This window comes from Equus przewalskii, chromosome 31 (genome assembly GCF_037783145.1).
Source record: "Equus przewalskii isolate Varuska chromosome 31, EquPr2, whole genome shotgun sequence".
In the NCBI taxonomy this organism is placed as follows: Eukaryota; Metazoa; Chordata; class Mammalia; order Perissodactyla; family Equidae; genus Equus; species Equus przewalskii.
In genome coordinates, this window is record NC_091861.1 from 4,158,549 (window position 1) to 4,726,343 (window position 567,795).

At 41.7% G+C, this 567,795-nt stretch overlaps 2 protein-coding genes and 5 long non-coding RNA genes across 9 annotated transcripts; 4 read left to right on the top strand and 3 right to left on the bottom strand.

Moving 5' to 3' along the window:
- Nucleotides 1-4,087: 4,087 nt before the first annotated feature.
- On the bottom strand, nt 4,088-346,543 carry FMN2 (formin 2). Of its 2 annotated transcripts, XM_070602584.1 has the most exons (18): nt 344,756-346,543; nt 311,156-311,322; nt 267,426-267,573; nt 259,444-259,499; nt 240,476-242,205; nt 238,700-238,844; nt 202,193-202,280; nt 173,780-173,841; nt 142,360-142,451; nt 142,065-142,194; nt 140,885-141,031; nt 138,122-138,181; nt 137,852-137,972; nt 110,924-111,016; nt 81,590-81,641; nt 35,785-35,934; nt 7,228-7,309; nt 4,088-5,641 (listed from the first exon to the last, which is right to left on the bottom strand). In XM_070602584.1, exons 1-18 carry the CDS (start codon nt 346,338-346,340, stop codon nt 5,615-5,617), a joined length of 4,935 nt encoding a protein of 1,644 aa, XP_070458685.1. In that variant the 5' UTR covers nt 346,341-346,543; the 3' UTR covers nt 4,088-5,614. The 2 variants fall into 2 exon arrangements, with proteins under 2 accessions (XP_070458685.1, XP_070458686.1); XM_070602585.1 differs by lacking the exons at nt 4,088-5,641; nt 7,228-7,309; nt 35,785-35,934; ... (7 more) ...; nt 173,780-173,841; nt 202,193-202,280 and adding an exon at nt 225,241-225,580 and having other exon boundaries at nt 344,756-346,486.
- On the top strand, nt 250,635-267,607 carry LOC139080686 (uncharacterized). 2 transcript variants are annotated; one of them, XR_011535390.1, is made up of 5 exons: nt 250,635-250,817; nt 251,854-252,174; nt 253,174-253,322; nt 260,225-260,434; nt 265,974-267,607. It is a non-coding gene; the product is annotated as an uncharacterized lncRNA (long non-coding RNA). The 2 variants fall into 2 exon arrangements; XR_011535391.1 differs by lacking the exons at nt 260,225-260,434; nt 265,974-267,607 and adding an exon at nt 254,719-254,900.
- A 27,938-nt stretch (nt 346,544-374,481) lies between the features above and the next one.
- Nucleotides 374,482-376,919, top strand: LOC139080649 (uncharacterized). The gene is made up of 2 exons (XR_011535322.1): nt 374,482-374,664; nt 375,798-376,919. It is a non-coding gene; the product is annotated as an uncharacterized lncRNA (long non-coding RNA).
- Nucleotides 376,920-439,991: 63,072 nt separating this feature from the next.
- LOC139080673 (uncharacterized) lies at nt 439,992-447,400 on the bottom strand. Its single transcript, XR_011535372.1, has 4 exons — nt 446,421-447,400; nt 445,720-445,900; nt 445,207-445,430; nt 439,992-442,274 (listed from the first exon to the last, which is right to left on the bottom strand). It is a non-coding gene; the product is annotated as an uncharacterized lncRNA (long non-coding RNA).
- A 48-nt stretch (nt 447,401-447,448) lies between these two features.
- On the bottom strand, nt 447,449-479,544 carry LOC103542684 (uncharacterized). Its single transcript, XM_070601999.1, has 6 exons — nt 479,412-479,544; nt 477,279-477,885; nt 462,049-462,195; nt 456,814-457,014; nt 449,586-449,707; nt 447,449-448,400 (listed from the first exon to the last, which is right to left on the bottom strand). Exons 1-3 carry the CDS (start codon nt 479,542-479,544, stop codon nt 462,102-462,104), a joined length of 834 nt encoding a protein of 277 aa, XP_070458100.1. The 3' UTR covers nt 447,449-448,400; nt 449,586-449,707; nt 456,814-457,014; nt 462,049-462,101.
- A 6,643-nt stretch (nt 479,545-486,187) lies between these two features.
- Nucleotides 486,188-495,852, top strand: LOC139080672 (uncharacterized). Its single transcript, XR_011535371.1, has 3 exons — nt 486,188-486,323; nt 486,848-487,028; nt 494,267-495,852. It is a non-coding gene; the product is annotated as an uncharacterized lncRNA (long non-coding RNA).
- A 34,309-nt stretch (nt 495,853-530,161) lies between these two features.
- Nucleotides 530,162-545,001, top strand: LOC139080674 (uncharacterized). The gene is made up of 4 exons (XR_011535373.1): nt 530,162-530,299; nt 539,455-539,529; nt 540,299-540,361; nt 544,619-545,001. It is a non-coding gene; the product is annotated as an uncharacterized lncRNA (long non-coding RNA).
- The last annotated feature ends 22,794 nt before the right edge of the window (nt 545,002-567,795 follow it).

Consider the following 567,795-nt stretch of genomic DNA (forward strand, 5'->3'; position numbering starts at 1 on the left):
GCTTGTCCACTACTCCCCAAGCCTACAACAGTTTCTGGCACATATTAACCACTCTATACACATTTTGTGAATTAAATGAGTGCGTAGACTAAGGCAAGGTCCTTAGCATGCTTGAATTATCCCCTGAATTTCTCCCAGCCATCTTGTTATTACCTAACATTTTAGCTCCCTTTGTAAACACAAACATTAGGCATAGTTGTCATTGTTCACCATCTTGAGTTGGTTTGTCTCACCAATTTCTGTGCTCTCTGTGATTTCTTATATCCGAACCCTTCACTGTCTCCAGGTTTTTCCCTTGCTGAAATATGCCCTTTAGCAGACCTTTGTGTAAGGTGTTTATGTAGCAAACTCTTAGTTTTTATATGTCTGAAAATATTCATCTCCCCTTCCATGTGAATGATGCTTCAGCTGGGTATAGTGGTCTCGATTCACTGCTTTTCCTTACACAATCTGAAGATAAGACTTACTATTTGCTCACATACTTGTTGCTGAAGACAAATCTGCACTCAGTATTATCATCATTCCATTGTAGGTGATGTGACCTTATGTTACAGAAACCAAAGTGGGTTCCCTCCACCAGAAGTAGTTGTCACACAGTACGGTGTATTTACAGCAAATGGGAGACCATGCAGAATCATTTCCAGAGTCATGGTGTCCCCAAACAAAGGGAAACAGGGACATTTATTTTGGATGGGGAATGAATAGTCAAACGGGAGAAGCAGGCATTCTCTTGCGCAGGCTCAGGTGGAACCATGCTTCCGTATATGCTGCAGGTTACGGTAACAAGGCCTAAGCTCCTCCTGGAGAGATCTTAGCATTCAAAATAAGACAAAGGAGATAGGTGCAGCTCCTGTGGAGGCCTGGTCTGGTGATTGCATCTCCTCAACATAAGGGAAAAAAATTTGGAAAAATAGTTAAATTCTTCTGAACCCACCCTTAAGTTCCTCAGGGCAATTAGTTGGTGACACTTTCTTTCTGCGGGTTTTGAAAATTTCTCTTTATCTGGCTAGAGATTCACTTTGACTTTTCTAGGTTCAAATTTATTGGTATTTATCCTGCCTGGCACTTATTTTGCATTTTTAAGCAGATGATTCATGTCTTTCTGATTTTAGAAATTCTCAGCCACTGTTTCTTCAATCCACTGTCTCTGCCGTTTCCTTTAGTTTCTCCCTATGGGATGCTTCTCAAGTTGGAGTCTCTCAGCCTATCCTGTATCTCTTGTAATTTCTCTTACACATTTAAAAATACTTTCTCTGTGATATGACGTCAGTGAATTCCTTAGCACTACCTTCCAAATCACTAATTGTCTCTTAATTTGTGTCTATCTAGAATTATGCACTTACATAATTTTTTCTATTTCAATGATTATATATTTCAAATTCTTTGCAGGTGCTAAAGATAATTATTATTACGTCATTTAAATTTTGCCCTCTGGTTGCATCTTTGAAGGTGAGTTCACTTCTGTTTATTGGGTCCATTTATTCTTTCTTATTGCCAATTTTCCTCGTGCTTTAGGAAAGCTGGTTTGCAGACCCACCTCGGGAGGGTGCTCACACTTTCTCCTCTTACCTCTTTATATCTAGTCATTTTCTGCCCTTTCCATCCATTCCCAGTCCAGAACCAGGCTTTTTTGGTGGCACCGGGCTCCTGTGTGGCAGTGGCATTGGAGACATTGCAGATGTAGACTTGGGCCATCAAGTTAGCTGGCCTGTTTGCCCCACTGGGCTTTCTCCTGCCACCACATGCTGCTTTGTTAGCATCTCCACTGGCAGCCACTGAAGCTGTTTTCAGTTGACTTTCCCTGGTAGGTAAGCCCCACATCCGTGGTAGTGAGCTTGGTTTGGTTTCCCTCCCAAAATGGAGCATGATTAGTTCGCATTACCCTCTAGGGAGATTCCTCTCTCCCTCCCTCATTACTGGTTTGTTCTCTATTGTTCTCTTAGTAGGTAGGAAAGGAGTGTTAAAACCTCCAACTATGATTATGGAATTATTTCTTCCTTAATTCGATCAAATTTCACTTCATTAATTTCAAAGCTGTTATCAACACACATGCATTTATGACTACTTGTGTCTTTCTAACTAAAGTGTTTTTAGCAGACACCATAATCTGCCTTTTACAGTGTTTAGCCCATTTATATGTAATTATTGAAAAGGTTTTGTTTACGACTACCATCTTGCTGTTTGTCCTTTGTCCCTTCTAATTTTGTTGTCCCTGATCCTCCTTTCCTGTCCTCTTTTGAACTATTCGAGTACACTTTGAATTCCATGTTAATGCATCTACTGGCTTTTTAGTTATACTTCTTTCCATCGCTTTTTAGTGGCTGCACTCATGGTTCTAACATGCACTGTCAGAGTTTACATCCTTCACTTTGCACAGCCTGTTGGAGTTAATATTGTCCCACTTCATGTAAAATGCAGAAATCTTGCAAGTTCTTCCCCCCCCCGTGCCATCCTTTATAATTGCCTTATGTATTAATTTACATATGTTATAAACTCTTCAAGACAAATGCTGTATATTTTTTGCTTTAAACTGTGAGCGTTTAAAAGAAATTAAAAGCAAAATCACTAGTTTTTTATATTCTCCTAGGCATTTACTACTTCCGGTACTTAGTATTCCTTCCTGAAGATACACGTTTTCCTTTGCTTTCATGTCCCTTCAACGTGAAGCACTTTCTTTAACACTCCTGCAGTACAGGTGTGCTGGTGCCAAATATCGTCGTTTTCTTATACATGCAAATGTCTTTATTTCACCTTCACTCTTGAAGTATCTTTTCATAGGATACAGAATTCTAGTTGACAGGGTCTCTCCCCTGCCAGGACTTTAAAGATATTGTCCCCCTGTCTTCTGGCTGGTCTGGCAGATGCTGGCTGTCTCGTGCAGCACCATCACTGAAGCCAGGCCACTCTTGTCTTACAAGTTCAACTCCCCCCACCGCAGAATCTGCCTCCTTTGTTCATTGTCCAGAGCCTCCAACTGGTTGCTTTCATATTTTCTTTAGAGTTTATAGTTACCTCTTTTCTACATTGCTCCCCAGAGTTTTAAATAGAAAACTGAATAAATCACTCCATTCCATATAGTGTATTCCATTTATTATTTACACGTATTATGTTTGAAGGGCAATAGGGAGGTGTCAGTGGGGAGAGTCTCTTCTTGAAGTGCTGTTTACTTTGACTTCTGCAATTTTACTTCTCTGTGGTTCTCAGCTTTTAATTCCTTGGCTAATCTTCCTGAGGTTTCTTTTATGACCTATTTCTTTTTCTCTTTTAAACACTGGTTTAACCTGACCTCAATTAGTTTTCTTTTTTTAATCTATTCCTGATTTCCTAGGCAATTCCAACAATCTACTTGATTTCAACTACCTCCTGAATGCAGATGGTTCTTACATCAAAATGTCCAGAATTGAAGCTCTCTCATGAGTTCCTGATCAATATCCTCCATCTAATAGAAACATCCAACTGGGCGTCCAGCACACATTATGGATCCTTCATTCCCCTTCTCTCTGGAACTTCTCCTTTCTCTTCCTCTCATTTATTTAGTCACTACATCAATCAATCTTTATTGAGTACCACATACTGCATTTAATGTTACAGATTTAGAACTGAGGGAAAAAAGCCTTTATCTTTCTGGATTTAAATTTGAGTGGGTGGCAGACCATACACTAAAACCACGTAACTATACGCTAGCAACAGGCAGTGATAAGTGCTAGGAAGAAAATGAAGCCCCAAGCCCTCCCCCACTTAATCTGTATCAAATGAATTTTTGCACCTAATTTCTAACTTTTGGAAAAAGGATTTCTCAAATATTAATATATTGGTGTTCATAAGTGGAAAATACTTCTTCCTTCAAATTGCATAAGGAAAATTTCAACCTTTATCCAAAATGTTTTGATGTAGCAGAATGATTACCTCTAAAAATAAGCATTCCTCAAATAGTTAAGTATTTACTGTTAACAACTGTTAAGTCTGAAATAAGAACTTTTAAAAATCTTCAAATGCGGAGAATCTAACTTATTTCCCCCCAGTGTAAAGTATGATGGCTGCATTTTGCAAGTATCCTTAGGCAATATGCAAACAATAGGCATAAAACTCTTTTATTATTCATTTTATTTTCATATAAATTAACATCCTAGAAAAATTGAAATAGAAACACTAAATACAGTATTGCACATAGCGATCTTTGTTAAATGCCCTATTATTTCATTGAAGGATGGTAATATACACATTGAAGAGCCTGAAGGGGACAGGAAAACTACAAAACAACAACTAAAAAACCACTACTGTTCCTTTGCACTTAAACTACAAACTAAAAGGTAAGAGACCATATTTTACATAAATACAAACAAAGTTATGATTCAGAACATGTTCTAAAATTTTAAGTTGCTTTCCATAATTGGTTTTCAATAGCAATAAATTCTCCTCTGTGTCCACAACCATAACTCCCAACAAATATCATTAAAAGAATCAAAAAAACAAGCCATTAATGTTAGACAGAACCATCGCAATGCATCATGAGCTGACTTTAAAGAACTCTCAGAAAGAGTGAGAGATACACTTTTCCTCCCTCAAAGTAAAGTAAAATAAAATGCTTTCCTAGCCTCCTTGAGACACTGAATCACGACATACTCATTTTACAGCTTTGAATCACCTGCCGTAACACATCAAGCCAACCCCAGCCATGTCACAACACTCAGGCAGGTATGTTTAATGAAGAGGTTCCAGAGAGATTCCAATCCATCCAAAACCTTATTATTATCATTTTTTGCCAATAATTAGTCATGTTTGGCAATTTTATGAGCATCATTTATTTAAATTCCTTCAAAATATTGAGTCATGTTTTCTTTGTGAAGGGCAATGGTAAATGCTATAGAGTGGAAAATCTTTAGTTCAATTTACTTTTGCTGCAATTCTGTTCTCAAAGAACGAAGTCTGATGAAAGCCTTCATTAAACTTAAAACTCTGGCTCCTGCCTATATGAAATGATTTATAGGGAAGGGTTTTCCTTCTGCTGTATTTTTTTCTATTGATTATCTGACTTGAGTAAAAAAATGATTATCTTCTTTCACAAATATATAGTTATGGAGAGCAACCCAACAGTTGGGAAAGCCTTGATTATGAGATATAAATGGTACTTAAATTTTAAAATAGAAAATTTATATTGTAGACATGAAACTGATACAAACAATTCACTAGAAATAACATTGTAACCATAAGTCTAAACGCAGTGATGGGGAGCACTGGTTGTCAGTGGAATGGGAGGTGTTCTGCTGTGAGAGGGAATATCCCACAAAAGTAAATTTCAGGTTAATGTTTAGCATGTTCAGAATGAATGCAGATACTGCCTCTTACAACATGCTGTTTTGGTCTATTGGTATAATACCATAAACTTGACAAAAAAGAAAAGGTGTTAAATTCTCCACTGGTCTACTGCTTTTGCATTTTTATATGAATGTACAATAAAATTCAACCATCAGTGAACTGTCCAGAAAACACAAAGATTATGCAAGAGGTCAAGAAGAAAGACGATCAAAACGGTGCAGGTTCCTCCCCGCCCTCAGGTCAGCTGAATGTTGTGGAAGTGGCTGCAGGGACTCGTTTTCGCTCTGCTTTTCATTGTTCAGGTTTTCATGCTTATTTTTGCTTTCTAAAATAAAAGTACCAGATAAAAGTTACAGTTAGAAAGAAGAACTTTTAAAAAGGGATGGAATTTAGAATAGCCCACACAAGATCTTTCCCTTGTTTGGATCCAATTCTTTGGGAAAATGTTAAAGATCTACCAGCTTGTAAAGGAAAAAAAAAAATAAGTAGAATCTGCTCTATCTTTTAGAATTTTCTCCAAGACAAATCATCAAATATTTTTTAAGAAAAAAAAAAGCTTTTTAAAAGTTAGCTTCTAATCGATGTGAAAGGGTGCCAACTCACTTTTCTCGTTTCCAGTGCTGAGCACAAATATATAAATATGAAAACTGAACTGGCTGCTTCATTTCGTGGTTAATGTGATTCAACTCTCTTCCATCCTTAAAATAGCATGATTGAGGTTAACTAATAAATAATTATTTCTCCTCATTCAATACTCCTTTAAGATCGTACTTTAATCAAAAAGACAGAAAATAAACTAAACCATAATAGAATACTTGTCATTTGATAGGATTAATTTTGATACAGAGAAACTGAAGGGAAAAATATCCCTTTTTTTTTTTTTGGTGAGGAAGATTGGCCCTGAGTTAACATCTATGCCAATCTTCCTCTACTTTACATACGTGATGCTGCCACAGCATGTCTTAATGAGCAGTGTGTAAGTCCATGCCTGGGATCCAAATCTGCAAACCCCAGGCGCAGAAGTGGAGTGCATGAACTTAACTACTATGCACTGGGCCAGCCCCAAAAATATCTTTTAACTGGAGATGTAATGCCTAACTTTTTCTAAATAGGGCTGTTTAATCATATCCCCATTTGGGTTATTTTAATATCTTTTCCATTTAGATAATATTAGACATTGAATTCAAAATGCTCCTATTTGAAGGCAGAACTCAACTTTTCATTTAAAACAGCAGCATGTACTTACTCTGTGGCACCAAGCCATAATCTCTCAAATCATTGATCAAAACATTGACAGTATCACAAGGGAAAACCTGTTATCTTCACCAAGCCCTTCCCTCCCAAGGTGCACGACTTGGGCCTTTTATTTTAAAGGACGAAGTGGGCAAAGAAGAAACTTAGATTAGCTTGTTAAACTCAGTCTATTGGCTGACAGCTGTAACAGCCACCTCTGTAGAAACATCTGTGGGTACAAAGCAGGTCTGAGCCCCCTGGTCTGAGCAAAGGCCAGCACCACGCTTGGCATTTCCCATTGTGTTTTAGATCCCGGTGGGCTAATCCAGCTGTCACGGCCCCTCCGGGCTCACAGGCAGCCCAGTGCTGTGATTGCGTGCAGCGAAGAAAGTGAAGGTGGCCCCAGCTCCCCCCACACACCGTCCACATATGCATTTCCTTTGTAGATTTATCTTGATTCTTAAGCTTCAAATGCTGAATACTGAGACTCTCTTAGCCTTTGGGGCTTGATTAAAGGCATAAGGACGAGGAGATTCTTTAAGTCAGAGCTCATTATTTATTCAAACTTAAGAGGAAATTTATTAACTTATTATTATATGAGTTTCTATATATAGTGAAAACAGTGTTTAAAAGCCAAAGAAAATCACAAGTTAAAAAAAGCAAAAGTTAAATACTCACAATTCCGGAGTCATGCCTTGGTTTTATTTTATAAAGTGATTTTCCCTTCTTCTGCCTACACACCTCTTCGGCTTCTCTTACTCTGGGGGAGAGAAGACATGTATATTTAAACAAAGTCTTACTAGATCACTGCAATCCACTTTGCAGTCAACTCAAGGATCTGCATTCTTGGAGAAAATAAGATGACATACACAGCAATGTTATCCGACATTGGATTTAAAACACAGAGGCTACAGGCTAATTCATCCAGGGGTTCCTAACTTGGGAGCAAAGGATGTCGAATGGAATTGGATACAAACACATTAATATTTTTGTGTACACATTGCATCCTATATTAAAGGAGTCTTACAGACAATAAAGTAAAGAAATAGCTCTCATTTTCAGGCGAGGGTACTAGATTGGCTCCATTACATAAATCAAAAGCATTAAAATAATTAAACAAACGGTATCAGATAAAAACTCATATGCTTACTTAAAATAACTTCAGATGCACTTGTCCCCATCATACTTGCCCATGCGCGAGAGTCATTTACAATGAGCATTGGGGCAGCTTTTACAAAACTGAGCCTCATCAAGCATGGGAACCAATCATTTAATTGAAATGGAAAACAGAGAGTGAGCCATGATAACGTTTCAACACTTCTAGGATTTCGTTTTAAACTCATACTCCAAGGAGCAGACTGCAGTCACCAGAGGGGCGGTTCAAAGAGCAGGGTATTCGGGCAGAAGCTCTGCTGTAAGTCCTGGCTCTGCCCTTTGACACCGAGTGAAGCCCTCACATCACTGACCCGTATAGTCCCGCGAATTATAAAAAGGCTCAACATTATCTAATAGCATTACTACACAGTTACTGTAAAAATAAAAAAAATTCATTTAAAAAGTTCTTTATAAACTGTAAAATACTATAAAAAGTTACATATAAGTGTTTTCATTAAACAAACAGTAAGAAATCTGTAAACTGGGATCTATTAAAAAGGGGTGCCATAAGAAGGAAAATAACCTAGCAGGTTAATTTATTTTTCAGTATCGTGATTTTCCTTGGGAATTAAAAACGGACTATTTCAGGAGAAACTAAAAAGGCCATGACGTCTCAATGAAAGACTTTCTCTGTAGATCTTGAAGCCTGTTTCCTGAAAGAAATGAATTACAAACATATTTGTTCAGCCCAGTGGCAAAAGCTCTAATGATAGAATTCATCGTCTATGTGGCTGAATGAATCCCTGTTTTTAAACAATAGAATCAAACAAATAATCCAGAACTGCAGGTACAAGATTGATGTGACACTTTACCTTAAAGCAGGACAAATCAAAGTAATTCCTTCTGGACATAAAGGCCTGCTGGGTTGATATTGTTATTAATTCCAGAAAATGATGACAATTTAGAAGACGCTCCATTGTTTCCACTCTTACTACTTTCCACCCAAGCCATAAATTGCCTTTAATCCTTCTTCCAAACATTTGAAGACAAAAACATTTTCTCTATAACAAACCGAGGACTGCAGAGTTCCCATCTTCCTCTGAAATAGCTGCCAGTAAATTTAAGTTGAAGTATTTGGACAGGGAATTAAGGAAATTTTTTTTAGCACTTAGCCAAAATCCAGTAGATCCCCTGTTCAATTTCCTTGGAGCTCTGTAAAGCATTTCATGACATTTAAAAAAATGTACTTCACAACTATTTAGATCACCAGAGCATCTTAATTTTCTCACTCTCCTATTTATTTTGCTCTGAAAACACATTTTTATAAGCATCCTAGGAAGCTGAGTCTAATACTCACATATTTAATTTTACACAAAAACAAAGTCAGCCATTCCTTATGGCAGAGATGACGAAAACCGAGGAGCGTGTGCGTCAAAGATGCCGCCCAGGATCTTTCAGCTCATCCATTCACTTGACAATCATTTATGGAGCAGTAAGTCCCAGTCGGGCGCTGGGCTTGGCTCAATTTTATAAGGACAATTAAACTCAATGTCTAACAGGAGAGAGACACACGCAAGCAAGTAAATTACAAGGGTGCGTCAAGCACAGCCACCTAGGCTTGCAGAGGGCCAGCTGTGCCCCACAGGAGGCTCCTGGGGTTGGGGGGTACGGGTTGTAGAAACCTTTCTGGAGCAGGTGGATGGCTGAACCTCGTTTCAAAGAGAAATCTTAATTTTCCAGACTTTTCTTGTAAGGGGAAAGGGGACTGAGGGTGAAAGAAGAGAGCTATACACAGAGTACCACATGCACAGGCCCAGCTAAAGTCAAAGACACCACAGCGAGCTGAAGGGGCTGTGAACATATCTCCCTTCACTGCCACTGGACCCACGCTACTCAGGGGCAAAGTTCAAACTGGCCTTCTGGTTTATGCTTCAGTTTCTTCTGCACCTGACTCAAGTGGGGTAGTCACTGCGTCTTAAGCACCTCCAGCTATGCACCAGAATCTTGAGCACTCGCTCTTCAAAGAATCATGGGGGATCTCTTCAGATGCAGCTCTCCAGGCCCTTGCTTCTGTATTCTGTATTCTGCTCTGGGATGCATTGATAAGCGGCACCCAGAAGAATCGGCTGCAGGCAGCTGGTGGGCCACGCTCTGAGAAACTGTGCCTGGAGCCGAGGCATTCTCCCCAAAGCCCAGCCTGGGCAGCCACGCTGCGCCCCTGGACCACCACTTCCTCACCCCTCTCTGTCCATGGCCACAGCCCCAGAGAGCGAAAACGTGCTCCCTTCAGCACTTGGTGAATCCCACCCCTCCCAGCTTCCTAGCAAATGCTGCTTCTTCCAAAAGCCAATTTCATTTCAACAAAACCCTGACAAGAAATTTTTTCAACACTTTAGGGAGGAAAAAAGAATGTGTCCCTGGAGGTGAGATACACTGCCAGAGTTGGCAGAAATAAGAAAGATAATGAGGGAGAAGCCGGGATGGCGGGGCCGAGGCAGCTGTCTGTCCGAGCGTCATCCCTCGGGCCCTCCATCGTGGCAGCGCTGTCAGCTCCGAGTTCAGGCCTCTTGAGTAACTACTCATACATGTTCCACCCCCTTCCCCTCCTGCCTCACCCTTCCTCCAGTGATGCCTAAAATTTCCCAAACTGAGTAAGAAAACGATGTTCATCTCATAACATCAAAGGCTGTAAGTGAAAGGCATGGTGGCAACAACATTTCAAACAATAAATAACAATGAGCAATACACCCTGCTGTAAGAGGAGGAGGGGAATAAAATGAGAGACAATTCTTCGTTTACAAAGAGAGACAGCAGTCACCACGAGGAGAGAGGACACCACAGCTGGGCTGCAGGACTCGGTCCTTGGCGTCCAGCTCTCGGCAGGTTGGCAGGTCTGCGCCCGGCAGACACGCCCGGGTGCTCCCTGAAGCTGCGCTCTTCCTCGGGGGCTCCAGGCGCCCGAGGCCACCGCCAGGGCATTTGTCAATAAGACCGAGCACTAGGAGAGAACTAACAAGGCAGGGGAAAATTTGCGGATGACATCTTTGATAAGTTTATTCTAACAGTCGAGACTTCTAGTCAGCCACCTCGACGACAGACGGAAAATATGGTCAAAACCAAAGCATATAATAATGAAAAGAAAGTTCTTCACTCATCACTTTTAGTGGTTTTGGAAAACAACACAGAAAGCAGAGACTAGAAAACAGGAAATGTCACATTATTTTTTAGACAGAAGAGGAGGATACTAAACAGTATACAGTGGCTGTGAGAGTTGTTTATGTGCCTATTTTGCAGTAATGTGAAACTTTAGAAACAAAACTATGTTGAACAAATTCCGAAAGTATATGCTTATCCATTAAATGGAGGACCAAAGGTAATCAAAGAATACGAGGGCTTCTTTATCTTTCAAGGGAGAGTTTAGTTATAGGAAATGACCAGAAGGCACGTGGAAGCGGTTTGTCAACAGAGCAGGGGACCAATGTGAGCAACACGGCTTTTGTCACAAGCAAAGTTTCGCTCTGGCAGTAGTCACCGAGAGTGAATGACGGACACCCAGAGAATGGGACCTTGTGCCATTCAAGGGCCAACCTTCTTATCACCAATTGTGAATGAAGTCTTTTTGAAAAAACTAACCTTGAAATTTTTTAACTGTCTGAATTTCCCTGGCGGCCTCGCCCTCGCGCCCCCGCCCTGCTGTAATGGCTGATGCAGGCCTCCTCAGGCCACCACGGCCGGGCCACCCTGCACCCAATTTACATCCCATCCCCTTCCTAAGTTTTGCTTCTGTCTAGGACGGCAGGTTGTGATCACTTCTCGCCAGCGCCAGCATGCCTGCCTTAAGCAGAGCCTCTGCCTTCTTTTAATAATTTCTGTCTTCTCGAGAGAGGAAAGCCAGCGAAGTAAGTAATTTCGGTGGGCCTCCAATTACAGCAATAACTCCGAGTTGAGCTTGAGCTAAAGAAGAAGGTTCCTGGACTTGGAGGCAGTAATTTCAGCTGTCACGGGGCTTCCCCTCCCGCTGCACCTCCCACATACCTCAGGTTTCGCAGCTGTGTCTGCAAGGTTAGGCAGGCCAGAAGTCTGACTTACAGATAGGTAGTGTAAGAGTCTAAGGTGTTGCAAAGGTCGCTATATTGCACCACCCAACCTGCTTTATTCAGCAAGTTGCCCATGAGGACAGAAAGTAATACTGGAAAGAACGTAAAACCTGAAACTCAAGCTTATCAAGGTAAAGAAGTGTGACACCATTAACCGGTACTGGCAGATTCTGCGATGCTACAACCACCCACAGGATAAGAAGAGAGGGATTTAGTGAGGAATATGACTACGAGATCATCCCTCGGGTGAATCGTTTTCTAGGGCCTGCGCAAAAATGACCAGAGGAAAACAAAACATCTCTAAGTACTAAAGTTTAAATTTATTTAAAAAAAAACTCGTATTACATTTATGTACTAAAGTGTAACCTAAAAAACTAGTTAAATTTCAATACGTCTCTACAGATTTTTTATTCCTTACATGCCAAACACTGGAAGTTGTAACAACTTCATTTAGTTTTAAGATATTAAGCTTAGAAGTAAATTATAAGCATAGAAAATGTGAGTCTAGGAGATTGAGAATATATTATAGAGAAGACAATGGTAAGTGATAGAATGAAAAATACTTTTTATCACAGAATTTGTTGAAACTAGGTTAAATTCCAAATATTATATTTATTTTGGTATTTTTAAAACAAATGGAAAGTTTTTCAAATTTTGTCCTTAGAAGAACTGGGCTCATCTACACCAGCGTTATTCTAAACAAAGAGAGTGTTTTCTTATTTCTCTCCTAATAAAGATGTATTTTCTCTGCACTTTCCCTCCCTCACCCCAGACCCATTTATTGTCAGGCAAACATATACAGAAAGTTCAGTGTGATTAAGTTTAAAGACAGTGTGCGAGATGAATAAGGGAGATAGCCTCTGGCACAGATACAGAGAAAGGAAACCAGACATCCCTGCAGCCCGCAGGCAGAATAATTTTTATCTACCTTCTAGACCAAACGCCGGGCTGGCCACAGTCTTATCAAGAAAACAGATAGGCTCCCGTCATTCAGTCGAATGAGAAAGGGGGCCATTCGTCTGCCACTAAGCATTAATAATTTGGTCTAAACAAATAGCTGTGGCAGACGGATTCATTTCCTGCTGGCTCCAACCCGGCTTGCTGGGAGCAGCCTGATTCCTTACTGGAGTCTACAGCCGTGAGGGACTTAAGTGCAGCCTGGCGCTGGGATGTCACATGTCTGAGGTCCTGAGACGGCGGACATGGACCTTCTAACAACAAGCTAAGAGTTGGCGTGATTATCATTATGACCAGTTCACAATGTACTTCACTGAAACACAACACCACCCTCAAGAGAAAGGGAAAAAAAGACAAACACACACACACACATAGTTGTGGGTCTCTCGCCAGGTAAAGACGGATGTATTAGAGGCCATGTGGAATTAAAGATGATTTGAGGAGGGGGTTGTTCCTGGCTTTGTCCTCTCTCCTTTATAATCTCAGTGATTTAAAATACACACACACAAACCCACAAAACCCCTGAAAATATAATGAGAACAATCGACCAAAATGTCCCTCACCATTACCTCAAGTGGAAAGAACTTAAGTTTCCTCAGGCACATATTTCAGACTTTGAGATGAATTTCTGAATTTCAGTCCTGACAACCTCCGACTTTTTCAGAGAAAACCTCAAATGCTTACGGAGAGCAATCAGAATGAGCGCAAAGGAGCTCCTGACTCAAGGAAAACAAGCTTTAAAAAAACCTTCGAGTTGCTTGACGTGACAGGAATGTGGCTCAGTGACGGACACCAAGAGCTGAAGGAGGACGTGCTGTACAGTCCAGAGGGCCCGGCCCCACTCACTGGGGCTGTGGGGCCAACAGAGATGACTTATACACCTCGTAGTCCCCTCACTTCACTGTAATCCACGAGGGAAGCCTGCCACTTTTATCAAAAATATGAGCTGAATTTTGAGGAATATTCGTAGTCCAAAATCTAGGATTCCACGACAATTAGACACACATGTTCTATGTTCTAAAAACCACAAATACATTCTTCTCATGAACATAAAGCCAATAAGCAGAGATGGTGTACATCAGTGTTTCTTGAAACTATTTTTGTGGAGTATACATGGGTGAAAAAAGATGTCATTTATTCGAAGGAAACACATTTCAACCAATCCACTCAATTTCTTATAGTCTGAATCTCTTTGATGACTGTCTGAGAGTCTATAAATGCAGAATATTATAACTCATGAATGAGCTACCTCAGAAGAAAGCTTTTCCCCATAGTCTTGGAATGGTTATCGGTGAGGAAAGATGAGGAGCATTTCAGAGCAAACAAAACAAAAAATTCACACACACACACACACACACACACACACACACAACACATCATTATTCACATCAGCCTCTCCACTGAGTCAAAAAGCTGTCAATTCTTTCCTAAGTGGCAAATCCACCTCCACCAGTGTTTTCTAGTCCTTACTCTCGTCCACCATGCTAATGACTGATAGGGTTAGTTCACTAGTCACTAATTCTTTAAGTTCTCTTATCCTTTGGTCCTCAGAGAACTTGTGAGTTTTCCAGCTATCTTTCTTTACATGCTTCCTTAATCTCTTTTGCTGCTTATTTGTTAACCCTCACCCCAATGCTATTTCCCCCCCAGGGCTCTAATCTTGACTCTAGTATCCACAGGAAAGCTCCCCTTTATAATCCCAACTATCGCTGCTGTGCTGAAGACGCTCGGATGCATACCTCTAGCTCTGACCTTTCCCCCAAGCTCCAGCTCCTAGTGGACATTCTTCTCCTCTCCCCACCTGGGCCTTGGTTAAGAACATAGCCCTTCACTCTCCAAACTCTGTCTCCCCGTCTTCACCACCCCCTCCAAGCATATGCAAATGGTTAACAAGTTCTGTTATTAATTATTCCTTAGTAACGATTTTAAAATCTGTCCCAACCTCTCTAATTCCATCGTCCCTGATTACTTTTCAAGCCCCCTCCTTGTGTCACCTGAACCACTGGCATCCCCTGCAGACAGGCTTCCACGTGGGTCTAATCCATCCTTCACAAATGTCCTAAACGTGGGAATCACCTGAACCAATTACCCGTTTGTCAAGAAAAAACTGTTCAAGTTCCTGAGTGAGGTATTCAAGGCCATTTACAACTAACCTATTTTCTCTTCAGTCTCTACAACGTTCCATGGGCTCCAGCCATCCGGAACCATTCCCCACTCCTACGGAGGTCTTTGCTAAATCTGTTCCTCTGGGACGGCCCATTCTTTTTTCTCTTCCTCCCATGGGTCCTTCAAATTCAGCTCAAAACTGGCTTCCTATGGGAAGTACTCCTGACGTGCAGGCAGGCTTATGCATGCAGTCCCCTCTGCTTTCATGACTTTCATTTTAAAGAAGACCCGTGGCTATTCATTTATCGGTCTCTGCCTTATTGAACAGGAAGCCCCTTGAGATTAGGGATCACGTGTATCACTTTGACATTGCCAGGGATAATAAAAAAGCTCACACAGGTAAGTACTCACTAGATACTAGAAAAAGAACTGACTCAGTGAGTGAATGATGACGAACAGGGACACTAAAATTAAGCTAAGAAAATCACAGAGAGAGATTTTGGCAAATAACTAGGCCTTGGATGGACATCTCTTGTTTTTGCGCCCTTCCTCTGGCAAACTCTTCAGCAGTGAGTCTGGATGTCCAATCACATTGAGTAAACTATGCAGAGTTTTATCTGACTTGACCTTTGAGTTTACTGACTTACTGTTATAATTCCATCCATAAATAACAATTTAGCTTGAATGAATGTACATAAAATTTAAAGTTATGAAATAGTAATAGTTGTTCCATCGTATAGAAAAACTAATTTTGTACACACTACATGAATCATTAGGAGCCTGCAAGGATTCAACATGAAATTGTATCAAACTAGTCTCACTAACTCTTATTAACTCGTAGGTTAGTGGAAAAGATAAATGACAGATGTAACATATCTTCATTTCAACAAAGTATTTAAAGAATCTTGAATGGGATGTCTGAGGACTAGATAGAGAGATGATGGCTAGATGAGAGGATACTTAGACGAATTTACAATGATCAAATATGCTCGACGAAGATAACAGGGTGACTTTATGTGTGGTTATGTTCTTGTTTTAAAAAGCATCACAGTTGACGGGGGTCTAAGCACAATCAACTGGTAAAATTTATATAGAGACAAATCTTTTAACCTGAGAACGAAGAAAACTGCCCTAGCAATCACAGATGTCCAAAAGTGAGTTGCTTTCTTATTTGAAGAAAATTAACATTTGCAGTGAGCCAGAGGTGTGCTACACACAGTGGGTACTCATGTGCACCACCACATTTAACCATCCGGCGACGAAGCATGAGAGATGCTGTTAGGGTATTTTAGAGACAAGGAACCTGGGACTCAGAGAGGTTCTTGAGGTCACACAATGGAAGAATGAAGAAGAAAACCCAGATATGGTTGACTTTGGAGTCTGTACTCCTTCCCTATCACGCCCACTAACAAGGGTACAAAATCACAGCTCAATGTCTAGCTATTAGTACTGTAAAAATGGTATTCCTGCGATGGGAAGTAAATTGGGATACAAGATCTTCAATTATTTCCCAAGTTCAATATCCCTTCCCCTTTAGAAAGCTTCCACAGAAAAAGCATCTTCAAAGACACTATAATGTAAGCTCTTGGAAGGCAGAGAGCGGAATGTCTTTCCTCTCCACGTGCCACACCCAGCACAGTGCCTGGCTCAGCACAATAGCAGCTGACACTTACTGAGAACTTACAGGCACTGGGCTGAGGGTTTACAGATACTATTTCCTTTAAATCTGGTAGTAACCCCAAGAGGTGGAGTCTGTTGTTACCCAGCTTTACAATGAGGAAATTGAAACTTAAAATGGTCAAATTACTTCCTTGGAGTCACACGTCAATCTGTGGCAGATCTGCAGTTCAAATGCAGACAAAGACCGATACAGACAACTGACCCCTACAGCTCTCTATCCTGCCTCTCATAATGCAAACGCACGGGAAAGACGAAACAGAGGACCATGGGGATCCTCCCTTTTCTGTTTCTTTCTATTTATATATTTACATTTATCATATATTTATATATTTACATTCATTATATTAATTTATATTTATTTTTATTTCTATTCATTCAGAAGCATTTGATTCAAAAGACTGAATCTTTTAAACTCTGATCATATAAAATGGGGCAGTTTAAAATGATTTTTGAAAAGAGAAATTATTTAGAAAAATGGGCCCATGTGTTTTATCAGATGCCAGGGAGAAGTATAACGGTTGGACAAATTTTGAACTCCGTTCAAGGAAAAGTAGCAATGGAAACACAACGGGCTATAGCGTTCATCTCTGAAAAAGGAAAATATGTAGGATGGTTTGGAGAAAACAACACTACCACCAATTTTCTTGATTCTAATTTCTAGGAGGAATTTTTACCTGGTTCTCCAAATGAGAGATGTAAACCGTAGTCAGTACAAATCTAAAAACACAGAAGATAGGTTGTCTTTCCATTTCGATGACAGTTTCCTTTGCTGTGCAGAAGCTTTTCAGTTTGATGCAGTCCCATTTGTTCATTTTTCCTTTTGTTTCCCTTGGTTGAGGAGACATTTCCAAGAAGATAGTTCTAAGACTGATGTCAAAGAGTGCACTGCCTGTATTTTGTCCTAGGAGTTTTATGGTTTTAGTTCTTACATTCAAGTCTTTAATCCATTTTGAGTTAATTTTTGGGTACGATGTAAGACAACGGTTTACTTTCATTCTTTTGCATGTGGCTGTCCAGTTTCCCCAACACCATTCATTAAAGAGACTTTTCTTTCTCCATTGTATGTTCTTGGCTCCTTTGTCAAAAATTAACTGTGTGGGTTTACTTCCAGGCTCTCAATTCTGTTCCATTGATCTATCTGTCTGTTTTTGTGTCAGTACCATACTGTTTTGATAACTATAGCTTTGCAGTATACTTTGAAATCAGTGAGTGTGATGCCTCCACCTTTGTTTTTTTTCTCAGGATTGCTTTGGCTATTTGGGGTCTTTTGTGGTTCCAGATAAATTGTAGGATTCTTTTATCTACTTCATGAAGAATACCTTTGGGCTTTGAGAGCGACTGCACTGAATCTGTAGATTGCTTTAGGTAATACGGACATTTAAAAATTCTTCTAATTCATAAGCACAGAATATTTTTCCATTTCTTTGTGTCTTCTTTGATTTTTATCAACGTCTTATAGTTTTCAGTGTAAAGGTCTTTCACCTCTGGGGTTAAATTTATTCCTAAGTATCTTATTCTTTTTGCTGTGATTGAAAATGAGATTGTTTTCTTGATTTTTCTTTCTGCTATTCATTGTTAGTGTATAGAAACACAACTAACTTTTGTATGTTGATTTTGTACCCTGCAACCCTACCATAGTCATTTATTATTTCTAATATAGTTTTTGGTGGATTCTGCAGGCAAATAGTGACAGTTTTACTTCTTCCCTTCCAATTTGGATCCCTTTTATTTCTTTGTCTTGTCTAATTGCTCTGGCTAGGACTTCCAATACTATGTTGAATTAGAGTGCTGAGAGTAGGCATCCTTTCTTGTTCCTGTTCTCAGAAGGATAGCTTTCACTTCTTCACCATTGAGTATAATGTTAGCAGCCTTTATTATGTTGAGGTATTTTTCTTCTATATCCATTTTATTCAACATCACTAATTATTAGGGAAATGCAAATCAAAAACACAATGAGATGTCACCTCATGCCCATCAGAAAGGCCATTATTAAAAAGACAAAAATTACAAGTGTCAGAGCGAATGTGGAGAAAAGGGAACCCTCATATACTGCTGGTGGGAATGAAAATTGGTGCAGCCACTATGGAAAACAGTATGGAGATTCCTCAAAAAATTAAAAATAGAACTACCATATGATCCAGCCATTCCACTCCTGGGTATTCATCCAAAGAACATGTAAACACTAATTTGAAAAAATACATGCATTCCTATGTTCATTGCAGCATTATTTATAATAGCTAAGACTTGGAAACAACCTAAGTGCCCACAGACAGATGAATGGATAAAGAAGATTATACCTATACAATGGAATACTACTCAGCCATAAAAAGATGAAATCTTGCTATTTGCAACAACATGGATGGACCTTGAGGGTATTATGCTAAGCAAAATAAGTCAAGTGGAAAAAAGACACATAACATATGATTTCACTCATATATAGAAGATAAAAAACAACAAACAAACAAACAAATGTATAGATATGGAGAACAGATTGGTGGTTACCAGCGGGGAAGTAGGAAAGGGGGATATTGGTATGGTGATGGATGAAGACCAGACTTTTGGTGGTGAACATGATGTAGTGCATACAGAAATTGAACTATAATGATGTATATCTAAATAAAATAAATAAAAGTAAAAATACAGAAGATAGAGAAATTTTTCCAATGGCCTCTTTACACAAATCCTCAATATAAACTGAGACTAAATTTTAAACTTTAACTCAGTGAAGGCATTTCTGAGGAGAGGGGAGGTGAACATACTCCTCGAGCATGTCCCTTGGTTCTTTGGTGATCTAATCTGATACTGGGATACAGCTCTGAAAAATCCAGGACAGTTAGCATATTTCCTTGATTATCTCAAATTGCAACAGTCTCAACTGAATAGGAGTCAGAAGATGGGTAGGGTCTTGGACACAAGCTGGAAATGCCAAGATTCTGTGCTGCTGAAGAAGGAAAATACATCTGCTTTAGGGACTAGAGAGTAAACAGTAAGGCTCACATTCCATTGTGTAAATAAAGAGCCTGAATTATATTCTGTCAAACCAAAAATATCCTTTTCTCATCTTCTTCCAAAAGGAATTTAACATGGTATCAGAAAAAGTTGAGAAATCTGGAAGGTGCTTTTTATAACTTTTTAAAATGCCTAGATGAGAAGCTTTTAATAGTCAGTGAAAATGGGAATATTTGTATTCATGTACATTTTAGGATTCTTAAGCTTCTGATCACATGTTCATTGCTAATTTAAAATCTCTAATTTAGAAAAAAAGGGTTCGTTTTTCTCACGGAGCTTACAGTAGAGACTATTTTAATTCTATATTAGATGTGGATTTACATGGAATTTACAAAAGTAACTCAAGCGATGTGCCTTTTATCTAAGTCCCCTAGGAAGGAACACGTGCTCTCTGTACTTATTGAGGATATTTTAGATTTTTTCAATAAAATGGTAAAATGACACTCCCTGGTTCCACAAATTTATGATAGGAAATAAAACAAATTTTTGTCATATATCTTGGCCAAAACTATTATCAAATCACATTGGACAGCAAAGTTCACCTTTTATTACAGGAGAATAGTGTTGTTTACTACATTTAAGATTTTTCATGCAAATGTCCTTTTACTATTTCCACTTGTGTTAAGACATTTTCTTAATCTCAGTGATTTTTTTTTTGCATACAGTTCAGAAAAGTTTTTGATTATGGCTAGTGAGATATAAAGTTAAGCTCTGTTGGTACTTACGCCATGGTTTCTGTTTTGACGCTTCTCGAGCAAGGATAACGTGGATGAGTAACTTGGATCCTATTTTTTTATAAAGACTTTCTTTGGGCAGGGGGGAGGGACTCAAGGGCTATTAGACACAGAAATTAGTTTATAGGGAGTTTATCACATTTCCTCCCTGGAAAACTCATAAAAGAGCACAACAAAGCTATTTATATCATAAAGGGTTAGAATTATGGAGGAGAAAGAATGGCTTAATTAAGGAGTAAGATATGGGAGATACAAGGCAGGAATGGCATCAAGGAAACACACATACTAAGGGAGAATAAGGGTCACAATTTTTCCTCTACTAGATTATTCCCATCCGGTCAGAAATACGCTGTTTATCCCACCACGAAAAAAAAAATCCCTAATTGACCTCCTCCTCCGGCTAGACCTTCTTTTCTCTGCAACCCTTTATATGTACAAACACCTCAAGAGAGTTGCGCATAGTCACCGTCTCCGCTGCCTCTGCTCCCATCTGATCAGCCTCTGTCCCTAACCGCTCGACAGAGACTGCACTTGCGGATGTCACCAATTCCTCCCAATTCCCAAATCCAAAGGTCACCTCTCAGTCCTCATCTTCCTCCTGTGAGCATGAGCAGCATTTATACGCTTCTCCCTTTCTGCCCTGCTTCTTGAAGCCCTTTCTTCACCCGGCCCACAGGCTACACGATCTGCCCCTAACAGCCCCTCTCTGCTCACATATTCTACTGCCCTCTTCTTGCTCACTCTGTTCCAGCCACTTTGGTCTCCTCCCTAAACACACTCCTTCCTCAGGCTTCACTCTCGCTGCCCCCTCCACCTGGAATGTTCTGTCTCCAGATATCCACCAGTTTGTTCCCTCACTTTCTTCAAGCCCCTCCCTACACATCACTTCTCAGAGACATTGCCTGGCTAGTTTTTATACACCACCACTACCTCCTACAACTCTCTCTTCCCTTTGCCCTATTTTATTTTTCGTCAGACCTGTAACAGCACCCAGCGCATATAATGTAAGCTCCAGAGGGCAAGGATTTGGTTTTGTTCACAACTCCAGTGCCTGGCATATAGTAGCCACTTAACAAATACTTGCTGAATGACCTCAGTAAAGCACGTGGACAGGTCATAAGTTCAGAGCGAAGAATGCAGAAACTGCTTTCGGGGCTGGAAGAAAGTGCAAGAAGGCACTGTGGGGAGCAATTACAAAGAGAAATTAAACGTGGGATAAAAGCATTCTTGACTTCCCATCCCCTTCTTGGTTCCCAGGACTTGTCTCAGGATATCCATTCCTTAGAGAATCTGCTTTAGGTTGGGGAACACTGATTTTGAAATAGTCCAGCTTGGAAAATTTCTCCCAGAGCAAGAAAGGTGAAGGGTATGGCCTTGCTGATATTAGGAGTATTAAGAAGTGTAATCTGTTGTGAAACCATGGCGCCAGTAAGAACATAGCTGAAATAACAGAGGACGTGGCCCAGGCTGAGCGGGAAGCTACATGAAACAGAACAAGTCCGAAGAGTTTCCAGAACAATTAAAAGAACTGGGAATACTATGTCAGGACAATGGAAAACCTGACAGCATCTTCACAGCTAACCTTGAATATCTGAAGACCCATTACATGAACAGGGGATTGAATTTCTTTGTGTGGTTCTAGAGAGGGAATTAGGGTCAGTGAGCACAGGCTTCAGTCAGCCAGATATCTGTTCATTCTATAATCCTTTACCCAAAACCCCTGGGGCTAGATGGATTACAGAATTGAGAACGTTTCTAATTTCAGACAGAAATATGGTATATAACACTAGCATGACACAGCATGGAGTAACCGAACACATTAATATTTCTGCAGTAAGGTATGAACACTCACTCTACGTGGGATGGTAATGACTGTAGACAGCTTCATGTAGGTTGAGTTTGCCACAAACTTATAAAGAAACTTCTGGCTTCAGAGGTTTTGGGATCTCCAAATTGTAGACAAGGGGTTATGACTCTGGACTATACAATTACGAATAAACTGTATGTATTATAATAATTGATCCCAAAGTCTGTGAACTCCACTATTCCTGTTAGGGAACTCATTAAACCCTCAGGCAGAAAATAGAAAATGGCCACTAATAATTAAGAATTTGGATGTGAACCTTAATTCTTAGTTTTTCTCAGATCAGCATCATTCTGAAACTTGTTTTTAATAACTACCCATGAATGGTAAAATGTGTATGGAAGTTGACATAATTTTTTCCTTTTCACCACAACCCACCAGCTTTCTGAGGGTCATGTTCTCGCCTCCCTTAAGTCAAGAGGTTGTGTGTGGTCCCTGAATCTCATCTGAATGTTTGAGACACACGAGTAGATCATAATCTGGCGTAAAGTGTGTTGTGAGTCCTCTGCCTTTTTCCTTATCAATAACAGATGAAGTAGAGAGCTTGCAGAAGAGGAGCCAATTTAAGCTTTCCTCATAGTAACAACACTTTCACATACGTGGATTGTATTTTTCCCTCAATGGTTATGTATGATTTCCAATAACTCTCCATCCATCCATCCAACTGTCTGTCTGTCCATATTAAAGAAAAAAAGTGCTTTTCTACCTTTTTCTCTAATTTGCCATTAACACCATCTAGCCTCAAGTTCATGCTCCAGTACTCTGTGCTTTTATTGCACACTTGTAAAATGAAAACATTAAGAAAATTAATCAGAGGCACAGAATTATGAGTTGCTTCTGTCCTAAAAACAGCACGAGTTTAAGAATACATTAATATCCACATCTAGACTGATTTTAAAATGAAAGCTTTGCGTTATCTGTGAGCATCTGAAATTCTCCTAACTGATGAAATAGACTTTTTCCCAATTATTCCTCATCTTATTTACCTCCCCCACACACTTGGAAAACTTTAAAGTGGCCAAATGGAATTTTATCAAACTTTCCAAAAATATTCACCCCTAAGGCACAGGAATTTGAACTAAAGAGGTTAACTTTAAAAAATATTTCCATCTCATAAAATTAAGATCTACCACGAATATGCTTTTATTTCTGTTGTGCTTTATTTTGGGAAAATACGTTTTCTCTAAATATTTAGCGATAATTAGAATATCTTAAAGATTAATACTTCCACCTCCTCCCCTTTTCCTCCCCCAATAAATGTTAGAGGCTGACCTGTGACACGCTCTCCTGATAAATGAAAGCTTAGAGGGTTAGGGATTCTCACAGGCAAACTCTCACTTCTAGATTCCAATGTGTGTGTTTTCCGCATCACCAAGCTACCCACTCTTTCGAAAAAGAGTGAATGTCTCTACAATCTGATCTAATTTAAAGTTTTATCATTTTTCAAAGTGACGGTAAATGCAGCCCACTTCAGATGCTCATGTTATAAAATAACAGAAGACTATTAATAGCACTTAAATATATAGATAAAACACTAAGTCATTAATATAACTTTAGATTATTGGCTGTTTATTTACAAAAACAAACCACAGCACTGTATCGTGCCTCGTTATGGGTTCTGTACACGCTACCACGAAGCCGACCCTGATGGAATCTAAATTAAGCACACGGTCCTCTTCCGGGGCCCCACTGCTCCTAATTTGGTGGAGACGAGGGTCACCTTGGGGTTAATGGGACTCAGGGGATCAGGCCCTGCTGAGGGAGCAAGCAGGTGGCCCTTAATGCTGACTGCTGGCCTGCCCCCAGAGCACCCTGCAATCAGCCCCCGTCCCAGCTCACCTCCAGAACCACTCCAGGGGCACAAGAACATCGAAGCCCGAGAAAAGAGGGTGGTGACCTTACCACCCTGGTCTATTCTGCTCATAGCAAAACAGCTACAGTCTCCACCAACACAGCCAGAATTCTGTTCTCCTCGAGGCCAGTACTTTCTGAAAATGAGTATTTCCTTACAAAAAGCCAGAAAGCTTGAATCTGCATGTCTCCAAACACTCGGGCAGGCCCACCTCCTGACTGTGCGCTCATACAAGGGCCCCTTCCTCCTCGTCTGCCTTTTAGTTTTACGTTGCCAGGTCTAACCATCAGCTAACCATGTACAATGCAATGGTGGATGCAGCTTACGCAAGGAGAGGACTGTGTGCCCTTTTTGTAAATGCAGAAGTGGCCCCACCCTCCGCATGACCCTCCCTCGGTGAGGCACAGCTATCCGAATAGGACTTTATATAGCTCAGCATCAAGTTTTAAATCATTCAAGGAAGGAGTCTGTAAGGAGACATACCAGCCTTTCTCCAGAGAAAGATCAATGAGCTGTGGAGACATGTTGGCCAGGAACACTTTCTTTCACCTAGACAGAGCGTGTGACTTGCGGGTGCCAGCGCAACCGCTCTTCCTAAAGGCAGGGGCAACCTTTATAATCAATCGGAGGTGGAACATGGCCAGGGCCGTGTGGGAGAGGATGGAGACAAAGCTGATGGATTATTCAGAGAATGTTTAACATCACTCTACAAGATAAAGTGACAGATGAAGTTGATTAAATAAATTTTTCAAACTTAGAAAGACATTCAAAGTATCAGTGATCTCAAGTGTTTTATTACAGATCTTACTCAGGAAACAAAAGCAAAATAAATCAAAATGGAAGGAAATAAAATAAAATGAAAATGCTCACAGGCTTTATATAAGACAACACGCAAAAAGACCGAGCAGACAGACCACTGGGAGTATCTATAATCTATATGTTAATAATATTATAGTTAGAAAGTCTAAATTGCAAAAAACAAAGTCACACCATTTTAGGAATTATTATAGGTATAATGCGATTTTCTTTTTTTTGGCTCTGCAATATAATTATTCTTAAAAATTGCAAAATCATAGCTCCTAAAACTCCAAGAGTATTAGAATTTGAATTTGATAAGAAATTATAATATACATATAAGAAATATTATGTAGGGGCTGGCCCAGTGGTGCAGTGGTTAAGTTCGCATGTTCTGCTTCTCAGCGGCCCAGGGTTCACCCATCCCGATCCTGCGTGCGGAATGGCACCGCTTGGCAAAAGCCATGCTGTGGTAGGCATTCCACATACAAAGTAGAGGAAGATGGGCATGGATGTTAGCTCAGGGCCAGTCTTCCTCAACAAGAAGAGGAGGATTGACAGCAGATGTTAGCTCAGGGCTAATCTTCCTCAAAAAAAAAAAAAAGGCAAAAAAATATTATGTATATATAATAGTAGTTTAAATAAAGATGATGACAGCGATGACGACGACAATTTAAAGATCCTTTAAAGGAGGAACAAACTGTAAATAACAGCTTTCTACATAAACCAACGAACCCAAGCTACAGGATACAAATTTGCCATGATGGTCATTCAAGTGATGGACACTGGAATTGATTAGAAATGCCAATATCCAAGACCACACTGTGATTCCTTAACCAGTTCTTCAGCATCAACATGGTGAATCTCCACTGAGTGCCCACTCACTGGGAAGCACCGTATATAAAGTCTGTCTCTATACTGTCTGCCTCAAGCGCGTCTCCTTTCCATGGGCTCAAAATTCCTCTTGTGACCTAGCAGCCGCCCAAGGGTCAAGTTTCTAGGCCCAACCGTTTACGATAAGCAGAAGGAAAAACCCCGAGCAGCAACTTGGTCAGGAGGCCCGTGGAGGGCGGTGCTGACTGAGCACCCGAAAAGCCAAGGAAGAGCCGGGGCCAGCAAACCCAGGTGGAGACGTTGCGGGGAGATGGCAGAGGGTGAACTCCACAGAAAGGAAAGACACGAGGCTCTACCCCAAAGCACCTGCAGACGCGTTTCTTTCCCTTTTATTTTTATTTATTTTAACCATGATTGTATCCACTCTTTTTTTCTGAAGGATTTATCTCTTCCCCCATTAGAAATACAGATTAAGAAAACTTGGACAATCTGACTCCTCCTATGGAGATTGGATTGGAAAAAAGTTTATTTGCAATAGATGAATAATTTCAGAATACACACAAGACCTATTATGTGTGTGTATATTTTTAACATGACTTATGATTTCCTGAAATAGGTTTACATAGGGAAAGCACTGGCTCATTTCATCACTACAGGGCCAAGCTAATAAATTACCAATTATCTAAATCGATGGAGACTGAATTTTGGAATGAGTTGTGCGATTTTTTTTACAGTTTTTGCCAGCAGATTTATCTCCCAAATTTTGACTTAGCTAATAGTCACATTAGTAGTTAAAAGATTTTCTTTCCTTGAGTCCATACAGAACTCTCTGGGCACAGGGGAAATGGCCAGGAGTGTATCAGGAAGGAAGACGAGGGGACAAATGGAGGATTTCAAAACCGTGAACAATCGAAAGAGATCACTGAAGGGGGTGAGTGCATTCAATTGTGGTCCACCGTTATGCTTAGAACTCTGATGTGAGAATTCAGCTTTCTTTTTTTACAAACAGCTTTACTGAGATAGCATTCACATACTATAAAATTCACTCATTTCAAGTGGACAATTCAATGTTTTTTAGTATTTTCACAGGGTTGTGCAACCATCTAATTTTAGGACATTCCCTATCCCTGAAAAGAAATGTCATGAGCAGTCACTCCCCATTCCTCTCTCCCTCCAACTGCTGACAAGGGGTGATCCACTATCAGAGCCTATATTTTTTTGCCAATTCTGGAAATTTCACATAAATCACATCATGCAATATGTATTTTTTGGTGACTGTCTTCATTCACTTAGCATAATATTTTCAAGGTTCATGCACATTACAGCATATATCAATGCCTCATTTCTTTTTATTGCCAAATAACATTCCATTGTATGGATACACCACATTTTATTTATCCACTTATCAGTGGATGGACATTTGGGTTGTTAGAACTTTTTGGATAGTATGGAGAATGCTGCTATGAACATACATGTACAAGTGTGTGTGTGGGTGCACGTGCTCACTTCAGTACACACTCAGGAGGGAGCTGCTTGAGTTCCATGGTAACTCTAGGTTTACCCCTTTGAGGAAATGCCTGTTTTTCAAAGTGGCCGCACTATTTTACATTCCCGCCAGCAGTGTGTGAGGGCTCCACACAGTCTCCTCATTTCCCCCCACTGCACTTGGTCTTGTCTGTTTCTTGGATTACAGCCATCCTAGCAGGCACATAGTGTATCTCACTGTGGTTTTGATTGGCGTTTTCGTGAAGGCTAATGATGGCGCATCTTTTCATGTGCTGATTAGCCATTCTACTTTCTTTCTTAAAACCATTCCCCGGCAGCCTCACCAGACATATGAATATTCCCTTATTTTCTTTTTATGTCCTATATTGAAATATACATTCTTAAAATGCCTCCATACTGATCTCTATTCTTGGTTCCCTCCGCACCCCGTCCTCCAGTACCCATACACACTCAGCAGGTGCTTTCACAAATTGAGTTTGATGCCTTACCACGGTTGCTTCTAAATCTTAATCAGACTTCAGCAGGCAAAACCAAGTGAGCTAACTGCTCTTTGTCAAATAAAATAACCAGCATTGGTCTAGCATTTGCCACCGGCTCCAAACCTGTTGTAAAGACCAACACCTAAAACACTGCAGAGACCATCTCTTCCCTCCTTCTCTCCGTGACTAGTCTCTGATTAGCCATTATTTACCCTGAGATCCCAAACTTTTAAGTGCAGAAGAAACATTTTGCATTTCTCTAAAGCTTCACTCCCGCTAAGGGGAACACGGGTGGTGTCTGCGAGTGGAATCCTGCATCAGAGCTGGAGGAAGCATTCCCTGCTGTGGGACGCCTCAGAGTCAGCATGGAGGATATCACAGTGGGACGAACTGTGGGGAGCCCCTGACAGCTCACATTTTCCACTCTCTGAAAAATCCAGGCTCCAGCCGAAGTCCACACAAACCTAAGAATTTGTTAATTTGACATTATACAAATTGAACGGATCTGGTCCTCCTCCTCGAGCAGATTACAACCATTACACGGTTTGAGAGAACCGCAAAGAAACTTAAAATGACCCCTTAAAAATAACATCTTGCTTGCGAAGGAACAGCTTTTATAGGAACTTGTTTTCAGCCCATAGAAGCTACATGATGTTATTTTTAGTGGCTAATTTTAAATATCCTTACTCCATGAAGCGTATTTTGATCCAAGATGGTTTTACTACAAACTTTGCTAAGACATCAAAAAATATTTTTAGCAAATGCTCAAGGGACATTAATAATTGCTCAGATACCTTTATAAGGCTCTATCAACTCACCAGAAGGTGTAAGAATGTTTAAATTCTTTTCAAAGCAAAAATATCTTTGGACAAGCTATTTTCTTGGCTCTTGGTCTTGATTCTCTGTTGGGGGGCTCAAACTGGAACCTCTAAGGGTGAGTTTCTTCCATTTTTGAACATAAGGCTTTTGAGGAAGGATTTTCCAAAGTTTAAAAAACATCTCTTAGAACACAGCAAGATAAAGAAGGAGATGCAAAGATCTTTCCCATCTGGTCTTCTCTTCAGGATTTTACATCATTTTTGGACAACTAAGTTGTAGAAAGTGAATTTCCTAATATCCAGGGTTTCAGATCTTTCTCTAACCCTGACTTTTTGTAATCATTTTAGGAGAAGAAAGGGGAATTTTGCTTTCCTGATCTCTAACATCTTGGTTAACCTAAGCTTGTCAGTATCTGAACTGAGACAGAATTTTCTGTCCTCCAAAACTGGTCCAGCGAGGAACCTGTGGATGGCAAGTTTGTGTAGGTATCCAACGAAAGTTTATATCCAACACCTCATCTCTCTTGCCTTCACCCCAGTCCAGAGCATCACATCTTTCACCTGGGCCACTACAGCAACTTCCTAACTTGTTTCTCAGTACCATTGTCTAATTTACTACCCACCGACTCAGTGATCTTTTCGTTTCATGAATCATATCAGGTTATTCCCTTTTTAAAAACCCCTCGGATGACTTCCTATTGCATGCACAATAAAAGTCAACCTCTCACCATGACCTACAAGGGCCTGAATGGCCAGGCCCCTGCCTATTTCGTCAAATTCATCTCATGATCTTCATCTTTCTTGGAGTATAGTCGGTCTTTTCTGCCTTGTTGTCTTGAACTTCCTACATCTCTGCCTGGCAGGCTCACATACCATGTTGCCCCCCACCACCCTTGCCCCTTCACATGGCTGCTCCCTCACATTATTTAGGTGTCAACATCAATGGTGCCTTTTCAGAAAGGCATCCTCTGACTACACTTTCTATATGAAGCTCTTCTGCTTTTTATTCTGCAAAAACGGTTCACTGTTTATTTTCCTTGTAGTACTAATTTCAACCTATAATTTAAAAATGTGTTGACTTTGTTATTGTCTGCTTCTCTCGCTAGAGGGTAACATTCACATGGCAGGAAATTTGCCTAGCACACAGCAGGGCATAAATAATTGTTGACTGAACTAATAAATAAATGAATTACTTATTATGCCTTAATGCATATTAATTACTTCTTTAATGACTGCAGATATTTCCTACATATTCTCAGGCTCCATTAGCCATTATTCTGACTATCTTGTCTGTCAACTGTCTTGCCAAAGCTTCAGCCTTAGGAGGTCAGAACTAGGATTTCTTTATGGGTTGTTTCTCTAAACATTGATGCCTGAATCAAAGGGGGAAATGGTTGGCCAAATTCATTTATTGTTGCAATGCAACACTGCTAAATAGCAGCCCAAGAGGCAATTTCACTTAGGTATTCAACAAACATATTATTAGATAATAGTAAACTTTCTTTCCTTAGCTCTATTCTTTAGATTTGTTTTCAATTGCTTTGAAAGTGGTTGCTTCCTTCTACTCCAATAACATCATACTTAAACCTGAACATACAGGTCACTTGGATACAAATTATGGAAACGAGAATGTTAACATGGCATGAGGTGCTCTCCAATTTAATGCATAGCCTTCTAAGGCCAAGCATTCAAGTCCTTTTCCTCTAATTACAGATTCAGCTGGGCTGAAACCAGACTTGACTGCCACATGCTTGTGCAATTAGAGGAGCAGCTATCCCTTCTCCTGGTTCATCAAAGACTACCTGTCTAAGAGTAAAATACACCAGTAAATTAAGTTAGACAACAGTTTAAACATAACCCTTACTAACGTCACAACTGATTTATTAAGTTAAAATGTCTTACACCAACTCAAACTGAAATCACGATAGGCTATGGCTACACACTATGGTGTTTAAGGCCTGGATGCCAGAGGCACATTTTCTTGTCGAGAAGGCCCTTACCTCCCGGGATTCCCTGTGAAAATCCTACTCCCACTGCAGGCTCCCTGTCAAAGTGCTCTGGACAGCACTCATCCCCCTCCCACCCCTGGTTTCTCCTGCCACACCAGTGCTACACTGTTAGCTCAAGGAAGACAGAACCTTCAGCAAATGGGCCTTAACGTGTCCTGTGCCCAGTAAAATCTCAAAATGGAATCGGAGAACAATCACAGATAACTGCACATAGTTATACAGCTGAAGACTCTGCCTGAAAACCGAGTTCAGCTTGCAGCAGAGCGAAAGTGAGAAGTGAAGTTGCTGCAGGCACATGGCTCTCCCTTCCCAGGACCACGGTCTCTCCATCAGGGTATGTTCTCTCAATTAATCCGTACTTCTTTCCTCTAATTAACACAGCTCTTGCTGTCCTAGCTCCACAGGGCCTCATTAGCAGTGAGGAGACACTGATGCTAATGTCTTCCTGAAAAACAAGAGATGAGGATTGCCCATTTCCTTACATATTAAAACTGTGTTCTGTGAGACCTTGTCAGAAATGCTTGGCAAGAGAAATGTTAGTTTATCTCCCCTCTTCTGGATATAATCAAGCTAAATTTTTTTAAAAATTCTTTTTCATATGTTTTGTGTTGCTCAGTGATGACAAGCCTAAACTTTGTTTTAGAGAACGATTTCTTATTTACAATCGTATATGCCTAGTTGCAAATATAAAAAAAAAACATTTTTTCTGACTTGTCACAAAACCAATGGGTTGGTTGTTTAAAGCATTAAAACAGGGGCTGGCCCCGTGGCCGAGTGGTTAAGTTCGCGTGCTCCGCTGCAGGCGGCCCAGTGTTTCGTTAGTTCGAATCCTGGGCGCGGACATGGCACTGCTCATCAGACCACGCTGAGGCAGCGTCCCACATGCCACAACTAGAAGAACCCACAACGAGGAATACACAACTATGTACCGGGGGGCTTTGGGGAGAAAAAGGAAAAAATAAAATCTTTAAAAAAAAAAAAAAAAAAAGCATTAAAACAGGAGTTCCTTTGTATAGTATAATGTAAATTTGTCGAGAAGGCCCTTCTCAAACAAAAGTTCATCCTCAGACTCAGAACCAAGAAATTTCACTTAACCAAGTAAGTAACTGAGTCACAATAATGCCTTGTATCTACATACTATGTTCTTAAGATGCTTAATATGCCTTAGCAATATGTTTTATCACCTGACAGATAGTCATGATCAGGATATCATTTATATCAAAAGATGGAGAAACGGCCACTGAGCATGTAGCATGTAGACACTGTACTTCATACTCTAGTCTCAATATCTCCTTTAGTCTGCACAGGTATTACCACTTCCACTCTGCAGGTTAGGAAACTGTGGCTCTTGAAGGACACGTGACTTTCTATGACCCGAGAGCTAGTAAGCGGCAGAGCCAACTCAAAAATCCTCACGTTTTCCAAACCACACTGGTTAGAAAGACAGCAGATCTATTCCACACAGATGTGTAGAAATCCAGCATTTCAGGAAAAACATCTACTAAATCATATGAGTCCTCAGAACAAAGCCAAAAAATACAAAGTTACTACCACTCTATAATCAGATACCAGTTAGAAATAATGGGATAAGGATAAATTCCAAATTAGAGCAAGGAAAACTTCATCAGAAAGGAAAAATTCATCTGCACCATTAAACCATCTTTTGGGTTATTTCTACCATGCTAAGACATTCTGCTAATCATACAGGCTATTTTTAAAGGCTTAATAAATTGGGGGTGGTATGTTTCTGTTTGCTTTTTGGGGAACGTGCTCTCTCTTAACTCCAACACTACTGTTCTGAAGGGAAATGTCAGTCATGGGAGTCCTCCTCTCTGACTGCAGGCTTCGGGGCGTGAACACTGAGCAAACCAGGGCACCCCATGCCTCTGACCACAGTGGCTGATCCAGAGACGGACATGACTCATCTGGAATTCTTCATTGGGATTTTTCTAAATGGTGGAGAGTACTCTCTCCTCCTGGATGTGAGAATGTAAATCATGATTGTGACTGATGGCCATGGGTCCAACCTTAAAGAAAAAGCCTGGCTTGGAAATTAGGTTAAACCACAAGGTGGGTGGGAGTGGGAGGGAGACGAAAGAGGGAGAGAGAGGGAGAGAGGGAAAGAGAATGAGAGACTGAGGATGAGAGAGAGAGAAGAGCAAGAAGGAGGAGGAGGAGGAGGAGAGAGGACATTTAAAAAGACAGACAGTGGGGGAGAGAGGTACAGACACACCTAACTAACCCCTCATGGCCTGTGGTTAGAATTTCTGCATTCAGGCAGAAAGCCACAGGCAAGTCCCATCCCTGCCCTTTTGTGTTTTGACTTGTCTAAACAAACAAAGTCTCTCTCTTTGCTTCAAGTATTTGGAGCGGGGTTTTTATTACCTACGATAATAAGCTTATGTAAGAAAACATGTTCATTACTTTACTAGGCTAAGTTCTCATTTCCACATCCGTGTTAAATACAATGATGTAATGAGTCAAATTGGCAAATATTTATGGAGATACTAAGAAGGGAAAGACACAGTGAGAGCTGTACTAGAAATGAACACACAAAACATCTCATTGGGAAATAAAGACTAAAATGCAAACATCAAAAAAAGTTATAGTATAAAATAAAAACAGACATATCATTAGGCAGTATAGGATCAACCATTAAACATAATACGCAGATAACAAATATTACAGGAATATAGAGGAGGAAACAACCAGGCTGGGAATAGCATCCCATTTTAAGCATCTGGAGCACTACCTGAGGCTCTGCTCACACTGACATCCACTGTACCAGAGGTTTTCCACCCTTAACTGACCACATCTCTGCTTCCTATCGCTGTTGGAGGGCAATCAAAGCATTCCTGAAATACCCTTCCATTGAACCACAGAAAATATGATATAAACCTTACACCACGGTGAGGCCGGCGTCCTGGGTGTGCATTTGAGAGTCACACAGAGCCCAGCTCCCAGAAGGCTCTGTGCTTGGTTTGACAATTTGCTGTCTTGAAGTTGTTAATGATTTTTAAACAAGAGGCCCCACATTTTCATTTTGCACTTTTTCTTGGAAATTGTGTGGCTGATCCTGCACTAAGGACAGAGACAAAGTTTTGCTACAAACAATTTGCAGAAATGGTCTTGCTTTTCAAAGCAGCCTACCTGCCAAGAGACGTAATATATTTCGGAAGTCAAAGGGCAAAGAAGCACTCTCTCACCTGCCACGTGTTCCTCCTTAGCCCTTTATTAAAAGCAAATGATTTAGAAAAATGAGAAGTCTGCAGTGAAGAGCACTCGTAATCTGCCAATTCACAACACTGCCAAAATGAAAGTAAAGTCACCAAGTGTGAGTCAAAAAGCCCATAGTGTATTTCTAGGTCATGACCAGCACAGGATGCAGTCTGAAAAAAGGATCTGGTTGACTTTATGAGAAACTTAGAGAGTGAAGAAAAGCTAGTTCTGGTCCTGTCAAATGCATAAAATATCATAAAATAGTGGGTTGTTATTGATAGCGTTCCCTGGAAACACAACTCTCTCTCATGGGGCACAGGCTGGATGAGGGCTGGGAGTGTGATGAGGGAGCTGGACACCTGGCTTAGTCTCCACACGTCCTCCAAGATGGCGCCTCACCAGCTCAGGTACTGGCACGTGGTAAAGGAGAGCTACAATGACAGCGTCCACCTATGCTCTCGTCCCAGAGCCTCCAGAGGCACCATCATTGGACCAGGCCGGCCTCCTGCTGCAATTCACCTGCTGACTTGATGTCCTATCAGAAAAGCTCCACCCAAAGCACAGCTTCATCAGTCCTGTCATGTTGATGCCTAAATCCCACCACTTCCACCCCCCCCGTAGGACTCTAATCCCGGCTACCAGGCAGTGACGGTGCCAGGGGAAACACCAACCTTTCAGTTTTGTGCTTAGTCTATCTGAGTTTCAGGTCCTTTTCCAGGGAAACAGGTTTAGACTAGAGATGAAAGGAGGCCTCTGGGGAACCAGTGAGGGACACCAAGGGAAGTTGGATGTGATGTGCAAGGTAAAAAGAACTTTCCTCTTTACAGTTTTCCAGATTGACTGAGCAAGCCTTGCTTGGTAAAAAAAACTGATAACACATAGCTAAGTCTGAAGGCAATGAACGATGATTCAAACATGCTTGTTTTTCAGCAATTCTCTCTCCTATGTTACCTGCATGACTTTTGACTAAAATCAGATCTTTTATGTTAACCCCTAATGATGCATTTTGAAGTAGAATAAGCTCATTATCTTCAGAGTGGATGTTTTAAGTGTTTTCCTTCTGTTCAAACTGCTCTCTTTTTCCATCTACTATTCACTGAGCATAGTTTCTTCTCTGATAAAGCTATGGAACCTAAGTAATTACTTACATGAGTTAGCACAAATCTGGCATCGTCTATATGCTCAATAAATGCTAGTAATTAATTTCATCTGATTTAAGGATGTAGCAGAATCTACTTACAAATGAAAACTAGGTGAACCATCATGGTTTTGTATGTAAGCAAGACCAAAATGAAGACAATAGCAGAAAATTGTGGAATCTTTTGGTGTGATGAACAAAGTCCCTTAGGATGTAAGCTTCCTAAAGATCTAAAGTCAAGTCACTGTTATTGAGAGGATGTTGGAAAGTATACTAATTGGTTCAGTATTAGGGTTTGGTTTACAGTGTAGATTATGTTTCTTTTTCATTCTCCCACTAGACCCAGCTATTTGGGGATGCTGTCCTGGGAGGGCTAGCTTTCTTCCTGAATTAACATTTAATACACCTCTATGGAATTTTATCATCACAGTGACAGAGACTTAATTTCATATACTTAAAAGGAGAAATTTCCCTTCATTCCTGAAAAGATTTCCCTTAGGGAATGTGATGTAACTCTACAAAAATCTTGAAAGATCTTTTAAAAAATATCAATCACCTGTTTCTTGGTGACATCTGGGAGAAATTTTGATACGAACAGTGAAATTTTGACAATATCCCACGAATTTAGCAAAAACAAAACAAAATAAAACAAAACCAAAAACAATTCATCTTACCTTTATATATAGTCTTTGCTATCTGTCCTTTGAGGTGAGTGGGTTTATCATCTCAGCAGGGTTGTTCCACTCCTCCTCCAAGGTCTGCTTCTGTGTGTTTTCCTCATCACAGAAGTTGCTCCTCACCACAGAAGACTGGTCCTGGCCAACTAGGACCCCAGCTATTCTCTGAGCATCACAGCCTCTGTGCCCACTCTGCTACTCAAACTCCAGATTTTGCCAAATCTCAGCACCCTCTTAGACTTGATACCCCAGGTTGAGGGCTATCTAATTTCTCATTCAGGCTATAAAAATTGGCACCTCCAGTGATGTCACACCCAATAAAACACCAGTTTTAAAATGTCATTGTGCAAATGAAAAAAAACCTACCTCTCTTGTAGAATAAGTTTGTTCTCTTTCTTCCAAAAATCTTTAAAGTCAGAGCTGAATTCATGCCAGATACTGAAGAAAACATTTGGGGACACCTCCTTCTCTCCAATTTTTGGTTTCATGAAGAAATAGGCTGTAGTCTCCAAAAAGCTGTCAAAGCACACACACACACACAAGAGCATAAAAGCTATGATTACTTTCCAATATGGGATATTCTTTCGCCATCCAAATGTTGATTTCATTCATGTACAGTTATTATTACCAAGAGGACTCGAACTCTTTAGGCACCAACAGTAGTTCTCTTATGGCTTTGTGTTAGAGTTTTGGATACAGGTACTAGGAGCTGCCAAGAATCCTCCACATACTGATGACTATCCCTAGTCCAATTCCATTTTCAAAATTAATCACTGTGTGTCGGACATAGTTCAGAAACGAACCTGTAGTCAAGGTGGGACATACTGGAAGTGGTGGGTCTATACTTTCTTTCTATACTCTAAACAAATAAATTATCAGCCATGTGCCTCAAAACTAATACGTATTATATGTATACTATATTGCTTATATACTATTTGGCTTGCTACATTGCTGGGGGGAAAAAAGCAAAAGTCCCAGGAGATGCCGACAAAGTCTCCCTGCAGAGATCACGGCAATGCCATTGAGTGGATACCAATATGGCAGCCAGTACTGTGGAAGTATACTGATAGTGTCGGTCTTCAGAAGATGCTTCCTATTTCGACTGCATGCAACATGCATGCACGAAACTCAGGCGAGTTTCAAAAGGGTTATTTGATAAAGAACATAAACTAGTAGATGGTAGATTTATGACTTAACAAAAATGCCCCATTCCCATGAACAAGGCCCTGAAAAGCACAGAGGCCAACAGAGCTGATAATGCCATGGTGAAGGACCCTGGGCAGCTAGTCAGAGCGTGGCGAGAGTTGCTGCAAACTGGAAGGGCATGCCAATAACCTCTGCCCTGCTTGCTGTTTTTTCCCACTTTGGCCTTGGGCCAGCACTGTTTCCGCCACACAAAGCTCAAGTTTGATTTGCCCTGAAGTAAACATTTCTAAGGAGACTTGAGATTGCATATTGTGCTGTCTGATTAAAACTATGAGTACATACATACATACGCTAACACATATCTGTGTATGTATTCAGCTTGTCCTATAGCTGATTTCAAATCCCTACTATGAAAACATATGAAAGAGATCACCTTGAGATGAGCATTTAAAACATGAAATGTGCAAGGTAAATTTGCTCAGAAGGTAAAGAAGACTGGGCATTACACACAAAATCAAAAGTTCACAGCCACCCCTGACTGAGGGTTACCAATGTGTGGCTAGTCCGCTCTGTTTTAAACTTGCCTTATGGCTATGTCTGAGCAGTAAGATTCCTAGGGACACCAGCCTTTAGATTCTGAGGAGAGATGACAGCACTGACTTGATCAAATGTGTGGTTCTATTTCTCCCTAGTTAGCCTAGTAGGAAAAATGACACAATAGAGTCAACTAATCCTGAGAAAGAGTCTGGCTGTGAAGTGGTTATGGTATGTGAGAATTTGGCTTCCACGAGCTACGGTAACGACATTAGAATGCGTTCACAGAATGTGTCGATGGTGTGAAGACTGCCAGGAGGGCAGATGGCAGAGAGAATAAATAGTCTACGACACATCTGGGTCATATTTTATTAAAATGGATAAAGTATATGCATACTTCCCTCCTGGGAAAATGGGTCTTTCTCCTTATATGTCTAAAGACTGTGTATGACCTATATGGCTGAAATTAGGTCTCAAATCCTTTGACTATCCATTTACTCTTTTTCATCATTTCTCTAGTAGTTATGCTTCATAAAATTGATTATTAGAGACCAAGTCAGTCTGTTTGGGCAGACATATCTAAGTTATAATAGCTGGTTCAACCATTCAGCCATCTTACAACATTTTGAAAGTTCCATCACAAGGCTGCATGGTATAAAGGAAAGAATATAGGATTTAGAATGAGAAGACATACGGTATTGAATCCTAACTGTTTGACTAGCTATAAGAGCAAACCATTTAACATCATTGTCACTCTGCTTTTTCACCCATGAAACAGAAAGTATTATCAACAATTGTTTTGGAGTCCAATGGAAAAAATGAATTTCCAGTGTTTGTTGAATGTTTTAACACAAGACAAATTTATCTTATACTGCATATTGTTTTACATTACATATATTGTATGTTGCATATTAAGGAAATGTAAATATACATTTCCTAAAAGTTATCTCTAAATTGTAACTAATTCAGTTAGGGCTGATTTATTAGTAGACACTCACGTGATCATGTTCCCTGTATATATTTTGAGTTACTGGCATGCATAGAGGCTTCCAATAGTAGTAATAATTATTCTAATGATTGACTAATTTCCCCTTGGCTTTGTCATGAATTTCCCACAGAGCTTTAAAAAGGCGACAAGTTTTGCGCTTCAGTTTCTTCATCTGTAAAGTAGACGCTGTGCCTACTTTTCAAGGATGTCATGAAGATAAAGTGAACCTACGTCTGCAGCCGTTTCTTTGAAAGTGGCCCTGGTGAAAGAATAAGTGTCACCTCAGAGTGTGACACAGAGAGTAAAGAATCATGTGAGGACCATGAGTGCTGTCCCAACTGCGTTCAACCACCCCATTCCCAGAGGACAGTGTAAGCACTTTTCACAAATAACCAAGCAAAAACGAGGGCAGTAATTTCTACAGGTTATCAAGGTGCTTGGTATTCCGGTGGGATTTTTGGTTATATAATCCCGCCCAGCGTTAGGCATTCAGCTAATTCAAGCTTATATGACATGAAAGATACCCATTTAAGGTGTGGTTGGTAGGGCGAGGATCCATCCTTTCTGAATTGTTCCCTTTATCTAAATCCAAAATCAGGAGGCTGCCATCCACTGGACAGCAATGCAGGATCGCTAAACAGAATAGATGTCTCATCTGGGACCTTCCTCACTACACAGTCTGTTCTGTGAGACTCTCTCAAAATGACCCTGGCACACCAAGAGCCAGCAGTGAGAAGAACTGCCACTATGAGACTAAGAAAATGCAGTAATCTCAAGAAGAGACAACTCCTGAGGTCACCAAACAATCAAGAACCCTCTAATCTGGATTCTTAAATGGTCCTTTCTGGAAAAGATCAGCACCACACTTCTTTTACTACAAACATCAGATAGTCCAAATATACCGCTCTGCAATGGAATCAAGAGTAGCCACAGAGTTCTGCAGAGATGGCTGCAGCAGCAGAATTGTTTTGGAATTTCCCTGAATTCCCGCACGGAAACAGAGAGAGCAACTAAGATATTAGAATCAAAGCTCACAGGAAAACATCTACAAAAGCACTGTGGCAAACATCCCACAGACTTCAAAATGCAAGCAGGTGGAACACACCACTGACAACACAAAACCCAGGTAGCGTTATGTGTATCAGAGGAGGCAGAGGGAGGCAACGGGGGGGCCCTCCCACAGACAGGAGAACCCCTGAGTCGCAAATAGGTACTCCTGAAAAGTGTAAGAGCCAATCTGAGAACTGCAGCTAAAACTGGAAGGAGTTTTACACACTCTAATGCACGGAAGAGAAGAAAGGATCTAGAGGAAGCTCTGAAAGGGCTGGAAGCAGTCTGGGACATATGAACTCTCAGCACAAACCAAGAGAAATTCCCTCTTAGCGCAAAGCTCTGCACTGAGAGGAAATGCTGGGAACTGAATTCAAATTGTGCAGGATAAATGCAAGGAAAAAGGAAATAGAAAATGCAGATACACTGGAGGGGAGAAAATTGCAGACAATACGAGGGCACTTTTTTTTTAATCATCATGCATAAGCAACCAAAGAGGAAGCTCTACGGCAGTAAAGCTAGAAAAGCTATCCTTATTCATCTCTTCCTCCTAAAAGGTCAGAAGAACTAATTTCATGTAAAAATGAGCAAGAAAGGGGCCAGCCCGGTGGTGCAGCAGTGAAGTGCACACGTTCTGCTTCGGCTGCCCGGGGTTTGACTATTCAGATCCCGAGTGCAGACCTATGCACCACTTGGCAAGCCATGCTGTGACAGGCGTCCCACATATAAAGTAGAGGAAGATGGGCATGAATGTTAGCTCACGGCCAGTCTTCCTCAGCAAAAAGAGGAGGACTGGCAGCAGATGTTAGCTCAGGGCTAATCTTCCTCAAAAACAAAAAAAAAAGAAAAAGAAAAATAATGCGGTGGAAAAAAGTATGCCATTCATACACTAAGCATAGTAAATTTGATGTGGTTCTATTTATTATCAGACAAAACAGACTTCAAGACAAAGAATACTATCAGAGTCCCATTTCATAATGATAGAACATCAAATCATCATAAAGACAGAACAGTCCTAAGTATGTATGCAGCTAATAAAAGTTTCCAAACACACAAAGCAAAAAATGCAGAACTAAAAGGAAAAGAGACCTTAATCATACTTGAATATTTTAATACCCCTCTCTCAGTAACTGACAGAATGAGAAAAAAAAAGTCACCAAAGATATAGAAGATTTGAATTTTATCAGCAAATTGAGCTAACTAGCTTTTACAGAATATTGTAATCAACATTAGTAGAATATACAAAACGCAAGAAAACATTCACCAACAGAGACCACATGCTGAGTCATAAAACAAATCTCAATAAATTCAAAACACTGAAATTATCCAAAATATGTTCTTGGACCATAGTGACTTTAAATTAGGAAACAATAACATATGTAGGAAATCTCCAATTTGGAAATTAAGTAAAACTATCATAAATAACCCATGGGTCAAAAAAGTAATCACAAAAGAAATAAAAAAATATTTCAAAGTGGCTAAAAACAACAACAACAACAAAATACCAAACTGTGTGGAAGCAAATAAAGCAGTACTTAGAGAAAAATTTAGAGCTTTAAACATGACCATATTAGAAAAATAAAGGTGTAAATTCATTGACGAAGGCCTCTAACTCAAGAAGCTAAAGAAGAACAAATTAAACTCAACTAAGCAAGAAATGGAAATAATAAAAAGAGCACACACACAAAAAAGAAATAAAAAATAAATCTCATAGAAAATCAGCAAGGTCACAAGTTATTTTACTGAAAAGTTTAATAAAATTGATATAGCCCTACCAAAACTAATTTAAATTAAAGAGAGAAAATACAAATTACCAATACTATAGATGAGAGTAGGGTCATCATTACAGATCACAGAGGCCTCAGAAGTACAATATGAGATATTATAAACAATTTCATGCCAATAGATTTGACATTTTAGATGACATGGACAAATTCCATAAACAAAAAACTTTCTAAAACCGACAAAAGAAGAAATAGAAAATATAAATAGCCATATATCTATTTAAGAATTAAATTATTTTCAATTTTTAATAGTTATTTCATTAAATAAATTTTTTGATAAACTTGTAATCAAAAGCATCCCTTCTCAAATAATTCTAGACCAAATTATTTCAAAGATGAATTGACAAACATTCGATGAAGAAATAACGCCAATTTGACATTAACTCTTTCAGAAAACAGAACAAGGGCACACTTCCCAACTCATTTCATGAGGCCAGTATTATTCTAATGTTGATACCACAAACTGAAAAACATATTATGAAAGAAAAAAAGAGTGGGCCAGCCCAGTGGTACAGCAGTTAAGTGCGCACGTTCCACGTCTCAGTGGCCCGGGGTTTGCCAGTTCAGATCCCAGGTGCAGACAAAGCCATGCTGTGGTAGGTGTCCCACATATAAAGTGGAGGAACACGGGCATGAATGTTAGCTCAGGGCCAGTCTTCCTCAGCAAAAAGAGGAGGATTGGCAGTAGTTAGCTCAGGGCTAATCTTCCTCCAAAAAAAAAAAAAGAGAAAGGAAAGAAACACTTTTATAGGCCAATATTCCTCAAGAACATAGATTAAAAAATCCTTAGTAAAACATTAACAAATTGAATGCAATTCCTAACATGAATACTATATCAAGAACAACTGATACATATCCCAATAATACAAAGTTGTTTTAACATTTGAGAACCAATCAGTGTAATTTGCCACATGGACAGAGAAAAGAAGAAAAATCATATGATCATGTTAATAAATTCAGAAAAAGAACTTGAAAAAAATTCAACACCAATTCATTACTACAAAAGGAAAAACTCTCTGTAAGCTAGGAATAAAAGTAAACTTACACAATTAGGTATACGCCATCTGTGAAAAACCTACAGCTAGCATCATACTCAAAATTATTCATGCCAAAAATTCCATTTATATGAAGTCAAAGTATATACAAAATTAATCTATGTCGACAGAAATCAGAATAAGGATCGTCTCTTCAGAGGGGTGTTGGGTAAATAGACTGAGGTAATAAAACTTTTAAATCATCTTTGATGGTAGTTGCTCACTGAACTTGTTTGTACTTTTTATTCTATAAATTATACCTCAATTAACAAAGTAAAAACAAAAGAAGAAAAATAGAAAAAGACAAAAAGAGGAGAATGGGAAAGAAGAATCAGAAAGGAGATGAAAAGAAGGAAGAAAGAAGACTGTGATTGAGTCCTAAACAAAATTATTAAAAGAAAAAAGAAACTATGAGCAAAATAATGGCTTGAGAGATGAATGAAACATACCAGAGAGATATGTCTATATTTTAAAACATGCTAAAGAAATTAATAAAATGATAGGGGCTATAATAAAACATTAATTCAAAATCAGAATAACTCACAAATGAGGTGAGAAAACAATGTGAAATTTAAAATATTTCACACATGAGGACTAAACTAGAAGTAACAGAAGAGTTAATAAGAACAACACATAATCATAATGTCTTAATAGAAATAGAAACAATAATAAAATAATAAATAATAATAAATAAAATAATAAAAAATAATAAAAATGAAAGAAAATTTTAAAAATCAAAGAGAAATGAAGAAAAAAAAGATTTGAGAGAAAGTTACAAGTATAGAAGAAATTTCTACACCTGTCTTATAAAAGTCCCCAGAAAAGACAACCAAAGCAATAGGACAGAACACATATTTAAAAATATAATTCAAGAACATTCAAATAAATAAAAATATTTGAAACTACGTATTAAAAGGGCATTCCAGTAATCAACACTGAGACATATTTTAGTAAAACAACTGTATTTAAAAAAATAAGGAAAAAAGAAAAAAAGATTCTTTGGTTATCATGCAAATGAACCAAGTTCCTTACAAAAGATAGAATCTTACTATCATTATACATTTAGACAGTAATATCCTATGTCAGAAGACAGTAGAGTACCATATTTAAGATATTAAGCATAGAAAGTGTTAGCTAAATATTTTATATCCAACCAAGCTGATTTTCAAGTAAAAAGGGCACAGGAAAATTATTTTCAGTGTAAAGGAATTCAAGGAATATTGTTCTAACGACCAATTACTGAAGAAGCTACTAGAGAATGAGCTTCGGAAAATTAAGATGGCAGAAGAGACGTGGACATAAGGATTGGCAAATCAGGATTCCCAACATAGGAAAGGATACAGAATGTCAAGGCTACAATTAAGAACTCTGCATTGAACTGCCCTGAACAGTAAGTACCTCTTTGAACTGAAGTACTGGTATGAACTAACAGTGTATTTTAATTTTAACTCTGTCCACTGAAAAGTCTAATCACAATATTTATTCAATAGCAATAAATACACCAGAACCCAGATTGCGACTTCCAAAGACCATTCTAAATGACCAACCCAGTGCTGCTTGGAGAAATGGATCAATCTAGGTCTGGGGAAAAAGACGCACAAAAGGAATCTGAAGTGTTTTATCCAAGAAGATAGCAAAAAAGGTCATGTCAAAAAACTCAGAAGTGAACTTAAAGATAAAACATTTTGTACATCAGTAAGAATGATAACCACAAAGGCCTGAAACACATCAAGATATGTTTAATTCAATGAGCTCATTACAGTGCTTTAAAAAAAAAAAAAAGATTTGTTCACTGGAGGGTACCAGAGAACCACTTCATTATTTTGAATATTGGAAAACTAAGGGAAAGAATCGTGCATTTCCTATATAAACCATACTATTAAAATGCCAAATGAGGGAAAAACTGTCCTATTAAAAAAAAGGTATTTCACTTAACTAAGAAAAATGATAAAAATGTCACCATTTTACAATTCCTTATAAATTAATGCATCTGTATATTGATTGTCAAAGCCTGGTAACATCACAAAAAGAGATAACCAAGCATGATGTACAAGCCAGCCCTTGGTAGAACATGCCACAACCTATGGAGTATTTGTGCCAATATTCAAACCTGAAACTGATCAAGCATCTAGGGCTCATTAACAATCTGCAAGAAATACAAGACAGAGGATCATGTTAACCTGCACAGGCAGGATAGAATCAGAAAAATCTAGACTTGGAGAAACTCTACAGGATTGCTATGGACTGACTGTGTCCAAAACATTCATATGTGAGAGCCCTAATCCTCAACGTAATGGTATTTGGAGGTAGGACCTTTTGGAGGTAATCAGGTTTAAATGAGATCATGAGGGTGGAGCCCTCGTGATAGGATTAGCGCTCTGATAAAAAGAGAAAGAAAGCAGAGCCCCACCTCCCACTCTCGGCCATGTGAGGACACAAGAAGGTGGCAACTGTCTGTAAGCCAGGAAGAGGGCCCTCACCAGACACCAGATCTGCTGGCACCTTGATCTTGGACCTCCCAGCCTCCAGAAGTGTGAGAAATCAATGTTCATTGTAGAAGCCACCTAGTACATGGTATTTTGCTATAACAGCCAGAACTGATTAAGACGAGGACAAATGATCTAGTTTCTTCAATAAAGAAATTTCAAGGGAAAAAAGTGCTGGAAGGGAACCTATGATAAAGATTTAAGAGATATTATCTACTTACACTGGTTGGAATTTCTTTATATCCTGCTTTGAACAAACTGTAACAAAATAAAAACATTTAGAACATATATGAACTAACTGGACTTTTTTTCCCCCAAAGCCCCAGTGCATGGGTGTATATCCTAGTTGTAAGTCCTTCTAGTTCTTCTGTGTGAGCCGCTGCCACAGCATGGCTACTGACAGACCAGCAGTGTGGTTCCACGACCAGGAACTGAACCTGGGCTGCTGAAGCAGTGAGAGTGCCGGCCACCAGCCATGAGGCCTTTAGGGCTGGCTCTGAACTAACCAGACTTTTGAACAGAGACTGGGTATTTGGTGACATTAAGTATTATTATTTTTAGGAGTGAAATTGATTGTGGTTATTTTTTTTTAAAAGGGAATCTTTTAGAGATACATACTAAAATATGCATGGAGAAAATTACATCTGTTGAAGATTTGCTTCACAAAAAATATGGGGGGGGGCACATGGGCAGGGGTATAAATCAACCAAATTGATAATTATTGAAGTTGGGTGATGGGTACATGGTGGATCATTGTATATCCTGTTTATTTTTGGCATGTTGTAAGGGTTTTTTTGTTTGTTTGTTTTTGAGGAACATTAGCCCTGAGCTAACTGCTGCCAATCCTCCTCTTTTTGCTGAGGAAGACTGGCCCTGAGCTAACATCCGTGCCCATCCTCCTCTACTTTATATGTGGGACACCTACCACAGCATGGCTTGACAAGTGGTGCCATGTCCACACCCAGGATCCAAACCGCGAACCCCAGGCCACCGAAGTGGAACGTGCAACTGTGTCACCGGGCTGGCCCTTAAGGTTTTATAATAAACAATATTTTTAAATTACAAATGTACACAGAAGGTTAGTACAAAGAAGTAATAGCTATAAGCATCTTTTTAAAATGGCATTCTAGAAATATTTTTAAAAGGCTAGAACATTGCTTGAAAGACTTCTACTGGATATTGTTTTTGCCTATGAGTTGTGTTCCACAGATAATAAAAATAGACAGCTTTGATTTCCTTATTTGAAAAGGGGCCACACCACAAAATGAGAATTATATTCTTTTAACCGTCTCATCTGTTTTTAAGGCAGTTCTCTGTCTGGGAACTGTGCACATAAAGAATGACTCAAAACTTGGTTTTTATTACAACCAAAAGAGGTGCTACTAATTATCCTAAAATAGCTTTTTCTTGCCACAAGTTATGACCTATATGGAGAAGCATGTTCTCTGTAAATGAAATATTTAAAAAATATTACATTGTCTGTTATTACTATCATTTATTTCCCATCTATGCCCAGGATTCACCCTTGGCCGGGCACTATATAAAACCTTGAATTTAAGCTCCACAATTGTGGCAGCGCCTACTCTAATGGAGTCCTAGAAACGGCATTCCTGCTTTCATTGAATTCCTCAGTGAGCAGGCAGGAACTATGTGCCAGGCACCACGAATGGCAGACCAAAGATAAAAAAGAAAAACGCAATCTCTATTCAAGTACTTCCTTGAAGGACATTTCGATTGGGTTACAAACGCAAGAGTCAAGGTACTGAACACAGCAGTCGCCTGTTGGCCTCGTGTTTACAGCTGCCAGACACTCCCTGGGGCTCCGGACTTGGATCGCCCTCTGAGCAGCTGCTCTGCTATCAAATACATGTTTCAAAAAGAGTAAACGCTTCCGAGATAATGTTCAGATATTTATTCTTCAACCTGAAAGTGTATCTAAAACAATCCAAGAGAGGACTATTTGATGTTTGGCAGAGCGCTCCAGAAATGATCCCAGATGCATCCACAAAAGCATCACAAAAGGGGTGATTAACTCCCAATCTGTTCTCCTTATCTACGTGTTTATCTTCCACATATGAGTGAAATTGTATGGTATTTGGCTTTCTCTGTCTGACTTATTTCACTTAGCATAATACCCTCAAGGTCCACTCATGTTGCTGCAAATGGCAAGGTTTCATCCTTTTTTATGGCCGAGTAGTATTCCATTGTGTATATGTACCACATCTTCTTTATGCATTCATCCGTTAACAGGAACTTGGGTTGCTCCCAAGTCTTGGCTATTATGAACAGTGCTACAATGAACATAGGGGTGCACATAGCTTTTTGAATTAGTGATTTCATTTTCTTTGGATAAATACCCAATAGTGGAATAGTGGATGATATTCTTTATTTTTTGAGGAATCTCCATACTGTTTTCCATAGTGGCTGCACCAGTCTGCATTCCTACCAGCAGTGTATGAGGGCTCCTTTTTCCCTGCACCCTCTCCAACACTTGTTATTTCTTGTCTTCTTAATTATAGCCATTCTGAAGAGCATGAGGTGATACCTCATTGTAGTTTTGATGTGCATCTCCCTGATAATTAGTGATGATGAGCATCTTTTCATGTGCCTGTTGGCCATCTATATGTCTTCTTTGGAGAAACGTAAAGATGGGCTGATATTCAGAGTCATCAGTGTTTTTACTTTACTTTTTATTGACTGATGTCAAAGAGACTTTCCACTCCAACAGGAGTAATAACACCACATCAGCTTTACCCCCTGGCTTCCTGCTCCCGTCAATCTGGCCTCACAGGGCATGACATTCTGATTCCTCACTTGTTCTTCATCTACCTGGAATGTTCTTCACCGAGGCAGTCACATGGCTGCCCCTTCACATGTTTCAGATCTTTGCTCAAACAGTGCTTCCTCATTGAGATCTCCCGTGAAAAGCCAAAGAAAACTTGCGACACTGGACTCTCCTAATATTCCTGCTTTATTTTTCTCCACAGCACTCCCTGCCATCAGAAACATGAAATATTCTGTCTACTTGTTTACTGTTGGCCTTCCTCCACAAGAATTTATGCTCCACGAGGGGTTTTTATCTTTTATGTTCACTGCCTTATCCCGGCACCTGAACAGTGTCTGGCACACAGAAGTCACTGAATAAATATTGCTTAGACAATAGTTTCTGCTGAACAACTGGCCGAGACACTGGGAAAAAAAAAATTCTGATCTGTAGGAACTTAGTTGTGGAAGAAATTCGTTAGGCCTTTTACAGCCTGAGGTTAAAAAACATGGGTTTTGAATCTGCAGGACCAGGATTTTGTTCCGGCTCCACCCAGAGTGGACCTCTGTTGACAACTTCTCTAAGCTTTGTCACTTCATTTGTTAAATGAGAATGATAATGTTTCCTCCCTAATCAGAACCTTGTGAGGATTAAATGAGACTGACTCTGTGCTTCGAGGAGTTGCCAGGCACAGTAAGGTCTGTAAGTGATGGTTCTATTGTCACTGGTGCCTGTGGAAGGAAAGGTTCCTCCTTGTTCTTCAGTGTGTTCACAGGGTGGGGAAAGAACCGGCCCTCATTCCTCACAGAAAAGTCAAGGAGAGCAATTCCTTTCCCTCTTTCCCATACCCCTACATAAGATGAGACAACTCAGGACTTTATATACATTAAAACTGACGTCACTGTCAGTCTCTCAGGGGACAGCAGGCCAGCCCCAGAGTCGGGTGACCACCAGTGCCCGTTCTTCCCTGCTCATCTACGCAGCTTATCTCACTTGGCTCAGAAGAAAGTTTGCAGTTAACTCCTGCCAAGAGAATTCCTCTCACTTCATTTATGTAGAAAGAAAAACATATCCTTTTACCCTGGCATCATATAAGGGAGGAACAAGACAGAATGACATCCTTTATTTTTGACTATTTCATACGACTGTTTCATATTCCATGACATAAGTTTCACGTACATGAACACACGCAGCTTCTGGCACCTAGTTAACAGACACATCACAGTCAAGAGCTAAGCAAAGAGGTCTGCTGAAAGAAGTAAATCCATTTAATTCAACTTCCCTCTTCCTCCTACCACAAATAAAGCTGCAGTTATCAGTAAAGCTAATACCACAACTCAGATCTGAGTTGTTGTTCTTATGTTCTGTTGCATCTCCAAGCTCTGTGCAGACAGCAACAGGTCATTTATTAATCCCCCCTCTCTCTAATGCTAATGCCAACAAGCCTTGGGACTGAAGTCCTCCCTCCCTGGCTCAGCTGCCAACGTGGCAGTTCAGGCTATTTTGAGACACTGCTGTCTGTCCTGGTGGGTGGAAGTGAAGGGTCTGATAAGGTCGTTTCTTAGACACACTCTATGATCGGAGGGGCCTTTCAGGAAGGCAGCAATTTAGTCCTGGCCCCATCTAAGTGGGCCTGGGTGCCTTCCTCTGTTTCCTCTGTGACCGTCCCTCCTTTCCTCTCTCAATATCATCATCCTTCTGGAGTACAGCAAGATAGTCAGGTACTAGATGAGACTTTATACACAGAATAAAAATTGCACATGTATAACTTAATTTAGCTCCTATAGGCAGAACCAAGAACATAAAGCATTTCAGATTAAATGTGAGGCCAAGAGAGCATACCAGTTTAAATGAACTGCCAAGGATCATCATCATAAATCTTCGCTTGCTTTTGCCGTTTTTATTGTGCAATGTTGGATTTTGTAATATTATTCTTCAGAGCAAACTAAACTCTCAAGAGAAAGATCTATTTTCAGTTAAAGCCTTCCACAACTAAGTGCAATTTTTGGAACCTTAAATCATCGTCTTCACTTCCACCTCCTTCTCCCACCCCCCAAAGGAACTGACACGAAGTGTAACAAATTTTATTACTCCAATAAGGAAGAATAAATCCCCTTCGCTCATTATTAAAAGGCCTTTGAGGGGTCTTCCATGTCTTCTAAAGAGCAAAAAGAATACTCTCATGCCAACCATTTTGCTCGAGGCAATGGAAAATCAGAGGAATTCTGAGTGGTAAGAGGACAAACTGGTATTTCCTTTCTCTTAAAATGAAGAACTGTGGTGTTTCCACCTTCAGGGTAATCGTGATCTCAAAACAGCCAACTGCTCTTAGAAAAAAGGTACCTCAACATAAGAACAAATATCAGCTCACACACAACATGGAAGAGAAGCTTAAAAAACCAAGTGAGACATTTCCAGGCACTGACTGGCCCTCAGGAGACAATGGGAGTTGAGACTCATGCCGATCTTGAAAACTAGGACCAGATAGCAACTATGGTTAACAATGCTATGGGAATTTTTTTTTCTCCACCTCCTGTAGCTTATATATGCTCCAGATTTGTTTCTAAATTGCCCTCCATTCTTTCAATGCCCTGAACTCTATCTTTCATAAAATCTCATTTAACTAATTTACATAATTTTTCACCACTCTAAAAATTTTTTCCTCTATCTATCACTCCATCATTGCACCTTCATCTCCAAGGGAAAACAATCTTCATCACCTCTAAATCAAGACTAAGTTCTTCACCGTCTTATCCTATCTACAACTACTTCCTTTAGGAAAGTATCAAATCCATTGTCTCCTGTTTCCAGCATCTAAAATCTCTTATCACTGGATTTTCCTCCTGATCCTAAAAGCACATATAGATTTCTCCATTCAAAAATATTTCTCTCAGCCATGCAGATTCATTGAAAGACACCATTATTTATGAATAGTTGCTTTATAATTCAATGCTTCTGTGTCCTCACTCATTTTGAAAGCAGGTTTCAAAGACTCCCCCCTTCCATGATTTTTCTTTTAGAGGTTCCTGACCTAACCTATGAATTTTAGCAATTTTTATCCTCATATCCGTAAATAACAGAACCATTACTGTCCTGCTTGCTTAAACTTAGAAATAAGAAATCATTAACAGAGGTTTTCTTTTATGCCTTTACATTAAACCTATGCAAATGGAATTAGATGTATTATTTCCATTTCCCCTTCATGAAACTCTCCATTATGAGAGCTTTGGTTCACTTACTTCAGATTAATGTTAGATTTATAGAAAAGTTGAAAAGATAATATAGAGAGTTCCCATATAGCCTTCACTCAGCTTCTGCTACTAGTAACATCTTACACAATCACAGTAGATCTGTCAAAGCTGTGAAATTAACATTGGTATCATGAAAGTGAGAGGAATTCTCTTGGCAGGAGCCACTGCAGACTTTCTTCTGGAGAAACGAGGTAAATTGCAGAGATGAGTAGGAGGAACGGGTATGGGTGGTTAACCCACTCTGGTGCTGGCCTGCTGTCCCCGAGGAGACTGACATGTTGACATCATTTTAATTTCTATGAAGTCCCGTGTTGTCTCATAATTATGTGGGGGTATGGGAAAGAGGGAAAGGAATTGAAATCATACATACAAAGTAGGATGTCTGACCACAGCGGAATTAAACTAGAAATCAACAACAGAATGATTAACAGGGAACTTTCCAAATCATTTCTAAATAATACATAGGTCAAAGAGAATGTCTCAAAGGAACTTAGAAAATGTTTTGAAATGAAAATACAACATATCAAAATTCATGGGACTCAGTTAAAGCACAACTTAGATGAACATTTATAGCATAAAATGTTCATATTAGAAAAGAAGAAAGTTTTAAGATCAATGTGATAGGATTCCATCTTGGAGAAATAGAGGAAAAAGTGCAATTAAAGCCTCAAGCAAGCAGACAAAAACTAATAATAAAAATTAGAGCAGAATAAATGAAATTGAAGACAAGAAAATAATGGAGAAAATCAGCAAAACCAAACACTGGTTTTTTGAAAAGATCGATAAAAGTCTAGCCAGGCTAACTAAAGAAAAAAGAGAAAAAACACAAATTAGTAATATAGAAAAGTGAAAAGAGGGTTATCACTACTAATCCCCCATGGACATTTAAAGAACTATCATTAATAATGCTATGTCTGCAAATTTGATGACTTGTAAAATGGATCAATTCTTTGAAAGACACAAACTACCAAAACTTTCACAGGAGAAACACATACTCTGAAGACACTGACAGCTATTAAAGAAATTAAATTAATAATTAAAAACCTTCCAAAAAAGAAACCTCCTGGCCTAGGTGCTTCCTCTGATGAATTCTACCAAACCCACATAGAAGAAATGACACCAATTCTCTACAATCTCTTCCAGAAAATAGAAGCAGAAAAAACAGTTTCTAACTCATTCTATGAGGTCAACATTAGTCTAATACCAAAACAAGATAAAGACATTACAAGAAAAAGTACAGGATATCATCTCTTTTGAACATAGATGCAAAAACACTCGAAAAAATATTAGCAAATAGAATTTGACATGAATAGAAAGAATTATACACCATGAAGTTTATTCCAATTACACAAGATAGGTTCAATATTCAAAGAAAACAATAAATCTATCACATCAACATGCTAAAGAAAAATATCGTATGATGATATCAATTGATGCAGGGAAATGCAGTTGACAAAACCTAAGACAATGACACAAACTCTCAGCACACTAGGAATAGAGAACTTCCTTGACTTGATAAAGAACCTACAAAAACCCTACAGCTAACATCACACTTAATGGTAAGAGACTGAATTCTTTCTTCCTAAGATTGATAATGCAGCGGGGGTGTCCTCTCCATCACTCCTATTTAATATCATACTGAAAGTTCTAGCTAATGCAATAAGACAAGAAAAGGAAATAAGAGGTATACAGATAGGGAAGGAAGACACAAAACTGTCTTTATTTTCAAATGAATATGTCTATGTAGAAAAATGCCAAAGAATCTACAAAACAACTCCTGGAACTAATAAACAAGTATAGCAAGGTTGAAGGATACAGGTCAATATACAAAACTCAATTGGTTTCCTACATACCAGCATTGAACAATTAAACTGTGAAATAAAAAATATATATGATTTACTGTAGTACAAAAAATATGGAATACTAACGTATAAATCTAACTATACACATAAGATCTATTTGAGGAAAATGATAAACTCTGATGAAAAAAATCAAAGATCTAAATAAATGGAGAGAGATTCCATGCACATGGGTAGGAAGAGTCAACACTGTAAAGATGTCAGTTCTTTTCAACTTGATCTGATTCACATAATCCCAACAGAAATCCTAACCAGTTATTTTGTGGATATTGACAAACTGAGTCTAAAGTTTATACGGAAAGGCAAAAGACCTGGAATACACATCACAGCACTGAAGAAGAAAAACAAAGTTGAAGATCTCACACTACCCAATTTTAAGACTTATTACAGACCTACAGTAATCAGGACAGCATGGTATCGGCGAAAGAGTAGACACCTACATCAATACAACAGAACAGACTGCCCAGAAGTAGACACACACAAATATAGTTGACTGTTTTTTGACAAAGGGACACAGGCTACTCAATGGAGAAAGGACAGTCTTTTCAACAAATGCTGCTGGAACAACTGGACGTCTATATGCAAAAAACAAACAAAAAAGAACCTAAACATAGACATCACATCTTTCACACACACATATATATACACACACAGGCGCGCACACATACACACACACACACACACACACACACACACAGACCTAAAATACTGATCAACAACTTGTGGGATACTGGTGAGAAAAGTTAAATAATTTGAAGGTATTATATTATTTTGGAAAGGGGCAAAGAGATTAAATAAATTAATATTTGTTAATTTAAAAGTATTAACAATAAGAGAAATAAAATGTATCATTTCTACGGCAGCCATGACTTTGCATCTTTCAGATCTCGCAGACTTCCAAAGGCAGAAAATGAAAATGACCAGGGCCTCAGCTGCCGTGCTCTGAAGTCAATCACTTCACTTGTACAGAGGCCCAGGGTTGCTCTCAGCTAGTGAGTGAGCACAGCAGGGATACTGATGCAGGTACTAGCCTAGGAGACACAAGATTCCTCTAAAGGGCAACTTGGCTCAAGGACTTCCCATCGGCTTTGCCAAAACTTTTTTGCAATTGCACTGCTGTCTAACACTTTTCCTACCCAGGCTTCCTTCCTTCCCTCTCACCCATGGGGGTTGGACCTCCAACCAGGTCTAAGAGCTGTCCCAGCTTCCTCTGGCTCTCTTCCCATTTTTTCCCAATAAACTCAGTCCTGGCATCTGCTTCTTGGAGAACCTGAAATAACTAAGTAGGGCCATGAGGAGCCTGACAAAACAGGATGGGGTCCTGGGAACGATTCACTCACCATCCCACTGTCGTGAGTGGTATAGGAACAGACTCTGGCACAATGGAGGCCATGAACTGTTAAAAATATCATCAGAGTTAGCCTAAGAAAACGTCCTGTGTGGAAATGTTCTCACAGGTGTGACGATTCAGACTATCGAAAATATGGTGAGAACAATGTCACATAGTCGAGTTGGCTGACTGCTAAGTCAGACTGACACTCTGCAGAAGAATAATGAGAGACCCACGGCATGAATAAGCAGTTGAAGACTGCTAGATGGCATCCTTGGTAGCTTGGAAAGCTATCTCCTGCAGCGAAATGACAGAAACAGGTGAGCAAAAAAAGCAGATCCAATAGTTAGAGCTGCAGAACTCCAGAGACATTTAAATGCTCAGCCAAAGCAGGTCTGCTAAGCTAAAGACAGCTCTGGCTGGGAAACCCTGGGATCCTGAAACAAGGGATGGAGACATCTGATGGTCATCCCTAAAGAGCCCCGAAACTCTCAAGAGTTTGTAGAGGTAGCTCTCTCTTCTCTAGTAAGAGCTAGCACTTCCCTTGTGCTAGAAGACATTTCAGAAAGCAACAAATGGCCCGCTCAGAAGCTGCCCTAGCTCCTCTCTTGGCTGCTGGGAGAATAATTAAGGTGACATAGCAGTATAACCCAGCTAGGGAAGTGCTAGACCTGATAAGAGAAAAAAGAGAGTATACACCCAAAGAGTGTAAGAATTAGTGCTCATGTAATGCAAGGAGTCAGGGAGTGTCTCTTACAGGCCTAGAGTAAGTGATGGCCAATACAGAAAAAAGTAGACGTGCCTGAGCTGTCCTGGCAAAGGAAGAGGAAACAACAAAAAGGCTGAGAGCAGTGGGCATGCCCATGTTGATGCATGAATCCAGAAAACCAAGCAAAGCATCATTCCATGGGAGGTCCCAGCAGGCCCACCATTCACCAAGGCAGCCAAGAATACACTAGTAGCGAAGGCACTGACATTGCTGAACAGTTCAGTTAGGTCTCTCTTCTGTAGGCCAGGGAAGACAGTAGGAGAGGAGGGCACAGCTGAGCTCATTAAAATCCATGGGGATAATGGGGCCCTGAAGTAACAGGGGCCAAGTGGTGAAGCTCAAGGCCCAGAAGCCTGGGGACCACAGTAACTGACAAGGCAAGGGGCAGCCAAGGGGGCTTGAACTGCAGGGAGTGTGGAGATGGTTAATAGTTCATGGCATCCTTAGGGGCAAAACAAGGGCGGTGCTTAACATCCACCACCAAAGAAAAGGGCAAGAAGAGAGGAAAAGGAGGATAAGGCTAGTTGCTCTAATAAAAAGTCAAGATCCCTTGCTCAGTGCCTGGAATCAAGCCAATTTCAGAAGCAGAATTCACTGACCAAAGGGGTGGTTGGGTCCCTGTGAGGAAGGACCTGAAACACTGTGGCAACCGCAATGATTCTCTCAGTCCTTCCCCCAAAGGAACCTGCAGCCATTACTCAGCTGACTGTTCACTGGACAAAGAGAAACATCCAGACATTTTGAGGACTATGGGACACGAGGTCCGAGCAGACACCCACAGCTTCATCATGGCCACCTCCTCCAGTGTTGGGGCTTACAGGGTCAGGAAATAGTGGAATCCTGACTGAAGTACATAGTTCAATCACTCGCTCTCCCTGCGTGCACAATTGGGATGACTGTACCAGGGCAGTAGGAATAATCCCTAAATTGGGTTCTTTGCCCATAAGGATACAGAATGGTTGAAAATAAAATTGTGAAAGTGCCATAACAAATAAACACTAACCAAAAAGAGCTGATATATCCTTATATTTAAAACAACAAGCAAATATAGAACACTGTGCCTAATACTGGAACACTGAGTTCAAGACCAGCTGGTGTAAACAACACACATTGATCACCTTCTAGATCATAAAAGCAAATCTTAAAAAACACAAAGAATTACTCTCATGCAGACATTCTTCTTCTACGTAATCTTCGTGTAAGTAAGGCAGAAAAAAGGACAACTTTGAAAATTTCTTACATGTGAAAATTGAAAAACACTTCTATATAACTCCTGGGTCAAAGAGGAAGTCCTAATAAGACCCTCTCTGAAAGAACTACTAAAGAATGTTCTTCAAAAAGAAGGAAGAAGGTTGTAGAAACAGTGGTAAGGAGAGAAATTCATTAAACATAGTTTAATGAATATAGTTAATTCATTAAACAGTTATTTAATAAAATGTTAATTCTTAAATGATCATTGATTTTTATGCTTAAAAACAAGTTTTTAACTTGAGATAACAACAAGAAAATCAGGACAAACTATTCCTTGACTTATCTGGGAGTATAAATAAAATAATTAGTAACTTTAGTCTTTGTTAGAAAACTTATTCTTTAAGGGTAACCATGAAAAAACTAAAAATAAAATCTACAAATTCTAATCCAGCATAGGGTTAAAAGGGGGAATAAAGAAAAGTCTTCCATCTAGTAAGAGACAGGAAAGCAGGAAAACACGGCAAAGGAAAAACAAAAAAAACAAGCATATACTAAGTTGGTAGTAATAAATCAAATTATATACAAAAAATCATAATCAGTACTAAAGAATTTAACTGTTAAAGAAAGTCTTTCAGAATGGATATTAAAATAAAACTTCAGATAAAAGCTGTTTACAAAAGAAATGTCTAAACAAAAAATAACACAGAAAAATAAAAATAAAGATGGAAAAATCTATACCAGGGAAATATTACAAGAAAGCTGGTGAATAAATATTAACATCCAGCAAAAAAGAATGTAAGGCAAAGGACATTAGTAGCAATAAAGAAGGATGCTGCATAGAAGAAACATTCTGCCAAGACGATAAAAACCATATAGTTTCAAAATATATATAGCTTAAAAACATTACAGAATTAAAAGATAAAACTGAAAATTACACAATTATAGTGGGAGGTTATAATGCAGGTTTCTACAGATCAAGAATGATGTAGATTTAATAAATTATTAATAAATTTTATTTTAAAAATGTTATATTTCATTAATTTAACATGACACGGAATTTTTAAAAAGGCACATTATTTTATGTACCACTAATAAAGAAAAATAGCCCAATATGAAGAGTCTTAATAGTAAGAGTCCCTTTCTACCCACCTGTCCCTTCCCTCACACATCATAAATTGAGATACTTTAGGACTCATGTAAAAGAGAAAGAGAAACAAATCTCTGTGCAGAAAGGGACAGTAAGGAAACTTACTTGTCTCAACTCTAGCACTAGGCAGACAGATAAAACCAAAAACTTGCCTTAAAAATCTGAATCCTAAGCCAGACAGAAAACATCAGGTTTTCCATGTGAATTCACACTACCAGGTCTCATACAAAAGCAAACAAGCAGACAAAAAACCCTCAAGCAAAATCCAAGAATTTAATTTCACGCGATTTTGGGTTGACTGCATGCTCAGTTGGTTGGTGAAAACAAATTCAAACCCATCTGGAAGAAGCTGACCTGGAATCAGGCCCACATCAACCATAAGATGCAGTCCACTGTAAGATGTATCACAGTTTGAGAGAGATTAAAATGTGAAAAAATGTGCATCTAAGAATGGACGAATTATAGAATCACACATAACAAATGGATTCTTTTCAAAGAAATGTGAATATTTATTAAAACTGACTCCATACTAGATCATGAAGGAAATCTCAATGGATTTTAAAGGGTCAGCATCCTACAGACTAGGTTTGACCACAAGGCAATGAACTGGAAATTAATAGGAAAATGACTGCAAACAAAACAAACAAATGAAACCCACACATCTGAAACAAACACAATTAATATACACACAAATAACTCATTGCTTGCAGAGGAAAGAACAAGCTACAACTGAACAGTGATCAAACATATTTTACATTTCAAAACCAGTGAGATGTAGTTAAAGTATAATTTAAAAGCAAAGTTATAGCTTGGTTTAAAAACAAGGAAAATTTACAATAAATGCATTATTGAGTGCAACTGACAAAGCCAGAAAAAATACACAGATTGTACAAAGAAGGGATAATTAAAGAGCAGAAATGTGTGAAACAGAAAGCAAACCAACTAACCAGGAAAAAAAGGGTGGGAGGGGTAATCAAGAAACCAAAACATCTACATCTTTAAAAGATCAAGGAGTTGGTGTCAAGATGGCAGCGTAGGCAGACTCTGAATTCTCCTCCTCCTATGAACACAACCAAGTTACAACTATTCTTGGAACAATTACCCCTGAGAGAGAACTGAAAACTGGATAAAAAGAACCCTTGTAACAAGGAACAGTCCTGACTGAGGCAGAAAAGGCAGAAATTCCTTCTGGAGAGAAAAAAGCCACCTTTGTGAGCTGCAGAGCTTCACGGCCAGCAGGGAGCAATCTTAAGGTATGCAGCCTTCCCCAGAGGAGCGGGGAACCTGAGCAGGGTAGTTACTACTATAAGTGGTAGTGGACTCAGCACAAGAGAGACAAGTCTCATAATATTTGGCTTTGCTGCCTATTAACTACAATGGGGAATCTTCCTAGAAAAGCTATCAGTCATATACAGAAAATAGCCAGCTCTTAAAGGGCCTACCCACAAATTCACCTGTTTCAGAAAGCAACCTAAAATCACCAGAAAGAAAGATGCACAGCCCTTTCTTGAAAAGAGACTCACCTGATAGGTTCTGGGCGCATCTTGGTGAGAGGTGAGACTTCTCCAGGGACTGAGACATTGGTGGCAGCCATTATTGTGACCTAGTACAGGCGTGCTGACACAGATGCTAACAGACGCTATTGGAGTACTTCCCACGGCCTGTTAGCCCAGGGTCTGCTCTGCCCACTAGACCACCGATTTAATCCAGCTCAGCCAGGGCAGGCAGACCAACCTAGAGACTGCTCCCATCCAACAGCAAGCCCTCAGGCAATGTGTTGGCCTGCAGAGACTAGGTGCCTGGATCCTGTGGAGGCAGGTGAGTGGGTCCACCTGTAAGGGGCAGGGTGTATGTGAGGAGCGGATAGAGTGTGTGGGGTGATGGTGGAGTGTGTGGGGCCTCTGCAGGGGTCAACTGGGTCTGCTTCAGGGGGCTAGGATGCGTGCATGGGCCAGGACTGTGTTGATGGTATGTGTGGACCTGTGGACCATGGGGCTTGTCAGCAGCAAAAGACCTGTGCTTCTAAAACAGCCACATAGGAGATTGGTTGCACCTTCCAAAGCCTGAAACAACTGGGTGCTCCTGTGCCTGAGGCCACCTCCACTCAGCTGCAATCCTGAGAAAGCTGACAACAGCCTTGCAGATCGGAGGCCTACAGCAATTGCAAACCCTGTGAGCTCAGCAGTCAGCCACACTGGGAGACTACCCAGTTAAGAGAAAAAAAAAATACAACAGGAATATGCTATTAGACCTTGCAGCTAATTGTGTTGCATCTCCTCAAACCCAAAAAAGTGACTGAAGGGTCAACAACAGCCACACGCAGCTGAGCATTATAACCAGCTGGCCAGGGGGACATCCTAGCCTCCCTGGGCACCTGTAGCAAGAACAACCTTGCCACAATAGAAGGACAGATGTAAACCACACAGCGGACACCCCTGGGACATTTGGAACTGGTGACGAGAGGGAAGCACGCTGCTGGGCCTCATAAGGCATCTCTTACACATAAAGCCAACTCTCTAAGATCAGGAAGGGTACCTGACCCACCTAATACATAGATATAAGCACAGAAAAAGAGGCAAAATGAGGAGAGAAAGGAATATGTTCTAAACAAGAGAACAGGACCAAACCCCAGAAAAACTAAATGAAACAAAAATAAACAATCTACCTGACAAAGAGTTCAAACAAAAAGTCATAAGGATGCTCATTGATCTTGGGAGAAGAATGGATGAACTCAGTGAGAACACAACAAAAAATTGGAAAATATAAAAAAGAACCTATCAGAAATGAAGAATACAATACTGGAAATGAAAAAATTCACTAGAGGGCTCAACAGCAGAGCAGATGTTACAAAATAACAGATCAGTAAGCTGGATGAAAGACTAAAGGAAATCACCCAAGCTGAACAGATAAAAGAAAAAAGAATTGAAAAGAATGAGAACAGTCTAAGGGAACTCTGGGACAACACCAAGCACACTAACAGTCACATTTTAGGTGTCCCAGAAGGAGAAGGAAGAGACAAAGGGGCAGAGAATCTATTTGAAGAAATAACAGCTGAAAAGTTTTCAAACCTAAGGAAGGAAATGGACATCCAGGTACAGGAAACAGAGCACCAAAGAAGATGAACCCAAAGAGGCCCACACCAAAACACATTGTAATTAACATGCCCAAAATTAAAGATAAAGAGAGAATCCTAAAAGCTGCTAGAGAAAGGTAACAAGTGACATACAAAGGAAACCTCATAAGGCTATCAGCTGACTTCTCAGCAGAAACCTTATAGGCTAGAAGAGAGTGTCATGATACATTTAAAGTGCTGAAAGGAAAAACCCTACAGCCAAGAATACTCTACCCAGGAAGGTTATCATTCAGAATGGAAGGAGAGATAAAGAGTTTCCCAGACAAGAAAAAATTAAAGCAGTTTATCACCAGGAAATCAGTTTTACAAAAAATACTAAAGGCATTTATTTAAGTGGAAAAGAGAAGACCACAAACAGGAATAAGAAAATTATAGAAAAAAAAAAAAAGAGGGAGAGAGAATAAAATCACTGGTAAAGGCAATAATACAATAAAGGCAGCAGATCAACCACCTATGAAGATAATATGAAGGTCAAAAGACAAAAGTACTAAAATTACCTATTTCAATGATAAGAGGGTAATGGATACACACACACAAAGTAAGAGGTTAGATATGATATCAAAAACATAAAATGTGGGAGAAGGGGAGTAAAAGAGTAGAGCTTTTAGAAAGAAGTCAAAGTAAAGAAACAACTCAATATAGATTGCTATATATGTAGATTATGATACATGAATCTCGTGGTAATCACAAACCAGAAACCTATAATAAATACACAAATAATTAAGAGAAAAGAACCCAACCATAATACTAAAGAAAGCCATCAACAACTTGGGAAGACAGCAAGAAAAGAAGAAAGGAACTGAGAACAACTACTAAAACACCCAGAAAAAAAGTAAGAAAATGGCAGTGAGTCCATACTTATAAATAGCTACTTTAAATTTCAGTGGACTAAATGCTCCAATCAAAAGGCAGAGGACAGCTGATTGGATAAAAAACAAGTCCCATATATATAATACACACTTCACACCTAAAGACATCCACAAACTAAAAGTGAAGGGATGGAAAAAGATACTCCACGCAAATGGCAAAGAAAAGAAACCCGCATTAGTAACACTTATATCAGACAAAACAGACTTTAAAACAAAAACTGTAACAACGGACAAAGAAGGGCACTATGTAATGATAAAGGGAATAATCCAACAAGAGGATATAACACTTGTAAATATCTATGCACGTAACATAAATATAAAGCAATTATTAACAGACATAAAAGGAGAAATAGACAGTAACACAATAATAGTAGGGGACTTTAACACTCCACTTACACCAATGGATAGATCATCCAAACAGAAGATTAATAAGGAAACATTGGCCTTAAACAACACATTAGATCAGAGGAACTTAATAGATATATACAGAACATTCCATCCAAAATCCACAGAATACACATTCTTTTCAAATGCACATGGAACATTCTCCAGGAATGATCACATATTAGGACACAAAACAAGTCTCAATAAATTTAAGAAGACTGAAATAATACCAAGTAACCTTTCTGACCATAAAGGCTAGAAATCAACTGCAGGAAGAAAATTGGAAAAGCCACAAATATGTGGTAATTAAATAAAATGCTACTGAACAATGATTGGGTCAATGAAGAAATCAAAGAAGAAATCAAAAAACACCTGGAGACAAACGAAAATACAACATGCCAAAATCTATGGGATGCAGCAAAAGCAGTTCTAACAGAGCAATTCAGTCCTACCTCAACAAACAAGAAAAATCTCAAATAAATGATCTAATGGTGCAAAAGGAACTGGAAAAAGAGGAACAAACAAAGCCCAAAATCAGTAGAAAGAAGAAAATAATAAAAATCAGAGCAGAAATAAATGAAACAGAGACTAAAAAAAATAGAAAAAAATCAATGAAACCTAGAGCTACTTCTTTGAAAAGATAAACAAAATTGACAAACCTTTAGCTAGACTCACAAAGAAAAAAAGAAAGGTGGCTCAAATAAATAAAACCAGGAATGAAAGAGGAGAAATTATAACAGACACCTCAGAAATACAAGATTATAAGAGAATACTATGAAAAGCTAAACACCAACAGATTGATAATCTAGAAGAAATGGACAAATTCTTAGAATCACACAACCTTCCCAAACTGAATCAAGAAGAAATAGAGAATCTGAATAGACCAATCACCAGTAAGGAGATTGAAACAGTAATCAAAAACCTCCCCAAATATAAAAGTCCAGGACCAGATAGCTTCCCTTGTGAATTCTACCAAACATTCAAAGAAGACTTAATACCTATCCTTTCCAAATTCTTCCAAAAAATTGAAGAAGAGGGGAAGTTTCCTTACTCATTCTATGAAGCCTATATTATCCTGATACCAAAACCACACAAGGACAACACACAAAAAAGAAAATTACAGGCAATATCACTGATGAACATTGATGCAAAAACCCTCAACAAAATACTAGCAAATCGAACACAACAATACATTAAAAAGATCATACACCATGATCACGTGGGATTTATTCCAGGGATCCAGGGATGGTTCAACATCTGCAAATCAATCAACGTGATACACTACATTAACAAAATGAATAATAAAAATTACATGATCATCTCAATAGATGCAGAGAAAGCATTTGATAAGATACAGCATCCATTTATGATAAAAATTCTGACTAAAATGGGTATAGAAGGAAAGTACCTCAAAATAATAAAGGCCATATAGGACAAACCCACAGCTAATATCACTGTCAGTAGAGAAAAACTGAAAGCTATCCCTCTTAGAACAGGAACCAGACAAGGATGCCCACTGCCACCACTCTATTTAACATAGACTTGGAAGTCTTAGCCAGAGCAATCAGGCAAGAAAAAAGAAATTAAAGGGATCCAAATTGGAAAGGAAGAAGTGAAACTGTCACTATTTACAGAGGACATGATTTTATATACAGAAAACCAGGAAGAACCCACTAAAAACTTTGAGAAATAAATGAATATGGTAAAGTTGCAGGATACAAAATCAACATACAAAAATCAGTTGCATTTCTATATATTAACAACGAAGTAGCAGAATGAGAAATTAAGAATACAACCCCATTTACAGTTGCAAGAAAAAGAATAAAATACCTGGGAATAAATTTAACCAAAAAGGTGAAAGATCTGTACACTGAAAACTATAAAAACATTGTTGAAAGAAACTGAAGAAGACACAAAGAAATGGAAAGACATTCTGTGCTCTTGGATTCCAACAATTAACATAGTTAAAATGTCCATATGTCCTAACGCAATCTACAGATTCAATGCAATCCCTATCAAACTTTCAACAGCATTTTTCACAAAAATAGAAAAAAGACTCCTAAAGTTTATATGGAACAATAAAAGACCCTGAATAGACAAAGGAATCCTGAGGAAAAAAATACAAAGCAGAAGTATGACATTGCCTGATTTCAAACTATACTACAAAGCTATAGTAACCAAAACAGCATGGTACTGGCACAAAAACAGACACACAGATCAATGGAACGGAATCAAGAGCCCAGAAATAAACCCACACATCTATGGACAGCTGATTTTCGACAAGGGAGCCAAGAACACACAATGAAGAAGGGAAAATTTCTTAAATAAATGGTGTTGGGAAAGCTGAACAGCCACACGCAAAAGAATGAAAGTAGACCATTATCTGACACCATACACAAAAACTAACTCAAAATGGATTAAAGATTTGAACCATTAAACTTCTAGACGAAAGCATAGGCAGTACGTTTCTTGACATCAGTCGTAGAAGTATATTTTCAAGTACCAAGCCTGAGTAGGCAGGGGAAACAATAGAAAAAGTAAACAAATGGGACTACATCAAACTAAAACCTTCCGCACAGCAAAGGAAACCATCAACAAAACGAAAAGACAATCTAACAATTGGGAGAAGATATTTGCAAACCACATATCTGCTAAGGGGTTAATATCCAAATTATACAAAGAACTCACGCATGTCAACAACAACAAAAAAAACCCAATCAAAAAATGGGCAAAAGATCTGAAATGACATTTCTCTAAAGAAGATATATAGATGGCCAATAGGCAAATGAAGATGTTCAACATAATTAACTACCAGGGAAATGCAAATCAAAACTACAATGAGATATCACCTCACTCCTATAATTAACAAGAGAGCAGGGAGAGAAGGGAACCCTCGTACACTGCTGGTGGGAGTGCAAACTGGTGCAGTCACTATGGAAAACAGTATGGAGATTTCACAAAAAGTTAAGAATAGATCTACCAAATGATCCAGCTATTGCACTGCTGGGTATTTATCTAAAGAACATGAAAACAAGAATGCATAAAGATACAAGCACCATTATGTTCACTGCAGCATTATTCACAATAGCCAAGGCTCGGAAGCAACCTAGGTGCCCATCAAGGGACGAGTGGATAAAGAAGATGCGATATATACACCCAATGGAATACTACTTGGCCATAAGAAACAATGAAATCCAGCCATTTGTGACAACATGGATGTACCTTGAGGGTATTATGCTAAGTGAAATAAGTCAGAGGGAGAAAGTCAAATACTGTATTATCTCACTCCTAAGTAGAAGATAAAAACAGCGACAAACAAACACATAGAAACAGAGACTGGATTGGTGGTACCAGAGGGGAAGCGGGGAGGGAGGAGGAGGAAAGGAGTGATTAGGCACATGTGTGTGGTGATAGATCGTAATTAGTCTTTGGGTGGTGAAAATGATGTAATCTTCACAGAAATAGAAATATAATGATGTACACCTGAAATTTACATAATGTTATAAACCAGTGTTAATGCAATAAAAAAAAAAAAAACAAGAAAACAGACTTCCTAAAAGACTGGCCATGAAATCATAAAAGAAGGCACAAATAAACAATGTTAGTAACAGAAAGGGACATAAGCACAGCTGGAGTGAGATAGAGAACAACAGTGATAAAGAAGAGACTGCTTGTTGTTGCTTTGCAGTTGATGTATCTATTTTACGATAATAAACAAAACAGGTGTATTAACAGTTGAAAGGGAGAAGGTGAAATCAGGAGAGGAGATTTCTGATGGGAAGAGATATTTCCTCCAGCAGGTAGAAGAAAAGGAGAAGATAGGTGCGCACAGGAGTAGCTCCGTATGCAGAACAAGGAAGGGGTTCTGGTCCAGGGATTCACTCTGTGAAACTGAGAGCGAGCAGGAAAACTGGGGTGAGCAGCAAAGAGGGAGAGCAGAAGTTTGAGGAGGCTGGAGAAGCCATGAAACAAAGAGCATTGTGGGGAAAGGCATCTTGTATCTGACAGTCCCGTGTGCGTCGTTGAGGCTGGCGGTGTTGAGGACAGGGATGGACCATAATAAACACAGCAGCTCCCACAGTCCTTCCCCATATTAACCACTCAATAAGCATCTACTGCACTGCAAGCTTCAAGCCTACTTCTGATTAAACGCTTATCCTCACTACCTTCTAGGTATGCTATGCTTAACTCTTCCCTTGGAAGCTAAGGTATCAAAAACGCTCACAGTTTTGACTTTACACATACAGTGGAGGCGCTGTGCAAAGTCAATGCTACAAGAATCATTATACACGTAAGACTGATTTCCCAGGTTAGGTGGAAACTTCTGTATTAAAAAATTTTTTCCAGTCCTTTCTTCAGTCCTGGGTGCTTCATGGCCAATACTACATAATTTCTGCTGTGCTGTAGCAACGCTAATGCTCTTTGTCAGAGTGAGGACGGCACCTCTAATCCCAGGCGTTTGTAATTTTCAGAAGAGACATATAGACATACAGACAGTCGTGTTGTTCTGAAATATAACAGATTTCCCATTAATCTTAAAAACCCATACTACGATAGCTGGGCTCCACTTTTGGACGCGAGGCCTAGCTGACACAGAGTCAAAATAATAGACTTGCATGAGCGTGCAAATGCTGTTTGTTACTTTTGTCTGTTTGATTTCTCACTGACATAATCAAAGGTAACAATAACACATATACTTGTAAATAATATCAGCATACATATCTCATATTTATATTTTACCATACAATTTACAAAGTATCTTAACATACTGCTAGTTTTATGCTTACACAGTGATGCGGGGGTAGGCAAGCAGGACCATGATAAGAAATGAGTTATAGACTATAATTTGGCAGAATTAAAGAGAAGCAAAACATCTCTACAAACACCAGTATTTCATTCATCTTGGCTTTAAAATTTCACAATTGAATCCTATGATTGCACAATCGACTGCTATTCACATGGCGTCTAACTTTTAAGGCGGCCTGAATTTCCTTCTTGGCTCTGTGCTACCCCACTCTCTGATACTGGAGAAGTAATTTAACAGAAGTGAACTTCTCTCCATTTCTTCATCTGCAAAATGGGCACCATGAATTACCCTACCCAGTCCTCATAAGTGTATTTTTTTGTTTGTTTGTTTTTTTGTTTGTTTTTAAAGATTTTTATTTTTTCCCTTTTTCTCCCCAAAGCCCCCTGGTACATAGTTGTGTATTCTTCATTGTGGGTTCTTCTAGTTGTGGCATGTGGGACGCTGCCTCAGTGTGGTCTGATGAGCAGTGCCATGTCCGCGCCCAGGATTCGAACTAACGAAACACTGGGCCGCCTGCAGCGCAGCGCGCGAACTTAACCACTCGGCCACGGGGCCAGCCCCCCTCATAAGCGTATTTTGTGAGCTGGTGGACTAAGGTCCCCAAAGCTCTGCTATCCCTCGTCTTAGACGTAGCTAGACTAAGTACAGAGGGTACAATCTTAGCTTCTGTGACAACCATCAGAAATATTACAAAGCTCCCTTCACAGATGGTAAGCGACTCATCACAAACAAGTCCATGGAAACCTAAATTTCACCCAGAGGTAAACTCAGAGATCAGAGGCTGGAAAAAGAAAATAATAATAATCAAACAATATCTGGCATCTTAAAAATGTACTTTCGGTGCTTGGATAAATCTTTGCTCACTAGCCCAACACTGTGTGTAAGACATTCCCGGCATGCTGGAGACTGCATAGCATTGCCCGCCTGAGTGGAATACCTTCTTTATCAGGGTGAGCAGGGAGCCTCACGGCAGCTGTCGAGATGGAAAGCAAGCACTACCACAGAAGTGTTAGGAAGCTAATTAGATTCTTTGGCATCCTAGCATTTTTGAGGACACTAATGCAGTTTGTAACATAATGAAATATGATTCCTGTTGTAGTCCATGTCTATAAGATCCATCTCTTATGACTTCTGAACATGCAAAAAACATGCCATCAAGGAAACACCATTGTGAGTAACATAAGCCATGGGGTAACGTTGACAGCCCTCTCCTTCTGTGTTGTCTAGCCTGAAGACACCTCTTTCTTTCTTCAACAATCTGTTCTTCCATTCTTTCTCACCCACAGGAAATATGCCCTTATTCTCTCAATATAAACACTAGTCAGGACCTATCTCCATCAGGCATTCCTAGGCCGACCTGAAGCCCAACACATCTGAGAGGCCCAGCTGCAGAGAATGAGCTACAACATTCCATGATGGGTTGGTTGGTCAACCTGTTAGCACTCGCCACTAGAATAATTCAGCCAAGGAAGCTCTCCAGTTATTGTGCTACTGTTAGGAGCCTCCAGTCACTGACTGGCAAGCTTGTCTTCCTAAGTACAAGCCCCTCCAAGCCCACCTCCCCTTCTTCTCCTTGTACCTGTGTCCCTGCGGACTGGAGTTCCACAACACCCACCATCCACTGGCTCAATCAGCTCCATTCTTAAACCCTCTGGATTCCTGTTTGTCTGGGGAGTGGGGAGACATATGTATAGCCCCAAATCTTCTTTCTCCAGTATCTTAGCTGCTATTTTTTCTTCCTAAAAGCACAGCTTTCACCAGACAAGACCACATTACCCATAACGTTCTTCAGTGGAAGCCTTACATTTCCCTTGTCTCCTGCTGTCCCCAACTCAGGGAGTCTCCTCGTTTCTCGTCCTCCAGTGCCCTTCCCGGCCACTGTTTCACCACGATTGAGCCACATCTTTTTTGATGTTCATAATATCACTTATAAGTTACTCAACTCCTTCCAGGATTCTAACTTCCTCACAGCTGCCAGCAATTAGACCATCATTTTCTTCTGCTTTGTAGTTATTATAATAATTGTCTGTCCTAAAATGTACATTATCTCTCCAGTTGTAGTCTGTAATCTATCTGTATCTTCAGGTGCAGCAATGAACCGTGATTTGAGAAAACTGACCACACGCCTCCCTCTACATTCCATCCAGTCTCTCTCTCAGTCCTTCTCCAAACTTCCAATAACAGCAGCCTACCCTCAGAGTTCCAACTTCCTTATTTTCTTCAGTTCACTGCAATACAGCTTCTGACCCAATTACTTAAATTGGGTCAAAATTCAAATAAAACTATTTTTGATAAGGCTACAAATTACCTTTCCATTACTAAAAAAAACAAACAAAGAGTTTGTTGTTAACTGTCCATCACAATTGTTCTTGGGCTTTTCTGCTACCCTTGGTTTACCTAGACCTCTGTAACACAACACTCTCCTATCTTTCTTCTCACTGCTTTGAATAGACTTCTCTCTCCATCATGTGCTCCTTTGTTCTAGAGGCTCCTCGAATGTGGTATTTTTTCACGGTTTTGGCCTTAGGCCGCTGATCACCTATGGACACCATCTCCTTGGGTGCATGATTCTTGTGGTTTCTGCTTCTACTGTGTTTATCAATGGCATACAAGGGCCAGGTGGCTGCCAAGCCACATCCTTGAGCTCAGACTCAGACATTGACCCAAATGCTCACCATTTCTGCCTGGCTGATTTACAGACACCTCAAACTTCTCATCCTATCCCATCTCACCTTTAGAAACACCATCTTAGTCTTCAGATCAGAAGCCTGAGGATCATTCTAGACCAATCCCAGACCAGAAGAGCATGGGACTATCAACAGGAAAAAACTCACCACCTTTCCAGCAGAGTAAAAAAGGCACACACCAAGGCCAAAGATGTGTGCTTTCACCGCAGAACAGAGAGAACCCTAAGTGCTTCTACGAGAAAAAAAACAGGTCAAACACAAAGCAGGGCCAATTAGAATATTGTGAGACTTCTGAAAAGCAACCCTGAAGGCTAGAGGACAATGAAGTAAATGCCTTCAATTTTTTAAGAGAAAACAATTTGCTAGGATTCTATGTCTAGACAAACTATCAATTAGGAGTAATTTTTGAGAACTTGCATGCCTGAAATATTAGCTTGTGGACAACCTTCCTAAGGAGTGCATACTGTAGGATACATTCCCTCTTCCAAAAAGCGGGGAGTGCCCGAGAGAAGGAAAAACACAAAATCTAAGAGACGGACATCTAGCGAAGGAGAGTAGCTGACGGCAGTTTCAGGATGATATCTGAGCAACATGCTCCAAAAACCCCAAGCAGCTTAGATCAGGAGGATGGAGAGCTCGAAGAGGAAAATGAAAATGAATATCACAGATTATTGGATATGTTTGACCAAGCGGAAAACAGTATTAAGAGAGGCTTTTAGAGATGTGGTTGTGTATTTGGGGCTAATTAAAAATAGGCTCAGAGAAAACTAAGCAAAAGAAAAAAATTCTAAGCTTCAAGAAAAAAATTTATAATTATATAAGAAAGAAACAACCATAGCTTACAACACGACAGAGCTGGGAATGATGCTGAAATTGTGACATTAAAATAAACATTGAACATTTGACTAAAAAGGGTAAAAAGACGACTGAAGAGCAAGTGGGATGAGGATTAAGAGTCAGCTAAAACTTCCTCTCCCATTAGTGTTAATTAATAGATAATGGTTAAATTAATAAGTAATGAAATAGCAGTACAAGGATATTATTGAGAAATACGGCAGAAAATATCAGAGGAAACAGTTAAGAGAGACATAACAGAGAGGAGGGAAGGGCGGGGCGAAGCTGAAGCTTTTTGTTATAAGCCTTGTGGTACTAATGGGCTTTTCCAAGTATGTCTACATTTATAACTTCGAGAGAAATAAAAATTATTAAAAATGAAATGAACTAGAGAGGCAATGTCTGTCTGGAAAAATATGAGGATAACAACAAGCTTGAAAAACTTTCCTAAACTAACTCGACTACTATGTGTCCTCTGCAATTCGTTACTTAGTAGAACACCAACAAACAATGAATCACTTAGAAATAAGGAACAAAATAGAAATAAACAATATTTTGTGGCTACGATGCTTGCAAAGCTTCTTCCCATTATAAACCCTATAAATCTTTCTTAGTATTTTCTTCTAAAGTTTCTGTTGTAATGTTTATTTCCTTAATCCTTTGGCAATTTATTTGGTCAATGAGGTAGAAATCTAGAAATCCAGACCTACTTCTAGCAGAACCTCATTATCCTAAGGTTGATTTTGCCCTTCTGAATTCGAAGACCCGTTTTCATTATTTCAAAATGTGTTCATTTTGCTGCTCTGTCATCAACTGCCAATTTTTCAGAATACTAGAGTTACCCAGTAAGAAATTATAAACACAAAACCTTAATGGTAGTGTTTTGCTTCTGAGCTGGGACCTAAATATGTTCTTTTTAGGATGAAATTAGTCAATAATAGAAAAAAATGCCAGTATCTTTCTATACCTATACCTCTATTTTTTCTATCAGCTAACTGCAAACCTTCTCTTTCTTTCTAAATTAGGTACCACTATCTAGGAGACAGAACATCCCATCCTTCACTCACTGTCCTGTCAGTCTTAGAATTAACATCACTGAATTTATTCTGCATCAAATGCTAAATATTATACTTGAAATAAGCTATCAAGCTCTGGATTTTGACATTTAGTTTTCTTTTAAAATTAGGTTTTTAAAATCTTTTTGCCAAAATAGTACTAGAATGGGTAGTTATTTGTTGTTACTGACTTTTTCAAAAGCATTTTAACATAATAAATTCCTTAGGTATGCATTTCCTCACTGTCCTAGTACATTTTGCCCTTGAACTACACAATAGGTTATAAACAAATGCCATTGTCTGAAATCAATATAATATTTAATGACAGATTTAGCAAACCAATGAAGACATTTATCACTATATAGCCTCTTGTCACTTGTTTTCATTATCTGGGCATTTCTATTAAAATACTACAACGTGAGATAATTTATGCAGCTTACACATATACTACATTGGTGAATAACTGCACGTGTACAACTTATGGGGTAGGTTAGGGAAGAGAGTCCACACTCCTCCCAAGTATTTCCATTATGAACTTAAATCTCATAACCCATTAAAACAGAACCACACCTTTTCTACAAGTACGATGTATGAAAAGCATTTTTAACGGTATGAAAATGTAAAATGTCCTATGCAAATATATACCCTAACTTATAGTTAACTTATAGGCTGCTTTTAAAATGAGGTTGAAATTCTGTAAGCCTCTATCTGAGAACGTGGCTTAGCCACTTAAATACAGAGTCGATAAAACACATATTTCAAATAAAGCTGAGAGGTTTGGAATATTATCTTAATTTATCCTTATCTAAGTAGGAACATATGGGATGCAACCACAGGGAAAAGGGAAAGATAAGTTGCATGAGTTTTAAAAAAAATGAGACTGACATTTTATATTCACAAGTAAGAATTGAAATTAAAATGTCCTTAACATAGATCTAAAAAATAAGTATGTCAACCCACGAGGCACTATTTCTCCTAAAACACCACTGGAGGATCTGAGAGCGATCAAGAGACGCAAAAGCACCCTTTTATAGGGTGAACCTGGAGGTGACAAAGGGGTTTTAATCTTTTTTCTTTTTGGTTACACCAGCACGTTGACTCATCGTTGGAATATCAGAGACAATTCTTTTCTGGTTCTTATTTTTAACGGGCCTACATTTTAAGTTCACTAAATGACCACAAAGTACCTTATTACCAATGGGCAACCATGCTTTCAACTGTCACTGAATGCTTGAAATGAAAATAAACTTCGTAAGAGTAAAGTCTAAGTTTCAGGTCATAAAAAAAAACATGGGATATGATACGCTCTACTAGATATTGACTTACAACACCCTAGAAGAAAACAAGAAAAAAAAAATACAGTAGTTATTGCAATGTCTTATCCAGTCCCATTTCTAGTATTCCCCCTTTTTCTCATTTATTGAAATCATTTTCCGATCTTTTGCCTTCTTCATTCTATTCTTTCTGCTGGATTCTTGACGGTGAGTAACTCAAAGTCAAGAATCTTCTTGCTTACTTTCTCATACATTTTTTAGACCAATTTTGAAAACCATGTCGGATATTCTGATTCTCTTTAACTTGATCTCAACATCATCAAATCAAAGAATGTTGATCAATTCATGAATCTTTTCCCAGAAATACTCATGATTTTATTGCTAAACAATATAAAGACTACAAGCAAAAATAAAAAAGACTTTATGAATTAGTTTGTAAGGATATATTTTCATAACATTTAAAAGTAATCCCCACCCACTATGAGGACTGTGTTAGTAGGTTAAATAATATACACTAAGGTTTGGCAATTTTCTGGAAGCAGCATGCAAAATCTACATTTATTCATGCTTATCTAGGCTGTTATGTGCCAATAATAATCTTAGTCTTTCAAAAATCAGTACAGATGCAAGTTTCCACACCACCGTATTACCAGAGGGAGTAAAATATATTTTCATTACAAATATGCTAATATTTCTCCTGGGAGTCTCTGTGACCAGGAGGAGGGGTATGACCTTGGTCTTCCCCAGATGGGCTGATGTTATTTGCAGAAGGAGGAGGCAGGAGAGAAGTTGTGAAAAACCTTGGATCTTTGAAAGAAATTGGTATTTGAAAAGTAGAAAAATGTATACTCTTTGAGAAACAGCTTTGTTTATTGTACACAGTGCAAGTTTAGCTACTGTGTTAAATACAATACTTACATGATCACACTGACTCTTCACAACAAATGAAGAAAAGCAAGATCAGAAAGATTAGTTAGCCTGCTATAGACCTGGAGGTTGTCGCTATGCTCTTCCTTCACCCTTTTGTCTGACGTGCAACTTCAGTGGTGCCAGAATTTACGCAGTTATTTCCCTTTTCAAGTCTGATGAAAAATCTGCAAGGTCAATGCAGCTGTAATTTCTACTGGTCTAAGTCTGTAACTATGCTGCCTTTCAGGACAAATGGTGAGCAAACCAGTCAAAAAAATTCTTCACACTACTTTTCACGTAAGTTTACCCATATGTGACGTCTGCAACAGCAGGAAACAAAATATGAGATGGCACAAGTGTTTTATGATATAAACTTCTCACAAAGAAAGATTCCAACTTGTAAAGGTTGTTCACTATTCATCAAATTCTCTCTTTTCAACCCTCTTATTGTTCCACTAGTCCCCCCTTCCTCCCCAAATGTCAACGTGCCATTATTTCTTAGCTTTAGAACACCTGCCTCACCCATACCCCACACTGGCGTAGTCCACGTACTTCATGAGCCAAAATCACCCGTCTAGGAGTCAATCAGATTCACCTTTTCGAGAATTTGCAACAGTAGCTAATGAGAAAATCCAGACTTGAGTTATTCGTGGCAAGTCGCCATGATAAGCCTCATGCAGTGAGAGCAATATCAAGTAATTATGTCCTGTTTACTCTGTGGCAGGCACTGTTCTGTTACTCTCCTCCTTTTAGAAATGAGGAAAGGGAGGCACAGAGAGTTTCAAAACCTTTCCCCAAGTCAGACAACTTAAAAAAACCGACAACATGAAACCAGGATTTGTTAACCACTCCACTATACACCCTGCCAGAGATGGGACCCTGCACTTACACCTGCCCCATCCCCACCCCTGCCGAGGCTGCTTACCTTCACCTTGGATTCTGAGGGCCTCCGAAATCTCTTTGGGGATGTAACTTAACTTAATGAGGTTCTTTATAACTTGTAACCAAATGAGCCCTTCTAATGACAAGCTTTTAAAGCAGATTTCTCATTTGCCTCATGAAATGTGTGTGTAGATAAAGTCGCCTATGACTACTTCCTTTTCTCTTCGTTTCATTCTACCCAGAAAAACTTTCCTCTCCTCTGAAAGCAACATTAGACAACTTTTATTCAATGGGTTTTTCTGGAACATCTACTGTGCTAGATGCATCATTTCTCAAACCATACAACCCTAATGGATTTGAATCACAATACAATGGTTATGTACACCTGCTAACTTAAATTGTTAACCCCTGCCTTTTCTACTTTGTATTTTCTAAAATACAAAACAGTGGGCAGAATAGCATTTGCTTTCTTTCGTGCATTATTTTCACCCTCCCCCACCCTCTGGAAGGACACAGCGATCAGAATCCCCCATAAAAACGTGGTGATCTCATTACTCTTCTTCTTGGTTACAGAGAGTAAGACTTTAGGAGGTCTAGCTCCCTCAAGTTGGAGAACTTAGCTTCTGGAAACACTTTAGACTATAACAGGCCCAAATACACCTTTGAACATTGGAGTGGGGAAGGCCTTCTCAACCCCATACAACAAGAAAAAGTTTCCATTTTTAAAGCAAAATTTTGCAAAAGGGCAGAAATTCTTTGATGTATTTGTTTCCCTCTATAATTACCAAGCAAAACTGAAAGAAAATATACCAAACTCTCTGAAGCAGAAAGTCTTGAAGTCCTTCTATTCACAATACACAAAAGCTAACAAATAAATTTCAGAGAGACCAGTTCCTCAGAATATTTTTTAAAACTGAGAAAGGCCAGCAAACCTGCAAAGGGTGTCACAGGGTTCCACAAGGCTGCAAGTCAATGGCTTTTATAAAAATTTAAGTGATGCAGCCACAGAAGAAAATCCCTTTGTACAAAGAAAAGCACTGTCCCTAAAATTTACCACATGGCTTAGAAGTGAAATCGGGGAAACGCAGCTTTCCGCCGTTGACCCCAGGAAGCCTCGCTTCCACAGCCCTCAGGATGGAAAACCTTCCGGCAGGATTCAGAATGGTTAACTAAGAAATCCAAATCGGAAAATAACAAACTCCAACTTTGTTTTACTTTATCAATATTGTTAGGAGAATGAGGTAATTGTTTGGGGGTTTTGCAAAGACATTCCATGTCACTTCAGTTTTAATACCAGGCTGGAGCCTGCCGGGTCTGCCAGCATAAGCCAGATAAACACAGACCTGTAGTCTTTCTATTCATCTCCGGATAGTTACTCAGAAAGATTCTGGAAAATATGCCTATTATGAACTAAACATTTCACTTTTCATTTTATCCATGTGCCAGAAGTCCATTCCTTGGATAAACACTTTACAAACTGACACTCTAAAAGTCACTAAACATGATAAAGTATGCGTGCATCATTTCAGGACTGATTAAATATTTTCTCTCCCATGACAAATGAACAGTTACATACTATACGAAACGATTGGAACCAACATTCCTTTTCTTTCTTTCCTTTATTTTGTCTTTATTTTGCATGAAAGATTAATTTTCCATTTCAACCCATTTGTTATGCAATCTTGGCTTTGGTAAAATACCACTCAGACAATATTACAGGCAGAAATAGTATTTATTTTTTAAAATGTGTGATTTAAAATTCTTTCACAAATGTGCTTTCTTCTATTACTATTTCTTGCCTTTTATTACTGGTTCTTTCCGACTGCCTTTGCTATTATTTAAATTAAATCGGGGAGAGGTGAGAACTAGTGTATTCTCTTTGAGAACTAAAAATATGGTATTATGAGGTACATTGGGTGTATTTTTGACTATTTTATATAGTGAAAACTTCATCACATGATAATGCCAAAATGAAGCACATCGAGTATTAATTCTGTAAGTATGACTGTGCTAATTCCTTCTCTATTCAACAAATTTACTGTCTCACTTATGATTAGTAGGCCATATTCTGATTTTTTAGTTGTTGTTAGCTTCTGGGGGGGGAAAGACTCTCACTCTGAAACATTATAAAACCAGAATTTTATGTAAAAATTTCAGTAGCATATATGTCCTGTTGAAAAATGCAAACATCTTTGGAACAAATGTTTTAATTTGTAAGAAAAGTCACAAACTTTCCAGAAAAATGAGAAAGTCCTTTTAAAATGGTACAAGTGGTACAAACAAATCACTTTGTTTTTCCGTTATTCATAGAAGGTGTATCAAATCAATTGTACCTTTCTCAACCTGATTTCCTTTATCTGGAACATCACCTAAATTAACTGACAAAGATAAATTATATTATAACTATGACATTAGAAAATTCAAATTTTACTTTTAGTCATTTCTATCTGCTTTATTGATGCCAGAATTAAATTTAGTGAGAACTAATGGGACTGATAGCTGAAACAAACTGTTTCTAAAATCTTGTTTTTTTCTATCTCAAAAGTCAGCTTTGCCATAAAATATGGTTTTTAAATATGGAATTTAAAGAAGAATAAAGAAAATCTAAGAAAAATGTGAAGTGAGCCACAATTTGTGAATAAGGCTCTTTGAGTGTCAGAAGTCAATCTGATAACTTCCAGTGTGATTATTCTTTAAATGTAGATATAACCGAATGACCATTTATTAGACAAATCCAGAATGTCTACATTCTCTGTCTGTGAGCTGACACAGACACTGAGTAATTCCGTGGGAAAATAAAAACAATCATATTTGGTCTGGTGATATTTTTCCACAATTGAAGAAAGCCGTGTATGCTAATTAAAAATAAAATAAAAGCAGAGGCTGAAATAAACACATACAGTGGGGATGCAGCCAACCTTAGCAAGATTCTGCCGAAATTCGTCTTGTAAGACAATATGATAGCTTGGCCGGCCCAGCAAAATCATCTGAAGACGAGAAAGTGTCGTCCGATTTGTATTTGGGCTTTGGGTGCGGTTCAAGACTCATCTGCTCAGGCGTCTTACTTTCTGGGAGAATTGATGAGTTCAGTCAAACTATTTATCCAAAAACTATATATTTTTGTTCCTGCAAATTCTCAGATTAATAGCAAAAATGCGTGAATAAACAGACAAAATTAACACATAAAACTATTACATGGAATACGAAAAAAGATCTGTTTTGCTTTAAAAAATATACTAACCATTGTTTCTGTTGAGTATTTTTATTTAGTTAGGAAATCATAAAATAATCTGAAAGACATAATATTCTACTACAGAAAAGAATTCTAATTATTTTCTTGATAAAAGTGCACTTATCTATTTGAAATGGACTAAGAGCCAAGACTTTTTTTTAAAAAGTACTCAAACGTAAAGACAAAGGAGTATAATTTCCTTTCAAAGCAAGCTGGTAACTTGAGTTTGTGCAGTTTACAAAACATTTTCACATGCATATGCTTTTCTAGTAAGGCCTCTGACCGTCTGCACTTGCACTTGAGGAAACTCTGCATATTGCAAGGAACAAAGAATTGCATTCCTACAACCCCAGGAGAGAGAAGGAAGGGTGGGGCGATACCCTCTGGAGGCAGCTGAGGCTGAGCACGTCCGCGGTGCGTCCAACTGCACTTCTGCAGTGGAGTTATGGGGGCCTGTCCACCACGGGAGCCTGCCTTTTTTCAGAGACCCTGGTGAGCATGTGGAATGCTAACTAGCATCAGAACCTTTGGGAAACTTCTCTCTCGGTATAGAAAAAGCTATTCAGTCACTACATGACCCTCAAGACATTTCTAGCCCAATTCACGCATCACAACGATCTGTAAATGAGTCACAACCACTTCAAAAGTTAAAGTGCCTACATGTGTCACCAATTTGTCACTGGGTCTCTTGTGATAGGGTGTAAAGTAGAACTAAAATGTCATGAGCTGTAACAGCATCACTGAGATAAAAACAGAACCTCACAAGCAAACTCCTTTGATTTGGATGCTTTCAAAATATTCATGCAACTGAAACTTGCCTGTGCGTTTGCTGCCTCGAGGTTAAAGGGCTGAGAGAAGGCAGAAAATGGGCGCGGTCAGCTTTGCTGGCTTAAACATGCAGACCAAGTGGAATCCATTTGGTAATAGACCATTTTACCTCCAAAATGGATTTCAGTTGGCTTAATAAGAAGATACACACAATATATATAATATATACATATAGATATAATATAACATATAACATAGTAAAAATAGAAGTTGAGAAGATTTGTGCCTGCACACACCTTCCGGTCTCTCCTCTCCCTCAGGGTCTTGCTGAGGCAACGTAAATACTTAGAGCTCAAATAGAGAGAGTGTGTTTCATTTTAATTTGGTGGGAGGGAGGATTTTTGGCAACCAAAGCCCAAAGAAGACCTCCATAAAAGCGGGGGGCTTTGGGTTCCAGAGAAGTTTACGCAGGTAGAAAGAGTATTTGGTGACCCAGTGTTGGGGGTGCAAGTGGGGTGGTTTATCAAATGGCCAAGGCCTCACTGCTGGGAAGGAGACCGAGCCCCTAGAATCTCGGTCAAATCCGTCCTTCCGTCAACTGCCCCAGAGGAGCCAGCCCGCCTAGCAGAGTGGAACCCCCCAGCACAGCAGAAGAAATGCTTCTGCCCGCTCACATACACAGGCTCAGGAGAAGCAGTGGAGACAGCTGATGCTGGTGGCTTCTTCCGTGGCTTTCGATAGACTGTGGGCAGGCAATCTTCCAGACTTCCAGGCTTGAGGATGACTGTATTTTGAAATTTAGCTGCCTGGGAGTTGCCCCTGGGTCAGAACAATTAGCTGATTGTTCAGCCAGTGGTTGGTCAGAGGTTGCGGTGAGGGCCCTAACGCCAGGGAGGCTTACAGCACGTACTGATGCACTCGTCTGCAGCTGGGGGATGTTTCCAGTCTGCCCCACATCCTGGTCTGAGGCTCGTGAGGGAGCGCAGCCTAGTCCGCTCATGCACAGCCTTCCCAACCCCCAGGGTGGACTGTGATCCCAGAAGGACCCTTCTTGGCTGTCTCCGTCTCTAGTTCTCTGCGAAACTCTGACTACTTGACCTCTTTGCTTGTTGCTGCTGGGATCCTGCAGCTGTGAGTGCCCTCTTCACCAAGACCGCCATTGTCTCCACAAAGCCTTGAGGCATGGAATTCTCCTCTGTTCTGAATAAAGTCAGTCCCCTCAGACTGTGCTGCAGACCTCGGGCAGGAGCTCTGTGCCCCTGCAGAGGAGCTGAAGCTAGAGGTGGGACAGTGGCCCACTGTCACAGAATGAGACTCCTGCTCCACAAGCAGGAGCTGAGGTGGGTAGACCCTGGTGTTCCCGGCTTGCCCTTCCTGGGGTAGGAGTCAGCAGGCGTGAAAGCTTTGGGGCCCAATGTTCTTGGTCTGCCACACCTGGGGTGGAGCTTCTGCCCTACAAGTGGGGGCTGGGTTGAGGAAGGGAGCCCCTGTTTTCTCTACATCGTTAGTCTAGAACAGAACTTCAGCTGGAGGGCTGAGTGATGGATGCTAGCAGCCTGCTGACCCAGGTGAAATGACAGGCTCAGACTGGGAGCTTGGGAGAGGGTACCTGTCTGGTTTGGAACTCCTGGAGTGGTTTCCATGAGACACAGTTGAAAAGAATGGGTTGTGGCTCAAATGCCACAGACTCTTGCTGTTCTTGCCAAGATTTAGCAGATTTTCTTGAACGTATGATTCTCCACTTGCTGGATGCACTTAGAACATTTTCTAGAAATGTTAAATGACCGTTTTATATAATTTTCTCCAGTTAAATGGTTGTTTGTTGGGAAGAGGGTTCATTCCGGAAGCTGGTCTCCCAAGCTCAAGTATTTTGGTAAACATCAAAGAAGGGGATTATGAAAAACCTATATGACGTAGGTATTCTACATATATATTTAACTCATTTAATCCAATTATTGTGAACTAAGCTCCACCCACTTACAATGTGGGTACTGTTTCTCTTATTTCACAGGTAAGGACATGAATTCAACAGTTATGGTAAATCCTTGGAGCCACAGTGCCAGGAGTCTGGACACAGACCTGATACCAAAATCTACGCTCCATAACCAGGCCAGGCTGCCCAATGCTGGATTCAGTGGAGACAGTGAGGAATAGGAAATGAACAAATAAATACATGGACTGAGGCCTAAATCTGACTCTGGTTTCTACTTCTACCACTAAACTTTTTGTAATCTCTAACTATGATAATAATGTGAAAATAATATAGCAATTAACATCTATCGATCACTTACCAAGTACTAAGCATCTGGCAAAGACTATCTGACTTAATTCTCACCTACAAAGTAGGACTGTCATCCTGGGGTTATGGGATTGGCCCCAAATCACAGAGCTATCACACCTGAGAAGCAGGATCAGACTGGAAAGGCCATAGGGCCAGGGTTACACTCCCTTCCCACTTAGAATTATTAGACTGTGGCCCAGGTCACGTAAGACGGCTATAAAAACAGTACAGAGACTTACTTCTTTGAGGAATGTTTCATATGATCCATTATTCTTATTTTTACTTTTGAATTTCAGTTAATTATTTAATTATAAAAGATAGCTCTTTTACTTACAATTATGTCATTAGCCAGTATTTCTTCCATGCAACTAACTAAGATTTCTGTTTGTTATAATTTAAGGTCTTGATCTCAGTTTTTGCTTCTCACAGAAACTAGCCAATTCTGTTTACCAATTTGCCCAGCACAATACTTTATATTAAATCAACAACTACTAAATATGTGCTATCTTTTTACAGAATATATAGTATCTTGTCTAATAAAGTAATGACACAGAACTTCTTTAATCAAAATTTTCCCTCAAGAGTAATCAGATTTCGGGGCCGGCCCCGTGGCCAAGTGGTTGAGTTCGCGCGCTCCGCTGTAGGCGGCCCAGTGTTTCGTTAGTTCGAATCCTGGGCGCGGACATGGCCCTGCTCATCAGACCATGCTGAGGCAGCGTCCCACATGCCACAACTAGAAGAACCCACAACGAAGAATACACAACTATGTACCGGGGGGCTTTGGGGAGAAAAAGGAAAAAATAAAATCTTTAAAAAAAAAAAAAAAAGAATAATCAGATTTCTTTAGAAAGTGTGATGATTAATTTTATGTATCAGGTTGGCTAGGTGATGGAACCAGTTTTGAGTCAAACATCAGTCTAGATGTTGTTGTGAAGATATTTTTTAGATGTGATTAACATTTAAATCAGTAGATTTTGAAAAAAGCAGATTACCCTTCATAATGTGGATGGGCCTCATCCAATCAGTGGAAGGACTTAAGAAAGAAGACTGGTTCCCCGAGACTCAAGACTGTAACATCAACTCCTTGTAGAATTTCCGGCCCGCTGTGAACCAGTTCCTTAAAATCAATCTCTCTCTCTACACACACACACACACACACACACACACACACACACACCCCCCGCCATTGGTTCTATTTTCTGGAGAAGCCTGACTAGTACAGAGAGAAAGGAGGAGAGCTGGAAATTGAAGCAGAGAAGCAGGGTGATTTCTGAGACGCTTTTTAATGCCCACCAATGACTGCAAATCTCCGTTCTGGAAGGGAAGCTGTGTGCACGGGAAGCTCCCAGCTTCCTACCTCGACTCTGCTTCTGAATGTGGAGACTCAAGAGTTTCCTATAACCAAACCTTTCACTGTTTTTTCTTGAAACAGGTTTTTGCTATCTTCCTTTCTCTTATATTTCCACAGTCCTAAATCCTATTCAAAAGAGAAGGCAATAAGCTAATAATTCAGTACTCAACAAATTTATACATCACCCAGAGTCACGAAAATAAAATTCAGAAATTCAACGTGGAATTAAAGTGCACTATTTTGTTAGTTTCTTTTTCTTTTATGCTTGGAAATAAAAATTGAGTTAAGGGTTGGTTCCTTGAGATGAAACACACTAAGCTCTTTCTAAGCCTATTCTGAGAACAAATATATTAAAGGGAAGTAATTTCTCACCATTTATGAGTCTCTGTCAGTGAGTTCTCCTCTGCCTCTTGGTCAATTTTAGCTAAAAATGCAAGAAAAGAAAAAGAGATGAGACAAATGACAGTTATACTATCTCAAGCAAAATATGATCCAAATAACATAAGATATATTTTAAGTCACTATTCAATCTAATGTACTCCAGTCAGAAGTTTATGTTAAATCTATGAATAGATATGATTGAATAGATCGTATTTAATTTTCATTAATACTATTATATAGACACAGATAAAACATATTACAAGACCAATTAAAATTTTTAGATTCTAAGTAATTTCCTTTCTTTTCTAAGTAATTGCTTTAAGCTCGTCACATTAACCTCAGAAAACAAAACACCAGCTAATTTCACATTCACATCAAATGTGTCTGTCAAGGATTTAAATGCCAATCATTAGTTGAAAGCAATTACCTCAAGCAAAAGTACAAAAATCAAGTTGAAAAACTAAATAGAAACGGTACGTGACCTTGTTCCCTAGTGTTCTCCACACCAGACCACAAGTGAACACACCAGAGACGACTCCCACACAGGAGCAAGATAAAGTACCAACGTTTCATAGGGAGGTGACAGTGTACTCGTTTATTTGCTATCATTTTTGTCTAAAAATAAAGAATGTAGCCTGACACGACCCGAAGATCAAATTTGGGAATGAGATTGCATCACTATTTTCAAATTATTTAAAATAACATAGGAACTCCATCACTAAAATAAATGTGGCAGTGACTTTCATGTTTCTGACCAGCAAGCATTTTAGGAATGTATGTATTGCCCTTCACACAGACACAGACACAGACACACACACACACACGACACAAATTTTCAAAAATATTCTTACTACATGCAAAGCTCTCTAATAGTTTCAGTCTATTCTATTAGATTTTAAAATGCTAGTTGTGACCCCCTAAATTGATTTCGTGCTTCACTAATGGTTTGTGACACCTATTTTGAAAATCACCGAACTACAGAAACAAGGAAAAAAAAAATCAATTAAAACCCCTGGGATAGTGAAATAAGAAGGTATCTCCTATAATCATTCCCCTTTGGGTCACACTTGTGGCCGTTTGGAGAAATTAGAAGACAAAGTGGAGCAGGACAAATTGATTATAAAAAACTGAAACTGTGCTCGAAACCAAACCCACGGTCCCTCGGGAACTGTCCAAGTGTCCCCATCACTACTTAAACCACAGGAGTCCAGCCTGGGCCGGTGAACGATTTACAACCTCAAGACGGTGTTGCTCGAAGGTCGGCACAGGATCTGCAAAGCCATAAAGGAATGTCACCCTGCCACTCTCGGCCAGGACTGTCAGGCCTGAGCGGGGATCATCCGGGCTGGCGGCCGAGGGCCTTTCCCCCTTTCCCTTTTTGTACTTTAGATTGCTTACATAAACTTACAGGTCAATCGTTAACCATATTAAAACATAGAATAAACGTTCCATGATTTTACTTTGAAAAGGCTCCAAGATGAACTTATTGTCTTATAAAATCTACTCTGGCGCTGCCCAGCAGAAAAATGGTTTGCTTTCAGAAGCAATTCTAGAACCACATCGAGTTTGTTTAAGGGAAAACAACAAAGCGCCAGAAGGCACACCATTCTCAGGAAGGACATTCTTCCACTCGCCCTCGCGGGTTCCTTTTCTTTTGTAAAATACAGAGATTAAGACTGAGATTGGAAGAAAATTTCTGGACTGTTTTAGAAGAATAAAGCAAATGATTTATGAAATTTAAAACACACTGGAATGAGATGCCAGAGATCTGTGTTCTATTTCTAATTCTGCCACTAAAATTAGCTACGTAATCTTAGCAAATAGATTAATCTGTTAACATACACAAAATATTTAGCATAGTGCCTCCAATAACTAGCAGGGGCTAAATAAATGTTCTTGAAAATGTTGGACTTCAAACTCTTGAAATTCTTAAAGCAATATAATACATAATTATGTTTAACTGAACACGTCAACTGCTATTTTATGATGTTTCAACTTTATATGCATATAAAGAAAGCACATACTTAGAGCTTTTCAAAAAATATAAGCCCCTAAATGGTGGTGAGTGGAATGAAGTCAGTTTCCCTCGTTCAGAACGAAGCCTTTTGATGTGTACTGAAACAGCTCTTGCTTCATTGCCTGAGCAAGTCTGGCTGAAAATACACTTAATCCAATGTGGCAGAAGATTGCTTCTTACCAAAGGAACAAAACACGAAAACAGACCCCGCTCCTAAACCTAATAGCCATATGACAATCATAAAACCAAATTGGAATAGCAGAGAATACTTAAAAATGCCCTATTATCCATTATTTTTACATGATTTTGAAGCTAAGAGGATTTGTGTATTCAAACTGTAATCAGCTTTGATAAACAGTCAAATGAGAGATCAAAGAAAGTGCATTAGAGTACACATTTCAACTCTCGATGTTGAGTCAACAATCCAATGGACTGAACAGATTTTCCTTTGTATGGCAATCTTAGAAAGCAAACCTTTCCTAAAAGTTGGGGTGCAATTCAGTTTTCTGGGAACACTGAGATACCATTTTCCAACATAATGCTTATATAAACACACCATCAACATTTTGTTGTCAACATTCTTTTAAACACACTTATGATGTCAACTTAGTGACAAATGAAGGATTTGGTTTCTTTAGTGAAACCAAAATGAGGATATAATCTTCCAAACTAAAATAAAACGTAATTAAGTTAGTGAAAATTAAGACATCTTTTAGGAATAAAATAACTCTGTCATTTGTTTAGGAAATACCTACGCTAATCATACGCAATGACCAAAATCTTAGGCCAACTGTGTTTCTCTGTTTTAAGTAAGAACTTTGACAGGCTGTGTGTCATCTGCGTCATATGCACAGCTTTTCAAGTAGAAGCTGAAGGTGACATAGAAATAAGATTATTGTCTCTAAACCATGTAAACATCTTACTGCTAATTATTTTATTCCCTGACCTATCTTTTCAGAAACACAAAAATTATTTTCAGTTAATTTCTAATGCAAAGAGGGCTTTGTGACTAGTTTTGAAAGCCAGCGCTAGTTTTAGAAGCAGTTTCCTACATATTTACAATCTGCTATCAATAAAGTTTATTATAATCAAGCATATGAAATGAGTTATATGAGAAGAGATATAAAAGATTCTAATTTTCTACTTCAAGTAAGATTAATTTTCCCTTTCTTTAAGGCACATAGCTCATTTCTTCCCTGACTTATCAAATGAGGATAGCAGCCTTTTACTCATTCATGATAATAGTAATTACAGGAAAGCTAGAAAGCATTTAAAATAGACAAAGAGGCACAAGGCTTGGTTTGTAGCAATCTTCCAGGTGTTGTCATCCAATCACCTGAGGCTCCCTGGGCCACGGCCCGCTAGGAAGCCCCCAGCACCTTCAAAGAGGCACCTGTGTGACTCCTGAAGGACACCACTGCCCAAGGGCCTCCTGGCCTCAGATCTCTGGGAACAATGCTTCTCTCATACCTCACACGAAACAGTCACACTTCCTTGGCAAGGTTTTCAGATCCCACCAGGCTCGGTGTTTGTGGCTAGAACATGAGACTGAGTGTCAGGCAGACCTGGGTCTGATTCAAGATCAGCCACTATGTTGTGTTAGATTTTAATCACTTTGATTTAATAACTTTCTTTCTCATGAAAACAGGGTAATTTCTTTTTCATCAAGATTCCTGATTAAATAATGTGTAAGCCGCCTGCTGCACAGTAATAATCCTCCCGTCCTTCCTGTCCTCTCCACACTACCATGACTATAAAAAAAAGATGGGGATATGTTACTTTCCAAACGCAAAATTTTTCCATTGTAGGAGCACCAAATACCTTCTTCGTAATTCTTCTGTAGATAGAATCCAGATTCAGAATGAGGTTTACAGATTACTACAATAAGACGCCTCCTTATAACAACATAAAGAAATTACAGGCCAAGAAATATCATAGTAGACTACAGACCTTTACAAAATCAAGGAATAATGCTAAAATACATTTAATATCTTTTCTTTCCTTTTATTTCTACTTAATTTGTGTGTGCTGTTGTTTTCATAGAACTCCCAATGCGTATAGTAGAAGCAGAAGCTAACAGTCTCTTAGTCCTTCTTTTGAAGGCACAGCAGTAAATGAAATTGCTGTAGGGAGAAGAGAGTGTCTTTTTTTTGGTGAGGAAGACTGGCCCTGAGCAAACATCCATTGCCAATCTTTCTGTTTTTGCTTGAGGAAGATTGTTGCTGAGGTAAGATCTGTGCCCATCTTCCTCTATTTTGCATCTGGGGTGCCGCCACAGGACAGCCTGATGAGCAGTGTGTAGGGCCACACCTGGGATGCAAACCTGTGAACGCTGGCAGCTGAAGCAGAGTGTGTGAACTTAACCACTATATCACTGGACTGGCCCGAAGACAATGTCTTTTGTAAATTTCAAGAGAAATTACTGAAATTCAACAGATAAAATGATTTTTTTAAAGTCTGTAATGCTCCTCTAAAGCATACTATTTTAACTCCGTACATACTATGGGCAACCACTAATATCTCGATGTTTGAGATGCTCTACCACAAGGACGTTCTGAGACTGAATATACTGAAATTAGAGTTTGAAGTGGAGAAGCGTGAGAACCAAGACGGGGAAATAAAGTGATGGATTCTCTACTTATACTAGAGGAAACGAAAGGGTTATGTGATGTAAGAAAGAAGGCAAAATAAAAAGTGGTTTGTACTGACCAATAACCTCCAGAGAACATCAGTAAGTCACGGGAACAGACCTAAAATCTAAAATTGTAGAAATAAACAGACGTTATGGAAGTTGATTGATCAGTTGCTGTGTTTCAGGGGCACACGGGTCTTAGACGTTAATGAGACTATTGCAACTATTGTAGTGATGGTTCCCTATCGCCCCTCAAATCTCGAAAACTAGAGCTTTGCAACCTGAGGCAGAGGAAGCCTGTGGCTGGAACCACATGAGAAAAGAAACACTGAATCTTTCAGGAGGCAGCCTTCATTTGCTTATCTCGCTAGTTTTTGTTTCCATCTATTTATTTATTTTAGGGTTAGGGCACAGGATCACCTTTCAGGTCCAGTTCCACCAAAGAGACCATCAGCATGGACAGCCTTTGCCTCTAAATATGCAACTGGTTAAAAATAGGGTTTCAATGATTCGGTTTCAGCACGTCAGCATTCAGTGATGTCTTCTCCAACAGCATTAATACTTCCTCCCCAAAATCTCAGCCTCCACAAATATTTTCTGGTGGTTGCTGTCCTACTAAGTTACTATTTTGACCCAGTGATTAGTGTCTGTAGTCGCTCGTCTGGCTCCAGACTCTTTTGCAATGTTAAATATTTCTGCTGATCTTGTTCCAAATGACTGTGAGTAAGCCGAGGCACGGAACGGACGCCCTTTCTGCTCTTGAGCTTTCAGAAGGGAATACCACATATTCTCAGGTAATTGGAGACAGAGCTGCATCTGAGTAATATCAGATGGAAGGCGACTTAGAACTCTTTCATCTGCTTGTCTAGGCTCTAAATCTTTTTGCTATTTTTCCTTTTATTTAAAGTGTTAACTAGTTTTTGTTTATAATTAGCTATGAATGTGCGTTTCGGTTGCTTTTAAGTGCAGCCAGTATGGGTTATTTTTTAGACAGATGCAGAGCCTTTCTTCTGAGTCATTTAGAGTTGTCACTGAACTGCAGATATATTGCTCTGGCTTTGAGATTTCTGAGACACTGCTCCTTTTGACAATGAACTGAAAGTCAAGTAACTTTAGGTGGTTTATACATGTCAGACAAGGAGTGACTATCAGAATTTCTTTCCTTAGATAGCAAAGAAATAACTAAGTCTCAATGCATTCCTTTCTTGATGCTGCAAATGTTTTTAGGACAATAAAACAAATACTGTGGAATACTCCTGGGAGGAAGAAAGCCAATATCTACATGGTATAAAATTACAAGTTGGCCTCTGCAGTAATTCACAGCGAACTTTTAGTTAATACTGAAGGTTATTTCAACTTTGTGCATAAAAATATAAAGCACTTGCATCCCTAGAAATATAGGTGCATATAAACATAGCATATAGGTGCTTGCTATAGAAAACTCAAGAAACATACACACTATAGTAAATGATACATAATTCAAAAATGTGATGTATGTGGCTTCTGGCCAAACCTAAAATACAAGAAAGCTATGTGCTATTATCACCCGGCCTGATGTACTTATTGAAGTGGTCCTCAGTGAAATTCCTTTCTCAATGTTAATTTTAAACGCAAAGTGAAAAAGACATGGGCAAACATGATGTGCATTAATGAGTTTCACATTCTGTAGATCATACAGTGTAAACGAGCTGCTGATTTCCAAATGGAAAATTACTTCTTCCACCTAATTTTTTATATCAAGTCATACCCAAAACCTACACTACTCCACCTATAGGCTAAGCAAATCTCTCATGGACTTTCACAAATGCAGCATAAAAAGAAGACACACCCAGGGCAACTTCATTTCCTTTTTCTTTACCAAGTAACAACTACCTTACTGAAGAAGATAATCAAGTACACATCTTCTTACTCATTCCAAGATGAACACCGATTAGGACCCTTCAGATAAAACAAACATCTCTATAAGGCTTTAACTAAAAATATGCAAAAGCATGTTTTAAGACAGAGCTTTCAATATTAAATGCAACACCAATTAACTCTAATCTGTAGATTCAAATTATCAAAACACAAAACTGCTTGAAATAAACATCTGAAAACCAGAAAACCTTTCCTGATGTGTTTTCTTTTCCTCCTAACTTTACTTGCCAAAACAACATTTGAATTATAGTAGGAAGGCTAGGGAATTCCAATCCTAGAAAAAGCCACATAATTTAATGTTACAATATTTCAAGTAAACTTTTAGTGTCCAGTATGTTTTGGATACTTCGTTAGGGACTCATATAAAGATAAGTACTATATAGTCTTTCCTTCAAGAAAACCTTAGATGAAGAGACAGACACTTAAATAAGTATTTAAATAACTTGCCTTAAATAAGCAATTAAATAAATACCAGAAACATTAAGAGAAAGAGACAGGATTCAAACCTACATGGTCTGACTCCAAAGCCATACCATCAAGTCACTCATGAAAACAGTAAAGGGAAACCTTTACCTACTGAGAAAGAAGTGGATAAGGAAAGGAGAAAGGCAATAGGCTGAGCAGGGACTGGAATGATGAACAAGTGCTAGTCAAGTGAAAAAAGCAGCAGAGACTGGAGAGGACATTTACATAACAAACAGCAGGAAAAAAGGTACAGAGGGAAAAGTGCACCAGAGTCCAAGACATCCAGAAGAACACAATGGACACAAGATGGGAAAGATCATGGAAAACAGTCAGCCCAAAAGCTGTGAGGCAGGTCCAGCCTCGTATGGTGTGATATTACAAAAAGCAAAGCAAAGGAGACTGATACACCAATGGAAAGAGAGTTCCACCTCTGGACTTGGTACACAAGAACCAAACTTACCCTCCTGCTGTAATCAACCAGAAAACTGGATAAAATATATGAAACAATAGTTCTCTTATTCTGGACAACAGGTTGCACAGGACTCTGATCTCTGAAAGAAGGTCAACAAACTAGTTGAGCCTTACAATCTGCCTAGATTTGTCCAAGGCAATTTCCAGATTGTGGGCCCTGGGAAGGAGAACTCACATAAGCCAATCAGTCTTGCTGAGTTGAGGAAACAGAGATAGGAGTTTAGGAGTTTAACGTGGCTGAAAGTTGAGGGGCAGTGTGTCAGAGAAGAAACAGCCTTGCAGAAAAGCGGGCTAGAAACCTGTACTGAGGTCTCTCTGAGTTTTTGCTAACAGGCAGCACATGTACGGTGTGAAAGTCTGTAAGCCAAAATAAAGGACCAGGGAGCTATGAGTTGTACAATTCCCAGTATTCACACAGGGCCAGGAGATGTTCAAGGTCTGCGGGGCAAGAGCGCAGAGCTGTTGTTGCCTATCTGGGATAGGACAGTTATTGCAGACCCCAGTGGGGGGAGGTAATGGGGACTCTAGATCAGCTCTAGCAAAGCTTCAAAACATGCCTTAAAGGATCAAACTGAGAACCAAGAAACTTAAATTGTCTACCAAACAAAGCCAAATATTCTGTAGAATAACACACAAAATCCACACACCAAACAACATAACAATCACAACAAACAATACATGCCTAGCATTTAATAAAAAATTACTAGACCAACCAAGTATCAGGAAAATGTAATCAATTACCAGAAGATAAATAAGACAGTAGAAACAGATCCAGGAATGACAAGAGAGGAAGTAGTAAATAAAACGAAAGCAGCTATTATAACTATGCTCAAATATTAAAGAAAAACATGATACAAAAGAAAAATGGATCTTAGTCTGCTCAGGTTGCTGTAACAAAATACCAAAGATTGGGTGGTTTAAACAAATACTCATTTGTCACAGTTCTGGAGGGTGAAAGTCTGAGATCAGAGTGTCAGTATGGTGGGATTCTCGCGAAAGCCTTCCTACTGGTTTGCAGACAGCCAACTTCTTGTTGTAGTCTCACATGGCAGAGAACAGAGAGATAGGCAAGCTCTCTCGCATCTCTTCTTATATGGGTGCTAATTCCATTTCTGAGGGCTCCACCCTCATGACATAATCACTTCTCAAAGCCCCACCTCCTACTACCATTACAAGCAGGGCTAGGCTTTCAACATATGAATTTGGGGGGGACACAAACATGCAAGATACAAAAAAAAGAACCAAATAAAACTTGCAGAAATAAAAAAATCAGTATCTGAAATGAAAAATTCACTTGAATTGAAAATAGCATGAGATTAGATATCTCAGAAGCAAAGAACGATGAACTTGAAGACATAACAAGAGGATTTATTCCAACTGAATAAATATAAGACCAAACTGAAAAAACTAACTGAGCATTGATGACCTTACGACAACAGTAAACAGTCCAGCATATGTGTAACTGGAGTACTGGAAGGAAAGGAGAGAGCCAGGGCAGAGAAGTAACTGAAGCAATTATGGCCAAAAGTTCTTCAAATCTGATAACTATAAACTCCCAGATACAACAGGTCAACTACCTCCCAGCAAGACAAACGCAAATATATACCATATATACACATATACCAATGCACGTTAAAATCAAAATCCTAAAAAAATCAGCAATAAAGACAAACTTTAAAAACAGCCAGAGGTGGGGGAAAACCATTCTGTAACAAGGAACAAAAATAAAAATTACCAAAGACTTTGTGCTAGGCAGGATAAGGCCTTCCAAAGATGTTTACATCCTAATCTTAAGAATCTGTGAATATGTTATATACGTGGCAAGAGGAAATTAAGGTTGCAGATGGAATTAGTGTTGCTAATCAGCTGATCTTGAGATGAGAAGGTCATCCTGTATTATCAAGGTCAGCCCAAAGTCATCACAGGGTCCTTATAAGAGAAAGAGGAAGGCAGGAAAGTCAGTGTCAACACGATACAGCGTGAGAAAACTTCCATCAGCCATTGCTGACATTAAAGATGTTGGGAGGCCCTGATTCAAGGAAATCTCTTCCCACAAAACCTCTAGAATCTTAAAAAAGTAAGGAAATGGATTCTGCCCTAGAGTCTCCTAAAGGAACAAAGCCCTGCTGACAACACGATTTCATCCAGTGAATCCATTTTGGGTTTCTGACCTCCAGAGCCGTAAGATAATAAATCTGTGCTGTTTTAAGCCAAGAAGGTTGTGGCAGTTTGTCACAGCAACAATAGGAAACTAATACATATTTCTCATCAGAAACCATGCAAGCAGAAGACAAGAAAGAGAAGAATATCTTTTTTATTTTTAGATTGGCACCTGAGCTAACATCTGTTGCCAATCTTTTTTTTCATCGTCTTCTTTTCCCCAAAGCCCCCAAGCACACAGTTGCATAATCCAGTTGCAGGTCCCTCGAGCTGTGCTATGTGGGATGCTGCCTCAACATGGACCGATGAGCAGTGCCAGGTTCACGCCCAGGATCTGAACAGGTGAAACCCCGGGCTGCTGAAGCAGAGTGTGTGAACTTAACCACTCACCCACAGGGCTGGCCCCCTAGAAGAACGTCTTAAAGACTGGGAAGAAAAAAAACCTGTCAAGTCACAATTCTGTATCCAGTGAAAATATCTTTCAAAAGTGGAGGCAAAATAAATAAAAAATTTCTAGCAACCAAATACTAAAACATTTGGCATCTGCAGATCTACATAATATGAAATGTTAAAGAAAGCTATTCAAGTAGAAGAAAAATGATACCAGATGGAAACTTTGAACTACACAAATGACTGAAAAGAACCAGAAATGCTAATTATATGGATAAATATAAAAGACATTTTCTAATTTTTTTGCTAATTATATGGATAAATATAAAAGACATTTTCTAATTTTTTAATTTCTTTAAAAGATAATTGTTAAAAGCAAAAGTATGAACAGTACTGGGGCTGGCCCCGTGACCGAGTGGTTAAGTTCGCGTACTTCGCTGCAGGCGGCCCAGTGTTTCATTGGTTCGAATCCTGGGCGCGGACATGGCACTGCTCATGAAACCATGCTGAGGCAGCGTCCCACATGCCACAACTAGAGGGACCCACAACGAGGAATATACATCTATGTACCAGGGGGCTTTGGGGAGAAAAAGAAAAACAAAGAAAAGTGTGAACAGTATATTGTTTTGGTTATAGTATATGGAAGTAAAATATATGATGACAAGTACACAAAGAACAGGAAGGAGAATTGACACATACTGTTGTCAAGTCCTTATATTACATTTGAAGTTGAATAACGTTATTTGAAGATAGACTGTAATAAGTTAGAGAGGCACAATGTAAATTCTGGAGAAATCACTAAAAAGATAAAACAAAAAAGTATAGATAATAAGCCAATGGTAGAAATAAAATGGAATTTCAAAAACACCCAATTAATCCATTACAAGGCAGGGAAAGAGAAAAAAGGGAAAAGAAATGGGACAAATAAAAGACAAATATAAAGATGGTAAATTAAATCCAACCATATTAATACTTACATTAAATGTAAGTGGTCTAAACACTCTGATTAAAAGGCAGGGATTTTCAGATTGGATATAAAAGGTTTAAATATATGCACTCTTGAAGAAACCCACATGAAGTATTAATATAAACTTAGGTTAAAGGTAAAAGAATAGAAAAAGCTGTAAAATGCACACATTAATCACAATAAAGATAATTATTCAAGCTATTCTTTAAAATGTAAGGATCCAGTTAAAATCTAAGAATTATCCCCAAAACAGGGAAGAAGCCACTGTCATCCGATTAGATTTGGCACATGAGATGAAACCATTTGTCATCAGAGTTAGATGACTTCTCTCATAGGTGAACATGCTTTATGAATATCTCACTATGATTTTATAAATTTACAACAGAGGTAGGGGTACTCATATCTATGCACTCCCATGTGCCATGGGTCTATGCCTCACAAGGGTTACTCATCCTCAGAGTAGAGATAGGTAACCAGAGACATCCTACACGGACATACTCCCTCAATGCTAATGTTCCTAATACCCAAGTAACACCCAGAAGGAAGATCTGTCAAGCAGAAAACTAACAGACACAGACCTTAAACATTAACCAGAAATCTGTATAATTCTAAATGGTTAAATTTATTAAGTTATGAGTATTTCCCTCTGAATCAACATATTGATATTTCCTAAGCAACTACAGAAAAAGATCCTTTGGTTTCATTATACCAGAATTGCCTTAACAAAAAAGGTTTAAAATTTAAAAAGTAGTAGTCATGATTTCAGTTTCTAGATGGCTTTTTGTCAAAAAACTAGAAAGTGTCACATCAGCCATTAAGGAATGTGTTTGGGGTTCTGCTACCAGAACAGAACAATGTGGTCGGGATTCATCCTCATGGGGGCTCCCACCCAAGTGCCCAGGATCTAAGGGAGGAAAGTTGAAGCTTAATCATAAAAATATGCAGCCAACAGTTTATTATTTAACATAGAGGCAAACAGAAAGTATTCTAAAAATATAATTCCAATATCTGACATTTTACAATACATTAGATATAATTTAAGTGTATCTAAATTATAATGAAGGGTGTCTAGGATAGCAGTGTAGGAAGAGCCTGAACTCACCTCCTCCCACAGACACACAAAATTTATAACTACATATGGACCATTTCTCTCTGAAAAAGATCTGAAAGTTGGAGGAACTGCTCTCCACAACACAGGAACCACACTGAGATGGGTAGAGGAGAGAGACACACACAATCTGGCCAATAAAAAACAAAAACAAAAACAAAAAAACCCAGTGTGGCGACATACAACAGGGAGGGATCTCGCCAGAGAGGTGGTGCTTGTTCTGAAGGAGGTTGGGGTTGGTGCCTCACATCAGGCAACAGAGGCCCTGGAATCTGCATTGGACAGACGAGCCCCCGAAACATCTGGCTTAGAAAACCAATGGGACTGACATCCAAGGGTCCCAAAGTGCTGTAGGAAACATAGATTCTCCTCTTAAAGGGCACGTGCGCAATCTTGTTCACCCCAAGACCCAGCAAAATAACAGGAGTTTGAAAAGTGCCGAGATTATATGTGAAGGAGAATCATTTGCAAGTCTAAAAGCATCAGCTAGAGGGGCGGGGGCTGGTGGAAATAATACCCAGAGAAGGAGGTACTGGCAGATGCCATTGCTGTGCTCCCTGCCTACCTTGCCAGCACAGGCGGGCCATCCTGCATGCAGGGGCGAGGAGTCATGGCATTATCCCGACACCTTACTGAAGCCGGAGAGCTCCAGAGGTCGCGGCATTGCCCAGCTTCCTGGCTAGGGTGGGAGGGCGTGATTGGTCACGGCATTCTCCCACTCCCTAGCTAAAGCCTGTGAGCGCAAGCAGCGGTGACACTACCCTAACCCCTGGCGGGGACTAGCAGGCCTGAATGGTCACGGTATTCTCCCACTCCTGGACTAAAGCTGACAAACGCACAATGACACAGCAATCTCCTGCTGCTCTGCTGAAACCGGAGGTGGGGGGTGGGGGGGGGTGTGTGGTGCACACAGGCTAGCCATTTCCTGCTGCTTTTGAAGCCAGAGTGCGCATCCCACCTCCACACTCCCCAGCTGCCCAGCTAAAGCCAGCGGATGTGCGCAACCTACACCAGGGACACCCATTGATCACCTGGCCCTGGTAGCAAAAGGGGCTGGCGTTCCCGAGCTCCACAAGACTATAACAAGCAAAAAGACAGTCCTTGGCAGGCCACCAACCCCAGGGCCCTGCACAGACAGCCGACTGAAACACAAGCCCAGTCCTCCTGTGAAAATGCCTATCTACTCAGCCCAAGTTTCAGCCTGAGGTGGGGCTTCAAGTTTCCCACACAGGGAGACACTATGCTTGTGCACCTCCTTGGCCCTGGTATGGCTCCATGAGACTTCACAGAAAGGAGATTATAAACCTGTCAGGAGCCTCGATGTTTGCAACTGTTGCCCCGGGGACACCTCCTAGTCTGGAGGCCAGCAGGGATTACAACTGCAGCCCCACAGCAATGTCTATATTTCCATACTTTAAAAGCTGCTGCCTGAGAGTCTGGCTTCCAGTCAGCCTGAAACGAGGTACTAGAGATTCTTCCCCTTGGAACACTGACGTGTTTTGGCACAGCAACAAAAACGGCACATCAAGAATAAATCAGGCAGTTTAGATAACCAAAAAGTTCAAGAGTCAACTAAGGGCCACGACAGGGTCGAACGAGAAGGATCATCACCTACCACAATGCCACTCCTCCAAGACTGAGAGAGGTGGCAGTTTCACCTAACACACAGAAACACAGAGGTGAAGCAAAAGGAGGAAGCACAGAAGTACCTTCCAAATGAAAGAACGAGACAAAACCTCAGAAAAAACCCTTAGTGATATAGAGATAAATAATCCACTCGATAAAGAATTCAGAGTAATGGTCATAAAGATGCTGACCAAACTTGGGAGAAGAATGAATGAACACAGTGAGAACTTCAACCAAGAATTAGAAAATATAAGAGAAAACTAACCAGAGCTGACGAATACAGTAACTGAAATGAAAAATACACTAGAGGGAATCAACAGCAGATTGGATGATACAGAAAAGCAAACCAGTGATCTGGAAGACAGGGTAGTAAAAATCACCCAAACAAAATAGCAAAAAGAAAAAAGAATTAAAAAAAATAAGGATAGCTATGGGACCTCTGGGACAACATCAAGTGTACTAAGATCAATAAAACTAATAGTTGGCTCTTTGAAAAGATAAATAAAATTAATAAACATTTAGCCAGACTTACCAAGGAAAAAAAAAGAGAGGTCCTGAATAAATGAGAAATGAAAGAGATGTTACAACTGACACCACAGAAATACAAAGGATTTAAGAGATTACTATGATTATACACCAACAAATAAGACAACCTAGAAGAAAAAGATACATTCCTAGAAATACACAATCTTCCAAGACTGAATCATGAAAAAATAGAAAATCTGAATAGACTAATTACTAATAATGAAATTAATCAGTAATTTAAAAGTTCTCAACAAACAAAATTCCAGGACCAGACTGTTTCACAGGCGATTTCTTCTGATCATTTAAATACGAGATAATACCTATCCTTCTCAAATTATTCCAAAAAACTAAAGAGGAAGGAATCCTTCCAAACCCATTTTATGAGGCCAGCATTATCCTGATACCAAAACCAGACAAAGATACAACAAAAAAGAAAATTACAGGTCAATATTACTGATGAACATAGATGCAAAAATCCTCAAAAAAATATCAGCAAACCAAATTCAACAATACATTAAAAGGATCAAACAGCATGATCAAGTGGGATTTATTCCAGGGATGCAAGGATGGTTCAACATCCACAAATCAATAAACATGATACACCATGTTAACAAAATGAAGAATAAAAAAAATCATACAATCATCTCAATAGATGCAAAAAAAGCATTCAACAAAATTCAACATCAGTTTACAATAAAAATTCTCAACAAAGTGGGTATAGACGGAATATAACAACATAATAAAGGTCATATATGAAAAACCCACAACTAACATCATACTTAATGGTGAAAAGCTGAAAGCTTTTCCTCTAAGGTCAGGAACAAGACAAGAATGCCCACTCTTGCCACTTTTATTCAACATATGTTTGGAATACTAGCCACAGGAATTAGGCAAGAAAAAGAGATGAAAGGCATCCAGATTGGAAAGGAAGAAGTAAAACTGTCACTGTTTTCAGATGGCATTATACTATACATCAAAAATCCTAAAGACTCCACCAAAAAACTGTTAGAATTAATAAAAGAATTCAGTAAAGTTGCAGGATACAAAATTAATATACAGAAATCAGTAGCATTTCTATATGTGAACAATGAGCTATCAGAAAGGGAAATTAAGAAAACAATCTCATTTACAACTTCATCAAAAAGAACAAAACACGTAGGAATAAATTTAACCAAGGAAGTGAAAGACCTGTACTCTGAAAACTATAAGACATTGAGGAAAGAGAAAGGAAGATGACACAAATAAACAGAAAGATACACTGTGCTCATGAAAAGGAAGAATTAATATTGTTAAAATGTCCATACTACCCAGAACCATCTACAGATTCCATGCAATCCCTATCAAAATACCAATGGCATTTTTCACAGAACTAGAAAAAGAAAAACCCTAAAATTTGTATGGAACCACAAAAGAATACCCAAGGCAATCTCGAGAAAGAACAAAGCTGGAGGTATTACGCTCCCTGATTTCAAACTATATGACAGAGCTACAGTAATCAAAACAGTATTGTACTGGCATAAAAACAGACATGTAGATCAATGGAAGAGAATAGAGAGACCCAGAAATAAACCCACGCACATATGGTCAATTAATCGATGACATAGGAGGCAAGAATATGTAATGAGGAAAAGACAGTCTCTTCAATAAATGGTGGTGGGAAAACTGGACAGCTACACACAAAAGAATGAAACTGAACCACTGTCATACTATATACAAAAATTAATTCAAAATGAGTTAAACACTTGAATCTAAGATCTGAAACCATAAAACTCCTAGAAGAAAATTCAGGCAGTAAGCTCTTTGACATTGGTCTTAGTGATATTTTTTTGGATCTTTCTCCTCAGGCAAAAGCACCGAAGGCAAAAATAAACAAATGGGACTACAGCAAACTAATGAGCCTTTGCACCTTGAAGGAAACCATCAACAAAACAAAAAAGGCAAGCTACTGAATGGAAGAAGATATTTGCAAATCATATATCTGATAAGGAGTTAATATGCAAAATATATAAAGAACTCATTCAACTTAATATCAACAAACAAACAAAGAGATTAAAAAATGGGCAGATGACTTAGACATTTTTCCAAAGAAGACATATAGATGTCTATCAGACACAGGAAAAGATGTTCAATATCACCAATCATCAGGAAAATGCAAATCAAAACCACAATGAGATATCACCTCACACCTGTTAGAATGGTTATCAAAAAGACAAAACCAAAAAGAAAAACAAATGTTGGTGAGGAAGTAGATAAAAGGAAACCCTTGCACATTGTTGGTGGGAATGCATATTGGTATAGCCACTATGAAAAACAGTATGGAATATCCTCAAGAAATTAAAAATAGAACTACCATATGATCCAGCAATTCCACTTCTGGGTACTTACCTGAAGAAAACAAAAACACCATGTCAACTGCAGCATTATTTACAATAGCCAAGATACGAAAGCAACCTAAGCGTCCATCAACAGAGGACTGGATACAGAAGATGGGGTGTATATACAATGGAATACTACTCAGCCACAAAAAAGAACGAAGTCTTGCCATTTGCAACAACATGGATGGACCTAGAGGGTATTCTGCTAAGTGAGATAAGTCAGAGGAAAACAAATACCATATGATTTCACTTACATGTGCAATATAAAAAACAAAACAAAATAGAAACGGACTCATAGATACAGAGAACAAAGCGGAGGTTGCCAGAGGGGGAGGGAGTGTGGGGTTGGGCAAAATAGTCAAGGGGATCAAGACATACAAACTTCTAGTTATAAAATGAATAAGTCACAGGGATTTAAGGCACACCAGAGGCAATACAGTCAATAATACTGTAATAACTTTGAGGACAGATGGTTACCGTATTTATTGTGGTTACCATTTCACAATGTACATGAATGCTGAATCACTATGTTGGATACCTGAAACTAACATAATATTGTACATCAACTATACTTCAATAAAATTAATTAAAATAAAAAAAAAGAAAATAGATTATTACTTAGCCCTAAAGAATAAAATGTTGCCATTTGTGACCACATGGATAGACTTAGAGGGTATTATGCTAAGTGAAATAAGTCAGACAGAGAAAGACAAATACCACAATGGTCTCCCTTACATGTGGAATCTGAAAAACAAAACAAACAGATTCATAGATACAGAAAACAAACTGGTGGTTGCCAGAGCGGAGGGAGGTTGGGGCGCAGGTGAACAGGTGAAGGGGAGTCTGAGGTCCAAACTTCCAGTTATAAATAAGTCATGGGGATGTCACGCACAGCATAGGGAATACAGTCGGCAATACTGCAACAACTTTCTATGGTATCAGATGGTAATGAGACTTATCAGGGTGATCATTTCACAATGTATGCAAATATGGAACCATTATGATGTACACCTGAAACCAACAGTATATTGTATGTCAATTATACTTTAATTAAAAAATCATAACCAGACAAAAAATTTTAAAAATATAATGGGCATTCACATACTTTAATAATCATGCTACTGAGCATAATTCAATCTTTCCCAGAAGATTGCAGGTTCTTATGAGGTTCACTGGTGATGTACTATAATAGAACGATAGTAACAAGGGAAATGAGAGCTGTTAGGAAGGGATTAGCATAATAAAACCAAGAGATTACTCTGAGCTAGCTAGGGTTACTGCAATGGGATTAGAGAGAAGCTGACATGTTTGAGGAAATCCCCAAGACTTAGTAATGATTTGACGAGAGAGGCAAGGTTGGGAGGAGCATATGGGAAAAGGAGGCATCAGGAATAAGACCAATATTGCTTTTGACTCAAGAGTTCAACATTTAGGAATGTATGGTACAAGTACACACTATGAGAAATGTACACATCTATCCTCTGTAATCTTTTTCTTTTAAAAGCAATGTTGTAGGAGATAAGGTTTATAAATGAAGAAATGAGCACATAAGGAATATTATGAAGTTATTAAGAAGAAGGTGCTGATACAAAATTATCTCAAAGATATTTCAATTGAAAAAAATCCAAGATAGGCCTGTATTTTCAACCATACTAAGGATTAGATATCAAAAAGTTTCGCAACAAAGTGCACAAAGATGCTGTATTAAAATAAAACTTAATGCATGGCTGAGTTGGCTAGAAAATAAGGAAAATTCTCTGAGGTCATAAAAACAAAACAGGAGCAAGACTCCAAAGAGGTGTAAGCAGACGCTGCCTTGGGGCATCGCTAAACCCAGCAACCTAGAGCTGTAGTTTGAAAGGCCTCACAGGAAAATTTGGAAGAGGACTAGTCCACAGAGATACTCCCTCAGTGAAGAGGGAACTGGAAAGCATCACCCGACTAAGGTAGACACTGAGGAGATGTGTCCATCTCTCTCGTAGGTCTGGATGGGAGGGGACACCCCTGCACGTAAGAACCCATACCCCCAAATGGGCAATCACACTGCCTTGGGCCTCAATCCACAATGAGCGATCCTAAAATGCAAGGCAAGAATTTACTTTAAAATAGTTCTTGGTTGGCAGTGCCCCCTCATGATTAGCCAAAATAAACATAAAGAGAAATAGAAAAACACAAAAGAGCCTGAGAGAAAATTTAGATCAGAAACAAAAATTGGCCCACAGCAGAGTTGCCAGTGCAATGAGGGAAGGGAGGAGTCAGAGGCATCCAGACTCCTGAAAGGAATTTACTTTGAGCCCAGAATTTTATAATTAGCAAACCTATCTCTCAAAAACAAGCGTGATGTATATTTCCACTCCAACAAAAACAGAGAGTTTACAATCCAGACTCTCACATCAAAGTAACTTTTGAAGAGTCCGCTTCAGGAGGAAGAAAAGTCATCTCAGAGGAAGGCATGGTAGGAAGGCATGGTATGGTAAGCAAAGAACATGGTATTGGTTACAAAGACGTAAGATGACACTAAAACACTGGAAAAGAAAGGCCTAGCAGTATAAACGGGTGAGGTTCGAGTTAAAGCACTCGAAGGATGTGTATTTAAAAGTTAGACTTTGTAAAGAATCACGTTAAAATATTAAAAGTATACATTAAAAGATACAGAATAAAATTTGCAAAGTAGTAGAGGGGGAAAGTTGAATGAGAAGAAAACCCTCAACAATTTGTGGTAATTTGTTCACAAAGATGGCCACAGTAATCTTCCCGTTCCTCTAATCGTGCCCTTTGCAATAGGACATTTCTACGCTTCCTGTCCAGATTACACTGAAGGCGTCAGCCACTGAAGTATGGCCATAAAAGACAAAAGTAAGAAGAGCAAACTAAGAAATAAAATGATCATTATTTGTAGTGAGCTCTATAGAGAAAACTTTTTAAAAAATTTACAAACTACTGTATTAATAAGTGAGTTCAGCAAGTTTCTAGAATGACCTAGCTTCATACGATAGTTATCCAAGTTTTATATATCTTCAAATGTTAACAGTAAGAGTAAGTGTAATTCACAAAATTATAGGGGAAAAAAAGGTCATTAGGTATACAACTATAAAAAAACTACATGAAGACCTTAATAAAAGAATTGTAAAACTTTTCAGACAGATTTTAAAGGAGGCATAAATAAATGTCCATCTTTATCACGTTCATGGAAAGCCTCAGTATCATAAAGATGTCAGTTCTCCCCAGGCTGATCTATAAACTCCACAATTATGACAAAATCCTAATTGATTTTTTTTGGTGGATCTTGACAACTTGATTCTAAAATTATAAAGAAGCATAACTAATAAGAGGCATAACTCTTCTAAAGAAAGTAGGAATCTAATCTTACCCCATTTCAAGTCTTATTAGAAGGCTACAGTAAATAAGACAGTGGGAGGTTTTCTTATGAGGATGAAGGATGGAAACAGGCCAATGCAGTAGCATACAGAAAACCCAGGAAAATAACACATACACATAAGACAGTGGTGGCACCTTATTTCAGTAGAGAAAAGATGGTCTATCCACTACATGGTACTAATTAACAGTATCTCCAGGCCAAAAAATGAAATTTGATTCTTTTCGCAGACCATACATAAAAATCAATCATATACATACACAAAAATCAGACAGATTGAAGGAATAAATATGACAGCAAACTATGACATTTTTATAGGAAAATATAGGATAATATCTTTATAAACCTGTAGTTGGGAAAGATTTCTTAAATCATGCAAAAAATTATACGCCATCAAGGAAAAGGTTGCTAAATATCACGACATAGAAATAAAAAACTTCTGTTTATCAGTTGTCAGCATAAGAAAAGTGAAAAGACAAGTCTCAAGTGGGAGAAGTGTTTGCAACAATTTAACCAGGTTTTAATATCCTGAATATATAAAGAATTCCTAATAATTCAGTAAGTAAACGACAGACAAATCAACCAAAAAAAGGTAAAAAAACAAGGAAGAGGAAACTATAAACATAGGAAAATATGCTACTTCTCACAAATAATAGGAAAATGCAAATTAAAATCTCAATAGACTACCATTTTAAACAATAAATTGGACCAAAAAAATTAAGTCTAAGAACCAAACACTGGGAAGGATTTGACACAACTGAACTCCGTTGGTAGAAGTGTAGATTGAAACTTAACTTTTTTAAACAATTTGGCTTTTCCTTAGAGGCTTAAGTCCACATAGCCTACAACCTAACCAAGTTTTTGCTCTTAGAGTTGTACCATAAAAAGAGACTATGCATATGAGTTGTGAACACAAATGTTCATATAAGCATTTTTCGTATTAGGTAAAAAAGGAAAGAACAAGAGAGAAATTGTGGTATATTATATTATTATAATGGAGTCAATATCAACAAAATAGAGCCATTATCCATAACCATGGAAGAATCTCAGGAACGATGTTCAACGGAGAAAAAAAGTCACAGGAGAGTACACTTATAATTCCATAAACACAAAGTATGTAAACTTGCAAAACTAAATAATAAATCGGTTATTTTAAGGGAAACTATAAAGAGGAAAACATGGAAATGATAAACACGAAATTCAGGATGGTGGCCATGTCTGGAGAGAACAGAGGCATAAGGCTGAGGAAGGGTAAACAGAAGAGCTGAACACATTGATTGTGTCCTATTCCTTGAGTGGGGTGTATATGGCTGTTCATTATAATACTTTAGATCTCATTTAGGTTATAATATATATAATATGTATCATATGACCTTATTTATGTTTATATATATATATATATATATAATATATAACATATATGGCTTTTAAATATACAATTGAATTTCATTACTCATGGGTTCTGTATTTGTGAATTTGCCCACTCACTAAAATTTATTTTAATTCCAAAATCAATGCTTGCAGCACTTTTATACCCAAGGACATGCGCAGAACAGTGGAAAATATGAGTTAACTGACACACTTTCCCAGCTGAGGTTGAAGAAGGCAATGATGCTCTGACTTCTTATTCTAGCTCTCGTATTGTAAATTTGTAGATTTTTCACATCGTTGTGGGTTTTGGATGATTTCTCTTTTTAAAATGGCCCCCAAGGCGTAGTACTGTTGTGCTGTCTATTGTTTCTAAGCGCAACAAGGCTGTGATGCGTCCTACAGAGAAAATATGTGCTAGATAAGCTTGGATCAGGCGTGAGTTATAGTGCTGTTGGCCATGAGTTCAATGTTGACGAATCACCAATATACGTTACATAAGGCGTCTTCAAACCTGAACACACATAAAACAAGGCTGCATACTGATTGATGATGAAAACGTGACCCGACTGGGACCAGAGGCCTGTGGGAACCCAACCCTCTACTTGCCCTCGGAGCAATGGTTCAGTACTCACTGATGCAGTGTTTGTGGTAACCTCATACAACACAATTATGGCAAACAGAGAGAGACTAAAGAATAATAAAATATACTTATTTTTATGTTACACATAAAATGGATATAAAACACACAAAATTTTATGTTGTATGTATGTGTGCATGTATATATACATACACACAAACATACATATACATGCTATGTCTCTATTATATATAAAATAAAACATAAATATGAAATATTTCATAATAAAAACGAAAAATCAAGGGGCAATGAACAACATGTAATGAATATAACCATGAGTGAACTATATAAATATAAATGTGTAGTACATATGCACATATACATGCTTATATATGTGCAAATGATCTGTGGAAGGACAGAAATGAAATCTAATGCCGGTTAAAATAGAGGAAAGAAATAGTAAGAAAACTTACATCCCATCATACACTCAAATTTTATAATAGATGCATGTATTATTTAAATATTATTTCCCTCATGCATTCATTAAACAATAAACAATGAGGCCAAAGTCCCTGTCTTGGACAACTACATGGGTGACATCACAACGACAGGGAACACAGGAAGGGTGGAGGAACTAAGGAGCCTGAGCTGAACTGATAAAGTCATTCCCTCATCCATTCTCCTATGAAATAAATATTTATTTGGAATCTATCATGTACTAGGTGCTGAGGATACAGCACGGAACACATTGTGGAGAGGTTTAGTATGAGGTGTCGGTGGGAGCGTCCAAGGAGAAATGTGCAGGAGGCAGTCGTTAGTAGATCCCATATGGAATCAATTCCCATCACTCCTCAGACGCTCTTTGATAATTTCTCATCCGCAGTCACAGAACAAATGATTGTGGCTGTTTTGAATCTAACACTTGGACAGAAGTGGTGATACAGACTATTCCTCTTTTCAGAAGAATCACTTCAAATTCACACTTCTTGAATGACAGGAAGGGTACAATGGAATGCAAATGGAACCATCATTCATCAATGCATCAAAGGAGAGGGCTTTGTCTATCTGGTGCAAGGTTTCAGCAGGCATATCCCACGAACACGGAAGTGTCCCCATTTTCTAGTTCTGATATTGATGACTTTTCTGTTTCTGTTTTGTTTTGCTTTGCTTTTAAAGATTGGCACCTGAGCTAACAATTGTTGCCAATCTTCTTCTTTTTCTTTTAATTCTTCTCCCCAAAGCCCCCCAGTACATAGTTGTAGATTCTAGTTGTGAGTGTCTCTGGTTGTGCTATGTGGGACGCCACCTCAGAGTGGCCTAATGAGCAGTGCCTTGTCCGCGCCCAGGATCCGAACCGGCAAAGCCCTGGGCTGCCGAAGCAGAGTGCACGGACTTAACCATTTGGTCACGGGACCAGTCCCTGATGACTTTTATGTTTAACTGAATATCTTACAGAGGATTTCATCCGCGTTATGGTTTCCACCACCTGACATTACACAACCTATCCACTACCTCTTGGAGTCCCTGATTATATCATAACAATTTTTAGGTTAAAAGCGAATACAGCTCCAGCTTCTTACACAAGGTCTTGGCTCCAGCATGGCTTTGCCGTCTATTGTGTGATTCTAGTCAAGGACGGAACCCCCTGAGCCTTTGTTTCCTTGTCGTAAAACGGGGACAACACTGGTGGTCAGACGTCCTCAAGAGTTATGAAACTAAAATCACGTGGCATATAAAGGGCGTTGGCTAATTCTTTAGCACAACAGAAACAGTATTAATGCTTAATATAGCTATTATTGCTATCATATAGATAATAAATAAAAAGTTGTTTCTTAAAAGGCAGTTATGTTTCTTTTTCAATTTTAAGAGGTCAGTGAAAGAAGATTACTTCAAAAAATCAAATTCATCTTATCTTTTTATCATCACTAAAAAACATTCTCATTATATTTTCAGAAAAAGAAAAAAACCAATGCCAAACATGCTCACCTCGAATATGCAGCATGGCAAACAGGGCACCACGGGTACTATTTCTGATAGAAGATACTTCTGGCAGATTTCTCAGTCTCTGGGACAGTCAATACCCACTGCTTTCACCATCTCTTCATTCTCAAGCATAGAATTACCAATACTAAAAATTGTATAATTAAGAGTTGGGTTTCAATACCCTTTTAATTATAAGCATGCGATTACAGACTTACGAATTTTCATCTTGGTTCTACTCCTCTAGTTCAGCTACAATTTATACTTTGTAGTAAGGAAGAAACGTTTGGGAAAAGACGGGTGGAGGTATAGAGTGAGGGTGACGAAAAATCTCATTAGCCATTTCTGATTTATAAAATCACGATAGAGACTTCATTTCATAGCAAAGAGAGAAACTACTTTTTTATTTTAATTTGCCATTTACTCAAAAAACAGTTGAGCTTAAGTTTTAAAATATACACTTATCAAAATATATCATATGAGCAAAAAGGCTGTAAAGGCCAACAGCAGAGCTCCTACTTCTTTCCCAGTGACCTCAACATGCAGACACATAAAAAGGCAACCCATTGCATCTACACTCCTTGATAGCTCAGCAATATGGTTTTCATATGCACACTTTGCCGAAAATACAACCTGAATTCAAAAAGAAAGAGGTAAAAGAAAAAGTTCTGAGTTCTGAGAGAAATATTAGCTAAGCATGAGATTCCCCAGTGATTTCATTTATCTCTTCTTCCTTACCTCGTATGTTCTGCTACTTAAAAAAAAAAAGAGGCACAAAAGAAAATTTTACAAAAACTGCAGACAAATGCTGAATCTGGAGATTCCCAATTAGTTTTCTTCATAACACATGTACAAAAATAAAATCATCACATATGTTGGCACAGATTACAGATAAGCTAAATTATAGTAACTTTGATGAAACAGCTAAGTCAAACACGCGTGCATCATTACAGTTGTCCCGCAATAACTTTTAAAAGTTCTTGCAGAGTTGTGCCCCTCTACTTTCTCACTTCTCTTAAATGTTATGTAAAAGCTCAGAAAATTGGTTTCTGCCCAAGCTCATCAAAGAAAAATGTTCCATCCAGGAACATGGACCACTATGATCATGCCCTCCTTTCTTAAACGCTTCATAGCTCTGGCTTCCATCAGAACAGCCTCTCTTGGTTTTCTTTCTACCTATCTGACTCATACCTGATGGGGCTTCTCTTGCTCCGCCCATCCTATAAATGTATTCTCCTCCAGGATTCGATGCCTGGGTCTGTTTTTCTTATCTTCCTAGGTGACCACATCCACTCAATGATCACCTTGCTGTGATGTCCAATCCTCCATCTCAGCTCTCTCTCCCATGTCCAATGTATATATCCACCTGCTCACCGGATAAATCCACCTGTGTGTCCATTTATAGGTGATCATGCTATCCATTCAAATCTTTTCCTATTTTTACGCTCTCTATCCCAGTGAGTAACACCACGACTCACCCAGCCACTCAAACCTGAAATCTGGACCCTTATCCATCACCTCTATGTCCATTTGGTCACTAAGAAATTTCTGTTCTATTTATTATCCCTCAAATCTATCTTCTCTTCAGCACCAGCACCACTTCCTTAGGGTACACTGCTAGAGAAATGAGGAGCCCCTGCTCTAACAATCTTATAAAAGGTCTCCTGCCTCCAAGTCTGACTTGCCTCAATTGAGCCCTTCCATGTTGCTGCCAGTGTAACCTCTCAAATCTTTAAACCTCTGTTCCCCAAGGCTTCTGGATGAAGCCTGGGTTCCTCAGCCAGGTTTGGAGATGTGGTGGTGGGTAAGCAGGGAGCTTCCATTTGCTCACCACAGTATGAGGTGAGGTTATCATTAAGGTCATGGGTAAGCGGAACAGGAAGACTGTGGAGGTTTCAGAGGAGAAGAGATGAACAAATCTCAGAAACGGAGAGAGCTAAATTGCAAGGGAAACCTCACAGCATTGCTGAGTAGAAATGAGTTCCAACAGCAAGTCTGTGGTAATGCCTTTAAGGAGACACCACTCAGTGTTGTTGTAAGGACCTGATCTCCCCCCTACAAAAAAAGGGAAGCTACTCTAGTGCAAGTATGGAGACAGAAAGAGACAGGCTTAGTGAGGGTTGTGGGGCTTCCGCCTGGTGAACAAGACAGCGTATGCTATGTGCATTGCTCTGGGCCGAGGGCTACAGTGAGAAGCAAAGCAAAGCTGCCCTCTTAATGGAGCTCACATGGTTGAGGGACAAATAAATAACACAACTGCAGAGAGTGGTAAGTGTCATAAAGACCATAAAGCTGGGGGAAGTCAGAACATTGTTTATTAATATATTCTCCAGTCTCCCAAGCACGGTAGACAGCTGCACCATTACAAACAATGAATGCCAGTGGGACTCAATTCTCCAAGTCTGCTTATTTTAGAGCAGAAGTAAGGGACATTCCCAAGGAAGAGGTGTTTAAGCAGAGACCACGCAATCTTGGCTGGAGTAGAACTGGGAAGACGGAGTGAAAGAGCAGGCGCGACAACGGATTCCAGGGTTAGACGAAATCTAGTGACTGCTAGAGTGTGGTCCACACACCACGCAAGAGCTGAACCACAAGGATAAGAGATGCTTCTAGTATGTCGTGGGAGCAAATGAAATAACAATATTTGGCCAGTATTGGGTATATTCTCTTGAACTGTTTGAGAGAGACTTTAGATTTTGAAAATGAGGCACAATAAAGAAGACTTTGATGCGATATATAAAAACATGAATATGCCTATATAAGGTAATCTGAGCACAGAGGTTAACGCAAGAATACTATTTTATTATTGACAAAAACCTAATTATCGCAAAGATTTGGCATATATTATTTGTACTAAGGTGGTATGTATGTTTTTTAGTGCATAAATTTAATTTTAGAATTTTGTCCTAATAATGAGAGGAAATATGGGGCAAAAATTGATTACAATCTTAAAAATCTATCTTAACAGAAACATTATTTGAAACGCCTTGTTTTCACTATATGTCACTGGACATAGGCTCATGAGCAATCATATTTAAAGCTGGACTATGTTTCTTCCGCATTGTTGACACACTTGACCTACACAAGTTTTTCTAAAGGATTTTCTGTTGTCATCATCTGCCTTCCAAATAATGTGGAATGTCAGATCCGTTAAGACACACACATTTTCGTGTTTACTGCCCTAACTCAGCACCCAGAAGAATGCCTGGGCAAACAGGAGGCATTCAAAAGCTTTTTTTAGTGAACATATAGAACACTGGAGTAGACCAGGGAATAATAGAAATGTGACTGAAAGTGCTGGAAGAAGAGCCGTAAAGAAAGACTCATATAATTGGGGTTATTTAACCCAATGGCAAAAAGGTGAGGCATTTCATGCCGATAAGAAAATATGGGTTATGTTATTAGCCACATAACATTTATGATTTCATTTAACAGAGAGAAGTATAAGAATTGCTAATATATGAATATCATAATAAGGGGGTTAAAAAAGATCTTCCTGGAAGATCATTAAATTGGAAGAGATACTTATCTATTTAAGTATGACTGAGCAATCGTGTCTTCCATACAAGTGAAGTGCTAGACAAAGCCTGAAGGCCTCTACCCACCCTCTGAACCATCATAAATGATTACCAAAGACAGCAGACACGGTTGACGACGTGTGGTTCCTAAGCATCATGCCTAAATCCCACCTGGGCTGCACAACCTAACTTAGCTATTCATTCAGAAACTGACTAAGACACAGTCATAAAGAAAGTCTCAATGCCTGCACAAAATACAGATTCAGAATTTATATAATAAATCACACACAACGTGAACAACAATATGAGTCACACTCGTCAACATTTTCATGTGAAATCCAGCAAACTGTTTAACTTCTTTTTGGAATGAGTCACAGAATTAAAGACTTCTTTCTTCCCATAAGCAAAAAAACAATATTCCATCCTTTCACCTATATAGTTTTCTAAAATTACACCTTCTTGATCCTAAAACCCCAATGGATGGAAAAAGCAAGACTCATTTTTATCCACCATTAGGAGCGGAGGGAGCTTCAGGATCCTCTAACATGTAACTCTAGCACTATGATTTCCATCAAAGGACCATTTAGGGATCAATGAGCAGATTTTCCACTCTAAGTCACGAGGACTTGAGAATTTGGAAATGAAAATCACTTTGATTTATGATTCTTCTCAAAGTTCTGTTTCAATTTCATGATTATATTAAATGATTAAATAGTATTTTCCCGTCTACAAAAAAAGCTGTGCCTAATGTTTAATCAAATCCCAGCATGACTCATTCATTGTAAATCATCATTATCGACGCCTGAACAACCTCTGAAACCCACAGCCTAATACCCAGAGGGTGGAGCGAGGCCTCAGAGCACCACCTGCCTCAGTGTCATGCCACGTGAGCCTCTAGGAGAATTCCTGCGGCAGCAAGAACGTCCCCAGAGCACGGCACAGCACGGCACAGCACGAGTCTGCTCTTCAGAAAAGACCAACGTTCCAGACGTGAGATGTTTTGAGTAGCGAATGTTCTGATATAATCGTAACTTTCAGTGATTTCAAACAGCTAGACTTCTCCTCTTTAAAAAATACCTTGTGAAATTTTCCATCCCTGCTTAGCTCATAGGAACATAGGAAGAGTCGATAAGCTAATATTTATAAAGTTTTTAAGCTCTCTGGAAAAAACCATCTTAAATACCCAGAGGTATTTATACGTCCTATAGAAAAATAGCATATAATGTTTTGAAGATCTGAAAACATCAATATAATTTGGTGTTGGGCACAACGTTTTGACAAATCAAATACCAGGTTGAACTAAGTCATAAGCATAGATAAAACTTAGAAGAATATCTCATTTTTTACTGCAAAAAGCATAACATTTTTATTGTCTTTATAAATGTGTGCTATTTTAACCAGTATCTATTGTATTTGCTGTCATTAAAAAATATAATAATAATGAGCATTATCCACAAAATAGGATATTAAGGAAATTGCTAGTCTCTTAAAACTGTGTAACTCATGATTAAATACAACTTGTTTTGGGGGCCACCCAGTGGCATAGTGGCTGCCTTTGCAGCTTTGCTTTTGCAGCCTGGAGTTTGTGGGTTCAGATCCCCAGCATGGACCTACACACTGCTCATCAAACCATGCTGTGGTGGCATCCCACATATAAAATAGAGGAAGACAGGCACAGATGTTAGTTCAGGGCCAATCTTCCTCAGCAAAAAAAAAAAATAAAATAGAATACAATTTGTTTTTCTGTGATGTCAAAATAATCCCCTTTAAGCCAATGTGTATTTTACAAAATACCTTCTACCTTTCTGCTGAAAAGGGAGGGAAAGCAAACATATTGCTTCAGAATTTACCTTGAATGATGAATTGCTCCATGTTTTCTTTAAAAGGCTGGATGTGCTCTTTCGAGGACGCCTGGTACACTTTCCCCGCTTCAATCTCACAGGCTGAAATCAGACAAAGACATTGTTTAGAACATCACACTGTTAACAGAGTATTAAGACAACTTTTAAAGCATATTAATTAATGTTAGAAAATCCTGTTAACATTCTTAATTCTTATTATAATCATATTTCATGTTCTACACATATTTTGGAAACATCTGAGTACTGACAGGAGAAGCCTATGACCCAGGCTTCGCTTTAGGGGCTTATAAAAACAAATTCTTCAGAATCTATCATCTCAGTTTGGTCACTTCCAAACTGTGTCAACTTGGACAAGTTACTTGACCTCTCAGCTCATCCCTCTGGAGAAGGGGCATGACCCTGAGCTGCCCGCTCAGCGCTGTGATGAGGGTCAGAGCAGTGAAGAGATGCCCGGTATTCGACTAGAGCCTGGCACACGGTGAAGCCGCATGGAAGTACTTCCTGTCATCATCATCACTGTTGTCAACTGACTTCTATACAAGTTTATCCCCAATTAAAGTGCAAACTTCTGAAACATAACAAGTAACAACTTTGGTGGAAATGTTACTATAACTCCATAATTATTGGTTGCATCTACTACATGGCAGATGTTTTTTATCTATATTTAACTTAATATTTAGAATAAGTTAGTAAAGTAGATATTATTACCCCATTTCACAGCTAAGGAAATTAAGGCTCAAAGAGGGCACTCATTGGCTCAAGGTGCCATGGATGATAAGCAGCAGATCCCTAACTGAACTCCTGACCTCACTCCACAGGTTATACTCTTCCCTTGTCTGTGCCATCGTCAATGCCTCAGCAGTCTTCAGATCCCACTCGGGTTAACCAAGAAGTATTTCTAAGAACGTTTCTAAAGAAACCTCTGTCACTACAGTGAAAGTGAGAAACCTAAGCCCAAAAGGAAATAATTCAAAATTGAAAAGCACATATTTGAAAGACAAAACTTAGGACAGATAAATGTCTATCTTAGGAAAACATACCCTCACTACAACTCTTAAGGCAAGTGGCCAGTTCTTCAAGGAGGCTTTGTAATTGTACTCGAAAACGTTCTCTTTCTCTTCTAAAGCTGTATTTTCCTTTTCCTTCCCCTCCAGATCATTAGCTTGTCTGAGCATGAGAATACAGGAGGGCTGCGTTGTTAGCACACATCCTCCCCTCAAAGGTAAAAGGCAATGGGATGCAGTAATCGTTAAGACCAGTTATGCACCTCTAGGGTTCTCTGCTCATTTCTCCCGCACTCCTCACTTCCGCCTGAGCAATCTCTCGTGTGCTGGCGACTGTCCAGCACAGGTATCTTGTAGCTTCAGGCTCCTACAGGAAACCTCCTCAGATCTCAGGCACTCAGTATCTACAGTACCGAACTCATCAGCCTTCTCTAGGTCGGCCACCTCCCTTACTCTGTTCTCCTTGGTGGTACCACCATCTAACCCAAATGACTCCAACCAAAGCAGGAGTGTTATTCTTGACTCTCTCTCCTTAGCCCGGAATCCTGCTGACGTTACCTCCTAAATGCTTCTCAAGTCTGCCTGTCCTCTCCATTCTTGCTCTATTCTGACGCAAATGTCCTCATCTTTCTACCTGGGCTACTGTGACAACCTCTTACCTGGGCTTCGTGCCTCCTGTCCTCCACAGACCCCCTGCTCCTTCTCACAGCTGAAAAAGCCACCCTGAAGAGACCTCACCAATCCCCCAGTTTCACAACCACACCCTGAAGAGAGGAGCAATTCAAAAGCCTACCATATGAAGCACAGACTGTGCCCAATCCAGGCCTGGCCAAACTTTCAAACCATACACCTCCACTCCTCATATTTTCTGCAGACTCTGCAAGTTCTCATCTCCATACCCTTGCTCACCTTGGCCGCTCTGCTCAGAATGCTTCTGGCCTTCCCCCCGCCATTTAACTCACCCATTCCCACTAGCACTTCATAACGTCAGCTGGGTGTCACTGCTCCTAACAAGCATTCCTTCACCTCCCTACAGTCCCTGCTCTCTTCCACTCCCTGCCAGCTGCCTCCAGGTGGACTGAGTGTCCCTCCTCTGTGATCCTACAGCATCTTCTGCACAGAGAATTAAAGCTATTACTTATTGAGTACTTTTTATGTGCCCAGGACTGTTTCTAAACACTTGACATGTGTTCTCCCATTCATTCCTCAAAAAACCTTTTGAAATAGATTAGCAATATACTTGCTTTATGTCAGAGAAAAGTGAAATAAAAAGAGACTGCCCAAATTTACACAGTTCATAAGGTGGGATTTAACATCGGCTTCCACACTGTGTTCAGGTTATTAGCGACTGTGTCTATCCTGCCCACCAGCCTGAGCTCCTTGGAGAGGAAACCTGGTGCCCATTTGTATTCTTAGGGCCTGACATAAGCAACAAATTGTTGGACGGCTTAAACAACTCCTGACGTAGAAATAACTCTGGATTTTGAAATCTAGCAGACAGCATTTAAATTCCAGTTCACTCGTCCACTGAATGAGCCTAGTGATTCAGACCTTAGTTTCCTCATCTGACAGTGGATTTAAGAAAATGTCTCTCTAACATCAGCATGACTATTAGCCAAAATGGGTCGAAAATTCCTGAAATTGAACTTAGGATAAATAAGTAGGGGCACTAAAAATAGTGGCTCTTGCTGCTCTTGTTTTTATAAGACCAGGTATAATTGAGCTTGGAGAAGCCTACGGTGAACTATCACATCTGCTGTGAAAGTGTGGTCCCAGGGACGAGAGGGTACAAACTTGCTCTATGCTGATTCCAAGGAAGGAAGCAGCTAAGTGGGAGAGAGATTTGGGTTCTGAGTGAAGGGGCAGGCTCGCGAGCGGGCAGCTCCTACAAGGAAGGGCCAGCCCTGTGGGGCGGGCAGCACTGCATCACCGGCACTATCCAGAGACAGAGGGCTGCCTGTCGCGACGTGGTGAAAGAGACAGGTCTCATGAGAAGGTGCTTGTAGTCAGCCTCCTATGGGCTGTGTCACTTAGGACAGCCCCAAGTAGCCGGAAATTCTGCATTCTTTAATGTCTCTAGACGTAGAATAAGGACAAACTTGACAATGTCATAATTTCAGGAGTTTTCTAAAAGGATATAAATTAGGATTCTGTATCTAAGAGGAACAAGCTGCATCATTTAAAGGAGATGGGGTACAAATTTATCAGCCCTTCTAATCATTCAGTGAGTGATTTCTGGCAAAATCACATGAAGAGATGTTCTCAAAGCCCTCTGGGCAGGTTCTAACTGCCAATCCATCTACTCGCGCACGACCCAGATACTCACTGACCACCTCCTGCTCAGGGGACCGTTGTAGGCACGGTGACTACGCCCATGGAGAGAACTGTGTGACAAAAGCTCTGTCCTCAGGGAGCTTGCCTTCCTCTGAACCATACGGTCTTTAAGGAGTTATTTTTCAATCTCAATGAGAATAGTGAAATATTAATAGCCTGGAGTCTAATAGCTCAGGCCGCCCGGAGAAAAAAGAAAAAGAATCCAGTCTTTCACCTGCTCTGATTTTCAAGACTCAAAAGCCTGAGGTGAGGAAGATGAACAGTCTGACTCTTAGTCACAATTCCATTTGCCATTTTCTATTAGAAAATGTAAAATAGTAACAACTGTCTTTTTCTTTATGCCACTGTTCTCTGTCTAGGGAGTGCAGGAACACTAACAAGAGGACCCTGCGGAGGTCAATCTAATGGGTCTGGGGCCTTAAAGGGGGTTTCATTCGCTGGGAGAGCAGAGTCAGATCAGAGACTAACCAGGACAAAGTCTTCTGAAATGTGCCAAAATTTCTGTGGGTCTCCATTTTTACTCAGTAACTTTTAAACAACAGAATATATAACAGATAAGAAGAAAAGGTATAATAAAAAATTTAAAAACTGAGGGGAAATTATATTTTAACTTTCACTTAATTTTCTAAATGACCTTGAATATGAATTGTACTCTTAATGTAAAATAAGCAAAAACTATTGTTTCTATTTCTTCTATCTTTTCCCCTTCGCGTATAGTACGTTTTCCTGTACACAGTGGGCACCAGATAGAATTTTAGGTCTAGAAAAATTCTAAGGTCATTTACTGGCAACCTCATCTCATATCCAGTCCTCCTTCCAGAAGGCCACAGAAATTGCTGGCCAAGTATCTCAGTGTTTCCAGTGATGTCCATTCATTTCTCTTCCAGGCAGCTTTTTCCTTAATGAGCTGGTCTAATCATTAGAATTCTCAACTATATACTGAGCAGGAATCTCTCTTTACCATGTACCCCTATGGAATGATACACCTGCAGTTTCCTTTAAAATATTCCAGGTATACTCACATAATTACTTGTGTAATTAAAAGCAAGTAAAAAGATTTTAAGTCCAACATAGATAGCTCAGGTCTTCAGTGAGTCACAAAAGAATTGCACTCTCTTTGAGGATAGAGGAGGACCCTCACCTCCCATCATTCTCCATTTACTCTGTCCACGCTGCTTCCAGACTTAGAACATTCCCCGGCTGGCAACGGGCATTCAGCAATTACCTGTGCCTTCAATTACCTGAGCCCCAGCTGCCTCAACTAGAAATTGAGATGATAAAGGCAGTGCACTTGAGTGCTGAGCACCCAGCTGCTAAGATGCTCTCAAACAATGACAGCCACTAATGATGTCATCTCACTGCATTTATTTGTTTATGTATCTCGGTCTCTGACTATACTCTGCATTCCCTGAAGTCAAGCACTGTCCTACTCACCTCTGTGTGCCTAGTGTCTCAAATACAGAGGAAGCACTAACGCCTCGTGTGAAAAAAGGACTTTCAACTATGCCGATGATGCTGACTCTCCTTAACCTGGATATTAGGCCTCCAGGGGGGCTCATTTATGCAAAGCGCACCAAAACCCAAATCCAAATTCCCAAGCTCCCCATCGTGATACACAATCTGTACAAATGTTTGTGAGTGGCCGTTGCTTTAGTTATTCACTATATTGAGAAGGAAGGGTCTGTGGATAACTATAAAAATGAAATGCCAAGTTCTAGAGTTCATATATACTTATACACATGCAATTCTTACACACATTCTAATATATTCATTAACGCATATGAATATGTTCAATGTGACAGGGAATACAGAAAGACCTTTGTAAGACTGGACTCCACTCTTAACTGTAGCGCATCACGGTGCGTAACATATCATCTTGGCTATTACTTATCATCTTCAAAACTGGTATGTGACTATGTAAATTTTTAACAAAATACCAAGCACTACAATCTTACAAACTCGAAGGGTCATTTAGAAACCTTATTAAAAACATAACAAAGATAGAGTTCTTGGAAAACTTCCATTACAGTCAAATCCAAATATTAAAGAAACATTTGCTAAAGGCTGTTGGCATAACTGAGTAATTCCAATCACGTCGGCTTTTGTTTAATTTAAAGACCTTTCTAATCCAAAACGATTTTGTATTGTGTTAAAGAACTAATATTGGAAAGTATGAGTTAGGCTTCCAAATACAAAGGAAAACCCAGCCAGAGGGCAGGAAGAACAAAAATCACTCAGATATTCCCTTGGAAAATGGGTTCAATACACTAATGCCATTCACTGACTGGCACGTTTGGGGGGACAGAGCAGACACCACCTTATCGCTGTCAGATGAAAGCAAGAACACTGCACGCCACTCTCTGAAATGGAGCATGACCATGAGGAGGCTGGGGTTTTTTTTTTTAGGAAATTGAAATATTCCAGCTGTAGCTTATACAAATCTCCAAGTTCAATCAATGTTAATCAGTTTAAAGTCACTGCTTTTCTGTGAGCTTCCACAAGGTCACTGGCATCCACAAACCCGCTTCAGCAAGTTTGAAGGAAGTCACACAACAGACACAAAGGGCAAGAAACAAAGTTGATTAGATCAGAAATTCTTTCTTCCAAGACCAAATTGTTTCCCATGTAAGCCTGCTTTGTATGTTACTCTGAGTTCATTTTCAGGAAACAGAAACCATTCTAGCTACTTAAAGCAGATCCGTGCAGCCAATAAGATGCTCATAAAATAATTATAGGAGCAGAGACATCGGGCTCTACACTCAGTCTCCAGGAAAACTCCCAGAACAGGACTGCAGAACTGTCCTTCCAGAAGCTGCTATCTATGCCACAGTCAAGATGCAAGCCGCGTGGCGAGGACAGCTGGAGACTTTAAGGAAGGCACAGATCCAAGAAATATTCAGAAGGTAAAATTAGCAGAGCTTGGCAATTGACTAGAATGCAAGTAGGTGGTCCTTCATCATGTAAGTGGTACTTAAAGAAGAGGCAAACTCTAGAATCAACCAGGAAGCCTTTTCAGAATCTACCTGCCGAGGCTCCCATCCAAGCCATTTTGAAAAGTAATCTCCAAGGATAAGATGCATAAGAAAAGTTCAAACAGTGATCCTAATGTGCACTGCTGAGTGAGGCACGGAGGGGAACAAAGGATACCAACTGGATCTATAGCTTGGGGGCTGGGGGATGGAGAAGGCAGGAGGAAGAGTAGCTTTCAGAGGGAAGAAGATGAATTTGGTTTTGTTGTTTTGTGCTGAGGAAGATTCACCCTGAGCTAACATTTGTTGCCAATCTTCCTGTATTTTGTACGTGAGCCACCATCATAGCATGGCCACTGATAGATGAGTGGTGCAGGTACACGTCAGGGAACCAAACCCAGGCTGCCAAAGCGGAGTGCACCAAACTTAACCACTAGGCTACTGGGGCTGGCCCAAAATGAATTTGGTTTTTAAGAACTTACTGGGTTTTAAGATGCCATTGGAATATCCAAGTGTATTTTCCAGCAAGTGGTTGGGTGTATGAGTTTGCAAATCAGAGTGATAATGTAAGATCTCCTGAAAAAAGCTGTACAATGAGAAGAAGACCGGGGCAAGGTTGAATACCTGAAGAATACCACCTTTCATGAAAAAGCAGAGAAAGAAAAGGCCATGAAGAAAGAAGGCAAATGGAACTGTCAGACATTATAAGGAGAATCAGAAGTGAGTGGGGCTAATGAAGCTAACAGGCCAGTGAGTCATAAAGAGTGAGTCGAAAGCAAGAGAGACATCAGATAAGATAAAGGTTGAAATAAAATGTCCGCTCAATTTGGCATAGAGTGACGACAGTTTCAGTAATGCTAGGGACAAAGATGAACTGTAATGGAGCAAGGAGGGAATGGGAAGTAATAAATCAAAGAACCTAGGAGTAGACCAGAAATCTGTTACCATCTTGGCCAATTAGTACAAGTATCTCAGAACAGCTGCCTAGCAAAGGGGTGCTGTGGGCCATGGGAAGAATGATGAATAAACAAGTACAAATCCTTTACAGCTTCTGGAAAATACTCCAAATAGCCTAGTCTTGCCAACAGAGGAGCAGTAGATCCAGCTGCATATTGAGAGAAGTATATTATTGACGTGGATCATTCTAGTCTAAAGATGGATGTCAGAAAAATCCAAACCCTAACAATTAAGAGTCCATAGATTAATGTCGAAACAGTTCCTTATCATCTAAACGTAACAAAAGAAAAGAGAGAGATCACACACAAACTAACCCCACCGCACCTTAGTTTGGACACGGCAGACTTAGCTATATGGCCAGCGGAATAAATTATGTTCACTCTGAGTTCACCAGTTTATATCTCAAAACGAAGCTAAACAAAACTGAATGGTTTGATAAGTATACTCATCAACAGAAGGGATTTTGAGAGTGAACACTGTTTTAAATTGAAATAAATGAAAGAGAAATATATGAACACACAGTTTTGCTGCTGTAATCAGTCCTATGAGAGGAATTAGCAACTTTTTTTGTCACCCACTCTACACAAGTGACTGGGTTCAAACGTGATGTACTTCCACAGACAAACCTAGTCTGTGAGCTACAAACGGATAAACCATCATAGCTGTGACCTTCAAAAAGGTACCAGCCTCTTTGTGACTCAGGTTCGTCATCTGTGGTACACAACAACGGAGCCTGCCTCCTGCAGTGGTTCCAAGGAAGAAGTCAGTTACTGAGTGTGCAGCACTTGGAACAGAGCCTGGCACACAACAAGGGCTGTGTGAGTTCGAACCATTATTACTGTCGTTGTTCTCAGTACTTTGTCAGCAGTAGGAGCAAACAGATAGGCAGTATCCCTCAGGGCCAAGAGCATGGACGCTGGACCCTGGGTTTGCATCCTGGTCTTGCACTCACTAGTCGTGTGTATTTGGCCACGTAAGTATACTCTCTATGCCTCAGTTTTCACATCTGTAATATGGGGATAATAACAGTGTCCACTTCATAGGGATGTGAAGATCAAATGATCTTATGTACGTAAAATACACAGCACAGAGCCTGATACATAGCAGGAGGAACACAGCGTTTGCTACAATGAGTGCTACTACACAACGACCACCACTGTACAAGACCAGAGCTACAACTTTGAATACACAACAAGGACATGGAGACCTCATCTCTAAATCTCAAACAGCATGGCAGGCAAGGCTTCAGACTGTGAGAACGACATTTCCAGGGGGACAACCTAGGATGAGTTAGAATTTTTTTCTAACATATTCTTTACTAGTAGTAACTAATTCCTTCTGACCTATCCCACACTTGATTAACACAGACATAATAATCAATGATGACACACCACGTGTTGATACTGTCAATGACACTGGCTGTACCAGAGGATCCCTCCAGGTCCCTGTGACACATTTGTTGCTCCTCAGTTTATCTGCGTGTTCAGAAAGAGGAGGAGCCATACTCCACAGTCAGTTAAGATCTGAGTCTGCACGTGACATGAGCAAGTTCTCCAAGTTGGTTACCGGTAGGTCAAAGTATAAATATGCACAAACAGCAAGTGCATAACTGATGGCAATAGACTTTCTTTCCACATTTGGTCTTGTGACATGCAAAAAGCTAACATTTACTTATTATCATAAACAATATCATAGTGGTCATTTAGATCATTTAAATGGATTTACTCTATTAGTAAGGGTGGTCCAAAATGAAATTACAATAATTCTAAATTACTCATTAGACATAGCTGGTATCTATGTAAACAGTGTAATTTCATATAACAAAACTCTACAGTTCACACTCTGCAAGCCTCAGGAGGAGACCCTGGTGCTGGTTCATTCAGCTTCAGCCTTGAACACACTATGATTCCGAAGTGTCATGACGGTTGTAAGAGATGAAGTCACGAAAATTAAATACCAGGCAGTTAGTTACAGTTCTGAGTCTGGAGGCCTGCACGTGAACATCTCCAGCAACCGGGGGCTCCTACTTTAAAGGTCAGCCTCCTATTGTTTCAGCTCCCATCTTTAGACAGTCCATAAAGAACTGAATTTTACCTACCTCCAACCATACATACTGACCTTATTTTTGTGCTCTGGGACAAGACAGAAGGAGTCAAATCTTAGGGTAGCAAAATTTTAAATATCAATTCTGATCATGTAATAGTGGGTCCTGGAAGTTTGTTCTGCAAAAGGATTTTGAAGAGTCAGCATCTAACTCCACAGAGAAGACCAGCTTTAAACTGACGTTTGCCACAGGCTTAAAGGAGGCAGTGAGGATAGCCTTACACATATTTGAAAATGATTCTGTCTACCTTCATTTTGACTTTAAAATATCAACTCCTTCTACTTTACTCCCCATGGGCTGAAAAAATGGATTGATTCAGAACTGCAAACCAACTGGTCTTCACTCAGACATTCAGAGATGGTTTTGGTGAGGAGCAAGAATACATGCACGCGATATTGCAAAGACTGGTGGAACAACTCTAAAGAATATGGGACGTAATGATCAACGATGATGCATCTTTTGGCAGTGTCCCATCTACCCAATGTTAGTGCATTTATGTGGACACAATTTTAAAAAGGATGTCAAATCAACATCCCACATAAGACACAGACCCACTCAAGTCTCTTAAGATTAAAACAAATGAGGCGATGATATTTCTGTTGTGATTTTCCCCAAATAGTTAGAAAGTGTTTTTATTTGGGTGAGGTTACATGTTTTAAAAATATATTCTTCCATTTTCTGAATATTTATCCTTTTTAACAAAGTCCACAATGCAAACAGAAAAAGGTAACAACTTTACAAATCATAATGCTCCCTGGAGATTTGGAGATTTGCTTTTACTTAACTTCAGAGGGCTGGCTATACACTCCCATTTAAAAAATATAGCTTGCCAAAATTTTCCTTTAGAGGTTAAATACACAAGATATTCACACCCTTCTGCCATTAGGGATCATGTATCACTTACAGTATGGGAAAAAAATTAAAAGGAAGTATCTACATAATCAAGAATGATCTGTGTGTATTTCCAGATCACTGTGCCTCTTCTGAATTGCAACCATCAGCAAACTAGTCAAAGAAAAGGTCATGGAATTTTGATACTCAACAGTAAACCTCTTTACATAAATCCATGTATAAATCAAACAATCTCTTAAAGATTTTTAATGTATTCTTCTAATTGTATTCCTTTAACGTACACTTCTTTTTGAATACATTAATGTGATAAATGATGACATAATGTGTCACTTACTGAAGACTATTTTCTACCGAAAAAAAAATGAACATCACTATTTCTAGCCAATCCCCTTTTCTAAATCATATTTTATTTCATAGGGACAATTTTTGATTTCTGAGAATAAACAAATTGTTAAATAAACATTACTAGCTCTTTTTTCATTAGAAAAGCAAAACAAATGGTAGAAATTTGCTGAAGTTCTGAGGATGACACCGAGGGAAAGGTATACTGGATTCTCCTCAGTTAATACTAAGTAATACCTCCATACTATATTAAAGATCAAATTAGCTTAAAATGGAATTAAAGCTATAACAAAATTTGTTTTAAAGAAATAGGTACACAAGAATGGCAAGTTTCAACTAATAAATAGAGAAGGAATAATGGAGTTAGAAGTCCTAATTGATGCTAAAACTAGTTGGTGAGACTTTGACGAGAAACAAGATATTTAAGTACTTTCAAAGAACCACCTCACAAATTACTAACTATGAAAGGAAGAACGTAACTGCGTAGCAGAGCAACCAGAAGATAGCACCTGAGCAAGGGGAGCAGAGAGCCATCAACAGCAGTGACGAGACAGACAGACACCATGCAGATGGGACACATACCGCTTCTGCAGACAAACCCAAACAGAGGGACATCTACGACACAAGCAGCCTGTGCACTTCAAAAATGGTGCCATCGAGAAAGACAGAGACTAAGGAGCCGCTCTAGATTACAGAAGCCTGAGGAGAGCCGGCAGTGAAAGGCAATGTGTGATCTTGGATTGGGAAAAATGGGTCTAAAGAACACTTCTGAACATGGTCTATGGATTAGATATCAGCATTTATGTCAAACTTTCTGCATTTGATAATTATACTGTGTATATGTAAAAGGATGTCCAAGTTCTTAGAACACGCACACTAACGTATAAGGTTAAAGAGCATGATGTCTCTGACTTGCTGCTACATGGTTCAGGAGAAAAACTATGCACATCCACATATGTAGATACAAGCATGCATACATACGTGTCTACATATGGGGACAGGAGGGACGGAATGCCAGAGCAAGTGGGATAGCGCAAAAAAATAAGCAACTGATGGTCTAGCTAAAGAACATGCTAGAATTCTATGTGCTACTTTGCAATTTTTCTGTAAGGTTGAGTTATATCGAAATAAAAAGTTATAAACAAACAACAACAAAGAATAACAAGGCGTCCCAGTTGGCCTAACTTGGACTTTTAAGACCTGGGACTAGGCGCTTCTACACAATTCCTTGTTTAGACTTTAAGAACAGTCAAGCACGTCTCAGAGAGAGTGTCAAGCTCGCTTTTCCTTTACATCTGGCCGAAGGTTGAGTCTGAAGGTTCTATAGCTACAGTCACAGTATCTCTTTAACTGATGGTCTGATGGGCACATCAGGGTGACAAGCAAACACACTGGTAACAGTCACCAAGGACATATTTTTCAAGACAACTTACAAGCTCTACTTTTCCAAATAAGTAAAAATATTCAACTTTCCTAAGATAGTTGTAAAAAGTGACTACTTCATTGTTTTAAACCATATTTGAGATGATAGATGCAGCATCTTTCAATAAAATAATAAAAGTGACCTTATCACAAACTAACTTCCTTGTGATATTTCACATATGGTCCTAGAATTCTTCAAATAAGTCCATCCTTAACCACAGTATTTTCAAAAACTAACAAACTGCTCAAACATTTAGGATTTGTACAAATAAATTCTTTAAGATTACATTCTACGAACAAAATGCTATAATGCCTTCAGTATAAAAGTGATTTACATAAAACTGAAAATATTATACAATGTACTCTAATATACTACATATGCAAACTTATTCAAAGCAAAGCCTCTGACATTTTCTAGGGAGATAGTAAAATTGTACTCAGAGGATTAAGTAATAATGTGTATCGAGGGCGTAAGTGACTGACACAGAAGCTTATACAGGATCTTGCCTGGGTGCCTGGCTTCATATTGGCTGCCTCCAAAAATGTCATTAAACGATGACTTGAAGCATACTTGCAGACTTCTAGGACTGGCCTAGACATCTGAGATGCCTTGAGAGTCCCTGGAGCAGTCCAGGCACTGTGGTTGCCGGTATCTTCCAATTCTGACGTGCGCTGCTGCTAGAACTGGAGGAAGCGACACGGCAGGCGTTCACCAACATCACGGAGTTTCCTAAAAGCCCCACGTAATCAAGCCGCAATGAGTGACACCCGTCAACTGAAATAGATGCCACCGAGGCTGTTTGCTTCAGGAATGGTGTCTTGCTAGTGGGCTCCATTGTGGTATAAAACTAGTATACGAATTTAAAGTGCTTAAAGACAAAGCATACTGTCCCCAAGGAGCAAAACTCTTACTCGTGTGTCTGCTTTCATGTTAGGAAGCAATATTTTGTTCAGTGCTTAAGAAATCAAAATTCAAGGCAGATCAGCTCTAAAAGGAAATATTTCCTAGTTTGGGTCCATGAACACAGAATTAACAAAAGATTTATATAAAGCAAAGTAAAGTGCTGAGGCTCAAAAGTCTTGTGCTTCTGAGTTTCCTAAATTCACAGGATGAAAGAAGGGGGAGGTACGGAAAGAACCATAGAAAAGAAGAAAAAGAAACACATGCAGCAGGAGGGGAAAACATTAAGAAGAAATTATTAGAAAATTAGAAAGTATTTGAAATGTAGAGGCAGTTATTGAAATGCTTAAGGAGGCACCATCTGGTCTCTCATTCAAACAATAAGTGTTAGAAAGAAATGGAATGAAATTAAGGACTTATTAGGGGATTTATGGCTTTTAAGTCTGAGGAAGTTTTAAAGTCTACTAAACATATCTCAAAAGAAAAAAAGAGCAGTAACTGCAACTTAAATATCTGAAACTACTCTAGGTATTCCAGGCAATTTATCAATACAGCTGTAGTAACCTCTAACATCCCCCCGTCGGTGAAGAGGGAAATTCTACGGACAGTGGTCAAAGACACCTAGGAGCCCTACCCATTTTATGGATTAATAACCAGTATCTCCAGGTATCATTTCATATTCTATTAATGTAGATGAAGAAATGGAAGCTATTTTCATAAAATAAAATAGAGAAGCAGCACACTGGAACACAAAACCAGGCTTTGTAAGGGGCAGAACTAGATTTCAACTGCTCCTCCACCCCGGCTACCTGAGATCTTGGACAAGCTCCGGAATCTCGCCAACCTTGGTTTTCTTCTGCAAAATGGCAATGGCAACTGCCTCATCCAGTAGGTTTAGTGCAAGGGTTAATGTATGTGAGGTGCTCACGCCAATAGTAGTGTCTCAGTGTATGTTAACTATTATTTTTTTACTTCATTAATTAAAATTAATTAGAATCTTGTATGAAGTTTCAACTTCCAGAACACGGTACAAGAATTTTAGATATTCCTGATAAATTATAGGGCTAGTCAGAAGCCATGAATTCCAACAGACATACACACAAAGTTGTACGCATTGTGACGCAGAAACAGAAGACCACATGTAGCACAGAAAGGTGGCAGAGGTCTGCCCGGAAAGACCCACAAATCACAGGCAGAACCAAGTTAACAACAAGTCAGCTATTATCAAAACCAAACAAGATGTGGAGTATCATGAACTGAAATGTGCTGCTCAAGCAGGACGACACCTTTCTGCTGCACTAGACATTGCTCAGAATCTTCCATCTGTCCTCTGTTCTGATTTTTTTCTTCTCTGAGTTTTGGAAATGGGTATAATCATCTGTGAGGTTGTCTACGAAAGCAACACTGAAAGAACTAAATAAAGTGGGAAGACAATATAAAGGAGGAGAAGAGAAGGGTACGGTCTGGCTTAAGAATCTCCAAATGAGTTATGACTCTCTTCCACTTATTCTGAACTTTGAGAGCCATAAGAGAGATGGGTGAGGTCACCTTAGAATAATGTAAGTAAATAATTTAAATTAAAGAATAAAATAAGTAAACAGCACGTCAGTTATTAAGATACTGTCTCTTAGCTCCCAAACTACCTTTCTCTACTAAGGGACCCTGGTGCTGGGGCTCAGCAAACTATTTCTCCCTTGCCATCTGGCTCCCTGGCAGGTTTCACTGATGAGGACGGAAGAGAGCAGCTGGATGAAGGGGGAGCAGGAGGGCAGCTGAAGGGATTTGCTGCGCCATGAACACCGCCCCCAGACTCCTCCTCCCCACCCATCAGCAGGTGGTTCCAGTTCCTGGCTTGTTGTCACAGGCCCAAATCCAGCAACAGTGCACCCCTCGAAAGAACCAGTGCAGCCAGGCAGAACCCCCTACTCCACGCTCCCAGCTCTCTGGGGTCGCCTTTCCCAACCTCCTCAATCTCAGCTCTGCGGACGCGTCGTCTGAGTCCCCAGTCCCGTTCTGCAGAGTCCCCCAGCCAGCTCGTCAGGCACTGTTCACACAGGCAGCATCCTGTCCGCAAGGTCTAGGTCCAAGCCCCAGAGAGTTCGCTCCCTGAAGTTCCTGGGTCTCTGCTAACTCCCACCTCTGCACTCTGTCCCCCTGGCCCTAGGAATGACAGCTGGTTCCAACACTGACCTGAGCATCCCTTTTTCACCTTTTCAGTCCTCCATGTGTTAACCTAATTTTCTATGTTCAATTATTTCTATTAAAATAACAAGTGTGGTTTCTGTTTTCCTGACTTCACTCAGAACTAGGAGAAGCGGTGACCAAAAGTAACGGATTATATTTCCCTAAGTGCTCAACAACTTTCTGGCACCAGTGCTGAATTTTATTTTTATTAATTGCTTATATATAATATCTGTTTGAATTGTTCACTAGAAAATATGCCAGTTTTTCAGATTAATACTTCCCAAAAAATGTTTTATATTAGTACCATTCATCTGAAACATATATTGAAAGACTTCTTAAACATAATTTGTTCTTTTAATTAAATTTCGCATTTCTTCGTGTTTACTCTTTGAATTTGCTAAGCTATATAATTTCCTCATAAAGAATAAAAAAGGCTGAATAATCACACATTTTAAGTTAGTGGGGCCCATGTGAGTGAATTTCAACTCTAATTCAGATATATTCCTGGGTGGCTGCCTATTTTTATTTCCTCTTAAATAAAATTATGAGGAGCATGTATAATATGTACAGAACATATACCCAATTTCCAACTTCAGAAATAGAACATAAGCAATATTTTGGAAGAGTCCCATGTGCTCCCTACGTCTCACCCTTGGCCACAGAGATAACCGCTATCTTCACGTTTGTGTTTTTCATCCCCCTGCTATTCCTTAACGAGTAATTGTTTAGTTAAATAAATATATAGTTGAACTTTGAAAATTGAAATCATACTGTTTGTATTTTTTCTATGCCTTGTTTTTCCTTAAGATTGTATTAACAAGATTTATCCATTTTTAATGCAATAAATGTAGCGTAATGGTTCTGTAGAAGTTCTTTGAAAGAAGATACCATAATTTACTCAGCAATTATTTTGTTGAAAAGCATCTGAGGGGTTTGGTGCTGTTGCTATAAATATGAGCACAGTTATATATCTCATCATCACCTGTGCACTGAGGTATGCATCTAGGGACCAAATGCTGGGCCAGAGAGTACGGATTTCTTCAACTTAAGGAGATACTGCCAGATGGTTTCTGCAGAAGGTGCATCAATTTATATTTCCAACATCATTGTAAAAGAGTTCTCACTAATCAACATCTCTGCCAATATTTCACATTCTTTGACTTTTTAAATTTTTGAAAAGGATAATAATCAGTAGTATTTCCCAAGATGAAATTCCAGGTGCGATACACTCTCACTTTTAACATGTTGTCATGCACCCGTGCACATCTCCACTTACATAGCTACCAGTATATTTTTATCAACGTTCTCCCACAGGGCAAGTTCATCCCGACAGCTTCACTGCGGAGGAACTATTTTAGCTGAGTATAGAGGATGAGTAGGAGTTTGCCAAATGAAAGTGGAAAAAGAAGTAACTGCAGGCCCTCAGTGACGGAGAAGGAAACATTCGCATGGGGACTGCTGTAAATGACTTTAATCCCATGGAGACCACCTACTCCATATGTGAAGACTATGCTTTCATGTGATAATTTCCTTATATTGGGTCTCTGTGCAAACTGGCATCTTATGGCTTTGAATTAATCTAAGTTGGCTATTGCACTAAAAGAAAAACATTTTTGCAAAGTACACATTGTAATACAATCACAGATAACTTATAAAGAAAACATACCTTAACTCAAAATGTCAGAGAACTAATCACTTTTAATTAGCTGTGGTTTTTCTCAAGGCAGTTGGGTCAGAAAAGCAAGTGATTAGCGACAATGAGGAAGCCCAACTTTACTGTTTTTGACTAATATGAATAAATGGGATCAAATCTCAGAATTAAATGAGCAGTGATTTGATTTTCTTCTCATTAGCTCTCACTTCGACTAGCAAAATTACCACTGAAACTAATGGAGTGTCAAGAGAGTTACAGCATGAAAAGTCTAAGAATCCTGAAAAATGTTTATTTGAATTGAGTACGTCTGCACATTGGTCTGGGGAGGGAAGTGGAGATGAGACGGAAGGAGAGACAGAGATTATACTAACATTACAATAACCTACACAGTGTCAACTGGATGGAAATTATGGACTGATAAAATTTTTTTAAGAAGGACTTATACATTACCACTGTGCACAGAAAAATTTAAATAATTACTTTATACCACTCTTACTACCCTTAAAAATTAGAAGGATTCCTTCAGTTTTCTTCCATCTCCTCTGTCTCCCTCCTTGGTCAAAATCACTATTATCTTTTATTTGAGTACCTTCCTAACTGGTCTCCCCAATTCTCTGCTTGCCAGAGCAATCTTTTCAAGACGTAAATCATATCACTCCAATTCTCTAAACAGAATCCTCCAGTGGCTGGATATCGCATATGGAATAAAATGTAAACTCCTTATAAAGCACATAAATTTGCACTATCTCCATGATCAGAAAACTTTCTCTCTCATCTCATGCTCACTGTCTTCCAAGAATACAGGGGCAAGTGGACTTTTCTTCTGCCTGAACTGCTTCTCTGCCTCCTCCTCATTCTCCTTCCCACCTATTCCACATACACACACATCCCTCAGCCATCTAGCATCTTCCTACCCAGCAGACCTATGTTGGCTTTCATGATCTGATTTCTACATATCTCTATGGTTTCATCGTTTTCTACTTCCCTGCACTCAGCTGGCATTTGAGTCATGTAGGATCGCTTGCAATTCCAAGAATGGAACTTGGTGATTCATCTGTTCAAATCTCCTTCCATAAATTATTTCACCTGTAAAGTATTCATAAGTCATGACTCCATTCTAACAGCAATTCCAAACTCAAGCCTTCCCTAACCAATTAGGTAGCATCAGGTTCATCTTCCACTCTGCTTCCTGTTTCTATTTGTCAACATTGTTACTATACTATAGTGTAATCATCTGTTTGTGTGTTTAGCTTCTCAACCACACGACACATTCTTTAAGCACAGGACCCACTTATCATTTATCTTTTCCCTCCAAGCATCAAGCAAAATCTCTTGGCAACAAAAGGTGCTCAATAAATGCCAGTTGTGAGTTCAATTGCCTTTAAGGAGAACACACATTTGGACAAACTTTGTTGACTTAAACAGACCAGGCTCAGTCTTTACAGACAAGCTTGACACACACTAAATTCCAACAAGGAAAATTACATGCAGTGAAAATACATCTCCACTGTTTTAGAGGAGACTAAAAGGATAGTGAAATCTGGTAGAGTACTTATAAAAATTTACATTACATGAGACAGATACACACAATGCAACAGAAGACATGGTTATACAGGAATGCCATATACAAAGAACAGAGCTCAACAACTAATATGTGATTCCCTTTGTATCCCTTCCACCTTTTCATCTGCCATGCTAAAGTACACCGTAATTCGAATAATCCTGGTTCTTACCTATTTTCTAATTAAAATAAATCTTACAATAGGGGTTTTTTAATTGTATCATTTTTATGCTAAGGATGCTCTTGATTTTTAGCAGAGAATAATAATTCTAGATTTAATAAAAAATAGACTCTGGAACTCACTGTAAGTGGCTGAAGCACCCTGAACCAGAGGCTGAGTGGGTGGTGGAAAGCGTGCTGAAGTTGAGTCTGGCGCTGACTCAGCTTAGAGCTGTGATCTTAGTCAAGACAGAACAGGACTGCAGGCTTATCACGCTCAATGCATGTTTTTCACTTTATTCTCATGCTCAGTGCATATTTTTCACTTCATTCTTAACATAATTTCCTGTAGTTCTGAAGGATCTTAACTAAACATGCCTCCAAATCGGTCACTGACTACCTTCCATCTCTATTGACTCCTCCTGTGTTCCCTTCTGTAATGGTTTTAGCATCCATCCAGGTATATGAGCTAGAAATTAAAGAGTCATCTTGTAGGTACCTCCTTCTTCCTTACCCTGGATATCAGTGTGATTACAGAATTCTGTTCCATTGTGTCTCCAAAGACTCCCAGACCCCTTTCTCCTCTTCATTCCCACCACAAGGACCTTAGCTTATGCCCTCAACATCTCTGACCAGGTAGGTCTCCTGTTTCTAGCCTTTCCTCTAACCCATCATTCACATGCTCCTCATGATGGCCTTTCAAACACGCGTGTTAGCATTCCCATGGCTAACCAATGATTGCAGAACTGAGTCCAAACTCTGCGGTTGGTCCTCAAGACGTTCACAAGGACACCTTGCCATCCTCTGATTCCACGCCCCTGAGCACCCTATGCTCTAGTTATATCCAAGATTACCATGCATTTCTTGTCACTTTATTGGTTCACTCACTCACTGAGTCCAGATCGTTGTCAGGCATGGGTTAAAGGCTAAGGACAGTCAACGCCGAACCTCCCCTGAAGGGTTCCATTCAGTGAACCTTGACAGGTGGCAACATTAGCGTCGGCGTTAAGAGAGTGAGCTCTGGATTGGGTCCCCCAGGTTCAATATCACATACTATTCACATACTATGTGACCTTTTGCAGGATATTCAATATCTCTAACTTGTAGTTACCTAATGACTAAAGGGAAGATAAATGATAATATATACATCACAGAGATTAGACGAGTTAATGCACGTGAAACATTGACACACAGTAGGCATAGCAAGTGACCTTGAAAGGCAGATCAAAATTGCTGGGTGGGAAACTTTTTCAAACCATAGGTATGCACAAGTCTAACCCCAGTAATGAATCTGCTGCAATGAGCCAAATATCAGGTACAAATATTTTGTAGCCCTCAGATATAAACCTGATATAAATTGAGAAACCCATGGCCTCATGGGTCAAGAGACAATCAAAGCCCAAATAGTCACAAAACTGCTGATTTTGCTCATGCTCTTTCCCATGCTTGAAATTCTATTTTTCTTTCCCCTGGAGAGAATTTTACTGATCTTTGAAAGTCCAATTTAAATATAATTTTCCAAGTATATTTAATCATTACCTCTTTCGTGTTTCTAGAGTATCTTATTTACATAACTAAAAAATATTTGTTGTACTATATAGTGGTAATTCATATCTCCAACAGTCCTCTCATTAATCTATGAGTTATAAGGGGTGGGTCTATGTTTGTATTTTCTATTAATTTAATAAACTTGTTGAATGATAACTAAGGAATTAGACTATAATATCTCTAAGATTCCTTACTGATCTAAATCTCGTAAATTTTATTATTCTGTTCTATTTTATGAAAGAACCCACCCATTAAATTCATAAGTTGCTTTTCTAGAAAGCACTTTGGTAATAAATATCAAGACTCTGAAAAAAATGTTCCATTGCTTTTGATCTTGTAATTATAATTCTAAGAATTCATATTAAGGAAATAAGCAGAGATATAGTAAAAATGCTATGAATAAGGTAGCTCAAAATGATATTTCTTGGGAAGAGTTTAATTTTTTTTACAAGAATCAAATTATTCACTAAATTACAGCATAACCATAAGATGGATTATTATGAAATCATCTTAAATGGTTTCTGAATTATATTAAGTGGCATGGGAAAATGTTCATGTTATAATTTACAGCATGAAAAAAATGTAAGATATAAAAGTGAATATATATGCTCAGTCAAATGGAATGATGAATTCACAGGCTGCACCTTCCTTCCATCGAAAACACACAGCAATGAATGACACCATAAAAAGAGAAAACCAAACAGACACGATATGCTTTAAAAAAAGTGTTAATATCTCCTTGGACCAGAAATATCAGAGAAACCCAAGTTAACAAACAGTGCTAGGTGAGAGCTCACTGGAGTGTGTATGTGGAGGAGAAGGTAAAGATCGTGGCTTACACAGAGACTGGTGAAGGGCAAGTTCACACAGCAGAGAAGGGAACCAGTCTCATGACTGGAAACCCAGAGGTGTGACTGGGTGCCCCAACTCATGAAAGGAGGATGAAACAGCTACAGCCCATATGCAGCTGTGTGCCTGGGGCAGCAGGAGTATGCAGGCACAGCTTTCCCGGCAAGACCTGAGCCAAGTCGCTCACTAGCTTGATGACTGAATCTGAAATAAATCTAATATGCCCATAGGGTAGGACCAGGCTGCTGACAGAAGCTTTGGTTCTGGCCTGGGGGCCATATGCAGGCCAAGTCAAAGCAATTGAAAAAAATCAAGACAGTGCAGGATTTGGGGAGTCAGGGGAAGGGAGAGAGCAAGGGACAGACAGGTTGATAGACAGCTTCTGTCACAACTCCTCAACTCCTCAGTTGTAACACAAAAGCAATCACAGACAATACAGTGGGTGTGTATGGCTATGTTCCAGTCGAATGTCATTTATAAAAAGAGGCTTCATTTAGCCAACAGATTTTCTAACACCTGTTTCAAATTAAAATTCCAATGCCAGAAAGAAAACTGAGTAGAAAGACAGCTTATAGCTATTAACAAATGAAAGACAGATTCATTTCAGATGAAACAAAAATTATACAAAATCCAAAAAGGACTTTAATACATTTTTATAAACATCAAAGAGGTAAAGAAAAGATAATATCCAAAATAAGAACAAGAAATTACTTTAAAGGTAAAAATAGATACAGTTAAAAAAATATTGAAAATCTTGGAAACAAAAAAATTATTATCAAACAATGATAATTTAATTTATAATTAAATTAAATTATAATTTAAGCAAAAATCATTTAAATTTTCATGATTTAAAAATAGTTGCATTGAACAACATAAACACCAGATTGGACAGAGTAAAAGAGAGAATTAATGCACCGGAACACAATGTTAAGGAATGCATGAAGATTATAGCAAAAGAGGGGGGTGGACTTTTAAAACATGAAAGAAAAGTTAGAAGACATAGAGGGTTAGACCAAATGGCTCCAATGTACAACTAAAAAGAGCTTCAGGAAAAGAGGAGAAAAATGATGAATATGAAAACAGATAATTGTTGACAATTCTTAAGACCAGAAGGAAGACATCAGTCTTCAAGGTGAAAGTTCTCATTAAGTACAGAGCAAAATAAAAGACAAACAAACAAATAGATTCATACTACATATATTAAAGCAAAGCCAAAGATGAATAAGGATAATGAGGAAATTACAAAAGTCACCAAAAAAGAAAAGACAGATTATCTACAAAAGAATGACAGTTAGATTGAAAGCAGACTTATCAGTGATAAGAGACAGCAGAAGGAAAAGAAACATCTTCAAAATACTGATGAAAAATAAGTCAATCTAGAATTCCATATCCAGCAAAATCATCATTCAAAAAAGAGGGGGAAAAGTTTTTTTTCAGTCACTTTCAGAATAAGTGTTTAACACCCACCAATCCTGAGCAAACAACCAAATGAGAAGGGGAAAAATGGGACGTAACAATGGTAGCATAGTGATCGACAAATATATTGGTAAATGTTATTCCTAATGATTATAAAATATTAGTGATTTTTAAAGAAAAATAATAGGACCAAAAGTCTGGAAAAACACTAGAGAAAGATAGGAGTAGTTTAACTGTTAGTTAGAATGTTCTAAAACTCTCACCTTATTTGTGAAGAAAAATAAACTAAGTAAATTTATAGTATGTTGTAAAATTATATAAATTAAGAAAATATGTCAACATTTAAGATCAGCCAACAAATTAATAGAAATACTATCTATACCTTCCAAAATGTATTGCAGGAGTCAGGAGGAGAATATTGAAGAATTTGTCAAGACAACAGAAAACCAGAAAGAAGACAGAAGTAAATGTAGATAAATTAAATTATCTAACTTTAAAACAGAGAATCTAAGAATGGACAAAAATTATGTGCGTCATGATTCCAAAGGTATAATTCGTGCTGTGCAATACACACACACCCCAGATAAAAACATACCGAAGTTTTAATGTTATTTATTATTGGACTGTAAGATTATAGATAAATATATTTTCTTCTCTACATTTTTCAATGTTGTCTGACGTCCCTATGCTGAACTGATATTCATTTTAAAATCACAAAAAGTTATTTTTAAAATAGCTATTGGTTGCATTTGAAATGAGTTTATAACATCATTTTTTCTTTCCTCAAACAAAAAAATAAATAGAAATTTATGATTGTAAATATAATCGTTGCAAACAAATATAAATCAATACCAACAAGTTTAAAGACCGATTTTTCCCTATATATCTCTGGACACAGACATTACTTCAACTGGAAGATGTAGTTATTGAATTTTAAACATTTTCAAGCCAAGTATTGAAGGTGGGGGAGGGGTAAAGGATACAGGGAAGAATTTGCATGAGAACATTCTTGCCCAGTTCTGGTAACTTAATGGCTCAATGCTCTGGACATGCTGAGTTGATTTAAGTCATGTGGCAAGTGCTACAATTTCTACCCAAGAAAGGCACTGGAACAGAAGTCATCATTTGGCATGACTGCATCAAGAAAAGCTGCTGACAGCCAGAAGAGATCAAAAGCAGATCAGGTTGCTTAACAAACGACATGTCAGTGAGCTCAGAAAGCCAGGGCAGCACCCTGAGGAGCTGTGGGAATCTTGGGAACAGGTACAGAAACCAAACACAGTGGATGTTCTTACAAAACGCTAACCTGAGATTCAGTTGTCTATTAAAATGTCTGAGCCGTAACACATGATTTCTCAGTCTTTCCTTAGAAATAAAAACCAAGTCTATCGTCAGAAGAAGTGATGGCGCCAGAAGATGAGTGATTTAATGGTTCTAGTTTGTCTTTATCAAATTAATCACACTATTTATCCTAGTTTTTCCTTATGAATAGCCAATAGTTATTGGATATTTATTATTGGGATCAGTTCTTTACATAATTCGTCTCACTTCCTGAACCTTAAAACGACTTGCTTCTGAAAAAAATGGATAGGTTATTTGAATATTAAATAATATTAAATGAACGGCCTAATTTGATCGCTTAGAAGGAATCATTTATAATAGGCTACATTTATCAAAGTAGACATGATTTTAAAGTAATTATATCCAAAATAACATAATCCAATAGTCTCCCATTTGACTCGCATTTAGTCAGATCAATGGATCTAGCTATTTATACCCATCTCATCTTAAGAAGGGACAAGAGGCAGTTTTATTTTATGGCTTGCTGATAGGAAATGCTACGTTCATACTAAATCTTTCCCAGAAACCGCATTTACAAGATTTCCTTCTTTGTGTCACAAAACATCTTATTTTCTACGGAAAAACTCAAATTTTAGAAAAGCAAAAAATAAGAGGTATGATTAAATTATGATTTTCGACCGTTTTGAAAGGGCACCTCAGAGTTTGACAGCCCTGTGCCCAGCTCTTCAAGCTGATCCCCTTTTACAAGAACAGAAGGTCTAACCACATCGTTTCACGAACTGTAGTTCATGTCCCCACCCCAACTCTGAGTTCCTCCCAGGTAAACGCTGAGCCTCTGCTACTCACATGGTACCAGACTTGCATTTCTTAAAATGCTTTCCACCAACTAGAGAACCTACCAGATATTCTGCAAAAGCAGTGCTCTGGGGTCAAATAAATTGGGGGACTGCTGCCAACCCTGCTTTCAGAGAACACTGGGAATTCCTTTTAAATGTATCTTAACTCAGCAGTTCTTAAATTCATTTGGTCATAAACTCCCCGTTTCTAGGGCATCAAATTGGAACAACCTGTGAACAAACTTGAGCAAATACTGTGCTGAGCAAATGCTACAGGTGCTACTTGAGGGGCCGGCTTGCAGAGAAGTTCACCTTACCCTTACAGAAAGGGTAAACCCTTGGGGTTAAAATCATCACCTTCACACTCTGAGGCCCTCAAACCTTGCTAAGATGCTCCTTCAACATTCAGACTCCTACAGTCAGCACACTGCTCCAGAAGACAGATGTGCAACAGGAAACAGCACTCAGTGCCACCTGCTACTCGTCCTTTTCAAACCCATTGCCTCGTGTGAGTTCTTTCTTTTCAGCTCTAAGTCTTGTGAGAACTTGCCATTTCCATGGCCACATGTATGTTTACTAACATAGTAAGAAAGCACATAGATGTGAAAAATAAATGAGGCCACATTCCAAAGTGATGCACCAACTAAAGCAAACACACATTTCCTGGTAACAAGATTACCGTTCCTCTCACCTAAGCCACCTGTGAACTATGACGTCCTACTTTGCAAGACTGAATTGTTGATCCAAGTGTGAAGTATTTTCCAGACACCCCAGAGATGCCCCAATCACCACATCAGAGAGAATCTGTGTGTGCAGAATTTCATAAGCAAACCAAGATACCTGGCATAATTTTGAAGTATAATAAATACTATACATGAGTGGTTAGAATTTCTTATTGTTTTAAGAAACATAGTTAACTCAAACACATAGTAATGTAATATTATTCAAAGGTTACACAGTTTGATATATTACTTTTTAAAATAAGGCAGTCATTCTTGGGCTCAGTCAATGAGCACCCAGACTTGAGGCCCTAAGGGGGAACACCTAAGTGACAGGACTCACCCCTCCTTGACAGCGATGATTGTATCTTTTGGTACCCATTGCACCTAGCAAATGCCTAACATCAAGCCCAGTTGAGTGTTTAGGAACGACAAGCAAACGATATAATGTTGCTATTTTGAAAATCCACATAAAAGCATCTGTGACCAGAACACAACAACTCCATAAATTTGATTCTAGGTCAATATCTTTGGATAAACATTTCGAAATTGAAAGAGAATCTCTTAAAAGTTATATCATCTTTTTGGTTTCTGGACAGAGTAACCAAGCCTCTTCTTCTCATCTAGTAAAACATCATCAAATGAAAATCTCACATAAATTTAGTCACTCCCTGTCCGTGCTTAGCACACTTGGAAAGAGGCTTAAATAGCTAGCTGAGGTGTTCTCAACTCCATAACAACGAGAAACCTCATGAACGGGAAATAAAGAGATTTTGCTCACAGAAATTAAAAAATTTATAAACCATTGGCTTTTGTATGAATGTTACTTTTAACTTAGAAATTTGAAGAATTTCAGACTCTCAAAAACGATTTGATATAAAGCTTCTTGACTAATGATAAAACATTACACATGCATATGTTTTTTGACCAAATATATAAAAGAGATATTTTGTTCCCAGTAAAGTTCATAAGCCACAAAATCTTGGGCAAGTATACCAAGGGAGGGTGTAGAGGGACTATGTATCTTTATTTTTTTTTTGAGGAAGATTAGCCCTGAGCTAACATCTGCCACCAATCCTCCTCTTTTGTGCTGAGGAAGACCAGCCCTGAGCTAACATTTCTGCCCATCTTCTTCTACTTCATATGTGGGATGCCTGCCACAGCATGGCTTGACAAGTGATGTGTAGGTCCACATCCAGGATCCAAACTGGTGAACCCCGGGCCACTGAAGCAGAAACATGTGAACTTAACCACTGCGCCACCAGGCCAGCCCCAGGACTATTTATCTTTTAACAACGACATGATAAATGTACAAATGTTCTTGGCTATGAGGTGAAAACAAGATGATCAAATTTGCTCCTGGTCAAAGAGATTGCTAGTCAAATCACCAAGGTATTATTCAATAACTAAATTTCTAATACACATAACTTTTTAAACAAAAGAATCACATTATTGGTAAAATTTTTCTTTTGCCACATATAGAAATTTTTAGTTCTATATAGCCGTAAAAGATTTTACTTTCTTCAAAAACATTAAAAACTCCTTCTTTCATTAAAAAAGCATAAATAGGGGCCAGCCCAGTGGTGTAGTGGTTACGTTTGCATGCTCCACTTCAGCAGCCTGGGGTTTGCCAATTCTGATCCCAGGCACAGACCTACATAATGCTTGTCAAGCTAGTCTGTGGCAGCATCCCACATACAAAATGAGGAAGACTGGCACAGATGTTAGCTCAGGGACACCTTTCCTCAGGGGAAAAAAACCCCATAAATAACAAACATGAGTTTCTTTAAGATTATAAGTTACCTTTCAAGTCTTTCTTTAGTTTTCTGAGATCTTTTTGAAAATCTTCAAACTTCATCTGCGAGGCCTGGAAAAGGTCCTGGGGTTCTGGCAGTGGAAAGACACACTGTTCTTTTCCGGCATCCTAATTAGCAAGAAAGGCAATGTTTAAACAAATCAGTATCAATATAAATAATGATACAACAGCAGCAACGGCAAAACAACAACGAATATTGCCCAATCAGTCAACAACAAAGAACAACCAAATATGACTACACGTAAAAATTGGCCTACCTCGTCAAAGTTTCGAAGATAATAGGAAACGATATATGACAAAAGGCTTCTGCTATTGTCCTAGGCAGAAAGACCAAAGTAAGTAAAAATACATTTTACAAATTATTAAATATAAAGGTGTTAAATAAATTCCAGCAGATCCGCATAGACGGATGAGAATATTTGGAGCGAAATGTGAAATTCTCTGTTTTGGACAAGGACTCCATCGCTCTATCTAAGGAGTGTCATGGCAGAGCAGGTCTTGTGTCTCCCCAGTCTTCCAATGGAAGCTCTGAGCGGACGCACAGCTGCTTCATAAGGGCGGCGTCCACAACTGTAAATACTTTCCAGCCTTCACCCTCCTCGATTAGAAAATTAGTTCATTAACTTTTGTTCTATTAGTAAAAGGTATAACTACTACCTAACTGAAATGATTACATATTGTCAGCATTTCTAAACAGCTGGACCCACAGGTGTCACTCCAACAGTAAGTCTGACTGAGGCCTATTAGCATAGATTAGGGAAACAAAACAATTAAGTATTATTTTAAGTAAGCAGGAGCTTTAAACATGCGAATACTAACTATAAATCGTTATGTTGGCAACTGAGATTGAGGAATTAACATCCATGCAGCTATAAATAATACAAAGTGTGTAGCTCTACAGGAAAAAATGTAAAATTGTTTCATATCTAAGTCTTCAAAGATCAGCTTTCCACCTCCTTTCTGGTACATTTAGAGGCATTAATTTTTAACTATATTTTTGCATTATGCAAAATTAGTACTAGATAATCTGAATGTGAGAGATCAAATATATATATATATATATATATATATATATATATATTTAAAAACCCTATGATACAAACTACTTGCCCTAAGATATTCAATCGGAACATGATTTTCCCCTATTTATAAAAAGAGCCACATTCCTTTATAATCAAATTTGACTTGATATGGTAATATATCTATTAGAGATTTCCCTCATAGTAATATATAGTGATAATAATAATAACATATCAATCACATAGTAATGTACAGCAAAATAATAAAAGTAATAGATTTATTAGAAATAGGGTTTGCCTATAAAATGATTTAAGCAATTTGATGTCCTCCCTCTTTCCTAACCTGTCAATCAACGAAATGGTTAGCAGTACCTGAATCGACTGACCAAACATTTATTAAATGCCCGCTGATGGGCACGCGGAGTGAAAACTCTGAGGGATCTGAGCACAGCTCTGTCCCTGAGGCCTACAAATGGTACTATGGAGTACAGACTGTTTTATTTGTTTTAAGGAGAAAGAACCAAATTAGGAAGATCTTGCCCAGCACTTGTGAGAATGCAAGTGAAATTATTTTTAAAAAATCTTGCTTCTTGATGCATTTTAATTTTTATCTAGATGACTCCTTAATTATTTAAATTAATGAAATTTAACTTATTGGGGGATTAAATAAGACATATCAACCAATACACAAAAACAAATAATCCCTTATTCATATACAATTATCCAAATCTATTTCAGATCCATTTTTATAAGTTAAACATTATGTTGATCTTCATCATATCCCAATGCTAATTGCAAAAGTGACTTGTTTCAATCCAACAGCCAGTTGTTAAGAACTATTTGAGAAGTATCGTGTGTTCAGAAGAGAGCTTTCGTTTTCGAACAAATGGGATTTGTCCGGTTGACATATTAGAGATTCCTATGAAAATGTTCATCATACAAATATAACAGCATTTAAACAAATATAACCATAAAAAATCACAAAAATTATATGCTGTTGGTGTTCCAAGAAAGGACTGTGTTGTTCTCAATTTTGGAAAAGCACAGTGTGTGGCACTTCAGAAAAGCCCAAAGAAAGAAGCTAAATGAATGGATGAGGGGACGCAAGAAGGAATAAACAAACGAGTTGTTGAAAAAAAGTCTCCTTTCTTGTGAGGGAGGTTATTTCATTATCTAGGAAGGACAGCTCTATATATTTTCATTTCTATAAGCCAATTGTTTACCGAAACTTAATATTTTAAAAACATGTCCGTAATTTCCTTCAAGTTCTACGTGGAGATTCTTTTTTCAAAGAAACAGAATTCCATCACTTTCGAAGTTTAAAATCTCAGACTTTAACTCTGACCATCATGGTGTTTTCCCTAACCCTATAATTCTACCGACACTCCCATGATCTCTTAGATGTTCATTTTAAACAAACACATCTACAGAAGTAGGACCAAAAAGTAATCAGGGCTGCAAAGAGCTGACGCATTCCCACACACACCAGCACCAAAACAATACGTAGGAAAACAGGATCATCTTTTATATTTTATGTACAAATTACTTTTACTCATCTTTGTTTTGGACCTGTTGGCTTCCATTACTTAACAGGGAAAAGAAGAAAGTAATGGATATACTGTCTAATTTATGGAAATTAATTAGCCCTCAGAGTCCAAAAGGATAAATATTAGCAGATATGGTAAAGGTAAAGTGAAAAAATGATTATTTTTATTTTAAAATATTGTCTACTCAATTATTCATTAGACATAGGATTCAAAATTACTCACTTTAGGAAACATCATTATTCACAAAATCAGAAACACGTGACGGCCATTACTTTTGTCTAGCTCAGAACATAAAGACACAGTGCCACACACTGTGCTTTTCCAAAAACATAAAGACACTTTCGACCTTGGAACATAAAGAAGGATTTATTGCAACTGGGTTATAGTCAAACTTATTACTAAACAAAATGTCTAATCCTCAATTCGCCTACATTCATTCACACAAAACACTTACGCTGCTTTTGACATCTTTCAGCTTCGGAAGAATGTCTAATCCAAAACCATCTGCCTGTCCCCGGGTCTTATTTCCACCGTTCATGTAGTTGCCAAAGGCAAGAACCAAGCCCAGAACCTGCGTCACCCCTGCGCCATTTGCTAATGTCTGCAAAACAGGGCAAAGAACAATTTCTCTTACACAGCCGGCCCCTGACTTATGACGGTTCGACTTACGGTCTTTTGACTCTTACGATGGTCCAAAATTAATATTCAGTAGAAACTGTACTTGAATTTTGAATGTTGGCCTTTTCCTAGGCTAGTGATATGCAGTGAGATGCTTTCCCAGCCAGCCCCACAGTCACGAGGGTAAACAACCCAGATGTTTACAACCATTCTGTTCTTCAGTACAGGATTCAATAAACTACATGAGATATTCAACTTTTTTTATAAAATAGGCTTTGTCTTAGATGGTTTTGCCCAACTGTAGGCTAACGTAAGTGTTCTGAGCATATTTAAGGTAGGCTAAGCTAAGCTGTGTGATTTATTCCTGAAAAGTTCACATTCACTCCTTCTAAAACATGAAGTTTAACTTGAATTTGCATGTCACTTCCTCTGAAAATGTGTCTTTAATAACGTCTTACTATTTTTCAAAATGATTTACCACAACCAGATCAAATGGTACTATTGATTTTGAACAAATTGTTTTAAATGTTAATATTGGCAATTTCTGCCAAGCATTTATTCTTTGCTTTCAAAAAAATATTTATCTTCTGTTGAATCATACAGCTGTTCCTGAATCATTTGGTTGGAATCATCAAGAATTTGTTGATGGCTCCTTCCACAAATGAAGGAAAGTGAATGAAATGCCTTCAAATCACATTCAGTAGCAAGTCTGATGTATGAGAGGACCCCGAAAAGTAGAGATTTTGTGGCAAAAGCAGAAGGGACAGGAATCTCTGGAGGTCCACGCGCAACGACCATGCTCGAGCCACGTGGCCCTGCGGCCCTGCACGCCAACCTCAACACTTGCTTTGATCTCGAAGCTCAATCATAACACGTTCTCTTCTGTGGGACTGCTATGCTTCCAATTTTCTGAGTACTTAGAGTAAACGAAAGAAAACCTTTTGGAAATCTGAACAGGACTGAACACAATTCAATATGAGAATCCAAGCTTCAGCTCTCTATGGACCAGAACCCACCTCACACAACTTCTGTAGCAATTCCAGTTTGCGACGAATTGAGCAAATGCTTTCTGAAAACGTGGACTGGAACAGGATGCAAAAGACTCGCTCTGAAAAGTTGGGGATTAGTGACAGTTCATAAAGGAACCTAAGGAAATAAAGCCAAGTTAAGAGGAAAAATATAATTCATATAAACAGATGTTTATCCTCGTATCACTCACAACATTTATGCACAGGAGACACGGCATTTTCCCAGTGGGAAGAGCCCGCCCGCAGCCTGGACGCCCTCTGCAGGGTCCCGAAGGATGCTTACTGCTCAGGTTTGTCCAGAGACTTGGCATTTTCCTTGTCTTTGGAGGACCGGCTGTGCTTTTCAATTTTTTCCAGTTCATCTGACTGTGCTCTCTGGAAAAACAAATGCCAAGTGGTTTTTCAAAATCTAGTGCACTGAATCCCTTAGATAATGATGATCAGAATACAGCAAAACTCTCTATATGTTCATATTTCTTAGCATCTGCTTGTAGTAAAGCTTGACTTAATTCACGAGGCATTTTAAAGTGTAAATAAGTTTAATGCAAACCAGATCATCTCCAAATCTTCCAAATAATGCTATTGACTATTAGTATCTGCAAAACATTTATTCAAGCGTGCTTTAAAACAATACAATTTTCCTCTCGTTTTTTGGTTGTTCATAATACTCTCCAGAATGCAAGAATTTCATTTTTAAGCGGTATTTCTTATTCAGGAATCGATCAAGTTAAATTTGGAAGTAATTTGATCCTAAAGTTGTTATAAGATTTTTAAAGGAAAAAAGTACTTCTTTAACTATTGTAATCATTATTTACAGCTATTTTGTTTTAGGAGAAAGAAAAGCATAATTGATTATTAAGTCATGGAACAAAAATAAAAGGTTTTGAATCTTCTGCTGAATTTTTTTTTCATACAAAAGAGGCTCCAGGCCTTCTTTCACCCTTTATCTTAAGCTAAAAATTTGTCATTCTACATTTGTTCCTTTATAGGAGAGGATCGTCTGCATTTTTAACCTAAGGTAGAAGAGCTGGAGAAGCTCAGATCTACTCTTCTTTACGGAGAATTTGCATGATTTTTATTTGCAGTCTTGTATTTATTTTATAATTCACAAAGATGTTTCGCAACAGTCCAAAATACCACATTTTCCAAATGCATTAAGTGTGCGTAGACCACCATATCTTGAATTTAAGTCTAGTCCCCAGAATTTAAAATCCCTTTAGCATTATTATTTGTTTAAACAGAAAAGCAGCTCAGCCGTAGAAGACTGCTGTAGAAGACAGAATCTGATAGATGTCTTGAGGCTCCATGCATTTCCTCTAAACAAAGCCATGTTCTGTCTGACTCACTGATTGTAGGAAATGCAGGTTTCCAGTTGATGGGATTAACTAACAAAGACTAGTTCTTCACAGGAAGCTTCTTTAAACACGGAAGAGGATTTGATGACAGATCGGTGGATCCTCTGAGGGTCTGACAAATTTGCTTTTGGAATGTGATGCAGCAAAGAGGTAAAGGAGGGCTATTTAAAGCAAATATCCCAGGCTACTTCAAAAGTGTGGGACCTTCTTCTGGAATTTCAAATGCATAGTAATCTTACTTCTTTTCCCATCAGTTTATTGTGGCCTTGCCCAAGGATTTTAGAGGAGTAAACACTACCTTATTTACTTATCATAATTGCCACCCGTAAGATCCAGCCCCACAGATACTATCATCTTACCACTTAGAGCCAAGCAACAAGACGGCCTTTAACAATGACCATACCCATCTTTCTGGCAACTGAGTGATCAGAGTAACCTTATAAAAGAATATTAAAGTTAAGAATACCAAAAATATTTTTCATATTTATAGGGTCTATTCTGTTTCTCTTATTCTTTATTTATGAAATTGATTATTTTGGACTCAAGCATAAAGATATACTTCTTATGTTAATTTTTTCTATATTCAATCAACTATTCAAAGATTTCTATAGCTTGAGATCATAATTTTGTCATCTTACGGGGCAAAAAATACTTTGGGCTAGGTTAGGGTGAAAAGCTTCATAAAAAAGAGGAGATAAGTTTTGAAGAATATGTTTTGAAGAATATGCCCATTGACTTGCCTCTAAATTTGCTCTTCTTCCTGCATTCCCAGGTGCTTCTGAAGGCAGAGGCATCTACCCAAAACTCATACCGCCACACCAGATCTTCAGCCTGGACTATGTCCTGCACTTCGGCTTGGTGCTCCTGGTTTGGCTTAGGATCATGTCCTCTGGAAAGCCGGCCCTGTGCAGCTTGAGCCCTACTCTAATTAGTCTCTCTTCAGAATGACAACACAGAACCTGACATTTGCTTCATTTTATGCCACACTTATCACAGCATCTTACTGGTAATATACATATATGTCTAGTTCTTCTCTTGACTGGGGCGTCTTGAGGGGAGGGCCATGTCTTATGCTTCTCTGTGGTCCTACTGACTAGTATGGTTCATGGTATACGGTTAGGAGTAAGAAATTTTTTCCTAAACATTGAGAAATTAAATCAATAGTTGAATAGGAAAAAAGAAGGCCCCCCAAGTCAGAGGGACGAGAGATGTAAAGAGAGGAAGGATGATAATGACAGGACATATTGAGGCCATGGTGATACAGAGACAATGCCAATTGTTTATCATCATCCTAAGAGTCTTATGGGAGGTCCTTATGCGGTAATTTGAACTCCAAAATAGATAGGTATGCATGCATGAGACAGAATTAGTCACTTCAAATGCCAATACACAAATAAGAAAGAAAGAAGAAAGCTATGCCCAGCACAGGAACATACGACTTCACTCATCTCTACATTCATTCAACACAACTCTCCTGTGCACCTGTCCTCCATCTCATATGCAGGAACACAGATGCATGTAAAGGGACAAGAAGTAGGTCTAAAACATAATAGATTTTCAAAGCAATGTTAATCAAATCTGCAATATTCTGCTATTCATTAATGCATCATGACCAAACTTCGTGCTTTTCACGTTGGCTTTCTTCTTGTAAAGCAGGAGGGATGCAGTAAAAGTCAGTTATTTTCTACCTGCTAAGGCTCCAACTCTTACTGTTATCAGCAACCATGAAACTATGTCAAACTAGTGACTATAAATTTGTACCAGGACCAGAGCTCCTCTGGATAACTTTGGCTTTGTTTGACCTCCAGAGTAAACTCAGTCTCAAGTGCTCTTCTCTGGTCCACCAGTTTGAGATAATCATCAGGGTCAGGCTTTTAAAAAGATGAATTTTAGGGGTTCATTCACCCATTCATTAAAGGCCTACTGTTTACCAGGCATTACACCAGACACTGGGGATAAAAAGATTTACGTTAGGCTCCAGATTCAAGCAAAATCCCACAACACAACATACCGAGCTGCTCATGACCCGACTCTTTGCTTAACCCTCTATAGTAATCTTCTTCCACTGCTGTTTAAAACTATATATAACTCTCTATGAATGAAGAGGATGCTCATGACTTCACTGCCCTCCCAGTGGTGATGAGAGTCACCTGTTGAAAGAGGTTCATTCTTCTTCATAGTCAAAGACATGGGCAAAGCAGCCACTCACTTCCACCTCAATTAATACCATGAAGGAATGTCCAAGTTCCAAATATTCAAACCACAAACCTTCCTTCTCCCTGTATCATTCACTTCCATTTAGGGTCAAACACGCCTCCCAAAATTAAACTATTTCAGTCTCTAGTACTACAAGGATTACCTTTTCATTACTTTCTTTCTTTTTACTGCACATCCCTTCCCACTCCCACCCTGATTATCTGTAGATTTCTACCAGAGTATCCCTTTCTCAACATTTACAGTGTTTGCCTATAAATGAAATGGACCCCAGGTGCTCCTAAGGTGGATGCTTCACCAGTTACCAGAGTCATCACTTCTAAAACTCAGGCACAGTCTTCACCCACCACTGGCCAGGGCAGACCCAGATTCCTAGCTGTCTTCACCGTTTTCACCAAACATTTTGACCCAGACACCCACTGAAACTGAACCCTGCTGTTTCAAATCCTGGGGAAAACTGTTGCCTCCATGGCGAGGAAGAGATTGGGGAACAGGGGTGGAGAGGGAGAGAAGGATATTGAGATTGAGTGATACGCATTTCTGCTGCCTGAGTCTACTAATGGTGCCAAACAAATGCTTCTCAAACGGTGTTCCACAGAACAATACCCTAGATTCCTGAGACTCATTAGGAATTGTCCCACGCTACAGCCATCTGTAAGACTCACAGTGCTAAATACTCTTAGAGGTGATGTTGTTGAAAAGACTCTTTCATTTTAACAGAATCCTCATACTTAATTGATCCCAAACATGTGTCTCTGTGAGAGAGAGAACATGATGGTCACAGTCATAAGGAACAGTGTTCTAAGGGACACAAAGTGAAACTCCGTGCCACGCCGAGCTTTTACCAGTTCCTTTACTCAGCTTCCTTCCAGTTTCAGAATCTTCCTATTCTAAATCTTTCAATCTTTGCCCCTCTCCCTTTTATGTTTACTAGGTGGTCTTGCCTCCTACTGTTGCTCCCCTTGATTACGCTACAGCCTCTTGTCCTGGATTTCCTCCCACCCCTCTGCTGGCTCTTCTCAGTCTCCATTACCAGGGCTGCATCCACTACCTGACCACCGGCTGACAAATATCTTAGCCCCTGTTCTCCCTCCATATCCATAGGCCACTACTTCCTCCACATTTTCACCCGGATATCTCAGAAGCATCTCAGACAAAACACATCTAAAAATAAACTCTCGTTTTCTTCCCCCAGGCCTTCAGTGGTCCTGATTCCAGTAAACTGGAAAATCACTCATCCAGCCAGAAAGCCAGGAGTCATCCTAGACATCTCTCTGCACTTCACTTCCACAGCCAATGCATCACTGGATCCCAGACCCACTGACTACTCTCCATTTCCACTGCCACCATCCTTGTCCAAACTACCATTTCTCAACTCAACTACTTAGATGTCCTGCCTGGTCTCCCCATAAACACCCCTGGCTCTCTCTAACATATGTCCTACACAGCACCCAATGGTTTTTTTTAAAAGATGTAAATCAGAACATGCATATTCTTCTTAAAACTCTTTAATGGCTAAACATTCCTCTTAGAATAATACCACAGACAACAAGGTGCCTACAGAGCCCACATGGATCACGTTCCTCTGTATCCTGTCTCATGCCATGCTCCCACTTGCAGAATACGTCCTGTTCTCAATAGCTTTCCTTCAGTTCCTCAAATGGATCACATTCCTCCTTGATAAACGTCATACCCTGAGCCTAACACATTCCCTACACTTCTCATCTTCCACAGTACCCACCACCTCCTTGCTTCTGCTTCCATCTCTACCTTGGAGAAGCCTTCCCTAACCTCCTTATCGAGACTGAGCCTCCTCCTAACATATCCTCAGTGTAGAAATGCACTTTCCTTTGTAGCACATACCACAACTGTAAATGAAGATTTATTTAAGGCCTGACTCCCACATCAGAAAGAAAGCTCCATAAGCACAAGGATAAAGTCTATTTTTGTTCATCATTGTAACCAGAGCACAGGCCTGAAATAAAGCAAACATTTAATAACTATCTGATGAAACAATAATGAATGAATGAATGAACAATTGGAGTTTATTATATAGAAATTCCTGTAAACTCCCTTATTTCTTCCTAATGTCCTGTCTCTTCATTCAGTCTCACCTTTTCACCTGTTTCTCTCCTTCCTACAATAGAAACGATAACTACCAGGAGTTGATATAGTGGGTTAAAGTTCCAGTGGATGTCTGATTTTGGAGCAACAGAGGTCAATGTATTTGGTGACATCAATAACAGCCAGGAATCAGGTTCTATGCTGGGTGGTGGTTGAAGGAAGAGCGTGCCTTGTCTCCAAGGAAATAAAGTTTCTTTCCTTTATAACTGTGCTGTTAATCCAGCATCAGCAGCAACCTTACTCTTTCTATAATTTACCTGTTCATTTCTCCTTCTTTGAAACCCTTTCCCCGCAGTTCAGGTCCATGCTCAAGTTTACTTTTTAAAAGACCATTTCTTATCTCCTATCTAAACCTCCAACTTATTTCTCCCCAGACCAGTCACATCCCTGAATCCCTCCACAACCCTCTCTTCCTCTATTTTTCTAACACAGTTTCATGAAGGCATACTGACTTCTTCTTTCATCTTCTGTGAGCTGTTTGAATCCCCGCAGTCTGGCTATTGTTATTTAAATCACTCTCACCAAGCTCAACAATGATCTTCTCAGAGCCAGAAGTTCCATCCACAGACAAAACAAGAGGTGACATTCATCGAGCACTTTATATCTGTCAGGCGCCCTGCAAAGTGTTTTACATGTATAATCTCATATAATCCTCACGGAACCCTAACAGATAGGCATTACTATCATCAACAGCATCCTCCCCATTTTTGTGAAGAAGATGAGTCTTAAAGTCTCAATCAGTAAGTAGAGGAGCCAAGGTTCAAACAAAGTTAAGCGTGGCTCCCAAGACTTCATCCATCATCTCCAGATGTCAATGGCCCTTCTTCAAAAAGCTCTACAGAGCCCAGACTACCTACTGAGGGGCCCCAGGTCCTTAAAACCAATATGGAAGGCAAGATGAAGTCATTCCCATTGCTTGCCAGTCCTTCTTGCAACTAAAAATCCTGGACCTAATACCACACACAAACATAGGAAGGCTATGAAAAATGGAAGGAAGGCCGATCATCCAGGGACGTCACAACTTGAGGAATGGTGTGGGCTCCCTGGGGTTTCTTTTTCTTTCCCATTTATCCCAGATGGGATGCTGGAGAAGTCTGAAACCACCAGCAGACACAGGTCAAAAAAAAAGCCTGTTTGCCCCCCAGCCAAAGGACTGGGAAAAGGATGGTCTGGCAGAACAGAAAACCTTTCTCTTAATACTGGCTCTACACGAGCCAAATGCCAAAGGAAAAACTGACTTCTTTCTCATGATGTCATTGTGGCCAAGTGGAGAACTGAACTCCCACCCCGACCCGGCAGCAACAAGGTGAAGCTGGTTGGTGAGAGGCAATGCTACCCAGTACTTTGCTTCTCCCAACGTCCTCCCACCCCAGTGTCTGGCGGGCCCAGCCAGCACTTGAGCTTCCACCTCACCTGGCACCAACAAGGCAGAATGAGGTGGCTCAAAGTAGCGATAGTGAGTGCCACAATCTAACTGGAAAGTGGACAAAACACATAAATAGACATTTCACCAAAGAGAATACACGTAAGACAAATAAGCACACTGAAGATGTTCGACACCCTTTGCGATTAGGAAAATCCAAATTAAAATTACAATGAGATATCACTACACATCTATTAGAACAGCTGGAATTTTTAAATAGTGACAATACCAAGGATGCAGCAAAACTGGATCTCTCATATATTGCTGCTGAGAATGTCAAATAGTATAGCATTTCTGGAAAACAGTTTGGCAGTTTCTTAAAAACTAAACATACACTTAACATACAACACAGCAACTGCACTCTTAGGCATTTATTCCAAAGAAAAGAAAACTTACGTTCACATACAAAACCCTGCATACATGAATGTTCATAGCAGTTTTATTTGTAATAGCCAAAACCTCAAAGCAATCCAAATGTCTTTCAACGTATGAAACGAATTTTGGTACACTCATACCATGGAATACTACTCAGCAATGGAAACAAATGAGCTTTTGATACACTCAACCCCTGGATGGATCTCAAGGGAATTATCCTGAGTGGAAAAAGCCAATTTCAAAAGGTTATATACCATATGATTCCATTTATACAACACTCTCAAAATGACAAAATTGCAGAGACGGAAAACAGAGAACGGAGAGAAGGGAGGGGGATGGTGTAATTATAAGGAGATAGCGTGGGGGATCTGTGTAGAGGTGGAATAATTCTGTATCTTGATTGCGGTGATGGTTAGTTACACAAATCAACACATGATAAAATTACATAGAGCTATACACACAAACACAAGTGTGTGCACACAAAGAAGTGGATGTGAAACCAGTGAAATCTAAAAAAGGCCTACAGATCGTTCCAATGTCAATCTCCAGGTCTTAACATTATACTATAGTTTTGTAAGATGTTACCATTGGGGAAAACTGGGTGAAGCCTACACAGGACGTCAGTGTACTATTTTTGCTAGGTCTTGCTAATCTCTATTTCCAAATAAAAACTTAAAAGAAAAACTCAACGTGGCCCATTGATCATCTGTTCTCTTATGTCCCCAGATCTGTTCATCCTTTGAATATCCTATCTTGGCTTATAGCTATCTGCTCCAAACACCCACGAAAGAAGCTTACTTCCAGTCTCTCCCCTCCCACATTCAGTTAGGCAACACTTCCTACTTGGTTCAGCCCTGAAAAAAATCTCAGAAACATCTCTCCCTCTGCAATCTTACCACCAGCCCGGAGCCATCTGACCACATCCATCCCTATCAGTTTCAGCCCTGCCCCAACCCCAACCCAACTCCCTGATGTACTGCTTCCCAGCAACACAGAATTCCTCCCTCCAAACACATACGAGTCGCCACCTCTGTGCCTCTGACCACACCACTGCGTCTGCTGGGAGCATCCTCTCATCTCTTCTCTCATCTCTTCTCTCAAGCATATTACCGCCTAACATTTAAGAACAACCCCAAACACTGCCTCACTATGAAGATTACCCCAGGTCCCCAAGATCAAATAATTGTTGCCTCTTTTGCAACTGCCCTGCTCTTGCCACAGAACTGTCTCCTAGCACTTATCACATTAGCCTGTGGTTATTCGGTTACATATCTGACACGCATCATGATCTGACAACTATCTATCTGATGGTTAGTTTTTCTCACTTCACTTCCATAAGAAAAAACCTGTATGTTAAGTACATTAGAGATGAAATAGCTGTGTTGGAGACTTCTCCGCAATTTTGAGGGGAAACACTTCTGCATTATTAAAGGGCTACTTAAAATATACTTTTGCACGTGACACATTCAAGAGCTTATGGGCGGTCTATATACATTTGTTGACTCATACTTCCTCTAATCTTGAAAACGAGCTTTTCGAGAGATATACTTTTTATAGTCCACAGACTCACACACCACAGCCCCACAGATCTTTCTTCCCCAGGTGCAAGAAACAACTGGAATGTCTTGAAATATCAAGGACTGAAGGGAATTTGCAAAATGGTGGCTGTATAAGCACAGTAATCTAAAGTTTATGTCTAAGGTTTGAACGGCTCTTCAGGGACCCAAAAACCTTGAACACCTAACCATATACATATTGGCGAATATGTGAGTAAATAAATTCAGAGCCAAAAACACATGAGATGCTATCTGGAATCATTCAACTTCCTAAATAAGTTCAGTGAAGGAAAACACGATAGGAGTTTCACATCCTTATTCAGGGAGTTTACTACTTGTCCCTTTAACAAATATTTTGCCCAGTTAAATTTTAGTTGTTGCGATCATGGACAACAAGGAAGGCAGGCTGATGACCCTCTCAAGCTAATATGTCAAAATCATCAAATGTTATTACTGTTCAGCATGATTTCAAGTCACAACCCGGCTTTAGTAATAACCAAGGCTCTTAGCAGGTACTTACAACAATAATCAACATTTTCTACCACTGAAAAATCTCTACTTTATATGACCACAGGCAGGCCAAACCTGACAGTCTTCCATATAAATCATAATATTCCTGGTCATAAGTATGTTCCTGTAACATCAGCAGAATAAAGAGATCTAAAGAGAGTATAGTGAACATTTACGGCATCAGGTTGGAAAAATCTATCGTGGTTGCTAGCCAGCTGCTCCATTTCTCTAGCGCTTGCCTGCCATCACAGAAAATTACTGGGAAATGCTAGGTATATGAGTGTCAGAAGAGACTGTCCTTCCAGGAGAGCTGAACAGTTATTAGAGAGCGAATGTGCAAGAAGTACTTTCCGTACTCTACCCAGCTAAAAGGTTTGTTAACGTTCTCAAAGAGAGAAACACGAGGCAGATCAAAGAATAGAATTTATATAAAAACAATGGGTGGCAGAGACAGGCTGGGTGCCTATGAACAATTCGACACCACACACAAGGATGTGCAGGTCATGTTCTTCTGAGGGAGACCTCCTGAGGGACCAGAAGGAGCTGCAACGAAAAGAGAAGCAAGCAGGTGCTTCCATCATCACACAAGCTTCACATTCAGAACTAAGACACAGGAGAAAACAGCAGCAGGGACCAAAGCTACTGCAGAGCCAGCACAAAAGTCATTCTGAAAACATTTTTTATTTATTAAGGATTTATTCTCCAACTACTTTTATAAAAAATTTGAGGACAGCAACAATAGCAAATGTTTTTTTTCTTCTCCCTTCCTCTCTTTGCAAGTAGTAGAAACCCCGGATATCTCTTAGTTTCAGATCAGTACAGGCTGAAGAAGGTCTTTGATTTATAACAGGTCAGTAGTTGGACCAGAATTTCTCAGGGAAGTGTGAAATCTGGCACAGGCCTAATACAACAATCCTCCCTCCAGTCTTTCCATTTGTTAACCTTAAAATAAAATAGCCAGTTATTTTAGCAGCAAATGGGTTTATTCAGGAATGGCACAGGAACTGCAGTTTGGGACAAGCAAGCTAGAGCAAACGCCATAGTAAAGTCCAACAAGCAAAGGAGAGGAATGTTACTTTACAGGGAAAAAGGAGGAAGTTGGGAGGGGTTGTTTTGGAGGAAAGCCCATGGGAGGAGAGAGAGAGTTGAGGGTGACGATGGTTTCTTATTGGTTGAGTTGCTGGGCAAGGAAGGAAATCTCCCTCCCCTGCTGGAGTAGTAAAGCAGTATGGACTTACTGTTCCTGTTGAGATCTGCAATCTACAATTCTTCCTGTTGGCGTCTGTAATTAACCATGAGGGGCACTGCATGAGGGCTCCCCCTTCCGGCCTCCAATTCCATTTTAAATGAGATTTCTTTTTACTAATTTTCACACATTCAAGCAATACTTGTGCTCCTAGCTACGGATGGATGCCACACCTCCCCTCGTCAAAACACCACAGCCTTCATGATTTACCCCCCTTTTCAGGAGATGGGACTTAAAGTGCCTTATATTTTGTGTCAAACTATTATTTCACTGAATATTAGCACTTGAATTCTTACATGATAATTAAAATTGTATGCATATTTTAGCTGCCCAACAAAATTACAGTCTCCCTGCAGAAGGGGTAACATGCACCCAGCGTATTTCCTAGAAGCATCCTACATACAAAAACATAAGTTGGAAAAGAAAATATGTAAGCATAAAGCATTTTTCAAGGTATTAATATACACTATTACTTTTATATACATTATTTTTAAAATTTAATTAAATATTCAATACTATACTTTAATATACAAATTAATAGACATGGAATTTTCCAGAAATGGGGCCACCAGGCATATCTAAGAAAAATCACAGTTCAACTTTACCAAGTGTTTGCCATTTTGGAAAATCCTATTAGTGGTGATAAAGCCATTTTTAGCTGCTGTATTGAAAGTGATTATAAATAAAAGGACGAATATCTGTCTACTTAACTATGTCTTCTGGTTCAATCATTTCCAAGCATTCACATAATTAAACAGGTCATAGTATACCTTGTTATTTTTATTTTGTATTATAGTGCAGACATAAGATGATGTAAATTATATATGTAGATAGATTGTATTATTCATCAATTTCTTTCCAGGATGGTAAAGAAAATGTTATAAAGATTTGCCAAAATAGGGAAGCCCTGGATGGACAGGATTGAGAATTAATGGCGTGATCTGATGGGCACCCATCCAGGATGACTCATCCTTCTGTAGGCAGATCACTTAGTAAACAGACTCAAAAAGGAAAGGGTAAGTGGTAACACTGGTAACTTAAACAGCAAATGTTGCAATGCAAGGGATTAATTTCTGTAGTGGGTCTACTAATTTAAAACAAGATGAGTGGGTGGGTGGGGAAAAGGAGGTCAGGCGCCGGAAGAAGTGTCATGTACTTCTGAATATAACCTCTCCTTGTCTCCTTCACTGACACAGAAGGAAGAGAGTAATCTTGATGTGCAAAGAGGTAAGCGCTGGAGACCCCTGTGTGAGGCGTCAGTCCGAGCTGCTCCACACATGCACTTTACCTGGGGCAGCAGATTCTGTAATACACCATCAGAGACTCGGTTCTCTCCCAATGATGAGAAAGCAAGAGTCTATTTCACGCGCATAGTAAAAACTGATCCTCAAATGAACTTTGTGGAAAATCTGATCACGGTTACTCGTTCTTCCTTGAAATATATGCCATCATTACAATAATAATCAAAACCTCGATATTTTTAAAGATATTCTATTTAAGAGAATTCGTGAAGGCTAATGTTCTAACTATTGTAAAAAAATTTCTTGCATTCATTTGGTAAACATTTTTTTTTGTATTAGCAAGGCGATACAATACTGAAAAAAAAAAACAGATGTAGAACTTTCATGATATTGGAGAAGACAAGATAATCAAGTGAATATGTGTGGGATACCTAGGCTCCATGCTCTAAAGGTGAAGTGAGTGTTGCTGTAGGAGTCTGTAACAGGAGGATTTGTGATGGGGAAGAATTCCTGGGGAGGGAATGAATGAGAACTGAAGGTTCAGTGACGTTTACTAGGAGATGGTCAGCAGAAATTTCCCATCTGAAAGAACAGCTTTAGTCATGCTGTTCTGGTGGTGGGACCAGGTTTCAGAAACAGAGGGGCCAGGTGGCTGGCGGGCAAACAGCTGGGAGCTTGCTGCAAGAAGGTGAAGCAGAGACCACAGTTCTGCACAGTCAGACCACATAAAACTAAAAACTATTTGTGAAAGAGAAGGACTCGAGACCCTCCCAGCAAACAGTAAAGAACCATAAACTCAGCAAGCCGATAGCGAACACAAAAACGTTAATGTCTCCAGTAAGTCAACCTTTTAGATATCACCATTAAAGTCTGGATATCAAATTAAAATCTCATATTAAAAGAAGGTGGAAAATGGATGAGAACAATCCCATGTGATTTATTTCCAGTGCGGCAACGTTAATTATTTTAACTTTTACGTTCCAAAGAATTCACTGGAGATAGTTGGTGTCCCTAAAAGCAGCATAGCGGTCAATAATTTTATGTTTTGGCAGGCAACATAACATCCTAGATGAACAGGAAAGAAATAGAATTTCTGGTTTTTATTAAGTCTCCAGTCAACCTGTAAGTGATTCAAGATCTAAAGCTTTCCTTTTTTAATTCTGAAGTCACCTTCAGCACGTTTATAGTTGAAAATGAGCATACTTGCCGGGAGTCCATGAACCAACCCCATAAAACAATGAAATATGAGAGTACGCTTTTAAAACAGCTACGTGGAGAAAGCCAATACTCCTCTCACATTTTTTTGAAGAAACTAATGATTAAATGTTGCTTAAAACATGAATCAATTAAATACCTCTAGGAAGTTAGGGGAACGCAGATGGTTAATCCAATTCATTCTCATTAATGTAATACAGTACACACTCTTGAGGATGCTATATCATGTGACATGTGCTCTAGCCTTCTTTGAGATTAAAGTTTGTGGTATGTCAACTACCACCCTAAGTAAAGATTACTAAAACTATAAAGCATGCCTGTGAAATCCAATCCTGAGAAGTGTAAATTTAAACCTCTAATTCTTTCTACCCTACCTGCTTTTTCCCGTCCTTCTAATTGGATTAGAGCTGTTTAATTACAAAGGGGTGTGGAATTTTTTTCCTGTCCTATCTTTTTTATATTTTTTATTCAACTGAACTTCTAACAGGATTCATTTCAGGATTTGGTTTTAATATTTATGATTTTTTTTTTTTGCTTCTGAATAAGAGATAAAGGAAAATTTGAACCATTATCTAAAAAACCCAATTCAACTGATAGTAATACATGGAAATTTCTGCAGATACATTTTTGACTTGCTGTTAATCATTCAATACGTTAAAGAAAGAATAAGGAATCTACCTCAAATACTCCTCCATCTCCCATCCCATAGTCCATCACTTCCCACCCACCCACCAACTCACTGTGCCAAATAAGGAGAAGGCACTAAAAACTGGAGGCAACAGATAGATTTAACCAAGTGTAAATATTATATGCTGCTTACGAAGAGACTTTACTCTCTGAACTCGATAGTCAATAACCCTCAATAAACTATCAAGATTTTTGTTTTCACAAACTCAGTAGGGTATACTGTATTTAGTAACTCTGCGGTCTCCCTAGGTTTTAATTCGTCAGTAAACAGGAACTGGGCCCTCAGGATTGTGGTTTCTGAAATTAGGGTGTGTTTAGATTTGGAGACTGCCCCAAATTCATTCACATCTAGAAGAGAAAGCTCACTGCCAAACACATGCAATCAGGGGAGAAAAAAGATTACATTCTAAATAAGGTTTGTATAACAAGTACTTCCATCTGCTTCACAGAGATCAAATAGAACCACTTAAAACAGCCCAATGACATTTACCCATCTGGCAACAAGAAAGCGTGTATTTGTGGGAAAGGATTCAGGTTAGCCATGTTTCTTGTCCTCTGCGGATAAGTACTGGAATGCTAAATAAGGTGATGCTTTGTATACTTAATAACAAAAAAATTGAGCTTACACATTAGTTTATTTTTTATGGATAAAATTTAAATGTCCCCTCAAATACCATTATTAAACTATTAAGGCAAAATTAAGATTCTATTTCAAACACTGTTTCAGACCTGAAACTACTAATTACAGTTATACCAACACAATAAAGTCTGAAGGATTTCCAAGGAGAACCCAAGCCAAGAACAAAACGCACATTTCCTCCTGGAGACAGTTTCACATGAGCAAGACTCACACCCTGTGGAGTGACAAGTCACATGTGAATTACACACCAAATAAGAGCAAACCTCCTCAACTATCAACCTTCCGCACCACGCGTGCCAGGTATTATTGCTTCTCAGCCCTCAGTTTACCCCAGTGAGCCCACTCTGAGACAATGGGTGGGGCTCTTAGAATTTCCTCCTTCACAGAGAACACGATGTTAAACTTTACCCTTAGGAGGCGCTGGAGGGACGCTGCGAGAGGAAGGGGGCTCCTCTTCCTGATTCTGCTGTGCAGGTGTCTGCCCTTTCTCCCTCCTGCTGCACAGTTCAGCAGCAGTGTGGGTGTGTGAGGACATCTGGGGCTCCTCTGCTCAAAACACAGCAGCACATCCAGAGTGTGGAGCCTCTTGGCAACCTTAGTCGTGACTTCTTCACTCCTGACGTGGACACCATGCACCTGCACCAGCCGTGGCTCACCTGTGCCCTGAGGTTTGGTTCTCGGGCTCTCTCAGCATGGACACCATACGCTCTGAGCTTCATGCCCCATGCAGCATCCTGACTCCTGCATGCCCACCCACCAGCTATGGCCCACCTGCCGCCCAGAAGTTTGTTCCCTGCTCACCCAGAGACTGGGGACCAGCTATGCCCCAGGCAAAACAGTGGGCTGCAGCCACACCTTCTCCAGGGAGATCTACACCCCAGCCTTAGGGAGACAGCTCCCCTTCCGAGATGATCCTTCCTTGGGTACTCTCCCTCAGCCCTATTATCTTTAGAAAGAGTTATCTTTACATCCTTGTACTCTCCTATCACAGGTTAATCATTCATTATAACAAACTTCCCTGTTCATGATTCCTGTCTCCTGATTGGACCCAGACTAGGCATCCAACACTCAGAGCTTCATGCCCCACTTTCTGCCCTGAGACCACTGGACTCCTATATCCAAACATCCATTTGTATGAATGAATAGACCACTCAAAGCTAACAAGACCAAAACAGAATTTTTATTTCCCCCTCCTTAACTAAAGCACTTCTACACACCAGTTAATAGCAACTACTGTTCCTATTACTCTGGCCAAAATCCTGGGGATCGGCTTTGATTCCTCTTTCTCATGGTCTGTATCAAAATCATCAGCAAATTCTATTGACCTAGTCTTCAAAATATTTCCAGAATCTGACCACTTCTCACCAGCTCCACTGCTTCTACTATAGTCCAAGCCATTATCATCTCTCACCTCCTAACGGTCTCTGCCATTCCACCTTGCCTCCCATAATCTATCCTTCAGGAGTCAAAGTGTTCCTTCCAAAACATGAATCCTCTGACCAAAACCCTGTATTACCTCCTCATTTTTCTCCCTCAATCCATCTCTGATTATCTGACCGTACAGTCAGCACTCCGTATCTTTGGGTTTGGCGTCCATGGATTCAACCAACCACAGATCGTGTACAATGGTTAAGATCCACAGTCGGTTGAATCCGTGGATGTGGAACCTGCAGAAACAGAAGGTCAAGTAAGGGAGTCGAGCATCTGCAGATTTTGGTAGCCACAGGGTGTCCTGGAACCAATCCCCTCGGACACTGAGGGACGACTATATTCCCCTACGTCACACCATTTCATTTGGCCCTTCTGCTGTTCCCTGAGTATGTCAGGCTTGCTCATATCTCAGGCAGGATGTTATCCCCAAGATATTCACGTGGCTTCTCTTCCTTATCTCCTGCTGTCCCTACTTAAAATATCAGCTTTTAAATAGCAATATTTAAAATTCTACCTATTACCCTGTGTAATCTCCATTCTCCTCAGATTGATTTTTTCTTCTCCATAGCACAGGATAGTTTAAAACTGTCTATTCTAGAAAACCCTACATTTGAGGATGTTAAAATAATTATACTGACTTCTAACAACGATGGTTCACATCCAATTATTATAAGTATTCAAAAATAGTAAGAAAGTATTTTCATGTAACAATTCTTATGGTAAGAACTTTAAGTGCAAAAAAAAAAACACAAAAGGGCTATATATTCAATTACTGTGTAACAGGTAAAACAATAATGATATTAAATTAGATCTATATAATAGATATTTTCCTTGGCATTATTATATAATAGATATATTTCTGAAAGTCTGGGTTTATTTCCACTGCACTGTAGTAACATTTTCCAAACTATAAAATGTTATTGCTCTCACTACATTAATAACTTAATTGAAGGAAAGATTCAGTTTAAAAAGTGGCCCCCTGCAGATTACCATTTAATTAGGCATATATTATCACTCTGAGTAGTTTTACCTTTAATTTTAACTTAACAGTTCCCCAACTTATTTGACTATGCAACACATTTTTCACTATAGCCAACAAAAACAATAGTGTTTCACTGAATCCAGTTTGGAAAACACAATACTGGGGAATACATGTTTCCGAAAATGAATACATTTCTTTTTTCAACAAAAAACCAGATTGTATATCTCACAGTACACTAGAGAGAGTACTAAATTCACTTAAATGCTGTTTTGTTCAGAAAAGAAATGGCTGAGTACAATTATACATTTAACAGTACACTATGTTGTCCCACATACAATACAAAATTATCCTACAGACAAAAAAATCCACCTCTCAAAGGAAAACAAAATCAGCAGATGCCAACACCAAGATGACGCATATGTTCAAATTATCAGACAAGGGCTTTAAAACAGCTGTTATAGCTATGCTCCATGATGAAAAAGAAAATACATTAAAAATGAATGAAAAGAGGGGCTGGCCCCGTGGCCGAGCGGTTAAGTTCGCGCGCTCCGCTGCAGGCGGCCCAGTGTTTCGTTGGTTCGAATCCTGGGCGCGGACATGACATTGCTCATCAAACCACGCTGAGGCAGCGTCCCACATGCCACAACTAGAAGGACCCACAACAAAGAATATACAACTATGTACCGGGGGGCTTTGGGGAGAAAAAGGAAAAAATAAAATCTTTAAAAAAAAAAAAAAAAAAATGAATGAAAAGATAAAGAATCTCAAAAATAATCACAAAAAAATAGAACTATTAAAAACAACCAAATGAAAATTCTAGGGTGGAAAATTACAATATTGGAAACAAAGCTTTTTTACTGGATGGGTTGAATAGCAGAATAAAGACGACACAGGAAGAGTCAGTGAAAAAAACAATGCCAAGACATATTATAATGTTACCATGAGAAACAGTGGAGGCCAGGGGTAAATGGAATACATTTAATATGCACAAAGAAAGACACTGTCAACTCAGATTTCTATATCCAATGAAAATATCATTTACAAATGAAGGTGAAATAAAGGCATTCACCATGAAAAGATCTGCACCCAAAGAATATAAAACACACTTCCTCAGGGTGAAGGAAAATGATACTGGAGGGAAAACTGATCTTCAAGAACAAAGGAAGAGGGAGGCATGTCAGCAAGATGGTGGAATAGGAGGTTCTGGACTCTCCTTCCCCCATGGACACATAGACTCAAAACAACACGTTTATCAGTTCACTTTGTGAGGAATCCAGAGATTGATGGGAGGCCCCTTCACCCTGGGTGAGTATGAAACAAGCCACAGTGAAACTGGTGGGACCAGCTGGGACGCCTTCTCGTCATAATCTCCACCACTGGCACAGGGCCATGCAACTGGAAGAGAACCCCCAAGAACCCAGCTTCTCCTGAGGAGTGAAGATTTTAGACTACACCTAGCACTCCAGTTTTTCTAGCTACTGCCCAAGGGTCTGGCTTCTCACTCACCTGTTTCCAAGAGCTGATAGAGCCCAACATTCACTGATCCCATGGGGGCTACAGAGAACAGAGCAACAGTTTGAAAGAGAGTACAAGCACTTGTTGTGGGTTCTCCTCCTGGTTCAGTGCACACGGAGAGGGCAGAAAAGTCCAGCTCCCAGCTTCTCTCTGAGAAGCGAAGGTGGACTGCACAGATATTACCAAAGAGACTGGCTTCTAACCTCCCTGTCTCTGACAGCTGACAGGACCTCGCATTCACTAGTGCCCTGGGGGGTTCAGGGAACAAAGCAGTGGTGAGTGAGTGTGCATGCACTCACCACAGCTCCTTTCCCTGGTCCAGAACAGAGTGGGCAGGCAATAAACTCTAGCTCCCAGCTGCCCTCTGGGGAGTGAAAGAGTTGGTCACACATATAGCATCTCAACTTCTCTGGCAGCTTCTCAAGGGACCAGCTTTCTTGCCTGTCTTGGAGGGCTGATGGGACCTGGTGGACTCTAGATATCTAGGGACCTCTGTGAACAAGAAAGCATTTTGCACTAGCATGAGGGTTTGAGAGGCACTCAGAATCTTTGAACAGGTGACTGTAAGGGTCTTCTGTACAACGCCAAGCTGTTTTGTCTAATGAACAAACACCAAATCAGAGTCGAGGAAAATGAACAAACAAGGAAATAAGTACCAAATAAAAGAAGAAGATAATTCTCCAGAAACCAACCCTAATGAAATGGAGATATGTGATTTACCTGATAGAGGATTCAAAATAACTGTCTTAAAGATGCTCATGAGGTCAGGAGAGTAATGCATGAACGAAGCAAGAATTTCAGCAATAGGACAAAAAATATTAAAAAGGACAAAACACAAATCATGGAGCTGAAGAATACCATAACTGAACCAAAAAATTCCAAAAAGGAATTCAATATCAGACTAGATCAAGCAGAAGAAAGGATCAGCAAACTTGAAAACAGGTCATTGGAAATAATCCATTAGAAGGGGCAAAAGGAAAAAAAGAATGAAAATGAGTAAAGATAACTTAAGTGACTTATTAGACCCCATAAGCAGACCAATGTAGACATTATGGGAGTCCCAGTAGTTAGAAGACAGTGAGAAAGGGGAAAAAGCTTTTTTAAAGAAACAATGGCTGAAAACTTTCCAAATCTTAGAAAGGATATGGATTTCCAGATTCATGAAGCTGAAAGGATCTCACACAAGATCCATACAAAGAAGCTTACCCTAAGACACATTATACTCAAAGTGTCAAAAGTCAAAGACAGACAGAATTTGGAAAGCAGTGAAAGAAAAGTCTCTTGTCATGAACAAGGGAATCTCCATGAGGCAATCAATCAGCAGATTTCTGAGCAGGTACCTTGTAGGCCAGGAGGGCGTGAGATGATACATTCAAAGTGCCAAAAGAAAAAGCTTGCCAGTCAAGAATGCTATACTCAACAAAACTGTCCTCCAAAGTAAAGGAGAGATAAAACTTTCCTAGACAAACAAAAGCTAAGGGAGTTTACCACCACTAGAAATATCTTACAAAAAATGCTACAGGGAGTTCTTCAACTTCAAATGAAAAGACACTACACAACAACATAGTACATAAGAATGTATAAAATTCATTGATAAAGGTAAATATATACACAATACAGAATACTGTATTACTCTATTGGTGGTGGGAAAATGACTTATTTTTATTTATTTTATTTTTTCTTTTTGGTGGAGGGAGATTTGCCCTGAGCTAACATCTGTGCCAATTTTCCTCTGTTTTGTATGTGTGTCAGCACCACAGCATGGCCGCTAACAAGTGGTGTAGGTCTGCACCGGGGAACTGAACCCGGGCCGCTGAAGCGGGGCACGCTGAACTTAACCAATAGGCCATGGGGCCAGCCTAAAATCACTTTTAATTTTAGTATAAAAGTTAAACTATGAAAGTATTAAAAATAACTACAACTAAAAATAATAATCAATGGATATACAATAGAAATATCTGTAAATTGTGGTATCAATAGCATATATCCTGGGAGGCAGGGAAGTAAAAGTGTAGAGTTTTTGTGTGCAACTGAAATTGTTATTAGCATAAAATAGACTGTAATAACTATAAGATATTTTATGTAAACACAAAGAAATACCTAAAATAGTTAGACAAAAGAAAAAGAGAAAGGAATTATAACATATGAATACAAAACAAAAAACAAACAATGAAACACCAAGGAAGACAGAAAGAGGGAAAAATACAGACAAAAGAACTACAAGACAAACAGAAAAGAGTTAACAAAATGATAATAAATACTTCCTCACCTATAATCAGTTTAAATGTAAGTGGATTAAACTCATCAATCAAAAGGCGTAGAGTGGATAAATGGCTTAAAAAACAATATCCAACTATATGCTGTGTACAAGACACTCACCTTTAGATCTAAGGACACACGTGGGCTGGAAGTAAACGGATGTAAAAAGACATTTCATGCAAATAGGAACCAAAAGAGAGCAGAGGTGGTTATAGTTATATCAGATAAAACAGACTATAAGTCAAAGACTATCATAAGAGACAAAAAAGGTCATTATACAATGATAAAAGGGTCAATTAGGAAGATATAACATTATAAATATATATAAACCCAACACCAGAGCACCTAAATATATAAAGCAAACACTGACAGATCTGAAGGGAGAAATAGACAGCAATAAAATAACAGTATGAGACTTCCACATCCCACTTTCAATAATGAATAGATCAAGTAGACAAAAAATAAACAAAGAAATACTGGACATGATTAACATCATGGACCAAATGGACCAGACATAAACAGAATTTTCAACCCCAAAACAACAGAATATATCCATTCATCTCAAGTACACACAGAACATTTTCCAGGATAGATTACATGTTAGAGCTGACAAAACAAGTGCTAACAAATTTATGAAGACTGAAATCATAGCAAGTATCTGTTCTGATTACAACAGAATGAAACTAGAAATCAATAGCAGAAGGAAAACTGGAAAACTCAGAAATAGGTGGAAATTAAGACACTTCTGAACAACCAATGGGTCAGAGAAGAAATCAAAAGGGAAATTAGAAAATAGCTTGAAAAAATGAAACTGAAAACACAACAGATCAAAACTTATGGGATGCAGAAAAAGAAGAACTAAGAGGGAAATTTATAGCAATAAACACTTACATTCAAAAAGAAGAAATAACCTAATTCTATGCCTCAAAGAACCAGAAAAAGAACAAACTAAACCCAAAGTTAGCAGAAGGAAAGAAATGATAAATATTAGAGCAGAAATAAATGAAATAGAGAATAGAAAAACAATACCAAAAAAAAAAAAAAGAAAATCAATGAAACTAAGAGTTGGGTTTTTTTAAACATAAATAAAACTGACAAACCTTTAGCTAGAATAGCAATGTAAAAAACAGAGAAGACTCAAATATATAATCAGAAATGAAGAGGAGACATTATAACTGATGCCACCAAAATAAACAGGACCCTAAAAGACAACTAGGAAAAATTATAAGACAACAAAGTGGAAAATCTAGAAGAAAGGGATAAATTCCTAGGAACATACAACCTACTAACACTGAATCAAAAAAATAAAATAAAAAGTAAGTATGAACAGACCCATAACAACTAAGGAGAATGAATTAGTAATCAAAAATCTTCCAACAAATAAAAGCCCAGGACCAGATGGCTTCACTGGCAAATTCTACCAAACATTTAAAGCAGAATTAATGCCAATTCTTCTCAAATTGTTCCAAAAACCTGAAGAGAAGGAATACTTCCAAACACATTTTATGAGGCCAGTATTACCCAATACCAAAGCCAGCAAAAGACACCACAAGAAAAGAAAACTACAGGCCAATATCCCTGATGAACATTAGATGCAAAAATCCTCAACAAAATACTAGCAAACTGAATTCAACAATTTGCTAGTATTAAACAGTAAAACGATTAAAACGATCATGCACCATGACCAGGTAGGATTCATCCCTGGCATGAAGGATGTTTCAACATACGAAAATCAATTAATGTGACACGTCACACTAACAAAATAAAGGATAACATCATGTGACCACCATAATAGATGCAGAAAAAGCATTTAAAACCCAACACCCTTTCATATAAAAACACCCAATAAACTAGGAACAGAGGGAAATTACCTCAACATAATAAAGGCCATATACGACCAGCCCACAGCTAATATCACACTCAACAGTGAAAACCTGAAAGCTTTTACACTAAGATCAGGAACAACGCAATGATGCCCACTCTCACCACTTCTATTCAATACAGCCCTGGAAGTCCTAGCCAGAGCAATTAGAGAAAGGAAAAGGAAAAGGAAATGAAGGAAGGAAGGAAAAAAAGTCACCCAAATCAGAATGGAAGTAAAATTGTCTGTTTTAAAATGGTGTGATCTTATATATAGAAAACCTGACAGATTCCGCCAAAAATACGCTAGAACTAATAAATCAATTCAGTGAAGTTGCAGGACACAAAATCAACATGCAAAAAAATCAGTTGTGTTTATATATGCTAATAATGAATTATCTGAAAAGGAAATTAGGAAAACAATCCCATTTACAATAACATCAAAAAGAATAAAATACATATGCGTAAACTTAGTTAAGGAAGTGAAAGACTTGTATACCAAAAACTAAAAAATATTGATTAAAGAAATTAATGATAACAGAAACAAAAAGAAGAACATTCTGTGTCCATAGATTACAAGACTTAATATTGTTGAGATGTTGACAGTACCCAAAGCAATCTACAGAGTCAGTACAAAATCTCTGGCTTTCTTTTTACAAAAATAGAAAAGACAAACCTAAAATTCATATGGAACAACAACAGACCCTAAATAGCCAAAACAATCTTGAAAAGGAAGAACAAATCTGGAGGCATCACACTTCCTGATTTAAAAATATTTTACAAAGGTACAGTAATTAAAACAGTATGGTACTGGCATAAAGACAGATATATACACAAACGGAACAGAATAGGAAGCCCAGAAATAAACCCACACATATTCAACTGGCCTTCAACAAGGGTGCCAAGAACACGCAACAGGGAAAGACAGTCTCTTCAACAAATGGTGGAAAACAGGATATGCACATGCAAAAGAATGAAATTGGACTCTTATCTTACATCATACACAAAAGACAATTCAAAATGAACTAGAGACTTAAATACAAGACCTGAAACTATAAAACTCCTAGAATAAAACACAGGGAAAAGCTTCATGAACTTCTTCTTGGCAGTGATTTCAAGGATATGACACCAAAAGCACAGACAACAAAAGCAAAAGCAGACAAGCAAGACTACAATATTTGCAAACCATGTATCTGATATGGGGTTAATTTTAAAAATATGGAAGGAACTCTGACAACTCAAGAGCAAAAAAACTAATAACCCAATTAAAAAATGGGTTAAAGACTTGAATAAACATTTCTCCAAAGAAGATATAGAAATGGCCAACAGGTATATGAAAAGATGCACAACATCACTAGTCATCAAAAAATGCAAAACCACAACGAAATACTACTCCACAGCTGTTAGAATACCTATTATCAAAAAAACAAAGACAAAAAGTTTGGCGAGGATGCGGAGAAATTGGAATCCTTGTATACTGTTGGTTGGAATGCAACATGGTGCAGCCACTATGGAAAACAGTACAGAAGTTCCTCAAAACATTAAAAATAGAACTATCATATAATCCAAGAATCTCACTTCTGGGTATTTATCCAAAAGAATTGACATTAGGTTCTCAAAAGAGATGTTGCATTCCCATGCTCACTGCAGCACTAATCACAATGGCCAAGATATGAAAATGACCTAAATGTCCATTAATGGAGGAAGGGGTAAAGAAAATATGGTATATACATACAATGCCAAATTATTCAGCCTTAAGAAGGAAGCAAATCCTGCAATATGTGACAACACGGACGAACCTTGAGGATATTATGCTAAGTTAAATAAGACTGCATAGAACAAACACTACATGCCTCTACTTACATGAATTATCTAAAATAGTCAAAATCATAAAAGAAAAATAATAGGATGGCAGTTACCAGGGGCTGGGTGGCTGGGAAATAGGGAGTTGCTAATCAACATGTATAGAAGTTCATTTTTATAAGATGAAAAAATTCTAGAGGTCTGCCATACAAGATTGTGTCTATAGGAGCTGGCCCCGTGGCCGAGTGGTTGAGTTCGCGCGCTCCGCTGCAGGCGGCCCAGTGTTTCGTTAGTTCGAATCCTGGGCGCGGACATGGCACTGCTCATCAGACCACGCTGAGGCAGCGTCCCACATGCCACAACTAGAAGAACCCACAACGAAGAATACACAACTATGTACCGGGGGGCTTTGGGAGAAAAAGGAAAAAATAAAATCTTTAAAAAAAAAAAAAAAAAAAAGATTGTGTCTATAGATAACAATACTATATTGTACTCCTAAAAATCTGTTAAGAGGTTAGATCTCATGCTAAATGTTCTTACCATAATAGAAAAAGGAACAAAGGAAGACTTTCAGAAACGGGGACAATGTGGATAAAGATAAAAGATTATATTTAAGTTCCTTAAATATATTACTATTTCAAACAAAAATTACACTGATGTCTCATGGAGTTCTAAGTGTGTATAGATGAAGCTCATATGACAACTAAAACATTAAATATACAGGAGAGACAGTAAAACGCCCTATATGGCGTCATCAAGGTTTCTACATTTTATAATATTAACTCCATGTAAGCAGAATGTGAAAGTTTAGAAATGTATATTGTAATTTCTAGAGCAACAAGTAAAAATATGTAACACATAGAGGCATAGCTAAAAAACAACAGAAATAAAATGAGAAACAAGAGAAAAAAAATGCATTTAATTTTAAACAGGGCAGAAAGGGGAAACCAGAGGAACAAAACAGCTGAGGGACAAACAAAACTTATAGACCTAAATCCAACCATAACAATAATTACATTAAATGTTAACAATCTAAATGCTCCAAGAAGGAAGATATCATCACAGTGGATAAAAAAGCAAGACCCAAATATACACTGCCTACAAGAGATGAGTTCTAACATAAAGATGCAGGTAGGCTGCAATTACATGAATAGAATAAGAAAAGCCATTAAGTAGTAAGTATCAGAAAGTAGAATGGCTGTTTAAGTATCAGTTAAAATAAACTTCAAGACAGAGTATTACCAGCGTCAAGACAAATATTTCTTAATGATAAAAACAACATTCAACAGAAAAGACAATTCTAAATGCGCATGGACCTAATAAGAAAGGCTCAAAATACACGAAGCAGAAATGGACAGAATTAAAGGGAAAAATGGAAAACTCCACAACTGTTTTAAAATATCCTAAAATCTCTAGTGAAATCTAGCCACTGCCTGCTTCCACATCCTCTCCTCCTGCCCATTCTCTCCAGAGCTCACTTGACTCCCAAAGCACTTTCTTCTCCCTCAATTGGCTAACTCCTCTCTCATGCCTCCGAACCTTGGCACACACCATTCTCTCTCCTTAGAACATTTTCATTTTCTTTTTGGGTAACTACTTTCACTCCAAATGTCCCTTCCTCAGAGATGCTTTCCCTGTTGATTATATCTCTCTCTGAGTGTGTGTGTACATAAAAGCGAGAGAGACATCACTTACTACGTAAACTGTAGGATATCAATGCACAGAGGCTACCACTACCTAGCACTAATCTTAGCACAACGTTTGACATTCGTTAGCATTCTATAAATATTTTGAATGAAGTAGGTCATGAATGAAAGGAGGTAAGTCATTTATTTTTCTTTCTTTTTAGCATGAAGGACACCTGAACATGCTCTGAAAAAGGAGAGGTGGGAAAGAAACGGGTACAGAGTGAGAAGAGGTCACTGGCTGGAACAGAAGAAGAGGGTACAAAGGTATTCATAGAATTTCTTAGAGAGAAAGCAGCAGTGACAGATGAAGAAAAATCGGTGAATACGAATCAGATGGCTTACTCTTCATATATCTGTGAATCAGGAAGCTGGGAGTGTACAAGGGAAAGCAGCTGGAGTCACAAACAGCTGAATGTTTCACCGTGCTGAGCTTCTGTTTCAAAGAGCTCATTCATTCCTTCATTCATTCATTCCACACCATTCAGTAGCATAGAGAAGATATAAAACTTCTACTCCAGTTAGCCTGGGTTGCTGGGCTGCCTTACCTGATACACTGTGAATGAAAACTGGTAGCTAGAATCCCAGGCCCCTTGGGAATAGTAAACATATTCATTCCATGTAGTTAAACTGCAACTTCTTGAATGCCCTTGTGTGATTTGGGTGAGAGAGGACGGATAGGGTATGTAAAGGCATGTTCACGTCGTGCTGAAATGAAACTGTGGCCTATTTTAATCGAGCCATGGTACAGTTGTAAAGTCTGGGGCGAGTCTGTAGGAAGTGGGAAGGACTCCTGCCAAGGTACACCACAGATGTGCACTCATACAGCACGCTGCCTTATTTTTATCAGTCATGTGTAAACACACAGGCCATTAGCAACTGAAAAACATGGAAAAATTTGTTCTGCATTGTGCACTAAAAAATAAACTACAAGTGGTTCCACATCTTGGGTTCATCTTAGGTTCACTGAAGTATGTATCATCTAGTATCAACTGAGAAGAGAAAGCTCAAGCATCTTGTCAGTCCACTGGACATTCAAAGGTTCAAGGTAATCTGGGAAAAAGAGAGTTTCTCTAGCAACTCCAAGAGCTCCTGAGGCAAGAATCTCTGAAATCACATCAAGAAGAAGGAAACAAACAGGTTCAGTTTGCCCCCAAAACAGAATGTCACTATCTGAATCTAAACTATTATTTGAACATCACACATAATCTGATGAATCATTTCTTGGCTAGTAATGGTTAACTTTACTCATAGTTATCACTTCTGAATCTCTAAAGCAATATTTCTGAAATTATTTTTAAGAAAGCTACATCACTTTTTACACTATTTCAAAAAAGCACAGCATTTCAAATAGAGTAATATTCACAATTTTCACCTCCCTCAATTATAAAACCACACCAAGAGCAAAAACAGAACTATTCTCAGGTCATTCTTTAATTAATTAGTAATAATTATGAATATTATATACAAATCATTATGCTAAACATGGAAGATAAAAATCCTACTAATAAGAAATTTATAGTTAAGTTGAAAGATAAGAGATATGCACATATAATGACAATATGAAGCAAAAAGAAGTAAGTGTCCAAGGAAAGGAAGCAAGCAAGCACTACAAGATTTCAAAGAAGTCCTCACTATAAAGGACATTATTGGAACAAATGGCAAAACTTGACTGAGCTCTGAGGATTAGACGGTAGTAATAGATCAGTGTTAATTTTATGATGTCAATGGTTGTATTATGGTTAAGTGTGTGCTTGTTTGTAAATTACCCTCAATCCTAATCCAGTCTTAGAGACAATCATTTGCAGTTTGACAATCACAGTTCTTTGAGATTCTATGTCCGCATTTATTTTTATTTTAAAAAAAAGCATAATGGTATTGAATGGTCTAGAAAACTCTTTTTACATTCGATGGTGACAAAAAGTTCATGCTGTTGTTATGAATTATCAGAAACCCTATTTAGATATGAGGAAACTGATACCAAAGAACAAAATAACTTATCAAAAGCATGTGTCTATTAAACTGTGGTGCTGGAAGCTGAACAAAGCTCTTCTGGCTTTTTTATCCCATGCTCTTCCCACCACATAGCGCTGTCTCAGCTCCTCCTGAAGGGCTCTGCTCAGCTGTCACTGTGAGTCAGGAAATTCTGTGCTGAAGAGCACAGTCCATAGAGGAGGTGACGGGGTGTCAACCCAGCTCTGAGCTGTGAGAACACGTCTCAGTTTCCTCTTTTCACAAAAGGATTAGACAACAATAGCACTCCTCACAAGTCCGAGGGGAAGCACGGAGAGGATGAAAATGAATTCATACCTACAAAGCACTGAGAATGTGCATGGGCGCACAAGAAACATTAAATTATTATCATCTCTACAAATTCAGATACCCTGATCTATAAACGATCACAGCTCTTTTAGGAACTTAAAACAACGGGAATGAAGAAATTTGAACAAATGCATTTTTTACTAATAGGAAATATGTATTTCAATTCTCTCTTAATTTAGGGGGAGTTCCTTGCTTTGTTAGAGGACTATTCATCAACTCACAGCGGAAGACTTCATCTCCCACTGTTATGCTTATCACCCAAAAAAATCACAGATTTTGCCTCAGCATTTATCCTTAGAAAACTCAAGAGCCTTATGTGCAAACAGGTCCCTAGGAGCCTGTCCTTAACGATCTAGAATTCTTAAAATAGGTAAACATTTTAAATTCTCCTTCACCCTATTCAAAGTGTCAATTGTTATGCTTATCATCACTTTTGATACATAGCAGGTTACAATAAATGATGCCTGGGCTACCAGACCCCATTGGAACGAACTACTAATTATTTTGCACATGAAATCTTAAGTTATTACCAAGAAGTGTGGGAATTAATAAAAGAAACCTTAACTAAATTGGAGTTGTCGGGAAGGCCTGTAGGGGGAGCTCTCAGGGCCTGTCACACATCATCAGTTACACCAAACAGAAAGAGATGGACATTTGGATCTTGGACAGGAAGTAAAACTACTTTACTACTAAAGGAAGACTTCTCTCCCCACCTGGCAACAGCCCAGCCAACGAGAAATGCCACAGCCCAGCCAAGGAGAAACGCCACAGCTCAGCCAACGAGAAGCCATTGGCGCTCTGAACTCTTACTTTCCCCCACTGAGTTTCATTTAGAGCAGCCTCTCTCTATTCCCCTTTTCTCTTTAAAGGCAGCTCCCCTCCTTTCTTTTCCAGATTAGCCCATGGTGTACCCATAGCATGCACATCCACACATCCCAAATTGCAATTCTTTGGGCTATTTCCAAATAAACTCATTTTGAGATAAAATAAGAGGCAAATTTGTTATTAAGTTGATAGAAGTAAAAATAGCACAAATAAGTGTTCAATATAGATCCTTATCCACAATGGGTATCAATCATTCCGAATAGGCAAAAAGTATCTGAAAACTATAGATTCATTAATTCATGTAAACATTCACTTAACATCTACTGAATACTTCCTATGTGCCCAACACTACCAAATTCTAAGTGCTGGGGAATATTGCCATGGATAAAACAAACATTTCTGCCTTCTTTGGACTTGTACTTTAGTGGATATGAATCAGGAATTAGCATGAGTTCTACTTGTATAAAAGGTACATACAATTATCTATCATTCATAATGGATTCTTTAAGTTCCTCTACTGAAGATGGCTATCAAGAAATCTAGCCTATTATTACCTGAACTAATATTACTGTGAACCACCTCCACCAAAAAATTGTTCTCCTGACACAATGAAAGCCTGACCCATCAAAGTTTAACAACATCAAGAATATAAAGAAAACCACAAATTTAACTAGTGCCGGCTAGTACTTGGTTCCACTTTCATGGAGTATGACAATAAGAAATTCTGGGTAGCTATCTAGTCTGTCCAGAGTCAGAAACTTATACTCTATGAAATTAATTTACTTTGAAAGGCTAAAAACTTCCAAATAAAATATTCTAAATCACTGTAAAATAAATTTCCATCATAAATATGGCCGTCCCCGATGTTGTATATTTTTTCTGTATATGTTTCTGCATATGGATATACTAGGTGAAAATAAGCCATTCATGTGTCTTCATGTAATATACATACACACAAATGGACACACACATACATATATTATGTAATCCATAAACACATGTATAATGTATACACAAGATAAACAGTTCCACATACACCGACATCTCACATCATTACGATCTGTTGAAGAAATTACTTTCCCTGGTATTTCCTCATTTCTCCCATATGGCTCTTCTGGTTGGGAAAGGGTTGGGAAGAAAGATTCAAGAGAAATGAAACCTCTACCTTTAAATGGTTATGTTTTAAATATCTATTTCACTGGGACACTAATATACTAAATACATAATTTATTTTCTCCAGTTTTCCATCTTGTACAGAGAACCACATAATAAACATTCAAACCTTCCCTCTCAGTCCTCATTAGCGACTTAGTGGAACTGAGTGCCTGTGCTCACAATGCCGACTGGGTACCGACTCTACACCTGATGGATAGATTCCTGCGAGGCGTCATGAGAAATATTCTCTCTTACAAAGGTCTCAGTCTCACAGGGCACACCACATACACACAGGTTTAAAAAGTACCAAATTCCAGAGTGGACAAGCAGGTCAAACACACTGTCCTCGAGGGGGTGCTCAGGGAAGAGACAGTCTGCATCCACCACATACGTCTCCCAGAGCCAGAAATTCTTTGATGTGGCACAGAAAAGTCAAAGACTAACTAAGGCCACACCTCAAAGAGCACAGATGTTTAAATATCAGGCAGATCAGAAGCAAGTGCAGAAACAAAATGAAAAAAGAACCCAAACATATTAGAGAAAAAACAGGGCCACAGTGAGGTTTTCTCCAAGATATCATGAAAAGCACTGAAAAGAGAATTGCTTTCTTACTGTGTGGGTCAACGCTATTTAATACCATGCCCCAGATGAAACCATTTCACACACCACTGCACACTGCGCTTCCCAAGGGCACGGACCACACCACACTATGGTCACTCTCCTCTAGCACCTTACTCCCTTTTCCTGCCAACTTCTTAAGGAAAAGTGCTCCTAGATGAAGGCCTGAATGGCCTGCCACTTAGTGAAGTCAACTATGGCAGTTTAGAGAAATGGAGCCAGAAGGAATTAAAACCCAGTGACATCACCACATTACCTGTGTGACCTTGAGTGAGTCATTTAACCTCTCCATATCTAAGTTTCCTGACAGGTAGAATGGAGATAATAATAGCTTCCACGTGAGGATTAAATGAGTTGGTGTATAGAACAACACTCCACTCACATTAACCTCCACATAAGTACTGACTGTATTTCAAAAGAAGGAACATGGATGACCTCACATGCAACATGTTTTGAATCACAATCTTTAAAACTATGAGACCACACATTTGTTCTATATGTTCCTAGAAAGTATTGTAACAAATCCATACTTACATAAATTCAGCACTTCCAGATCCAATCTCCTCAGAGGACATTAAAGCAACAGGCATAGCTGTGTTGTACATTGACAAGTATTGTGTATGTATTATATACTTGCATATAAAATTCCTTCTATTACTCACATTCTCATAGAGAGCTTGAAGGGTCTCCAGGTCAACCACAGAATTGTCCAAGTTCACAACAGCTGCGGAAAAAAGACAAAAGAAAGAATATAAATTGCCATAAGCCAGCCGTGAAAAAACGTTTGACCATCTCAAACACTAGTGACCACCTCCAGCATGGTGCTCACGAGCCAGCAGGCAGAGGGTGCAGGGGCTCCACCTTCAATGCATCCACTTGCCCCACTACCAAGATGGCGCCCTAGGAAGCTTACTGGAGCCAGTGGCCAGTGTTAAAGCTCTCGCTTGCTCCACAGATGCGCAGTTCCATGAATATGGCCCAAAGGTCAAAGAGAAACTGTGAGTCTGTCTTTCATGGCCCAACTGAATAAATCTGAAAAATCTGCTTAATGCCAGAAAAATAGGCAAATCACTCATGTTATTGCCACATCCTAGTTTTATATCCATAAATGCTCATGTCCGCCAATTTATCTAAAGACACTTGACAAAGGCTAAATCTAGTCACTAACCTGGTGGATTTAGTATAATAACAGGAAATGCATCTATCGTTTCAACTCCTTAAAGTGCTATAATCTAGGGACAATTCTTTGATTATGGTGTTATTAGCACAGATGCATCCTTAGAAATCCATCCATAATATACAAACTAACCATGCTCAAACAACAAAGAGGGAGAACGGATAATCGAAAACTGGCAATATCTTCTCAAATGCATTTCTTGGCCCAGGAAATGTACTGAATTCTGGAGCCGGTGTGTTTTATTACTTAGTTTGGCATAGGTTAGTCAAAGCATTCTGCATTACCCACGTGCATGTCAGCTAGAAATGAGATGAATTTGCCCCGAACAGATTTCTGCCAAGTAGCCAGTAGGATTAAAGATTTCTGGGAGAATATCACAAAGTAGATAACCACAAATTGGCTAGATTTATTTTGATAATTGAGGCACTTTACGATGTCTTTTTTTCAACACAAAGTACACGAGACATTTTCTAGTCGACTCTGGCAAAATCCCAAGAAAGAATCAGGAAAGATGAGCAAAATGGAGGCAAAAGATGGACAGGAAATCTAACTCGGATAATTTAGCATTTCTACTTGAAGATGGGAACAGAGCTCAGATTCACCAACAAATATTATACCAAGTAGAATATGATACTTCCGCCCTAATAATATTCCACTATCTCAAAAACAAAATTAGGTCTCAAATATAAATCTAAGGATCTGATTCAGATTCATAGACAAATCTTTTTACTCCTTAACCATGTAAGGCAAACATATCACAAACCGTTTAATGTTTCACAGTACTAAAAGCATAGCCTGACTCACTCTGACTATATTTCAAAAATTAATTAAAAGAGATTAACAAATGATTTCCACTGGAGGTAATATGGCTATAAATAATGTAACAAAACGCATAAAACCAAAATAAAGATAGCAAATTCATGTATGGAATTACCCTCTATACATTTGTGCAGAGTCTAGCCCTTAAAGAAAATCTTACAATGAACCCAAAGGTCTCTGACTTCGAATTCATTAGCTAATAATCCAGTATTTCTACATTCCTCTGATGACACAGCGAGAAATTGATTGGAAAACTATGAAGGAAATGCCAGTAGTCAACTTAGTGTAAGATTTCATTCTCAGAACAAGGAAAAGAAACACAATAAAATCATTCATGCTCAAGTCAAAGCTCATAAAAGACACAATTGCCCTCTGACTTTATCCATCATTTTAAAACATAATATTATTTCTACAAGTTTTCCCAACACGAAACTTTACTTGTGAACATACTGCGGTTTCTTATCTTTTTATCTCATCAACGTCAGCTCCTAAAGAATATCTTAATAAATGTCATACAATCCTAAGCAAGTCCTCAAAACGTCTTAATCTATAAAATCTCATTTTTTAATCATCCACAGAAATCTTCAACAGAAAGCAACACTATTACTACGCCTCCACACAATTTCCTCTTAATCGGATTCACAGTTAAGAGATGCTAACACAATGCAGTGGGAATCCGCGGTTTTGAGGGAATAATACAGTCATGCTTCAGTAGCTGAAAAGAAAGGAAGATTAGATCCTGGCAGACAGAGGGATGCAATGACAGGAGTTCTAGATAAGAAATAGAAGTAGAAGATGTAAGTGGGGAAAGGTTAAGCCTATTGAGGGGCAACATTTCCTCAATTTGAAACGCACATTTCAACATTTCAGACGCCAGAACTGAGACTAAAATTCATATACTACCAAATTTCTAGTAGTGTTTTCTATCGCTCCCTCCCTTAAAATCTGTGATGAGATTGACAGTGCATTTTCAGCAAAGGATCTGGCGCGTGGTTGGTTAATGTCATTTCCCATGCCAGCTCTCACAAAAGTTCAACTCCTCTGGTTCTAATAACCCTTATTATCTAACCCAAAGTCAAACGTTTCTTTTTCTTCTATTTTTGTCCCAGTGCCCTCATGTACCAAAAAGAACAAATGCAACTGCATTTGTGACGGGCTGGCACCTTCCGTCTGAACGATGACTATCAGAACTAAATGTACATCCCGACAGACAGCTCTTGGGTGTTGTCCATACACTCTGCCTTCTCCGCTCAGCTTTGAAACTAATAAGCATGAGACTCAGATTTCAGAACATAAATAAATCCAAAGTTTGTAAGAATATTCAGTGATCAATCTTTAATTCAGATTACTTTATTCTCTAATACTCAACTAAGTGCGAATGTGATTTACACTTCAGGTTAGAGGCCAAATATTTCACACGCATTTCCTCCTCTTTGTTCTGGACCTTCAGGAACACCCATCATTGTCTGGGACTCATCACATTCCCACCCATCCATTCCCCTGCAGGCCTGTAAAGCAGTTTTAATTACTTTCCCATAAAATAGATATAAATAAATGTTACTTCAAATTTAACCAAGCAGCATCTGTTCTGTTTTTACGTGGAAGGGTGCAAGGACTGAGGAGATGTTAAGAGGAAACTCTGGTCTTCTTTGCACATTAAAAGATTATTCATTTATTTATAAAGTATGCTAACTTTCCAGGATTAAAACACAGAGAGATTTTTACTAGTCTCTTTAAACAACCGTAAACGACCATGTGTTAAGAATCCTCCAGGCCAAAATGGATAGCAACTTTATTTTTAAAGCTTTAAATTTTATAAAATGCCAATGACGTGATAAAGCAGAACACAGAACTCTTTCTGGCTTTTCTACCAACAGGCTGTGTGTCTTTGATCAAGATATAAGCTTCTCTGAGGCTTAATCAAGCGGGATAATAACTTTGTAGCACATATTTATCATGTGGAGAAAATGGTTTTTTAGTAAGAAGGATAATTCAAGAAGTCTTGAAACAATATATGTAATTAATTTTAAAATGTAAATTATCTGTGAACACGTTGGTTAGAAACTAGAGACAGAGCTGGGAATGTGCTAGATTAAAATTAGGTTCAAGATTAAATATTTGCTTTCAATAATTAAAAGTTGGGACCACAAATAGTTCTTTTCTTCATAAACTCCATTGGGACGCGCTCACTGAAACCCAATACCCTTTTAAGCCATGTCGTTGCAAAATGAAGAATGAAATAGCCTATTTTAGAAGTCAAATAGTCAATTTAATTTAACCTAAGATATTAAAAATGTCTCAAAATGTCCAATCAGGAAAAAACAATCTACTTTCTTTTGATTTTAAGATATTGTATTTCATAAAAAGAATTACAAAAAGAGCAACTCAAAACGACCAAGGATTACAGCTCCAACGTAGGAAATGTTTGTGTGCTGGACACATGACATTGTGTACACGTGTATATGAGCAGGTGACAATCATATGTCTAGATCACATTCCCTGGACACATGGTCTTTGCTGCTAACGTGTTCTGCATAGCCGCCTTCTACGACACCAGACACATGGGTCATGTTTCTCGTTCTAACTTACCACAACATTAGATAACCCACAGACTAGAGCGTAAGGCAACATCCCTGTCTGAACGTGTGCAGGATAAAAAGAATCCTGTCTCCACTTTCAGTCACAGAATGGCACAGAAGGAAAAGGGCCATATTTTAAGAGCTTGTGTTAAAAGAAACTCATGTAAAACAAAACAAAAGTTCACAAAACATTATTAGCCCCGTTTATAAATGTTTCAAGTGTTTTGAGTAGCCAGACAAAGTAGTTCACTTTATTGGTATAATTCAATATGATGTGATCAGCCCCATTCAATGCGACAGTCTGAGCCACGGAACACTGTTAGTGCCTGCCTTACTCCAATCTTGATTTCCTTGTTAGTCTGGGGTCTCCTGGAAGGGACAAGAGTAGTGCTCTTGATGGCCTCTTCTCACCCTCAGCTCTGAACACTATCCCCGCCACTGTGGTCTCCTGCCTTAATCCCCCCTCCCTCCAATATGATCTGCTAAAGTGGAGGCAGAGACCCCCAAAAGAAAACCTCACAGTGTTTATTACCAGGTGTATTTGTTATCCATTTCCGCAGAGCAAAATGCACTAAAGCTTAGGGACTTAAAACAACAAACACAAATTATCTCACAGGTTCTGTGGGTCAGCAATCAGCTGGAGTCTAGCCAGGCATCTTTGCCTCATGGACTCTCACCGGCCTGCAGTCACGGTGTTGGCTGGGCTGCGGTCTCACCTGAAGGCTCCACAGGAGGATCCGTGCCCCATCTCACGTGGTTGTTGCCCGAATTCAGTTCCTCAGACCAAGGGCCTCAGCTCTTCACTGGCTGTTGGCTGGAAGCCTGCCTCAGTTTCTCCCTGGATGAGTCTCTCCATAGAGCAGCCCACGACAAGGCAGCTGGTTTCCCTCAGACTGAGAGAGGGCCATGCAAGACAGGGCCACCTTCCCTTTGTAACCTACTCTGGGAAGCGACATCCCACCACCTCTGTCATAGCCTATTCATCCTGAGTCTCTAGGTCCAGCCCACATACAAGGGGAGGAGATCACACACGAGTGTGACTACCAGGGGGCGGGGACCTTTGCAGGCCCTCCGAGAGGCTGCCCACCACGCCAGGTGGCTAACTCGTGGCTGTTTCTTCCTTGGACTTGAACTCTCCACTTGTGGCTCTCCATTGCCCTCTCCCATTTATTAATTTCACTGCTGTTTTCACCTCCCTATTAGGCTCCAAGTTCACAGAGGACACGGGAGGCATCACAACTCAGTGGCAAGATGCAATGCACTGGTCGAGAAAGCTGCCTTCCTGCATCCGTGAGGCATATCACGTGAGCTGAGCCTCCTAAACTCCAGGAGAGAGCCCTCTCCAGGGCACAGGAGAGGAGATCTACAGAGACCCAGAGACACGAGACGCCAGGGACAGACCCTGCCCTCGACAGTTCCGTGGTCAGCCTGAGTCACTGCTGTGTCCTTCTCTGTATCTAGATGAACCTAGCACAGAAGAGGGTTGGGAAAACATGCCCGTTGAATGTTGAAAGGCTGAAATAGGCTGAGGTTAGTAATTCCCGAAAATTAACTAACTTCACCGGATAAAGTGAGTATTCCTCGAGAGAACCTGATTGTCCTTTCATTAACAATGAAATTCACTCTAGCTGACTTCAGAGTTCAAAACATAAAATATACAGACCATAATATGTAATGCCAAATCGCCATCTGACAAACAGCACTGGACGGCAATGGGACACAGCGGGCTCTGGAGTCAAACCGGCTCCACCACTTATTACCTGCATAACTAGAGACTCAATTTTCTCATCTGCAAAATGGGCCTAATAAGAGCACCCATCCTATAGGGTTCTTGCAGGAGATTAAATTATACAAGTAAGACACCCAGAAGCAGTGCCAGGCACAGGGCACACACTCAAAAAACGTTGGTGGTCATTGTTATCATTATTCTGGCCCCTTTAACATTCCTATACAGAAAATAGTTTACTAATATCTTTCCAAATCAGTATCGTGGAGAGATTTTAGACAAACTAGGTTGAAAACATTCTCAGCAAAAAGGAAAATGACAGTTTCAGTCGTACTGACAGAATCCTGGGAAGTCAAACAAGCCCCACGTCAAAACCCTCGACACTGATCTTGGGGAAGGCAGGCGGGAAGGGAGCAGAGCCAGCAGAAGCTCCAACACCATGTGAGTGCAAATCACCCCATGTTCACAGTTCACGCCCTCTTCTCACTGACAGTCAAGAAGAGTGTGAGGGCTTCGAGAAACCTTCTTCACCCCACGTGGAATTCAGAAGCCACAGGAAAAGCTAAGATGAAGTCAGCCTCGCAAACTGCTGAGAAGCAAAGATCTTTGTTGGAGTAGAAACGCATCTTAAGTAACAGATCAGAAGCATCTCGTATTTAAAATAGTTCCAGGCTCATCATCATACCCTAGCCACCAGGAACCAAAATTCCCTGAGAGAGCTCTTTCAGGAATTGCAAGCAGCTTGTTGTTATATTTTAAAATCAGGGGAAAGGATATATATGAAGTTAATTTCTACTTCACTGCATACTTCAGGGAAATAGAAAATCTCACCTTTTGAGGGGAAGTAGTTCCTATGCAATTTATCTGACAATATTTCTCTCTTTTGTAAGTGCAATATAAAACACTTGGGGATCTGCAGCCACGTAAGCTTCCCCATCTAGAGGAGCTCACAACACGGGGAAGTGAAAAGACAGCAACAAATTATTACACTCCACTGTGAGCGCCAAGTAGAGCTCGTACAAATGGGAGACACGAAAAATAGAATCGTCACCTGGCAAACTCCTCAGAGTAACAGACAGATTGAAAGTTAATGAATAATTGATGGTCTAAATCCTAATAGCATCATCTGACATTCAAACGCTTTGTTTTATCTGAACTGTAACGCCTGTATTTTGATGAGAAGCATCTTTGGTTAAGATGGCACAGCCAACACATGCGTCCTGTTCTGCTCGCTCCTAAAGTTCCACTAAAGCAAAAGGAAAGAGATTTTTTTTTAAGATACACTCATAAGGACTGAAAGAAACAAGAGATGACAGCAACAAAACATGGAAGCTAATTGTACCTGATGGAGCAGACCAGAAAGTGATGAATCCACAGCTGTCAGTGGGAATGCTGAGAACAGACCCAGAAGGCCAACGAGATGGCAGCACCAGAGACCAATCCGACTGAGGGTAAAGGGTGAGTCCCAGAAATAAGGAACACTGGGTGAATGGTGTCAGTCAGTTACATCTCCAGTCCAAAAACGCCCTCCCCAGCTCCGTCAGGCATATTCTCTTGAGAAATTAAAACAGTCTGTGCAAAGAGATGGCAAGCGCAGTTGCAGGCCAGGGCACCATAAACACAGGGACCATCTGCAGCACTGCATGTGGAATACAGAACCCCCAAACGCCAGGCAGCCTTCTTCTCCAATTTGGGGCCCAGAACACTGCCAGACAGACCCTCCCTCTCCCAGGCCAGACACTGGAAGTCTGGGGCATCTCACCACCCAAGAGAAGGAACAGAAGCTAAAGCTTTCGGTGGCTGCCCAAGGAGTAATGTACTCAGATAACGTTCCAGTGAACTCAAGGCCAACAGCCGTGCAGGGGGCTCACAAGCTTCTCACCCGCTTCCCCCGCCCACTTTTAAGCTCGGACAGCCAAGGACAAACTCATCTGCAGGATGCTTCCAGCACGGACGCTAGAGACCAAAAACAGGGAGAAGCCAAGACAAAACTAAAACGCCCCCATATACTCCAAAGGCTTGCCTGTACTTGCTGTTCCCACGTTCTTCTCTGCCCTCTACTTCCTAATCCTACCTCATTCAGCTTTTGCTCTGATTACTGAGTCACCGGCAACTTCGAGCCTGTGAATTGCACCTTTCCCAGCTCCCGCAGCGTCTGATACGGTTAACCGTTCCTTCCTCCTGATACGTCCCGCTCCCAGGACGCCCCCCGCCCCAGCCCCCGGCCTCTTCCTCCTACTTGTAATGCTCCCCACTCCTGTCTCCTTCGCTGGCCCCTTCTCTCCCCAGCCTCTTATTTTTGGCAGATCCCAGGGCTCGATCAACATCCCTCTTCTCCCCTCTCCCTACACTCACCCCTTGGTGGTCTCCTCCAGTCTCTCGGCCTTAATCTAATAATAGAAGTATTTCCCTCTTCTTACCCAACTACATTTGTGGTTGCCTCTGGGTTTCACAAAACCAAACAATATAATGTTGGGGCACACTTACATAGGTGGGCGAGAAACGGCAAGTGATTAACACAAACTGAGGACAGATTGGGGAGGGACGGAGATTTTTAAAAAGAGTATCTGTATTCTGGTGGAATTAAAGAGAAATAAGAGCTGAATTCCAAAATCTTTGATTTATTAGAAAGTGAAATGAAGGACACAGGGACTAGATGAGGGGAACAATGCCATTCATTCATGTTTGTTTAGAACTTAGTCCTCCCTCCAGGTTAAAAGTTTGGTTCATTTTAGGCTAATGTAGGGAGGGATGTCAGCCATTTAGAGTGTGGTGATGAAGATATTTGAAATATGAATCAATTCTTGACAATTAGCCACTTGACAATATGGCAAAAGTGTTAAATATATTTGTACTAGTTAAAAATTGTTTTCAGTTGCAAAAAGAATACCTGACTAAATAATGACAAACAAAATTGAGATATGTTGGTATTGACTCAGGGGCTAAAAAAAAAGGTGACGGCCAGAAATTTTTAATGGTCTTTAAATGTCTTTTCCTCATGTGGAAAAATAGCTGCCACAGCTCCATCCATCACTTTCGCATTCAAGGCAAAATGGAGGAGGAAAAAGGAAAGCAACAAGAAGGTATGTGCAATGCCTATTAATTATGAATTCTTAGCAGACTTCTATTTATTTCTCACTGGCCAGAATAGTTTCCCATGGTCACCTAGAATCGAGGAGAAGCTGAAAAGTGTGGATAACGTGGACAAACAGCTGTCTCTAACAAAATAGCAATTTCAAGCTCCAGCCTAAGTAATCTGTAAAACACTCCCTAACTACCAAGGTTCATAATGACCTCCCTGACCTCTTGCTTCCACCCTTTAGCATAAATACAAGTCACGGGACACATTTCTGACTTTCCTTCTTTTGTATGTATGTGCCCCGCCCTTCCAAGGAGATTTTAAAGAGCCTTGTATCAGGGACCTTATCTTAGATATCATCAGCCCACACCAGGTTGTTCCATGTATAGGAGAAAACTGAAAAAGCTTACAGTGCAAAAAACAAAAGTCATTACTGCACCTTCAGAGAGAAGCCGTAAGAGCTAAGCTTAAGAAACAGACGGTACAAGCCATGTGTTTGCATACCGGTCCCATAAACTGAAGGCAGCCACACCTGAGAAAGCAAACGCCAAATGCTAGCACAGGCAGCAACATCTGCTGCCAACAGCACTACAAGCATAACTGTCGATGTGATGATGAAGGAGAAACTGAGGCAGGAAGAGTGCGAGAGAGATTTCTAGAGGAAGGGGGCTCCTCTTCCTCCTTCACATGTGCAGCCTGTGGTGGATGCAAACGGTCAGTTTTCACTCACTCAGGAGCTTCTAGTACTGCCTTAATTGTCCTGCCAGGAAGATACACAAAGGAAAAAGAAGGGAAAAATCAGCTTGGTAGAAATGCCTAGAATTATTATCCCTAAATTTGTATTTAAAACTCAATAAAGCATAGAAACCCTTGCTAGTGCCTGTCACTGTGCAAGCTGACGACAATGGAGTCCAGAATCGTGGACAGCATTCCTTCGTGGGGAGCACTACTGCATTAATCCCCGCCTGAAAATCCACACACCTGGGGGGTTACTTTAAAAACTGTCAAAATGTATCACTTCACAAAGATTTCCTAGAGATGCACTCATGCAATTTTTAAAATTTTGTTTGATTTTGCTCGGCTTAACCAAACACATCCAACAATTTATTGAAACTAACATTCCTCAGAGGAAGACACTTGGTACTGTATTCATCTGAATATTTCACTTGATAATAAAATGCAACCAGATTTGCGTTCTTTACACATCCGACCATCAACCGTGCTCGAGCACCTGGGAGCGCAGGCCTGTCCCACACACGCACACACGGCACGCCCGCACCGTGGGAAACCTGCTAGAATACATGATGCTGCCGTTTTTAAAACACGTGGGAACACGCGAGCTCTTGAATGATACTCCAAGTAACTCTGTATTATCTAAAGACCACAATAAATTAAATGGCAAATATACCAAGAGCATTCTTTTTTTTATTCCAAATTAAAATGGTGGCATTCCATTCCTTATATTCATAAGATTTCTCAATTTTATTATTGCCCTTCCTGTTCAAGTCCTCAGCAGATATGAACGTATTTACTAGGAAGTTTTAATTTGCCAAAACAGTGACTTAAAAGTCTTGGATTGCACCAACATGACTTCAAACCTCAAACCTCGTGATTTGGATTCAGACCTGAATTAAAAGCATGGCCCCGTGACTTACCAGTTGTGTGTCTCTGGAGAGACTCGGCAAGACTCTGAGTCTCAATGTATTCACATGTGAAACGGGTATGTTGATGGTAACGCCATCCGCTCCCTCAAATGGATATTGTAAGGATTAGAGGTAACTCCTCACTGTGTGGAACACGGCCCTCCCACGGCAGCCCCGGAAAGGGAAGGCTCTTAGCTCTAAATGTCTAAATATCATATACACCTTCGTAGATATAATCGCTCTTATGCAACAAATTATAAATCAGAAAATAAAGGGGTACTTTATGTTATTGTTTGGGCCTGACACGTAAAAGAGGGGCAGCACATCAGAACCACACATCTACATCCAACTGGCTAACTCCTAGCCATGCTAGAGGCCGAACTGAACTCCGCGAACATGTGCCCAAGGAACACTGGGAAAATGGGTCGTTTTCAAATCAGCAGGCGGCGTACAAACTATTCTATAGTCATGAAATGCACAAATATCAATAACACCTCAAAGGTGTTATTTAAAAAAATGGCACTTAGTGATATAATATTTGTCCACTACTTATGACACACAAATAAGAATTCGCCAATGAAATAGCATGACATTGAAAGAGAACCATTTAACTATGAGATGAACTATATTCACTTGAGAAAGATGTTTTAAATATCAGCAATTGATGCATTAAATACAAAACATGAGTATTAATCTACAAAGAAAACATAGTGTCTCCTTGAAAACATGGTTCATTCATTCCTTCCTTCACTGAACAAATATTCACAGAGTGCTAAGTCCGGGCCAGGCACTCTTCTCAGGCCCAGGGGTAAATCTGCCAGCTTCTGCCCTTGCAGAGTTTAAACATTATTAGCAAACTATTAAAATACTGTATGTCCTAGAAAAGAATAAAATTGCACTTTTATAATATCCTGTAATTAAAATCCCATTCATTTATACTATTTTCTCTTTTCAGGCAGTTTAAGCTGTGGTAAGCTACAGACAGTGAAACGCCAGAGTTCGACAGATTTTGTACTTAGGCTATATAAAGAAAGGCTTTCCTGTTGGGAAAAAATAAATGTGATACCCAATCCACCACTGGTACATCTCAAGCCTACTTGCTTATACAAGGTTAACGACATAAGTTCCTGATTAAGTCAGAAGGCTCATACACCTATGGGCCTTGTTTATAAGAGCTGTACCAGTTAAATTGTTAGAGAACAAATGCATTTTGTTTGAGTCAGTATGTCGCCTTCTTGTCTAGGCAGGGGAAAAAAAATGGATACCAAGACTGTAATCCTTTTGGAATAAAATCTTTAAACGCAAACATGATTGCCATTGTAGACTGTTTAATCTAGCGATATTGTATTTCATTTCTGTTTTTGGAGAGGTTTGTTGATTTGACCATACCAAGTACGGTTCGGGGCTTATCTCAACTGTTTAGATAAGATTTATTTGACTTTGGCAGGTGACAAAATCTAGCGTGTGGAATAAAGAAGGTAGAAAAAAAGACTGGCACATTCCCAGATAGTGTTTATTTTAAGCACAGTGTATAGATGAGCAAGGAGTTTCAAACAACGCACTGTACTTTGTGTAAAACTTCCACTGTCTGTTGAATGTTTTCCGTAAACCAGCGCTGCAAAATGTCCTTTACTGGGCAGGGCGGACTGCACCTTCTTGCTTAGGTAAACATTTACGCTCTTGTAAAACAGAGCTTATTGAGTCTCCCTGGAAATAGGACCCTAACTCTGGGATCACACTGGCCACTGTTTGCTACACACGCTCTGAAAAGGGAACAGTGTTCAATCTATTTTGAATGTAAGCATACAGTGCTCCCTAAATACAGAATATATCAGAAATTTAAAATGCCTTATGTCAAAATAACTTTCATACAGATAATAATCATACTTTTTCCAGCATAATGCTAAACAAACATGTCTGACCTTGAAAGAAACCCAAAACAGAAAGCTTGAATTTACAAACACAATGATTATAATTATGGTATAAGGAAAAAATATCGTTTTTAAAATCATTCGCTTAAACATGCACTTACATAGCACCCTTTGTGTATTATATATTAGCAGACATGTGGAGGTAGGGAAAAAGACCAAGAAGTTTAGTCACTGAAAATTAAAAATTCAACAAAAAATAAAGAAAGCTTAGTTGTGAACTTATACGGCTGAGAATATCACAGCTTATATACCAAAACTGGACATGTGATGGTAATTCCTTCCATTGTACTACGAGATGACTTTGACGAACAACTTAGGTCTCATGACTACTTTTCCAAAATATTTAAAAATATGAAAAATCTAAAGAACACATATGATATTTATCATGCTCCCCGAGGAATAATTTCGTGGTTTACTTAACTCAACGTATAGTTAATACGTGCCAAAAATGTGATGCACTGGTTTATATGTATGTTAAGTCCTATTTTGTCATTTGTTCAGTTAATGTTTTTCTTTCTTCTCTTTTGACGCATATACTTGTGTGTAAGGATTAGTTTAATGTTTCATTGTCTAGAGGAATGAGGGATCGGTTAAATACAGGAAGGAGTTCCAAATATTAAGACTTCTCTGATGCGCTTCTAATGAATAACAAGTTGCTTCTAAGTAAAATAGAAAGCTTTCAAATAGAACATGGAACTGCCTCTGTTCTAATTCATCCGCTCACACTTTTGAGCCTTCATTGAACGCCGGCAGCTGTGGTGAGGGCAGCCCACCGCTGGAGGACTGGCCCTTCTTCTCTCTACCGCCCTGTCGTGCTGCCATCTCCAGCGCTCAGTAACCACCACACGCTGCTCCGGCGACGCCTGACCAAGGAGACTATCAATTGTGCTGCTCCCACCCCCTTCTTCCTTCGTTACTTTACCTATGCAGTGACTGTCAGCATTTCTGCGGCTGCAAACGCCCCACAAATTTTGATTTGATTGAGCAAGATGCACTCATCCTTCTCGTGGCTTATAAATTATTTTTTTAATTAAAAGAAAACTCCTTTTATTGTCCGAGCTTCCTGATACCCCTTGATCCCCAGTAATATGTGCAAATAGTGAATAGCAAAACACAGGATGGGCATCAGTGCTAAGGAGAGCTCTAGAAGGAAGCATTGGTAGGAGGAGAGATTTAATTTATCTTGGGTACCGTGAATTTTCACTACAGATCTGCTACAATACATAACACAGTTTCCAAGCCTCTTCTCTCCCCCTTCCCACAACTCGATAAAAATTACAGTTCAAGCTGAAGGTGCTTTAGGAATAGTAAATATCTTTTGAAGATTCCACCCAAAGAAGCAAACTAAAGTTTAGGAACTTTCTCCTAGTCCCATAGCTGTTGCCTCAACTGACCAGGTACCTCTTTCCACCATTATAAAAATTTGCTCATGTCTTTTCCTTAGCCGCTCCTGTATGTAAATAATCCCATAAAAAACTCTGCCATTACAAAACAATGCAGACTCCAAATTTCACAATGCCCACCCAGAGAATCTTATGTACTTTTGATTGTTCCTTATTTTCAAGCTGTAGAGCGTCCATCTGAACATATCTGTGTAGGGGACATAGTGGCTGGTGGCTACAACCCTCTGCCAAAGCACTTCACAATTTAGTCTCAGCTGAAGTCATGATCCTCATTGATCAAGAAGCAGCAATTTCCTACTACTCAGTTTCTCAGAGAATATCACATCTCCGTCCAGTCCCTTCTCTTCTGGGTGATGACAGAGGGGAGGAAGTGTATCGGCCCTGGCTGGCCAGGCTACCACAGGGGAGAACTCAGGCTGTCTTCCAGGATTCCTTTCTGGCACAGAATGAAAGAGTTAAATGTCGAGACTAGAAGTTAACTCCCCAGACTACATCATACTTCAACACTTTAACCCTCTCACTAAGAATTCTGAAATTACTACTCAGGAGTATCACAGATGCTAGAAAACCGATCATTGCTTCGTGACACCCGGGCCTGAACAGCAGACGATGGAATCCTTCCTCCAGAGACGGCGGCAGAAACAGGAGAGCTGGCCCGCGCTGCTCGTGAACGCTGCTCCACTGTGGGAGACAGGCGCCCTCAACCCCTGTGTGCACTGCTGCAAACTCAACTCACAAAGTGGCACTGAAGGGCAGACGTTAACATCTGTGTATCAGAACAGGAATTAGGGTTCAGGAGACCACTGATGAATGAACTGGAAGTAAATAATTCATCTCAAAACTGCAGCGTGCAGTTTTAGAACTATTCTAAACCTTTCCAACATTGCAAAAGATAGCAGAGCCTATTATAACTTAAATGTATATCTGGGTTTCATTTAAATGAACTCATTATTCTTAAATTTATTTTCTTTGTCAAACATTATAATTCAAAATCCTTAACTCAGTTAAATAAGGTAATATTCGCAGATCCAAGTATTTAATGTTGAGTGAAGCATCATTTTTTTTTTTTTTTAACGTAATAGAATATGGAAAGGTTACTGATAGGGCTTTCAAATTCCACCCTGTAACTAACCATTAGGAAACTACCATTTGTTGAGTTTCGGTGTAGTATTAGGACTAACACCCACCATTGTCTGAAAAGACTATTAAAATTCTTCTCCCTTTTCGGCTACATATCTGTGTAAGGCCAGAATTTCTTCATACATTTCAACCAAAACGACCTACAGCATCACAAGGAATGCCGAAGCAGATACGACACTCTGGCTGTCTTCTCTTAACCCAGACCAGAAAGAGATTTTCAAAAATGTGAAACTATTTTGTCTGAGGCAGAATCTTGATGAAACACGTCTCCATTCTCAATTTAATAATTTCTTTTTCAAAGGCAGAAAGAAATCACCACCACACTGAAATACAGCAGTCCGGGAGCATGATGAGTAACAGGTCTAAAACAGATTGATTATACCAGATTTAAAAAAAAAAATTCTAAGAATTAAAAGAAATGTGTTTGCTTCCAGAGGAAATAATTAATATCAACCTGGATACTGTAAATCACTCAATTTGTATTCTCTTCCAAATGGTCATTATGACAAATTTTCAACGTTATCCAATACAATGGTAATCAATTTTCTGTTTACATTCAGTTACCAGCATTTTGTCTATGGACATAAATATTTCAAATCTATCTTCACATGAAAGTTAGAAAATCAAGAAAGCTACTCCCGTTTAGGTTCCTTTTTATGGGAGAAATAATTATTTTATAGAGGAACCAACTGCTCAGTGGTAATAAGGTAAATACATAATTGGATTTTAAAACAACTTCTAATTATCTACTCTAAAAGTCAAGTTTCTTGTGAACTAATGTCAAGTTTGATGAGCAAATGAGGAAAAATGAGGAAAGCCTGGGCATTCTGCCCCCTTTCCAGACAAAACCACTAAAAGTATATAATATGCTCAATATAAATATACCTCTCTTTGCTCTTCACTTTTCACTTGATCTAATTACTAATCCATCTGGAATACTCTAAGCAACATCACAGCAGATTCGAGTACAATACAATCTTGAGGGTGTTGTGAAAACTCTCATATTTGGGAAGCTGAGTAGCTCAGCAGATCCCGTGCCTTGAGGACCACGATGGCCAATGTCTAGTTTGGAAAGGAGTTTGGAGAAGGCCATAAACACTGACGCGTGCCGCAGAAAATACTTGCATCTTCCACCCACAACGTTAATTGTTCCTTTTCCTCTGGCTGAGGTGAAACTACGGATTCCCACAATGCTCTCACTTGACCGACCCACCTGAAGGACATGAGTCTCCTCTACGAAAACCCCAAGGTAGGTTCACAGTTTTCTCTTGTCAGTCTCACCAGGACACATGATCCACTGACCCCCTCGCATTAAATCGTCCCTCAGCTCCCTTCCTTATGTCCTAATACACATTTTTAACCATGCACCGTTATTTACTCCCTCTCTGGCATGTACATGCTCTTTTGCTCCCCTACGCTTCCCTTGAGGTGTCATACTACAACGGGAAACCTCGAGCTTTGTTAAAATCACCTCTTAACCTACCGGCCACATGCATGCCTCACAGGTGAACACCGCTGCGAGAAACTACAAACCACCCTTAAATTCATGGCCACTAACCTCAAGTGGGCCCTTCACTGCTGCCCAATAGTCATACTGTAATTTCCCAATCAGTCACCCTCCCTTTCTGCTAAAGAACCTTTCTCCTCCCTCCTCAAGCCTCCAACACCTCCTCAACCTTCTGGTTCTCAGTTGCTAACCTTGTTCTTACTTCACTGAGTAACCAGGAGCAATTACAAGAGCACTCCCAGAAGCCCCAGTCACCAGCTCTCAGAACCTCCCTGCACCTGGGCTGGATATTCTTCCCCCTCCGGTGTTCCTATGGAAGGACCATCAGTGCCCAACTGAGGCCAACCCTTCCACTTGGCACTCATTCCCCTCCTCTGCCCCTCGGCAGGGCATCCCTCATAGCAATGACCCCTCTCTCCTAAATGCTTGATTCTTCCAGTCCTGAGGGATCACTCACATGCCTAACAAACATGTTATACCTTCTCTTACCTTAAGAACACTCATTCTTGACCCCAACTCCCCACACCAGCTACTGGGCCAGTTTCCTGCAACTCCTCTCAGCAAGGACTCCACACACACCTTCTCCAAATCGCGCTCCTCCTGTTCTCTCGTAAATAAGTAAGGCTCTGGCCTCCACCACTCCACCCAACTGCTCCTGTCAAGGTCCCCACAACCACCACTTAACTTGATCTATCAGCAACATTTGACAGAGCTCTCTTTTCCTTGGAAAACTTTCTTCACTTAGTTTCAAGAAGAAACACTCGCGGTTTTCCTCCAACCTCAAGTGGCAACTTCTCAGTCTTTGTTGGTTCTTTCTCTTCTCTCCGCAGCCTCTTATTGCTGAACTCCAGGGCTCGATACTTAGATTTCTGCTCTTCCCCATCTACACTACCTCCCTTGGCTTAAAGACAATCAAGATGCTGATGAATCTCATTCTGTCTCACCAGTCTGAACCTCTTTTCTAACTGATCTTCTATTTCCAACTGTCCTCCACCTCTACTCCCACATCTAACAGGTATCTTAAACGCAACATGACCCAAATGGAACTCCTCATCTTCCCCTCTCAAATCGGCTCCTTCTCAAGTTTTCCTCATCTCAGTAAATGGCAACTACACCCTTCCATTAACTCAGGCCAAAAGCCTGGAGTCCTCTCTGTTTCTCATCAGTCTACACCTAATCCATGAGCAAATTCTGACGCCTCCACCTTCACAGCATATTCAGAACCTGACTACACCTCACCATCTCTACTGCTCCCACTCGCTCCAAGCCACCACCATCCTGCGTCTGGGACACTGCAATTGCCTCCTTCTGGTCCTCCTGCCTGCCGCCCTTGACTACTATTTTCTACATGGCAGCAGAGCAATCTGCTAACGAGATGAGTTGGACTTACTACTCCTCTGCCTAAACCCTCTAACAGCATCCTGTCTTTCTTGGAGTCAAAGTCAAAGTCTTTCCAAAGGCAAGAAGGCCCTACACGATTTGTCCTCTTCCCCCTCCACCCCCATTATTTATCCAAACACATTCGCAAACTTTTCTGCCCCTTGATCACTCTCTCCAGACACACTCAGCAACTCGTCCTTTAGTGTCCCCAGGACATTCCCACCTCAGGGTCCTTGCCCTTGCCTGGTTCTTCTCGCTACATGCTCTTCCCTCTGACGTTCATGAGGTTCCTTTTCTCACACCCGTACCATGTCACTTTCCCATTGAGGCTCTCCCTGACTCCTCCCTCCCCCTCACTCTGTGCTCCCTTATTTCCATTCTCCACTTTTGTTTATTTCCCCCATGGCATTTATCACTATTTGACATAGCCTACATTTTGCTTTTTTTTTTTTTAATTGTTTTCTCCCCTACTGGAATGTAAGCTCCACATGGGCATGGATTTTTTTTTTGTCTCTTTTGTTCTCCTTTCTGTATCCCAGTGCCAGGAATGCAGCTTGGCACAAAGTAGGTCCTCAGTAAACATCTGAGGGAATGAATGATTAAATATTGGAAGAAATAAAGGCAGGCAGGGAAGAGGACAGCAGGAATGAATGAATCACAATCCCCCTGATATGAACGCCAATGCTGCCATCTTTCTTTGTGATAAGAACACGGGCTAGTGGTTACAACAGTAAAACTGGTCGTTCTAATACACTAACACTCAAATGAAAATACGTTACTAAGGCGATCACAGTCTTTGAGTGCTTTCTCCTCCTCATCCCTTTAATTGGTACTGAAGTCGGCCACAGAGAGACCCCCCTCCACTCTGCAGCTTTCTCTGGGAAAGCGCATGAATCATAGAACTGACAGAAGACAGGACAGGTAGTGATAACAGAAGGAATTTTAAAGCAAATCCTCCAAGATATCCATCAAGTAACCTCTCTGTAGCCTTCACAGCAGTCTTTGTCTCCGTGTGTCTCGATTCCCTACCGCCCACTGCACCCCCCCCCCCACCACACACACACATAGTGTAAACGTGTGCACCAGCTGGATGCACAAGACTGGAGGCAGCCTGCGAAGAGCAGCTCTAGTCGCTGCCAGTAGATGGCTTTTACAGTTATGAACCATGGAGAAAAAAGTCCTGGATCATTTTTTCCAGCTTAAGGCACTGACACAATGCTAACACGGAGAGCTCTCAGGAAGCCCAGTGCGGGGGTTCAGAGCACAGGCTCCAGATCCAGAGCACCTGCGTTTACATCACAGCCCCGCCACTTGCTGGTGGATTTTCTTCTGCTACTCTGTGCCTCAGTTTTCTCACCCCTAAAATGGGGATAATGACATCACAGAGTTAGTGCAGGCCCTACAGTAACGACCCTATGTGTTAGCTAGTATCATCAGCAATTGCAGGACCTTAAATTTGGAATCATAAAACCTCAGAACTAAAAGGAACCTTGCAGATAATCTATTTGAACATCTTGCTCAATTCAGAAATTCTCTTCACAACTTAATTCATCAGGAAGCTGTCAGTAACGACGAGAGAGAAAGCTCCTCCCACATTCCTCCATCTCCTCAAATGAGGCTGCTGTTATTCACAGCGGCTCAACCGGGGGAAAGTCATGCCTCCATAATCCATCACAGAAACGATCGAGTTCATCCAGGGAACGGGGAATTGTGGTTTTCATTGTCAGCTCTTCTGTACTACTTGATTTCTTAAGCGTCTGTATATAATAATTTGATCAAAATTGTTCAACATATTTTACAATGTATTCAGAGGTATTTAGCTGAAAAGTGCTACCGGGGGAGCAGAGGTCTCGTTGTAGCCACGCCTGACCATGAAGAAAGATGCACAATAGTCATCAGCCTAAAATATCATTACTGCAGTCATGCTCCAAGATAACACAACATTACATGACCTTGGTGTTTCAGCCACTTTATCCGATGTCTCAAGACACTGGACTTACGGGGAATAGCTGTGATTGTATTTCTAGAATGTACCTAGTAGGACTAGCACACCGGTGGCTCTATAAGGGAAAAGTGGAAAATGCCAATCATTTCTTCCTCTCCTCATCTCAAGCACTCTCAGATTCTCACTTCATCTGAAAGGATAAAGAAGACCAGACAGCATCTTGAGAGCGGCCACGTTGGGGTACTGAAAAACCACTTGTCAAAACACACAGAACTTTAAAGAAGTCAATTTTGAAATTCAAACATGATTCGAATTATCAAAGGGGCTTTCCTTTTGCCCAAAATAACAGTCCAAATCCCTGCCCCTCTCATGGAGTATGCAAAAGGAATATTTTTGTAAAAATCATACCTGTAACACACAGTTCAAGGGTCATAGCCGATGTGATTAGTTACACACTGACACTAAGTGTCTGTGCTCAAATCTGGGCTCCCCCTTGACGCCTGCTCCAAGTGGCCCTGGGCCATCCCTCTAACAATCACCCAGTGACAGTAAAGAACAGATGTAGCCTTATGGGGCAAGTGCCCTGAGCCGAGTGCAGTGGGCTACGTCTCCGGGCTTCACAGAGCTTACCTTGCGAGGGACCAGGAAAAATAAACACACTAACAAACCCTCGATACACAATTCAGATCGGAAGTGCAATGAAGGAAAAGAATACCCACACCCAAAGCTCGCAGCTTCAGAACCACCTCAGGTACTGTGTTTGTCCTTCCCAGAAAAGTATAATCCAAAGTCCAACTGGGGAACAGTGTCATGAAAACATAAGCTAAGTTCAACCCAGGTATTTTGCTGAGCCTGTAATGAAAGAGTTACAATAATTCATTTCACCCTGATTTAATAATCTATGTGTGACAAAGCGATTTACGGTGTCTTTCTTTTCATAAGAAACTCATAGTAATGAATTTATATTTCAAATTAAAACATATTCTGATATTAAATTTCCAAAAGTAGGTTTTAATGAAAGTGTACCTATCTCACATGCGCTTTTCTCCATGACAAGGCTACAATTGATGAAAAGGTTACACAGCTCGCTAGATGGAGCCCACTTTCTTCTCAAATTTCTAATTCCAAGTGACTTTCCATTTCAATGAAAACCATTCACTAAACCTCCCAACAGCATTTACTATATTTTTAATGTCCCAATAAATATAATAAACAGGTCTTAAGATTCCATATCCCATGTGAGAAGAACACTTAAAGGTAAGAAAAGGGCATGAAGCAATTTCTAAGTGAGCTTTACTAACCTGAGTTTCATAAAGAAACCAGACACTGGGCAACCCACTGGGAAAAATCAGCATTGCCCACACTGAACCCGGTTTTTAAGAATATTACAAAAATAAACAAATGATTATGGATAAACTTTCTTATGGTAATTAATAGGCAAGTGGAAAAGCTTGTGTCTCCAAGAATGAAACCAGAAACTCTACGAAAAAGACCTGGAGTTTGTAATCTACAACTTGTTTGGTAGAAAATTTCATAAGAAAAACATTATTCAAGGGCAGCCCAATGGGGTTAAAGAACTGCTCCATGTGTAGGCTATCAAAATACAGGGGGTAGGAGTTACCCTTAAACGTCCTTCCAAGATCCTACAGTTCAGAAAGGGTATTTCCAGACTTTTTAAGAAGTGTTCTTAGACTTTCCAGTCATAGCTAGGAACTAGTTTAACCGTCAGGAAAATAACGTCAAAGCAAGAAATAGAAGCGTCTATCCACGTCCCTACCTAGATTCTCCTCATGTCCGTCACCACGATCCATTTCACCAGCAAAGCCAAACTCCTTTCCATCACCACCTTCACATGCCACCCAGAGCCCACAGCCATGAATGCGGAATGTGGCTGACTCCCACAGCACAGAGGCAACGGTGAAGAAACCGCTCAACAGGGCAGACCCCAGCCTTTCAAGTTTCCAAAACAAATTGCTCTCCTCGCAGATAAAGTGTAGTCCAAAGATGGAGAGCTGCTAATATAAATAATTCTCATATTTATCACCATTTAGAAAACAGAAATGGACGCAGCCCAGTACTAACTCACATTTCAGTAACAGTGACAGAAATCCCAAGCTACAGAACAATCAAATCTGCCTCTGTTAGGTTTCCCTTAACCTACACTCCCATTTCTCCCCTCTCATCTCTCCAACTCCATCCGAAGGGACAGCACCTGCATACTATGCCTCCACTGTCACATGGCAAAGCCTTCTAGCAGAACCTGTTCAGACCAAAAGGACGGACTTTAAGTCCTCTCCCCTCGCTGACCGGCCAGGCTCTGAGTTTCAAACACCTCCAAAGCCTGTGAACACAGTCACTTCCTAAGGAAGGCAGGAAGGAGAGGACAACTAATATTGAGCGCTTAATATAATGTGTCTATTTGTGTTTGTGTGTGTGTGTATGTGCGCGCGCGAGTGTGTGTGTTTACAGAAAATAATCCATTTAACAGCCCTTTTTACTAACAAGGAAATAGGAGTAGGGATAGGAAGAAATTTGCCCAGGTTTACTCAGCTAACCAGCGGCAGAGATGGGATTCAAATCTGCCTTAGTTTGGGTTGTCATAACAAACTATGTCATCACAAAACAACAGAAATTGAGTTCCCAGAGCTCTGGAGCCTGGACCTGGGAAGGGCTCTCTTCCTGGCTTGCAGAGAGCTCTCGTCTCTCTTCCTCTTCCTATAAGGACACTAATCCCATCACAGGGGCCCTACTCTCATCACGTCCTCTAAACCTGATTATCCCCCAAAGGACCCACCTCTCATTGCCATCACACTGGGGGTTAGGGCTTCAATATATGAACTGGGGCTCGGGGCCCCAAACATTCGGTCCATAACAAAATCCAAGCAGCTTGACCCCAGAACCCATGCTCTTAATCATTGCTACACTAGACGTGAAAGTAAAGAGAAAACCCGGAAGTATAGACGCTAGGGAGACAGAGGAAGAAAGAATGCGCTTTAAAGAGTGAGTCCAAAATGAAAGCAAGCATCCCTCAGGACTCTCCTAGGCTAGTGATATCTTCTATCTCCCTAAATACTCTCTGAGCAACTAGTAACCTAGACAACAGACCCAGCAAGTCCAGGCCCTATGCATCACAAACTTTTTAACTAATCACAATCTGCTTTAGTTCATTGAAAGGCTTAGCCCAGACTGCTTTTTCTATAAAAATTGTTTATCTTTGCTTTGTCAATCAAGAACAAGCAACTCAATAATTTTTTTAAATATTTTCCTCATTTAATTCACAGATGTGAAAAAAAATCTGCTTCATTTCTCTAAGGAACAGTCAATAAGCAAATGGGAATTTGTATGAAACGACAAAGCAGTAAACAAAATTTGCTAAATCTATATTTTGCAATGTTTTAATAACTCTAAAAAACAAAATAACCAGCAGCCAAAAGAATTATGCTGTTTTGCCAGTTCTTTTTGTGCATGAGTTGCACATTCTCATTTTATTAGGTAACGTGGGTCCTCCATTTTGAAACAAGCTAACACACTGCAGAGAGCACTCAACTAGGAGTCAAAGAACCGGATGCTCATTCTGGCCCCATTAGGTGAAGCCCCACGCAGGCTTAATGTATAAGCTCATTCCCTTCACTGTAAAATAGAAATTGACTCCCTTCCTCTGGACCATTTTACACAACTATCAGCAATAATGGGGGGGCCGGTTAAAATTCAAACCAATATTTAATTCCATCTCTTCCGATGCTAATAAGAAGTTGTGATTACGAAAGATCTTTGAATACTCATCCTGTTGGCCAAAAGGAATTCTCTTTTTAGGTACCTGTGGCCTTAGGTAATTGCTTCCTTGACAGTTATCAGGATAACGTTGCTCAGCGCTGGGCCCCCTGGGAGGGTGGTCAGCAACAGAAAGTCAAAAAAATAGCAACACGATGATGCAGGTTCCAACGAAGACTCACAAATGAACAAACTGCACTGGGATTTCTGATTTAAATCGAAAAGCACGTTACTGTCCTTCTAAGGTATCCTTAACTACATTCTCTTAAATAAAGTGTTTGAAAAAGCAATCATTAAGCTTAGAGATCAAAAAATAAAAATAACCATGATTGACAGTATCCACTATATTTCTGATGGAATACTAGGTAGTTTACATAATTATTTAATTTAAGACACATGATTTTGATAAGTCTTGTTTAAACATGATAGAAATCTCACCAAGGACATAATTTAGCCCACAATACCAGTTGGCTTTAGACAGGACAGACATAAAGGGAACGGAGAGGCCAGGACCATTAACACCCTGAGATGGCCAAGCCCGGAAGGGCATTGAAACTTATTTCTTATTCTATATTCAATATATCTTAGCAGCCCTTGTTACAATGCCTGAAATCAATTTCGAAATGCGCGTACAGAGGGAACGTGCTAGCGTGGATGAGCAGGTGAAGCTTCAGCTTTAGGGCAGCTGTGCTAACCATAAGGCTGCACAGCTCAGGGATGGTTGGCCAGCACTATGGAAGAAAAGCCTCACTCCAGAGGCGGCCACTGCAGGCCCCTCAGCTGCCCCTCTCCAGATCAGTAACTGAGGCTTTTCTCATTAGCATACTAACATCTGAAACGGGCATTCGCGGGTGAAACTGAAAACACACACGACACGCTGATGAGCTAAAACCTCTTAGTGATGTTCCAGCGCCCCCCTTCCACAGATAGAGTGTGAGGGCCTAGCGGATGCTACAGCCTGGAGCTTCAGGGAGGCTGCCTGGGGCTCAGTCTACAGTCCCAAGTCCAGCCACCGGCTGAGCAGGATTTCTGGTTGCCTGGTGCAGATCACAGGGTAACAGATTCCTCCCGCTGTGACGTGTTTGCATCCGCTGGATCAAATCTTTCAGATGAGACAGTGGTGAGAGTGCCAACAAGGACAGAGAGCTAGACAATCTCAGGTGAACAAGGTGGGCTTTCCAAACTGCTTTGTTCTGCTGGCCAATAGGTATTTGTTTAATAAATATCTGTATATGAGAGAGAATTTAGATCAGAAAGTTGCTTCCAACTGATCTGGGAGTAGGGTTACCTGATTCCTGGTGTGCCTGAGAAATTTCCACATCACACTTGTTGCCCGGGCACTATTAATAGTGCCCTTCCACTCTCAAAAGTATCCCAGTTTGGACGATAAACCATGTGGCTGTTCTACCAAGTAGTGAGTTTGTGGGGAGTAAAACTGAGCCTTAGGAAATTTGAAATTCTTTTGTAGCTACTATTATCTACCAAAAGGGACCTAATCATTGCATCACACTGACTTCTGAAACATGGACCACACGCTGTACAGGAAATCCAATCTGTTCTCACAAAACTAAACCACAAAGCTGTAGGATACTCTCCTAATACCAATTTCTGGGAATCACAGGCTAGATTATTTGAATTAATCCTCCCATTGAGAACAATTAAAAATGCCAGATAAAATATATCTGTAAAATATCTTACAGGCATCAAAGAACTGATAAGGCAGTTACATGCTAAACAAAAGGGAAGAGAGAGAGGACCCAGAGAAATGAGTCAGCTCAGGAACTGCTCTTGCCCTGAGGGTCTCTGCCTATCCCAGCAAATCTGAACTTTCTGCTGACAGCTTCACGGCGCCAGGGACCAACATTAAAGCTCAGGGCCCACCCAGAGAACAGACTCTAGAGCCTCCTGACAATAAACTGGGACTCCAGGGCAATGCACCCGGGGAGCCCAACTCCCTCCCTCGGATGAGCAGTCAGCACGGCCCGAGGGACCCTTCTGCTTGGTCCAGGGAGGTCCTAAACCCACAGTGCCCCAGGCCCCAGCACAAACTAGGGCAAATCCTCTCTAAAAGCCACCTTTATCCTAGACTTTAAATTGCTCTAAACCATCAGAGAGGGTTTTTCAGAGGTGGCACAGCAGAGTCTCACCCTGCTCAGTGAAAAACTGCTATAACCTGCAGGATAGTTTAGAAGTTACCAGACATACTCACAACTGCATTCCAGCAGCTCAGGCCTTCCAGTAACCCTTACACACACACACACACACACACACACACTCTCTCTCTCTCTCTCTCACACAGAGCTCCTGATTTGGGACTGCCTCACACTTGTTTTGCCACACTAATAGTCAAGAAGCTGATCCTTTCTCCCCTCTCTGCCCTTTGACTATGTGTGACCCTGAGGACCCGACATGTGCTGCGGTGGGAAGGAACTTGCGTTCGCTCACCTTCTGAGCCTGATGTGGGGATCAGTGGATATAGTGGCAAGACCACATCTGACTTTGGCACCTACAATCCAAACCTTCCACACTACTTACCCTAACACGGCACTTTACAATAGAAACTTTACCAAGCAAACACAGCTCTAAGCTTGTCTAGAGTTCTAACAAGGAAGAAGAGAGAGAAAATAATTCCTGCTGCTTATCACATTATTACATATACTTTGTTTCCAAGATGCCGAAAAGCACAATTTTGAAGAAGCGACACATCTGAATGAAAGAACAGATCCGTCGTGAAGAGGGCCAGGTACAAGTTCAGCCTGTTCCATTAACAAGCTGGGTGACCTTGAGAGAGAAATGCGACCACTAAAAGGTGATCGTTTGGTCTTCTAACATGACACAGGAGGTCTGGTTAAATTCTGTGGCCACTTCTATGTGCAAAATCAACGATGTTTATGCTTCTATGGATTTGTCAGTGGGGGCACATCCTGATAGAAGTCAAGTTTACTCCAGAGGCCACAGGGGTTCACCCATGTAAATCGTGGCTCCAGAAACATAACTGAGGCAGAACAGCACCTTATTCACCGAAGGGCATACCACTTGCTTCTTCAGACTTTTAAGGCAGTTGTTTTTAGAAAACCATGTGCAGGGTTTCAAAGTGACTCAAGCAATCGCTTCCCATCCTAATGGGATAAAGTTCATGCATAATTCCATGTGACCCTTCCACTACTGGCGTCCATGCCGTGTTATTGTTAGCGCTGCATGTTAAGCTAGCAAATTTTCAATGAACTCTTGCTGGCTTGACCACAGACACATATGTTAGGCGGACTCCTTTGTTCATAAGGTTCTCATTATTAACTCAACTCGGGTTGAATATTTGACTGAAGGAAAGGACCATATCATTATTTTCAGATTTCATTCTATGACTTAACTGGGCTCCATCTGCCAGCTTTAGAAACGCCAAGAACTTCTTGGCGCCAGCCGTGGCGTCCTGTACTGTGACTACTACCCCCAACGCTTCAGCTTAAGGAAGTCTCCTCACATCAAAACAGTTTAATAAAAATTCAAATTGTGATTAACAGTTACTCATCAATTGACAGGACATACCAAGCTTGTGCTATTTATGAATTATTCCACACAATATTTTAAGCCCCACAAATAGAATCCACATTCATAAAGGGGTAAGCTAGAAAGCCAGTTAAATGTTTTCATGATTTATAAGGTCTGTGTTATACTTGAAACCATATTTCTTTAATAGGTAAACTGGCATTCCATTGGCTAATTCAATCTGCTTTAAATCTATTCTAAGGCTCTGGGCAGCTTAAGGGACATTCTGAATATAAATTTAATTCCTCTCTTCACCTGTGGGCAATATCTCTCAGCATAAACGTGATAGGAGGATATGGCATAGGAATGTAAGGTAGAATTCAATTATTAAAATATTGACACTAAGGCAACTTTAGAAAATGTTAAAAAAAATCACACTAATTCCAATCATAGAAAATACTTTATAAGCCTGGTTAAAGATATAAATTAAAACAACAACATAAAAGAAATAACGAAAGGTCATGATATTACTGCTTCCATGTGTCTGGATCACCAACAATAATATAAGTGGCCAGGAATACTTTGAAACTATCTTTGATGGTTATTAGAAAATATAATTCAATCCCTCTATGTGTAGAAAAGCCAGGGGTTTACACTACAGTTGCCCCAAATAACTGGAAGGAGGAGGACCAGTTTTCCACCCTAAAGATTTCTATGTAATAAATCTGTTTTAGTGACTCTTTCAGCATCTCACGGTCTCTTGGAACGGGAGGAGGATCAGGAATCATGGCTCCTCACTCGTCCAATGCTTAAGGACATCTGAGACAAACGATCATTCGGCCTCCTGAACAGTTCTGAGTTTTCGTTTCATCACTAAATATGGCAACCCAGTCTACTGTTTGACATCTCTAATTGCAAGAATATTCTTAAAACAGCAACCCTCGAAACAGGCTTCCCTGTAACTCCTACACTGGTTGAAGCTGATCTACCAGAAAATTTTAGGTTTACTTCCTCTTCTTTATGCTGGCTCATCAAACACCTGAGACTCAGGTCTCAACATCCTTTTCTCTCCTGAGCACCAGCCTCTCCAGGTATTTTCAGTGGCTGAGGCTCACTTCACCGTCTGGCTTTCACTACTGTTCATCAGTCACTCAGAGCGTGGCATCCAGAAAGACAGATCCCAGATAAGCAGTTATAGAGCACAGTGGGATTAGTACTTCTTATGAATTAAAAATTAACCATTTATTAATGCAGACTAAACACACCTCATGAGAATTAGGCTCTTAGCAAGACACAGAAATAACAGAAAAGCCATATTAATAGTAAATCTTCCAGAAACAACCATGGGAGAAAGTTTGGTAGCACTTACAGGAAACATAATAACCTCAATATACACAGAAACTCTAAGATTAACATAATTTTACCACCAAACATCATATCCTCCAGGCCAAATTTTAGTATTCAAAAGCTGAATTTTTATTTTTATACTTACCATGTTGTATGTCTTTCATATCTAAATGAAGACTAGACATTAAGATCCCAACTGCTTGTGATCTTTTGTTGCTTAATAACTTGACAACCTGCTCAAGAAGGAAAGGAAAAGGGGAAAATGTTAATTTGAGCTCCAATGATATGCTTAATAATGTTATTTTTAATCCTCAATGAAGAACAAATAAAGTCAGTACTTAAAGTATTCAAAACCAATTTGGAAAGAGTTTTTGGGTTTTATATCACATATCTTCAAAACCCACCATCTTTCCCCTAGGATTCACCATCAGCCTCAATGTCATGCTCTTTAGCAGTCTTTTAAGAGCCTGATCTGCCAACAAGTAAAATATCTAAGAGTTTAGGAAGTTAATTTGGTCCCTATAAAATAACAATTACACATTTGATAATTTGTAGCCTGAGATTTAAAAACCGTTCCCATTTTAATGTGGAGCCTTGAAACCCTGGTCAACAAGAGAAGGGCAAAATAAGGCACACACAGAGAGAATCGGTTAGATCAGAGCGGTCTGACCACAGAATAGGAAATGTGCTTTTACTCAGGTCTTTTAGAAAGCTCACTATTTTGCTGGCAGGCCCTCTCGCTCTGTATTTGGCCCTCATTTTGTGGAGAACTTTCCAGCTAATTAATAGAGGGATACGAGCATCAAATCCAAAGGGCTGTGTTGGCTCAGTCTCAACTCTGGCTTTCCAGAGAGTCCTGAAGAGTCAGTCCACACAACCGCACGAGAAGTTTCCTAAAACAGAGGTGGGCATGCTGCTGTTGAACAGACATGTTTAACTGTGTTTTCCAGACAATAACACGCCACCAATAAACCCTGCTTAGGAAACTATGACCCCAGGTCCTGATCTTGTGAAGGGCAGCAATTTCTATTTACTCTCAGCATTTTGCTACAAATCTGCTTAAAAAACGCTGGAGGAAAAGGAAAAAAAATTATGGTCAAATTTCCAGAAGTGACAGCTGCCCCAACAGCTATCACATTTGTTGAGCTTGTCTTTCCTTTTGGTTGAAGTTGGGTCAATCAGGAAACTAATAAAATAATGATGCCTAGCTGTCCCACCAAGTCACAGAGTAAAACAATATTCTTAAATAGCAGTAACAGCATTCTTGGTTCCCCGGGACGGACGGGGGTGGAGAACAAAATACAGCACTTTCAGAAGCACCGACCACAGACACCTCCAGTCGTTTCTGAAAGCCTGCTGTGGGACAGTGACAGTCCCGCAGGAGGCAGGGCCACCTCGAAAGAAAAGGCAGCATATAAAGTCTGATTCTCAATATGCTCTTTAGACATTTTATCAAATTTCAGCTAGAAAAGGATAGGTTAGAACTTGAATAGGAATACCTTTATAGGACAAGTATTTCTATCAGTAGTGTTATCCTCTTCAGAGGTGAGAAAATAGAAACAATATCAGAAAAGAAGAAGGCACATACTCTGTTATAAAAAACAGTTTCTCACTTCTGATAAATGCAATCTGAGACCCATCCGTGCTCCTCCACCAAAACCGCTTTTCCTAAGGTTTCCTGTCACCTTCTGCTTCCTAAATGCAATGGGCACATTGTAATCCATGTGTCATTTGACTTTCCTGTAGTGCTGACATATTGATCACACCCTTATAGAAACTCTACTCCAGGGCTCCGGCCTTTTATGGTAAATTATTCAGATTTCACCTTAAATATTGGCATATTCCAGAGTTCTGCTCTCAGCACTTTATTCTCTTCTCTTTGTGACCTATAATTTCTCCTCTATGGAGGTACCTGCCTGCCCTTATAACTATATTCTTAATAACTGCATCTTCAACTAGGCAGTATCCTTCTATCGTAATATGTGGGATTAAATTCCCACATAAATCAGGCGTGTCTAAAACCAACTCTGCCTTCAAAACCTATCCAGCTTCTCCTCTTTTATTCCCTATGTTGAGATAATGGCACCAGCATTTTCCATCCACCTATCAAAGACAGAAATCTAGAAATGAATCTAGACTCCCACCTCTCCTTCACCTGCACACTCTGGGCTGTCAACAAATCCTGTCAATTGCAACTCCTCTCTGTCTTTGGAATCCATACCTCCTCCTCAGCTCTATTGCCAGCATTTACTTCTATACTATATCTTGCATAGATCAGTGCAAAAGATTTCTAACTAGTCTCCCAAAATCTAGTCCACTGGTTCTCAAAGTGTGTTCCCTGGACCAGCAGGCATGATCATCACTTGGGAACTTATTAAAAATGAAAATCTTGGGCCCTATCACAAACCTACTAATCAGAAAATCTGGGCATAGGAACTATCACCTGAGATTTTAAAAAGACTTCCAGCTCGTTCTAGAATCACTGATGAGTCTTATTTCTTCCTGTCCATTCTCCAAACTGATGTCCGAGTAACATCTCCGAAAGTGCTGATATCTGTATGTCACTCCCTTACATTTTAAACCTGAGCGGCTCATTTTTTTTTTTTGAAGATTTTATTTTTTTCCTTTTTCTCCCCAAAGCCCCCCCAGTACACAGTTGTATATTCTTCGTTGTGGGTCCTTCTAGTTGTGGCATGTGGGACGCTGCCTCAGCATGGTTTGATGAGCAGTGACATGTCTGCGCCCAGGATTCGAAACAATGAAACACTGGGCCGCCTGCAGCGGAGCGCGTGAACTTAACCACTCGGCCACAGGGCCAGCCCCCTGAGTGGCTCATTTTTAAGGATTAATCTTTTAAAAGTTCACACAGATTGCTTCAAAGTTCATACTTGAAACTTGCCTTTTCTGTTATAATTCAAACAAACTTGATTACAAACTGTATTTTACATTTAAATGCCAAGATTATAGGTAGGAATAATAATTATCCATCACTTTCTAGAAGGCCCATGGACAGGAGAGAACAGGTGTCTAAAAGGGTTGACAACACAATTCCCTACAGTCATTCAACCTGACCACTATTTATCTTTTTTTTTTTTTTTAACACCCTGGATAACAAGAACCTGAAGCTATCAAACTAGAACATTCTTAGAATCCAGTGACCATAGACACAATGGAGAAGAAAGAGTTGACTCTTACAAGATGATCTCAGAATCCTTAGCTGAAAAGGGGAAAATGCAGAATTAACAAATTTGAAACCTACAAGACTAGAACATATAACCAGAAAAAAAGATTATTTTGAATCTACCTAAATTCACATCATATTCAGCTAATACTCTTTAAAGTTTTATCTTACACTTCCCTGCAAGGCAGGACTATGTAGGGATTATGAACATGGACTCTGAAATAGAGCAGAATTTCTCAAAGTTTAATATGCACACAAATCATCTGGGATATTTTTAAAATGCAGACTGATTCCTAGGTCTGCGTGGGGCTGAGGTTTTTCGTTTCTAACAAGCTCCCAGGTGAATCTAGCGCTTTGGGTCCAGAGACCACAAGGGTCTAAGGTTCTCCTGCTTGCTCTCTATGCTTTCTGGAAAAGCTACTTCAGTGTCCTAAAGCTTCAGCTTCCTCATCTAAAAGACTCACAACAGCAATAATTTCAAAAAGCTGTCGTGGCCATTCAGCATGATAATGCACGTGACACCCTCAGCAATGTGCCTAGCAAATAGTGTATTTGTCACAACAAACGATAGCTACAGGAAGTTAAATATGCAGGAAGGCATTTGAAAGATTACATCAAAAAAAAATTTGGCAACTTTTTATCTAATTCCACAAGAGAATTAATAATCTTTCCTTCCTCCCATGTAATTTGCTAAAAAATTCAGAACTTTATTAGCTCAGGGTAGTTTTCCAGTGGTTGCAAATGACGTCTCCATTTAAATTCCCTTCCCTGGCATTCTACATGACCAATGACACAACAGCTTAGATCAGGTACAACATTAGGCCACGGAAGAGAATAAAACCAAAATGTTCACACATGTGGCCACAGTCAAAACTTTCAGGATCCTGGTTAATATAACCAGGCTGCACAACTAGAAATGTGTTTAATTTTTGGTCTAAATGATGACTGCATCAAGGGGATATCCTTGGTCTAATCCCACTAGAAGGCAGAAGCCAGCCAGCTCAGGGGCAGGTGTACCTTTCCCTAATTCTAACAAAGACCCCTGTGGGTGAGCTGCGACTCTGGGCCGGAATCCCAGCTCTAGCACGGGCATATCCTTGGGCATCTTACTTATGTACTTTGATCCTAGTGTCCTGATCTACAAAATGGAGGACACACTTCACGGAGTGGCTAATATGAGGATTACTGCAGACATAAAGCCGTCCTACCTACTCAAAATGTGGACTGAAGGCCGCTGCCAGTCTAAGAGCTGTGTGTCATCTGTCCACTAGGGGATATGTACAGAAACTGAGAGCAAGAGTCAGAAATTTTACAGCAATTTGATGGAGGGATGTCTTGTCTGTTGAATCTAGATTTGTATGTCTTTGTGTTTTCCCAATCTCATTTTTCTAGTAATTCATATATATTATATTTTAGAAAAATATCAGAACATGATAGACTGGAGATTTAAAAGCTGGTCCTTCACTACAAGAGTTTGAGAGGCACTTGGGCAAAGTACTTGCCCAGATACAAAGGACAGCACCTAGGGGCTACAGACCAAAAGTCTGTGTCGTCCCCCCATCCCTCAATTCACATTGAAACCTCGAGGCGACGGTATCAGGAGCTGGGCCTTTGGGAGGTGATTAGGTCATAAGGGTGGAACCCTCAGGAATAGGATTGATGCCCTTATAAGAGGCCCCAAAGAGACCCTCATCCTGTCCACCAGGACAGAGAGACAAGATGGCGTCTATGAGCCAGGAAGCGGCTCCTCACCACCGAATCTGCCAGCCTTGATCTTGGACTTCCCAGCCTCCAGGACTGTGAGAAACCCACCTCTGTTGTTCCTTCGTGAGCCAGTAAGTCTGTGGTATTCTGTTACAACAGTCTGAATGACTAAGGTGCTGGGGAAACAAGGCCGACAGATAGTGAAGATTTTGACCCCAAATCCACTCCTAATTACTCAGGCCTCCCCTACAGCCCGAGGGCTACAGACAGAAGCACAACTCTGGTGAGCCAGCAGGAGCCCAGTGGCATGCAGGCGAAAGGCCATTCTCCTTTGCTGCCTCTGGCCCACAGCATCCTAGGCGGAGCCCCAGATTCCATATTAAAGTCTTTTTAAGTCACAGATTATTCCTCTAAAATAAGTCAGAAAAAAAACACTCGATGTGAGGAAACCAAGGCAGGCGATGTAGAACACCACATTCAGGAACAATTCAACAGCTTTTTCTCTTAAAGAAAAGCAAAAGAAGTATTTGATCATCTTAGGTGAATTTTTCCTTTTCACCTCTGAATAAATATATAGAAAAGAACTAAAAGGTTAAAAGAAAAGATACCTAAAAGAAACAATTCGTACCTACTCCTTCAGAAATGTATGTTAATTTTTTTCAAAGATTCAATAATTCATCACAACAGTAACAGCAAGGGGCAACACAAACTCCACCATGAAATAAAAGAAGTATGGTTGTCCTCTTTGTTTTTATAAAGGAGCATCTAAATCTAGTGTGACAGGATAATGATAACGCCTCTCCTCCACCAAAACCAATTTTCCTTAAGTGACAAACCAAAACCATCACAACAGAGTGGATAGTGAAGCCAGCCTCAACTTACTGAAAGAAAAAAGGTGACAAAAACTTTGCTCTCCTCACATCTGCTCACCAGTAATTTTAAATATAATCAACAAATCTCAGGCCACATTAAAAGCTAAGTACTTTGGGAAAGAAAGAAAGACCCTCACATATTGTCAAAGACAATATTCTGCAGTGCTCTTGAAAGTGTTTGTGTTTTTCCCAATTTAAAATTACCCCAAAAAATAGCTTTTTATTATTATATAAATAATTCACTCTCACTATAAAATTTTAGGCAATAAAATGCTACTCTCTTACCAAACTGCAGAGTTTCCTAGTTGCACCAGAAGGAGGGAGTATAAATGGTGACCCTCCCCCAAAAGGTGTACAATCCACTTATCTACCGTATCCACAAGAAAACCTTTGTGGTTCAATAAAAACTTGAATTATTCATTTCAAAAAAACAGAAAGAAAGGCCCTTAGTTCCCATTCACTTGCCTTACCACCTACCAGTCAAAGTAAAACAATATAATACTAATTCACTAAACATGCGTATTAGCATTAGTGCCCAATGGAAATCGCACAATTAAAATTAAGGAGAAATCCTTAACAAACTCCTTAATGGTAGACCAGCAAGCAACAGACTAGCGTCAACACTAAAATGATCAGAGAACAAAAGACTAGAAACCAATTCTCTAGAACTGTGCTGTCGATACCAAACACCTAGCACGTGTGGCTGACCGGACACTTGAAATATACACAGACTTAAAAGATTTGCCTTTGGGGCTGGCCCCGTGGCCGAGTGGTTAAGTTCGCGCCCTCCGCTGCAGGCGGCCCTGTGTTTCGTTGGTTCGAATCCTGGGCACAGACATGGCACTGTTCATCAAACCACACTGAGACAGCGTCCCACATGCCACAACTAGAAGGACCCACAACGAAGAATATACAACTATGTACCGGGAGGCTTTGGGGAGAGAAAGGAAAAAAATAAAATCTTTAAAAAAAAAAAAATTTGCCTTTTTTTTAAAGGAGAATGCAAAATAGCTCATTCATTTTTTATGCTGATTATATGTTCAAATGACAATATTTTAGATATTCTGTATAAATAAAATATATTATTAATATAATGTATAATACATCATTATTATTTCACCTGTCTCTTTATACTTTTTTATGTAACTACTAGAAAATTTAAAACTGCATATGTGGCTTACATTCTATTTCTGATCAAGAAGATTTAACGACTTCAGACAAATTACTAAAGCCATTTAGCTTGGACCTAGATTTTCCTTTTTTTTTAAAGTTCAAAAGATAAACGAAGCTAAAGATGGCATCTGTGTCAAAGGTTCCTTGGCTGTTCAAGAGGCTTCACTTCTGGGTCAATTAAAGAAAAAAACCCTACATGCCAAATTTGCTCCCTACTAGACAGAGCAAGCAAACCAAGTCTGAAACATACTAAGAGGGATGACGTACCACAGATCCCAGAATATGAGATCCCGGAGAGAGTTTAGGCTAAAGAGTCTTCTTTCCACCACACAATACTCCAGAGAATTAAAACACCACCTATTCAAAATCTTCTCCTTTTAGGCTGTATTCGAACTTTCCTATTAATCAAATTGTGGTTCACATTACTTGGTGATTACAAAAACTAACCTAAGTGAAGATATTCATAGAAATTGAAATAACTTCTTTTTTTACTGTTTACAGAAATCATACCTGATCTTTTTCTAATTGTCAATTTTGGCATTGAAATAGTAGAAAGTCAATAATCCATCATAATTCATCCCTCAGATACAACCCCTACCAACCATTCCATGGACATATGCCCATACCTTCAACAGAAACTTCCCTCTACTAACATCTCCTCAAGAACTTCTGGAACAGACCAGATCCCTCTGCAGGCTGGCCCACTGGAGCTGAGCTCTGAATGGAGGCTGATGTTGGCAAGCCATAAATCTCAGCTCAAATGTTTTATCCTGTTCAGCAGTCCCTCTGCTCTCCTCAGACATACTCCTTGGCCCCTGCATCTTTTATTTTGTCCTCTCTAACTTTTTATCCTTTCCACAATCTCATTTCACCCATTTCTCTTCCTGCCTCAGGAAACAATATTTTTCAGTGTCTTTACATGGTTACTTCTCCAATTATTTCCCTGATCTCTCCTACTCTTCCTAACATCTAACCTACAAGCACTCTCTCCAAGGCCTCTCTCTCCTACATTTTTTCCTGCTTGTCTTTATAGTCTAACAAGTACATCCATAGCCTTTTGAGGGGCCGCACATATTCATACTGTATGGAGAGCTCACTGTTCTGAGCTGCTACTCTGTGTCCTTACCTACCTCCAGGACACTTCTACTCAGAGGCCTTCCCTCCTCCTTCAACTCAACATGACCAAATTCTGAGCACATTCATTCAACAAAACTAAGGACCTCATAGCGGGTCCCATGTTTAAGAACTTATGCCACAAAATCCTCTTCATCATTTTGGCAACAGAACCCCTGAGTTGTAGCTGGGTATATAGCTAGCCAGCTAACATAACATTTTTCACAGCCTACTTTATACCTAGATGTAGCCTTTTGACCAAGTTATAGACAATGGAATGTAGGGAGCAATACAATGCCGCCGCAAAAAGGAATCTTCTTGCTCCCCACTTCTCATCCCTCCTTCTTCAGGCTCAAAGGCAGAATTATGGAAGTGAGCCATCCTCAGCCAAACTAAACCTTGGGGGCAGTGAAACAACAAAAGAGGCTGGAAATAAATCCCTGGACCACCTGGCAGAATAGAGCCACTCCACCTCCCTGGACACCTACCCACCCAGACAGCCATGAGAGAGGGATTAACTTTCTGTCTTTTATAAATTACAGAGGCAGCCAAACCAGTATGTTAACTAATACATCCACTAAGCATAGGCATTCTGCTCAACAACAGGGTAAATGCACAAGACCAAGAGGATGAAGGAATTCATCATCCTCTGTCCAACTGGCTTCATGTCACAGCCCCTATGTCTCCGTCAGGGATACCGCCCACCCCCAGTCATCGGTATGGAAATCAGTGACTCATTCCTCCTCTTCATTTCCCATATCCAGCCACGCATCAAGTTCCACTGATGTTTCCTTATCTCCCCTTCCTCTCCTTAACAACCACCGCCCTGGTGCAAGTTCTTATCACCTTCTCACAGATAGTGAAGGAGCCTTCTGCCTCCAGGATCCCAGTCCTGCCCTCAGACCAACATCCTGCAAATGCTGCTTTCATCGCGTCATTTCTCCCTAACAAACACTGAATGGCCCCTCACTTTTCTGTTCTATTTTTCATTGTCAAGAGGACAAACTGACGACTCCCTGAATAAGAAGTATCATGCCTCTAGGACGTTTTGTCTGAAAATCTCCCACTCTCACACAAGTCTTCTCAGGGCTGACTTAGGACCCTCTTCCTTACTGTCAGAAGACTGTACATTCTCCTACTATAAGGCACACACTATAAAGCAGTTGTGGGGTAATTCTCACTAACGCACAAACATCTCCAGACAGAGACTGCCATATCGTGCACTCCAGGTCGCAGCACAACAATGGACACACTGCAGCCGTTCAATAAATGTCTGCTGAATAAGCGAGTCTTGTCTTGACCACCTTGCTCATCTCAGAAGCCGCCGACCCCAATAACCTTCTAAAAATGGTTCCCATCCTCGGCCAGACATGAGAATCATCTAGGTACCTTCTTAAATAAAGGTTCCTACACTCCACTCTGAAAACGGAGCTCTGGAATATGCTTTTTTTTTTAAAAAAAAAACTCCACCATTAACGCTGACACAGATTTAGGAATCACTAAAAGGAAGTGTTCAAATAATGGTTGAGCTGTGATTCCACAACTAAACTCAAGTCAAGAACTGAAAGACAAGAATTTACATACCTTGCCTCAGAGTCATGTCAAGACATAGCAGAAAGCTGATGTGAACTATGTTTATTATGTAAGTAACCAAAACCACATTTTAATAACTATTTAATCAGTCAACAATGGTGTTTGTTGTTAATTCAGAACTTGTTTACAAAGCGTGTATTTTACTTATGTCACATGAAATACTAGATAATTAAGCTGATACATCAAAGGGCTCCATAGTCAATATCCAATAAACAGATAACTTGAAATTTCTTGCAGTTTCTTACAATCTAGTGAAATCATGCACTAAGAAAGAAATTAAATAACTTGCTCGCACTCTAGATGCAGACTCACAACAAGGGTCTCGTTTCCTAATTCCTCGTCAGGGAAAGCAGATTGCTTTCCTCTGAAACGGCTTGGCACAGCCTTGCTGGTAACTGAATATTAGATTAGAGGGATGAATGGCCAGATCCAATTCGGCAAAGCCTTCTCTGAGTAGGGAAGATAAGAAGAGTCAACCACAGAGATTAGGAGAGGTAAATTCCAACAGAATTATAGAATGCACAAATTAGTGTTTCTCACACAGATGTCAGAGCACAAGGCAGTACATCACTTGGTATGCAATGCACTCAAGTAGCAGCAGATGCAAAAAGCAGCCAAGAACACTCTAGTGAGAAAGAAACAGAAGAACAGGAGTAAATACGAAAGAGCAAAACCGAACTGAACAAGAGGCTTAACAATGGGAGGAGCTGCAGAGAGGGTACAACTCCCAGACTCAGAATTCCCAATGATGTGACCTGTGTGGAGGGAGAGACCTGTATTTCAGTCCACGTCTTTGCCTAAATCAGCAGCCATATAACTCTGGCCAAGTTCTTTAGCCTACGGGTCTCAACTTCCCTATCTGTAGAATATAGTTAATAATCCATATGAAATATTCCCATGACTTGAGACAATCAAATATGTAAAGTGAAATATTTTTAAAGTCTAAAACATCTTGTAAATGCAAGGTGTTGGAATGAAGTTAGTAATCCAATAATTAGCAGTTATATTTTATAATGCCGTAAAAGCACTTAAGCTTATTCCGACAAGAGGAAGACAAGCAATAATAGAAAGCAATTAAGGAATAAACCAAATAAAACTTGGTAAACTCTAGAATTAAGAGAGACTAACTCACACACTGGCAAATCCCTAGTAAACTGACAAAGTGCTCTTTCTCTAAGAACTCTATACTGTTGGTCATCCCATAACTTTGATTTGGATTCAATTTTCTTACATTGGAAAGATATCGCCATCTCTAGATTTTTGATCCAATAAGAATCAGGAACCAAGAGCCCTCTCAGTACAGGCTGATACCACTTGATGAAAACAGAAAACGTCTTAAATCTTAACTAGTCTGCACTCAGAAGTGAAGAATGCTTGTATGGGATTTTGCAGAGCAAGAGGTTATCAGGTTTTTTCAGTCCACCCACACAAGCAAGGAGGACTGCAGTCTTATTTACACTACCACCTTCTCCTATTCCGATTAATGTTAAGCCTCAGGGCAGGGTGGCCGGCCTCACAAGCATCCAACAGCATTCCAAGGCCCTGCAGACCAGAGGAGGCATTGACACTGACCATGCCCAGGAGTGATATCTCCAGACTATCTGGTTGGCACCAGACAATCCTGTCTACTTGGGCAGCCTCAGCACAATCTAGGAAACAAAACAGGTACAGTCTGCTAATTGGTGAGATATTTGACATCTCTCACTGATTAAGAATCTAGAAGTCACCCTTGAAAATAAAGCATAGTCTATTCTGACAAGGTTTGCCTGCTTATTAACTTGGTCCCTGGTTGAGCCTCTTGGCATAGGTGTCAAGCTATGACATAGGCGGGACCTACCTGCTTTGCCAGAACTGCCTTTGAGTCGGAGTCAACCTCAGAAGGAGCCTGGCAGCTGTGGAATTTGGTAAGGTTACCAATAAGAGCCAATGTGTCCTCTCGCAGTCTGTCAATCCCTCTCACTTGGTTGTCTTCATAAATTTTAGACTTAGTTTAGAAAGCTGTGTCTCCTGGTTCTAATACAATCTGAGTGCTGCCCCTATAACTGAAGGGGTTAATGTTTCAACCTCTCCTGGCACCATCTTCTTAGTTTCTGTTTTTATTCTCATTTAGTCCAAGAACCTGATACTGGTCTCCTGGTTCCACGCACGTCCCAGGTTGTTCTAATTGGAAGCATGAACTTCAAGAAAGTGTAAGTAAGTGTGTGGGACACCTTCTCACCAAATAAAAACTACAATCCATCTGGCTCTCTACTGATTCTTGGTAACACCACCTCCCGCTACCGTCTTTTGCCATTCAATATACCATGATAAATCCTTATTATACCAGAAGTCAAGTCACATACAAACATGTCATTTTACAAAAGCAAACACGTGTTGCATAAAAATGATTTGGTAAACTTTAAGAAATATGTGTCACATCTTGTTTTGAGAAAGGTGTTCTCAAATAAAGAGTAATATCTCCCTAGCCCACAACATCAGTCACATTTACCCAATCAATGGTTGGTCTCTTCTCTCTAGTACCTTAGAATGCAAGCTATTGAAGAAGAAGAGCAGAGCCAAGGGCCCGTTCTAAATAAATTCAAGTTGAATGACATAGTAAAACATCCTAACAGCTTGGTGCATGTAACATACTCAAATGACACCTTTCAAAATAATAATATAATATAATATAATATAATATAATATAATATAATAGCTATTGCCTATTGACTCACAGAAGAAGAAAGCAGTCCTCAGAACATGGAGCAGGCTCAAATTTCCACTCAGCTTTGCCTGACTCCAAAGCCCACTTGTTCCCTCTGCTCTAGGCCCCTTTAGCCACACAGACACACACACACACACACACACACACACACACACACACAGCCTACAGCATCCCTGACATAACAGAGTACCAAATACAGCACGAGAATCTGCTAACAAAAAAACCAATGGAAAATCTTGAGCTTTTTGATTTTCTTTAAAAGGATAAGTTTATAAGAATTAGAAATTCAATTCCTTACTTATTATATCAACTTCTCCTTTTTAGACTACACTGAAGCATTTAGGATGATCTTGACTAACAAAATAAGAACACAACCAATAAAAAAACAGTCTAATGTGATGCCAAACAAACTGATGAAGGGGAAAAAAATGGCATTAGGTTATAGTTTAACAAAATTTTTATTCTAATAGGTTGCATTTCCAAGTTTCACATTTCATTTTTTAAAAAACAGTATAGTAACATGGAATCAAAGCTGAAATAAATACAATTCTGTTCTTAAAATAAAATGCTTTTCTAATTAAAACCAACTATCATAAAATCCCCACGTCTCTCCACTTCTTAAAAACAGAGAAAACATGCAGAGATGAGTTGAAACTCTTTGGATTTAAAATACACAATATCTTCTCCGTTATCTTCTTTGGATGCAGGCTTTTGCAAGTTTAGCCAGTTCTGTCACGTAGAATATATGCAAGATATAATCTGGCCACCCGTCACCATTTCAAATATCTTGGTAATCAGAAAACAATGTTTCATCTATCGGATGGCATGCAAGTCTGCTGAGTTGTATTTTTCTCTTTAAAATTCCTTCCAACCTCTGGTTTGAGATATCTGTCCTGTCCACGACTTTAACGTTATGTTTTTAGCATTTAAAATCCACTGGAAACTCTTACAGGCTAAGTTTAGAATTAAAGTATTGGAAAACCCTTCAATTGTGAATACAACATACAAATGTTTCGGGACACTGCTAAAAATATTTGGACATCAAATGTGTCTACAGAATATGGACATGAGGCTCTCTCTTCCTATTTCAGTATTATCTCAATGGGTGATATTAATTATCATGAATAAAAGATACAATACAAATCAAATAAGGTTAATGACAACCTCAAATGAGTAAAAGACTCTTACTGAGATCATTTCCACATTTATTATTATCTTATGGCAACTATGAATTGAAGAACAATACTCGACACATAATAATAAAGGCCTTATATTATTGATTCTTGTAATCACTACAGAAACCCAATGAGATAGTGACTATTACTGTGATATTTTACAGCTGAAGTGACTTGCTCAAGGTCACACATCCATTAAGAAGGCAGCCTGGCTCGAGTCCGCCCTCTGAGCCTCTCTCCTACACCACCTCCAACCTTCAGCACGGAGAGCACACCTCTGCGAAAGAATTTCACATACCGTGCCTCATTTTCCCCTCTCTTCCTCAGTATCCTGTGTTATCATATACAATTAAAGACCGATCAAACATAAAGAGAAAAAATTTATTTTTCAAATAGTTCGCTAACAAAGCAAACTTTAGACCAAAACCCCTCTGTGAATACTCTGCTTTATGGATTACTCAATTTCAGGGAAAATATGAAAAACAAACAAAAACCAAAATAGTTCCCTTCCTTTGTAGCTATAACAACAACAAAATTCCAGTGATAAATTTAGATTGAAAGTGTTCTACGGAAGAAATTAAATATTCAAGAAATGAGTGGCCCCCTACATTCATTGACTAGAATTGCATAATAAACTTCCAATTATTCAGTGAAGGTTATTCAGTTTGAGGCCTATCCCGGCATTCTGCTTCTCCTCCTGCCCTTTAGCATGACATTACTTTTTGGAGCTTCCATAGAAACAAAACTTGATTTCTGGCTCTACCCACTGAATATCACAGCGCTTTTAGCACTGTGAAGACACAGGGTGAAAACTGCATTTGATCCTACCCCATGGAAAACACATTTCCAGCTTTCTTGCAAGTCTACAGTCTTTATTTTTGGAAATGACATACTGACTAAGCAACTGGCTGATTTTCCAAAGGCCTCCTAGAGTTGGAAGTAAAAGAGAAATAAACATCGACTTGTCAGTGAGCTAATTTATGATGCTCATTTTTAGAGAATAAAAGTTTCAATATGTGATTTTAAGTCTTTACAGACCAATCGTCTTCTTCTTTCATGGCACCATTTTCAAAGATTATATGTTTAGCATTTTTCCTTTCTTCCACAATTCCATTTAAAGAAACTTCTCATACTGAACCAAATAATTACGTCACATTCTCATCAAACAAGAGTCAGATCACTCATTATTCACATCCCTGAAGACATCTTCAACTCTCTGGTCACAAAGTCTCGAGAACTTTGCTGTTCAATAAATGGTTCTTCTAAAATGACTACTGTTTAAAATTTTTTTTAATATTGTTATTGAATTATAACTATAGTAAAATGAACAAAACTCAAATAAATAGATCAACTAATTTTTGCATATGTATATATTCTTGTAATCACCACTCAGATCACTAGTTAGAACATTATCAGCATCCCTAAAGGCTCCGTTCATACTTCTTTCCCCCCAGAAGTCCCATTCTGATTTCTGTTGCCACAGCACTGTTGTCTGTTCTTGAATATCATATAAATGGAAGCACACTGTTTATATAAGGCTTTTATTTATGAAATCCATCAATGTTGTTGAGTTTAACGGTAGATTATTATTTTTCATTGTTGTATACTATTTCATTGTATAGTTATACCACAATTTCTTCTTCCATTCTAATGTTGACGGATATTTGAAAGGTTTTCAGTTTAGGGCTATTACAAATAGTGATACTATAAGCATTGTTATTCATGTATTTTCATGGACATATGAACTCATTTCTCTCGGATATACACACACAGGAGCAAACCTACTGGGTCACAGTATATATGTGATGAATTTTAGTATTTACTACCAAATAGTTTTCTATGGTATTTGTATTGGTTTGGAACTTTGGTAGACTAACTAACGAACAAATAAAACTTCATACTTTTTAATAACTTTCTTAAAGATTTATATAGTTGTGATAAAATTCTTAAATATCTTAGAACAAAACCACAAGGTTAAATAAGTCACCCAGGAGCCTATAAACCAGTTAAATGTTTTAGAAAGCTGTTCCACACGTCAATGGTGTCTAATACCATGTCTAGAGACACACACATATGGAGGACAGACATACTAATGAAGTTAGATATTCACCAAATCAGTTTTAATTCCCTTACCCATGACCATTGGCTGAGCATTTAGAAGCGGTGGATATAGGAATACACAGCATTAGACAGATTTTAGTATCCATAAATATAACCATTGAATAAATTTCTAACGGATAGCTAAATCAGATCAGCACTATAGTCAGCTGCATAAAGATGTCTGATTAAAAGTAATTTTGAATGGTCTGTAAGTATACAAGCATCCTTGAAAAGTACTACTACCAAATACTTATTTCGGGATTGGATTTTTCCAGCCAGTTCACGCTGTGCCACTCCTAGAATCTGTGGGTATTATGTTCATAGAAGACAAACTAAGTCAGATTAAAATAATGAGGAAGCAAATCATCTTTTTTAAAACATTCATTCAAAAGTCAAATAAAAGCAATTTTAGAATCACATGCTATTTGGGATTACTAAAATTTGTTTCTCCCAGCTTGGCATTACTCCCTGGAGTTTAGAGCAGCAAGAAGGCAAAGACTCAAGTGTCCTCTGGAATTGTATATGTCTAACTCAACTATGACCTTCTCTCAAAGTTCTGTCTTATTCTGCAGTCTCCCCAACCTAGCCCACAAAGCTAAAGTACTAAGCTGAGTGCTTTGCACACACTTACTACTCAATAAATAGTCATGTAGTGAATTAATGCCACCTGGGACCTCTGGTTATCTTACTCCTCCTATGAAATTTCCTTATGTCTCTACACAATGGCTCAATCTGAGGGGAAGCCATGTGTCCTAGTCTGTAAGTGATCCCATCCCAAGATAAAAAGGTCAGCTAGGGTATTTAAATCAGTCTATTTCTAAAAATCTGGAGAACAGAAAGATACCAAAAATATAGAGTGATAAGCAAAATGCATAATAACAATTCCCCAGGGCAGGAAACTGATAATGGGCAAGACCCGGATGCATAAAATCACATGGTCTGTGCAAAGAGGTGAGCCAGGGGCACCAGCAGCAGATGTGCACAGCTGAGCCAAGAATGACCTGAACAATAAGGAGTGGCTCCTGTAAAGATCCCTGGACATTTTTCTAAGTTGGTGGCAATTCATCTGACTATACCTGTTAATTATCTGCTCAAGAATCATCAATAGAAACCATCAGCAGTCAAATAAATGGATTAACTGCTACAAAACAGAATTGTTACCCCAGCCTTCAAGTCATTTTGTTGTTTTATGAGACAAGAGGTAGAAACATAACCTGAGAAGCCAAGATCCAAATCCTAGCTCCTTCCACAACTGGTCCCATTTGTCTAAAAGATCACATCCCTCCTACCTTTAGCTACTCTTGGTGAAAGCAATGCGGAATCTGCTGAAGACATGGAAGGGAAGGGTCACTTTTAACTTCTCAAGACACTTCCGTGAAAAGCTAAGCCTAAACTAGCAAACAAGAGGAAAACGAAACCCCTGAAGAAACCTCTAGAACAGGTTCATTCATACATGGCCTTTTCAAAAAGTCTAATGATTAGGAAACATATCACCTATGAGGCTGGTAATGGACCCATCCAGGAAGTATCTTATTGTGTTAGGGGCCTGGAGTATGCAGTTAAAGGCCTGGCTAGACTTCCGGAAGCTAGAACCTTCCATTCTAAAGAGAATGGATGGTGCTGGTGAGGGGAGAGAGAAATCCATTTTCAGTAAGTGCCTGAAAGGAAATCACTCTTCTACCAATGGAACTGAGTGAGTGCAAAGAACCGAAGCCATGCAAAAAAGCTGTAATTCTCAACAGAATCTCATGCCTAACTTTCACAGCACATCACTCACGGGCTCAATGTGCTTCAGCATGAATCATGAACTTACATCCTTTATGTCCATCCCACTACAAGCACAAGCTAATTCTATACTAAAGACAGTCTCCCGGGGGGCATGGGTGAGAACCTCATGCATAACATAATAGATATTAATAGCCTCAAGTATTAAAAAGTTATAGACACTTAAAAAAAAAGCATATGAATAATTAGGAGTGACTAATGTATAAGTTACCAGACTCTCTGAGTGGAATTGTTTCTGCCGTCCCAACTTTGATACTGGGGAAGGGGATGAGAGTAGAGATGGATCCTTATTCCCAAAGGCAGCAGTTGACCTCTACCACCTGAAGACAGGAAAATCTTGAGGTTCACTGATGCAAGATTACGTATTTAACAAATCAGTAACTAATCTAAATGAAAAGAGGCTTTTAAAAGAAAAGGAAGAGAGTATCACAGCAGTTTGACAAATACTCTAACTTCATCTCCGACTCATATCTTGGCCTGGAAGTCCCTCTGTTTAATCATGCAAGCATGACATCAGGCTCTCTTTCTTAACTTGTGTGTGGAGACACCCTGGGACGGTAAGGAGTCATTCTTGATTTATTGCAATATCTCAGACTTCCTCTTTTTCTCCCTTTCCAATTTTTGAACTGGAAGCCAGAAAACCAGTAACTAAAGTAGAGACAGAAAAGAGAATGATTTAAGTTTGTATAATTGGTTTCATAAAACATGACTGGGAAAATAAGGTCAGGAAGCTAGCAAGTAAAGAACAGAAAAATGCTTCTTTCCTCAGAAAGGTCACAGGGAATACAGAAACAATTCTCATCTGATCCGACACGGTTTTCTAGTTCTAATCTGTGAAGAGATGGATACACACAGATCTTTTTGGTAACGACAGAAAGCTTTCACTCATCTCCTAGAGTAGAAGTCACATGATTATTGTCCAACATTACAATTATGACAAGCATGACATATGTCTCTTCGTGGTCGGAAAGAAATGGACATGCAAACTCAGACTGGATTTGGGCTTAAAGAGACACAAACGGGCATCTTCACATACAATGCTCAAGAGCACTCACCCTTCCAAGGCCTCTTTCCCTTTCTTCTACAATGAGTTTTCCCTTTTCTGGAAGTTCTCTATACCCTTCATATCTTCTCCGACAGAAGTTCTGCCCAGTGTGTAAAATTTCTGTGGCCCTCCTCACCTTTTCCTCCTCTTTTCAGGGGTCCTCGGGAAGAAGGTAAGAATCATGGCGAGGGTAGGGGGCATGAATGTCACCTGAGGAGGTTGTTAATGCAAAAAAAATTCAATAATTTGCTCGAATTTTTTCTGCCTTTTTTTTTTTCCTATCGCTTTGTCCCCCTAGAAAAACCAGCTGATACTAAGGGCTAAAAGATAGTCTGACTGGCATGGGTAAAGAAGAATGCACTGATTACCACGGCTATGAATTAGTTAAAAAGTGCCTTATCAATAAAAAGGATCCAGGAAAACCATGGTGTCATGCACTGTACATTTCTATCCCTACTCACATCTCTTTCAGATGGTACCCACATCTCTTTCACCCATCTGGAAGGCTGACCTGCATACACCCTAGACTTTAAAGAAACTGTGAAATACTTAGGCTGCATCAGGAGGAAGAGAAACAGTTGTCAGGAACCCAGTTCCAAAGTTTCCAGATCATTGGAATGGCCCACTTCGCTTGTCGAGGTGGGGAGGAAATCGGTGTGCAACGTTTCTGAAGATCTGCCCCTTGCTTCTGGTTCTTTGCATGAAAATACAGAAAGAGGAGGGACATGATAGTCCAGTTTTAACCCTAAACAGTAAGGGAGTCCGGGTCCTATTCCCTTAAGGAAACTTCATTTTTCAGAATAAGTAACATCTTTTCAAATGTCAACTTTTCTGTGAATCTCAGCATGAGTCTTCATAAAGACAATGTTAATCCCTTCAAATGACTTCCGTGTGGTTAAAAAAATCAATTAAACAATCTTAGCAAGAGAAATGGTTTCACAGGCTTTGAGAAAGAAACTTAAAAAGAAGATAGACCCATTCTCAGTAGTGTCCTAAAAACTTGAGTTTATTAAGTGCCTGTGAAAGTTGAATTAATTAAAAAGGCATGGGCAATACATAAACCACTGAAAATTTACAACAGATTACATTTTAAAAATACAATATTGGTGTAGGTAAACACACAGGAAAGATAAAATAAATATGTGAGCAAAACAACAAGAACATGGTAAGATGAGTAAGAAAGACAGTGGTGACAATGACAGATTCCATGTTAGTCCTGGGTGGCCCAGTGGAAAAAAATGTATGTATAGTAGACTATTACGAGGGAGGAATGGTATGGCTATTAAAACAGGGCAGTGAAATCTGTGAGATCAGATTAGTAACCTCAAGAACAGCAAACATGTCTTATTAAGCTGGATTAAGAAAAAAAGAGGGCAAACTGAAAACAAACAAATTACTGTTTGGTATGAGTCATGTGTTAAATATTCTTTCTATAATTCTGCATGCAATATTGGTCGCAATACACGAAACGTTAATTCTATCCCAACATGGAATATAGAAAAGAGTACAGATTCTTGGACAATGTGAAATTTTAAGGACAGTTAAGATAGTTGAACTCATTCCTCTTAGAAACATTAGAAGCTGATGTGGCCTGGCTAAAAAGAAGTTCATAAATACATGGAAAAAGTTTCTAAAGTAGGTTTTTATTCCAGAGTGTTGGATGATTTGAAATTAGGTAAAAGAGGAGAAAATGGAAGAGACTCAGTAACATAAACGTGAGGATACTCAGGGTAAATACAAGATCTAGGGACTAATATTGCCTGAAGAGGGGAAGAAAACATCTGGAACGTGTTACCAGGAAGAAAACCCAGCAACGGGGATAAATGAGTTCAAGAGGCACCTAGAAATGCTTCAGAGAAGAGGGCAATTTTTTAAAAGGGAGAAATTCAGAAGAAGAATAAAGACCTGAAAAATTTGACAAGAGGATTTATTCCTAACCACTATTTCTGGTCCTTGAAGACATTTGTTGAAACATTAACACAAAAAAGGATCACCTCACACGAGGCTTTACTCTGTTTAGGTAGAAAACCTCTCAACATAAGAGTCTTGAAGTTTGAAAATGCAAACTGTCAACGCAGTTCAAAACCTACTTATTATTTCAAGCCATCATTGTAACCACTCGGAGCCCCTCAGACATCACTCTGCGTTAGACGGCTCAGGGTCTCAAACTTCCATGTCTTCAACTCTCCATTCAGACGCTGTGTTCTTCCTCCTAATTATTTATACTATTCTAATTTAACCAGTATAGTATCATTTGCTTTTAAACTGTATATTTTACACTAACACCAGTTCCCTTCCTGTTTAATTTTTTGCATCACCAAAACATTCAGAATAAACTGGAACCACCTTGCCTTGATTATTTTCTTCGTGTTCATGTTATGATGATCAGATTTTGAAATAAAATCAAGCTTTATCCATACTTGGTAGAAAAAAGGGGAAATATTTCTAATCTTTTTAAGAGGGGAAATTTGTTTTGGTCTTATATTTGGCTGCACTGCATTGTTTGATTTTTTTGGAAGACAATGTGGAATGCAAAAAGACAGTCTAACGAGAATTTTTCTTCTTTTTTTTGAATATGAAAGTACTGTCTATCTACCTGCTTCCTGTGTGGCAAGATTCAAAAGGCAGCTTGGCATTGCTGCAATACGAAAGTTTTTACTTAGAATAAAACAGCCAAGTCTATCTGGCATCGCCAGGGGAACACTGCAACCTAACTTTCAAAATAAAAAAATGTTACTTTGTCTTTCCTTGCCAGTTCAAAGGACGGAGACTAGCTCAAAGCCAATTTTTATGGAGCACTGTGCCGATCTAGGCCATAAAAGAAAGGCTGATAATTTAAAAAGCACGCAGCTTCAAGTGGATCTCAATTCAAATTCTAGCTTCTAGTGGTGCTTGAAGAACACGCTAGCTTCATTTTTTGGCACCAGAAAAAAGCAAGAAAAATTCCATCCTAACTGTGAGAAGCTTTACTTATAACAGTAATTGATTAAAGTATACAAAAGGGGCCACAAGTGAAAACACCAAAAACATTATATAGGCAAGAATTTAAAAAAAGTTATTCGGTATTATACGTGGAGCTAAGAAAGTATAAAGAATGACCTGTTTATGTTTGGTGAAAAGTTTTAACGACAACATTAGAATCCACGTAAATACACAAAACCACACATAAAGACTGCAATATGGATCCATTAAAGAAAAACCTTGCCTACACTCCTGCTAACATTCATCTCAAAACACAATGAGTTTTACGGCTATACAGAAAAAAATGAGAAAAGAAGATGTGTGAATACCCTGCAAAGCCTCAGCTGACCTCAGCTCTCTCTGTTCTCATTTCAAGGTCATTCATACTACTCTCATTTTCTTCCCCACTAAGTTTAGGTAGCAGATTTATATTCGAGTTTCTTAAACTGTTTTCTAAAACTTGGTATTTTTAAGTCACTTTTCCTACCCTAGTTAAAATTTGTCAATTATGAAGGGAGAGGCATGTCATTCACTTCTAATCCTGGCATAACCTCATATCAAACAATTCACTATAACCACCAAACTTAAGTCATTTTTTTTTGTTTTGAGGCTAAACACATATAAATAGTACAATGGTACCATTATTAGCAGCAAATTAAGTCCTGCTTCTTCTACGGAGGCATCATTAACTATGTTACCAAGAAACCAACAATGTTGTCTTCATTCCTCCTAAGAGAGCATCAACAACACGCATCTCTGTATATGACAGAAGGGCGAGAGCTGAGGAGCGCCGGCAGGGGCCAATTTTAATTTATGCACTTCAATGTAGATTCAGTCATGCAAATCTCCTCTGCCACGGATGTCTGTTCAACATGGACATTAAAAACACAGAGGTCCTTAGATTTTGCTTTCAATCCTCCTTCATACATGAGGACTTGAGGCAAGAAAAACTCTTCAAAGCTTTGACAGCCAGTCTGTCCTCTGGGGGGTTCTGGTGACTCTGTCCAAGAGCATTACCTGAACGCTAGTGGGTTTTCTAAAGGGTTTTAACTATATTCCCAAGGCCCATATTCCTAAAGAGAAAAATCAGTCTATATATACTTCGTCTCTTCATCAAAAGCAAAGAGAAAAGATATAAATTTCTCCTTCAGAGGTTCATGGACTCTTGCCTATAAGACTATATTGTTCTGTAAGTTAAAAATAGCTTACACTTTGCTGATATATTTGGGGGGGGGGGGGTAAGGTATCTTAAAAGTTTTTTGAGCTTGAAAAGATACTATTTATCCAGAAAATTATAATCTGATATCATGATTATTCTATGGACAATTAGAGCTACCAGGAAAATACTTATTTTCTCCTATGAAAAATAGATCTTTACTGGTAAACAAAAGAATAAACAGATGAAGACTTGGAATTCTTATTGAAAGCCACGTGGCTGCACCATGTTTTCATTCTTGCCAGCAGTGCGTAAGAGCTCCAATTTCTTCCCATCCTCATCACACCTGTTATCGTCTTTCCTTTTGATAATAGCCACCCTGGTACATTTGAAGTGGTGTACATTGTGCTTTTGATTTTCATTTCCCTAATGCTAATGACGTTAAACATCCTTTCAGGTACTTATTGGCCAGTGGTATATCTTCTTTTGAAAAATGTCTATTTGTATTCTTTGCGCATCTTTCAGTCAGGCTGTTTTGTTGTCGTTGTTGTTGAGCTGTAGGAGTTCATTATATATTCAGGATATTAGCCCCTAATTAGACATATGATTTGAAAATATTTTCTTCCATTTTGTGGGTTGTCTTTTATTTTCTTGATAGTATTGTTCACAGCACAAATATTGTTCATCTTGATGTTGTCCAACCTATCTTTTTTTTTTTTTGTCAAAGATTCTTTTGGAGTCATAGCTAAGAAACCACTGCCTAATCCAAGGTCACGAAGATTTAGTCATGTTTTCTTCTGAGTTTTATAGTTTTAGCTCTTACATTTAAGTCTCTGATCCATTCTGAGTTAACTTCTGCTCACAATATGAGGTAGAGGTACAAATTCGCCTTTTTGCATGCGGATATCCAGTTGTCTCAGCACCATTTGTTGAAAAGACTTTTCCTTTGCCCTTGAAATGTCTTGGCACCACTGTGAAAAATCAATAAAACTTAACGTAAGGATTTATTTCTGGACTCTTAATTCTATTCCACTGACTATATGCCAGTACCACACTGTCTTAATTACTGTATCTTTGTAATAACTTTGAAAAAGAGAGAGTCCTCCAACTTTATCCTTTTTCTAGACTGCTTTGATTATCCTGGGCCCCTTGCATTTTCATAAGAATTTTCTACATCAGCTTCTCAATTCAGGAAAAAAAAAAACTAGGTAGTTGGGATGTTGCTAGAGATCATGTTGAATCTGCAGGACAGTTTGGTGAGTCTCAACAACACTAAGTCTTCCAACCTACGAACGTGGCATATTGTTCCATTTATTTAGATCTTCCTTAACTTCCATCGACGTCTTCTAGTTTTCATTGTAAGTCTTGCACTTCTTTTGTTAAATTTACACCCAAGTATTTTTTTCTGATGCTGTTGTAAAGGGAATTGTTTCCCTAATTGCATTTTCACAATGTTAACTGCTAGTAGCTAGAAATACACTTTTTTGCATATTGCTATCTTATGCAACCTCACTGAATTCCTGTACTAGTTCTCATAGTTTTTCTAGTAGGTTCTTCAGGAGGTTTTTATATGAGACCATGTCATCTGCAAAGAAAGATAGTATTACTTCTTCCCTTCCAATCTAGATGCCATTTCTTTCTTTTTCTTGCCTAATTGCCCCAACTAGAACCTCCAGCATATTGTTGAACAGAGTGGTGAGAACAGACAACTTTGTCCTCCTCCTGATCTTGGGGAAAAGCATTCAGTCTTTGACGTGAGCTGTACATTTTGACAGATGCTCTGTCAGGCTGAAGAAGCGCACTTCTATTCCCAGTTTGTGGGGTATTTTTATCACAAAAGGGTGTAGGATTTTGTCAAATGTTCTTTCTGCATCTATTGAGATATTCATATGACTTTGTTCCTTTACTTTATTGTGTATTACATTAATTGATTTTCATCTATGGAAGCTTGCCTTCCCAGGATAAATCCCATTTGGCCACGGTGGATAATCCTTTGTACATGTTGTTGGGTTCGGTTTGACAGTATTTGGTGAGAATTTCTGTCTCTATATTCAAAAAGGATATTGGTCTGTAGCTTCCTCGTCTTGTGAAGTTTGTCTGGTTTTGATAGCAAGGAGACCTCACAGAATGAGATGGGGTATGTTCCCTCCTATTCTATTTTTTGGAAGAGTTTGTGAATGATTAGTGGTCATTCTCTTTGGATGTTTGGTACAATTCACCAGTGAAGCCATCGGGACAGGGCTTTTCTTTGTGGGTAGTTATTACTGTTATCACTACTATTAATGAAGTCTCTTTACTTTTTATAGGCCTATTCAGATTTTCTATTTCTTCTTGACTCAATTTTTCTAAGAATGTGTCCATTTCATCTAAGTCATATAATGTGCTGTCACCTAATTGTTCATAGTACTCAGCCTTTTTTATTACCATAAAGTCAGTAGTGATGTCTCTTCTTTTGTTCTTCATTTTAGTAATCTGAATCTTCCTCTCTTTTTCTTGGTGAGTCTAGCTAAAAGTTTGTCAGTGTTGTTAACCTTCTCAGAGAACCAACTTTTGATTTCACTGATTTTCTCTATTGTTTGTCTATTCTCTATTTCATTTATTTCTACTCAAGTGATTACTATTTCCTTCTTTCTACTTGCTTTGGGTTTAGTTTGATTTTTTCTTTTTAGTTTCTTCAGGTGGAAAGTTAGATGATTGATTTCAGATATTTTTTTCTTTTAATACAGGTATTTACAACTATAAATTTTTCTGAGCACTGACTTAGTTGCAGGCCATAAGTTTTAGTATGTTGTGATTTCATTTATATTCATTTCAAAGTATTTTCTAGTTTTTCTTGTGATTTCTTCTTTGAACCATTTGCTATTTAGGAGTATGTTGTTAAACATATACACATCTCTAAATTTCCCAAATTCTCTTGTTATTGATTTCTAATTTAATTCCATTATGATCAGAAAACTTTCAAAAAAACAAATACTTTGTTTTTTGATAGTGTTCAATTTATTAAGTCTTAAATTTCCTCAAATGTATTAAGGCTTGTTTTGTGGCCTAGGGTAGGGTCCATCCTAGAGAATGTTCCATGTGTGCTCACAAAGTGTGTGTATTCTGCTGCTGTTGGGTGGAGTGTTCCACAGATGTCTAGTAAATCTAGTTTGTTTATACTATTGTTCAAGTCTTCTATCTCCTTGTTGATTTTTTGCTTAACTGTTCCATCCATTATTGAAAGTGGACTACTGAAGTGTCCAAATATTGATTTCTCCCTTTGTCAGTTTTTCTTTCATGTATTTCAGGAGACTGCTGTTAGGTGCATGTATGTGTATAATTGTTGTATCTTCCTGGTAGACTGACCCTTTTATTATTATAGAATGTCCCTCTTTATCTCTAGTAGCATTGTTTTAAAGTCTATTTAGCCTGATATCGGTATAGCTACTCTAGCTCTTTTATGGTTGTTTAAGGTTGTTCTTTTTACTTTCAACCTATTTACATCTTTGAATCTAAAGTGTCTCTCTTGTAATACAATATATAGATTTTTTTTAATCCAATCTGACAATATCTACCTTTTGAATGGATTTTTTAATCTATTCATATTTAATGTTATAGATATGATTGAATTTACGTCTGCTATTTTTCTGTTTGTTTTTTGTATATCTCATGTCTTTTTTGTTCCTCTCTTCCTCATTTATTGCCTTCTTTTGTATTGGATGGATATTAAATGGATTAAGTGGATATTTATTTCCTTTAGCGATTTTATTTTATATTCGAGTTTTCTTAGTGGTGGCTCTAGGGCTTACAATAATCTTAATTTATCAGAATCTAGTTTGGATTTACACTGACTTAATTCCAGAAATATGGAAACTTTATTCCTCTATAGTTCCATTTACTTCCCACCTTTTTCTGCTATTCTGTTATACATACTGTGTCTGTGATATATATATATACATAGTAGAAACTGTTATAATGGTTAATTTATATAATCTCATGTCTTTTAAAGAAGTTGACAGAGGAAAGGAGAGAAATCTATATTTATATAGTTTGTTATTTTAATCTTATTTACCCTTTACTGTTCTCTTCATTTCTTCCTGTAGATTTGAATTACTATATGGTGTCATTTCCTTACTCTAATACAGCTTTGTTTCTACCAGTCTCCTTTCTGCCATTATTCTCAAATGTATTACATTTCTGTTTGTCATAGGCTCACCAATATACACATTGTTTTATGCAGTTGTTTTTAAAGCCAGTCAAAAGACTAAAAAAGAAGAAATACGCAGTTCTGTTATCTTTTGTGTAGATAAGAATTATGTTTACCAATGCTCTTTTTTTGTGTGCATGTAATTTCAAATTACTGCCTCACATCATTTACTTTTGGCCTAAAGAACTCCCTTTAGTCTTTTTTTTGTCATGAAGATCAGCCCTGAGCTAACATCTATTGCCAATCTCCCTCTTTTTGCTTGAGGAAAATTATCCCTGAGCTAATATATGTGCCAATCTTCCTTTATTTTTGGTATGTGGAACACCACCACAGCATGGCTTGATGAGCAGTGTGTAGGTCTGCACCCAGGGTCTGAATCCATGAACACTGGGCCACCAAAATGGAGCACGCAAACCTAACCACTATGGCACTGGGCCAGCCTCACCCTTTAGTATTACTTGAAAGGCGGGTCTGTCAGTGATAAATTTTCTCAGTTTTTGTTTATCTGAGAATGTCTTTCTTTCACCTTCATTTATGAAAAATTGTTTTGCTAGACATAAGATTCTCAGTTGATCACTTTCACTTTCAGCATTTGAACACATCATCCTTTCTGGCCTCCACTAATTCTGATAAATCTGCTGTCAATATTATTAGGGTTTCCTTGACTGTGATGAGTTGTTTTTCTCTTACTGCTTTCAAGATTTTTTCTTTTATCTTTGGCTTTCCACATTTTGACTAATATGTAACAGGGTGTGGATCTCTTTGTGTTTGCCTACTTGAAGTTCACTGAACTTAGACATGTATGTTAATGTTTTTCATCAAATTTGGGAAGTTTTCAGCCATTATAATTTCCAATACTTTTCGCATCTTTTTCTCCCTCCTCTCCTTCTGATACATTTCATGTACCTTTGTTACTTAATGGTATCCCAGATTTTTCTGAGGTTCTGACACTTTTCTCTTTCTTTTTTCTCTCTGTTCATCAGAATACTTAGTCTCTATTGATTTATCTTCAAGTTTGCTCATTATTTTTCTGCCACCACAAATCAACTGTTAAACAACCCAGTGATCTTTTTTTTTCATTTTGGTTATTGTACTTTTCAACTCCAGAATTTTTTAATAATTTCTCTCTCTTTATGGATATTCTCAATTTGATGAGACATCATCATACCTTCCTTTATTCCTCAGAAACAGTTTTCTTGTTTAGAATGGGTGCTTCGACATCTATGTCTGTTAAGTACAACATCTGGGCCCCTCTGAGTAACGTTTCTGTTGCCTGTTTATTTGCTCTCCTGTATACAGGTCACACTTCTTTGTTTCTTTGTATGTCTTGCATTTATTATTATTGAAAACTGGACATTTCCGATAATATATACAGCAACTCTGGATACTGACCTCCCCTTCCCTGCCCCAGAAATTATTGCTTTTGCTGTTTGCTTGTTTATTTGTTTAGTGACTTGGCTAGACTAGTTCAGTGAAGTCTGTTTCTGCTGCAAGGTCCAATCAGCAGTACCTGCATGCATTCTCCCTTCATGGACTTATCTTTTAGCTTGGTTACCGAGAAGTCACCCCATGGGTGGGCATGAGCCATTTATTGGTCAAAGATTATGCTTCAGTCCCTTTAACCACTTAGAGCTTTACCCTTAACCATTTTGTGTGTGAGGTGGGGGCATGCCTTGGAGGGAGTTTACGGGATTTTTTTTCCCCACATTCTGCCAGGAACTATTAACTTGGATTTTCTCTAATTGCTTCTAAGAGCATGGAGCCCTGTGCACGCACACAAGTTCCAAACTGCCAGGAAGGACTGAAATTATTTTTAAGCCTGGCTTAGGAGTTGTCCCTGGGTCAAAGTAGCTTGTTGTTCAGTCAATGTTTGGACAAAGGTGTGTTTAAGACTCCTGCATCAGTGAAGCTTCCAGTTGGTTTCAATGAGTCTGTATGAGGTTTGGGGAATCATTTTATAGTATCCCGTATCTTGCTCTGATTGCTCCTGAGTGGGGGTAGTGTGCGATGTGCACAATGCACAGCCTTCCTGATTTCCACAGTGGACTGTGATCCCTGGAGGGCCCTTCTCAGCTGGAACAGAGCTTCCGCACCAGGAGACTGGGGAAATCAGAAATGCCAGCATCCTGCCTCTCCTAAGGTAAAACCAGAGCCATAGACAGAGATATGGGGAGAGACCCTGTCTTCTTGGCTGCTCATGCCTGGGGTAGAGCTTCCATAATACTTGGTAATGGAGTGGGTCGTGGCTCAAACGCCACAGACTTTAACTGTTCCTATTGAGTTTCAGTAGATTTTCTTCAATGACTGTTTCTCCATTTCCTGTATACCCTTAGGACAATTTCCAGAGACTTTAAATGAGCATTTTTGTTATAATTTTCACCAGTTTAATTGTTGTTTTGCTGGGAAGAGGGCCTGCCAAGCTGCTTGCTCTGTCACTCTAGAAGGCCCACCTCCAAACAACTTTTTGAAGTAATACTTCAGATAGAGTTTCAAGCTACGAATTTAGTAATTTTAAAAATTCATATGTTAACATTTAACAAAAAAAAAATAAGCAGAAATGTTAGAAATCCTCATTATGAATATTGTTTTGAAAAATAAATTTATATTTTGGTTTAAATAAAAAAGTTTTAAATTAAAAAAAACTAGAGACCTAAGAACATTAATTTTTCTTCTAAGTCTTAAATTTGTGTCCTCAAATAATTGGAACCATTCTTCAGCTTAGGTCAGACTGAGGGACACTGTGAGCCATCCGACTAGTGTCAGCAGCAAAAGGTAGGAGCTATCATAATTGTAACTATGTAAGTCAAATAAGGAATAAAATTCTCCTTTGCTCTGGGATAACCCAAAATCCTGTTGCTGTCCATGGTAAAGAAACGTACATTCCACTATGCAGCACCAAGACATCAAAATCAACCTCAGGTCTAATTTATCTAAATTCAGTTCTCACTCTTATGTCTAATAAGACAAACCTAAAGACTTTTGGTGGGAGGATGAGAAGGAAACACATTCAGCTACAGAAAATGAAGATCAATAGCCTACATTCACATTCCTTAAACTCTCAGACAGGAGGTTCCCAAACACAGGGGAGCCTGCTAGAATACTGACTGATTTACTACGGCTTTAAACAAGATGCAAGAAAATCTTTCCTCATGGTGCTATTTTCAAAATTCACCCCGTCATCCTCTCTAGATATCTACATGAAAGAAATCCTTCAAGGCCCACACAGTCTCACCCTAAGTCCAGCCAACATGCTCTAGTCAACTCCTACTCACCCACAGCACTTGCTCTGGCAGAATTAGCTAATACTGTCTCTCGTGGGTTGTTCTGTAATACAGTAGCCCTCCACAGAACCTCTGTGCTCTCCCTGGGATAGCAGCTTCTTTTCTTTGTCGTACTCTCTCCTGAAACAGATAAACTCTGCTCCCAACAGATCAAGAAAGACATGCAACACTGAAAATAACTGATGCTCCCTCTCTTCTCTTCAGTGTTCCAGGGCTCTCAGAAGTAGCTGCCCTGCTCCATATTAGCAATATTGGGAAAACAAGCTCCCATCATCTGCTCCAAATAGAATTTAGATGCTGTAAATGACCAAAAGTCTTTCCCTACTTTTGCAAGGATCAGTTTTAGTTTTCACCGACAATCATAATAAAGTAATGAATCTTAAATGAATTTTCCAAACGACTCTTTCTTCAATGGCTATGGCTCATGATAAACAGAACATCCCAGCCATTAAAAACCAATACTCCTTTCTTATATATCTAGTCCAACAGAATCTTAGTATCATCATAGAATAAGAATATAAAGTCCAAAATAATTAACCTTCAGCATCATGATTAAATTTTTTGTGCAATTCCAACATGCAATTAATCAGATATAATTTTCCTCATACGTAAACTAGCAAGGTCAAGCATCATTAGCCTAATTATAATCCCCTTTTTTATGCCATTAGTTTTTTTTTTTAAGCCATCTACTTAGAAGTATAAAAACAATTTTTTGGCTGAAAGAAAATTTAAAAATAGAGGTTATTATTGTTGCATTCTTTGAATTGATTGTGTATGCTCTACAAATAGTTATAGGAATAACGTCTTCAAAAAAAATAATAAATCTTTCAACATCTAAAACAAATCCAGATTCCACAAAACCTATGTTTGTCTAATTATAGCCTTATATTTTGATGTGGTTTTCTATGTAAATACATTTTTTAAGGCTTGCAATAGGAATGTATTCTATTAAAAACAGATGTTATGTTAAAAGTTAGAAAGTACCAAATGTTTATTATGTAGCCCCAGAACAAATATAAATTGTATTATTATACGATATTTGGTGTTTCAGACATTATTTTAGGTCTTCAGTCTAAAAGACAAATACAGTTGTCCAAATCAACCAAAACACACCCTTTCCAGCTACAACAGGAAAACTTAACCCCAATACAAGAAGCTAGATTTCTACTACTCAGATGATCATTCAGGCCATCAACCCTGTGGACACTGAAATATCCACTAATTATGATAAAACATATTTTAAAATTTAAAAATATGATAAAACATATTTTTAACCCAAAAATAAAAATTTGTGATAAATACAAGTAAAGCAGAGATCAGATAAAATACATACCCCTTTTTCCTTTTCATACCAATCAATACTACAGCAGCAGACAATATCTGACATATAACACAAATGTTTTCCCAATGCCCCAACACAGTAGGAAGAATCCTTTTAATGACAATTACTACTTCATGTAAGAATACTTAGAGGTGTTACACAATACACTCCCATATAGGAACGTTCAATTATTGAATGCTATTTTTCCCACTGTTGTTACAAATTTTTACAACACACAAAAGCCTTTTTAGAGGTTAGGTCAGCAAGCACAAAGATTAAAAACACCACCAAACGTCTAATTCCTCAACACTTATGTCTGTGCACAATGGGAATTCTAAGAAATCCTGTATTACCTCCCCTTCTGATAAGTAGTAGATTTAACTATCTATTTTTCTCATCATATTTCCAGAGGCTGAAGCCCAACAAATATTTAACTATCATGAATCATTTTTCTGTTCCATTCTTTGGACAGAGCATTTTTGTTTGTTTGTTTGATTTTTAATTTTATTTCTGAGGAAGATTAGCCCTGAGCTAACATCTGCCACAATCCTCCTCTTTTTTGCTGAGGAAGACTGGCCCTGAGCTAACATCCATGCCCCTCTTCCTCTACTCTATATGTGGGACGCCTGCCACAGCATGGCTTGCCAAGCGGTGCCATGTCTGTACCCGGGATCCGAACCGGTGAAGCCCAGGCCACCGAAGCAGAACGTGTGCACTTAACCACTGTGCCACCAGGCCGGCCCCTGGACAGAGGATTTTAATCTGATAAATAGAACAGAAGAAACCCAGGAAGAGATTTGTGTTGCATTAAACAGTTATACAAATGTCAGTTATGTATTTAAAAAGCAACACAGGTTCTCCTTATTCGCTCTTGTTGACTTCTGTGTGCATATTTACATCATGGGTAGCACGACCCTTTACAGACCTTTTAAGCATGATTAGACACTACTTAGTACGTAAAATTAGCCATGTTTTCAGAGATGGTTCATTTTTGTGTCACGGGGTGAATCAAAAGTGTCATCACTTGACCTCTGGGGAGGTTTACCTACAGTGGCTGAATGCCTCTCATCACTGTTTCTATGCCACCCAAGCAAATGGCCCTCATTTTCACTGCTTAGAGAAGCTTATTCATCTCCAGCTCACATCACTCAGATAAACTCTTATTTAACTGGGCCAATGTCATGGTTGGTGGCATCATGGCTTATGTACTTGTCAAAATCTGCTCAAATATGGAAAAGGCTTTAAAAGTAACTCCAAATACAATTTCAAAAGCATATTTAAATATTGAGCATACACGAAAATCAATACAAACTCAATTCTTTTTACTAACCATTTATTCTGGTCTCCATATAAACAAAATACTATACTTACACTCACATAAAAGATTTCACATCCACACCTATGGCTTAGTGATTATGAGCACAGCCAGACAGCTGGAGTTTGAATGGAGCCGTGCCCTTGAATGGTAACCTTATTTAATCCGTCTACACCTCAGTTTTCTGTACTATACACTAGGGATGATGATGTCTACCTCATAGGATTATAAGGATTAAACAAGTTAATTTAAGTAGAGTGCTAATAACAATGATTGGCACATGGTAAACAAAGCACACTCTGCCTTGTGGTTTCCACGGTTATTACTGTTGTGGTCGTTATAATCACCACTATTATTATTACTATTGCTGCTGCTGTGACTACTACTACTGGGTTTACCAAAATATATTTGCTTATAATCTCATTTGACACAGGATTAACCAGAAACTTCTTTTTGAGGCAACTCTTACTATCAAAATCATTCCAAAATTCTCTCGCTTTCCTGCTTGTAGGCTTGTGTTAAACTTAATCTTTATCTGAACACAAAAGATCCTTAGGTGACTTAGGGTCATTATCAACGTTAATAATCACTGAATTACCCTGAAGATAGGAGACTGGGCTAAATATTTACTAGCTCTAGAGCATTCCTGAAAAATGGGCCACTGTGTACACGTGTCAATGGTTAAACATGGACCTCCTATGAGACTGGTTTTTCTATTTTCCTCTTGATTCCTTAAGAGATGGGGCTGTTGTTGTGTTAGGGTTGATATTTAATTCTGATGAATAAGTGTCACACTCATTTGATTAAGGAGAACTATGTCAATTGACAGTCTGATAAACTCCCATACACCTTCTCAGCTAATCTCCTTATGTTTTGAGGGGGGCCGGGGAGAGGGGAGTTTGGGTTTTTTTGAGGAAGATTAGCCCTGAGCTAACATCTGCCACTGATCCTCCTCTTTTTCCTGAGGAAGACTGGCCCTGAGCTAACATCCATGTCCATCTTCCTCTACTTTATATGTGGGATGCCTGCCACAGCACGACTTGACAAGTGGTGTGTAGGTCCACACCCAGGATCCAAACCCGCGAAGCCCAGACCATCGAAGCAGAAAGTGGGAACTTAACCACTGTGCCACCGGGCCAGCCTCACTCTTTATGTTTTAATATCCGAAATAAAGAAAGATAAACTAAGAAGTCATCGAAGAACTTAAATGTATCTGCCATGAAAAAAGTATGAAATGCTTTGTCTTAGGTTTCTTGGAGGAAAAAGGATTTAGAAATATAAGATATTCATCCTTACTACTAATCTAGGCATCCAGAAAATAACCCTCTTTCTCCTCATGCCAAACGGCCACATGCCCCGCTAAGGAATCTTCTATTATCACACTGAAAATGTCTCTTCCGAAAGAGTAAAAACAGCACAGGCACCTCATTAAATACCACTGCATTTGACCACAGTCTTACTTTCAAGAAGAAGACAGATCACAGAAAAATTATTTGGCTATTTTTAAATATTTAAAGAAAAACAGAACTTCTAGCTTCCATTGTATATAAGAAGAATTACTTGAAACACCTCCATAAACATACGCCACGGCATTAAAGGCTATTAATTTCACTGGAAATGAATCATGAGGTACCAAAATGTCTGCACAGTCAATCAGTGTACATTTCCCATAAGAAGGGGAACGATTTGCATGCATCCTGAAAATACATTTTCCTTAAACAAAATTTTAAATGTCTCAAGTAGATGGAATGGATAGATTTTTTTCCAAATACAACAAAGTTAAATAAAACTAGGTTTCTTCAGCAATACATCACTTCACAGATTTTTCTCTCTCCAATGTACAGAAAAAAATAGTATATCCCTCCAAAAACAGACCTGAAATGCAGAGCTCAATACCAAAACCCAGGCCAAGGAGATGCTGAACAAGCTTATAAAGAGCCATGGGGGAGGCCGTTCCATAAACCCTGGTTGAAGCTGAAGGTTAACAGTAGCATCAGCATCAATAAGTGCAAATTACGACACTGGCGGTCTCTTACCCACAGTTTATGAAACATCTTAGGGACAGAGTGAGGTGATCATGTTGAGATGATGCTCAACACAGATGCGCTGTTCAGATACACAGAGGCCATCTCATGCCAACTAGTTGAATTTGAAGTTGTGATGACTTAGACATAAATCTTATTTGAGTAAGCTAAAAACTGAATACAGTGTCAAATCAATCATGAAATCCCATAGTCTCAGGCGACACAGGTGGCATCTTCCTTATCAGTGTTCACTCAACAAAAAAAGTGGTGACGGGAAGCAGGGAGGGCATGGTTTGCTTTTCTGAGTATTTCATCCCTGGATAAGAGACATCCTGCGTCACATGTGCCCATTCGTCAAAGGACAAGCCTGGCTGCCTCACTCTCCCTGATGTCTGTACTCTCTGCCCATATTTCTCGCCCAGACAGCTTTTCCATCTCTGATATAGCCCATGAGAAGAGATACGATGACTCAGCCTAAGTGTGCTACATGCAAATATACTGTGGAAAGATCTTAAAAATATTTACCTCTGCCAGAGAAAAATGTAGTTTCCATTTACTTTTATTCCCCTTAACACTGCCAGCTTGGCCGTATTAATTACTACAAGAAGAATGATTTTCTGGCTTTTCATCATCACTAGGCATAGTCACTGATATTGATAAAGTCTTCCTCCCTCAGTCAGCTGGTTTAGTAGTTAAACAAATATTTATTCAGTGCCTACACACTGTGCCAGGTATTGTCCAATTTACCATAGTCCTTGACCTAAGGTCACCAGCAACCAGCTATAATGAATAAATGGTTCTAAAAAATTCAACCGCATAATGTTTGGGTTTGCATCATTATTAGATTAATAGAAATGCCTGCGGTGAGTCTGCCCACCCACTCAGTTAGAGGTTCAGGGGTCTAGCTGTCCCATTCAAATCCATGCCTTCCTGGCTGGATATGGCAGAATCCATCTCGTAGGAGTTGTCTGCTCTGAAATAAATATCAGTGGGAACAACTCTGGGTCGTATGTCCAGCTACAACTTCTAGGTCAGAGGCAAAAATCCCAGGAATCACCCCATTAGTCACCACTCATCTAGGGACATTGGGCCAGGAGATCACTGGGGATTTGGGGCCTCATTTCTCTCCCTTCCCCTGACCCCAAGAGACTGAGCTTCTTGCCTCCACGCACTCTTTCCCCAACCCTGTAAAAGTTAAGAAATGCAGCAGCTCCGCATTTCAGCATGAAGGATGGGTGCCAACAGTAATAGTTTCTATCTGGGGTTCATTATTGTGGAGTTTTACTAAACTTTCCTGAATGACACCCTTGATAAATGTACAACAATATCATTTCACGATCAAGTCCACCGGGTGGATCAGTTGAAAAATGTTGCTTGTAAATGTTTTTCTCCAAATGTACTATTCTTTCTTATTATGAATCAAGTGTCACAGGATAGATCAAAAGGATCGAACACAGAATGGAGATGTTGGAACTGGATTCAAGATTTTCTTCCATATGTCAAGCATAGCGTGATGATTTAGCTGGGTTCTACAGAGACCTGCTTCAGTTATGATGCAACAAAATACCAAAAATGTTATCAGTTACTGAGGACTGGACTTTTTGTCTTCCTTTGACCACTTTTACCTCTCTTTCCATCCATAGTAGCACATCTCAGATGGATTTCAATCAAGTGACAGTTTATTTCTAGATAACTAATTCTGGAAACAGGCAATTGCTGAAATTTTGGAAACAAATGAGGCTACAAATAGTCAGGACATGATCCCTTGGTGGAGATGATTATTTGTTGTTCTATTTGGGATAGTCTTACTTAACCACATGTTCTAAGACTCTAACCTTTGCTATCTGCTAAAGGACTGTGGAGCTTACACAGCCCAGAAAATGATCCCAAAGTTTTTTACTAATGCAAGTTCACACTTATGCCCAAAACACTGTCAATTTCAAAAAAACACACGAATACTCACCTGTTTGGCCTTGGTCTTTGTGATGGTGTCAGAGATAGGTTTCTTCCTCTCCTTCACAGCAGTTTTAGAAAATAATTCCTCAAATTCGTGACAATCTATGGATGGCTCTTCAATTTTTTCCCAAATAAGTGAAGGACTGGAGTCTCTAAAGTTAAGCAAAAGACCAATGAAAGAGCCATAGAACTGAACTACAAGATACCATGGTGGGTATAAAAAGAAAGGAAGAAGGGAAGCAAAGAGGGCAGAAGAGGGAAGAAGGATGGGAGGAAGTCAGGAGGTCAGGAAAGAAGGAAGCATGGGCGAGAGGGAGGGAGGAGGCAAATGGGGACGGGATGGAAAAAGGAGGGAGAAATTCAACTGCAGGAAAAGGAAGAAAGAATATTCTTTTTCCTTAAGACCACCATTTGTTTTATCAGCTTGATGAGAAAGTTAAAATGTCATCAATATATAATGAAACCTTTGCCTAGAAATAGTAATTTCCAGGAATTCTCAGTTACCAAGTCACTGTATAAAAACATAAAAAGAAAACATAGAAGAAAAACCTCTCTCAGTACAGGCTATACAGGCAAGAAATGTCTGATATCTCACAATCCCAACTTGACTCATTGTGGATTATTTACGGGGTTAAGAAAGAAATCATTTCATGATCCAGGCCTCCGCCATCTCTCTACCACTTTCCATCATCCATTGTTATCTGACTTCTCAGTGACTGTAGATTCATATGATACCACCTAAAAAGGGTAGATCCATTTTTAAAAAATGCAAACATGAACAAAACAAAAGAACTTCATATTATTTATCTAGATAAAAGGAGTGTAGGCCACAGTTTGAAATGATGCACATATAAGTGACATGGCAACTATACAGAGAGCAAGCTGCAAAGAGGGGAGCATTCAAAATAGACTCTTCTCCTCAATGTGATTCAGTGAAGAGAAAATTAATAAAAGAAAGGAGAACAAGCCTGGTAAATATCCTCTTTTTCTCAGTGCACACCACATCACACACAAAAAAACTCAAGGAATCAGGGAAAGTTAGAACAAGGAAGGCAAGTGAAGCTTAAAGTGTGTGTTTTTCCTGCCACCAGCACATTCCACAGTCACATTATCACAGCACTGTCCCCAGGGTCAGGGGACACAGGCTATGGACTCTGCATGAATAAGTGATGCACCACCAGCATACCTGGTGGGAAGTGTCCTTTTATAAATATCATTCCCAGTATGGTTTTATGACTTCACACTGTGTCGCCAATCCTCTACAGAAGTGCCATGAAATTCTCAAAAGTAAATTATTTCACACATGGTGTGCGGACGCATGCGTTTTGTGTAGTACTTTCTGAAGAGAAAAACTACTGTCAACAAAATGGACGAGTAAAACAAGAAGGCACCTTCCAAAGGGCGAGGGAAACCTCCTGGGGACTCAGCGCGTCTAAGGGTTTGAGTTAATTTCTAAGCTATTTGTCAGGGGGAGGTTCTGCAACAAGGCAATACAGCATGCATGCTAAGAAAACTCTGTCCCTCTATCTGTAAAAGATCGATCAATAACTAGACAGACATCTGCACATCTTCTACATTGACACATATGTCACTTCTCTCTTTGATACTTCTGGAGAAAAGTCTAAAATTTTAAATAACAGATTGCTTCACTAAATATTGATGTAAAAATCTACAGTTAGAGCAGTACTTAAAAGTACATTAAACTGTAATTTTCCCAACAGTTTTAAAGGAAATGCTTCCCTCGCATTGACAACTGTGCACAGACGTGCTCCTGTCATGTTACCTTCTGCTCTGCAGCTGAATCCTCGTCCAGTACAGAGGCTTCATGGGCCGACAAGGCTCTATGGGCCGCTTCCTACTCCCTTTGTCCTGGTTCATCCCTAAGCCAAACAGGCCCGTTGGCAACGGGGGAGGAAGAAATCCGCACACTTGTGGCGTTGGTAAAGTGCTACCCCCAGCTTGTGGGGCAGGTGGAGGGCCTGATCCCGGAAGCAGGGGAGGTGGTGGGGGTGGGGGGATGCCTGTTCCAGGAGGGGGAGGGGGAGCTGGAGCAGGAAGAATCCCCATACCTGGCAGAGGAGGAGGTGGGGGGATCCCAACTCCAGGCAAAGGAGGGGGAGGAGGTATTCCCACTCCAGGAAGAGGGGGGGGAGGAGGTATTCCCACTCCGGGAAGAGGTGGGGGAGGAGGTATTCCCACTCCGGGAAGAGGTGGGGGAGGAGGTATTCCCACTCCGGGAAGAGGTGGGGGAGGAGGTATTCCCACTCCGGGAAGAGGTGGGGGAGGAGGTATTCCCACTCCGGGAAGAGGTGGGGGAGGAGGTATTCCCCCTCCGGGAAGAGGCGGGGGAGGAGGTATTCCCACTCCGGGAAGAGTGGGGGGAGGAGGTATTCCCATTCCGGGAAGAGGTGGGGGAGGAGGTATTCCCATTCCGGGAAGAGGTGGGGGAGGAGGTATTCCCATTCCAGGAAGAGGAGGGGGAGAAGGTATTCCCATTCCAGGAAGAGGTGGGGGAGGAGGTATTCCCATTCCAGGAAGAGGAGGGGGAGAAGGTATTCCCATTCCAGGAAGAGGTGGGGGAGGAGGTATTCCCATTCCAGGAAGAGGAGGGGGAGAAGGTATTCCCATTCCAGGAAGAGGAGGGGGAGGAGGTATTCCCATTCCAGGAAGAGGAGGGGGAGAAGGTATTCCCATTCCAGGAAGAGGTGGGGGAGGAGGTATTCCCTCACCAGGCAAAGGTGGGGGAGGGGGTGGCAGCATTTCTGTACTAGGTAGAGGAGGAGGGGAAGGGATTGCTGCACTGGGCAGAGCAGGCCCTGTCATGCCAGGGAGAGGGGGAGGCGGGGGAACCGCCATGCCCAGGCCAGGCAGGGAGCTGGAGGACTCTGTGCAAGGCAGAGGTGGTGGGGGTGGGATGTTACAGCCGTTTTCAAAGGAGGAGAAAACATAGTGTTCATGGCTGGTTTCAAACTCAGTATGAAGAGAAGGATGGGAAGGCTGTGACCCAGCCTGTCCTTGACCGTCAGAACATGGAAGGGATGGAGGTGGTGAAGGCTGAATGGACTGATGTGTGTCAAGCTGTACCGATATTCGCCTTGGAGACACAATCAAAGAAATCTCTGAACAGAATTTTGTCTGAGGTCCAGAAGGAGAGGAAGGCACAGCAGAGTCTCCATGTTCAGCCCCAGGTGGGCACGGAGGAGACGCAGGCAGTGCATCAACAGAAGGTAGTGTCGGTATTCCGCCCTCTTCTGTTGGAGATGTCTGGATTGACTTTGCCTGTAAAATCCTTTGATGCTGTACATCCTTTTCTCCTAACCTGAGAGCTTCAAGACACACATCTTCTGAGGGTGCCAAGCCATTCTGAATCCCATGACGGCCACTGGTCATCTCCATGTCCACAGTGGGGTAGTGCTTCTCTAGTTCAGCTATTTTGGTCCTCAGATCCTCAATGGTCTGTTCCAGCTGCTGAATTACAGTTGCCTGTCCCTCAGACCTCATGTCAAAAACTTCCTGAGGGGCAATACAGACAGACATAGTTAAATATAAAATAAGCAGTAATCCAAGTGTCACAAAAAAAGACTGCAAAATATATTTGTTTAATACTTCCAGAAAGATCCCTCCACAGAAAGATATGATTAGTATTTCTATGTGTCCCCTCTTTTCCACCCTTGGATTTCAAAGTGATTTGTACGTATTACCATAAAACCTTAAGTCCCTTGTTTGCCTAATCTTTGAACAATATCATTGAAGACGAGTAGATCTCTGAGAAGAGGGAAGAAAATTCTGAGTGACAAACCAATTTATTTCCAAGACAGTCTTCTCTCTTCCCTTTCTAGTAAATTTGCCATTAGAATGTTCCCGAAAGATATTTCAAATCCTAAGTTTTAAAGGTAATCACTACCTTTTCAGAGTAATCACTGAAAGAGTCCCCAATAAGATTATGTGAAATAACTTTTGACATCCACATGGCCATGTGCACACATCTTACGTGCACGTGTCATATCACTTATATCATGTTTACTATAATTTTAATATTTCACCCAAGGCATTTCAGAAAGTGATACCTTATGTCTTTCCACAATTTATAAAGATGGCTGATAATAACTGTGCCATTGTTTGGGTCACCTCATGTCTCAATGGTGTCTTCCTCCCCCAAGGCACACAATCAACCAGGAGTCCTTTAAGGGAAAAATGCTTTGGGTGGAAAAAAGGGGAAAGCCCTGTGAATAAACTAAATATGAATAACAGATGAGTAAAAAGAAAAGAGAAGGAGAAGGAAGGAGTAAAGAAAAAGGAGTAAAAAAGGAATAGGTAGAGGAGAAGGGAGGACAAACTCAAGCTGTGTGAAGCTGCAATGTCAGACGAAGGCTCACACAGACCTGGACTTGCTCACTCAAGGCTAGAATGAAAGGTAAAGAGAGAGTGAGAGAGTTCTTGTGCCAAGAACCACTTCTCCAGAGTGTCCCAGGGCTTTTCAAAGATGATCCCAATAGGAGCCACCATAAAGAGCCACAGTCCACAGGCATGTACATCTATTATCTTCCCCACATGGAGACTGAGGCTGACACACCAGACCTGCTCTTTAAATATTATGAAAGAATAATTAAGAGGTAATATAAAGATAATATTAAGTGTAAAACTAAACTCTTATCCTGCTTGCCCATGGTTAAACTCTGGACCCAAGAAAAGTCTCCACAAGATTGAAACAGTAACCAAAAATCTCCCAAAAAGCAAATGTCCAGGACCAGAAGACTGCTCTGGTGAATTCTACCAAACATTCAAAGAAGATTTAATACCTGTCCTTCTCAAACTCTTCCAAAAAATTGAAAAAGAGGGGATGCTTCCTAACTCATTTTATGAGGCCAACATTACCCTGATACCAAAACGAGAAAAGGACAACAAGAAAAAAAGAAAATTACAGGCCAATATCACTGGTGAACATAGATGCAAAAATCCTCAACAAAATATTAGCAAATTGAATACAATACATTAAAAGGATCACACACCACAATCAAGTGGGATTTAGTTCAGGAATGCAAGGATGGTTCAATATCAGCAAAGCAATCAACATGGTACCTCACATTAACAAAATGAAGAATAAAAATCATCTGGTTATCTCAAGAGATGCAGAGAAAGCATTTGACAAGATTCAACATATATTTATGATAAAAACTTCCAATAAAATGGATAAAGAAGGAAAGTACCTCAATATAATATAGGCCATATATGACAAACCTAGAGCTAATATCATACTCAATAGTGAAACGCTGAAAACTGTCCCTCTAAGAACAGGAACAAGACAAGGATGGGTGCTCTCACCACTCTTATTCACCATAGCATTGGAAGTCCTAACCAGAGTAATCAGGCAAGAAAAAGAAGTAAAAGACACACAAATTGGAAAGGAAGAAGTAAAACTGCCACTTTTTGCAGATGACATGATTTTATATATAGAAAACCCTAAAGAACCCACCAAAAAACTATTAGAAATAATAAATACAGTAAAGTTGCAGGGTACAAAAACAATATACAAAAATCACTTGAGTTTCTATAGACTAACAACAAACTAGCAGAAAGAGATATCAAGAAAACAATCCCATTTATAATTGCAACAACAAAAAGAATAAAATACCTAAGGGATAAGTTTAATCAAGGAGGTGAAAGATCTGCACTCTGAAAACTACAAAACATTAATGAAAGAAACCAAAGAAGACACAAAGAAATGGAAAGACTCTCCATACTCATGGATTGGAAGAATTAACATAGTTAAAATGTCCATATTACCTAAAGCAATCTACAGATTCAATGGAATCCCAATCAAAATCCCAATGGTATTTTTCATGAAAATAGAGCAAAGAATCCTAAAATTTATATGGAACAACAAAAGATCCTGAATAGCCAAAGGAATACTGAGAAAAAAGGACAAAGCTAGAGGCATCACAATCCCTGATTTCAAAGTATACTACTAAGCTATAGTAATCAAAACAGCATGGTAGTAGCAGGAAAACAGATCAATGGAACAGAACTGAGAGCCCAGAAATAAACTCACGTGTATATGGACAGCTAATTTTTGACAAATGAACCAAGAACATATAGTAGAGAAAGGAAAGTTTCTTCAATAAATAAGGTTGGAAAAACTGGACGGTAACAAGCAAAAGAACAAAACTAGCCAATATCTTACAACATATACAAAAATTAGCTCAGAATGGATGAAAGACTTAAATGTAAGACCTGAAGTCATAAAACTCCTAGAAGAAAACACAGGCAGTACACTCTTTGACATCAGTGACACTTTGACACTCTTTGACAAAAAATTTTAAAATACTATTTTGAAAGGATACATGCACGCCTATGTTCATTGCAGCAGTATTTACAATAGCCAAAACATGGAAACAATCTAAGTGTCCAATGGCAGATGAATGGATAAAGAAGATGTGGTAGATACATATATAGATATAGATACATACGTATATATCTATATCTATATATATACACATACACACACACAATGGAATACTACTCAGCCATAAAAAACAAAAGATGAAATCTTGCCATTTGTGACAACGTGGATGGACCTTGAGGGAATTATGCTAAGTGAAATAAGGCAGAAAGAGAAAGACAAATACTGTATGATTTCACTCATACGTGGAAGATTGCAAACAACCACCACCACCACCACCACACACATACATACAGAGAACAGACCGGTGGTTACGAGAAGGGAAGGGGAGTAGGGAGAGGACGAAACAGGTAAAGGGGGTGAACTTATGGTGACAGATGGAAACTAGACTTTTGGTGGTGAACACAGTGTACCGTATACAGAAGTCAAATTACAATGATGCACACCTCAAATCTATCTAATGTTATATACCAATGTTATCTCAATTAAAACAAAAAGAAAAACAAAGTCTCCACAAAATAAAAGTAAACCTTTTCTTTACTCTTTTTTAAACCCAAAACAAACACCTAAATCATCTGGAGTGGAGAAACTGCAGATGGACAAGACAGAAAAGGGTATTTACTATAAAGGAAGCATCTTTGGTGCTATTGGTATATTTGCTGTGAATCTATAGCTAGTTTTTTTCACAAGGGTAGGGAATGTACAGATTTACTAGTCTTAATCCTAACCCCTGTTGCTTCTTCCCTAAAAACTCTATTTTTAACCACAACATGTAACTTGCTGACGATCAATTACAAAGCTTATTGAGAGCTGAAAAGAAACTGCAGCTTCAGAAACACAGCCCTTATACAAAGTACTTTATTTTTCTATAATCAAAAATACCAAGTAGCCTTTACTGTGGGAGGAAACTAATTTACTTTTCAACTAGTAAAGGAGAGTAACACACTTTAAATAGTTAAGCAAAACTTTGAGAGACTTTTTATTTACATCTAAATAGAGGTATTCATATATACATATTTAATACTTTGTCACCATTTTCACCAGTCTATACAAAAAACTAAAGTACTACAATACAAAGTTTGAGAAATCATGCCATATAATTTCTAGATAGTCTACAGTAAAAGAAATAACTATAATAAGCAACTTCTAATATCCTGTTTGGCCACTGTACTTAATTCCACTCTCCAATTATGATGCAAGAGGAAACCAGAAGCCAAAAAACTAGCGCCCAAATTCATCCTAATAAAAAGTACAACTGCTTGGCATGTCTTCCTTATCCTGGACGAGTAAAAGGTATAGATTATTTTCATTTTTCCAGCATAACCTTAAAAGTGACCTTTAAGCCTTAATAAGTATATTTTTAGTTATCCTGGTACATAAACAGGGCTCTCATTTTCCCATTAATATAATGATAGTATAAAAAGATTAGTTGATGAAAGGCATGCAAGAAGTAAACTCTGGAAGAGTTTTCCAAAATTCAATTCTTAAATGTTATTGCCTAGGCCAGCTCTTTTTCATCACAGATTTGAATATAGTGAAAGCATTATAAAGAATAAAGGACATGAAGAAGGAGGAGGAAGAGGAAGAGGAGGAAGAGGAGGAAGTGGAAAGGGAGAAACTGATCCTAAATCCCAACAACCTAGCCCAATAGCAATTACTACACGTCGTTCTGCATGGATGGATTTATGCCCCCACATTTACAAGCCAACTAGTCCAACACAGCACCCAAAGCCAATGATCATAGGAGTCATCGTACAAGTGACTGGAAAGATTCCTGGGACTTTTATCCTTCCTAATTATTTATACAGCCAGTAGGAACAAAGCAAATGAGTATCCCATTACACACGACAATTAGGACCAGAAAAAAGACTTCTTTTATGAGAATCAACTTAAGACAATTTGGCAGTTACTTTGGATTGGCTCTCCCAACCTCCAGCTCCTTCTCTGCTCCTTCTACGTACAGAAGTGGGAAGAAAGACTACATTGACAGACTCCCTTGCAGCTGAGTTCACCGGGTTAGATGCAGTCACACAGAGATTTAGAAAGTGGACTGAGGTAGGGGCCATACTCTTGTGTGCCATGACTTTCTGTTAGGGATCAAGGTCTGCTAACTTCAGGCTGCTCTGGGACAACATTCCAATGTCCACTCTCCGACTTCCAGTGGTGGCCTCAAAGGTTTCAGCTTCCCTGGTAGACCAGCCGTATACGATTCCTTTGAAAAGTTTCAGCCTAGAAGTAAACCTTCAAACTTCTAACCTTTCCATGAAAAAACTAATTTTATATCAAGTAAACCCTTCTGTTCAACATATCTAGCAGGGTTTCTGGTTCCTTCAACAAAGCCTGACTGATACAACCACGTACCAATATTTCAGAGTAACTTGTGGGGGGAAAAAGCTCTTCCTGTAAGCTGCCTGAGGTGATCTCTGAAAATGTTTGCTACTCACTTGACCCCGAAAACCCCACACACTCATCCAAATTAACATGTTCAAATCTTCATGTTCACTTTAAGAACATTCCTGAAAGTGCCCAGGCCATCAAGGGTACACATATGGGAAAAGCTATCTGAAAGTATCTGAAAGACGTCACCTTACAGAAGCAATGTGTGCCACTCCACTGTCACAGACGTGGAGCTGGTAGGTGCACACCAGCAAACAGTGGGGCTGGACATAGGGTCAGTGGCCAAAAATGAGTGAATTTTTGCTGTACATGCTTAAAAATGCAGCAAGGAATGCTGAACTTAAGGGTTTAGATGCAGATTGAGCACATCCAGGTAAACAAAGCCCCAGGATGCACCACCAGGCTTAAGAGCTCACGGTTGCATTAACCCGTACATCAGCTCCTCTTGCCACATTGAGATGTCCTTACTGAAAAAGAACTGATTCTTCCTAAACCAGAAGAGGAGACCACACAGAAAAAAAGATATCCCAGAAGAAAATGAAAAACAAAAATGTACAGCCCAGGAACAAATTCAGTATGAAATAAATGCAAATAAAAGTTTAAAAAATTGGGGAAAAAAAGAAATTAAAAATTAAAAACTACATCACCTTATTTCTAAAAAGTATTTTTTATCATAAAGGTAAGCATGAACAAACTGTTAGAATTAAAATGACTCAAGTGTTAATTTTCTTCAGTGGAAATTTCCTGACTGAAGTATATGATGCCAGGGATGACGTCTTTTATGAAAAGATGGTCACTTTTTGTAGCATTTGAGTTTATCAGTTTTCCCAGCGGCCTCTGACAATCCTCTGATATGCAAATTCATCTTTTTGGCATATATGTCATATCATGCTCACCAAATTAAACTCTGTCAGGTGCTCATTAATCACTTACTTTTCATATGATTCAGATTCCCACCATCACCTTCCCTGACCTTTAGGAAATCCTACAACTTCTGCGAGATTAAGAATTTCACCTTACACTGTATTTGTATCATGCGGTTTAAAAGCCCCAAAAATCATTGATAGACAGACCCTGCCCAAAATAAGCATGGTGGATTATGAAAGATGGTCTTTGTTAAGTGAGGAGGGATTTGGGTTGGATCTAATTTTATAAGTGGTCAATTTATTACAGTATATTGTTACATGTTTTACTTATTTTTTAAATAAAATGATAACTGAGGGCACTCAGATAATAAAAAGTTGAGAAAATAAGGAATTGATCTACTCCATAAGCTTCAAAGGTTTTCAAATGTAAGCTACAATAAGAACTAGAACTAAGAAATGGCAGAGGAAATAGAGATAAGAGGATGAAATTCCAAAACTGAATCCATAATAATATGGCAATGGCTGCCTTGTGGTGCCAAGACGGCAGGGAAGTCAAAGAATTCATGAAGAAGATAAAGAACAGACTGCAAGACAAAAGGCTGAAATTTTTAGAGAGAGAATTTCTACCAGGACATTACAGCTAGAGAACAGGGAAGAGAAGCAGGAGTGAGAGGCTATCTTCTTCTTACATTACTCCCACTGTAGTGAGAACAAAAAACCAATTTGCTGAAATCTTAATTCCCCTTTATGACCCTCTCTTTACCTGCAAAATCCCAGCCCTGAATCAATGTAACAATCCTCCTTTTCCGTTCCAGGGAAACAGAGCAATTAAGCTCACCTCAAACCTCAACTTACCAGCCTATAATAAGGCCGGCCATCCATCTTACAGAGGAGCCAGATGTAGGTAGGATTGCTGGTTCTGAATTCAGTTAAGTATTTTCAAAGACGCTTATCTGGCCTTCCTTCTCCAGGGCTATCAGTGAAGGGCTGGCTGACTCTCGGAGAGGACTGGCTCACAGTCAGCTGGGGCATTTTCTGTGGAGCTCTCTAGAGAAGGCTGCATTGCTTGTCAGCAGCAAGAGTTGATTTCTATACTGGCTATTTTTTTTAGTTTTTTTCCAAGATTTATAAAGAAATTTACAGGGTAAATATTAGTCATTCTCAAGAAAAACTGTTATCTATTCTCCGCCCATTTAAGCAAACATTGTCCTCTCAGGGCCCACCCACAGACAAAGCCCAGATTTAACCTCTAAGAGGCTGCCAGGCACTCTGTGGTCCACGGAAACCCCTCTAGTTGGGAGCCTGCTCCCTGTGTCCTGTGCCTGGCACGTGATCTTCCATCTCTTCAGAATACAACCAGACAGAGGCCTATGAGATCCTCAAAGGACTCGACAGTGGAGAAAGGTGCCTTTCATTATCATTAGACTTCTACACTTTTCAAAAAGGCTCTCAGCATTTCCAGTAATTGTGCAATAGTTTACCTAACGCTAACGGTTCTCACTCTTAAAAATTAGAATAAATTTCAAAAAGGAAAAAAGCGATTTTTACTACTTTGTACAGAATCTGTATAATGGGTGCATCCTTATAAATGGAGGCAAGATAAATTTATTTTGGTTATCCAACACAGTAAGTAATTTACTTTATATATTACCAATTTTGAAATTGTTTTTAAAAGTATTGCTTCAAACTCCTAAATCATTACAAGTGGTAGACTCTGCCATCCACTTTGGCTGAACGATTATATACAATAAGTCAGCCAAAATTCTTCCATTCCTGTATAATTTTATATGTGGGTGGTGATGGTTAGGGCTTATAAATTGTTTGAACACTTGCATATCACAAAATACAAGTGGCCATTAAAAAATAAAACGTTCACCAAAAATATTTTTCCAAATACAAGATTATCTGATTCCCAGAAAAAGAAAACATTACTGTAACATTAAGGCTAAAACTGTCAAAAAGGAAGCCAAGATACACTCAAGTAAAGCTTTTGCTGAAAAGTTAATTTGTTCATCTTTGAAACCTTATCATGTTTATTATGTAAGCAAGATACTTTCAGAGCCTAGAATTTAAAAACCGCTTATTGGTAAGTTAACACTGTGATTATTTATTTTGTAAATGTTAATATGAGATACGTAATTCATTTTCTACCATACTCAGATTTTCAAGTTCTGCTAAATCTGAGGCCACGTTACTGGCAAGTTAGGATACCTCTAGACATCTGTAAAGTATGAATCCTACACAGAAGCATATAAATTCTCTGTCAGGTTCTAAATTCTAAACATTCTAAGGTCTTGGAACAAACCAACGGCATTCCAGATTTACAACAGGCCTACACATGCTATACATGATCCTATAGGAAGAAAAATCCAGATTTTAAATAGAGAAGATTACGTACAAAAATAAAGTACAATTTCAAGTCAAAGGGAATTTCAAGAAACAGGGGACTCTCAGAAGACAAGGTAAGTGGTAAATAACTCACCAAGGGCTCTCTAAAGTAGAACGTACTGTGGAAAAAAAGAGCTTCGCACACAGAGAGCTGAAATGGCATCTCTGGAATCCTTCCCATGAAACAGATGCTGAAGTTTTTCCTTAAACTGAAAATGCATCTGATCCTCCACACACATACCACCTCCTGCCTTGCCGTTTAGCTGGGCATGGTGATGTGCTGGAATTGTTTTTCTAATTCATTGGCTCTTAAACGTGATGGGCACCAGAAGCACCTGGAGGCCTTGCTGAAACCCAGACTGCTGGGCCCGTCCCAGGGCTTCTGGTTCACTATGTCTGGGTGATGGCCTGAGAACTGGCACTTCTACCAAGTTCCCAGGTGATGCTGATGCTGCTGGGCCAGGGACCACATCTGAGAACCACAGCCAAACTGATAGCCCAGATATGGTTCCCAAATCCATGATTTCAACCTCTGGCTGCTGCTTTTCCTTTATCACATCGGCATCTTAGTTCAGAACCTCCTCACCTCACAGTGGGAATACCTGGAGAGTTATTGGCTGGTCCTTCTTTCCCGCTCTGTTCTCCCTTTCCCTCTCAATACTACATTCTCTTGCCAGGTAACTGTTCCTTAAACGACAGCTCATCATAGTACTTCCTTGCTCAAAAACTCAGGGCTCTTCTGCTGAGCACAAGGCATCTTAAAATTCTTTACTTGGCTCAGAAGGTCTTTAGTAGCCTGTAAAATGTGGACACCTGTTACCTCCTCTGCCTACTGCAAAGGGGCACTGTGAGGATGACACAAGGTGCAGTCCGCTCTCATTATTCACAGCCGTTGCTCTACAAAGTCAGCGTGACACAGTGACTACGACCCACTGCTGCTAGGGGGAATCCTGCCAGCCTTCCATCATATTTTCTTCAATTGATTAATACCTAACCTTGTTTCCTGTGTGTTTCTGTTTAAAGTCATCTCATTTAATATATACAAATGGATCAAATATATAAGCTAAATGTATATATATTTAATATCGAACACACGTATTTCCTCTGTAGGGCATGTCACAGCCTCGTTACCCTGAGGAACAGCACAGCAGCACTGCACGTGGGGGACATTTTCAACAGCAAAAGCACAAAAAGACAAGAAATGCGGCACTAAATAGACTGCAAGAAGGACATCTGTTTACAGTCTGAGCTGCAACAAGCAGGCAGAGGGTCGCCTTGCCCCCTCTCAGCTGGGAACATGCACGTCAGGGGACTCAAATTTCTCACCACTTTGGGCATGTCTGCAAATGAACGTGAAAGCCCCTGAGTGTCAGTTTGGGGGCTGCAGTATATTTCAGCTGGCAGGCCAGTGTGCAAACACAGAAACTACAAGTAAGGAGGGGAAACTGTAGTGCTCAGATCTAACAGCAACGATGACAACATAACAGCTAACATTTTAGTGCCTACTATGTGCCAGGAGCTCTTCTAAGCACTTTACATAAGTTAATGCATTTAAATCTCACAAAACTCTATTAGACGAGTTACTATTACCCCATTATACAGATGAGGAAACTAAGGCTCAGTGAGTAAATGCTTTGCATAGGTTCCCAGTGAAAAGTGGAGTAACTGGCATTTGTGTCCAGGTACACTGGTTCAAAGCCCACGTCCTCAGCCACTATGGTAAGAATATAAGCGAATTTTGTACCATTCCCCAATTAGCCCCCTCTGCTCCAGTCAGCGTGGTCTCCTACATACTTACTCATTCATCAAACATTTTCCAAGCACCCCGAAAATGTCAGGGACTGTGTTAGTTCTGGAGGGACAAACAGAATAAGGATAGTCTCAGTTTTAAGGGGCTCACTGTCAATGAGACATGCATAAAACAACAGTGATGGGGCCGGCTCCGTGGCCGAGCGGTTAAGTTCGCACGCTCCGCTGCCGCGGCCCAGGGTTCAGATCCTGGGTGCGGACATGGCACCACTCGTCAGGCCACGTTGAAGTGGTGTCCCACATCCCACTACTAGAGGGACCTGCAACTAGGATATACAACTGTGTACAGGGGGGGTTTGGGGAGATAAAGCAGAAAAAAAAAAAAAAGATTGGCAACAGTTGTTAGCCCAGGTGCCAATCTTAAGGAAAAAAAAACAACAGTGATGGGAAAGTAGATAAGTACCGGGTCCCAGAGTGGGGACGTCAAAAGGGGTATCTAGGTGGAGGCCTCTCGGGGAAAGTGTCCAAGAGGCAGGAAAGTCTGACATGAGTTTAGGTAAAGATGTAGGAATTAAGGAGATTAAAAAAGGGAGTAGGAGGGCAGAAAAAACACGTATAAAAAGACAGACATAAAGGATGCAAAAGCTTTCAGAAAATTTATTTTTAAGGGGTATTTTTAAGGCTGGAACAAAACGAACATGTAGGAAATGGTGAGTGACAAGGCTGAAGACGAGGACGGCAAGGGAAAGGCTGCGTGTCCAGTGCAGGAGTCAGAATGCTTCCTCAGATGCTCTGAGCAGTCACTGAAGGAGTCTAAGCAGACGTCAGAGGTAAGTAAATTTGGATCCTAGAAAGATAACTCTGGGGGCAGTGAGAAGGGAAGATTAGAAGGGATTAGGACTGGAAGTAAAGGGACCTGTCCGGAGACTAGGCAGTGATCCAGATAAGATGGGCCCTGGCTCAGGTGTGGGCTCTGCAGGCAGAGGAGGTGGGAGGTGGGGGGCAGAGCTGGGCTCCTGGAGGCGGAAACTAAGCTGGCGCTCAGTCACTGGACAACTGTGCCCATCCCGGTCCCCCGCCCCCACGCCAAATGCCACGTTCCTTTCTACTTTTGTAACTTCCCTCTCTTCCCCTTCTGAAATCCTCACTCTTCTTCCCTCCACTGCCCAAAAGCGATCCCTCTGAGGACTTGATCTCATCCCCCTTTCCTAAGAAGCTGTCCTTAATCACAATTTCTCAACAACGTTCCCATTTTCTTAGGTTCTGTAACACAACATACACTAAATACCTTGGCAGAATCACATTACATCTTGCAAACCACTTCATGTATATGGAAGAGTTGGAACCTTCTAATTCTTTGTATTTCCTTCAATACCTACCACAAATGCCTTGCACATAGTAGGTCAACAGATGTCCAATAAAGTTCAATAGAAGATAAGCATCCTGTATAAGCTAAGAACTTTTATGGGCTCAGTGATCCCTTTAGATCAGCTGCTTGAACCATTTGCCTTTCTCCACAGAAAAGACAAATGCCCAGCAAAATGAATCTTAGGAAAAAAGCAACGTGTGACGTCTACTTCTCTCCCCACACTCTCGTCTCAAATTGTAACTGTTTTCCAGATGCTAACTGGTTTTCATTCTTAAAACTGACAGAACAATTTCTCTTTTTTCTTTATTTCTAAAGCTAAAATGTTTAAATCTTTCTCTGAGCTGGTTAGAGTTTCCATAAAATGAAAATGTACTTTCCAGAAAAATCCTTTCTTCCCCTTAACATATTATGGTTAAAAGAAACACCTTGCCAAAATGTCACCCATTTGCAATGCTGATGCCTCCACACGGGTATCCTTGTGTCATTTCCCCTCCCAACGCCCCTCCCCAGACTCATAGGGTCAAAGCATTTACAGAGCATGTAAGAACAATCAGAGTCTGAGGGAGATCTGAAGGAGGGCTGACCCACGTTTTCTGACCCCAACCATCTCTCTCCTTCTCTCCTTTAACTTGAATTTTTCTTACTTTTGTTTCTATTTTAGTTGCTCACTTGTCTTGTGAATTGTTGTTTTGTGGGCTTATAATTACCATGTAAGTTCATATTACTTTTTGCCTTGGGAGTTTAGAAGGAACTTACATTAAACTATATTTTTTTCTAACCCATTGATATGTCTAATACCTTCCAATGCAATTCAAGTGGCTTCTTGTTTTTATAAGTCTCCATTATTGTTCCTTCAGAATTACGTTCACCCCACACCTGTCTTTTGATCTGATGAAAGCTGCTTTACTCTTTAAACTTTCCTATGCCAAGACTCACGTGAGGAACCCCTCAAGCACCATCAATTAGGCAACCTCACATTCCTCACATCTGTTTCCTTGATTTGTTCCTAAATAAAGATGTTTCTGAAACTAACAATAAATTCTACTGAGTGGTCATTGTATAAAAAGCATCATCACAGGCACTTTAAGGAGAACCAATGGAAAAGAATTTTGCAGTCAAATTAGGCATTGAGGACACGCAGGGGCACTGAGCAGAGAGGATCCTAAGAGAAGGCTTCTTTTTTTTTTTTTTTGAGGAATATTAGCCCTGAGCTAACATCTGCTGCCAGTCCTCCTCTTTTTGCTGAGGAAGACTGGCCCTGAGCTAACATCCGTGCCCATCTTCCTTTACTTTATATGCGGGATGCCTGCCACAGCATGGCTCGCTGAGTGAGGCCATGTCTGCACCCAGGATCCAAACCGCCAAACCCCGGGCTGGCAAATCGGAATGTGTGAACTTAACTGCTGTGCCACTGGGCCAGCCCCCAAAGAGAAGGCTTTTAAGCCAACTTCAAAAGAGGTTAAAACTGGACTGAGATAGGACTTTGCCAGTTCTCTCAAATCATAACCATTTTTCTGACCTTTGAGAATTTATTTGCATATAAACTGTACAACATGTGGGGGAAGAGAGTGCTGAGATTGTCTAATTTCTCTTTATTACCCAGCACTTTGTAAGAGATGAGGCTATTCACAATTAATAAGTATCATGACATGTAAAAAGACCCAACTTTCAACTGCCTTATATTATCAATTTTTATCGAAAGCTAGAGTTTTTAAAGATCAAATTTAGTTCTAGTTACCTTTCAGCTAGTCTATTTACATGAGAAAGATGTCAAGTCTTAGGAAAGTACTTCAAAACCCAAATTTTATACATAATTTCAAATGCAAAAAATAAGTTAAAAACTGGGTGGTAACCAGTTTTGCTCCCACATATTAATCTTTAACATAGGAGCGAATATCTTTAGAGAACATAAGTGATATTTGCCTATTTGCATATTAGAATGTTAAAAGATTTAAACAATATTTCAAATACCAAAGGATAAAAAACAGAATTGTTTCAGTTTTATGAAATAATTCTTTAAACACAGATTTTCAGAGCATATTACTTGAAAATAAAATAATCAGTGAGGTTTAAGGAATGTAGTTGTATTTTAAACTTCCTCATTCCATAGGACCGTCAATAATAGCACTCCAGGAGCAGCTATAGCTCTTTCTTTCCACATGAGCACCAGCTGTATTTGCTTTAAGCATCAGACTCTCTGGCAACACCATGGCCTTCCAACTCCTTTGAGTTGAGAAAAGGCTCTGTGCGTCATGTGTTTTTTCTAGGGCTATGGAGCTCTCAGAATTATTAACTACAGGGAGAGAGTAAAAGTCGAAACTCATTCAATAAATTCCAGGGTGCTCAGATGGAGAGAACAGGTGCCTGAACTCACATCTGAAGAAAAACTTAGCGGATGCTTTCCGACCCTGCTGCGTGCCTCTGCCTAAGGAGTCCTGGACATGCCCGTTCCAGCCACAGAATAACGCAGGCAGCCTCGACAGACCAGAAAACCTCCTATGTCCATCATTCATACAGAGCAAGCCGGCTTAAGACCTCTCATTTCCTGCTGCAGTGGCACTTTACAGAGATACAGAGCTGCCATCTAGTGACGAACAAGAGAACAGCAAAGTGCTTTACATGAAAAATGAAATAGGTTTTTTTTAAAATAGTGAAGTGCTAAAGTTAGTAAAACTGACACAATGTAGCACACCAAAGTTATAGTAAAACTTAAAAATGTGTGGGTGAACTAATCATCTCTCTCTAAGCCTTTAAAACATGTCTTGACATTTGACTCTTATAAACAGTATAGTTTAAATGTAATAGAATAACTTTGGAAATAAACGTCTCATCTCATCCACCTGATGATGTTGACAAGAGCTGGTATTAAACAGCCAGAGGGCGATTACTCCTGTCGAAGCATCATTTTTATCACAGTGGAGAGAACACGAGGTGTCAAACCCAACAGATCTTGGCTTCTAACCTTGATCAATTCTGTGACCTTAAGTAAGATAACGCCTATAAACATTCCCTTTATCAGTTAAACATAAATTATACTAGTTACTTAAAAAGATTATTGTAAGAATTGCATAAGGTAATACAGCAAAGGAACAAGTCACAATAGATTGATAGTTAATTCTCATTTCCTATATCTCTTTTAGGAAACAGACACAAATCATCTAAGAAAAGAACCAATCCAGAAAATAAACTTATGACAAACAGTCAATGGCTCAAAAAGTAAGGGATGTCATTGTTGACTGCTTAACCTCAACTGCTCCCAAATATTGTTACCCCAATTTAATTCATTGTATTTTCTGGCTTCTACACACTTCACTGGCAACAAGGAAAGGAGAAGGTGTGAAATTTAAACTGAGCTATTTCACCCTTGAGTTTCCAAGCTGTAACATCGGTGTTTTTAAATCATCTAGTTCATCAGGTTTTCTGCTTATTACAATATATTTTTCCATGGTTCACAGTCCAGGAAAAATAGTCACTATAATTTTACACACATGAATATAGATCTTGACTTATTACAGCTGGAATCCTAATGTATAGAGCAATGTTACGCACGCCTTGTCACTGTTGATAGAATACTTTTTGTCCAATGTTTCTTTGCCATCATCATATATAACAAAGAACTTGGTAATATATGCCCTGGAGATATAGATTTAGAAAAATCTAACACATTATCTTAGATCACAACTTACTCATGCCTCAAAAAACAAAAGTTTCAAAAATAATGAGAGGATATTTTGAGGGCACTATTTTCTTATTTATTTCTGACTTTATTTCTCTTTACCTCTTTTTAATCTTTCTCCACCGTATTCACTATTGCCTAATCATTGCACAATCATTAAACAACGCTCAGCTGAGCGCACCGTGCCTCTCTGAGCGCCCCAGCCTGACGTCGATCTCTGCTCTGACACAGAGGCTGGAGAACTTGCTTTAGGACACTGCGAGGATCTTTACTCTTACGATAATGGCCAATCCAGCTGTATTTTTGAAAGGCACCAGTGTATTATAAAATGAAGTTCTCAGGGCCGGCCCGGCAGCATAGTGGTTAAGTTGCAGGCTCCACTTCAGTGGCACGGGGGTTCCTGGGTTTGGATCCCTGGTGTGAACCTACACACCACTCATCACGCCATGCTGTGGCAGCATCCCACGTACAAAATAGAGGAAGACTGGCACAGATGTTAGCTGAGCGGCAATCTCCCTCAAGCAAAAAAAGAGGAAGATTGGCAACAGATGTTAGCTCAGGGCCAATCGTCATCACCAAAAAAAAATAAAATTTAATTAATTAATTAATTTTTAAAAAAATGAAGTTCTCAGCCAATGCTGCATCCTTACTTCTCCTCCAGGGGGCGCACGGCTTGCCTGTATGATGCAGGGCTACTGCTTTTTTTTTTTCTTTCCTTTAAAAATATATTTATTACTTGTAAAACATAATAGGGATAAAAATGATGTATGAGTAACAACATGAGCTTATAAACTTCAAGAAGATAAAACTATAGTGTCCTAATTTTATATAATGTAATAAATAATACTACTACTTTCTTAATGTGATATCTTGATTGATCTTAAGATATTTTCCTGGCTCATTTTTCTGAAAATTCATTTATTAGGTCGCCAAATTTATACTTTTAGGACTTTCAATCAATACAACTGAAGAAACATCCATTGTTCTTGGCAAGTGAAAAGTAACAAATAATTTTTGATAATTTTCAATTTTGAGAAGGATCCTTCCACTTCTTTCTTAAAAGGATGTCATTTTATACTTGGAAAAGTTCTCAAAAATCACCAGATTTTTGAATTTTACAAAAAGAACACTGTGTCACAGATAGCCTCTGTGGGTTGTCACACACTCACCTGAAACAGACCTAGAAGCCAGGTCAGAGTCACCCCATTTCTACTGGGCCATGCTCAGGGGAACACACACTCCTTACCGATAAATTATAATGCTCCGTTACTTTCAAAAGCACAGTTGGGAGAAAGTATAAATAAAATAAACAATGGGTTTTATACTAAAAAAGAGCAAGAGCTATCCACAATTACTATTTCATATAAGTTCTTCCTTTCTTGCAGGGTCTTTTTTTCAAGAGTAAGTCCATTTTGTTACAAGAAAAAAAACATGAAATTTGGCTTTAGTAACAAAAAAAAGTTTCTGTGGAAATTAAAAAGACACCAACTAATGTTTCATCCACTAAAGCAACTTAAGAATACTATTTGATTTTAGAAAAACTCTGACAGATTTTCTTAACAATCGTATCCACGTGACTCTGGTTCGGCCAGGCACATCTCTGCGCGTCATCTCCCGGAGAGGTCACTGTTTTCTGCTGGAGCCAGCTGTTGTCAGGCCCATGCTGGCTGCATAGCGAATGATGCAGCTTCTGAAAAGCATGTACTCAGTTCCACTTCAAGGCTGATTTTCTCTGCAAAGTCTCAAGGGAAGAAAGCATTCACTTCTGCCTGACTGGATGCCCGGCAGGCTGAGAGAACCGGACGGCCCAGCCAGCGGGGCAGCCGGGAAGACAGACCCGAGTCTGTCACAATTCTACAACAAACAAGAGAAAAAAGGATTCGACGTCCTAGTAAGAACATCTCACCTGTTGAACGGCATCTGAACTTTTTCTTGGAGTCTCCAAAACAGCAGATTGAGATTCTGGGTTGGAAAGGAAGAAGATAGGCAAAATTAAAGAACAAATTTTCCCATTTCCTCAATCAGAAAACAAAACTAAGTAAAGTACATCTTTAACCATAAGTACCAAAAACATTCCGTTTATCTTCAGATTACACTTCTGTATTGAGGACATGACTGCTTTTCAATACATCTAACACATACAATGACTAACACTCATGTCATTAATTAGTTTTGAAATTAGAATAGCCGTATGCCCTTGAGACACATCAATCCTGGTTATTTTTTTCAATTGCTAGTTTCTATTTTGAATTAGCAGGAAGTACCTGCTAAGACAGTCACCTTTTATACTATTCACTTAGCGTAAGTTGGTACAGTGACAGATGCCAACTCAGCCATCTTGAAGGCTGGGACCTCAAATGCCTTACCTAACTATTGACAAATTACCTTCTGAATTCAGTGAGAGACACTGAAGCACTGTCACCAAGAGGCAGTGAGTAACAGGGGAAGCTGCTCCTTTAGTCTGTCCTTTGGGAGTCTGTGAGCCCGAAAATTCTTCATGCTGGAAAAATCTAAGGGATAACCAAGTGCAGGACTCTTTTTGTAAGCTGGGGACACTTTCTTCTAAGTGAAGCCTGCACAGAAACTTAAAAATGTAAGAATAAAAATAAAAAGGCACCAGGAATCCCCAGGGCTCCACGGGTCGGAGTCTGAAAACCCTTCATCTTGTCTATCTTCCACATTGACAGATGAGAAACCCAAGGCCCATAACACAAGCAGTTGGTGGCAACCTGAAGACTAGAGTTTGTCTCCCGACTGTCACATGGCTCCCGCCCCTGACTGGCGTGCAGACCAGACACCTGAAAAGATACAGCTGTCACTCCCGGGGACAAGTGAGACATTCCTGATTTAGCAGCATTTTAGTTGATGTGTGTGACAAGGCTATCGAAAAACAAAAGGTATTTATTACTTAAATTGTGTAACATATTGTTAATGACATTGAAAGTTTTCCTCTCACTTAGACTAAAGCACAGTCTCGATGGGCCCAGGGGCCTTCTTTCGTCTGCCCACCCTCCCTGACCTCTCGAAGCTCCTCCGCCTTTCCCCTCTGGCTCACTGTGCTCCAGCCGCATGGCTTCTTGCTGCCCACCACATCCCAGTCACACTCCCTCCAGCTGTCCCTGCAGCCCTGGGGTATCTGCTTGATCTCCTGCCTTGTCCCTCCCTCCGGGCCTTGCTCCAGCTCCCTGGGCTCCCTAGTTAAAGGAGCGGCGCACCCACTCCCTAGCTTTCCCCACTGCCTGTCACTCACCCTCTTCGTGACACGGATCATCACACGATAGACTAGACGCACTTATCTGCCTACTTATCTGTTCTCTCTCTCACCTGACAAAAACAAACCCTGTGAGGAGAGACATTTCATAGATTTTTTTTCCCCTTATTGTATCCCCAGCTTCTAGAACAGTGCCTGCCTGGCACAAAGTGGTTGAGTAATTGTAGGAGGGAATGAAAGGAGTGAGCACAAGAATGGTCACACCATGAGCGAGGACGCCACCACAAAGAGTGAGCATCCTGAGCAGGCCAAGCGGGAGGACGGGCTTCACAGCAGGCAACACGGACACTGCTGTGCCTTCACCGCTTCCTGCACCGCAGCTCGGGGTGTGTCTTTCAAAACAAAAATTATTGAGAATAGCAGGAAGCAGTCACTTCATGCCACAAATGTCACTGTGGCAACAGAACATTAACAAGTAGCCTTCAAATACAACCATTTTCCCCGACAAATACTATATTTCAATAAGTTAGTGAAAAGCGGATGCTTCCTATACTGATAAATCTCCACTCTGAACTTAGCGGTAGAGTCAGCCATTTTGAATAAAGACCTTTAACATGAAAGCCAGCCAAGAGTTCACGTTAAAGCAAATCTGAACTCCGGGACACTTTTGCTTTCAGTCACTTCCACATCCTCCCAAACTCCACCGACTCAAGATACGGTCCTGGCTTTGTGCAGATGCTGAAAAGCTTCGCTTCCTCTTCTTTCTATTTAGACAGTGTGGGAAGAGCCCAGAGCGTCTCCTGTGGACCACTAAAAGTTCTCTACATTAGAAATGCACTCAGTGCTTCCTGGCTCTTTTTCTATAGGCTCAGACCTGGTGACCTGCCCAGAGAAGCAGACCTCTGGGCTCTGAGGGTAAACAAGGCTGCGTGCGGTTTACCCCAACAATGAGCTACAAAGACGCATCAGCCAGTATGTTGAACACCCACAGCGAGGCTCTCATCTCCCTCTCTAACTCCACAGCTACCCGAACTCAGTTCATTCTCCATCCCCATCCCTTTCATGACACTTTTTATTTCCTTGAATCAGTGTGTTACAACATCTAAGAGAAATTTATCGAAATACTCTCTTCAAAATCATTAAGCTGAAGTTTAAGAGTTGAAGAGGGTCAAGATTTTAAGATGAAAGTGATGTACAGAGTAACCGTACTACAAAATTAAGGGAGAATGAAGAGAACAGTAAGAGAAGAAAGAAAATAGATGTGAAAGAAAATAATAGAGAATAAAGTAAGAAAGAGAAGAAGAAGAAGGAAAGGTATAGGAAAGAGAAAGAGTAAGGAGAAGCATGAGAAATGGCAAAAAGGAGCGTGAGTGGAAAAGAGCTGGCACGCTCAGGGCAAATAAGTCGTCAGCTGGCTCCTGAGCAAGGGCTCAGGTCCAGAGTCACCGGGCAGGCACTCGAGAAATCCGAGAAACCTGCTCAGTTCTAACGTCCTGAGAATGATCGTGCCTCGTTGAAACCCCGATGGCACTTGTTACCAACACTCTCCTCTCCCAAGATCCAGGGCGCTTTCGGGAACTGCTTCTCTCAGCTCTGGAACTGACAGGATCCCCACTAAATATTCAGCAACTAGGAAGGCTGTTTTGAAAGAGTGACCCAGTGAGAGCTCCCTGGAGGGCACATTTAGACCTGCCAACTCCCTCACTCACCCCTCTGAAGAACTCAGAAACTAGACTTGCCGTCAAAAACATTACTGTGGCGCGAAGGGAGAGAGAGAACATTCCCAACAAAACCTTAGATGTTCCTTTTTTTTTAAGCCACCTCATAAAATTCTGCAAATGATCTGAAATTCTGGGCTCCCCACAATTCCAAATATGTTTCAGAAATGATCTCCTCATCATTGCAGAATAAGCTTCTAACTTATAAAACGGAACAGACGGGGACGAGTTTGACCTTCCTAGAGAGAGGGCAGCAAGACCATGAGTAGGATGTGCCTCTCTGCTCTGAAGGAAAATAAATCACAGCACCCTTTAAAATATACAGAGTCTGCCTCTGCAAATGAAGTCATCTCTACAGAGTTTTACATTTTAAATAAAAATGCACTTACATAAAATTAGTAAATTACAGCTTCTTTTGGTATACATCAAGTTGATTCAAATCTAGTCAATTTAATAGTAAGAGAATTCATTAAACTTCATTGAAATAGCAAGACTTAGAATTACTCGCCTAATAAGTGGTGGATGTTTTTAATTCTGGTATTTTAATTCTGGTAGTCCTTCCACAAATGATGATGGGGTTAAATAAGTCATTTTCCTGAAAAGGGCTTATCTGATTATTTAATAGTATGGATCTGCCCCTCGCTGCCAACAAAGGACGTCGACACACAGGCTTTAGCTTGCATATGCAAGGGGAAATGCAGCCTGATTTTACAAAAAAAATGTTGAAGATGGAGCATGACCTACAGGAGACACAGTCAATCTGTTCTAGAACATTTTGTCCCTTGATCAAGCAAGAAACTGAGAGAGAGAACGCTGTCAATTCTCCTGTGGCCCCTTGCAGACTGTCTGCGTTACCTCAACCGAACGCACCCCAAAGCGTTTGGACTAAACCTGGAAATGATCTGATGATGCTGTACTTGCATTGCATCACAAAGAATCTCTTTTATTAGGAACCATTAGAAACTTCTTTTGAATATTAGAGGCCAGAAAAGTTGTGCTTCTCTGAGAGACTGTTGCTTTAAATCTCCTGGACACGGGATGATAGAGAATTGTTCCCATTTCCCTTTCTACTTTAAACCTGAGGGATAAATTTCCAACTACCTTTAAAAACTGCAGGTCCTTCTGAAACACATTTCAACATGCTGGCTTGCCTCAGCTTCATTTCATTGTTCCATCCTAAATTCCTTTCAGTTTGATCTATTTTCCTTTGTAATCCGTTTGTACACCTAGCTATTTATAAGCTGCTCAAACCTTTTCTGGGGCAAAAGTGGGTTACAATTCTATCAGCCAGCATGTGAACCCAATTTTTAAGATTTCTCCACAAAAAGTTTTTGCCATGTTTCTACCAGCTCTCCTTCCATATATTTCCCTCCAGGACTTTCTGTGCCTAAATTGCCTTTCTAAAAGTCAGTCGTCCATTCGCTCTCTTGGCCACTGACGCTTTCAGAGAAAGATAAGGGACGTGATTTTCCAAAGATGCCGCAAGAATGATCAAGTCCCAACTCACATCTAGACATCCTGCACTTTCTCATGAATTTGAAAACTGAAGTTAATTATCTCTTTGATCTTGTGTAAATCTATTGAATAACCTTTGAAACTTGGTACTGAGTCCCTAAAATGACCCACGGGCTAAAATGATCAGCACACACACAAAACTCTCCCTCCAATGCTTGCATTCACGTGCTAAGTAGATATTTTACTTATTTAGATCTCATTCAACAAAAGATTTTCATTTATTCACTCAAATATTTAAGTATATACTATGTGCCCAAAGGTCTTGACATGTTAGGAGTCTGTAAAACAGATATGTATAAAGAGATAAATGACAACACAGAAATAACTCAAACGATAGAGATATGAATAAAATGCCATGGGACTCCAGAAAAAAGAACCGCCATGGGACTCCAGAAAAAAGAACCGCCATGGGGGTGGGGAGGGTTTGCAGCCTGGTACCCTGTAAGTAAAGGAAAATGAGAGAGAAAATGAAGAGGAAACAAGACAAATGGAAAGGTTTTCTTCTTAATGTTTCTGCCACCAACTTTTGGAGCACGTTGCTTTCTGATTTCCTTTCCAGCCAGCTTTAGCCTTCAGGAGGCTTCCATAGACTTCAAAATGTCGACTATAACACCCTAGGCTCCTCTCCAGAGACAATGGCAACCATGCAGGGAACCAGGAAGGGAGCAAAGCCTCACAGGACTCTGCCGCCCCCTGGCAGCTCTCTGGGGGGAGGCATCGAGGCTGCACTTTGGCCTCCTCACTTCAAGTTCACATAAAGGAGGGCTGGTTCCTTCAACACTATATGAAGGTGGAGAAAAACCTCTTTCACAGAAGGGATTATGGAAAAATTAAAGTGAGATCATGAGACAGGCAGAAGAGGCAGCACCATGGATCGGAAGTAGCTGGACATGTAAATTAATAAGCAATACAAAGAAGAGCCAGAAGACCAAAAAAAAGGCGCAAAAAAATAAGTTCTCCATTTCCTAAGATGGAACTGCAAGTCAGTTTTCTTCAAAAAGAAAAAAGTCATTGAACTCTTTTACTTTACATGAAAATCGAAAGGGGCCACATGTTGCAAATAGTGGTTTTAACCATGATGTGACCAGACAATAATGTGAGGCAATCAGTTGTTAAGTGCACTGCAAATAGTTTATTACTATTAACAATTATGTTATCAAAGTTTGCAATTGATACATATTTTTTAAAAAAAACAGTAGACTCTATGCAAAGTTTTCACTGTATTATTAACATTCTCACTCTTACAACTGAAAGCTTGACTCGGAGGGTCAGGGGACTCTGGCCCCCAGAACGAGAATGCCCCATGGAGCCACAGCAGGAAAAATTCAGAAAGTGCCATTAGATCGCTGGACAAGCAAATGCTACATGGCTGTTGGGTTTATAACAGATCAATTGGAGAAAAACAAGTCACTGTATTAAATTATTTTCTACTTACCTCCATCATCCTCTTCAAGAATGCATATTTTAAAAGAAGACAAGTTATTATATTAAAAATTACTTGCTCTGGCATCTTGCAAGCTACATCAAATAATGAGAAAAAAGCTAGGTGACAACCTTCCCAGCATTAACTCCAACTGTCATCTTTTACCAAACTAAAACTCTAATTAGCACTAATTAACTTTCAATCTAGTGCTCCTCCAATATACAAAATCAATAGCATAAAATGTTTCATAACTTTAAGTGCTCTAAAATTTGAGAGAATAATAGAAATATTTCAGTTAGAAAAGTTGAGAATGATAAACACACAAGGGAAGAAAAAAATGAAAATGTCACCCCAAACAATGATGTAAAACATAAGATATGAACAACTGTTAAAAGAGCTCTCCATGAAATTGATCAATTCTACTATCTCTACATCTGGCTATTTCCTACCAGGAAGTAACTTTTAACATAAACAAGTAGAAGGGTGTATTTAATGGGATCGATTCTTTGAGTTGTACGCTTTTCCTTTTAAAACTACACTATGCTTTTATGTGCTTGCTTTATTTTCAGGTGTTATCACATTAGAACTCCCTCATCTCTGAAGAGCTTTGCATTAAGGAACTCTACGTTGACCCTCAATCAACTGTACTCTGTGTTATGATAAACTCAGAGCCCCACATGGAACAGTTTCCTACAGCCTATCTTCCCGGTGATGTTCATTTCAGGGAGTATAGGCCACCAAGTAAACACTAAGCAGTGTTTCAGAAGCACTGAACATTAAAAGGGGGGCACGCAGAATTGGTGTGGGCCCCCCTTCACTGCCTCAGTGCACGGAAGAAAGAGGCAAACGCGTCCCTCCAGAGACAGGGATCAAACAGGAGGTGGCGAGCACTGTCTGCCTTTGCAGACCTCTGTGCAGGGGCCTCGAATAAAACTGTTGACACTATGGGTCACTGTTGGTTTTTACAGGGAATTCATCAGGAAGATAAGGACACGAAATAATGACAATAATTATAAGAACAGCAGCAAACACTTCTGCTGAACCAGGCACTGCATTCTAAAAGCTGATTCTGTGCTTTAACCTACATTAACTCGTGCAGCTCTCAAAATGGCTATGCAGTAAATGTTTCTCTTCTCACTGTTTCACAGGTGGAGAGACTGAGCACAGTCGTGAGAAAAATTCCCAGGTTACAAAGCTGGGAAATGGCCGAGCCCAAGCTCCATGCTCTCATCCTATGCTCATTTACTACAAGTCCAAATTAAGTGTCTAATGACTACCTTTTTCTCTATAAGCCATTGGGGGTGGGGGGATCAAAATTCTTAATTCCGAATGACAAATATAAAGTGCTTTCCTGGTACTGGGCTCCATATAAAAGCTGATGTTAATCTCACGCTACCTTCCCAGCCAGTAACTCAAAAAACTTTAAGACAACAAAAGGTACCAAGAGAAAAAACAACCTAAGAGAAAAATTTTAAAGAAAAATAAATATTACATCTGAACACTGTGCAATTTTTGAAAGATTACTTAAAATTCAGATTTAGTAAAACCGATATCTCCGTCTTGCCTCTCCCAGTTCTCTCTGAAGATGAAGAAAAGGACTAAGAAAGGCAGGAAGAAGGTGGTGAGGGAGGAGAGCCAGAGGGAAGAGGTGATGTCGCCGCCCCTCCGCAGGTGACAGACAAAAAGCTCCCTCGGGGCCTCCTGGCTCCTCCGGACACAGAGCTTCGACCCTGGGTAGTGGCTGCATCGGGACTCCAAGAACAGTGCTTCTCACACTCCGTCTACACAACAATGATCGAACAACGCCAGCGTCCTACTCGCCGGAATTCTAACTCAGCAGCCTTAAGGTGGGAAGTAACAACTTCCCATTTAACAAGCCCCCCCAGTGACTTTCCTTGAGTTATCTGCTGACTATAATCGAAGACAGACCTCGAGGAGAAGCACAGACTCACGGCCCAGTCTGCACTGCACAGACGCTTCATGTCACACGCACTCAGAACGCGCCCCGCGCCCGGTCCTACCTGCGTCAGCAGCCGTGGGCCCGTGTTCTTCATCAGGAGGTCCAGACGGCGGCCAGACAGACGGGACTCGCCTGGGAAACTGCCCTTCTGTGCAATCCAGTGAGTGTGTGGGCTGACTAACTGCAGCCCAGGTGTAAAGTTGATCTTGCTATATTCAAAAATAAAACATTTTTTTAAAGCTATTTTAATTCAATAATGAAAAAACTGAAATCATCTTGATTGATATATTGCAATATCATTTCTATTATAAATATACATGGGTGGGTGTGTGTACATTATACGCATACATATATAAAATGTTAAAACAGCATTTATACTATTCAAAGCAGATTCCTAACATCAACATTCTTTCACACAGTCATTTCATTCTCATAAGCATACTCATCTCAACTTCCTTTCTATAGTAAAATCTCAGTCTTTCTTTGGAGGTAGAGATGCCATGAGGGCCTGCAGGGACTATAAGATCAGAAAATCCAGACATCCACTCAGGATCTCCCTGAACTAGCATCTTTAATACATTTGAATTTGATGTCCCTTTAAGATCTGTTTAAACACTTGTGGCAAAGGCAAAGGACGGGCTGTCCCGGGCACCACAGGACAATAATAGCTTCCTTGCCTTCAATAACAAAAGGCCCAGGAAACCGACTTATCTGGGTCCAGGTTGGGAATTGGTTTAGGAGAAAAACCATGAAAAAGTAAATGAACCTGCCAAGAATAAAAGAACTGGATGGGAATCTTCTGGCAAAGGAAGCTCTTCCCAGCTGCAGCCCAACAGAATCTGGACAGAATGAGAAGGTGGCTCATACCTACACCCGGTGCCAGGGGGTAAACTGGAAATCTCACAGAGTCGCGTGGAGGCCGATAAACACCTTGCCAACTGCTCATTAGGATTTCAGACCACCACCACCAGTTTAGGACGCATGCACTCAAGATACACATGTCCTGGGTTCTCTTCATGGCATTTTCCTTATTTATAGGGATATTTCCCTAAACCTTTGATCATCATAAAGAGATCAAATCATCATAAAGAGGATAACAGTATAGTAGAGGTAAAGAGCAAATTAAAAACAAAAGCATCCTATAATCACTGTGCTGGAACTATAAACTGAACTGATGAACAAGGGTTGCTATTTCTGTAATTTGTTTAACGAATTAATTTAAGAAGTTCATAAAATATTCCTCAGCATCAACAGTAAGTTACAACAGATAGATCAGTTAGTCAAGCTTGACCCTTAGGGACAGTCATTGGCCATAACTGAGAATTCAGATTCCTGGGGTCAGCTAGAACTGTACCAGAAAGTGTCACATTTCACACCTGGCCAAGCACTTCCGCTATTCATGCCTCTCTCAACTATTCATATCTTGATCAACACCAGAGGCTCTGCCACTTAGCTTACTGAATATCAGAAACAGCTTTTCAGTGGTGAAATGAGCGGTTTGTTTAATTAACATGAAGTTAGAAACGAGCTCTCAGGGGTGAAACTGAAGGGATTCCATACACGTGGATTGACCAAAACATGAGAGAATGTCCTCATCTTTAGAAGAACAGAGTAAGACTCAGGCAAGGGAGGATGGGCATGATGCCCGGACAGCCGCTGGTTTAGAAAGACATCTCCTGGCTATTGCAAACCATTAGGCACAGGATCCTGCTCCCCGCATGTCCGCATCACCTTCCACCTTTCGTGGAAGGTAGAGCCAAGTATCTACCCGAGCAACACGCTGCACACTCCCTGACAAAGGGATTCTTGCCTAGAGAGCTTCATCATCCTAATAACAAACCCACTCAGCCTTGGACTTCATTTGCTCCATATAAAAGAGGTAGCACCAACAGCCAGAGGATAAACAGTTTCACGAGGATTCCACACTCCCCCCAATACAAAGTATGCTAAAGCACTCTAGACAATGCCACACAAACAAACAGACAAAAAGTTCGGTTTGTCCTCCAGGCTTCCAGCCTCAGCCCAGGACTGTCATACATTACAGTGCTGTGACGTGCTCAAAACACGGTTCCACTTGCAGAAAATAAGCATAACGCAGTTCCTTTCATGGCTCGTTAACGTCTACAGGTGCCAACTCTTCAACCCGACTACCACTTAAATTTTTCTACGTGCCTCCCACCCACCTCCCAGGTTCATCTCTCCACCGTTCCTGAGTCAGCTCCACTCCACCAGAGGCCCTCCCTTGTCCTCCACTCACAGAATCCGTCAATCACTAGAGTCTAGTTGAAGCCCCAGCTCACCTGGACCACTCCGGAACCAGCACACCCGCCACCCTCGTTTTGACGATTCTGGTGTGCTGTCTGGAATGGTGACTTAGCACTTTCCTGAGCGTATCGCCGCTTCCCTCAAATGCACTGAAGCTCCTTCAACTCGAGAAGTGTGCACACAGGTCCTGTTAATCCCCCCACTCTTGACAACATCATGAGGACTGCAGAACAGCCACTAATGTCTATTGAATTAACACATTTGTCAGGGAAAAAGAAATAAAAGAGATGGCTCGTCAATATGAGTGGTACTGTAGCTGGTAATCTCATCTCCCTCATTTGCTTAACAAGGTACCAAAAGGGTACATTGTGGGTACAATTTGGAAAACAAAGATATCAAGTTATCTATTCTATCTAAACCTACTGGCAAAGACACAAAATAAACAAAAATACAGAGTAGACAAAACTCCTAGGATATCACCAGTGCTGTAGCCCAGACAGATCTCCTAACTTTGTGAGGCCTCAGTGTTCCCACTAGGAAATCAGGAGGAACACCCCCCCGGGTCCTGTTTGTAGGGATGGCATGAGGCAGGAGCAAACACTATGAGGGGAGAGCCAAGAAAACTACACTGTTAGTCAAAAGTAACATTTTTAAATCTACATTTGATTGGAATAATCACACATTATTTCCTATATTTTAAAAATCCTTTTCAGAGGAATTCAAAATCATCCACATCAAGATCTCTCCAGAACCAACACTGAGTCTTTGCTTTATGGTGAGAAGCTAGTTGAACAAACTTGAGTCTCCAGTTTTCTTGGCATTTTTACTGACTGTCACTAAGTTTTGCATTCAAGTAATAACTGCCCTGTGGCATTTCCTGAACCAACCAGAATGTCTCTTCCTCTGCTGTATTTCCGTTTAACATTTCAGAAATGTAGATGTTACTTTCCAAGCAGAGGTATAGCTCCTTGCTACCAGGCACCATATCCTATATCCCCTGTTTTCCCCAAGACATTACATAATCTATATACATAACAGACACCCAATGAGTATTAAGGAAGTACAAGGTCAATGTAACCACAGGACCAGTTTAAACTGAGCCCATCTTGTTAGAAATAGAATGTTAATGTTGTCTTGCTGGGGCAACGAGCCAAAACTTCAAGTCACGTAGCCAGAGCACGCCCAGAGGAGAAAATTAACGCCTGGAACCAGAGTCTCCCCACCGTGGAACCAAAAGGACTGCGATGTGACCAGAACTTGAAAGACAGATCCTTTTCAGAATTATGGGGTCCATTTCATAGAAAGATCTGGTGTCAAAGCCCTTTACACAACTCACCATCGACAGTCATTTGTATTCTTTCAATCAAAGCCTGTCTTGCCAGGGCTTCCACATACCAGCCTGCCTTCCCTAATCCCTTAAATTGCACCCCAAACCCTGCATCGAGGAGACAGATGTGAGAGCTTTGTCTCCTGTCTCCTTGCGAGTCGACCTCACAATAAAGCCCTTTCCTTTCTCAAAAGCTGGTGCCATAGGATTGGCTTTTATGCTTGTCGGTTAGTGAGCCCTTGCTCAGTGACAGCAAGATCAATAAGAACTGTCTTGTAACAAATCAAATCATAGTTTTCTATCTCAGCGAAAACAGGAATATGTGTCCCATGCCCCTATTCCACCCCCTTACATTCTCAAGGTCTGTTTTAACTTTTGTTGAACTGGGTCATTTCTTCCTATTAAAGAAAACAAGTACCAGCTTTCTACCATAGGCAGGTCAGAAGATTTAAAATCACAACTAAAAGTGGCATACATAGATCACGGGCCTGCTACCTCAAAAAAGAAAAAAAGTTACTTTTAGCCAATATTTCCCCATCTTTTACCTGAGTTACAAATAATAATCCTCAAAACAACTCAGAGCTATAATCCACAAATAGCTTATTTTAGAGGGTTCACTAGAAAGTAATAATGCTCAAAGTTAGGCATTCTAAGAGGCTTCATGGAGATTTTTCTAGCCATGATGAGGCTTTAGTCATCACCTTACGCTGTTTCAGGTGAACGTTTTTCTGACAGTGCTATACACCAGAAACTGTCATTGCCCATTAGTCCGTATAGTGAAGCAGAAGCTACATCACTCTCAGAGGGACTGCTGCCCTTCCCACTGGGGTTCCCCTGACACATCAGTGAGGGGAGATGGGACGTGCACACACGTGGGGATAAATCTTAGACTGGGTTCCTCACTTCCTAAGAAGCTCTTGGCACTGCCCCAGCTCAAGTGTCCATCAAGGCCAATGGATCTCTAATTGAGTGGTAAAATACAGTAATTGTATCTCAGACATTCTAGGAAGTACCATCTGTCACCAGCTATCAGAAGTCTGACTGAGGGGGAAAAACGTGAAAAAATTGACCAAAAGTATGCAGCTGCTTCATTTCTTTCCATATCCTCTATCCACCGCAGGGAGCATAGATAAGATCTCTCTCAGGCTAGCAGAGGACTCTGCACCTGCACCTGGTCACACTGGCCTCACCAAGGCTTCCGCTCAACTGTGTTGGGGGTGACCTCTAAGAAGAAAAGACTGCCGGGGCCACTGGAAGAGGCTGCTGCAAAGTCCAGCCCATTATACAGAGTTTCTGCCAGACGTTCTGCAGATAAATGTATTATTAATCTTAGAAATTTACAGCTTCATCTGAAGAATTCAATGGTTGGATGGCATTTTGAGTTTCTTGGTGCTTTTTAAATCTTATGGACCATTGTGTTGATCAGATTTGCTTTTTGTTTCATCTATTAGAAAATCTGAAATAAGTATGCCTGTGGCCCACTTGCCACAGGTTTTGGGTTTCAGAACACATGGTTTTCATTAGCCTTATTCCTTGTTCCATTTTACGTTCTTCCCCAGTTTTGTTTTCTTTTGTCATTTTTTTAATCTTTTCACTGATAGCTAATTTTTATCTTATAGTATCTTACTTTTCTTACTAATCATTGTAAATACTTTTTGGAATAAAACGGCAATAAACATATTATTAGTATTAGGGAAATGACGAAAGATCCATTTATTTATCTATTGTAACTCATGAACTTTTTACAAGGTAACTGGCTGGATAAAAGGTAGATCCACTGATAGTAGACCGAACTGTACTCACAGTGTTCGGGTTTGCATTGATCACGTAAGTATAAAAAAAAGACCACAGCACAACTCTGTAGAACTGCTTTGAGACAGAGGAGAGAAGAAAATAATTAGTAGCACACACACCAGCATCCGCTGGGTGTATTATTTGCTAATCTTTCTTTGAATGTTCTAAGTAGCTGTAATCACAGTGCACATGCTTTTATAAATACACGATAGGTATTTCTTAAATCACTGTATCTCTTCACACTTATAATTTATATTTCTGCCATAATCTTGATACAATTAAGATTACACTTTAGCCATGTAATCAGCTGTACTAAATGGGATTTAATAGAGCTGAATGCAAGTGCCCAAAGAATCTCTGGTTTGCATTCAAATAAGAAGTTAGAAATCTGGACAGGTATATAAAAATGACAAATACAAATGAGTAAGAGTAACATCAAGATGAGTAAATCTAAAGATGAGCTGAGGTCTTTGAAAATGTTTCAGGATAATATAAAGGAATGTTTTCTTAACTATGTTCAAAAGAAGCACTGACATTACTACCAGCGACATTGTAAATGAATGCAAATTTTCTGGACGGAAACTGAGCATCAAAAGAATTTTAAAATAGATTCCTTTGGAACCAGCAATTCTACTTACAGAAACTTCCCCTAAGGGGAGAATAGATCAATGATATGCAAAAATATACATATACTAGAATACATTTATTCCAGTGTTCTTTATGTCTTAAAAAAGGGGAAAAAGAATTTCCAAAAATAGCAATATGAATAAAAATTACAGTATGTACAAGTGACCAAGAGTCATTAAAATCATATTGCATCAAATTCCCTGTAAAATTCTGTTCATGATATGTTGACGGGTGCAAGTAACTGGCTGTAAATTGTTTGTACCTTATAAAAATAATACACAAGGTGATGACAGAAGAGGTCATTAGAATCAACCCTTCTGGTGGAGACTAAAAAACACGAAATATACATACACAATCTGCTTAAGGGCAAAGGAAAGGGGAGCAGCACGTTAAGGAAGAATTGCCAAGCCAGGATCCAGGCGAGGACACACACCAAGGGAGCGGAGGCTCCTGTGAGAGTCTGAGCGCACTGCAAGGGGGGAAATTGCAGGGCAGTGCCCTGAAAGGGGGCTGGCCCTAGTGACACCCCTGGTTTGGGGTTAAGATTCAAAAGACTATCACACTAGGAATAAAGGTAAACTGGAAGTAGACATAAAATGACATAAATGACATAAAATGAGAAGGCATCAAGCCGCTGATTTCAGAAGCCCTAGGAAACCTCAAAGGATAAATGTAAAGAAAACCACCCCTGGGTGCATATGGTAAAACTATAGAAAAAAAAAGGAAAACTTCAAAAGCAATCACAAAAAAAAGATAACCTTCAAAGAAGCAATAAATAGAACATTTTTGTTAAGAAGTCAGTGTGATTGGAAGCTACACACAATGATCTTTTTCACATGCTGAAACAGTCTACTAGAATTCTACACCCTGTAAAACTATCTTTCAAGAAAGAAAATGAGAGAAATCTATTTTAAGACAAAAACTACTAAAGAATTTGTCAACTAGCAGACCTGCAATTAAAGGAAATACAACAAACTGCTCTTCAGGCAGAAAGAAAATAATCCCAAATAAAAGCCTAGAGACACAGGAAGAAAGAAGCAAAGCAAGGAAAGAAGATTTCATAAAGACTGACAGTATAAACAACAATAATATCTTATGAGGTTTAATAGAATTAAAATAAAAGAACAATAACATGGACCAGCCCCATGGCCTAGCGGTTAAGTTCAGCATGCTCCACTTCCCGGGCCCAGGTTCAGTTCCCGGGCATGAAATCTTCCTCAGCAAAAACAAACAAACAAACAAACCAAAAAAACATGCAACATGGGGGTGGAATAAATTAAACTTAAAAAATTTAAGTTTGCTTAATTTGTCTGGAAACAGGAAGTACCAACATAAAGCAAAAATGTGTGTTGTTTTTAAACATAGTCACTAAAAGAACTACCAGAGGGAAAAATGAAATAGTAAAAAAGACTTGACGGACTCCACCCCCCAAAAAAGATAAAGGAATATAAAACAGATGAAACAAGTAGGAAATACATAATAAAATAGTATTTTAGATGAAACTACTGAAACAATTGTATTAAATGTAAATGTACTTAATGTTTCAATAAAAAAGAAAAGATTGGATTGGACTGGATAAAAAATGAACTCCAATTGTATGCTTTTTATAGGAGATACAACTAAAACATAAGGATATATAAAAGATTACGATTACTAGAAAGGAAAATGATATAACTTGTTAATGTTAACAAAATAAAGAAAAGCACAGCTATATTAATAGCAAATGAAAGCTTTAAGGCAAAAAATCACCCGAAGAAAAAAGGAAGAAAACCTACTATTGATAAAAATTTAATTCATAAGGAAAATAAATAATTCTAAAATGTATGACAATAACACGGCCTAAAGTCTATGCAGCAAACTTGGCAGAGCTACCAGGGGAAAAGAACATAGCCATAGATGGAGTGGAGTAACTTTCCCATAACTGCTAGAATGAAAGGAATAAACTGAGTGAGGATATGAAAGATCACGATTAGCAAGTTTACCTAAGGGACTTAAGTAGAGCATTTATCCCAAAACATTCTTTTCAAGCACACACAGCACATTTAGGAAAACTGACCACTTCTTGGGCTCTACAGTAAATTTCAACAAATAGCAACATACTGAAATGATGAAGAATATGTTCTCTTAACACAATGCGATGAAATTAAAAATCAACTTGAAAAAACGAAAGTCTCTGTATGTTTGGAAATAAAGCAATACAATTTTAATTCACTCATTATTCAAAGAACATAACAGAACCAAAATAAGAAAATATTTTTTAAATGAATGATAATGCCAACACTATATATCATAACTATTGGGATGCAGTTAGTAACTTTAGACATCAATTTTTAGATTTAAATGCACATATTAAAAAATAAATGGCTAAAAAATCAATGTTAAATATCCCTCTCAAGAATATAGAGGGAAAAAAACCCCAACAATTTAGTCCAAAGGGAGAAGGAAGGAAATAGATAAAAGTACTAATAAAATAGTGTCAAAAGAAGTCCTCTAAAAAGCTAATAAAATTGAAAATCTGACAAGTATTATCAAGTACAGATACAATTAACCAATGTCAGAATGAAAAAGGAAACATTATACAGATCCTATAGACATTAAAAAATAGTAAGAAGATACTAAAGTAAGTTTACACCAAATATTTTTAAATATTAGATAAAATGGATAAATTCTCTAAAAATATGTAATTTAACCAAAATTGGCAACCAACTAAAAACTTGTGAGCAGCCCCATAACTGAAATGAAATTCAAAATTAAAAACTGTCTCACAAAAAACACGCCAGACTCAGGTGGCTAGGCAGACAAATTCTGCCGAAATACTTAAGGAAGAAATAATACCAATCTTACACAAATTCTTCCAAAGAATAGAAAAAGAGGGAACACTTCCCAACTTATTTTATCAGACCAACATAACAGAGGTACTAAAATCGAAAAAAGGACATTAGACAAAAGGACAAAGAGTGATATAGCACAGGCAAATTGGGTTGATTCCAAGAAAATAAAGTAGGCTTAACATTTAAAGTAAATCCGTGTAATATTCCATATTAACAATAAATAATAAAAAAAAAGTATTCTCAGTAGAGATAATCAGAAAAACATGTGATAAAATACATCACCCATTCACAACAGAAATTCTCAGGAAGCTGGGAATAGAAGAAAACCTGCTTAATCTGATAAAATGATGAAACGTTGAAGATTGGCATTAAAATTTGGGAATGAGAAGAGAAAACAATGCCACTATCACCACTCTGTCTTCTATTTAACAATTATTCCTATTCAGTATAGCAGTTGTTCAACAAATAAGGCAAATAAGAGGAAAGAGAAGAAATAAATGTCCTTATTTGTGATGCCATGATGGTATACATAAAAACCTCAAATAAGGGGCTGGCCCCGTGGCCGAGTGGTTAAGTTTGCGCGCTCCGCTGCAGGCGGCCCAGTGTTTCGTTAGTTCGAATCCTGGGCGCGGACATGGCACTGCTCATCAGACCACGCTGAGGCAGCGTCCCACATGCCACAACTAGAAGAACCCACAACGAAGAATACACAACTATGTACCGGGGGGCTTTGGGGAGAAAAAGGGAAAAATAAAATGTTTAAAAAAAAAAACAAAACCTCAAATAAATGTACAGATAATGTACAGATAAACTACCAGAAATAATAAATTTTGCATGGTTGCCGAATACAAAAATCAACATGCAAAAATCAACTGTACTTCTCCATTAGCAACACAAAACAAACTTTTACAGACACTTTAAAATAATACTTTTATGATACTAGTATAAAAATAGACACACAGACATATGGAACAGAATAGAGAGCCCTGAATTCAACCCCCACATACACAGCCAACTAACATTTGATAAGGAAGCTAGGAACATCCATTGGGAAAGGAGAGTCTCTTCAACAGATGGTGTTGGGAAAACTGGACAACCACATGAAGAAGAATGAAACTGGACCCCTATCTCATACCACTCACAAAAATGAGCTCAAAATGGATCAAAGACTTAAACATAAGACCTGAAGCCATAAAACTCCTAGAAGAAAACACAGAGAAAGGGCTCCTCAACACTGGTCTTGGCAATGATTTTGTGGATATGACACCAAAAGCACAAACAGAAAAGAAAAACTCAACAAGTGGGATCACGTCAAACTTAAAAGCTTTCGCACAGCCAAGGACACAATCCACAAAATGAAAAGGCAACCTAGAGACTGGGGGGACAATTTGCAAACCATGTATCAGATAAGGGGTTAATATCCAAAATTTATAAAGAACTCATACAACCCAATAACAGAAAAAACAATCCAATCAAAAAATGAGAAGAATTAAATAGACATTTGTCCAAAGATGATACCCAAATGGCGAACAGGTATATGAGGAAGCACTCAATATCACTAACCATCAGGAAAATGCAAACCAAAACCATCCTGAGATAGCACCTCACACCTGTAAGAATGGTGATCTTCAAGAAGACAAGAGATAAGTGTTGGAGAGGATGTGGAGAAATGGGAACATCTGCACTGCTGATGTGACTGTAAACTGGTTCAGCCACTATGGAGAACAGTATGGAGATTACTCAAAAAATTAAAAATAGAAATGCCATACAATCCAGCAATCCCACTTCCGGGTATATGTCCAAAGGAAATGAAAACTGGATATCAAAGAAATATGCACTCCCATGTTTATTGGAGCAGTATTCACAATAGCCAAAATATGGAAACAACCTAAGTGACCACCAACAGATGAATGGATAAAGAAGATATGGTATATAAATACGATGGAATGCTATTGAGCCACGAGAAAAAAGGAAAGTCTGCCGTTTGCAACAACATGGATGGACCCTGAAGATATTATGCTAAGTGATATAAGTCAGAGACAGACAAATATCGTATGATCTCTCTTATATGTGGAATCTAAAAAAACTGACATTATAAAAGCAGAGAGCAGAATGGTGGTTCCCAAGGGCTGGGGGTGGGGGAACGGGAGAGCTGCTGTTTAAGGGCACATACCTGCAACCAGTAAATAAGTCAGTCCTGCAGACCTAACACTCAGTGCAGTGACTACAGACAAGGAAACAGCACTATAAACATTAAACTTGCTCAGAGACTAGATTCTGTCCCAACACTAGAAGCAATGCTAACTGTGTGATGTGACAGAGGTGTTAACTAATGCTACTACGGCAATCCTATTGTAATATAAACATATTGTGGGGGATCAGAATTTGCCACCCCAAAAATGTCTGTTTGGCTTGATCATTTTTAAGAATGAAAGACTCTGAAAGAAACTTTGACCTTCCCCCTAACTGCTGAAAAGAATTTAAGATAAAAGGCCTGTTCGAGGAAGGAGTTAACACCATAGGAAAACTGTAGTGTAACGTAAAATGTGCCTCTCGGGTCACATTGTCTATAGGTGGCCCAACAAACACTTGTTTATCAAACACTTGCTTTTCCATCTGCACATGAATTGTCTTCCACCCTCTGAAGTCCCAAACCACCACCCCCGACATCCTCCTCTGTCTTTAGCTGAAGATGGTATTTAAGGTGGCCACTTTGGCCATTCTGGCAAGTTATTCAGTTTTCCTGAGTTTCTCCCATGTATACATGTTACTAAACTTGGTTTTATTTTCTCCTGTTATTCTGTCTCACATCAATTTAATTCCTAGACCAGCCAGAAGGACCTAGAGGGTAGAGGAATTGTCTTCCTCCCCTACAATACCAATTATGTTATACACTGTAAACTTACACAACATTGTACGTTAAATATAATTCAACTAAAAAAAAAACTTAGGGGCCAGCCTGGTTAAGTTTGCACGTTCTGCTTCAGCAGCCCAGGGTTCACTGGTTCAGATCCCGGGTGCAGACAGGGCACCACTTGGCAAGCCATGCTGTGGCAGGCTTCCTACATATAAAGTAGAGGAAGATGGGCTCGGATGTTAGCTCAGGACCAGTCTTCCTCAAAAAAAGGAAAAAAACTTTTAAAATAGCATTAAAAACATCAAATACCTAAAAACCCACTGAATAAAAATTTGCATGGCCTGTATGCAGAAACCTATCAAACTCGATGAGATTCTGCAGAGCAAAGGAAACCATCAACAAAATGAAAAGGCAAACTACGGAATGGGAGAAAATATTTGCAAATCACATATCTGATAGGGGTTTCTAACTAAAATATATGAAAAAGTCATCTAACTCAATAGCAAAAAAAGAGAACAGGAAGAAAGGAAAAGCTTAACTGACAAAGGATTTGAGTCCATAATAAAGTTGCCCCAGTCACTAAGAAAAATAAAATCATCTCACAGAAAAATGAGCAAGAAACTTCAAAGGAGGATACACAAATAAATATAGAAAAAGTTATCAACCACATTAATAATTAGGGAAAGGTAAATTAAAACCACAGTGATATAACATTACACATCCACCAGAATGGTTAAAGTCATACAAAAAATAAAAGAGTGACCATACCAAAGTTGCCAAGAATGGAGAGCAATGAGAATTCCCATACACTGCTGATGGGATTGTAAACTGGTAAAACCACTTTGGAAAAGCATTTAGTCACATCCCATAAAGCTGAATATATGCATATCCTATGACCCAGCAATTCTAGTCCTAGGCATCCATCCAACAGAAACGTGTGCAAGTGTCCATCAACAGAAATGTACAAGAATGTCCAGAGCAGCATTATTTGTAATCACTCAAAACAAAACACAGGCATGCTCATAAACAGCAGAATAGCTAGATAAAATATGAAATCTTCATACAATGGGAAACCATACAAAAATGAAAATAAACTACAACTTCATACAAACTTAATGTGAGCCATAGAAGCAGACAGAAGAATGCATACTGTAGGATATTTATATGAAAGTTCCCGAAGCAGGAAAAATTAAACTACAGTGTTTTAGGACTGATACTAGGGTAGTGAAATCATAAGGAAAAGTAGGTTGTGATTACCATACAAGTCAGGACATTAGTTACCTTTGGCAGCAAGAAATGGGGATTACAGGAATTTTCTGAGATGCTGTCGATGTTTTATTTCTTGACAACAGTTACACAGGCGGTCAATCTGTGATAAATCATTGAGCTATACTTCTATACTTTTCTATATGTAAGCTATACTTCCCACTGTAAAAGCTTTTACTAAAAAAATCAAAACGTTGAATTGCCTTGGCACATATGTCAAAAAATAAACTGACCAAATATATGTGGGTCTATTTCCAGACACTCGATTCTGGTCCCATCAATCTCTATGTCTACCTTTCTATCCTTATGTCTGTACCACACATCTTAATAAATGTAACTTTACCATCAGTCTTGAAACTAGGTAGTATCTGTAAGTCAGCCAACTTTGTTGGTCTTTTCCAAAACTATTTTATCAGGGCCAGCACAGTGGTGCAAAGTTCACACGTTCTGCTTTGGCAGCCCGAGGTTCGCCGGTTCAGATCCTGGGTGCAGACACAGCATCACTTGGGCAAGCCATGCTGTGGCAGGTGTTCCACATATAAAGTAGAGGAAGATGTGCACAGATGTTAGCTCAGGGCCAGTCTTCCCCAGCAAAAAGAGGAGTTGCAGCAGATGTTAGCTCAGGGCTGATCTTTCTCAAAAAGAAAAAAACTATTTTATCTATTCTAGTTCCTTTGCAAATCAGTATTTATTTTAGAATCAGTTGTCAGTGTCTACAAAAATGCCCCCTGGGATTTTTATTGGGATTATGTTGAATCTCTGGATCAATCTGGGAAGACGCGACATCTTAATATTGAGTCTTCCAATTCATGGTGGCAGAGCTTGCATTTCCTTAGTTAAGTAACCTTAGCAATGTTAAGTAGTTTTCAGCATACAGATCCTGTACGTATTTTGTTAAATTTATCTCTACATGTTTCATGTTTTCCATGCTATTTTAAATGGTATTGTTTCTTCAACTCTATTTTCCAATTGTTTGCTGCTAGTACACGGAAATACAATTGATTTTCATATGTTCACCTTTGCTTCATGAATGTCTTAAATTCACGTTTTAGTTCTAATGGTTGTTTAGTATAGTCATCAGAATTTTCTATGTGAATAATCATGTCATCTGCACATGAGAAAGTTTTACTTCTCTCTAGTCTTTATGCCTTGTATTTCTTTTTCTTGCCTTAGTTCAATGGCTAGAATCGCTAGTATAATGCTGGACAGAAGAGTTGAAAGTGGGCATCTTTGCCTTGTTCCCATTCTTAGGGAGAAAATATTCAGTCTTCACCATTAAACTTGTCAGCTGTAGGTTTTCCATAGGCACCACCTACCAGGGTGAGGCCATTCCTTTCTCTTCCTAGTTTGCCAAGAGTTTTTACTATGAATGGGCATTGAATTATGTCAAACGCTTTCTCTGCAACTATTGAGACGATCATAAAATTTTCTCCTTTATGCTTTGATTGATTTTCAAATGTTAAACCAACCTTGCATTCCTTTTTATATATTGCTGGATTAAATTTGCAAATATTTTATTAAGGAATATCCTATTTATTTTCATCAGTGATACTGTCTGTAATTTTCTAATCACTTTGTCTGGTTCTGGTATTAGGGAAATTTTAGCCTCATAAAATAAGTAGGACAGTGTTCCCTTCTCTACGTTTTGAAAGAGCTTATGTAGGTTAAAGGTTAAAGGTTTAAAGGTTAGGTGGAATTCACTAATGAAGCCACCTCAGCCCAGTGTTTTCTTTATTTTGTTAACAACCTTGTTTTATTAATAACAAAAAAGTTTTAAAGGGGGGCAGGAGTGCAAACAATACTAAAAGAACTGTGCATATGTATACACAAATAATATGTATGTAAATAATTCTTGTGCACTGAGAGAGTATGAAAAAGTTGTAAGAGCTCAAGAGAAAGTAAAAACACCCATACTGCCATGACCTTGGTCTTTTATAAATTTTCAAACCCTCTCAGTGAGCATTATTATTGGTAACTAGAATCAAAAACAATAAATGGCAGTCAGAGTCATCCATCAATGGGATGAGATCTCCTCATGCTCTGTTCTGAGCCTGTAATGAGGGTGTAGAGCGGCTTTCTGACTTGGTATGAGTTTGGAATAAAGTACACTTCACTTTGAAGATCCTATTAGTTTATTTCACTAGCCTTCCACTTCTCACACAGACAGAACAAAGTAATACCTGACTCTTAAAGGCTAAGGAATACCCTTTTGAATTCCATCACCAGAAAAAGAGACATGATGGTTCAGGTGTGTCGGGAGTGGGGCTGTCACTGCCCAATAGAGAAGCAAAGGACTTAGAAATAAGGGCAGGGAAAAATAATGTTGAGCCTGGAAAACAGAGAGCATCTTCCAAACGACTAGAGGTCATCTAGAAGACACTGACACAATACCTTTCATTTCTAATGAGGCTATGGCAACTCACTTTAAGCTCCAGTGTATGAGATGGAAGACAGACATAAAGAGAAATTTCATGAGGTATATTTAGAAATTGACATAAAAACAAGTCTTTATGATTTTGTCTTAGTTGAACAAACAGGCCAGCTTCTCAAAATCTCTTGTGAGTCTCTGACTTTTCACCACAAGAATATTCTACCATCAGCTAAACATAAGGCAAGTAACAGACAATCGCAGAATTAACGGAACAAAACAAAGCAGTCAGATTAGAGAGGAAATAGGTTTCATAATGGCTTTTCTCAAATCATTTTGTTGGCTCAAGACATGAGAGGGTGTATAAATATTAGGGAGCACTTGAGCTACCCCCACAGCAACTGAAGATACTGGAAATAGTGTAACTCTTGTTTTTGATCATCTTTATAGAGGATGTGACTGGTCACACCATGACTACTGTCAATCTAAACACTTAAGAACTCTGAACGCTTAAGAAAACACCACGAGAGTTCTCTTTGCTGGGCACCACGAACACAGTTTGGTGGGAGAAGAGGGGTATTCACATGAGGACAAGAGTGAGAATTAAGATTCCGAAGCACGAATAACAAGTACAATATTAAACATAAGACAAATATAGTATTAATTAGCTCAATTCTTAAAAGATGTTACATCTGAATGGAAATACTTAAATCAGCAATATCCAGCCTATCACTTTCTCAACTAGAGATTTTAAGAGAGTGTAGACAACACAGAGGGATGCATTAGGGGTTTAAAAGAAAGATAATTAACAAGGAATCAGGCACCATGACTTGACAGGTGCACCGGTCAAGATGCACTGACTAGAGGGACTGGGCAGGACCTGGGGAGATCACTAAGTAGGTGGATCAAATTTGGGCATGGGGAAGGAGACGCAGTTACGGGATTTTTAAAAAGTATTTGACCTACATTTAGAAGTCCATTTCTGTTCAACTTGACATCTGAATTATTGGTTGACTGCGAAGGAAAAAAAAAAAATCACTGTAGTCTAAATGTTTCTTTCCTAATCATACATTAGGGAGGAAACATGTCTAACCAACCTTGCCTGTGCCCTTGATAACAGTACTTTATATAACATCCATAATGCTCTGAAATCACCTGGGGAAGTCAGGTGACTTACCCAAGGTCATAGCAAATCCAGAAAAAACAAGTGAGATTTTCTACATCCAGCTTAGCAAATGAGCTTTCCAGTAATACACAGAGTTTATACTCTGAGATTTTGAAAAATAATGCTTTAAAAAAATCCAAGCCGACTATAACTTGACATTCCGGCTGGATTAAATATTTAACACAGCTTCTAGCATCACCCAGCTGAAAGAAAGAAACACAAATGGGGGAGGTGGAATCCTGTGGCAAACAGGAGGATACTTGGGGAGTTGAAAAAAATTTAAACCCCAGTTCCTACTACTAGTTTTGTTACATTCCTTAAGCTCCCTGAACCTCAATTTTCCCTCCATAAAATGAGGATATTATGAGATAATTTTTGCAAATCACGGTGCCTCAAGCTCTATAAGTGTTCAATAAACAGTACCAACAATGGCTATTAATAATAGTTAACATTACAATCATTTACTACTTTCACCTTCAGATAACCCAGACGTGAAGGAGATTGTTCTGTTATGCCACTTCTGAAAAAAAGTAAAAATAAATCATACAGCGTAGCAGCACAGAGCCATAACAAAAGCTATTATTTCTCTCAGTGACTGACATTTTAAGGAAAGCATTAACCTAACACAAGGATGACTAAGAAAGCACCATTTTAATGAAGCGCACACTCCCACAGATTCCTCGCCACCCACACACATTTCAGTTCTCAGGAGTAATTAATAGGGAGCAACCACTCTATTCCAGACACATTGGAAAATGCTATAGTTAGAGTTCTCTACACTCCTACAGCTTCAGAAGATGGTCAGCCCATAAAATGCTCATTAATAGCACAGCATTGTAGGGGAGACAATAATTTGTCATAGTCAACAATGAAAGCTGTTCAGTAAATCTACAGTTTTATATCGTCAATAGTTATAGGACTTCCATCACCCAAAAAAGTTAACTTTCATTTCTAGATTTCAGCAAGTACAATAAAGAGTAAACGAACTTAAAAACAAATACTTCTATTGTCTTTCCACTCTTTCTAAAGCTTTCCAAAGCCTTTTCAAGTAGCAAAATAAATCTTTTTTGTTTCTAGATCTTATTCTTTCTTCTCATCTTTCCTGTGTATTATTCTCAGATGACTAACAACTACGTCTATTAATCTAACACATAACACCACTTCCTGAGTACTGCTACTAACCTGCCGATGTTCAAATTCCATCTTCTTGGTCAAAACATTTTGCTGCCTCTTTTCTGACGACAGGTCCTGACACACCTTTTCTACTTTGCATGAGGCCTTCCCACCACAAAAGTGGATTATTTCTCTTACCATCCCGGGACCAACCAGCATCTCCAGCCTGCCACTCTAGCCTGCTCTAATTCAGCTGTTGGAAGTGTTAAAAAAAAAAATTCACTCCTTTGAAGCAAGCTCAGTCTGTTCCCACACCATTACTGGAACCAGAATCCTGACTCAGCATTACCTCCCTAGCACTTCCTTTGAAAATGCAGCATGAGCAACATGGATGAGTTAAAAAGAAACTCCTCTGCAGTCTTACGTAGGTGATCAATTTGAGCAGGTAATCAATACATTTTAAGTATCCTAAAATAAAATTTCATAAGCAGCGACTGGTTTGGAATTTAAATAAATGGTTTTGGTCTGCCTCAACCCAGCTGAACAACTCCCTCTGCATGGACTCTTTTCAGGGATACAGATTTACAAGAATCCCAAGTTTTAGCCACTACTAAAACAAAGACATCTCATTAGGTTTGACGTGCCAGTATCCAGATGGTCAGCTTTTCTTAACGATGCAGCTAAGACGTCCTTTTGTGGATTAACTGTGAATTGTTTTGAGAGTACAAATTATTAAAAATTACTCAATAAAACATCTCCTATCCAGTCCCCGAGCTGGAAACCTTGATTTTTGACGACACCACACATCCCAAATCTGGTAAATCGCCAAAACCAGTCATCTCCAATGCAGACAGGTCTCCAGAATTAGCCTCTCCTTCACCCCGCCCACTGTGGCTCTCAGACCCAGTTTTAAAGATTTCCATAATCTCTTCCACAGTCACCACCCTCCTGCTGCTCACCTCCCACCTGGCAATACGTCTTCTTCATCAAAAGCAAAGATAAGCATGTTCATTTCTCGCTACCAAAACCTTTCAGATCTGCAATGATTCAGGCTCCTGATCTGGCATACGAAGACACCTTCTCACAGGGCCGTCTGCCCATTCCTGTCCCGTCCCTTCTTTCAAAATCACCCTTTGTTTCTGCCACCCTGGACCACTCACCTTTTCTGAATGTGCAGGGTCTTTCAGAGCCCCATGCCTCGAGGCAGACACTAGTTCTTCTCTCAAGGACAACTTGGCTTTTCCACCTAGCCAACGCCTCTGCCTTCAGGAGCAGCTCCAATGCCACCATCCCTCTCGAGTGGGGCCTTTCTCCCCTGTCATTCCCCAGGCAGTAAACTGCTTCATCTTCTGGGTCCACAGCACTTTGTAGTATCTGTACCAGAATTTCCTCCATTTAAACTGTGATTTATCCTTCACATGTTGTCTGTCTGCTCCCCACTCCCAACCAGACCATGAGCTCTCCTAATACACGAACTGTGTCTTATTCCTAAGTGGGCAGGGATTTTAACATATATTGACTCCTCCACTGCACGTTCGTTTTATTATGATCTAACAAAAAGTGCATGAAACTTAAGCCAGGCAGCTTTGGAGTTTAAATCATCAATCACAACTCCATCTTTCTCTAGGAACTCAGCTGTGGAACCTTGGCTTCCTCACCTACAAACTAGTGACAGAACCAGCTCATGGGAAGAGAGGGGATCTTTTTGAGAACTAACTAGGATGAAATGAGATGACATACAAACACTGCCTGGAAAAGTCCTGGCATAAATCTAACAACAATAACAATGAGGAAACGGCTCTCCTGTCTGCTGCGCAGCCGTTCTGTGCTGGGCACTGCGTCAGCCCCTTACCGCCCACGTGCTCATTAACCTCCCCTCTTATCACCTAGGAGCGAAGGCCCAAAGGACAAGCGAGCTGACCAATGCCCCTTGGTGAGCACCTGGCAAAGCCAAGACTCACACCTACTCTATAACGTTAGTTCGCTTACCTAAGTGCCTAATATTTTATCTGATCCTCACCAAAAGCCCTTTTACTTTCTTCATTTCATAGATGAAAAAAACTGAGGCTCAAATAAATAACTTGCCCCAAATCACATAGCTACAGGGTGAACGAGCTAGGATTCAAATCCAAGGGTGTGCAAACTCAAAACGCTTCAGTCAAAATCCCATGGACTTAGAAAAGCTACAAACGTCCTATAGAACAGAAGAATGATATGCACCTCAGGAAAAGCACCTGTGATGCGGAATTCAAAGTAAAGTAAGAGTCCCTCTGGTTAAGGTCACCAGGAAAACCTTTCCGGAAGGTTTCAAAAAGTGTTTGAAAAAAAACCTTCGAAATTAAAAGAAATTGAAAATTATTATTGGAAACCAAAAATAAGGGCTGGAGAGCATTCAGACAAAGGGGGAAATCAGCAAATCAGGGACACAGGATTGTGGGGTGTGCTGGGGACAGTGAGTCTGGCTCATCGAGGGCAGCAGGGAAAGTAATCTAGGAGAAGGCGCACGGAGGCCTTGACGGTAGTCAATGAGGCAGGAACCCGGAGCCCTCAGGACGTCTGAGAAGTAAAGGGAAATACATCAGACGTGGTCATTGGAAACAGGAGTCCCAACAAGGAGGGGTGTGAAGTAGAGGGCCCAATCCAGGCAAGAGGCCTGAAGCAGAGTGAAAACAACAGCCCAGGCCTGAGACGCAGACCCTCCGGGCAGCTGACAGACACAGTGAGGGGCCACAGTGCCATCAGTGTGGACGGCAGGCAAGGTTTTGCTCCTGGGAGAAAGCAAGACTAGTAACACCACTCCAAGAAAGTAAGACGACTTGATATGCTGAATTCAAGATGCCAGTGGAACACCGAGATCCAGGTTTTCATCAGGCAGATGGACGCACAATTAGAGCTTGCAAATGCGATGTGACCGGAGTTGAGACTTGGCACAAAAGTCAATATGCATGCACTCATGTATGTGTAAAGACAAGGAGGAGGGGCGGGGCAGGGAAGAGAAATGTAAGGACTCTACTTTGCCGAAGGGCTGCATTTTAGTAGCAGGAAGAAGAAAGGAGAAAAAACAGTATTTTGCAGCAAGCCGAGTGAAGAGGAGTTTTTGGGAAGCGTTGGTTAATTGCCTCAGACCCTACTAGAAATAAAGGAAGGTGAATTCTCAAAACTAAGGGAACAAACATCTCTTCAGAAACATCTTAAATACATCAATGACACTGGAAATGAATAATTAAGGACAAAATATGGTAGAAAAGTAACTAACTTTTAGGAATTTTGCCAGAAGAGTTAGTCCGTGTAAGAGGAAATGGAGAAAGATGACATAAAACTGCAAACTTCCCACTGACATAAGCCAGAGCCCCAGCTCCGAGTGAGTGGGCTGGACGGTTGCTGAGGAGAAGGGAGGGCATCTGAAACAGGAGGGCTGGCAACAGGCAGTGACTGCAGGGAATGAAACGTCTGCTGAACAGTAAAGCGTAAGCAGGCAGCTCAGCCCAGGCCCCTGCAAGTTTAGTGGACTCGCTGGCCACTGTTTGGTGGCCTTCTCCAATAACTGCAGACAGCTCTGAGTTGGAGAGCAGGAGGGGTAAGCAATGAGGTAGAAACTCCAGGAAGTCAAAAGGCTGAGAAATGCTAAGACAGGAGCAAGCTTATCTCTGCACAAATCTGCTTAGTGGAGTCACAAGGGTTCCAGAAAAGAATTTCCTAAACTGGTATTCCAGCATGACACCAGGTTCTAGCGTCGCTGTCTGTCCCGCAGCCTCCAGTCACACCAGCAGAAAGCACAGGCACTAGGGCCATCGTGCTGGGGGTCCCGGTGACATGGGAGCAGCCCAGGAGAGGAGAGCCTTAGAAGCTGTGCCATGACTGCTGGAACACACAAATGCAGGCACAGCCTGACCTCCTGGCACCATGAGATGAGAAGACCCAAAGGGAAGACCGACAAGGAGCATACTTCAAACAACTAAAGTCTGTCACAAGGAGGCCAATTTGAGTTAAAGGAAACGCTGAGAGGAAGTTTTTGAGAGGAAAACAAATAGCTCATTTTTAAAAATGAGCTCACAGGGACCCAGAGAAGGGCCCCTCGGTTCACATTGGGCCTGGAGAGGAGAGAGGCCAGGACCGAATCAGATGAGGAAGAGTGATGTGAAACTATAAACAACAGGGCCCCTCGTGGGAGCTACCATGAGAAGGAAGGAGAAGAGCACGAGAGCAGGTGAACCGGGATCAGCGTCCTGAATTCAAAGTCCACTGGTCCCTCCGCTGGGCCCCAGGGAGCAGTACCCTCGGTGAGCAGTAGATTGATGCTCATTGCAATCCAGTCTTATAATTAGATGCCAGCAAATGTCATGCTGAGGGGGAGAATATCTAAATGCCTATAATGAAACTTTCTTAACCAGAGGAAGCATTGCAGGAAACTGCATTCGAGATGCAGTAGGGCTCCCATCCCTCACAATGCAGGCTTCCCACACCAGAGCTTACATCTTCTCAGCGGTGTCCACGGAAGGTGAAGCTAGACAAGTGGCTCCAGGAAAACACATACCAAGCAGAAGTAGCACATACAGTAAAGCTGCCTGTTGAGTCTCTTTTCAGAGAAAGAGAAGCTAAAATAAAGGCTCAGCCTTAAAATTTGCCACCAACCACGTGGAGCACAGGAAGCCCGCTGGAAGTAAGAGAAGGATGTGTAATGAGCTCTGCTCCGCATGGACTAGATGCCAGGTGGTGCCCAGAAGGGAACTGCTTCAATGACTAGGAGAACGCACTGCCATCGGCCACAGGTATGAGTGTCATCAGGGAAAACCGAGGCCCAGCTTCCCAGCAGGGCCACGCTCTGCAGAGCTCAGACACGACTCAAGAGAATAAAACAGGCTTGAACAAGCCATTCATTCTGAAGCCCAAGGACTTAAACTACTGTAACAATTGGGACGTAGGAACCAATAAATTTATTCAGTCCAGCCCTGTACAGTCCCATTGGGAAGACGGTTTATTAACTCAATCTTGTTTCTACTACGTATCACTCACTTTCTGAAGCAACTGACAGAGGAAAGGCTCCTGTAAGAAACGTGTCCTTGCCTTTGAACACACTGTGAAGTGCTAACACATTTGTATTCACAGTCTGCAATGATTATTCTAAAATAGATTCAAAGACCTCTGCATAATAGGCACAGTGGTGAGGAGCAGGCCGTTTCAGAGTTCTGCAGACCTCAATGGGGACCATTTCTCTGCTAATTAACATCATCCAGTGTCCCTGCTCTAAAATGGACACAATACCTCTCTGTGTCATTATCAGGTGTTGTAAGGATCAAATGACACGTGTCAAACTCGTAGCAAAGTAACGGCTCAAAAAAACAGATAACTGTTGTTATTAAAAGGGTCACTAGAGGTCATTGAGTTGGACTTCATTTTGCCAGTGAGGTCAGACAATTAGTAACATACTCTGGAAACAAAATCTCTTCTCATCACCTAGCTCAGTACTCTTCAGCTGGATTTTAGTCTCAAATTATTAGGAAATGTCAGTGTGACCTTATTTAGAGCCCTGATCCAACACGGTTCCGAGCAGGAGGTGCCTTAACTGTGTTCTGCTGGGCCTTTCCCTGTGAAAACTGCTCACGCTTACAGATACCGCTGCCGGTTCCCACCTACGGAGAACGTGGCACGGACACGTGTCTTGTTTAGTCAATAGCCGTCTGACTGCTGGTACGGAAGAGACTAACGGGTTCCCATCAATACTATGTGTGGACTGTGTCTGACGGACGGTTGACCTCAAATCTGCATTTGTAGCCCGTGATATCCGTGAGCATCCACAGTCTTTATATCCTGATGTAAGCGCTTTTAAAAAGTTTTGTGAAATCCTTAAAAGTGAAAGACTATTTCAGTAAGAGTTAATCCTTTAGCTAAGAGAGACCATCGTTCAGCAAATTCAAATTGATGAAAATTCCATTTTATCAAAAAAGGAAGGTACGTTCTTTTAACCTAAAATTCAGCTTAAAGGAGCTTTAACAAGAGCACAAAAAAATCATTTAACTTTATCGACATCAGCATTTAAAACACTGGATTACTGGGCCAGCCCAGTGGTGTAGTGATTAAATTCACACTCCGCTTCCTCAGCCAGAGGTTCGCAGGTTCGGATTCCTGATGCAGACCTAGCACTGCTCGTCAAGCCATGCTGTGGCAGCATCCCAAATAAAATAGAGGAGGATTGGCAGAGATGTTAGCTCAGCAACAATCTTCCTCAGGCAAAAACAGGAAGATTGGCTACAGATGTTAGCTCAGGGCCAATCTTCCTCACCAAAAAAAATACATGTAACAAAAGTAAAAAAATAAAACACTGGATTATTTTCTCTAATGTGATTGTAACCTTAATTATATCCATATCTGTTTCATCTGTACTTGGAGAAAGAAAACCAAAAATGCTATTTTCTTGAGCAATGTATCAAGAAGCTTCCATTTCTCTCCAACATTAAAAATTTATTAAATAAAAGAACTGAAATATAGTTCACCATGGTGAAATTTTAAAATGTCTTCCAGCTCCTGTGTAAACTTGGAAATTAACACTATTCTGAGAATTTTCTTTCCATAATTCGAAACGACCAGCAGAGGGCAGAGCTAAACAGTTGATACATTCCTGTGCGTGAATGAGAAGAAACTTCCAAAATGAGGCTCAGGAGTTCTATTTTTGACTGAAACTTAGCACTCCAGTTGCTATATTTGCTGAGCTTAGAGATATGCCAAGAAGAAATGTCAACCTAATATTCTCTTCAGCACAAATGGGGAAATGAAAATCAACATTGCACTAGAATAAATTACTGTAGCAGAAATGCTTAGAATGAACAGAAGAAATGGAATAACGTAACAATAATAGCGTCTTGCTCACTTTATGCATACACACGTGGTACAATTAAATAGTTTACAAATCAAATCAGAAATACTTGATATATGTGATAAAGGGTAGAGATAAAATATCTACAAAAATCTATAAAAAATAATTTTATCTCTATCTGTACATGCATTCCATAATAACTTCTTAACCTAGACTATGCACCCTATAGACAATATTACTGAAAAAGTTTTAAGATTTTTCTTTAGGGTTGTTTGAAACTTTGATAAACTCATTAATGATTATTTTATTCTCAATCTTAATATTCTATAACATTAATGTTAATTATTATAACATTATATTATAAATATAACATTAATAGAATTAATGTTATAGAAAATTAACCCATAACCCCTTATACTTCCAAAGGACATTTCAAAAGAAACTGCTTATAAATATACAAAGGAGGAAGCACCCCCAGGGTTAGCCTGGGGTCACAGTAAACACTGAAAACGATTAAATATAAAATACTTTCTTTAAAAACAGGTTTTTATTCAGAGTTGCATTTCCACGTCTGAATATAAGCATTATACGTCTTGCGTTTTTTCAAATAGAACAGTGAAACAATTAGAGAACGTTCCTGTAAGAAATCAAAGGTGGCACTACTTCCACTGAAGAGTGGAGACCAGCTCAGTCTCTCTCAGCTGAGCAGTTTCTCGATTACACACCACAAGTGAACCTAAGCCTTAATGAGCAGTCGGGGAAACGTTCCGTCATTAAGCTTCATTCTAACACAGCAGCTCTCATCTCAGTAGCTGAGCTAAAACGCTTGAGAACTCGAAGGCAGGACCTCCTTGGCGTTAAGAAACAAGGCCAAGAGCAGATTCCACATCTAATATTCACAGAACGCATTTTCAGAGCAAGGCTTTCCCAAACCTGGCTGATCAAAATCCCTATATCCAGAGTCGAACCTCTGACCTGGTCAATCAGACTTTCCAGAAGTGGAGCCCAAGACCTGGCATTTTATTTTATTTTTTTTAATTTTTGGTGAGGAAGACTGCCCCTGAGCTAACATCTGTGCCAGTCTTCCTCTGTTTTGTAGGTGGGAGGCCTCCACAGCATGGCTGATGAGTGGAGTGGGTCCACGCCCAAGATCCAAACCCACAAACCTGGGGCCACCGAAGCAGAGCATGCAGAACTTTAACCACTCGGCCACAGGGCCAGCCCCAAGAAATGGAATTTTAGAAAGCTCCCCAGGGAGCAGAGAGACGTGGAGAGAGGAGCATTCAAGGAAGCTGCAGACCTGGCCGGGCGGGAGCTAAGGGAGGGCCGTGGAGGCCTTGAGTGAGAGCTTTGGTGTTATCCTAAGCGGAAGCATCGCCAGCAAGCATACCACACTCGCCCTTTCGTGGAGAAGGAACTTCAGGGGAGGGATGGAAGCGCGGAGTCTCACTAGGAGACCCCAGCATCAGTCCAGACCTGAGACCAAGGTGATGGCAACGGAAAGGAAAACAAGGCCAGAGTGTCTAGATATATCTTTGAATCAATAGGATTTAGGAATAGATTCGCTGTGGAGGGTGAGGAAAAGGCACAAGATGTAGAGTCAGCTCTCTTGGGTGTGAATTCCATCTCTGCCACTTACAAAACTGTGTGACTAGGCAAGTTACCCCCTCAAAATCTGTCCCCACATCAGAAAATGGAAGTACGTTACATAATCTAATTTAAAATTAATCAGTTGAAGTGATCCATGTAAACAGCACAGTGCGTGGCCCTTACTAAGCACTAACTAAATGTTGGCTGCTAGTCATTGTTTTTGTTGTTAATGATGTTGCCGTAAAAAGATAATCCATTGGACCTACTCTGAGCAAGGCACTGTGAAAACAAATATATTTTCAAAAAGAAAGTTCCCCTCGAGAGTATGGGGACCCAAGACCAATTCCAGTTTTCCAAACTGTGGCTGAGGAATTTATTTTTTTTCAAAAACAGATGAGAAATACTCAAGCATAGAAACAATTTAGTTATGACGATCCTCAAAGCCACAAACCATCGACAGCGCTGAACATCACGGCACAAAGAAACAAGGTCCGATTTTCTGACCCTCTCCGCTATTCCAGCCACCTGGATGCGGGGAACCAACCAGACCCGATGGGTTCACTAATCTGCATTCACCACGGGCTCTAATCTGTCCATTCTCCTGCAGACACTGAGGGAGACAGCGGCCACCAGCAGGTCTTCACTGCCTGTCTCCAAAGGAGCCTGAAACTCCGCTTCCTCAAGATACTATTTGATAGGATGCCCTCCCTCCACGGCAGTCACCAGGTGAAATGGCACGATACTGATAACAGACGGAATCTACTAAATCAGAAGCACGTTCTTAAACATCAAGTCCTTCCAGCCCATATCGAGAGTAAACCTTTTCCTATTAGATAGCAAACCAGGTCTTACACTCCTCAGTACGTACTTTTTTCAGACACTTTGAAAAGCAGTATACACAGACCACTGTCTTTCAGTCTCACAACTGACACCCAGGGAGGGGCGTGACCGGGACACCAACAGACGGCGCCTCCAAGACCTGCTGCCGCTTCCCGTCCGGATTTCAGACCCTGGCTGCTGGGCACCCCCTCCCTGCAGGGTATTGTGTCAAGATGAGTGCCCGAAGGTACACAACCCAGGGTTCCTGCCTGGGACCTTGCCTGGGCTTCTGCTGCCAGCTGTTTTGAATCTGAAAACCATCTCACATGGTAGTAAATATTGGTTGCATTTTTAATCTAATACTAAAAAGACAGACTTTTCTCTACACTTACTGTGACCATAGGAGTGTTGGTGGCTCTTCTCCACTGGCTCAGAAGTCCTCTTGCCCAGCCACCTTCAGTAAATATAGGTACAATATACAATCAATATTTACCACAATATGAGGTAATTTTCAGGTTCAAAATAGTCCCATTAATGCCAGTCTCTAATCTCAGTTATGTTCTGGCTTTGCATTGGATGCTTCTTTTCAAGGAAACCCTATTTTCATGACCCTGACGGGGTCAGTGGACACCTCAACACAACCTACCTGGTACCTTGAGAAGGTGAGCACTAGAAAACCACAAGACAACAACAAGGCACCTTCTTCCCACCTACAGGCTGAACTCCAGGCTCTCCCAACTTAAAAGACGTCAGGAATCTTTCACACAGTTCTGATCCGCACCCAAGGGCCAGCCCTCCAGTCCCTGATCAAAACGCCCCTCCTCCCAGGCAGCTGTTCCCAAATGAACTGGTGATGCCAGTTTTCACGTGGAGCATCACCATGGCATTTAAAGTGCATCCCCTGGTCCTTTTTCTCATGTAGATTCTGAGGCTGCTAACACGAAGCTGCACTCTCAGGCGGTCTTCCATCCTTGAATCCCTAGTATTTTCTTACAAGCATCCCTGACATCTTTTTCAAAGATCTCTAAAAAAGTCCAAGATTCTTCACAACACATTCCCTTGACCCAGAAGTTACACAATTAGTTTGTTAAAGAAATACTCATTACCTACTACAATTAATGACTGCACAGGGACCGTTAACCACCAAGAACATGGGGAAAGTTAGAATCTGTTTCGAGCAGAACAAGTTTTTCCTTCTTTAACGCAGGCAGTGTGGCATGGGGAAAAAAAGCAAACCGACCTGAGCGTCAAGAGACTAAGATTCTGGCTCTGTCAAAACCATTTCAACCACACATAAGTCACTTCACTTTCTGAGTCTAAGTGTCCTTATTTGTCAATTTAAAAAAATTGGCCTAAAGTAGATCACAGTTAAGGTCTTCTCCAGTTCTGGCATTTTATTGTCCCATTGCAAAATAGAAAATCAACAGACACATGGCTTGAAACAGCTGAAACAGGAGAAGCCTTTCCATAGCCCAGGAGCACGTTTGATCACGTGAGCCTGGGAACATCACAAATCAATAACTTCTGCCAAGTGGGGGAGACGGTTCCCCAAGCATTTAGCCTGGAAGCTGTTGTACATCAGCTGTTCTACACAGAAAATCCTGTAAACATCACAAAGAACAAAGCCCAGAAAGAGAAGGCATTCCCATGAAAACAATAGGCCCGGACAATCATGTCATAGAATATGCACCCAAAGGAGGCAAGAGCCTTGGTCGGATCTGTGCAGGGGCCAGTCAGAGTCAGAGACGGCCAGAACTGCAACAGTGCAGCTGAAGGTTTTGTGCTGATCAGAGAACTTTAATCCAGAGAGAGAATGAACATCATTTCCCGTGCTTCAGTTCCTTCTTCTGTAAACAGGGAGAAAACCCATCTCATCAGGGTTATGAAGATTAAATGAATTAATATTTGTAAAGTGCTTAGGACAGTGTCTGGCACATAATAAGCATAATGTGTTTTCAAATACTGAAGACAGTTTTCAAAAAAATAAAGGCACAATATAAGGAACTGACAAGGCTGTGCAGACTGGTCAGGCTGGAACGGGACCCACGATTAGCAAAGAATTCATATTCGGAGGAGGAAAGAGAGAGAGGGAAGTGAACACAAGCACAAGAAGACTAGGAATCTATCTCCCAGGATAGGAGGACTCAAAGAAAATAGAACCACCTGTATTTTGTCATTATTGCAGATGTAATATTCTTTTTACTCTATAAATGCATGTAGGTCATTCCATGTATGAATTAACATTCTAAAACAGTCTGTTTATCATCAAAGGACCCCTTGTAGAATCATTCCCAAATTAAAGTCTACCCTTCATCATAGTGTCGAGTGACCCCATTGCCAAGTGATTTAATCACCCCACACCTGGACCTCACCTTCACCCTACCTCAGCCAGCGGTCCACTCACCTGGCCACACCCTCAACCAATTCATCAGCAAAACCTCACCTGTCGACAAATCCATGCAGACATCCTATCTGAACCTCCTCATCCTGCAGACCTTGAGAATCTTGACTTCCCTACTTCCTCCCACCCAGCCCCTCTGTCCTCTAATGTTGTAGCCCACTCTTTCCATCACTCCCTCGCCAATATCCTCCACTCCCAGCCTCACAAACCTTCAGATGCATCCAGCTGGGCAAAAAGCCAACCTGCGACCAGAGCGGTGCTTTGCCATGCCCACTGCTGGAGCAGAGCCAGCCCTAATCCAGCATCTTCCACCTCCGCTGGCCCCCACAGGCATCCCTCCGTTATTCTATTCAGTTCTCAGTCCTGTTTTTGTGGTGCCCAAAAGAAACATCTTCCACACAATTTCTAGACATCTGGCCTCAGATACCCTCTTCACCCAATGCAGAAGGTGACATTGCCGTGTTCCCATTCCTGTCCCAGGCCAATCCCCCAACCTGGGCTAGCCCTCCCATCCCATCTGGCTTTCTTGGGACCATGTGCTATCAACACTCCTTTCTCTCCCTAATCTTCAACACTTGCTTCTCTATTGCGTCCTTCCCATCAGCATCTACACACTCAGTAAACGCTCCCTTCCCACTCGCTGACCACCCTCGTTCTCTTTTCCCAACACACCCTCTGGAGCCCATCACACACCTGCCCGGATCGCACCTCCCGTCCCCTGGCCACACCTCACCCTCCCTTCAAACCTCAGCCTGTGGAAATGCGGACAGCACCCGCAGCTCCACTCAAAATGCTCTCTACAAGGTTAACAGCAACTTTTGGTAATTCGATGACTCCTTTTCAGGCTTGACCTCACTTGACCTCTTGGCAACATTTTAAATCACTTAATACTCCATCTGTCTTTTTTTAAAAAAATCTCTCTCTTTTCTCCGTCCTCTCTGACTGCTGACTGCTCCCTGTCTGTCTCCTTGCAGCTTTTTCCCCTGCCCACTGCATAAATGTTCATGCATAGGGCGGGGTCTTCTCCTCTCCCTCTCACTTTGCAGGCGCTTTTCAATGCATAATGGCTTCAGGCATCACCTCCACCCTGAGGAGTCTTCCTTCTCCCTCCCCCAGGCTCTCTCTCTCCTGACCCTTAGAACACAAATAAACAATTACTTTTCCTATCTTTCAGTAGGCATCCTCAAATTCAGTAAACCTCCCAACCTGCTCCTCCTGTGTTTCATACACAGTAAGCAGTAACACCCTCTACAGTCTGTTGCTCAAGCCAGAAACCTGGGATGTCCTCCTAGTTTCTGCCTCTCCCTCGCCTTTATGTGATCAGTCAAATCCCAAGGCTTGTCATTTCTCTCTTCTAAAGCAGTACTTCTCAAAGCGTGGTCCCCGGACTAGCAGCATCAGCATCACCAGGCAACTTGATAGAAATGCCAATGCTGCAGGGCCCCCTCAGACCTCGTGAATGAGAAATTCTGCAGTGGACCCAGCAATTTCTATTTTAACAAGTCCTCCAGGTAGTTCCGATGCCCACTAACCTAAGTATCATCAGAATTGCCCCTTTTTCATCCCCCCTACCACTTACATGGTTCAAGCCAATTATCTCCCCTCTCCTGGATTATTGCAACATCCTCCTCAGAACCTTCCAGCCTCCAAACCATACCCCTAGAACACCCGTCAGTCCATACTCCACAAACACCCAGAATGCTCACTCTAAAGCATGAATCTGATCACAGCACACTCCTCAGCCTAAAACTCTCCAGGGGCCCCCGCTGCTCCCAGGATTGAGTTCCAGTTCCTAAACCCTCCTTCCAGAGCCTTCATAAATGGCTCTGGGTACCATCTAGCATCTGTTCTTAAGATGCTTTCTCTGCCTCCCTCACGCTGTAACTCCATGCTCCAGTCATTACGACCACTCAGAACTCTTCTGTTACCCCCATTAAATACTGTGCCACCACGTCTGTTCGTCCAGCAGCCCCTTCGACAGTCAACAACATAAGCATGGGGAGAGTATCTGCATTTTCCATGGAAAATTCAATAAATATTGAGTGACGGACTGGTGACCACACAGGGTTAGAGACAGAAAGAAAAGTCAAACTCACACAATAAATTCACTTTTTGTGTCTTACCTGAGTATAGACCAGGGGTCACCAAACTACAGCCCACAGGCCAAATCTGACCAGCTGCCTGTTTTGGTGAATAAAGTTTTGTCAGGAAACACAGACAATTATTCATTCCACGTTGTCTATGGCTGCGGTCGCCCCACCGCAGCAGAGCTGGGCAGTTGTGACAGAGATTGTAAAATATTCACTAAAGTCTAAAATATCTTCTATTGGGCCAACTTGGAAAAACTGTGCCAATCCCTCATCAAGACAATAAAGATAATAAAAAGGAAATAAGTCTTCTTTCAGGTTCCCAAAGTCCAGTAAAAACTAGGAGAAAAAAAGCCGTCGGAGCTCCTGGTTGGGTGAAGTTTGTCAGCACAAGGTTCCTTCACTTTGCCCTCGATCCACAGCTCTGTCCTCCCCCTGGCTTCTGAGAGGAGAGGCGGCGGCCACAGGAATGCGAGTCACATCCACAGAACTAATTAATATTCGAGGCATAGCCATGAGGAGGAGAAGAAGATCATGACAGAAAAGTTGGGCTGAGTCACCCAACTTAATAAAAGTCCAACTTATAAATTCAAAACGAATTCTGAGTCACCCAATGCTGTCCGCCAAGTGGGTGATGAAAAGTACCAGTGGCGAAAGCCAAAATGGATATCTGAAATGGCATAATCCTCTTAATGGAGGAAAAACAAGTCACAAAGAAGAAAGTACGTCATTGCCTTAAGAAGTGTGACTGCCACTAATGTGTTTTTAAAAATAGATTTTTCTAAACTTCAACTAACTTTATGTTTGGAGATTACTGTAAAATCACAAAAGTGCTGGTAGCATTTGCTCTCGGCTCAGAGCTCTGTGGTGAGGCAATAACAGTAGGTACCAGTATTACCTGTGCAACAATATTCTTGATTTCAGCATAAGGGGGCAAAAGTCACCTGTTTTGCCTTCTAAAATAAAATTCACAAAAAGCAGCAGATATTAGAAATTTACTAAATCACATATCAGCTCAGAAAAATAAAACAATCTCAAATTATATGTGCTGAAACTCATATGTATAAAAACTTGGATATTGCTTACTACAGAATTCAGTCATACAACCATTCACTGAGCAGTAACCAGGGACAAATTACTATAAATTGTAGGGGAAAAAAATGTGACAGAATCCTCTTTAAAATGATGGAGTCCAGAAAAATAATTTCTAAAATATATGTTAAAAGCCTCAACTTCACACTGAACTATATGACTACACACCTGAGGGACGTAATTTGACCCACCATACAATTGACCCTGTGGGAAAGAAGGTTACCAATATGAGGCAATTTTTTAAAAAGCATACAAGTGAACAGCCTTCAGAGAGAGAAACTGTCATGGGGCCAGCCTGGTGACGTAGTGGTTAAGTTCTCACGCTCTGTTTCGGCAGCCTGGGGTTCACAGGTTCGGATCCTGGGTACGGACCTACACACCGCTCATGAAGCCATGCTGCGGCAGCAACCCACATATAAGACAGAGGAAGACTGGCACAGATGTTAGTCTAGGGCCAATCTGCCTCAGCAAAAAAAAGGAAGACTAGCAACAGATGTTAACTCAGGGCCAATCAGAAGGAAGGAGGGAGGGAAGGAAGGAGGGAGAGAGGGAAGGAAGGAAGAAAGGAAGAAAGAAAGAAATTATCAGAACTTCTTGATACATTTCCACTTATTACATTCTTTATGAAATAAATCTATTTTATAACTAAAAATAAAATTGGATGAAAAAATTCCCTTGGAGAATAGTAAGCAGATTTCTTCCTATTCATATTTATTGACTGTTCCCTTCAATATATCCCATGAGAATTATCCAACCAAGAAAATCAAATATTCCACGTGGTAGAGCCCTTTGAAAGAGAAGAGCAGCGCTGTGCGGCACACCGGCCTCCAGTCCTCTTTGGTTGCTCTGTCATGGGGATTCTGAGCGAAGTAGAGGTCCTCACTCTTTGGGGAGTGTTATAGATAGTGGTACTTTCATTCCTTCACACCACATGATTTATAATATACGCCAGACAGTCACACACAAACGCAAAGGGAGCTAAAGCCACAAGCGAGTATGCGATGTGCCAATACTTGAGTGCAAGCTTCTCAGACAGAAGCAGGGAAAGCGAGCAGGCACTGTGAGCAGTCACGACCACACCACCGAGGGGGCCTGATGGGGCCACCCCCACCGTCCGCAGGTACCTCAACCGGAACTTTCCTACTCTCCATTTCCACTCTGTTCCACCCAGAAAGATGTAAGGAGGGAGGGTTTAGGGAAGAATGTGGTAATTACAGCAGTGAAACCAAGAGCAGCAAACGGATTAAGAAAGAAGAATGGCAATCAGCCCAGAAGCAGAGATCCAGAACAGAGCTGACTCCGAAGCCAAGCACCCCGGAGCCAATGCACCCTCCACCCCACCCTCCACCTTCCCTCCCTCCAAGTGTTTACAAGAGTACTAAGTGTAGGCAACTCTCGATCATAGGAGACAATTCACCGAACAGACTCTCCAGTTCTTCCTCTGCTCGCTCTCCATGGCTTTTCTTACAGTTCTCTTCTTCGTGCAATCAAGGCACATTTATTAAATGGCTATGCCAGGTTCTGCGATAGGAACTTGAAAGAAAATCATTAAAAAGAGTAATTCCTAACATTTACTGGGCACTATGTGCCACGCATTGTGTTAAAGGCTTTATCAGTTAATCTCATTTAATCTTCAAGATAACCCCAGAGGCAGGCACTCTTACTAAACAAGTCAATTTTAACCTGTGGCCTTGGGTAAATGTCCTGACCTGGAGTAAGTGGAGGAGATGGGACTGGAATGCATGGTCTAGGACCAGGGCTCTGAGTCCACTCTCAACCACTCTGTGGAGACCTGATCCTGTGTTTACCACAGATCTGTGTTTCTATGGGAAACTCAAGACACAGCCTTGCACTGATCATGGGGACACCTTCACAGACAATTCAATTTGCACTGGGGCACTATGGGGTAAACAGCCAATTATGATACATGTGTTAGGTCCTTTGAGAGAGAAAACATAGTCTAAGATGGTTAAAGAAGGTGTCTGAGAGGGAACGACATCTAACTCTGAACAGTGTTTTACAAAAAAGAGTAAAACTTGTGAAAGGATTTCAATCTACAATGGAACCTGAGGCTATGAAATGGAGAACCTCACACATGTGCTCTCAGAAGAACGGAGCTTAAGCACTGAGACCCATTTCCCCTAAATGCCTGATTTACTCAAGACCCAGGCTTCTCTTCCGACCAAAGAACATCCGCCAAGAATCTTCCCCATCCTCAACCCAGCGAACTTACTGCTTGGACAGGAGGCACTCCGTGCCATCAACACAGCCTGCCCCAAACCTCCTCGGAGCCACCTGTAGCTTGGACGGCAGGTGTTTCCCAAATTCTAATCCCTTTGCTGTTCCCGAATAAACTCAATTTCTGGTCATTCAAGCTTGCCTCCATTTACTTCTTTATTTAGGCTGACAAACTTAACCGGGAAGTAACAAGCAGTAGTGCTCACAGAGCCCCAGAAGGGAGAGAAAGTATGGACGGTTGGGAAAACCGACAGCACTTCAGCTCGGTGAGCGAGAGAGTCTGGAGCAACGGAAAGGGAAGTGGGTCACGAGCTGGAGAAGCATGAAGAGTTGCAGAGGAAAGATCATGCAGCAAGAAGGAATTTGTACTTCATTCTAACAGAAAAACCACTACGGGCTTTACGCGGGATGTACATTACGGGGGTGCTCAACGATTGACATTTTCTACTGGATAATTCTTGGTTGGGGGAGAGAAGGGATGTCTTGTAGAAGGCTTGGCAGCATCCCTGGCCTCTGCCTACTAGACGCCAGCTGCACCCCTCCCCACACTGTGACAACCAAAAACGTCTTCAGACATTGCCAAATACACCTTGGAGGGGAACATGGCCCTGAACTGAGAACCACAGGGCTAGAGTAAGGAGACTGGACAGATGACCAGAAATGGGCAGACCCAAGAGGTAATTAAAAAGGCCAATTCCATGAGCCAAGCAAGTGACAAGTGAACCGAAAGGGGATTTTCCTGATTCCATGTTATGAGACATAACGGCCTCATAACCCAGCCCTCCATAATCATCTGGAGGCTATGCCAAGCCAGCCCTGTGCAAATCCTCTCCCCCTTTGCAGCCCAGATCCTCCAGGAGGGTCATCATCTCTCCGTCCTCATGGCAGGCACTGACCTCCTCAGCACACTTTATCACCTCATCCTGGGTCTGCATCTCAATGCCTGGTCCTCCATAGTCCTGTCCCAGCCAACACCCTGAGCTTCTCAAGTCTAACAGCAATGGACATTCCACTCCAGTAGAACAGCTCCATCTCTGAAATCTTCAAGACCAATATCCTCCGGACACAACCTTCTGTGAGTCCATTCCCGCTACAGTCTCACTACGCCCTATTCTTCAGTGTCCTTAAGAACTTGAATCTCAATTGACTACTCCCTAATTTATCTTAATTTACTGGATTTATTAGCATACCTTTGTAGCATATAACTTATGATCTATGCTAGTAACTCAGTTCCTTTGCCCTCTAGGAATTGCCACCCTGGTGTCCCAAGGAATCACAGATTCTAGACGTCCAAAAGAGAATTATCACCTTCCCAGAAACCTGTTCCCTCTTTGTTATTCTGACTCTTAGCAGAGTATCACCTGCCAGCCAAAGACGTGAATCAGAAACCAAGGAAATCATCGACTCCTTCACTTCCCCACGTCCAACCAAATGCAAGTCCTATCAATCCTAAATCCTAATATTCCCCAGATCTGTCTCTTTCCAGCCCCACTGCCTCTGTCTGAGTTTGGGCAATTTTACTGATTGCCAGACACTAATTTTAAATTTCTTCAATCCATTCTCCACTCTGCCAAGTGAGTGACATTTCATAAATGCCAATCTGTTTATGGCTTCACTACTCAAAATTATTTAAAAGTATAAATGTCCTGTTTACATGTCTCCCAATTAACATTCTCCCAATTTACACTCCAGAAGCACCCATCAACTATGCTCACACGCATCTTCACACCTAGTGTATGAACTCCGCCTTTTACAGCTGACCCTGCAGCAAACTCTAAGTCGTCCCCAAGTCTTGCTCTGACTACTACCTCCTGAGCTACCAAGGAGACTCGGATAGTCCTTCCTCCCTGCCTCCCGCACTGTACGTATCCCCACTGGAACTCCAAACATGATTATGATCTGTAGCGAGAGTTCACATACACTGACACTTACTGTATGCCCCATACTGTGCAAAACTCTTTACTTGTATTCATGCTTTCTTCCTACTCAGAAACTACTATATTATCCCTCATTTTACAGAAGGAGGAAAAACCTTTGAGAAATTAAGCCATTTACCTAAGTTTGCACAGTACATGGAAATCTAGGAGTACAGAGCCCACTTCAACCACTAAACTCCAAAAATTTGTTTAAATGTCTTATTCCTGTAAAGGGGATGTCAGTCAGTTGAGAGTGGAGGCTCTCTTTTAATTTTTGTGTACCTAGTAATACGGGTGGGGCAGGAGAAAAGGGAGGAGCTGAAAAAAATGAGAGTTATAATTAATATCAAGAACCTGACCTCCATCAGAAGAGGAAGTCAGAAGGTGTCTTAGTCCTTTCCTGAGGCTCTAACAAAATACCAGTGTGAGGAGCTTGTAAACAACAGAAACGTATTTCTTACATTTCTCGAGGCTGGAAGTCCAAGGTCAAGGGGCCAGGATGGCCTGGTTCTCTGGTGAGGGCCCTCCTCCTGGTTCACAGCGGGTTCTGGCCCTGTCCTCCCAAAGAGGAAGGGGCAGGGAGCTGTGAGGAATCTTTCGTAAGAGCACTGATTCCCATTGATGAGGGCTCCACCCTCCTGACCCAACCTCCTCCTAAAGGCCCCACCTCCTCATACCGTTACACTGGGAGTAAGGAGTCCAACCTGTGAAATCTGGGGGACACAGACATTAAGACCATAGCAGTCATCTTAAAAAGAACTGAAGGAATGCCATTAACTGGTAAGAATGACGGACAAACTCAAAGCTATTGAGACTACAGAGAAAAGGAGAAAAAAAAAAAAAGGAAAGAAAGGTACATGTTTTTTTTCCCAAAAGAAAAGAAAAGAAGAGGCAATCAAAGTGTTGTTGTGCTGGATGGGGATCCCTGCATGAGAAACCACAGAGCAATTTTCAAATAAACGAAACATGGGGTACTTTCAAGCAAGTGACTGTTGATTAAAATAAGAGAACCCATTAGAGCCAGACCCCAGGAACATCCTTGCTGAGTGGCCTGGGGGCTGGGCTATTGGGATATTGAGAAGGAAATGAAACGAGAGCACACTCCTGCCTCTGCAGGGTGATATTTACAGTGTCCATGTTTCTTCTATTTTTAGGATAAAACATTAACTTTAAAAATACACCCTAAGGATATATAGTGCTCCTGGCAGAAGCTGGGAGGCACGTGGGGCTCCGACTAGGAGGAGGGAAGGCAGAGGCTCACACAGCCTACTCGTAGGAGGCGGCGGGGAGGCAGGGGATATTTTCTGAGGTTGATAGAACAACAACAACAAATCTGAAGATTTAAAGAAGAATTATTAAAGAGAAAATAGAATAGCAATATTAACTATACTGGAAGGATGCAGGGAGTGGGGGGGAGTATTTATCTGAATCTTCATCTATGACAGGCAGAAGGTGACAGCAGTGTTGATAATGACATCAACCAAACCTAAAATACCAGCTCCATCAGAGTAGGGAGTTCCAGGCTGGGGGAGGACTGCAAGTGGGAAGGCTGAGGTGAGGGCAGGACCTCTCTCCTCTCTGCAGCCTCGCTGTGCTTTAACCAGGGGAAGGTGGTACCTTACAACTTTTTTTAAGTTCTCAAAATTAAAAAAAAAAAGTAAATGAGTAAAACTGAGGGAAAGGATTACACTTTCAATCTATTTTTGTTATCCTCCTTATCATGGATTTACACAACAATTACCTGGCTAATCGAATACATGTAAAATATGGCTACAAAATGAATTTTGGAAATAAAATCTCCTATTTTACTACTGACTTCTATGTAGAGATTAGAGCAGAGTCTGCAAAGACAAGAAAAATTCAGCTACAAAGATTTTAAAAGCTGGTCGGAAAATTAAGTATAATTTTAATACCACATTCAAAATAAAAACTTTGAGGTAATATTGTACACACTGTTTCAAAAATAAAAATACAGCAAAAAATATATACGTATATACTCTTAGAACTGAAAGATGCATTGAGGTTTTTACTGCTTCTGAAAGAGATTTGTGTGGGTTTGACTAAATAGCATCTAGTATTCTTCTGGCTCTGAAAACAAAAACAAATTCCAATTCAAATACTCATTTCTATCTGTTGGCTCACCTCTTCATTCTGGCTACTGGTGACTAGAGTACATTTCACTAGTTTTCTGATAGTGGCTGCTGTTGGTTTGATCAATGACTTATCTTTCAACAAGTTCAAGATCATGTTTCTTTTATTCCTTTTCGGCCTCAATGTTCACGTCTTCCTTCTCTTTAATTCTAGCCTCACTAACACACTCATCCAAACCCATGTCCACTTACATACACACCAAGGAGCTCCTGCCCCTCTGGGAAGAACGGGGATCGCTACATATTTAGCAAAATCAGCTGATCCGCCAAACTCAAAAAGATCAGCATCCAAAAACATGCATCCAAAAATATTCTAGCAGACAGACATTTATGATCAGTTCTAAAGGATTAAGTAGGTGTAACCACATACTCCTGCCAAAATCCTTGAGCCAAGTAAACCCGCTTATTTTTTGTGATGTAAAAAGAATGTGATATCTGACAGAAAGTTATGATTGAAGAAATCCTAGAAGAGCTAGTTAACGGACAGTCAACAATTATGTAAGATAACTGCGGCTTGCTGGAAAACAGCTGCGGATGCACATGACCCAGAAAAAGGGATCTCCATGTCAATAAAGGCATTCGAAGGAAAAGGAATCTTAAGGGACCACATACTGGACTTGTTCTTGCAAAATGACCTCCAGCCACACCTAACAGGCAATGGGCCCAGGCCTGTAGCCACCAACAGGCTGAGGACAGGCACTGCCTTGTCCACTGGCGGCAGGGCAGTGGCCCGAAGCTTCAAATCATATGGTGGTTCTAAATGAAGGTTTTACTATTTCTAAGGAGTTGGAAACCATGGCAAACAATTCAGGGGAGATATTTTTCCTCACACTTGAGAGAACGACTAAAACAGGTTCAAGAAAAAGTTTTCCTCAGAGCACCAGAAAACACCGTGAGCTACACCCCAGCAGTACAATCTAGCAGGCGGCCAGCAGAGTTCTCCACGGGTTTCTCCTGCTGGCCTCAGAGCTGCTCCAGCTGAGAATTCTATCTGAGATACAAGACAGAAACAAACAAAAGGCAAAAGGCAAAGGCGAGGATACTATCAGAGAATAAGAAGTCAGCTGATAGTTTCCAGGTCCCAGATCAGTAACAGAAAAGGAAAAAGATACTGGACAATGTTCTTAGGCCCTTACAGGAGCTCATTCTTTTTTTCTTTTTTTTTTAATGAGGAAGATTGGCCCTGAGCTAACAACTGTTGCCAATCCTCCTCTTTTTGCTTGAGGAAGACTGTTGCTGAGCTAATATCTGTGCCAGTCTTCCTCTATTTTGTATGTGGGATGTCACCATAGCATGGCTTGGTGAGTGGTGTGTAGGTCTGCGCCCTGGATCTGAACCCGAGAACCCCAGGCCACCAGAGTCGAGTGCACAAACTTAACCACTACGCCACTGGGTCGGCCCCAGGAGCTCATTCTTTCTCTCTGTTTTATGAAAACTTGACTACAAAGAAGGCCGTCTCCCCTTGTGGTGGTTGAAATAATTTTGAGTATCTTGGCCCTAATTTTGATTAGCTAATAAAGTCAATAACATTCCACGCAGCAAAAATCAAAGCTAATGTTTGTCAGGTAATATGCTACGTATTAGTTTTCTCAATAAAGAGAATTTTATTCAAGGAAAGTGTATCATGAGCACCAGTTCTGTCCTCACAGCATTTTCCTCCTAAAACTGATCTGTCTTCTCCATCTCAGTAAACGGCACAACCACCACCCAGCTACAAAAACCCAAGGACCGGGAAGTCACCTTTGATTTCCCTTTCCCACTGTCCTCGTCGAAGCCGCCAAAAGTCCCAGCCGCTCTGCCTGCTGAGTCCATCCCACACCCACTGACTCGCCTCCACTGCCCTCACCACCATCCTCTCCCCAGCGCCCTCCACCATCTCTCACTCAACTACGCAACACCCCCTGGTGTTCCCACCTCTGCTTCTGCCCCTGCACTCACTCTATTACCCAAAGACCAGGCCGGGTGATCCAGGCGAAGCACAGGACAAAGATGGTCTTCCCCTGCGCAGACCCAGCCATAAGCTCCCACCTCACAAATCACAAACAAAACATCCATTTTCCTTCCAGAGCTTTCAAGACCTTGAAGGTTCTGGTTCCTGAGCCCTTTCTGTTTTCTGTCCTCATCTCAGGAAACTTCAGCTACACGGGCCCTCAGGCTGTGCCTTGTTAGCTCATGCGTGTGCTCTCCCCAGGCCCTTTGCACTTGCCACTTGAGCTTCCTGGAATGGCCTTCCCTCCAGCCTCACCTCACGGCTCCTTAGTGAGGCTTCCCTCCACATTCGCCCCTCCCCAGCCCCATTCACTCCTTCATATTACTCGGGTTTCTTTCCTTCGTGGCCCTTATTAGAATCTGATATACATTCATTATCTATGCTTTTATATGTTGTTGTTGTTGTTTCATCTGTCTGTCTCCACCGTGAAGAGGATACAAATCTCAGAAGAACAGGAATCTTATTTCTCTTGCTCACTTACACATCTCTGGAGCCTAAAACACTGCCTGGCAGGCAGAAAGTATTTGGTAAACACTTGTGAATGAATTAACACGATCACTCAAAGCTCTCTGCCTTTTAGTGTTCTTGAAATTTTAAGTTAACATGTGAGAGAAAATGTGAAGTTCTTTCATATTTAGAAAATGCTATAGAATAGCATTTCTAAAGCAAAATGCTACGCCCTAAAAATACATAAATAACACGGGCCTAAGTCAAAAGGGTGGACTGAAGTAGGCGAATCCATCAACTGCATCAGTCAGACCCCAGATCAAACTTCTGTGGCTCCAATTCCGCGTGTGAGATGAGAGGGGAGGGCGGGACTCCAGGGAAGGGCCCAGTCAGGAGCCCATCCCGCAGGGCGTTCTGTGCTCAAGGCAACCATCCTCAAGAGAACTGTGGGTTAGAAATCCTCCCCACAGCGGGATTTCTGGAATCAGCAGAGACTAATTAGGGGAAACTTCTCTCCCCACAGCTAAGAGGATTCCTCCCCACCCCCCCACTAGACCCTCACCTACACGACGCCTGTACCGTTACCTCCTCTGGGGTTTGAAGACGCCCCTCGAGAGGCACACAGTGAACACACGCTCCCTCCTGAGCTGCTGCTGAAGGACAGGCCGACGCTTCTTACTAGAGGACGGAGGTTCCTGTTTCTTTTGCGTCCAGTTAGGCAGGAGAAGCAGAGAGGACTACAGAGCCAAGGAACACAGGAAGAAGAAAGGGCAACCACAGAAAGTTGGGGGAAGAGAGGCCCCATCCTGAGGCTCTACTTCAGACACTGTCATGGGATCTTATTTATTTGTTGCTGCTTTCCACTCTCTCGGCCACACCCAGCGGCCCTCTGGAGGGCTGAGGCTGGGAGGGTGGAGTGAGGGGGATGAGAAGCAGCCAGGTCAGTGATGAAAACAACAGGATTACCTCCTCTTTGCAGTTTATTCCAATTCCGCATTTACTGAGTGAGAAGACTTTACCGCTGAGCTTTAAGGGAGGAAATGCAGTCGATCTGGGAATAGTTTAATCAAAAAGCAACCATTAGACATGGCTTGTGCCTGCCTTCATTTCTACCATACATACTTTAATCCCAACGTGCCAACTGATCTATCTTCTCCAACACTTTTGGCCCACCACGGCCCTCCAGGTTCTGTCTCTATAATAACACACACCTCTTGCAAAGGACAAAGGAGAAGGGAGGAAAAAATTTAAATTATCCAATTCTTCCCAGAGAAGAAAAAGATCTCCCAGGCAGTGATTGGCTGTTATGTCATCAAAAAATAAACAAATAACGGGGCTGGCCCCGTGGCCGAGTGGTTAAGTTCGCGCGCTCCGCTGCAGGCGGCCCAGTGTTTCGTTAGTTCGAATCCTGGGCGCGGACATGGCACTGCTCATCAGACCACGCTGAGGCAGCGTCCCACATGCCACAACTAGAAGAACCCACAACGAAGAATACACAACTATGTACCGGGGGGCTTTGGGGATAAAAAGGAAAAAATAAAATCTTTAAAAAAAAAAAAAAAAAAAAAAAAAAAAAAAAAAAATAACTAGATCTTAAGAAGGAAGTATTGCAAGTCACAGCACATGCAGGGAATCGACTTTCAGGTGGGAAGAACCAGGAAGATCTCACGATATTTCATGCAACTTATTTTCCTAATACTCAAGGGAGGTCAAGGAAGACGAAAGGTCACAATGGGTAAAGAAGAGAAGAAAAACAGGTGAATAAGACATTTTATTATTGACTATCATCCCAGCCGGGGCTCATTTTCATCATCTTTCAGAACTCATTATTTCCAACCTTGATCAATAGCGTGAACATTGATAAGGCGGAGCAGTCAGAAGCAATGGAACAAACGTTACTAACCCGTCTGGACGAGACCCACTGCTCTGCCTCACAGATTCCCGGCTGCGCACGGTGAGCCCACCGGACCTTCAATTTTCTTACAAGAAATTCATACATGAAAATTCTTATATATCTGGGTTTTAGATGCCTACCCATCACAACCAATGTCACACGTGGACCACATACCTGAGAAAGATTAGCAATGCTCTGGCTTGAAAAGGACAATCCAGCTGTGCTGATATTCGTTATGAATTATGAATATGCCTTTGGAATTACTGTGCCGCAGTGTTAACTCTCTGGGTGAATGGGAGCTGGGGGAGGAAGCAGACAAGGCTGCCTCATGTCAACGTTCAGCACACAGATGAGCTATGAACGCACTGAAATAGCCGTCTAGGGCCCATGGAAACCTGCGGCCCACTGGGACAAAGTACTCCCTAGGGATCAGCTTCTGCAGGAACGTCTATGACCAGCAAGGTCAGAAACACTGACTCGAGCCATTTTACAGTCATCACTGATTAAAGCAGGCTGGAGACTGTCCAGAGCGGCCATCTGTTCGGAATAGGAGGTTTGGCAAATAGACTTAAGAATACCCCAGTCCAAAAGGAAAGTGTAGAAACAGACAACCGAGCGGCTGGGGGCGACAGCCTGCATCACGTGCTGGGTTTTAAATTGCAGGGTGACTGGGCAGGCGCACAGCACAGCTGCCATTTCAACCGCACTCTGCCTGACAGACGGGAGTGAACCCTCCTACTTACATCAAACGGAGCGGAACTCGACGGGGCGTTCTGACGACACGGCTCCCTGAAGCAGTCGCTGAAAGGCAGCAGAAGGCCCATAGCGATGATCCGGGAGCAAAACTTCTCCGCTTCTTCTGGGGGCCCGTTCTCCTGCTGGCTGAACAGCTTCTCCAACAGAGTTCGCCCTGCAGAGGAGACAGGTCGTTAGAGGGAGTGCTCACAGATCACCTGGCTCAGAACTCTCCAGAGACAGGCCAGGTGAACACAGCCGGTGAGCAACACCGTTGCCAAGGCTACTGCCGGGCGCAGAAAGCAGCCTCTCAAACTCGGAAAACTGAGGCCTGGGACCCCACTTGGGACAGGGCAGCTCTGGCCGGCTCTCCATCCCCCAAAATACCTCCTGCCCTCAAAGAGGATGTGCCCCGTTATGGGCCACACATCTCCCATCTGAAGCAGCACCCCAGCCTCTTGGATTTCATTGGCAACCTTCCTTCCTCTCCTTGTTCACCCTGCTGATACATCGCTGAGGAAGCGGTGAGTGGCCACCGACTGCGCTAGGACATGTCCAGGACATTGACGGTCTCCGGCATGGTGATAGGGAGGGCCGCGGAATGAGGAGACAGGGAGGTAGGCAAAGGCACCAAGCGTGAGAAGGGAAGAGAGCTGGCCATCAAAGTGAGTCACCTGACGAGGAAAGTACGAGAGAGAGAGACAATTTTCCCATGCGACTCAGAACCAGAACTCTAGGGTGGGTCCCAACTGCAGTGTTTTATAATTTCCATAAAAGAGACACAAAGAGAGAAGAGAGGCACGAAGAGAAGAGGACACGGGCTGAGGACCTGAGAGAGCCGGGCCACCTCGTCCATGGTTCTCAATCCCAGCTGCACCTCGACTCCCCGGGAGCAGAGAAGGACTGGAAGTGGGACTGGGGGTCAGGATGCTACTGTCTTCACGTGGTTCTACGGTCAGCCGGAGCTGCGAGCCACAGGTCCAGTCCCCACTCCATTTCTGACACCACTCGCTCTCTCATTCATTTAGCCTGTTTCTGCATTAATCGAAACAGCAAATGTCTAGGGTCCCCCCCCAGGGCCACACTGTCCCCTCCGTTCTTGCCCTGCTCCTGGCCCTCTAATTAGTGGACTCATTCCTCAAAGTTAGATGACAGTCACTTCCCAGACTAACCTCCAGTGACCCCTCCACACTCTTCAGGCACCTTTCAGAGCTCATTAGCGTAATTCATTAGTTTAATTATTTGTGCAATTATATGTTTACTGGCCACCCCCCTTACTAAAACACACTCTCTGATAGCCAACACAGATCCTGCAAACCTGGCCACTTGCACATAAGAAGCATCAATAAATATTCTTAGGATTTCTGAAGGACTACACTGCTGATTCTGTGACAAAGACTCATTCACACCACGGTCAGAACTGGACATGACACATCAGCCTAAAGCAGGGGTCAGCAAACTTTTTCTGTAAAGTGCCAAGCAGTAAATATTTTAGGCTCTGGGGGCCACGAAAGGTCTCTACTGAGCATTCTTGGTTTCGTTTTGTTTTTAACAACTTTAAAAATGTAAAAAGCATCCTTAGTTTGGGGCTGTGCAAACCAGGCCCAGGTCTCTATTTCAGCCACAAAAACTGAATTTCCAATGTAATAAATACTGAATTCTGTCAGGACACTAGTCATGCAGTTTTCATGCCTCTTCCTATTTTTGTTTGTAAAACAAAACTAATTTCAAAATCTACCTCTGATACGCGAATGACAAAGCAGAGCAAAAGAGGCCTCTCTATTTTCTCCATTCCTTTAGGTCACTAGAGGACATTCTTTAGTCTCCCAGGACATTTTTTGAGGGGAAATAAAGGAATTTTTTTTCCTTGCAGAACTTAAGTTTGTCTGCACCAAACTGGAACCAAACACCTAGAAAACCACACCCATCTATTCTCAAGTGATTAATTAGCATTACAGTGTACTCATTCTACACATCTCACGGTATGAGTGAAAACAGCCAGAAGACTGATAGTTCTTTCCTACAACACAGATACTGTTTATGACCGAAAATAAGGGAGACAGGGCTGTGTGTGTGTGTGAGTGAGTAAATATGTGTGTGTATGTCAAGCCAAAAATTATCAAAAGGGCTACAGGGGCCAACCTGGTGCTGTAGTGATTAGGTTCATGCACTCCACTTCGGCGGCCTGGGGTTTACCAGTTCGGAGCCCAGGCATGGACCTAGCACCACTCACCAAGCCATGCTGTGGCGGCGTCCCACATAGAAGAACTAGAATGACCTACGACTAGGATATATAACTATGTACTGGAGCTTTGAGGAGGAAAAAAAGAGAGGGAGACTGGCAACAGATGTTAGCTCAGGGCCAACCTTCCTCAAATAAAAAAAGAAACAGCTTGAATTTAAAAAAGAAAAGAAAAGGGCTACAGAACAACGTGGGAGAGAGGGGAGCACAACCCCCTGGAACTTCGGTTCTCTGATGAGCAAATACCCCTCCATCCTTCACCCAGGTTTCTCAGCCGCAACAGCACTGACAACTCAGGCCCGATAATTCTGTGTTCCAGGGCCTGTCCTGTGCACTGTAGGATGTTTAGCAGCGTCACTGGCCTCTACTCACTAGATGTCAGCAGCACATCCACCCTCCTCCAGCTGTAACAGCCAAAAATGCCTCCAGACAATGTCAAATGTCCCCTGGTGGCACAATCACCATGGCTGAGACCCCGCCTTAAGCTCCCTCTGAAGGGAACTTCACCTCCTGCGTTAACAGTAACCTGGCCTCCCCTTGAGTCCTCCTCTCGGTCCAGTCAGATGGAGACAGCTGTGTCAAATCCCACGTACCTTAGGCACAGGAAGCAGGTGGGCAATGTCCTCATTCCCCACGGGTGCTTTCCAATGACTTGTTCTCCTTCAAAACCATCAGCTCCCTTGAAACTCCTGCCACTGGCTAGACCACCTGCCACCCCTCTCCTTTCCGCCATCCACTCACCTCTTGTCATCCCCTCCCCCATTCACTAAATGCTTCCCCTCCTGACTCAACTGCCCTGTCTTCCACCCATACTCCTGTCACCACTGTCACCGACATTCAGGGAGATAACTCATCCCAGACCTTGAGTCCGTGCCTCCAGCCAGTGTTTCCTCCACCCCCGCTGATGACCCACTCCCATGTCATTATCAAGACCTGCACCCCCCCACAAGCCCAACGTCACAGCTGACGCCAATGCTCCGCTGGCTGCCCGGTCCCTCCTTCCCTTTGCTCCTGCCTGCTGGTTTCTCCTCCTTGAACACTGAGCTCTCTACCCTTGCTGCCTCCGACGAGAATGCTCTTCTCCAGGGACTGAACAACTCTCCCTCTCATTTCATTTATGTCTCTGCTCAGTTGTCACTTCTACCAAGAGCATCTCCTGACCACCTTTCTAACACAGCACACCTGTCACTTTTCCCATCGTTCCCCTCTACGCTTCAGAGAGTTCAGCCCTGGGATTCATGTGAGTCTGTGGTGTGTCTCCCCCCCATGGAATAGACCCCATTTTAGCAGATTCTGCTTTTCGGTCACCACCTTTTACCCACGACCTTGAGATGGCCCTGGCACACAGTAGGTGATCAATTAACTTTTGATCATAAAGGAATCAATATATGTACAAATGTCCAGAAGAAACATCAAATCCCTGGCCACTATCTTCTATGGTTTCAGCTTCTTATTCCAGAAGCCCCTCTAAAGCTCCATCCTCCACATGGCCCTTGAATCAGTCGTTCCTACCAGTGTCACAGGATCCCTCATTCCTTCCTCACCCGCTTGCATTCCATGCTCCCCGACTCCAATCAAATCCCACAGCACATCAGCTCCTCGTCCCTCTCCCTCCACCCTCTCAGGCTGGTAAACCTTAACTCGTCCAAGCCTAGCCCTCCACTTTCTCTCTGCCTGCACCTGAGCAACTCGACACAGTGACAGAAAGACCCACGTGTGGCCTGTTTTCCCTTTAAGATCAAGACATAAACCTCAATGAGGCCCACTTCTGCCCCACATTCTCTGCTAAGCTTCCAGTCTCCAACACAACTTCATGCAGTTTCTCCCCCCTTAACCCACTCTTTCCAATGACGAGAGGATGATCTTCTCAAACGATTTATTGAGAAAATGGAAGCATCTGGGACAAACTGCAAATACGCAAACACTCACGCCTTCACCCTCTCTGCCTCTCTCCTCACGGTGGACACAGGCCCTGCTCCAGACGACAGCGAGCTCTTCCCCGTGTGTCTGCACTGAATTCCTTGTGGCACACGCGGGACTTCACTTCTTAACTGTTCCTTCTCTCTCCCAAATCATGAACATTTCCTTCTTTACTGGACATTTCCAGAATCACACAAAACATGCCTCATTAAAAAAAATCTCCCTTGAGCCCACATCACTCCTCACCCCCAGCTACGGTCCCACTTCTCAGTTTTCTTCCACATCAAAACTATGAGCCAGAATTACCTACACTGGCTCCGTCCACCCCCTCACTCCTGGCTCAGCCATCCAACCTGAAACGTCTATTTTGGAAGTCACATCTGACTTCGTCCCCACAATGCGACAGAAACCGGCAGCCAACACAGTACACTAACATTTGTCTTCATCTTACTCAATTTCTCAATCCCTCGGAAAATTTTTACTGTTGACCCACTCTTACTCCTTAAAACACTGTCCTCTCATCTTCAGGACGCCTCCCTCTATTTTCTCTAGCTCCCTGGCCATTGTCTCTGAGGCCCCTCTCCGGCTTCCCTACTCAACACATCAATGTGCGAGTGCTCCTCGCTCACCCTGCGGCTTCTTCTCTCAACTTGTCCCATATTCTCTCCTACAGTCTCACCCAGTGTATACACACTCCTCCCCAGGAAACTGGGCAGGCTTTCGTGACTCATCAACAGACCCTGGCAGAAGTGACACCACACGGAGACAAAATGCGCAAGGCTGCTAAGGGAGCCGCAAAGAACGCATCAGAGCAGTGGCAGGGTGGGGAGAAGATGAGAATTCCAAGGACCACTGAACCGGCCGTGAGCTTACCAGTGTTTTTCCTCCACTACCCCTCAGCTGGACTCAAGGTGGCCCGACGCCCGGAAGCAGACACCAGCATGGACCAGGAAGCTTCAGGGGCAGGTTGGCAATATGTGTCCATGGTCTTAAAATGTCCACCTCTTGACCCAAAAATTCAGCTTTGGAAGTCTATTCTAGGTAAACACTCAGAGGTATATTCAAAGAATGATGCATCACAGGGTTATTGTGGAGATTAAATGAGACACTGTGTGGAAAGCGCTCAGCACAGGTCCTGGTACTATAATAAACAGACTGTTAACAGTAGAAAAAAGAGAAAGAAACTAAAATGTCCAACAATAAAGACATGGGTTAAAAATTTTAAAAATGCCTTTATATACATGATGGCTAACTATACAGCCACTAAAAGTCATGCTACTTCTAGCTTTAGAATAATAATTCAATTGACTTAAACATATTGATTATATGAAAAAGAATATAAAACAACAGATATCGCTGGAGAATGCCAGGGCACCAATCATCACTGAGAACAGAGAATTAACGGGAAATCAATGAAGCATTTATCCTGCCTGTACGGTATGAACTGTATTTCAGGCTAATAAAACATACCTAGTGAATAAGGAAAAATTGTCAATATAAAAAATCCCAGCCAAAAAGTGCAAAAGAAATGACAGAATCAGAAAATCACCATTTTGCAATCCCTAATGGTTCACTTAATGAAGAGCAAATGGATGGGAAACCCATAAGAGAAAAGGTCAATTGAAAAATCCGCAAAGAAGGGATCAAGCTGTCATCGCCGAACCCAGGAATCACTCACAGCTTCAGTACAACTGAGCAAAGCAGCCATTACGAGCCTCCTGATGTGGGGACTAGAGAGTACACACACTGCCCATGATGTACACGTGCAAGCCCCAACTCCTGGGGAAAGAGAGAAGAGAACTGAGCACGAATCGAACCACGTGTTCGACTGGACCACACTTCCAGTCTAGGGCATCAGAGAGTTCTGACAACAGACGCATTACCAGATAATACTAAACAACGAATTCTATTTGCATTCAATATAATACTGACACTGTGGCATATTAAAAAGTCCTTTTTGAGATGCATACTAAAGTATTTGAGATTAAAATTACATGATGCCTGGAATTTGTTCCAAATTATTCCACAAGAAAGCGGGTGGCAGCAGCGGGGAGGGGAGGCAGAGGAAACTATTCTGGCACTGACCATACTGACAGATGTTGAAGCTGGGGATGGCTACGAGGGGCTTCAAAACACCTCTACTTGTATGTAGGATCAAATTTTCACAATAAATACCTTAAATCACACTATTAAAAAGATTTAACGACAGGAAAAATGTATCACAAATAGTATGTGAAATAAACAAGACTGCAAAGCTATGCAAGGTACGTTCCTGCTTCTGCAGACATGAATTCAGTTTATTCAAGAGTCAAATCACTGTGGTAGGAACATGAAACTTTTCTGTTTTCCAGGACCTGCCCCTAGCTGGACTGGACCAACTCCCCGTCTGACCAGGGGATGTGATCTGACCAGGGCAGGGCGGTGGACACAGACATGAACTTCTGTTTTTCTTCTCAGTTGGTGACTGGGCGTTTAATCGAGACCCACTGGCCTCCTACACAGCCTGCCTTGAATCTGAACTGGACAGAATGAGCTGACCTCCAGCCTCTGAACCCACCTCACTGCATAACCGTACAAACCGGCTGGGACCAGGCCAACTGAGGCCCCCAGGTCCCCTCAGCCGCCTCCCCGTCCCCACCACCACACAGACATAGTCAGGGCGCCCCATAACTCCCAGTCCCCTCACTTTGCTCCTAGACTGAGATGTGTTGGTCACAACAACAAACAAAAATAACTGGGCCCAGAACATGAGTAAGCATAACTTTCTTAAGTGTTCAGTTATTCAAAGCCTCGTTTCACTTCATACTTTCATTCATTATTTCATCAACAACATTTACTGAGCTCTTACCACGTGCAAAGCAGCTTTAAGTCAATTTGCCAAAAACCTATTTGCTGAACGAACAATTCATGAAAAACGGACAGCGGGCGAGGCAGGAGCTGGAGGACGTGCCTGCACGGGGGTCGGCTCCCAGGGCCAAGGGCGCAGGTCAGCCAGGGAGGCCCCTCTGAGCGCACGCAGTCCTGGGTCACTTACCACGGAAGCACGGATGGCAGCACGGATGAAGGGAGAACTGGGCTCCCCGGCTGCCCAGGCCACGCTCCCCGTGGAGCCGCAGGGACACTAAAACTTGAACATTCCCAAAGGCCGATAAAGCCATTCTCCACAGCAGCCTGCTATAAGCTCCACAGGGGCAGAAGAAGTGGTTTCTGGTGAATGGATGACTCTAAGTACCTGGGCAGGAGAGGGGCAAAGCTTCTCAGGCTCCCTCTTTCTCCTCCCCGCCTCTCCATCCAAATGAAAGACCCAGCGGCAGGGGCAGTCTTTCTACCCTTCCACCCAGCCTCTGACCTTCATTTTATAACCTGGGAAATGGAGGCCCAAGGTGTCAGGTGCTTTGTCCAGGGTCACAACGTCTTTATCCAGGAAAGGCTCATTCACCACACCCCCCACAGCTAACTTACAGCCTGAATAAATCCAGAAGGGCACGCCCACAGGTACCTCTCTCATTTTTTATAGAATAGAGAGTGTCCCCTTTTCCGCCCATTCCCTTCCACTGAAAACACCTGGCTGTCATCACCAGCCCTCACGCAGCATGTCCAGGGAGAGAGGACGGTGCCGCAGCCGAGCCTGAGCCCCGGAAGCCAACGGCCTCGGTGCCCATCCCGGGGCCACCACTGCTCCAGCCACGACAGCCTCAGACAAGTCACTCAACCTCTCTTAAGCCTCGGTTTCCTCACCTATAATGAAATAATCATCCTCATTACCTCCTAGGACTGTTGTGAGAATTAAACAAAATAACTTTTGTACGGGGCTTAACATAGTGCCCAATACATGTTGTCTGTTATCATTTTTATCAAGATATGGTTCAAAGGCTCACTTTACAAACGGGGTAAATAAAAATTTGGTTCAACCTAAAGGAAGGAAATCATAAGTAAACGTGGAATCATAGACTGTACCATAATCTAAAAGCCTTAAAGTATACTAAGCAAAGTGAGCACAGATTAAAATATCTTCATCCACCAAGTTTGGGTTCTTTTTTTAATATTCAGTGGATTTTAATTATATCACAAGTAATACTGAAGGCTCTGCTTGCTACAATTCCTAACTTCTGTTTAAAAAAATCATTCATTGGGGGGCGGGACCAAGATGGCGGAGTGAGGGGTCTTCTTTGTCTCTCCCACGTCGAATCTACAACTAACTGGACATTCACCGATTAACAAAGGATATCCAGATAGCATCTCAAGACGCCTAAAAGTCTCGTGCTACTACACATCGGAAGGTGGACGGACTTTCTCCCAGGAGGAGGTGGAAATAGGTGAAAACTTTCCGACCCCCAACCCCCGACCCCTGGACAGCCTAGTTCCTGCAGGAGGCTCTCTTCCAGCAGACTCCCCCATAGCATCGCCACACACCTAGGGCAGGAGCGTGCACTCACCAGCGGAGCAACGGTGGAAACAGGTGACAACACCCCTACCCAAGCCCCCTGTGATCACACTTAAGCCCAGGGGGAAATCCCCAGGGTCCCACACCCACCGGCAGGGAAGGCCTCCGCTCGCCATTAGCAGGGAGGCCCCGCCCAGAAGCCAGAACAAAGAGAAGCTCCTGGTGGGCCCGGCACAGCACCAGACGGCAAGCTGCCACTGAGCTCATGGTCTCCGGCACATGGCTTGGTGCAGGGGGCGCTCGGACTTCCCGTAGACGTGCTTGGGGACACGGTTGGAGCTCCAGCGCCTGGCTCTGCAGCGCCAGGGAAGGCTCTGGGGCCCCGCATCTCCCCGGCAGGGAAAGCCTCTGCTCGCCAGTAGCAGGGAGGCCACGCCCAGAATCCAGGACAAAGGGAAGCTCCCGGTGGGTGGATCCCCCGGGGCGGCTCCAGACCGCAATCTGCCACTGGGCTCATAGTCTCAGGCACACGGCTCGGGGCAGGGGGCACCCGGACTTCCTGTAGATGTGCTTGGGGACACAGCTGGAGCTCCAGCGCCTGGCTCTGCTGCGCGGGGAAGGCTCCGGGGTCCCACATCTCCCCGGCAGGGAAAGCCTCTGCTTGTCATTAGCAGGGAGGCCATGCCCAGAATCCAGGACAAAGGGAAGCTCCCGGCGGGCGGATCCCCCCAGGGCAGCTCCAGACCACAAGCTGCCGCTGGGTTCACGGTCTCCAGCGCACGGCTTGGTGTAGGGGGCGCCCGGACTTCCTGTAGACGTGCTTGGGGAGACGGTTGGAGCTCCAGCACATGGCTCTGTGGCACGGAGGAGGGCTCCGGGGTCCACATCTCCCCGGCAGGGAAAGCCTCTGCTCACCATTAGCAGGGAGGCCACGCCCACAATCCAGGACAAAGGGAAGCTCCCAGTGGGAGGATCCCCTGGGGAGGCTCCAGGCCACAAGCTGCCACTGGGCTCACGGTCTCCTGCACACAGGTTGGTAAAGGGGGTGCCCGGACTTCCCGTGGACGTGCTTGGGGACTGGGTGGAGCTCCAACACCCGGCTCTGCGGCCTGGGGGGTTGCTCCAGGGTCCTGCACCCCTCCAGCAGGGAGGGCCTCTGCTCGCCATTGGCAGGGTGGCCCCGCCCAGCATTCAGAACTCCAGGAAGCTCCCTAGAGCAGAATTCCCCACAAGGCAGCAGCTTACAAGCCACCGCCAGGCCCACGGACTCTGGCCGTGTCCCAGACGAGGCAAGGGGCTCCCAGAGATCCCGTGAGAGTGAAGTGGGGCAGAGTAGAGCTCCGGTGAAACGGCTACATAGCCCAGGGGGGATCTCCAGGTTCTTACAGCAGCATCAGCGAAAGCCTCTGCACAGCACTAGTGGAGAGGTCCCGACTGGCAATCGCAAGGCAGGAAGGCCCTGGGGCAAAAGCAGCACAGCTAGGTGAGCTAACGACAGACTACAGAAGATACCCATAGCTCTGCTGGGACCTATAGTGGACAAGTGTGATCTGGTGGGCTCTGTTAGGGACAAATCGGACATTACAGGTGATCCTGCTCCTGGTTGATGGGAAAGCCCACAACACCACTGCAGACCACAAGGAGGGAGCGCGTCTAGGTGGGCTGCAGCACTAGGCACCAGCAGCCTGAGGCCCCCTTGCAATTGCCCCCAAAACCAACAACGGACCCCACAGGACCACTGTGACTACGAGGAGGGGTCCAGGCCCAGTCAGTAACAGCTGACAGGGTTCCTGGTTGGGGCAGTCTAAACAGCTGCCCCCTACACACACCAGACGCAACAAGTGGAAGCAGCGACTAAACTGTATCTCTATGAGGAGGCACAAATCCACGCCATAAAGCAGTATGAAAAAATATATTAAATCTCCAGAACAGAAGGTAAATGATAAGCACCCAGAAAACAATCCCAAAGGCAATGAAATCTATAACCTAAATGACGATGATTTCAAAACTGCCATTATAAAAAAACTCAACGACCTAAAAGAGAATTCAGATAGACAACTCAATGAGTTCAGGAGCTATGTCACAAAAGAGCTTGACACTATAAAGAAGAATCAATTAGAAATACTGGAGATGAAGAACACAATGGAGGAGATTAAGAAAAATCTGGACTCTCTGAACAGTACGGTCGATAATATGGAGGACAGAATTAGCAATTTGGAGGACAGGAATATAGAAATGCTGCAGGCAGAGGAGGAGAGAGAATTAAGACTAAAAAGAAATGAAGAAACTCTCCGAGAATTATCCGACTCAATTAGGAGATGCAACATAAGGATTACAGGTATACCAGAGGGAGAAGAGAAGGAGAAGGGGTCAGAAGGCCTGTTCAAAGAAATAATAGCTGAGAACTTTCCAAACTTGGGAAGAGAGATGGAACTTCACGTCACAGAAGCCAATAGATCTCCAAACTTTATTAACGCAAGAAGACCAACCCCAAGACATATAGTAGTGAAACTAGCAAAAGTCAATGACAAAGAGAAAATACTAAGGGCAGCCAGGCAGAAGAAAATAACTTACAAAGGAAACCCCATAAGGCTATCAGCAGATTTCTCGGGAGAGACCTTACAGGCTAGAAGAGATTGGAATGAAATATTCAAAACTCTGAAGGACAAAAACCTGCAGCCAAGAATACTCTACCCAGCAAAAATATCCTTCAAATACGATGGAGAAATAAAAACTTTCCCAGATAAACAAAAGTTAAGGGAGTTCATCACCACAAAACCTCCTCTTCAAGAACTGCTCAGGAAGAAACTCATTCCTGAAAAATCAAAAAAAGGAAAGGGGTTACAAAATCCAGAACAAAGGAGATAAGCAGAAGGACAATAACACAAAGTAACAGCTCTCCATCAGGACAAAATGCAAAAGAACCAGAAAACAAGTGATAAAATGGCAACAGTAGGCCCCCACGTTTCAATAATCACTCTAAACGTGAATGGATTGAACTCTCCAATCAAAAGACACAGAGTGGCAGGATGGATCAAAGAACAAGACCCAACAATATGCTGCCTCCAGGAAACACACCTCAGCTCCAAAGACAAACACAGGCTCGGAGTGAAGGAATGGAAGACAGTACTCCAAGCCAATAATGAACAAAAGAAAGCAGGTGTTGCCATACTTATATCAGACAAAGTAGACTTCAAAGCAAAATAGATAAAGAAAGACAAAGAGGGGCAGTATGTAATGATAAAAGGGACGCTCCACCAAGATGACATAACAATTATAAATATATACGCACCCAACACAGGAGCACCAAAATTCGTAAAGAAACTATTAACAAACCTAAAAGGAGACATCAACAGCAATACAATAATAGTAGGGGACCTCAACACACCATTAACACCAATGGACAGATCATCCAGACAGAAAATCAACAAGGAAATTATAGAATTAAATGAAAAATTAGATCAGACGGACCTAATAGATATATATAGGACACTTCATCCAAAAACAGCAGGTTACACATTCTTCTCAAGTATACATGGAACATTCTCAAGAATAGACCATATCTTGGGAAACAAAGCAAGCATCAATAAGTTCAAGAGGGTTGAAATAATATCAAGCATCTTTTCTGATCACAATGCTATGAAACTGGAAATCAACTACAAGAATAAAGCTGGGAAAGGGCCAAAAATGTGCAGACTAAACAACATGCTACTGAACAAACAATGGATTATTGAAGAAATTAAAGAAGAAATCAAATATTATTGGGAGACAAATGAAAATGAAAACACACCGTACCAAATTATTTGGGACGCAGCAAAGGCAGTCCTAAGAGGGAAATTAATTGCAATACAGGCTGACCTCAATAAGCAAGAAAAATCTTACATAAACAACCTCAAATGACACCTAACAGAATTAGAAAAAGAAGAACAAACAAAGCCCAAAGTCAGTAGAAGGAGGGAAATAATAAGAATTAGAGCAGAAATAAATGATATTGAAACGAAAAAGACAGTAGAAGGGATCAATGAAACAAAGAGTTGGTTCTTCGAAAAAATTAACAAAATCGACAAACCCTTAGCCAGACTCACTAAAAAAAAAAGACAGAAGTCTCAAATAAATAAAATTAGAAACGAGAGAGGAGAAATCACAACAGATACCGAAGAAATACAAAGGATCATAAGAGAATACTATGAAAAACTATATGCCAACAAATTGAACAACCTAGAAGAAATGGATAAATTCCTAGACTCATATAACCTACCCAAACTGAATCAGGAAGAAATAAAGAATCTGAATAGACCAATCACAAGTAAAGAAATAGAAACAGTAATCAAAACCCCCCCAAAAATAAGAGTCCAGGACCAGACGGCTTCTCTGGAGAATTCTACCAAACATTCAAAGAAGATTTAATACCTATCCTCCTCAAACTGTTCCAGAAAATTGAGGAAGATGGAGCACTCCCTCATACATTCTATGAAGCCAACATCACTCTGATCCCCAAACCTGACAAGGACAACACAAAGAAGGAAAACTACAGGCCAATATCACTGATGAACATAGATGCAAAAATCCTCAACAAAATTTTGGCAAACCAAATACAGCAATATATCAAAAAGATTATACACCATGATCAAGTGGGATTTATACCAGGGACACAGGAATGGTTCAACATCCGCAAGTCAATCAACATGATTCACTACATTAACAATATGAGAAACAAAAACCACATGATCATCTCAATAGATGCAGAGAAAGCATTTGACAAGATCCAACATCCATTTATGATAAAAACCCTCAATAAAATAGGTATAGAAGGAAAGTACGTCAACATAATAAAGGCCATATATGACAAACCCACAGCCAACGTCATACTCAACAGACAAAAACTGAAACCCATCCCTCTCAGAACAGGAACAAGACAAGGGTGCCCACTTTCACCACTCTTATTCAACATAGTACTGGAGGTGTTGGCCAGAGCTATTCGGCAGGAAAAAGAAATAAAAGGAATCCAAATAGGTAACGAAGAAGTAAAACTCTCGCTGTTTGCAGACGACATGATCTTATATATAGAAAACCCCAAAGAATCCATAGAAAAACTATTAGAAACAATCAACTACTACAGCAAAGTTGCAGGGTATAAAATCAACATACATAAATCAGTAGCATTTCTATACGCTAACAATGAACTAACAGAAAAAGATCTCAAGAACTCAATCCCATTCACGATCGCAACAAAAAGAATAAAATACCTTGGGATAAATTTAACCAAGGAAGTGAAAGATCTATACAACGAAAACTACAAGACCTTCTTGAAAGAAATCGACGATGACATAAAGAGATGGAAAGACATTCCATGCACATGGATTGGAAGAATAAACATAGTTAAAATGTCCATACTACCTAAAGCCATCTACAGACTCAACACTATCCCAATCAGAATTCCAATGTCATTCTTTACAGAAATTGAACAAAGAATCCAAAAATTCACATGGGGCAACAAAAGACCCCAAATTGCTAAAGCAATCCTGAGAAAGAAGAACAAAGCTGGAGGCATCACAATCCCTGACTTCAAAACATACTACAAAGCCACGGTAACCAAAATAGCATGGTACTGGTACAAAAACAGGTGCACAGATCAATGGAACAGAATTGAAAGCCCAGAAATAAAACCACACATCTATGGACAGCTAATCTTCAACAAAGGAGCTGAGGGCCTACAATGGAGGAAAGAAAGTCTCTTCAACAAATGGTGCTGGGAAAACTGGACAGCCACATGTAAAAGAATGAAAATCAACCATTCTTTTTCACCATTTACTAAAATAAACTCAAAATGGATCAAATACCTAAAGATTAGGCCTGAAACAATAAGTCTTCTAGAAGAAAATATCGGCAGCACACTCTTTGACATCAGCTTCAAAAGAATCTTTTCGGACACCATAACCCCTCACATGAGGGAAACAATAGAAAGAATAAACAAATGGGACTTCATCAGGCTAAAGAGCTTCTTGAAGGCAAGGGAAAACAGGATTGAAACAAAAAAACAACCCACTAATTGGGAAAAAATATTCACAAGTTATTTATCCGACAAAGGGTTAATCTCCATGATATACAAAGAACTCACACGACTCAACAATAAAAAATCAAACAACCCAATTACTAAAGGGGCAGGGAACATGAACAGATATTTCTCCAAAGAAGATATAAGGATGGCCAATAGACACATGAAAAGATGCTCATCATCACTAACCATCAGGGAAATGCAAATCAAAACTACACTGAGATATCACCTTACACCTGTTAGAATGGCAAAAATATCCAAAACCAAGAGTGACAAATGTTGGAGAGGATGTCGAGAAAAGGGAACCCTCATACACTGTTGGTGGGAATGCAAACTGGTGCAGCCACTATGGAAAACAGTATGGAGATTCCTCAAAAAGTTAAGAATAGAAATACCTTATGACCCAGCCATCCCACTACTGGGTATATATCCTAAGAACCTGAAATCAGCAATTCCAGAAGCTCCATGCACCCCTATCTTCATTGCAGCATTATTCACAATAGCCAAGTCATGGAACCAACCTAAGTGCCCAGAAACTGATGATTGGATAAAGAAGTTGTGCTATACACACACACACACACACACACAATGGAATACTACTCAGCCATAAAAAAGGACAAAGTCGTCCCATTCACAACAACATGGATAGACCTTGAGAGTATTATGTTGAGTGAAATAAGCCAGACAGAGAAAGACGAACTCTGTATGACTCCACTCATAGGTGGTAGTTAACATATGGACAAAGAGAACTGATCGGTGGTTGCCAGGGGAAAGGGGGGTGGGGGGAGGGCACTAGGGGTGAAGTGGTGTACCTACAACATGACTAATAATAATGTACAACTGTAGTTTCACAAGGATGTTAACTTTTAGAACTTTAATAAAAAAAATCATTCATTGTCTGTTTTACCATATTTATTAAATTCATGTTAAAATGACATTCACCCAAGGACAGTCAGGGAACTTACTAGTCACCAATGCTCTCCAGTTATCTCTGCCACCCCCCTGCTCCACAGATGCTTAGGCACCCCCGTTAATAAAGGGCGTGAACAGCTCTGCAGCCATACCCCTTCTACAAACACTGCCCTCCCATGGCTAAGCAAAAATCCCAGGGGAGATGAACATGGAAACAGCAGCCCAGGGAAGCCACATCAGAACAAGGGCAGCCAGTGACCCTCCCGCACAGGAAGACGTGACACCATCCATGGCTGCACTGGATTCTGTGGGGCGGTGAGCAGCGACACCATAAAAAGTAGAAAGCCTTTTATTTGGACAGAACTATACAACGTAAAAGACAGTTCCGCTTCCATTGTCAGCTTTGTGAAGCAGAGCAAGGATTTATCACCACAATTTCAAAGACACTAACTGAAGAACGAAAAGGTTCTAGAATCTGCCTGAGGTCACAAGACTGAAAAGTGGCCGTGCCAAAAGCAGACGCACACTCTGCCCTCCTAATTTTCATTCCAGGCATCCTCCACTTCTGAGAGGGCCAGCAGCTCCGGGAAAGCTTCTGACCAACATTCTGTATTAAGATGTGAAAGAAAGAGTCCCCGCGGCCTGCGCCCTGCAGGGACTGACAATCCAGTCACAGGGACCACAGCTTAAGAAGGCACACTTTCAAAGCAGCCTATTTAGGACACACCATCTTAATTAAACATCCTTACGGGAACTGGGGGGAAAAGGCAGCAAAGACAAGATGTAAAGTACTTAGGAGCCTGTGATTTGCCAAAGAACGTCCTGGACCCAACAGAGCATAGAGTCAGGAGGAACTGTCCTTAACCACTCAGAACACCACACGACAACGCAGGGGGTCCCCTTGCAGAAGAGACGCAGGGTGCAGCTCCTAACAGTGACAACACGGCAGGGAGAGCCTCGCTCTTTCTGCATCTTTGGGGACAATAAAGTGCCCAAACAGGAATAGAAACTTCCACACAGAAGCCTTCCCATGAGACAACAGGAGACTTTTTTCCACTAGCCTCGAGGATGCATGTAACTTTTCTGTTTTTATTGAGCCCAAATACTAATAACTTTTTGTCGTTATTAGGATTAAATTACTCAGTGACAAACCACTACTTTTAATTTTCAGTATTTCAGAGCCAAAAGAAACCTTACAGCTTATTTGGCTCAATCCTCTAATTTTGCCTGCAAAGAAACCAAAGCCCAAAGCCTTGAGGAACATATCCAAGGTCAGACCCAGGGGAGGGTGAAGTGGGAGTTTTGTATTGTTTTATCTCCCACAGTATCATTCACTTATAATCACCTGTTTTAAATTTATATTTTAACAGCCTACGAACATGTCACTGATTTTTTTCTCCTTTTGTGTATTTTTTAATGATTGAAGGATGAACAGAAAATAACTGCTATATTTTGAAAGGTGTCAACATAAGTTTGTTTCTTCCAAGCCATGCATCTTATGCAAACTGAGAATTAAACAGAAATCTCATTATGTTAAACTTTTTGCTGCTATTATAGGTCAGACATATTTATCTAATGAACTTTCCCTGAAAGCCCACATTATCTACCAATTGAAATCGTAAGAGGAAATAAGGTTGCTGACAAGCAAATCCAAAGTTAGACATTAATGATAATTGCTTAAGCGTATGATGTCAGTGAATACAGAGATATCACATATTACACATCAGCACACACTAATGGCCTGTGGTGGATAAAGAAGAAAAAACAGATAAGGAGGCCAATTACGATGGAAGAGAAATTACTAACACGTCTAGTTTCAGATTCAAAATGCTGCAAGTTTTATAGTAAAGGGAAGACTCTTATGAATATAAATACCTAGCATTGTCTCGAGAAAAGAAGAGAAACATGCAGGCAAATGGCTGGACAAGTCACAGGACACGTGAAGATAACTGACCCCAGACCCCAGCTGCAGAGAAGATGACCACAGCTCCTGAAGGGCTTCCGACAAAAACGAGGAGAAGCTCTCCGCTCCCCGTGGAGTAATCAGAACTCACGGAACCATGGGGAGCACAGATCGAGACACTCCTGCAGGAAGCTCCCTTCCTCCCAGCACATCATCAAGCTCAGAATTTCAGGGAAGGAAGAAACACTTAGACATCTTAACTTTACAAGACACGTGCAGATTGCGTGCAGATCTGCGAGCTTCCGATTTGAGTCCTCAAGAGTAACTGCCTGTAACGAGTCTTCATAATGGCTTTGAGGAAGCTGACTGCTCTGTGTGGTGAATGGGACTCATGGTTGATGCATTTTTGTTAGCTGACACCAAAAATATGGAGAAGAACAGTAAAAAATATGCTGAACATTAACAACAATAAAACGTCACATGGACACAGAGCATTCAAAAAAGGACTTAGTACAGAGAGCTCTGACCAGTCACTACACAGTCCATTAAAACGTATGCAAATTTTTTCTTTGAGGAAAACTGGCCCTGAGCTAACGTCTGTTGCCAATCTTCCTCCTTTTTTTTTTCTTTCTTCTCCCCAAAGCCCCAGTGCATAGTTGTATATCCTGGTTGCAAGTCCTCCTATTCTTCTATGTGGGATGCTGCCACAGCATGCTTGAAGAGCGGTGTGTAGGTCCACACCCACAATCTAAACCAGCAAACTCCAGTCACTGAAGCGGAGCACACGAACTGAGTCAGCACACTACAGGGCCGGCCCCCATACAAAGCTAAAGTTTGATTTTGGCCTCCGTCAAGACTTTCTTCCTGAAGAAGAGAAAAAAAGAAATTATGCAACTTCAATTAATCAAGGGCTGAAATATGATGAGAATAAACGGAGAAATTTAATCTAATAAATCTAATAAAATTGGCCAAGGAATATCACAGAACATATATGACAATGACTACCAACCACTCTTCAGAACCTATGCCAGAATACGGATTTCTTTGGTGATTTCTTAAATGGTCATGAAACAAATCAAAGTTGAAAGGAAAAAATTATAGAAATGTCAGAAGGAAAATGCTTTAAAAGAAAAAACTTAATTTTATCTATGAAGTTAAATCATAAAAGTGAATTTAATAAATGGCAGCTTTAAAGCACCTCTGGCTGCAGAGTTTTTTCCATATTTAAAGCAGATTCAAATAAAAGGAATGAGACACACAGATGGTAGCTGCTGCTCTTACTGCTGAGTCAAACAACACTGACTCTTCTGGAAGGAAGGTTAGTGGTCATCAAGTTCAGCCTCTCCAGGGTGTGCCACCCCGGAGCAGCTCCATCCAGTCTCTGAACATCTCCAGAGAAGAGTGAAATCGCTCCTCTCCAGACCACCCCGTTCAAGGCTGGACGTTCCAGAAGGGACGGCCTCCTTTATCTTGAGATCAGTCACACCAACTGCTAGCAAATCCAGCTCCTGCTTCCTGAACACCTTCAATTTTCAGCTTAAATAGAGATCCCAGGTTTAAAATTTGTCCCAGTAGTCAATGGGGAGCCACTGAATAATTCTGAGAAGAGCATGAAATATTCTCCTGGAGGTGCCAGCCTGGTGGCATAGCTGTTAAGTTCAGTGTGCTCCACTTCCGAAGCCCAGATTCACGGGTTCGAATCCCAGGCACAGACCTATGCCACTTATCAGCCATGCTGTGGTGGCATCCCACAAACAACATAGAGGGAAACTGGCCACAGATGTCAGCTCAGGGCAAATCTTCCTCAGCAAAAATAAATTAATAAATAAATCCTCCTAGAAAGGAGAGGAGTATTTTAAAAAATTTTTGGAAGTATATTTTAATAGTATTTGGTGACTGGCTGGATATGAGGAGGAGAAAGTATGAGGAATTTAGCTAACCTGCACAACTCCCAGATTTTTGGCTTAAGAAACTGGGTAAAGGGTTGGGCCGGATGCTATTACCATCCACCAGGGCAGGCAATAAATAAGGGAGCTGGCTGGTGTGGAGGAAAGAGAAGTTCAGGTTGGATCTACTCCCATATCCATATGAAGATTTTTTTAAAGGCAATAAGAAATTTGCATTTGGAATTCAAAAGAGATCTGAGCCAGAAATTTGAATTTGGAGTCACTGACACACAAGGAAAAGACTCCCGAGGGTGGGCGTTAAGATGGACCCACTACGAAGCCTGGGTTTGGAAAGCAGCATTTAGTCAGCAAGGGTCAGGTGGAAGGGGAGGACCAGACGGAGGTGTTTAAAAGCCAGCCCAAAATGGAGAAGGCAAAGCAGGGAGAAGAATGCCATGGAAACCAAGGGATGGGTGATTTTCTGATTGGATAAAAAATATTATACATTTGTTTAAACAATGCTTTTTAAGTACTTTAAACAATTAGAGATTTTTATTAACGTTGAGTGTTAAACACAACCTACTAAATTGAACTGTTAATAATGTTTCTGGATTTTAGGATTATAGCTCCCCAAAGAGAGCATGGATTCACAAAAATTACTTATCATATACAATGCCAACAAGAAAGCCACGATAATTTCAAAAGAATCCACACAATGTATACTATGTTCTATGATTATGCCTCAATTAATTTTGCTGTAAAAAAATAAAGACTGCTTTTAAAATCCCATATGACAATTGTGATATTGTGATTTATAATAAGAAGTATGTATTTGGTCTTTGTCCAGTTTCTGGCACAGCGCTCCTAAAACTTGGAATTTCCTAAGTGATAACAGCGATAAAGTTGTCTTGATATTCATAACAACCCCCTTTCAACCACACCTGAGTGTATGTTACTGAGGTGACTTTTGGAAGCACCTAAGGTTGGGGGCTGGTTGCCAGGGGAACCAGCCATGTGATTGGAGGGTTGGAACTTCAGTCCCAGCCCCCAGATCTCCAGGGAGGGGAGAGGAGCTGGAGATTGAGTTCAATTATCGTCAATGATTTAGTCAATCATGCCTATGTAATGAAGTCTCCAAAAAACCAAAAGGAGGGGGTTTGGAGACGTTCCGGGTTGGTGAACACACAGAGATTCAGGGAGAGTGGCACTCAGAGAGTATGGGAGCCCCTTCCCCATACCTTACCCTATGCATCTCTTCATCTGGCTGTTCCTGAGTTATATCCTTTCATAACAAACTGCTAATTTAGTAAGTAAAATGTTTCTCTGAGTTCTGTGAGCCGCTCTAGCAAATTAATGGAACCTAAGAAGGAGGCCGACAGAATCTACAGTCAGTTGGTCAGAAGCCCAGGTGACAGCCTAGACTTTTGATTGCCATCTGAAGGGGGGTGGTCTTATAGGACTGAGCCCTTAACCTGCGGGATCTGAAGCTATCTCTAGGTAGGTAGTGTCAGAACTGAGTGGAATTGTGGTGTCGCAGAGAATTGGTGGGTGTTGTGGGGGAAAACCCACACATCAAAGTTGGTGACAAAATCTTAACTATAAACTATAGATTTATATAGTTATACTAACTAACCTTTAGGTTTAAAAAATATTCATAAGGGAAATCATACAATGCAACTGAAAGACAGTGAAAACATTTCTTTACCCCAACAATAATGAGAAATAATACAAAAGTAAGATACCATTCCCAGTATCAATAAAACATATGAAGCATCCAGAAACGAGCTCAGGAAAGAAAATACGAACTCTCTGTGGAGAAAAGTCTATAATTCTATTAAAAGGACATAAAAGATGATCTGAATAAGCAAAGACATCTTTCACAGTCCTGGATGATATTATGAAAGTGACAATAATCCTCAATTTAATCTACAAATTTAATAAAATCCCAAACAAACACCATCAGGACTCTTTAAGAAACTCAAAAATTTACTTTAATTTTATATGGAAGACAACAAGGTCCACCAAGAGCTAAGTCAACTGTGAAAAAGGGGATATTTCTCTTCTAGGTAATTAGATATAGTCCAAAGCTACATTTATAAGAACTGTATGATAGTGACTGAAGACAGAAAATACACATCAAAGGAAAAGAACAGACCCCAGAAACAGACTTATCTCTAATGGGAATGATATTAAGGTGGTATCAAAAAATCAGTGAGCAAAAACTATTTAGTAGAAGACGTTAAAAACACCGGCTTGCCCGTAGAGGAAAATAAACCCAAATCCTTACATCACACCCAACACTGAGGAGGACTAAATGGATCAGAGGCTTAACTATGGAGGGTGAAGGTTACAGCTAAGAGAAGACCACACAGGACAGAAGGCTTGTAACCTGGAGTGAGAAGGAATGTCTTAAATGAGAAGAAAATAGCACAAACTATAGGTGAAAAGTAGACTTGATGATATCAAAATTAAGTATTTCTGTTCAATGGCACAACAAATTTAAGAGGGATGGACTATTAGGGGAAAATACTGATAATACCTAAAATTGATTCTATACGGTAAGATTTCAATGATTACACAGAACCGAATCCACTCCAAACAGTTTCAGTAGGGAGATACTTACTATAGGGCATTAGTTATTTTACAGAATCTTGGAAGGGCTGAAGGAAAAGATTCTAGCCTTCTTCTAGAAACTACTCACCAAGCCACAACTCAGAACCAGGCCACTAGAGGTGGCTGCCTCTCCTCTGATCTAAGGTCCCGCTCCCAGAGCACACTGCTGCTCCAGAATCAGGAGGCCTTGCGGCTGGATGCCACCTCTGCTGCCAGGACCAGAACCGCACTGCCTGCTGCCAGCCACACCAGCTGCAGGGACGCCCTACGCTGGTCTCAGTGACACTGGCACCCAGACACTAGACCTCTGCTAACGCTGCCCCAGAAGAAGCGGGTAGCTCCTCAGCTGTGCCTGCAAGTACAAGTGACGTGAGTCAGTCCTAGGCCTCATTATAGGTCTTCCAAATCTGACGCAAACTCATCAAATCTACACCACATCTGACACACAACCTTCAAGGGACTCAGAAACGTCACTTTCATGTTAGCCTAAGGAGGCGGCTTAGTGACAATCCATGACATCCCTAACATTGGTAATAGTATCACATCAAGAATATACAAAGAACTCATATGAATAAACAAGAAAAATCAGGAAACCTTATCGAAAAAGGTAAACGGATGTGAACAGGCAATTCACAGAAGGGTAACCCACATGGCTAAAAATACACAAGGTTTTCTCAGAGGCACTGTCCACCAGACAGATGTAAAGCAAACAGTAAAACAATGAGTTACCACCTTCCCTCACTGCATTGGTAAAACTTCAAAAATTACATTAATACAAATTGCTGTGCTGATGGAGTATAAACTGGGGGAAACAGTCTGGAAACTACTCTAGCAGTACCTAGACAAAGTCAGTAAATCTTTATTTTATGACCCAGCAACCTCACTACTGAAAACGCATCCCGGAAAAATTCTCATACAGGATCCCATACCAGAACAGCCATCAGGACGATGTGGTGGCAGAGAAGAACAGGAATCCAGATGCTCAGCCCCGTGCAAATGCTTAAATGAAACACGAGGAATGTCCACGGCCACCGAGCTATACATTCTAGGGGACATTATTCACACACAATAAAGGTGACTGGTGCCCCCTGGAGTGTACAATCTCACAGAACTCTCATTCTGGAATATCATAAAGCGGTAAGAAGCAATGAACTTGGCAGATACTCACCCAGAAAAATCTGTAGATTTTTCTCCTAAAGGCTCCTGAGTTTTAAAAAAAAAAAACCAATAGAATGAACTCTACAACTCAGAATGTTTGTATAAACTTAAATTAAACATACATAGGAATACTACATACTTCACAAAACCACATACAATTTTCAGGATATCAAGCAATCACATAAAAGCAGTTCCCTCTGTCCACAAAGGGGGCCAGAACAGGAAATGAAAATACAAGGACAAAACGGAGAGTTCTGCATGGACTAAGGTGGGCGTGTGCCATACAGTGAGGGATGTGAGTACACGCACGTTTCTTCCTAAAGACCAGGAACAGAGAGTGTCCACTGTTCCTAAAACTACTAGGGAGAACATGAGCCATCTAAGGACTGAGCATTCAGGACAGGATGAGAGACAGAGACTGAGCAACATGGAGGGGACAGAAGTGCATAGCATTAGCTACTAATACAGAAAAGTATATATATTATAAATGTATTTAGAGAGAAATATAGAGAAGAATTAAAACTTTAGCCTATATACTACATATAAATATATACAGTCTACATATTATATACATACATATATGAACACAGACTTTAGCCTTTATTGGAATCACTGAAATGTTTCTAAACTGGGACTGGCCAGTTCACCTTCGTATTTTAGTTTACTCTCTTGCCTTGTGGAGAATTACTGGAGAAGAGCCAGATTGAGGGCAGGGAGAACGTTCAGGATCTCAGTGTGGGCTGATCTGCCCCAGCAAGTGTAGAGGCAATGGGAACAGAAACTACAAGACTCCTTAAAGAGACATTTAAGCATAGAGAAAATGGCAAGACTAACTGATGTCAAGTTCAAGTATGAGAAGGACGGAAGAATCAAGGACTATGTCAAGGCTGGACAGCAATGCCTTGATTGGAAAACCCTGGGGGAGTGTTTAGAAGGTGGGACAAATAACAAGTACAGTTGTGGACACAGCGAGCCTCCTAGACCTGCCACAGCTAAGTAGGATGTGCCTGATGCCAGAGAGAGACAGAGACAGAGAGAGAGAGACAGAAAGACAGAGAGAGAGACGGGGGTGGGGGGGTGGGGGTCGGAGAGGCAGAGAGGAGCTGGAGAGACAGCCCAGGAGTCTATTGGTAACTTTAGTTGGTAATGATGCCAAGAGGTACATACAAAAGGAAACTGGTGGCTCAACCTTAGGGGTTTGGCCTAAAGCTAAATCTAAGGCACACGCCCAGCTTTTATCTTCCCAAAGCAGATGGAGTGAAAATGATCTGTGAATTTAGAGACAAATGAGGCTCCTTAGAGAAATAATCCAAGTCAGAGACGAAAGGCTTCCAGGACCACTTTTCCATTTACATCACATTTTCAGCCCAGACAAATGTCTCTCCACTGAAATCACTGCTGTTCTTGTTCAGTCTTAGATGCCCACCCATAATGTACTGGGTCCAATGAGGCAACACACTTCTGGATTTTTCTAAAAACAGAATAGAGACAGATCAAAATCTGTATCCTGAAGTAAACTGCCAAGACACTATCTACACATTTTACACCCTCAAAGCCATTTAACCAAAATAGCACTGCGAGGACAGGAAGATAATATCTTACCTTACATCTCGGGTAGCTGCAAAATGTGACACCCCCCACGGAGGATTCACATACCTGACCTCTCCTCACAGGCAAGGGCTGTCCACAGCTTTACAAGTGTGGGGGAGGGCAAGGGAGGCCAATTATCTACCTGGCAAATATAGGTTACAAAATGAGTTCTAAACCATTATCTCTATTGTTATCCAGTCGTTTTTACCACTCTTTTAAAAGATAAGACTTGCATGTTAATGAAGAGACTCATTACTTACAAAACTTTCCACCTAGTATTCAAATGCATTCATCTGGGATCCTGAAATAGTTCTATTCTAGTCCGTTTGCTTCTTAATGGGCTTAACAAACTGCCCTTGTTTAAAGCCAATAAAACTTGTTAAAAAAGTAAAAATCTAGGAGTTCTCAAACCTTTTATCCTTCTAGTCTCTAAGAAATTTTTAATACCAATGCAAACTTGTCAATGAAATACCACAGACTCATAAAAATTACTTGAGTAAGCACATATAATAGTAGAGAAAATTTTAAACACAATAAAAATCAATATATTAACATACACTGAAATATGAGAGCTAACAGTACTACCTTTATTGAGAAGGTTAAAAGGAAAAATGCAAAGCCTATAATCCATCCAAGAATAGGAGATGATTTCTATGGTAGAGAACGAATCCACAAGGACTTGCCCGCTATATTATAAAGACTCCACATCCTCGGAATCCTTGGGGCATACCTCGTACATCCCAGCTCTCCTTTTCCTCTATTTCCATGAAACAAGTCAACCAGCCGCTACACACTATCACTACCCTCGTGTCCAAAAACACAAGGTCTCGAGTTCACATCAGATGACAGCAGTCCAACCAGTCCAAACCTCCTTTAGCATCAGTTAACAATGGATCAAAACTATCAAGGTCAAAACATCACTGCTCTCACCACCAGCTGTTACAGATACCGAAGCATCTTTAGCCCATGGTATAAATGGATCCTCCAGCACAGGGATTTTCTTCAGCTCTAACGATAAAGAAAAGCTCTAAATATGCAGAACATCGCTCTCAGGAGGAAAGGTAACTGCTGGAAGCGTCGCTTCTGCAGGATCGCAGGGGTGGATGAGACTCAGAGGAAGCAGCTTCCCAGCAAGACCGCCTTCACCTTTGCAACCTGAGAAAGTGTTACTGAACCAGGTCCGTTTTTGTCCACCGCCCAGAGAGCCAAAAACCGAGACGCCGAGATTGCAGCAGAGAGAGGGTTACTCACAAGGCAGCCACGTGAGGAAGCGAGAACACGAGCCTCAAATTCGCTTCCCCTGAAAATAGGGACTCAGGGGTATTTATGGGATGGAGGCAAGGTGGTCTGAAATGTGGAGGTAGGTGATTGGAGGTGAGGAGAGGTGAGGTAACTGCGATCTGCGCAAGCGTAGTCAGACCCCACGCCTCTTCATAGGACCCATGTTCACAAAATGGCGGCGTCAACATGATCTGAGGGTGGAGTTTTTAGCCTCTTGACGTCAAAAGGTCGTCTATCAGATATCTGTGCGGGCCCAGTTGATGAGTTGGTGGTCTCAACCGGCCTGAAGTGGACAAGGAGTTCTAATTCCTGAAAAACAGCTCACACACGCATTACCATGGTGACCCAGGCTCCTGGGACATGTTATGTATAGGAGCCTAGTGGGAGTCAGCTGGCATATTTCCTAAACAGTACAGTTAACAATGGGTGGGTTAAACAGCTAAAAACTATAATCAGTAATTGCAAAAAGGAAAAACCTTTAGTACCTAGATACTTAATCATCAATGGCTGTTTGCTGGTTTCAAAAGCAGGGTACCAAGAAGAGGTAAGACATTACTGACTCCGCCAACAGGAGATCAATGGGTTACTTACAAGGGGAGGCTGACTGAAAGACTTCTTGGCCTGCACCATTGCCATAGCGCTGCTACGGGCTTCCTCATACACATCATTCCTTCCCCTTCTGTGTGAGTAAAACCACTTAAATGACAGAGGATTACTTTCCATGCATGTCCACTATATCACGGAGTACTACAACAAAGAACCCTTCTCCTTGAAGTATAGAGAGAGACCCAACTGAGCAGCGTTTAAGCATTTCTAAGCATTAAAAACACAGTAGAGGCCTCTGAATTAAGCCTCTAAATTTTCTCAAGAAATTATGCCATTCCCCCTGAAAAACAAAAGGACTATTTTCAGCCCATTGCAGCTCTGGCCTAACAGATAACAAAGCTTCCAGTGGGTCCAGGGTGCAATGGAGACTGACTGGATCGCAGAAAAATGCCAGTAATTTTGCCATCTAATCAACACTTCCAAGTACATCGTGGGGAAGGAGGAAGACACAAATTCTTCTCCCTCTGTCACCCAGAGTGGAGCAGCTGTCAAAGGATAACGACTCTTCAGCGTGATTACCATCCTCTTGTAGCAGCAGTTATTATTTGTCCTTATAATTTTAATACCTTGCCTTACTAACTACCATTTCAAATTGATAAGAAGTCATATTTGCCATATATTTACACTTTTAATGTAAAAAAAGCCTTACAAAGCTTTCAATCACTAAAATTATGTCGAATAACTATCAAGCCATGAGGCAGTAGTTATTTCATCCAAATGGCCCCTTACTGCTAAATTTCATTAACATCAGGTTAGTACTTATAATGCAAAAGCAGAAATGAACAGAGTAATAAAATTTTCTCTAGTTCCCTTTTCTTTCATTATCAATAAAATTTATATTTGGAAGCTTAGAGTTACTGTATTATCATTGCTATTTTAAAACCAACTCACAAAAACAGGGACAGATGTTCTCTCACCACAAGTTCTATGAAAGAAGCATTCTAGCTCCACACTGATTCAATCCTCAATGAAAATAATTCACTTCAAATACTCAAAAAGGTTAGTAATTTTCCAGCTTAAATTCAACAGGAAGTTTTAGCTACCAATAGGAAGCCTAGATACCCAACTTGCCTCTTTAAAAAAAGGTAAACAAGTAGTCATAAAGACCTCAGTCTGTTCAGTGCCTGTCACATTGACAGGCACATAGCAGGCATGAAATAGACGTCTGTGGATGGACTGACAGAAGAGAGAATGACGGACAGAATCAGGAGAGCAGACAACGAGGAAGGAAAGGCAGAGGGAGGTGAGAGAGGAGACTGAAAGAATCCATAAATCCAAGAAGTATATAAATATGATAGAGACAGTAAGGGCAGAGAAATCGGGATGACCGCCAGTCAGGTCTAGCTGGTAGAGACAAAACCAGAAGTGGGAATTTAAAGGGCCCTTTTCAGATGCTAAATCAAGAGAGACAGCGTGTTCCAAGGGGGTAAAAACTGTAAGACAGAGGCACAAAGTCGAGAAAATGAAATGCATGTTCTTAGAACAGCAAGCAGATTAACTTGTCTAAAGTAGGGAGTTTATGAAGGAAATCGTGGGAGGTTAAGACTGCAAAGTCAGGCAGCTGTAGCCAGATGCTGTGCAGAACATCAACACTGGGGGCGTCAGCCTGCTGCCTCGTCCCCACCCTCCTTCGAAACTCGGCACCTCCCCCTCATCACAGCCACACCTCCATCACATGCTTTCTTTATCCAAACCCCCAAAACCAAAATTTCTGATAAAGTGACAAAAATGCTACCATCATAGAAAATGCAAAAAAGAAAACCACCTGATGTATAAAGTAAACAATTTGTAAAAAACTAATGACTAGAAATATTGATTTTCACCTAGCATCTGATAACATCCTGTCAAGTTTTTGTATACAGTTTCAGAGTTATTTTGTTCTATCTTAACAAATTTGGTTTGGACGACTTTGAACAAGAAAGTCTATGAGGCAATAAACCAGGACAGGAAAGCAGATAGCACCAACTGTGTGCCTCTCCTGTACCAAGGAGAGCGACAGGGGCCTTACATACACTGTTTCATTTCATCTTACCATTATGAATCTGAAATTACTCCTCCACCTTCATGCATATGTCATTAACTAAATAGCAAAGCCAGGATGCAAACTTACCTAGAACAGTACTAGTTAGAACTCTGCTGCTCCCATCACCCAATGGTATATGTTCAGCACCTTCTTAACAGAACCAGAAGGGAACAGTTCTAAAAGCACCTGTCCAATTTCAAATACACATGGCCTATATCCAAATGCCTAAATGCACTAAAAACGAGGCCAGTCCTCAGCTCATTAGAGCAGTCATTAAATCCCATCACTGAAGCTCCCAGGCACTTGACTTCTACCCAAACCACAGTCTTAGAGAAACCATGAGGAAGCATCTTTCAAGCCAAACTAAAATGATTTATGAACAGTGCTCCCATCCCAGCTTACGTTGCCAAATTCTACTGATACACGGAACACAGCAAGGCAAGATACTGGGAAAAAGACAGCATTCTCATAAAACCTCTTTGTGTTATAGTAAGACTGATGCATTATGTTCCCAACCCTCATTCATTTATTGGACAATAACTAGACAGCTACACTCTGTCGGATGCTAGGGCTAGAAATGAGACTGCTCCTGGCCTTAAAAAATTCACAGTCTAGTAATTTAACAAAGTATATGAAAAAAATCTATACTCCCAGAGTGGGTCCTTCTATGGATATAAAAATCAAGACTACCTTTAGAAAAGTCAAAATGAGAAGTACACAATCCAAATTCTAAAGTCCACGCCCTTTATTAATTAGCTAGTCCTCCAAAAGCTCACTGATGCCCTCGCGTCACTTTACACACATTTAACAACAGACTTGGCTTTCCAAGGACATCTCCTAGATGGGCCATTTACCAGCTTAAGGCCCTTAGGCAAGCGACTTCACTTGCCCGAGGTCCAGCGTGCTCATGGGGAAAATGAGGATGAGCAGCCACACTTCAGACTGTTGTAAGGATTAAAGATAATTATGCAGTGCACCAACCCAGAGTCTGGCCTTTAGCAGAAGTGCAATAAATATAGCTAACATCATAATCACAGGATTTACAAGCCAATAACGAATTGATCAGAAAAATCAAAATAGAAGCCATGGGAGGGGGAGGAGAGACTAAAAACAGCTCTAAGAATAAACAGCTGACAGGAAGGAAAGAGTCAAGAAAACTACACAGATAAAATCACTCAGAAACAGCAGCCTGGAGCCGCTGGCCTACACACTTCAGGAGCGGTGGAGAGCATCACCAGTGCTTTCACAGGACGGAACAATGATGCAGCTGAAAACAGCATTAAGCCACGTAAAACAGATTAAACTTTCTGTTTTAAAAAAGACAGATAAGCACATAACTGACTTTGGAAAGATTCCTATCAAATGTGATTTAGCAACACAAATTTAACATTTTACATGTCTAAACTTTAATTGACTGCAAAACTCTATTAACAAGTTTCTGCTAGAAGAACCTCTCAAATTTCAGGAGCCATTTTTTTCTAGTAAACACCAAAAAAGATGTATTTCAAATAAATCAACTGTGAAATATTTCAGTGTCATGGCCTAAGACAGCATCAGTTCCTTAACAGCTAAAACGAGATAAAGTTTCAGCGTCCATCATTGCCAAATGTTTTTATATCTAACAAACAAACACAAACATATGCCATGGAGAGATCTCTTTACTCGAATTTTCTCCCTACTTTTGGAAGGCGGTAAAAGGAGAAAAACATCTGTTCCTTCCTGCAGAGCTGGCAACCCTCATTCTATGGTTTAAAAATAAAAGATGTTTATGGAAGCTTATAGATATAATGATCACCTGCTTCAAAGGCAGCTGGCAATTAACTGATCCAAAGACACAGCAAAAACAATTTTTTTAAAGTGAAAAAATTTCCCTAAGGACAATACTAGTGCTCCCCAAGTCTCTGGTAATTTCCAAGACACCCATAAATTAGTAGAGGACGGTAAAGAACCAAATGTGATGCCGGAGGACAAGAAAACAGACAACAGCTGAGAAACTGGGGCCTGTGTCCATCTGGATTCACTCTTATACCGTAAGAACGGTGGTTTCCACGAGAGCTGCCTTGAGAAAATCTGGTTGTCTCTGACCAATGTGCACCTCTCATCCAGCCCACAGCAGGTCGGATGTCCAACAATGAAAGGAACTCACCTTATCAAAAACAGAAACTGGAAATCTCATACGTGAAGCCCTTAAATTTTATAATATCTCTTAAAAACAGTCTTTACTCTGTAGGTCGTCTTACAGTGTTGAACACCCAAAGTGAGTAATAAGCAAGGACAGTCAGACCTGAATCAGTAGACTCAGCTTCTATTTCTGGCTCTGCTCTGAGTGAATCACAGGGTGACCTTGAGAAGTTATTTCATCTCTCTATTTACCTCCATTTCCCCACCAGTTACAGGGTTAGATTCAATTTACCAATTCTTTTTTTTTTTTTTTTTTTTGGAAAAAAAAGGGAGTGGGTGAGATAAATACATGGAAACTGCTACACAAATATCTACTGGTCACCCAACATCCAACGACACCCAACCATCAAATACAAAGTAGGTGATGTCCACATTAAAACCACTAGCTCTATACTTTTACTCTGCACAGCAAAAGATTCTGCCTGGGGCAGTCAACAGGATCCAGGTCCTTCCTGAAGACGACTCCTGTAAGAGTCCCAAATTTCCCACTGGAAATAGTACTTAAGCAAATTAAAATGTAATGCAACGTCCAAGAATACACTTTGACCTTGGACCTTTTTAGAGTCCTACGGTATTCAGGACTATCAATCCTCCTACGGAGGCCTCCTCCCCCACCCCCTGCCAAGGGGGCAAAGTCCCCGCACCCTCGACGCTCCCAGAGCACCGTGCTGCATCTCCGTCCCTGCGCAGGCAGTCAGTGAGCCTTGGAAAGGAAGAACCATGACTGACTGATGCTTGGATCTCCTACCACCTCCCATCCTGTCTGGAAGAATGTACGATGTACGTAGGCATGTATACACGTATTTGTTAAATGAAGGAAATGAATATATTTCCAAAGTCCAATGCTACTAGGATGAGCAACCATTAATATTAATGAAGGACAGTCTTAATTATGGTGACATTTTCATTTTTGGAAAATTAATATATAAATGAATGTTACCTAGCGAAAGAGGAAATACATGATTTCTCACCAACATTAAATTCACAAAAATTAACTCAAGAACTTTCCAATCTTCCTCCTTCAAAAAATGGTCTTTCGGGGGTTTTTAGGTTGTTTTTTGTTTTTTTACAATTTATCTAATGGGTATTAGATGATAAACATTCCTTTCAACTTAACCTACTCGATAAAGGAAAGAAAGGAAAAGAAGCAAAGAAGAGAGAGCGCCAAGTATGTAACATGACTAGAAGAGGCTACTCTTGTTGTTTTTTTTTTTATTCTAGTTGTAAGTGCCACTGGTTGTGCTATGTGGGATGCTCCCTCAGTATGACCTGATGAGCGGTGCCATGTCCACGCCCAGGACTGGAACAGGCGAAACACTGGGCCGCTGAAGCAGAGCTGACTAACTTAACCACTCGGCCATGGGGCTGGCCCCAAGAGGCTACTCTTAAGTATAAGAATCCATAAATGTGGGGCCGGCCCAGTGGCACAGCAGTTAAGTATGCACATTCTGCTCTGGCAGCCTGGGGTTTCCGGGTTCGGATCCCGGATGTGGACATGGCACCGCTTGGCACACCATGCTGTGGTAGCCATCCCCTATATAAGATAGAGGAAGATGGGCACGGATGTTACCTCAGGGCAAGTCTTCCTCAGCAAAAAAGAGGATTGGCAGCAGATGTTAGCTCAGAGCTAATCTTCCTCAAAAGAAAAAAAAAGGAATCTATAAATGTAAAAGACAGGCCATAGGTGAAAATAAAAATGTGGTCAAACAAGTCACGACCACAACATTAACAGCATTTGGCCAACCAAGCAGTAGCCACACTGACCGATAAATATCATCTAAATAATGTTTTATAGATAGCCTATTTATTAAAGTAATAGGACGTAAGATGTTCAGCTTTTCAAATTACATTTGAAATGTTTAATCATTGAAACATTCATCACAAACCTACCAGCACCTGCATGAATTTTCATTTTTTCCTACTCCTTGAATTCCTACTCAGTATTTCATTTCGTAATGAAGAGCCAGGGTTAATAAACATAAACGTAGCCACCCTCTACCATTGGGTGCTGAAGGTAAGGACTTGCCACCCATAAGCCTGTAAGAAAGGACGAACTCATCACACCACTTGACCTTTACCACAGTAAACTGACCCTTCAGTCCAGCCTTAGGGTGCCTATCAGAGTCTATAACAAATGCTAAGGAGAGGTACCAATCTGGACCACGTGTGCCTTTGGCCTTCTCACCTTCACTATCTCCAAGTTATACCTTCTTTGATTGGACCATGAAACCAAGTAAAACTTATCCCTAATACTCTATTTATTTTTTAATCTTCTACAAGCATGTATCAGATCTAGTTGCATCAGCAAACAGGAGTGACCACTTAACTTGACTAAGTGGTCTACCCAGACGGCTGCATGATAGAAACTACGTACCACATATACACACGTACTCAAAGATACGGACAGTCAGGGATCACCTTTGGATGGTACTAGAATGACCTGTTTCTCCAACACTCACCCTTGTCAAAGGGCCATGAACAATTTTGTTCTTTTTAATGCTGTGAGGATGAGGAAGAAAAAGAATGATGGCTTAGCTAACAATGCAGAAAAGGAGTTTATGTGCCCGGCATGACACTAGACGTAGAGAACTGTAGATACCCTGGAGAAATGGACAGAGCAGCCCTTTCTAGAGATGACGTAGGACAGACACAACTAGGTTGTTCCCTTTAAGACCTTCTAAGAAAATCGAAATTTCACTAAGCGGGTAAGCGGCTGAGCAGGACGTAAAAGGACTCCCCGGGAAAAAGGGACACGCCAGGCAGTTCCCGGCTCTCAGAGCCGGGGCAGGTGGCAGGGCAAGGCCCCGACGGGCAGGCGCCGGGCGCCCCGAGGCCGGCGGCAGGGCGCGCTCACCTGTGAACACGTTCTGGAAGCCGTCGGCGGGCGCCTGGGCTCGCGCGGGGGGCGCCCCTCCGCCGCTGGGGGGTCCGGCCGCGCGCTCCAGCAGGTGCGCCGAGCCCCCGGGCCGCGGCGCGCGGGCGCCCAGCTCCTCCGTCCAGTCGGCCGAGCGGCTCAGGCCGCCGGCGAGGCCGCCGTCCGCCCGCTGCTTCTTGGCCGGGGCGGCCGCGGAGGCGAGGGCAGCTCGGGGCCCCCGGCTCAGGGAGGACTCCAGCCGCCTCTTCATCCTGGGGCTCTGGCTGGGGGACTGGTTCGGAGAGTGGTTGGGCGAGCTGAGCTGCCGGGTGGTGGTCTTGATGTAGCAGGGGGTGATGAGCGGGTAGGGCTTGAAGCAGCGCGGGCTGGGTGCGGGGCTGCCGGGCAGGGAGGCGGCCGCGGGGGCGCCGGGCCCTCGCGCCCCATCCTCGGGCTCTGCCCCCAGCCTCTGCGGGGCCTCTCCCCGCTCCAGGCCCCACTCTTCCCCCGGAGAGCCTCGGGGGGCATCCTCAAAAGCATCCTCCTCGCCGTCCTCATCCGTGTCCCCAGCCCCGCGCACAGGGGCTCCGGCAGCGCCCTCGCCAGGTACGGACTCGGGGAAGGGGAAGGCGGTGGACGAGGGCGAGTCTGCGGTCGCGGGCTGGGCCGCCGGCAGGCCGGGCGCCTCCGAGGCTCCGTGGGCGCCGGGGGGCTGCGGCTGCTCGGGCAGCGGGGGCTCGGCAGCCAGGCTCTCGGGCAGGTCGGAGAGCGCGGACAGCGCCTGCTCCGTGTCTGGACTGCCTGGGGCCTCCCCGGCTGCGCTGCTCGGCCCCAGCAGGAACTGGTCCAGGCCCAAGAAGGCCCCAGGCTGGGGGGAGGCGGCGGTGGGGGGCGCTGCAGGCTCCTCGGAGCCCTGGAGCTGCAGCTGCTGCTGGAGCTGCTGCTGCTGCTGCAGGCGGATCGCCTGCTGGATGTCTGAGAGCAAATCCTCCTGTTCGGTAGCCGAGTGAAAGCTATAGATATCCGTGTCCGAGCCTGAACTGGTCCTTTGTCCATCCTGCGCCCCTGCCGCAGCTTCCAAATCCCCAGCGACCGCCCGGCCCCCGGCCCCAGCCTCGGCTGGCCCCGGGCCACCTGGACGGGTCACCTCAAAAGGGTCGGCACACTCGGTATCCGACAGGCCTGTCTCATCCGCCGAGAGGCTGAGGTCCGGGGTCTTGGTGGCCAGGGAGTGAGCGCTGTCCAGCTCCCCGGTCTGCAGGGCCTGGACGTCCAGCACATCCTCGCGGGAGCCGCCGGCGCCTTTTCCCTTGGACAGGTTCTTCCTGATCCGCAGGTTGGAAAACACCGAGGCTCTGGAGTCCGACTTGCTCTTCTTCTTGCCCGGCTCCCCGCCGCCGCCGCCACCGCCACCGCCGCCGCCGCCCCCTCCCCCTTTGCCGTGCTTGCCCAGCGCCTTCTTGCCCCCGCTCCCCTTCTTTGTGGCTTCCACATCTCTGGGCCCAACAGCATCCTCGGCGCCGCCGCCGCCTTCGTGCAAGGCATCACCTGCGCTCCTCTTCAGCTTCCCATCCTGGTTCCCCATGTTGTACTCCCGCTGCTGCGCTGCCGCTGCGCCTCGAGCAGTCAGGCCATCACGGCCCTCCTCGGCCCCCGGCCCGGGCGAGGGGAGCCTCCCAGGCAAGTCAGGCGGCGGGGCGAGCCGCTGAGAGAGGAGGCCGCCGCGCGCCCTGCCGGCCCCGCGCGCATCTGCCTCCGCTTTGCATAATGCGCTGCGGCCCGGGGCTGGCGGGGCGCGAACATGCTCAGTGCGGCGCGCGGCGCCCGCCAATGGCAGCGCGGGACGCAGCCCGGGCCCGGCTCCCCGCTGGCCGCCGCCGCCCCCTCGGCCCCAGCTCGCCTCCCGGCTGAACGCGGGCGCGAAAAATGTTTCCTCTATCTTGGGAACTTTAATCTCCACCGTGCGAATCGAATGCATTGTTACCGGCTGAAGAGCTGGTCAGCTGGAAGATGCACACCAAACTTCAATGCTCAGGGACCTGCCACGAGAATAGTTAAATGAAAAAGAAAAGTTTAAACGGGGAAAAACTGAAGCCAAGTCCCACTTTAGAGGTGCTGTAATATCAGGGCCATATACACACCCCACCCCCACCCCATGCAGAAGCATGGTCCTTCAATAAATATTTGTGGAATGAATGGCTTTTCCTTAATAATTGATCATCTTGAACACTGTTAATGTGCTTCAGCATATGGTTTAGGCAAGGTTACCACATATAGTGCTGCTTTTATGTCTCATGCAGACCTTGCATCTCGATGAGACAACACTAGCTGTCATTTCAAAAGTTCATTTTTCAAACTTTGTTTGACAAAACGGCGAGGAGGGGGAATCAGAAAATGCTAAGAGATTAGAGTTGATTAAAATGCTAATCTCCAAAATTCTATGTGTTCACCATATAAATCAAACAGCATTTGTATTCAAAAAGGGTGCATATGCCAAACTCCCAGGAGGTCAAACTCATCAATATTAAACATGTTCCTATTGTTGCTGCCCATAAAAAAGAAAAAGACAAAAAAGAAACACCCTTGGCGGCACAACTCACGAAATCAGATGTTATGCTGTTCACCACCGCTTTCCCAAGCAAACCCTTCAAGGCAAACTGTCCTTGCCTTTATTATAAAAGTTTGCAGCAGTTTACAGTAACGGAATTTCTTAACTTTCTGGCTTCATTATTAATATAAAATTTTTCCTTCTTGTAAATCTTGTCACAATTTTAATTACTTAGGAAATTTAGTTACCTATATTAAGAAAGCATTTTTAAACATCATTGGTATCTAAAGAAGCTCCAAACTATAAATAAAAATAAGATTAAAGTGGCATTAATCAATAACGTTACAAGTATTTAAGTTAGAAGTTCACTGTTAACCACTCTGAAAATACAGAAGTGCTATCCAGCAGGTTAGTATTTTTAAAGTAAGCCCAAAGGAGCCTAAAATACTACATGTTGTATGATGCAATTTAAATGCAGCTGGCATATGTTCCTTCACACATTGTGAAGCAACATTTTAAACCTCCCTACTTAAACATTTTTATCAAAATAAAAAAATTGGTCATATACGTCCTTGATGTAAAAGCATTACATAGCAATAATTTCTGGCCTTTTTCAAACTGTGTTCTTAAAAATAGATGCTAACTTAAGGGCAGGTGGCCAGTTGTCCTCAGGTGGCCCTTTTGAGTAAAGAGTTTGGAGAAATCAACTTTAATAGCTTTGCCAGGGTACTAACCCAGTCTCGGAGGGATTCCGGAGCACTTGAAAAGCCTTTGTTTCACCTCCTTCACAAGACTGCTCTCTTCTTGAATCTGGGCTCCTCAGAGGGCACAGTTTGCCTAAGGCTATTAGAATTGTCTGCTTCTTTGGGTACTGAGGTACTATGAATTTTGATTTTTGCTCTTTCTTTAAAGGGATGATTTTGATTCTGAACTATTTGTTTCCTTACTATTTTCTTTTGGGATCTGTTCTGCAAATTCTGGAGATAAAAGGAGTGAGGAAGGAAGACAGGGAAGGGGAGAGAAGACCGCTGCTGTTTGGCATCCTTTGAACGTGAAACAATAGATGACAGCTGTGCAGCAGGTCACAGCTGACAAAGCTCTGTTACACGCAAAGGCTTGTTTGAAACTCACAAGTGTGGGTATCAGATGTAGGTAGTACCCTCAACCCATTTTAATTAACGAATAAGCTCAGACTAAGATTTGTCCAAGGTCACAGAGCAGCAAAGGTGATACTTGGACCTATGAATTTAGATCCCAAATTTCTTATAACAAACAACACTGTGCAGTTTACTCTTGCACGGACTGGTAAAAGCATTAAAGATTTGCCAAAATATTCCTTGGTATTTAGCAGTCCCAAAGATGCCTGGGACATGGCCTAAGCTTAACTCCATTGGAGCAAGAAAGAATATCACACCTGTAGTTGCAGAAACATTTTTAACAAAAAGAGATCCTACCTGTCCGCAAACTAGGTGCCAGGATGCAGAAGAGAAATAGGCAAATGTGGCCAACGTGTCTGTTCAACAACCTAATCTAGAGTAATTGTTGGTAAAAGTCTTCAGTATTAGCATCCCCAAAAGGCACAAAAACGGTATATAAAACAAAATGCAGGGCTACCCATTTTCCAATAAAGGGAACTGGATATGGAGTTTAAAAATAATATAAGAAAAAATAGATTGGAAAACTTTAAACAAATGCTGAACTCCAATTCATAATATGCATATGTGGACATAGGTGGGATAAACGTATTGATGTCTGCATGTCACTCTAAGATATATCCAATAAATAAGATGCCTTCATGGACAGATATGTGATAAAGCAAGTATAGCAACATTGTAATTGTATAATTTAGATGATGAATATATGAGTGTTGCTGTAAAATGCTTTCAGTTTTTCTGCATGTTTGTATGTTTCTGGGTGAGAAAGTGAGTGGCAACAATGTGTGAATTTCCCAGCCTCTTTGAAATTAAACTCGTGTACTGGTTAATGGCACTCAATAAACACTAAATGAATGAACATTTCTCCTCTTCACTTTCACCTACCTGTTTGTCTGAATGACATCTTTTCTTTTTCTCTCTTTCTTCAGCCCTCCTCCTCTTCCATCACTCTCTCAATTGACTATAAAATACACTGAAGTGGTTTTGATACTTGTTTTTTTAGTTTTCTCTCTGCTTAACCTTGGTGGAATGTTTGAGACGCTCTAACAAAACAATCAGACTGCGTTTTAATTATCCAACTCATCCTTTTCTCCAACAGGTGAATGACCTTCTCTGAGCAGACAACTCTGCCCTGACGTCAATTACTAAGACTTTGCCTCCCGAATCCTCCTCTCAGCCCTGACTTCACGCCTACGCTCCTGACCCCCGGACCCACTTCCTAGAGAACACTTCTACCACCATGCCCCCACTCAAGCCCAGCATGTCTGAAACTGAATGCATCATCTCTTGCATATCTCATCCTCCTTTATTTTTTTATCCAGTAAAAGCACCACAATCTCTCCAGTTGCCCAAACCAGACTTGTTGCTGACTCCTCCTCTCCTCATTCCCCAACATATACCAGTCTCAGAGACTTCTCTATTCTACCTCCTTAAACTCTCTCAAATCCATTCATGTCTCTCACCCCAACTGCCGCTTCTCTTGCCTCCCACCCCCACCTCCAACTCTCATCTGTTCTCTCTCATAATCATTAATGCTTCTCAACTGGGGTGATGATTTTGCTCCCCAAGGGACATTTGGCACTGACATTTTTGGTTGTCAATGGAGGAGGTTCTGCTGGCACCAGAGATGCTGCTAAACATATGCGTAGGATAGTGACCCACCCCCCAAACAAGAATGATCCAGACCCAAAACTCAATAATGCTGTGGTTAAGACACCTCCTTTACCATGAAGTCTCTCACAGAGCTGATGGTCAATAAATGTTTACTGAATGAGTGAAAGAATGAAGATTCTTTCAAAATTCTATTTTTCAGTTATTAAGCTAAATCAGAAATTTGAAGGCAGAACCTAACAGGACAAATAAAATTTTAAACGCTGTATCTATAGTACCAAATACCTTAAATGGGGAATTAACTCTTCTCTGAGACATTAGTACATGAAGTGTTTCCATGAAACTATGCATCTGTATAAATACTCCAATTCCCCACACACTTGATAACATTATAAAAAATCCTCGCTTTTACCAGAAATTTTCTGGCAACCAGGACAGAATTCCCAGAGCTCTTTTTACAGAGATAATTATGTGCATCACAAACAAGTAGTTATGTAGCTTTCGATTTTTCCTGCCATCTTTCATCTTATCACCAATGCAGCACTTGGAAATAAAATGTGTACAAAACAGAGAAAAAGTCAAATATTACTTCTCCAAGCAATGTAGAGTGTACTACAGATTTGTTTCTATATTAGAAAAGAGTTAAAGGAAAGAATTCCAGGTCACATCTCTTCCTCCCTCTTAGATATGGAGGCACATGTAGATTTCAACACGTCAGCCAAAAAGTTTCTGGCTTATTTGCAACTGAGAAACAAAGGAAGAAATGAAAATATGTATTTTCTTCTTACATCACCAGGAATCTCCTACAAAGCTAAAGGGTTCTGGTATTGAATCTCCAGATATACCCTTTGTCAGTGAAGTTGGCCTTTGTACTCGAAAGGGACCGCTCAAGGACTATCACGTTGATTGTCAACAACCATTCAGAATTTGCTATGGAAAGCCCACTGTAAGTGTCTCAGCCCATCATGTGCCTTGTTCAGTGGCAAGAAGTGACAGAAGGATTCTAAAGACAGAGCCAATAAGAAATGAAGGTCAAGGAAGCCAATCGTTAGCCTTAGAGTAGCGCTTTCCAACACAACACAAGGCAAGCCTCATCGGTAATTTCTAATTTCCTAGTAGGTACATTAAAAAGGTAAAAAGAAACAGAGGAAATTAATTTTAATAATATATTTCACTTAACCCCAAATATTCAAAACATTTCAATAAAAAAATCAGTAAGAATTATTAAGGAGATATTCTACATTCTTTCTTCATACTAAGTCTTTGAGATCCAGTGTGAATTTCATACTCACAGTAACATCTCAGTTCAGACAGGCCACATTTCAATTGCTTGGTAGCTATTCATGACAAATGGCTACTCCTTTTGGACAGTGCAGCCTTAGCCTTAGATTTTTGAGAGATTCTTGAGCAGCTCAGAATCTGCAAAGGCTGACCCAAACCGTGTTATTGAGTTTTAAAACGGTATTATGTATTCTGATGGACTTAAAATGACTTGTAGGTATTAGAGCATTATATGTTTCACATGTAAGCATAACGTTCTTCTCACATTGTGGGAAAAAATTCAAAATCCTTTTTTTAACCATTCTGTTGAATAGAGATGTAATAGGGGCTTGTCCTTGCTCTGGACAGAACTCGCCACCACTACAATAAAGAATTCACAGAGCAGGAACGACCACGGGAAGAGATTCTAGTATAAATATGGACAGAAGAGAGGGAACTATATTCCGGAGAGCACTCAGTTTTAGCAATCTTTTCTCTGCCTTAACTACGAAAATAAGGGCTACCCACAAAAGCTAGGCCAAACACATGGATTTTCATTAAGCCAAGACACCATGAACGAATAGCATGCATACTCAAATTTTTCCTAATAGACATTAGTTTGTCCATGCATATTCCAGAAGATGATCTTAATATTGATTTAAATCACGCTGCTCCCTAAAATTTTCACTATGTAAATATATTTTTAAAAGATGCTTTTACATTGAATTCTAAGTGTCAGCATTTTCTCTGAGAATGGAAGAGTCAATTTGGCTAATTATCACAATATGGAAAAAGGCCAAAAAGGATGAAGAAGAGAAAATAAACTGTTTCATTTAGGGCCAATGGCTTGAGTGCTCATCATGAAACCAATGCCTTAAACCTTTGCAGTTCCACACAGAAATTAAGGGGAACTTGTTCTGATCAGAAATGAATCCAAAGGAAGTTTGAGACTTACATCTCTCACTGCGGATCCTTCTAGAGAACCGCCTCAGGTAATCAACTCTTCGCTAGGAAGTGGCTGCTGGCCAGGTTTGTTGTTTTTCAGCACAGAGCAGTGGGTTCAGCGAGAAGCTTTGCGTCCGCTTCATTTTCCAGGGAAGGGCAGGACAAGGCTGGTGGGGGATTTGATTCTCCTCACCTGTGCGGGAGCTTCAGTTGTATAACCGTGCTCTCAGTGTGCTCACTGGGGAAGGGCAAAATTTACCCTCGACAGCATAGCTAATTTTTCTTGTGATTGTATAGAAACGGCTGTCACCAGAGTTTTAGGGCACAGTGATTACATTGCTTACTCACTAGGAATTAATTTATCAGTATCTACCATCACACTAAATCCTTCCTGCTTCAGAGATTAGGGAGGCAGGCAAAGAAAACTGATTAGGAAGACTGCCCTTCCTGACCCCGACGATACATTAAAGACTGCTGGAGCTCTGTAGTGCTCATCTAGTCTTCTAGATGCTTCCTAGCCAAGCAAACATTTTCTAGGCCTTTCTTCCTCTGCCCCACTGAAGCTCCCGGGACTTCATCCAAGGCAGATGCATACACGAGACTAAAAGATGACAACGAAAGTGAAGATAGTGGTAGAGCAGTTGAGTGGTCTCTCTTACAGTTTAAAATGTCCCTTCTTTGGACTTTGTGGAGTTGTTGACCTTGAGGTACTTGGGGAGAAAGGCCCAAGGTGGGCTAATTTGTCTCCATGGAGAAATAGCTTTATGGGCCTCAGGTGACGATGGGTTTGCACGCTTCCAGTTGCCTCAATCTCAGCCGCTCAGTGGAAGCAGGCTGAGTATAGCTCCACCGCTGTGCACCCAGCTGCCTTCTGGTCCACAAGATGTGTCACCTCCTGCAAAGAGGCAGCTCCCTTCCGTGTTTAAGGAACTTGAAAGCGGGCTTGGGAGCCTGACCTGCTGTATTGTTGTTGTTGTTTTTACTTTTAATTAATTTAAATTTCTTTTTCCAGTTTTATTGAGATAAAATTGAAATGCAATACTGTGTAAGTTTAAGGTGGACAGCAGAATGACTTGACGTGTACAGGTTGTGAAATGATTTCCACAATAAGTTAACACCCATCCTCATACAGTTACAAAAAAATATTCTTTCCTTGTGATGTCCTTCTCATATTGATAAGGACTCACTGAGATTCCTTAAGTGGTAGGCACTACACTAGCAGGTAGATATATAACGGTGATTAAGACAGCCTTGCATCTGTCCTCAGGGAACTTGCAGTGTAATGGGTGAGGCGAGACAGTGAACAAGTCAACAAACTACATAGCTACAAACAGTGGTCATGGACTTGGAGGTTAAGACGGGTGCTCTAAGAACGGGAATAACCTACCTCACCGTGGGTGGCAGGGAAGGCCTCTCCGAGAGCCTGATGTTCACGATGAGCAATGGAGCTTGAGAAGGACTTAAGCAAGCAAAGGTGGGAGCAAAGTCTGAGGGCAGAGGTCAAAGTGTGAATCAGGGTTAGGAAGCCAAGTAGTTTCCTGGTCAAAGGAACTGGGAAGGTAGCTCCTGCCTCAGACTCTGCCTACCTTCACAGCACCCAAGCTCCTGGGAAGTCCCTGAATATTTCATGTTTCCATTTATCACCTATTTTCAATAGAACAGAATGGAGTATTCTTATTTAATATCTTTTGAGAACTATCTGAACCTTGCAATTATTTATGTAGCTAGGGTATGAGCCAAGCGATGGTATGAGTGGGGGAACAGAGATGCATGGAATCACCTTGAGAGCCCCTTCAAACTGAGCAGTGGGTTCCTCTGCCCTGACCCCACTCCCACCATTCTGACAGGTATCCACCCTCTGTCCTTTTCCTGTCCCTAAAACCATTGAAAGAAACATCTAGAAAGACTTATTTTAACCACCTCCTACTTCCTCCCTCACCATTGTATCATGATAAATTAAATGCCCCCTCCTGTTTTTGATGCTCCTTGTTTAAAGTAGCTCGCTAGTTTGTAAGGAGAATTGGCTTCAGGGAAAATGGGTTCAAATCTTAACTTTACCATTTAGCTTGGGTGATTTGGGACAAATAACTTAATCTCTCTGATGTTCAATTTCCTCATCTGTAAAATAAGTACAATTGCAGCTACTTTATAAGATCATTGCAAGGATTTAGATAATACGTGCAAATAGCCTCGCACACATTAGGTGCTTGATAAATGTTGAACAAAGGAAACAAGAGCCAGTTAGGTGTCCAAATATTTCCAGACCTCTTACAGCCAAGGCCTCCTAGAAACACAGAAAGGCGGAACTGTTAATTCACCAAGACGGAGGACGGCTGCCAGCCATGAGAAGCTTGACACTTTCAAGTTTTGTTGCTGGGTGTTCTAACTGTCGTCATCTTGTCAACAAAGACCCTTTACTTATGCCACCCTCAGATGAGTGCCAAGCGGTGAGTGTTTTTCTGATTGGTCCAGGGTTTTCCTGCCCCTAAATGCTGGATTTTATCCACCGCAGCCTGAGTGATGTGGGTTAGGACAGACCAAGCCCTGAGTCAGTGTACCCAGGACTTCTAACCAGAAGGTTCTGACCGAGCCGAGCTTTGAGTCCACTTCAGGGAAAGAATGTTTATCCAAGAATCTCCAAATATAACGAAGGGCAGACATGAATCCATCCCAGTACCCCAGATATGATTACATCTGGGAGGTTCCTCAGAATACGTTTCTGAGCTAGAATACATTTTCATGACCTAATAGTAAAAATTAATAGTTTTAGTAAATGGATAAGTAAAATGTGGTCTATCCATACTATGGAATAGTATTTGGCAATAAGAAGTAAGGAAGTATTGATACATGTTAGCGTATGGATGAACCACAAAAACATTACGCTGAGGGAAAGAGCAAGACAAGAAAGACCACATCTGTTATGATTCTGTTTATATGAAATGTCCAGAAAAGGCAAATCGATAGAGACAGAAAGTAGACTAGTGGTTGCCCGGGGCTTGGGGTAGGAACGGATAGTGACTGTAAATGAGCATGAGTTTTATTTTGAGGGGGAGGGAAATGTTCTAAAATGAGATTGTGGTGATGCTTATACAAGTGTGTAAATAGACGAAGAAATTGTTGAACTAAAACAGGGGAATTTATAGTATGTAAATTACATCTCCACAAAACCATTAATAAAAAAATTAATTAAAAACATGAACAGCTCTCACTTTGGACCTCAGCTTACAGGTAGTGATTTCCTGATAAGAAATGGCCCATTGCGCACTGCTCTGTGGCCTTGGCCTGGGTGCCCAAATTCAACTCACCTCTCGGGTCTAAAAGGAGCCTCAGAGTGGGTTCCAGAGATGAATGTACCGAGTTGTGATGGTGGGGGAGCTGAGGAAGGGGCTGTCTCACTAGACAAGTCAGCCAGGAGAGCTCCAGAGGGGTTTGTCGCGTTTTGTTGCAGTAACAGGTCAGCTGGTAGACTCATTATGAGTCTGCTATCCCCAGCCCCCAAATACTAAAATGTTTCTTTTTAGCAAGAGATGAGCTAAAGAGAATAAAATGTTCTTCAAAACTGCTAAGCTGCAAAATGGACCAAAAATGCATTAACTGCCAGTGAGCGTGACAAGGACCATCAAACATCTCAGTCCCCAGCAAGGAAACTTTTCTGAACCAGTTTTTAACTCTCTTCTTCACTGATCTGAAAGAGATATTGACCATAAGAAGGGAAAGACTAGGCAGAGTGGGAAACTCAATTCAAGCCCACGTTTGGTTTTCTCATCCCCAAATCAGTACTCAATACTGATTAATTACTTCATATATGTACAAACGGTCTCCATTAAGGAATGCGTAGTTGCAAGGAAACAAAATCCACTCAAGGTCCAGAGGAAAGAGTTTTTTTTTGAAGGACATGATAGGCATTTGCAGAGACTTCCAAGGACAGGAGACAAAGGACCCTGGGCCATATACACGACTTAAAAGTCATCACACAGCTACTTTTGTCCATCTGTCTGTCTCCCTGGACTCCCTCTTGCCTTACTTCTCTCTGTGTGTCTGCGATCTCCTGTTTTCTCTGCTTACTAAACAGCACGGACATGGCCTAAAATGGCTGAGCAAGGCCAGGTTCTGCATAACCTTACAGTTGAAGTACTGAGCAATGTTTCACTTACCCGACTAGGGACGGTTCCACCAATGTCAGGTGTCCACCCTGATCCAACCAGCTGAGGCCAAGAGAGAAGGGTGACTAGGTCTGCCAGGGTCACACAGGTGCACTATGGGAGGGAGCATGACGTTCCCCGAAGATGTCCGTGTCCTAATCCCCAGACCTGTAAGTACATTACACAGTGAGGGGGAATTAAGGTTGCTTAACAGCCGGCCTTGAGATGAGGAGAATACCCTGGATTATCCAGGAGGGCCCAATGTGGTCTCAAGGGTCCTTAAAAGTGAAAGAGGGAGGCAGGAGGGTCAGCATCCCAGAAAGAGACTTAAAGACAGAGCAGTGGTCAGAGTGATAGGAGGAGGAAGCCATGAGCCAAGGAATGCAGGCAGCTTCTAGAAGCTGGAAAAGGCAAGGAGACGAATTCTCCCAGAGCCTCCAGGTGGAGCGCAGCCCTCCTGACTCTTTGACTTTAGGTCTCCTGATTTCCAGAACCGTAAGATAATACATTGGTGTTATTTTAAGTCACTAAATTTTTGCTAATTTATTACAGCAGCAATAGAAAACTAATGCACTGTTTAAAGAATGAATCTCCAGGTTACATGGATTGGCCTCAGAAGGACTTAAAATTTAGCCTTCAGGCCTTACTCATTAGCGAATTGTGCTTCTATAAATACAGGGAAATACATACATACATTCTATGTATCAGGATGCTACTAGGAAAGAGGCTGCTTATCTTGTCTTTCTGTGCTGGGCACCAGAGTCTTGACTGTAAGTGTTAATTTGGGCACAGCCGGTTCAGACATCTGTCTAAAGTCATACACAAAACGGTTCTTCAATTTGGGGCGTTAAAGTGGTAACAAGGATTGATTGAGACTGAGCTGGCCACAGTAAAGAATCAGAACCACAACTCCTTTACTTAACGATTGACTTAGAGGACAAATAATATATAGGCTTTAAATTAGCTCCCAATTCTTTAGCAAAAGTTTAGTCTACTTTGATCCTGCTGTCTTTGGTTTTAATTTCCCTCTATATGATGATATCTCTCTCCCTCTGCCCTCGGCCTAACTATAAAACATCTCCAAATCCACTTGCCCCCTTCACATTTCCTCCAGGTTGCCTCAAAGACATTCCAAATCTAGCATGTGCAAAAGAATCCACCGACTGCACCCCACCCTGCCCCTGACCTCATGCTCTAGCCTCCTTTATTCCCTGACCTAAGAGCTTGTCAGTTAGAGAACCTGGAAAGTCATTCTAAATGCCTTTTTTTTTGGTTTTTTAATTCCTAAACATTCCTAAAATCTGCCTTCCTCTGCACAGCCACGGTCAAGCTCAAAGCCCTCAGGTTCTCTCTCTGGGACCGGCGTCACAGCTCCTCATTAATCTGCCACAACGCATGTTAACTTCAATCTGTTCCAAGAGGACCACAGATAAAACTTCTAACATGCAAATCTAATCACTTAACACTCCTATGTAAAACCATCCATTAGTCTACATCACCTGCTCCCACTTAAGGCCCTTAATAATCTGGTCCCTAACTCTTCCATTTCATGCTAGAGTTGTATGTGTGATTGCCTTCCCTGGCATCCTAGAAAGCACTCGATTTCCATTTGGAAATCCACGAGCTTCTGGGGAAGTTGACTCCACCCCTGCCCATTATCTAGTATCTGGAGTGGAATATATGACTTAAAACAGAAATACTATTTAAGAATGGCCACATGACCTCTGCTAGTCGAAGCAGAGCAGATGTAGGTCTACGGCTGGAATTTCTTGCACAGAGGCTCTGGACAGTGTGTCAATTTAGCACCCTGAGGGAAGCCAGCTGAGAGCAAATCTGGGCTCTGTGGGGCAAACGTGTCCTCGGATAAAGTCATAACCCTCTACATGAGATGATGCCTGAAGGCTATGTCACCTGAGAAATTTTCAGTTATGTAAGTAAATAAATTCCTTTCGTTATTCGACATATTTAACTTGAGACTTATATAAATAGATACTCTGGGTTCAGGGATTGAAAGATGCCATATTGTTAAGATGTCAATTCTTCCCAACGTGGTCTAGAGATTCAACACATTCCAGGCAAAATCCCAGCAAGCTATTTGGTGGATATTGACAAACTGATTCTAAAGTTTGTATGAAAAGGTAAAAGATCCCAAATAGCCTGCATAATACTGAAAAAGAACAAAGTCAGGAGACTGACATTACTGGATTGCCAGACTTACTATAAAGATACAGTAGGGGCCGGCCTTGGGGCCGAGTGGTTAAGTTCATGGGCTCCACTTCAGCAGGCTAGGGTTCGCCAGTTAGGATCCTAGGCATGGACCTACACACCACTCATCAAGCCACACTGTGGTGGCATCCCACATAGAGGAACGAGAGTGACTTACAACTAAGATATATAACTATGTACTGGGGCTTTGGGAAGGAAAGAAAAAGAGGAGGATTGGCAACAGATGTTAGCTCAGGGCCAGTTTTCTTATAAAGAAAAACAAGAAAGCTACAGCAATCAAGACAGTGTGGTGTTGGTGAAAGAACAGACAGAGAGCAATGGAACAGAAAAGGGAGCCCAGAAGTTGGTCCACATAAATACAGGCAACTGATCTTTGACAAAGGAACAAAGGCAATTCAGCGGAGAAAGGATCATATATTCAACAAATTGTGCTGGAACAACTGGACTTCCATATGCAAAAAAATAATCTAGACACAGAGGCCAGCCCGGTGGCGTAGTGGTTAAGTTTGCACACTCTGCTTCAGCAGCCTGGCGTTTGCAGATTCGGATCCCCACTGTGGACCCAGCACCATTTGTCAAGCCATGCTATTGTGGCATCCCACATAAAAGAGGAAGATTGGCACAGATGTTAGCTCGGTGACAATTTTCTTCAAACAAAAAGAGGAAGATTGGCAATAGATGTTAGCTCAGGGCCAATCTTCACCAAAAAAAATGAGAACCTAGACATAGACCTTACACCTGTCACAAAAATTAACTCAAAATGGATTATTGTAAACAAAAATGCAGTTTTCCTCTGTTCACACACAGGACACCTCTGTGAGCAGATGTGTGGGTTTTCCACACCAAGCAACTCTCTGACACCAGCTGGGTGTCCTACAGTTCAACTCAGTTCTGACAGTAGCTGGAGTTATCACAGAACCCCCGAGGTTAAGAGCTTAGCTCCAGAAGACTGCCCAGCCCCGACTTCAGGTGCCAATTGCAAGTCCCAGTTGTCACTTCTGCTTCTGACCCACTGGCTGTAAATCAGAGGTTCCTATGACCTCCTCCTCAGCTTGACCATTTGCTAGAACAGCTCACAGAACTCAGGAAAACAGTTACTTATGTTTATAGATTTACTATATAACAAAGGATACAGGTGAAGAGCCAGATGAAGAGATACATAGGGCGAGATCCAGAAGGGTCCTGAGCACGGAGCCTCTGTCCCTGAGGAGATGGGGCATGCCACGCTCCAGCATGTGGATGTATTTACCAACCTGGAAGCTCTCAAAACCCTATACTTTTGGGATTTCTATGGAGGCTTCATGACGTACACGTGATCAATTATTATCTCCGTTTCCACCCTTCTTCCCTCTCTGGAGAATAGGGGTTAAGGCTGAAACTTTCAAGCTTCTAATCATGGCTTGGTCTCTCTAGTGACCAACCCCTCCATCCAGGAGCCCACCAAGACTTCTCTCACTAGAACAAAAGATGTTCTCATCATCTAGGGATTTCCAAGGGATTTAGGAGCTCTATGTCAGACGCTGCTATCACTCAGGAAACTACAAAGATCTTAGGAGCTCTGTGCCAGGAACCAGGTGCAGACAGCAATATATATATTTTTTCTATTATTTCACAATTATAAACCTAAATATCAAGCACAACACTATAAAACTTCTATAAGAAAACATAGGAGAAAATTTATGTGACCTTGGTTTTGGCCATGAGTTTTGAGGTATAACCCCAAAAGTATCTTCCATGAAAGAAAAAAAATGATAAATTAGACTTTATTAAAATTAAAAACTTCTACTCTGTGAAAGACTTAAGAGAATCAAAACACATGCTACAGACAGCAAGGAAATATTTGCAAAACATATATCTGATAAAGGACTTTCATCCAAAAATACAAAGAACTCTTAAAACTCAACAATAGGAAAACAGAAAGCCCAATTAAAAGATGGGCAAAAGATCAGAACAGACACCTCACTATGGAAGATGGCAAATAAGCATATGAAAGGATGCTCATTGTCATTTGTGAAAGGGAATTGCAAATTAAAACAACGGTGAGATACCACTCCACTTCTCTTAGAATGGCTGAAATCCAGAACACTGGCCAAAGCAGACGCTGGCAAGCATGGGAAGCAAAGGGCACTCTCATTCATTGCTGGTTGGGAATGCAAACGGTACAGCCCCTTTGGAAAACAGTTCAGCAGTCTCTTCCGAAACTCAATGTACTCTTACCATATGATCCAGCATTTGTTTACCCAATTTATTTGAAAACCTATATTCACATGAAATCCTGCAGATCAGTGTCTATGCCAACTTTATTCGTAATCACCTAAAATCAGAAGCAACCAGATGGCCTTCAATCAGTGAATGGATACAGTGTGTGTTATGTCCATACAATGGAAGGTGATTCAGAGATTTAAAAAAAAGACACGAAAAGATATGGAGGAGTCTGAAATGCATATTGCTAGGTGAAAGAAGCCAGTGTGAAAAGCAACATATTACTTGGTCTAAAAATATGACATTCTGGAAAATACAAAACTATATGGGTAGTAAAATGATCAGTGGTTGCCAGGGGTTTTGGGAGAGGGGGATAGATGAACAGGTGGGCCACAGTGAATTTTTAAGCAGGGGGATGGGTTTTATTTTACTATAAGTCAAAATCCATAACCCAACCTTGTACTTCATACTCTAGCACTACCAGACTAATGATCTTTTTTTGTTAGTGTGTGAGGAAGATTGGCCCTGAGCTAACATCTGTGCCAACCTTCCTCTATTTTTTGTATGTGGGTTGCCACCACTGCATGGCTTGATGAGCAGTATAGGTCTGTGCCCGAGATCCAAACCCTCAAACCCCAGGCCGCTGAAGAAGAGTATGCAAACTTAACCACTATGCCGCTAGGCCGGCTCCCAAACTAATGTTCTTCTATGAGCACTTTAAGATGTATTCATTCACAATTCATGTATTCATTCATTTACTCAAGAAATAAGCATTGAGCGCTACGCAAGGTGTTAGGCACCGTTCTAGGAGAAACTACTCTGCATGCATCTGGACGTACTTCATTCCTTATGGAATTTCTTTCTCCATTAGTTGCCTAGCATTTGCCTATTTCACATTCTAAACTCTTCTCAGTCATCAAGCGATCCCTCTACCCACCAAGAGTTAGTTCATCCTCTGATCTTTTCGTCTTATGTGAGCTTCCTCTATGATTGAATATTTCTCCCGATAGTACGATTGCTTAGTTACATCTCTTCTGTAAGCTCCTAGATTGGAGGACCATTGTTATTAAAATGACCCTGTAAATGACAATCACCCATCAAAGAAAACCTTCAAAGGTTTCAAAGAAATATACTTTTCATACCTGTTTTGTGTGGGCCTATGAAACATATAAAATAAATAGACAAAATAACACAGGGTTTTAGTAAGGTTCAGAGACCTTTCCATGTAAAGAAGGAACATTGACATATCTGAAAAGCCAAAACCATGCAGAATCCAATTAAGTGATCAACTTGTACCTATAGAGTCTGTCAGAGACCCAGGAGTTAGGTGATGAGTATAATTTGAATGCAGGGGCATAGCCTACCTCTTTTTTTTTTTTAATAGTCAATTTTTTTTTTTTAGGAAGATTAGTCCCGAGCTAACTGCTGCCAATCCTTCTCTTTTTGCTGAGGAAGACTGGCCCTGAACTAACATCCGTGCCCATCTCCCTCTGCTTTGTATGTGGGATGCCTACCACAGCAGGACTTTGCCAAGCAGTGCCATGTCCGCACCAAGGAACCGGCGAACCCTGGGCCTCTGAAGCAGAACGTGCGCACTTATCCGCTGCACCACTGGGCCAGCCCCTAGCCTACCTCTTGAAATTAGGGAGTCATTGACACAGCAACTATAAATAGGATTGAGGATTGTGGACAATAACGTAGCATCCCAACCAAAATCTCATATTAACAGAGATGGTAACTGTCTTTCTTTCTTTTTTTTTTTAATGAGTTAATAGGCTATATTTTTTAGAGCTGTTTAGATTTACAGCAAAATTGGGCAGAAAGTATGGTATATTTCCATATGCCCCCTGTCCGCACATATAGATAACCTCCCCCACTACGGACATCCTGCTCCCCGGTGGTGCATTGTTACAATTGGTGAACCTGCGCTGACATGTGTAACTGTCTTTCTTAGTGGGTAAGCATCTTCTCAGTTTCGGGAAGATTCTAAATGTTTAGGAAAATCAAACCATAGTGTTAATATTATTGTGTTAAGGAATATACATGAATATCTTTTCTTATGTTTAATGTGTAAAATAATTTGTCCTGTTAGAACTTCAGCTTTATAACTCTAAAACACAAGATTGAGTAATTTATTTAGATTGTGATTTTAAGTTGAAATCTTCCTGAACTGGAACATTTCTGTGACCTTAAACTTCACTCTACTTATAAGTTCAACTTATTACAATTATCAGAATTAGCTAGTAGTCAGTTAGATTTTGTTTATTAGGTCAAAATACTGGTAAAGGAAATGGGCTATATTAAATTTGCAAACGCAGTTTAAAGGTTTAAAGTCATAAGATGTGTAAAAAGGGCCCCCTACAAGTGACAGTTAATAATTGCTCAAAATAGAATAAGAATATTGTAATGTGGACTTTAAAGCTTTGGGAAGAATTAGAGTTTTGAATCTGTGACTTTAATGAATCGAACAGAAAAATCTCAATAGACTTTTTGGAATATACAATTGCCTCTGACAAAAATCCTTCTTTTCATGTCCTCTTTTTCTAGAGTTAATCAACCTTTCCTCCAATCTTTCAAACTTCTATAATCGTATACATCGAAATATAGGTTTGTGGGGGTTTTTTTTGTATTTTCTCTTTGCTACCACACAGTAAACTTCCAGAGCACAGAGACACAATGTCTTATTTATATTTGAGGCTGTAGTGTCTGGCATGGTGCTCTGGCACACAGCAGGTGCTCAATAAATGCTGAATACAACACAAAGTTTCAGGAAGAGATGGCAGAATGTGACAAAATGCCTCAAATTGAAGCAATTTGCTTCACACTGCAAGTGTATCTGAGATGATCCGAAGCGTGGTCATTGTGTTGAAGTCCCAAAGCAGAAAGATCACGTAACAGCTCCCATCTGTTTCCTGTCCATTCTTGGGTCAGTTAAATTCCACAGGAATTACTGCTGGTCCTCTAAGGCACTTTGTGCATCTCATCTTTGAGTGACACTGTGGCTTCTGAATTCACTGGCTGTTTCTGGATCTTGATTTCAAACATTGATTTTGTTGTGGTGATAGGAACTTGGACACAAAAAGCTTGAGCTCAAGTCCTGATTCTGTCATAAGCCGACTAGAATAGAGCAGCTGTGCAGCCTAGGCCAGTTGCTTACCCTTTCTGAATATCACTTTCCTGGTCAGTAAAGGGAAATATCAGTATCTGCCTCGTGGTATTTCTGTGTTTGTAAAAGGCAATTGTTATATATAAATTTGGGGAAACTACACGAATGAAAGACATACATGCTGTCAACAACTATTTCTCTCTTTTGTCTTCATCTAGAAGCTTGTGAGATACACAGAATCTCAGATCTGACCACCCCAGACCTACTGAATGAGAGGCTGCATTTTTTTTTTTTAAAGATTTAATTTTTCTCCTCAAAGCCCTCCAGTACATAGTTGTATATTTCGTTGTGGGTCCTTCTAGTTGTGGCATGTGGGACGCTGCCTCAGCGTGGTCTGATGAGCAGTGCCATGTCCGCACCCAGGATTCGAACCAACGAAACACTGGGCCGTCTGCAGCAGAGCTCGAGAACTTAACCACTCGGCCACGGGGCCAGCCCCTGAGAGGCTGCATTTTAACAGGATCCCAGATGACGACACATTACAGTGTGAGAAGCACCATCTACATAGAACCGAAGGAGTGAGCGTGTGGATTTCTTATTGCTGCTGTAATAAATCACCACAAATTTAGTGCTTAAAACAACAAAAATGTATTATCTTGCAGTTCTGGAGGTCAGAAGTCCTAAAATTAAGGTGTCAGCAGGGCTGTGGTCCTTCTCAGGTTCCAGGGGAGCCTTCTCCAGCTTCTAGCGGCCGCCTGCATGCCTTGGCTCATGGCCCCTTCCTCCAGCACCTACTGCACCTTCTGTCTTTACATCTCCTCTCACTGGGATCCTTCTGCCTTCCTCTTTCACGAATACGGACCTTGGGGATTACATGGGCCCACCCACCCACATAATTCAGAATACTCTTTCCATCTCAAGTTCCTCAAACTTTAATCACTTCTACAAAAGTCCCTTTTGTTGGTAAAGTAGCATGTTCACAGATCCTGGGGGTTAGGACATGGGCATCTCTGAGAGGCTGCTATTCTGTCTAGCACAGATACTGTGTGACTAAACTTAGCTCAGTTTCTCAGAAATCTGTTTCAAAACAATGGCAGCTGAATGGTGTGCTCTCATTCATCCATTGATCCAATCATTTGTGTCTGTGCTATCCTGTGGCCAACAACTCTTTTATGTTCATTGTCCTCACTCTCCTCCTCTCCCACCCCCCAAACTCCACTCTCTTCAACTTGCCTGCCATCTCTACCTTTACTGTCAACAAATGACTTGGCTTCCTGCTTCACAGAGAAATTACAAGCCACCACACAGGAACATCCTCCACCTCTTGACATTCTTTAAATTTTTTTTTTTGTTTATTTATTCAACAAATACATATTGAGTGTCGATCTATGGGCTAAACACTGCCCTAGGTTTGGAGGTAAAGTGGTTCCTGCCCCACGGAGCTGACATTCTAGGTGGGAAAAATTAAAAGACAGATAAGGAGGTGAGGGGGGCGGAGAGGGAGGAAGGGAGAGGCAGGGGAACTGTCAGACAGTGAAAACTGAGAACGTGTGATAACGGATGAGGTTGCTACTAGAGAGGGGGCGGTCAGGGAAGCTTCTCTGAAGAGATGGCATTGAAGCTGAGATGTGAACACAGGAAGAAGTCTGCTGTGACATAGGTGGTGGCAGAAGCGGTGGGAAAGCACAACAGGCAGAGGAGGCCACGATTGCTATGAAACTGACACAGTCACCTGCATGGACACCCGTCCTCTCTGTTCGCTCCCCTCTGGCTGAGGAGAGCCATCCACCTTTGTCTGGATTAGTAGTCTTCAAACACACAGACGTATCCCTGGGAATACCTGAAGACTTTCCAAAGGGTTCCTGGGCTACTTCATTCTTAGAAGTGATCTTCCTGATCCTAATCTCCCATGTGTCCTGTTTTCTCAAATTGTCTGAGTATCCTCTGAAGTGAATATATCATCCTTTTCTTTCTCACCTCCCTTTCACAATTGTCCTTTTCTCTCTTTACGAAAGAAAGCATAGCTCTCACCCAACCCAAATCTTGATGCGTTGCGTTGCTCCCAGGTGTAAAAACCTCCGGCATGTCAAATAAGGGGCAATTCTAGCTCAGGGTGGTGGTGCTGAGAAAGTGAATGTGGAAATGAACCAAGGACATCTGGGAGGGTTAACTTTCTGTGTCTACTTGACTGGGCTAAGTGATGCGCAGAGAGCTGGGGAAACATGGTTTCTAGGTGTCCATCAGGGTATTTCGGGAAGAGATTAGTATTTGAGTTGGTAGACTGAACAAACATCACCCTCACCAATGTGGGTGGACATCAGCCAAGCTTTTGACGGTGTGAACAGGACAAAATGGCGGAGGAAGGGAGAAGTCGCTATCTCCATTGGAGCTGGAACGTCCATTCCTCCTGCCCTCAGACATCTGCGCGCATGGTTCTCGGCCTTCAGACTCAGACTGGGACTGATGCCATTGGTTCCCCTGTTCTTGGGCCTCTGGGCTTGGACTGAAACTACACCACCAGCATTCCTGGGCCTCCAGCTTGCAGATGGCAGATCGTGGGACTTAGCCCTCATAACTTCATGAGCCAATCCCTCACGATAAATCTCTTACTATATATCTATATATATCCTCTTGGTTTTATTTCTCTGGAGAACCCTGACTAATACAACATCTAAATGAGAACAAACAGAGACTGTTTACTCAGAGCTTGCTATAGCAAGCAACTCAGCCACTGTCCCTTGCATTTAGTAGAGACTCAAACTGAGACAGAGGAGTGGGAAAGGTTTATAGAGACAAAGGGAAGCCTTCGGGTGCTCTGTGGTGGGAGGCTGTTGGCGTGAGGAAGCTGGAGGCGGTCCTCTTAGGTGACTGGTTTCAGGAGCATATTTGACTTTCTCTGGTTGGTCCTGACTTGAAAGGGGAGGGAGGAGCTGGAAGAGGGAAGCTGGAGTCGTTGACCACTGAACAGTCCTGACTGTTCGTGCCCATTGCTGCCGAGGCTGTGGGTCAGAGTTCTGTCGTTGCATATGATCTGGCCATTGTCCGTATGTATATTCAGTCACTCATGAAAAATTCTGATAACTCCGAAGACTGAGTAGCAAGTCCCACTGCAAGTCTGGTTATTTTTACTTCTTTGTTTTCAACAGAATTGCAGGGGGATCTAGGTCATTACACATTTCTGATGATAGGTGAGTCCATGATATTTTGTCTTATATTCTGGAAGGATTAAAGAGAATTAAGTAGAATCGCTATAATAAAACTCCTTTCATTCCTTCTGCTTAGTATAGGAACAGGGTGTTTAGTTTTTGTTTTCTATTTATTTATTTATTTTTGAGGAAGATTAGCCCTGAGCTAACTGCTGCCAATCCTCCTCTTTTTGCTGAGGAAGACTGGCCCTGAGCCAACATCTGTGCCCATCTTCCTCTACTTTATATGTGGGGTGCCTACCACAGCATGGCATGCCAAGCGGTGCCATGTCCGCACCTGGGATCCGAACCAGCGAACCCGGGCCACTGAAGTGGAACATGCGCACTTAACCGCTGCGCCACCGGGCCACCCCGTGTTTTTGTTTTTTAAAGATTGGCACCTGAGCTAACAGCTGTCACCAATCTTTTTTTTTTTGTTCTCCCCAAAGCCCCCCAGTACATAGTTGTGTATCCTAGTTGTGAGTGCCTCTGATCGTATGTGGGATGCCGCCTCAGCATGGCCTGATGAGTGGTGCCACGTCTGCGCCCAGGATCTGAACTGGCGAAACCCTGGGCTGCAGAAGCAGAGCATATGAACTTAACCACTCCACAGGGCCGGCCCCAGGTGTTTAGTTTTTTTAAAAAAAAATTTCATTAATAAGAAATAGTAATAGAATTGATGCTGAAGTTTGCCTAATTTTATTAACATGTAATACTCATCCATTGATTCATTCGCATCCATGAACTAAATTTAAAAAGCCCTTTCATCTCATTAGGAGATATATTTCAAGAATATTTTACTTTTTGTGTTTAATAGTTATTATCAAAATTATAAAAATAGTTATGTTGTTTATATCAATTATGTACTAAAATAATTACAACTAAATTGAAGATAAATATTTTATTACATTCACATTTTGTTGCAGATAAGTATGGTAAGTTGATTAATAGAATAGAATATAAAATTCAGTAAAAGAAATTAAAAGGATACAAATAGTCAAGGATGAAGGTACATTATAAAATTTCTAGTTGTTAAAAAAAGAGTTTTTTCATTTTTTCAATGTGTGATGGTAATTGCTAGAGTATTTTGATTTCATTGAATGTATTTGAAAGACAGGGGCCTGGCCCCGTGGCCGAGTGGTTAAGTTCGCGCGCTCTGCTGCAGGCGGCCCAGTGTTTCGTTGGTTTGGATCCTGGGCGCAGACATGGCACTGCTCATCAAACCACGCTGAGGCAGCGTCCCACATGCCACAACTAGAAGGACCCACAATGAAGAATATACAACTATGTAACGGGAGGCTTTGGGGAGAAAAAGGAAAAAAATTTTTTTAAAAATCTTTAAAAAAAAAAGAAAGAGAGACAGTATATTTCAATATGCTGAAAATTACATCCTTTGCAAATATTTAGATGCATAAAGAAAACTTTTAGATGTCAAATTTGAAATGTGTGACTGGTACATATTTCTTCAAACATTCTTTAGGGAACTGAGCAAAACTGTTTGAAGACCGCTGAGCTAGAACACGGGTTTTCAACCTTGAGCATCAGAATCACCTGGGAGTCTTGTTCAAACACAGATCACTGGTCTCCACCCCAGAGTTTCTCAGTCACTTGTCTGGAGTGGGGCTGGAGAATTCGCATTTTTCCTTGGTTCCCAGTGACAGGAACGCTGCTGGCCCTGACCCTGAGAACCGCTGCTCTAGAATGAGTCGCCCACATTCAGTTGACTAAACTGGAAACGTGGGTGTCCTCTCCATCCTCCTTCTGCTCCCATAGTCTTCGCACATAATCGTCCACCAGGTCTTTCCCGTTTACCCTACATGCCAATTAAGAAGCAAGCGCAACAACTTCTCTCCACCCCGACCATGACCTAACGTGGGCCCTCCTCTCTCACCTGGACCACGCCACAGCCACGGAGCCCTAGCCCATCCATCTCGCCACAGCGCAGCCAGAAAGACCTTCCCAGGGGCCAGCCTGGTGACGCAGCGGTTAAGTGCACACATTCCTCTTCGGCAGTCTGGGTTCGCTGGTTCGGATCCCGGGTGCGGACATGGCACTGCTTGGCACGCCATGCTGTGGCAGGCATCCCACATATAAAGTAGAGGAAGATGGGCATGGATGTTAGCTCAGGGCCAGTCTTCCTCAGCAAAAAGAGGAGGATTGGCAGCAGTTAGCTCAGGGCTAAGCTTCCTCAAAAAAAAAAAAAAAGAAAGAAAGAAAGAAAGAAAGACTTTCCCAAAGCCCAGCAGGGATCACGTCACACACCTGGTCGGAGCCTTCCACTCGCTCCGTTATCCTCAAGATGCAAGAACAAACTTGTGTCTCCTGGTCTCTGCTCACCTTTGACCTCCAGGCCCCCATCTCCAATCCTACCAGCACCACAAACCCCAAGTGTACTGAAGTATTTATCATTCCTTTAACGCGCTCTGCTGTCCCTCCCCTCTGGGGACGCAGTTTACTCTTTGGAAAGCCCCTCTGCTTCCTCCAACCCTCGTTTACCGCGCTACGTCCTAGTCATCTCCAGATTGCAGGTTAGAAGTCACTTCATCTAAGAGCCCATCCTGGACTCTTTACAACCAGCTCAGGACCCTCCAAATGTGCTCTTATGATCCTAATCCCGGCTTCAACCATCACACGTTTCATATCTTATGGTACTGTTTGCTTGCCTGTCTCTCTCCCACTGGATTTTCATTCTCTGGGGCAGGACTTGTTTACCGGTGTGTCTCCGGGACTCCTCACAGGGCCTGGTGCACAGTAGATACACAGCAATCATTTGCTGAATGAATTCATGTACCTCCCATTTGCATTGCACTAATGCTGAAGTGACAAGCAAAGGGAATATACTCTGTAGTCCCTGCCTCTAGCATTTCCACATGAGAATGTGCCAGAAAGACAAACACGCAGAGAAAGAGAAGACTGTATGGTTAGCTGTGAGAATAAGTGACACAGAGTGTAAACACAATGGAAGCTGAGAGAGAGGGGAGCTCGTGCCCAATGGAATGTTTGGAGGAGAGCACACGAAGACCTGAACCCTCCACATTTTCTTTTCACCACTTTTATAATTCAGGACAAAGGGCCCTTTTTGAGCCTTTGGACAAGGCAGAGAACTATTTATTTAGCGTCAATCTTTTCCCAGACTGAGAGCTGTCCGTCTGAAGAGAGGTTTGGCTGCCTGCCCTACGACCTTACTTTGCAATGAGTCCAAAGCTTGCAGCTTCTATTGATTATTATTATTTTTGCATTAGTTCATATCTGATCACAGGGAATTTAGACATACAGAATTTCAGTTTGGGGAACTGCATGATGTTTTATTGCAGCAAGTGGATGACAAATGCTTCCTCCAAAAGCTAGTTTGCTGATTGCCCTAGTCGAAAAAGATACAATAGAGTTTGCTTTCAAAGACATGTAAAGGTATGCCATTTTATGTAATTTCAGTCTTAGGTACTATATAGAGTGAAACTACTCAACGATTCTGAGAATGAGGTATTCTTATGTCTATAATAAAGGCAAATCTAAAAAGCCTTTTAGAATGTCAACCCGGCGCTTTCATTAAAAAGTTCAAAATTCCTAATAGTAGTGGTTATGAAAATAGCATAGCAAAGACATAAGTTTCCCTTGTGTGTGAGAAATGATTTTGTTTCTGCTATCATTGTTCCATATGATCATCAGGCAGCAGTATTATTCCTGCTCATGTGTTTGCATAATTTACTTACAAACAAATGTTATGCCTGGTTCACATATACTACTGCAGCTTCCCTGATTATTTCGGTGAAGAAAATATCCAGAAAAAATCAAGACTCCAAATAAAATCTTTCGGGGATAAAAGTGAATTGGCTATAAAAGGGCCAGGAACAGCTAAGAGTGTGACCTCCAGGCACAAAAGGCTGGACGCTGGCAGACCAGCACGCCCTTCTGGAGAAAAGATTTGAGGGAGGCTAGTAAGGAGGTTTATGAATGTTCGTGGGAGGCAGTTCTGAGCATAAAGGTCAACAAAAAACAAGGGATGGCGTTTGGGGGTGGGCAAGGGAGACAAAGCATGCAGTCAGAAGACTGGCTGGGGCAGAGTAGTGGGCGAGCCACGTGTAGGAGGCTGGAGGGTCAGAAATGCACACAGATGCCAAATGAGTCAGGTCCCTGTGACGCAGGGGCATGCCGAGAAAGAGCACAGATAAGAATGTAGCAAACAAGGGCGAAATTATTGGAGCAGGTGATCTGTGGCTGAAGAAGAAGGGACGGGGTGAACAGTGGGGATGAGGTGGGGGACGTCACCATGCTTACGATGCGCAGAAACGAAGTGTGCACCGTGATTCTGTAGGATCAATGCTGTATGTTCTTTAGAGAAAGTAGCTGTACGGGTTTGAGAAGAGCGATCAACTAATTTATAACGCTGAAGAAAAACCACAAAGTTTGCAAATGAGAAACTCAAGGATAAGTTTTTAATTCCATTGATAGGTTGGACGACATTGACGAGAGTCCTTAAAAACAAAACAAAACCATATCAAAAGGGAAAAAGAATTTTGTACTGATGACTAGGGAAAATATGGTACCATATACCAGTAATTTGGGCGTATATAAAATTTATTAATTGGACCGAAACTGTTAAAATTATAATTATTTTGCATATCTGTGCAGTTCCTATCTAGGTTTATAAAATACGGCATGGGAATATTGAATATATTTTGGCATCCAACTAAAAAAGAGGCTATTACAGTTGACTGAGTGCCCCCTCCGGATAAGGAGCGGCATAAAGGAGCACTCCTCATGGGCTTGACCCAAGGGTCATCCACAGACATGAGTGGACAAGCAGAGAGGTGAGTATTAGCTTCTTCCACCAATTTATTTGTTTGTGAGGCTTAAAATATTGACTACGTTTTCATTTTTCTACTGTACTTTAAAGGAAGTTAGTTTCAGAGCGTAAGGGGTCAAAAAAAATATTGACTTAAGCAGAAGTATTCTTTCCTGGAAAATGCATGTGTTGTAGTTTATAAAAGGAGTATCTTTTTTTTACAATGCTGCAAAAGCTTGCATTCAGTTGATAGTGCTTAACCGTGATTTTTAGGTTTCGTAGTATGCTGATAATTTTGGCAAAATTTATGGGAACTGTCCAGATGAGACAAACTTTAAAATTATAGACAGAAAGTATTGTGAATTCTTGAAGCACTTTTTTGGGAGGGAGCTAAACGTTTTAAATCCCTTCCATTAGTTCTTCTCACAGTAGCTTAGCAGTGGCTATCTTTGTTTTACAGACCCAGATGCTGAGGCAAACTCCTAGTTAATGACCTTGTTCAAGGTCACTGAAGAAGTCAGTTTCAATCCTGGGGCTAGACTTCTAACCTCAGAGTCATCACGTGCAGCCTGTCTGCTGTGCCAAGTTGCCATTAACTGACCCTTTAAATGCTTTGGGTTTTCAAGTCTGGTTTAAAAATTCAATGCGATAAAACCATGAAAACAGGTTAACACCCACAGTTTATGTACTTTGCAGCATCATTTAGTGCTGAGTAAAAATCTGGACGCCCTCAGATCCAGACAAATCCAGCTTGTAGAAATGCTTTGTTTGGCCAACAAACTGTTGAAAACTTTGGTTTTAAATTAGTTGCTAACGTTGAAAAATTAAAAGTTTCATCTAGCTGGCTTTCTGGCTTCTTTTTTAAATTTTAAAGCTCTGATCTAATGCATAGTATGGTGAAGATAGACAACAATATTGTATTATAATCATCAAATTTGCTAAGAGACTAGAACTCAATTATTCCAACCACCAAAAAGCAATGGTAGTTATGTAACGTGATGGAGGTGCTAATTATTGCTACAATGGCAATCATAGAACAAATGTATCAAATTATCTTGTTGCACACCTTAAATTGACACAATGTTATATGTCAAATAAATATGTATATATATATATGTAGTTTTTGCTGAGAAAGATTGCCCTGAGCTAACAGCTGTTGCCAATCTTCCTCTTATTTTTTTCCTCCCCAAAGCCCCAGTACATAGTTGTATATTCTTGTTGTAAGTCCTTCTAATTCTTCAACGTGAGCCACCACCACAGCATGGCTACTGACAGATGAGTGGTGTGGTTCCATGACTGGGAGCTGAACCTGGGCCACTGAAGCAGAGCACACCAAATTTTAACCACTAGGTCATCAGGGCTGCCTCTCAAATATATTTTAATAAAAAATATTTAAAGATCTGAGGACATTGCCTATATTCTCAAATGGTAAAAACACCCTGGAGCTGGGTAGACACGGTCCCCCTCTAGATGGGCCTAGCTCATCACCACCTCCACCTGGCTGCCTCATCCTTTACATTAAGGGCCTGGCCCTGTAGGCATACGGATTAGAGAACCTTGCGGAAGAGGGGTCTAACCATGTCACCACATTAGAAACTTTCAACAGTTTCCAGGCCATTTTCCTGAGTATGCCATTCAAAGCCTTTACAAGGGATCCTTGACTTATCTATTTATCTTATCTTTCTCCACTCTCTACCACCAACCTCCTGTTTCAAACATTCCAAAATATGAGTCTTTCCCTGAATATGAAGTACACTATTTATCTGTCTAAAATATGCATTGTGCCCTAAATACAACGTGTTCATGTTGACACTCATGGTTTTATGTGCACTACTGATTTACCTTGCCAAAAGGGCTGTTCCCATTTTCACACCCCAGGGCAACTTGCTACACAATTTCCTATCAGTTCCAATATCACTTCCTGTGTGAAGACTTCCCAAGTCATCCCCACCTCCATCCGCTCCAGCATTCCTCGCTTCCTCCTCCTGGATCTTCTCTGACAGCACATAGCAACTTGCCTATGGTAATGTGGCTACTTACCTACCCACCCCCCCCCCACCGCCCCTCACTGTGTTATTTGCATCTTTGACTTCAGGATCTGGCTTCCTTCTCTACCTTTTTCTGCTCCAGATAACCTCTAGGAAGAAACTCCCTCCCCTGCAAGATCAAGGCAGGCATCACCACTAGCCTAGCACCTTGGGCTGGTCAGCTTAACCTACCAAGAAAGGGGGAGATTGGGACATTTCTCTCTAAATTGCTGGTTCAAGAGCTCTACCACATATCCTTGGCAATGGTGCATCCTCTTGATGCACCAATCCCTGACCTTGGGAAATGTGTCCCAGGGAAAAGAAATACGGATTCCTAATATCTGGTGTCCGACGTGTTGGCCAACTTCTTAGATACTTGGGTGGAGGGAACAGCTTGACTGCTGTTCACAGATTTTACAAGGTCTCAGTTTCATTCCTATTCGCCACAACTGAAAGTTCACGTGAAATCCAGGACAGCAACATGCTTAGTTTTTGTTTTGTTTTGTTTATCTTTCTGTTGTTTAAATAAACACACAGAACCCATAATTTGTGCAGAAACCTGAGAACATGGTGGTCTCGTTGTCTCACTGGCTTCCAGAGGCAGAGATGTCATCAAGACCATTGACGGCACAGTAGTTCATCCTGGGCAGAGGACGGGACTCTGCTCTTCGCTGGGGTTGCCCACGGAGCCCTGTGCAACAGACTTGCTTGAAGGTGGAGGTACGTGCTTGGAGAGAGCATACTCACCCTTTCTGGTTCTTGATTTTCCATAATGTGGGGATAGGGGATTAAGACAGGAGTATAGCTGAGTTGCTTGGCAGAAAGACCCTATCACTTTCTAAAAGGGGCAGGACCACCAGGCAGCGTGACTGTATCATCTTAACTTAAAAAGGGACATAAATTTCTGGCTAAGAGCTATCAAAACTGCTTCTGGGCAATGTCACAATGTGTTGATCATGGGGAGTTTGGGTCCCTGCTTTTGGTTTGATAAACCTAAAGCCCTGATCAAAATGATGTGTTCTGGTTCCCAGCCAAGGCTTGCCTTAAAAATATTTACTGAAGTGGATTATGGGAAATTGAGATGTTGTATAAACAAGGCCATGGTCAGTGGGCCCAGCTATAACTCAATCCCAAGCACTACCTGTGGAAGCCTGGTATTTAGGACCCATTTCATAATGAAAATCAGCCTCCCTAACTCCATTCACTGCCTCACGCAACTTCAAGGAGCTGATATGCTCCATCACGTACTGCCCAATCTTGGCATTGCACCTTGATGTTTCTGTGATCCCACTGTTTCTGAGGAACATCCTTGCCAAGTAGAGTTGCAAGTGCTGTCCTTGGTCCTTAGGATCCCCTGTTCCACAATACTGTCCCCAGCTCTTCGAATATAGATCAAGTATGGCATCCACTGGGAAGATTTTTCAGAGGAGAAATCAAAGGAATTACCATCACACAGGAAGCACACATGACCTGCACTTACTTGTGACCTGCACATACTTACATCACACACTTCACCTGGTAACCAAGATTCATAGCCAAGGATCCTCTGAAAGTAGTCTATTCATTCCAGGATATCATTCTGGGATACTTTCCATAAAAAGCATCAAAATACCCAATTCAAAGTAGTTTAAGCTCACATAACAAAAAGCTGAGAAGAGGCATTCTAGGGTTGGTTATATCAGAAGTACAACATTGGCATCAAGGACTTGGATGTATTCTATACTCCCATTTTGCCATCTTTTTGACTTGTCCCTTCATGGTCTCAAGGTGGTTATTATACTTCCAGGGATCAAATGAAGACAATGTCTTGCCAAAACATTGCTAATTTTTTTTGTGGATCTTTTTTTTATTAGGGAGGAAATCCACTCCAAAAAATATCCCCGCAATCTCCCACCAGGTCATATTGGCCATGATGGGGTCTCATGCTCAGCTCTACCTGCAAGAAAGAATGAGAATATAATAGCTGGCATTTTCAGACCCATACTTAGCCAGAATGGAGGAGGGGACATGGCTGGAGGAGTGGGGAGAATGGCATCTGACTACTTTGAAAACAACCAACACTGTTCACCCGTCTCCCAGGAACAAAGACTTAAATCAACTGCAAAGAATCATTGGCCCTTCCGTGTCTGCCATGGAACACCCATGTTCCAGATTAAGAATATCAGAGAGTTTTGACTAACATTGTTGACATTAATTGTTTGTTTCTTACCTTTTCTTCTTCTGTCTAGACACTGCATGTCACACCATGACCCAATCTTGCTTTTCTCTACTTCCACTTGATGTTTCAACTGCTTTCTCTGGTGTTTGACTCTCAACACTTTCTCATAGACTTTCAGCTTGTACTTAACACAGCTGGCTTTACCCACTCTGGATTATGTTACTAGGTGATTCGGTTTGCTGGGGACCACACGGGCAGCAGTGGTTGCCCAACAAACGCAGATGAGTCAGGATGCCTTCCCATTCCCACCATATCTGTGTGGAGCAGGCACTTTGTACTGCAGGACACCGGTCCTCACTGTTGGGAAACACTGGGAATGACCCCCTCCTATTACCAGCTGTGATGGGAATTAGGAAGATAATATTTAGGGACAGAAGGATTCTAAATATTAGAAGACAAGAAAACTAACGATAACAGAAAAGCAGCCCATCACTCTTTTCCTACCCCTTCCCTCAAACAAAAAGATCCTACACATTATATGATCCCATTTATATAAAACGCACAGAATGGGCAAATCTGTAGAGACAGAAAGTAGATTAGTGGCAGCCAGGGGCTGGGAGAGGTGGAGGGGAAGTGCAAAGTGACTGCTAATGGGTATAGATTTTTGGAGGAGGTGATTAAAAAGTTCTAAAATTGATTGTGGCGATGGTTGCATAACTGTGAATGTACTAAAACCCATTGAACGGTACACTTTAAATGGGCTAACTGCATAGTATGTGAATTATATCTCAATAAAGCTTTTTTTTTTAAAAAAAAATAATTCATGTGAGTTTTTTTTAAAGTCATTCATTGGATTCCAATAGTGGGATTGCAGCCTCATAACTGCCTTTGCCAGCCAGCCAACTCCTGACAAGTTACCAAAGAAGGTATGAGAATGTTCAGAACTCTGGTGTTGTAGAGGCATTTCTGCTCCTCAATGTTCAAACCAAGGTTTGTGTCACATGAATGAGTAGAATAAACACTGACTGTGTTGAGAAAATTGCGTACACCATTGCCCCACAGATCTTTGGTCCTTACTGACGTGATTTCCAGGATGAAAAAGAATCCTTCAAGTTACTCCTCAATTCCTGGATGAAATCAATGGCTCGACATCATTACAACTGAAATGTAATCTAGTAAAGGGCTTAGTTTGTGGCATATTAACAAGCTCTGTACGCTGGGAGTTTTCAGTCTATGAGAGATCAGGAAAAGTATCACTTTAATAAATGTCTGCACAACATTTTTCCTTGTGCAGAAATGAATGTTTCCATCTAGTTGTGTATATGAACATCATGGTAGCTCCAGGGAAAAGTTTTTGTCTTGTTTCTAACAGTTGCTGCTATCTTCAATATATAAAGAGAACATATTACTGCTAGGGATATTTTGTAGGATTCCCAGTGGCTTCCCAGAGACTTCTCAACAATTACACTGGGTCAGACCACAGGTTACCCACAGGTGCGCCTCCAAGCTTCAGAGCCTGAATTGTTCCTCTGATAGTTTCGACCTCCTTTACGATACAATAGAAAGTGCTAAAGGTTCGCTGTATAGCCCAGGCTCTTTAATTCTTTATAGTCTCTAAGTTAATAACGACTCCAAATTGTTTACTTACCCTGCATATCCGCATATGTAGCTTCTGGCCCCAAATTTGGGGAGCCTAGACTATGAAGAGCAGTATTGAGTATTTTGTTTAATTTTATCTTCCCAAGAAACTCCCTTAAAAACTAAAAATTTTTTAAATTAAAAAAAAATGTGTGAGCTATGAAAAAGGTACTTAAAGAAAAAACAAAGGATATGAAAAAAAGATAGTCAAAACAAGAAAAAAGAAGCGATAGCACAATGAAAATTAGATGTTAAGGAAACAGACCAGCCAGAGTTACTATGAACATTTGAGTAATTAAAGTTCTTTAAATAAATCACAGGTTATCAGGATCATAAACAATGATAGAACAAAAGTCTGTCAATTTTGGATTAAGAAACAAAGACCCAGCAAGTGTAACAGCTTTCCAAAGTTAACATGCCAAGATTTGATTTGTGGTTTGGAAACAATGCTGGAGCCTTTTACGCCCTCTCTCTATCCAGCTTAATCTAACTGGTTTGAATGTCGCTATAAAATTGGTTTAAAAGAAAACTGTTCTGTCCTTTATTCATTATACAACTCACAAATATTTGTAGAGTGCTTCCTAGCATGGATCTATGTGCCTTTCCTTACCCTAATCTGTTTCCTGCTGTGTTCCCATAGAGAATGGCCCCACCACCTGTCCCAGTGCTTCAACCCAGAATTCTGCGTGTCTCCCCTGGCCTTCAACATCCGAGAGGTACTAACTGGTTGGTTTGCTCTTTGAGCAATAGCCTTACATTCTCCTTTACCTTTTCATTCCATAATTAATTCAGGCCCTGATTAATTCTTATATTGACTGTATTTGTAACTTCTAACTGGTCTTTCTACCACTTATGGCCTCTAGTCCAGCCTGCGCACTGTTGTCAAATCTTTTCATATTACTGTTCTACTTAAAAACCTTCAGAGGTTATGGTAAAGCGATAACCTCATCATATAGTAAAATGTAAACACTTTGGCACAACACAAAAGTCTCTTTACAATCTGGCTGTTTCTGGTCACTCCACCTCCATCTCTAACATTGGTCCCATGTCCCCTAAACTTTACTAGACCTAAATACTTTCTTTAACGCTTCTCCTCTCTTGTTGCTCCTTGCCTGCCAGCCCCTTTCCCTACAGGCACTGTTCGTGTTGTGAGCTGCCCTTTGGAGAGGCCCATGGGGCCAGGGGACTAGTGGAGGCCTCCAGCCAACAGCCACAGAAGAACTGAAGTCCTCAATCTAACAACACTTGAGGCACATAAGCCTGCCAGCAACCACATGAATGAGCTTGCAAGCAGGTCCTCCCCACTATAGATTGAATATTCGTGCCCCCTCAAATTCATATGTTGAAACCTAATGCCCAATGTGACATATCAGGAAGTGGAGCGGTTGGGAGGTGATTGGATCATGAGGGTGGAGCCCTCACAAATAAATGAAATTGGTGCCCTTATAAAAGAGACCTGAGGAGGGGCCGGCCCTGTGGCCAAGCGGTTAAGTTTGTTCGCTCTGCTTTGGTAGCCCAGGGTTTCATTCAGTTCAGGTCCTGGGCACGGACATGGCACCACTCATCAGGCCATGCTGAGGTGGTGTCCCACATACCACAACCAGAAGGACCTACAACTAGAATATACAACTATGTGCTGGGGGCCTTTGGGGAGAAGAAGAAGAAAAAAAAAGATTGACAGCAGATATTAGTTCAGGTGCCAATCTTTAAAAAAAAAAACAATTTGCCTATAAAGGAGTCCTGAGGAAACTACCTTGCCCCTCTTGCCAAGTGATGTTACAGTGAAAAGATGGCCCGCTAGGAAGCAGCTTTCACCAGGTACCGAATCTTCTAGCCACCTTGAGCTTGGACTTCCCAGGCTCTGGAACTGTGAGAAATAAATTTCTGTTGTTTACAAGCGCCCAGGTCCACGGTGTTCTGTTACGGCGGCCTGAACAGACTAACACACTCCTGCAGCCAGGCCTTGAGCTGAGACCACAGCCCCAGCCAACTGCGTGATGGGAGCCCCACGAGGGGGCTTGAGCCAGAGGAACCCAGCTAAGCTGCACTCAGATTCCCGACCCACAGAACTCTGAGAGAATATACGTTTATTGTTTTAAGCCCCTAAGTTTTGGGGTAATTTGTTATAGGAATAAATGACCAATATACGTGAACATTCCACCAATTTCACATACTTTCCAATTAAAACCACAATTTAAATTGAACAATAAAAAAACAGAAAATGAAAAATACTAATGGCACAAATATCAACTTAAAATGGTTCTCTCTATCTTAAACCTCTGGATTAATTAAGCCATCTGCTTTCAGTTGACCCAGTTATGCCTGAGGAAGCAATGTAATCACACTAATTTTATATATCGCCTCCAAACTCGTCCAGGCCTTCATATGTTACACCCCAGGGCTTTAAGTATTAACTGTTGGCTTCTTTTTTTATTCCTCTCAACAGGCATTTCAACCTTTGACATCTCTCCTCCAGGTCCTTTCCCTGCCTCTATCTTCCTCATTCACAGCATATAACTCTGCCTGCCGACATGCTATAGAAAAACAAGCCATTGACTGTTGGTTTGTTCACCTTTCATCTCATGGCCACCATTTCTTCTCTCAAGAATCCTTTGTTGAGAGCCATAATATGCCACCTCTAAACTGCCGCTGACGAAGAAGTATTTTTATTTCCACTGTGATTATTTACCTATTTCCTTCCAGGGCACCTGTCCTCTACCTACAAAATTTCTCTTTAAATCTCCAGTCTACCTTCTTTAAATCTGCTCCCTTTTCAACTTTGCGTCTGACCTTAGCTTTATAATAGAACTTCTTTTTTTGTTTTGTTTTGTTTTTTGTTTTTTTTTTTGTTTTGTTTTGTTTTTGGAGGAAGATTAGCCCTCAGCTAACTACTGCCAGTCCTCCTCTTTTTGCTGAGGAAGCCTGGCTCTGAGCCAACATCCGTGCCCATCTTCCTCTAGTTTATACGTGGGACGCCTACCACAGCATGGCTGCCAAGCAGTGCCATGTCCGCACCCGGGATCCGAACCAGCGAACCCCGGGCCGCCGAGAAGCGGAACGTGCGAACTTAACCGCTGCGCCACCGGGCCGGCCCCTATAATAGAACTTCTTAAATAACAAAGGACACATGATGCTCCCTGTATGGGCTGAATTGTGACCTGCCCCCTTATTCATATGTTGAGATCCTAACCCCCAGCACCTCACAATGTGGCTATATTAAGAGAGCGCCATTAAAGAGGTAATCAGGGTAAAATGAGGTCATATACATGGGCCTTAACCCAATATGACTGGCGTCCTTACAGGAAAAGGAGATTAGGACACAGATAGACACAGAGGGAAGACCATGTGAAGACACAGGGTGAAGATGCCTATCTACAAGCCAAGGAGAGAGGCCCTGAGAAGAACCCAAGCCTGCTAACATCTCAAACTTGGACTTGTAGCCCCCAGAAAAGTGAGGAAATAAATTCCTTCTGTTTAAGCCATCCAGTCTGTGGGACTTTGTTACAGCAGCCCTGGGAAACTAATGCACTCTCATCTCCTAACTTTCCGTTTACTCCTAACTAATGGTATTCTGCAACGGACTCTCCCTCCCTAATCTACTGAAGTTGTTTTCATGTTATCCTGTGTGACGTTACCAATAAGTGTACATAGTAGTTATTCAGTAAATTTCACTTCTGTTTCCCTTGCTTGAGTCACCAGTAATTTCCTCACTACAAAACCCAGTAACGTTTCTTCAGTCTTCATCCCATTGGAACTATTTGAAATTTTTGACAATGTCCGCTACCCCCTTCTTCTAGCACTCTGTTATTTCTTTGCTTCCTCCGATTTGCCTCCTGGTTTTCCTTCCACCTCATTTATCTCAATTTCCCTTGATGACTCCTCTTCTTTATTTAGCTTTAAATACTGTTGCTCCATGTTGTCCCAGGAGTCCGCCGTACCTGCTTCCCACTCTACACGCTCTTTATTCAGGAAGCTGGGCTTTTGCTTCTGTCCACTCACCATGCACCCAAGGATGGTAATGACAACACTAGGAATAATAATCATGGCAACTCCCATTTTGGGGAGTCTGGGCCTTCTATCATTTGGTCCCCAGCCCTGTGAGGTAGATTTGGATTCTACGCATTTTATAGAGAGTGAAACTGGGCTTAGCAAGAAGAGTAACATCATCAGGATCACATGGCTAAGTGTTGGGCCCGGGCAGTCTGACTCCAGAACCTGGACACTGAGCCCCTGCATTATCTTCCTCCCGACAACCAGGGAAATGGGCTTCACTTCCAGCCACAGAGACAGGTGGAGGCTTGGCTTATGAGAATGTTTGCCTACTCATATTTTAATTTAAAGATATAATTATTCCATATTTTGTCATAAATTTGAACTATGGGCTTTTGATACTTTTCTAGAATATTCAGATATTTAATTTAATCATTCCAAGGCCTATTGACTTACAAGGTTGAAATTATAAAGGTTTGTTTTAGAAAACCACACGAGTGTATTTGTTACAGAGAATTGTGTTTATTCACCTCAGGTTTTAAAAAATATTTGTCACAGGAAGAAGAATTGCTCACCAATCTTTTTTTTTTTTTTGAGGAAGATTAGCCCTGAGCTAACTACTGCCAATCCTCCTCTTTCTCCTGAGGAAGCCTGGCCCTAGAGCTAGCATCCATGCCCATCTTCCTCTATTTTTTATACCTGGGACATCCTACCACAGCATGGCTTTTGCCAAGTGGTGCCATGTCCGCACCCAGGATCCGAACCAGCGAACCCCAGGCCACCGAGAAGCGGAACGTGCGAACTTAACCGCTGCACCACTGGGCCGGCCCCATCACCAATCTTGTGATAGGTAATTATACAGTGATTTCACTAGTTTTGTTAAGATTTAATCAATCAGAATAAAATGCTGCGTAATTTTCTTGAAATTTTCCTTTTCTACCCTTCTCTTCTCTGCAGACTTTTTTTTCAAGAATAATAAAGTGGTACTAATAGATCAATTTTAAAGCACAATGTAAACATTTACTCTTTTAGGACCTACATTAAACTATTAACATTCCTTGAAAAAATCACACACTCTCTCTCTCTGTGCCTTTGTGCACGAGTCCTCCTAAAATGATCCCGCCCCAACCCTATCTCTGGCTCCCCACTCTCTGCCTGCTGCAACTCCTGCCTACCTTCCAAGACTCTCCTAAGGCCACCTCTTGGGAGACATCTTCCAAGGCCCTGCCAGGAAAAGTTAGTCTCTTTCTATGATTCCATAGCACTCTGTCCAAATCTGTACCAAAATGCTTATCTCATCTTATTACAATTACTCTTTACGTGTCTTTGTCCACCACTGTGGAGTGCTTGAGAGGGGCCGTATCTTTTTCACTGCCACATTTTTACATCTGTTCAGGAAGCAAGCAATGCAGGGAGGGAGAAAAATCTCTATGAAGCATACCAAAGGGGACTGAGGGAGGCAGTGTGGGGAAAAGTCTTCATTCACATTCTGCTTTTCCCCACGCACCCTCTATGCTACCTGGAGAAAAGCAGAGAAAGGAGTAAGGTCAGAGTTGGCCAGTTGGAACTGGAGGGGGCAGTGATTGGGAGGGAGAAATTCAGATATAGTTCCAGGTATTCTTCAGAACTGTCCACATTGATTTATACAGCTTTGAAAGATGACTATTTTCCTTGTGGAAAGTACTTGCATGTGATATTTTAAATACACTCTATGTGGACTTTAGGCATCCTCGGAGACTCTCCCCAAAACCAAAATTATTGACCATTGGAATTATTGCTGTTAAACGAGATGCCATTCTGGGTAAAAGACCATTTTTCTTTTCAAGGTATTGTAAATTTAGCACTATCTACAGACCTTGATAAAGATCACATTTTAGAAGGCTGCCATTTTCAAATAATTGTGTAATGCCAGTGATATTGACATCATTTCTTACCCCTGGGTTTACAGACTAGGAAAGCCTGATGTAGGACGGGGGAAGTTACTCAGATCATCTCGGCACAGCTCTCCACATTGGTCCTTACCTTTCCTAATTTAAAAAGAATCAGATCTCCCTCTCCCTTTAAGGGGCTACTTGGGGGACATTTGTGTTACGGAAAAATCTAGAGGACCACAGAAGTGAGAGTAATCACATGAAAGGATGGAGGCAGAAATCTTGAGTCAATGGGTTCTGTACCTCTAGCAAGTTAAGATGAAGTGGGCCTTGAATGAAAATGTGGTGATTTATAAAGCTTTTGAAGTTATGATAACAATCTGTGAATAGACTTTAGGGTAGCTGAGCATTATGTTAATAGGCAAAGGTCTGTCACTTCTGCTCCCAATGATACAACTCCGAGTGAATCATTTCCTAACACCACAGTTACTCCAGGTTTTAGAGGAACTTTGAGAGTCCTAGAAGAAGAGTTCTGGAGCAGAGTTCCAGCAGGAGATATGTGGACCACAGAATGACTCTCTCATTCCCCTCATCCACTCCTCTGCCGTTTAGATCAGGGGGCAGCAAAGTTTTTCTGTAAAGGGCCAGATAGTAAATTAGGCTTTGTGGCCCAATGGTCACTCTAGAGTACTCAAGTGACCCACTGTGGTGCAATAGCAGCCACAGACAGTACATGCAGGGCGTGGCTATTCTCCAGTATCCCTTGTTTACAGAAACAGGCAGCCAGCCCACAGGCCACAGCTTGAGCACCTCTGGTTTAAAAAAGAACTCAGAATTCTGGGTAAGTTTTAAACCCCCACAAAACTCTCCATGATACCCACTGAAAGATATGCAGATATGCCAGAGAGCAGCCTTCTCTCAGGCTCTCATGCTTCCCCAGAAGTTTCACACCCGCGCCCCCTGCCCACCCACTCCCAAAGGTCCTTAACATGTTTTTCTCTCCTAGAACTCTGTGTGAAGATGTACATCCCAAGCCAAGTCAGAACTCCACTCACACGCGCTCTCTCTCTCTGGCGAAAAAGAAAGGGTGTGAAAATTCATGTTCTAGCTTTTTGGGAATTTCAAAGTGTGGAATTTTAGAAGAAAATGATTCATGAGAATTTTATTTTGAGCAGACGAAAGAAGCTCTCAATGCCATGCATTAGAAACAGTCCTGAGACTGTTGACAATTTTTCTTTTCTTTGATTTGGACCCGAGAGCTTTTTTCTACACATTAGCTGTGTTAAAAACACAACAACAGGACCGAAATGGAGCTGTTTATGCTAAGCCCACATCACCAGACTGAAACTTAATTATGCTTTCGGCCCTCCCAGGAGTGGAATCTTATACCAGTCCATCGGGAATCGCCTGATGAGCACTGGGTATGTCATCTGCCTGACAGACCCCTGTCATCCCCTGAAGGAAGCTAACCTTGCAGTATCCAACCCGCTTTCTTGTCCAGTGTAACTTCCTTGTTCCTGCTGCCTTCTGCCTATAAAAGTCTTTCATTTTGTACAGCTCCTCGGAGCTCCTTTCTCTCTGCTGTACTGGATGCTGCCTGATTCATGAATCACTGAATAAAGCCCGTAAGATGTTTAAATTTTACTCAGTTGAATTTTGTTTTTTAATTGCTATTAGAGCTGATTTTGTAATTTTTTTCAAAATAGACTGCTAACATTTGTAGAATTTGGAAGAGATTTTAGTAATTTTGTTCTAATCACCTTTAAGAAAACACAAAGCAGCATGTATCAATATCCTAAAAAGTGTGCCTACCATTCATTTTCAAAGTGTATTTCTAGAAATTTATCCCAAGGAAATCAGAGAACTGATCCAAGATGTATGTGAAATGACATCCATCAAAGAGGATGAGCAGATTTGCAGCCACACGCATGTATGATCAGAGTCTCCCAATCTCGGGCTCTCTCCTGTAATGCAGTCCCGTTGCACATGCAAGCAGCACGTAGCCCTAATCACGTCACTCTGTGGAAACTGGGTTTGGGAAATAGAGCCAAGATGTCATTATTGCTGAGGTAATAAACTGCATAGATTCATTTGGGCTTGTTGTCTACTTACTTACTGAATCTATGGAAGTGTCACAAGCCAGTCTAGTAGCTGCCGTTGTGCCACTGCTTAGGAAGTGCTTTCCTGCATGACATAAATTTCCCTCTAAGTACTGCTTTAGCTGCATTCCATACATTTTGAAAGTTGTGTTTTCCTTCTCAGTTAGTCCAAAATATTTCCTTATTTCCATTTTGATTGCTTTTTGACCTCTGAATTACTTGGAAGTGTGCTATTTAGTTTCCAAATATTTGGGGATTTATCCAGATACCTCCTCATTTGTTCATCTGAACATAATTCCATTTTAGTAAAGGAATATACTTTGTATGACTTGAATACTTTTACATTTATTGAGACTCATTTTATGGTCCAGAATGTGGTATAGCTTGGCAGATGTTCTGTTTCTGTAAGTGAACATAAGTGAGGCCATCTTGTTACGCTAAATGACCCCAGCCCCTTCTCTGTGTGACTACTCACTGCTCTGCACATACTCTAAACTAATTCACAGGCTCTCCTGATTTATGGCCTCCATTTACATATCTACTCCCCTATAGTTTGATAAATTAAAACTTTGTTTTCTGAGTTTCTCTCCAGAAACAGGCTGCCGCAGGTGGGAAACACACCTACAAGACATCCATCATCACTGACAGAAGAAGAGAACAATGAAATACCCTGAGTCCATCATGCCTGAGGGCCAACTTTTCTAAACCCCTCCTTACTGCCCACTTTCCCCATACAACTACCTCAAGATTCTGTAATTCCTGAAGATTCATTTTTTGAAACATTAGTCACCTGTCTCCTGATTATGCTGGATAATCAAATTAAAGCTTCCTTTCTCAATCCCTAACTCGTGATTAATTGGCTCAGATTGCAATGAGCAGAGCAGGCCCATTGCTCAGTAACATTTCCACTTGAAAATAATGTGTATTCTTCTGTTTTGGGATGGAATGTTCTATAATGTCAATTAGGTCAAGTTAGTTGATAGTACTTTTCAATTCTTCTATATCATGACTGATTTTCTGTCTGCTTGTTCTATCAATTATTGTGAGACAAATATTGAAACATTCAATTGTACTTGTGAATTTGTCTATTTCCCCTTGCAGTCCTATCAGTTTTTGCTTCATGTATTTTGAAGCTTTGTTGTTAGATGCATACATGTTTAGAAGTGTTACTTTGTCTCAAAAAATTGAACTCCTCATATAAAATGACTCTCTGTGTCCCTGGAAACACTATTTGCTCTGAAATCTACTTTGCTAACACTAAAACAGTAACTTCAGATTTATTTTGACTAGTATAAATATGTTAAAATATGTATAAATCTCTCTGTGTCTTTAAGTGCATATGTGTAGCATTAAGTTAGGTCATGTTTATTTATCCAATAGAGAAATCTCTGCCATTTAACTGTGGTGGTTAGGACATTTACACTTAAGGTGATTATTTACATAGTTGGCGTTTAAGTCTACCTGCTTCTGTTTGTTTTCTATTTGTCCCACTTGTTTTGTTAGCTTTTCCTTTCTGCTCTACCTTATTTTGTATTAATTGAGCATTGCTATAATTCCTTTTTATCTCCTTTAATGGTTTATTAGCTATAACCCTTTATTGTATGGTGATTGCTTTAGGGTTTAAGAGTATGCAACTTTAACTCTTTACAGTCCATCTTCAAGTGACATTATACCTTTTCACATATAGTATAAGAACCTTTTAATAGTATGCTTTAATTTCTTCCCTCTTACTTTGTGCTACTGTTGACATACATTACTTCTAGGTGTGTTATAAACCCTACAATGCATTGTTATTATTTTTGCTTCAGACAGCTGATTATCTTTCAAAATGCTTAAATAATAAGAAAAAATTTCTATACATTTATCCAATATTTTCCATTTCTACTGCTCTTTATTCCTTTATGCAGATCCACATTTTCATTTGGTATCATTTTCTTTCTGCTTGAGGCAATTCCTTCAAAATTACTTGCAATGCAGATTGTCTAGAACTGTGAAGGATCTAAGATTTTACCCTATTTTCAAACTAAGAATTTAGCCCCTCATGGTTTCCTGGATGCTGGTAGAAGACATAGGATTTCTGTATCAGAGACATGGGACAGTTTATTACACACAGCAATAGCAGTAGCCAGAATATCAGCAATTTTTGGTGCCAGCACCCTGAGCCAAAATTCTCCGAGAGTGACATGAAAAGGGCCAGATGACCCCTATATATGCAGGGGGTTGCATTACAAAAGAGGAGCCCTGAGCTTAGGCAAAACCGAACACCTTTGTAATGGGCAGCAAATATTCTTGTCCTTTGCTCTGGAAAGAGAAATTATCGCTATTACACTGGACAATAAACATGTCTTCTCTTTGATCAGACAGAGATACTGTCTCTGTCATCCAAGGCTTTAAGAAAACCTTGCCTTTGCTCCAGAAGGAGACACTATCTCCCAATGCTTCCAAGACACTATCCTCCAAGGCTCTTTGCTATACAAACATCTCTGAACATTTAGTCTGGAAAAAACGGTCACTGACTCACTTGAAGACTTGCAGAAATGTGAAAGAGCCATGCAAAATTGTCTACTAATGCAGGTCTGCTGTGGATGAATTATTTTATATGTCAGAATGTTTTAATTTCATTTTTCCAAAAAATATTTTGACTGGGTGAAGAATTCTATGTTGACAGATTTTTCTTTTCAGTATTTAAAAGATAGCATTTCACTATCTTTTAGCTTTCATTTTTTTGAAGAGAGAACCACTATCAATGTATCTTTGCTTCTTTGCATGCAAGTCTTTTTTCTCTGGTTGGTTTTAAGATTTTCTCTCTCACTAGTTCTCAGCAATTTGATTTTGATGTGCTCGATTGTAGTTTTCCTCATGTTTCTTTTTTTAAAATTGTGGTAAAATATAAAATAACACTTACCATTTTAACCACTTAAAAAGGCACAGTTCAGTGGCATTAAGAACTTTCACACTGTTGTACAGCTATCACCACCATCCATCTCCAGAATTTTCTCATCTTCCCAAAGTGAAACTCCATCCTCATTAAACAATAACTCCTCCATCTCCCCTCCCCCCCAGCCACTGACAACCACCATTCTACTTCCTGTCCCCATTTTCTGACTTCCTGTTTCCACTTTCTAGGTATCTTATATAAGTGGAATCATATAATATTGTCCTTTGTGACTGGCTTATCTCAGTATAATGTCTTCAATGTTCATCCATATTGTAGTATGTATCAGAATTTCCCTCCTTTTTAAAGCTGAATAATGTTCCACTGAATGTATATACTATATTTTCTTTATCCATTTATCCATCAAGACATACTTAGGTAGATTCCACCTTTTGGCTACAGGATTAATGCTGCTATGAACATAGGTTTATAAATACTTATTCCAGTTCTTGCTTTCATTTCTTTGGGTACATACCCAGATGTGGAATTGTAATTGTACATTTAATTTTCTGTGGAACCATCATGCTGTTCTCCATAGCACCTGCACCTTCTTCGTGTTTCTTTTGCTTGAGGTTCATTGACTTTCTTGGACGTGTAGCTTTATAATTTTTATCAAAATTTTCAGCCATCAAATTTTCAAATACTTTTTGGCTCTCCATCTCTGTCATCTCCTTCAGGGACTCTACTGATATATTAAGACACTTGAAGTCATCCCAAAGATCACTGATATTCTTTTTGTTGTATAAAATTCTTTGTTTCTCTCCATGTTGTTTATCTACGTTGTGTAGTTTTTGCTGCCCTGTCTTCAAGTTTGTAAATATTACCTTTTGCAATATAAAAACCTGCTATCAATCCCATCCAGTGTATTTTTTTCATCTCATACATTGCTGTTTTCATCTCTACAAGTTTGATTTGGGTCTTTTTTTTTTTATATCTTCCACGTCTCTAACATGTCCAATCGTTCTTCTAGTATATTGAACACACAGAATTCGATTATAATATGGTTTTAAGTTACTTGTTCACTAATTTTATTACCTTTGTTAATAATGGGTCAGTTTTGAGTTACCGATTTTTTCTCTTACATATGGGTTGAATTTTTCTTTTCCTTTCTTTGTTTTTTTCTTTTTCTTTTTTTGAATGACTGGTAATTTTTGACTAGATGCCAAAAATTGTGAATTTTATCTTGTTGTGTGCTGGATATTTTGTATTCCTCTAAGTAGTTTGAGCTTTGTTCTGGGATGTGGTTAAGTTACTTGGAAACAGTTTTGTCCATTTGGGTCATTCTTTCTAGGTGTCTTTGGTGGAATCAGAGCAGCTTTTCAGTCTAGGGTCAATCTTTCCTACTATTAAGGCAAAATTTTCTGTCCTCTACCTGATGCTCCATGAATTGTGATACTTTTCACTTGGCTGTTGGGAACAGGTACTGTTTCCAGCCATGTGTGAACCATGAGGATTGATTCCTCTAATTCTTGTGGCGATTATTTCTCCAGCTTTGGGTAGTTTCCTCAAAAGCATACGCTGATCAGTACTTAACTGAATACACTGGGGGCCTCCCTGCAGATATCTGGTTCTCTGTCAACTCTCTTCTTTCTGGGGTACTATGTCCTGTGAAATAGACCTGCCTTGTCTTCTGCTGGTTCCCAGCTCCTTCTCCTCAATTCTGCAAGATTGCTGGGCTCTGCCTGGGATCATCCTTCCTGCACCACAGTCTGCAAACTTTCTCCAGGCAGTAAGTTGGGGTATTCATAGGACTTGTCTCATTTGTTTCCTGTCTCTGAGGGATCATTGTCCCTGTTGTTTGACATTCATTGTCTGGCAAACTCTTGTTTCATATACTTTGTCTTTTTAGTCATTTTAGGCAGGAGTGTAAATCTGATCGTTAGCCCATTTTGGCTACAGATGGAAGTGCATCCTAACCCACAGGCATGAAAAGATGGGTCTCTCCCTATGAGACCACTTGGACTCCATCCATTCTCCTCCAGCTCCCATTATGTAGCATGTTTATTTTCCCTTATTGGTCAGGATTAACCACTTCAAGTAGCAACATAACTCTCTAGCTTATTTCCCTGCGATAAAGTAGTATGAAATGACTAGGAGGCAGATTCAATTTCTAATTTGTTAGAATTCTGTGATTCCTAGTTTTAAGGATTTTCCATTTGTACCTAAAACATTTACACAAGTAGTACTCAGAGCTATAGGAAGAGGAAGCAAAACTCTTTAATGTGATTTCTTTACATGTGATTGTGTGAGGTATCTCTTGGTTTTTAGACCCTAACCAAGAGATATCTCTAGGTTTTAGACCCAAGTGAAATAATACTGTATACTGGTCACTTACTTAAGGTGTATGCAGGACCATGCAGGATGACATCTCAACCGTACAAGGTGTTGTTCACTAGCTGACCTCTGATTGACTCTTCAAACAGCCCCCTCACCTTTTCTTCAGGGTCTCTGTCCAGGGTGACGATGCGGTCTGTGACAACTCTAGTGAACCCTTGGATGACCATCCGTTACCCTATTTTCATCAAAGCAATCAGTGTTTCTGGGCACCATAGATTATCTAAGATATTAGTAAACCCCTGGATGATAACATGGGGAGATAGGTAAATAAAGACAATTTATCCGCAAATAAAAACATTTAGTAAGAACAAATTGCTCTCTTCTTTCATTATGGAAGGATTCCAATATAATCAGCCTCCCACAAGGGAGCTAAAACATCTCAAAGACATGGTATTATATTAATACTCAGGATGGGTCTCTTGTGTTAGAAAATTTAATATTCAGCAAAAAGCAGCATCCAGGATAGCCTTGTTGTCAAGAACTTGTTGCTTCTATTTGCAGGGCATCTATCTCTGAGGATTACATTGTTTAGGAGCCTATTAACCAAGAAAGCACTGAGTGGCCTTGGGATTGAGACTGACTTCAGCAGAGTAGGTTATATTTCATACCTAATTATTAAGAACTGCTTCTAAAATGGAGGTTTTTAGTCAGTATTTATGTCAGGCACAGATTGTTTTCATGCTCTGCACTAATTCTGAGAGTCTTTTCAAATACCTCTTCTCTAAAACTTATCACCAATCCTACAATTTTCTTCCTTCCAGCCAAGCCATTAATCACTGTCCATGAATCTATTTAGATTCTTTTCTGAGGCTATTTGAAAATACAAAACTCTACCCTCTGAGAGAATTACTCTTCTATATGTTCCCATCAGCGAAAATGCAGCTTATGGAGCTGTAATGCTATTATAATCAGTTTCATTCAATTCATTAAGTCAGCCAGATTTTATTGAGTTCTTATTCTATGCATGGCCCTTCAAGCTGGAGCATGTATATTTTGCAGAGCCGTACTGAGTTATTTTCTCTCTAGACATTACGGCTTTTTCCTTCCAAAGCCCCAGTACCTAGTTGTATATCCTAGTTGTAGCTCCTTCTAGTTTTTCTACGTGAGACACCACCTCAGCATGGCTCGATGAGCAGTGTGTAGGCCTGCACCCAGGATCCGAACTGGCGAACTCCGGGCCGTTGAAGCAGAGCACACAAACTTAACCACTATGCCACTGGGCTGGCCCCTAGAGATTATTTTTTGATAGGCAGCAATGCGTGAGGACAAAGCTGTTTTGAGAGAGGAGTAGCAGTATATCAGGAATCAGCATAATGGATTGTGAGCCACTTGCTCAAAAAACTTACTTGGGACACGTGAGCTAGCAAACGCCAGGTTTGACAAATATCACTGTCACTTGATGAGGGATTACTGCTGAGTATTCCAAATTTCAAAGCTGTGTGGTAAAATAACACTGGTTTGAGTTGTACTGCTTGTGTTGCATATAAATTAGTGTTTTGTAGTTAAATGTTAGGTCTCCATTAAGACCTAGCAGAAAGTTTAGACCCACTTTGCAAAAGAATAATAGCAGAAGAAGGCAAAGCTTTGCTTTAAACCATGGTGCTTTCTCTGTGATTTTGTTATTCAGGATTGCCACAGGTTCTGTTTAGTTTTCTGATCCATCACAAATTCTTAGAGCATCCATTGGGTCTCCGAGGCAAGAAGGCAAAGTACCAAAACGGCCAGTACCAATTCCTTACCATCTGGATAAGCTTCTCTTGTTTGGGTCCTGCTTAAACCCGGAAGCCGTTCAGACAAATGGGTAAATGATTCATGGCAGAATACCCGAGTTTAATAAATATTGCCTCTAAAATGTGAATGGGCTCACTTAGCATTAGAATTTGCTGTTAGAGCTAGTGGAGGAAATGGAAGGGATATCGCCACATGTGCCAGACCAATGGACTCCTAGACATTTTTATGAAGTTTGTTTCTTATATTTTCATGGTATTTATCTTCCTCTGCCATATACGATCCTACAATGCTACCTAGATGCTTGTTGCTTCTTGGTTTTGAACTTCTGTTTGTATACTATCAGCAATGAAGTGGGAATGTTAATATGGTTCTTTTTGAAAGTTAGCTCACGCATGTGCAGGAGGAACAATGGCTTCAATTAAAAGATAAATAATTTCACTAAACATTTGGGGGCCGTTTTGAATAAAGAGAGAAGTTTGGACGGTTGGGATGCTGACGTTCTTGGAGACCTCTGCACTTTCCACAAATCCCCGTTCTTGGAATGATTTTCTTCCCGCTTCCAGGCCCTAACTTTCGCTTAAGTTACCAGGAAGACTTGTAAGTTCAATTGACCATCTGTCCTTAAATTTGAGTTTCCTTTTTAATTACCCTGGAGTATAAGAGAAAAATATTTTAGAGCAATCACAAAATATTGCCATATTTTTGTCTGTTTTGAGATAGAATTGAAGGATTTGAGCTGGCTATTTTCTTTCTTTAAGAGTTCCACTCCTTTTATATTTAGACAAACCATAGGCTGTGACTTCTTCTTACCCTTCTTCATGCTTTATGGAAAGATCAGCAGGGTCCCCCAAAGCATGGTCCTCACAGAGCATATGACTTCAGGTGACAACAAGCTATAATTTAATTAGTTGTTTTGCCACTTCACGCATTGTGAACCATCAGAGTCTCACAATTGGTTTTTTTACTTCTTTTCACCTCCAACAAGCCAGACAACACATCCCAGATGCCCCAGATTCCATGTGGATCTGTGGCCCAACAACTCAGGCCATATTCACACTTTCTGTGTCAATTAGACTCCTCAATTGCAAACAACAGAAAATGACTCAAGAAAACTAAGTAAAAATGAGCTTATTAGAAGGCTATCAGTAGCTTACAAAATTGATGGCAAAGTTTAAGAGCCAAGCTTAAAAAATGGGCAAGCTAAAAAAGAAGCTCTATCCCTTAGAACAATCTGCCATTTCCTCTGATGCTACCCACCCAGCCTCAGCTACACATTGCAGCCATTTCAGCACTCAGACACCAGACATCTAATCGGATATAAGTTTTTCTTTGTAGCTCTCAATGTGGAAAGCTCCACACAGAGGTCTCAGAGAGTGCCCAGGCCCTGGCCTACTGGAGAGGAAGTGAGGTGACTTCCTCTTTTTGGTTTCTATAGTGGGAAGAAAACTTCCAACTTTCATGACAAAAGAGGGTTCTTGCAACCTAGAAATGGGATGCGAAGCTGCACACCCTAAAAATCAGGCAGTAATTTATTTCACTGACTTCATAGACATTTTGTGTTGCTGACATGAGGAAATGTGTATAACACATCTCTAATGCGGTATATGACACATAGCAAGTGCTAAAAAATTTAAAGTTGATATTATTAATAAGGGTTGGAAATATTAAGAGCATTTGAAATTTTAAACAACAGTTATAGCTTAGAGAAGTAGGGTTTGTAAACATCATGATGTTTATTGGGAATAAAGCAGGAGTCCAAGGCCACTAAAGTTAAAAACAACAACTCCAAAAACAAAACTCAAAGCCGAGTTAATTATCTTGCCATCAAGAGAACTCACAGCCATGAAGAAATTCATTCAGTATGCTGCAAGGAGAAAAACTCAAGGGCTTTTAAAGGCAAGAAAAGGCTTCTATTGTGGTTATGCTGACTGAACTTTGAAAACCAGCAGCCTGGATGGGGAGGCAACAATCCATAGGTTTTTGCAAGATTGGTTGAAACAATTCCCACTGTTTATTGGGCAGGAAAGAGTCTTTGGCTATTCCACTGAGGATCTGTGTACCAGGGTCACTCAAAGTTCATGACTTTTTAATAGCTTTAGCTGGTAGACTGTTATACTAGAGATTAGCATTCAGTTTTTGTATCTCCCAGGCAGGTGCTTCCGTAAGTGAAAAATTTTCCTTACTTACAGGTTAAATCATAACAGGGAAACAGCCGTTAGCTGCTAACGCTTGGGTTATTTTCTGTCTGGTTTAGATGTTTCTAGCAGGATATTTGAGATGCTGAGGTCCCGAGGAGTAAGTTTATGAGATAGCTCAGTCCTAGTTCAGCTCTACTTTTCTCTCTCCTGATCTTTCTTTTGTCAAAAGTAAAGCATAAAGGTGGACGAATACATTGTCATAGAAAATAGTTTGTCAAAAAATATTCATTGCGAACACATCAGCATTGTGTTGGTATTTTGGACCAAGTGATGTAACAAAGATATAATTGGATTTTATAAAAATTATTTTTGTAACAAGATTTGTTGAAATAGAATTGATCCACTAAATACAATTTCCCCAAAAGGAATATTTCATATTAAATTCAAAACAGAATGCTAAACGGATATAATATTGGGAATTATTTATTTTGCCAACGTGCTTAGATTTTTATGCGTTTTTTATTTCAATTTCTTGCCATTCCACAAGGAAATTTCAATGACTCTTCATTTTTAAAAGGAAGTCGTATTTAGCTTATTAAGGATTAATACACTGATTTTTCTTTGACTGAATAAATTGATATTCTTGTGGAAATCTCTGCCCAGTTTCATTATATTAGGTAAAACTGTTTGTTTTTTGTACAAAATAATAAAGGACTTATAAAACTTTTGCAGAGATTTAAGTTATCCTAGTTTTCTTTGATGTTTAAATGTGGAATGTAAATGTACCATGGCCCAGGGTAGAGATAGAACACACAATATCTTTGTCATTTTCAATATTTACAGCCTGTTGCTTATATTTTATTTACTAATCAATATTAACCACATTTTTTAAATGTGAAGGATAATACTGTGAGCCTCATTTTTATTTATTGGGAATCCTAAAAACATCAAAGAATTCTAAGATTTTGAAAGTTGCATCAGGCTTGGCCCTTTGTGTAATTGACGTTCTCTAATTGATAGTCCCACTGATATTAAAAGTCGGAAATGTTGCGCTCAGAACTAACTTTTGAAAATAAAATTTTGAATACAAATGGGAATGGATAGAGTTTATAACAAATGAGGGCTTTTGCTTTACACAGAACTCAACTTCCTGGGTCATACACCTTTTCGATCACCTTGTAAAATATCCAAACCGTAACACTTAAATATGAAATAGTGGTCAGCTATATACTGGCCCACTCACCAATTGAATTCTGTAATTGGTTATTAACTAGCTCTCATCAAGAGCTATGGAAGCACAACACAAATCCTGCTTCTAAATCGCTCTTTATACCAGTTCGCAAAGCACAGTTTGCCTGGAGCAAACAGGAATAAAATCATTTCAAAGCAAAATAAGCACTATAAGTATTCAAAGTTTGAAATTTGGTCAGCTGGGGCCGGCCTGGTGGTGCAGCAGTTAAGTGCGTATGTTCCGCTTCTCGGCAGCTCGGGGTTCACCAGTTCGGATCCCGGGTGCGGACAGGGCACTGCTTGGCATACCATGCTGTGGTAGGCGTCCCACATATAAAGTGGAGGAAATGGGCACGGATGTTAGCTCAGGGCCAGGCTTCCTCAGCAAAAAAAGAGGAGGACTGGCAGTAGTTAGCTCAGGGCTAGTCTTCCTCAAAAAAACAAAAAAAATTTTTAAATTTGGTCAACTGGAACAATATTCACTACACATTAAGCGAAAAATAGATTATAAAACATTTATAGCACAATTCCATTATTATTCTGTATTTTATATATGACAGATAGTACCATGTATACTATAGAGAGCGAGCATGTGTATGTATCATATACAAATATATATCTATTACACATGAAATGTTAATGGAGGTATGGCATCTTTGAGGGCTAGCTAGTAATTAGCACCATTTCCTAAAGTTATAAGAATAACATGCCCCAGCTTGTGTCGCCAGTGTCTAACAGTTTCAGTAATTGAAACGGGTGTAGCTAAGAAAAATTAATTCATAAGCAGATGTACAGTAAGTATGGGCTCTAGTGTGTGACGTTAACATCAAACATTCATGCTACACCTTGCAGAACTTGGCAGGAGTGCCCTTTAGAACATCCTCATTATTGGAAATGGGAAAAGGATGCAGCAGGAGAGTACAGAATTATGGGGGTATTTGCCCAATATTCAACATTTAGCTAGAAAAGAACCTGGAAGAATCTAAAAAGAGTGAGATATACAATTTACTGTAATGATTTTACAAGTTATATCATTGCATAATTATGAGTAGAGTTTTATCAGTTCTGAGATGCTCTGCCCAGATCTTTTTTTAACCTGATTTCTCAGTTAGAGGGATCCCAGCTGTCTGGAGGTGGCGCTGCCACCTGCAGACCAGAACTGTGAAGTGGCTCCGCTCTGTCAGAGGCCCTCAGAGACCCTGCCTGCAAACGTTCTATAAAAAGAGAGTCTTCAGGCAAAAGTGGAAAGAATTTCAGATGAAAGAGTAAAGCTTCTAGAAGAATATAAAAATGCTCAATCACATTTTCCTCAGACATTCCTCTTGGATAGGATATAGCTTTACATTTGAAGATTAACACTTAATTTACATTTAAAGTCAGACACACTGGTCCAACAATCAAGATCAGCCCAGCTCATCTTTTCATGACAACTTGATATAGATATAGACATATAGATGATATAGGTATAGATTATAGATATAGACGATCTGGATATAGATTAGATATAGATATAGGTGTAGATATAGAAATAAATATAAATACGTATATGAGAGAGGGGAGTAAGGATATAAACCAAAATATTTATATTGATTATCTCTGAGTGTTAGGATTATGGATTATTTCTGTTAACTCGATTCCTCTTGCTTAATTATTTTAAAATAATTCTACAATGAATACATATCATTTGAACAGGGATTTCTTCTAACTTGAAAGTAGAATTTTGAAAATCAGTGTCTCCATTACATAAACCTTACCAAGTATTTGGAAAAGAAAATCACTAATGCTTCAAATATTCCTAGAATAAATTCATTACTTTTTAATTTAAATGCATTTTTAAAAATCAGCCAATTTTATTATTTTTTCCAGAAGACTTTAGAAAATTATATACATCGCTGTCTCATTCCATTGTCTATGGAAGTTTCGTTTCTCATAGTAACAGAACATACTAAACTGCAATCAGTAACAGATAATCTATTACACGCTGGTATTAAAATGCTTCATATGTAAAGGTCAATAATCAGATCGTCAACTGTGGCTAACCCTCACTCATTTGTTTAATAAAAATTTACTGATGCCTCCCATGACAATGCAATCAGCATAGTAGACACTACAGATACAAAGGTAGACTGGACAATCTCTGGCCTCCTTCAGCTTACGGTCTAGCGGGAGCTCGGCAACCACAGGAGCCCTTGCAACGCTCTGTCATGAATCCTGTGTCATGAATGCTGTGCTCAGGACCACTCAAGGTGGTCTGATGTCGGCTAGGGACAGACGGTCAGGGAAGGACCTAGACATCCACTATGTTGAACTACATCCTTTATGTCCTCAAGACGTCAGCACTGATAGCTTCAAATTCAATCGTCGATCAAGATTTATAATAAAGATTACTCACGTCATTTTGGTAATGTTCCAGTCCTTTTTATTCAATCATAGATTATCAGAGAAAAGCCGAGATTATTTCATTTCAACAGAATTGTTTAAAGAGTAAGTCTATGATGGTAATTATTAATTTGTTGTATAATTTTATTAATAGTGCAGTATTTTGGTGGGTGCAGACGGCAATGCCACATAGAAAATCGCAGTGGTTTACAACTCCCTGGGAACATGAGCTGCATTTCTGCAGTAACACAGACACCGGGTGCTAAGCGCCAAGCCGTGTGCTGCACTTGGACACAATGAAAAACACCTCTAGAATTCTCCTTCTCCCTGGCTCCCAGTGCTCACTTTCAAATCCTCATCTGTCCACATTAAGTGGGAGGCATTTAATAACGGCAAATGAATGGACTTCGTTCTCAGACAGCGGAGAATTGTTAATACTAACCACTCATTTTAAAGCCCCTCCCCCCTTTTAAAAACTTCTTATCCATGCTGATTTTCTAGGTTCCTACTCTTTTCTGGGTTTAAGAATGAGTCTTCCAACGGATGAGGATCTAACTAAGGGATGACTTCACAATGCCCCCCGACTAGTCAGACACAGGCACTGACGGGCCAATCCTGGGCACCGACCAGCAGCAGGGACCAGCTGGACCCCAGCCTCACCATTCTCAGTCCTCTTAGGGTGGGCCCATCGCCACCACGTCCTCAGACTCTCGCCCTAGTCTGTTAATTCCAAGGGCTGATCTAAGTAGATGCAGACCCTTGGCGACTTCTTGACTCCTCCTTGGCTGTCCCTGATGTCGCTGAGCCCCAGAACCTTCCTCTAGCTTTGTCTACTTGGAATCACGTTACTACCTACGTCTCATGGCCTGCTCAGGTGGCTCTGGATTGCGTAATCTTTCTGCCAGCCTTGTCCGCTGGCACCCGATTTTTCCGTCATTAACCCATTTTAACTTGACAACCCTCTGTGAGAAATTTCTCTGGCTGATCTAGAGTCTGAGAAAAATAAGTGAGTGAGGCAAGGCTACAGAGCTAGACTTGGAGGGATCACCATCATAATCAGTGAGCATGAGTCCAGTGACCTTGCTTTTAAGGACTGGGGTGTACTGTCATCTGACTGCCCAGGGCAGCCATCTCTGCACAGTCCATCCTCCCCTCCCTCCCATTGAAACCTACTCACTCATTGTCCCCAAAAACATTAGCTTGACCCAAACTGAGCCACATTAAGACGTGAAAGGCCGACAATTGCTTATTCTAGGAAGGTCATCTTTCTGGATGACTCATCCATTCCCACTTCTGTTTCTAGCTTGATGACTCACCAGTTTTATGATCCTTGTAAACTTCCTTAATTTCTGAGTCTCAGTTTTCTCATCTGGAAAATGGAAATATGATTTCTATCTATTTAATAAAATGCCTGACATAGGAATGATTACTCAAAAAATAGAGGCTATATTATTAACTTATTTGAAAGTATTTTTCTTCAAACAAAGCCTCTTGGATATACCAAGTCTTAAGAGAAAAATGAACCTTTGATGCGGTCAGCAGGTGTGGGGTAGTTTGCTCTTTGTTTCATTCTAACCATAAAGCTGGCTTAGCATTTACATGTTTACCTTGCAATTCGAAACTCTTGTGCACAATAATTAACACAACAGATACAAATCTGCACATTAATTAACAACAACAAATACCAAAATAAATGAAACACAGAAGAACAAGAACAGCCTCAAAATTTCTGGCAGATCTGCTATCTTTTTGGAGATTTTCTGCTCTGTGTTGAATAACGAGCTGTAACTAGAGGGCTCTGAACAGGGCTAAGGAGGGCTCAGTCACCTGCCAAGAAGGAAACAAGGATGCTCCAACATCCACAGAAGTAAAGTTGCTACAAGGTCTCTTCCCACCACCTTGGGTTTAAAAGATGTGTGAAAAACTGAACGATTTTTGAGTCATGGAGAAAGTAGGAAAAACCTAGATGCTGCCGAACCTGAGGCTTCCTTTGGCCTCTGCCAGCTCCATCCCTGCCCGCTGCAGGTTTGGTCCTGCCCAATCCCTGAGCTAATGAGAGGGAACCTGGGGGTGCAGTAGGACCTCACCTCAGAGCAGGGCTCTGGCTTAGTATTGATGCCCTAAGACTGTATCCATCGCCCATGGTGCTACAGGCCACTGCAGAAAATCTGTGTTTTGTGTTCAGATCGTTGAGTTTCTCCTCTGGTTGCTGGTTTACATTCTAAATCTCTTCTTAGCCTGGAAGACTTCCTTGCTCATTTATTTGACTAGGAGAACACAGGGTCTCCTGCTGTTCTTCTCCAGTGGATGGGGCCCTGCTCTCTTTCTCTGGTCTGTGCTTCCTGCAAAATGACCTTTTTTAGAAACTAAAGGAATCCATCCTTTGTATATGCTCATTGTCAGAGATTGCTCCCACTGTGTGTTAAAGTTCCAGATCTCTTTGAAGAAGATGCCATCACTGGCCTGCCCTGGGTTTGATGTATCCCCCTAAGCTTTGGCGTTAGGATTACCGGTCCTTAATTGGGGGCAGTTCTATCACTGTGTTGGCTTCCTCATTTCAACCTTGAGTATTACAGGATTATTCTACTCTTCCTGTTCAGCGGGTGCCTACTGACTTGCCCTTGAGTTCCCATCCTCCTTAGTGACAAGAATTATTTTCTCTCCATTCACATTCTTATTCCCACAGCTCCATCTTTTTAACATTATTCAACATGTGTGGGATATAAAGTCACACCTTGGCATTCATGAGAGAGATTTCCTGAGGCCTTCTTGATCCCCAACTTTGCAAAACCACTTTGGTACTTCATAGGAGTTATTACATACACAAGAGAAAATAAGAAACAACAACAACAAAACTGGGTTGAATGCAGATACTGGGCATCCGAGTACGTTTCTTAGCTCTCCACGTAAATCTTGCGCACAACTTGAGTGCCTGGAATTCAAAACTGCATCTACAATCCAGTAGAATGACTCTCTGAATCATTTCAAACCACTGAAAAATGCTTAAATCAATGTTTGCCCTGTTTTAACATTTCACTTTGGCGTTCTATTTCATATCCAATGTGAGAAAATTGATTTCTACAAGTTGTTTATTGTTAGGAGTTGAATATTGAGCAATGAAACATGAAGATGCTTTGATATCCTATCTTTCTATTCAGTGCTAGACTGTGGTTCCCCAAAGCAAAAGTGATCCTTACTATTAAACATTTATAAAGGTCTCATGGTTAACAGTAATTTGCATTCTCTACATATAAAGTTATCATTAAATACCAAAGTGAACTACACCCGATGTTGTAGAGGCAGCGTTATCCAGCTGACACAGGAGGGTTCTGGGAGGACCAACAGTCCTGACTTAACAAGTCTTTCAAATTCTTAATTCCAGGGGCCTTTAGGAGCTTATCATGCCAATAGTTTTTTGTTTGTTTTCCATTTTCTGTCTTCATTTTACTCCTAAATCAGGCACGAAGGCTAAAATCTCATGTATTTGTAAATGGTTTCCTAGAATTACAGTTAAGAGATTAAGCTTTGTAATCTTTCTACTCTCTTAGTAGAAGATTTTTGGTAGGAACATCTATTTTTAAATCTAACTTTTATGAGCATCATAATAACAATATAGAAAGTAGTCTGGATAGTTGTTTGCTTCTAAGCCTTTGTGGTATCTGGTAAATAGCTTAAAGTTACTTAAAAAGTTTCTAGTTAAATATCACCTATTTAGATATTTTCCAAATTTGAACATAAAATGAGAAACTTTGGTCAGAGACAGAAAAAGAAAGAGGACTAAATTTAATGCAAAATATCTTAAGGTTGCTATTATACCAATGGCACTGGGCTAGGTGACTTGAGATAAAAATTTAATCACTCACTCATACAGCATCTTATTGAGCACGTACTTCTGTGCGCCTATTGGTCTACACTGGTGAATGTATCATGGATGATGTCTGCCTCCTAGAGATTATAATCAAGTGGTTAAAAAAAAAAAGAAAACTAAATCACTGACTATTTACTGGGATACACACTGTGCTTAGTGCTTTACATGGACTGTTATTTAATCCTTAAAACCATTGTCATCCCTATTTTAGACAGAAATTGAGACAAAGAAGTTGGTAGTGAACATGAGGTTGCACGGTAAGTGGTGAAACCAGGGCTTGAAAGCAGATCACCTAACCCCAGTGCTGTTGGGTAAAGAAGACAAGATGATTCCTCCCTTCAACGGACTTACTACCCAAAGAAGAAATGAAACAAAAAATAGGAAAGGGCAAGAGTGTGATTTATAGGAAATATATATTTGGTCATTCAGATGACCAAATATATATTTCTCACACATATGTGGTCTGCAGCCACAGTTCTTGGCTCACAGCTCCTAACACCCTTGGAGTTTTTGTCATGTTAGTGAGGTGACTTTTGGACCCCACCCAAGGGCAGGGCTGGTTGCAGGAGAACCAGCCCTGTGAGCAGAGGACTAGAACTTTCAGTCTCACCACTTGACTTCTGGGGAAGGGAGGGGCTGTAAGTCGAATCAGTTGCCAATGGCCAATGACTGAGCCAATCGTCCCTACATAATGAAGCCTCCATAAGAATCCAAAAGGAAAGCTCCTCAGTCCTTTTTTCAGAGAGCTTCCAGGTCCAGGAACCAGAACACTTCCACATGCCACTGTGCCAGGCCCCAAGCTCCATGAGGACAGAGGCTCCTTTGTTTGGGACCTTGACCTATGTGTCTCTTCATCTGCCTGTTGATTTGCATCCTTTAATATCCTTTGTAATAAATCAGTAATCTAGTGAGTAAACAGGTTTTCTTGAGTTCTGCAAACTGTTCCAGCAAATTAGTAGAGCCCAAGGAGGGGGTCATGGGAACCTCCGATTTACAGCCAGTCGGTCAGAAGTTCAGGTAACAACTTGGACCTGTGATTGGCACCCTGAGTTGGAGGAGGGTCATTGAACCTCTGATTTATAGCCAGTCGGTCAGCAGTATAGGTCACAACCTGGGATTTGTGATTGGTGTCAGAAGTGGGGCGGTCTTGTGGGACTGAGCCCCTTACCTGTGGAATCTGACTCTGTCTCCGGGTGGATAGTGTCAGAATTGAGTTGAATTCTCCCACACCCCCCTGGCGTCAAGAACTGCTTGTTGGTGTGAGGAGGCCTTCACACACACGTTGGAGTTGGGTCCAGGAACCCTTTTGCAGAGTCAGTATGAAATATATTTCCTGAGCTGCCTAGACATTCCAGCAAATAGTGAATAACAGCTGGGGCAGCAGTTGGGGCAGGAGACAGGGCAGTATTTAAAGCAGAGATTTATGCCATCAATCTCTGGGAACTGTGCAAAGATCAGCTTGCTTTCTTTACCCAACAGCACACTCACCATAAGCAAGCACTCTCCACAGCATTATTTTCACTTCATTTCTCCTCCCTAGCATTTTGCATTTCCGAACTCGGAAGCGACTCAAGAGCGAAATTTCTATGGACCCACTACATATGAGAGAATCAGACTGTGGGAAACTTGGACTGACCATCTGTAGAGCTTTATAAAGCCACAGAGACAAACAATAAGGGGCCATTTTCTTTTTAAGCATCTTTCTTTCTTTTTTTTCCGGTTGAAAAGTCTGAGTCTGAAAACCAAATTGACGAATGGAGGAACCTAACGTGCTTCATGCCGAGAGTCACTTGTCACAGAGCAAGGAAAGCCTTCCTTTCGTTGGGATCATCGATCAGATATGAAAAGGGTAGGGGAGGAGATTTTATTTGTGAGGCTCTCGTAAAACCATCAGCCACACCCTCCACTGAAGCTACCAAGCTTCCTCAGGAGACAAGACTCCATCTGCCTCGAGTGAAGTTGACATCTTTCCCATTTTTTTCCCCTAACGTGAGCAGATGTTTCTTTTCGAATCAAAATGTCCTTAGTCCTTGACTTATGTGGTAGCCTATGAACTTCAGAGCATAAACCACACAACGCTAAATGGAAATGACATACTCTATTCAGTTCAAAGAAACGAGATGAGAAACAAACTAAATGCAGAGCTTTCTATTACCATTAAATTAATTCATCAAAATAAGCAGAGTAAAACTGAAGAGGCAAACCTGCATACACAAAGTTTCCATTTATATCTAGGACGTAGGAGAGAATTCATGTTGGTTATCCAGCATTTCCCAACAGACAAAGTTGCGGAGTTTCTTTCCAATATTTTCATTGGGCTGCCTGATGGTCGTATTGTCTATATGACTGATGTTAGAGATAACATATCAATAAACAATATCAATAAACAGCGGCCCCTCCTCAACTTCTTTGTTCTTTTACTTAGAAGGTTGGTTAAATTAGAACATATTCAAATAATGCCCAGGTCATTCCATCAGAGGCCATATCTACTCTCTTTTATGAACAACTTACCTTTCACTTAGTTCTTCATGGAGAAGAACATATAAATTACCTATTGCAGAAGTATACATCAAAACATACAATGGAACGTCATTCAGTCTTAAGAAGGAATGAGATTCTGATACATGCTACTATATGGATGAATCTTGAAAACAACATGCTAAATGAAATAAGCCAGACACAAAAGTACAAATATTGTATGACTCCACTTAATGAAGTACCAGAACAAATAAATTCATAGACAGAAAATAGCATAGAGATTACCAGAGGCTGAGGAGAGTGAAGAATGGAGAGTTAGTGGTTAATGAGCACAGAGTTTTGGTTTGGGATAACGAAAAAGTTCTGCAAATAAATAGTGGTGATGGTTGCACAACAATGTGAATGTACTTAATGCCATTGAGCTATACACTTAAAAATGGTTGAAATGGGGGCTGGCCCCATGGCCGAGTGGTTAAAGTTCTGTGTGTGCCACTTTAGTGGCCTGGGTTTGCAAGTTTGGATCCAGGGTGCTGGCCTTCTCCACTTGTTGGCCATGCTGTGGAGGCATCCCACATACAAAGTGGAGGAAGATTGGCACTGATGTTAGCTCAGGGCTATTCTTACACACGTGCACACACAAAATGATTGAAACGGTAAATTTTATGATATGTATATTTTATAACAATTTTTTTAAGTAGCCAAAATAAAAGTACACATACACATATTTTATATTCTTGCTTACTAGGTAGAAAAAACTTTTCAAAAAAATTTTTTTTTAGCATCTCTTAAGATGCTCAAATTCTAAATCTTAACTCCACATAGATGTTGAGAAGATAGATCAAAGTGTCTCTGGAAATGTTTAAGAAATTAAGAGTGAGGTAGCAGAGAAAGAAACGATGAACAGCAGCTCTATTTAACAGACACAGTCTTGGACAACCTGAGGAGAGTTTTCACAGGAAAGACCTCAAAAATTCCACCGCAGAACAGATATTTACCAGCATTTTGGCTTTGTTTTAGACTTAAAAGGATGCTTTTTAAATTTTTTCAATTTTTTTATTGTGGTTAAATACACTAACATAAAATTTATCAAAAGCAACCAATAGAAAATAAAAAAAATATGATAGCTATTAATTCAACTATATCAATAATTACTCTTACATCAATGGTCTAAATGCACCACTTGAAAGATAGAGATTGTCAGAGTGGATCAGAAAACAGGACCCAACAAGAAGTTGCCTACAAGAAACCCACCTTAAATATAAAGACACAGATAGACGGATGGAGAAAAACATACCATGCTAACACTAATCAAAAGAAAGCAGGAATAGCTCTAATAATTTCAGACAGAGCAGACTTCAAAGAAAGGAACATCATCAGGGATCAAGAAGGATGTCACATAATGATAAAGATGTCACTTCTCCAAGAAGACATAATAATTCTTAATATTTACTCACCTAACAACACAGCATCAAACTACATGAGACAAAAATTGATAGAACTGTAAGGAGCAATAGATGAGTCCATGATCATAGTTGGAGATGTCAATGCCCTTCTATCAGAAGTGGACAGATCTAGCAGCCAGAAAATTCGTAAGGAAATAGTTGAACTCAACAACACCATCAATCAACTGGATATAATGGACATCTGTAGACTACTCCATTTGCAACAGCAGAACACAGTCTTCTAAAGGTCCCATGGAACATTTACCAGAATAGACTACATTCTGAGCTATAAAACACACATTAAGAAAATTAAAAGAATAGAAATCATACAATGTCTGCTCTCAGACCACAATGGAATTAAACTAGAAATCAATAACAGAAAGATAAAAGAAAATCCCCAAATATATGAAGATTAAACAACATGTTTCTAAATAACACAGAGGTCCAAGAAGAAATCTCAAGAGAAATTTAAAAATATTTTGAACTAAATGAAAATGAAAACACAAATTATCAGAATTTGTGGAATGCAGAGAAATCAAGGAGACATTTATAGCATTAAATGCATATATAGAAAAGAAAGATCTAAAATCAATAATCTAAGTTCTACCTTAGGAAACTAGAAAAGGGAGAAAAATTAAACTCAAAGTAAGCAGAAGAAAAGAAAAAATTAAGAATTAGAGCAGATATCAATGAAATTGAAAACAGGAAATCAATAGAGAAAATCAATGAAACTGAAAGCTTGTTCTTTGAAAATATCAATAAGATTGATAAGCTTCTACTCAGGTTAATTAGAAAAAAAGAGAGATGACAGAAATTACTAATATCATAAATGAAAGAGAGACATCATTACAGATCCCATGGACATTAAAAGGGTAATAAAGGGGCCAGCCCCATGGCTGAGTGGTTAAGTTTGTGTGCTCTACTTTGGTGGCCCAGGGTTTCACTGCTTTGAATGCTGGGTGCAAATATGGCACCACTCATCAAGCCACCCTGAGGCAGCATCCCACATGCCACAACTAGAAGAACCCACAACTAAAAAAAAAATACACAACTATGTACCAGGAGGCTTTGGGAGAAAAAGGAAAGGTGAAATCTAAAAAAAAAAAAAAGGTAATAAAAGAATACTATGAACAACTCTATGCCCACATATTTGATAACCTAGATGAAATAGACCAATTCCTTGTAAGACAACATTTGCCAAAACTCATACAAGAAGAAATAGACAATCTGAATAGGCCTATATTTATTAAAGACATTGAATCAATAATTAATTAATAACTTTCCAAAACAGAAAGCATGAGGCCCAAACAGGTTCCCTAATGAATTCTACTAAATATATAAGGAAGAAATTATGACAATTTTCTACAATCCCTTTCAGACAGTAGAAGCAGAGGGAATACTTCCTAATTCATTCTATGAGTCCAGCATTATCCTAATACCAAAACCAGATAAAGATATTACAAGAAAAAAAAAACTACAGATCAATATCTCTTCTGAAAATAAATGAAAAATCCTCCACAAAATGTTAGCAAATTCAATTCAAAAATGTATAAAAAGAATTATACCAAGTGGAATCCCACAACGAAGTGAGATTTATCCCAGGTATGAAAGGCTCGTTCAACATTTGCAAACCAATTAATGTAATCCACATCAGTAGGCTAAAAAAGAAAAACCACATAATTTATCAATAGGTGCAGGAAAAGCATTTGATGAAATCCAACACCCATTCATGATAAAAACTCGGTAAATTAGGAATAGAGGGAAACCTCCTCAATTTGATAAAGAATATCTACAAAAAACCTATAACTAAAATCATACTTAATGGTGAGAAACTCGAGGCTTTCTCACTAAGATCAGGTACAAAGCAAGAATGTTCCTTCTCATCGCTCCTTTTCAACACCATACTGGATATTCTAGCTAATGCACTAAGACAAGAAAACAAAATAAAAGGTATATGGGCTGAAAAAGAAGAAACAAAGCTATCTTTGTTTGCAGATGACAAAGGCATATATGTAGAAAATCTGAAAGGAGTGACAAAAAAACCTCCTGGTACTAATAAGTGATTGTAGCAAGGCTGCAGGATATGAGATTAATATACAAAAGTCAATTGCTTTCCTATAAACCGGCAGTGAACAAGTGTTATTTTAAGCAACAAACACAATACCATTTACATTAGCATCCCCCAAAATAAAATACATGAAATTGAACAAAATATGGGGGCCGTCCCAGTGGCGCAGTGGTTAAATTTGCACATTCCACTTCTTAGCAGCCCGGGGTTCCCAGGTGCGGACATGGCACCATTTGGCACGCCATGCTGTGGCAGGCATCCCACATACAAAAAAAAAGTAGAGGAAGATGGGCACGGATGTTAGCTCAGGGCCAGTCTTCCTCAGCAAAAAGAGGAGGATTGGCAGTAGTTAGCTCAGGGCTAATCTTCCTCAAAAAAAAAATCGAACAAAATATGTACACAATATATATGAGGAAAATTACAAGACTCTGATGAATGAACTCAAAGAAGAACTAAATAAATAGAGAGATATTTCATGTTCATGGATAGGGAGACAATATTGCCAAGATATCAGTTCTCTCAACGTGATCTATAGACTCAATGCAATCCTAATCAGAATCCCTGGAAGTTATTTTGTGGATATTGGCAAACTGATTCTTTTTTCCCCCATTTTTTAATGGAGATATAACTGACATATAACATTATATTAATTTCAAGTGTACAACATAAGGATTCAATGTTTGTGTTGCGAAATGATCACCACCATAAGTCTAGTTAACATCCATCACCATACATAGTTCAATTTTTTTTCCTGTGATGAGAACTTGTAAGATCTACTCTCTTAGCAACTTTCAAATATACAATACAGTATTTTAACTATAGTCACCATGCTGTACTTAATAAATTGACTTTAGAGTTTGTGTGCAGACGCAAAAGATCCACAATAACAAACAAAATATTGAAGCAAAAGAACAAAGTTGGAGGACTCACACCACCTGATTTTAAGACTTTCTAGAAAGCTACAGTACTCAAAACAGTGTAGTATTGGTGAAAGAATAGAGAAATAGATTAATGGAACATAAGAGGAAGCCCAGAGATAGATCCACATAAATATAGTTAACTGATCTTTGACAAAGGAGCAAAGGCAATACAACAGAGCAAAAAGAAGCTTTTCAACAAATGGTGTTGGGATAACTGGGCATCCATATGCACAGAAATAGATCTGGACACAGACCTTACACCCTTCACAAAAATTAATTCACATTGGATCATAGGCCTATATGTAAAATGCAAACTATAAAACGCCTAGAATATAACATAGGAGAAAACCCGGATGACCTTGGATATGGTAATGATTTTTAGATATAACACCAAAGGCTAGAGCCATAAAAGAAATAGTTGATAAGCTGAACTTCATTAAATTAAAAACTTCTGCTCTGTGAATGAGAGGACAAACCACAGACTAGGAGAAAATATTTGCAAAAGACACATCTAATGGAAAGTGACACCAGCATCATGGCAGAGTGAGTTCTCCTGGCAGTCTCTCCCTTCCACAATACAACAAAAAAGACATTTATACTCCAACAAAGGATATCCACACAATACAAAAGACATCTGAGAGACTCATGCAGCCATACATCAGAGAGTGGAGAAGCTAGAGCCCCCTCGGAGGAGGTGGAACAAGGTAACAGAAAACTTCACTCTCTCCCCAAAAGACTGCAATCTGGGACAGTGGGCAGCCTCTGAGAGGGAAGAAAGGGCGAGGGGATGCCCATTCGCAAGAACATCAAAGATAACTGAGGTCCCTCTCAGGCTAGTGGGAAGCCCCCTACTGGGGTGAAAGCTATTGCATGGGGTGACCTCATCAAGCCAACACCCCAGGAGAGCAGACAGTGGGAGCACAGAGAGTAAGCCCCTAAGAACACGTGGAAGAAAGTGCCCCTCCACCCACCTGACCAGCGCAGCTCCAGCACCTGGGATCCCTGCAGAATGCAGAGGGTTCAGAATACATGGCTCTTGACTCCCATCCAGTGGTGATAGGTGGTAATTGCAATGAAATAATACCAGGATGTGAAAGAACAAAGCCACGCCCTATAGCAGTATCAAAAATTGTATTAAATCTCCATACCAGAGAGAAAACGACAAGTACCTAGAAATCAGTCCTGAAGACACAGAAATATGTAATCTAAATGACAGAGAATTCAAAATAGCTATCATCAAAAAACTCAGTGAGTTAAAAGAGAATGTAGAGAAACAATTCAATGAGTTCAGGAGCTACTTCACAAAATAGATTGAAACTATAAAGAAGAATTGATCAGAAATATTAGACATGAAAGACACAATTGATGAGATAAAAATAATATGAATGCTCAAGCAGACATCATAGACGAGTGAGTCAGCATAATTGAGGATAGACATATTGAAATGCTCTGTATGGAGGAGGATAGAGAACTAAGACTAAAAAGAAAGGAAGAAAGGCTCTGAGAAACATCTGACTCAATTAGGAAATGTAACATAAGAATTATAGGTATTCAAGAGGGAGAAGAGAAGGAGAATGAAACAGAAAGCTTGTTCAAAGAAATAATAGCTGAAAACTTTCCAAACCTAGAGAAGGAGATAGAAATCCATGTGGAAGAGGATACCAGATCTCCTAAATATGTCAACGTAAAAATACCTACTGCAAGGCATATAGTAGTGAAACTGGCAAAAGTGAATAACAAAGAAAAAATACTAAGGGCAGCACAGCAGAAGAAAATAACCTACAAGGGAACACCTATCAGGCTTTCAGTGGATTTCTCTACAGAAACCTTACAGGCTAGGAGAGACTGGAATGATATATTCAAATCTTTGAAGGACAAAAACTTTCAGCCAAGAATACTCAATCCAGTAAAAATATCCTTCAGCTATGATGGAGAAATAAAACTTTCCCAGATAAACAAAAGCTAAGGGAGTGTGTAGCCATGAGACTCCCCCTACAAGAAATCCTCAAGAAGGCCCTCATACCTGAAAAAAAAAAGGGGGGAAGGAAGGGGTCACAACTCATGGAGTAGGAGATAAATAGGTAGACAGAATCAGAAAATTGTAGCTATACATCAGAACAGGTTAGCAAATACTCAAGTAAAATATTAAAGATAAAGGGAAAGAAACCATAAAAAACAAAGATAATCTTATTTTAACCACAAACTCACAACACAAGATGGAACAAGATGTGAGAAAAACAACTTGGGGGGGATGAAGAAAGGGACTGAGTTGGTTTAGTCTAAGGAAATAAGAGGCCATCAGAAAAGGGAATATCTTATCCATGAGATGTGGAATACAAACCTCATGGTAACAACTAAACAAAAAAGTAGAATAGAGACACAAATAAAAAATAAGCATAAAACAAAGAAACAGAACATAGAAAACTACATAACTTAATTGGTAGACAGAAACACATGGGACGAGAAACAAAGGAAATGCAGGAGAAGAGAAAACAAGGGTAAAATGGCAGCATTAAGTCCTCATATATCAATAATCACCCAAAAGGTAAATGGATTGAATTCTCCAATAAAAAGACACAGAGTGGAGAGACGGATTAAAGAGCAAGACTCAACAATATGCTGCCTCCAGGAAACATATCTTAGCTCCAACGACAAACACAGCCTCAGAGTGAAGGGATGGAAGACGATACTCCAAGCTCATGGCAAACAAAAGAAAGCAGGTGTCACAATACTTATATCAGACAACGTAGACTTCAGGCTAAGACAGGTAAGAGAGACAAAGAGAGGCAGTATATAATGATCAAAGGGACACTCCACCAAGAAGACATAACACCTAAACATCTATGCACCCAACACAGGAACACCAAAGTACATAAAGCAACTATTAACAAACCTAAAAGGAGATATTAATAACAACACAATAATAGTAGGGGACCTCAACACTCCACTGACATCAATGGGTAGGTCATCCAGACAGAAAATCAACAAGGAAACAGTGGAATTAAATGAAAAGCTAGACCAGTTGGACTTAATAGACGTATGTAGAACACTTCATCCAAAAACAGTAGAATACACATTCTTCTCAAGTGTGCATGGAACATTCTCAAGAATGGACCATATGTGGGGAAACAAGGAAAGCCTCAATAAATTTAAGAAGATTGAAATAGTAACAAGCCCCATCTTTTCCAATCACAATACTATGAAGCTAGAAATTAATTACAAGAAAAAAGCTGAAGAAGGGACAAAGATGTGGAGACTAAACAACATGCTATTGAACAACCAATGGATCATTGAAGAAATTAAAGGAGAAATAAAAAAATAACTGGAAACAAATGAAAATGAAAACATACTATGCCAGCTCATATGGGATACAGCAAAAGCAGTACTAAGAGGGAAATTCATTGCAATACAGGCTCATCTTAACAAAAAAGAAAAATCCCAAATAAGTAATCTCAAACTACACCTAACTGAATTAGAAAAAGAAGAACAAACAAAGCCCAAATTCAGCAGGAGGAGAGAAATAATAAAAATCAGAGCAGAAATAAATGCAATTGAAACAAAAAAGGAAGTAAAAAGGATCAATGAAACGAACAGCTGGTTCTTTGAGAAGATAAATAAAATTGACAAACCCCTAGCCAGACTTACAAAGAAAAAGAGAGAGAAAGCTAAGATAAATAAAATTGGAAATGAAAGAGGAGAAATAACTATGGATACCACAGAAATACAAAGAATTATGAGAGGAAACTACATGCCAACAAATTGGACAATCTAGAAGAAGGGGATAAATCCTTAGACTCTTACAACTTCCCAAAGCTGAATCAAGAAGAAATAGAGAAACTGAATAGACCATTCACAAGTAAAGAGATTGAAACAGTCATCAAAAGCATCCCCAAAAATAAAAGCCCAGGACCAGATAGCTTCCCTGGAGAATTCTACCAAACTTTCAGACAGGATTTAATACCTATCCTTCTCAAGCTATTTCAAAAAATTAGGGAAGACGGAACACTTCCTAATACATTCTATGAGGGCAACATCACTCTGATACCAAAGCCTGACAAGGACAACACAAAAACGGAAAACTACAGGCCAATATCACTGATGAACATAGACGCAAAAATCCTCAACAAAATATTGGCAACCCAAATGTAGCAATACATCAAATAGATCATACATCATGATCAAGTGGAACTTATACCAGAGACACAGGGATGGTTCAACGTCTGCAAATCAATCAATGTGATATACCACATTAACAAAATGAGGAATAAAAACCACATGATCACAACCAGAGGCACTCACAACCAGAATATACAACTATGTACTGGGGGGCTTTGGGGAGAAGAAGAAGACAAAAAAAAAAAGAAGATTGGCTACAATTGAAAAAAACCCCACATGATCACCTCGATAGATGCAGAGAAAGCATTTGACAATATCCAATAGCCATTTATAATAAAAACTCCTAACAAAATGGGGATAGAAGGAAATTACCTCCAGATAATAAAGGCCATATATGACAAACCCACATCCATCATCATACTCACTGCACAAAAACTGAAGGCCATCCCTCTGAGAACAGGAACAAGACAGGGATGCCCACTCTCACCACTCTCATTCAACACAGTACTGGAGGTTTTGACCAGAGCAATTAGACAAGAGAAAGGAATAAAAGGAATCAAAACAGGGAGGGAAGAAGTGAAAGTCTCACTGTTTGCAGACAGTGTGATCTCCTATATAGAAAACCCTAAAGAATCCATTGGAAAACTTTAGAAATAATTAATAACTACAGTAAAGTGGCAGGGTACAAAATCATCTTACAAAAATCAGTTGGATTTCTATACTCTAATAACGAACTAACAGAAAGAGAACTCAAGAATACAATTCCATTTACAATCACAACAAGAAGAATAAAATATCTAGGAATAAATTTAACCAAGGAGGTGAAGAAACTATACAATGAAAACTATAAAACATTATTGAAAGAAATAGATGATGACATAAAGAAATGGAAAGAGATTCCATGTACGTGCATCAGAAGAATAAACATAGTTAAAATGTCCATACTACCCAAAACGATCTACAGATTCAATGCAATCCCAATCAGAATCCCAATGACATTCTTCACAGAAATAGAATAAAGAATCCTAAAATTCATACGGGGAACCAAAGACCCCGAATTGCTAAGGCAATCCTGAGAAAAAAGAACAAAGCTGGAGACATCACAATCCCTGACTTCAAAATGTTCTACAAAGCCATAGTGATCAAAACAGCATGGTACTGGTACAAAAAGAGGCACACAGATCAATGGAACAGAACTGAAAGTCCAGAAATAAAACTGCACATCTACGGACAGCTAATCTTCCAAGAACGTACAATGGAGAAAAGACAGCCTCTTCAATAAACGGTGTTGGAAAATCTGGACAACCGCTTTCAAAAGAATGAAAGTAGACCATTATCTCACGTCACACACAAAAATAAACTCAAAGTGGGTCAAAGATTTCAAGATAAGTCCTGAAACCACAAAACTCCTGGAAAATAATATAGGTAATATACTCTTTGACATCCAACTTAGAAGGATCTTTTTTAATACCATGTCTTTTCAGATAAGGCAAACTAAAGAAAAAATAAACGAGTGGGACTTCATGAGACTAAAGAGCTTCTGCAAGGCAAAAGAAACTAGAATCAAAACAAAACGACAACCCACCAGTTTGGAGAAAATTTTTGCAAATCATATATCTGATAAAGGGTTAATCTCCATAATATATAAGGAACTCACATAACTGAGCAACAAAAATATAAACAGCCTGATCAAAAAATGGGCAGAGGAGACGAACAGACATTTTTTCAAACAAGATACACAGATAGCCAATAAGCACACAAAAAGATGTTCAACATCACTAATCATCAGGGTAATGCAAATCAAAACTATGCTAAGATGCCACCTAACACCTATTAAAATGGCTATAATCACTAAGACTAAAAATAACAAATGTTGGAGAGGGTGTGGAGAAAAGGGAACCCTCATACACTGCTGGTGGGAATGCAAACTGGTGCAGCGTCTATGGAAAACAGTACGGAGATTCCTCAAAAAACTAAAAATAGAACTACCTGATGATCCAACTATCCCATTTCTGGGTATCTACCCAAGCAACTTGAAATCAACAATCCAAAGTAACATACGTACCCCTATGTTCATTGCAGCACTATTCACAATAGCCAAGACATGGAAGCAATCCAAGTGCCCATCGACTAATGACTGGATAAAGAAGATGTGGTGTGTATACACAATGGAATACTACTCAGCCATAAAAAAGACAAAATCATCCCATTTGCAACTACATGGATGGACCTGGAGGGTATCATGCTAAGCGAAATAAGCCACACTGAGAAAGGCAAACACCAGATGATTTCACTCATATGTGGAATATAAACAAGCACATGGACAAAGGAAACAGTACAGTGGTTACCAGGGGAAGCGGGGTGGAGGGTGGGCAAAGGGGTGAAGGGGAGCACTTATGTGGTAATGGACAATAAATAATGGACAATTGAAATTTCACAATGATGTAAACTATTATGAACTCAATAAAAAAAAGACACTTCTAATAAAGGACTCTTATTCAAACAACTCTTAAAACTCAACAATAAGAAAACAAACAACTCAATTAAAATATGGACCAAAGACCTTAACAGACACCTCACCAAAGAAGACATACAGATAGCAAGTGAGCATATGATGATATTCCATATCATATGTCATCAGGGAAATGCAAATTAAAACCACAATGAGATACTACTACATGCCTACTGGAATGAACAAAATCCAGAAAACCAACAACACCAAATATTGGTGAGGACGTGGAGCAACAGGAACTCTCATTCATTGCTGGTTGGAATGCAAAATGCTACAGCCACTTTGAAGGACAGTTTGGTAAAGTCTTACAAAACTGAACATACTCTTGCCATATGCTCCAGCAATCACACTCCTTCTATTTACCCAAAGGAGATGAAAACATATTTGCATACGAAAATCTGCACATGATGTTTGTAGCATCTTTATTCATCATTGCCAAAACTTGGAAGCAACCACAGTGTCCTTCAGTGCTCCAAGTACTTCTGGTAAATGGCAAATGGATAAACTGTGGTGCATCCAGACAATGGAATATTATTCATCAGTAGAAAGAAATGCACAATCAAGCCACAAAAAGACAGGGAGGAACATTAAATTCATATTATTAAGTGAAAGAAGTGAATCTGAAAAGGCTACATGCTGTATGATTCTGACTACATGACATTCTGGAAAAGGTCAGACTATGGAGACAGGAATAAGATTAGTAGTTGCCAGGGGCTGGGAGTGGGTACGGAGGGATGAATAGGCAGAACACAGAGGGTTTTTAGAGCAGTAAAACTATTCTTTATGACACTATAATGATGGATACTTGTCATTATACATTTGACCAAACCCACAGAACGCAGGCCACCAAGAGTAAACTGTAACGCAAACTATGAACCTTGGGTGATGACGGTGTGTCTGTCTAGGTTCATCAATTGTAACAAATATACCATTCTTGTAAGGAATGTTGATAACAGGGGTGGCTATTCGTGATTAGGGGCAGGGGGTATATGGGAAATCATAAAGTCTTTTTTTTTTAAAAAAAAGCATTTATTGAAATTCAACATCCTTTCATAATAAAAACACTGAACAAACTACGAACAGAAGGAAACTACCTCAGCAGAATAAAAGCCATATATGAAAAACCCACAATCAACATTATAGTCAATGGTGAAAGACGCTTCCTATAAGATCAGGAACAAGGCAAGGAAACCTGATTCTTTGAACACAGCACTGGAAGTTCTAGCTGGAGTAGTTAGGCAAGAGAAAGAAATTAAAGGCATGCAAACTGGAAAGGAAGAAGTAAAATTATCTGTTTGCAGATGACCTGCCATGTAGAAAACCCTAAAGATTCCACACAAAAAAGTTTTTAGAAGTAATAAATGAATTCAGCAAAGCAGCAAGATATAAAGTCAACACACAAAAATCAGTTGCATTTCTGTACACAAACCATGAACTCTCTGAAAACGAAATTACAAACGCAATTCCATTTACAATAGTATAAACAAGAATACTTAGGAATTAACTTTAAAAAATTTAATTTAATTTAATTTAAAAAATACTTAGGAATTAACTTGACCAAGGAGGCAAAAGACTTGTACAATGAAGACTATGAAACTTCTGGAGGGAATTAAAGATGCAAATAAATGGAAACACACCCCATGTTCACAAACTGGAGATTCAATATTGTTAAGATGTCAATATTACCCAAAGCAATCAACAGATTCGATGCAATACCTATCAAAATCCCAACGCACTTTTTGCAGAAATAGAATAAAAACCATTATAAAATTCATATGGAATCTGAAGGGATCTGGAATATTTAAAACATCTTGAATAAGCTGGAGGACTCACATTTCCTGACTGTAAAACTTACTACAAAGCTATAGTCATCATAAGAGTGTGATACTGGCTTAAAGACAGATGTATAGACCGACAGAACAGAATAAACTCTCAGAAATTACAGACCGGAATAACAGTTCAGAATAAACAGTCCAGAAATTAACTCTCACATTTGGGTTAAATGATTTCCGAAAGGACTCCGAGAGTATTCAATGGGGAAAATACAGTCTTTTCAAAAATGGTGCTAGGAAAACTGGATATCCACATGCAAAAGAATGAAGATGGACCCTTGCCTCACACCATATAAAAAACTTCACTCAAAACAGATATATGACCTAAATGTAAGAACTGAAACTACAAGACTCTTTGAAGAAAACATATGCCAGTGTTTCAAGACAATGGATTAGGCAACGGATTTCTTGGGTATGATACCGATGACAGAGGCAACAAAAGAAAAAATAAACAAGTTGGACTTCATGACAATTAAAATTTTGTGCATCAAAAGATGCCCTTTTAATTAAAAAACTGAAATTTCAAAGGACCACTTATCTGATTGCCATGATTTAAAAGGTGGATATATTTAGGTTTTAAATTTGCATGTAATTTTATTTGAAGACTTTGTAGGTGTTTAAAGGAACAGACAAAGTGTTACTTTTTCTTTTTTTGTAAGAAAGCGTAATTTCAGGAATGTCAAAGATATAAAACATTGAATCATTATGAGATGCATTTGGATGGGTATAAATCGGCAGAGAATGACAGTCCTGGGATGTATGTCACACAGGCTTTCTCTCCTGCAGACAATTTGATGTTTAAATCACTAGGGCTTTATTTCCTTGGAAAACAGTTTGACTATTCCTTAAGATGTCGAACTTAGTGTTACCATACGAGCCAGCAACCCACCCCTAAATATACCCAAGAGAAATGAAAGCAGATGTCCCCATCAAAACCTGTACATGAATGTTCAAAGTAGCATTACTCATAAGAGCCAAAAATGGAAAAAATCCATGTCCATAACTGAAGAATGAACATATCAAATGTGGTATATCCCTACAATGGAATATTAGTCAACAACAAAAATGAAGGCGGTACTGAGATACGCTGTTTGATGAACCTTAAAAACATTGTGCTAAGTGAAAGAAGTCCGTCAGAAAAGACCATATGTTATATGGTTCCATTTATAGGAAATATCCGGAGGAGGTAAATCTATAGAGACAGAAAGCAGGTGAGCGTTTGCCTCCGGCTGGGAGTGAGGCGTTGGGAAGAAGAGGGAAGCAAGTGCGAATGAGTATAGGATTCCTTTCAGGGGCAACGGATTTGTTCTCCGGTTAATTGTGGTGATGCTCGCACAACTCTAAATGTACTAAAAGCCATTGAATTGCACAATTTAAAGTGGTGAATTACACACTGTGTGAATTATATCTCAATAAGGTTGTTAAATATTAGGCTCTAGTCTTCTGATTTTAAAAAAGGAACTCTTCTGGAGACAATGTTTGTTAATTATTGAAATTACACAGGTGGAAGTATCAGGTCTGACTCTGTACTGGTACTAAGGAAATAATTTGCATCGAGCCTGCAAATGTTATTTCCCTGTCTTGCTGGTTTCTACCAGCCAAGGTGTGTTTCTCATTAGATGAATAACTTAAAAATCGCCCTGCTGCAGTGTAAAATCCATGCGAATGGTTGTGGCGGTGAGAGCGCTGCTGATAATCATTTTCGTGGTGAATGAGGAGAGCTAGAACTCCCTTTTTGGGGTTTCTTAGCTGCTTTCATTTTAGATTGAGGAAAAGAAACTGCTTGTTCCATCAGATAGAAGACACGAAGGCAATGTGAAGACAGCACGAGGTACCCCCCGCAAGCTCCTGCACACCACACATCTGTCAGAGAAGACTCCTGCAGGTGTCACCGAGAAAACTTACAGATAAGTCCCCTTCATATAAGAAATGTAGTCTTAAAAGTGCTGTGTGGAATTGCAAGTCTCTTTTATTCTTGACCTTATGAGACAAAATATTGTCATGCATCAGGCTTTCGTACCTGAGGCTCCAGTAGAGAACTGAGCTCCAATGGCTGAAGGCATCGTTGATCTAGAATGGTTCTAGTTACGTGCCATTCTGGGGGAAGCCATGACCAAAATAACTTTCTACGTCTGGTGATTCAGATAAAGAACTCTGGTTGAGAAAGATATTCATTTGTTTGCTTTTTGACATGTCATTGTGTAAATACTAATTTTCCCAAAACAGCTGATTTTTTCTAATATGACATAAAATATAACAATATTTGCATAAGGCACAGTTAAGATTAGCAACCATCTTCCGAATTTTAAATCCAAGCAGTAGAAATTGTGAAAGGCCAGTACTAACTCTGCTGTGTTTTTTTGTTACTCTAGCAAAACTGGAAAACAGCAGTGTTCAGAATTATCATGCAAGTCTGAATTGCATGATAAAGTGATATAATTTATTTCTGTTCTTTCTTCAGAAATTCAGTCTCTAGAGGGTCATCAGAAAAAGAGTATAATTCACCAAACATGCTCATTTCTCAGAAAAACGTATTTGTTTTGGGCTATCTAGTTTAAAATTAATTGTTCAATGAAAACACACCATCAAGACAGCCGTTAACAGCTGTATCTGCCTGTGTAATTATCGCTTTATAAATTAAGTCCTATCGTTAAGCTTAGTTCCACAGAATCGGTATTCAGAAGACCTACCTTCTGACAGCAACATGAAGCTCTTTAATATCCATCAACATCCTATTTGGGTGTGACCAAGAAGAAAAGGGAGCCTCGGAGCCGTCTGGGCTCAGCCGTCCTGCGATGGGAGAGGCTCTGCGAGTGTCCCTGGCGCACGGGGCGGGCGGCAGGGTTGGCTTCGTGCCTTCCATTAACCGGTAAATAATATTACAGTCTGGCTGCTCCGGGGCCAGCTGGATGTTGGAGAGCGCTGCTTCTCAGCGAGGCTCAGAGAGCTAATGAGAGCTGTCAGTGCGACTCCTTTCCGCTCAGTGTCAGAAAAGGGGACTCTATTTCCAATGACTGTGCTCACGAAGTTCTATTTTGACCTGGTTCATACAGAACCAAAGGTGGACTCAGGACTAGTAGTAAGAACTTCTCAAACATAAAGTACTAAACCTGGTTCAGTGCTGCTTAACGAGATTTATGGAAAACCTGCTATTGAGAAAGCGCGGGCCCGGAATCTGGAGATCCCAAATGGAGTAAGACCCCGTCCGTTGTCTCAAGGCAGGTGAAGCGTCTGTGACCATGAAGGACACTGGACAAGGCATCCCCCATCTCTGGCCTTAGCTGCCTCACCTGTGAAGTTCAAGGATTTGACCATTTGATTTTAAATGTTCCTTTTAGGTTAAAAAGTATTTTAAAAGGCAAACAAACAAATAATACAACTTTCTCGTTCTACCTATCCCTAAAAAGCAGAGGTGACTTTACCGTAAGTTCCAAATGTTTAAATGACATTTATAAACATAAGAGAAAGGCCTATATAGGGTCACACTGTTTAGATTACTCTTTGTCACTTGTATCAGAATTTTGCAGTTCATATTTTTTGCATTGAGAGTTCTTATTCCAGGAAGCAGCACAAATAAACCACACTGTTTTCTACTAACTTGTCAGGAACAAGGAGCCATTTACTAGCTAGACTGGCATGAGACCCCCTTTTTCTCTTTACACATTTGTGGCATCTGAATGCCCCATCCCTGGTGAGGATGTTGGAAGAGATGGGGTGGAGGGGTCCTACTTTGGAGACAGGGGCCTCCCTAGGGTCAGAGAGCAGGCTGTCTCTTACCAGGAGTTGTGGGTGACACTGTGGGAGATCCAATGGGCTATTCAAGGGGCTCAGAGGTGTCCCCTGAACCCTAGAGTGAAGAACCGGACAACAGGACAATCGCGGAGGCCGAAGGAAGCAAGAGAAGTCAAAGGAGAACAGCGATTCTGGGACACACCTGGGACCAGGTGGGTCCTGGCTGCAGGACGGCCAATGAGTGTAAAGAGCCCGGCAGGTTATGGAGCAGCCTGTTGATGATGACCTCATATCCCGGCTGGTGTGGGAGAGTTTCAGTCTCAAATAGATTCTCAAACCTATCAGATCTTGTGCCCAAAGTTCATTCATTCAGCAGTATTTCACACCTGTTATTTGGCAGGTGCTAGGCCAGTGGCCTGTGATAGACTCGGAACCAAGGTGTAAACTCTGCTCTCAGATGACTGAACGACGATTATAACATCATACAGAGTGACGATCTGGTGCAGGCAGAGTAATGGGCAATCAAAACCATCTCCTTGTCTCTCTCAATTGTTATAACCATTTTTCATTATTCTGACCCTAAGGCTTCTTTAGGATATTCAGGTTTTTAGCCAATTTCTCCAGGGGAAAGAAGACTTCGTGCTTTGGGGGTGGAAGACAGTGTGGATCCGACCCAGGCTGAGCAGGAGCTCCTGCGTGGACAGCCTTCGGCTGAGATCTCATGCCTGTCACCTTCATCATGGCTCCCAGGGTTTCAGGGACATTTTCACGGTCTTATGAGCAGATTGCTCGCCACCCAAAGATTCATATCACAAAGAAAGAGCAACATGGTTGAAAGATATCTCTAATACATTACATCTAAGGTCAAAAGACATTTTACAAAGATAGATGTTTATAGTTGGCTGAAGGGAGAGAGACAAGAACGGAGGTGGACACAGACGGGGGTTGGACATACAGTTTTATATGTCTGTGTCACAAGCAACATCTTCTGGTCAGTGGATTTCCTTATATTTATTTCTTGTAGGGGATTTTCCTTAGCTTCCAAATGAAAGTGAAGAAGAAAAGCAAATAAATATTCTCCAAGGAAATCCTCCAAGGTTAAAAAACATGTTCTAAAGAAGATCAACGTGTAAAGCAAAATTTGGAGGAGGGGCAGTGTCATTGTCATAGGAAGCCACGCACTGCCCTCTGGTGGCCGCGTGAGAAATGGCGCGAGCGCGGCCGGGCTCCAGGGCTCTGGCGGCAACGGAAGCCTACGTCACACTGACGTCCTCGCAGGCTTGCCGTCAAAGTGAATTCTGTAAGGTTCGATGTTTTGGGGGTGCCTTCTCGTGGAAGTTGTTGTCTTGTCATTTCACACTATGAAAAAAGAGACCTCTTCCCAAGTTTCCGGGCCCCTGAAGTTGAGCACCTGCGTCGGGCGCTGGGTTCCAGGACAGACAATAGAGACTAGGTCGCGGCCCCCCGAGACCCGGGCGGTGGGGAAGTGAGGGCAGAACTGGTCTACCTCACGGCTCTGTGTGTCTGCTTTAAGGAAAACGGTACATCCGAACAAAATATTCATGGAATCCTTCTTATTTAAAAAATAAAACAGAAAATAGGAAAACTATAACAACATATTTGTATACTTTCATCTAATTTTAGACAGGTGTTCCCCAAATGGGATCATTTTATATTCCCAGTGACTTCATTTAATATGCTAGTTATGCCTGCCCTTTAATATTGTTGAATATATGATTTTAACGGCTGCATAGGACTCCTTCTCTTATCTTGTGCATCAATTAACGGCTTTTCCGGCACCTGCTGTCATCTTCCTCCACCAACACATCTTGTGAATCTCTTGCCAGGAGCTCCAGGCAGCTTCCAAATCTGGGACTAATCTCAGCTTCCCAAGCACGTTCCCTTTATCCCTTTCTCTCAGGACGGCAGGCAATTTCCACCATGTGTCATCTCCTTCTTTAGATGGGGAGCTTCTCCCAGGCCAGGACGCTGCCCCGTCAACTCTCCGTCCAGCTCCTAGCACAGCACCCACATAGGGCAACTCACTAAAGATGTGAAAAGCACGGGAAAGCTAAATGCTTTACTCATTCCTGCAGAGAGCTTTAACTGTCCATCAAAACCCCTTCTCCCTGTCATGGGGCACACAGCTGGACCACGTGACCCAGGCCCCCTTGCGGCCACATGACCACGTTTATATATAGAATATAGCTTATATACTATATATAGTATATATAATTATATATAGTATATATAAATATATAAATATATAAACATATAAAAGCGATATATATTATATTTGATATATATGTTTGACATATATTTACAGATATACATTTGACATAAATATATATAATATCAAACATATTGTATTTGATAAACTAAATTCTGAACAGTTTTTGTAATGTCTTTTAAAATAATCTTTGTAACCACTACCCAACTGAAGATATAGAATGTTTCCGTCACTCCGGAAGTTTCCAATTGCCTCTTTGTAGTTGGTCCAATCTCCCCTTCCTCTCTAACAGTTACATTCTGTTGTAGTTTACACAGGAGAGAAAGGTCAAGTCCGAGACGGTAGTTCAGAACCAGACACGTGTTAAAATGTGTGTCAGTCAAAGTCCTCCCAGGAAAGAGAAACCACAGGAGTAACCTGAACAGGGCTGATTTAATATGATGAATTATTGGCTGGTAAAAGTCCTCAACTACTACCAGGGGTAAAAGAGAGCTCTGAAGAATCTAAGAATTGCAGCTGGGGTGAAGCCCCACCAGTCAGATCCATTTTGGGGGATTTCGATTTAAAAACAAGCCATGTAAGGAAGAAGTCTCCGCATTTTGCTGGCGAAAGTGGATGCACAGGGGTCTGGCTTTTGGCAGCATCAAGGGTGCAAGAACGGGTTCCCGACACAGAGGTGACACTGGTCAGGCGGCAGCGGCAGTTGCAGTAGAGTCTGGAGATGTGGCGCCATCTCGTGGCCATGAGGGAAAGGTCACGAGAACCGCTAAAATGCAGCACAGGAGACAGAGCTGCTTCCCCACGTGCCTTTGTCTACTGATGCTGCCACTCTGGACAGCGTCTCATGTTCCAGCGCTTCCTCCATCTCCGTTCTCACCCCTGCCAGTGCTGACCTTTTCTGTGTACTAGTCTGTTTTTTAGAAATCATTTTTATTAGTCTTTCAAAGTGCCGTCTTTCAGGTTTGCTGATTTTCCCTGGTGTCCAGCTGCCTTCTATTAATTAATTTCTGCTCTTACGTTTATAATTTAGTTGCTCCTACTTTCTTTCATTGAGTTTGCTATTGTTTCTCTGCCTTCTTGAAGTAGAAGCTGAGTTGACTGATTTTTGACTTTTCTTCTTTTCTAATAAAGCATTTGAAGCTGTAATTTTCCTCTAAGCCACATCCCACAAGTATCAGGATATCGTATTTTTATTGCCGTTTGGTCCAAACATTTTCTAAATTTTACAGGGGTGTCTTCTTTGACGAGCCAACGTCCATGCCCGCCTTCCTCCCCCCTACATGTGGGACGCCCACCACAGCATGGCTTTTGCCAAGCGGCGCCATGTCCGCCATCGGGATTCGAACCGGCGAACCCCGGGCCCCCAAAAAGCAGAAGGTGCGCACCCAACCGCTGCGCCACTGGGCTGCCCCCCCCCCCACCCTTAGTATTTCTTGTGGTGCAGATCTGGGGTGAATTCTCTAGGTTTTGTGGGACATAGTGTTCCATAAACCACTACTTAGAAAACCTTTCCTTAAAGGCAAACAATGAGTGTCAAGGCGGCCATTTTAGGCAATCTAGGATCTATTGGACAAATATTTTGAATTAGTTGGGAATTTGATCCCTTATCAGATCACCCTGGTTTTGGTAACAAACTACTTTATCTGCATGTACAGATGCCAAAAATTGCTCCCAGCTTGTGTTAGTAACTAAATTAACAGTTTTTAAAAATGATTTGATACCTCTTTAGTTGCCTTTGTTAGTTGATCTTGACTTAAGGGTGCATGGCTTGGGGTGAATAGTCAATAAATCTCTGATGAATGGATGAACATGAGAAGAAGTTTTTAAAAATAATAATCATTAAATTGTAGACCTAAAGAAAATATATTTCATCACTTGTCAGTTTCTCACACTCTGTTTTGGTCAGCAAGCGTCCCGAATAACAGAGCAGCCACCGCTGACCTTACGAAACACCGAGTGAGACGGAACACACAGCATGAAACCTCAGACTTTCTGGTTACAAGTGAAGAGGAAATATTTGAGAAAAACTGCAAACATGCAGCATTTTACCTTTCTGTGTCATACAAAAGTCACACTTTTTCTGTTTAATTTTGATGCAGAATTATATTCAGTTTACATAATTAGAAGCCATTATACATCACAAATCAGCTCCTACCCATTGGAAATGAGTGTATTTATAGAAAATGATCACATAAATTGTGTTATAAGTTTAAATCTATGAAGACAAATTTTATATTTAGAAACTTGGTAATTATCAAGAAAACACTCTTCATTTACACCTGAATAACATTAAAAGGTGAGTGAGTCAGACCAAGATATATCTCCTTTCACTAATCTAAGTAAATTCTCCACATTCACGTTAGGGTCCCAATAAATCTGCCTTCTGTCAACATAAATATGTGATGTGACTTCTTACTCTGGAGCCGCATAAACGCGAAAGCTCATTTATCACTGCCCCACAGAAATGTTTATTAACTTCAGATAGCTTTCTTTTTATTCAGGTAATTTAGTTTTTCATTTGGTGCAAAGATAGAGAGGGGACAGATTTATTTTTCCTGCAAACATTAATATAAGATAAAAATTTAAAAATCACTGTCTTATATTTTAGGAATTTATTATCCATCTATTTCTGTAGCAAAATGACTCAAACTCAAACATGAAATACCATATTCCATTGAATCTAAGTCATCTGCAGTTGCACGAACATTATTGTATGCACCACGGAAAGGAAAAAGTACTCCAATCCCGCTATTACCCAATGCTTCTTTTTTAAAGAAGTTTTTTATTTTAGAAGAGTTTTAGGTTTACAGAGCCCACTGCGGTGTAGTCATGAGAGTTGTTCTCACACATCCAGTGACAGAGCTCTTGAAGACTTAAATACGGATTTTAAAACGTGTATCATTCTCCTGCATGTGTAAAAGAGTGAATATTAGCAAAATCAATTGTTTGAGGCCTTTCCAAAGCTTCTTGGTGTCCAGTGTCACCTTTCTGAACCACAGCCGCTGATGTCCTTTTTTCTTTTCTACACTCTGCTCTCAAGAATGTCGGTGATGCCACAGCTTTGAAAAGGACGCCCCACTCTGATTATTGGGATTTTCTCCCTGGTTTATACTCGTTCTGCAAGTTTCAGTGCTGTCCCTTCTTGATTTACCAGGTGTCTACGTGATTTCAGACCCCAGAACACTTACTCCTTTCTCTAGTGGTCTTTTGACGGTTTTGGTGACAGCCATCAAGTGGTGGCCATTGTCTGGGCAGGTCCCCAGTAATAACAACCAAAGTCACATATTTGCAGACAACAATAACCACATCACAATCACACCTGGACACTGTTTTTAGGATGCAGTCAATTTGAGATGAGTGTGAGACTGGGAAGAGCATGTGAGTCATAGATGAGTTCAATACTGGAATTCCTTTCTTGTCACAAACAGCCCTTCCCCCACCCCTTACCCCAAACAGGCAATGAAATAAACCAATACAACATAGTTATAATTTTATTATTCCTATTTTAATGTCAGAGAGAGACATGGTTCATTATACAGTTCTCTCGACTTTTGTGTATGTTTGAATTTTTTTTTTTTAGATTGGCAACAACTGTTGACAATCTTTTCTTTTTTTTTTTTTGCGTTTGCTCCCCAAATTTCCCCGGTACATAGTTGTATATTTTAGTTGTGGGTCCTTCTAGTTGTGGCATGTGGGATGCTGCCTCAGCACGGCCTGATGAGTGGTGCCATATCCTCACCCAGGATCCGAACAAGCGAAACCCCGGGCCGCCAAAGTGGAGTGCGTGAACTTCACCACTCGGCCACGGGGCCGGCCCCTGTTTGAAATTTTTATTAAAAAAAGAAAAAGAAAGCAAGGCTCTAGGTATCTAGGGATTGGCCAATACGACCTAAGTAGCCAAATCTCAGAAACTTGTTCCTACCTCATGGATTTATTCTTCCCTTTTATTCACGGCCTCTGAAGAAGGTCTTTGCTTTCAAACCAGATCATCCATATGTTTAAGAAAATATTTCTTATATTGTATTGTAGGGGAGGAAGACATTTCCTCTTCCCAAATGTGGGTTCATCTGGCCGGAAAACAAATTAAATTCACATGAGACAGAATAGCAAGAGAAAATTAAACAAAGCTTTATGAGGAACCATGGCCCGGGGACTTTCTTCCGGAAGGAAGAAAGGGCACCGAAGAAGTGGGGTGCACAGAGTGGTTATATACCCCCAAACAGGGTGTTTCACATGTGATTGAAATGTCCCTCCCACAATAGTCACAAGATTGCCCTGTCGGCACAGCGCTTGATGGACACAGCAGGTAATGGTCTGCTCTCTCGGTGGGCGTAGCCGGAAGCAAGTCTATTGTCTGGAGCTGGGCGGTCACAGGTGAGCTCAGCAATCAGTTCCTTCCCTAAGGAAAGATGCTTAATCCTTAAAGAAATGCCAACGTTGGGAGGGGTGGGAAGTCAGTTACAGGAGGTTACCAGAGAAGCACAATAAAATGCAGATTTAAGTCCTTGCCTTTGGTATTGATTAAGAGTTTCTAGAGAGAAGGTCATCTCCTTTCTTCTTCCTGGTACAGAGAGGGAGGCACCTTTTACAGATAGAGATTTACCTTACAAATGTAAACGTGTCCTAACAAAGGGCAAGTTCCATTCCTCAGAGCCTCCTTCCCTGTCCCAGTTTATCAAAAGCAATCAGCCTCAAACAGTCCCGATGGCAAAGAGACATATCTTGGGGTGGCCAATTCCAGGTCCCCGCAGTATCCAGCACCTCTAGGTAAGCTGTCACGGGCGGCACTTCACCTGCTGTCCGGTCTGCCTTATTTCAGAAACAAATGGCTCAGAAATAGTTGTTGGCAGCCACCTCTTCAGTTGCTCAACTAGAATCTTGAGACACTGACTTGACGTCTTCTGTCCTCCTCTTTCCTTCCATCAATGACCATGTCCTGTAAGTTCTGCTCCCTAACTTCCTCCCTTGTTTGTGCCCTTGAATCCGGGGGTGCGCACTGTCCCCACGCTGGTCCAGTTCCCTGACCTCTCATTGTCACCGTTGCTTGTCTTCTCACCAGCCTTCCCTCCTTCGGTCTGGTCTGCGCTAATCCGTTCTTTACACGGCAAATTGACTCATCTTTTGATGAAGGAAAATGACATCACATCACTCCCCTGCTTAAAACCCTATTTTGCCTTCCTGTGACCTGATCATAAATTCCAAAATCCCTGAGGCCCCGCCTAAGCTCACCTCTGGCCCTAAACACCAGTCTCATCCTGGGCTCCTCGCCCTCTGATTATTCTCTAAGATCCAAGCAGAGGAGCCTTGGTTTCATTCTTTTTGCTGAGCTCTTCCAAGGCTCTGGGCCTTTGTGTGTGCTGTCTTCTGCCTGGGACATCTCTTCCTTTTCTACATTAACAAGCTATTGCCTTATTCTTTTGGTCACAGCCTAATATCACTTCCTTAAAGAAAGATTTCCCTAACCCCCCACTCACAGGGTAGCCCTGTAGTACTTTGCTACACCACTGCAACCTCATCTCAAATAAAGTCATTTGATCAATATCCATCTTCCTCACTAGTCTATAGGAATCAAGAAAGCAGGGACCACAATTTTCTTGTTAACTACTCCATTTCTAGTGGCTGGGACAACGATGACGTATAACACATGCTCGATACAGGTTTAGAATAAGTGTCAAGCATTATGCTGCTGGCCACAAATAGAAAGGTGACCTATACACACACAGTCTCTACTTTCAGGGAGCCACAGCTGAGCAGATGAACAATAAAACAGGAAGTTACTCACAATAAATGGGGCAAACAAGATGGTAAAGGGAATTCAGCGTGCAATGCTTTTTTTTTTTTTGCTTTGTCAATTAATTTTTCCTGTGGCCAGTAAGGCAACTAGTTTGCAGTTGGCATCACTCTGTGAATTAACAGTAATGACTGTCATTACAGTTGACCACCAAATGTTTGAAAGTCAATATTATTAAATCATTTATGGCCTTTCCTATTTGACATTGCTCTGACCTCCACACTCTGTGTCAGTGTTGTGTATACAACACTCCAACCATGCTCCAAACACTTACAATCAACTGGTCTCAGCATTGGGGACAACCAGGCAATAACATGACTGATGGGGGTATTACAGAGGCCACAGATAGGAACCAAAGTAAATCTGGGGTTGGTTTCCAGGTGGAAGATGAATGTTCATTCAGTTGTTACCATGGTTTTCATATCTTCCATTTGATTGAAAACTTGCTCACCTCGCCAGGACTGGCATGTATTAGTGGTCTGATTAATATTTGTTGAGTAGATGGATTGAAGCTGTCTTGGTGTCACTCTGTAAACGCCTCGCAGGGCCAGGTGAACTGGATTCAGCTCTGCTATTCAGCACTCCATCAATGAGCGGTGTGCCGCCTGAGTAGCAGAATTTGGAAAGTGTTTAATCCCACATTGTTGGCACCATACTCTGGCAGTTTTCCAGTACTTGTGTTCTTTTGGCAAGCTTAAAATCAATAATAAGAGAGTTACTTCTGGAATCTTCTTGGTCAGTTCTTTTTTGTTTTTTTTATTGAGTTATTGATAGGTTACAATCTTGTGAAATTTCAATTGTACATTAATGTTTGTCAGTCATGTTGTAGGTGCACCACTTCACACTTTGTGCCCACCCCCCACCCCACCTTTCCCCTGGTATCCACCAAACTGTTCTTGGTCCATAATTTTAAATTCCTCATATGAGTGGAGTCATACACAGATTATCCTTCTCTCGCTGGCTTATTTCACTTAACATAATTCCCTCAAGGTCCATCCATGTTATTGCAAATGGAATGATTTTGTTCTGTTTTGCAGCTGAGTAGTATTCCATTGCATATATGTACCACATCTTCTTTATCCATTCGTCTGTTGCTGGACACTTAGGTTGCTTCCACGTCTTGGCTATTGTAAACAGTGCTGCAATAAACATTGGGGTGCGTAGGACTTTTGGGATTGCTGACTTCAAGCTATTTGGATAAATACCCAGTAGTGGGATGGCTGGATCATATGGTAGTTCTATTTTTAATTTTTTGAGGAATCTCCATACTGTTTTCCATAGTGGCTGCACCAGTTTGCATTCCCACCAGCAGTGTATGAGGGTTCCTTTTTCTCCACAACCTCTCCAACATTTGTTGCTATTAGTTTTAGATATTTTTGTCATTCTAACGGGTGTAAGGTGATATCTTAGTGTAGTTTTGATTTGCATTTCCCTGATGATCAGCGATGATGAGCATCTTTTCATGTGCCTATTGGCCATCAGTATATCTTCTTTGGAGAAATGTCTGTTCATGTCTCCAGCCCATTTTTTGATTGGGTTGGATGATGTTTTGTTGTTGAGTTGCGAGAGTTCTTTGTATATTATGGATATTAAGCCTTTGTCAGATATATGACTTGTAAATATTTTTTCCCAGTTAGTGGGTTGTTTTTTTGTTTCAATCCTGTTTTCATTTGCCTTGAAGAAGCTCTTTAATCTGATGAAGTCCCATTTGTTTATTCTATTGTTTCCCTTCTCTGAGAAGGCATGGTGTCTGAAAAGATCCTTTTAATACTGATGTCAAAGAGTGTACTGCCTATGTTTTCTTCCAGAAGCCTTATGGTTTCAGGTGTCACCTTTAGGTCTTTAATCCATTTTGAGTTTATTTTGGTGAATGGTGAAAAAGAATGGTCAATTTTCATTCTTTTACATGTGGCTTTCCAGTTTTCCCAGCACCATTTGTTGAAAAGACGTTCTTTTCTCCATTGGATGCCCTCAGCTCCTTTGTCAAAGATAAGCTGTCCATAGATGTGTGGTTTTATTTCTGGGCTTTCAATTCTGTTCCATTGATCTGCACACCTGTTTTTGTATCAGTACCATGCTGTTTTGATTACTGTAGCTTTGTAGTATGTTTTGAAGTCAGGGATTGTGATGCCTCCCGTTTTGTTCTTTTTTCTCAGGATTGCTTTAGCAATTCGGGGTCTTTTGTTGCCCCATATGAATTTTAGGATTCTTTGTTCTAATTCTGTAAAGAATGTCATTGGGATTCTGATTGGGATGGCGTTGAATCTGTAGATTGCTTTAGGTAGAATGGACATTTTAACTATGTTTATTCTTCCAATCCATGTACATGGAATGTCTTTCCATCTCCTTATGTCATCATCCAATTCTCTCAGAAAGGCCTTGTAATTTTCATTATATAGGTTCTTCACTTCCTTAGTTAAATTTACCCCAAGGTATTTTATTCTTTTTGTTGTGATTGTGAATGGTATTGTATTCTTGAGTTCTTTTTCTGTTGGTTCATTACTGGAGTATAGAAATGCTACTGATTTATGCAAATTGATTTTATACTCTGCAACTTTGCTGTAGTTGTTGATTACTTCTAACAGTTTTCCAATGGATTCTTTGGGGTTTTCTACATATAAGATCATGTCGTCTGCAAACAGCGAGAGTTTCACTTCTTCCCTCCCTATTTGGATTCCTTTTATTCCTTTTTCTTGCCTGATTGCTCTGGCCAGGACCTCCAGTACTATGTTAAATAAGAGTGGTGATAGAGGGCATCCTTGTCTCGTTCCTGTTTTCAGGGGGATGGCATTCAGTTTTTGCCCATTGAGTATGACGTTGGCTATGGGTTTGTCGTATATGGCCTTTATTATGTTGAGGTAGTTTCCTTCTATGCCCATTTTGTTCAGAGTTTTTATCATAAATGGCTGTTGGATCTTGTCAAATGCCTTCTCTGCATCTATTGAGATGATCTTGTGGTTTTTATACCTCAGTTTGTTGATGTGGTATATCACGTTGATTGATTTGCGGATGTTGAACCATCCCTGTGTCCCTGGTATGAATCCCACCTGATCCTGATGTATGATTCTTTTGATGAATTGCTGAATTCTGGTTGCCAAAATTTTGTTTAGAATTTTTTCATCTATGTTCATCAGTGATATTGGCCTGTAGTTCTCTTTTTTTGAGGTGTCCTTGTCAGGTTTTGGTATCAGCGTGATGTTGGCCTCATAGAATGTGTTAGGAAGTGTTCCATCTTCCCTAATTTTTTGGAATAGCTTGAAAAGGATAGGTATTAAACCCTCTCTGAAAGTTTGGTAGAATTCCCCAGGAAAGCCATCTGGTCCTGGGGTTTTATTCTTTGGGATGTTTTTGATTGCTGTTTCAATCTCTTTCCTTGTGATTGGTCTGTTCAAATTGTCTGCCTCTTCTTGAGTGAGCTTTGGGAGATTGTAGGAGTCCAAGAATTTATCCATTTCCTCTAGGTTATCCATTCTGTTGGTGTATAGTTTTTTGTAGTATTCTCTTATAATCTGTTGTATTTCTGCATAGTCTGTTGTTATTTCTCCTCGCTCATTTCTGATTTTGTTTATTTGAGCTTTCTCCCTTTTTTTCTTTGTAAGTCTGGCTAGTGGTTTATCAATTTTATTTATCTTCTCAAAAAACCAGCTCTTTGTTTCATTGATCCTTTCTACTGCCTTTTTCGTTTCAATAGTATTTATTTCTGCTCTGATTTTTATTATTTCTCTCCTTCTGCTGACTTTGGGCTTCATTTGTTCTTTTTTCTCTAGTTCAGTTAGGTGTGCTTTAAGGTTGCTTATTTGGGATTTTTCTTGTTTGTTAAGATGTGCCTGTATTGCGATGAACTTTCCTCTTAATACAGCTTTTGCTGTATCCCATATGAGTTGGTATGGCATGCTATCATTTTCATTTGTTTCCAGGTATTTTTTTATTTCTTCTTTAATTTCTTCAATGATCCATTGCTTGTTCAGTAGTGTGTTGTTTAGTCTCCACATCTTTGTGCCTTTCTCAGCTTTTTTCTTGTAATTAATTTCTAGCCTTACAGCACTATGATCTGAGAAGATGCTTGTTATTATTTCAATTTTTTTAAATTTGTAGAGGCTTGCCTTGTTTCCCAACATATGGTCTATCCTAGAGAATGTTCCATGTGCACTTGAGAAGAATGTGTATTCAGCTCTTTCAGGGTGGAGTGATCTATATATGTCTATTAAGTCCAATTGTTTTAGTTTTTCATTCAGCTCCACTATTTCCTTGTTGATTTTCTGTCTCGATGATCTGTCCATTGATGTGAGTGGGGTGTTGAGGTCCCCTACTATTATTGTGTTGTTTTTAACATCTTCCTTTAGGTCTGTTAATAGTTGCTTTATGAATCTTGGTGCTCCTGTGTTGGATGCATAGATATTTATAAGCGTTATTTCTTCTTGATGAAGTGTCCCTTTGATCATTATAGATTGTCCCTCTGTGTCTCTCTTTACCTGTCTTATTTTGAAATCCACTTGGTCTGATATGAGAAGTGCAACACCTGCCTTTTTTTCCTTGCTATTTGCTTGAAGTATTGTCCTCCACCCCTTCACCCTGAGTCTGTGTTTGTCCTTGGGGCTGAGGTGTGTTTCCTGGAGGCAACAAATTGTTGGATCTTGTTCTTTAATCCATTTTGCCACTCTGTGTCTTTTTATTGGAGAGTTCAATCGTTCACATTGAGAGTGATTATTGTTGCATGTGGACTTAGTGCTGTTAATCTGTTGCTCATTATCTTGTTTTCCTGTGTTTCTTTTCCTGTCTACTTTAGACTACCCATTTAATACTGCAATTTCTTATGCTGGGTTTCTTAGATTTTTCCTTATTTATGATTTGTGACTCTGTTCTGTACTTTATTTTAGTGTCTACCTTGAAGTTTGTATTTAGAATCTCGTGTATAATATAGTCTATTCTCTGGTGGTCTCTTACCTACTTGATCAATACTGATTTAGACCCTTTGCTCTTCCCCTCCTAAATAATTATTTTCATTTTTTATTCCAACTCGTCTTATTAATTTGTAGTTAGAGTGATAAGATCGTCCTTGTTTTGGTAGTTTCCTTACCTTTACCCTAATGCTATAATTGAATATTTGCTATCCTGTTCTGGTTCTATCCATCGGTCTCCCTAGTCTGTGGATTGTGTCCCCTTTCTCCCTTTTTTCTTTTTTCAAGTATGAGAGCCTTCTTGAGGATTTCTTGTAATGGAGGGCTTTTAGTTACAAATTCCCTTAACTTTTGTTTGTCTGGAAAAGATTTAATTTCTCCCTCATATCTGAAGGAAATTCTTGCTGGATAGAGTATTCTTGGCCGAAGGTTTTTATCCTTTAAAGCTTTGAATATATCACTCCATTCTCTCCTAGCTTGTAGGGTTTCTGTAGAGAAATCCGCTGACAGTCTGATAGGGGCTCCTTTATAGGTTATTCTCTTTTTTTCCCTTACTTCCCTGAGTATTCTCTCCTTATTATTCCTATTTGCCAACTTTACTACTATGTGCCTTGCAGTAGGTCTTTTTACACTGACAAATCTAGGAGATCTAAAACCCTCCTCTACACACATTTCTCCGTTGATCCCTAGATTTGGGAAGTTTTCTTCAATAATTTCGTTAAGCACACTTTCTGCTCCATTTTCCTTTTCCATATTCTCGGGAATTCCTATGATCCTTATGTTCTTACTCCTCATTGAATCCATTATCTCTCGGAGATTTTCCTCATTTTTTAAAATTCTTAGTTCTCTTTCTTCCTCTGTCTGGTGCCATTCAGCCTGTCTGTCCTCGATTATGCTAATTTTCTCCTCTATGTTGTCTACACGGGCATTCAGGGAATCCGTATTCTGTTTTATCTGGTCCATTGTGTTTTTCATCTCAAGTAATTCTGTTTGATTCTTCTTTATGATTTCAATCTCTTTTGTGAAGTAACTCTAGAACTCGGCTTGTTTATCTTCTTTCTCTCTACCTCATTGAGTTTTTTGATTATAGCTGCTCTGAATTCATTATCACTTAGTTTACCTAATTCCAAGTCCTCAGGACTTAATTCTGTGTTTTTATTGTTTTCCTTCTGGTCTTGGGCTTTTATAAATTGCTGGATGGTAGAGGAGCGCTTTTTTCTCATGGTGGTAGAATTCAGTTGCAGTTACAGCCTGTCGCCACTAGATGGGGGTCGAGAGTGGCGTGTTAGCTCTCCGCCTTCGGGGCAAGATGGCTGCGCCCACTGGCTTTGCTGGGGGGGAGGGGCTGTTACGCACACGCTGCGGTCTGGGTTCAGATCAGTTCTGTTCTCTGGTCTCCCGAGGCCCTTGATTTATAGGGTCCCCGCGGACGGAAGCTTTCCCCCTGTCAGCGGGTCTCCACTGAACCAGCGGCAGGAGTCCTGGATGATCCCCCGGTCGCGCGGCCCCTCCCCCGCTCCCTCCCGACCCGCGCCGCAGCGATCGCAGACTCTAGGGGAGGGAGCGATGTTCTCTCCTACCGTTCCAGCGTCTCCGAAGGTGTAAGCAAGGTTTATGATCTCCACCTTCTTGGTATTGTAGGTCTCTAACGAGCTGGCATTATGTTTATTCTCTGAAATTCAGTTCTTCCAATCTTTTGTTGTATTTTGGAGGGGAGAGAATCCCAGGTCAGCTCACCCCGCCATTTTGCTCTGCCCCCTTCCTTGGTCAGTTCTTAAACTGAAACTGACTGCTCTGTAATGAGAAAAGTCACCTTTGTCTATTTATTTATTTACCTTTTAAGAAACAATACTTGAGAATGTGTATTTTATATGGATAGTGTCTATAAAATTTACAACTGTCTTTCACATGAACAACAGTTTCTTGCAGAGCCATTTAATTTTTTTCCTGTTTCCGCAGAAAATTTGTGCCCCAGGCTCAGGACGTTTTTCTTTTTTCTTCCTTCATGACACTGTTTAGAATACTGAAGATGTTTGCGGTGATAAGAGGATTCCAACAAGGACTAGTCGTAGGCAATTGCATTCCCTTTGGTTGAGGATGAGGCTGTGGGTGTGGCTTTTGTCCTTGACACGTGTCTCTGCTAAATGACTGACAGTAGCCTGTGGCTGTTCCGACTGTCCAGGAATATCCAGCCCTGAAATCTGTTAGACTCTTCTTTTTGATGTCCGGAGCAGCCACAGGAGATACAATACATACTTTCTAACATTCTTTCCCTTTCAGACTCATTTCTTGTCTCAAGTCATCTCTGTTATTTCCTTTCTCATCTCTGTTTCTTGTTCTCTGCCTTAACCATACTGGCTTCCTCAAAAGAAAAGAGTCTTTCCTTCTTGTTTTTCCTATGTGATTCCACAAAGAGCAACTGCTATGAGATAACGTTTTCCAAGAATGACCTAATGATGATTCCATGGTGAAACCGGTTTGAGCAAAGTAGCTCCATCTACTTGTCTTCTCCATGCGAGCTTCAGTGGGTAGCTTCCTTAGGAAATCTCACATATTTTCCTGACATTTTTCTTTAACTCCTTTAGTGTTACCATGAATGTCTAAATAATATAAATAATTACAATTTATCTTTTTCTATAATTTTAACAGAAATTATCTAATTAGGGTAAACACATATGTAGATCAAGTCTTTATGCCGTGCACCTAAATTTTACATGGTGGCCACTAGCGTTACTTGGGCTCCTGGAGGAGCGAAGAGTCATGCAGTGGTCTTTCTGGCTGTCCCCACCTAGGAAACAGCTATCCCCTCCAATTACTAGCCCTCATCTCCACAGTCAAAGTGGGTCAGAAGCAGGAGGAGGGTGCAAGTTCTTCCCATTGCTTCATTCAGCATCACTCCCCCTGTGCCAGGTCCCAGGTGGCGTCGGCGCAGGCTGAAAATGACCGAGTGGTCCCCACCTGCGGGGAGCTCACAGTCTGGAGGGGAGATTGACAACAGCAAAGACATGAGAAAGAAAAGAGCAAGTTCTGTGGAGAACATAGCAGGGGGCTGTGAGGGAGGGCTGGGGGTCAATTGGGCAGCAGGGTCTGAAGGCCTCACTGGAGTGACATTTGCTGTGACCACAATGACAAGAGGGAGCCAGCCCTGCACGAGTCTGGAGCAGTGTGTCAGGGAGAAGGCACCACTGGTGCAGTCTTGCTGACAGAAGTAGGTTTGGCCAGGGGAGGTCAGAAATGTGGCAGTGTCGCTGGAGGCCACCTGGGAGGAAAGAACAGGAGATGGGGTGGCAGGTAGGGCCAGGGCCTGGGACCTGGTAGGCTGTTAGTTACCTTTTCCTCTCTGACTACGTTGCCCCTAAACCTACCATTTGAAAACAACAAATGTTTACTATCTCACCATTTCTGTGGATCAGCAATCAGGCACGTTTTTGCTGGGTTCCTCTGCCTCAAAGTGTTTAACGGTGTGGGGCTGTGGCCTCAGCTGAGGCTCGACAGGGGGATGATTGACTCCAAGTTCACTCTCAGCTTTCAGGATTCAGTTTGGACTGAGAGCCTGAGTTCCCTTCTGTCTGTTGGCCTGGGCACCCCCTTGCTTCTCTCCTCTAAGGGCCACATTAGGGCACACTGGGCAGTCCAAAACACCAGTGCTCGATTCCCCAGTTCCAGGGATACAATAGAGAGAGAGAGAGAGAGAGAAAGATGGAACCAAGAGAGGGAGGAAGAGAAAAGCGAGAGACTTTGTGTAATTAAAATTCAGACAAGACACCCCATCACTTTGGCTGTATGCTATTGGTCAGAAGATGGTTACTAACCACTGAGTGGATCCACAGGGAGGTGTATCCCATGGGTGAGATTTACTGGGTACCACTGTGGAGGTTGTCCACCCCATAGGCCAAGATGAGGCCCTTGGGTCTCATTCTAAATATAACACAAAACAATTGAATGGTTTTATGCCACAGGATGACAATACCTGAATTTCCATTCATTTCACCCGCCCCCCATGACGCTGATCTGAAAATGCAGCCAAGTTGGAAGCGACTGCTCCCACATCACAGTGCTGGGTTCTCCAACATCACAGTGCTGGGTTCTCCAACATCACAGTGCTGGGTTCTCCAACATCACAGTGCTGGGTTCTCCAACATCACAGTGCTGGGTTCTCCAACATCACAGTGCTGGGTTCTCCAACATCACAGTGCTGGGTTCTCCAACGTCACAGTGCTGGAACCCAGGCCTGCTTTGAGTGGTGCTCCATGCTACATCTCACCCCTTCTCCTAATTCTTCCATCTCTAAGTTTGTGCCTTAGATACATGTGACACCAGCCCACAGAGGTTATGGATATTATCTCCTATCTACCTGATGATGTCCCTAAGAAGTAGATTGTAGCCTGATCCCCACTGTGCAGGTTTGGAGACTGGAGAGGACCTGAGAGGCACAGTGACTTCCCCAGGACGCAGAACTGGTAAGAAAAAGGAGGTCTGAATTCAGCTGTGTCTCTTCAAAGCTACGACCCTAGTTAGGTTTCCAGGGAGCCGTGGCTAGGGCTGTGCTGGCTCACTGTGTACCCTTCAGGAGGTGACGTGGGGGACGAGGGTGAGCAATAGCAGTTCAGGGGGGCTTGGGAGAGTGATTGCACAAAGTGGCCCTGGTAATGACTCTTGAAAAAGTGACCTCACTTCCTTGGTCGTGGAGCTCAACAGAACTTAGGACTCTGCTACCAATCAGGCACCCACAGCCCCCTATCCAGCTCACTTGACTGGAGTGCTCAACAGACAAGGACGTTTTGTGGTTGGGTCCCAACTTTCAGGGATTCTGGGCTCAGAAAGGCCCAGAAAGAGAATCGTTTTTGTCGTTGTAGATGTTAGCTTACCCGTCATCCCCAACACATCTGGCCATTTGGCAGGAGGCACCCAAAGGTAACACGGGGCAGCCCAGGGCAGGCCATGCAGACCAGGATGCAGCTGTGATCCCACCTGAGCAGCCCCACACCCCTCGCCCTGATCGTGTGCGTGTGTGCGTGTGTGCTTGTGTGTGTGTGAGAGTGTGGAAGGAGGAAGGCAGGGATGAGGGGTGGATCTTTCCTGGGCAGGAGCTGGTTGTTAGGGTGGGAAGCCTGTTGGGCCTGTCGTGCTCAGACCCCACGTCGTGGCTGGCAGCATGAGAAGGTGAGCTCCTCCACTCCTAGTTACCGAGCCCTAGAGGTGTCATCTCCTTCCCTCCTGACTGGAGATCTCTGTGCCTGAACTGAGGAACAGACTTTCCCTTGGGAGCTGGTCCCAGTGGCAGTGTGCAGGCAGCCCCTGATTCCTCCTGGCCTGGCTCTCGGGCACCGTCTTTGCAGAACTCCACTCAGGAGAGCCTCGAGGAGCTGGCGGGTGGGTTTAACCGCTCCAACTCTGTAGACAAGGGGCAGGAGCAGGAGGCCACATTCACCATCCAGCGCTGGTCCGAGGTGAGAGAACAGCACAGGGTCTCCACATTCAGGACCTCGAGATGACTGGGTGGGACCAGCACCCAGACTCAAATCTGGGGACTCCCTGAGGCCCGGCCAGGGCTTTCCCACGTGAGCATCCCACAGGCCTGATCCCAGAGAAATCTGGCCCTCCACACAGAGCTCACCTGCTACGTAATAGAGTAGAAATACACTCTTCGCACATTTGTTGGAATAGCAGAGAAAAATTTTATGTTGTCTTTGCATTTGGCTGCTATTTTCTTTTAACTCCCGCCCGGGAATCCCGTGGAGCAGTCGGCTCCACTGTCCGGGCAGCCCTTCCCAGACGCTTACAAATCATCACACCTGATAGGGCGGTTTGTACGAAAATGGGGGTGGGAGTAAGGTGTTGTGTACATTTCTCTGCAACTTGTCATCTCGCAGAACCCATCGAGTCATTGTAGGCCCACCAAGCCAGGAGCTGTGGCCTTACTCATCTTCATAGTATCCCATAAAGGAGGTCATTTGCCACAGCCCTTCAGCCTCTAGATGTTGCTGGACCTTGACAGGATTCAATTCTGTTGCCATTTCAGCAGTGCGCAGGGAACACGTTAAGTGTGTCCTCACAGGCTGTGTTAGTGTGCTGGGTCTGCCATAACTTGGGGCCATAGACTGGGTGGAAGGCCCCTGAGGCAGACTGGCCCCGGACCGGGCTCTGTCTTTCTAGCGCTCCACCCGGGACCTCTGTGAGGAGCTCGTGGAGGGGTTCAAACCCTCCATCTCCCTAGATGAGGGGCAGGTGCCTCAGGTCCCCAACAACAGCCTTGCTGGTCTGCGGTAAGTGTGGGCACAGAGGGGTCTCCACACTCAGGACCCCAAGATGACAAGGTAGACCCAGACCCAGCCTGGAATCTGGCAACTGCCCTGGGGCCCTCCCAGGAATGTGCTTTCCACAGAGCCTTCCCCTCCATGTCAGGAGCAGACCAAGCCTCAGGCTGTTTGGAGGGATGTCACGCAGCCCATGCTGTGTCCTGTTCCACTTCTGACCTCGTGATCTTGAGCAGCTGCCTGGAATCCCTACCCCTCTCTTTCCCAGTATCTACAGCGGGGAAGTTTGTTGACGACTCACGGGGACAACACTCTTAACACAGGCTATTGATACAGGGAGGTGTTATTGTTTCCCAGCTGACAGAACGTCTTGAAGGTGCCAGCTGTTTATTATTTCTCCCCAAATCAGACTTTTAAAGCCTAGAACATTTTCCTGTGTGGGCACACATGTTCCTCCTCTTGCGTGAGTTCCTGAGGTGACAGGAGTTTCTGGGCTGAGCTCCAGACCCAGATCCTCCTGGGGGCTCCTGGTGATGCAGCGATGTGTCTCTCTTTGTCCACTCGGTGTGAAAAGGACTCAACCCTGTCCCTCCATTGAGCCTGATCATGCTGACCCCAAGGCAGGCACAATGGAGAAGGCGGCAGAGTCCCTGGCACCAGCCTCCCCAGGGGGGAAACAGGTACGTCGCCATCTCCCTGTGCCCCCACCACACCTTCGACACCACCCAGCAGGTGTTGGGCCAGCTGTCCCACAGGTGAGAGCTGCCTCCTCCTCAGCGCAGCTCTGGGTCTCCCACCTGCTACCTGTGTGTCTGGAGAATGTCAACACACCTCTCTGAGCTTCACTTTGCTCTTCCGAAAGTGGAGTGGTCAGAAGATGAACCTCATGGGGTTACTGGAGGAAATCATGGGATAAGCTGTGGCAGGTGCTTCCCTGGCGCCTGGCTCTGCAGAAAGGACTGCTGGACATGCTGGACATTTTCATCTTTATTAATTCTCTCTCTCCCATGGAGAAGCTCTCTGCCTCACTCCAAACTGTCCCGTGGCTTTCCTGAGTTTGGAAAGCCTCATGGAAAACAACCTCTTTTCCCATTTGTAAAGTAGTTTTGAGATTCCATCCAACTGGTCCTGGTCCTTGTCCTCAGGGTAGCCAAATTAGGGATTTCCGGGGGCGGGCAGAGGAGCCCTGGAGCCATGTCAACACCTGGGGAGGTTCCGGTTGAGTTCATCCTTCAACAGTCTCTATTAAACACCTACTTCATGCAGGCACTTTCCTGGATAATGTCATTTAGTAAATGGAGCAGACTCAATCCTTGGGCGTGAGATCCTGTCTTAGAGTGGGACAGTCACTCTAGACATCATAAGCAGTCATGTTCACAGCATATTGGATGTCACACCCCCATGGCCTCTTGTAGATATGGATGCATCTTGCCGTATTCCATCCAGGGTGACCAACAGGAGCTCCATCTAAGAACGTGAGTGGTCTTTGGGTGCAGAAGGCAGGCCTCCTGTCTCCACAGAAGAGCCTGGGAGTCTCTGGGGGCTGTGGCTGGGGAAGGACTGACTGGCAGAACTCTGGATCTCGCACAGGTTTGATTCCCATGAGAGGGCTGAGGTCTGGGGCCTTGCCCTTCATGAGGACATGAGTCAAAGAGACCTGTGGGTGGGGTCGCAGCCTCCCTGAGAAGCAGAGGGGAGGGGACTAAGTGGGCCTTGAGAGACCCATCCTTTCCACAGTCCCATGTCACCCTGTGCCCTCTCCACATCCACTTGTCCTAACCACCACCACCGGGGCCCCAGATAGTAGGTGTGGCGAGCCGCCTGCTCACCAATCTGCCTCCAACCTAAGTCCTGATGCTCATGTGCATGGGGGATGGGGTCGGCTCTGGCCAGGCCCTGGGAGAAGAGTGTCAGTGGGCAGATGAGACTCCCACAGGCTCTCTGTTAGACCTGGTCGATGACCAGGCCTTCCACTGCACGGACAGCCACAGGGGGTTGGGTGTGGGCTGGGCCATCCTGTGGGTCCTCGACCCAGATAAGGGAGCTGTGGGAGCACGGTGTGGAAGGAAAGGCCAGGCTTCAGACTCCACTTCACACGACTCTCCCCACTGTCCTCTCTCTCATGCTGGGCACCTGGCCAGAACAGAATTCTCAGACTTCCATGCAGCCCCTGCACTGTCCCTTTTTCAAGGTAAAGGGGCTGTACGTGCAGGTTACCTTACCTAGCTCTGTCCTGAATTGCTGTGACCCTGTGATCCTGGTCTAGTTGGAGCTTCTAGAGGCCACTGAAGCAGAGTCAGAGGGTAAGGGGGGCTGCAGGCTGTGAAGACTATCTGGGGTGGGTTCATGGGCTGGGTATTCCTGTAAGGGCAGTGGGATCTTTCCTGTTTGGGGTAAGGCAATGGAAAGTCAGTCATGTGGGTGAACCCTTCTCTTTATCCTGCTCCAGTGCCAGCTCCAGGTCTCCAGCCAGCTGCAGAACCACAACAGTGGCCAGTTGCGGAGGTAGAGCCAGCTCCAGCTCCAGCTCCATTGATACCACCACCTGTAGCGCTGGAGCTAGCATCACCGCCATCAGCAGTGTTGGAGCTGGAGCAAGGACCAGCATCAGCTCCAGCGGGAGTGGCAGCTCCTGAGCTAGAGTCACCTGGACCACCAGGTCTAATGGGAATTCCATCACCAGCTCCAAAAATACAGCGGCTCGAAACCCAGAGCCTTCCTGCCCCAGGCCTGTGGCCGGTAAGAACCCACTGAGCGAGGAGAAGCCTAACCTCCCAGCCTTCCCTCCTAAGCAGGTCGCAGAACAGCTAACGATCGTGGACGCGGGGAGCAGGTGGGCTCTCAGGGCAGGGTGGGGCAGGCCTTCCCCCTGCCATCAGCTGCCCCAGACCTGATCTGGACTCCTATGATCTGGGTCCACATCCCGGCTCCACCCCTTCCCTACCAAATGACCTGGGCAACTTCCTGAAGGCCCACGCCTTTGCTGTCCACCTGTGGACAGTAGAAGAGGACACTAACAGGACCTGCTGCACAGGGTGGCTGTGCCAAGTAAATGGGGAAGAAGAGATGGGAAGCCGGACGGGGCCTGAGCCATTGGGTGGGGCAGCGTCCTGGGTCATCCTGTGCTGGGTGTCCTCAGTGGACAGAGAATACAACCCAGGGGCTCCCACGAGGCTCAGGCCACATCCTCAGCTTCCTCAGCTCCACCTCTAAACTGTGAGCCCTGCCTGGGATTTTAGGGGCTGCAGACACAGAGCTGGGGTGTGGCAGGGCCAAGTGACACTCCCCGTGTCCCAATAGCTCTTCAGGAAGTTGGTGCCCTCTCAGTGCCTGAATCCACTTGGGGCAAGAGAAACAAGCATGGGAACGAGCACCGTCTGGGGGTCTACCAACCACTTCAAAGTGTGGTCAACTGTGTTATCACCACCTGCCTGGGGAACCCAAGTATGATGGCCTGGGACAGGGTTAAAGTCATGGAGCTCTGGATTCAGGTGGCCCAGGGATGCTGTGGGAGGCCAGTGCGCTCCCTCTCTGGGGCCTTGGGAGCTGCTGCTGCTCCTTTATCAGGTCTCAGGATTGAAGTGTGTGGTCTAAGGTCCTGCACAGTCCCTAGGCCCTTCCTGCCAGGGACATGCAGACCTGGAGTCCAGGTCCCAGCAGTAGGATGCGCACTTCCTACCTGGCTCCTTCCTTGGGTGGAGCTAAAATCCTGCTCTCTGTGAGTGTTCCTCTTTGGGTCCTAATGTGCCCTTGCGGGGCTCCCTGAGCACCTGTCTCATCCAGGAGGGGAGATTTAACTTGAAGGGGACTGAAGCCAGAGCAAGTGAGGCCCCAGCGCCCCACCGACAGCTCATTCTCTTCCCTTCCCAGGAGTGCGACATCCTAACGAACTTCTCACAACACGCTGTTGTCTCTGCTCTGCAGAAAACCTCCTTAGACCGTCTGGAGAAAACGTGGGGGAGTTTCCTGGTCGGTGGGCCTCTGCACACGAGACCTGGTAGAGGAGGGACCTCCCGTATGTCTGCCATTGCCCCTCAGTCACCGGGGAACGCCTGGGAGGCGGCAAACCCTGGGGACAGGGCCTGGGCAGGAGGGGGGCTCCCTAAGCCTCCTGGGGTCCTGAGTGCACCAGTTCTGCTTCAGGAATCAGTTTCCTTGAATGGCAGGTGCTGCTGGGCTGAGCGAAATCGGAGATTTTCAAGTGCTGACTTGATAGCAACAGTTGAAGCTCACCCTGGTCACAACAGAGCTGCTCCATAGCAACGGGAACGGAGGCCCCAGGTGACCACAGGAGAGCCCCGTCCCCAGTCCCACGGAGACCTGAGTGCTCAGAGGAGCCCAGTGAGAGCACTCGTGCAGGCTGTTTGAATCCTGTGGAGTCTCAAATAAAAGGGGTTTGCACTCAAGCCCCCACAGGCATTAGTCCTCCATGTATCCTTCCTTCTTTCCCCTCCCCTCAGGGAGAGCTCCGAAAATTTAACAGCCTGTGCAGCAAAGACAAGTCTCTGAGCAGAAAACTGATGACCAAGGTCGAGTGGAGGCCGGAAGTCTGGAAAGAGAGGAGTGTGTGGGGGAGGGGGACAGGGCAGGGTGTGGTTTGATAGTTTCTCACTTAAACTTTCTCTGAAAAATCCCAGTGTGTCTTGTCCAGATTAGCAAGAGGAGGGATCTCTTTGGTCCACGGGCAGACAGGCTGCAGCCTGTGGACAGGAGGCCCTGGTCACGGGACGTGGTGGTGCTGGCTGGGCTGGTCCAGGAGGGGCTGCCGAGCTGGCACAATGAGCAGGTCTCTGGCTTCTGTGCAGGTCCATCCTGCCAGACTTAGCTTCTTGCAGGCTGTGGGGTGGGTGAGGTGGGTGAGGGTTCCTATCTTCCCTCCACCAGCCCAGAGTGTCCTCAGGAAGCCAAGCTCACGCTGCTCCTGCTGTCTTCACCACGTCTCCAAGGGGGGTGCAGCCCGCCCGCCCCAGGGATGGGCACGGCAGGGATTCCCACGGGCCAGGTGGACGAACAGGCTGCTCAGTCTGGAGGCTGAATGTCTGGAGCAGAGTCAGATCCGGATGCTTCTGGGACTCCCCACTGGGCCCCTAGAACAGTCCCTGCTACTCAGTCACAGGAGTCTCACCTGAGTGCCCAGCTGGCAATGACGTATGTCCCAGCTGGCTGAGGAGAAGTGTCTGGCCACCTGAAGGAATCTTAGTGGATCCTTCCTGAGCAGACGTTGGAAGCTTCATGTAAGCGAGGCAGCAAAGTGTCCTGTCACCCCCTTCCCTGTTGATCAGAGGTGGCACCTTGGGGTCCACGTCCTGAGTGGATGAAGAAAGAGTTCTGTTCAGGGGAATGTCCTGAGGGGCTCCTTAGGAAGTGCAGGCTTTGGCCTGGCCTCAGTTCCAGCCTGGGGGCCAGACTCTCCAGGGCCTGGGCCAGGCAGGAGCCACTCACCCAGGCTCCCAGGACACCCCGCCCTCTCCATCCACGTCTTGGCCGAGGACACACCTGGGAGCTGAGGGCACAGGGCTCCGGTCAGGGGTGGGATGGGGGTTAGGTGAGCACATGGGAACAGGGCCTCTGGCTGGGAGGGGCAAGTGGCCTCTCCTCTGTGGCCCTGAGCAGCTCGCTGCCCCTGTTGGGCCTCTGTCTCCTCATCGGGGAGATGCAGGCATGATGGTCCTGTGGCGCAGGCCTCAAGGCGGGTGATGGGCTAAAAGCGGGGAGAGGAGCATGCGGAGCTTTCTGCCCTGCTCCCCCTGGAGGGGTGAGGGGAGGGCAGTGATGACGGTCATGGCACGAGTCCTCAGAGACCCTGTGAGGGAGGGGAGGACTCACCCTTTCCAGACGAGGAAACAGGCTCAGGGAGGCCAGGCCAGGCCACACTCAGAGTCACAGTTGGAGCTGGGCTTGTTCTAGAATCCTAGCACACTGGAGGTTGGAGTAGCCTTGGTGGCAGTTGGCTGGGGTCAGATGTCCAGGGTCAAAGGCCGGTGGTGCTGGGGAGAAGTGGGGGGAGGGGAGCATGGCCTCACTGACTTGTCCTCCATCCTGGCAGGAGGGGCCCTCCACGTTTGCCACCCTGCAGTACACCCCCAGAGAGTCCAGAACAGCAGGTGAGGGTACCCGGGGAAGGGGCTCTGCCCTCCCAGCCAGAGGCCTCAGACTCAGAGAGCAGGGCCCTGGCTCCTGCAGCCCTGCCTCCTGGAGCCACAGTGCCTGAGTCCCAGTAGAGGTGACAGGAGGAGGCCCTGGAGAGCTGGTGCAGGATGGATTTGCGGTGGGGAGGGCCAGGGACCACGTTCCCTGTCACTTGTGGGAACCTGGCCCTGGGAGGTGATAGGAGGAGTGCGGGGTTCTTGGGGTGTGAAGGGAGGGAGTTGAGGGGAGGCTGCTAAGTGTCCTCGGGGGCTCCTCGTGGGAGCTCAGGGGTGGGCCAGGACGCCGAGGGGAGGACTTTTCAGCTACGTCAACTGTGAAAAACGAGGCACCACTCCTCTAGGTGATTACATATAGTCCAAAGCCACATTTATTAAGACTGCGTTGAACTTACTGAAGACAGCACACGCATCAAAAGAAAAGAACAGACCCTCAGAAACAGACTTATCTCTGATGGGAATGATATTAAGGTGGCATCAAAAATCAGCGAGTAAAAACTATTTAGTAGATGATGTTGAAAACACTCGCTTGTCTGTAGAGACAGATAAACCCGAATCCTTACATCACACCCAACACTCAGGAGGGCTACACGGATCAGAGGCTTAACTGTGGAGGGTGAAGGATGAAACTAAGACCACGCAGGACAGAATGCCTGAAACCTGGAGTGAGAAAGAATGTCTTAAATGAGAAGAAAATAGCGCAAACCATAGGTGAAAAATAGATTTAATGATATCAAAATTAAGTATTTCTGTTCAATGGCACAACAATTTTAAAAGAGGGATGGACTACTGGGGGAAGATATTTACAATACCTAAAGCAGATTCTGTATGAGAGACCCACTCACTCCACTATGGTGGTCGCAATGCTGGGGCCAGGGGACCCAGGAAACCCCCCAGCCCCCCAGGCCCCACACTAAGCGGGGTACCAGCAGCCCGCCCACCTGGGAAGGAGGAATCTGACCCCAGCCCGATCCCTGACCCCTTGGTCTCAGCGGACAATCTTCAGGGCCCACACAATCTTCTTCCAGAGCCTTTCCCGACACCCTCACATCCTTCAGGGAAAAGCAAAGGGCCTTCCTCTTCCCATTTTGAAGCAGCGCACCTGACAGGTGGCCTCAGGGGGTCCTCGCTGCCCTTGCCTCTGATGCTCTGTGTCCCCTGAGGACCAGGCGTCTCTGGAACCCGCCTGCGGAGGCGGCGGCGCCAGGAGACCTTCTCCTCCAAGAGCCGGCGGCGGCCCAGCGCCCTTCTCTCCCGGGACAGCCTGGCCGGTCCCGGGCTTCTCTGGATCAGAGGGCGGGGCAGCCGCTCTCCGGAAGGTTCTTGGGCGGGCGCTGCATCCCCGGGGGCCCGGCAGAGACCCACCTCCACCCCCCCGCCTGAACAGACGGTGGCCCGGGTCCCGCTCATCGCTGCCGTGGGTCCCTAACCCGCCAGCCGGAGCCCGCCACCCCCAGGAAGCCCCCTACTGTGCCCGCCGTCCCGGGTGGACGTTGTGCCCGCCCCCCGCATGGTGTGAAGTCATATTTATGCCTACTTCCCCAAGCGTCTCTATGATGTTGGTAACTATTACTCTTCAGTCTTCAGCCACGGTGTCGTTTGAAAGTGATTCTTCCAGTCCCATGCTAGCGATGAGCAGAGTGTACTGAATTTCACGTGGCTGAGAAGAAGGAAAAGCCATGCTGTTGGCATTAGCAGGCACCCAACTTTCTGAGTAATAACAAGTCAACTGTAGTTTCAACATAAATGTTTAAAACCTTTCGAGGTAAACCTTATGTGAGCTGACCAAACCAACCTTCTCCCATTGTGTGTGAAATCACAGGACAAGGGAAGGAAAGCAAGTCAGCAAAATTAAAGGAAGGATATTTTTGGCTCACGTCCAACCAAAGACCAAGAAAAGCCAGAGAGCATTTTCTAAAGTGTGTAACCGACACAGAATGTTCTGTTACCCACCTGTGAAACGTCTAACGAGCAATTGCCTCTGTATTTTATTACTCACATTGGCCTGGCACTAATGCATGTGTGAATGTGACTCATGTCTCCCAGGGCTGCAGTAATCTCATCCTTTTTGAAACTTCTACCTCCCTCCCTCCCAAAGGGCTCTTTCCTGTATTTTAAAAAAAACAATTAGAATTAAATTTAAGAAACGGAGAAATCCTGAGCTTTGGCAGAACTATCACTGAAATAACAATTCTTCTTAAACATGATTATCTCCTGATCTTGTCCTTTTATGATGCTGATAGTGCCAGAAAAGAAACAAATCCAAGACTTTAGCTCTCCTTTTGGGTTACTGGTTTTATCAGAGAATTGCTTTTAAGCCACTTACGGATGAAAACTACTTTTAAATACTGTCTACTGACTCTGTTTAAAGAAATGTACGTCCAACTCTTAGGTTATTTCCAGAAAAGGAAAACAAGCAAAACAGCTTCTTTTGGCCATGGAGAATTCAGATGTGTAATGAAAGCTGTAGGGAGTATTTATAACCAGACATAGTTACACACGCGTTTCTCAAAGGCTTGTCATTAGAGAGGGCATTCAGCATTTACATAAGATCAGAATGTCTTCATCCCTTAACTGGGAACAGAATTATTCATTCCATGTGAAGGAAGTCTACGGAGCTTTCAAGATTATCCACTTTAATGAAAAAATAAAATAATCAAACTTATACCACACATGAAGAACTACTACCCCAGTTCACACAGACACAGACAGACAGACAGACACACACACACACACACACACACACTCTCCTGTCCTCTGTTCTCCAGCCCTTGCCAGATGGAGGAGAGCAATGAGCCCTCTGGTCCCTTTTTCCCTTGGCCCTGCTCTCCTGCCCATCACCTACCCGTGGTTTCTGTGCTGGTCCTCCATATTATCCTGCACCATCCTTCGCCTCTCAAATCCAGCTGTGACTCTCTAACTATGTGTCACTTCTACTCACTCTTTCACATATAATAGTTCAAAACTCTGACAGAAAGAAAACAAAATAAAAAAGCATAAGCATTAGAAGCTGCAGTGGCTAAAGATCTAAAAGCCATCTGGGCTTTCTCTGTCAGCCCCCCCACTGCCCGCCCTGGGTTGCAGATGAGCAAGCTCACTGCCCTGGAGAGGTAGAAGAGCCCCTCTGTGCATCAGCGGTAAGAAGTGGCAGGGCAGAGTCTGATGCAAAGGTGGCTGCCTCGCATCTACAGCAGGAGGGAAGAAGGAAGCCGAGGCTCTGCTCTGAGGAGAGCCTGATGTGGACCACGGAGATGGAGGCAGAGCCCAGGGGTCACCCCATGATGAGTCCCAGATGGGGACATATTAGTGAGAAATTGGATAGCTCATCACAGCAGCTTCAGAGGACAGTGAAGGTGGCACAAGGAAGCATGAGCTGAGCATGAGAAGCCCTGAGTTCTTAGCCCAGTTCTGTCACTGTGCTGTTGCATGTCCCAGGCATGCATGTCACTTACCCTAACTCTCTGGGTCGTCTCTTCATGCTGAAACTACATGACAACATGAAAGCATCTCTAAGTTGCCTTCTGAGAGCAAACAGGTCAAAACTGAGGCACAGGGTTAGGTAAATAACTACAATGAGGCATGTGAAATGGCACATCTGGTGAACACTTGAGAATTCTGATTTTCATCAGAGATCTTTCAATACAACAAAATCTAAAGAACTCTTGCAATTTGTTGGTAAACCTGGAATCGTATTATTTTAAATACCACTTCAGTCCAGGACCATTACCTGAGGTCTGGCAACCTCACAAATAGGCCTGTGGGTAGTGGGGTCTGTTTGGTTTTGTGGTGGTGTTTCTGATAATGGGATGGAAACGGTAAAGCACACAGCACCCAAAACAGTTATCCTTTCTTCCACCTAAACACCCCTTCTTCTACCACCTCCTCTAAAAGAGTGTTCTTCTCAAAGGTAATGTGCAACAACTTGGTTAAAAGGTATAAACTCCAGCCCATAGTAGGTTCGAGAGCAGTGTTACTACTTCCCTTTATAGACTAAAGTCACGCTCTCCCTCCTCTTGTTTTCATGACTCTCCCTGGTAGGGATTCAGCCTCCAGCAGGACTAACGCTGTGTGAGTAAACATTCCAGATCTAAGAGGCAGGTTATTGGCATGGGAACTCGCGGCTCTTTAGAACTAGAGAATTTCATTTTCTTTTTCTGGCTTTAGTTACTGCCTGAGACAGGAGGCCCCCGTGGATATAATAAAAATGAATAAAGAAGATTGAGTTCATAAAGTGACTATACTCAACATGTTTGTAACTGCACAACATTTTGTCACCAGGCTCCAAAATGGGCAAGTGTTTATTGTTGTTAATTGGACACATTACACTCGCATCTTCACACAGAGAGATGGACAGTGCACTGGGACGTGTGGAAGTGGACATCCAAAAGTTTTAGCAGAACATTAGTGCTGTGGTTGCTCTGGTAGAACCACGGAGACTCAGCACTGAGCTCTGACCCCACCACTCTGGCCCGGGCTGGGACCACCCCAAAGAATCACCCGAGATCCACGGCGGCTCCCATCTCAGTTGCACAAGACATTCTACAGGAAAGGTAAATGGAAGAGGAGGCCATACCTGCATTGCAAAGAAGGATTAATAACACTTTCCTCACCCAAATTAGAATCCAGTAACCCTATCTTAAACTAAAAAGATTGTCTCCAGAGTATAAAAGTTTATCATTGTTCTTTCGTGAAATCCAAAATACTTAACAATTTTGCAATTCACATACCAAACCCCAAACTATTTTGATCCTGTATTCTGTGACTTCCTTGATGGTAGAAAGTGGGTCTTATTCATCTCTCTGTATCCTGTTCTTGGCACATTGTCTGGCAAACAGTATATATTCAATAAGTGTTGCTGAATGTTTAATAAACTGCTTATTAATTAATATAACAAATATTTATCAAAATTATGTGTACATCAATGCCCCATGCTGCTACCGTAGTTGGGAATCATTGAGCTGGGGAAAAAAACTTAAAAATGGTTCATTAATGTGATGGTTATTTAATAAAACATTACCACGCAACAAGGAGAAATGTTTTAATTAATTTGAAGAACTGAATATAACTAAGAGTCCAGAAAGGGAAAAAAATCAACTCTTTTTTATTCCTAGAACTCGCAAATGTTTTAGCAGATTGGCCAACCAACTCCGCTTGGTCCTCGTTGGTTGTCCTAGTAAGAGAAGTCCTGGGAGCACCAGGAGAGTCCACCGACATAAGTCTTCTGTTGATACGCGTGAAGATCTGTGGCTTGGCTTAAAACTTCCTTGCGTGTAGTTTTGCTTGGTGTGGAAAGTTAGGAGAGAATCTTTTCTCCTCATCTGCAAGCAATTAAACCAAAGCCCTCTCTCCTATTCACTCCTCATCCAGTCCACAGGCATTTCCAGTCCGCCACACGCAAGGTTTCGGAGAGCCTTCTTTGGGGCTTGTCAACAGAGCTATGTGAGGGCGACATTTTTTTTTTTTTTTAAGATTTTATTTTTTCCTTTTTCTCCCCAAAGCCCCCCAGTACATAGTTGTATATTCTTCGTTGTGGGTCCTTCTAGTTGTGGTATGTGGGACGCTGCCTCAGTGTGGCTTGATGAGCAGTGCCATGTCCGTGCCCAGGATTCGAACCAACGAAACACTGGGCCGCCTGCAGCGGAGCGCACAGACTTAACCACTCGGCCACGGGGCCAGCCCTGTGAGGGCGACATTTTGAGCAATGCCCTTCATCTTCTTCTTCTTCATTTTTTTTTTTTTTTTTTTAACCAGGAACTGCTACCAAGTTTGGAACAGCTTTGAAGGATAATTAAACTAAAATGGGCTTTCCTGTTGGTGAATAAGCACATTGCTTTCTCTTGGCAGGAAGCTTTCCAGAAGCATCTACAAAGCGTTGAGATGCTCATAAACCTCCAGTTCGTGAAGATGTGGAGAGAAACCACCGTCCAAAGAGAGATCAGTAGATGTTTACTTTGTAAGCAAAAGAGAGGTATCATTGTTGCATCTGAAACCGTGTCTCCATCTTGCCCAGTTGCACTGAATTTTCTCTTTTTTATTACCTAGTGGCCAGCACTTCCTCAGTACTCAGTTCAGGTATGTCACAGGCCATTTGCATTCCGTCTCCAGAAAATAAGTCATGTGTACTGAAAAATGGTGCCTGCAACTTTGTAGTGATGTTATCCCCCAAGTTTGGCAGTGACATAAGAAAATAACACCACTAATAAACGACGAATGTAGCTTGCTTTCATTTTCATCCAGGTCTATAATACAGAAGCAGCTTTTTATTTTACAAAAGGGTAGAGTTCCAACAAGGTACTTTTGGAACAGACAGTTATTTGCATTGACTTCTCTTTCTTTTCTACTAACGCTAGAACTTTGTTCAACAACCAACAAGGCTACCATTATTACCCAGATCACTAATCATCTCGTGTTTAGGCATGTGTGTTCAGCATGTATAAACTAAACAGTCCTTCTTCCAAGAGTGTATGTGAGGTGAAATATTTATCTCTAGATGCGTACATTGGAAGGGTTTCCTTTTTTAAAAGAAATGCTGACCTTTTCTTTCTTTTTTTAGAATTGCTTTTCATTTCTTTTGAACCCATCAGAAAATGTTTCCCTACTGAAAAAAAAATCAAGCTTCATATTTTATTGCACTGACTTTTTTTTTTTTTTAAAGATTGACACCTGGGCTAACAACTGTTACCAATCTTTTTTTTTTTTTCCCTGCTTTATCTCCCCAACCCCCCGCGTACACAATTGTATATCTTAGTTGCCAGTCCTTCTAGTTGTGGGATGTGGGATGCCGCCTCAACGTGGCCTGATGAGCGGTGCCATGTCGGCGCCCAGGATCTGAACCCCAGGCCGCCGCAGTGGAGCACGCGAACTTAACCACTCGGCCATGGAGCCGGCCCCTATTGCACTGACTTTTAAGTTACTACAATTATAGGTACAAACTGAAGTTACTCTGGGCAAGAGATATAAATTTTTTTTAATGGCAGTCTTTTAGTTACTCATGGCTATTTTATTATTTCATAGTCTGTTCGAAGAAACAGCCCACTGGTGTGGAAACTTCCTGACTTTCCTCTCACAAGTAAGAGCAAGAAAGGTCTCTCTCTCAACCTCTATCTCGCTCTTACGTGTCTCCCCCTTGCGGCATTTTTTTTGCTTTGCTCAACTGTTGGTCATTAAATCCTCATTCTCAGTTTACACCTTGGACACATGCTGTCCGGAACCCAGGGAACCCCTGTCTGATTTGCTATTCCTCCTTGTCATGCTTACCTTCAAGGTCAATGCAAGTTGCCAGAAAAGGAAGTGCTTTCTCATTATCTATAAAAACAGGTATTTTTACGTGAAATTCATACTGATATTGAAACAAGAAAAGTTTTCTATTGTGTCAAAGTCTACCTTAATTCGCTACATTAATTTATTTGATAGAAAACACAGCTATAAAAAACAATGGCTGAGAGTGTGGAAAAGTAACAAAGCATAAGAATATGTTAATGTTCAAAAGATCAAGTAGGTATGAGTTGATTTTGGACTGAAAGGTGCATTGATGGGAACTGATAAATGGCTTTTGGGGGCAATTACTACTTTCAAATCCAAATGGTTACGTGGGGAAGCAATTTTGTAAAATGTGACTCTGCTCCCTTAACTCCAGTGAATTAACCCAAGGACTGGTCCCTAATAAAAAAAAAATTCCCATAGAATTTTGAATTTTAGGTCTAGAGACTCTGGGACCAGTAACATCCTGGGTGGCCAAGATTGTGGAGCACTGGAGCTGCCAGCAGCCATGTGTCACTATATGCACACATCACATGTATCATGTGAGCACACGAGAAGCTGGTCTGAAGGGCAAAAGTGAGATGAATCAGATTCCAGAGAGAAACAGATAAGAGAGGGACGCCATCTACCCCTGATTTTCCTGAAGCCTCACTGGGTCTGCACACTTCTCCCAAGTGTGGCCGGTCAGATATTTTTTGCATGTCCCCAATATTCTTCATGTAATTTTAAGTTTTTTATTTAAATGACACTGGCTTGAGAATGTATTACTTGCAACATAACAGTACTGCCTAATGCAAGATGAGTGAATCAGTGAAAACAATTGTGGAGTCTTAGATTTGTTTCAATAAGAAAATGGGATTGGTCATTTGAGTGTAATTGACTGATCAATTGATTTAAATATTCCGACAATTATTTAATTTTTTATTTAACTAAACTGGGACATTTCATCCTTGAAATCAACGTTTTCTGTTCTCTAACAGCAGCTTTATGTTTCTAATGAAAATAATAACAATAATATTTTTAAAGCTATCTAGACTATTTTTTTAAGCAATAAAAATTTAACATTACTTAGGCAATGAGCATGCATGAGTTTTTATTAAAGTTATAATACACAAAGATAAGTGTTTGGCAGAGTAAGCACAGAGCACTCTTTTGAGAGGACATCTTGTCATCCGGAGCATTTACCGAGTTGTGGCGAGATCGCATCAGCTCCTCTTTAGAAGCGGAAGTTCCTTGGTCTAATTGCAGTCATTCTTGGGCAGTTTTGCATACCTGCCTTTCACCCTAATTCTTGCTTCCGTTTCTTGGAGATGCCATGTGCATATTTCAGTGGAACTTGTTATTCTCCACAAGAATTAGCCAACATGCATGTTATGAAAAGTAAAATGATCTTTCATAATAATGGTCAAAGATCGGTTTCCATTTAAGTCATCTGGAGGACATTGATGAGAATCGTGTGGGAAAGAGAGCCTCAGACTGTGGACATTCTCACTCTCTCGAGGCCTGTGTTTTATAAAGAGAGCATTTTATCCACTATTCGTAAGAGGAGAATTACTAACTTAATCTTGCAACCAAGTGGAAAGAGAGTTGGTTTAAGATCACGCAGCCATTGAGAAATGCTTCTTAGATTTCAATTTCTCTTTCTATCCTCCAAATTATTATTTTGCCTATTTTGACACCAATTGTTTGCCAATTAGCTATTGGAAAATATTTGAGAAATCAGAAATCTCTGCGGGAGAAATAAAATGATAGTTCCACAGGACAGATATTTTGGTTAGGATCCAGACTTTGCCTCGAGGGTCTCACAGGCTGGATATGAGAACATGAGTAGAATAGCAATGAGCAGAGGCCCCTGGTCACCACACATGCACTTTGAACACCCAGAGCCCCAAAATGTGATGAGCTGGCCAGCATTTAAACTAAGACTGATAAAAATGATGCTTACATCAATTTCTAACACCTTATTGATAGGTATCTTCACCTTACTTTGCAATTCTTTAAAATGATTGAATCACATTTCTCTTCACTGAGCTTCTTTTCATTCTAGACAGTGCAATGGAGTGTGATATTTTAAATACAAATTCAGTATTAATGCCCTGGATTCACAAAATGACATGTTTCATAATAATATCTTGTTTGTAAATCATGTATCTGTCATAGTTATTCCTTCGTTCATATTACCAATTATTCTTTTCCATCATAAAAGTGAGTTTTGATTTGAAGATGGTTTTACTCCTTGCATTCGGAGGAAACTCCTCACGATATCAACATAGGCTGTGGTCATTTGGGATTTGACTTAATCTCAGGCAGTATTTTTCTCATGACTATTACTAAATTCTCCTTCTCTGAACTAACCTACCTTTCTGAATCTAATCATTCTCCCTCAAGCAATTAGTCTAAATTTGGGATTTCTCTTCTCCTATGACCAGCCACTTAAAAGCTATGAAAACAGATAGAAAGTGGTCATTGTGGTATGTTCACAAAGTCACCAGAGCAATAGTTCTCTGACATTTCGTTTGACAGAGCCAATGAAATTTGGATAATAATCTTTTTCATTAAGTTTTGGCCCATGGATCCAAACAAATCTCTAAGTGACATAGTCCGCCTACCCTTGCTTCTAGAACACAAAGTGCCTTTAGAAATCTGACCACTGTAACTGACTCCACCAGCAGGGGAGAGATGTTTCTAGGAATAGCTGACTGCATTGTGGTGCTATCTAGGTTAGCTAGAAATGGAAAGAATGACTAGAGGCTCAGACCATAGAGGAAGCTTATAACCAACAGAGATGCTTAAGGAGAATCAGTCCGACCTACCTTCTGCAGTGAGTTCCTATAGCTGTGACTTCACAGGGAAGGGCCTCCTCTGAAGTTAACATCAGAACAATATAAAAAGGCCAATCTTGTGTCAGTGGGCCAGAAGGAAACATTTCCCAGATACCACTGTGTAAAATCATTCCCACTTTGCCATGGAATCAGTGACATACTTTTAGTCCTTCAAAGCAGTAGTGGATGTACCTGTGGGGCAATGAGAAGGTATAAGATGGCTCCCCACATACCTTCCACCTCCTACCACCAATCCACACTCCTACCAGCTTCAAGATCAGACTTACTAGGGACTTCCGCAAAAACCCCGATACGTGCTTGCCAAAATTCTATTCCCTGTTTGATTGTATGAAAAACAAAAAGTACACATCTAATAAACTTTCTTCATTAAGGTGAGAAACCTGAGTTCATGTACCAACCTTTCTCTCTGCTCTGCTTTCCCAGCCCTCCACATCCCAATTCTCATCTTCCTGTCCTATGTCCCTGTACCCAGAAGGAAGTCTGACCTTGTTGAGACCAATTATATAAACTTCATATGTGCTTTCTAACCTGATTTAAGACCTTCTTGCTTTCGAAGTTAAAAAAATTAATTTGTGTACTATTAAGCAAATTACATCTCATTGTGTCAGCTAACAGTTGGCAAACAGTAGGCGACTGCAGAAGATAGAACTAAAGTGTAAAAACAGAGAGAGAGAGATCAACACAAAGGAAATAAACACTCACTGTTTAATACGAGATAATGGGTTCCTTTTTTTCTTTCAGGATTCGAAAATAAGATTAAGATCCTAATGCACCTCAAAGTTGAGCAACCCTGGCTGGAATATCACAGATCCTTGAGTTGGAAGAGACCCTTCATTCTCCAGTGAATTTATACTCAATGCAAAGATCCCTCCTTCTACAGCATCCTTGACAACTGACCACCCAGATTCCGTGTAAATAACTCCAATGACAAGAAACTCATTAAACTGAGCAGACCACTTTGTGTTTAAAGAGTTTGAAATGTTTGGTTACACTTTTTCCACTGGTTCTAGCCTCCCCTTCTAGGGCGTTGGTTTTCACACCGGGGAATGAATCTCAATGGAGATACATGAGAACTTTCCAGGGAGTATGAGAGGACGATGAATTTAAAGATGTCATTTTCTAGAACTTCAACGGACATAGGTCATCTCTCTCAAAGCTGACCTGCTTGAAAAGGTCATTTCCTCCTGCACACCCGCCTTTCTCCTGCTTTACATGGTGCACCTCGCACCCAGCCCGAATCTCACTCCTGTGCACAAAAAATCTGGACAACGAACAAAAGGACAGTTTCAAAATGCACAGTTCCTGAGAGAATGTCCTGTGGCAGAAAAACAAACAGAGGTTCAGTGAGAGAGACTGCAGAGAGCAGGGCCTTATTTCATCCAGAGAACAGGCTCATGCTAAAGCTCCATGCCTCTATCTATCTATCATCTACCTATGTATCTACCGATGTATCTATAATCTATCATCTATCTATCATTTATCTATCTATCTAATCTGTCATCTATCTAATCATCTAATTATCTGTCTATCTATCTAATTATCTATCCATTTATCCATCCATTCACTCATTCACCTTTGCATCCATTAATCTATTTATGAATTATAATTCAAAGGTGAGGTAGCTGTCATAAGGACATGTATTACCACATTTACTTGAATTAGAAAAATTAGGTCAGTTTTTTTCCAACATAACATAAATGTAATTTGACTGATTAGTTTGACAGTGACAACTGGCTTTGCCAATTGGATTATATGGTGTACATTTTCCATGATATGAGTGATAGAATATGCACTACAAAGTTTCAATAAGACATAAATTTAAAGAACAGAGATAATGTGGCATAAGCAGCAAATTATATCCTTTGAACTATTAGACATGATCAAATTGTTTACAGATAAATTCAAACTATGCAAGAGGTATATTGCTTCCAAAAATTATTTTGTGTACAGGAGCAAAAAAAAAATGCAGTGCAATAGATGTCAGAATAACAAACTCCATCATGCATATGGCAGATCTCTGAACATATGAAGACAACACTCATTTCTCCCTTACGTCACTCATTTTCCACTTTAAACTCCCCTGATGACCTCAGCCATTCCTCATAATTGGTAGCCAAGGGCATCACTGATGTGGGAAGGAATGAGCAATCCCAGCCAGTTTCAGCTCTCTCTTTCCTGAGTCCAGCTCGCATCCTTACCTAGCCTTCATGATGTACTCAGGCTTGGCAGCTGGCTTGTCCAACCTCACTACCCACATACAAGTAGCCAACCAAAGACTAGAGCAACACCCACTTCATCCTCTACAGAGCCAATGAATGATGTGACTGTTATTTCTTACTCTTCCTCTGGCTATTCTCTTGTATTAGGAGATGCTGTGTTTGCCTCAACTCAGTCTAAAAGCAGAAGAGATCCAAAAGGAGGAGCCCGTCAAGAGAAAAGGAGGCTGAAGGAAAATACATGTATATCCAAGTGTGTTGAAGATGAGAGTGTATCAACAAGCAAGATCACTGATGACAGGGTTAGAGTCAAAGTGCTTTAAGCACACAGTGACATCACACACACATATAGGCTATCATTCGGAGGGTAAGAGGTTGCTATTTTCCTTGCTTATTTGAATACACGACTTTCTCTATCACCACCACCATCGCTCCAAGCCCCACTCCTGGTCAAATCTTGCACATAAAGCTATAGGTTTCCATAGGTACTGCCTCAAGGAAAGGGATGAAGCAAAGAGACAAAGAGTCAAACATCTTAATTTTTGATCTTCTAAGTAGATTTTTCATCAATCTATATTATAAAAAGAAGTCTTTAAAGCTAGAATTTCAAAAGTAATAGACAGGCAGAGAAAAGTAATAGAAAGAGAAAAATGTTCTGGGAAATTCTAAAACATCCCTTGGGCTTCTGCCAAAGGACATCTACCTCCGGGCCTCCATTCCTCCCTGCCCGTTCAGTTTCCCTGAAGTGGATTCTCCAGGCCTCATTGACTGGCTCTACCCCTCAGCTGAGCTTGGGTTTCTCACCCAGGATCATGGCTGAGTCTTCACAGTGCCCATCAAAGCCACATTTTCCTGAAATACGTATCTGGTCCTTTCTTCTTAAGCCTGAAGCCAGTTACTGCTGTTGTCTTGTTGATGTTCTTGTTTGTTTTTTTCCTGATTCTAAACTCCAGTTCCTTTTCAGCTCAGTCACTAGAGTTCCTATTTCCTGTCTGACAGTGGCTTCTAGCTGCAGAGAGAAACCCCCCAAATAGTCATCCCGGTTGGTTCCGGTAACCTCAGCTCCGGGCACTTCTCCAGGTTCACAGTGATGACAGACTGTTGGAATAGTCCCCTGGGAAATGCAGCGCTTTCTGAGAGCTCCCTGATTGTATTTCTTATGCTGTATCATATTTTAAACAGTGAAATAAGATGTAGAATTAAGTTCACTCAGAATTAAAGGAAAGTCTACAGAATTCTCACTATCCCAAATGCTCCTGCTCATAGTTGAAGCCATACTTCAGGGGTTGGTTATATAGTGCCTGTCTTTATATTTCTCAAGAGGAAGTTTAAAGGATAGAGAGCACAATAGGAATGTTCTGGAGGCCGCAGTTCCATGACAAACAACAAGAGAAAGAAAGAGAAAGAGAAAGATATTTTGGGCGGTAATTGATGTACAGCGTCACCCAGACTTCTTTATTTACCACCAACAGGAGAAGAAGAGCATAGAGGAATTTTCTTAGGTACAAGTGAAGCTGACCACAACCACATGCCTGTGGCTTATTGTAATTTCTAACTAGAACGTGCCTCTCCCAGCTTTCCGTGTGACTGAGACATCCTCTGCTCAGATGTGCACTACTCAGAGCAGCTTCCCCACCCTCCTCTCTACAGTAGCATCTTCCCATCTCATTCTCAATTGATTCACTCTACTTCATTTTTCTTCACGGCACTTATTACTTTACACATTTCAAATGTGTTTATGGTCTACCTCCCACACTACAGTATAATCTCCATGGAAACTGAGTTTTTGTTGGTTTTTCCTGTCTCCTCCTCACCTCCAGGTACATATAGAGCCTAGAAAAGCACTATGACACTGGGCAGATATTTAGAGTGTATTTGTTAACGAATGAATGAAAATAAATTTTAAAAAATTCAACAACCTGTCTTCATTCTTCCACATTTTGATTGATTTGAATTGTTCTTGCAATGTATGTAGCATCCTATTTAGTGTGTGATCAATAATTCTCCAAGCAGAAATTTAGTGAAAATCCTGGCTTCTCATGTTAGCCAATGAAATCAACAATTCTCTCCATTATCCAAATCAAGGCCTTTCTTTGCAGGATGTGCTGCGATTTCTAATTTTTTGTTCTTATTTCTAGAGCTCTGGAAATAACAAAGAGCTCACTTCAATGAAAGCTTAGGAGATTTTTAATATTACATGTTCAGTAGTGATGTGAACTTTTAAATGCTCTATATGCATTTTCAGGTATTTAGTATAATATTTGACATTTGTTTCCAGATTTCACATTGAAATGTACTTATATTTGTGAAATTTCTCTATGATTATGTAAAATGTACACATAGGATTCTTTGTTGTCATATAATAATACCAGCTTTTGTATCTATACCTATATATATAGATATAGATACAGATGTAGATATAGATACAGATATAGATATAGATGTATATATATAGGTATAGATAAATACATCATCTATTGATGGTAATTATTTTTATGTCAGCCATAAAGCTGTGAAATTGTTCTTTCTGCTATTTACAGCTGTAATTTCTAATTCCTCAATATTGACATTGTTTTCCTTTTCCTTTCCTTCTTCATACCTCATGCTATTCCATAAGCTACCAAACAGTTCTTTCTTTCTTCTGCCTTAGGGCCCTTCTGGCCCGAAGCTAGTTCAACATCAAGACCAATAATGATCTCTGTAACATCCTACACGTGCCACATTTGTCCTTTGATCACCTGTGGTGTCCACCACACTCCCACCCTGGCCGAGATGTTTCCTTGCCGGTATTTCGTTGCCATTGGCTCTCCACCCAAGACTCCCTTGAGCTGTAGAAGAACAGGTGTACCTCACACATTTCCTCTTCCTTCTGAAGTTAAGTCCAGTTGTTTAAAATGTGTTTTGCCATTACAAAAGAAAGACAATGCTTTGGGTACCTTGAAAATGACAATGGGAGGAAAGCGTGTGTATGTCAGATAAACCCACTCACACGGGCTCCACACCGGCTGCTCTCAGTCCAGGAAGGGGGCAGCTCCAGCCTCGTCACTGGACACGAGTCCTTGTATTTTTTGATGACATTTGCTTATTTGTCTTCAGGCTTGCTTTGGTTTCCTTCTCTTCGTTCAATCTAGTAATTCTGTGTGGTCATTTCCATATAAGAAAAAAGAAAGGTAAATCAGTGAAATTCATATTCAGGCAGTTTTCACTGTTTTTGTTTTGTTCATTGTTTTTTCTCTTTTTCTTTTTTTGGTCTTTTCTGCCCCCAGATCCTTCTTATTCCAGGTGTGTACTGACCTGGAAGAAAGCATCTACTAAATTAATTCACAGCAAGATATGATGGCATATTGGATCCTATTTCTGTTGTACCAAATTACCACAAACTTAGTGGCCTACAACAATGCTAATTTATTCATATTGTTCCGTAGGTCAAAGTGCAACATGCGCCTCACCGGATTAAAATCAAGGTGTTGGCAGGGTCATGTTCCTTCTGGAGGCTCTAAGGGAGAAGCTTCTCTGTCTTTTCCAGCTTGTGGAGGCTGCCTGCATTCCTTTGCTTGTGGCCCCTTCCCTCTTCAAAGCTGGCAATCACATCAAGCGACCTCTGCTTCTGTCCTTACATCGCTTCTCTGACTCGATTCTCCTGCCTCCTTCTTTCAATATAAGGACACTTACGATTACATGGGGCTACACAGACATTCCACAAGATTCTCCCCATTTTAAGATCCCAATTTAGGCACATCTGCAGAGTAGTTTTGCCTTGTAAGGTAGCATATTCATGAGTTCTGGGATTTAGGAAATGGACATCTTTTTACTACCCCCAGGAAAGATATTGTGTTATCCACTCTCCTACTCTCGCCAGGAGGAAGAGATATTTGCGCTTCAAAAGAAAAGGCTATAAAATTGATTTCTAAAAAGGGAACTCAGGCATGCCATCACCTGGGTGTGAAAGAGGAACTTGGGAGAGGATGGGATCTTCCCAACATGTTAAAAGAAAAAAAGAAATAGAAATGTTTTTCTTATTATCTACTAATGACATTATACATGAATATGGGATTACAAAAATACAGGGTCACAGCTGCACTCTAATTGATGTATAAGATGAAATGTAGACCAATTTTCCTGTTAACTCAGACAACACACATTAGGTTTGAACAGCTAGTGAACTCTGAAGGGCCACATGAGCCTCCCAAACCTAGATATATTCATTAATAGCATGAAGTGCAGGGTTTTCACAAGACAATCCCCAGAACTTCATGGATGTAATTGAATCAACCACACAGGATAGCCTCCTCTTTGTTGAATGCTTGCTATGGGCAAGGGTCTATGCTAACACATCTGCATCCTGTTCATTCCTTCTCCAATCCTATGAGATGGTCAGTCTACAAATGGAAAGTTGAGATTCAGAGAAGTCATTTGCCTAAGATCCTGCTTTTATAAACTGATCTAGAATTCAGATACTGGTCTGTCTGACTCTAAAGGCTGTTAGCATCTCTTCCATAAAGATACCATGTACTCTTTGCGTGTGTGTCTTTCTACCTTCCCTGAAGGCATTTGTGTCATTATCCCACTCACTTCCTCTACTTACACCATGTCATGCTCTATAGGTCATGTTCACAACCAGGATGACCCACTTTTGAGATTGGTGGGAAGGCCTAATCATGAAGTCAGGAGAACACAGATGCTCCGTGCAAATGGCCATGAGATGTGGGTGTGCTCTGGCCAGACCATGAATTCGAGGAGCCTAGGCTTCCAAGGGCATTAGAATTAGTGTCAGCCAGCAAGTCCCCAGTGAGTGCCCTGGCTGTTGCTTGTGACTTTGTCTAGCCTCTGATCCTGGGGTGGGACTTATATCTGAGCTCCTGACCCTTGGCAGTTGCCCGTGTAATCCCCATTGCTGATCCTGGCCTCATCTGACAGCTCACGTGCAGGCTTACCAGCTGGCTGCTCCCTACATCATCGCCGCCGTGGCTGCACAACTCTTTCTGGGTCTCAGCTACTCGCCTGGCAGGCCCTGGCCGCCCTGGTGCTGGCTTTGAACTAACAGAATGTATTAAACAGGAAGATCTGTAAAGTGCAAATTTCAGAACAATTTTTTTTATTGTATAAAAAGTCTATGATTTCAAAATGTATGAAAAACTTTTATTCAAACCACTTCCCTCTCTGACATTAAAACAGGAATAATAAAATTATAACTATATTGTATTTGTTTATTTTATTGTCTAGTTCATTTGGATTAAGGAATGTGAGGAAGATTGTTTGTGACAGGAAACGAATTCCAGTATTGAATTCATTGTATGACTCACATGCTCTTCCCAGTCTCACACTTATCTCCAATTGACTGCATTCGAGAAACAGTGTCCAGGTGAGATTGTGGTGTGGTTATTGTTGTCTGTGAATATGTGACTTTGGTTGTTATTACTGGGGACCTGCCCAGACAATGGCCACCACTTGATGGCTGAGTCAGCAAAACCATGGAAGGGCCATCAGAGAAAGGAGTAAGTGTCCTGGTGTTTGAAATCACATAGACACCTGGTAAATCAAGAAAGGACAGCACTGAAACTTACAGAATGAGTATAAACCAGGGAGAAAACTCCAGCAGTCAGAGTGGGATGGGCTTTTCAAAGCTGTGGCATCACTGGGGTTCTTGAGAGCAAAGAGGGACATAAAATGGACGTCAGGGGCTGTGGTTCAGAAAGGTGACACTGGACACCAAGAAGCTTTGGAAGGGCCTCAAACAATTGATTTTGTTAATATTCACTCTTTTACACATGCAGGAGAACGATACATGTTTTAAAATCCATCTTTAAGTCTCCAAGAGCTCTGTCACTGGATGTGTGAGAACAACTCTCATGACTACACCGCAGTGGGCTCTGTAAACCTAAAACTCTTCTAAAGTGAAAAACATCTTTAAAAAAGCAGCATTGGGTAATAGCAGGATTGGAGTACTTTTTCCTTTCCGTGGTACATACAATAATGTCCTTGCAACTGCAGATGACTTAGATTCAATGGAATATGGCATTTCATGTTTGAGTTTGAGTCATTTTGCTACTGAAATTGGTGGACAATAAATTCCTAAAACATGAGAGGGTGATTTTTAAATTTTTTCTTTTTTTAAGGAAGATTGGCCCTGAGCTAACATCTGTTGCCAATTTTCCTCTCTGTTGTTTTTTTTTCTGCCCAAAGCTCCAGTACGTAGTTGCATATCCTAGTTGTGTGTCCTTCTACTTTTTCTATGTGGGATGCTGCCTAAGCGTGGCCTGATGAGTGGTGTGCAGGTCTGCGCCCAGGATCTGAACCTGTGAACCCCAGGGTGCTGAAGTGGAACGTGTGAACTTAACCACTGTGCCATGGGACCAGCCCCTAAATTTTTATTCTATATTAATATTTTCAGGAAAAATAAATCTGGCCCCTCTCTATTTTTGCACCAAATCAAAAGTTAAATTATCTTAATAAAAAGTAAAGTATCCGAAGTTAATAAACCATTCTGTGGCACAGTGATAAACGGCATTTGTGTTTATGTATCTCCAGAGTAAGAACTCACATCACATATTTATGTTGACCATAAAGAAGGCAGATTTATTGGGACCCTTAATTGAATTTGGAGAATTTACTTAGATTAGTGAAAGGAGATATATCTTGATGTGATACTCACACTTTAAAGTTATTCAGGTGTAAAGAAGAGTGTCTTTGATAATTATTGTTTCCAAATATAAAATTTTTTCTTCATGGATTTAAATTTATGACACAATTTATATGATCTTTTTCTATCAATAACTGGTTTCCATTGGATAGTTGAGGTGTGATTTATAATGGCTTTTAATTATATAATATGGATATAATTCTGCATCAAAATTAAACAGAAAAGACATGAATTTTGTATGATACAGAAAGATAAAATCATGCATGTTTGAAGTTTTTCTCAAATATCTCCTCTTCATTGGTAACCAGAAAATCTGAGGTTTCATGCGTTATGTTCCATCTTACTGATATTTGGGTAAGGTAAGCGATGACTGCTCTGTTTACTAGTGACGCTTGCTGACCAAAACAGACTTTGAGAAACTGAAAAGTGATGAAATGTATTTTCTTTAGGTTTAAAATTTAATGATTGTTATTTTTAAAAACTTCTTTTCATGTTCATCCATTCACCAAAGATTTACTGAGTATTCACGAGGAGCCATGCACTCTTATGTCACGATCAACTAACAAAGCAGTTAAGTAAGTCAATATTTATATTAGGGTTAAGGGTATAAAACCAGAAAGAAAACTGTTAATTTAGTTAGTAAGACAAGCTGGGAGCAATTTTTGACATCTGTACATACAGATAAAGTAGTTTGTTACCAAAACCAGGATGTCTGATAAGAGATGAAATTCCAACCTAAATTAAAATATTTACCCAATAGATCCTAGAGTGCTTAAAATGTCCACCTTTACCTTCATTCTTTGTTTTTAAGGCAAAGTTTTCTAAGTAGTGGTCTCTGGAAAACTGTGTCCCACAAAACCTAGAGAATTCATCCCAGATCTGCACCATAAGAAATACTAAGGGGGATTCTTCAGGCTGAAGAAAAGTTTTCTACGTGAAGTTCAGAACTGTAGGAAGGAAATAAGACAAGCAAAAACCATACATATCTATGTATTTATGCACGTAAGTATGTATATGCGAATATATAAAAAGATGAATGAATATTGACTTTTTAAAAACACAATTAGTGATGCTGCAGACATGCAGAATTAAAACAGAGGACAGTAAGAGTAAAAAGGCAGGATGGTGATAAATGAACTTAATGAATCCTAATAATTTTGGTTGTTTAGAAGTTGTAAAACTACTATAAGCCACATGACTATAAGTATAGGGTAGATATTGAATCTCTAGGGTAACCACCAATGAATTAAAATGATTATGTACATCTATGCACACACATGTGGAAATAGATATAAATAAACAGATATTTACATAACTAAAAACCTAGTAGAGGAGAAAAGTAGAAGCACAAAAAATAATTAACCCAAAAGAAAATAAGAAAGGAACCAAGCTCAAGGGTAGTCAACAAACAAATGACAACAATACTATTATTAATAGAGGGATATGATACAGATATCATTAAAAAGTTATTAGAGGAAAAAGTGAAATAATTAAAAATAATTAATCCATAAGAATACCAGAATAGAGGAATAGAGGAACAAAAAGCAGAATGGTGAAATAAAATAAAGCAGCAAGATGGTAAACACAAATACAATTGTATATCAACAATTACACTAAATGTAAGTGGACTCGTCAAAAGCAAATTAGAAGTAAACACAGGCCGACTGAACTCAAAAACAAGGCTCGAGGATATGCTGCGCACAAGTAGCTCATAAGGACCAACATGGAAATGTGGAAAATAAAAGGACAGAGAAACGATTACTTTACAAACACAAACCAGAAGAAAGCTGTGTGGCTATGTTACTAAAAGACAAAGCTGACTTCAAGTGAAGAATTATTCCCAGAGATAAAGTAGAACATTTCCGAATTAGGAGGGTCAGTTCAGCAGAATATAAAAATCCTAAATTTGTATGTGTGTGATAGCATAGCTTCAAAATAAAGGAAGAAATAGACAACTCCAAAAACATAACTGGAGGTTTCACACAGCTCTTTAACTGCTAGAACAAGCAGGCAGAAAGCCAGTCAGGATCTGGAGACTAGAACAGGGTTCACCAGCTGACCTAACACACAAACGACACGAGGAGCAAGGAGCAACTGCCGAACACGCATTCTTTTCCATTGTGAATGAAATAGTTACCAGAACAGACTGAACCTGGACGATAAACCAAGTTGTAACAAATATCGAAAGACTGAAATCACACTGAGGATGTTCCCTGAAAACAGCAGAATTAAACTGAAACCAACAACACAAAGAGAACCAGAAAGTCCTGCACTGTTTGGAAAGGAAGCGACACACTTCTCCGCGACCCAACGTCAAAGAAGACACCCCTGTAAAATTCAGAAAATGTTTGGACTGAATGGCAATAAAAATACGGTATCCTGATACTCGTGGGATGTGGCTTAGAGGAAAATTAGAGCTTCAAATGCTTTATTAGAAAAGAAAAAAAGTTGAAAATCAGTTAACTGAGCTTCTACTGCAAGAAAGCAGAGAAAGAATAGCAAACTCAATGAAAGAAAGTAGAAGTAACTCAATTATAAACGTAAGAGCAGAAATTAATTAATAAAAGGCAGCTGTACACCAGGGAAAATCAGCAAATCTGAAAGATGGTACTTTGAAAGACTAATAAAAATGATTTATAAAAAACGGACTAGTACGCAGAAAAGGTCAGCACTGGCAGGGGTGAGAACGGAGATGGAGGAAGCGCTGGAACATGAGACGCTGTCCAGAGTGGCAGCATCAGTAGACAAAGGCACGTGGGGAAGCAGGTCTGTCTCCTGTGCTGCATTTTAGCGGTTCTCGTGACCTTTCCCTCATGGCCACGAGATGGCGCCACACCTCCAGACTCTACTGCAACTGCCGCTGCCGCCTGACCAGTGTCACCTGTGTGTCAGGAACCCGTTCTTACAAAAGCCAGACACATGTGCATCCACTTTTGCCAGCAAAATGCAGAGCTTCCTTCCTTAAGTCGCTGACTTTTGAATTGAAATTCTCCCCCAAAATTCCGTCTGGTAGAGCTGCGCCTCAGCTGCAATTCATGGATTCTTCAGAGTTCTCTTTTATCCCTATTAGTAGCTAAGGACCTTTACCAGTTAATAATTCATCATATTGAAATAGCTCTGTGTAAATTACTGGTATGGTTTGTGTTTCCTGAGTAGACCCTAACTGATACACACTTTTAACACGTCTGGTTTTGAACTACAGTCTAGGATTTGACCTTTTTTCCTCTGTAAACTGTAACAGATATACAAATGTTGGAGAGAAAAGGGAGAAATGAATTGACAGTAAAGAGTCAAAAGGGAAATTTCTGGAGTGATGGAAATATTCTATATTTTTATTTGGGCAGTGGTTACAAATTTTATTAAAAAGGACATCACAAATATGTTCAGAATTTAGTTTATCATGTTTATGGGGACAAAAAATAACCTCTCATATACAGGAGTGACATCAGCATCACGGTGGAGTGAGTTGGTCCCTTCGTCTCTCCCCTCGAAGTTACAACTAAATGGACATTCATTAACCATCAGAGGATTCCCTACCCAGCACAACAGGACATCTGAGGGATCCACACAGCCGTACATCTGAAGCGGGGTGGACTGGTCCCAGGAAGCAGCAGAACTGAGTGTGTAGACCCCTCCCATTCCCTGACTGCAGCCATCCAGGTCACGGGTCCTCACATAGTGGCCAGCATGACTGTGGGTGGAGGTTGGGGCAGCTGAACTGGAAGCAACACCCACATACTGCAGTGGCCCTGCCTGCATGAATGCTCCACACCAAGCGGCAGTGGCTCAGCCAGCACAAAGGCACCCCACCTGCCAAGCAGAGCAGCTTAGCCAGATCCATCTGCCAAGCACAGTGGACCTGCCCATGGGAATGCAATCTGGCCACCAAGGCTGTGTATGCTTGCGTGACCTGTCAAGCAGCTGTGGCCAGTGTGCACAAATGCAAAGCAAACCTATCAGCACAACTTCCAGCAGATGGGGCAGAATCAGAGACCACAGCTCCTGCCAGTCCCCAGCGGTGGCAGGTGAACTCTGCAGCCTGATACGACCACAAATGTGCTGGTGAAAGATCGATTCATAAAACACCATGAAGAACTACAGTAGCACTTCAGAGCAGAAGGAAAATGGCATCTCCAGAAACCAATCCTGAGCTCACAGAAACGTACAATCTAAATGACAGAGAATTCAAAATAGTTGTCATAAAGAAACTCAACAAGTTACAAGAAAGCTCAGAAAGGAAGTTCAAGGAGCTCAGGAAGAGAATTAGTGAACAGAAGGAATACTTCACCAAAGAGATTGAAGCTCTAAAAAAAAAAAAATGAAACAGAAATTCTGGATATGAAGAACACAATTAATGAGACAAAATATAATCAAGAAACCATATAAAAATAGAGCTGACATTGTGGAGGACAGAATAAGTGATTTAGAGGACAGAAACATAGAAATGCTTCAGGAGGAGGAGGAAAGAGAACTAAGCTTTTTTTTTTTAAAGACTGGCACCTGAGCTAACATCTGTTGCCAATCCTTTTGGGTTTTTTTCCCCTTCTCCCCAAAGTCCCCCTGGTATACAGTTCTATATTCTAGTTGTGAGTGCATCTGGTTGTGCTGTGTGGGATGCTACCTCAGCATGGCCTGATGAGCGGTGCCATGTCCTTGCCTGGGATCCGAACTGGCAAAACCCTGGGCTGCCAAAGCGGAGTGCGAGAACTTAACCACTCAGCCACAGGGTCAGCCCATAAGATTTTTTTTTTAAATGAAGCAATTCTTTGAGAAATGTCCTACTCAAATACAAGAAGCAACATAAAGATTACAGGTATTCCAGTGGGAGAAGAAAGAGAGAAAGGTGTAGAGAGCTTGTTCAAAGAAATAATAGCTGAGAACTTCCCAAACCTGTGGAAAGAACTGGACTTACAAGTATATGAAGCCAATAGGACTCCTAATTACATCAACACAAAAAGACCTTCTCCAAAGCACGCATTAGTAAAACTGGCAAAAGTCAGAGACACAGAAAAAATATTAAGGGCAGCAAGGCAGAACAAAACAAGCTACAAAGGAACCCCTATCAGGCTTTCAGTGAATTTCTCAGCAGACCTTGCAGGCTAGGAGAGAACAGAATGATATATTCAAAATACTGAAAGACAAAAACTTTCAGCCAAGAATTCACTATCCAGTGAAACTATCCTTCAGACATGATGGAGAAATGAAAACTTTCCCAGATAAACAAAAGCTGACAGAGTTCATCCCCACTAGGCCTGCCTTAAAGAAATGTTGAAAGGAGCCCTCCCATCCAAAACTAAAGAGCAAAGGTTTACACAACTGTGAGCAAGGAGATAAAAAGACAGTTAGGATCATAAAATGGCAGCTCTGTATCAGAATAGGTTAGTAAACAATTAATGAAAAGATAAAGAGAAGGAAAGCATCAAAAATAACTATAAACACTTCAATTTAGTCACAAGCTCACAACACAAAAAAGAATAATTTTTGCCAAGAATTATTGTTGTCAGAAGAGGAAGAGGGAACGTATGGAACCTGCTTAGGCTAATGAAGATAAGAGGCTATCAGAAAATGACCATCTTGTCTGTAAGAGCTTTTATACAAACCTCATGGCAATCACTAAACAAAAAATCAGAGCAGAGCCACATATTATAAATAAAGAGAAAACCATCACAGAAAACCACCAAACTGAAATGTCAGTCAGAAATACAAGGGAAAAGATACAATGGAAATATAGAGCAACCAGAAAACAAGAGATAAAATGGCAGTATTAAGCCCTAATATATCAATAATCACTCTAAATGTAAATGGATTGAATTCTCCAATCAAAAGACACAGAGTGGCTGGATGGATTCAAAAACAACCACCAACAATATGCTGCCTCCAGGAAACACCTCTTAGCTCTAAGACAAATACCGGCTCAAAGTGTAGGGCTGGAAGACGATAGTCCAAGCAAATGGAGAGCAAAAGAAAGTTGGTGTTGCCATACTTATATCAGACAAAGCAAACTTCAAGACAAAAAGGCAGTGAGAGACAAAGAGGAGCAGTATATAACAATAAAAGGGACATTCCACCAAGAGGACATAACACTTATGAATATATACTCACCTAATACAGGAGCACCAAAGTACATAAAGCAACTATGAACAGACCTAAACAGAGAAATTGACAATAACACAATAATAGTAGGGGACCTTAACACCCCACTTACATCAATGGATAGATCATCCAGACAGAAAGTCAACAAGCATACAGTGGTCTTAAAGGAAATACTAGATCACATGGACTTAATAGATATAAATAGAACATTCCATCCCCAAACAGCAGAATACTCATTCTCCTCAAGTACACATGGAACATTCTCAAAGATAGACAATATGTTACAGACTTGGCTAGCCTCAATAAATTTAAGAAGATTGAAATCACATCAAGCATCTTTTCTGACCACAATGGTATGAAACTAGAAATCAACTATAAGAAAAAGGCTGGGAAAGTCACATATATGTGGAGACTAATCAGCATGCTACTGAATAACCATTGGATCAATGAAAAAATTAGTGGAGAAATAAAAAAATACCTGGAGACAAGTGAAAATGAAAACACAACATACCAGCTCTTATGGGATGCAGTAAAAGCAGTACTAAGAGGGAAATTCATAGCAATATAGGCCCATCTCAACAAACAAAGAAAATCTCAAATAAGTAATCCTAAACGGTACCTAACAGAAAAAGAAGAACAAACAAAGCTGAAAGTGAGCAGGGGGATGGAGATAATAAAAATCAGAGAAGAAATAAATGAAATAAAGAGTAAAAAAATTAGAAAGGATCATGAAAAAAAGAGCTAGTTATTTGAGAAGATAAACAAAATTGACAAACACACACTCACTTAGAAAAAAAGAGACAAGGCTCAAATATATAAAATTAAAAATGAAAGAGGAAAAATTACAATGGATACCACAGAAATACAAAGGATTATAAGAGAATACTATGAAAACTATATGCCAACAAATTGGATCACCTAGAAGATATGGTAAATTCTTAGACTCATACAACCTCCCAAACTGAATCAAGAGGATACAGAGAATATGAATAGACCAATCACAAGCAAAGACATTGAAACAGTAATCAAAAACCTCCCAAAAAAACAAAAGTCCAGGATCGGATGGCTTCTCTGCAGAAGTCTACCAAAGATTCAAAGACTTAATACCTATCCTTCTCAAACTATTGCAGAAAATTGAAGAAGATGGAACACTTCCTAACTCATTCTAAGAGACCAACACTACCCAGAGCTCAAAACCAGGCAAGGACAACACAAAGAATAAAAATTACTGGCCAATATTGCTGATGAATATAGATGCAAAAATCATCAACGAAATATTGGCAAATCAAATACACCAATATATTAAAAGGATCGTACACCATGATCAAGTGGGATTTATACCAGGGATGTAGGGATGGTTCAAAATCCACAAATCACTCAATGTGGCACACCACATTAACAAAATGAAAAATAAAAATCACATGATCATTTCAACAGATGCAGAGAAAGCATATGACAAGATCCAACATCCATTTATGATAAAAATGCTCAATAAAATGGGTATAGAAGGAAAAGTACCTTAACATAATAAGGGCCATATACGACAAACCTACAGCCAATATCATACTTAATGGCAAAAAACTGAAAGCCATCCCTCTGAGAAAAGGAACAAGACAAGGGTGCCCACTTTCACCAGTCCTATTCAACATAGTACTGGAGGTTTTGGCCAGAACAATAAGGCAAGAAAAAGAAATAAAAGGGATCCAAATTGGAAAGGAAGAAGTAAAACTCTTGCTGTTTGAAGACCACATGAGTCCATATATAGAAAACACTAAAGAATCCGCCAAAAAACTATTAGAAATAATCAACAGCTACAGCAAAGTTGCAGGATACAACACCAACTTACAAAAATCTGTTGCATTTCTATATACCAACAATGAGCCAGCAGAAAGAGAGTAAGGAATAGAATCTCATTTACAACCACAACAAAATAATATATCTAGTAATAAACTTAACCAAAGAGGTGAAAAACCTAAACAATGAAAACTATAAGACATTATTGAAAGAAATTGAAGAATACATAAAGAAGTGGAAAGATATTCCATGCTCATGGATTGAAGAATAAATATAGTTAAAATGTCCATATTACCTAAAGCAATCTACAGATTCAACGCAATTCCAATCAGAATCCCAATGACATTCTTCATGGAAGTTGAACAAAGAATCCTAAAATGTATATGGTACAACAAAAGACCCTGAATAGCCAAAGCAATCCTGAGGAAAAAGAATAAAGCAGGAGACATCACAATCCCTGACTTCAAAAATATACTACAAAGCTATAGTAATCAAAACAGCATTGTACTGGCACAAAAACAGACAGACAGATCAATGGAACACAATTGAAAGTCCAGAAATGAAACAACACATCTGCAGACAGCTAATCTTTGACAAGAGAGCCAAGAACATACAACGGAGAAAGGAAAGTGTCTTCAATAAACGGTGTTGGGAAAACTGGACAGTCACATACAAAAGAATGAAAGTGGACCATTATCTTACACCATACACAAAAATTAATTCAAACTGGATTAAAGACCTGAGTGTAAGACCTGAAACCATAAAACTGCTAGAAGAAAATATAGGCAGTATACTCTTTGACATCTGTCTTGGCAGCATCTTTTTGAATATCATGTCTACTCAGGCAAGGGAAACAAAAGAAAAAATAAACAAGTGAGTCTTCATCAGACTAAAAAGCTTATGCAAGGCAATGGACACGATGAACAAAGTGAAAAGACAACCCACCAACTGGGAGGAAATATTTACAAACCATATATCCAACAAGGGATTAATTTCCAAAGTAAACAAGAGCTCATACAACTCAACAACAAAAAGACAATTAACTATCAAAAAATGGGCAGAGGATATGAACAGGCATTTTTCCAAAGAAGATATACAAATAGCCAACAGGCACATGAAAAGATGTTCACCACCACTAATTATTAGAAAAATGCAAATCAAAACTACAGTGAGATATCACCTCACTCTGGTCAGAATGGCTATAATTAACAAGACAAAAAATAACAAATGTTGGAGAGAATGTGGAGAAAAGGGAACCCTCATGCACTGCTGGTGGAAATGCAAACTGGAGCAGCCACTATGGAAAACAGTATGGAGATTTCTCAAAAAATTAAAAATAGAAATACCATGTGATCTAGCTATCCCACTACTATTTATCCAAAGAACTTGAAATCAACAATTCAAAGAGATTTGTGTACCCCTATGCTCACTGCAGCATTATTCATAAAGCCAAGACATGGAAGCAACCCTAGTGTCCATGAAGTGATGAATGGATAGAGAAGAAGTGGTGTATATACATAGAGAGAGAAAATACTACTCAGCCATAAAAAAGCTAAAATCATCCATTTGCAACAACATGGATGACCTTGAGGGTATTATGCTAAATGAAATAAGCCAGACAGAGGTAGATAACCACCATATGATTTCACTCATATGTGGAACCTAAAAAACACATGGATAAAGACAACAGATTAGTGGTTACCAGAGGGGAAGGAGATGGCGGGTGGGTGAAAGGGGTAAAGGGGCACATAAGTATGATGACAGATAAAAACTAGACTATTGGTGGTGAACACGATGCAGTCTAAACAGAAAATGATATATAAGAATGTAAAGCTGAAATTACACAATGTTATAAACTAATATGACTCCAATAAAATAAATTTTTTTAAAAAGCATATAAACCAAGAAAAAGAATAACTCCCTACCACACACCATACCTCTACCTTAATTTAATATGGACCATTAGCCCAAATATTAAAGCTAATTTTAAAGTTTTAGGAGGAAAATTTGGACATTGCCTTTATTTGATATATGATATATAATGCATATTTGATATATATTCGGCATCAATTATATTATATAATTGATATAATTATATATATGCTATATATCAAGTATATTACATATGTACTATATATTGCATATCAAACATATGTTTACATATCAAATATATATCAAATTTTTCTATATTTATATTAAATAAATATTACATATCAAACATATTTATATATCATCTAAACATACTATATATCTCCAATATATTGTGTGTGTGTGCATATATATATATATATAGTATATCTATCTGTACGTATATTGATAAAGGTCTTGAATCCAGAAAATAGAGACATACACGCCTACACCTCAACAGTAAAGGAAACAACCGCATATAAAAACGAGCAAGTGCTCTGCATAGTCCTCCACAAAGGAAAAGATACGAACGGTTCATAAACAGGGACACAGCTCAACACGGTTAGTCATCAGGGAAACACAAATTCAAACCACAACAAAGAGCCCAAACATGACATTCAAAGGACTAAAAATGGAAAAAGACAACACCGAACGTCAGAGAGGCTGTGAAGCCACCAGAACTCTCAGATATTGCTTGGTGGAGTGAAAAATGGCTCAATCGCTTTGGCGCTTTCTTAGAAAAGTAAACGCGCACCTGTCCTCTACTCCAACAGTTCCACGCCTCAGCATTTACTCAAGAGAAATAAAGCAGTGTCCGCAAACAGATTTTTACCAGAAGATTCTTAACGACTCTATTCAAACAATTCCAAATTGGAAACTACTCATGTATCCATCAGTAGGAGAATGGGTAAGTATACAAATGCAGTATATTTTTACAACAGAATACAACACAGCAATAAAAGGATTAAACTTCTGATAAATGCAATAAAATGGATATTATTCAGAACATGATATTATTCAGAAAAAATCACACACAAAGTAGTACATAAAGTATAATTTTCTCTCTCACTACCGGATTGTCTTTGTGTCTTGTCAAGAAACAATTGGTGCATAAATGTGGACCTATTTCTGCACTCGACTCTGCTTTTTGATCTATATGTCTTCTTAAGCCAATAATAACACACGGTCTTGATTACTCTAGTTTCCTAGTAAGTCCTGAAATCAAGTAATGTGATATTTCAACCCTGCTCTTTTTTAGAGTATTTTGAGTTTTCTAGAACTTTCAGCAATGCACTTTTAATTCCTCTAAGCTTTGATCACCTTCTGCTTAAAACTGACGTGATAATCACTGTTTTGTAAGAAGTTATAAAGTGAATTTTAAACTACCTAGCATAGCAGTAGGTACCAACTAAATGTTGATTTCTATCCCTTTTTCTCCTCTTTCCTTCCCTCTCCAAAATCCTAATAGACTTGAATATGAGGATAACAGCCTTTCCTTTTGTGGGCTTCAGTGAATTATATTTAAATCTAAGAAAAGAAGCTAAGAGAACTAAAATAAGTAGAAGAGGGAAACTTTACTGTAAATTTTTACTATTTCCCCACTAGTTCTTTAGATCTTGATTACTAGAGGATTCCACAACTCAGATCGACAATTTCTTATGTGATGGATTCTGTGGCGGAATTCACAATGGGAACTCACGTCCATTTGCCTTTGCAAAAACGTGAGCGAAGTGCAAATGCCACAAGGAATCAGGGTTCCGAAGCCGAATGAGCATCAAACCCACCTGGAGATGGTTTTCCAGATGTGGTGGGCCTCACTGCAGAACTGCACCAGTACTTTTAGGCCCGGAAGGAATCTGTGAGCAGCCAGAGTCTGAGGGACCGAGCCTGGAGTACCCGATGCTCGTGCTCCGTCCTGGATGTGGGGAGAGGCCGGCAGAGCCCGCGGAGCAGACGAGCCAGCGCCCCGGAGGCAGGCAGTGGGGAACACACGGCGATGCTGAATTGCTGTCCCTCTGCCCGGAGCCGGCTGCGACACCGTGCGCGGGGCGGGCACAGCGTCTACCGGGACGGCGGGCGCGGCAGGGGGCTTCCTGGGGCGGCGGGGCCCCGGCGGGTTGGGGACGGGTGGGCGCGATGAGCGGGACCCGGGCCGCCGTCCGTTCAGGCCGCGCTGCGGGATGCGGCGGCAGGGTCTCTGCCGGGCCCCCGGGGGATGCAGCGCCCACCCAAGAACCTTCCGGAGAGCGGCTGCCCCGCCCTCTGATCCAGGGAAGCCCGGCCCGGCCAGGCTGTCCCGGGAGAGAAGGGCGCTGGGCCGCCGCCGGCTCTTGGAGGAGAAGGTCTCCTGGCGCCGCCGCCTCCGCAGGCGGGTTCCAGAGACGCCTGGTCCTCAGGGGACACAGAGCATCAGAGGCAAGGGCAGCGAGGACCCCCTGAGGCCACCTGTCAGGTGCGCTGCTTCAAAATGGGAAGAGGAAGGCCCTTTGCTTTTCCCTGAAGGATGTGAGGGTGTCGGGAAAGGCTCTAGAAGAAGATTGTGTGGGCCCCGAAGATCGTGCGCTGAGACCAAGGGGTCAGGGATCGGGCTGGGGTCAGATTCCTCCTTCCCAGGTGGGCGGGCTGCTGGTACCCCGCTTAGTGTGGGGCCTGGGGGGCTGGGGGGTTTCCTGGGTCCCCTGGCCCCAGCATTGCGACCACCATAGTGGAGTGAGTGGGTCTCTCATACAGAATCTGCTTTAGGTATTGTAAATATCTTCCCCCAGTAGTCCATCCCTCTTTTAAAATTGTTGTGCCATTGAACAGAAATACTTAATTTTGATATCATTAAATCTATTTTTCACCTATGGTTTGCGCTATTTTCTTCTCATTTAAGACATTCTTTCTCACTCCAGGTTTCAGGCATTCTGTCCTGCGTGGTCTTAGTTTCATCCTTCACCCTCCACAGTTAAGCCTCTGATCCGTCTAGCCCTCCTGAGTGTTGGGTGTGATGTAAGGATTCGGGTTTATCTGTCTCCACAGACAAGCGAGTGTTTTCAACATCATCTACTAAATAGTTTTTACTCGCTGATTTTTGATGCCACCTTAATATCATTCCCATCAGAGATAAGTCTGTTTCTGAGGGTCTGTTCTTTTCTTTTGATGCGTGTCCTGTCTTCAGTAAGTTCAACACAGTCTTAATAAATGTGGCTTTGGACTATATGTAATCACCTAGAGGAGTGGTGCCTCGTTTTTCACAGTTGACTTAGCTGTCGATGGACCTTGTCATCTTCCACATAAAATTATATAAATCAGTTGTTGAGTATTTTTTAAGTCCTGATGATGTTTAACTGGCATTTATTAAGGTTGTAGATTAAATTGAGGATTACTGTCATTTTCATATCACCATCCAAGAATGTTAAAGACCTATTCATTTATTCAGATTATCCCTCATGTCCTTTGAAGAGAGTTTTAGACTTTAAGCGACAGAGGGAGAGGATGTCCCAGGACACAGGTCAGATCTATCCCCAGAGGAAGAGAAGGAGGGTGGAAGTACAAGACAGCCAAGATAATTGTCCTGAGAAGGCAGGCTTCCTTCATCATTTGGATCCAATTTCATGATTTATTTTCAGAGGGTAAGAGGACAAGAAGGATGGTGGCCAAGTCTTCACAGAGGGAGCAGCATGATTGTGGGAATGAGTCCAAATCAAATCCTGGTTGAAGCATCTCCATCCCTTTGAGGATGTCCAGTTACGTTTTCCAGAGGCTGGTTCTTGGATCCAATACCATCCTGGCAAAGAGGGGTCACTGAGAGGACACCGTGGGCCAGCCCCACCGAATCTGCTGGCAGGAGAGACGCCAAGGACTACAGGCCTGCAGCAGTGCAGGATGACAGGTAAGCCCTGTGCATCTTGTCAAAGCCTTGGAAAAACTTGCACCTGCTCGCACAGGTGAATCCTGCCAGGTGTGCTTGCAGGTGGTCTGCACTCTAAGTCTCGTGTGCACCCCTGCCGGGTCCTCAGATTCGGGGGAGATGATTCCAAGAGCCGGTCTGGTATCCCAAAGCTCCATGCCAACAATTTCTGAGGACTGAAAAGATACCAGGAAAGAGGAAAGCACAGTGGGGAGGGCAGGAGAGAGACTGGCGACTGCGCTGAGTGCAGACAGGCTCACCAGCGAGGCAGAGAGAGTGAGGGGCCAAGAAGCACATCCTGACAACACTGAGAGAAAAGACGGTGCAGATGAAATGGAGCAGGCGCCTCACCGAAGTGTCTCTGCAGCGGCCTTAATGTTTACTTGCTTTGAGCTCTCGAAACTGAAGTATACCAATACTTTCCCTTTATTAAACTCCTTTGTTCTTTCTGAGGTGAGAGATTGGGTTTCAGGTGAGGAGGCCTTTCCTTTTCGTGTGGTTCTCTCATTTTCCTTTACTGTGTACATTACTGACTTGTATTTTAAAGTCAGCAGAGAGTTATCAAAGTCATAGGATGATTTAATTTTTGTCCTCACAGTCACAGTAAAACCCACTTAAAATGGACTCTTCTCTTTGTATAATGTTTCAGTAGATTCCAATACATTATTTCAAAAGTGCTTTTATATCCATGTTCTCAATAAGGTCTCTACTTCCAGTCTCCATTTTTCTGTTCTTTCCTGCGTGTGAATTCAGAGCTGCATCCAGGGAGACGTCAGATTTCCTTCATTTTCTCAGATCTGTATGTGTGGGGAATTTGATTCGTGAAGATGGACCTGCCCTTTTCAGGGATCACCCTATTGAAGGAGACCATTTTTGGCATCAGTCACCTGACAGGAACCCACTGCTTGTCGGGATTTGTCTACGTGAGTGAGCAAGCTTTCCGTGTTATGAAAATCCTCTTCTCACGGATTTATCAGTTTCCCAGAGTGATGTGTTAAAAAGTAACATAGTATCTGTAATATTAATGTTTTCCCTAAAAACGAGTTAGTTTTTCATTCGAATCTTCTTTCCTGTATCCTGCCATGTGGTAACCATCTGGAATTTCAGTTAGAATGTGTTTTAAAGTCTTGTTTCAAACTACTATAATTTAGATATACTGATTTTTTTCTTTCCCTCATGATTCCTGTTATGTTTTTCTAGGTTCACGCTTCGTCCTCCTGACGTACATTCCTTCCTGCCTCTTTCACTGGAGGCCTGTGGGGGTGAATTCAGACTCTGTCTATGTGTCAGAAATGTCTTCCCCTTTCTTTGACAGAGAGTTTGGCTCAGTATTTAACTTGGGTTCTGAGTGTTTTTTCCCTTCCTTGTTAGGGTGTTTAATGTTTCTGAGCCTCTGTCTCTCTAGCTATGAAATGGGAACGCAGCCCTCAAGAACGTGGGCATCACTGAGATGACCCCCACAGAGCTGGCCAGTCGAGTCGCTGCACAGAAGCTAAGTAGTCAGTGATGGCAGCTGTTACAATTATTCTTATAACCTCCAAAGAGAGTGTTCTCCGAGAATGACCGCGTAAGACTTAGGAGGCAAAGCTCACCCCCAAAGAAGGGAACCGGTGGCCCTGGTGTAATTTTAGTTCTTAGGCCGTGATGTCTTCAGCTGTGGTCGTCTGCAGTCTGTTCCCGCAAACCCCAGGCGGGACAGCACAGCCGGCCTCGTGCCCGGGAGCTTAGGGCTGCATGTTGGGGAGCCTCTGCTCTAACTGGCTAGCTAGATTCAGTGCCGGAAAAAAAGACTGCCCTGCTGTTCCCTCAGACTTTTCCCTGCGTGTTATTCCTCTTCACGCCCAGAGCAGACGTGTCTGTAGCGTGGTCTTCCTCTGGGCCTTGGCTTCCCTCTGCTGCTCAGCAGTGGCGGTGAGGAGGCCTCTGTCTGGAAGTCAGGGGGTTCCTTAGAGCGTTTCTTCTGTCCCAGGCCCCATGACTAAAGTCAATGGAAAACTACAAGAAACCAATCCAGGCAGGACCAGCAATGGCCCAGACCCTTCGGGAATGTGGGTTGTGGTCCCCTCCAGGCAAGGCACCACGACCAGCCGAGGTGCTTGCTGAGGGCAAAAGAGATATGAAACGGGTGATGGAAGAAGGTAGTCATAACTACCAGCTATGAAAAGGTGACCAGCTACAAAACAAGCATTAGATGGTTATGAGCATTTCTTCTTTATTCTCTGTTGACTGAGTTTGAGTGCATGGTGTGTATGTGTGTGAGTGTGTGTGTATGCTCAACTTATATCAAAGTAAAAAAACGGACTGGTGAAACAGACTCTTGCTGCAAATGTGGGCCTGTTCTTGCTGACTCTCAGCTCACTTTTGGCCATTGGGAACGCAAAGATGCAATAAATTGTTCTCCTCTGCCATGCGGTAGACTCAAGACTTATTAAATGTTGCTACATGTGGGGTCAGCTCTCAGGAGCCTCACAGGCCTGCAGGAGCAACCCTGCAGACACCAGTCCCTTCCTCCTGGCCTTGGATTCGCCCTGAGACCTGGCACTCGTCTTTCTCTTTGGAGGAAAATCAGACTTACCAGCCCTTTCTTTAGCTAGTCACTTGCCTGCATGGCTGTCCCAGGTCAGGAAGGGCCTGGGGGGCCGGAAACCAGGATTTATCCTCAGCTTCTGGCTGTCCTGAGAAGCCCTCCCTGGCAGAGTCCAGCCTGCTGTGTGTCTGGGTGACACTGGCAGCCGTCAGAAAGAAGTGGATAACTCAAAAGTACCAAGCAATTCATCTGGCCCATGTCTCACATGGCATTTCCAGGAACGATGTTCAAAATGCCGCATGGTCACCCTTAAGTTCCTGGTGATGGGGTGGGTTCTCGGGGTTAGCTCAGCGCAGTGTCTGTTCACCACCAAGATGGGAAGCACTTCAGAGTTTTAATCGGTGAGGCTGTGTCCACGCATGTCCATGGATCATCAGTTTGGTGGCATTCCCTGCTGGACCCTCCCCCCCACCCCTCATGCCTCATCTTTCAAACCTCCCAACAGGAAAGGCTCACTCCTCCCTGACGTAACCACAGCACAAGACTTTAGAAAAGAACACAGCCATCTCAGGGGCTACACACTTTATGGGCTCAGGCCCAAGTGCCCCTTTAGGACAAGTCAGTAACAACATCACTAAGTGTGTAAACTGGTGGATTGTCCAAGATCATGGACCTCAGAACTGCATGGGTCCAGAAGTCACCCTGGAACAACAAGGGAGAATGTGGGCTCATTCACTGGCCAGAATTATGGTCCCTTATCCTGGCAAACCAGAGCTCACCCACAATCCATCAGGCCCAGCCAGGGAAGAGTGGCCACGAATGAGAGGCTGGGGGCCTTCTGGGGAAATTTCTGCCCTAAAAACAATTGTATCAGGAAGTTCAGGGATGCTGGAGATCCTGGTTGACAGGCAGCGGTCATGTTTCTGGAACGAAGCCCAGCTGTAGCCTTAAAGTCGCATCACAAATCTTCCCCGTGGATACAAAACAAGCAGGAAACGGAATTCGGAGTCATGGACGAGGATCCCTGGAGGATTCAAGTCGACGTGAAGGATGAACACGCAGCCCCTACAGGGACACTGAGGATGGGAAGTCGGGCCTCACCCTCTCCACGTGCACGTTTCAATCTATTTACATTTCTTCCACACTGAGAGCTGATGCAGTTGCGGAGATGGACCCAGAAAAACTGCAAGTTCCTAAAATTTGGTCAAAAGAAACCTCAACAAGAGAAGCAGGCAATGTTCCCTATTCCTGCAGAGGGCAGAAGGGCAGCCATGTCCTGGGGCACAAGCTGGTCCTGGCTGGGGCCATTTTTAAAGACACCCAGCTTTCAGTGGTTGTTGCTCTGCCTCCGGAAGCCCCTTCAACCCCTAAATCCCGGGAGATCCGGGGGCTGCGTCTGCTGCTGGCCCAGGTGAAGGACACTGATATGAACCTGTCCTCCGAGGTAGGGGGACTTAGGGCTGTCGTTTGTAGCCAGGGCGAGCTGGCCCTTCTCCCTTCTCCCACATACAATAAGCTGAGGACTCTGCAGCATTACTGGATTCAAGGGGGAATGTGAGATTCTGTCTCATTTACACGAGCACAGGGAGTGAAAGAACCACACCACCACGCCCAGGCTGTGAAACAGACAGGATTGTAATAGACTATTCATGCCGAACGTTTACTATTTACAATCAATGGATATTGTCCCTCCCCAACAGGAAAACAGGTGCTGGGGGAGAGTGAGGGAGCTGGGGTGGGGTCGTCCCCTGTCTCTTGGGCTTCAGGGGACCCCAGGAATCAGCTTACAGTGTCCCCTTCCCCTCAAGTTGGGAGGAGCTGACCCGTTGCAGCCCAAGCACCCCAGCCGAGGCCCCACTGCTGAGGGTGGGGCTGTGACCTGCCAGTGGGACCCGGCTCAGTGTTGGTGGTCTGGCGGCTGAATAGAAGAGTCGGGTTATCTTGGGGGGCCTTCCCCAGAATCATGGCCCACCCCCCCGCCCCACTACACTCTGTGCTCCAGGCCCTGTGCTCAGTGCTGTCAGCCAACAGCAGCCCGTTTGACCCTGCCACGTGAGCGATCATTTAGCATCACCTATTTCACAGAGGAGTAAACTGAGTCTCAGGAAGCTGAAGGGACTCTCCCCAGTCACAGGACTGATCAGTGGTGGGGCTGGGCTCCCAGCGCCAGCTGTCCAACCCTCTGAGACCATGCTCAGCCTGAAGCTTCTCTGAACCCCTGGGATTCAGTTACCACCAGCCCAGACACTCACTCACCGCTGACTGTGATGATGGCCGCTTCTTCTCGGCCTTGAGTATTCTGCTGGCCGACTAGGACTGGGGCTCCAGCTGGCAGAACAGGCTGTAGCTACAGGACAGAGAGGCACTGTGAGCCGACCAGGAGCCACACGTCAGGTGTCCCCGTACTGCCTGCCAGCAGCTGGAGTCTGGGTGTCCCAGAGGTCGCCACACAACAAGGCCTCGGGCTGACCAGGGGCCATGGACATGGGCTCTCTGGACTGGCCACCATGGAGAGTCCACCCCTGCCCTCCCCTGACTCCAGCTGGCCTCAGCTCTGATTCCCACTGAGCAGCTCCATGTCCCACAACCAGGCCCCAAATCGCTCCTCGGGCTCTAGCCTGTAATTGTTTGCAGCCACCTGGAGCAGCGGGCTCTCCCTCTTGACTCTGTATTCCTGGGACCAGAGGGAAGGAGAGGACGCAGATGAGGCCTGGGTGGGGGATGCTGCAGGGGCCTTCAAGGGGTGAGGAGTGGGGCAGGGGACCAGGCCTGGGAACTCTCCTTCCCTCCAGTTCCATCCAGGCTCCACCTGTTCTCGGAATGGGACAATCAGCCCCGCCTCCAGGAAGTTTTCCTTGATGCCATCCCCCCTGGACCCACCTGCCAATTGCACAGGTCCCCATCCCCTCTCTGTTATCAAACCCTCCCCGTCCATGTAAGGTGCAGGATGCAGCCGGGGACTCTTCTGCCCTGAGGGTCTCTGATTTCCACTCCCCATCCCGACCGGGAGTGCCCCAGCGGCTCACCTCAGTCCTTTTCTCAAGGTTGATCTCCTTCCCCTGGAAGGCAGACAGCCAAGTCCATCAGACAGAGCCCCTGGCCATGACTAGCCTCTATGCCCCCCGTTTCTCATGCGGTACCACCGCCAGGTCCCCAGAGGCGCCGGGCACACAGAGAAAGCAGGCCTTGGAACTGGGCCAGGCTCTGGGCTCCAGAGAAGGAGGACATGGGGCTGAGGCCGAGGGACCTTGTAGCCCAACCCTCTCAGATGACAGACCTGGAGGCTGCGGCCTCAGGCAGAAGGGACAGCTCAGCCACTCACCTGCTGCCTGACTGGAGGGGCCCAACTTCTCTGTCCCACTGTGGGCCCCGCAGGAGGGAGAGGCTGAGTCCAGCTCACAAACCTCTCACAGCTGTGCCCTCCCTCAGGTGGCTCTGCCGCCTCACCAGCCTGGGGACGGAACGGGTGTGTCACACGGACCCTCTGTTCACCCATCCCTGAGATGGGCCGGACGCCCCAGCTCCCAGGGTGGCTCGAGGCTCCCCTGAGAAGAGATGTGCCAGGTGCAGAGAGCTCAGGGCTCAGTTTGGGGCTCCCGTACCCCAAGCCTCAGGATCCGGGTGCCCCTGCCCAGTCCCCACCCTCACTCACCTCCTGATAGTCACCCATCACCAGGTGCAGCATCACCAGATCACCAAGGAAAGGCCAAGAAGGGGACAACGCCCTGTGACATCCGGGTGGGAGGGGATGAGCCCTTGCTCTCAAGTCCCCCGCAGACCCTCCCCTGAAAAGTCCTCCCCTCGGCGTCCTGGCCCACCCCTGAGCTCCCACGAGGAGCCGCCGAGGACACTTAGCAGCCTCCCCTCAACTCCCTCCCTTCACACCCCAAGAACCCCGCACTCCTCCTATCACCTCCCAGGGCCAGGTTCCCACAAGTGACAGGGAACGTGGTCCCTGGCCCTCCCCACCGCAAATCCATCCTGCACCAGCTCTCCAGGGCCTCCTCCTGTCACCTCTACTGGGACTCAGGCACTGTGGCTCCAGGAGGCAGGGCTGCAGGAGCCAGGGCCCTGCTCTCTGAGTCTGAGGCCTCCGGCTGGGTGGGCAGAGCTCCTTCCCCAGGTACCCCCACCTGCTGTTCTGGACTCTCTGTGGTGTATTGCAGGGTGGCAAACGTGGAGGGCCCCTCCTGCCAGGATGGAGGACAAGTCAGTGAGGCCATGCTCCCCTCCCCCCACTTCTCCCCAGCACCACCGGCCTTTGACCCTGGACATCTGACCCCAGCCAACTGCCACCAAGGCTACTCCAACCTCCAGTGTGCTAGGATTCTAGAACAAGCCCAGCTCCAACTGTCACTCTGAGTGTGGCCTGGCCTGGCCTCCCTGAGCCTGTTTCCTCGTCTGGAAAGGGTGAGTCCTCCCCCTCCCTCACAGGGTCTCCTGAGGACTCGTGCCATGACCGTCATCACTGCCCTCCCCTCACCCCTCCAGGGGGAGCAGGGCAGAAAGCTCCGCATGCTCCTCTCCCCGCTTTTAGCCCATCACCCGCCTTGAGGCCTGCGCCACAGGACCATGATGCCTGCATCTCCCCGATGAGGAGACAGAGGCCCAACAGGGGCAGCGAGCTGCTCAGGGCCACAGAGGAGAGGCCACTTGCCCCTCCCAGCCAGAGGCCCTGTTCTCATGTGCTCACCTAACACCCATCCCCACCCCTGACCGGAGCCCTGTGCCCTCAGTTCTCAGGTGTGTCCTTGGCCGAGACGTGGATGGAGAGGGCGGGGTGTCCTGGGAGCCTGGGTGAGTGGCTCCTGCCTGGCCCAGGCCCTGGAGAGTCTGGCCCCCAGGCTGGAACGGAGGCCACGCCAAAGCCTTCGCTTCCCTAAGGAGCCCCTCAGGACATTCCCCTGAACAGAACTCTTTCTTCATCCACTCAGGACGTGGACCCCAAGGTGCCACCTCTGATCAACAGGGAAGGGGGTGACAGGACACTTTGCTGCCTCGCTTACATGAAGCTTCCAACGTCTGCTCAGGAAGCATCCACTAAGAATCCTTCAGGTGGCCAGACACTTCTCCTCAGCCAGCTGGGACATACATCATTGCCAGCTGGGCACTCAGGTGAGACTCCTGTGACTGAGTAGCAGGGACTGTTCTAGGGGCCCAGTGGGGAGTCCCAGAATGCACCCGGATCTGACTCTGCTCCAGACTGAGCCCAGCCTGTTTGTCCACCTGGCCTGTGGGAATCCCTGCCATGCCCATCCCTGGGGCGGGCGGGCTGCACCCCCCTTGGAGACGTGGTGAAGACAGCAGGAGCAGCGGGAGCTTGGCTTCCTGAGGACACTCTGGGCTGGTGGAGGGAAGATAGGAACCCTCACCCACCTCACCCACCCCACAGCCTGCAAGAAGCTAAGTCTGGCAGGATGGACCTGCACAGAAGCCAGAGACCTGCTCATTGTGCCAGCTCGGCAGCCCCTCCTGGACCAGCCCAGCCAGCACCACCACGTCCCGTGACCAGGGCCCCCTGCCCACAGGCTGCAGCCCGTCTGCCCGTGGACCAAAGAGATCCCTCCTCTTGCTAATCTGGACAAGACACACTGGGATTTTTCAGAGAAAGTTTAAGTGAGAAACTATCAAACCACACCCTGCCCTGTCCCCCTCCCCCACACACTCCTCTCTTTCCAGACCTCCCGCCTCCACTCGACCTTGGTCATCAGTTTTCTGCTCAGAGACTTGTCTTTGCTGCACAGGCTGTTAAATTTTCAGAGCTCTCCCTGAGGGGAGGGGAAAGAAGGAAGGATACATGGAGGACTAATGCCTGTGGGGGCTTGAGTGCAAACCCCTTTTATTTGAGACCCCACAGGATGCAAACAGCCTGCACGAGTGCTCTCACTGGGCTCCTCTGAGCACTCAGGTCTCCGTGGGACTGGGGACGGGGCTCTCCTGTGGTCACCTGGGGCCTCCGTTCCCGTTGCTATGGAGCAGCTCTGTTGTGACCAGGGTGAGCTTCAACTGTTGCTATCAAGTCAGCACTTGAAAATCTCCGATTTCGCTCAGCCCAGCAGCACCTGCCATTCAAGGAAACTGATTCCTGAAGCAGAACTGGTGCACTCAGGACCCCAGGAGGCTTAGGGAGCCCCCCTCCTGCCCAGGCCCTGTCCCCAGGGTTTGCCGCCTCCCAGGCGTTCCCCGGTGACTGAGGGGCAATGGCAGACATACGGGAGGTCCCTCCTCTACCAGGTCTCGTGTGCAGAGGCCCACCGACCAGGAAACTCCCCCACGTTTTCTCCAGACGGTCTAAGGAGATATTCTGCAGAGCAGAGACAACAGCGTGTTGTGAGAAGTTCGTTAGGATGTCACACTCCTGGGAAGGGAAAAGAATGAGCTGTCGGTGGGGCGCTGGGGCCTCGCTTGCTCTGGCTTCAGTCCCCTTCAATTTAAATCTCCCGTCCTGGAAAAGACAGGTGCTCAGGGAGCCCTGCAAGGGCACATTTAGGACCCAAAGAGGAACACTCACAGAGAGCAGGATTTTAGCTCCACCCAAGGAAGGAGCCAGGTAGGAAGTGCGCATCCTACTGCTGGGACCTGGACTCCAGGTCTGCATGTCCCTGGCAGGAAGGGCCTAGGGACTGTGCAGGACCTTAGACCACACACTTCAATCCTGAGACCTGATAAAGGAGCAGCAGCAGCTCCCAAGGCCCCAGAGAGGGAGCGCACTGGCCTCCCACAGCATCCCTGGGCCACCTGAATCCAGAGCTCCATGACTTTAACCCTGTCCCAGGCCATCATACTTGGGTTCCCCAGGCAGATGGTGATAACACAGTTGACCACACTTTGAAGTGGTTGGTAGACCCCCAGACGGTGCTCGTTCCCATGCTTGTTTCTCTTGCCCCAAGTGGACTCAGGCACTGAGAGGGCACCAACTTCCTGAAGAGCTATTGGGACACGGGGAGTGTCACTTGGCCCTGCCACACCCCAGCTCTGTGTCTGCAGCCCCTAAAATCCCAGGCAGGGCTCACAGTTTAGAGGTGGAGCTGAGGAAGCTGAGGATGTGGCCTGAGCCTCGTGGGAGCCCCTGGGTTGTATTCTCTGTCCACTGAGGACACCCAGCACAGGATGACCCAGGACGCTGCCCCACCCAATGGCTCAGGCCCCACCCGGCTTCCCATCTCTTCTTCCCCATTTACTGGGCACAGCCACCCTGTGCAGCAGGTCCTGTTAGTGTCCTCTTCTACTGTCCACAGGTGGACAGCAAAGGCGTGGGCCTTCAGGAAGTTGCCCAGGTCATTTGGTAGGGAAGGGGTGGAGCCGGGATGTGGACCCAGATCATAGGAGTCCAGATCAGGTCTGGGGCAGCTGATGGCAGGGGGAAGGCCTGCCCCACCCTGCCCTGAGAGCCCAGCTGCTCCCCGCGTCCACGATCGTTAGCTGTTCTGCGACCTGCTTAGGAGGGAAGGCCGGGAGGTTAGGCTTCTCCTCGCTCAGGGGGTTCTTACCCGCCACAGGCCTGGTGCAGGAAGGCTCTGGGTTTCGAGCCGCTGTATTTTTGGAGCTGGTGATGGAATTCCCATTAGACCTGGTGGTCCAGGTGACTCCAGCTCAGGAGCTGCCACTCCCGCTGGAGCTGATGCTGGTCCTTGCTCCAGCTCCAACACTGCTGATGGCGGTGATACTGACTCCGGCGCTACAGGTGGTGGTATCAATGGAGCTGGAGCTGGAGCTGGCTCTACCTCCGCAACTGGCCACTGTTGTGGTTCTGCAGCTGGCTGGAGACCTGGAGCTGGCACTGGAGCAGGATAAAGAGAAGGGTTCACCCACATGACTGACTTTCCATTGCCTTACCCCAAACAGGAAAGATCCCACTGCCCTTACAGGAATACCCAGCCCATGAACCCGCCCCAGATAGTCTTCACAGCCTGCAGCCCCCCTTACCCTCTGGCTCTGCCTCAGTGGCTTCTAGAAGCTCCAACTAGACCAGGATCACAGGGTCACAGCAATTCAGGACAGAGCTAGGTAAGGTAACCTGCACGTACAGCCCCTTTACCTTGAAAAAGGGACAGTGCAGGGGCTGCATGGAAGTCTGAGAGTTCTGTTCTGGCCAGGTGCCCAGCATGAGAGAGAGGACAGTGGGGAGAGTCGTGTGAAGTGGAGTCTGAAGCCTGGCCTTTCCTTCCACACCGTGCTCCCACAGCTCCCTTATCTGGGTCGAGGACCCACAGGATGGCCCAGCCCACACCCAACCCCCTGTGGCTGTCCGTGCAGTGGAAGGCCTGGTCATCGACCAGGTCTAACAGAGAGCCTGTGGGAGTCTCATCTGCCCACTGACACTCTTCTCCCAGGGCCTGGCCAGAGCCGACCCCATCCCCCATGCACATGAGCATGAGGACTTAGGTTGGAGGCAGATTGGTGAGCAGGCGGCTCGCCACACCTACTATCTGGGGCCCCGGTGGTGGTGGTTAGGACAAGTGGATGTGGAGAGGGCACAGGGTGACATGGGACTGTGGAAAGGATGGGTCTCTCAAGGCCCACTCAGTCCCCTCCCCTCTGCTTCTCAGGGAGGCTGCGACCCCACCCACAGGTCTCTTTGACTCATGTCCTCATGAAGGGCAAGGCCCCAGACCTCAGCCCTCTCATGGGAATCAAACCTGTGCGAGATCCAGAGTTCTGCCAGTCAGTCCTTCCCCAGCCACAGCCCCCAGAGACTCCCAGGCTCTTCTGTGGAGACAGGAGGCCTGCCTTCTGCACCCAAAGACCACTCACGTTCTTAGATGAAGCTCCTGTTGGTCACCCTGGATGGAATACGGCAAGATGCATCCATATCTACAAGAGGCCATGGGGGTGTGACATCCAATATGCTGTGAACATGACTGCTTATGATGTCTAGAGTGACTGTCCCACTCTAAGACAGGATCTCACGCCCAAGGATTGAGTCTGCTCCATTTACTAAATGACCTTATTGGCCAGGAAAGTGCCTGCACGGAGTACGTATTTAACAGAGATTGTTGAAAAATGAACTCAACCGGAACCTCCCCAGGTGTCGACATGGCTCCAGGCCTCCTCTGCCCGCCCCTGGAAATCCCTAATTTGGCTACCCCAAGGACAAGGACCAGGACCAGCTGGATGGAATCTCAAAAGTTCTTTACAAATGGGAAAAGAGGTTGCTTTCCATGAGGCTTTCCAAACTCAGGAAAGCCATGGGACAGTTCGGAGTGAGGCAGAGAGCTTCTCCATGGGAGAGAGAGAATTAATAAAGATGAAAATGTCCAGCATGTCCAGCAGTCCTTTCTGCAGAGCCAGGCGCCAGGGAAGTACCTGCCACAGCTTATCCCATGATTTCCTCCAGTAACCGCACGAGGTTCATCTTCTGACCACTCCACTTTCGGAAGAGCAAAGTGAAGCTCAGAGAGGTGTGTTGACATTCTCCAGACACACAGGTAGCAGGTGGGAGACCCAGAGCTGCGCTGAGGAGGAAGCAGCTCTCACCTGTGGGACAGCTGGCCCAACACCTGCTGGGTGGTGTCGAAGGTGTGGTGGGGGCAGGGCGAGGTGGCAACGTAGCTGTTTCCCCCTGGGGAGGCTGGTGCCAGGGACTCTGTCGCCTTCTCCATTGTGCCTGCCTTGGGGTCAGCATGATCAGGCCCGATGGAGGGACAGGGTTGAGTCCTTTTCACACCGAGTGGACAAAGAGAGACACACCGCGGCATCACCAGGAGCCCCCAGGAGGATCAGGGTCTGGAGCTCAGCCCAGAAACTCCCGTCACCTCAGGAACTCACGCAAGAGGAGGAACATGTGTGCCCACACAGGAAAATGTTCTAGGCTTTAAAAGTCTGATTTGGGGAGAAATAATAAACAGCTGGCACCTTCAAGATGTTCTGTCAGCTGGGAAACAATAACACCTCCCTGTATCAATAGCCTGTGTTAAGAGTGTTGTCCCCGTGAGTCATCAACAAACTTCCCTGCTGTAGATATTGGGAAAGAGAGGGGTAGGGATTCCAGGCGGCTGCTCAAGATCACGAGGTCAGAACTGGAACAGGACACAGCATGGGCTGCGTGACATCCCTCCAAACAGCCTGAGGCTTGGTCTGCTCCTGACATGGAGGGGAAGGCTCTGTGGAAAGCACATTCCTGGGAGGGCCCCAGGGCAGTTGCCAGATTCCAGGCTGGGTCTGGGTCTACCTTGTCATCTTGGGGTCCTGAGTGTGGAGACCCCTCTGTGCCCACACTTACCGCAGACCAGCAAGGCTGTTGTTGGCCTGAGGCACCTGCCCCTCGTCTAGGGAGATGGAGAGTTTGAACCCCTCCACGAGCTCCTCACAGAGGTCCCGGGTGGAGCACTAGAAAGACAGAGCCCGGTCCGGGGCCAGTCTGCCTCAGGGGCCTTCCACCCAGTCTATGGCCCCAAGTTATGGCAGACCCAGCACACTAACACAGCCTGTGAGGACACACTTAACGTGTTCCCTGCGCACTGCTGAAATGGCAACAGAATTGAATCCTGCCAAGGTCCAGCAACATCTAGAGGCTGAAGGGCTGTGGCAAATGACCTCCTTTATGGGATACTATGAAGATGAGTAAGGCCACAGCTCCTGGCCTGGTGGGCCTACAATGACTCGATGGGTTCTGCGAGATGACAAGTTGCAGAGAAATGTACACAACACCTTACTCCCACCCCATTTTCGTACAAACCGCCCTATCAGGTGTGATGATTTGTAAGGGAAGGGCTTACCCGGACAGTGGAGCCAACTGCTCCACGGGATTCCCGGGCGGGAGTTAAAAGAAAATAGCAGCCAAATGCAAAGACAACATAAAATTTTTCTCTGCTATTCCAACAAATGTGCGAAGAGTGTATTTCTACTCTATTACGTAGCAGGTGAGCTCTGTGTGGAGGGCCAGATTTCTCTGGGATCAGGCCTGTGGGATGCTCACGTGGGAAAGCCCTGGCCGGGCCTCAGGGAGTCCCCAGATTTGAGTCTGGGTGCTGGTCCCACCCAGTCATCTCGAGGTCCTGAATGTGGAGACCCTGTGCTGCTCTCTCACCTCGGACCAGCGCTGGATGGTGAATGTGGCCTCCTGCTCCTGCCCCTTGTCTACAGAGTTGGAGCGGTTAAACCCACCCGCCAGCTCCTCGAGGCTCTCCTGAGTGGAGTTCTGCAAAGACAGTGCCCGAGAGCCAGGCCAGGAGGAATCAGGGGCTGCCTGCACACTGCCACTGGGACCAGCTCCCAAGGGGAAGTCTGTTCCTCAGTTCAGGCACAGAGATCTCCAGTCAGGAGGGAAGGAGATGACACCTCTAGGGCTCGGTAACTAGGAGTGGAGGAGCTCACCTTCTCATGCTGCCAGCCACGACCTGGGGTCTGAGCACGACAGGCCCAACAGGCTTCCCACCCTAACAACCAGCTCCTGCCCAGGAAAGATCCACCCCTCATCCCTGCCTTCCTCCTTCCACACTCTCACACACACACAAGCACACACGCACACACGCACACGATCAGGGCGAGGGGTGTGGGGCTGCTCAGGTGGGATCACAGCTGCATCCTGGTCTGCATGGCCTGCCCTGGGCTGCCCCGTGTTACCTTTGGGTGCCTCCTGCCAAATGGCCAGATGTGTTGGGGATGACGGGTAAGCTAACATCTACAACGACAAAAACGATTCTCTTTCTGGGCCTTTCTGAGCCCAGAATCCCTGAAAGTTGGGACCCAACCACAAAACGTCCTTGTCTGTTGAGCACTCCAGTCAAGTGAGCTGGATAGGGGGCTGTGGGTGCCTGATTGGTAGCAGAGTCCTAAGTTCTGTTGAGCTCCACGACCAAGGAAGTGAGGTCACTTTTTCAAGAGTCATTACCAGGGCCACTTTGTGCAATCACTCTCCCAAGCCCCCCTGAACAGCTATTGCTCACCCTCGTTCCCCACGTCATCTCCTGAAGGGTACACAGTGAGCCAGCACTGCCCTAGCCACGGCTCCCTGGAAACCTAACTAGGGTCGTAGCTTTGAAGAGACACAGCTGAATTCAGACCTCCGTTTTCTTACCAGTTCTGCGTCCTGGGGAAGTCACTGTGCCTCTCAGGTCCTCTCCAGTCTCCAAACCTGCACAATGGGGATCAGGCTACAATCTACTTCTTAGGGACATCATCAGGTAGATATGAGATAATATCCATAACCTCTGTGGGCTGGTGTCACATGTATCTAAGGCACAAACTTAGAGATGGAAGAATTAGGAGAAGGGGTGAGATGTAGCATGGAGCACCACTCAAAGCAGGCCTGGGTTCCAGCACTGTGACGTTGGAGAACCCAGCACTGTGACGTTGGAGAACCCAGCACTGTGACGTTGGAGAACCCAGCACTGTGACGTTGGAGAACCCAGCACTGTGACGTTGGAGAACCCAGCACTGTGACGTTGGAGAACCCAGCACTGTGACGTTGGAGAACCCAGCACTGTGACGTTGGAGAACCCAGCACTGTGACGTTGGAGAACCCAGCACTGTGACGTTGGAGAACCCAGCACTGTGACGTTGCAGCAGTCGCTTCCAACTTGGCCGCATTTTCAGGTCAGCGTCATGAGGGGGGGTGAAATGAATGGAAATTCAGGTATTGTCATCCTGTGGCATAAAACCATTCAATTGTTTTGTGTTATATTTAAAATGAGACCCAAGGGCCTCATCTTGGCCTATGGGGTGGACAACCTCCACAGTGGTACCCAGTAAATCTCACCCATGGGATACACCTCCCTGTGGATCCACTCAGTGGTTAGTAACTGTCTTCTGACCAATAGCATACAGCCAATGTGATGGGGTGTCTTGTCTGAATTTTAATTACACAAAGTCTCTTGCTTTCCTCTTCCTCCCTCTCTTGGTTCCATCTCTCTCTCAGTCTATTGTATCCCTGGAACTGGGGAATCGAGCACTGGTGTTTTGGACTGCCCAGTGTGCCCTAATGTGGCCCTTAGAGGAGAGAAGCAAGGGGGTGCCCAGGCCACCAGACAGAAGGGAACTCAGGCTCTCAGTCCAAACCGAGTCCTGAAAGCTGAGAGTGCACTTGGAGCCAATCCTCTCCCAGTCGAGCCTCAGTTGAGGCCACAGCCCCAAACTGTTAAACACATTGAGGCAGAGGAACCCAGCAAAAACGTGCCTGATTGCTGATCCACACAAATGGTGAGATGGTAAACATTTGTCGTTTTCAAATGCAAGGTTTAGGGGCAACGTAGTCAGAGAGGAAAAGGTAACTAACAGCCTCCCAGGCCCTGGCCCTACCTTCCACCCCATCTCCTGTTCTCCTCCCCAGTGCCCTCTGGCCACAGCGCCACCTTTCTAACCTCCTCTGGCCAAACCTACTTCTGTCAGCAAGACTGCACCAGTGGTGCCTTCTCCCTGACACACTGCTCCAGACTCGTGCAGGGCTGGCTCCCTCTTGTCATTGTGGTCACAGCAAATGTCACTCCAGTGAGGCCTTCAGACCCTCCTGCCCAGTTGACCCCCAGCCCTCCCTCACAGCCCCCTGCTGTGTTCTCCACAGCACCTGCCCTTTTCTTTCTCAGGTCTTTGCTGTTGTCCATCTCTCCTCCAGACTGTGAGCTCCCCGCAGGCGGGGACCACTCGGTCATTTTCAGCCCGCACGGGGGCCACCCGGGTGCCTGGCACAGGGGGAGTGCTCAGCACACAGCTGCTGAATGAAGCAATGGGAAGACCTTGCACCTTCCTCCTGCTTCTGACCCACTTTGACTGTGGAGATGAGGGCTAGTAATTGGAGGGGCTAGTTGTTTCTGAGGCGGGGCAGCCAGAAAGACCACTGCATGACTCTTCGCTCCTCCAGGAGCCCAAGCAACGCTAGTGGCCACCATGTAAATTGTAGGTGCTCGGCATAAAGACTTGATCTACATATACTACGTGTTGATTACCACAATAAGTTTAGTCAACATCCACACCAAAATAAAAAAAATTTTTTCCCTTGTGATGAGAAGTTTCAGGACCTACTTTCTTAGCAACTTTCAAATATATCACACAGCAATGTTAACTTATACAGTGCTGTATATCAATTATATCTCAATACAATCGAAAAGAACAAAAACTCAGTGGCCATCACTGACACTGGAAGCCTCTGCCCCCTGGTGGCCAGCACTAGCACTGCAGCCCAGGCAGGAACTCCCCCAAGCAGAAAGGCTGCTTTCTTTGGGTGTCCTCAAGGCAGAGGGTCTCCAGTGTCCCGGGGTAGAAGAGCAGGACCTGCAGGCTTCCAGGGAGTGGGGGGAATCTCAGGAGTCTGCCTTTCCCCTCGTCTTTCTGTCCCCCACCAGGGTGTCCTCTGCACTCATGAGGCACCCAACCTCAGCCAAGACAATGATGCCTCCCTACTTTGTAATGAGGACCCCGAGGATCCACCAAGGACTAGTCTTCTCCCTGGAATCTGGACTTGGTGTCCGGTGCTCTGGCTTCTTCCTTATCCCAAGTCTCATCCACCCAAGCCCCCAGGGCTACTCGGTTCTAAGGGATCTCCAGGGAGTGGAAAGCGTTTTCTCAGGCTCTCAGAGCAGTGGGTCATCGACGGAGAAGCCAGCCCAACAGACACGCTGTGAGCCATGGAACCCTTGGAGTCACCCGCCGGGTGCTCTCCACTTTATACAGGAGGACACTCACTGAGGGCTTCTCTCCTGCACCCAAGGTCTGCAAAGGGGATGATGGCCTCATCACACTTCCAGGTGCTCACAGAGGGGGACTGCAGGACCCCAGTCCTGTCCTTTCCAGGCTGGGCCAGGGACGGCTCTGGAATCTGTAGAGACCTGGGAACCTTGGGGATCCCTCTGCCCATCTCTGTGCCCCCAGGCACGTATCTAGGAGAATGGACGCTACTGCCCTGTGGGAGAGCTGCCTCCAATCTCTCTCTCTCCTGCCTTGCCACTTCCCTGGTCTCTGCTCTTTTTTGACTGCACCTCCTGGTCCCCACATAAGGTCAGCGTGAGTGGGTGTGCCTGTGCACATGCGAAAATGCAGAAAGGACAATGGCCCCGAATAGAGAGGGGGTGGGCGGGAATCCTCTAGGATCTTAAGGCCTCTCATTTCCAAAAGAAACCTGAAGGGAAGAGGCTGAGCCTTGGCCAAGGAAGCCGGAGCTCTCTCTAATCTTCTGGACACTGACCACCTCCCAACTGTACAGTGTGGGGTAAGATGTGCAAGCATAAGCACGTGCTCAGCCAGGACAGGTCATCAGGCTCCACCGATACTGGATGGGGTGTCACATGGGCTGATGTTCGGGTAGCAGACACACAGAACGCTCTCTACTACAGGGGAACAGTGGGGGACAACCTGCCAGTCAACCAGGCCTCGTGTCCAAGACTTGCAGACAAAAGGGGCCCTGTGCCAGCCCGAGGACAGCTCGTACATGTGAGCCCAGCCTTGCCATGCACGCATGGACAACACACCCATGGCTCTGCCCCTGAGGCAGGTCTTGGTGCCCTGCCCCCACCTCACCGCCTGCACCTCCATCTGTTCCCAGTGGAAGAGAACCTAGATGTCAGCCGGGCAAAAGCACCAGATATCACAATCAGGCCATCTGCCTTCACACCTGCTCTGCCGCTATGCACAAGGGGATATGTCCCAGAGAAGGGTCCTATCTCGTCGAAGGTCACACAGGGATTCCATGGCAAAACATCAACATTGGTTAGGATTAGATTTGGCTATGTAGTCTAGAAAACACTAAATAACTGGCACGAACAGGAGAGAGTTGTTTCTTTCTCATATAAAAAAACCCCTAGAGGCTGGCAGTACAAATTAATCCCAGAATTCCCACCATTGCAGTTCACAGATCATCTGTCTTTCTGCTCCAGAATTTTCCTATGTGGTTTCCATCTTCGAGGCTGTCCACGGTCCAGGATGGCTGCTGGAGCTCTGACCTTGACCAGCAACCCTGTCTGCATTCCAGACTGTGGGCAGGAGAACAGGAGGGCAGAGCGGGTCCTCCCGGCTAGGTCAGTTCCCTCTGAGCAGCCTCCCCACAGTGCCACAGCAGACTTCTGGTCACACACACTGGCCTGAACTTTCTCTGGTCACTCTTAGCTGCAAGAGAGGTCAGGAATTTTATCTTGTAGTTTGTTCGACTGCTGCCTGAAGGAAAGCGGGTTCTCTATTCTAAAGGGGAAGGGAGAGGGAAACAGTGGAAACGACCAGTGCTCCCTCCTACATTAACCTTCTAGCTGAAGAGGAGGAGATAATGTCACTGCCACGCAAACTGGGCATCCAGGCATCTACCACGGCCTCTCTTTCAGGTTGTTCATTCATTCACACAGAGAACAGCAAGCCTTGCTTCCAAACTGGCAAAGGCCCATCAGAAGCACTGTGTGCTTCCACCTGCCTGGGCCTTGGAAGCAGATCTGAGCACACCCTTTCTGTTTCACAAACGGAGCGGGGCTGCAGAGCCTCTGAGGAAACAGCATGTGCCTTAAGAGCCGAGTCAAAATGGAATCTCTGCAAATCAAAGAAGTCCCCCCAGTAAACTCCCCAAAGACTTAGAGCCTACATGGTAAATATTAGTAGTTAAATTAATGCACACAAAATAAAACTGCTAATGGTTAAAATGGCACCTGGTAAAATCTATCACTGACTAAACATCCATGAAACAAGAAATACATCTGATCACACTTTGAAATGAATAATGAGATTCAGGAAAACTGACTTGGTAGAATGATGACACCTAAACAAAACCTAAAATAGAAGAATCTGTACTCACTATGTTATGATGTGGATAAAAAAAGCCCAGCCATTTGCAGGAAAAATAACTGATTCTGATAAAAAATAATTCCAGTGAATTAAAAACGGATACACCAGAATTGTTTTACTGGACTATGTTTTAAAGAAATCGATCAAGGAATTCGTAATACTGTACTGCATATTTGAAAGTTGGTAACAGAGTCAATCTTAAAAGTTCTCATCACAAGAAAGAAAATTTGTAACTGTATGATGATAGATGTTAATTAGACTTTTTGTGGTGATCATTTTGCAAGATATACAAATATCAAAGCATTATGTCATACATCTGAAACTAATACAAAAAATAAATTCAAATTTTTAAAAAGTTTGCTCTGAAAAATGCATTTCAAGACAAATTTTTACATGTTTTGTCTAAGTCTGATTTCAAGGTTTTATTAGGCACAGAATCAAAACATTAGCTCTGATCAAAGTTGTCTCAGGTAAAACTGCTGGGACAGAATATCAGGGTCAAAATGAAAGAGTACAAATGGCAAGACTAAGGTGTCCTCTGCTCATTTCTTTGGATTTTCCCATTTTTACTAAAATACAGGTTTTGCTTTGTTTAAAGTACACTTTTTTTTTTTTATTGGTGAGGAAGATTGGCCCTAAGCTAACATCTGTTGCCAATCTTCCTCCTTTTTTTTTTCTTTTCTCCCCAAAGCCCCAGTACATAGTTGTGTATCCCAGTTGTAGGTCATTCTAGTTCTTCTATGTGGGATGCTGCCACAGCATGGCTTGATGGGCGGTGTGTAGGTCTGTGTTCAGGATCTGAATTGGCGAACCCCAGGCCACCGAAGTAGAGCGCACGAACTTAACCATTCAACCACAGGGCCAGCCCCTAAAATATATCTTTATTGAAGTAAAATACCTATAATACCCATAAAATTTACCATCTTAACCATTTTTCTGTGTACATATCATTAAGAACGTTAAGTACATTTTAAGTGTATTAAACACAATAATATTGCTGTGCAACCATCACCACAATCCATCTTCAGAACCCTCTTCATCTCGCAAAACTGAAACTCTATACCCATTCATCAGCAACCTCCCATTCCTCCCACCTCCAAACCCCTGGCAAACACCATTCTACTTACTGTCTCTCTGAATGTGGCCATTTCAGGTACCTCTTATAAGGGAAATCACACAAGATTGTATTTTTGCAGCTAATTTTATTTAGCATAATATTCTGAAAGTTCATCCATGGTGTACCATATCTCGAGTGTCCTTACTTTTTAAGGATGAATAATATGCCATTGCATGGACATACCACATTTGGCTCATCTATTCATCCGTGGACAGACACTTGGGGTGCTTCCATGTTTAAACTATTATGAGTAATGATGCTATGAACACGGGTGTGCAGATATGAGTTCGAGAATGTGCTTTCAATTCTTTTGGGGGTATATATCCAGAAGTGGAGTTGCTGGGTCCTACGGTAATAGAATTACCGTATACCGTATAGGAAATGCTATACTGATTTCCACAGCAACTACACCATTTTACATTCCCACCACAGTGCACAAGAGTTCCAATTTCTCCACATCTATGCCAACACTTCTTTTCTTCTTCTCTTTTTGATATACGCCATCCTAATGAATGTCAGGTGCATTTTTGACTTGCATTTCCCTAATGATTAGTGATGTTGAGCATCTTTTCATAGGCTTATTGGTCATTCGCATTATCTTCTTTGAGGAAATGTCTATTCAAGTACTTTGTTCATTTACAATTTGGGTTGTTTTTTTGTTGTTTGAGGTTAGGAGTTGTCTGTCTATTCTGGATATTAAGCCCTTGTCAGACACATGGTTTGCAAATACGGGCTCCCATCATGTGGGTTGTTTTTACTGTTGATAATGTCTTTTGAGGCACAAAAGTTTTAATATTCATGAAGTCCAGTGTACATACTTTTTAATTTTATTGCCTGCGCCTTGGGTATCATACCCATGAAATCATTGCCAAATCCAATTTTGTAAAGTTTTGTCCTGCGTTTTCTTCTAAGGGTATTATAGTTTTACCTCTTGCATTTAGGTCTTTGATCGATGGGGAATTTAGTTTTACATATGGTGTCAGGTAAGGGTCAGAGTTCATTCTTTTGCATGTAGACAACCACTTTTCCAGAACAACTTGTTGAAAAGACTGTCTTTTCCTCACTGAATAATCTTTGCGTCCTTGTCAAACATCATTTGATCACACAGGGGAGGGTTTATTTCTGGGTTCTCAATTCTGTTTCATTGGTCTATATGTCTGTCTTTATGTTATTACAATGCTGTTTTGATATTGTAGATTTGTAGCAAGCTTTAAATCAGGAAGAATGAGTCCTCCAACTTAGTACTTCCTTTCAGGATTCTTTTGGGTATCTGCTCTTACTTGAGATTCCATAAGAATTTTAGGATGGTCTTTTCTATTTCAGCACAAACTGTCATTGGGATTTTGATAAGGACTGCACTGCACCTGTTGATCTCTTTGGATAATGTTGACACCTTCACAATAAGGAGTCTTCTAATCCATGGTGATGGGATGTCTTTCATTTCTAGAAGTGCCGGCTGGTTGTTCAGATTGAGGGGGCGGCACTCTTCCATGCAGTCATGCAGAAACCCACCATTCCTCCACACGCTGCCTTCACCATTTCCTCAGAACTCATCGATAGTCAACAGAGGGGAATGCATGTAAAACGCATGTGGGAAGTTTTCAAGGACTGGGTGTGGATGGAGCACACGTTTCTTCCACTCATCTCCACTGACTAGAACAACAGACTGAACCAGCAAATCCTACCACATGGGGACTGTGGACTAACCAAGGGCCAGGGACTCAGGCTCCTGGTAGAACCATCTACCAGCTCAAGCTGACCTGCTAAGCCTGCGGAGTAACCAAGAGCTAAGACTCATGCTCTGTTACAGCATCCTGTCAGTCTAGACTGACCACTTAACCCTGGTCTGGAAAACCACTTAGATCGGGAGCTCAACACAAACACAGTGGATCTTGTATTCAAGAGGAACAACCCACAGTTTTTGGAAACAGCAAAAACGATGGAGAACTCAAAGGTCTTATGGGTACCAACGCCTTGTTTCTCATCCCCGAAGCCATCGGAAGTCTCCTTCGGATCCCACTGTTGCCACCAAACTGTTACAAACCAAAATTCAACAGCGTAGATTTGAAATATCATATTGGCTTTATTCAACAATTCATGAATCGGGCAGCATCCAATCTAGCAGAGAGAAAGGAGCTCCAAGGAGCTGTACAAATGAAAGACTTTTATAGGCAGAAGGGAGCAGGAGCAAGGAAGTTACACTGGACAAGAAAGCAGGTTGGTTATTGCAAGGTTACCTTCCTTTAGGGGATGGCAGGGCTCTCTCAGGCAGATGACATACCCAGTGCTCGTCAGGCAATTCCCGATGGACTGGTGTAAGATTCCCCTCCTGGGAGGGCCGAAAGTGTAATTAAGTCTCGGTTTGTTGATGTGGGGCTTAGCCTAAGTGGCTCCCTTTGGGCCTGCTGTCTCTTGTTTTTAACACACGACTTTTGCTTGTCCTCTGCCTTCCCCAGTTACACCCGGGTTTCCCTTCACTGACCATTGCTGGTTGCACATTCACTGTACCTGGCTCCAGTCCTTCCCTTCAACACCGTAATCCCACAACACAATGCTCCCAACACTACCATGACTTCCTCCCCACACCTCCCCTCTACTTTCCACAGTGCCAGCAAGACACTTCACCAACACCAGCACCGTTTATGTCCAGTGGGCTGAGGGGGCTGCCTGTGCAGTGGGACTCAGAAGTCACAGGGCCTGTCACTTGGCCCTCAATCACCTGCCCCCCAGCTTAAGTGCTCACCTATAGCCAACTCTATTGAACATCATCATCTTTGCCCCAAGCTTCCTTCAAACGCTCCACCCATTTCTGCCCCAAGTGCCCCTTGAGGGGTCTTCTCGGGGTAGCCTTCGAGGCCACCTGGGTGATTTTGTGCCCAGGCACAAACAGGTGTTGGCCCACATACCCTTTAATCATACCCCCTGAAATCATACAGCACAGGTAGCCAGTGAATGGGCACAAATTACTGGTCTTACCTCCAAGATCCCTAATGGCTATTTTACACCAACTTTTGGCGTTTACCGTGGGCGGATATCACAAGGCTCTCCCCTAGTGCGCTCCTCTCTTCCCCAGCCCTCCAACCAGTTTTCCCCAGGCTACACTCTGCAATGCATCATTGTCTCTCTCAGCCTGCTTCTAGACGTGCACCCCTCAGGTCGCAGGTGCCCTGAGTTTCCTGTCCTGACTGGCTACCACCAACCCAGAGACATTGTCAGTCCTATAGTACTGGGTACTTCAGTTCTACCAGGATTCAGTGGACTGGGCACAGGTACAGAGGCCCTACCCACACAAAATCAGGTAACTGAGGCCAACCAAGAAGTACTGACAATCTCAACCCGACATGGACAACAACTCCGTAAGACCCCATCCTGGCCCTTGTGAAACAGTCTCTTGAGTCTCCTGTCTAAATGGTTTTAGAAAACTGCGTGGCCCTAGACTATCTATACTGGCCAACGAAGGAGGGGTCTGTTCCCTCCCAGGGACCACTAGCCGCATGTACATTGACAACTCAGAAATTCAAACCTACCTCCACCAGATGGCCCAAGAGGTTAAAATACTGCATAACATTTCCCAAATCTTTGAACAGATTCCCAGGGTCCCCAAGATCACTGATGTATTTTCATGGCTGGCTGGTCTCTTCAAGTTGGGGACAATGACTATGGACTGGACTTCACACTGTTGCTGGTATAATTACAGGATTTGCTACTATAGCCCTAATCAGATGTTCACTCTCTTGGCTACAATGTGCCCTACCCCGAATAACTCTATTAACCACCCTAATTAATTTCAAATTAACTAAATTAAGATTAATACCCTGATAGACTTAAAATTTTTATTCAAGAAAATTTGTTTAACATAAAACACACCTTCTTAAGCATTTTAGAGTATACAATTCAGTGGCTTTTAGTACAATGATCATGTCATGTGGCTGTCACTACTATCTAATTGCAGAGCATTCTCAACACCCCTAAAAGAAACCCACCCTCACTCGCACTCGATTTTCTCCTAACCCAAGCCCATGGAAACAACTCATTTGTTTTCTCTCCCTATGGATTTGCCTATTCTGGACACTTCACTCAAATGGCATCAAACCATGTGTGGTCTTTGTGGATGGCTTCCACAAGCACACATTTTTTAACATCCATCCACAGCCTAGCATGTAGCAGTATGCATTCCTTTTTATGGCTGTATAATACCCCACAGTATGAATATGCCACAGTTGGTTTATGCAGTCATAATTGGACAGAAATTGGGATTTGTTCCTCTTTTGGACCATTGTGAATAATGTTGCTTTGAAGGCCCATGGGCAAGTTTTTCTTTGAACATATGTTCCCAATGCTCTTTTGCACGTACCTAACATGGGACTCTCCAGGTTGATAGTAATTCTAGGTTTAAGATTTTAAGAAATGCCAAGCTATTTTCTGAGATGGCTGCATCATTTTACATTCTGACCAGTGATGTATGAGGGTTTCCCTTTCTCTGCATCTTTACCAACACTCGTAATTTTCCATTATGTTGAATACAGCCTTCATATTGAGTGTGAAATAGTATTGGGCTGTGGCTTGAATTTGCATTTCCCCAATAATTAATGATATTGAGCATCTATCTTGTGCTTATTGACCATCTGTATATCTCCTGGAGAAATGTTTATTCCAACTGTTTACTCATTTTCATTGACTTCTTTGTCTTTGATTATTGAGTTCTAAGAGGTCTTCATATATTCTCAACACTAGAGCCTTATCAGTTACATGAGTTGCACATAGTAGGAGACTTCAATACCCCACTTTCAACAATGGATACAACATCCAGACAGAAAATCAGGAACAGCAGACATGAACAACATTAAATACTAAATGGACCTATCAGACAATATACAGAACATTTTACTGAACAGCAGCAGAATCCACATTCTTCTCAAGGGCACACAGAATATCTTCCAGAATAGATCACGTGTTAGGTCACAAAACAAGACTTAAAACAATTAAGAAGACTCAAAGAAATGGAAAGATATTCTGGGCTCATGGATTAGAAGAATTAACATAGTTAAAATGTCCAGACTTCCTAAAGCAATCCACAGAGTCAATGGAATTCCAATCAAAATCCCAGTGATGCTTTTGCAGAAATAGAAAAATCCACCCTAAAATTCATATGGAATCTCACGAGACTCAAAATAGCCAAAATAATTCTGAACAAGAACCAAACTGGAGGACTCACATTTCCTGATTTCAAAATGTACTGCAAACCTACAGTGATCAAAACAGTATGATACTGGCACAAAGACATAGAGATCAATGGCATAAAACAGAGAGCCCAGAAATAAACCTTCATATATATGGTCAAATGATTTTTGACAAGGGTGCCAAGTCCATTCATTGGAGAAAGGACAGTCTTTGCACAGATGGCACTGGGAAAACTGGATATCTACATGCAAAAGAATGAGGTTGGGGGACTATCCCGGTGGCATAGTGGTTAAGTTTGGCACACTCTGCTTCAGTGGCCTGGGTTCACGGTTTTTGGATCCTGGGTGCAGACCTACACCACTCATCAAGCCATACTGTGGTGGTGACCCACATAAAATTAGAGGAAGATGGGCACAGATGTTAGCTCAGGGCCACTCTTCCTCGAGCAAAAAGAGGAAGTTTGGCAATAGGTGTTAGCTCAGGGCCAATCTTCCTCACCAAAAAAAAAAAAAAAGAAAGAAAGAAAGAAAGAAATTGGACTCTCATTCAACACCACGTACAAAACCTAACTTAAAATGGATCAAGGACCTACACGTAAGATCTAAACAATAAAACTCTTAGAAGAAAACATAAGACAAAAGCTTCCTAACACTGGACTTGGCAATGATTTCCTGAATACAACACCAAAGACACAGGTAACAAAAAGAAAACAAATAGACAACTGGACTTAAGGAAAATTTTTTAAATTGGTACGTCAAAAGGAGCTATCCATACAGTAAAAAGGCAACCCATAGAATGGGAGAAAATATTTGCAAGTCATATTTCTGACAAGAGATTGATATCCAGAAAATATAGAGAACTCCTAAAAGTAAACAACAAGGAAACAAGCTGATTCAAAAATGGGCAAAGGACTTGAAAAGACATTTCTCCAAAGAAGATTTACAAATGGCCTATAAGCACATGAAGAGGTGCTTGAGATACCACCTCACACCCATTAAGACGGCTGCTGTCAAAAAAACAGAAAACAGTGAGTGTTGGCAAGGATGCAGACAAAGTGGAACCCTTGTACACTGTTGATAGGAATATAAAATGGGGCAACTGCTATGGAAAACAGTATGGAAGTTCCTCAAAAAATTGAACATAGACTTACCATATCACCCAGCAATTCCACTTCTGGGTATATACCCAAAAGAACTGAAAGCAGGGTCTCAAAGAGATATTGTACACCCACGTTCACAGCAGCATTATTCACAACAGCTAAAATGCGGAAGCAATCCAAGTATCCACTGACCCAGGAATGGAGAAACAAAATGCAGTAAATACAAACAATGCAATATTATTCAGCCTTAAAAAGGAAACAAATTCTGCAAAATGCTACAACATGGATGAAACTTGAGGACACTGTGCTAAGTGAAATAGGCCAGCGACAACAAGATAAATACTGTCTGATTCCACTTATATGAGGACTTAGACTAGTCAAAATCATAGAGACAGAAAGTGGAATGGTGGCTGCCAAGGGCTGGGGGTAGGAGAGAAGGGAGAATTATTTTTTCATAGGGACCGAGTTTCAGATTTACAAGAGTTACAGGGATAAATGGCAGTGATGGCTGCACAACAACATGGATGGATGTAACAGCACTGAAAATGGTTAAGATGGTACAGTTTTTGTTATGTGGATTTTGACTCAATATAAAAAAAGGAAAACAAAAAAAGAAATGAGCTATCTACCCACAAAAAGACATAGAGGACCCTTAAATACATATTGCTAAGTGAAAGAAGCCAACTGGAAAAGGCAACATACTCTATTCCATAGTATCCATCTATTCCAATTACATGACATTCTAGAAAAGTCATGACTGCGAACATCAGTGGTTGCCATGGGCTGGGAGGCAAGGGATGAACAGGCGGAGGGCCGGGCTATTAGGGGAATCCAACTCTTATGTAGGGTGCTGTCACGGTGGATGCACAAGATTATACATTTGTCAAAATCCAAGTACAAGACAGAGAACTTTACTGTAATTGATGGGCTTAGGTATTAACGCTGTATCAATATCGGTTCATCATTTGTAAGGAATGAACGCACCAACACGAGAGGTCACGCAAGATGTTGACAGTAGGGGAAACTGTAGGGAAGGAGGGAGAAATGCTCTGTACCACCTGCTGAATTTCTCCGTCCATCTAAAACTTTGCTAAAAACAATCTATTAATTAAAAAATAATCAACAGAAGTTACAGAGTGGGTAGAAATACAGATGAAACAAGAATATAAGTATACTGGTAAATGTTGAAGCTGGGACATGGGGGGCTTATCATACTTTTTGGTTGAATTTGTATGTGTTCAGGATTATCCCAAATAAAACCTTTTTAAAATTCCACATTAATTCTAGATTACATGTACAGTGAATCCAGGAACGAGAGGGAAACAGCCATTTTTGAAGCACGCACTCGGGGGGCGCACAGAGGAAAAGTGCCGTCACACCCGATAGACGTGAACGTCCCGGCTACATCGGGAAGGTTGGGAGCTCAGGAAGCAAGGCGGGCGACGGCATGGTAGGGGAGTAACAGAGATACTGAACCTGGAAAAATGTTCGCCCTCACTGGTCACAGAAATGCCAACGATGGACTCTGACAGAACTGCCCCAGAATTTACAATGCCAAGACACTCGGGGTTGGAGTGGGCTCAGGGACGCAGCCCCGCATCCTGTGAAAATGCCCGTCAGCACCGGCTTTCCAGAGGGCAAACTTCCTGAACCCTGTGACCCGCCAGCCACTGGCCCAGGTGTTCTGTTACAGGGAATCTGTCTCAAAACAAAGGGATTGGCTAAAGATGATGAACTGAATAAACATGGTAGAGCCCCTTCAACATAAAATCCCTCAGAAATGACCCAAAGATTCCTCGTTGACAAACAAATTCATTAACAGCCCTGGGAACCATCAAGAAAGCAGACATTTTTGAGGAAAACATCAGAGAGAGACAGCAGGTGGTGACCAAGGATCTCAGTGGGGGCTCCAGGTGGGCCTTGGAGACCAAGCCAGTGCGCCCTCTCTCCCTCCGACCCTCCCTCTGCTGCTCCCCTAACGCCTCCTGCATCCCCCCCTACACTCCCAACCAGCACCCCCTCACACTCCAGGAACAAGGAGCAGAGGCGCAGGGCGCCCTTTCCACCAGCGCAGCATCTGTCCTCTTGCTCTCTGTCCCTCCCCGGGCAGCAGAGCCCAGGAGCCCAGCCCCGCACCTCCTCAGGGCCCATCTCACTCCTCCCTGGCCCTCAGGCTCCTCCTCTCCATCCGGTGCCACCTGCAGCATAGACACCTGCTCGCTTGTCTCCACCTTACAAACAAAACTCTCCCTTGGACCCAGGCTCCTTTTTGGTTACTGTCCACTTTCCCGACTCCCCTTCATGGCTAAACCTCTTAAGCAAAGTGCCTCGCCACTACTGCCCTCCACTGCCCTCCTTCACCCACTTTAGACCCAGCTCCATTCTCACCACTCCAAGGAGACTGCGCTCACCAGTGATCCCATGTGACCAAGTCCAGCATCTCTCCTCCATTCTGATCAGAGCTGTATCCCAGCCAGCTGAGCACCCCTCCTTTCTGCAACACCTTTGTCCCCTCCTGGCTCCCGGGACTCCATGCTCCACTGTTTCAGTCTCCTTTCCCGCACTCTCTTCAGCTGCACCTCTATAAACACTGCCTGCTCCTACGCTGGGCCCGGGTCCCTTCTATAGCTACACAGTTTCTCCAAGAAAGTTCCTTCTATTCCATGGTTTCAAACATCTCTGACCTCCCCAGACACTGCAGACACACAGACGTGGCTTTAATAGGTTGGGTGCTGGCTCCCAGCATCAGTACCCAACGAGTATCTCAAACTCGAGTTCTCTCAAAATTTTACTGTCATACGAGTTCCAAAAAGATCATTAAATATTTCTAAAAAGGATGAAAAATTTGGCTACAATAAATAGCAGTGAATAAAGTAACCCATAAAATGTATACTTACATCTAATCATAGTTGCCTGATGGGGAAAGTAAGAACACAGAACTAAGATCAGACCGTCTTGAGCTGGGGAGCGGAAGGTGACGAGCTGGGATGTAGGACACAGGAACTGGTCCCCTCTGAGCACTTACAGGAAGAGAGGCTGAAATGGTTGTTCCTGAAAGCTGAAAGACACCCACTAGACAAATAGAAAAAAAAACAGTGAGAAAGCCTAACAAATGAAAAACTAAATAAAATGCCAGGCCCAAATCCCAACTTATGAATAATCACAATTGTAAATGGATTAAATTACTCTATAAAAAGACAAAGACTCTCAGATTGAGTTAAAATACAGCTATAAAATAAAGGGGTATAATAAGGTTGAAAATAAGGAGATAAGGGAATAAGACTTTAAATGGGACAAAAGCGGTTTTCTGAGTTGATAGCAGTCAGGAACACTTATGTTCCTAACAACATGTTCTTGACAAATAAAGCAAAACTGGACAGACAAGAAGAAACAGGGACCTCGAGAATCACAGGGAGAGCCTGACCTCCCCTCTCCTAGAAACCCACAGTCAGGTGGTACAGTAAGTTAGGAAGCAGATCTGCTGATAACACAAATGAGCTGGATCCAGCCTAGCCTGAGGGGGAGCAATGCAAGCAACTAGTGGAGAGGACGTTCTGTCCTCAGACCACAGTGAAACAGCCACAATGGACTGTGTGCTAAGCCACAATGAAAGCTCTAAAGATTCCAGAAAGCGGCTATCTTTCAGTGATCACATTACTGGACCTTAAAGCAACAAAATTAAAAAATAATTACAAACAAACTGGCTTCCCTTCCCCCATCTATCCACTTGAAAAACTGTCTACACCCTTCTAAATCCCTCCGGTTTAAGGAGGGAATCCAGACTGAAAGGACAAACTCTTTAGAAATGAACAGCAATGAGAGCAGCATGAGGCAAATCCATGGTGTGGGGACAAAGGGAAAGAAGGGACACAGCCTCCCCTGCAGATATCAGGAAGTGTCAACTGTACACGAAGAAGCTGAGCTCTTCCCTCCAGGAGCCCGAACAATGACACAATAAAACTGAAGACAGTAGAAAGAGGTGAGGATTCATGAGGCAGAAACAACAGCGTTGACCTGAGTTAAGGATTGGTTGTCTGCACAGACCTGTAGTAGTGACCAACCTTGTGGAGTGTGACCAAGAGGAATAGACAAAGGCACCGAACAGTACCATAAGGTATGAGAAACTACAAAAACAGCTTCGCCATGCTAGGACAAAGTGGATAACTCTGACCAGGACATCAGCAGTCCGCAACTAGAGCTGTTCTTCCCTAGGATGCATCTGGAAACACACAGGATGGGTTTTGTTTCTTGTTTTGGATTCTGCTAATGATTGTTGCCCTGGGGGTCCAGGAGGTCCTGAACAGCCTGTCATATAGAGCCGTTTCCCACCTGAAGTGTTACTTACATCCTGGAAGACAAGCACTGATCCAGATTAAATGAACAATATGGTAGGGAAATGTTTTCTATGGATATACAACAGACAAAAGATGATATCCTCAACATGTAAAGAACATCAAGAAAGCAATGTTTACAAGTACTAAACTGTAAATGAGGAGGAAAATCAGAAACATAGCCAATAAACATATAAAAAATATATCCAACCTATTTGTATGGGTAGAGAAATATGTATGTAAAGCACAGAAAACAGTCTAGGAGATTACACAGCAAATTTTACTAGTGACAAGGAATAAAAGTTGGAAGGCGGGTGAGAAATGGGAATTTTCAACACTTCTTGGCTTATATGTTCCTGTAGTGTTTTAATTTTTACAAAAGAGAAGGTATTCTACTCAAACAGATGTTTAAAATTTTAAAGAAATTATTAAAATGTTCAAAATGACTTCACTTCAAGAATACTCATTAAAGCATGAATGGAAAGAACCTCCCCATGACTTTAAGAGTCTCCTATAACTTTTCTAATACTTTACTATGTCTATTTTATTTTACACTTAGATCCCAACTCATCTGGAATTTTCATTTGTGTAAGGGATGCACTAGAAGCTGACTGCCCCCGTTCAGGTGGAAAACCAACTGTCCAGGCGCCGTTCACTGAGCAGTTCTGGCTTTCCCAGCTGCTGAACTGCCTCCTTTCCCACTAGCTGAACCCCCACAGCCACAGATGCCTCTCGAGCACCCTGGAGCGAGTGGGTAAGTTCTCCAACCTGGGCTCCCTGCCCGCGAGGGACGGCCACCAGCAGCGACTTCTCCTGAGGTGGCAGGGGGCATGCTGCACACAAAAGTGCTCAGGGGCCGTCCGCTGCAGAGCAGGACACCCCCCAGTGATGAGCACGCGGTGGGAAAGCCCGAGGCCCGGGTACTGACCTGGGTTGGGGGCCAGCAGGCTGCTCAGGGAGGGGAAGCCCACTCTCCTCAGCTCATCCAGCTTCTGCAGCGTGTGTGCCTGGCTGTCGGGACGGCTGCCCCTCTGCTGCAGGGTCTCCAGCTCGCCATTCTTCTCTACCTGCTCCTGCAGGCAGCACCCCTGCTCTTGTTCTGCCGGGAGGTGAAGCAGCAGGTCGAGGAGTCCTCGGGCCCCTGATGCTGATGGGATGACCCTGTTGAGGGACGTGTGGCTGGTGTCACTGTGCTCACTCTCACAGCTTCCACGGCTGGCTTTGGGGTGACACCTGTTGGAGGGGCAGAGGGGCTCTGGGACAGCTTCTGAGGCATCGCCGTGAATGAGAACTTGGGGGCTCCAGACCAAGCCCTTGTTGGGCCCAGGCTGGTCCTGCTGCAGCCGGGCTTCACGTCTCCCTGCAGGTCCTTTGCTAGACAGGCTCTCAGTGAACAGACGGCCCCTCTCGAGTGTGCTTAGGGGAGAATCTCTGAGAATGAAATGACCCAATAAATCTGCACGCCCCAATCCTGGGGGTAAAGCCCCCCACGGAAATGCCACTTCTACCTAGCAGGCCCCCAGCGGGAGAAGTGGGTCTCATCGCCAGCATCTACAGCAGACGTGTTTGCTTCTGCCAGGCTGCCTGATGCTGTGGCGGCCACACCGTCTCCTGGAGTTCCTTCCAGAGCCTGCGCGCCCACTCCTGACGGGTGGGCTTCCTAGGCAGCCCCGGGTGCGGTTTCCCCCTGCAGAGCGGCTCCTTCAACCTGCAGGACTCGGGCTCGGCCAGCCCTCAGGTTTTCACTCAGGGACGACAGTGAACCTGCAGCTCCTTTCTTGTCTGCTTCACTCGCATGTTCCCTCGGGCCCCCCGCGGCCTTCCTGGTGTCCTTTCTCTTGGGGTGGCCATGGCTTCCAGGCCCCATCTTCCCAGTCAGGTTAAAGACGAAGGGCAGGGCTGTGGTTTCAGCATGCAGGACTGACCTTGAGCCTTTTGAAGAAGCTGTTTTCGGTGAAATGTTCACTACAGAGGCAAGAATACTTAGTGGGGGTGCAATTACCCCTCTGAACAGCTTTTAACCACTGGATCAGAAATTTTGAGTCTTTGAGGGGGAACCTGCAGGACAAATGACAAAATAATTAGAAAGAAAGAATTAAATGTCTCCCCCTAAAATGACCAACTATAAAAGCAAAGCAAGTGTTTTTGCAAACACCTGTATCTACTTCACCCACTTAAACATTTAGTAAAGACTTAAGGAACACCTTCTACTTGTAACTTATTACTGGAATGGAAAGATGAAAGCCCCACTGTCTACCTTAAGGAGCTCACAGTCTGTAGGACAAGTAAGGAAGGAAGGTGGGGAGCTCCTCCCAGGCTGCGGTAAATGCCCTGAAGGACACGGATACTCAGAGAGACGGCATAGGAGGGCATCAAGACAACAGGAAGGGCTTCAGGAAGCCCCAGAAATAGTTCCTGGAAGCTCATGGCTGCCCAATCCTTCTCCTCTGCCTGGGATGCAGGACTTTGGGTGCTAAAACGAGGAGGGCTGGTCCCCCTATTTCAAAGCTAGGCCAGGTGTTGGCCAGCAGAGCATCCCAGACACTCATCAGGGTGCCTGGCCCCAGCCGTGGCTCAAGCAGCTGAGGAAGTGAGACCGCCTCTATGAGGAGGTCAGACTCAAGAGCTGTGGTTCTGTGTTCCTGCTCCCTTTAAAAGGCAACCAGCCCCTGGAAGATACTGACTAAGATACGCAATCATCACCTCTTCTCATAAAGGTAAGATTTCTGCTGAGACCAAACTGTGCACATGGCGAGGTGGGGGTGGTCATTCCAGAGGGCTTTCCGCTCCATCTGAGGCCGCTCTGGACCAGGGTGGATACTAGCTCCTCAGGAAGTTCTAAGCCACATGACCTAAACTTCCAAAGCTCTGTGAGCCTATTTCCCAAAGACCCCGTCTCCTTTGCCCCCACAGCACTTTAGACCATGAGGCAGGCCAAGAGCAGCCTTCCCGGCAGGGCTCTGCCTCATTTTCAAAAAGAGTGAAAAAATTGGGGGAGACACGCTCTGAAGGAAACTGTCAAGGAAGCTCGGTGGCTGACCTCTGAAATAAGCTCATGTTACTAGCTCTTTGGATAGAGTGTAACAACTTAAGCCTTAGAGAAAACCACTGTAAACTTCCAATAAGACTATAAGTAACAAACGTCGTTCAGGTCTTTCAAACTTCAATCACACCCTGAAACATGAAACAGAAGGATCTGCCAGGAGGTTTTTAAAGCAGCATCTCTTCCTTTCACTGTTCTGGGACGTCCGGTGCGGACTGCAGGAAAGGACTCGCTGAAATAGCTCAATTCCAGAAGCCCTCATGAAGGGAGCCAGGCCACTGGGAAAACACACTCCTCACTCTGCGGCCGGAGCCCATGGAAGAAGTGGCCAGAGGAGCCCCTTCTGCAAGTCCGCGGGGTCGGCCGCCCGGTGAGGAGTGCGCCCCGCTCCAGCCACGATTAAAAGCCTCTCCGGGACTCACCTCCACCCGCAGAGCCGCCTTTCCCTGGAGTGCCTGGGCCCTTCTAGTAACAGAGCGCCTGGGAGGCGTGTCCATATAGGAGGGACGAGCTGCATCTGCTCAGCTGCATTGCTGATGGCAGAGATCAAGGCAAGCTCCCCGCAACGAGGAGCAGAAAAGTCACGGCAAACCCAAGAGGACACTGACCTAAGGAATACACTGTTTCCGGGCATTGTCTACTCCAACCTAAATGAATGCGGGGCAGAGTGGCCGCGGGGCGGGGATGAAAGGGTCGTAGAGTCCGTAAGGTGGGCGCCAGGCGGCCGCGAAAGGGCTGCAGTGGCCCGAGGCGCCCGGCCCACAGACGGAGGTGCGGGCCAAGGTCACACAGCACCCGGCGCTGACTCACTCCCTGGACCGACCCCAAGGCCCTGCGTATAGAGTGCCACCCGCCTCGGGCTGGACCGTGCGGGGCGCTGACCCAGCGGCGGCGGGAGGGGCCCCGATACCTGTGGATGGAGACGGCGACTTCTCCCCCTTGCCCGGCCGGTGGGAGGACTTTGCGGCCGGCGGCGGATCACGATCTCCGGCCTCGAGCTGTCGCACAGCCACCAAGCTCCGCCACTCGCATCGCCGCCCCAAGCCCCGAGCGGGACCGCCCCGAAGGGAGGACACACGGCGACACGGCTGCGGGACGTGGGAGCTGGTCTCCGCGGCGCCCGCCCGCCGGGTCAACCCTCGGACTTCGGCACTCACCAAGTCCCCGGCACCCAGTGGGGCGTAGCCTGGGGGTCGCAGCAGCGCAGATGGGCTCGGGTGCCCGCGGCTCGGTGCAGGGTCATGGCGCACCAAATCGGTCCGTAAAGCAAGATGGCCTCGCCCGTGGCCATGGGCAAAAAGCAAGCTGAGGAGCCTGCCCCTGGGTTTGCTTCCGCTGCCCCGACGGTCTGCTGCAGCCCTCGGAGCGAACGACTCAGGCCGCCCGGGAGCAGAGAGCGCCGGCGTGTTCTCGGCGCTGCGCCCCGCCGTACGCCAAGATGGCGACCAGCGCACTTCCGGCGCACTGCCGGTCCCGCGTCTTTGTTCCGTCGGATCCGCCCGGCGGCGGCCCGGCGCGTCGCGCTGCAGGACCGTCAGGGCGACGGCGCGCTCAGTCGCGGGCTGAGCGGGAGGGTGGACGCAGGTGGGGGTTTCACAGGCGCGGGCCGACCCCGGACGCTGTGCTCGTCTCGTCCCTCGGCCGCCGGCGACTCCCCTGGCGTGGCCCGGCCGCGGGACCGGGGGCGGAGCCGGGCCCTCTGGCGGAGCGGGCGGGGCGGCGAGCGCGGGAGGCCGGCGCGGGTGTGACAGCCCGGTGTCGGCGGGTCCCGGCGCTCTTCCAGTCCGTCTGCATCCCCCAGGCTTCTGCTCTGGACCACATGGCTTCGGACCACAGTGATCTTGTAAATGACACAACCCAGTGTTTGAACAATCCAGCAAATTCACACAAACCCACTGTTTGTGTGGAAAGGAGCAAAAAAAAATTGTAAGGCATTTTTCTCCTTTAACAAAAAAACCCACATGAATTTAATACTTCCAGAAAATAATGATATTAATTAATTATGATTTCCATGGCAAGAAATTGTTTTATAAACAAGTAATCATACTTAACACTTCTGCTGTTCAAGTCTAAACCCTGGAATTCCATTTGTGAACACCTTAACCCAAAGAAAAGAACAAATCTCAGAATATTACTACACACGCTCCAGGGAGAAAAAAAGGGAAACAAGGATTTTTAACACATTCAATGTAATACTAGAATATTTTCTCTTTTCTGGAAATTCACCTATTTCTTACCTCTTTGGAAATATTTTACACTAGCTTTCAAGCTCTAATGAGTACATAAATTTTTTTTTAAGATTTTATTTTTTCCTTCTCCCCAAAGCTCCCCCCTTACCCTTGGTACATAGTTGTGTATTTTAGTTGTGGGTCCTTCTAGTTGTGGCATGTGGGATGCCGCCTCAGCATGGCCTGATGATCGGTGCCGTGTCCGTGCCCAGGATTCGAACCGTGGAAACCCTGGGCCACCAAAGCGGAGGGCCGCTGGGACGAGCAGGGGGACGGGCAGCGGGCGGGGGGAGGGCCGCTGGGCGGAGCTGGTTCTGGAAACCGCCTTTGCCCCCCTCCTGCCACCCCCTGCTAGGAGTTGAGCGGAAACCCTTTAACTCTTACGAAGTCGCATTTTGGGCTGAAGGGGAGAAACGTGCTCCAACACCCACAGCACACGCCCCTTTTTAATTTTTATTTCAGTGACCGAAAGGTCATTCAAGATTCTTTTTCTATGATTGAAAATAGAAACTGAATGTCTCTCGTCGTGTCTTAACTTCTTGGGGTCCTAATACAAAGTGTGTGTGTTGAGGGCGGGGCTTTAGTGTTTTGGCCAATCTGGGGCGACGGTTCCTTAATTTTTGCTGGCAGTTATTTTGGATCTTTGTCAGTAGCCCTGAAAGCATTTGTACCCTGGCTCTCGTTTTCTTCCGCGGCAGTTTTGGGTCTTTCATTCCTGGTAAGGAGTGGCTTGCCTTCCAGTACCCCCGCGTCTGTGAAGGGAGCTTTCATCTGGTTTAATTCCACCTGTCACGCTGGATGGCTTTGCTTTTGCTTGCTTTTTCTTTTCCCGGCAGCTGCAACGTAAGTTTACTGGAATCTCAGTTTGGTAACTGTAAGGTAGACACGTAGGGCCAATAATTCAATGATTTGTGGCATCTGGTCATTTAAATGTGTTAGGTAGCCCTGACTCCCAAAGGAGCATGTTCAGCAGATGTATTTTTTGTGAAGTTTGTTTAAAAAAGAAGGAGTGTCAGACAGTGTTGTAGTGTTTTGGGGGGCACAAGGTGGGGGAAGGAATAGAATGATTTACTTTTCGATTTTTTCTCAGGTTATTACTGCTCACATACCTGAGACGATTCATAGGAGAGACTTGGTTAAGGCAGAAAACACAGTTTAGTGTCGGTCATGTTAGCTTAGATATGAAAGTCATCGTGTTAAAGTTAGGAGTAGCCACATGGTGGTCCATAATGGGACCCTGGAGGCTGATTCAAAGTAGAAAAGGTGTTTGCATTTGAAGGCCTCTGTTGATGCTGATAAAAATATATATGATATTTGTACGGTGTGCTGGGGAGTTTTCTTCCTGACGTGATGCTGTATGTCCTTTTAGGAATGGTTAACGGACCAGCCTCCCCTGATCCCTGGAGTTCTTACAGATTTGGCCTTCTTTGCCCAAGTTTTAGGCAGTTCCTGGTTGTTGTTTTTTTTTTTTTTTTTAATTTTTATTGAGTTAATGATAGGTTACAATCTTGTGTGATTTCAGTTGTACATTATTGTTTGTCAGTCAAGTTGTAGGTGCACCCCTTCACCCTTTGTGCCCACCCCCCACCCCACCTTTCCCTTGGTAGCCACTAATCTATTCTCTTTGTCTACATTTTTAAATTCCTCATATGAGTGGAGTCATACACAGATTATCCTTCTCTCGCTGGCTTATTTCACTTAACATAATTCCCTCAAGGTCCATCCATGTTATTGCAAATGGAATGATTTTGTTCTGTTTTGCAGCTGAGTAGTATTCCATTGTATATATGTACCACATCTTTATCCATTCGTCTGTTGATGGGCACTTAGGTTGCTTCCATGTCTTGGCTATTGTAAATAATGCTGCAATGAACATTGGGGTGTGTGGGACTTTTGGAATTGCTGACTTCAAGCTCTTTGGATAGATACCCAGTAGTGGGATGGCTGGATAGTATGGTAGTTCTATTTTTAATTTTTTGAGGCGTCTCCATACTGTTTTCCACAGTGGCTGCACCAGTTTGCATTCCCACCAGCCGTATGTGAGGGTTCCTTTTTCTCCACAACCTCTCCAACATTTGTTACTATTAGTTTTAGTTATTTTTGTCATTCTAACGGGTGTAAGGTGATATCTTAGTGTAGTTTTGATTTGCATTTCCCTGATGATCAGCGATGATGAGCATCTTTTCATGTGCCTATTGGCCATCAGTATATCTTCTTTGGAGAAATGTCGGTTCATGTCTCCTGCCCATTTTTTGCTTGGGTTGTTTGATTTTTTGTTGTTGAGTTGTGTGAGTTCTTTATATATTATGGATGTTAAACCTTTGTTGGATGTATGACTTGCAAATATTTTTCCCAGTTAGTGGGTTGTTTTTTTTGTTTCAATCCTGTTTTCATTTGCCTTGAAGAAGCTCTTTAGTCTGATGAAGTCCCATTTGTTTATTCTATTGTTTCCCTGTTCTGAGAGGACATGGTGTCTGAAAAGATCCTTTTAATACTGATGTCAAAGAGTGTACTGCCTACATTTTCTTCTAGAAACCTTATGGTTTCAGGTCTCACCTTTAGGTCTTTGATCCATTTTGAGTTTATTTTGGTGAATGGTGAGAAAGAATGGTCAATTTTCATTCTTTTACATGTGGCTTTCCAGTTTTCCCAGCACCATTTGTTGAAGAGACTTTCTTTTCTCCATTGTATGCACTCACCTCCTTTGTCAAAGATTAGCTGTCCATAGATGTGTGGTTTTATTTCTGGGCTTTCAATTCTGTTCCATTGATCTGTGCACCTGTTTTTGTACCAGTACCATGCTGTTTTGATTACTGTAGCTTTGTAATATGTTTTGAAGTCAGGGATTGTCCTCGTTGTTTTTATAGTCATCCACTCAGTAAGCTACATTTCTTATTGAGTGCAAGGTTTGTGTTGCGCATTGTTCTAGACCCTGGGGCTAGAGAAGTGAACAAAATAGACAAAAGCCATGCCCCGACTGACACTGTAGACATGACACCAGTGGTGTGGCTCATGTGGAGAGTGATGTGGGTCAAGCCAGAGTGGGGTGGAGTTGTAGCCAGGATGGCCAGGAAAGGGCTCACTGCAGAGGTAAGTTTTGAACAAGATCAAAAGCATTGCAGGAGGAAGGGCAAGCGGCCTGGTCTGGGAGCAGCAAGTAGTCCAGTGTGGCAAGGGTACAGCAGGTGGGGGTGAGGGCAGCAGGAGCTGAAGGCAGGTGACTTGGGCTCAGTGATGGGGCCTTGTTGGTCATAGTGAGGACTTGGGCATTTATTTATTCTGAATGAGACGGTGACCCTTTGGAAGGTTTTGAGAGGAGGAGTAACGTGCCCAGACGTATGTTTAGCCGACTCGCTCTGGCTGCTCTGTTGAGAATATACTGCAGAGGAGCCAGGGCAGAGGCCAGGAGCCCAGTTAGGAGGCTGCTGCAATACTCCGGGCCAGAGGCCTCGGAAGCTTAGGTCAGGGTGCGGAGAGGAGGTTGAATTCTGGGTGTGTTTGAAGGTCGAGACAGGAGGACCGGGTACAGATTGGAGGTGGTGAGGGGTGGGGTTGGGAGGGAGGGGTCGAAGACAGTGCTGAGTCTATGGCCTGAGCTCAGAAACTCAGCTGGGGAGGACTTGTGGAGGTCCTGCTTGGTGGGGAGCTGTTGGGAGTTTGGTTTCTCTGAGTTGGCTGTGAGGTTTACTTTTTGTCTAAGGAAAGCAGAGAATGAGCACCTGGAATACATTGTATAAAATCCCTCTGTCCCACTCCCGGGCTTTTCCTGGGCACAGACATCCCACGGAAAGTCCTCTGGGTGGAGATTCCTCTCTGCAAACCTTCTTGGGTGTTCTAACCTGTCAGCACTGCCCCTCCCTGGGTTTGTCACCTGGAAAAGATTTACTCACTTAGTTGAGCCTCAGTTTTTTTAAGATTAAAATTTATGTAATCAGGGCGGGCCCTGTGGCTCAGCGGTTAAGTTCGAGAGCTTGGCTTCGCAGCCCAGGGTTTCGCCAGTTCGGATCCTGGGCCCAGACAAGGCACCGCTCATCAGGCCATGCTGAGGTGGCATCCCACATACAAAATAGAGGAAGATTGGCATAGATGTTAGCTCAGGGCCAATCTTCCTCAAGCAAAAAGAGAAGGTTGGCAACAGATGTTAGCTCAGGGCCAGTCTTCCTCACCAAAAAAAACCACCTTCAGTACTATATTGAATAGGAGTGGCAAGAGTGGGCACCCTTGTCTTCTTCCTGTACTCACAGGGATGGCTTACAGTTTTTCACCATTGAGTATGATGTTGGCTGTGGGTTTGTCACATATGGCCTTTATTATGTTCAGGTACTTCTATACTCATTTTATTGAGAGTTTTTTTTTTTTATCATAAATGGATGTTGGATCTTGTCACATGTTTTCTCTGAGTCTATTGAAATGATTGTGTGATTTTTTAGTCCTCATTTTGTTAATGTGATGTATCACATTGATTTGCGGATGTTAAACACCCCTGTGTCCCTGATATAAATCCCACTTGATCATGATGTATGATCTTTTTAATGTATTGCTGCATTTGGTTTGCCAATATTTCGTTGAATATTATTGCATCTATGTTCATCATCAATATTGGCCTGTTATTTTCCTTCTTTGTGTTGTCTTTGTCTGGTTTTGGTATTGGGATAATGTTGGCTTCATAGAATGAGTTAGGAAGTATTCTATCTTCTTCAATTTTTTGGAATAGTTTGAGAAAGGTAAGTATTAAATCTTTGTTGAGTGTTTAGTAGAATTCTCCAGAGAAGCTATCTAGTCCTGGACTTTTGTTTTTGGGAGATTTTTGAATATTGTTTCAATCTCTTTACTTATGATTGGGTTGTTCAGATTCTCTGTTTTTTCTTGATTCAGTTTTGGGAGGTTGTGTGAGTCTGAGAATTTACCAGTTCTTCTAGGTTATCCAATTTGTTGGCATATAGTCTTTCACATAATCCTTTGTGTTTCTGTGGTGTCCACTGTAATTTCTCCTCTTTCATTTTACATTTTCTTTATTTGCACCTTCTATCTTCATCTCTGAATGGGTCTGGCTAAGAGTTTGTCAATTTTGTTTATCTTCTCAAAGATCCGGGTCTTAGTTTCATTGGTCCTTTCTGTTGTTTCTTGAGTCTTTACTTCATTGATTTCTGCTCTCATTTTTATTATTTCCGTCTGCCTGCTCACTTTGGGCTTCGTTTGTTGTTCTAGTTCTGTTACCTGCAGTTCAAGATTACTTATTTGAGACTTTTCTTGTTTGTTGAGGTGGACCTGTATTGCTATGAAATCCCCCTTAGGACCACTTTTGCTGCATCCCAGAAGACTTGGTATTTTGTGTTTTCATTTTCATTTGTCTCCAGGTATTTTTTGATTTCTCCTTTGATTTCTTCATTGATCTATTGGTTATTCAGTAGCATTCTATATTTAGTCTTCACATATTTGTGACTTTCCCAGCTTTTTTCTTGTAATTGGTTTCTAGTTTCACAGCAGTGTGGTCAGAAAAGATGCTTGATATGATTTCAATCTTCTTAAATGTATTGAGGCTTGCCTTGTTTCCCAACATGTGGTTTATCTTTGAGAATGTTCCATGTGCACTTGAGAAGAATGTGTATTCTACTGTTTTGGAATGGAGTGTACTATATATATCTATTAGTCCTTCTGGTCTAGTATTTCCTTTAAGGCCACTGTTTCCTTGTTGACATTCCATCTGGATGATCTATCCTTTGATGTAAGTGGGGTGTTGAGGTCCCCTATTACTACTGTGTTGCTGTCAATTTCTCCCTTTAGGTCTGTGAATAGTTGCTTCATATACTTGGTGCTCCTGAATTAGGTGCGTATATACTTATAAGTGTTATGTCCTCTTGGTGCAATTTCCCTTTTATCATTATATACTGCCACTCTTTGTCACTCATTGTCTTTTTTATCTTGAAGTCTACTCTGTCTAGTATAAGTATGACAACACCAACTTTCTTTTGCTTTCCATTTTCTTAGAATATTGTCTTCCATCCCTACACTTTGAGCCTATATTTGTCTTTAGTGCTGAGATGTGTTTCCTGGAGGCAGCATACTCTTGTGTCTTATTTTTTAACCCATCCAGCCACTCTGTATCTTTTGATTGGAGAATTCAATCCATTTACATTTAGAGTGGTTATTGATTTATGAGGGCTTAATATTGTTATTTTATGTCTTGTTTTATGGTTGTTCTGTATTTCTGTTGTTTCTTTTCCCTTGTATTTCTGAGTGCCATTTCAGTTTGGTGGTTTTCTGTGATGGTTTTCTATTTTCTCTTCATTTATTTGTGGCTCTGCTCTGATTTTTTGTTTAGTGGTTACCATGAGGTTTGTGTAAAAGATCTCGTAGATGAGATAGTCTATTTTCTGATAGCCTCTTATCTCCATTAGCCTAAGTAGATTCCATTCCTTTACTCTTCCCCGTCTGAGTAATTGTTGTCACAAGATATTCTTTTTTGTGTTGTGAGTTTGTGATTATGTTGAAGTGTTTAACCTTATTTTTGATGCTTTCATTCCCTTTATCTTTTATAAGTATTTGCTAACCTACTCTAATGTAGAGCTTCAATTTTCTGATTCTGTCTATTTATATCCTTGCTCAAGGTTTTGTAAACCTTTGCTTTTTAGTTTCAGATGGGAGGGCTCCTTTCCACATTTCTTGTAAGGCAGGCCTAGTGGGGATGAACTCCCTCAGCTTTTGTTTATCTATGAAAGCTTTTGTTTCTCCATCATATCTGAAGGATAGTTTTGCTGGATAGAGTATTCTTGGCTGAAAGTTTTTGTCTTTCAGTATTTTGAATGTACCATTTCATTCTCTCCTAGCCTGTGAGGTATCTGCTGAGAAATCTACTGAAAACCTGATAGGGGTTTCTTTGTAAATTATTTTCTTCTGCCTTGCTGCCCTTAATATTTTTTCTTTTGTCGTTGACTTTTGCCGGTATACTATTTTACGCCTTGGAAAAGGTCTTTTTGTGTTGATGTAATTAGGAGTTCTATTTACTTGCTGTACTTGTAAGTCCAGTTCCTTCCCCAGGTTTGGGAAGCTCTCTGCTATTATTTGTTAGAAGAAGCTCCTTTCTCCCTCTCCTTTCTCTCTGGAATACCTATAATCCTTAAGTTACTTTTCTTAATTGAGTTGGATATTTCTTGAAGAATTTCTTCATTTTTTTAAAATCTTAGTTCTCTCTCCTGCTCCACCTGAAGCATTTCTAGATTTCTATCCTCTAAATCACTAATTCTTTCCTTCCTCATGTCAGCTCTATGTTTTAAGGTTTCTAGATTATTTTTCATCTCATTAATTGTGTTCTTTGTATCCGGAATTTCTGGTTGGTATTTTTTTGGAGCTTCAGTCTCTTTGGTGAAGTATTCTTTCTGCTCATTAATTTTATTCCTGAGCTTATTGTACTATCTTTCTTAGTTTTCTCATAACTTGTTGAATTTCTTTATGACTATTTTGAATTCTTTCTCTTTTAGATTGTAAATATCTGTGACTTCAAGATTAGTTTCTGGAGACTTGTCATTTTCCTTCTGCTCTAAAGTGTTACTGTTGTTCTTCATGGTGTTTGATGACTTGATCCTTTGATGGTGCATTTGTGGTAGTATGAGATCACTGATTCCACCTGCCACTGCTGGGGGTCAGGGTGGGAACTTTATTTTCTGATCCTGCCCCATCTGCTGAAAGTTGTGCCAGTAGGGCTGCTCGTTGTTTGCGCAAGGTGGCCGCAGCTGCTTGGCGGGTCCTGCACGCCTGTGCAGGTGGGACCACTGCACCTGGCAGGGGACCAGCTGAGCTGCTGCACTCAGCCAGAGGGGAGGGGCACTTTCTTTCATACACAGGCCAGCTCTGCACTCGTGGGAGGCTAGGCTGAGCCCCTGCACTTCGTGGGCGGGGCTCCCTCAGGTGGGCTGAGCTGCCGCCACTCCGCAGGGAGTGTTCCCACGGGCATAGCTGCTGTCTTGGCATGGCACATGCTCCCATGAGTTCGGCCATCACTCCGGAAGTGGTTGCGTAGGCCAGACTACCCTTGTGTCCTCTTACAGTCACACCAGCTGCTGTGTGAGGACCCATCACCTGGATTCCTGCTGCCAGGGAGGAGGAGGGGTCTGCTTACCCAGTGCCACTGCTTCCCAGGATCCAGTCCACACACCTTCAGATGTATGGCTCCCTGGATCTCTCAGGCATCCTGTTGTGCTGTGGGAATCTTCTGTTGGCTAATGAACATCCATTTAGTTGTAACTTAAAGGGGAGAGATAAAGGGAACAACTCACTTTGCCATGATGCTGACCTTATTCCCCGCAAATTTTTTAAAGACTTTGAAAGAAAGTTTGGCTTGGTAAAGCTTTCTGGCTATAGTCTCTTTCTGTGTCTGACACATACCTACACATCCTGCAGGGCAGAGGGCACCTGTTTGTTCTGGATGGGCTCCAGGAAGGTGGAAACAGAGCCTGCTTCCCTGGAAGTAAGCTATCAGGTAGGCAGGTGGCACTGAGGAGCCAAGTAACTGATGAGTGACCCCTGTGACAAAGACAGAGGGTCTTAGAACATTAAAGCTGGGAGGGATCTGAAGACACTGAGGTCCATAGAGGAGGAAGGGACTTGTCCAAGGTCACTCCAAGGTCACTTCCAGCGCTTGAATCCAGGTTCAAACTTAGGTCTCCTGGCTCCAGATCCTTAGCCTGTGCCTGCCCCACAACTTACTCCTTCTCTGCTGAAGACATGGGCCTGATAAAAGGGTACATGTTGGGGAACTGCTCTGTCAGCCGGATGGCCTCAAGCTCTCATGGTCCACCTTTCCTCTGATGGCCAAATAAAATCCCTCAAGCCCTGTCCCACATATTCCTGAGGATTTCCAGGGGGCTTTCATTCTCCTGGCCACCTCTGGCTTCCAAATTCTGCTCTTCTGGCTTCTTGCATCACTTCCCACATCAGCTGTCTTTACTCAGTCTTGACTGCTTTTTACCCCCAGGTGGTCACTGCATGTATCTGTCAGTATGAGCTAGATTGTGCTGCAATTACAAACAGCCCTCAAATTTTAAGCCCTGGCTTAAAATAAGAAACATTGCTTTCTCCCTCACTCTGTGTGTCAATTGTGGGTTCTGCTCCACAGCATTCTCAGTAAGAGTCAGGGACACAGGCTGATAGGGCTCCCATTGTCAGGAAATTTGCCAGTCCCATGGCAGGGAGGGAGCATGGCAAGTGATGCAACTCCTCTGCCCACATTTTGTTGAACAAAGCAAGTCACTTGACCATGCCCAACTTCAGGGGACTGGGAAATGCAGCCCTGCCATGTCCCAGGAGGAGAACCAGAGTGTCCCTGAAAGCCCTACTAACACCCAGCTGTGGCTCCTCCTTCAGTCCCCAAGTTCTCAGCACAGGATGTTGGATGGACCAGCCTTTCCAAAAGGTTTGGATATAATAGAGGGGGTTTCCTCCCTACTACTGAAACAGAAAACAGCTTAAAGATGAATAGAAGACATCCCTGCCCTCCTGTCACTCAGCCTTTCGTCCTGTGAGGATTTCTCATTGACCTACTCTCCTCACACTGACCTCTCTCTGCACACTCCCAAATTCCATCTTGCTGGTGCTGCCATTCATAATCTCTATCTACCAAGACCCTCACCCTGCATCCAGTGATGTGCTGGAGCCGGCTCATACCAGATTGCAAGAGCCAGTTGTTAGATTTTCAAGAGTTTTGCAAGCTTGTTATTCAATCTTTGGTAGCTTAAAATGGGAATGTTTACACCATTGAAATAGACAAGTGCTACCGCTCAGAGTTTTTCTTTCAGAGAGCTAGTTGTTATTCATTTACCAATATACCCTTGTCTACACCTTTTTTCAGGACCAGCTACATACTTTGCTGGGCCCAGTGCAAAATGAAAATGCAGGGCTCTTCAGAATTTCAAGGCAGTGACCACAGAGCCTTAAACCCAGTGTTGGGCCCTTCGAAGTGTGGGGCTGTGCACAGCTCACACATCCAGGACACCAGCCCTGTCTACTCCTTTTATATCTCCACGCTTGGAGCCCTCATCTCCAGCCATCTCTCCCTAGAGGTAACAGGAAATCATGCCCCAACAAAAGTCAGCACAAAACTTGTTAAGCAAAACTATCCAGCTCTGTCTTGGTCTCTTCTCTTCCATCTAAACAGCCCTGTTGGGCCTCATCTCTCATAATCAAAAAGCTCCAAGGACCGTCTAAAAGAAAGGGAGCATATTCCCCTGAGAAGAGTCCTCCCCTCCTCTAGAATGATCAGTTTGGCACCATTTCATTGTTTCAGTAGCCATATTTTCCCCATTTATGATTGGAAGTGAGTTGGGAGAGCTCAGGCAGCCCTAAAGGTCAGGGTGGGAGTTTAGAGGTGGTTGAGTTGTTTCACTGGCTGGGAACACTCAGAACCCTGGAAGGTTGACTGCAAGAACCTGCAGAGATCTTTATTTAGTTCAGGGTGGAAAGTAAAACTGTAGCCGTGGAATCAGGTTTGCAAACCAGCTTTGACATGGAACCCCACTCTATAGAATAGGTCAGCGAGGAGACTGCTCTGGGGGACAGTAGGAGAGGGTGGCCTTGAACCCTCCCCACACAGCCCCTCCTCATGGCCCAGCCTCCACGCCTTGAGTCCTGCTTCCCATGTCTCCTCCTGCCACACCCACCCCTGCTGCCCTGCACTCAACACCCTGTCCTACCCTGTGCCTTTTTTCACACCATCCCCTCTGCTCCAATTCCCTCTGTCCCATAGCCCACCTGTTGGAATCGTATTTGTCCTTCAAAACCCCTTCTGGGTAGCCCTTGTCGCCTCCATAGTGAGACCCTCCTACTGCAATAGGTGCATACCTCTGTTCTGGCCTTGCCTTGTTGGAGTGTAAGTTACCTCTGGGGTATCTGACCCCTTCTGAGGCTGGAAGCTCCTCCAGGGAAAGGTTCTTATCCACCTCCAGCTGTGTCTCACCCGTGCCCAGCATGGTGCCCCCCACAGAGGCCCTGTCAGGACATGCTCACAGGGTTGGCACAAAGGGGGACAGAGGTGGGCACCTGTCATGCTTGGATGAGGCCAGAGGGAATCGAGAAGGAAGGAGAGAGAACTGAGCTGTGGGGCAGCTGTTTGAAAAGCAAGAAGTATAGAGATCTTTATCAAAATGTTGGCTGCTAACAAAAAAGAACAAAACCTGGCTTCATTCCTCCGTCAATTACTGCACTGACTAAATGCATTCTGGATTAAAGGAACTGTCTCCAGAGCGGGGATGGGGTGGGGCAGGAGCCAATGAGCAGTGCCCCTAAGGGGTGTGACAAACGAGCATTTGCCGCTGATGGGCCAAGAAAGCCAGCCTGTTGGGTAGCGAGTGGCAGGGCCCAGCCAAGATGCCAGGCCTTGAGTCAGGGTGGGCAGCCAGAGCTGTACTTTAGCCGGCAAGTGGGGGTATGAGCCTAAGTCCCAATTCGCCATGGCCATCGCCGACAAGGCTCAACTGAGCAGGCCCTGGACGTCAGCCAAGCCAACCAGGATCCAAAGCAACTGCATCCCCGGAAGGGACCTGCAGGATTGGAGAAAGGCTGCCTTTGTGAGCTCTCCGGGGCTGGGGCTCCTGCCGCCATCCCAACACTGGCTTGTAGTAGGGATGGACCATGGCCTAAGACTTCTACGGGGTCTCCCGGAGGCTCACAGCTCTCCAGAGCTTTGTCCACCTGGCCTGACCCTTAAATAAAGACTCCAGGACTGGCGGTGTTGGCTGTGCATGGAGCAGAGTCCCCAACCTGACCGGCCTGCTTTTTGCCCTGGTCCCTGGGGAGTAATGTCCTGGAATGCCTCTCTCTGAGAAGAGTGCCATGAGTTTTACATATAGACTACTTACACACACACACAGCCCACCATCCTAAAGAGAAGAGGGGAGCACATGCAAATCCCAGAACTGGCAGAGAAAGCAGACTGGCATGGAGGTGATAGGATCAGGACAGTGAGGGTGCTGACTGGGCATCTGGGTGTCTCTGAGCTCTCCACGAGCCTGCATATGTGTGTGTCTGTGTCCAGCCCTTAGCCCTTTAGAGTTCAGATCAAAGAATCCACCCTTATTTCATGTGCAGAGATTCTCAGAGAATCAAAAAAAAGAAAAGCCTGCACGGGCCCTGAATATTTCTCCACTAGGTATTTCCATCCACTCTTCAAGGATAGGCCAGGGAAATTTTAACAACCCGGGAGTGCAGAGCCCATAACTGTCCCATTTTGCTTTCAAAGTGCTCCATTCACTCAATTGTGAGAGCCCATTCATTTTGCAGGTTGGCAAGTGGCCTTGAGGGGACAAAGTGACATGCTCTAAAGAGGGCTCAGTGCTGACTCTGTGGCATGTTTCTAGATTTCCTGAGCTACGGTCTTTAGATGTGTGGGGCTTAGTGGCTGCAGTGTTTTCCTGCACTTGAGGCTTTTGTAGCTGCTCTTGCTCTGAGTCCTTTTGAATTCACTTAGATATGGAGCCAGCAAGTATGCGTTGAGCGCCCGGCCCACACTAGGCCCTGGAGGACATTAATGAATGAGACAGCTGCAGTCCTTCCCCCACGGAGCCCACAGCAAAGGTGGGAGAGTGGACAGGACACACCAGCAGCTTAACAGGATAGTCCCAGTGCAGTGGGAGCCCTGGGCAAGGGTGCCAAGCAGAGACTTGCAGACTCGGGGGTGGTGGGAAGGAACCCTACACGGAGGATGCACCCCATTTGTCCACTTGAGGAGACCCTGGCCACAGTGTGGCTTAGGTACCCCTCCTCCTGGGCCTTCCCCTTGGTTTTGTTCTTGCAACTGTGCCAACCTCTCTGATCCTCAGATCAGGCAAATGGAGATTTTTTAGAGCAGCTCAAATGTTCGTTCCAAAGGCGGTCCCATTTTCTAGGCCAGCACTATCCACGTTGTACTCCCAAGAGGGCTCCAGATCAGAGAAGAGCTTCGGGGCAGCCCAGGGAGGGGCAGCCAAGCCAGCAGGGCTTAACCCCAGCCATCTGCTTTTATCTGATTGTATACGGGGGTTCCAGCACGGTTTTGTTTGAAGAAATAAAGGGACTATCCAAGTGTCCGTCAGTGGTTGAATGGATAGCAAAATATGGTGTATACATATGGTGGAATATTACTCAGCCTGAAAAAGGAAGGAAATTCTAACATAGGCCGCAATCCGGATGATTATGCCAGTGAAGTAAGCCAGTCACAAGAGGAGAAATCCTGTATGATTCTATTTAGATAAGGTGCCTCGAGTAGTCAGATCCATAGACAGATAGGAGAAGGGCAGCTGCCAGGGGCTGTGGAGGGGGAGATGGGGTGTTATTGTTTACTGGGTAGAGTTTCTGTTTGAGAACATGAGAAAGTTCTGGAGATGGATGCTGGTTGGTGGTGATGGTTGCACAACAATGGGAATGTACTTAATGCCACTCAACTATACACTTAAAACTGGTTAACATAAATTTTGCTATGTATATTTTACAATAAAAAATCAGAAATAAAGGGACTGATGGTTTGGGGAGTAGGAAGGAGAATCATAGATTTAGGCCAAAGCTCCCAGATTACAGGAGGAGTGAATGTAGCCCAGGGAGTCCGGAGAGTAGAAGGACCTTGCCCAAGGTCACTTGGAGCAGGAGCCCAGCTGCCCAGAACCCAGGTGGATGGGTTCCCAGGTCAGTGCTCACTCATAGCTGTGTGGCTCAACGACCTCACGTGGAGCAAGGGACTTGAGCTGCGGTTCCCCTGACCCTCAGGGAGGGAGTGGCAGAGCACTCGCTCACCATGCCGTGCCTGCTGTCTGGCCAGCCAGTGACCCTCTCAGCAGCTGACCTGTGTCTCTCTTGCAGACACATCCCTGCTCAAGGACAGTGAGTGCATCCAGTCCACACAGACTGTCACCTCTGACGACGAAGACAGTGACATCAAGAAAATTAAGAAGATCTGCACCATTCCTCTGGGCTGGCACAAATGTCCCTTCCCAGCCCTCTTGAGAGAGCCTCCTACGACAGCCCAGTGTTGGCAGTGTCTACCTCCTGTCCCACGGCCGCCAGGGCATGCCACCTCCCACCTCAGCTCCAAAGACAGAACTGACAGCTTATTACTCCTGAACAGCACCTTGTCAAGGCATTTCTTCTGGTTGTCCTTGTGCAGTAGGGGGGTTCAGCCGCATTGTATAGATGAGAAAAATGAGACTCGAGGAGAGGAGGCAGTCGACAGAGGCAGGACGAGAACCCAGGCCATGAGACTCGCAGCTGAGAGCTCTCCTCAACGCCAGGCAGCCTCAGTAAGACCCCAGAGGGACCTCTCCACTGTCACTCCCGTGCATGCCCCCCGACCCAGAGGAAGTCATGCAAACACTTCCTCTCACAATTGCCCCCTTTAGTCCCCAGCAGACCTCAGCATGGGAACCCAGCCTTATAAGACCCCATAGGTGGCCCCACTGGTTCTGCCTTGTTAGAGTCCAGAAGAGGCAGACGTCTCAGAAGGTACTGGGGATCTGCCCAGTGGCCGGGTCCTGACCGGCAGTGTGGGCCACCTTGTGGGGGTTGTGGAGGGAGAGAACATGGTTTGTGTTTGCAGCTTGCCAGACTTGAAGCAGGGGAGCCTGACTCGCCCCAAGAAAACCAGGGAAAACCTGCTTGTTTCCTACTCGTTGCCAGGGCAAGAGAACCGCAGTGCCATTGAAACCAGAAACTGCAGACTGGCGCCCACAGGCAAGTTCAGCCTACCCGTGTGTTCAGGATTTTTAGCCTACACAGTGTTTTGGATTTTTTCTTTTTTAATTTGTTGCCAGTACTTTAAAAGCTAAATATTTCATATAAATCTGGATTTCTGATTTCTTAAAAATAGAAATAGCTAACATTCATTATGCATGTTCTTTGTGCCAGATACTATTCTAGGAGCTTCATGCAGATTAACTTGTTCCTAACTAAAAATCCTCTGAGGTTTCGTTATTATCTGCATTTCACATATGAGGAAGCTGAGGTGCGGAGAGGCAAAGTGACTTACCCAGATCACACAGCTAAGTATTTGCAGAGTGACATTTAAACCCTGGCCGCCAAGCTCAGAGCCCACATCCTTGGTCACTGGGACACACTGCCTTCTGGAAGAGCAGGAGGTCCTGCAGCCCTGGGCCCACCTCCTACACATGGTGACAGTTGGCAAGGAGGTGTTGCCCCATTAGTCCCCACCCATCTGGTTTCATGCATCTCTAGGACCTGCCAGGCCCCCATAGGCACTAGGATTTGCCACCAGATCTGAACCAAGCCTCCCAGGCAGGAGTGCCCTGGCTTACCTTCTCTGCTATGGTCCCACTGGACTTCCCGGTCCATTTTGAGAAGGCATTCTGGTTGGAACATTTTGTTGAGTACCAGCTGAAACCCCGAGATCCACCTCCTTCCCTCCATTTTCACCCTCCTGGAGCCTCAGAGGAAGCCCTTTTCTCATCAACAAAGACTTCCTATCTTCAAAGAGAGCAGTTGGGGCTCAGGTCTGACCTCCCCTCTCCAGGGCAAACACCCCCAGAAGGCAGAGCTGCACCCAGATGGCTGCACCGCCGTTCATGGCCAGTGCCCCTTGCAGCTGATAAGATTTTGATGAGCACCTCTACCTGGTCCCTCAGCAGGTGACCCCTGGATCCCCAGTCCACCCACCCTAGCACCACCCAGTACTCTTACTCCAGGCGCCCCTGGTCCCTCCCTATGGGGACCCTGAGCTTGCACGCAGCTCAGCAGCAGGAATGGCAGGGAGCTGGGTGGCATCTTGATTGGAAGCACATGCATCTTAAAACAGTTATCTCTGTGTGTGTGAATCAAGGCCCTTTCCCAAGTTCTTGCCAAAACAAGGCCACACACGCCAAGCAGCCCAACTCCGAAACAAGTCAAGCGTTAGTGTTCATTTCCCCATGGAGGCGGGAGGAGAGGCTCTAGGCAGGCGCTGGTACTCAGAGGTGCCGATGAGGCCCAAGCATGAGCTTAACTAATTTGCCATGTTCTCTTCAATTTGATAATCACCCTCTGTCCAGCGAGCTGTAATTGAGACTTCTGGGCTTTCAGGCCAGTCATTAGATGAGATGAGGTGTGAGATGCGCCCTGCACAGCCTGGCCACCCTCTAGCTTCAAGCCACTTCTCATTATGGAGACCTGGGGCCACACTTTTCCTCCTTCAAAGAATGCTTCTAAAGCAACCTGGGGATCTTGTTAAAATGCAGAGGTCTGGGGCGGGGCCTGGGACTCGGCATTTCTAACAGGCTCTCAGGAGATGCTGAGGCTACCAGTCCATGGACCACACTTTGAGTCCAGCTGTCGTCTCATTAGTCCCACTGTACAGATGGGAAAATTGGCTCAGAGGGACCAAACAACTTGCCCGGGACCTTGCAGGCAGCAGAACCAGGCATCCCCCTACTCCCTTCCCCTCTGGACTTATTTTCTTTAGTATCGTACCCTCAAGGTCCATCCGTATTGTTGCAAAAGACAAGATTTCACCTTTTTTATGGCTGAGTAGTATTCTGCTGTATACATAACCCATATCATAATTTAGCTAGTCATCCATCTGTGAGCACTTAGGTTGTTTCCAAGTCTTGGCTATTGTGAATAATGTTGTGATGAAAATAGGGGTGCATATATCTCTTCAAATTAGTGTTTTAGTATTCTCTGGATAGCTACCCAGAAGTCAAATAGCTGGATCATATGGTAGTTCTATTTTTAATTTTTTTGAGGAATCTCCATAATGTTTTCCATAGTGGCTGCACCAATTTACATTCCCACCAGCAGGATACAAGGGTTCCCTTTTCTCCACATCTTCTCCAATACTTATTTCTTGTGTTTTTTAATTATAGCCATTCTGATGAGTGTGAGGTGATATCTCTTTAGGGTTTTGATTTGCATTTCCCTAATAATTAGTGATGTTGAACATCTTTTCATGTGCCTATTGGCCATCCGTATATCTTTGTTGGAAAAATGTTCAGATCTTCTACCCATTTTTTAACTAGGTTGTTTGTCTTTTGTTGTTGAATTATATGTTTTTTATATATTTTAGAAATTAATCCCGTATCAGATATATGATTTGCAAATATCTTCTCCCAGTTGTTTGGTTGTCTTTTCATTTGTTGATGGTATCCTTTGCTGTGCAAAAACTTTTCAGTTTGATGTAGTACCACTTGTTTATTTTTTCTTTTGTTTCTCTTGACTGAGGAGACATATTCAAAAAGATACTGCTGAGACGGATGTCGAAGAGCGTACTATGTAGTGTATTTTCTTCTAGGAGTTTTATGGTTTCAGGTCTTACATTCAAGTCTTTAATCCATTTTGAGTTAATTCTTGTGTGTGGTGTAAGATAGCGGTCTACTTTCATTCTTTCGCATGTGGCTGTCTAGTTTTCCCAGCACCATTTATTGAAGACTTTGCTTTCCCCGTTGTATGTTCTTGGCTCTTTTGTCAAAGATGAGCTAACCAGTACATCACCTTAATTATAATCATTGTTGGGATTTTAGTGCACTTCCTTCCTTGTTATTTTCCTGCATATGTTTTAACATGGCTGTAACCTTATAGTACGAATCAGTACCTACAATTGTGAAACTTGCTTTCTTCACCTAATTATTTTACAACCATTTCCCATATTATTATAAAGTTGTCATTATTAAAAAACAGATGTGCTGATTAAATAAAATTGGACAAGAAAATGTAGAGGAATGATCTCTCTGGTATCCATCACTCAAACACAGCCCGAATATTTTACCTTTTTTACTCAATGTCACATCAAGAAAATTCTTCCATGCTGTTATATCTTTAAAAATTAACATTTTAAGAAGGAAATCCTGTCATGTACTACAGTGTGGATGAACCTTAAAGATAATATACTGTGTGAAATATGCTAGACACAAAAAAGAAGTACTTCAGGATTCCACTTACGTGAGGAGTCTACAGTTGTCAAACTCTTAGAAACAGAAAGTTCTGTTGTTGAAGATGCCTTGAGAGTTTGAATAAAATTGCTTTAAAAATATATAAAATGTAAAAATAGTGATATTTTAAAATTAATGTGTTGTTATATATATCTGTGGACCTAATAAAGTTTATATATTCAACTTGACCAAACTTCTTTTAGGGAATTTTCTCCTTAAGGAGAAAGAGGATCACTTTTATTCATCATTATATTCAGATGTTTATTGTGTTAACCACTGCGCTTTGCTGAAACCAAATGTCAACCCAGGATAGAGGTTTTCCTCAAGTCTTGAGTGCAACACCGTTTCCAACAGTTGCTTTGGTGGAAATGATTAGAAGAGCACCTTATTGGGGACAGTGGTTCCAAAACTCGCTGCCTCTATCAGCAGGAGAGGACTGTCCTGGGGGTGGCATTTGTGCCCAGGTGGAGAGAAAGCGAAACCGCGGGTGGGAAACAGTTCGTGTAGCTGGAGCCCCGTGAGCCCCCCACCCAGAGGATAAAATGGAGGAAATGGATGGCTTGACAGCCACTGATTTCCCATCGCTTCCAATTGTAGAAACGCTCAGTGGGAAGGGGCCTTATCGATCACCTGCTTTAGCCACCTGTGGATTCTTAACATCTCTGATGGTCCAGCCAAGAGGTGATTCATGCTTTTTTGATAGTTCCAGTAATAAGAAAGAGACTTTGACACAAAAGAGTCATGTATCCCAATTTTTGCACAACAGTCTCTGGAATGTTTGGAGTAAATAATTTTTCTACAGTAGGTGACTTTAAGAGTTTTCATTTGTAAAGATAATATTTTTGGAAAATGCCGGTGAGATTTTGTTCTTATTTTATTCTATCTAAGGTGGAGAAATATTTTCTAAATTCTATTTATGTTTTGGTTTGAAACATGATTTATGTCAAAACTTGCGTGTGGTATTTAGAGTGTAACTTGAAATATCTCATGATTTTTATAATTTTTACTACAAATAGTATAAAAATCCCTACGTATATCTTATTTGGTGACCTGGAACTAGTTGAAATATAGGTGCTCCATAAACCATCTTAACTACTGATGTCTTGCTTTTGCGAAGCATGAAATAGTTCAGTTTACTGACTGATTGTTATGTCACTGGGGAGAAATGAAGTCTCACTGTGTGTTTTATTGCATCTAGTCAGTGAGCTCAGCAATAAACTAAATAATGCTTTAATGAGAAAAGAGATGGCCTGATGCTTCCCCTGTGGGAATGAGACTAAAGAACTCTGGGCTGTGATCCCATCCAAACACCGGACTGGCTCTGAGGACCAGGATAGACTCTTCACCTCCCTGCGCCTGAATTTCCTCACACGCAAATAGATCAAGAGAGTGACTTTAACCAAAGCAGAGTGAGAAACAGCATTGCCTCCTGCTTTGAGACTTAGGTAAATGCTGATATATTAAAAATCCCACGGTATTTTCGTATTTTTTGAGACTTCTTCGTGTTGGGAAGGAGGATGCAGACACTGTGGATGTCGGAAGGCTCAGGGTGGCCTCGCAGAGGTGGCCCTGTGTGGCAGTGGAAGCAGTGTGTTTTCCACGGTCACCTGGTCCACCAGTCCTTGGCAGGAGGAGGAGCTGGGGTCTGGGCCTTGTCTCCTAGGTGCACGTCCGCTGGCACACTGTACAGGCGCACTCACCACAAGTGGTCCGTGAGGCTAAGCGGGGGCTCTTCCTGCAGAGAGGTTTCATTCCCTTTGTGCTCAGAAGTGCCGCCTGGGTTACTTTCCTCCTGTTCAGCACGTGAGCCCTCTTGGATGGAACAAACTGGATGATAACTTACTTTGCCTCATTCATATTTGCAGGAACAAGATAGGTTTGTTTCGTTTGTTTTCGTCTTTTGAGGAGGAAGGATGCATTTTGTTGCTGTCTGTCATGCTCTCCTGTCAGTCCATAGAGGCACGTAGGGAGACAGCAGAGGTGGAGCCCTCGCTGACAATCCGCAGAGCCTGTCCTCCAGGCAGGGTCCTGGGGCGAGGGACAAGGTATTGGATATGCCTGGCAATTTAATACATTCTCCCCACATTCCATGCTGCATTTTACAGAGAGGAGGCAGGACCAAACTTCTGTTTAAACAGTTAGATCGTATGCTGGGTCAAGGAGGATGTATTGGAAATCTCAGCACCAGAGAGTGATTCTTTTAGGAGGTGTCATTGCACAATATAGAACCAGAAGTGTTTACACTGTTGATAGAAATAATAATAATAATTATAATAGTAATAACAGACTCTCAAGGTTCACAGAGTACCTTCTTGACATGTCTCATGTAACCTTCACAACAACCATGTGAGGAAGATACGACTGTTCTCCCTGTATTGCAAGTGAGGACTCTAGGGGGTGATTTTAATCAGAATATTTTGAACTATCCTTGGTCTAACATGGTGAATATATTGTGTTATTTTTCTATGAGAAAGGCAATGTCTAATTTTTTCAAAAACTTGATCAACACAGAGGTCAGGTGAATCTCCCAGTATGACTTTGGTGTAAGTGAAGAAATAGCAACGAGTTCTTAGTCTTTTCAAACAAGTCTACTGCAATTTAGGGAAACTGTCTGGAATTCATTTTATTTTAAGTTGGTTACTTGAGTTTCCTCCTCAAGAAAGTGGGTCTGAGCTGCACCATTTTCTCTGTATCAACTCTGTAAAATCATTTCTGGATTGTGAATATCTACTTTGCTGATCTCCAGCTGAGAAGTGTAGGGACTTATGCTTGATGGTGGTCATTCAAAGTCTTTGGATTCATATGTGCCGTGTCTGTGAAAGTTTGCTAGACCTGCTGTAGCAAAATACCGCAAACAGTGGCTGAAACGGCAGAAATGTATCATCTCACAGTTCTAGAGATTAAAAGTACAAAGTCAGGGTGTTGGCAGTGCTGCTTCCTTCTGGTGGCTGTGAGGGAAGGATCTGTTCCAGGCCTTTCTCCTTGGTTTGTAGATGATTGTCTTCATGTTCATGGTGTTGTCTCTGTGTGCATGTCTCTGTGTCCAAATTTCCCCTTTTATAAGGACACCAGTCATATTGGATTAGGGTCCACCCTAATGACTTCATTTTAACTTGATTACCTCTGTAAATACCCTCTCTCCAAGTAGGTCACATCTGAGGTACTGAGGCTAGGACTCCAACATATGAATTTTGGGAAGACAAAACTTAACCCGTGACTCTTTCTCTCTCTGTATATATACACATTATATATACATAGTCTAGAATGTGGTTCAGTATTTGATATATTTCTGTTATATCTTAAAGGCATTTTAATATGCGGATTTAGATAATCATTGAGCCATCATTGCATAACATTTCTAGAAAGTAGTTTTTTCATCCTGTCTTACTTCTTGCCTCAAAAAGGTAACTAGCTTGTCCTGCACCAGAAATAATAGAACCACCTCTTATCCTCCCCTCTTCCAACTCCTGTTCCCAGATTCCCAGAAGTGGAATTCTACCCTACTCTTCTTGTTTCTCTTTTTAGCGGAATCCAAATAAAGCTTGAAGTTCAGTGAATAATAAAGTATCAATATTGCTCACTAGTTGTGACAATGAACCAACTTTAGTTGGACCATCCTCATGTAAGCAACAGGGGGAAACTGGTGGGGGTGTATGGGAACTCTGTACTGTCTTTGCAACTTTTCCGTAAATCACAAACTATTCTAAAATAAAAGGATTATTTAAATAGTAATAAAACCTTTGTAATAAAAAATAGTGTCTGGTGTAATTAACCAGTTCATCAATGTTATAATTGTACTGTTTTTATGCCATTGCTTAGACATCTTTTTCTACAGAAGAACGGATTAGATGTGGCCTCTAGAGGACAGTGTTGGGTCATAGAAAGATTTTCACAATCTGCCCAAGTTGGAGATGGACTTACCTATTTTTCCTCTTACTTTTAAATGACAAAGGCCTCTGCTTATTCATCATCCCTCTTTGAAAACAAAAATAAAAATTTATGCCTCTTCTGCTATCCTGATTAGTTGGAGATCTGCTTTAAGTCACTATTTCTGTGCAGTTTGGGCTCCACACACATCTAACAGGCCAGAATGATCTGCAGTTTTCACCCTACTGTTCAGAGCGCTGAGGGCTCATGGGAGTTGTGCAGGAGCCGGGGGAGCATCATGGGGCACATATTCTGTGTTTGCGAATTCTCATGTGATGGAGAGAGTGCTGTAGAGTTGAACTCCCCATGGAAAAGTAAAAACAGTTTGTAGATCAATGAGGGTGCTCATGAAATAAAGAGGGGTTTTGATCTTTCAGGATTGAGACTCTTTGCTCGATAGTGGTTTATTGGGGGTGGGGAGAAAGAGACGCACACCCTTGTTCTAGCTTCTGGAGCAAATGTCTGGAGTAATCAGAATAGAAGCTCAACACTTTAATTTAAAAATTATCCCTCCAAAGGTTGTCTCCTGAGATTGACATTTTGATTTTAAGAGGCTCCTGGGGGTTGGGAGTTACAGAGTGCTACCCAAACACACCAGAGCCATATGAACATTAATTTGCAAAATGCTCGCCTTGGACCTAGAGGCAGCTGAAGACAATTGTTCAAGTATTGATGGGCTCAGAAATTCTGAAACACATCATTCTGTCATCAGATGGATGACTTTGCTGCTGATACTGGAGTCCAAGGGCTCTACTCATTCTAGGTGAGAATCTCATATAACCATTAAAAAATAGTTGTCATTTGGATGACAGTGTGCTGCACTTAGCAGCAACCTAAGATTTCTTATTTTTTTGCTCAAAGAATAAATCTGTTAAAAGCTCCTCTGTTGAATTGGGATCTATGAGCCTTTTAATAGGATTTTTGAAAGGGAGTGGAAAATTTACAGCTCCTGGTAAATAGCCTGACATGAAGTTAAGATTAATAGTATTTTCTTCAGCCACACCATCAAAGTTGAACCTACGGGCAGGAGTCTTTCTCATTCTCATCAAACAGTGCTAGGAACCAAAAATTCTCTTTCTCAGGTGTAGTATTCTCTTAATCAGTGGTGATATAACACAGTTCTATGGACCATCCAGGTATTTAATAAGTATTACAATGATTTGATATGTTCTTTGATCCTTGATAGAATGGTTGGTCCCCTAACCTGGTCCTTTATCCAGTGGCTCTGATCTCAGGGAGAAGCATCACTCCATCCCATTTGTGCAAGTCACAATCCTGGCAGTTGTCCTGGACTCCTCTTTTTCCTCATCCTTGTCCATACTAGATGCAGCACTGGGTCCTAATGATTCTACTTCTTAAATGTTTCTTGAAACCATCCACTTCTCTGCATGGCCACCACTCTATCCCAAGCCCTTATCATATGTGCTTAGACCACTGCAGAAGCCACCTCCCCACAGCCAGTGTGATCTTTCAGACACACATCTATGAGACCTCCAGTGATCTGCCGCTGGTGTTAGGATATCGACCAAAGGCAATTTCATGGACGGTAAGTCCCTGCATTGTCTGGTCCCCGTCTCTCTCTCCAGTCTCATCTGGAGACATTCTCCTCCCTGTTCCACATGTTCCAGCCTCCTGGCCTTCACTGCATGACGCAGGGTCTTAGTGCCTGTAATTTCCTCTCCCTGAGAGTCTCTCCCCTGCTTTTTCTAATTATCTTCTCTTCATCCTTTATACATCAGCTCAGCGTGATGTCCTCATGACTGCCTTTCCTGATCTCCTGGCCTAGATAAGTCTCCTTTCTTCTCTGCTGTGTAGACCCACGCTCCGCTCCTTCTTTATGCTTTCATAGACATCATAGACACTTGGCTTTGTTGTTTTTTGATCAGTATATGTGTCCACTACAGAATATAAACGCTGTGAGCAAGGACCCTGCCCACATATGCTTATTGTCACCTCCCCAGCACTCAGCACAGTGCTTGGAAAGCGTAGCTGCTCAAAACATTTGTTGAATGACTAAGTGGATATTTTTTATTGAACGTTTAGGTAGAGGAAGAAGACCCCACTGGATACATTTGATTGAAAAATTTCTCCCAGTGATGACCGAAGTACTGCTGGAAAGAAGGTAAGAAAGTCAGTGCGATTGTTAAGGTACAGTAATGAGTAGAATTAAATTAATTTCAAACACTTGGCTTTTTCATTTTGTGTATTATACTCACCCAATATTTATCCTAGGACAGCTTCCTTCTAACTTCTCACTACACTTCTGAACTACCAGTTGGTAGGCACTGAGAAATATCAACCACTTTAGTGCTAATCTAATAAGCAAAGTGTAATTAAAGGGCAAAATAAGCTACAGAAAAGCATAAATAACAACATTCTTACTCTGTTTGGAATTACCAGTGATAAATAAGAATTATCCCTAATTATTTTTCTAGAGAAAGTGTAGCGTTAACTTAAGATATTTGGTTTATTGGAGGCATTTTGTTCCCAGAAAAATTCATTTCCATAACGCTGAGAAAAGCTAATAAATAACATCAAATATGCCAGTGGTTTTAAACTACGTACTTCCTGTGGGTGTGGAGTGCTTTCAACTTTCATATCTAGAAATCCAAAAATATTTCAGTGAGGGAAATATTATTATCTTGATGTGTTAGCAGCTTTTGTTTCATTTTATGTGATCATTTATTACGTGGAGACTGAGCTGAATACTGTGGCCTTTGCTCCTCTTATTGCATAATTAGGTAGAGACCAATTCCAGAAGATACTCTTCTTTGATCTTTTGAGGTGTATAATCTCCTGATTTTATACATATTTATATTTATACGAAAAATTCATCATGTAGGATTTTTTCATCAAACAAAAAATACATCTATCTTTTCTTTTCCCCTAAGTCTTAGATCCAGCTAAACGTGGTCCTTTCTAAGGAAGAACTGATCAAGATATGACTGAAGAAGGTGAGAGCAATTTATTACTTATGACAGTGACTTAAGTGATTAACAATTTAACAACAATTATGCAAAAATTCTTGGGAATACTTTAAAGTCAATCATTCTGGTTAAAAAAAACTTATTTACTGTTCCTGTTTTGGTTTTGGGGTGGTTTCTGTTTTGTGGGGGGTAAGAGGACAAAGGGTAGGTTAAGAGGAGATGGATGTTGCCTTATAGGATTTTGTAAAGTGTAATGGTACTTCTGTAAACTGAAGTCATCCCATTCACTGAGAATATTTCCAGAATAAAAAGTATGCCGCCTGGAAAACACGAGCTGTCAATCACTGTAAGTCAATGCCTGTTACTAGACTGAAGATCTGAACTGTATAAAAATTCCTTTTTAAAGAGCTCTTCAGTTGGTGAAGTTACAGATAATACAGCCTCAACTGAATATGAATTCATGCAAGAATTTTTAGTTTTTTATGCTAATGGAACCATAGGTATTTGCTTTGAACTTGAACTACACACACACACACACACACACACACCCTTGTACATAATACCTGCACACCTACATATGCCAACATATTTCCTTTAGGAATTCTCTCTGCTTAGGCCGATGTGTACTTTTGTTTTCCCTGAATGTCAGGAGCCTGATGGACGTTCTCTTGAAACCATTCTCTTACTGGTCACCTCCACTCCTCCCACACAAAGTTAGAGTTCTCTCTCCTTTGTTCAGTTTGCTGGTTCACAGATTGAGTCCTGAATGATTCAGAGTTGCTCATCACTTGAGGCAGAGTCAAAGTACAAGTAATTTTGAGTAGGGAAGACTAACCCTGCATTTCCATGCACAACTGGTTTGACCATTTGGACCCATCCACCATTGGGTGAGAAGACAGGAAATGAGAATAAGGTGACATGACAGTCACAGTTGCCACCCAAGAACTCTTATGACATTGTTAAATTCTCTTACGATTAACCTTGATGGAAATGTTAGGGCTTTCAGAGCATTACCTTCTTAATCCTAAGGGTTAATTTCAGGGAAGTAAATCCTAGATCATATTAGGCAATATGAATTTAGTCAAAATGTGCAAAATAGTTCAATATCATTAGTATGGTGTGCCTACTGTGTGTAGGCGGGGGTGCTAAGTGCAGGGAGGGGTAATGGTACGAAAATCTCCCTTTCTCAAGGATGTTATAGTCTTATTGGGGGAAAAAAACTGACTTATAAAACAATTCAAGATATAAGACGACAGAAGAAAGTGAGTTTCGGAAGATCAGTATGGGCCAGACCAGCATGGAAAGATGGTCTGGGAAGACTTAAGGAGAAAATCAGTTTGTTAAGAAGGCGGAACTTCTGTGGATGAGCTGTTGAGAGCAGGGGTAAAATCTTAGGCATTGTAGCACCCCCACACATGGTAAGTCTCAACAAACATTTGTTGAATTAAGGAATGAATGAGTAGATGAATGAAGAGTGGGGAGGGGCCGATGAGAGGGAGACGCAGATTGACAAAACTTGTGAACAAAAACTAGGAGGTAGGAGGGAGCATACCATTTCAGGAGCCTGTGAGAAGGTGGGGCCCAGAGGGTCTTGCTGGCAAGCAATAGGAAGTGACTCTAGATAGAGGTCCTGGGACGAGATCGTGGAGGCCTGGGCTCAGGAGTTCCGAATTCATCCTGCGGGCAGTGGAGAAGCATGGTAGGGTTTTGAGCAGATGAGTCACCTGGTGCAAGAGGGATTGTGGGAAGGTTGGTGTGGTGCTGGTAGGTTTGTTAGATGAGTGAGAAAGAGGTTAGACCAGGGAGACCAGTTGAGAGGCTGTGTCAGCATTTTGAGGTCCCCTAATAAGGGCCTGATCTGGCAGTGGCAATGGGAATGAGAGAAGAGCTTGATGCAACAGGACTGTGTACAGCAGGATCCTCGGGTCACGATGAGTAACAGAGAGCAGGGACAGAGATGGGAGCTGAGTCCAGTCAGCAGGCTTTCACTGGGGTGATGAGTGTGACGGTAATGCTACTGACTGAAGTAGGGAAATCGGGGACGGGCTGCGGTGGATACAGAGACAGTGCAGCTTTTCACACCATCCCCAGAGTGTTCATCAGTTTGAGACCATGCATTCTAAATGCCCAGGATGTCATATGATGGACATAATCACCCTATGAGACAGGTAGTATTATTATAATCTCCATTTTACAGACAGGGAAACTGAGGCACAGAGGGGTTAGTGACTTGCCCAGGATCTTAAAGCTAATGAGACACCTTAGCGTTGGAACCCAGGGAGTCTGACTCCCAAGCTTGTGCTTTAATCATTAAGCTGTTTTCCTCCCGTCCTTAATCGAACACTGCATGTCTCTTCCTTGCCCAAGGAAGCAGTGGGACCACCTCCTGCATTGTACGGTGAGCAGGCCTTGTTCTGAGCAGTACTGTAGTCGTTGAGTTCGTGGACCTTGAGCTGGATGCTGGCGTTCAGATCCAGCTCTTCCACTCCTGGCTGGGGCAGGCTGCCTTGTCTCTTCGTGTGCTGGTGTCCTCAGCTGCAAGTGGGGGTAGCAGTGCTTACCCCCCTCAAGGTGGTTGGGAGGTTACCTTAGTTAACATGTGTGAAGCACTTAGATCAGTGCCTGGCACACAGTAGTTCTCGTCAGTGTTTGTTATCAGTGTTCTTTGAAGGACTTCCATGGTGCCCGTCAGAGTTCATGAGCAGAGGATTTATTGTTTAACCATCAGGTATAGGAAAGATTCAGAATTTGTCTGTCTGGGTATTTTGGCAGTCTTTCTTTTATTAGGATGTAAGCATGATTGCAGAAGAACGTGGCACATTGCCCTAGTTTGATAATACTATCATGATTGTCATCAAAATCCCTACTTGAATGATTTCTGTATTATTAACTGAATTCTAACTTAGAGTGTCTTGTTTGTAGAGGCAAGTGACTTCAGCTCATATGGGGGATATCAATCCTTGATAACTCACCTGCTGGGATAAGACTCTTTAGGGGGAAGATGGTGATTTGGATGTGTCTGTATTTTTTAAAAAATATTTTTTAACGGTTTTATTTTTTTCCTTTTTCTCCCCAAAGCCCCCCAATACATAGTTGTATATTCTTCGTTGTGGGTCCTTCTAGTTGTGGCATGTGGGACGCTGCCTCAGCGTGGTTTGATGAGCAGTGCCATGTCCGCGCCCAGGACACGAACCAACGAAACACTGGGCTGCCTGCAGTGGAGCGCGCGAACTTAACCACTCGGCCACGGGGCCAGCCCCTGTGTCTGTATTTTTTTTTTTTTTAGATTGGCACCTGGGGTAACAACTGATGCCAATCTTTTTTTTTTCTGCTTTATCTCCCCAAACCCCCGATACACAGTTGTATATCTTAGTTGCAGGTCCTTCTAGTTGTGGGATGTGGGATGCCACCTCAACGTAGCCTGACGAGCGGTGCCATGTCCCCGCCCAGGATCCGAACCCTGGGCTGCCGCAGCAGAGCGCGCGAACTTAACCACTCGGCCACGGAGCCGGCCCCCCTGTGTCTGTATTTTTAATAGCAGGACAAAGATTTACTTCAGTGGTCAATGTCTTTGCAATATTCTTCCTGAGTTTGCTTCTCATCTTGGTAAAACCAGTATCCAAGATGGCCCTCAGCTGTCACCTGAATCAGACTGAAGCCCACAGATTTTCTGCCCAACTTTTGGTTGCATTTGACAGGAACACTGGGCCAAACTATAACAAAGAGGACTGTTTTGAAATGGTTGATGAATGGCATCTGTCACTGGGTTCAGCTGGCATCACTAAGCTGACCAGACCTGGTTAGGCAATATTCAGAGATGTAATCAATACAGTTTCAAGTCTCTGTGATCTGCTCTTCAGCGATTTTGCACAGCAACCATTTAATCCTGTCTTCATACCCTTATGAAATATAATGATGAGGCTCCCTATAAAACTAGGACCTCAGGTTAATTCTTTGACAACTTCAATGGTTTTAATTTAAATAAATAAACAACCTTACTCATGATGTCTTTGTCTTCTAGCGTTTGGGCTGAAATAATCGATTCTGTAGGTTGCTTGGGCTACAATATGTGCAAGTAGAATAAGTGCAGGATCTGCCAGGGCACAGCAGCGTGCTCTGTGACCCTCCGGACGGTCAGGACATGCTGGCTCTGCAGCCCAGGGAGAGTAACTGGCAACACAGTGGGGGAGTGTGGGGCTCCACGGCGATTAAGCGGGCTAGTGGAGGAGAAAGGGAAACATCAGAAGATCGCAAATGATGGATTTCCCTTCTTGTCCCTCCCAGGTGAGCCTTTTTCTCAGGCGGAAATGGAAGAAATGTTGTCTGCTGCAGTTGATCCAGAATCGAATTCAGTTGATTACAAGGACTACGTAACAATGATGGTGACAGATGAGACTTAAACACTTTAAAGACTTAATTTCCAATTGAAAGGATAATTTAAAAAATTGTCCTTGTTAATTTCACATTTTATCTTATCATTTCTACATATGATAACTAATGCTTTGTGACAGCTATTTCAATATATTTTGTTTTTTAAAGATGATCATAATAATTTAAAACTCTTTAAATATTTAAACTATTTAACATTTTAACTATTTAACATATAAAGATTTAAAACTATTTGAGCTGTTTAAAACATCAAATTAAAATTTATTTGTCTAGCCTCATGGAACGACAAATTGCTAATTTTTTTGAAACTATTCTTAAAACATTTTAACATTATTTATCTATTGTTAATTTTCTATAATAAAACTCAGATTACCTGCAAATTAATTAAGCTGACAAAATGAAGAATGATTAGAATGACCCAGGTTTGACATATGAAGATCTTGGGAGGGGGCAGAATGACCACAGATTGAAAATCAGTAGCAAAGTGATGAAAGCTTCTTTTTTAAACAACAACAGACTCTTCAGCAATCTGAACATTGAAGGAGAGTTATTGAAATGAATATTAATAATTAATTCCTTATGAGTGCCAGTAACAAATCTCCTTTGATATTAACATACTGTAAACATTTGAATGTGCTGGCCCAGCATGTTACCTTGATGAAGTAGCTAAAGGAGTTGAGATGATTGAATCTGGAGAAGAGAAGACTGAATGGAAACTGATAATGTGAGGAAGTGGCATTGTCTTCTGGTCTTTAGAATTCTTACCTGTTCAGAATACCTGTCATGGGAACATTGTCCTGAAGACTGAGTAAGAATTTCAAGAAATGTCATGGTATGTAGGAGTTACAGCTGTTGAAAGTGCCGAATAGTTATCTGAGCACAAGGAATCCCAATGGAAAAAGACATGGGGACTTATAAGCAAAGGGGAAAATAAGGTAAAGGAAACAAATACCCTTCCATCACCTGGGTGTTCTTTCATACATGCATGCGCACATGTGCACGCACACACAGTGATCTTTATTTAAAGATGCTTCCCCACTGCATGTGTGTACATAAATACAAACATTTCATGTTGCTTGTGAGTCTTCCTCCTAGGCATGCAGTCTTGCCCCGCAAGAGAGGAAGCTGTTCCTCAAGAGACTGTCACTGTTCATTCCTTCATGAAACATGTACTGAGTATCATTACATAATGTGCGAGGAACTGGAGTTGCGAGGTGAATCTGTCTTAACTAATTGAGGTCACAGTTCAGTGAGGGAGGCCTGTGATCAGTCAGCAGCCGCAGTTCAGGCAGGGGCACATCTGGGTACTATGGAAGTGCATAAGAGGGGCCAGCTGCCTCAGCCTGGGAGGAGCTTTCTGAGAGACAGAAGATTCTAGTGAGTAGAGAAGGCTTCCCAGAACAGATGATGTCTGACTTAAAGACGAGTGGTTTACTAAGTGGGCAGCAGGACACAGGGTATTTCAGCAGGGGAGCAGTAAATACAAAAAGCCCAGAGGTGTCATGAAACATGGAGCAATCCAGGAATTTAGAGTAGTTCAAGATGTTTGGTGTTTAGGAGATTTGGGGGACATGGTGAGAGATGGAATTGGAGTGGCAGATATGAGCCATGTTGTTAAGGATGTTGGGCTAGGTGTACAGTTCAGGTTTTAATGTTAGGGTTTGGGCTTCTGAAGCTCATAGAGAAGGAAAGGTCATTTGTAAATAGCACAGAAAATAGACTGGAAGAGTCAAGACTAGAAGGAGGGAGACCAGGTGGTAGGCCATTTGGTTGGTGGGAGAAGATGAATTGGGAAAAGTCAAGCATGGGTCCCAGGTTTCTGGCTTGAACAATGGATGAATTATAGTGCCATTCATTCAGATAAGAAAGTCCAAGAAGCAAGTAGGGGTGGGTAGGGAAAACGATGAGTTTGGCTGTGGACATGTTGGAATTGAGGAGCTGGTGGGACACCCAGGGAGAGACATCCAATAATCATTTGACTCAATAGGAGGAAGATCTGGCTAGAGACAGATTTTGGTGTTCTCAGCATGTAAGTAGTAGTTATGCCTTGGAAAGAAAAGAGAGGAGAGTCAACAGAACCATGGGGAACATCAGCATTTAAGGGAGAGCAGAGGAAGAGGAGCCCACAAGAGACTGGGAAGGAGAAGCCTGAGAGGAGGGAAAGCAGGAGAGAAGCATCTTGGAAGCCATAGTAGAAAATCACAAGAAGGAGGCAGTAGGCAGCCATGTCATACGTCAGAGAGAGGTGAGGTGAGGTCAAGTCAGAGAAAATTCCATTAGTTTTAGCAACAAAGAGTTCATTGATGATCTCTGTAGAAGCAGATTTGGTGAAGCGACAAGGTCAGTGTTCGGAGCACTGAGGAAGGGATAGATGTGAGAAAGTAGAGCACGGAGAACTGGTTATGGCAATGGAGAGAGACAGCAGGTTGCGGGAGTTACTTTTGGAAGATGGGACCATGCAAGCACGTTTATATTCGAAGGGCTGAGAGCCAGCAGAGAAGAAGTTGAAGGCCCTAAGGAGGTAGGAGGGGCCAGGTTCTAGAGCAAAAAGGAGGTTGGCTTTGGCGTGGGGTGGAACAACGAACCAGCGTATGTCATCCCTACCTAATGGCCTCTCTTTCCCTTTTGAGTGAGGAGGAAGATAGCAGGTGACAGAGCTTGAGGAGCATGGTAAAATTTGGAAATGCTTCTGGGACATGGGAGAAAGGTCAGGAAGAGCCTATGTAAGGATTTTCAAGAAATCCTGGAGGATTTTCTTCAGTAACCTAGGCTCAGGAGCAAAAATGGTGGGTTGTTGTCTTGATTCGGTGTTAAGGCTTTGTCATCCAGTGAGATGGAAGGAACAAAGGTTAAGGGAGTTGAGGAATCCACAAGAAAGCAGCTGTAATGATGGTCCGTGGTGTCCAAGTCTAGTCTATAGGATGGATACAGGTAGGAGGGGCTAACAGATTGAGAGAAAGGGGGCAGGGTCTCTGGACCTCTGAAAGGGCAAACAACTTGTGTAGTGGAAGCAAGGGATGATTCTTTCCTGCCACCCCTGAGTAATAATATGTTCTGCTTGAAATTTGACTTTATTCTATTCTAAGAGTGTCCTTTTATTCTCCTATGTTATTATTATAATTAGTAACAATAGCTAACATTTGCAGAGTGTTCACTCTGTGCCAGGCACTAAGTGCTTTACATATATTAGCTCATTTAATCCTCACAACCACCTAATGATGTGGTACTGTTATGTTACCCCCATTTCACAGAAGTGGTAACAAAGAAGTTACACAGCTATAATGGGTTGTATTTGTCAATTTTTGCTAGGTTATGTTGTGATAACAAACAACCCCGAACCTCAGTGGCATACTACAATGAAAGTTGTTTTTTTTGTGCATGTTTTACATCACCTGGGGTCAGCTTGGCCTCTGCTTCATGTGTCTTCTTCGTTCAACTCACCTACATCATAAGTAGGGTGATGACATGTCCCGGTTTACACAGGGCAGTCCCAGCCTGCACTTGTTGTCCCAGCATAATGATTAATAGATCTCCCTTTCAGAAGTGTCCCAGTTTAGATAATTATTAATATATGGTCGTCCATTTAAAAAATAATGAATGAAAATGATGGTGAGGAATCATCACTTATGGAACGTTTTATGAATAACCACAGAAGCTTAGTAATGGAAGGCATTTCTCCCTTCAGTAGTTTCCCAAGGTTATGCCAAGGTCAAATCCAAGTGGAGAACTGAAATGCTGCTCACATAGCATCGCATGTTAGAATCAACAGCCAGAGACGAGTATGAGCCACGTGCCCTTAGGCCAGTGCAGAGAAGTCTGAGAAAGGAGGCATGGTGACCGTCAGAGCCTTCACAGACAAGCAGCACACTGCAGCTGGGAAGGAGGGTGGCAGAGACATGAAATACCCTTGAAGATGGAAGCACACCCAAGGGCATATCATTCGCAGCAGCAGCTGGCACCAACATGCAGCGTTAGAGTGTATGCTGGTGGCTAATGCATAAACCCAGGCACAGGCTTGTTGGGAGCACACAAGACAGCTCTGAGTGACCTTCTAGAAGCCCGTTACCCTGCATAACCCTGGTCATGCGACAGAAATGTGGTCTGGTGAATTAGCCCCAGTCTCTTCAGAATCGAATGGTGACGTCATGTTCTCTTTCCGAGAAGAGGCTCCCCTCACAGAAGGATGCCTCAGGGTTGAGCAACCCCAAGTCTCACCTAGAATTCTTTCAAAAGTTCTGACTGATGTCAGACTTCATGCCCTGTCTCAAGGAAGTCCTATCTCTTTAGTGGTCATAAGAGTTAGCTTTATGGAATATGATTTGTTTTTTGTCTTTAGCACAAATCCCATCTTTTTTTTTTAAGGCCACCAAAAAGTGCAGCACAGTCTTCCCATAGAACTGTCATTTGTCTCCTAGGTGCAGAGTAAATGTATCATATTTGCAAAGGGAACATTTTTCTTTATACTCAAACCATTTCAATTCATATTTTCCCTCTCTCACTCACCTGCTTAGCCCTCAACATGCAATTTAAATCACAGTGGCATTTTCCTGGCGAGAGGAAGGCTTGCTCTCTTGTGCAGAAAGTCTGCTTATTCTTAGGACTCTGGCTTCTGCAGAGCCTGCTGTACCCACCAGCTCTGCTGAGCCCTGTGAAAGGCAGCTCGTGCTCACTCTCAGCTGGGGAAGCAACATGTTACAGGGCCAAGAGCACAGGCCTTGGAATCCAGAGACCCTGTAGCTCTGAACCCAGCCTTATCTGTGACTCACTCTGGGCCAGGTGCATCCCTCCTGTGTACCTCTGTCTGGAAATAGCCCCATTCTAGTCTTTCCACCTTCCAGAAGCAGTGCATATTTAGTCCCCTTTGCATGCACCAAATGTCTACGTGCCAAATGCTGAGAGACAAAAAAGAATGTCCAAGCCAGAAGGCTAGTTAAAGATGTTCACTGGCAGAATTACTATCTCTGAAATGGGATGCGTTTAGGTCTTTATCTCCTTCCTGATTTTCTTCCTTGCCCTTTCTAACTGCTTCCAGAGAAGAAAGTCCCTGTGTATATAGCCAATTCCTTGTGGAAGATCAATGTCACTACTTGTTAGAAATGCAGACATCTGGGTTCATTCCAGACCCCTAAGACCCCTGGGCTTCTGGAGGAGGGGCCCAGGAACCCACATTTTAACCCACATTGTCAGGGGAGTCTTATGCACACTACAGTGTAAGAAGCAGTATTATATTGTGGAAGTGGGATTTGGAGCTGGGCTCTGCCACCTACTGATTAGGTGATTAGGACAGACATTTGATATTGATGAGTTCCCGTGTCTTAGTTTGTAAAGTGGAAAGTGGAAAGAACACCTATCTTACAGGGCTGGTGTGAAAACTAAATGAGATCATAAAAGTGAAAATCCAGGAGTGATTTCAGCATCATGGTGGAGTAAGCTCTTTCCTTAGACTCCACCCCCTAAGATACAATGAAAAGGACACTCATAAACCAACAGAAGATATCCACACAACACAACAGACATCTGAGAGATCCATGCGGCCATGTGTCTGAAGGTGGAGGTGCTGGACCCACCCCCCCATAAGGAGGAAGTGGAAGGAGATAAGGGGATCTCCTCTCACTCCCTGAATGGCAACGACCTAGCACACAGTACCACGTGTGTCTCTGAGAGGAGCGGGTGAGGAGGCAGCCCTCCACAGGAATGCTTTCACTCTCGGAGTTGCCTCCCAGGAAAAAAACCCCACTCTGAGGAAGGTAAGCAGTTGCGGGGGTGTCTTTTCCAAGCTGAGCAGCCCAGGAGGGCAGACAGTGAGTGCAGAGCAGGAGAGCAAAAGAAAGCACCCCTTCCCCTGCCTGGTGCACCAGCTTGGCTGGTTGGCCAGAGCAAGGGACCCTCGCCAGAGGACCTGTGCATACGTGTGTAAAGTGGCAGTGGTGAGTGGGCAAACACAGATGGGCTCCATCAGCATAGCTTCCAAAGGACAGGCACAGCTAGCAGGGATCGTGGCAGGCTCAGAATACACAGCTCCTGCATGCCCCTCCCTCCCAGTGGCAGTAGGTGGAATCTGCAACCAGATACTACCAGTATGTGAAGGCACAAATCCACTGCATCAAATAGTATGAAGAGGTATATTAACACCCTAGACCAGAAGGAAATGACAAGTACCCAGAAATCAGTCCTGAAGGCACAGAAATTTACAATCTAAATGACAGAGAATTCAAAATAGCCATCATTTAAAAACTCAACAAGTTACAAGAAAACTCAGAAATTTCAATGAAGTCAGGAATAAAATTAATAAACAGATGAAAGTAATCACAAAAGAAATTGAAACCACAAAAAAAAAAAATCAGAAATGTTGGAGATGAAAAATACAATGAATGAGATAAAGAAAAATCTGGAGTCCTTAAATAACAGAGCTGGTACTATCGAGGACAGAATTAGGAATTTACAGGACAGAAATATAGAAATGCTTCAGGTGGAGGAGGAGAAAGAACTAAGACTAAACAGAAATGAAGAAATTCTCTGAGAAATATCTGACTCAATTAGGAAATGCAACATAAGGATTATAGGTATTCCAGATGGAGAAGAGAGGAAGAAATGAACCGAGAGTTTGTTCAAATAAATAATAGCTGATAACTCCCCAAATCTGGGGAAGGAGCTGGAATTACATGTAAAAAAATTAATAGCACTCCCAATTACATCAGTGTAAAAAGACCTTTTCCAATGCATATATTAGTAAAACTGGAAAAGTCAATGACAAAATATACTAAGGGCAACAAGGCAGAAGAAAATAACCTACAAAGGAACCCCATCAGGCTTTCAGCAGATTTCTCAGCAGAAACCTGACAGGCTAGGACAGAATGGAATGATATATTCAAAATTCTGAAAGACAAAAACTTTCAAATATGCCAAGAATACTCCATCCAGCAAAAATATCCTTCAGATATGATGGAGAAATAAAAACATCCCAGATAAACAAAAGCTGAGGGAGTTCATTGCCACAAGACACCCACTACAAGAAATGATCAAGAAGGCCCTCATACCCGGAAAAAAAAAAAAAAAAGAGAAAGGATCAAGGCGATAAGTAGGCAGACAAAATCAGAAAATTGCAGCTCTCTATCAGAAAAGGTTAGCTAACGATTATAACATTAAAGATAAAGGGAAGGAAAACATGAAAAAAAACCCCCCTATAATCACTTCATTTTAACCACAAGCTCACAACACAAAACAGAATAAGTTGTGACAACAATAACTTAGGGCTGAGGAAAGGATGGAATCTGCTTAGACTAGAGAAATGAGGCTATCAGAAAATGGACTGTCTTGGGGCCGGCCCCCGTGGCCGAGTGGTTAAGTTCGTGCACTCCACTGTGGCAGCCCAGGGTTTCTCCGGTTTGGATCCTGGGCGTGGACACAGCACTGCTTGTCAGGCCATGCTGAGGCAGTGTCCCACATGCCACAATTAGAAGGACCTGCGACTAAGATATATACAACTATGTACAGGGGCGGGGTTTGGGGAGATAAAGCAGGAAAAAAAAAAAAGAAGATTGGCAACAATTGTTAGCTCAGGTGCCAATCTTTAAAAAAAAAAAAAAGAAAGAAAAGAAAAGAAAATGGACTATCTCATCTATGAGATATTTTATACAAACATGACAATAAAAACTAAGCAAAAACATCAGAGCAGAGACACCAATGATAAAGAGAAAACTGAGAAAACCATCATAGAGAACCAACAAACTGAATTGGCAGTCCGAAATACATGGGACAACAAACAAGGTAAATACAGAACAATCTGAAAACAAGTGATAAAATGGAAGCATTAAGCCCTCATGTATCAATAATCACCCTAAACGTAAGTTAATTTAATTCTCCAATCAAAAGACACAGAGTGGCTGGATGGATTCAAAAAACAAGACCCAACAACATGCTGCCTCTAGGAAACACATCTCAGCTCTAAAACAAACACAGGCTCAGAGTGAAGGGATGGAAGACAATACTCCAAGCTAATGGCAAACAAAAGAAAGCAGATATTGCCATACTTATAGCAGACAAGGTATAAAAGCAGACTTCAAGATAAAAAAGGCAATGAGTGACAAAGAAGGGCAGTATATAATGATAAAAGGGACACTCCACCAAGAGGACATAACACTTGCAAATATATATTCACCTAACACAGGAGCAACAAAGTACATAAAGCAACTATTAACAGACCTAAAAGGAGATATTCATGGCAACACAATAAGTGTAGGGGACTTTAACATCCCACTTACATCAATGGATAGATCATCCAGACAGAAAATCAACAAAGATATAGTGGAATTAAATGAAAGAGTAGACCACATGGACTTAATAGACATATATAGAACATTTCATCCAAAAACTGCAGTATACACATTCTTCTCAAGTGCACTTGGAACATTCTTAAAGATAGGCCATAAGTTAGCAAACAAGGCAAGCCTCAATAAATTTAAGATTGAAATCATATCGAGCATCTTTTTCAACCAAAAAGATATGACTAGAAATCAACTACAAGAGAAAAGCTGGGAAAGTGACAAATATGTGGAGACTAAATAACATGCTACTGAACAACCAATGGATCATTGAAGAAATTAAAAGAGAAATCAAAAAATAGCTGGAGACAAATGAAAATGAAAATACACCATAGCAACTCGTATGGGATAAAGCAAAAGTGATCCTAAGAGGGAAATTCATAGCAATACAGGCCCACTTTAACAAACAAGAAAAATCTCAAATAAGCAATCTTAAACTACACCTAACAGAACTAGAAAAAGAAGAACACGCAACCCAAAGTCAGCAGAAGGAGGGAAATAATAAAAATTAGAGCAGAAATAAATGAAATTGAAACCAAAAAAAAGAAAGTAGAAAGGATCAATGAAACTAAGAGCTAGTTGGTTGAGAAGATAAACAAAATTGACAAACCGTTAGCCAGACTCACTAACAAAAAAAGAGAGAAGGTTAAAATACATAAAATTACAAATGAAAGAGGAGAAACTACAATGGATACCACAGACATAGAAAGGATTATAAGAGAATACTATGAAAAACTATATGCCAACAAATTGGACAATCTAGAAGAAATGGATAAATTCTTAGACTCATACAACTTCCCAAAACTGATTCAAGAAGAAATAGAGAATCTGAATAGACCAATTACAAGAGATTGAAACAGTAATCAAAACCTCCCAGAAAATAAAAGTCCAGGATGAGATGGCTTCCCTGGAGAGTTCTATCAAACATCAAAGAAAATTTAATACCTATTCTTCTCAAACTATTCCAAAAAATTGAAGAAGACAGAACACTTCCTAACACATTCTACGATGCCAACATCACCCTTATCCCAAAGCCAGACAAGGACAACACAAAGAAGGAAAATTACAGGCTAATGTCACTGATGAACATGGATGCAAAAATCCTCAAAAAAATGTTGGCAAACTGAATACAGCAATAGATTAAAAGGATCATACACCATGATCAAGTGGGATATATACCAAGGACACAGGGATGGTTCAACATCTGCAAATCAATCAATGTAATATACCACATTAACAAAATGAGGAATAAAAATCACATGATCATCTCAATACATGCAGAGAAAGCATTTAAGATCCAACATCCATTTATGATAAAAACTCAATAAAATGGGTATAGAAGGAAAGTACCTCAGCATAATAAAGGCCATATATGGCAAAACCATGGCCAACATCATACCAACAGGGAAAAACTGAAAGCCATCCCTCTGAGAACAGGAATAAGACAAGGGTGTCCACTCTCACCACTCTTATTCACCATAGTAATGGAGATTTTGGTTAGAGCAATTAGGCAATAAAAAGAAATAAAAGGTATCCAAATTAGCAATGAGGAAATGAAACTCTTGCTGTTTGCAGATGACGTGATTTTATAGAGGGAATACAATAAAGAATCCATCAAAAAACTATTAGAAATAATCAACAACTACAGCAAAGTTGCAGGGTACAAAATAAACTTACAAAAATCAGTTGTATTTCCATACTCTAATAACAAGCTAACAGAAAGAACTCAAGAATACAATCCCATTTACACTGGCAACAAAAGAATAAAATATCTAGGAATAAATTTAACCAAGGAGGTGAAAGACTTATGCAATAAAAAGTATAAGACATTATTAAAAGGAATCAGTGATGACATAAAGAAATGGAAAGACATTCCATGCACATGGATTGAAAGAATAAACATAGTTGAAATGTGTGTACTACCTAAAGCAATCTACAGATTCAGTGCAATCCCAATCAAAATAGCAATGACATTCTTCACAGAAATAGAACAAAGAATTCTAAAATTCATGTGGGGCAACAAAAGACCCCAGATAACTAAAGCAATCCTGAGAAAAAAGAACAAAGCTGCAGGCATTACCATCCCTGACTTTTATAATATAGTACAAAGCTAGAGTAATCAAAACAGCATGGTACTGGTACTAAAACAGACACACAGATCAATGGAACACAATTGAAAGCCTAGAAATAAAACCACACATCCACGGACAGCTAATCTTCAGCAAAGGAGCCAAGAACATACAATGGAGAAAGGAAAATCTCTTTAATAAATGGTGTTGGGAAAACTGCACAGCCACATGCAAAAGAATGAAGGTAGACCATTATCCTTCGGCATACACAAAAATTAACTCAAAATGGATTAAAGACTTGAGTGTAAGATCTGAAACCATGTAACTCCTAGAAGAAAATATAGGCGGTACACTCTTTGACATTGGTCTTGGAAGGATCTTTTTGAATACCATGTCTACTCAGGCAAGGGAAACAAAAGACAAAATGAACAAATGGCACTTCATCAGACTAAAGAGCTTCTGCAAGGCAAAGGAAACCATGAACAAAATGAAAAGGCAACCCACCAACTGGGAGGAAATATTTGCAAATCATATATCTGACAAGGGGTTAATCTCCAAAATATATAAAGAACTCATACAACTCAACAACAAAAAAACAAACAACCGAATTAAAAAATGGGCAGAGGATATGAACAGGCATTTTTCCAAAGAAGATATACAGATGGCCAACAGGCATAGGAAAAGATGTTCAACATCACTAATCATTAGGGAAATGCAAATCAAAACTACACTAAGATATCACCTTATGCCTGTTAGAATGGCTATAATTACAAAGACAAAAAATAACAAATGTTGGAGAGGATGTGGAGAAAAGAGAACCCTCATGCACTGCTGGTGGGAATGCAAACTGGTGCAGCCTCTATGGAAAACAGTATGGAGATTTCTCAAAAAGTCAAAAATAGAAATACACAATCCAGCTATCCCACTACTGGGTATTTATCCAAAAAAACTTGAAATCAACAATTCAAAGAGACTTACACACCCCTATGTTCATTGAAGCATTATTCGCAATCACCAAGATGTGGAAGCAACCCAAGTGCCCATCGACTGATGAACGGATAAAGAAGATGTGGTATATATACAGTGGAATACTACTCAGCCATAAAAAAGACAAAATCGTCCCATCTGCAACAATGTGGATGTACCTTGAGGGCATTATGGCAAGCAAAATTAGCAAGACAAACACTGTATGATTTCACTCATGTGGAAGATAAACACATGGACAAAGAGAACAGACTAGTGGTTACCAGAGGGGAAAGGGGTTGGGGGTTGGACATAAGGGGTAAAGGGGCACATTTATATGGTGACTGACAAATAATGTGCAACCGAAATTTCCGTGTTATAAACTATTATGACCTCAATAAAATTTTTAAAATGAATAATCTTTAAAGGTTATAGGGTATGATATCAATTATTATTTATAGGAAACCAGCTAGGGTGGGATGGTAGAAGGGGAGCAGGAGGGAAAGTGGAAAGGAGAGAGAGAGCCTCTGTCTGGGTATGGACAATCAGAGTGTGGAAAAATAGGCAGGTAATAATTTAATTAATCTGTGGGATGAGGCTGCTGAGCCACGTGAAGTGCTGGATACCAGGAGATTTGCTATTATGGTGCTATTAATTATAAACTGTTAGGTTTATTTCTAGAATGTGAAATTAGGAGGTTTTAGTAGGTGTTTTGTCTCCCTTATTTATTTTTTATTTTTATTTATTTATTTATTTTTAAGGAAGATTAGCCCTGAGCTAACTACTGCCAATCTTCCTCTTTTTGCTGAGGAAAACTGGCCCTGAACTAACATCCATGCCCATCTTCCTCTGCTTTATATGTGGGACGCCTGCCACAGCATGGCATGCCAAGCGGTGCCATGTCCGCACCCAGGATCCAAACCAGCGAACCCCTGGCTGCCGAGAAGCGGAACATGCGAAACTGCTGTACCACCAGGTTGGCCCCATCTGTCTTTTTAAAAAAAATTGCGGTAAAAAACAGCATGAAATTTACCATCTCAAGCATTTTTAAGTGTGCAGTTCAATAGTGTTAGTGTGTTCACATGGTTGTGAAATGGATCTGCAGAACCTTTTCACTTTGCAATTCTGAAATGCTATACCGTTAAACAACTCCTCTTTCCCGCAGCCCCTAGCAACCACCATTCTTCTGTTTCTATGAGTCTGACTACGTTAGATACCTCAAACAAGTGGAATCATGCAGTATTTGTCTTTTGGTGACTGGCTTATTTCACTTAGCATAATGTCCTCAAGGTTCACCCATGTTGTAGCATGTGAGAGGATTTCCTTGCTTCTAAAGCCTGACTAATACTCCATTGTATGTACATACCAGATTTTATTTATCCATTCATCCATCGGTAGATATTTGAGTTACTTACCCTTCTTCGCTATTGTGAACAGTGCTGCTATAAGCATGGGTGTGCAATATCTCTTTGAGACCCTGCTTCCAGTTATGCACCCAGAAGTGGGATTGGTGGGCCTTGCTTCTGTTTTAAAATTTGCTATCAGCCATGGTGCTTTTAGAGCAGCATGAATTATTCATCTCAGCTACTGGAGAAAACTCTCTTATTTATTTGAGGAAATGGTGTTTTATTTTTCTAAAAAAAAAATCACAAAGTTGAAAATGTGGTGCCATCTCCTGTTCTTTGGAGAAGGAGGTAAGATACAATAGCACATGCTGAAATTCAGGACATAGTTGTTTGTGTTGGCTGCAGAAAGTGCCACGTATCTCTTGCACTTCCCTCTTACGTCTTCAGCTACTTAGGAAGAAATTGTGAAAGGGGCTTCTAACCGTTTATCACTAAGTTTATGACATTTATTAAAGTATGGATTGAGTATCCCCTGACTTTAAGTATAGCTTAAAAAAGTCCAGGTTTGTTTTAGTGTTCTGATGCTTAGTTTTTAAATCTCTTGCTGGCTGTGCTGGCTCCATTCTAAGCCTGGTTACCAGCCCAAGGCGTGATATTCACTTAGGCAAAGTTCATTGTCAATGATAGTAAAGGTAAATCTACTTTCCAACTACTCTTCTTGATCATTTACAATATTTTTTAGTTACTTCTCATCAAATCAGATGAGACTGTCCTTGTTTTTACCTTGTAATATGGCTGACAAAGAGCTCACAGTAGGAGTAGAATCGTTAGCTCCGTCATTTTTTTAAGGGTATTATGTTCACGTCTGCTTACAGTATTAGTACTGTCTGCAATGCCAGGTTACTTTGTAGGAAACTTTCTAAGCCTCTTATCAGTTTATGAGGGCTAGTTTTGTTAGAACTGGGTAACATCTGTGAATCGTCCACTTCACTGGGCCCCGTAAATTTAGTAATGACCCTGCACTAAGTGAGGGGAAAGTGTGCATGGGAGTGAAGGCCCCCGTGCAGCCCTTGGCACACCTGCCTGCCTTCCTGACACAGGACTGTGTGACACACGGAGCCAGTGAAGATGCTAGTGTCCATCCGTATTACATTTTGGTAAGATCTAATTCTAATTTTGAAGATAACATATAAATCAGAATAGAAATTCTAATTTTCTTCCTGCACCCTGAGGAATGATTTTGTGCACCTGCAGGGCACACATCTCACTTTCAAGAGGACTGTTTTAGAGAATCTCCAGAGAAAGCATCTTTTGGAAAAACAATGTGAAATGTAAAATAGTCTAAGAATCATTACAGTATTTTTAAAGTAATACACAGCTACTAAAGAGAAATTGGAAAATACCAGTAAGCAAAAAAAGAAGAGAAAGCCCAAGAATATGTACCTCTATGTAACTTCTTCAGAATATCACTATGGAATCCATCAGTTGGGATTCTTGACCGTAAGGACACACAGCCTGTTTAACTGAAGCAGAAGGGGATTCACTGGAAGTCACCTCGTCTGAGGACAGGCTATGCACAGAGCCCACAGGAGCCAGTGGCCAGGCTTGGGGCAGACAGGAGCCAAGCAGGCTCCCAGGGCACAGAAGCAGGGGGCAGGACAGAGCAGCCATCTCATGGCTGGCCCAGCCTGTCAAGGGTGTGGCTGCACGGGCTGCCTTGCACTGCTCAGGGCGGAGTCCTCGGAGAGACAGTGGGAGCTGGGGAGGCCTGCCTCCGAGGCATCCGCCTGGAAGGCGGGAATCATCCAACCAGCTGCACCCTCCCCTACACCCAACTCAGGTGAGAACATGCTCCAGGAAGAAGTCAGGTGCTATTGGGGAGGAGAGAAAGAACCACAACAAATATTTATCAGATAGAGGCTCATATGACATGTGCTGTTACGTAGCATGCACTTTAATCCATCACAAACACTCTTGCCGAGTTATTGTATTCCACCCAAAATACAAATTTAAACCACTGAATAGTATCTAATTGTTGGGATGTACCTTAATTGATTTAATTAATTCCTTATTCCTGGTCAATTAAATAATTTTCAGTTTTTCTCTATTATAATAAAATGTGATGAACATCCAGGTGGTTGCATCTTAATTTAATTCTTTGCTTAGAATACATTCCTAGAAGTGGAACTGTTGGGTCAACTTTGAAGAGCTGCGGACCTATTTTTCAGCTCATTGTTAATGTGTTTTTAAGCTATCGCAGAGAAAGTTTGTTCTCATATCCCAAACCCACATCAGCATAGATTTGTCTTTGATTTTGCCAGTTTGATAGGCAAAAAATAATACTCCATTGATTTTTTTTATTAATGTTATGATAGATTACAACCTTGTGAGATTTCAGTTGTACCACTTCCCCCTTTGTGCCCTCCCCCCACCCCCCCCTTTTCCCTGGTAACCACCGATCAGATCTCCTTGCCAATATACTAACTTCCACCTATGAGTGGAGTCATATAGAGTTCGTCTTTCTCTGACTGGCTTATTTCACTTAACATAATACCCTCGAGGTCCATCCACGTTGCTGTGAATGGGCCAATTTTGTCTTTTTTTTATGGCTGAGTAGTATTCCATTGTGTATATATACCATATCTTCTTTATCCAATCATCAGTTTCTGGGCATGTAGGCTGGTTCCACGTCTTGGCTATTGTAAATAATGCTGCGATGAACATAGGGGTGCAAGGGACTCTTGGGATTTCTGATTTCAGGTTCTTAGGGTAGATACCCAGTAATGGGATGGCTGGGTCATAGGGTATTTCTATTTTTAACTTTTTGAGAAATCTCCATACCGTTTTCCATAGTGGCTGTACCAGTTTGCATTCCCACCAACAGTGTATGAGGGTTCCTCTTTCTCCACAACCTCTCCAACATTTGTCGTTCTTGGTTTTGGATGTTTTTGCCAATCTAACGGGGGTAAGGTGATATCTTAGTGTAGTTTTGATTTGCATTTCCCTGATGATTAGTGATGATGAACATCTTTTCATGTGTCTATTGGCCATATTCATATCTTCTTTTGAGAAATGTCTGTTCATGTCCTCTGCCCATTTTTTGATCGGGTTGTTTGTTTTTTTGTTGTTAAGCCATGTGAGTTCTTTGTATATTATGGAGATTAACCCTTTGTCGGATAAGTGGCTTGTAAATATTTTTTCCCAATTAGTGAGCTGTTTTTTTGTTTCAATCCTGTTTTCCCTTGCCTTAACGAAGCTCTTTAGTCTGATGAAGTCCCATTTGTTTATTCTTTCTATTGTTTCCCTCAACTGAGGAGTTATAGTGTCCGAAAAGATTCTTTTGAAACTGATGTCAAAGAGTGTACTGCCTATATTCTCTTCCAGAAGACTTATTGTTTCAGGCCTAATCTTTAGGTCTTTGATCCATTTTGAGTTTATTTTGGTGTGTGGTGAAAAAGAATGGTCAATTTTCAATCTTTTGCATGTGGCTGTCCAGTTTTCCCAGCACCATTGGTTGAAGAGACTTTCTTTTCTCCATTGTAGGCCCTCTGCTCCTTTGTCGAAGATTAGCTGTCCATAGATGTGTGGTTTTATCTCTGGGCTTTCAATTCTGTTCCATTGATCTGTGGACCTGTTTTTGTACCAGTACCATGCTGTTCTGATCACTGTAGCTTTGTAGTATGTTTTGAAATCGGGGATTGTGATTCCGCCGGCTTTGTTTTTCTTGCTCAGGATTGCTTTAGCAATTCGTGGTCTTTTGTTGTCCCATATGAATTTTAGGATTCTTTGTTCAATTTCTGTAAAGAATGTTCTTGGGATTCCAATTGGGATAGCATTGAATCTGTAGATTGCTTTAGGTAGTATGGACATTTTAACTATGTTTATTCTTCCAATCCATGTGCATGGAATGTCTTTCCATCTCTTTATGTCGTCGTCAATTTCTTTCAAGAAAGTCTTGTAGTTTTCATTGTATAGATCCTTCACTTCCTTGGTTAAGTTTATCCCAAGGTATTTTATTCTTTTCGTTGCGATTGTGAATGGGATTGAGTTCTTGAGTTCTTTTTCTGTTAGTTCATTGTTAGTGTATAGAAATGCTACTGATTTATGTATGTTGATTTTATACCCTGCTACTTTGCTGTAGTTGTTGATTATTTCTAATAGTTTTTCTATGGATTCTTTGGGGTTTTCTATATATAAGATCATGTCGTCTGCAAACAGTGAGAGTTTTACTTCTTCGTTACCTATTTGGATTCCTTTTATTTCTTTTTCCTGCCGAATTGCTCTGGCCAACACCTCCAGTACTATGTTGAATAGGAGTGGTGAAAGTGGGCACCCTTGTCTTGTTCCTGTCCTCAGAGGGATGGCTTTCAGTTTTTGTCCATTGAGTATGATGTTGGCTGTGGGTCTGTCATATATGGCCTTCATTATGTGGAGGTACTTTCCTTCTATATCCATTTTATTGAGGGTTTTTATCATAAATGGGTGTTGGATCTTGTCGAATACTTTCTCTGCATCTATTGAGGTGATCATGTGGTTTTTGTTTTTCATTTTGTTGATGTAGTGTATCACGTTGATTGACTTGCGGATGTTGAACCATCCCTGTGTCCCTGGTATAAATCCCACTTGATCATAGTGTATAATCTTTTTGATGTATTGCTGTATTTGGTTTGCCAAAATTTTGTTGAGGATTTTTGCATCTATGTTCATCAGTGATATCGGCCTGCAGTTCTCCTTCTTTGTGTTGTCCTTGTCAGGTTTGGGGATCAGAGTGATGTTGGCTTCATAGAATGTGTTGGGGAGTACTCCATCTTTCTCAATTTTCTGGAACAGTTTGAGAAGAATAGGTATTAAGTCTTCTTTGAATGTTTGGTAGAATTCTCCAGAGAAGCCGTCTGGTCCTGGACTCTTATTTTTGGGGAGGTTTTTGATTACCGTTTCTATTTCCTTACTTGTGATTGGCCTATTCAGATTCTCCATTTCTTCCTGATTCAGTTTGGGGAGATTGTAGGAGTCTAGGAATTTGTCCATTTCTTCCAGGTTGTTCAATTTGTTGGCATATAGTTTTTCATAGTATTCTCTTATGATCCCTTGTATTTCATTGGTATCTGTTGTGATTTCTCCTCTCTCATTCCTAATTTTATTTATTTGCGATTTCTCTCTTCTTTTCTTGGTGAGTCTGGCTAAAGGTTGGTCGATTTTGTTAATTTTTTCAAAGAACCAACTCTTTGTTTCATTGTTCCTTTCTATTGTCTTTTTTGTTGCAATATCGTTTACTTCTGCTCTTATTTTTATTATTTCCCTTCTTCTACTGATTCTGGGCTTTGTTTGTTCTTCTTGTTCTAGTTCTGTTAGGTGTCGTTTGAGGTTGCTTATGCGAGCTTTTTCTTGTTTAGTGAGGTGAGCCTGTATTGCGATAAATTTCCCTCTTAGGACTGCTTTTGCTGCATCCCAAATGATTTGGTATGTCGTGTTCTCATTTTCACTTGTCTCCAGATAATATTTGATTTCTTCTTTAATTTCTTCAATGATCCATTGTTTGTTCAGAAGCATGTTGTTTAGTCTCCACAGTTTTGCACCTTTCTCTGCTTTTTTCTTGTAGTTGATTTCTAGTTTCATAGCATTATGATCAGAAAAGATGCTTGATATTATTTCAACTCTCTTGTATTTATTGATGTTTGCTTTGGTTCCCAAAATATGGTCAATCCTTGAGAATGTTCCATGTGTACTTGAGAAGAATGTGTAACCTGCTGTTTTTGGATGAAGTGTTCTATATATATCTATTAAGTCCATCTGGTCTAATTTTTCATTTAATTCTATTATTTCCTTGTTGATTTTCTGTCTGGATGTTCTGTCCATTGGTGTTAATGGGGTGTTGAGGTCCCCTACTATTATTGTATTGTTGTTGATGTCTTCTTTTAGATCTATTAAGAGTTGCTTTACAAATTTTGGTGCTCCTGTGTTGGGTGCGTATATATTTATAAGTGTTATGTCTTCTCGGTGGAGAGTCCCTTTTATCATTATATACTGTCCCTCTTTGTCTTTCTTTATCTGTTGTGCTTTGAAGTCTGCCTTGTCTGATATTAGTATAGTGACACCTGCTTTCTTTTGTTCATTATTAGCTTGGAGTATTGTCTTCCATCCCTTCACTCTGAGTCTGTGTTTGTCTTTGGGGCTGAGGTGTGTTTCCTGGAGGCAGCATATTGTTGGGTCTTGTTCTTTGATCCATCCTACCACTCTCTGTCTTTTGATTGGGGAGTTCAATCCATTCACATTTAGAGTGATTATTGAGATGTGGGGGCCTACCACTACCATTTTATGTCTTGTTTTCCGGTTTTCTTCAATTTCCTTTGTTTCTCGTCCCATGGTTTAGTCTGTTCTGATGTAGAGCTGCTACTCTCTGTTGTTGTCCTTCTACTTATCTCCTCTGCTCTTGGTTTTGTAGCCCCTTTCCTTTTTTGGATTTTTCAGGAATGAGGGTTTTCCTGAGGATTTCCTGAAGAGGAGGTTTTGTGGCAATGAACTTCCTTAATCTTTGTTTATCTGGGAAAGTTTTTATTTCTCCATCGTATTTGAAGGATATTTTCGCTGGGTAGAGAATTCTCGGCTGTAGGTTTTTGTCCTTCAGATTTTTGAATATATCATTCCACTCTCTTCTAGCCTGTAAAGTTTCTGCTGAGAAATCTGCTGATAGCCTGATGGGGGTTCCTTTGTAGGTTAGTTTCTTTTGCCTGGCTGTCCTTAGTATTTTCTCCTTGTCGTTGACTTTTGCTAGCTTCACTACTATATGCCGTGGGGTTGGTCTTCTTGCATTGATAAAGTTTGGAGATCTGTTGGCTTCTGTCACCTGAAGATCCATCTCTCTCACCAGATTTGGGAAGTTCTCAGCCATTATTTCTTTGAACAGGCTTTCTGCCCCTTTGTCCTTCTCTTCTCCCTCTGGTATACCTATAATCCTCACATTGCATCTCCTAATTGTGTCTGATAATTCTCGGAGAGTTTCTTCATTTCTTTTTAGTCTTACTTCTCTCTCCTCCTCTGCCTGCAGCAATTCTATATTGCCATCTTCCAAATTGCTAATTCTTTCCTCCATATTATCGGCCCTACTGTTCAGTGCATCTAGATTTTTCTTAATCTCCTCTATTGTGTTCTTCATTTCCAGTATTTCTGTTTGGTTCTTCTTTATCGTATCAAACTCTTTTGTGACATAGCTCCTGAACTTGTTGAGTTGTCTATCTGAATTCTCTCTTAACTCATTGAGTATTTTAATGCTGGCTGTTTTGAAGTCATCATCATTTAGGTTATATATCTCATTTTCTTTGGGATTGTTTTCTGTGTATTTGTTATTTTCCTTCTGTTCTGGAGATTTAATGTATTTTTTCATATTGCTTGATATTGTTGATTTGTGCCTCCGCATAGAGTTTAGTTGCTCCTTCCACTTGTTTCTGCTGCTGTGGTGGGGGAGCAGCTGTTTATACTGCACCAACCAGGAACCCTATCCGCAGTTGCTAACTGGGCCTGGGTCCCTCCTCGTAGTCACAGTGGTCCTTTGGATTCCCTCTTCTGCCGTGGGGGCTGTCACGGGGGGGCTTCAGGCTGCTGGTGCCTACTGTTGCAGCCCACCTAGACGTGCTCCCTCCTTGGGGTCTGCAACGGTGTTATGGGCTTTTCCAGTGGCCAGGGGGTAGGATCACTTATATTTGCTGCTCTGTCACTGTCGGCACCCACAAAATCTCACTTGTCCACTATGGGTCGCAGCAGAGCTATTGGCATCTTCTGCAGTCTGTGGTTAGCTCACCTAGCTATGCTACTTTTGTCCCGGGGTCTTCCAGCCTTGTGGCTGCCAGATGGGTGCTCTCTACTAGTGCTGTGCAGAGGCTTTCCCTGAGGCTGCTGTGAGCCTGTAGGGTTTCCCCCTAGGCTACGGAGCTGGGTCGCTGGAACTCCACCCACCCCAGTCCTGTTCCCCAGGAACTCGGGGAGCCCTTTGCCCTGTCTGGGGGATAGCCGGAGATCCTGATTTCAGTGATAGCTGGTCAGCTGCTGCCCTGCCTGATATTCTCGTCTCCGGGACCCTCCCAGTGTTGTGGATGCTGGGCGTAGCCCCTCCACTAATAGCAGACAGAGAGTTTTGTCTGCTGCCTGGGCAGAACTCTGGAGCTTCCCCTCTGGGCCGCAGGGCTGGCCTCTGGAGCTCCCCCCAGCCCCAGTCCTCTCCAAGATCTCCGGCAATCCCTAGCTCCACGGGGCGGGCAACGGCAGCTGGGAGTCGCCTCGCCCTCTGGGATTCTCTCTGGGACTTTCCCGGAGTTGTGTATGCTGGGCGTGGCCCCTCCGCTAATGGTAGACAGAGAGTTTTGTCTGCTGCCCGGGCGGAACTCTGGAGCTTCCCCTCCGGGGCGCAGAGCTGGCCTCTGGATCTTCACCCAGCCCCAGTCCTCTCCAAGATCTCCAGCAATCCCTAGCCCCATGGGGTGGGCAATGGCAGCTGGGGGTCATCTCGCCCTCTGGGATTCTCTCCGGGACTTTCCCGGAGTTGTGGATGCTGGGAATGGCCCCTCCGCTAATAGCAGACAGAGAGTTTTGTCTGCTGCCCGGGCGGAACTCTGGAGCTTCCCCTCCGGGGCGCAGAGCCGGCCTCTGGAGCTACACCCAGCCCTAGTCCTCTCTGAGATCTCCGGCAATCCCTTTCCCCACCATGCAGGCAGTGGCAGCCGGGGGGCCTCCGTACCCTCAGTGATTCTCTCTGGGACCCTCTGGGCGCCATGGACACCAGGCGGGATCTCCCTGCCAATGGCGGGGAGAGACTCTCCCCGCGGGCTCAGGTGTGTAACTCTAGAGTTTCCCTCTGCATTTAGGAGTAATTGCGGGGGTTTAGGTAGGGTTCTGGTCACCTGTTTCCACCATCGCTCCTCTGTTGTGTGCTCGCTCCTGCCCTAGGTGTGTGTTGATCTTCTGGGGGTGTCCATTGGAAGAAAGCCGCTTGCAGGTACTAGGCTGTTCGGTTGGGGTCGGAGAGTTTTCACCTATCTCCACATCCTCCCGGAGGGAAGTCCGTCCGCCTTCCGATGTATAGTCGCATGGGTCTCTCAGACGTCCTGAGATGCTGTCTGGATATCCTTTGTTAAGCGATGAGTGTCCAAATAATTGTAGACTCGAAGGGGGAGAGACAAAGAGGACTACTCATGGCGCCATCTTGGATCCTTTTTCTACTCCATTGATTTTTTAAAATTTGCATTCCATTGATTACTTGAGCTTTCTAAAGGCCCATGACAGTGTGTACTGAAGTATTCGATTGGGTTAGCTCCAGGAGGCACCAAATTTGAGCCTCAGAGATTATTTCCTGTCAAACAGAAATGAGAACCCTCTGGCTGCTCTGAAATGGAGCCCACAAAGCACACGATGGACAGAGTCTAAATTCAAGAGGTGTACTTTCATTCTGAACAATTCTCACTTGGAGGAAGGTGATGAGTGAGAATGAGCCACTGTCCCACAGAACAGTTAGCAGGAAATGTCACAAATATTCCAGCAAAGAAGTAGGAACTGGGGAAATAAACATGTAAACAAGAAGTGAAGAATGCTCACTAAAGCCAGAAAAAGAGGCCAACTGACCATCTGTTCCACTACCAGCCTCTTGGGATGTGAATGTGTTTCCTAATGCAGTTCATTTGCTCATTCAGTCAACGTTTATTGAATTCCCACTATGTGCCAGACACTGTTCTGGGCACTGGAGATGCCAAAATGAATATGAGACACAGTCCTTGTCCTTGAGAGATTTTAGTCGAATAGCACGAAAGACAAGGAGACCATTACACCAAGTGATAGCTGTTCAGCAAGGGAAGCAAAGTGCCTTGGGATCATTGCAGAGAACAGCCAGCTCTGTCCATGGCATTTCATAGAGCCAGTGACAGGATGAACCACAAATGAATTTTGTGCTCACACTGGCAGTATGGCTGCCATTACTGGGTAAGAGGGAACATTCCAGAATGAGATGGCTTGAGGTTCATGCTAAAATAGCTTTATAGCATGGCTTAGGAGAAAGAATGGGCCTGCTTTTGGATTCCAGCTGTTCCAGGTACAGGATATGTGACCTGAGAAAAGTCATCCGATGTGTTGGTGCCTCTGTTGCCAGCTCTGAAATGGCAGGAATCACATCTGCCTTGTAGGGTTCATAGCATTAAGGACACCTGCCCAGGACAAAGCACTCAGTAAATATCTGCTGAATGATGAATATAAATATTTTCTCTATATAGTAAATCTTTTAAAATTGCATAATGAGGTTGAGTCCAGGTACTTGTTGGGTTTCTGGGAATAAGGACGCCTGTTTTCCCAAACTAGTGACCTCCAGGACTTCATGGAAAGAGTGTACATGTCAT

What these genes read in the sequence shown, in the direction of transcription:
- FMN2 (XM_070602584.1), bottom strand. Translation starts at nt 346,340, where the DNA reads ATGGGGAACCAGGATGGGAAGCTGAAGAGGAGCGCAGGTGATGCCTTG. An exon ending in GCCCACGGCTGCTGACGCAG is followed by an intron (nt 259,500 to 267,425) that starts GTAGGACCGGGC and finishes TTTCCAACCCAG; the next exon opens with AATCTCAATCTGCTGTTTTG. An exon ending in CAAAGACCAAGGCCAAACAG is followed by an intron (nt 202,281 to 238,699) that starts GTGAGTATTCGT and finishes CTTCTTGAGCAG; the next exon opens with GTTGTCAAGTTATTAAGCAA.
- LOC103542684 (XM_070601999.1), bottom strand. Translation starts at nt 479,544, where the DNA reads ATGGAGCTTTGGGATACCAGACCGGCTCTTGGAATCATCTCCCCCGAA. An exon ending in GGATTCACCTGTGCGAGCAG is followed by an intron (nt 477,886 to 479,411) that starts GTGCAAGTTTTT and finishes GTGTCCCCTGAG; the next exon opens with GACCAGGCGTCTCTGGAACC. An exon ending in ATCTGGAAAACCATCTCCAG is followed by an intron (nt 462,196 to 477,278) that starts GTGGGTTTGATG and finishes ATGACCACACAG; the next exon opens with AATTACTAGATTGAACGAAG.